At 36.1% G+C, this 528015-nt stretch overlaps 3 protein-coding genes across 4 annotated transcripts; 1 reads left to right on the top strand and 2 right to left on the bottom strand.

Moving 5' to 3' along the window:
• Nucleotides 1–51086: 51086 nt before the first annotated feature.
• LOC149556083 (BAG family molecular chaperone regulator 7-like) lies at nt 51087–52746 on the bottom strand. The gene is made up of 2 exons (XM_089833733.1): nt 51813–52746; nt 51087–51721 (listed from the first exon to the last, which is right to left on the bottom strand). Exon 1 carries the CDS (start codon nt 52633–52635, stop codon nt 51952–51954), a length of 684 nt encoding a protein of 227 aa, XP_089689859.1. The 5' UTR covers nt 52636–52746; the 3' UTR covers nt 51087–51721; nt 51813–51951.
• An 85280-nt stretch (nt 52747–138026) lies between these two features.
• On the top strand, nt 138027–446570 carry DAW1 (Transducin/WD40 repeat-like superfamily protein). Of its 2 annotated transcripts, XM_089830229.1 has the most exons (24): nt 138027–138206; nt 175239–175369; nt 176152–176236; nt 232500–232553; nt 263979–264067; nt 264164–264267; nt 286668–286740; nt 303897–304290; nt 306189–306527; nt 307042–307248; nt 307411–307506; nt 307729–307801; nt 309089–309216; nt 309431–309677; nt 309897–310066; nt 310168–310289; nt 330199–330322; nt 330464–330522; nt 353968–354061; nt 354158–354353; nt 354441–354542; nt 378134–378255; nt 445874–445933; nt 446055–446570. In XM_089830229.1, exons 1-24 carry the CDS (start codon nt 138168–138170, stop codon nt 446148–446150), a joined length of 3204 nt encoding a protein of 1067 aa, XP_089686355.1. In that variant the 5' UTR covers nt 138027–138167; the 3' UTR covers nt 446151–446570. The 2 variants fall into 2 exon arrangements, with proteins under 2 accessions (XP_089686355.1, XP_089686356.1); XM_089830230.1 differs by lacking the exon at nt 232500–232553 and having other exon boundaries at nt 138034–138206.
• A 41202-nt stretch (nt 446571–487772) lies between these two features.
• LOC149556081 (putative disease resistance protein RGA3) lies at nt 487773–505151 on the bottom strand. The gene is made up of 2 exons (XM_089830228.1): nt 502332–505151; nt 487773–488221 (listed from the first exon to the last, which is right to left on the bottom strand). The coding sequence occupies exons 1-2, from the start codon at nt 505007–505009 to the stop codon at nt 488185–488187; spliced, it is 2715 nt and encodes a 904-aa protein (XP_089686354.1). The 5' UTR covers nt 505010–505151; the 3' UTR covers nt 487773–488184.
• Nucleotides 505152–528015: the final 22864 nt, after the last annotated feature.

Here is a 528015-nt window from a genome sequence, read left to right as displayed (position 1 = left end):
CCTAGGAACATATTAAATTTATATAATATAATTAATATATATTATGATATTTATACTATACATACTATATACAATAATATATCCTATATTATATAAAACATATAATATAATACTCTTTTATATAAAATAATATACCTTATAAACTATATTATACACACACACACACACACATACAATAATTTATAATTAAAAATACAATGATAAGACTATATATTATAGTTGATTTGTTTCATTCTATAACAATTGTAAAAAGGCATATAGTTGACCAGTGAAATTGTAATCATAATGATCAAGGAGGAGATAATATCAACCTCTCATTTTGTTTGATTGAATGCAAACCCTCTAATTCCAATGGCATTTTTCTCCTACATTGGTGCTAAGGGATCAGGTATCCAATATTTTACTAGCGAACTTTTAGAAAAATAAATTGTGGGTCCCCAAACTTGAGAGTTATGAATATCTTAAGAAGTTTTCATGTGTTTCAATTTTTTTGTAGGAAAAAGTCAAAATTTGGGGCCCAAACTTTAAAAAGTGGTAGATTCAATTTATTAGGTATCCTAGAATTGCTGACAGTATGGGGAGCGATAGTCGATGGATGTCTAAATGAAAGAGAAAGGTGAAAAATAAAGAATGCATGTAGAGAGGGGTGTGCCTCATATTTTGAGTTTTTGGTCCAGGCATGGGAAAGGAGAGTATGATGGAGTGGGGGTATGTGTGAAGAGAGCGTTAGTCAAGGAGCAAATGACTTGATTACAAGAGTAAAACTTCTTGATGCTCATAGCATAGTTAATTGGTGTGCATCTACATTATCATGGGGGAGACTCTTGATTTAGTAGTGCACAGGTTCTTTTGGTTGGTTGAGGAGGACTCCTCAGGTGATAGATTGGATTTTGCTACAATGAGAGATTCTTCAAAGATGCATACATTTTGCATCTCTAATTGTGGTACATGGATCACTTGGACACGACAACTAGCTTTCTTATGTCCTAGTTGTTTTTAGTGTGATTGGGATCACTATGAGTTGAGTGAGTGAGTGAATACATGGCCTCCACATTATCTTAGTCCATTGTCTAACATTCCCTCTATCAGAAATAATGACATATAAAGTTTAATTGAGTATAACCATGTATCAAATCTTCTTCAACCAGGAAATGTCTTTGATTAGTTGCACCATAGGGGAATGATGATAAATTATATTATTGGTTAGCATATTGCGTAAGAGGTAAAAAAAATCTTGTACAATTGGTTGCTGATGATGATGGACTCACATATCCTACTGGTGCAGTTGTTGCTGCTGGAACATGGATGCAAACATACATGCTAAGAAAGAATGGGATTCTTGCATTCAGAGACAATGAGACGCATACAACCATTCTCATATATTCATACCTTATTATAGAATAAAATACAAATTGGTTTAATCATCAAGGAAAATGAAAAATAAAATAACTATTTACTATTGGTAATGTTGTTCATGAAGCCCTATTGGATACCCTAGTCAAGTAGACGAGTGTCCCCAAGGTGCACTAAGAACATTTGTGTAGTGATCTTTCAAGGGTTGTAACTCATAACTAATGAGGGGTATTGATGAAATTTCAAATGTTACAAGACCATGTTATCAATGTCTACAATAACTTCTCTTAATTTTGCGAGATTTAATCTCCTTTAAATTTAGTAGTGAATTGGTGCACCAGTGTGCAACTTTCAAACCATTTATTGTGGCATCTATTTTTTGGTGCTATAATCTCTAGATGGGTAGGTAAACCCTAGTGACACCCTTATTTTGACCATGGAGAAGCTAGAACATTTGCAACCACCCTGCACTAAAGTATCCCCAAGGTGCACTAAGCACATTTCGACAACCATCTTCTGAGGGTCATAACTCAAAGCTCATGATAAGTATCAACAAATTCCTACATGATATTGGAACATGATATCAATATATATAATAAAATCTCTTACTTCTGGGAGTTTCAATTTCATTAAAATTTGGCATAACGATCTTGCTTGATGCAAAAACTTGTAGTATTCTCTCGTGAATTCGTGCACCACTGCACAACTTTTGAACCATTCATTTTGGCATCGATTTGTCAGCAACATTATCTTTGCATGAGTGGGTGAACCCTATTGAAACCCCTATTTTGACCATGGAAAACCTAGAACATTTGAGACCACCCCACAACAAAGCATCCCCAAGGTGCATGTTTGGACATTGATCTTGTGAGGGTCGTAACTCAGAGCTCCTAAGAGGTATTGATTAATTGTAAAAGGCTACAACACCATGATATCAATTTTTAAAATAACCTCTCACTTGTGGGAGTTTTAATTTCATTTGAATTTGATGCAATGATCTTACTTGATGTCAAAACTTGTGATGTTACCAACTAAATTGGTGCACCATTGTGCAAATTTTGAGCCATTTTTCATTACAACGATTTGTTAGTTCCATTAGCTCTTGATGGGTGGATGAATCCTAGTGATGCCCTTTTTTAAACAATGAAGAACCTAGACATTCGTGACTACCTTGCATTGAAGTGTCCTAAAGGTGCACTATGCACATTTGGGTAGTGATCTTTTAAGGGTGTTAACTTGGATCTCGTGAGGGGTATTGAAAAACTATCAGATACTAAAGGACAATGATATCAATGTCTATAATAACATCTCTCACTTTTGGAAGATTTAATTTTGTTTGAATTTGGCACAATGATCTCGCTTGATGCCAAAAGTTACACTGTTCCTTAGTGAATTGATGCACCACTGCACAACTTTCAAACAATTTTTTCTGGTATTAGTTCATCAACGTCATTATCTTTGGATGAGCTAGTAAACCCTAGTGATGCCATTGTTTTGACCATGAAGAACCTAGAATATTTGTGATCACCTTGCACCAAAGCATCCCCAAGGTGCACTAAGTACATTTGGGTAGTGATCTTTTGAGGGGTATAAAAGGTAGCTCGTGAAGGGTATTAATAAACTATAAGATGCTACAAGACCATGTGGTAGAACCCTTCGATAGCTTATCTCAATTATGCAAAATATTACTAATGAAATGTCACTGCATTATTTATTGTATAGGGGTAGTCAATGATGATGCACCAATACAGATTCACCCTCGTAGAGCCTCCTACATTTCCATTTACAGATTGAGCCCTATTCTATGTATATCTATTATTTATTTGTTACTTATCTTAATTTTCTTAGATTATAAAGAAATTATCTCATGATAGTAACAACTATAATTTTGACTCTCATACAAAACACCTGATGCGATAGAGGTGTCTTGGAAAAACTTTTTACCTTTGATGACCCAGCTGACACTTCTAGAGGAGAAATTGCCTGAGGTAAATTTGAATTTGAATTCTTCATTATGTTAGTAATTAATTATTCTATCATTAATTATTCCAAGAAAATTTTCAAAACCTCTGTGAATAAGAAAGAAGCCAAAGTTGGTATATCCTATGATGATTATGATGAGGAGGGTGATGAAATCGAAGTAAGAATTGTAGAGGAGGGAATGAGTAAAAGTGTTAATCCCTCGAGGTAGAAACCAAAAATTTGGTAAAGGAGATGATGTAATAAATAGTGGCATAGACTCCCCTTTGAATCTTATTAAAAACCACTATGGGGAGGACTCTCCTATTGAGGAGGTTGAACAAAAAATTCAAACAACCTAGGCAACCTAGGTCAAGAATCTTGTTGAAGTCTCCTCTGCTCCTTCCAAGGGTAGGAGAATGGTCTAGAAGAATATGAGCATGTATTTAGTGATGCTCAATATTTCTAGAGAGGAAATTTATCTCTTGGTTGGTGAGGTGGAGGTAGGAAAAGTTGAACTCCATGAGCTTCTTGACCCTTGAATGATTATCCTTAGTGACAACATCAAGGAGGAGAACATGGATGTGTTGAACAAAGGCAAAAATAGTTTATTGGATAAATTTAGATACATCAAGTGGTTAGTCCATCAGGTTGTGGGCTTAAAGGAAAAGATGGGTCTCCTAGAGGGTAGGATGGACATCCATAGGATTTTAGACATTGATGATAAGGAGAGACCTATGATGGGGTCTTTGACCGATATGGAGGACTTTTATAGACTAGAGGTGAAGGGTCTGGAGCTAGAAAATGAGATTAATGGTATTGAGAGCACTCTAAGAAGTATTATTGGTTAGAGTTATAACATTATCAAAGACTCCAATGATCACATCAAGATTCTCATCAAAGAGTTGAAGAATTATGTAGGGGAGAAAACCATTGTTGTTGTTCCTAAGGATCAAGGAAGAGCTAATTATAGCAAGGACATACCACGTAAGAGGATAGGAGCTAGTACTAGGAATATGGTTGCAATTTTCTCCTCTAATGTGAGTCAAATAAAGGAAGCAACTGAGAGGATGGACCATCTCAAGATCTAGGCCACCAAGCTTTTAAAGAATGTGGGCTAAATTCTTTTTTGTCCTAGTGCTTCCTGTGTCTTTTATGCTTTATGTTGTTAGTTGGTTTGTTGTCCTTTTGTTGTTGGATTTTGTTCATCTATTGGCACTGTCCTTTTTTTATTGATGGGATGAATATTTAATCTTTAAGATTTCCATGTAGAGGGTTTTAAGGACTCTTCAAAACCTATTTTCTTAATAAAAAATGTTACAAGTTAAGTAGTAGTTCAATATGGCAACGATACAAATATATTTTGGTAAGAGGTGACAAGGTCCCTTCTTTGTCGATGACTTATGCAAAGAGTCCTAACTCTCAAAGGAAGGCATGGAGAGAGGTAGATTAAGTTATGCAAATGTTAATTACATTATTGATCAATATGCATTTGAATAAATATTAGTTTGATATGTAAAAATCATTTAAATTAACTAGTTTAACCTAGATTTTGTCTTTTTTGTTGATATAAGAACTACTGAGTCTAGAGATTGCATTGAAGAGGCTTCTTTTTGATGATCCACCAGCAACATGGGATATTTTAGTTTCTTAGAGATGCTCTAGGGCACATTTTGAGATGGCATGTGCCACATTGTATATATTAACTTTGATTTCAGAGACATATTTTGATGATGTGTGCCACATTTTGTATATCGATGTGTATGTGGTGGTTTTTCAAAAACCATCCACCATCAATCCAAAAAAAGAGTCTTAATGGACTCATTGGTGCACCATTTTATTGATAATTTTTTGTTTCTTATGGTCAACCTTTTTACCAATTTTGGAGTCAAAAAATAGGTCAGCTAAATCTCTTTCACTAATACTAAGGGTCGCTACCCCATAATAATCTAATCCTTCATCAAATTTGGCGTGCATTTGATCATGCCAATGAAGAGTTGCATTATGTTGCAAGGTAAATATTACCCACAATAGTACTAAAGGTGGATAGCATGGGAGCGAGTGCACGAATATTGTTATAAAATTGTTGGATAGTCCTCAATTGATTTAGGTTCTCTTGTATTAAATCATGAATGCATTGAGGATATTTTGGGGGTAACAATTCTTTTGGAGGTGGTTGTGGATTTTTTTATGGATCATTGTTTGGTGGGGGAGTATTTGAAGGGTGGTTGGTGTCAACCATACATTTTTATATTGTAAATAAATATATAATTATAACTTGAAAGAAGATTTTATAAAACCAAATTACAAAGCTATACATTTCATTAAAATAGCCTAAATTTTAACAAAAATGAATGAAATGAAGTGCAAAAAAAAAAAAAGATTAACCTTACTTACACTAGGATGAAATCTTGGTTGAACACATGACTCTAGGAGATCATATACTCGATAAAATTGCTCAAAATCAATTTGGAATGTCATTAAAATCAAATAAAATGACAAAAATAAGCATTCAAATTTTTTTGAAACCCATACACATGTATCGAGTACTAGATGTATCACCTATATCAGATACTTCAAATACATGATACATTGAGTACCTGATAAGGTTCGTATAAGTTTTTATTTTTGCATTGGTGTTAGAATTGGGAGAAAAAATTCAATATGAAATGCAAAATGCTTTTGGATGTTTTTCGACTAGTTTTTTTTTACATCGCCAATTTTTTACCACCATGATCCTTCACATACCCCTATTTAATTTTTATTCCAAGCTACCTAATTCTATTTTTCTAAAATTTTTTGTTTGCACAAGGGCCTAGTTTTGAACCCCATGATTTTACACATACACCTTGAAATCTATACTAGATGAAATGCTCAAATTCGATACATGAGTAAATAAATAAATAAAAGTTAATTTATATATCGCAATAAGCACTAGGAAGAGTGTTAAAATAAGTTTGTAAATATTTAAAGGTTGTTGCTCATTAATTTTTTAAATCTTTAAACTTTGATAAATCACATACAAAAAGATGAATTGAATAATTTTACCTGTTATATTTTGGTTGTGATCAAATTTCACTTCTATTAATTGTGATAGTCTTTAATTAATAAACTTATAGAGCACATAGCAAATATGCATGTATGCCATTAAATTCAAGATTATGTGATACGTCCTCATATTTCATAAAAATTAAGGAACCAAAGAGAAAAGCCAAACATTAGACAAATAAAGTCAACTAATAAGTGACATGCAAACATCTTTCTATGTAATTGAATACATCAATTTTCTCCAATCAATGAAATGATGATGATTTGCTTCTGCTTTTTAGTATTCAAAATTACTTTTTTGCATCAAAATCTTAGATGACACTAATTTATCATGTTGATGGATCAAAGAGTATGGTCCAAAATATTGATACAAAAGCTAACACTTAAGTAAATCTAGTGTAGAAATCTCATGATCTTTTTGTTGTTGTTTATAACTATTGTCCCCCCCACCCCACAAAAAAAAGTATTATTTTTCCTTATTTTTTGGCTCTTGGTCGAGTTTATTGTAAAATTATAATCATGTTATTGTTGTATGGTCAATTCAACATAACAATAATAATATCCTTGACAAAGTATGTTGTCTACTAATGATCTTGCCTCTATCTTATGTTTTTAAGAAATATTGAAACATTATAAGGTTATTAAATATCAAACATACAAACAATAAGCACAATTAGTGTTATCAATTTTCCACAATCCATTGGAATTTTTGAAAACAACTTCTGGTTTAGATTGTATGTGATTTTTTATCATCAACTTTTTGGATCACATTTTGTGATCCATCGTCAGGATGCCAGTGGTCCGCCTCACAATAGGTGTATAATAATCATGCCCAAGGCTGTACTTAGGAATAGTATATTCAATCTAAGGACTATTTTCCCCACCATGAGGTGCATTTAATTTGTCAACCTAGGGACACATACTTTAAGTGGTCGGCACAATATGTGCACTAGGTTTCTTAATGAGTCATTATGCTTATGTTGTAGGAAAGTAAAATGCAAGAAAAGAACCTACACTAGTGCTACAGGAAACCAACACACTTAACTCTTCACTGAAACGAATATTGAAAATACAATTAAATACTAACTTATATTCCAACTCAATTCATCTACTATAATTGTTCTTACAGATGCTACAGGAACACTCACAAAGTATGATGCTACAAGAAGGAACTTATAACTTCTACCTACAATACTAGAAATGTTGAAAAGAAATCTACACTACTTTAATCTAATCCACCTCCCAAGTGGGCTCCCTTGGTTGGCTTCTACTAATCTACTAACATAGATTGTAAACTAAGAGCTATTTCATTATGTTCAAAAAATTTCTTACATGAGAATGATACATAAAACTATAAAAACAACTCACTGCAAGAGTCAATAGTTTCTTTTCATAATCTTTCTTCTAACCTCCTAACACTATTGATCTGATCCCTATAAATAGAGGATCGACACTTATTCTAAAACAAGAAAGAAAACAAACTGTCTACAAATCCACCAGAGAAAAAGAAGGAAAGATAATAGTTCAGAGTAAGAGTAATAAAGTCTAGACAACCAATTTGACACAATAGTAAATGCAGAGAAAATGTAACAATTCTTCATAGGTCCTCCTTGGTAGCAGCCATGTCTCTTGGTACCATTATGACTTCTTCCACCGTGGTTGAACCTTAACATTTTCTTTTTGAATGTTGTTGGCCATCTTCAACATTCCCCCTTGAATACTTCTGACCATCTTCATCTTCCTTTACTAATAAGTTAGTTATAATGCAGAGATATTTGCAAATAAGCATAATCAAATTAAATCCAAATATTAGAACACACATTCTAATGGTTATATGAAATACTGCATTATATATAATATTGGCAAAATATGACATACTATCTACCCATAGATTAATGGTTCTATTCTGGAGTTTAATCATCAGTTCAGGTAAACATGTTCACAAATGTCTTGGTGGTATTAAAATAGAGTATTAAAATTATCATAAAATAGAGGCAATAATTAGCCTCATCAGCCAGAAAGAAAGAGATGCATGAAATCATGTATCACAAAGTGTGATTTGAAACATTAATGAAAATAATCATACACAATCTAAACTAGAAGCTATTTTAAAAAAAAACAAGCACAATTATCACTCTCAACAATTACAATTTTACTTTTTTGAGAAATCTAAGGAAAACATTAAAGAATCCATATTTTAGTCTCTATCAAAATGTTGAATATTATCAATTTATAAATATTCTTATTAGTATGAACATGGAAAATAAACATTGAATCCCCTTTAGTAAAAATATTTTTAACCCCTAAAGAGATAGCCAAATCCATGCCAAAGAAAAGAGCCTTGAGTTTTTCCATATTAGTAGAACCTTCCTTATCATTTTACATGTATTTTTTACCATATTTGATTTACTATCAATGACTAAAATATTGATACCTAATTTTCCCAGATTGCCTCTAGAGACACCATCATAATTCAATTAAAACATGTTAGGAGGAGGAGACACCCATCTAGCATTTTTTTTTTCATTTTTCCTATTCCATGGTGGGATTGACTAAGGGAAGTTCATTAGAGTGTGTGATCTACAAAAAAATCATTAGATAGTAATTCATCATGAAAATATAAAGAAATCTCATTATATTCATCATGAGAATATAAAGAAATCTCATTGCATTCATCATTACACATATCATAAATAGAAGATAATCCACAAGATATGAAAAATAACTACCAACCTGATATGAACATGACACTATATAAGGGGAATCCAAGATCAAAGGAAAAACATCTAACATGGATTTTTCATGTTTCTATGAATTTACACCATGTGATTTACAAATTGTGTTTCTTTATTTTGTTTGATTTACCTTGACTTATTTTGTGTTTCCTAAATGTATAAGGCCTTGTGGGTTTATAAATACATTGGTAAATATCGACATATCGCAAGGGAACATGTTCTCTTGGGCCAATCTTCATAAATGTGTGAAATTGATGAAAAATAACAAATTTAAATCATATATGTGCATGTAAAATATTTGTACAAATCTACATTGAAAAGTACTTAAAGGCATTTATAATAGATAACAATCTCTCAAATTGTGTATGACTAAATGAATGCACCACATATCTTTAAATACAAATACATGACAATAAAGGACACAAAACTCAACTTAGTTGATTCATGCAAATAAACATTTAATTTTGAATTTAAAATCTTGAAATTAAAAAATGTGTCCACAAATAAATGTAATTAGGACACAAACAAAGGAGAATATGTAAGGATATGAAAACATAAAGGTGAAATAAGTGGCGAGTTAAAACAAAATCCTCTCTTGAAGAGTTGAAAAATGCTCTATTTTCTATGGTTCCATATAAAAGTCTTGGTAGTGATGGGTTACCCGTGGACTTCGATCAAGACATGTGGTCTTGTACATTAATGAATATTTTTAATATGTTTATCTAGAAGCTCTTTAGGCTCAATAATTGATGGAGACATAATAAAGCTTCTTCCCAAGGGAAAACACATGATAAGTTATGGTTGGCATCCTATGACACTTTTGAACACCTCTTACAAAATCATAGGAAAAGATTTATCTATTCAAATCAATCTTGGTGTGCAAAGAATTGTTCGAATAGAAAGAATAGGTTTTATTACTAGAAGATATATTATTAGAAATTTTATTTTGGATTGGGAAACCTGTGAATGGGCAAAAAAAAAATGGTTGTAAATGTAGTTCTTATTAAGCTAGATTTTGATAAGACATGTGAAAGGATTTGATGCAGGTTCATCCTAAACATTATTCAAGGGTTTGGCCCTAAAATTTGGGCTCATATTTAAATGTTTTTTTAGGATGTCAATGCACAAATTATTATCAATGATATGACAAGTGTCATTTTCTTTACACATATCTATTCATCATGGGTGTCCTTTAGCTACATATTTTATATGTTCTTACAATAGATCTACCTAGTTACATATAATTGCATTATGCCTATTACATGAATCCCATCTAACGAATATCTCTCCCACAAATTTTTATTTTTATCAACTCTCATTACGTTGATGAAAAATTGTTGTTTTCACAAAACTTTGAACAAGATATTTCCAATAAAATGGATATATTTGAGTTGTATTGTGTTGTCTTTGGATCTAATATTTCTTATGATAACACAAAATTATAAATGATTCAAGACATGCCCACTCCTCAATTGATTGCACAGGAATGAAAATACATCAAACATGGAGAAATTATGAGGTATCTTGGGATACAATTTGGCCTTGGAGTCTCTTTTTTGTGGAATTGGTATCTCAGTAGAGTCAAAACTAAACTTTTTAAATGGGGAAATAAATTGTTCTCTCTAGCTAGTAAAGTTCAAGTTGCTAATAAAATTCTTCTTGTCATTCATGTTTAGTACTCTTCTTATTGGATGTCTTCCAATAAAGGTTATGAGGAGAGTTGAAATTATTCGACAATTTTTGTAGTCTAAATGAGATAGTAATATTGAATTTATTGTGACCTCTCGGTCTCATTATAATCAACCCAAATGTAAAGGATGGTTGGGGTTAATTGACCAAAAACCACAAGGGATTTGTCTAGCAACTAAATGGACCACTAAAGCTGTCAAAAGTGACAAGCCTTGGGAAACCCTCATTTGAAACAAAAGTAACCTTACTCCTGCTAAAGGCAAATGACAAGTGGTAGGTTAGTTAGACAAAATTCTTAATGCATATTTTTCCCATGTTAAAGCTTCTCCTTCTTTCCAATCAATTTGGAAGGCTTTGAAATGCACTTGCCATCTTTTACTATGGAAGGATACTTCACTATGACATGGCTTCAACTTTTCCACTTCCTCTTTCTCATGGAACAAACATATTTTGTACTATGGGAAGCCTTTGGCTTTAAGCTTTCTAAAACAATCCCATTTCTTACATTTAAAATAGGAATTAATAAAATTGAAGACCAATGGGATTTTACTACATTGAAGTTCCTAGCTTGGCATAATGTTAATCCCCAATTCAAGTTGAGCAATAATTTAAAATCTTTTGTTGTTTTTGTACAATCATTGATGCCACTAGAATTACATACAAAATTACATACTTCTACTTAGTACAATTTTCTTAAAGATTAGCTATGGTTACCAAGTTATCATTTCTTATACTTTCCTTTAAAATGATATATCTCTAGCTACTCCCTCATATGCCCTTTGAATTCTCCCTAAAGAAGAAATGGAAGTGCAAATTTTGTGAGAAACTATGGGATGTGTGCACAAAGTTGTGGTGCCAAAAACATGATACCCCATTTTTTTTAATTTTTAAAAGCGCGTACAAGCTATAGTGCGTACACGACTTAAAAAATTAAAAAAATTTATAAATAGGCTACAAACCCACGACCTATTTCATTTTTTTTTAATATTTCCTCCTCATAGTGTGTACACGAGTTGAAGAAATTGAAGACTTTCACCACCTGCCTCCTCAAAATGCCTCCTTGTCACCGAAGTTTGAGATTGAGATCACATCATATGTTTTCTACTCTTGTTTTTGCATTGTTTTATATGTTTTTGCATTGTTTTGTAGGTTTTTTTTCAATTTTTCTTTAAATTTGTTTATTTATTTAGATTGCAATTGGTTTCTTATTAGGAAATGTGAATAATAAACTGCCAAATCCCCAACTGGATCAACAAGATCAAAACCAAAACTCTCTAAGATCCAAATGAAAACCCTCCATAAGATGAGAATCAAAACCCTCCACAACAAGAGAAGGAAATTTTGCAACTTGCACCGATTGGAAGACCTCCTCCTAGTACACAAGACAACATAATAAATGAAATAGAAAGAGGGAAAAATGAATTAGAAGCACTCATTGGTAGGTTGAAAGCTTGTGGACAAACCAATCCAATGAGAGCACAATTGGCATCCTCCCTCAAGTCCATTATGACCCATGTAGCTTCTGTTAGTTGTCAGTTGGATATTTGGGATGTTAAGAGGGATGAACACAGAAGATATTATGCAAACAAATTAGCATATCAAGATGTAAAAAAATAAGAAATAGAAAAAGGTAAGATTTGTGCATTGTTTAAAAAGCCTGGTGAACAAAATACTGTTAGAGAGAAAACTAAAAGGTTTCCCATCCATTGGTGGATACATGATGGTATTAGAAATAACTTTTGGGATAGATGGTGGATGGTCATTGATGCCCCTCCCTGCAATAATCACGAGGTTCCAATATATTTCTTAAAGAAATTGTATTGTGAATTTGTCCTTGGAGAGATCCCCAATTATTTTGATACATTAGAATCTCAGGGTAGAGGTGGGGGATCATCATTTGAGAGGTCGGGGGCACGTTGTGACCCTAAAGTAGTTAGGGCACCTGTTGTCAAGCCACAGGATGATCATGTGATTATTCCTTCAGTTGTGAAGGAACATGTAGAGACCAGCACTCTAGGGACTATTAATGCTTTGACGCAAACCCTCATTCATTGCATGATTCCATTAGTTGAGGAGGAGCCTTTTGTGTGTCGTGGTCACATGTGCACATCATGTGGATCCTTATGCACATTTGGTAGTCATGCTGAAGATAATATGGTTGATGGGCTAGTCACTGATCAGTTCATGAGTCAGATATTTGGCATTGACACATAGGTAAATTACAATTATAATAAACTAATTTGATCACATTTCGTATGTATAATTAATGACTAATTAATTAGCATGTATTGACATTGCTCAAAATTTAGGGTAAGAGTGTTGGTAGCCCTAGTAAAGATCCCCTGACCCTATTTTTCATCCCATCGATGAGTCCAAAGGTATGTATCAATTTAATCATTTAAATTAATACATATATTTATTAAGTAATCATATGAAGGATTAACAAAAAAAATTTACGAATATGCCTAAGTTCTCTACTGGACCATCGACACTCACTAGGGACTCTGAGCCTAGGTGTGATACGAGCTTCGTAGAGGTACATTTATTTCATGTCAATTTAATTCTTTTGATTATATTTGTTTCATGTTTCATATTACGTGTAACTTGTATTGTATGACATGTAGCTCTTGACATTTGAGACTCCTCCTCATCTTTGGCAGTCCATCGATTGTGGAGTTACTGCAGTGATGGCTAGTTTAGAGCCATTGATTGAGGTATGAAAGAATTTTTTTGGTTTTAGTTGTTGTTTATGATAGTTAGTATTGAAATTTCTAACATTATTTATAAATGATTATATTGATTGAATTGTTGTAGGGCCTTGTTACACCTAATCATCTGCGAGCCTTTCAAGTGAACGTACAGAGTGACTATTTGATGGTGGTAAGAAAATAATTAATTTTGTGTGTACGTATATTTGATTTCAATGTATAATAATTATTGATTCATATCTACTTTGTTTGTATCTACTCAAGTTAGAGAAGAGCCTAAACAAGAGGATGAGTGAGCATGTGAGGAAGACCCCATCATCCCCATCATCTCCCTCCACACAATGAGTGAAGACCTCTAAGGATTTGTTTCCTTCTCCTCATGGGAAGGATAAGATATAGTTGATAGACACACATGTATAGGCATTAGTGGACATATATGTTGGATTTTATGTCAGTGGACATATTCGATATACATTTGATGTATATATGACATTTTATATTTAATTTATGACATATATTTGATGCATGACATTATTAGAATTATGACATTATTGGTTAATATATGATATGTTTTTTCATTAATGACATTATTGATTATCATAATATATTATGTGTTTGTTAATGTATGACATTATTGGTTATCATTTTATATTATATGTTTGTACGTGTATGACATTATTGGTTATCATAATATATTATATGTTCATTCATGTATGACATTTTTGGTTATCATAATATATTATATGTTCGTTCATGTATGACATTATTGGTTATCATAATATATTATATGTTTGTTCATGTATGACATTATTGGTTATCATAATATATATCTTGTTTTTATTGTTTATGTTTTAAGTGCATTTCATGTGTTTCATTTTAATGTAAATTGCATCCAAAATGATGCAAAGTGTTCACACCAAAAGCTAGTGGATTCCTAGCAAGAACACTTTTAAGGCAAACTACCTTTCCCACCTTCGCAAGTGTCTTCAAAGACTCTTTCCAACTTGGTTACAATATTGAATAAACTTCCACCCAACATCACAAAACTACTTGATCACTTTCCCTATTCAAGACTTGGGAAGAAATAAAGGAAAAATGAGCAAATTTGAGAAATGGATCATAATCAACCTCTTGCTTCAAACTAACATCTTAGAAACTTCAAGGAACACCTAATAACTATCTCATAGAGTTCAGTTTTTCATCTATTCCATCCTTCCAAGAGATTCTTCAACATTCTATGATTGAAAACAATCTTCCAACATCCAATGACTATATTTTCTTTGCAACAACATGTAATTTGCTAATTTTCAGACAACTCTTCACAAAGGGATGTGATTATGTTTCAAACCCATGAAATGACCATCAAGACAACCAATAAGATCATTAACATCTTCCACTAACTCCATTTAGTGATAAAATGCACCTATATAAGGTGTAATGACTCTCAATAATGACTCTCAAAACACTTATTGAGTCAACTTATTAACAAAAACAACAAAAAAAAGGAAAATCGTTAGGACTAAGGCAACTTGGGTTTATAGGTGATCTCAATTTCCTTGACCTTACAAACAAGGATTACCTTATTACCATTAAAAAAATAACATGCTTAAAATGATGTGTATGATAACCCATTTACCTTCTATCATGAGTCTCCATCATTGGACGAGATGACATATCCAATTGACATAGTCAAAGATTGCTACCCTATGGCATTTAGTGACTCTTAGGGATGATTCGGTTCGGCATGCTTATGAACATTCGAGCACTTAACACGATGGGAGGATCTTGGGGCTAGTGTTTACCTAGCCACCTAGAGCTAACAAAATAGATAATTTGATCCCACGATGAAAGGTGAGAGAGATTTGACAGTTGGCAACTTTGTATTGGCCAACACTACAAGTTTCAGCATCACCCGAGATGGCATCGCAAAATCAAAATGGAGTAAGATCACCAAGAAGAGAGAGAGGTTATCTTAGGTCTCCGTAATATGGTCCTATAGCACCTAGAATTGCATCCATACCTAGCACAAGCTCTGAGATATGCCACGTCAAAGATCGTTTCCCTATGGCATTTAGTGACTTTTATGGATGTTTCGGTTCGACATGCCTGAAAATGTTTGAACGCTCAACAAGATGGGATGAGCTTGGGGCTAGGGTTTACCTAGCCAACTAGAGCTAACGGAACAAAAAATTCAATCCCATGACAAATGGTGAGGGAGATTTGGCAGTTGGCAACGTTGTATTGGCCAACACCATGAGTTTTAGCATCACCTAAGATGGCGTCGCAAAACCAAAACAGAGTAATATCTCCAAAAAGTGAGAGAGGTTATTGTAGGTCTCCACAAAATAGTTCTATAGCCCTAGGAATTGCATCCATACCCCACATGAGCTCCAAGATATGCCTCATCAAAGATTGTTTCCCTATGGTATTTAGTGACTCTTAGGGACATTTCAGTTCGGCATGCCCGAGAATGTTCAAGAACTCAATGGGATGGGACAAGCTTGGGGCCAGGTTTATACAACCACCAGAGCTAAAAAAATAGATAATTTGATCCCATGACGAGTGATGAGGGAGATTTGACAATTGGCAACTTTGTACTAGCCAACACTACGAGTTTCAGCATCACCTCAGATGACATCACAAAATTAAAATGGAGTAAGATCTCCAAAAAATGAGATAATTTATTGTAGGTCTTTGCAACATGGTCCTATAGCACCTAGAATTACATCCATACCTCACATAAGCTCCGAGATATGCCCTTTCAAAGATCGCTGCCCTATGGCATTTAGTGACTCTTACGAATGTTTCAATTTGACATGTCTGAGAATGTTTGAGAGCTCAATGAGATGAGATGAGGTTAGGGCTAGGGTTTACCCAGCCACTCGGAGCTAACAAAATAGACAGTTCAATCCATGATGAACAATGAGGGGGATTTGGTAGTTGGCAACTTTGTACTAGCCAAGACTATGAGTTTCAACATCACCTAAGATGACATCAAAAAATCAAAATGGCGTAAGATCTCCAAAAAGTGAGAGAGCTTATTATAGGTCTTTGTAAAACGGTCCTATACCACCTAGAAGCACATCCAAACCTCACACGAGCTTTGAGATATGCCTTGTCTAAGATCGTTGCCCTATGGCATTTAGTGACTCTTAGGGACATTTCAGTTTGGCGTGCTTGAGAACGTTTGAGCGCTCAAAAAGATGGGACAAGCTTGGGGCTAGGTTTTAACAAGCCACCTGGAGCTAACAGAATAAACAGTTTAATCCCACGAAAAAATGTGAGGGAGATTTGGCAGTTGGCAACTTTGTACTGGCCAACACTATGAGTTTCAGCATCACCCGAGATGGTGTCATAAAATCAAAACAAAATAAGATCTCCAAAAAGTGAGAGAGGTTATTGTAGGTCTCTACAACATGGTCCTATAGCACCTAGAATTGCATCCATATCTTGTACAAGCTCCGAGATATGCCTCATCAAAGAGCATTTCCCTATGGCATTTAGTGACTCTTACGAACATTTTGGTTTGGCGTGCCTGAGAATGTTTGAGCACTCAACAAGATGGGATGAGCTTGGGGCTAGGGTTTACCCAGCCACCTAGAGCTAGCAGAATAGATAGTTCAATCCCATGACAAATAGTGAGGGAGATTTGGTAGTTGGCAACTTTGTACCGACCCACACTATGAGATTCAACATCACCCAAGATGGCATCACAAAATCAAAATAGAGTAAGATCTCTAAAAAGTGAGGTTATTATAGGTCTCTGCAACACAGTCTTATAGCACCTAGAATCTCATCCATACCTCACACGGGCTCTGAGATATTTCCCATCAAAGATCCCAGCCCTATGGCATTTAGTGACTCTTAGGGACGTTTTGGTTCGGCATGCCCAAGAACGTTTGAGTGCTCAATGGGATGCGAGGATCTTGGGGCCAAGGTTTACCTAGCCACTTGGAGCTAACGAAATAGACAGTTTGATCCCACGAAAAATGATGATGGAGATTTGACAGTTAGCAACTTTGTACTAGCCAACACTACGAGTTTCAACATCACCCGAGATGGCATCGCAAAATCAAAATGGAGTAAGATCTCCAAAAAGTGAGAGAGCATATTGTAGGTCTCCACAATATGGTAGTAGAGCACCAAAATCAAATCCATATCTTGCACAAGCTCCGAGATATGCCCCATCAAAGATCGTTGCCCTATGGCATTTATTGACTCTTAGGGACCTTTCGGTTCAGCGTGGCTGAGAAAATTTGAGCGCTCAATGAGATAGGACGAGCTTGAGGCCAAGATTTACCTAGCCACTTAGAGCTAACATAATAGACAGTTCGATCACACAACGAACAGTGAGGGAGATTTGGCAGTTGGCAACTCTGTACTAGCCAACACTACAAGTTTCAACGTCACCTGAGATAGTATTGCAAAATCAAAATGGAGTAAGATCTTCAAAAAGTGAGAGAGTTTATTGTAGTTCTTTGCAACACAGTATTATAGCACCCAAGATCACATCCATACCTCACATGAGCTTTGAGATATGCCCCGTCAAAGATTGTTGCCCTATGGCATTTAGTGACTCTTAGGGACATTTTGGTTCGGTGTGCCCGAGAATGTTTGAGCACTCAATGGGATAGGATGAGCTTGGGGATAGGGTTTACCCAAGCACCTAGAGCTAACATAATAGACAGTTTGATTCCATGACAAACGGTGAGAGAGATATGAGCAAGATATGTATGCCTAGGCCACTTTCTGCAAGATATGAGAAAAAGTTGCTAATTAGGTCAAATTGGGTCTTTTTGAGTTTTTGGTCAAGATAGCCTAGGATTTGGTGTTTTTAGTTGTTTTTTAATAGTTTGGAACCTTTCCAAGTCCTAGAAGTGAAATCTAGTGAACTTTGTGTTAGTTGCACTTTTTGTGCAAAATTGCAAAGGTTGTAAAAGTTGCTTAAAAATGAAAATCTGATTGGAAACCTTCTAACCTTTGAAAAATGTTTCCCATGCTCATATACCCAAGCATGGATAGTTGCAACTTCCCAAACTTCCATTTGCAACGTTTTTTGCAAAAATTGCAAAAGTTGCTCAAGCAAGTTTTTGAGCAACATTGCAATTTTTGAGTAATTTTTGCTCTTTTCATATTTAGGTCAAATGGGTCCATCTACGACTAGTTTAGGACCCTTTTAAAGATTCCTAGGGCCTATTAGGTGACCAAATACCTTAGTTTCCCATGAATATTGAAAGACAATGAATAAGCAATTGGATACCAGCTACAGAAATTTCAAAGACATTGAAAACAATATATATTATTCTTTAAAGAAAAATGAGGTACCAATTCTAAAAATAAGATTGAAATGATTCCCATCAGTAGCATGGCCAAGAACTACATTTTTAATACAGTGACCAATAGTTGGCCTCACTCCCCATGCCTTCTTATTCATATGGAGGAAAGCTTAATATATAGAGGAATTGCAGCTACATCTATTAAATATACAAAGGAAGATATAGAAAACCTACTTAATAGAGAGATTAATCTGAGACAAAGGAAATTTCAAAATAAAATGGTTATCTTAGTGCCATCCAGGGCATACCAATTACTTAGGATGAAGAGACAAAACCTACAACTATTGGGAAAGAGTGCACATGTACACAGAGACAATTTTCAGATAGAGAAGTAACAACTGCTATAGAATTTGTCCATAGAGCAATGTGAAGTGAAGCCTCAATTTGGCTCATTAGTAGGCATAGAATTTTCTCACACACTTCATTCCAACACCACAAATGTTTCAATTAGAAATGCTTATTCATCAATGGCCTTGCATTTGCAGGACTTGGGAAGCTAGGATACTCAACCTGGGCACGATCCCTCAAAGTTCTCATCAAAATATATTAATGATTTTAACAAAACAACAAAAAGCTCATTGCCACCTTTAAATGGAGACTTAAGTGTAAATGGAGATTGTCAGTTCCCAAACATGTCCCAGTCAAGTAGATGACTAGTTTACAAAGCAACCAATAGGAAACAGGGTCATGGAAATGAAATCAATGCTCATGAAGGTTTGGAAACACTAAAATAACTTATTTCCAAATGCTCATCCCTTCACCAATTTCCAAACTCCTTCCATTCACAAATCAACACGCTACAAGAGGTCAAATCCTTCATGATACTTGACCTAGGGCTTGATTGGAAAAATCACAAAACACATCCTCTACTCTTGAAACCATGGAATCTTGAAAAGGACCCTACTAACTACCATTTCCCAAGTGGCCATGAAATTTCAACCAAGGAAATTGCAGTTAGAGGCCCATTTTTGCTGTGTGCACCAAAATATTGTCCTAAAAATCTAGTTTCACTAAAAATGCAATAACTTGAGTTAGAAAATACGTAGAATGATGAGACCAGAAGAAAAAGAAAGCTGATTCAAAGCTCTATCTCAAAAATCCATCACATCTAGCCTAAAAATCTGTACATTTTATGTAGCATGCAAACGATAGTAAAAATGACTCCAAAATTGAATTTCTTTCTTTGCAACTTCTTCCAATCCGTACATTAATGGCCTCCAGACCTCACAAATGAGGTATATATATCTACTATGTCTATTTTAATGGTTATAGCCAATATTTTAATAGTTATAACCCTTTTTCCACTAAGTTGCAAATTTGAGCAACTTTTACAGCTTTCAACAATGCAACTTTGCACAAAAAGTGCAATTTTTACATTTTTAACTTGATTCCACTTCTAAGACTTGGAAAAGGTTCCAACATACCTAAAACCAACTAAAAATAACTAATCCTAGGATTTCTTGACCAAAAACATTAAAATTTTTGAATTTGGCTAATAAGCAACTTTTGCTTATAAATTGCATAAAGTGCCTTAAGCATACAAAATGGTGCCTTTCTTTGACAACCATGGACTTCTCATCCAAGGGTTGTTTATTCTAGCCTAAGTAGGTTAAAAAACATGAAAACCAAAATATAAACCAAGTGCCTTGGTGCTCTGCACCAGGAAGATACCCCCAAACATGAATGATAAGAGAACAATGACCATGGAATGAAATACAAACACACCTTAGACCTATTAAGGTTTGTATATAGAAGATAAAGTGATTATGTCATGTCCAAACAACATTGATATACAGTTATAGCAATTTGCCATTGAAAAGGCTAGTGACCCTTCAAACTGTAAATTGAACATAATATGGAAAAACCTCACATGAAGACATAGTTTAAAGTGAGATTCAAACACTCTTTTAGGACATATAAAACATATGTAAACGTCACACGCTAGAAGAGGCTAGAAGCCACTACTATAACAACATTTGGAAAGTGTTGATAGGCCTAATTAGGCTACAATTACACTACAAGCACCCTTTCACGCGTGCCAATCTAAATTTTTTTAATTGGAACATCTAGGGGCATGTGAAACAAGTCCAAATCCAAAGTTATAGACCTTGGATCACTCTGGAACAAAAGTTATAGTGACTGTACGGTGAAATGCTAAATGGTGCATGTATGGAGCCATACACCTAGGGTATGGTGGCAAAATTCATTCCTTTCTTGGCCATCTATAAAATCCAAAATCATGAAGTACACTAATAGAGCTTGCATTCCACGAAGGGGCATCAAATTTCCATGGTAGAAAGTGCCAAAACAACAAGGCCCTAGGTGAAACCCTTGGTTTAATGTTGATTTCTAGGCACCTTCAGCAAAACTTGAGTAACTTGCAAACTACAAAGGATCAAAACATGAAACCAAGTGCAAATGAAAGGTAAATCACTCCTCTAACTCTTGGGGTCACTAGCACATGTCCCAACATCCATACCAATCCATACAATGCTCTAAAACATATAATTTTGTAGGAAAAATAGGTTATTTTATTGATTTCTTTCCAAACTAAGTACATGATACCTATCACCTGACTGTAAGGGATAATATAGGTTGTTGCCAATGGTTATAAGGTTGGTTTGAAAAAACTAACCCTTTGGGGAAGAGTTTTTGAAAGTTTTGCAGCACCTCAAACATTCAAGCCAAAGATAAAGATCATGAGGACCTTCATGAACCTCAAGGAAAATTCGGACGATGGAATACACAATCAAGGTTAGCAAGACAATTAGAGGATAAGGAAAATTAATTTGGAAATGCTAAATCCTATAATGGCTTTTTGATTCTACAAATCCTAGAAATTGTTAAAAGTCCTAAAGGGACCAAATTTGCTTTGTAAGGGGGACCAATAGAGTCCTTGGGTTAAATTGGAATGTTTAGGGTCTAGGAAAGTTTAATGATCACAAAAGATCAAAATGAGTAAGTTAGTGGTCTTTTTGTTTAAAAGAATTCAATAAATTGTATGTTGGAATTTTGAATTTTCAAAATCCAATGGCTAGTTTAGGATTTAGAGGCAAGTTGGACTTGTTATTATTTTAAAGCATTAAACCTTCAACCCAAACAATGAGAGTTGGTTGAAACAATTTGGAGAAGTTATTTTGAAGCTTTTATATACGTGAGAATTAGGAGTACGGACAGACACGGTGAGATTGGTGAAATACAACAATAAAAATCTTCGTGTTTGCAAATTTATTCATTCTTGAGAATCTCAACTCAGCTTGTTTTGATATGCCAAAGAATCAATAAAGCTATTCACTCTGCATCACTATTTTGAATGTGTTTATCTTTTCATTAAAATTGTTGTCACACTAGTCTGTAGGACATTAAGTTTTCTTTGTCTATTATTGTTGATGAGGTAAGAGTTTAAGGAATTTGAGTCATTTCATGAATAATTTAGGGCCCAATATTCATGGGATGACAAAACTAACTTGTATTATTAAGTGCTAACCAAACATATGCAGATTAAGACAAGTTTTAAGTATCAGTGTGAAGGTATCATGGAGTTGAATGCCTGTGTGCAATAGTAAGTAATATGCCAGAGCAATGAGTGGAGTTTGTGTTTGGGGACATTTCAATAGACTAAAGTAAGGGTGAGTTCATCACCAATTGGATGTAGGATTAGGTGGAGAGTGAACATTTAAGGAAGCCCTAGTGAACAGGGTTTGGAGTCAAGAATTGGGGATCAAGAGTTGCAGAACTCTTGGGACCGATTCCTTTTGGAATTGACCATTTGATCTAGTATAAGAAAACATTATTTAAGAGTAGGAAGTGCTAAGTGGAGTCTATCGTGTAGGTCCTTTGTTAATAGGTCAATTTTTATGCATAAAAATAGGGTACCAGTTCAGTAGAGGAGTATTGGTTCAAAATAACCATATAAAAGCATTTGATAGGTTAAAGAACTCTAAAAAGGGTATCAACAAACATCCTTAGATTGGCAAGTGTTTTGAGAGAAAGAAGAGTTATTCACATTCTAAGTATGCAACAAGCTAATAGGTAGGGTATTTGGTTTTTGGGTTCAATGTAAGGGAGTTTTCTGAAGAGGGAATATGAGATTGAAGTAAAGTCTTAGAATTCCTTGAATATAAACAATTGAAAGCCTTATAAAACTGAATTCATCATTTTAGGATCCTTGAAGGTAGTCTTGATAGGCCATTTCCTTGGAGCATTTAGATTGTTGATAGGCCCAAATGCCTAAACCATTGAAATTTCTAAAACTTATTGTATATTGAAGACCACCACCCTAGCTTTCTACATCATTTTGCCTTCAAATATCAAGCTACAACATGCTGACCATACACAATAATATTAAATTCTCTCATTTTAGGGTTTGGAAAGTCTTTATATCTCCTCCTAGGTCTTTTCCCTTCATCATTATGGTTTGCATCAGCCTCCTTCAAGTTTTAAAAGGAAAATCTACAATTTCTTACAAAATCGACATTTTGCAAAAATTACAAAATCGACATTTTGCAAAAATTGCAAAATTGCAATATAACAACTTTTGGATTTTTCTTGCTTGCTCAAGTCTTAACATTTCTAACTTGTTAATTAGGCTATCCCTTAGCAATTTCATGCTATGGACCCTTCCCTAAGCTAATGACTCATCCCTTAGTTTACTCATTTCCCTATGGCAATGTATGCCTTGATTTTTAGGCCAAAATAGTGACTCTTCTAAGGACATTAAATGACATCCAATACCCTAACAACCACACCTAGGTCCAATGATACTTATTCTACTTACAAGGCTCACTTGGAGCATAACACAAAAAAAATGAAAAGGTAAGGGCCCTATGATTCAAGGTGACCCTACACCACTCTTTCTCTCCCTCCCTCTCTCCCTATTCAATCTAATGAACCAACTAGATCTGCTCTACATTATAATGTCTCGAGTATTGCCTCGTGCTCTAACTCACGGACTTTTCAAAGAGTCTTATTATGTGGTTTTCCACCATATTTTGTCAAGTGGATATTTGATGTGACAAAAAGGTTCGAATAATGAAGAATCTTCCTCTCTGTTTGCCAATCCTTGAATAACCACAAGTTAGGGTTTTTCATATATAGAATATCATCTAAGCCATGTGTCGATTACAACTACCATACTGATATGGTATTCTAAACCTTCACCATCTATAACCGAGTGATCCAATTTTTGTTTGGCTTGGATGCAATGACACAAATAATAATCTGTCCGTTCTTAATTGTCTTCAGGTGCAATAACCGCAAAAAAATGGCCTGTAGTGATAATTGTACAAAATGTGGTCATTAATTTAGAAAATACTTAGGTAAAAGTTATAAAGTTACATATTGAAATTACAAAGATATATAAATATATATATTACCAGGTTGCGCTAGATCAAACAAGCAGTCAAAGTCAATAGATGAATCCATATCTACCATTTTCTAGTGCTTGTGGGGGATGATAGGTGTCAATTGGGTCCAAAATTTGTATATCTCATTTGTCCACCCATTCAGTTGACTCACAGTCATCCCAATTTTCCTCTGTACATGATGGACAATAGCATGCCATTTTTCATGTGTGGATACTCCATGAACCTACATTAGAGCTTCTAAAAGAGTGCAACTCACTTGATCTTGTTAGTGTGCAACAATCCTTATATGGTGCAATGTTAGTATTATCTATCAACCAAAAAAATCTATTAACCGTAGACTCACCTTCCTTACTTGGACCCATTGTAGTGTTACACCACTGGACGATGGATTTTGCATCTGTCAATATTGCTCCATCTTTGTACTTTAGTTCTTCACGAGCTAAAGCTCTTTTGATGCATGTTGGACATGAATTCACATAAAATGTTGGATATGAATTCCCTTGAAGATGTAGGTGGCTCATTCATCTCACAATCCTACAAAACAAAATCAGAATGCAAAAACACATATATATGCCTAAAAACATCAAAATGGTTAGAAAAATCAATGTGTATCCTACAATAACAAGTTGTATGTCTGTGTGATTTATCTTCACATTAAAAATTTTATCCGTCTCAAAAAAAATTTGACTTATTCGAATTTGAGGATACATACCAATAAATTTTGCAAAAAATTGTACCTGAGTTGTGTCCAAAAAATGTTTCGCATGTGGGTCACAATTTTTGCTAGCAATCCTCCTTCTTACAACATCTCTTTGATTAGGGGAAACACGTGTGTTATTTGTCCAAAAATTTTCGATTAATGATTTCAAAGTTTCTCTAATTTCTTTATCCTTTCGCGGTAGTCTACCACTAAATGTCCATCACTCATTTTTTGTTGGATCTTCCAATCTCTCGTGCCTTAGGATGGCTCTCCTTAGAGTACCTCTACTGATTTTCAATGTTTTGCTTGTCTTTCTCATGAGTCGAGCTTTCTTCATTTGAGTACTTACTATTTTTTATGTAAGTACTTGACTTGTGATATTACTATCTTTGGTGCATGATTTAGAACCCACTTTGTCATAAGCACTCATTAGATTCTTTATAATGCTTTTTTCATTTGAATCGTCCATCATTCTTAGCCCAAGAATCTTCATGATAGACCTAAATTTCAAATTCCTCATCATTTCAACAAATAATTGGCATTGACCTATAATATTTATTTTTTCAAAGAATAATCTCCACATATGATTAACTTTTATTTGACAAGTACGCTTGCTAATCTTGTCAAGGATTGATTTCAAAATGTTAGTATCAATATCAATCAAACATCTTGGTATTCAAAAATGAATTCTAGAAGGTGTTATAATCTCTTCCATTTCCTCAACATTTTGAACATCAACATAAGGTTGAGTGCTTTGCGTACCTTGAACCGAAAATGATGTGTGTTGGCAATAAGATGCAAAAGATGGAATATCACCTTCTTGATATGTTGATGTTGTGCCTTCAACATGACATGATAGAGTGTGTACATCATCAGATCTAAAAATTAGTGTCTCTTCAATATGAGATGATGATATGACTCCAACATTGAAAAATGGTGTAGCTTCACAATTCAATTATCTTCTTGAGCGTAACAGTCTCATTCGTTCTCTTTGTCTTTCCAATTCTTCCTCTTTCTTTCTTTGTATTGCTAGTTCTTGTTCCTCTTCGAAAGTCAATTCTTCATTATTGCTTTGCAATTTTCTTTGTTCATGTAGTAGTTTCATTTTATCTCTTTTAATTTCCAAATCTCTCTCCCTTTCTTCCATTGTTTGAGTTTTTGGTTTCTTCCTTGGCATGATGATGATTTCTATATGTCAAATTATTCAAACATCTAAAATACTTACAATTTTTAAATTACAAATCATTCAAATAGATATACAAATTACAATTATTTCAATGAATACACAATATATATTAAATAACTTGTCAAATTTCTAACCATTTTCAAATAACAATTCATTCAAACATACAAATTTCAATGAATTCACTATATATTAAACAACATGTCAAATTATAATCAAATATGTCTCTATATAACAACAAAGAAAATTTAAAAAGGACTGCACTAACCTTTTTTATAGAAAGAATATTCAAAAAGCCTTCAAATAGTGTATCCAATGATTGAGTTTGGTGTTTTCTAGCTTCAAATAGAATGAAAGAATATTCAAAAAACCTTCAAATAGTGCTTGCTAACTTCCAACAGTTTGAAACCTATGTTTTCTGTTAGAACTATAGAATGCACAATAGACAAAAAGTAGAATATGGATCAGAAGGGACCCAAACTTGCGTTATGACCATTTTTTGTGTGTTCTCATATAGTGCATATGCACTATAGCATGTATGCCCTATAAAACGCATACGCACTATAGTGCATATGCACTATGTGAAGAATAATATCTCCCTATCCCACCATCCCCCATCCCCTACTCTCTCACACTCTCTCTCCTCTCCCATCCCCTACTCTCTCTTACTCTCTCTCTCCTCTCCCATCACCTACTCTCTCTATCTATCTCCCTCTCCCACTGCCTACTCTCTTTCCCATCCCCTACTCTCTCTCACTCTCTCTCCTCTCTCCTCTCTCATCCTTTACTTTATCTCTCTCTCCTCTCCCATCCCCTACTCTCTCTCTATCTATCTCCCTCTCCCACCGCCTACTCTCTCTCACTCTCTGTCTCCCATCCCCTACTCTCACTCTCTCTCTCCCATCCCCTACTCTATCTCACTCTCTCTCCTCTCACATCCCCTACTCTCTCTCTCTCCTCTCCCATCCCCTACTCTCTCTCTTTTGGGATAATCTCTCTCTATCTATCTCCCTCTCCCACTCCATCTCCCACCACCTACTCCCTCTCTCACTCTCTCTCTCCCATCCCCTACTCTCTCTCTCTCTCTTGCTTTCTCTCCCATCCCCTACTCTCTCTCTCTTACACACACTCCCATCCCCCTCTCTCTATCTCTTGATCTCCCTCTCACTCCCTCTCCCACTGTTACTCTCTTTCTATCTCCCTCTCCCACTCCCTCTCCCATCGCCTACTCTCTCTCCAATCCCCTACTCTCTCTTACTCTCTCTCTCTCTCCCATTGCCTACTCTCTCTCTCCCCCATCCCCTACTCTCTCTCTTACATACACTCACATCTCCTCTCTCTCTCTCTTGCTCTCCCTCTCACACTCCCTCTCCCATTGCTACTTTCTCTCTATCCCACTCCCTCTCCCATCGCCTACTCTCTCCCATCCCCTACTCTCTCTCTCTCCCACTCCCTCTCCCACTACCTACTCTCTCTCACTCTCTCTCATCCCCTACTCTCTCTCTCTCCTATCTCGTACTCTCTCTCTTACACACACTCCCATCCCCTCTCTCTCTCTCTCTCCCTCTCACATTCCCTCTCCCATCGCTACTCTCTCTCTCTCTCTATCCCACTCCCTCTCCCATTGCCTACTCTCTCCCATCCCCTACTCTCTCTCTCTCTCTCTCTCTCTCCCACTCCCTCTCCCACCGCCTACTCTCTCTCTCTCTCTCTCTCTCTCACTCTCTCTGTCCCATCTCGTACTCTCTCTCACACACACTCCCATCTCCCCACTCTCTCTCTCGCTCTCCCTCTCCCACTCCCTCTCCCACTACCTACTCTTTCTCTCATTCTCTCTCTCCCCAATCCTGTACTCTCTCTCTCTTACACACACTCCCATCCTCCTCTCTCTCTCTTGCTCTCCCTCTTCCACTCCCTCTCCCACCACTCCTCTCCCTCTCTCACTCCCTCTCCCATTGCCTACTCTCTCTCTCATTCTCTTTCTCCCCAATCCCCTACTCTCTCTCTCTTACACACACTCCCATGCCCCTCTCTCTCTCTTGCTCTCCCTCTTCCACTCCCTCTCCCACCACTACTCTCTCTCTATCTATCTCCCTCTCCCACTCCCTCTCCCATCGCCTACTCTCTCTCCCATCCCCTACTCTCTCTCTCCCACTGCCTACTCTCTCTCTCTCTCTCACTCTCCCTCTCCCACTCCCTCTCTCATTGCCTACTCTCTCTCTCTCACTCCCTCTCCCTCTCCCACTCCCTCTCCCACTGTCTACTCTCTCTCACTCTCTCTCCCACCCCCTACTCTCTCTCTCACTCTCCCATCCCCTACTCTCTCTCTCACTCTCACTCTCTCCCTCTCTACTCTCTCTATCTCCCATCCCCTACTCTCACTCTCTCTCCCATCCCACCACCCCCTACTCTCTCTCTCTCTCTCTCTCTCTCTCTCTCGTACACACACTCCCATCCCCCCCCCTCTCTCTCTCTCCCTCTCCTACTCCCTCTTCCACTGCCTACTCTCTTTCTCTCATCCCCTACTCTCTCTTTCTCTCATCTCCCATCCACTACTCTCTCTCTTTCACACACACACACACACTCTCTCTCTCTCTCTCTCTCTCTCTCTCTCTCTCTCGTACACACACTCCCATCCCCCCCTCTCTCTCTCTCTCTCCCTCTCCTACTCCCTCTTCCACTGCCTACTCTCTTTCTCTCATCCCCTACTCTCTCTTTCTCTCATCTCCCATCCACTACTCTCTCTCTTTCACACACACACACACACTCTCTCTCTCTCTCTCATCTGCCCCTCTCTCTCCTCTCCCATCCCCTACTCTCTCTCTCTCACTCACACATTCTCATCCTCCTCTCTCTTTCTCTCTTTCTCTCCCTCTTCCACTCCCTCTCCCATCGCCTACTCTCTCTCTCCCATCCTATACTCTCTCTTTGCCACCCCTATACTCTCTCTCTCTCATAGTCTCACACTCTCTCCCATCCCCTATTCTCTCTCTTACACACACTCCCATCCCTGCTCTCTCTCCCTCTCCCACCACCTACTCTCTCTCTCCCATCCCCTACTCTCTCTCTCTCACTAACACACTCATCCTCCTCTCTCTCTCTCTCTGTCACTCTTCCTCTCCCACTCCCTCTCCCACTGCCTACTCTCTCTCTCTCTCACTCCTCTCTCCCATCCTGTACTCTCTCTACCACCCGCTACTATCTCTCTCACAGTCTCACACTCTGTCTCATCCCCTATTCTCTCTCTTACACACACTCCCATCCCCCTCTCTCTCTCCCTCTCCCACTCCCTCTCCCACCACCTACTCTCTCTCTCTCATACTCTCTCTCTCATCCCCTACTCTCTCTCTTTCACAGACACACACTCTCATCCCTCCTCTCTCTCTTTCCCCCTCCCACTCCCTCTCCCATCCCCTACTCTCTCTCTTTCATAGACAAACACTCCCATCCTCCCTCTCTCTCTTCTCTCCCATCCCCTACTCTCTCTTCCACCCCTACTCTCTCTCACACTCTCACACTCTCTCCTATCCCCTACTCTCTCTTACACACACTCCCATCCCCCCTGTCTCTCTCCCTCTTCCACTCTCTCTCGCACTGTCTACTCTCTCTCTCTCTCTCTCTCTCTCTCTCTCTCTCTCTCTCTCTCTCTCTCCCCTCTCTCATGCCCTACTCTCTCTTTTACACACACACACTCCCATCCCCCCCTCTCTCTCCCCCATCCCCTACTCTCAATCTCTCTCTCTCTCCTATCTCGTACTCTCTCTCTCACTCTCCCATCCCCTACTCTCTCTCTTACACACACTCCCATCCCCTTCTCTCTCCCTCTCCCACTCCCTCTCCCACCACCTACTCTTTCTCTCACACTCTCTCTTTCCCATCCCCTACTCTCTTTCTCTCGGGCTACTCTCTCTCTCTCCCCTCTCCCATCCCCTACTCTCTCTCTCTCGAGCTACTCTCTCTCTCTCCCCTCTCCCATCCCCTACTCTCTCTCTTTCACACACACTCACTCCCATTCTCCCCCCTCTCTCCTCTCCCATCCCCTACTCTCTCTCTTGCTTTCTCTCTGACACACACACACACACACTCCCATCCCTCTGTTCTCTCTCTCTCTCTCTCTCTCTCTCACACACACACACACACACACATCCCCTAATCTCTCTCTACCACCCCCTACTCTCTCTCTCACTTCCTCTCTCTCCCATCGCCTACTCTCTCTCTCCCCTCTCTCATATCGTACTCTCTCTCTCTCTCTCTCTCTCTCTCACACACACACCCCCATCCCCCCTCTCCTCTCTCTCTCTCTCTCTCTCTCTCACACACACACACACACACACACACCCATCCCCCCTCTCTCTCTCTCTCTCTCGTGCTCTCGCTTTGCCATTTAGGTCTTAGTAGTTCATGCACATTAAAGCGCATACACACTATTAAGACTAAAATTTTAAAAACCTTTAAATAGCGTGTGCACGCTATAGTGTGCACGCACTATTTAAAGCTTTGCATTCTACCAAGCCTAAGGCTTGGTTTTGTCTTGGGGATCCAACCCAAAGGTTTTGAGTCTCTAAACTAGTTTGACACGTGTTTTGTTGCAAACATATAAAAAATGATTGATTTTTCTTGTGTGCTCCCCTTCAAGTTTCCTCATGGTTGAGCATCGATAAAATCATGTTACATGACATTATAAATCTATGTGTTAGCTATATAACCATATAATTTATTTTTTATTTGAATTATTTCAAGCCTTTCAACTATAATTTCTTTTGAATGTATGTCCATTTTTTTGTCAAAAACCAATATGTACTAATTGGGCTATAGATTTTAACTTGTTCATCAAATTTTGCAACAACTTAGTTTTTTAGAAACTAGACTCCTTTCTACACACTTTGAAAAAAAAGAAGTTTTGGTTTTAGATTAGTTTTTAATCATTTCTAGGGGGAGCACACAAATATTTCACGTTTTTTACGATGTGTCCAATTAAAGAATTCATAAAAAAAAAAACACATTATAAAATTACCTGAAAAATCTGGGATAAACTACATAGTGTTAGGTAACTTTTGACCAGAGTGATTAAAGAATTTTAAAAAAAAATAAAAATTTTAGGGGGGCCACACTTTGTACTATGTTATGTTTTTTCTGAATAAATAGTACCACTTTCTGTGGCCCCCTTTTTTGAGGACCTAAAACTAAACCATTTTGAAAAAAAGTTAGTAGTTTAAAAACTAGATTCAAAGGACTACTACTTTTGTTTTTGTCATATTTTAAAATTTTGAGCGTAACTATCTTCAAATTCTTGTTGAAGTTTAGAAATTGCTTATTTCCGAAAAAAGGTGTCCACTTATACCCTCCTTTTGGCACCACAACTTGGTGCACTTACCCTATGGGAAAAACTATCTGCTCAAATGTGAAAATTAAAGTTCAATGTTGAGGCGTAATTAATGGCCTAAAAGGTACTACATTGCAACTTGTTCATTGGAGATAGGTTGAAGTGTATTACGACCCATCCTTTTAATTGTCCCTTCTTCCAAAAACACGAAGAAATAAAGCATGCCAATTGGGGTTGTCAGTTTGCTAAGAAGCATTTGAATTATGTTTATCATATCTAACCTGTCATTTTTTAACATAATCTTAATTGGAAAGAGGCCCCACTTGGGATCACGATTCATAGTATTATAGTTGATGATGGAGTTCACCATGCTATTTTATTCCATTTTTGGAAAAATAGATGTAAAGTGGTCTTTAATAATATTGATAATCATCATCAAGAAATTGTAGTTGTAAAATTTTATTTAGATATATTTTACTATTTGATTTCTCCTCTTATTTAGAAGTTGATTCAAGGAATAATTAATAGTTGAAGCTCCAAATTGAAGCATCAAATGACAATTGAATCATCTCATCAACAATAACAAGCTTTGCATCACGCAAGGATTTAAATCTCTTGTCTAGGATCATGGTTGAAGAATCTTGCAAACACCAGGTTATTGTCTAATTTATTTTTTTAGTCATTATATCTTACCTACTATTGATCTTCATGTAATATTTTGTTTACAATTAGACTTGTATTCACTGATTTGCGAGTTGTGTTGACTATCATGTAATATATTATCTCTACTCTTCTCTTCTTCCTTGAGTCTTTAGATATAAATTTACAATTAAAAAACAAAGAGATAAATTAACCATACGAATGAGGGAGAATATAAATACTTACAAATATAACATAGGACAAGAAACCCAACATCACCCAGTTTAGCCACTTGTCAATATATCCAATCCCTAAATTGAACTAACCAAAAATAACATATACATCTATAATTTAAAGAAACCGTTGTAAGAATCGATTAGATGTTATGGTCCTTACAAAATAAAAATCGCCGGCGCATCGCACTACGGTACAAACATAAAATGCGAAATTCGGAAATATCATGAAATATTAATTGACCGCTACGTAACAAACTCTGTCGTTGTTTTCATCTCTTAGTTACTAAAACTCTCTGTTAATATAAGGGACGGACTTGTCCAGGCCGAACTTTTTCCCCCAACTTTCTGTGTCTACGAAGGTCGCGTGTTCGAATCGTTGGGAGGAAAATAGAGCTGTATAAGCTAAACAGAGCCGGTCGCCGTAAAACAACTGGGAGTTTGCGACCAAAGCTGAGAGGAAATAGTCATGTTTATGAAAAAGTTGATCTCCAGAAGATCAGAGAAAAAGGTGCACCTTGCTAACTTCACTCGCTTCACTTATTCAGTGTTTACTTTTGCGGTTTCTGAATTGAGTTTTGCTTTAATACGATTTACGTAGTACTTGATTTTGAGCAGATCAAACTATTTTCATTGCTTAAGTAAGTAATCAAAATTAATTAATAATAATATAGTGAGGTATAAATTCTTTAGATGAATTTATTCGACAAATTGAATTTGGTCTGATTAAATTTTTTTCTTCTGGAGTCTGTATGGGACCTTTTATTTCTTCCGAAGCCGCTAATCCTGTGTGGACAGCCACGATTTTTACAAGTTTTTTCCTTTTAATTTATAAAGTTTCAGATAAAGGAAATACAATAGGCCTCTGTGCAGTAAATCAATTCATAGTATGCATAGTCATCTTGACATGTCCAAAAATCTAAAATTGCACCACCCTTCTTCTCTCTGTAAATGAATTTTGACAGGTGTTACAGCATAGTTCATTGATATGATTTTTTTTTTCCAATTTTTAAAACATCTTACTCAAAGTTAGAACTATTTAATTTGGTTACCTACTTATTATTGAAAATAGTGTAGATATCACACATTAAGAATCAATAGTTTCCTGATATACATTGTTGATGTGTAAATGTGTTCCTATATAGTCAATAGTACCATCTCCAACCTTGCAATAACAGAGATAACTTATCTTTTTAAGTCATTTGAAATATTTTATGACATCTTTCTAAATATCACAATGCCCTTGGTTTGTGCCACATGAAAACTAACTCTATCGGTTTGTGCCACATGAAAACTAACTCCATCATAAGTACATGTACATTATCATAAATTTATATACAGTACCACTAAATTTATTATATGATAAGAATATGTGTAAATGAATTTTGGTTTCTACAGCAACATCAAAATATGTGAACATGCATATATACTATATCATAGCATTTAAAACTCACTATACCACAGCATGTTGAACTTTTTGTCTATTGATCAATCTAAAAATGAACCCTTCCTTTGTGAACTCTTCACAAGTGAATAACATACCCAAGTCCCAAATATCTCCTATTTGACATTTATTGTACAATAAAGAGTGTGGCATGCAACCTGAAAAATTATCTTCATTTATAGAAATGGGATGAACCTGTCTCATTCCTACATCACTAGAACTTGGTAATACTTACAATCTCTACCAATAAATTAATGAAATATACTCAAATGTCATTTTTTATTGAGCTTTCTTAGTTACAATGATTTCCCTTACAAAATAATATTTAACATCAATGTTCTTGAATTTATAATGGAGAATAGGATTTGTTTTCATGCAAAATTGCACTCTTCATAATTCAACATTGTGTAGTTTTAAAAGAATCTAGTTGCATAATCTATGACACAAGCTCTTTAAAAGTATGTGTTTTATTTATGTATATTCTACTTCATTTGTGGATAGTACAACCATCGATCACTTGCTCATACCATTAGCTATACTTCCAAACTAAATGAAAACTTAAGCTCGACGAGTAAGGTCATCAATATCTAGAACCCAATCAAAATCTACAAATCTCTAAATGCTTAGTAATTTTCCCACATCACGTGCACTCAAACAAATCTATAGTAATCCAAAGTTCCTCTCAAGTTATTGAAGACTCCTATTATTTATTTCTTTAGTGTTTCTCCTAACCCATTTCATTCATTAACATGATCAAAACTCCCACTACTTAAGAATAATTTATTCTTGTACAAACCATCATATACATAAGACTCCCTACTACATTAGAACATGAAACATATTCTATGCCTCTCAAAGCTTTCTAGACTTGGTACATTATTCTGAAATTGATTGTATATCAACTAGTCAGGGTGTACTCACCAATTTATTTTCTTACATTCTAAATCTCCATAAGAAAATTCTAAGATACTTACTCTAATTTCCTTTTAATCATTTCTTGTATAACCCCATACAATATATTTCGATTAGAAACTATTTCCTTTACTTTAAACTTATTAGACAACTAAACTTTAAAGTTTTTTAAACTAGTGCCTTATTATTTTCAAAACTAACATGTCATCCACATATAAAATAATAATAAAAATGAATTCTAGAGAATCTTAAATCTAAACACATCTACAATGGCTAATTCAACCTAGGAATGGATTGCATCAATCCACTTAGTTTACAAACTAACTTTCCCTTTTAATTTTACTTCAAATTATTAATGATGTTTTATATAAGTTTCCTCCTCTAAATCACTGTCATAATAATATTGTAAATCTATATCAACTGCTTAAGCTCAAAATCATATATAAGTGGATACATATTAATAGATAAAGTCACCTAGTTAAATTATAGAAAGCACACTTCCATATATAGATCTAGTAACCTAGTTATTATAGAAAGTATATCACCATATTCTTTTCTCTCTACTTCACAATATTCCTTTGTTAATAATTATTCCTTGGAAAATTCTGGTAATTCATCTATAATTAAGTTCTTCATAAATTTGACTTATATAACCAATGGCATTCCTCTATTTGTGAAAATCTATGAATTCCCAAATCTTTGACTACTTGAATACTAACATTGAGCCTCTTCCATTAAATTATTTCAAGATATATTCTCTTCAAAATTGAGAGCTAAGTCATCCAAAAAAACTCAATTCATTATCATCATGTAGAGAAAAAAACAAAATTGGTTTATGCCTATCTAGTGATATGTATTTCCTTGTATGCCTTCTTACTAATCTCAAGAGAAATTTCTTGCTTAAATCCGCATCTTATTTTTCTTCTTCAAAGTCTATACCATATTTGTCTACATCATATTCATCCAATCTCTCATTTTCACTTATTTTTTCATATTCAAATGCATTTTATTATTCTACCTTATATATAATAAAGTACATTTCACTCTTTTACATATTTGGCTATTTATACCTAGACAAGACACTTAAGTTTGAAATCCCTAGAGCATTAGATTTTTCTTAGAATTTTGTAATTTCAAAATTAATATGATTTAACACGTTTACAATAAAAAATGAGAATTTACACTTTTTTAATAGATAAAAATTAGATGAACTTTACTTAAGCACCTATAGATGTGCCTCGCAGCGAAAACCTTATGAATGTGCCATAAAAAAATTTCTACCATCCTATATTTTGTATGGTGTTTTAATTTATCTAAATATAGGTGATATGTTCAATTAAAATAAAATGTGGTACTTATTGCTTTGGCCCAAAATATGATCATATAGTAGCACTACTTAACATAATTCTATCTTGATCCATCAAGGATCTATTTATCCTTTCATCCAAACTATGTTTTTGTTTTCTGTGTAATGAACAAAAATATGCTTCACTAGAAGAGATGAAAAAACTAGGAAATGTCTAGGGATGTTTTCACATCAATACCTTAGGAATGAGAAAAATTCACTAGGCTTAAGATGGACTCAAGTGTTGAACAAGTATAAGTTTTCTCCTTCTCTATGTGGAGTGTGTAATGGGAAATGTAAGATGTAGAGCTGGATTAAACAGGGTTTTAGAGCTACAAAGGAAATAACAAATCACATAATAAAATTGAGGAAACAAGTGTGAGAAGCCAACATTAAGACTAACCTATATCTAAAATCTAAGCCCAAATTGGATTTCAAGGATGACTAGACTTGTCCTTGTTTTTCATAGTTTCCCTTGCATTTCTAAAATTTAATAAGGAGGCACGAGATCCGAAGTAGAAATTTGTGCCTTTCTAAATCTAGATACCAAGTTTTGTCACATGTCATCTCTACATAAATAATAAGAAGAATGTTGGGAGAAATGTGTCTCCCTTTGTCAAACCCCTAGAAATGAAATTGCATGAAAGGAAAGGAAGTGTTTTGTTAGTAGAAGAGGTTTGATTAGTGTTTTGTACCTTGGAAACATAAATGCATCTTGAAATAAGATCATAAGTGTTGATATACTAACATGACTCCACAAAGATCTACAAGGACATCATAAAATACATGTTTGCACAATGATTGCTAGGATTTCCCAAATTAAAGGATGGATTATTGAATGTACTAGAGTGATCCATGGATGATTGATTTCTTGAGTGCTTGAATGCTTAAGGATGTGATGATCTCTTTGTTACTTACCAAAAATGGAAAAGAAGTAGCATTTCTTTTATAACTCTCTAGGTCATTCTAGGGTTCTAAATTTGAAGGAGACTGACTTAAGATATAGAAACCCACTCAAAGTCACAATACCAATCTTAAAATCAAATTTGGTCCAAATTTTAATATGTCAGCGTGACTCTTGATGTGTGGGTCAACAATTTATCACCTTCTCATCCTAGGTCACCATTGATGAGGAAAAAATGACTCAAATTTTAATTGAGAAGCAATTTTGATATGAGGATTCAAAAAATGTGTGCTAGATTGGGTGGTGCCAATTGAAATGGGTAAGATATACCACACTTAATTATAGGTCCTAAGTACACAAAAGATAATGTTTTCTTGGAATAATTAAAGGGATAACTCCTATAATTAAGGTTCCACAATAATTAAAGTGGAAAGAAAGTGCTTAAATTCATGGAAAAAGTCCTACATGAATAGAGGAATGTATATAGGACACTACATAAACATGGGATTTGACACACTTAAGCAATGTGTATAATTCAAAATGCTACACGTAACACCCTTTTTAGCAGGGGTATACATCTTCACTCATTTACATGATAAAGTAGAGGGTTATAACATTATAAGAAAGAATTAAAGTTATACTCAATATCTCTACATTCGAGGGAATTCCCCAAATCAAGGACCTCAATCAACACAATCATGTGCAAGGCATGCAAAATTGAAAAAAAAACACAAGAAAAGAAGATAAAACACACAGAAAAAGGTTCCGAAACAACTATTTGAAGAGATCTTGATGATCGAAATGTCTCAACTGCTAGTATCATTTTTAGAATGCTATTGCAAGAAAAAATGTGGTCCCATAAGAAGAGCAAGATAATACACCAAGGATAAGACATGATTTCGAGATAAACCAATCTAGAATAGATATAATCCATGGAATGGAGAAGAAGGAAGCCATGGATTCCATGTGAAAGAATTCTTTTGTTATGTTAGGTGATCCATGAGAAAAGAGGAGAAAGAGTACGCAATAAACTAGAAATTTGTGTTACCCTAGAACTACTCATCCAAAAGAGCAATCAATACAATGATGAGTTGTGGTATTCTAGTCAAACCATCAAAAAATTATTCACAAGGAAATCTACCAAAATAGGATTGTCCCAAGGAACAAATAGTCTCCAAAGGTATTATGTTATAAAGTATAAAAAAATCAAAGGAAAACATTTTCTCCAAGAAAAATTTAAAAATGATGCACGTTTTCTTCAAACAATACAAGAGAGAAAATAATACATGGGGTTATAAAAGGATAACCCCATGGAAGGAATTGTCTCCTTAGAATTCCACTAAATAATTCACATAGGTGCATAAGGATTTAGGAATCAATCATAAAATAAACAAGGATGCCATATATGAGCCCCTAGTTAAGATGGTAACATAAGCTAAAGTGACATCTTAACATAAACTTAAACAAGAATACATACCTTTTGTTGGAAATATAAGAGAAGTAACTAAAAGGGGAGGGGTGAATTAGTTGCCACAAAAATAAATCCAAGATCCCTTAAGATGTTAATACAATTCAAAACCAAACTCTGTTGAAACTGAAATACTATTGTAACTCGGTTAACATAGGAACACTCAGTTTACACTAGAATTATTGTCACTCAGCAAACATTGAAATAATCACTTCTTAAGATGTTTAGTGTGTTTAACCTTAATTAACTTAGTTCTAGAATCATAAAGAAAATAACATGAACACAAGAGAAACCCAATTTGGGAAAACCACCAATTGCAACTAGAAACTATTTTTCACTCTTCTGAAGTGAGCCCTATTAGGAGCCAGCCCTGTTGAAAGTTACAAAACACACTATTAGGTGTGACCCTATTAAAGGATTTAGTTCACCCTAAAAGGAGTGGCCTTGTTAGAGATCTTTAGACACTTCAATCTAGAAATGCCACCTTGTTAGAGGATTTGGAAAATACCTATTAGGCTAACTCTATTAGGAGATTTGATTCATTGCTACAATTATTAGAGAGTAACAATGACTTGAAATTATTGTTGATGCAACTATCTTTGCTAATTTTAGATCTCTTTGCTAGCTTGAATACTTGATACTCCTTGATTAGAATGTTCTTTGCAGCTCGATCAACTCAGATACTTTGATATCCTTCCAATTCGCTTCCTTGATTTATCTTTTTAATCACATGCTTCTTCTCAATTAAATACTCAATTTTACCTTATATTTATATGTTTTACCTTGTCAAGTTGGCTTTAATACACTTTCAAAAAAATGAAATTCATCCCATGAGTCAACTAGAACTAACCAACAAAATTGTTAGATCAAATATACTAATGCAGAAAAATTCTTTGTTAGCCAACCCAACTCGATGAACACTAACTCAGAAAAGACTTTCCTTCATACTTCCTTTGGTAACTGAGTGAGCTTGCTTAACACTAGTTCCATGCCAACTTTTCTTTGGTAACTAAGTGAACACAGTTGACACTGTCTTCCTACAAACTTCCTTTGCTAACCATGTGAGCTTGGTTAACACTAGTTCCATGCAGACTTTCCTTAGGAAAACGAGTGAGCTCGAAAGACACTAACTTCAAACTTGGTTAAAATTGAAATGCTCGTCATATGTGCTAGAACTTCCTTTGACTCTCGAGTGATCTTGACATAAACTAATTACTTAGTATATACTTGGCATTTGTGTAACATCAAAGACAACATACAATTGAATGATTTTATCCAACAATCTCCCTCTTTGGCATTGATGGAAACACATGTCATGATACATAGAAATTTTAGAGAAAAATAGAAGTAAGGATAATCTCCTTAGTTTCATTCTGATTCTCATCCATGAGAACTCTCTCTATCAGTGTGAGCTCCCTCTATCATCAATCTCTGATTGCAATGACTGGAATATCTCCTTTTGACAACAAACTCTCCCTCTTTGATATCAACTCAAAATTTCTTATATAACAAAATGAAAAATTCTCCCTCTTTGACATTTCGAACATTCAAAAAAAAAATCTCTACTATATGACAACAAAACTCTCCCTCTTTGACATCTTATGCCAAAGACAACAATGAATGTAGTTTTCATGTCCCTGATGTACAAATTCATATGCAATCCACTCTGAGAATACTACATCAACTTGACTAATCTTCAACATGCTTGGTTGATGCATCACTAAAATCTAATTAGTGAGCTTCAGATAGGGGAATGAACCCTAGCTTTCCCCTTAGATATAAAAATTCATCCTTAGGTAATGGCTTGGTGAATATGTCTACAATTTGTTCTTTTGTATTCACATATTCCAGTCTCACCTCCTTGTCTTGCATTCGTTCTCTCAAGAAATGATATTTTATTGCAATGTGCTTGGTCTTGGTATGCTCACTAGATTCTTGGATATGTTAATTGCATTGGTGTTGTCATAGAAGATAAAAATTGGGTCCTTGATCTCCTCCTTCATACTTGACAATAGTTGTTTGAACCATTCAACGTTGGAACAATTGACTGCTGCAGCAACATATTTTGCTTCTGCTATAGACTGAGAGATACAGTTTTTCTTCTTGCCTATCTAAGATACTAAATTTTTTCCAAGAAAGAACTCTCCACCACTAGTGCTCTTCTTAGCATCAACACTTCCTACTCAATCAACATCAATGAATGCTCTCAATTCAAAGTTGTCTCCTTTCTTATACCAAAATCTCTAATACAAATTGTTGGAAATATAAGAGGATTAACTAAGAAGGGAGAGGTGAATCAATTACCAAAAAAATAAATCCAAGATCCCTTAATATGTCAATACAATTCAAAACCAAACTCTACTAAAATTGATATACTGTTGCAACTCCGTTAACACAGGAACACTCGGTTTACACTAGAATTATTATCACTTGAAAAATATTGAAATAATAACTTCTTAAGATGTTTAGTGTGTTTAACCTTCATTAACTTAGTTGAAAAATGATAAAACAAATAACATGAACACAAGAGACACCAAGATTTAACATGGAAACCCAATTTGAGAAAACCACCAATTACAACTAGTTACTATTTTTCACTCTTATGAAGTGAGCTATGTTAGGAGCCAACCCTGTTAAAGGTTACAAAACACACTATTAGGTATGACCCTGTTAAACGATTTAGTTCATCCTATTAGGAGTGGCCTTATTAGAGGTCTTTAGACACTTCAATCTAGAAATGCCACCTTGTTAGAGGATTTGGAAAATAGTTGTGAGGCTAACTCTATTAGGAGATTTGATTCACTACTACAATTATTAGAGAGTAATGACGACTTGACCTAATTGTTGATGCAACTATCTTTTCTGATTTCATATCTCTGTTCTGGCTTGAATACTTGATCCTCCTTGATCAAAATGTTCTTTGCAGCTTGGTCAACTCGGATACTATGATATCCTTCCAATTCATTTCCTTGATTTATCTTTTTAATCCCATGATTCCTCTTAATTCAATCCTCAAATTGAGCTTATATTTATATGTTTTACCTTGTCAAGTCAGCTTGAATACACTTTCAAACAAATGAAATTTATCCCATGATTTAGCTAGAACTAACCAACAAATTTGTCAGATCAAATGTACTGATGCAGGAAAAACCTTCATTAGTTGACCCAACTCGGTCAGCACTAACTCGGAAAAGACTTTCCTTCAGACTTCCTTTGGTAACCAAGTGAGCTCAGTTAACACTAGTTCCATGCCAACTTTTCTTTGGAAATCAATTGAACTCGATTGACATTGTCGTCCTGCAAACTCCCCATTGTCGTCCTGCAAACTCCCTTTGGTAACTGAATGAGCTCGGTTAACATTGGTGCCATGTAGACTTTCCTTAGGCAATTGAGTGAGCTCAGTAGACACTAACTCTGAACTTGGCTAACATTGAAACACTCGTCATACACTGAAACTTCCTTTGACTCCCTAGTGAGCTCAAGATACACTGATTGTTCAGTATATACTTGACATTTGTGTAATATCAAAGACAACATACAATTGAATGATTGCATCCAACAACCTTTAACAACAAGGAAATGTCCCTTAAGTGGAAATCTATAGACAACCAAATTGAAAGAGGCACAACTCTTTCTAAAGCCAAGAAATATAATTTTGTAAAAAAAATCTTGAAACATGCGTAAATGGATCCTTAGGAGGAAGAGACCTTCATTCCAAGACATCTATCGTCAAGAAAATTTAGCATACGACCAAGAGGGGAAGAAGAATAAGAACTCATCTTTTAGTCCCCCCTATTGCTAGGTAGGAAACATAAATTCTTGATGAAGGATGACACACTTTAAACCCCCCAAGTAAAGGTATTTATCTATAATGGATATGATTTTACAAATAAAAAAAGAGGTTGTGATGTTCAGGACACACACACATCTTACATGAGAGAGAAACCCTAATCAAGACAATAAAATATGTATAAGAAAAGATCATGTAATAAACAAATGCAACTCTACAAAGGAAAGTGGATCCTTTAATTTTTGTTGAAAAGAACCCCCTTTCCCCCAACAGTAAAGGCATGGGAAAGGATAAGACATTATGTTCTCTAAGTGAAAGATAAATTATAATAGACATGCACTTCTAATCAAGGAAGAGATTGTAAAAAAAGGTTGTTGATTTCCTAAAAAGGTCAAAGATCCTCATGTCAAAAAAATAAATATATATTAGGAAGGTCATTATCTCATGAGAGAGACAAATTAACAAAGGGATAATGGATATTTAGAGAGATGAGGAATCAAAAACCTTACCCACAAGTGAAAAGACAAGGAAAGAGACCTATTATGTCTCTTACAAGGGAAGATTTTGGAGTACATTATAGTACCATGAAAAACAAAGAGCCTCAAATATAGTAAGATACCAAGTTCACATTGTTTGGAGAAACATAGTAGGTGAAGAGATTGTTAGGGTAGTGTGTTTATAGTACCAATATTAATAAGTTATTTTATTTGTATGTTGATTTCATGATTTGTCTTAGGAAAGAAATGGGTGATCAAGGCTTGAAAAATATTTTGAATACTATTATCTTGATTTATAAATCCTAAATCATTTCTAGTGCATTGTTAGGGAGGTCTATAGGTATTGTTCCATTTTTCCAAGATCTTGTACACTATAACCTTTTTGAGAATTCATGTTATAGATAACTTCATGATATATCTAATTTGGAAGGTGGAAGACTAGATTATCATGATGTTTATGTAAATGTTTTGTGTAAGGATAGATAAAAGGAGGATTGATCTCTATAGAGAGATTCTTAATCCTATCACCATCATGCACATCCATCCATTTTAGTAGGTTGGTAAGAAGTGTTGTCATCCAAGTCTTCATCCTTGCTCAATGTTATGTGAGGATATAGATAAAGAATAAAATGCATACCATCCTCTTGACTTAAAGTATGTTCATTGTTACAAAAATACGGTTGCAAAGTAAAGAGGATCTAGAGTAATAGGTGTATGAATATTGACATGTTTGGCTTGTTCCTCTTGCACCAACGTATATTTGTGAGAAGATCATTTATTCCTACCCAATAGGAGGTATGAATGTTTTCCTCATTAACAAAAAATACCCTAGGAGAGATAAAAGTGTAATCAATGCTTTATCTATGGGAGATTTGTCATGTAAGTGTAACAAAGGAAAAGTTCCCTTAAGAGAGGTATTCTCTTACTTCCAGATATCATTATGAGTAAGATGATTATTAAGAGAGGAGCAAACAAAGACCATCATAGAGGGAAGGTCAATGAAACACACATAGAAAATAGAGTATCACTTCGAGAAATAGCCATGATATCATCCTCTTGATCCTCATGGGAGGAGAAGGGGGGTACATTTTAGGAGAAGGATCATAAAACTATTCTTTAAGGCATACCTTTAGGGAAAAGATCCTCAAAAGAAGTATCAACAATTTCATCTCGCACCAAAATGTCCTTGTGATCCATATGAGGGTCTCTTAGATAGGGATAAACCAATACAAGGGATGCTAAATCAAGATCACCTTTACTTAATATATATATGTGTCATGAAACTATTCTAACTAAAAATAAAATAATTTTTTTTTTCTTTTTTCATATGAGATTATATGCCAAATGTTTAAAATAAGAGATAACAAAGTAAAAATATTATATCATTTTTTATTAATGTTAATATACAAATGCATCTAAATGTCATAATGTCATGCGATGTCAAGCTCACTAAAATGCAATGAAGACAAACATAGCTCACTAGAATAGATGAACAAATTAGGAAACTTAGGTGTGCTTTTAAATCAATACATTAGGAAGGAGAACAACCTACTAGGTTTAAAATGGATTCAAACATTGAATAGGTGTAAGGGTTCTCCATCATTGTGTAAATGGTGAATTGGGAAGATGTAAGATATAGAGGTGGATGAAAGAGAAAGGAGGCTCATTTTAGAGGTACAAAGGGAACAATAGATAAATATGGTCAAATTATAGAAATATTTCTAAGAAGCCAACATGGAGACTAACTTCATACTTAAAATTTGTGCCCAAAATGCCTATCATAGGTGACCCAAATAGCTAGTGGAAATTGAATGTGCCCCTAATTATTGGAGTCACCTTGAAACTTCAAACATTTTATAATGAAGCACAAGATCTAGAGTGGACTATTATGCTTTTTAAATTTAGACTTGGAGCTCCGCTACTTGTCACCTGCACATTAAAGACATGGAGAATTTTGGGAGAAAGGGGTTTGCCTTAGTAAAACCCCTATTAGGGATTAACCTTGAAATATGAATGAAATTGGATGAAATAAAAGGAAGCATGTTATTGGTAGCAAAGCCTTGATAAATGTCATATGTCTTGGAAGCACAAATGCTTCTTGAAATGAATAACATGACTTCATGAAGATCTAAAAGGACCTCATAAAAGGCATGCTTGCACAATGGTTGATAGGCTTTCCACCATTAAGGGATGAATGCCTAAATTAGTTGAGTTCTTGTTGGATTCTTGATTGCTTGAGTGTCTAAAATGAACATTTTACATAACACATAGTAACTACACCTAGATTCAAACACAATCAAAATAGTTATTGTTTAGGGGGGAAAGGGAGGCACTTTAATAGGATTGTGCATATCCCAATTCCGAGCCACTAAGCCATTCAAATATGTTTGTGAGGGAGAGGGGAATTTCCAAATATGATTCCATTTATGATCCAAATTAGATTAGCTAAGACCCCAAAGGAGGGTGCTAATACTAAATTCAGACTATGCAAGGAGAATACAAGGAAATGTACTCTTTGGTCCTTGATAGGATATTGTGAATCTCAAATTGAACTAAGTGGTTAAATAGTGTAGATCTAGATGCTATGCAAACACTATTAGCCCAATTAAGATATAGATCTAGGGTAAAGATATGAAAGGAAATAAAATATGAAAGACTCACCTTGAAATGCGTAGAGAAAGATGTATTTTAGCTCCAAAGCTCATAGATCTAAATTATTTTTGAATATTCGTTCATGCATCTTGGAATATGACGAAAGGAGAAAAACCCAGAAATCTTCCCAAAAAAGGAGACTGAAGGACTAGGTCGACTTGGAAGGATGTCCTACAACCAAGTTGAGGTAGTCTGACAACCTGAAATTGACTTCTCTAGAAAGCTCCCAAAAAGTAGGTTCCAAATATGCAAGCTCTGTCTAGTATCCTACAAACCAACAGATAATAGAAATGTTTTGTGGTTGGGTTTTGATGAGGACTTGCCTTGGTCAAAACCTAGCTTAAGGAATTAACCATAAATGAGAAATATAAATGTAAATGACTAAAAGACAAGATAAATTTTAGGATTCACCTTGCTTGAAACCCTTGTTAGTAAGGATTTTGTATGTAAATGTATTGTAGGGTATCTCCACACATTGCAACAGATCTACCATATTCTCATCATGTTATCATGGATATAAATGTGCATCAATGAAGAAGAGGATGAATGTTTCAATGTAGATTTCCTCCCTTGATGACCAACAATAAGATAGACTTGAAGAGGAAATGTTCATGAAGGATCATTCAATGCTAGATAGAAATCTCCTTGCTTAAATGCTTGAAATCTTGAATAATTGAACTCCTTGAATGCAAAAGGTAGAAATCTAGAGTTGAGAGCGACAACTTGGATTACTTGAGTGCATGAATGAATGAGATATGAAAATGAAACCTCCAAGTCTTCTTATAAATGAGTTTTCGGGCGGGAAACAATACAAGTTGACGGAAGAGGGAAAAAAAATTAATTAAACCCCTAAGGCCTTTCGGGCCTTGAACCCCAAAATCACTGGGACTAGGTCGACCTATGTTGACCTAGTCTAGAATAGGTTGACCTAGGTCGACCTAGTCCTAGAGATTAGGTCTGGAGTGCCACGGAAAGAAGAAGAAGTTACCAAGAAAAATAGGGTAGAAAGACGAAGAAGATAAGATAAAAGGAGATCGAGCACATGTATATCCATGGCCCAAAGAAGGCATTATGAAGAGGGAGCTCAAAGGTCTTAAAAGGTAAGTGTGTCCATTTTAAGACAATATAATTATCACTAAGCTAATTTTAATTAACTACAATAATATCATATATCTAATCTAGAAAAATTGTACATGTATCTATTTATGATAATAATGAAGTAAATAGTAACATCATCTAGATGATTTGGAAAAGTATCATATACATTTAAAGTAATCCCTTAAGACAATTTATTTTTACGTTCTTTAACAGTCAAAAAATTGCTAACATATCCTAATAATTAACTAATGATGATTTTATTTTATTTAAGAGAAGTTATGTCCCTAGATGTAATACCAATTAAACAATAATGTGAAATTCTATTCCTACTTTCTATACAATTAGTAAGTTATTTTGATGATTTAAGGATATGGAAGGTCAAGCTATTGGAATGTAAGGTTGATGGTTATCATTGATGTCAACATCCTTGTCTCAACCTCTAGTGTATCAGTAGATATAAATTGATGAGTTTCCAATAATTGACATGTTTTGATTGATTACATATTGATTATCTTACTTACTGATAGTATGTACTTTGGGTATGGTTTGTGACCATTGGTTGAGAATTAATTGCATTACCATTTCATATCTTGGCGGTTAGATAATTTTGGTGTTTGCATGGAGCTTATGTTTCAGGTCGATCCTTTGTGGAGCATCTTGATGTTTTCAGTCCTAACAATTTTGCCTAGCATGCTTATCATATCCATTGGCATTGATAATCATGGTGGCATGTCAATATATTTGAGGTTTGTTGTATTGCTCGAGGTGTTGTGTCTCGTCTTAAAATCTATTTTAGCTGACATGTTTATAGTGAAAGTTTGGTGTATATGTAAAATCATTTCAAGATGTACCTGTGAATGTGTAACATTATATCTATGTAATGGAAATGTGAACTCACACAAATAGTTGATTGAGGAGGTGCATAAAGTTCTAAATTGGAATCACAGAGGCTTGAGAATATATTTTATTTCAGTTACATTTTACATTTTGTTGACAATGAGGCTTATTGTTTTTGAGTTTGTGTTGGAATAACTAATTCACCCCCCTCTTAGTTACTCATCTTGTTCAACATAAGCTTCCCAGCAACTAGTGCTTTATTGGGTAAAAGAGTATATACAACCATGATAATAAAGGCATTAAAAAAGAACACCAAAGATATTATGCAAAGCAAACTGTTATTTTTAATAATCCTACTCTAAACTCATTGATATTCATCTACAATAGATAAGAGACCATTCCATATACCAACACTGTTATTAAAGAAATTAAAGTTTAGATGAATCTGGTGTAGGGCACCTCCCCTTCTTAGCTTGTTAAGCTTGTTAAGTGTCTTTCCTAAGTTGGTTTAGGAAGTTTTTGGTGTGTGTTTGAATAAACAATGGGATGGATGCAAAGGTTAATCCCTTTTAGGTTGTAAGAGCCTATATTGCTCACTAGGCCAAATGTTGCAATTTTTGGCTTAGGATAGGGGAAGAGTGTCATTGTGGGGTAGGATAGGCTAGAGTGATGTTGTAAGGCCTTCTACATCCTATCTAGGGTTAGGGAGGTCATATTCACCCACCAAGTTGACACAAAGAGCCAAAATGCTCTAATTGAAGTTGTCAAAAATGGTTCAAAGTTGCTTGGCCAACTTTTGCAACTTTTTCAAGATTTGGACAAGATCAGTTGCAACCTAATGCAACCAACCCATGCTTGGATATAAGTGTGGAACTAATGATTGGATAAGGTTAATGAAGATTTCGATTGTTTTTCATATTTTTTCCATACATGTACAGACGTTGTTTACAACATTCTAGAATATTGTGTTTAGTTCCTTGTGGTGTACGGCCTGGTACAAATTGGCAAGGGTGGTCTGACTTCATGGAAATGTAGTGTAGTTCAATACTTTCATTTATGTTGATTTTTTTTTTCAAGTGTTGTGTGCATTTAGTCAAAGAATTTTGAAGGTCTCTGGCTTGGTAAAGGTGTGGCAATGCTAACAAGCCAAAAATGGCTCTAACCTGAGAACCCACTGGTGGAAATGCATGAAACCATGGGGGTAGTAGGTCTAGAGTCTATACATAGCATTTTGATTTTCCTTTTGAGTGTTGAAATACTTTTCAAGGGCCAAACAGAAAGCCCTATGGCTGACTGTTAGGAACAGGCGAGCTAGGACAGGGTAAACAATAACTTGGTGCAAGCACCCATAGACTAAATCAAGTTGATGAATGGTTTTTGGAGATGCCCTAGGTGATTCCTTGACTCAATCCATGATTGGAAGGAGTGAGAACAAGGTGGGAAGAAGGTGGGAGAATTATTCATGCTCACTGGTCCAGAGGCCTAATTAATAGGCTTGAAACTAGGGCCTAATGGTAAAGGGGTTTGTGGGTGGAGCCAGAAGTTCAAATTTGGAAAGAAGAAGGTTTGTGTGTGGTTGTTTGGAAGAATTGGGAGCTTGAACCCAAAATAGAGTGGGTAGACCTACTAGGAAACTAGGCAATTAGGCCTCCTAGTGCTAGTAAGACCAATTGGATTTGGTACATCATCTAGAAGTGTGGAAAGGGGTCTAGAACGACCAAGGTAGGCCAAGAACAGTAAGAAGGACCTAGGGAGATGTGTGGAAGATCCTAACGCAAAGGATTAGGATTCTAGGAGAATAACCTAGTAAGGAAGGCTAGAAAGTTTGAGTGAGCTAGTTGGACTAGTGTCACCTTTTGAGTGGGAATCTTCAGTAGATCAACTTGTTAGAAGTTGTAATCTTTCCTTGGTGTATTTATAAACCAAGGTTAGAACTCCTTTCTTTATTGTTGTAATATATTAGGATATAAGCCAAGGTATCCTAATATATTTCTTTTTTTGTCCTTTTTCCACTACATCTTATTTTGTCATCTAGTGGAATATGTGAGGACAAATATATATTGTAATTTCTAATTTTAGATTATTCCTCCTTAAGAGGAATCTCACACTTGGCCTCACACACTTATGAATGGTGGCATTCATAGACATGGGAGTTACATTCTAACTCCTCTCTCTCATCTCTATTTAAGAGATGACCCTCCTCTCTCATTCAACAACAATGAGGTTTCTTCCTCTTCTCAATTATTGTATGAGCAATTGCTCTCTTGCTCTCTCTCCTATTTTATGGTAATATATTTTCATGCATTTACTCACTTAGATTCTTTCCTAGTATTGCTTATTTACAAATTTCTTTTTCCATTTCTAACACAACTATGCCTAGGAGGAGAAGTTGATAGTGGGGGTCTTGGAGATCCTAGAGGAAGAAGAGCCCATCATCACTAACCATTGGATGGTTGGAGTAAGGAAAAACTAGAAGCCTAGAATCCTCTGCATTAGAATCAATTTGACATTTAAGCAAATATGGTTGGTTCTATGACTAAATTAAAGATTAATTCTATTTGTTTGTGGTGTGAAGATGCAAGGGATTCGTCACATTCCCATTCACGAGGTTAGTTTATTGGGTTATAAAGCACAACTCATTTAAGGAAAAAGTCAAGAGGAGAATGTTGGAACTAGTATATGATATTCACCTCTTGAGATTTTCCTAAATAAAGTCTATAAGTAGACTAGTATGATAATATTGGGTGTCTATGTGATGGACTATAACAAGTTCTAGATGAAGTGTTGTAGAAGGGCTTGACTTAGTCCATTGGCTTTATATCTAGTATTATGATTCATTTGGAGGAGAGCTCACTCCATAATTATTGGTATGTCACAATAAGTTTATAGAGTTATAGTCCTATTCTGATACATGTTATGATTATCAATAGTATGGTGATGTTATAGGATATTTCTACATGTACTACACAACAATGTTTCTTTCATATTTTACATTTGTTACTATTTGCTATTGCAACCCATGGACATTGTTAGGTTGGATAGTACAAGAAGACAACTACATAATTTAAGTGAAGTGGGTCAATGACCTTTGACCAAATGTAAGTAGGAATTACTTATTATGTCAACGGGTTACTCATATACAAAGGTCATTTTACATGATGAAGTATGTTTTGCTTCCATGATATAATTATGAGATGGTTGTGTGACTATTGTTGTTTTATGTGATAGATTCTTGAATGGATGGTTCCATGGTTGTAGCTATCTACATTTATAGATGTAACTAGTCGTACTTGACTAGAGTGATTAAAGTTGATTTAATATAAATATAACATAAAAGTATGTTGAAAGACAATATATATTTTTATATAGATCTAGTGTCTCGTATGTTTCTTGAGGTTTGCAAACTATTCAATGTTCATTACTTGATGCTGCTAAATAGATTAAACTATTTTTATAACTATTTTTTATCACTTAATCATAATTAATTCCTCTATTTTGATCTATTGATTCCAAAAATCCATGTGTCAACACTTACCGAGCTCTTAACTCTTATCTTGTTAAAGAAACACAATTCCCTACATTAGTCAAGATCTTTTGTATATGATAGAGGAGGGATTGATTTCCATAGCAACAGAATACAATTTTTTGGCACTCAAAGCAAACGGGGTTGCAAGCAAAGTCGGTTTAACCATGGAAGAAACTTCGTAGTTAAGCACGCTCGAGTATTGGGATGGGTGACCTCCCAAGAAGTCTCGATGCTTGACCTATGTGAACATCACCTAGATCTAATGAGTGCTAAGTATTCCATTTATTATCATGAGAGATGAATTCATATGAATTATTACACATGAAACATAAATCAATGAATTTGACTTTAAAAAAACACATTTAAATCATAAGAACAATATCACAATTTAACTTCTTGTAATAAAAAGTCTCCTACTTACTACTCAATTGAAATGTAAACTCTTTAAAAATAAAAAGATTCTCTCATAGTGCCAATTTAGAGGATCGATTTTCACATACGAATAGAGGAGATGCAGACGCTGGAAATATAGTTCTTCTCTCAAGGGAAGGGGAGTTTTCGACCATTATGCATGATGTTATATTTTATCTCCTCCCTTGTTCCATTTCTGTTTCACATGTTTGAAAGTTAGGCTAGTTAGGCGATCCACCTCTTTCCTCTGCAGATTTGACACTTTTCTTCTCTTCATCCCCAACTTTTTCTGTTTATTGCACTAACATGCTCTTCAAACTTTAAATTCCGCAGTCTCATCATGAATCATCACCCTCTGTTTCTTGCTTTTCTTTTCTTTAATTTCTTGTTTTCTTCCCTTACCAATTTTTTTTCACTTTCCACGGCATCTTATTCCCTGCTTCTTCACAAACCATGAGGTCTGCAGTTTCTAACTTCCGATCACGGTGGGTTATCTGCACCTTCAAGGAGTCCAGAAATTCTGCAGAATTTTCATTTTCCCTTGAATTCCTTGCAAAACCTTCCTCTGTGCAGAGGGATTTCAGGTGATGCATTAGCCTCCAAAAAGTCCAGATAATCAGAAAAAAATTCACAAAACCTTGATTTTACTATTATACCTTATTCTGTGCAACAGTTTTTTCTACTACATTTTCTTCTCTTCAGATTCTCTGCAGCTTTATCAACAATATCAACCACTGCGCATTCCTCAGTTCCAGAAACAATTTGTCCGGCTCCACAAGAACCCTTTTAAAAAATTTATACTCCCCCTTTAGGTAAACCCTCAAATTGCATTTGAGAGGGCAAATATTCCTCTGCTCTTTGATTGCTCACAGAGATCTCAATTGCTCCCCGTGGCAACTCCTTGCTCTTGAATTCCTCCATTTCCGCTTCAGAGTTTACTGAAATTTCTGTAACAGCATTTTGCCTGGTTTTGCCCGCAATTATGTCATCTAGAGTCGATTGCAAATTAATCAGCTCACGAATTGCAGCCTTTCTTGATCCTCGCACAAAAGGAATCGCTCCCTGAATTCCGTCGAGTCTGAGTAATAGAGACATGATCCGCTCCGTCATTTTCAGCCCCTCGTTCTCGTCTCGTGCGAGCAAATCAACAACACTTTCGTCATTCACACGCCTCCGAATTTCTGCAACCTCTGCCTTTATTGTCATAATAACCCTCAATTTGTTCAGAGGTCTTGGCTTCCTCACACAAAACCCTCGGAAAGCCGCCTGAATTTTTACAACCGCTGTATTTTCGACCATGGCGGGCGCCCCTTTAGATTTGAATGTCTCAGAATTGACGAAATTGACTGGAATTGGAACAACGTTTTTGGGCTTTGCATTGGGCTCGCTCTCAGAATTTTCTGGAGTTGCATACGAATTTGCAGCTTCAGGATTTGAATAAGATCGCCTTTCTGAGACTCGACCACAACACCCACCCATGGCGAGGAAGTTAATGAATGCGGGAAAATATACTCAATCGAACCAACTGGAGAGGAAGTTTATGAATGTGGAAACGTGACAAAAGGTTTCTAGCCTTGAAGAAACGCCGGATCAAAGGATATGAAAAATTTGTTAGTTTATTGGGAGTTGAGTACGATTTTTATGGAGGGGGTTTAGGTTTTAGTTTTGTGGAGTGGGAGGTTTTATGATAAATAGGAATTTGTTTTATTTGAAATAGGAGTTTTAATTTTTTAGCTTTCAATTTTTATTTTTATTTTTTGATGAATAGTGTCTTTTTTATTAATAAAATATACTTAGATTAGAATTCACAAAAAAAGGGTCGAGGGATACAAGATCACCCCACAAGTGAGTTCACACGGTCGAAGCTGGACTAAAAACATGGTCACATTCGAAAACAGAAACTATTCATAAAAAAAAACAATATAAGGCAACCTCAAGCGGCCAAAGCAGTGCCAGCCGAGGGTGGTGGATCATCTTTGTCTTGAAAACCCCAATCATCTTTAGGATTGGGGGGCGGGCTAGGAACAATCCAACCATCATCAACAGCAGTAGTAACAGTGGCAACCTCCGCATCTTTAACCTCTGGTCGCGGAGGAGAGATCGCCAAGTCCAGGCGAGGCCACTTTCCAGAATGCGCATGATGAGAACCAGTAGGAGGAGTCAGGGACCAACTAGAACCACCACGGGGTGGGGAGGCTGAGCGGCGCCTCCATCCACCATCACCATTGGGAGAGTGGTGGCAAGAAGCCTGGGAGCGCAGGGTGTGTGAGTGGCGCCGAGGGCGATGGCCACGAGGCGTCGAGGTCTCTGCTGAGGCATTAAGAGGAACTCTGGCAACAGTGCAAGGAGCATTGCCCTTGTGATTCAGCAGCTCCTGTAGGTGAGCTACCTCGAGTGCAACTTTGTTAGCTTGCACCTGATTCTGCATAATAACATTATTACAAATGCATGCCTTAGTGTACATAGCAATGTTAACATCCAAAAAACTGTGTGTGACTAGAATAGCATTCCTATCTTTCCACAGAGAAAACAAAATCTCTAGCCTAAAGGCATGCCAAATCTGGGCGAACTTTCGACGAAATCTGGGAGAGTCACCCAGTAAAATCATGTGCCAAGAAAAAGACTCAGGTCTGAATGGCTTTAAAAAATCATGAATCCAGTGCCAATAATTCTGAGCATGCTCACAAAACCATAAAATATGCAAGAAAGACTTTGGTTGTCTACAGAAGGGGCATTTAGGATCAGGAACCCCAATGTGTTTGAGCTGAAGCCCCAAGGGAAGACCTTGGAAGGCCAGGCACCAAACAAAATGCACAATCTTGGGTTCAGTTATAACATTCCATATGGTATCAAAGTGTTTTCTCCATTAAGAAAGAGAAGATTGCAAATGCCATCTGTGATTTAACATATCCACCATCAGAAGATGAAGTGAAAGCCATCTGTAGCCCAAACTTGTCTTGTAATTAGAAAAAGGAGTGGCAGGATACCACTTCCAATCAAGCCACTAAGGGCGAACAGACTAAATCCCCACTTTACGAACTAAGTGAACAGGGATGGAGGAAAGCAGAAGGTCAAAAGTCTGCCTGTCTAAATGGATAAGGCGGTACTGTACTTGCATATCTTCCCAGGTACTGAAACTCATGGTGACCCTTGAAAAGAGGTCCTTAGGAGTTTTGATGCCATGTTTAAAAAAATGCAAAGCATTGGCCCCTTGAGTCTTGGCGAGGGGAGTACCCTAAATGCCAAACATGGGCGACCACCAAATGTTCTACTAATTCAAGGAGAGGCCATTGCGGAATTCATCTCCAGCCCATCGAAGCCAGGGCTTAATAGCCTCCTAGGATTTCCAGATGCTTTTGATGACGAATGAGCCCTGAATGACCATGGGCTCATGCATGATGAGAAGGGTTTGGAAATCAATCCCCTTCCAAGAAAGCCTGTTGATAGGAAAACCAGAAGAAATGCAGTGCCAAACCAGAATCTTCCAAGCTTCATCTCCTGAAATAGCCCTAATAATCGATTTTGTACAAAGAGCAAGGCCTTGTTTATGAGGGGAAAGTAGGCCAAGACCACCGAACTCTTTTGGGAGATAACAATAATCCTAGGCCACTTTGTGGAAGCCATGGTGATTAGAATCAAAGGCCCAAAGAAAATCCTTGAGCAATCTTTCCAACTTCATGTAAGAAGCTTTGGATGGAGCCCAGCAGGAGGAATAATACACATGAGTGGTTGCCAAAATCTTTTGTTGGAGTTGAGGAAAGCCAACTCCGAAGACGCCAAGATCACCTGCATGCGAACCTATCAAAGAGAAGCCATAGAAGGGGAGGAGCATGGAGCACGGGAAAAAACCCTAAACGGACATGAGAGCCAAAAATGCAAACACAATAAGAAATGTATTTACAATAAGAAATGGCTTGATGTTCAATATGTTACAATGAGAGAGAGCCCGAATATAAAGAGCTCCAGGAAGCTTGTAGAACAAGCTGGAAGGAGGTAGAAGATAAGATTGACAACTCAGCACACATCCACAAAAAGTGGAATATGCTAAAAAAGGAACAAACTCCCGAGTTGTCAACAACAACCACTACATGCATTAAATACGAAATATTAAATAAATGCATGACCTAAGTAAGCTTAAGCAATAGAATAAATAATTAGATATTAATTATTTACTCTAACACCCCCCCTTAAGTGCAACTTAGGGAAATGCCTTAAGCTCACAAAACTAAGATGAAATGCATAATGGGTCCCGGCAACGAGGCCATGTTAGGTACCCAAGTACAATGCAAGAAAATGCAACCTCTGTAAGCGAGGAAAGAGAGAAAACCACGTGGGAAAAACCCTCCCCCAAAAAGAGGTAAGAACCCAGTGAAGAGCTGAAGAAGTCTCCAACTAGGAAAATTGTCCCCTAAAACAGGAACAAAGAGTGATCATGAAGAAGCAGCATCACTGAAGCAGGAAGAAGTCGCAAATCTGCCAAATTGCTGATCTGAAGAAACCTCCATGGAAGAAGAAGGCACGAACTGAGCATGTCTATATGGTAGATGATCCATCTCACCGAAATGCATAGGTAGCCAGCCACTGCAATCGCCTTGTATATAGGATCAACCACTAAATACATAGTTCACACTATCGAACCATCGAACCATGGATGCATTAGAACACAGCATAACCCCCCCTTAATGCAGACGGGGTGTGATGACAGGCAACTGAGAAGGTGAGCCAAATCTTCTGCAAACGAACCAAGAACGAGGAGAGAGGGAAAGAGGTACAGACACCGATAAAGACACGGTCTAACTGACTCTACATGGGCTAATGTCGTGGAAGGGACACTCACTTGACAAAGGGAGAATGCCTAAAACAGCAAACAAAGATCCCCCCCCATGGTGCTTTATGAAATAGTGCAAGTACACCTGACTCAAAACAACGTTCATGACTCCCAGAATACAAAAGTGACAATTTATCTCAGTGCGAAAAGAAAAAGTGCTTCAAAAAGATAGCTGCAATGATCAGAACTGAAAAAGAGCTGAACCAAAAGAAAGTACAGCCGAAAAGAAAGCAAACCATGCCAGGAAAACGATCCTCGGGCCTAAAACACTCAAAATATCCACCATAGAGCAAAAACGCCAAAACTATGATAGAAAGAGAAGAGGCCAAAAGTGAGGAAAAAAGACGACAGTTCTGAAAAGTACACAGAACCAGCTTTCCAAAAATATAAAGTTTTCAAAAAATAGGCATGGGACGCAAAAGATATGCATGCCGGAGTCAAAAACAGGACTTCGGACTTCAACCAAAAAAAGGAGCAATAAAAAAGCATCAAAACCTAAAAATACCTGCACCAAAATCTTCGTCTCGGAACCAGCTTTCCGGCGCTTCTTTCGGATCGGAAAAATACCTCCGTATGCAAGAGTTATGGCCAAAAAACCACAAGTAGGTCCAAAAGCAATCGGGAGAGGTGCATGCAAGGGTTGATGCAGTGCTGACATCAGCAAGTCAGCCGATTAAATTTGACGGCTTGGAGGCCGTCGCTGCAAAAAGAATTGCCACGTGGCATTGCCACATGGCAGTACGAACGATGACGTGGCAGGGGCCACATGGCAATGTGCCACGTGGCACGCCTGCCACGTGTCAGTCACAGAACGCGGCAGAAGACGCCACGTGTCGCTGACTGTGCTGCACAGCTGGTGGGCGGAGCTGTCGGAGCGGCGGGCGGAGAACTGGCGGAGGTGGCCGCAGGGGCGGCGGAGGCAGAGGAGCCGCCGGCGGAGGGCGGCGGACGGGCGGCGGTCGGGAGGAGGCCGAGCCGCGGCAGAGCGCGGGCGGCGCTGCCTGCTGCGGCCGCTGCGGGCGGCGCGCAGGTAGCGCGGCGGCGGCCCTGCGGTGGCGCGGCGGCAGCGCACCCGAAATCCCTCTTTTTTTAAAAACTTTTAATGCTCTGCGTCCGTACGATCCGTACGGTAGACCCCTGGAAGCATCAAAAATTCGCCAAAATTGCCCTGTCTCCAAAAACGAAAAGCTTTATATGAATCCTGACTGCAAACGGCCTTCCGGATCCAATGGTGATGTCCGTTTGGGCTGAAAGTGCTCCAAAAATTTCTGATCCCCTGATTTGAAGAAAAAATGCACAAACAAACTAGGGTTTGTGACTTCAAATCACGGCTTCAAAATTTCTTCAACAAAGCTGCAGCAGGAAGGCTCTGATACCATGTTGGAGTTGAAGAAAGTTAACTCCGAAGACGCCAAGATCACCTGCATGCGAACCTGTCAAAGAGAAGCCATAGAAGGGGAGGAGCATGGAGCACGGGAAAAAACCCTAAACGGACATGAGAGCCAAAAATGCAAACACAATAAGAAATGTATTTACAATAAGAAATGGCTTGATGTTCAATATGTTACAATGAGAGAGAGCCCGAATATAAAGAGCTCCAGGAAGCTTGTAGAACAAGCTGGAAGGAGGTAGAAGATAAGATTGACAACTCAGCACACATCCACAAAAAGTGGAATATGCTAAAAAAGGAACAAACTCCCGAGTTGTCAACAACAACCACTACATGCATTAAATACGAAATATTAAATAAATGCATGACCTAAGTAAGCTTAAGCAATAGAATAAATAATTAGATATTAATTATTTACTCTAACATCTTTGAGCAAATCTAGAATTTACCAACAAGGGAGAGTGGCTTTGTGATCCAGCAGTCGAGCTTTTTGCTAATCTTGGCCAGCACAACATTCCAAAGTTCCACAAGCGATGCCTGGAACACAAAAGGAATGCCAAGAAAGTAGAAGATTTCCCTGTGAGCAACTCATTTCCACTCAAACTGGTTGAGCCAAGGTGGAGATGGCAAAAATGACTGACAGAAACAGAGCGTTTTATGCCATTGAATGGCATAACTAGAGGCTTGACAAAAGGTGTCCAGGCAACTTAAAGCATTATTGATGCTTTCTTCATCCTCTAAAAGAGTAAGAAAAGAATCATCAGCAAAATGTCCATTGATTAATTGGGAGGGTGATTCAAGAAAGGAAATGTCACAAACCAGTCCTGAGGACACAAAATGTGCAAGTAGATAGCCAAAACCTTCCGCAGCAAGGACATAAAGTGTAGGAGCTAGCGGACAACCTTGCCTGATGGAGCGAAAAAGCTCAAAAGCCTCATATTGTGAATTGTTGAAGGTAATGTAAGCATTAGCATGACCAAAGAGCATCTCCATAGACTAAAGGAAATTGGGGCCAAAACCCAAAGCCTGGAGCACAGCCAGATTGAAGGGCCATTAAATGCGATCATAGGGTTTAGCAAAATCTATCTTTAAAAAGATAGCCTTTTGATTGGACTTGTGAGCCCATTCCATTCCCTCCCAGACAACAATGATGTTGTCAAGAATATATCTGGACTTGATGAATCCATTTTGCTCTGGCCACACAATTAAAGGCAACATGTGCCTGATTTTGAGAGAGAGTGCCTTGGCAATAATCTTATAAGACACATTTAGAAGGGTAATGGGTCTCCAATTGCATATGTCCTCTAGATCACCAACTTTAGGTATGAATTTGATATTTCCTTTGTTTATAATGGCTCCTAAGCTTTTAGAATGATAGGCTTCAAGATAAACTTTGTGTAGATCAGGACCTATATGCTCCCAGAGGTGTTTGTAGAATTCACAAGGAAACCCATCAAACCCAGGGGACTTGTCATCCGCCATCGAGTAGACTGCCTCTTTAAGGTCTCTGAGGGAAATAAGTTGCTCACAGAAAGCACGTTGCTCAACTGCTAGGCGGTTTGGAGTAATAGAAATACACTTTCTGAGAGCTTACTCCTGAGCAACCGAATTTCCCTATGAAGCAAAAACGTTCTCATAGTGATGAACAAATGCTTGCAGGATGACTGGGAGACTAGATAGAACAACATTTCCTTGTTTGATCTTTTTAATCCCAACATTGGTATGACGGGCATGAAGAGCTTGAAAAAACTCCTTTGAGGCTTTGTTGCCAACCTCCAACCAGTGGAGACGGGCTTTGATTTGGGCTCCCCAAGCAGCAAAATTATCAGCAATTTATCTGTCATGGCAAAGCTTGGCAAGCTGAATCTGTAAGTCCACATCAAAGGGATTGAGGGTGAGGGCTTCAGAGGCTTTTTTGAGGGCAAGTGTGTTGGCTTCATATGACTGTTTTCTAAACATAGCCAATTGAAACTCATAAATGCATAGGAACTGGGTAGTTCTAGTAATGGCATCATTCCACCATTGAATCTGTCCCTTTTGAGAATGCAGATGTGGCTCCAAATTCTAGACACGTAGGATGTGCGAGATGGTGGAAGCATGCATCAGCACTGACGTGTTGAGGAAGAACTGAGACTTGGCCACCTTCGGGACAACTGTTTGCCAAGAAATGACAAAATAAATGGGATAGTGGTCAGATAATGTCACATTTGGCAGGGGAATGACAGGTAGATCTCGATCCTTAGAAAAAGAGAAAAAAGATTGTGCAGTGATCATAGCACGATTGAGGCATTTTAATATGCGGTTAGAGCTAGCCCGAAAGTTGGACCAAGTGTGCCAAACCTCATTATCTTGCCGATAGTTGGTATTGGAATAAAAAAGGCCCAATTTACTGCGCATGTAATACCAGGCTTGTCTTTCCCTAATTGTCCAAGGAAAAGGTAGAATGTCATCTTTGTCAGAGGCCACTTCAACCATATTAAAATCCCAACACATGACCCAAGTAGCTGGAGGCAAGTTGTTAACTAGCTAGGCCCACATCTGGGATCTTTCCACATCATCATTGGAAGCATAAACATTAATGACTCCAAAAGAATGATTGTTAATGGAAAGAAAAAGCCAAATAATTCTATGCGTGGGGTCAAAACCATGTGAAATAATAGCAAAATGAAGGCGAGGTGACAGGAGAATAACTACACCACCATGGCCAGCTTCGTGTTGGGAAGAAAACATCACGCCATCCTACCAAATTATGCGGCATGCTGAAGAAAGCATGAAACTAGAAATTTTAACTTCTTGCAGACAGAGAAAATCTAAATTACCAAGTCTATGACAGACATCTCGAACAAAGTACATTCTGGGGAGGTCTGTGAGACCTCAAACATTCCATGATAGGAAGTTCATGAGAACTCTTCCATATCATCTTCTTCCTCAAGAGAGGAGTAGCTATTCTGTAAGAAGGTAGAAACATGGTTGAAGTCAGACGGAAAACCCTCTAGACTTATAGTCTAATGTTTCACCTCTAGTGTCTCCACATGTCCAGGAGGACTGCGAGAACACTATGTTATTGGTGGTGCTATGGAAGAAGCAGCAAGAGGAGTTCGCACCCCAACCAAGGCAGAAGCCCTAGCGGTTGCCTTAATCCCCTGCGAGCCAATAGGGTTTGAAACTTGTGAAACTCCAAGAGTAGTTCCTTTGTCTGCTACTTGCGTCCCTACACTGGCTGGAATTGACACTCCTATAGGGATAGGAGGAATCATGGCGACCACAACATAGGATTGTTTGGGGGGTAAGGGATTTGAGGGAGCCTTGCCCATACGCCCAATAGTAACCCATTCTTCTTTTTTCCCTTCAGCCTGTTTGACAGGTGCCTCTTTAGGCGTGGGCTTGACCCTAGGCATAGCTAAAGGGCAGTCCTTGATCTTGTGTTCCGTGGACTGGTACTTATAACAGGTGTTGGAGAGGTTCAAGTAAAGCACTTTCTGAGAGAAGGTTTTAGTCCTAATTTGAATTTCCACAAAATCCTTGAGATCCTTGGAAAGATCCACCTCTATGCAAACGCATCATTGCGGGCGGGCATTGAAAAATTTCATAGGCTCCTTGGTGACAACTTTGCCAAGGGCTTTGGTAATGGACTCAATGAAAGGCCAGCATGGCAGGGGTAAACCTAGGAACTCAACCCATACAGGAACCCTAAGCTTTTTATCATCCGAGACTATGAAGTCTCGTGACCTCTTTGAAAAACAAGCAAAGAAGAACACACAGACCATGGTCCATTGTTAAAGATCGTGTCTGCCTATGAAGGGTTAGCGAAGCAAAAAAAAAAACCTTTGGTAAGGTTTTGCACAGCGTCAAGGCAGACTCCATGAGGATTCCAACTCTTGTTAACCCATTCTCAAAGCATAGCTTCAAGGGGAGTCCTACCCACAAAATAACCTATCAAGGTGTGCTATTCTAACCAATCACATACAACATCAAATTCTTGCAAAGGAAGGATAATGTCAGGATTACCTCATGAAAAAACTTTGGGACAAACTTGAGCGAATGTTTGTTTTGTGGAGGCGTCATGGTAGACCAAAGTAGCAACATGACCACCAGAAACAATTGGTTCACCATTGACCGAAGCCATTATATCCTAGCCTAAAAAACTTCCGCAGTAAATGCGGTGTGACAAGTGGAGCTTACAGAGGGAAAGTTCAGATGAAAAGCCGTACACAGAAAACTGAAAGTTCGCATGAAACAAGAAACCCTAGCAAAGCGAAAAAACCCCACCTTCCTACTCCAAATCTCTGTGCAACTAGCTTTCAAATTTTGATAAGGTGGAGAAGAGGTGGGGTTGGAAATAGCCCCACTAGCATAGAGATTTTATTTTTGTCATATGTCAATAATTGCTTATTGTTTTCCTACCAAAGCTAAACAATAAATACTCTAAATTTCAATGGGATAGCCTTCAAATTTTGATTAGGTGGAAATGAGATGGGGCTGGAAATAGCCTCACAAGTGTAGAGATTTATTTTTTCCACATGTCAACAATTTCTCATTTTTTTGCCACCAAAACTAATCGATCTAAATTTCAATGGGATAGCCTTTGAATTTTGATCAAGTGGAAATGAGAATAGCTCACTAGTGTAGAGATTTTATTTTTGCCACGTTACAATTGTTCTTTTTTTTTCCCACCAAAACTAAATGTTAAACATTCTAAATTTCAATGGGATTAGCATCCTTAAATTTAAGAACTAAATTTAATAAAATTGAACAAATAAAAAAATTAATAGACTGCTCACCTATAAATATTCCTTAAAAATATTAGCACTACCTTTAAATATTCCTAAAAAATATCAACAGCACCATTTTACCTTTTTACATTCCTAAAAAAATGAACATCACCATTTCATCATTTTATTTTGAAGGAAGACCCTCCCCATAAAACACTGACCTTATTCTCCTTACATTAAGAAATGTAAGTGATTTTATTGTAAGTAGTTATCAAACATAGAGTTTTTTTGGGTCAAAGCCAAGATTTCTTTTTTAAGATATAACAATATATTATAATAATAACAAGATAAACATATGTACATTTTCTTCAATGTCACTGCTGGATCTTTCATCTAGACACAATTAAAAATTTGAGTAACAAAAATTGGTCATTTCTTAGCTGTAGCCATCACTTAGCCTTCACACTTGCTTATTGCTACTAAACTTTGGACAACACCAACTATTGTTGATTTACTGAAGCCAAGAGACCACCCACATTCTACAAATAAACTTTACTAAGTCAAAATGCTCAATTAACTAAGCACACAACCATGGCACATTAACCTTGGACTCAAACAAAAACCTTAATCAACATCTCCTAGCAACTCACTGCCAAACACTTGCTTCTCGAACCATGCAACTATCTCATCTTTTGTGAAATTCAGAATTCCCGTCCATTTTATCCTGCATTACTTGTCTACCCTCAGCCACTATCCTCTGACATTTTTTGATCAATGAAACATCAATAGCATAGCTTGTTCCATCCTTAACTTGCACCTACACATCCCTTTCGCCACACTCTGACCACAATTTAATGGTGCTACTCGAGCCCTTCTTTGGGATTTACCTTCTAATCAACTCCCCTACTTGTTTCATCAATTTTCTTGGTGTAGCCTTCATAAATCCTTATGGCCTCTCCTAATCCTTGGCTTTTCTCCAAAATTTTTCTTTCATAAATGTCAGCACCTTCTTCCATCATCCTCTTGTTGCCTTTGGAATGTGGTTGCATAGTGGATTAGAAGAGGACCAAATGATTAAGGGTTGCAGGTTAGACTCCCCTACTCCCACCAGTCGCCAAGGTCCAGCTCCCATGTCAATCGAACTCCCCAACACAACCCTCTTAATCACATCTTCTACACCACCAACCCATTGTGGACTCAAGCAATCCTCCACCACATGACACACTTCTCTTTACTATTACCAACCACAACTGTCAAGGCATTGAACATGGAGAAAATATATAGATTGGACCTGTGTCTCCAGTAATCATTCAAATACTCTAGACCAAGCATTTCAAAAACTGTCTTGATCAACTCTTCATCCTCAAACTTAAGCACATTCTTCAGTCTCCTTGCCGTTATCTTTCCTTCATAGCACTGGGCTTGTCCATCTGTTTCCAATGCAAAGTTTGCCTCCATTGTTTCAAATAAAAAATGACTACCTCACTTGCAACTGTCTGCATCTGGATGACTTAAACATCACACACTAATGTTTGATTTCTAGGCCAAAGGTGTTAAATAGTCAAAGTTGAATTATTTTTCCAAGCTTAATTTCTTACTTAGTGTGTGATGCTTAATTTCTTGCTTAGTGTGTGACATTTTTCCAAACTTGATAAGGAACTAGATTTCAATTATTTCTCCACATCTTTGGTGTCTTTATAGACTAGTTTATTAGAGATACCCTTAAATGAGATAATCTTATCTTTGTAGACTGGTCTTTAGAGGAACTTGATTTATTCACATATCAACAATCTCTACAAACTAGCCATTAGAGATGCCCTTGAATGAGATTGAATATATTCATAATGTAAATATTATTAGAATACATTAAAAGCCCTATAATGATCGATTAGGGTTTTGAGATGAATAATAAAACTAATGATGGTTCACTAGACTCTAGGGATTGGTTATAAAATTGCACGATACATGAATGAAAAAATATAATAAGCCTACATTTGGCAAAATGTGTTAGACCATGAAATTTGTGAGACCCAAGACTAGAAAAGACATAAATTTCTTTAAGTAATTTGACCTTGAGGCTTGAAATGTACACTTACCTTAAAACTTGAAAATTAATTGAACAAATGGAATGAGACACTATGTACCCTTAAGGTGGATTAAAATGTCCTTCCAAGGCTCCTGAATAGAGTACCCCGAGCAATGAGCAAACATAACAAACTCATCAAAAGGATTCATGAATTTCATTAAGGCAAAAATAAGTAATATTTTCTCACATAGGGCCATTTGGGCCAAAGAATATCAATCTAAACATATTTGATTAAAAAATGACGAAATCATATATATTGTTGATGATCGATTGGGAAGAGTAAAGCCTTTCTTGCATAAATTGATAGTAGTCAATACTTTATTTTGAAAGAACAACTAGTAAAAGATATTTATTTTAGGAATTAGAGAGTTAATCCAAGCTTTAGACCAAAATAAGCTCTCAAAGTCTTTAAAATTCATAGATAAAATAGAGGAAACAAAGAACCTTCCATAAAAATTGTGATTGCAAAACATATAATCATCAAGAATCGGTCTAGTAAAATAGGAATTTGGATTTTATTTAATAGGAGGAAGAGCATGATTCACATCCTTAAGGATAATTCATTCATTGTTTCTCTAATAGTTTCTAACTTCAATCCCTAGTAAATTATTGTGTTTTTCTACATGTTGGAAGAAGATAAGATCTTCAAAATAGGATTATCCATAATCCAACTATCATCCCTAAACTTGATCCTCCTTCCATTACCAAGATTCCATCTTTTTCCTTGCTTAACATGTTCTTATCTTTATGGATACTATTCCAGATCTGGTAACCATTAATCCAAACATCTAAATTAGGTAATCCTCAAGGTTAGGAGCTGTGAAGACATACCTTTCCTTAACTAGAGAGTTTCATTCTTTTTCCTCTTCAAATATTTTCTAAATTTGTTTAGAGAGAATAAATTTGTTAATAATTCTAATAGTGTTGATGCCAATACATCCCTTCTTAATAGGTTTTCAGGCATTTTCCTAAGACACTAACAAAAATGAACCTTTTCCTCTATGTCCATCCAAAGAAACTTCCCCTAGATTTTTCAATTATATTAGCATACTTAGCAAGAATGGAGAAAAGGCTTAATGCATACACATGCATATTTTGGTGAATATACTTCAAAAGTTGGATTTTCCCAGCTTGACTTAAAAGGGCTCCTTTCTAACCAGTCAACTTACTATTAATTTTGTCAATAATGGAATTCCAAAAAGAATTAAGTATAGGAGGAAAGAGAAATCTTAAATTTTTTTGCATCTTTGACAAAATCCATTCACATCATGATGGTTTCATGAAAAAATTGCTTGCGGGAATAAGGATAAAAAATTGAAAAATGTTGGAGACTCTAAATCTTTCCATCTTGAACAAATCTTCCAATAAGGTTCCACCATGATATAAAAAAGATAGGAGAAATGGTGTCACCTTTTTTGATACTACATGAAGCTTTGAAGAAATTAGAAGACATGTCATTCACCAACACAATAGTAGATGAAGTAGAAAAAATAATTTAATGAATTTTTGAGTAAAACCAAAAACCTTTAAAACTTTGCCCAAAAATCCCCAATCAAATCTATTGTAAGATTTTGACAAATTCAATTCATTAAAAAACCTTGTTTGTTTGAGCCTTCTAGTGACTGGATGTTCTCATGGATAGGTGGGATTGAATCCCAAATTTTTCTTCTAATAACAAAACCTATTTGTTGGACATAGATAATTTTAGGGAGAAGAGCCAACAACCTCAAAGTTGGGACTTTAGAAATAATATTCTATAACAAGTTGGAAAGGATAATTGTGTTAAATCCATCCACAAAATTAGCTCTTAGTTCATTCTAAATAAGGGAAATAAATGTACAATTCATTTCCTCTAGTAGAGATTGAGTGCCAAATAATTCTTTGACAAAATTGGAGACTTTCTTAGAAACAATATGCCAAAACTTGTGGAAAAGGAGCATAGGGAAACCACCCAACCTAGAGGACTTCTCTCCTTCAAATGAGAAGGTTGCTTCCTTAATTACTTTGGAGGATAGGATAGAACTAAGAGATTTATTCAAAATATCATTAATTCTAGAAGGAATAGAAGTGATAAGATCATTTTGATCAAGAGAGTTTAAATTATTGTCAATCGATAGAAGATTAGAGAAATACCCCAACATTTCTTCTTTGATATCTTGATCCTTATCTAACTTTTCTCTGTCATGACAAATGTTATTTATTCTATTTGTTACCTTATGCTTAAGAGCTATCATATGGAAATATTCAGTATTTCTATCTTTGGCCTTCAACCATAAATATGTCGATCTTTTCCTTCAGCATATTTACTCTTTAGATGTTATGTTGTGGTACTTGACTAGAATGTCATTCTTAGAATTTATTAGATGTTCAATGTGGCCCTCTTCTTAAATTTGATCCTACATAATTTTAATACCATTTTGGGTTTCCACTTTCATTTAGAATATGTCTCCAAAGACTTCCTTATTCCAATTTTTTATCCTTTATTTTACATGTCCATGTTTCTTTTCCACTTTGAACATAGTTGTGCCTTCAATTTTAATTGTTCACCATTCATGTATGCATTTTGCAAGATTTGAATGAGCCAACCACATTCTTTCAAACTTGAAGGGGTGGTTAACCTTTCTAGACAAAAGTTTTTCTACAAAGGTTAGAGGAAAGTGATCTGAACCAATATAGGCACAAAACAAAACAAAAAAAATTATAATATCTTTAAGCACATGATACACTAAGCCTTCAAGATAAATAATTTTTGCAAGTACATAGGACATTGTTAAAAACTTTTCACTTGGATGACTCCAACAAAAGAGAATACTGGCATGCATCAGTCATTAAACCAATTGAGTACCTTGTTTGTAAGCAATGCACATATGTAAGAGACCTTTATAAAACTTAAAGAGCTTTAAATGGAAGAAACAAAATAGCATTATCAACTCCCTGAAATGAAAAGTTACAAACTATAAAAATAATGTATTGAAATATGGCCTATTTAGACACAAAATCTAGAGAGAGAAAGGCTACAGTTATTTACAATATGAGATGACATAGGAAATATCGAACTTGTCTCTTGGAGATTGGGTGTCTAATGGTGAAGAGAACATAGCATTTTACAAAATAGTTTCCTGAGATTACAAAACAACCTTATTTGTGACATTTATTCTATTTTTTGTAAAAACAATTTTGATCATGAGGTAGCATCCATTTCACATGAACTCAATAACATGGTTGAGTCTTCCTATGTTCGTACTCAAGTTGATAGTGGTGCACATGAGATATATATTGTGGACTTGAGGCATAAAATTCATGATCTTGTTCACCACACTGTCAAAGATTTTAAAAGGACACAAGATATGTGTATGGGTGGTCACAAAAAGATGAGAAGGTCAAACTGTTTATTGCCCAAGCAAGATAACACTTACAAGAGATCAAAGAAAGATGCAATAAGCTAGACAATACATTTGGACCTATTTGTGAGGATTTGGAGAGTTAACTTATCAAAATGTATAAAACTAAATGGATTTTTATAGGTTGTAAACTTTGTGTTCACAATGTTAGATCCCTACAATTGGCATTTTAATTAACATATTCCATTGGCAGGTGTAATTATTATGCTATCTTGACATTAGTTTGAGATTTTATGGGTAGGTGATTTTTTTGCGTAGGTTGGTTGAAGCCCCTGACCACTCTTGGGTGTTTCCCTACACACATGATTAATGTTATCTACTCATATTGTTCACCATAGTGCAGATTTGTAGCCACCTCAATTTTGTACTGAAATTTTTTTGTGCATAATGGAACTTTTTTTTTTGGAGCCAAATCTTTCATATACAACATTATATTTTTGCATATGTGTAGGCATTGGAAAGCTAGTTCCACGCATTACACAACCATATTAATTTAATTTAGATTCTTTTTTTGTTTTGTTTTGAATTCTATTTTTGATGCAAGTAATGGGGTGATAACACTGTCTAGGCTTCTAAGCCTTCAAACCTGAGACCCACATCAAAAAAATTTCTTCCATCACCAAGGGCATCCTTCCACATTATGAATCACCCAATCTCAAGCACCCAAGATCTATTTTGTCTTGTGCAATGTTATCCTTGTCCTCTTCTGCTTGGAACTTGCTTTCAAGGTAAGGGTTCATGGATTAACTTTCATTCCTGCCAAATACATTACCATATTCATTGTTTTGACACTTTTTTTTAGTTTGATAAGAGGAAAGGTCAGTTTTCGGCTAAGAATGGCTCGGTGGAAAATTCCTCTATGATGTTGTACTTTTTTACAATAATTGCACCAATCTACATTGCAAACATTAGGCTCCTCTAGTTTTGACCCAAAGTTCTATGTCAATTTGCCTCTCCACTATACTTTGTTCATCACTACATAGGCTTTCTTATCCTTGCCTCATCCCATACTGAAAAAAAACCCTCTCTGATTTTCTCAACAAGTATTTTGGATAGGCAGGAGATGATGTGGGTGTTCATTCTCCGTCAAATTTTGTCATAAAACTGGATAGATTTTTAACAGGCATTAAAAACCTTTGGAATGTGATGCAAGAGCATCTTGCATGAGAAAATTATTGAAAAAAAAAAAAAAAATTGTGGAGGAGTTCTAGAAGGTTGTGGATAAGTAATGCATGGGGTGGTAAGTGCCTATTTAAGCAATGCATATAAGCATTTCTAATCAAGATTGAGAAGTGGAAGCTCAAGGAGTAGCTTGAGAAGTGGAAGCTCAAGGAGAAGCTTGAGAAGTGGAAGCTCAAGAAATGGAAGCTTGAGAAGTAGAAGCTTGGAAATGTGAAAGCTTTGGAAGGAAAGCTTGGAAAGGTGAAAGTTGTGGAAGGTGAAGCTTGGAAAGTTTGGAAGGCTTCAAGGTGTGAAAGAGAAAGTGAAGAGTGAGTTTTCTTGAGTCTGTGGACAGAGCGCCGAATGTGAGGCAGTTTACAGCAGGATTGTGATGGACTTGTGAGTGTGTAGACAGAGCGTTGAATGTGAGGCAGTTTACACTTGGATCTTGGATAAGGTTGGAGAATTGCTAGTGACTGCAGTTTAGAAATAAGGAGATTGCTTGGTGGCTTGCGAGCACAAGTTGAGATCTTGGAGGTTTCTACCAAAGTGTGGATCTGGACTAGCTTAGGGTGGTGTGGCCCTTCGTCAGTGGTATCAGAGATGTACTTCATCAGTGGTAGGTAGAGTGTACCTACACTAGTGGTATCAGAGCATACGTTCATTAGTGGTATCAGAGCAAGAGATCCTGAGTGTACAAGCAGATTGCCAAAGTGTGAGGCAGTTCGTACCAAGACCTTGGTTGGGTGAAGTTTATCAGAGAAGGAGATCCTGAGTGTACAAGAAAATCATCGAAGTGTGAGGTAGTTTGTACCAGGACCTTGGTTGGGTGAAGTTTATCAGAGTGGGAGTTCCTGAGCGTGCAGACAGAACGTCGAAGAGTGAGGCAGTTTGCACCAGGACCTTGGGAGGACATGCTAATTGATCAATGGATGTGGAGATGGAAGACTGAACTTGTTGTGTAATATCCTCCCCTGATTTGAACTTTGACTTGTAGAAATTTAACTTAAGGAATATTGTCAAACACTTTGTATGCAAACTCATAAAGCTGATTTCCTCAATAAATTGCTTTCCAATGAGTGGATTTACGAACAACTATGAAGTGATATTAAAATGCATAATACACATCATAACATTTTCACAAACACTTGGCACACATTCAACAGTATATGAAAAATCTGGAAACTCTTTCAATTTGCTGATAAAGGGTAATTTTTAAATGTAGATGTGCACTTACAGCTGCCTTAAAGGCTGCAACAATTATTCAGACTTGTATTCAACAATTATTATGCAAAGTGTCAAAATTTGACAAAAGAAACCTGGAATTAGTTGCCGTAGTATTTTGCAGATGTAGTCGGCAGCCCTCCAAACTTCTAATCAGCCAGAAAAACAAGTAAACTTGATACCAACACTATTCACGCCGTACTGTAGCAAAATACTGTTCATGCCGACTGTAGCAAAATACTGTTCATGCGGCACTATAGCAATAACTAACTTCAGATCTGCATCTCAAACCTTTGTAAATTTCTTTATGCGAACGCCCCAAATGAAACCCAGTGTGTTTCCTGAAGTGAAAACACCCTTGATCCTCCTGACTGTGTCTTCCAACAGCGAAGAGAATGCTAGCAAAGAGGGATTTCGTCCTCCAAGCCCGATAATCAGATATCCAGCAACATAACATTAATCTTCATCCAAGCATACAAAAAAAAAGCTCTTCTATTTCTTTTATAGTGTTCTCACAAGAGCTCAATCCTTTGTTTTCTCAATGTGGGATAAAACATAACTCCCTTTATGTACATTATGTCTCCAATGTGTTATAAAAATAAAGGAAAATCTTTTAATTTAAATATTTCCCACAAACTATAGTCTATGCATTAATAAAGTTAAATATTTAAATTTAACTTTATAAAATGGCTTTATCAATGCATAACAAATCTTATCAATGATAAATAAGTTTTTTTGTCGATTTTAAAAAATTACGATCGACATACCACTGTGACTGAATGTCCGGCCATGTCCAAGATGACTTACTATAAAAAGTAAGTATGCCCAAAGTTGCCCCAGAACCCCTCAGAAAGACCTGCAACTGAAACTGTCTAGGCCAAATGGCCTCTAAGCCCCTTTAATGTCCTAGTTAGCCTACGGGACTGTGGGAAAATAGGCTAACGACAACATCATGCTATGAATGCTAGAAAGGGGACATTACAGTCCGCCCTTCCCAAAATTGCTTGTCCTCAAGCAATTTCAACTCTGGATGCTGCAATATCTGCTCATTTTCCCAAGTAGCATCCTTGATAGGTAGGTTCCTCCACTTCACTAGATACTCCCTGATAGTCCTCCTGCGAAGCACCCTCTCCCTAGAGTCAAGTATGGCCTCGGGAACCAAGATAAGCTTTCCCTCATCATCAAGAGGTGGCAATACTACTGAAGGCACCACATTGTGACCCAATGCCTTCTTAAGGCGTCACACATGGTACACATTATGCACTTTATTGTCTGCAGGCAACTCCAACTCATAAGCTACTTCGCCCACTCTCCTGATTACTTTGAACGGTCCATAGTAGCGTGGTTTCAATTTCTTTGCTCCACTCTTCTTGAGAGAGGACTGTCTATACGGTTGTAACATGAGGTACACCATACCTCCCACCTCAAAAGACCTCTCAACCCTGTGCTGATCAGCATATTGCTTCTGCTGATTTTGTGCTTTTTGCAAATTTTCCTTCAAGGATTGCATAATGTCCTGGCACTCCTGCAAAGTATCCTTGGCCTTAGGCACCCTGTTGTCCCCAAATAACAAATCCAAAAAATTAGGAGCATCATACCCGTACAGTGCCATAAAAGGGGACATTTGAATAAACATATGGAAAGAGGTATTATAGCAGTACTCCCCTAGATGTAGCCACTTCACCCAAGCCTTCTACTCTCCTGCAATGTAGTTTCGAAGGTACCCCTCAACCCATTTGTTCACTATCTCTGTCTGCCCATCAGTTTGGGGGTGGTAGCTGGTACTTGGAGTGAGCTCTGTTCCACATAACCTGAACAACTCTTGCCAAAAGTGGCTCATAAATCTGTTGTCTCTGTCACTGACTATGCTCCGTGGTATCCCATGTAGTCTGAATACCTCTCGAAAAAATAGTTCTGTTGTTTGTGCTGCTGAATATGTAGACGAAATTGCAAAGAAATGTGCAAATTTTGTCAATCTGTCTACCACAACAAAGATACAATCTCGACCCTGTGCCTTGGGGAGGCCTGTGATAAAATCCATGGAAATGCTATCCCACTTCTTCTCTAGTATGGGTAGGGGATGTAGTAAACCACCTGGAAAAGAATGTTCCTGTTTGTTCTGCTGACACACAGGGCATTCCCTCACAAACTGAAGCACCTCTGATTTGAGTCCTTTCCAAGTGAAGCGCTCTCTCACCTGCCGATATGTCTTAAAGAATCCGTGATGTCCTGCCATTGGTGAATCATGAAATGCCCTCAAAATCTTCTGCTTCATAGCAGACCCAGGTACTAAATAAATCCTTTCCTTGTAGATGATCAGATCATTTACGACAGTGTATCGACTATCTTGAATAGCTCCCTCAATAATGCTAGATGCCCAACTATCCTTAGCATATTCTGCCAAGATCATCTCTCTCCAATCATCCATGACTATCCCAACAGCAAGCAAATGAGGCCTTCTAGATAAAGCATCTGCAACAATATTTTTCTTCCCTTTGACATAGGCTATGTCGAAATCACAAGCCTTTAATTTACTCACCCATTTCTGTTGCCTGTCATTAAGGTCCTTCTATCCAAGGAAATGTTTCAAGCTATTATGATTTGTTTTTACTGTGAACCGGCTTCCCACTAAGTACTGCTTGAACTTAGCTAGCGCGTGCATGATTGCTAGCATCTCTTTGTCGTAGATGTTGTAGGTTCTCTCCACACCTCGTAATTTTCTACTCTCATATGCGATGGGATGTTTTTCTTGCATGAGAACAGCTCCTATGCCCTCTCCCGAGGCATCACACTGCAGCTCAAAGGGCCTGGTGAAATCTGGAATGGCTAAAACAGGACATGTACTCATCAGCTCCTTAAACCTGTCAAAACAATCCTGAGCCCTCTCTGACCACTTGAAACTATCTTTCCGTGTCAAATCTGTAAGTGGTGCTGCTATCTGTGAAAATCCCTTCACAAATCTGCGATAGAACCCACAAAGCCCGAGAAATCCCTTGAGTTGTGAAGTGTTCCTCAGTGGTGGCCAATCCAAAATGGCCCTGATCTTGTCTGGGTCAACCCAAACACTTCCTGCACTAATAATATGCCCTAGATAGAGCAACTCTGTCATCCCAAACTCACATTTACTCATCTTGGCATATAATGACTCCCTCTCTAGAATACTGAGCACTGTATCAATATGCTTCAAATGTTCCTCCCAAGTACGGCTGTATATCAGTATATCATCAAAAAATATCAAAACAAACTTCCTCAACTGATCTCTGAACACTCTATTCATACAGGACTGGAAAGTGGCAGGGGCATTTGTCAACCCAAAGGGCATGACTAAGAACTCAAAATGTCCATAGTGGCATCTAAAAGCTGTCTTCTCCACATCCACCTCTCTAACCCATATCTGATGGTAACCGAATCTCAAATCAATCTTGGAGAAGTAGCATGCACCATGCAATTCATCAATAAGCTCATCGATGCGCGGGATAGGGTATCGGTTCTTGATTGTCTTCTTGTTTAGCTCCCTATAATCAATGCACATCCTCATTGTACCATCCTTCTTCTTCACCAATACTACTGAAGAAGCGAAAGGACTTTTGCTTAGCCGTATGTGCCCCATGTCAATCAACTCCTTAATTGCCTTTTCTATTTCATCCTTACATCTCTTCGGATGGCGGTAAGGTGTGATGATAACTGGCTTAGCCCCTTCCTCTAATTCAATAACATGCTCGATTCCCCTATCCGGGGGTCTCCCTAGAGGTATCTCACCAAACACCTTAGTATGTTTGGTTATTATTTTTTGTACATCAGGTGGATACTCTTGTTTATGTTGCTCTGTCATCTCAGGCATTACTCTAAACTCTGCTGCCCACTGCACCTGATCATGTCTAAAGAAACTCTGCATCCGCTTGAGTGACACCACTCAAAGTCTCCCATCTGACAAACCTCTGAGTACTATCTTCTTACCATTTGCCTCAAACCTCATTTCCATTTTCTCAAGGTTAAATGTAAACTCTACCAGAGACTTCATCTAGTTAATCCCAAGCACCTGTAACGCCCCGCTCGAGAACCGAAGAGAAATAAACCTAACATGTTACAATGTTTATTGAACTATTTTTTTATTTTTTTGAAGTTTAAACAACATCAAGATAACATTAATGCGGAAGCAATATGAACATACACAACAAATACACATTTGCAATTACAGATATAGTTTCAATTCCTCAAAGGTTCCTTTACGTTGAGTCACATTTAATAATCTTAAATTAATTAGTTTAAGTTTCAAGTACAATGTCTCAAGATCATAAAGGAATAACAGATACATAGTCGCATAAGCAAATGCATAAGTATAAACAATACAATGAAAGTACATCCAATCAATAACATCCACTGCACATGTCGTAGGGTATGTGAAAATAGATACTGTACAATAGAATACATGATAACATATATACTTCATCTGAAAAGAAGTCTCTGAGATAAGAAGTAAGAATAATAAAGGTACATCTTCTACAACGAACATCCAACAGTTGGCAATGTGAAGGGGAACCCAAATGGTAAGAAGGCACTACCTCCCGACCGCGTGGTTACCTAGTCAGGCTTCCACTCCCACCGTGCAGGAAAGATAATGAACGATCCACAAACGGCTATCAAACATAAAACACTCCTAGGCACGGAATACCTACTAGCCAAAACTATCTCAAAGGTAACACATACTACTCAAGAAGATAAAATAAACCAGAAAGAAAGAACACTCAATCCAATACTGACATCACATAACCAAACATCATACACAAACCAAGTATAAACCAAATACCAAGATCACAAAATAAAGTCAACAAAAGATAATCCTCCTCAAGTCAAAAACCACATGTCAAAAGTACAACATGATGAAACACCAATCATCATCAATGAAAGTAAGTAACCACAATAAACACATCCAACAATAGATACACCACCAACAATAAGTACACCACATCCAACAATAAGTACACCACCAGAGATACACAAAAACTACAGAGGAGACTTAGGCTACATATTAGGGAGTGTCATCACATGGTTGCTTGAGTTACCCTGGACTGATCTCTTAATAGACCCCGGACCCTCAAGCGTTGAGTTACCCTGGACTGGTTACTCTGAACCCTGGACCCTCAACATCACACATATGGATACTAGAAAGCCCTCTCAAGAAGATGAGGCACTCATCTCATTCCCATCCTTAGTCTATACAAGCACTCAAGGCATGGGTAAATCAAAAATCTCTAACTTATCTTTTTAGTGTGTTTTCCCCCCCATAAATTTTAATTACTAGGTTATCACTTATTACATAACTTGCATTAGGTTACCCTGGTACTGACCACTTTGGGTCCCGGACCCCTATGCAAGCCACTCCCAAGTCACATACCTAGACAACCTCTCCTAAGCACATAAAAACACAGTTGTGTCCCATACCACAACACCCATAAAGATCAAACTTGGTTCCTTAACAGGCAACCTGATAACAAGATGGATCAAACTAAATCCAAATACACATAAATGCTCACAAAACAAATCTCATAAGTATAAACTCCAATTTGAATCACAAGAATCATCATAACATCTAGCCACATAATAGTATCCAAGAAATCTCACAAAACCTCTGGTGTACATCCCAGACTGGTCGACATCTAAACAACACCAAAATCCAAAAAGAAATATAGACAGTACATGGAAAACATCATAGTCTCACAGTTGGATTTGATTGATAATATATTGTTGAATTAATGTAAGGTTTCAATTTTCGTTTTCAATATAAGTTTCAATTTTCGTTTCAATGTATGTTCAAGTGTATACGATTCTCAGTATTACTCATACAATACACCCGTGTATTTGTTTGAATTAAGGTTTTAAATTTCCAATTTAATACATGTTTTCAAGTAAGTTTTTCAGTTAACCTTCATAATTAACCCTTGCAATTAAACTTATTCTTGTTCATATAATAACATATCAAGACTTAGAAGTAATATTAATCATTTATTAAATTATTCGATTACTAAATAGAAATATTTCGCAATTCCATTAATAATTCAAATGGTTAAATAGTAAATATTATTAACCATACCACTGCTATCGTAGCCTGCGTCAGCAGCGTACGGCGCCGGCAGGGGTTATAAAAAATTTCGTTTTTTCTTTTTCTTTTTTTTCTTTTTTCTTTTTTAAAAAATTAATTATTATTTTTTTTTTAAAAAAAAATTATTTTATTTTATTATTATTATTATTATTATTATTATTATTATTTAAATTTTTTTTTTATTATTATTTTTTTAACTAAGTCAAATTTCAATAATTTTGTTTATTAGAAGAACAACCCTTCTAATAAATTTAGATAAATTATTATATATGAAAATTTTAAGAATTGTATTATAATTCTATATTCTTTATTTTATAATATTTTTCTCAACGAACTTCATAACAATATTATTTTAATATATACATATTTTAATAACATTTACGATATTAAACTGATAGGAAAAATAAATTGAACCCTTCGAATTTTCAATCCTAAGATTTTCATTTCCAAAAACAAACCCCTTCCAAATTTAAATTTCTTAATTCCATTTTAATTCAAAACCCAAATTTCAATTTAATACTAAATTTCTTTCAGAAGTAAAACAAGGCTTTCTAAATAGTTTTTCAATCTCGATTCCTAGAAGAAATCAAATCGCAAAAGATTCAGAAGAAAGGTAGCAAGATTCATTCAATAAAATTTGAGAAAGCAATTTCCAACAAGCATGAAGAAGACAAAGATCCGAAAGTGTTTCTAGAATGGTTCACAAACCCTACCTTGATCTGATGCTAACAATTTGGTGAAACCCTTGCTAATCCGAACCCTTCCAAGCTTCCAAAGATTTCTTTGCTCCCCTTTCCAAAAGTGTGTTCCCTGAAAACCTGTGTGTGCAATAATGACCCAAAACCCTCTAATATAGAATCTAATTACCTTTTAGGGCTTTTGTCCCCACAACTCTAAAATAATAATTACTTTATTTAATTAAACCATTCATGCACAATTAATTTTCTTTTTAATTAAGATATTCTTTTATTAATCCTTCATGCACTTTAAGTGAATTGTTAAATTACTTTATTTAACTTTCCACTTTGACTTTGCTTTTAAAGTTAATTTATAATTTTAATCTCATGCGTACTTTATTAAAATACTTTTATTCAAGTTCACATATTTTTATCTTTTAAATTAATCTCTTATATTTAAAACTCATTCATGCGAACTTAAATCTTTTCCATAAATTAATATTTTTTTCCTTTTTAATATATTTTTGAACGTTTTAATTTGATAAATATTTATTAACTTAAATAACAATAATATTTAGCATTTATTTAAAAATGAACTCTAAATATATTATTATTAAATTAATAAATATTATTACGTTCTAAATTTAATCTTAAAACTTTTATCTTCAATTTAATTCTTTATATTTAATTAATTTCTCAATTAATTAAATATAATTAAATATTCATAATATCATAATAATTTTTCATTAAATTAAATTATTAATAGAAAATACATCAAACACTCACAAAACAACATACACACAAAAATACTCACGGGTTTTAAAAAGGGTAGACAGTCTGTTACGAGTCCTCCTTGCAGGACAAGTATTATAGGCTTATGGCTAGGATTGGACCTGATCATTATCTTCCCATTCTCACCATTTGAGTATTTGTAATAGGGCGTGCTCATCTTGGCAATTCAGGGAAGTCGATGCCCGGTACCTACATCCTGCATAAAAGATGAGCATGTACATGTATATAATATATCTAAACTAAACAGACAATGGCGGGGAGTGGTTCATCGTGTAGATCCCGACTAGCAGGTGACTACGACTCCCTCCCTTAACCACATCAAACACGTCAGACAGAAAGATAAAATAAACACACACACCATACACATGCAAGTATGGGGTAAGTATAATAATCACAACTCTAAGATCAAATGCGTACATATAATAATGCATCTCTATCAATACAACATAATCATCATTAAAGACATCATGTTAACATTTTTATGAAAGAAACCACATTTACTAACTAGGATCATCAAAATACCATTAACAACACATGAATGAAATCAACTAAGCAATAATAATCGATGCATTTGTAATCAAAGTCATGAAATAATATCATAATAATGTAAATCTAGTATCTCTAAAACTAATCAATGCGTAAAATTAGCTTAAAAGAATTTGACAATGATAATAGAATGTGAACTAGGGGCAGGCACTACATCACCATATCCTGATCACCAATGTTGACCACAAAGAAATCTCCTGTCATGTCATAATCTCCCAAACGAAGCTGCAAGTTGGAGATTTTCTTGGTACATTCAATTTTGAAGCCATCGGCAACCATCACCTTAAATCCCCTATGCTCCTCTGTATGTAGCCCTCTGCGTGTCACAAACTTCTCATCAATGAAGTTATGTGTCGCCCCTATATCAATGAGTGCCACAACTCTCTATCCATCCAAGGTTCCCCTAACTCTAAAAGTGACGGTCTCCTGTATACTTGACAACTGAGCTATCATGCTATCACCGCGTGCTTCCTCTTGTGAAGAACTATCATCATCTCCATCTGATTCGGATGACTGCTCTGAATCTCCATCTACTGACTCTTAAGCTGAAAAGTACTCCATCTGCTTAGCTTTTGCTTTCAATGGACACTTATGTGACAATTCCCAAGGCTCCCTGCAATGAAAACAAAGCTTCTTCTTCCTGAGATCATTAAGTGTCTCATTGTCCAACCTCTTACTTTCCTCCTTAGCTGGCTGAACCTCTTTATGAAAAGGTTTCCCGTCCTTATCTTTCCTTGAAGGGAAACTCTTTGCCTAGAATTTATTTTTTGAAGATGAAGAGGAATCCATGTCACGAGCTTTCTTGATGGCTTCCTGCAAAGTGGGAGGGTTGAGAGCTTTAATCCACCCTCTCAACGGATCAGCTAACCCATCCATAAATAGAACTAGTATCCTCCATTCAGATACATCTGTTACTAACACTGCAAGTTTCTGAAACTCTGAAATGTATGTTTCCAATGATCCCCGCTGTTTAAGCTGAGCTAACTCCTTGAAATGGAGTTCTGGATCCTTCCTATCAAAACGTTCAATCAGCCTCTCTGTAAACTCCACATATGAGGTAATGTGTGCATGTCCCATAGTGACCATACCATGATGCCACCACTCGTGTGCTAACCCATCCAGATGAATTGCTGCGTACTTAATAGCTTCTTCCTCAGGCATAGGGTTCAATTGAAAGTATGTGTCAAGCTTTTGAACCCAAGCTCTTGCTGTAGACTTTCCTAAGCCATCATAATATGGTAACTCAAGTCTCCCTACTTTCTTCCGTAGCTCATAGCTCTGGTTCCTGTCGTGTCCATGTGGCATATGTTTCATCCGCACATCCATATACTCCCTAAAGGTAATTGCAACAGTAAAATCTGGCCCTCTGGCTTCCCAATCACTCCTCAACTGGTCCTGTATATCAGTAATCTGGGGCTCTGGTACGAGCTGCTCTGGAGCTCTAGGAGGAAATGTAGGAATCATGGGCCTTGAACTCACTATCCTAGCTCGCTGGGGTGCATGACCAAAATTGTTCCCAACTTGTTCATCTCCATTATGTGTCCCATCTTGATCATTTCCATTCTGATTGTTACCATTCTGATTATTTCCTCCACCCATGTTAGCATTCAACCCCATTTGACGAGCCATCATCTGCATCATAAGATCCAATCTCTGATTTTGTTCCTGTGCCCTTTGTTCTGCTACTCGCTGACCCTGTACCAAGGTCTCTAATAACTGTAAGAATATTTCCTCTCCAGGCTCTGGACCGGCATTCCCGCCTCCACCTAATCTTGTATTCCTATCATCTCAGTCACCCATATTGCTGTCTTGATCAAAGAATACCTCCGCTGTGTCTGTATGACTGGATTCTATACCCCCCTGTACGGATGAACTAGACTGTTTGCTTTGCAGGTCTGAACTCCTACTTTGTCTTGCTCTGGTATTGCAGAAATTATAAGGTCCCTGTCGCATGCTCAAACATAAATGCTCTGATTTTAGTGTTTTGACATTTCATCAAACACTTTCCCCTCTATCCGCCAGTTCCAAATTTCCTATGAGACCTCCACAGGATGGTAGGACTTATAGCTCTGATACCACTATAATATCCTCCCCTGATTTGAACTTTGACTTGTAGAAATTTAAATTAAGGAATATTGTCAAACACTTTGTATGCAAACTCATAAAGCTGATTTCCTCAATAAATTGCTTTCCAATGAGTGGATTTACGAACAACTATGAAGTGACATTAAAATGCATAATACACATCATAACATTTTCACAAACACTTGGCACACATTCAACAGTATATGAAAAATCTGGAAACTCTTTCAATCTGCTGATAAAGGGTAATTTTTAAATGTAGATGTGCACTTACAGCTGCCTTAAAGGCTACAACAATTATTTAGACTTGTATTCAACAATTATTATGCAAAGTATCAAATTTTGACAGAAGAAACCTGGAATTAGTTGCCGTAGTATTTTGCAGATGTAGTCGGCAGCCCTCCAAACTTCTAATCAATCGAAAAAACAAGTAAACTTGATACCAACACTGTTCATGCCATACTGTAGCAAAATACTGTTCATGCCGACTGTAGCAAAATACTATTCATGCGGCACTATAGCAATAACTAACTTCAAATCTGCATCTCAAACCCTTGTAAATTTCTTTATGCGAACGCCCCAAATGAAACCCAGTGTGTTTCCTGAAGTGAAAACACCCTTGATCCTCCTGACTGTGTCTTCCAACAGCGAAGAGAATGCTAACAACGAGGGATTCCGTCCTCCAAGCCCGATAATCAGATATCTAGCAACATAACATTAATCTTCATCCAAGCATACAAAAAAAAAGCTCTTCCATTTCTTTTATAGTGTTCTCACAAGAGCTCAATCCTTCGTTTTCTCAATGTGGGATAAAACATAACTCCCTTTATGTACCTTATGTCTCCAATGTGTTATAAAAATAAAGGGAACTCTTTTAATTTAAATATTTCCCACAAACTATAGTCTATGCATTAATAAAGTTAAATATTTAAATTTAACTTTATAAAATGGCTTTATCAATGCATAACAAATCTTATCAATGATAAATAAGTTTTCCTGTCGATTTTAAACAATTACCATCGACATACCACTGTGACTAAATGTTCAGCCATGTCCAAGATGACTTACTATAAAAAGTATGCCCAAAGTTGCCCCAGAACCCCTCAGAAAGACCTGCAACTGAAACTGTCTAGGCCAAATGGCCTCTAAGCCCCTTTAATGTCCTAGTTAGCCTACGAGACTGTGGGAAAATAGGCTAACGAAAACGTCATGCTATGAATGCTAGAAAGGGGACATTACATGTTGAGGCATGATCGTAGAGAGCTTGTGGATTGCAAATCCGTTGTCCTAGACTTGTGATGTGGTTCCTAATTGTTCGTGCGAGGTGGCAGGTTGCAATCTGACTTGCAAACAATTTGAGGTTGTCACAAGGAGCGTGGGAAGGATTTGTTGCAGAGGGTTTACGAAGATCTTGGAAGATGGCTCCAAGAGGATTGGACCCTAAGATGATTGTGAAAATCCATGATATAGTGGAGAGGAATTTTTCTAAGATTTTTGCTCGATTGGATGCTAGATTGGCTGATCATGCTAAGAAGGTCAAGGTGGAAGAGGATGGTTTTGCTAATTAGTTTGTGGAGTCTAATGCAGAACCTGCAGAGCAACTAGAGGTTGTTGCTGAAGATATTCCTAATGTTGTTGATGTTGGGATGGAGATTGGTTTTCATGATCAATTGGTTGAGTCTGACATAGAGATTGTGGAGCATTCGGTCGTGGATGATCTAGTTGTTGGAGGTGAGTTATGTATTGTAGAGCATCTTGTTGTGAGCAATGAGGTTGTTGGTGTTGAGAGTTTGGCATGTGTTGATGGAGATCTACATGTGGTTGTTGATGTGGGGTTTGTTGCTATGGGTATGAATTCACTAGTTGCTGATGTGGATGAGGGTTTGAAGAATTATGTTCAGTTTGTTCCTGGGGGTGAGCATGCTGATTGGATGGTTGAGATTCTAGTGTTTGATAGAGTAATGCAGATGTGGAAGATTTGCATGGCGGTTTTGTTGTCCCTGTTGAGGTGGAAGCCTTTGGTGAAGATGAAGATGGTGGTAGATCTTTCTTTTGGCGTCAAAGTGTGGGACACACTTTTCTATCTACCAGGGGAGTCTGATGCAGGAGCATCTTGCATGAGAAAATTATTTTAAAAATATAAAAAAAAATTGTGGAGGAGTTCTAGAAGGTTGTGGATAAGTCATGCATGGGGTAGTAAGTGCCTATTTAAGCAATGCATATAAGCATTTCTAATCAAGCTCGAGGAGAAGCTTGAGAAGTGGAAGCTCAAGAAATGGAAGCTTGAGAAGTAGAAGCTTGGAAATGTGAAAGCTTTGGAAGGAAAGCTTGGAAAGGTGAAAGTTGTGGAAGGTGAAGCTTGGAAAGTTTGGAAGGCTTCAAGGTGTGAAAGAGAAAGTGAAGAGTGAGTTTTCTTGAGTCTGTGGACAAAGCGCCGAATGTGAGGCAGTTTACAGCAGGATTGTGATGGACTTGTGAGTGTGTAGATAGAGCGCCGAATGTGAGGCAGTTTACACTTGGATCTTGGATAAGGTTGGAGAAGAGCTAGTGACTACGGTTTAGAAACAAGGAGGTTGCTTGGTGGCTTGCGAGCACAAGTTGAGATCTTGGAGGTTTCTACCAGAGTGTGGATCTAGACTAGCTTAGGGTGGTGTGGCCCTTCGTCAGTGGTATCAGAGCCGTACTTCGTCAGTGGTAGACAGAGTGTACCTACACTAGAATGTATTGAGAAGGAAAGTTAATAAAAGTGTAGGCAAAGAGCCCGATGTCCATACCCTTCTATCATTACCTGTGGCTTTCATTATCCCCAACTCATGCTTTAGAGAAGTTTATTATTGGGACAGTTACTAGATAATAAGATATGTCTGAGATTTCTATGCTTCTACCTTCTATAATGTACAAGAGTTAATATTATTACATAAATTGATAATCATTCATAACCACAACTATTTGTAGAATTTTCAATGCTTCATATACACTTGATAATTTGGATTCCATCTTCTTAATCATTGGAAAATTAAACTCTTATTATATATTTTTTATTTATCTGTTGAATTGGTCACTATCGTAAATCTTCATCTCCATGTATTGGTTGTCACTACATAACTTTTTTTTGTCATCTTATCATTGAATGCAAACACTAGTGTCTCATTTCTTAGCCAACCAGTAAGTCACTATTCTATTTTGTGAATATTCAAACCTCCTTTAGATGTATCACTGGAATCACCATCATTTCTTCTACCCCTGTTATGACTCTGTCTTTTGGATTATCAGGATTTTTATTAAATTTTTAATTGTCTTCCTAACATGATGTGGCAACATTATTCCATTTTCTTATATTATATATGAATTGTTCATTCAAAATCTTGTCTTTATCTTTATATCACTGTCTTGGAGCATCGACGACATTATTGAATATAGTTGTCCCAATCTTGACTATAAATGTTTACTCTTCTAATCATTTTCAACATCAACATGGATATCCATGTATTGGATGATGATTGAGAGGTTATTCAAACTATGTATTTATGGCATACATATGTGTGTTGTTTTAATTGTCACTGCCAAATAGTCGCATGTATATGTCATTTAGTGTTGTCATCACTTTAGTTTCATTTCCACTACCTGATATATTTATCATAATCTTTATCTTATTTAAGTCTAAAGAATTATATAGCAGCATTCATGTCCTTTCCACAAAGTGACATCTTCTTCAAAAAAGAGGGAAAAGATTCATTTTAAATCTATGTGTTGACTATTTTACTTCTTAAATATTTTTTTCTTGATTACCTATTTGGAAACAAATATTGTTGCATTAGATAAATCTTTACTTTATGATAATCATTCATAAATTGTGAACTACAACTCATCAAAATCAATGTAAAAATCAATCATCGTGTGGTATCCCTAAAGAAGAAAAAAAAGGTTGGATCAAGAGAAGGCACATAATACACCATTGAGACTTAATGTTGATCACAAAATGGATCAAATTGCAATCATGGCTAGCCCATTATAGATGTTGAAAATATGTAACCAAGGTATGACATTTATTCTAATTTTTGTAAAAATAGTTTTGATCACATGAGGTAGCATCCATTTCACATGAACTCAATAATATGGTTGAGTCTTTCTATGTTCACACTCAAGTTGATAGTGGTGCACATGAGATATATATTGTGGACTAAAGGCATAAAGGTCATGATTTTTTTCATCACACTATTGAAGATGTTAAAAGGGCACAAGATATGTGTATGGGTGGTCACAAATATATGAGAAGACCAAACTGTTTATTGTCCAAGCAAGACAACACTTACAAGAGATCTAAGAAGGCCAATTTTACATATTTTCATTTCTTATTGTTATATAGGGAATCTATCATTGTAACTAATGGGTTTTGCAATTCATCCTTTCATAAGAATTTTGACTATAGGGAACTATATGTCTTCACAAGCTAGCACCTTAAAACATCTTAGGTGGTTTCACCTCTTGCACTATCTCTACTTACTTTCCCTTGAACTAGGTACTCCAAGCAGGTGGGTGTTCTATAAATAAAAAGTAAAGCATTCATCTCCATCCTATACCCCTTCTACACAACAAAAATTAGGGTTTTCCACTATGAGGATTATGAAGGAGACTCCATTTCAATTAAAACCCTAAGCACAGATTAGGGTAACCAGCAGATACAAAAAATAAATCAAAATTACTTCAAGCTTAACTCACATGCCTTAAACTAATTAGCACCTTTTCTAGGAAGAAAAACACAACTTTTCATAATATAAGCATGTACCTACTGTAAAACTACAAGGAAATCTTAAAATTGTACTTGTTGTCTGCACATATTTTCCCACCAAAATTGCTTTCTTATTGATTCAAATTCATACATTTCAACTCCAACCCTTTCCTAGGTTGAAGAATATTCATTTATAGGCTATGACTCTTAATCTTACATATTCATTCTTACTTGTTTGATCAAAACAAAACTCTGACTGTTGAGCTTCCAAATTTGCAAAAAAAGTCACTCAGCAACAATATTTGTTGCATGACAACGTTTTGTCAATTTTTGCATCTTTTCCATATTTCTAATCAAATGCCTTCCAATGCCTTCCAAGGTGATAAAATTGCATATGCAGATGGATGGATGTATGTATGTATGTGTATATATATGTATGTATGTATATGTGTATATGTATGTATGTATGTATGTATGTATATGTATGTATATATAGAGAGAGATATTGTGAATTGTGGAGATTAGTAGAGATCTAGGATATCATTATCATGCCCTTGTGATTGTTTTACATATATGTATATATGGATGTACGTACGTATGTATATATCCATATGTATATGTATATGTATATATATGTGTATATGTATGTATGTATTTATATAAACAATGAGATCTTGGCACAATAGAGAGATCAAGCCATGGAAGAGCATTTGAGTTGTGAACATAAAATTGGGAATGATTTATGTTGTGCTTTTTTTTAATATATATCTAAAATCAACTTCACATTGTGTTGTAACTTTGGCATAGGTATTTGAAGCGGTTCCAAATAATAAAAAAATGATATTACCTCTAAACCATGCAAAGGATGTTGAAGTGGTTCCAAATAATAAAATAATGTCATTACCTCTAATCCAAATAATAAAACAATAAAACTCACTCAACTCGTGCTAAGTGACAAGTTATATACATCTTTTTCAAGTTTGATATTTCTTTTTTTCCTAACTCATAGTCCAAGAATAATTTTTCAAAACACATACTGACCAATTGGAGATTAAGCCAAAAAATTGTAAGAACGATTGTGCCAAAAGCGCTAAAAAAAATGATTATGCAAAATAATCATCTTTTTACGTTCTTTTTGGCACAATTGTTCTTACATTTTATGGTTTTTGGTGAGAACAAAATTCCAAACTAATCAGGTAGGTGATCCAAAATTAAATCATAATTGGTTGAGGTATGTTTAAATACCTTATTTCACATGTTACTGAATGTTTCTTGAATGTTTAGGGTAGTAACTCCTTACACTCAACTCTTCACTGAAGTTATAATCTCTACCACAAAGACATTACTTCTAAACCATGCAAATGATGTTGAAGTGGTTCCCAACCTTGAGACACTCTTATAACTTAAGAAATGGAAAAGCAAATGCAGATGCAATACATGACAAAATGCACAACTTGTAGTCTTTATATACAAAGAGATCTTTTTAAAGTTTCTTATTACATATTAGTACAACAACAAAATTGTTCGAATTGCATACATATTCCAGAATTCAAAAAATAAAACTCACTCAACTAGTGCTAAGTGACAAGCCATAACCTAGTTCAATTGGTGTAGTTGTTGATTAGTTGGGTTGATTACAAATTCCTATAGAACTGTCATCATATTACGTACAATAAAATGAACAATTAGTTGTTCCTAGCTAACATTTAGACCCATTGATTATTGTCACAATCTTTTAAACATAACTATATAAGGAGTAAGTTAGGACATATATAGGTTAACCTTACATCAACTGTAAACTATAACACAAAGGTTGCACTATGGTATTATTGTGGTTTTCACAATGCACATCCCATTTCTCCTCAGAAATGGGGACACCCTAGCAATTTTTTTTGTTTTCCTAGACCCCTAGTTTAGGGTTTGAGTCTTTTTAGGGTACTACTTGGTGTCTAAGCCTAGTTTGGACCTTTGCCTAAAAACCCAGTTGTCAGAAATTGGAGATTTTGATGAGAAAAGTAAATTTTGGAGCTCAAGGTACACACCAGTGTGGGAGCACTTCCCTTTGGAAGTGCACACATGTGTAGGTGTGCACCTCCAAAGGTGCGCTCCATCCCGAGCCTATAAAAGCTTGAGACCCCACCCCTTCCTTCATTTTCTTCCTCTATCTTTTGGCGAGCACACATCCGCACCCACAGAGGTGCGCTTCATCTTCTGAACCTACACGCAACACAAACAAACATCTAAGAGAAAAGGTACGCAACTTTATCACAAAAGCTTAATGAACCTTACAAACTTTTAAAAACTTAAGCATTCACCTAAGTGAAAGGTGTGCATGTGTACACCTATCCAAGATACGCACATGCACACCTTTCAAAGATAAGTTTTCTCCTTAGCATTGTTATGGTGCACATATAGTGCATTCCTCAAGGTGCACTATGTGCACGCCCTTTTTTTCAACACTTCAAATGCTTTACGCATGGTTTAGGGTGTGCACCCCAAAATGTACCCTATGTACACACCCTTAATCTTTGAAATTTTTCTAAAGGAGAAAGGCACACCTAGCGCACCCTTAAGGTGCGCCAAAGTTTTGTCTAAAAGAGTATAAATAATAAAAAAATTTGTTGTTTTGCGGCATTTTCAAGTTTTGGGTTTTATTTTTTCCTAACTAGGATCTGTTTAAATTGATTTTTTCCACCTTCCAGACTAATGTATGTCTATTTTGTGTAGATAAAATGGCTTCCTCCTCATCCTCTCTCACTGCAAAGACTGCTCCAAAATTGGTGGTCTTCAAATTTCAAGGTGTTCCATCAAAATCACACTTTGAGGATGCATATTTAGAGATTCAAGACACTTTGGTACATATTGAATGGAATGCATTCTTGGTTCCATGCAACAAACCAAATGAGAGACCCCCAATGGTATCTACACTCATCAGATCAGGATTGGTAAACGCAGCTGCACATCCTACTTCAGTACAATCTTCAGAACTAGTTATGACATTAGCAAAGAATTATGTTTTTGAGAAAAGAGTTATGAAAAGCATAACAGAGGAGATCATCCTAGATTTGAGGCCCAAGAAAATCAAGAAAGTATTCCATCTTCCGAGGGTAGATCAGTATATAAGACTAACATACCATCAAGTAGAAAGGTGGTATAGAGATCATGAACAAGAAGCCACAAAAATTACTCAATCTTGATATCTCATTGATAAAACACCTTTGGGAAGAAAAGTTGAGAAAGTAGATATGATAAGAGGTTACATGAAGGATGATATCGGACATTCCATAGTGCTCCTGAGTAGAATCATGGGATTACCAACAACAAGACACTTAAAGATATGGATGGTACACTTCATTGAAATCATCAAAATGGAAAAGATGCCAATCAACTAGGCCATAATTCTCAGTGAGAATTTAGATGAATAGCTAGTCGTGGTAAAAAATGATCTAAGGTTTTATATGATATCTTATTTGGTGTATATCTTAGCATCAAGAACTACAGATTACCTAGGATTGTTTAAAAGGGGCAACTTGCAAGATACTAATGCATGGTCTTATGTGGTATACCCCCAACTAGTGAAGAAGAAGCTCTCAAATCACAACAAGGAATATAGAATAGTGAATGATGCCTTCATTTTTGCAATTATTTAGTTCATTGAGGGAGACTATGCAAAAAGGATGTCAGAAGAGGCAACAACAAAAATTGCAAAAATAGGTGCCCACTACATCCAATTCAAGATATTCACCTACTTAAGGGTAGTAGGTACAATTGTAAATCCTAAGAAGCTCTTGAGGTTTCCATGTGATAGTCTCATTTTGCTAGAGATTGCATGATAACTCTTGTCTGCATATGACAAAGTAAGGAAGCAGCATAATAAGACCTAGGTATGGCCCATCACTATAGGTTTGTTTGGTGTCAAGCAAAAGTAGGATATCGTAACTTTTGAGTTAGAATGGGATCAGTATCCCTTGGAGGATTATAACTCCCCTCGTCCATGTTTTGATAACATTGGCAGAGTTTAGTACTTGGCAGGAAAACAGTTCCAATGCAAAGATGCCATAGAGGATTATTGGATGAATGTAGTAGATGACTATGAGATTCAAATGAGGGATTACTGTAGGATGACTCTTTATTTAGTAGGAAATGCCTTGAAAATGAAGGTCCCATTAAAGATTGTGTAGCAAGACACTAAAGAGGTCTTAGATCCCTTATATAACCGAGATAAGATATATGATTGGCCTATCATGAATGCAGAGATTAATAGAGAAGAAAATGCAAATATCAATCATAGGGAAAGGCATATCGTCGAGTTGACCAAGGAATGAATTAAGAGACCATTCAAGATGGATCTAGTTCCAAAAATAATAATTTTTCAAGCTACAACCCACCCAATGAAAGGTAAAGGATCGAAGGTTATAGTACCAATGTTCACAGCTCAATCTCCAATTAGGCTAGAGACGGTGTATCAACATTGTAGGGAAGTTGGGTACTTCAAGGCACAAAAGGGAAAGAATAAAAGGAAAAGAGTTTCTCCACATCGAGCTGTGCCTAAGGATGAAGGGACTCAAGCCCAACAAGCAACTCAATCTCAAGAAGTCATTTAGACTCAGGATAATCCATCGATACCATCACCAAAACAAGGGAAAGAATATGAAGATCAAACACAAGAGGTGTCTCCATAGGTACAAGAAGAAGAAGCCTCTCCATCAACTCCCAAAAATAAAAAGATGAAAAATCCAATTAAAAGGACAAGTAGACAAAAGGTGATATGAAAGGTTGTTCCTTTTCTGTCAGTCCCAGAAGTTATTCCTAAAGGAGCTGAAGAGGATAACCTTACCTTGAGTAAGAGGACTCATCTAGCCAGGGCTACTAAGGTAGAACAAAGAAGGAGTTCCACTATAATGCCTCCATCCATTCCTACACAACCTATTCAAGTCACAATTTCGGAGGATGAGTTACAATAGGGGATTGATGAGTAGAAGGACCAAGGGGATGATGTCTTTAAGATGTCAAATTTTGATTTCATGCCTATAGGCACTAAACTGGTAGGTGACAAGATTAGGGATACACTAACAAATCAACCTCCACAACAGGATTGGATTCAATTGCCATCTTCTCTGAAAGGACCTCTAGGTGCCCCACCATCACCAGCTAAAGATGTATCTTTAGTGGATAAAGGTTCAGCCACTCCTCTCCCTTCGGTCAATGAAGAACAAGTGCAACAAGTGTGAGAAAAAAAGCCACAACATAGACCTGTCGATGAAGTATCAGAGGACAGACAAATATATGAAGAACCTCAACAAACTTCTCAAGATATAGAGGTAAGGACTAAGGACTCAACAATTATAGGGATGCTTGATATAGATATCTTGTAGAAAGAAATGACTCTGAAGAGGACCAATAAGGGCAAGGGTCTAGCAAAACAAACCCCCTCTTTATCTAAGTATAAGCCTCTTATGGAAACTATTCCAAGGTGGTTGATAAAAGAGGTGATGGTTAGACATAAAAGGCAATTGTACTATATTGAGGAAGAGGGAATGAGATAATTATTTGAAGCTCTCAAGAAGCCTGAACTACCTAAGGGTGATGCATGTGCATTGGCCTTCATTATGAAGGACCAAAATAAGGACTTGTTCGCTCACATTGCTATTCCTCCTCTACATGCAGATATCGAAAGTCCTACCACGAATGATTATCAGATCAAAGAAGTCTTGCTTGGAAAGCCAACTATGGACATGGCTAAATTAATGGTCACCACATGAATTAAAGAAGTGTTTAATCACTTAGAAAAAGATGAGGCTGAATTGGTCAAGTTGAGAAAGCAAATGAAATCATGAGAAGATTTCTACACGAGTAGTTGGTCCTATTGACCCAGATAATTTGGAGGCCACTCTTGAAGTAGCTTTAGAGAGAAAAGATAAGGAAAATGAAGTTATATAGGTTGATCCATTTTTGAAGGCTTATCAGTTATGGTGAGAAATTTTTGAGGAAAAGGGTGTGCAGATAATATAGGGGAACCTCAAGTTATTGCACCATATGCAAAATAATGTAGAGAATCTAGTTGCTATTTTAAACTAGGATTTTGGATTGATGGACGAGGTACATATCTGGGGAAATGACCTTCAAGCATTGCAATCAATAAAAGGTTAGAGGTATTGTACGCTAATGGATGTATATACAGGGGATGAGTTAGATAAAATAGATGATTCGATTGAAAAGATTGTGGATGATAATAAAGTAATAGAGACATTACACATAGATATTCATAAGCTCAAGGATCAAACCCAAGAGCAAATTTTGGAAGCAAAAAAATATTATAGTGATGTGTGTCTTGAAATATTTGAAGATGAGTCAAGAGATAAACTCCTGCCGGTACAAATAGTCATCGAATAGTTTTGAAAGATATTTGGTGAAGCTTTAAGACATTAGACAAGCATTTAAGATGGAGGAGGCATTGCTAGAGTTGGATGTAAAGCTCGAAGATTTTGCAGAGACTCACATATAAGTGGGTAACTATCGGCAAGTAGTGAAAGATAAGTATGATGTTTGAGATTTTCTAGATGCAACCCAAGTGAAACAGATTGTAGAGAAATTCAAGAGCAAACATCCAAAAATAGATTTGGTATGAAGGGGAACAAAACCCAAAAGCTTGAATTTCAATTTTGATACTTGGGAAAATTTTGCATTTTTTGGACCTATCTCCCAAGGTGTGCTTCTCCCAAGGTATGAAAGGTGCGCAAGGTGAAATTCTCCAAAGGTGCACCAATTTTTTTTGAAGAATTCAGAGGTGCGTTGATAGTTAATTGCCAGTTCCAAATTTAGAGCTTTCTATGCATCGAAAATGTATTCTGACAATAGTTTAACTCCTACAAACCTCCAGAGAAGGTTGAGCTTCTATTTTTGGCATCTCCAAAGACTCCTACATCATCTAATGGATTTATTCTTCTTATTTTCTCATGTTTTTTTTTTTAAAGACATTTAAAGGCTCATGAACCCATTAAATGATATAAATAAAGGGTGGAGTCCTACTTAGCACCAGTTAGAGAGTTAGTATGTACATAGATACATTTGTTTTATTAGTTTAGAAGCATATGTTTGCATGAAGAGATCTCTCACTCTCAACACAAATTGAGGAGAAGATTTCCTATAAATTGAGGAATTAAATATGTATTCTAGGCCATTATTTTAATACAATAATATATGCTATTGGTGCTCTCATTCAGAGTGTAGTTATTCTTGCCTGAGTGTGTTATATTTTGTGAATGTATGTTCATGGAGTGTAATGGAGCCAATAGTTTTCCTGTGTTATTTTGATTGGGCGATCTTTTAATTCTGGTGTTTTCCACGTGTTTACAAATTTTATTGATGTAGTTAGTTGGAGAAGAGATCACCCTATTGTTCATGCATAGCTTTTTGTCTTGCATGAGCACACTTTCCATGGCCTTGTGATCTAATGAAAAGTGAAACATCTTACGGTTACTAAATTCCCATTGATGATTGCATCAATGGAATTAAGGAAGTGTTGCTCCTATTTTCATTGGTTACTTACTGATATTTTCAAAGGCTTAACTTGCAAACGTGTTATTTCTATGGCTTATGTCCATTAGGGATTTATTTTTCAAGTCATTTTCTTAAACTTCTTGTTACCCTATCTTCATTATTTTCTTTTACAAACACTTGGTTAATTTAGGAATTCATATAGTTGCATAGTTAAAACTGCATTCATTATAAACTAGAAAAAACAAAAAATATATTTCTTTTTGTGTGGTTATTTTTTTGAGATAGCAAATAGATTCAACATTTTATCTAAAATTGGTCTGAACCAACAAAGGCCTCCTCATGAACACTCACATTTATCTTCTACCAAGTGGATTCTAATAGGTCGCAAGATCACCTAGAACCTTGGAGTTGATCCCAAATCAACTTTTCAAGAGAGGAGTTTGAAAGGATTCTTGTCATTAAGTATTGTGCAAAATGAGAGCTCAATAGGTATTATAGGATTGTAATTATAGAAAACCACCTGATTCACCTGAGTGGGTGTATGATGCCGAAGATCTATATTAGGTGAGTAAATCTCACCAATGGTTATAGAAATTCAGCTACATCAAAACAATTAGAAATTAGAACAACATATTTGTTAGAGTGAGTAGTTCTAGGGTCTTGATCCCGTGTATACGGGTATTTAGGCAGCTTGGTAGGTAGAGTATGCCTCCAGTGTGTAGATGCCTTGGACATAGGTAGGTAGCCTTGGACATAGTTAGGTAGCAGTTAACCATGTGTATCAGGTAGGTGATCGAATTGGTTGACACATGTTTAAATAACTTATTTCACATGTTATTGAATGTTATGTGTTTATATGCTATTGTTAATGCATGTTAAAAGATGAATGTTCTAGGCTGTTGTACTAGTTCTTAACCCCAAAATAGATAAATCATGATTTGAAATCAAGACCAACAATGCTGTCAAAATATTAAATTTAAATTATTAAAGACATCCATTTTTAGCCTCATGGCTCAAAATGCACCGTCTAAGTAATAGGTATGAAATAAGTTTAACAAAGCAAACATAGATAGTGTTCTATACATGTCAGTCCTAGAAGCATCTCTTGCAATCACAATTGATGTCAAATATATTTAGATTTGGTAGTAGCTTCTCCAAACCAGCATATTAGAAAATTAAGTATTACATGTACCAATAAAAGTAAAATTGGAACCTAATTTAAAGGTCCAATAGTTGCAGCTAGGGCTTCCTCAGAATATATAACAAAACTTGCAACAACAAAAACTATTGCTAGTTCAAAGTTGTTACTTGACGTAATGAAAGATTGTGTGACAAATTGGGGATATGGGATTTAGTTTCAGACAACCCAGTCCATGTCAATGTCATTGGTCAAAACCCATAGGTGGCATAAAGGATAAGACCAATTGTGGGTTGCAGAGATCCATGCAATGGCCATGTTCCTCAACTAGGACTACAAAAATCTTTGGACTGGAAAGTAGAAAATATATGCAAAATATTGAGGAATGAGCCAGATTGAAAGTGTTCCTATTTATTTTGCAACATTTTAACTGTCCAAGGATCTTTAAGATTGGGGTTGCAAATATATACATTGGCAAGAAGAATTAATCCTTGCATCCTTTACATATACAATCCTAATATGTGATATTGCCTTGCCACATAGGGTCTCCAGGGCACTTGCCATGCCTAAAATCTTCATTCCTTTATAATAATATCCAAAACTAATGTTTACTATTAAGAACTAGAACAATATTGACATAATAAATGGCCTAAAAGAAGCTATCTACTTCATTTATTCTTGGAAAATAAGACACCAATTGACTTACATGAACTATTTATTGGACTATATAAACATACAAAAGAAAGGAAGAAGTAATGAATAATTAAGTCAAAATTGTTATGTCAAGAATTAGATGATTACAATTGTTGATTCATAGAATGACCAATACACATGGTATGCCATGAGTAAAGTAAAATGGAACGAGATAAAATTTTACATTCATATTCATATACTTACAAAGAGTGCTAAATTAAATCCCAAAATGACAATAGTGAGTATGGCAATGGCAGCCAATTCTTATTTGCCCAGGGGTCCTACAAAAGCATAAGTCACAACACTTGTTCCATTCAAAGCTAGGTGAATTAATATGGAAGGTCATGCAATAGCTCATATTTTCATTGATTCATCTACAATTCTCTTTCCTAACTCACTTGAACATGTAAATGATCCACTTTCATTGCTTCCCTGCAAAGTACATGAAATTTCATTGCCCCCTACAAATTACAAGAAACTTCTACATCCCCACTTTGTTCATCACAAATAAGGGAATCTTCTAAAGAGTTTGTCATATCTCCCATCTTTATAGCCAAAATTTAACATACCGAAGTCAGATGCACCATAAATCTAAAAAATATAGCCCCAATGTGCTAAATTTATAACACAGTTGTACATTAATGGGGGTGTTGATGATCTTGATTGAAAAATGAGGATCCTCACAAGTGTCATAGAATGAACATGTGCCACTAAAGGTCTTCTAAATAGAAATCTACTATCAACAGATATAAAATACAAATGAATAACATCCATAATTTTCTCTAATCAATCTTTTCAATGAGTAAAAAAAGAAATCAAACAGTGTTCATTGACTTTCAATGATATATATTGAATCTCCTTCACATTTTTCATGGTTGTAGAAACTTCTTTATTCTCATGGAATTTGTTGAGGATATCAAAAACTTGTGTACTCTACTCTTTAAGAGGTTATTCGTGAAAGCACAATTTTCTCTACTCTTTTGACCAAGATATTTTTATGCGAACAAACATAGTTCAAGATCTAATGGTAGGACTTCATCTTCATTATAATTGAAAATTTTTGTAATCTTGTAAGAAGAATCTATAAAATCACCAAGTTATCTTCTCTCAGTCTCTGTATGTAAAAATCCAGGTTATTTTAGTGTGTTGATTCCAACCAAATCAATCATTTTGAGCTTTTTTTGATCATTCTTGTTAGCTATTATTAGCCTAATATACAATGAGAATATTTCATTTATTTTTTTAAAAACTCTATCTATTGTCAAAAATTCGACGAGGTTTGTCGTCGATGGTATGACAAACTCGTCGAATCATCTCTAGCTGGCATCAATAGTTCGACGGGTTTGCCATCGATGGTATAATATACTTGTCGAATCATCTCTATCTGGCATTAATAATTTGACGTTTTGAATTAGTTTTCTGGCACCAACATGTGACATAGATGGGGATGATTTTCGATGGGTCTTCCTGCCAATAGATCAACAGTTGTGGAGTGCGTCAAACTTTCAATGCAATTCTAGCAACGTTGACTTTCGACATTTATTTGTCAAAATTTCAACCACTGCCGCATCAAAAAATAGGTCCAAATTTACTAATGCCTAAGTCGCCACCTCCAATGTTAACTTATAGATGACAAAATAATCTAAAAGGAACTTGGGTAGACCATGATTGCAATATGTTTGGCATGCATGACTAAAACTTGAGTCTTCATCTTTATTTTCCATTTTGCCTATCTTGTCAAATAATTTGGTGTCACTTCTTTATTGTCAAGTTGCTATTATAATTGATAATGATGACCAATAAGGCAATACAAACTTTTCCTTTATACAACCATTCTCTTTTTCCTTCATCTCTTTCTACTCTAATTTTTAATATTTTCCCCCTTATATTTTTCATGTTGGTTAATAGTCAAATCTTCATCAAGAAAAAAAATTAAATCCCCAAGAAACTTTGATTGTCATGTATGCTTGACAAGATGATTTTTAAGGGTCTAACTCTCTCTTCATTAATGCATAGTCAAAATTAGAAAATTGCACTTGACTTCTAAATTAGTAGTTTTCTACGTCTATTATTATTATTTCTTGCCTCTACTGCTTATTTTGCCCATTTCATGTTTTCATTAAATGACCAATCTTTTTATTCTAGAAACAACAAAACATGGGAAATAAATCATATCTTAACCTAAAATAAGTCAATGCCTATTTTAAGTTATTTATTGTATTCACGTTATAATTTTATTTTTATAAATATCATTTTTGGTTGCTTGTTCTCCTCCTTATGTGCAATAGGAAATTTATATTATATTTTCAATGCCATTAAAATTACAATAATTGAATATGCTAATAGCATTTATCTATAACTATTTAGTATGTAATTGCCATAAACATTTAAAACATTCTATTCAAATACTCTAATTTAATAACCATATATTTATAGTTTCTTACCCTGTTGGATATGTTCAATTAGTAATTTTTATAACTACTTTTGAACAACTTCCAAACATATTTCTTAACAAAAATATAAAGAATGTGTAACTAGATAGAAACTAATTTGGTTGCATTGCCATACCTCTAAAGATGAATCTAACAATTAGGATAGTCATGTTACAAATAATCTAGGTATCAAGAGTTTTCCAAGCCCAGATCTAATGATTGCAACTAAGCAATATATTTTTTCTTAAACTGGAGCACTCGTTCCTTGTAGCATAATCAAAATAAATGTACAAGTTCTTCATTGGTAAAAATTGAGCAATACTTTAGGCAAGAGCCTGCAACACAATAGTAAATTGTGAGCCTCTTATCTGGGATGTCTTAGGTTTGAGTCTACTTGAGCTTAATAAATAACAATAATAATCAACCAAAACTCATAATAATAATTAATCTTGTCTCCAACCTCTTACCAATAAAAAAAAGAGAGAGGAATACTTGCAATATGTTGCAAATTTAAGATTATGAATTTAAACAAAAACATCATATTACTCTATTTTGAACTTATCATAATTTCCTTAATCTCAAACATACTTGTGAACATAGTTGTTTTAATACAAAAAAAACATAATATTTTGTACACATTTGTTATCAAGCAAATATTCATCTATAAATATTATTGTATGGATGCATTCCAATAAAAATATTATTTATTCAATCTGAAATGTTCTTGACAAACTCAAATGCTAAAGATTTGCAAATAGGAGATGACTTCATTTCAAGTGCAATTTGTATGGCATAGATAAAAGGTCGTGCTTTGGTATACTCAACTTTTAGGCTTGCATGTCATTTCAATTAATTTTTATCCTTTCTTTGCTCTATCATTTTTGGTTGCATTTACATATAACTATAGCCTCGTAGATTTTCTCAAATATTGTATATATTCATACATGTTGAATTCTTTAATTTTTTTGCCACCATATAAAGAAGTAATAAGAAATCTAAATTATTCTTCCATAATTTGATTCTATAATATAGACAAACCAATAATAGATCTTTGAAAAAGGGACTTAGGATTTGTGTCATAAAAATCTTCTTTATATGTGTAATTGTTTGTAGTCATTCAATAAAAGAGTAGAAGTAATAATAATAAATATAAGACTGCTATAATATTTTAATAAATTTTAATTTTCATTATATGTGTGTGTGTATGTATCTGTGTATGGCTATGTGCTTATCTACACACACACACACACACATATAACTAATAGAAAAATATTATTTTTAAAATTAAATTTTATGACATAAATGAGTAAACTATTCAAAAAGAACACATTGGAATTATGGTCAATGGATTAGGTGCAAATATATTTGTACTACATGCTTCAAATACTAGGAAGGGGATTCTTCTTCCTCAAACTTAAATTGCATTGACATATATATTATTTGGTGATGATACGATTTTATTTGGGTATGCATTTGTAAAAGAAGGGATCAATAAAACTTCAAAGTCATATTGTGAAGCTTCAGTGTAGAACATTAATACATCCAAGTTGAAAGTGCTTCTCTTGGTTTGTTCCCCTTCTCTTTCAATTTCTCTATCAATTGTTCTTGGGTTCAAGTTGGGCATCTTCTCATCAAATACCTTTCCATCCCTTTATTCTTAGGGAATAACAAAGGGGTTTTTGTTCTAATATTGTTACATGGATTAAATGTAGAATTGTATATTAGAAACAAAATTGATTTCTTTAGCTGTTAGAATTCTTATATTGATTAAATCAATGTTGGCCAAAATTTCAAATTATGTAATGCTTGTCCTCTCTTTTCGAAAGCATGTTAAAGATCTAATATAAAAATTGAAGACCTTTTTCTGAAAGAGAACAAAGACCAAAAGAGAAAAACTCATTTATTGGCATAGGATAATGTTTTCTCGTCTAAGAATTGTTGGGGGGGTAGTATACACAAATTTAAAGATATAAATTTATCTTTAATTACCAAGCTTGTATGGAAATTATATGCCAATGAAAAATCATTGTGGACATACATTAAATTAGAGAAAAGTATCTTGATTATGATGATCTAGAAAAAAATATTTTCGTCCCCCCTTTGGGTCTCAAATGTGAAATATTTTTACTAAAATGCAGGGAACTTTCTCTTCCTAATCTAACTTGTCCAGTACATGATGGTTGTTCAATCAAATATTGGAAGACTCTTGGAATGATTTTCTCCCATTAGATCAACTTTAGGGGTTATCTAACATCAAGGCTACTATGAAATATTCTTGGGGCTACAACATTACGGATCATTTTTAGGCTTCTTTCATAGGCAAAATTGTGTGATTCAAATAGAAACATTTGTCTTTTCTACATACCTCCCTAATTTGAAAACTATCTCTTTCCCAAGAATTTGGAAAGAGATTTCTTGATCCTAGTAAATAACAATAATAATTAATTAGAACACAAATAAATAAATAAACTTGGCTTTGGCCTCCTACCAATTTTTTTAAAAAAACTCAAAAAGAGATTGATTTACTTTAAATATTCGAAGGTAAAACTAATGTGGTTTCCATCAAAACATATCTTTTATACAATCAGTTAGAGTTATTGTTCTCTTACAAGTTCATATTTGAATCATTGTTCTAGAGATTTTTTCTTCTGTTGGATTGGCGTAGGTCTCTTGAAATCTTTCTCATTTGCATGGTTTGGGTATTTTGTTACTCTGATTGGAGACAAGTCTAGTAATTAGGATTTAGTTTTGGCACAAGCAGAGCTTGCATATAACAATTCAGTGAATATGAGTACAAGGAAAACACCTTTTGAAGTAGTTACTAGTATGAATCCTAAAGGAGTTCCATAGTAGAGAGAACTTAAGTGGAAGTGTTGAAGCAGATGAACTTGTGAGTTACAGAAAGACATTACATGAGGAAGTCAAACATCATTTGGAAAACGTGAATTAGAAGTATAAGGAGAAGGTTGCCAGAACTAGGACATGTAAGGATTTATCAGTAGGAGATGATGCTATGGTTCATTTAAAGAAATAGATATTTATAGTAGGAACTTATAACAAACTAAAGACATGAGGAAGTTTGGATCATGTAGGATTTTGAAGATATTTGATTTTAGGAATGCTTATGAAGTTGAGCTACTTGGAGATGTGGATATTCCACCAATGTTCAATATTTCATATTTGTATGAGTATCACGAAGATGAATATAGTTCAAATGAAGAAGAAAATGTCTAGAATAATCGTGATAGTTCAAATGAAGAAGAAAATGTCTAGAATAAATGTCCTAAGAAGCGGTTGGGCAATATAGAAAAGAAATTAAGGAGCAGAGTTGGAGAGAGTATAAGAGATAAAGAATAGAAAGAGTGTCCCATCAAGTGGAAGGATAGACTAGTGGAGGATTCTTCATGGATTTCTTAGGCTGAATTGGACCTTCTAGATCCTCTTTAGGCATACCAATGAGAGACTCGCCTTCTTATCAGCCCCAGGTGTCTAATGTAGGAACATCTTGGGTTTAGAGAAATCTTGCATCAACCAAAATATTTTATTTTCCATTTTTCTTGTTTTGCCAGTTTTCCAATCAGTTTGTTGGAGTTAGTAACTGTAATGTTCAGAGTATAATCTAGAACTATTCTAGTTCATATTCCTAGGTTCATAACTCAATTGGTTTTTTGTTTTTTAGTTATGTTTCATCTTTTCTCGGGTAGTATATACTTGTCAGTTTCAAGATTGTTTGTGGATTTTGATCTTGCAATGGAAATATATGATTGTGGATCTTTGGTGGCACATTCAACAATATTCTTGGATCATGTGAGAGACTAAATATAGGACCGCAAGCCTTTAAAAAAAAAATGTCATTTTTTTCCTTATGATTTGGATCAGACCTATTTGTTGCAATATGTTTCTTGTTCTTGGGGAATGTTCTAGATCTTGAGGTTGACCTACATGTCGCATTGCCTAAATATCGCAAGGTCGTGTATCTCTTGAGGAAGAAGTTTAATAGTAGTAAATGATCATAGAAGAAAATGTCATTGTAATTGGATCTAAGGTATCCTTTTATTTACTGTAATATCCATATCTTATATTAATGTATTTTAGGTTTTTGCCTTTTGTCCAAACAAAATAGATACATATAGGAAAACAAATAAATTTTTGACTCAAAATAAAATAAAACAATATATTTCTCCCACCGATGAATGAGTGTATGTTTTATAAACTTTCATTCGAATAAACATTATATGGGACCCACAAACAACCAACAAACAAATAAGCATGCAAGGCCCAAAACTAAAACTCTTACTAAATTTCTTTTATCTTTTACATATAATATCTTCTATTGTGGATTTTTAAATCTAGAACTCTTGTATATTATCTTCTTCAAACAGATTACTCAAGGCATTCATGTTTAGTGTCTCAATTTAATTGATCTAGAAATATCTTTGTAAGCTCAACATCCCATGGTATAATTATGTTCTATCTCCACCACTTCTTGAATGCAATACAAGATTTCATATCTGCCCACTCTTCTTTAGGCATCATTTGAATTGGAAAAGTAACAAAACTCTTTTTGGGCTTATTTGGTTCTAATGGTACTATACAGTTGTAAGGTATAAGGTCACACCACTTCAATGAGAAAGTAGAGATAAATAAAGAGATTACAAAAAATATTTAATCACAAATAAATTGGAGATTAGATTGTCTGTTCCTATGAGATTATCTTGGTAAGGGGATGAGGTTTTTCTTATAGAGGCATCAACTATGTTCTAGTTGTTAAGTTTAAGAAGATTAAAGCACATAGGAAGACATCACTAACCAAAATTGTTACAAGAAGAGAAATTAGGCAAAGGGAAGAGCATGCAAATGAAGCAATAAAAATTGGATGAATAAGTGAAGTATTATCATAAAGGAGTGCCCAAAAAAAATTGGACAAATTAAAAAAGGTATCTACAAGGAAAAATCAAAGAAAGCCTATGGACGAGGCAACTTGGGAGAAAGAAATAATACTACATCAAACATTTTAATCCTACACATAACCACACAGAAAAGGAGTACAAAGGAACATAATTAAAATAGAAATATATTTTTTAATTATGTAAATATGAAATGGTTTGCATCATTTTAGACATGAAAATGGAAGGTGTGTGATACCTAAAGAAGAGTGGGCAAAAATAAGACATTAATGTTGCACTCAAGAAGTGATTGAGATAGATTGATATTACATCATGGAGTGCTCGTCCTACAATGATATTTGGGCCAACCATATTGAGAAACTAAATGTGAAAAACTTGAGCAATTTATTTGAAGAAGAAAAGACACTGAGGGTTGCATGTATCATAAGGAACCAAATATCCAAGATGCAAAAGGAAAAAAAGACAATGCAATTTTGGATGTTTTTATTGCAATACAGTTTGGTAGATGGTCAAAATTGAGTATTTTCACTTTCAACACTTATAATGGAGCAAGCATTATAGAATATGCAATTTGTTTGCATAATTTATATAAGAAATTTGAGGAAGTTGTGATTGGTGAACTAAATTAAGATCTAAAGTCAAATCACAGAGCGATGTATGTTATTTTTTTATCAACTGAAAAAAAGAAACTTGGCGAAAAATCTCAATACTCTCAACAACTACTTGCACAAGGTAGAGCTATTTTGACTCATAAAAATTGAAACACAATTAGTATAACACTTGAGAGACTTTATAAGGAGGAGAATATGCATTTGCATGGGATTCATAGCCATGAGCTAACCAATTTGATTAATGAGGCTCTTTGTAAGTGCAAGTGAGAAAATAAAACAAAGTCTAAATTATAGTGTTTTGTAGCCAATGCATGGTTTGATGAAGAATGGAAATGACTTGGAGAAATCTAAGAGAGTCTAATAAATAGAATCTCGATGTTAAAGCTCACAAGCAAATTTTTAAAGAAGAAAAGATTTGATCTTATGGTCACAAGGCAAAAAGAGCTAATTTTTTCTTGATAAAAATAAACCCAAGCTATTTTGGAAGGAGATTCAACCAAGAAAGAGAGAAATTGTAAATAATATCACAATTACTTAATGGTTTTTTAACTAAGCAAGACAATTTTATGAATAAGATTGTGAGGTTGACTCACCACCCTTAGTCAACAATACAACAAATCTTTTCATAGTGCTAGAGGTCAAGATGAGTATTAAGAAGTTGAATGTTGGCAAGGATAAAGACTTGGTTGAGCTTCGAGTAGAGCTTGAAAACGCTTACACCAAATATTACAAAATTCTTCAATAATATTAGCCAATAAGGCTTTCCCAAAGATTGGACAACTAATCTTATAATACCCATTTTTTAAAATGATGACTTAAATAACCTCTTCAATTGCATGATGATAATGATTAATCATTTGTTTGCAAATCATTTGGTAACATGATAGAAAATAGAATTAGTAAATGTGCATAAAAAATAAACAAATGTTGTCTAAGGTTCATTGATTAAATTGAAGAAGACATGGATGTCGCAAAACATGTGGATGAGTAAATGGATATCCATTTGAACATGTGCCCCACAAATAACAAAGAAACAAAGGTTTTCATTATGGATATGTTCTACAAGAGAAATCGAGGTATTGGGTTAGGAAAGGAGAAAAAAAATATTATATCAACGAGTTTACATAGGGGCCAATATTTCATAGAGAGATAAAATTCTCAATGCTCGGCTTAGAACTAGCTCTCATCAACTATGTTGTAGGACCAATCATTGAGAAAGGGCAAGGGACGCTTGAGAAGAGAGAGCTTGTACTTTTGACAATTATGGGAATGTGAAAATTGAAGATCATTTTATACTAGAGTGTGTTGCATACAAGTGCAATAGGGACAAGTTTGTGAATATCATAAGAGCTAACTTTTGGCATAACTATTTTTCAATGAGGAGTATATTGAAAAGTCAGCATGTTTTGTCTTAGAGTTTCATAACTATGACTATTTATTGTAATTCTTTCAGCTTTCTTCAATAAAAAAAAGAAGAAGTTGGAGGTGCTCACCATCAACTATCATAATAGCTAACTTTTGACATTAATTATTTAATGAAAAATATATTGAAATTTTAAGAGCACTCATCATTGACATAAATAACCAAAGAACTAATTTCCTGTATTTAACTTAATCTATTAGATTATCTCATACACTATATTTTGCATCATAGAGGTTAAAATTAGCCACTTCTCTTTTAGGTTCTTTTGGGGCCCATTTGGCGAGTGGAATACAAGCGGAATAGGCATATGTAAATTCTAGAAATTTTGAATTCCTCGTTTGGATGCAACAAAATGGAATTGGAATACGAAGTAAAAATGGAATATGTATTCCATTTTTGGCCCAAAAATGGGGTTTTGCAATTCCACCAAAATAGATGTTATTGGAATACGTATTCCTATTCCATTTTTTTAATTTTAGAAAACATAAATTTTGGGATCCGCAAATTCCCATCAAATATTGGCTGAACCAAATGGAAAACAGGAATACGTAGCCCCATTTTCTATTCCAGAATACTTATTCCTATTCCCACAACCAAATAGACTCTTAGGTTAAAATTTGCTGACTTTGTAGATCTCTTATAAACTGTTTGGCTATTAGTATATTATTAAAAAACAACATTTTTTACTATTGTGTATGGGGAAAACTTTCACCGACCTAAATACGTCACAAAGATTTGGACCCACCTCTCCTCGGCAATAACAAATTGAAAATGATGTATTGAATACTCCATGTGGGAGATCATGACATGTTAAAAAGGCAACGCAGTTCCTGACACGCGCCAAAGGCAAGATCTTTTTTCTTATAAAATATGAACTTCCACCGTCAATCCACTAAACTTCAAAAGTGGTGATAAAGATTCTTTTTTTCAAAAGCGTGACATGACCATGCCAGCAAAGCAGATTCCCTACTTTGACGAATTTATGTTCTATAAGAAAAAAGTTGTCGCAACAATTGCTTCACCCAATCTTTAACCTCTTCCATCTATTTTTCCCTCCAACGATATGGCCTAGAATGTTGGGCAAAGGACCATCTAATAATAATAATAACTCAATTTTATTCTGTTTGTGTATGCCTCTTTTGAGGTGGCAATCTTTTATCTTCTATGATCATGCTTAGTGGGTGGTGTATGGAATCATTGATTAACAACCCCAAATCGCTCCTCTTTAACCCAAATCTCACAAGTCTCTTTGAATTATGCTAATTATTAGGATTTTAATTTTTTAATTGGAATATTTAAAATATAAGATCTATATTTTTATGTATAATTATGACTTCTTATAATGATTTTTTATACATTTAATTCTAAAGATTAAAATCACATTTTAAATAAAGTTTTTCTTTGATAGGTAATTACCAAAAAAGGTCAAAACTTTAAAGGTTCTTGGAAGACCCATTTCAATAGGACATTAAAGATAAGAGATGGGTAGGTACCCTCGATTTAGTCCTTACAAAAGTTTCCTTCTTTAGTTTTACCAATCATAGAAACCCATTTTTTATTCCATCATGAGTGTTTATCATCCTTAAGTAGTCCATTTTTATCAAACCTAAAAAATCAAAATCTGGCTAAGATTGTGTTATGAGAGTGTTTTATGCAAAATAAACTGTATTCTAAAATATAAAATTATTAGCTAAACCACTTAACTTTTACTTATCAAGATTCGAAGTTAAGGAATATCTGTGAAGAAACATTAATGTAACATTACCCAAGAAGTTTTTTCTTATGGAATTTTCTTAGAAAATTCCATAATATAAATGATAACAAATTTCATTAATCAAAAGTATCAATTGAGAAAGACAAATGATCTACTTCATAATATAGAAATAAATTACAAAGAAGATCGCCCTTTTTCCAACTGCATGAATGTAGGCTTGGAAATCTTACTACCAAAAAGGAGTAACTTCAAAATCAGACAATTCATCATAAGGATCATTAGGTTTAATAAACTCGAGATTAATGTTGTCAATATCCTCCCATAATCCAACTTGTTCTTCATTCATAAACTGATCAATCCAATTAGATCCAGGAGGGAATCTAAAATGGAGGAAGTGCATAAAGAAATATACATTTCTTCTTATGATAAGTTTCCACTTTTTAAATCTTTTTCTATCTTCGGTGAACACAATTGGAAATAGAGGAACAATATTTCTCCCCATCATATTCAAGTCATAATTGCAGGGTCTAGGAATCCTTCGATTCTCATTGATATTTATTAATGTACTTCTTCATATCTCCTAAATGAATGTTCTTGAAAAGTCTCCTATAGAGAAGCTCTATTCCATATTTTTTCGCCTCTACCATATGGACCATTGTAATGAACATTGATGCAATATGCATTGGTACCCTATTATATTGGTCTTGATTGAAAATAAATTCCTTTCCCAATATCATGTATACTGCTCTAGTGACCAAAAAATGTGTAGATATCGACATGTCTTTTATTATGGTTCCAGTTATAGGCCCATTGAATGTTGTTTGTATCATAGATCCACAAAGCTTTATTATCATTTCCATACTTGGACCTATGATAGAATGAACCTATCCTTAGCTACTACTTCAAGTGCTATGCATAAAGACCTAAAAGATAAATATACAGACTAACTTGTCTTGCCTAAAATAACAAACTAAATCGATACCTAAGAAAACTAAAAGGACACCTTAGTCATTTTAATGGATCCAACATAGAATACTTTTATGCAAGTGTCAAGATGAGAATAAACAAAGTCAGAGAAAGTAAAGATTATAAGGAGGCTTTCCCTTTATGGTGTATATTGAGAGTATTCTCTCTCAAGATACACCAACAATAGAGGAAGGTTTTCTAAATAAGATCTCAGAAGGGCATAATAGTTCATTTTTATGTCGACACTATTGAATAGTAGCAATGATTTGTATGACATAGATTGAGACAATCTATGATAAGAGAACTATCTTAAAATTAAACTAGATACATCAACTTAACAACCTTGTCTTGAACCTTAATGAAGAGTCTAGGTTTACTATGAGACTGAAAATGAAGCAGAGCTTATAAGCAAACCATTTTAATCCTTTCAAAGAAAAATAAAGAATTATATGGAAAAGAGGACGAGGAAAGTTTTCTTTTGGGGACATAGTTATGTTTGAGAGTATGCCTTTCAAACATATTATATCTCTAGAAACCATTTCCCCTTTCGATGGTGTCCATAATTCTAGCTTCTTTTAAGTAAAGACTGAACCACCCTTTGACAACTTTCTCCACTTGGATTCAAAGATTTGTAGGGAAGATTGAATGAACTTAAATAACTAACCATTATCATGCATTTTAAGAGTAAATAATCAACAAATGAAAACTTTCTATTGATAATAAGGACGTGCAATAAGGGAAAAATTGGAAACTACTAATAAGGCCTAAAGAAAGGGAATCTTTTGATAGTAATGGGATCCAAATTAGGACTAAATCCTACAAACTTGGTCAGCCCCCAAAATGGAAAAAAAATTAACTCAAGATTAAAATGTGACAGAGATATCTTTTCAACCACCCATATTTCTGATGAAAAACTATTATGAATAAAACATTGAAATGATGTTCCAATAATTATATTCAATCTTGAAAGAGAATTTGGGAACTAACCACTTTCATGATTCATGATTTTTGACTGCTTTTATAATTGTGTTGAATCTTATCAAAATCACTTTCCATTGTTTTCATATATATTGCCAGAACTATCTTTGCAGATCTCTAATTTGATGTATTATAATTTTTGTTCAGTAATTATATTACTATAAAATAAATTCATCTCTATAGATTAAGGTTTAGGGAAACCATGGTTATTGTTTAGAAAACTTGATAAATTTTTTAGGGATCTTTCAACTCATTTAATATAAACCAAATTCTTTGTAAATAACACCTTTATCAAACTTAACTTTTCCTAAATGTGAAATGATCCTTGTCTTGCCACTTATGAAACCAAAATACTAGTTTGCATGTCGATGTCTACAAAAAAATGTAACCAAATTATAAGTTATTTAGATAAATTTCTAAACGATGTTAGAATCATAATGCTCATTCTAGTATTGATCTATAAATCTATCTTGTTTCTACCAATTTAGGTAATCTAACAAACCTTGAAATAAAGATTTAGTCTCCAATTATACACTCTTGTGGGTCAAGGGTTTTTAATAATTCAAAGCTTCAAATAGCCATGAATAAAGTCTAAAATTAATTCCATATACTGGCATTCCTATTTTAAATACTGAAAACACATAAATGTAAGAGATTAAGCTCAAACTAATCTTCAAATATGTCTTATATTAATGTAACATGAACATAGTATCAAACCCAGAATGAGAACATTATTAAGTTTTAACAAACTGATATAAAATTTACAATTATATACGAATTTGAAACATTGCTTCCCAAAACAGAGTAAACTTACCATTGACTGGGCTAAGCTAAAAGCAAAAACTCTATATTTTTATTTTATCCAACTTATCTCTAGAATAGAAAACCTCCTTAATACTATATCTAATTATCCTTATTTTATATAGATAGATAAATAGATAGACACTTCAAAAAAATGAGATCAATACTGCTATTAACTAGGATAACCATAATTAAACCTAACCCTACATTCTATTAAGAATCTAACTTAATTCTTAAGTACTCTTCACATATTTGGACAATGAAAAACAATAAGCTCTTCACCAGTATCTTCTCCATCCACCATGGTTCCAAGGCCAGTCATTGAAGATTCCTTAGCCTTCTTAGGGTTACTAGATATTTCTAGTCTTGGAAGAATGAATTTAAAATTATTGTGCTCCTCTTCACTAGATATTGGAGGGGGATCAATTTTGCCTTTTTTGAAGACTAGAAGTAGTCATTGATTTATTATTTCCTTGACTATATTGCACCAACGTAGGAGAAAGTAAAGTTAGCTTCCATTTCAAGAAATGCCCTATCAAAAATCACCTAATCCTTGATTATTAAAATTGGACATTTAGGGACTTTTTCCCATTTTAGACTGTCTACATGTCAATCCATGTAATCCTTTGGATATGGAATTTCCATTCTATGATTAATGTTAAAAATCGCTTGATGAAGGCCTTTCATCTAGGTAGGATTTTGAAGATAAATTCATAGAGCTTCACCATGTCCCATTGTGTAATCCCCAACCTAAGAAAAACAAACATGAAACAACTAATAATCTCATTGTTTGTCCTCCAAGTGTTGTTATAGTTGAAATGTTTTTCCCCTAACACTCTTCCTACTACAATCCAAACTAGGTCTTCTAAGACTTGAAGAATTCTCCCCCATACTTCCGGTTTCATCAAACCAAAAAAGGCCATGGTTCTATTTTCATTTTGATGAAAAAGGACAATAGCAGTGTCCACAAAGGATTCTAGCTAGAATTTAGAAGACATCGTTAGTGAATACTGCAATATCTAGACATAAATGAAATGAGATAGATCTAGAAATAAAGAAGAATGACTTAGTAATGATAAAAGTAGGTATAATAAATGTTAAGCATTCATAATGCCATAAAATTGGCATGGTCTGGCTTGATAGTCTTGAAACGCATATAATTGAGACAAGTGTACTCTTCAACCTTGATGAAGGATACGTTATATAGAGAAAGGGATACAAATAATTTATCGTTTAATGATGAATGTGGTATGGACAAGATCCTACATTGTCTCTACTATATCTAGACCTTGTTTATCAACCACACTTTGTTGAATAATGGTTAAACTCCAGCTCATGCGAGATAGTCGATCACTAGAATTAAATTCATAATTTCTAAAGAAAAGACATGATGAAAAGTGAGGGAAATAAATGAGATTATTAAAAGAGCCTAATACGTTTGCATATAATATTGGAACTGAAGAAGTCTATGTTAGTGTAAATTGATATAATAATTTGTCCCTTATGAATCACCCAACTTTATAGGTACTTTCAATCGTATTACCCTAACTTAATATGCATACCTAAATCATCCAATCTAATAAGATTCAGATGTCCATGAAGAGGATAATTTATACTAGTGTTCCAATAGTCTTTAATCATGATTCATCAAAGAATAAATCTATTACTTTTTCTTGGTTTTAGACTTATCCTAATTCAACAAGACACCTATACTTGGTTATTGTTGATTAGTCTCAATAAGTTGTTCAAATAAATACCAAAATTAAATGTAAAAGAAAATTTACTAAAAATGTAAATTTATAATCTTTTTTTGTTTGAATTTATTAATTTCATTAATGATTTAACCAAAATTAATATTTCACAAATAATCTATTATTAATATCAATAAGAAGCTTGAAACTAGTGAGGAAAAAAATATATTAAAATTTAAAGGTTAAATTGCAAGACTTAAGAAGTGAAGACTAAAGACTTATACTAGTTGTGAAAGGGATATCTAGTAAATTTAAACTTGTTTTTTGTGAGATCCATTATTCAATTACTACTTCATCATTGACACCTCTAAAATCTTTTAATTATTGGAGGCATTTTTTTCAATCATAAATTATATTATTTTGTGGGAAATTTCTATTTGATGATGACATTTCCATCGACTCCTATGTTTTCCAAAATGTTTGCTTCTATGTTACCTTCTCGGTGTATATGCTTCAATTATATGTTTTCAAAAGAATTTAATAATTCTATGGCTGACTCTAGAAATAATTGAATTTTCTAGCTAGGAGTTCTACCTCTCCTTAAAGAATGAATAATTATCTAGGAGTTCCCTTCAATCTCCAGATCATGGATGCTTAATGATATGCTAAGTCTTAATCCTTCTGCTATATTGTTAGTAGTTTCCCATAAAGGTTTCGCTAATTTAGGAATGTTATTTCCATTATGATCCTTGATAATATATCTGATGCCTACTTTGCCAGGGTTTCCTCTAGAAGTGCCACCGAAATTGAGTTTGTACCATCCATATTTTGGGGGCAACCAATTGCAATTAGCTCTTTCATTCTTTCTTCTAAGTCCTCCTTTCCCATATTGAGCAGGGACAATTAGTCCAAACCAATTTTTACTAATGATTTCATCTGTGATGGTAAAAATACCCTCTTGATAGTTAAATTTTTTGATTATGTTATTCATGGTTTCTACAATACTCAATTCTATCTTCTTTACCAATGACAAGATTGCCAATTTTTTATCTTGGAAAATACAACTATTTATTTCTTTTTATAATTCCCATACAATTATAGAGGGAAAAATCTTCCATAAGATATGATAAATGCCTTTGCATATAGATCATGGCTAGGTCCTTAGATGTTCAATTAGATTACTTTGTATAGCGCTTTGCCAATTGAATTTAGCATAAAAGTGGAACAATTATAAGTGTAAGGACAATTCAGGAGAATGTGGTCCATTATCTCCTCATCTAACCTATAGAGCATATTCTCAATGGACCTTCATATGCCCTTTTCTTGAACCATTCAACTGTGAGTATCTTCTTTTGTATTGGATCCCATAGAAAGGTACTTGCTTTCAAAGCACAATTTTTATTCCAACAAAGATCAATATAGAGATCAAGGGGAAATAAGCTTTGGGAGGAGGCTAAAAGATTATAACCATCATTGACCTTATAATTTCCATCTTTTGATCCTACCCAAATTAAATTGATATGCTTATATCTAAGGGAGATATATCTATTTAATAATTCCTTTCTAATAGACTCTTTTTGTAATTTAGTTAAAGGAGTGTCATTAAAGTCTTTCCATTTCCATCCCATTGGATATTCATCACTACAAACAATATAATCTTTAAGTTTATTACCCTAGAGGTTGCTAAGAATATTAATAATTTCATGATCTAATTCTAGAGAGTTTAAAAGTGCACATCCCACCCACGAATCCTCCCACAATAGAATAGAATGTCCATCCCTACATCTCATGACAGTCTATCATTAACTACTCGTATATAATTCAAAATAACATTTTAAATACTCCAAACTCTAGGGGAACTCCTACAAATGTAATTAAAACTACTAAGAGATCCAACATTGTGAATTCCATAAAACATGGTCATATATGCCACTCTAAATCTCCATCATTATAACTAGAAAGCCCTTGTAAAATCTAGCTTTAGACCATATTAGAGAAACTTTATCATTTTAGTAGCAACTAGTTGTCCACCCTACACATGTTTATTGATGTTAAATGATGGTTTTATTTTTTTGTCTAGGTGGACATGCCAGACCTGTATTTAGAGGAACATTTGATATCACTTGATTATATTATAACCTAGACAATTTCATGGGCAACCCCTTAAACACCTTCTTGACCACTTTTCCTACTATTTTTATTTTTTAACCACATTGGTGATGATTTGGTTCTTTGAAGCTAAGTCTTAACTAGTAACCCTCATGTTAACCCTTGTGGTCCAACGTATTTGACTTGATTCATATACCTAGATAAGTTTAGTGAAAATATTAATATTTCAATACTCCAATGTCTATAACAAAGTCTTCAATAATCTCTTTGGTTGGTTCCCTGTATTTGTTCACTAAATGTCATTATCCCTCACTTCACTAAAAATTATATACACCCTCTCAATCTCAAAACTCATTTCTTATCCAAACAATCTTGACTTCTTGTTCATAGCTTTGTTAAGCTTTGATTGGCTTCATAATCAATCCATCATCAATAAATTATTGTATACATTTAATCTTAAATTGCCACATGATGTATAACAATGCTTTAGAATCTCACTAAGATTATAAGTGGGTGGTTTGGATGCCACAATTTCTATAGAAATTTATTTATTATAACACAGTCACTACCACTACTTTAGTCTATCTTCACTATAATGGTCACCCTATCATTAAGGAATGTTATATTGCATTGTTGCTCTTTCCCAAGGCCAAATGAAACCAATAGGCTAATCATGTTGAAAATGTTTAGTCACTTTGCTAATATTTAAATGTTTTCACATTTTAAAATGTTATAGAGTGTGTGTATGCAATAACTGATCCAATAACACTATATATATTTCCATATCCCAAAAAAATTGAAGTAACATATAACATGTAGACCTTCTACCATACACCTTATATAAAAACCATTTAAATATTACACATTATAAAAAAATAAAATATTTAATAATGAATAATTAGTTACAATCACTATGTTGGGGGGCAGGGGAACAACAGGGGGGTTAAAATTAATGATGAGGTGATCTTGGTATCCATGAAGGGATTTTCTCTCTAGTGGTGGTGATTTTCTACATCCTTATCATGCCTTTGTATGAGTGTATTGGTGGGTTGTGTGCAGATGGAGCTCTTGTGGATTTTATTTCAGGATATGTTGTAAATGATTGCTCCTTTGTTGTCAGTGGACCTTTTTTTATATGGTCATTTTAAGTTGTGCACTACATATATGTTTTGTGTTTGCCATAACTTTATGTAAGGGTGCTTGTTGGTTATAACAAGTTGGGGACTTTTTGATCTCTGTAGATGCTTGGACTCTATTTGTTGTAGTTAAGTATGAGGATGTTGGTGCTTCAAATGTCTCTTGTGTTGTTCTTGTTGTGGTGTTGCTTTGTTTGGAAGTCAATATCCTTTTATTGGGAAAACTTGGGATTTTATCTATTGGATTATTTACCCTTTGCACTTGCACCAATTTGGTTACAACTTAGTTGTTAATGGGTTTGTGGACTACACAAACCCTTTTTCAAATCCTTTCCATTATTATGAAGGATTCTTCCTTAAATTTTTTGTGTCTTGGTGGGTTGAGGACTTCAAAACCCCTATATTCTTGGTAGATCTATGGATGTATGATGTTGATGAGAAGGAATACAACTTTCATGTGGAAAATTACCACTCCATAGCGTTTAACATGGAACTTTTACATAAGCGTAGATTCTTGCACTTTCTTTTCTCTATCATCTTTCCACATATTGCATTGTTGCCTTGTTACATATTTGGCTTCATATGAATTTCTTTGTTTTTTAGGAAAATGGTGTCATGTCCCCTATTCAAATAATTAAAAATAAAATAAACTTTGTTAAGGCAGGCAGGCTCCAAAAAGGTGAAATTTCGGAAAAAGGGGCTAATCTTTGGAAACCAATGGACTAATAAATAAAAATTATTATTAAATTATATTTTATTAACCCCTCTTGGACGTGAGTTAGCGTTATGCCCTCTTTAAAAGGGGTTTGGAGGCATTTTGGGCTCATTCTACATCTTGATTCTTGCTAATTTTCTTGTTGTTCTTCAGAGGCTGCCAAACCTGTGGAGAAGGAGACCCAAGAACGGGAGTTTGCAGGTTTCCAGGAAGGCTAAGGACGGGATTTTGAAGCCATTCCATGTGCATGCTCATACAGAGTTTGCCTTTGTGCTGAATAGTGCCGATTTGGGTGTTTTCGGGGTTGTTTTTGGTTTGAGTTTGGGTTTTCAGTTGAGTGTTTCATATCAGTTTGGTTTGCTGCTGTATTTCAGACTTTATGATGTTAAAATAGAGCTGAATATATGTATTGGGTTGTGATTAAACTTTTGAGATAGTTTATGAGTGTTTTGTGGTGTTTCCGGGCATTTTTTTGTGTTAAATTCGGGAGCCCGATTGAGCATAGTTTTGCCCTACATTTGTGAGCTGTTGTGTAAAGGCTATACAAATCTGGAAATGTCATTTTGTAGGCTGTTATGCTGCTGAAATTTCTGTAAAAATGTCCATTTTCAGATTTATTAATAATTTGTGAAGTTGTGAAGTTTTTGGCACTAATTTGGACATACCCGATTTGGGTTTTATTGGGAAATTGGCAGATCTTTGTAATATTGGTTGTTAGATTTTAAAGTTCTGATTTGAGGCTGGAAATATCATAAAAAATCAGTAAAGGGACATTACAAATGGAGTGGTTAGCATTCTAACTATTTGAGATTCCTTTTAAGTTTTACAATCTAGTGTTATTTTTATCTTTAGTTAGTTTGTAGTTCCATTGTGATCAGCCATGTTTTTAGACATACGAATGTGAGATAGTTCTTTGTAGTTGTGGCCAATATGGGAAAGGAGCTTTCTACTCTTTAGTCTAGGGCACCTATGAGTGTGAACCAATTTCTTTTCCCTATGCCTATTTTTCTAACTTCTTTCAACTATGGCGTGATTTTCCTGATAAGGACCATGGTTGTGTTTTTTAATTCTTTTTTGAGGATTCTCACTATCAAATTAGAGGTTTGTGTGGTGGATTTGGCTCATTGACTTACTTGAAAGAATAGGTGGTTTGTTTTCCTTTGGTGAGATTGTCCTTGACATTGTGGTTTTGTATCCTATTCTTTTTTACATGCATTATCCTAGGGGTATTAGAAGTTATGGAGATATGGTCTCCGTAAGAGATTTTGTGGAGTTTTCCTTCAATTTGTTGGCATATCTCTTCCTTATAGTGAGAATAGTGGACTATAGTGTTTTTAAGATTCGTGGCAGTGTTGAAGTGTTGCTAGAGGGTTGTGGTGCTTCTTGTGCTTACGATGTTGATCCTTTGTGGACTCACTTTGGCTTTTGTCAAGGTTTGTTGGGTTTTTTTTGTTAATGAAAATAATGCTCTTGTAATGTCTAGAGGCATGGTGGGTTGTGATATAATTGGTGGGAAGGTGAAGCTCCATTGTATTGAGGGTTTTGAGTTGTTTATAGGTCTTCTTTGCTTCTCCCAATGCATCCTATGGATTTCGGTGTTGAGTTGATTCATCCTTTGTAGCTAGATCATGATGGATGTTTCAATTGATATCAAGTTTCTTTTTCTTTTCTTTTAATATGTGTCTCTTTGTTTAAACTATCCATAGTAGTGGGTAAGTGTAATTGGTGCAAGGAGAGATGAAGAACTAGGGCCAAAGGATCACCCAGCTATCCAAACCACCTTGCAGAGTGAACACAACATAAGAAAACAACAAGGACATCACCAAGGAGGGAGAAACAAAATACTTTTATTGATTCATCAAGTTAACAACATACATGCCTAGTTGTAAGGCCTTCTGGGTTACGACCAGATACAAAATACAACTTCAAGATCCACAATCTAGCTTCAAATTTGCACTTCTAGATTCATATGCTCTAAACTCTCTAATCCCTCTAAGTTCTATTCGTTCTACCACAAACCTAAGCCTAAGCACCCTATTTATACTTTCCAAAATGGCTCATAGAAGATTCTAGAACATTATATCAAAGAAAGGATGACATCAAAATGGTCAACACTCATCCCTAAACAAGATCTTATCATTAAATTCATGATCTAAATTAAATACAAGAGTTGGGTCCTAATAAGAACCAAAACATAGACAAATCAGTCAAAGAAGGAATCAAGCATCAACAAAATAATTGGTTCACTTGGCACATGAAGGAAGACTCGGCCAACACTAGACAACTTGACCAACACTAGATAACTCAGCAACAACTAGAACTTGGTAGTAACTGACAGAATGAACAAAAATGAGTAGGATTGAAAGGAAACCTAGGATGCTTCTGCATTAGACAACCAGGGTATAAAAAAATAATTCTCCTAAATCATGCAAATGTCACAACCTGAGATGAATCCAACTTAGATTGAGAAATCCATGTAGCATATTCCATTGGTCTATTCTTCCACTTCATCAAATACTCATAGTAATATTTTTCTATTGTGCTCTTATTAACTCTCTGATCTAACACCTGTTCAACCTTTTCACTTTTCTTCTTAGGATAATCATCTGATACAACAACTTCATCATATGACTCATGATACTTATACAAATCAACAACATTTAATATATGATATATATCTATGTCATTAGGTAGCTCAACTCCATAACCATTACCACTATCAAATTTATTCAAGATCTTACAAGGTCCAAACTTCTTAATCTTCAACTTACTATATGTTCCAGTAAGAAATCTACCTTTCTTCAAATGAACCATCACCTCATCACTAACTTTAAAAAAATGATGTCTTCTAGACTTATCAACATTCTTCTTGTACTTTTGATTACTTTGTTCCAACTTCAACTTCACTTTCTTATGCAAAGACTCCATAAAATCAAAAAATTCTTCCCCTGCAACACTTCTCTTCTCTTCACCAACAATGTCTCTTAAATCTAATATTCCTCTAGGTTGTATTTTAGTTAATCTCAAAAGTTGTTTTCCATGTACTCCTATTCACATAATTATTACATGCAAACTTAACTTGTGCCAATATCAACTCCCAATTATGTGATTCATCTCCAACAAAGCATCTTACCAAATCACCCAAGCTTCTATTCACAATCTCTATTTGGATGGAATGTAGAACTAAATCTCAACTCAGTACCCATCTTCTTTTATAAAGTTCTCCAAAAATAACCAACAAACTTACTGTCTCCATCAAAAATAATACTTCTTGGTAATCCATGCAATCTAACAATCTCTTTGAAGAAAATTTTAGGAACATGCTCAACATCTGATGTCTTCTTACATGGTATGAAATGAGCCATCTTAGAAAATCTATCCACAACAAAAAAATATAGAATCATATCCTTTTACTGTCTTAGGTAATCCAAGAACAAAATCCATACTGATGTCACTCCAAAGTTTCTCAAGAATGTAAATAGGTGTATACAATCCAATGTTATGACTCACTCCTTTTTCAACTTGACAAATTCCACAACTCCTTACAAACTTTTGAACATCCTTTATATTTTTGGCCAGTTATACTTATCCTTCAGCAAACTCGTTGTCTTATCAAGTCCAAAATGTCCATTGAATCCACCACAATGTGTTTCCTTAATCAAATTAACTCTCATAGGACTTCTTGGTATACAAAACTAAATTCCTTTGAACAACATATCTTCTTGAATGAAATACTCATCATACTTACTCTTGTGATCTAATAGATTTGGTGCTCTGCACTCTTTCCATGCCACGGAAAAATTAGGGCCCGTATCATACAACTCTTTCATTTAATCAAAACCAAGAACTTCAACCTTCATCTTGGTCAACAAAGACTGTCTTCTGCTCAATGCATCAACCACTTGGTTAGTGAGTCCACTTTTATGCTTGATCACAAATGTGAAACTCTACAAATACTCAACCCACTTCATATGTCTCTGATTCAATTTATGTAGACTTCCCAAGTAATAAAAAGCTTTACGATGATTATACAACACAAACTCCTCATTATACAACACAATATCTCCACTTCTTCAAGGCTTGAATAATAGCATAAAACTCTTGATCATACACATACTACTTCCTTTTAGCATCATTCAACTTCTCACTAAAAAAAGCAACAGATCTACCTTCTTGACTTAACACAACTCTTATTGCACTACCACTTGCAACATATTCAACTTGAAATACCTTATTGAAATCAGGCAAAGCCAATATAGGTAACTCAATTGCCTTTTGTTTCAATGTCTCAAAAATATTATCAGCTACATGTGTCCACTTAAAATCCTTTTGATTCCCTCTCATTGTCTTAGTCATAACATTGCAAACATAACTAAAATTCTTTATAAACTTCCTATAGAAACTAGTCAAACCATGAAATGATCTTACCTCACCCACATTCTCAGGTGTAGGTTATTTCAAGATTGCTTTAATCTTCTTAGGATCCATTCTCAAACCATTAACCAAAATCAAAAATCCCAAATACACAATCTCCTCTTGCATAAAATAACACTTTTTGTCATGTCCCCATTTTGGAGGCAATTTAATTTAATTAATTTAATTAATTAGGTTGTCCAAAATAATGAATATTTTATGAGGATGACTAATTAATTATTTTAATTAAATAAATAAGTGGTATTAAGTTAATTATTTATAAAGTTATCAAATAAATAAATATTAAAAGGTAACTTTATATTTAATTAATTTAATAAAGTGACTTGAATTATAAAATATTTTATAAAGTCACTAATAGATAAAATAAAATAATGTTCTAGAAGTTTCTGGAGAAAGTGGAGAAAAAGAATAAATAGGCACCCCGAGCTTCATTCTAATCATCCAGTTGTTTATTTCTCTCTTAACATCAAATTGTGATTCAGTCACATAGTCTATTCTGGAGCCAAGTGGTTTCAAATAGTCAATTGATCTTTGGGAACGAAAACTCCCTTGGATTAGCATAACTGAGGAAGTGAAATATCTTCTGAAGGGTTGCACATTTGGAGGTGATACTTCAGTCACTTCAGCTAGGGCATCATTGGGCCTAAGGCCATTTTCAACATTTCAGCTTTTTAGGAGGCAATTTTAGCAGGGCCAAAATTATTGGAGGTCATTTCTAGCAGGTCTGAAATTATAGGAAGCCATTTTAAAGTAGGCCGAAAAAGCAGTTCAAAAAAAGCAGGCCGAAAAAGCAGAACCAAAAAAGCAACCTGAAAAAGCAGCCCGAAAAAAGCAATTCGAAAAAAAAAAGCAGTTCGAAAAAGTGGATCTGAAAAAAGCAGTTCAAAAAAGCAAAACAAAAAAAGCAAATCCGAAAAAAGCAAGTGGAAAAAGCAAATAAAAAAAAAGCAAAGCAGAAGGGGCAGCATTGAAATAAATTATTGCAGCCATCTACAATCAGGTTCTTCACTTCTCATTTGGCATATTTTCTGAGAAATGTAGGTTTTCAACTGAGTACAAAATATAGCTTTAGCACTTCACTATTTTCATATTGTACTTGTCTTTTTTTGCCATTTGGCATTATTGGTATCAAAGGAAGGCTAGGATTTTGCAATTTAAAGAGCACTGTAATTTTTAGACTATCTATATTGCAAACCTAGAGTTTGATGTTTAGCTTATTAGTTTGCATTCCAATTGTTTGACAAAATGTCAATTGGCTGTAAGTTCTCTTTTTGGCATAAATAATGTTATAATTTTACATACTAAGTGTTTATATTAATGACACTTGGTTGTAAGTGCATTAATGCCATCTTAGGTCGCATCCAAAGTATTTGTCTTGATTACTAGTTGTTGTAGCTGCATATTGCAAGTAGTTTAAGTCATATATTTGTATAGAATATTGTCAAAATTAGTTGCACATTCATGTTAGGTCATTGTTTAGACAATTTGGAGTCTTTTTGTAAGCATTCTCTTTGATGCAAATCGAAACAAGAGTCATTGTAGCAATCTGAAAAGTTATATCAGTCATATGGCCCCTTGTATGGAAAGTGTTTGACAAAAATTTTTGAGCCTTCAATCAGCATTTTAAGGTCGGAATTGAGCAGGACCATTACAGTGGTATCAGAGTTTGCTTGCAAAGTGTTTGATGAAATGTCAAACAACTGAAATATAAAGATTTTTGGTGTTTGAAGGAGTTATAACCTGTTGGGGTTATTACAGTGGTATCAGAGCTATTGACCTGCCATCCTGTTGGGTAGATTGGACATTGAATTAGTTAGTTAATCATGTTTACTTCAAGTACCCAGAAGTAGTGGGACAAGGATATGAAGAAGCTTAAACAAAATTTGAAAAGGTTGGATGAAAGTTAGAAAAGGATGAATGAATTGATGGTTTCCATGTTTAAGAGGACTACATCATAGAACAAAGACAAAGAGGAACAAGAAGTCTCTACAAGTGAGGTATCTAGAAACCTCTACAAGGAGTTTACAACAGTTGGTGACTAGCATATAGCCGAATCTAGGGAGGACAAAAATTAGGCTAGCTTGGAGGAAGATGTTGGGCACACAATACTTCAGAAGGTAGTGGGAATGGATATTACGCAGATTGATAGTAACGGTCAACTTGATACTCAAGTTGAGACAATTGTATACAGGTCGTCAGAGGGTGATGTCACAGGTACTCGAGATGGTTTAGTTCCAACAGGCAGTGACTACAATGTAGTGGGTTCAGATGATGACTATGAGGATGTTGTTGTGCATGATGGTGAGATACTTGGTAGAGATGAGCAGACATTGAGCATTCATGACTTTGCTGAGAGAGAGTAGCAGGCATAGATAGATGCTTCGTCACATGAGGTTGAGGCTGGTAGTACTTCACATGATTTGTCTAGCTAGCTGAAGGTGAGCGAAGATAGTATTATGACTTCATTATCTCATCATGACAGGATGCAGGATATGATAGAGGATCACATTCAGATGATTCAGTTACAGGGTAGACATAAGGGAGTTCAGGCGAAGTCTTCTTGTGTTGACTTACAAGCGATTAGGGAAGGAATGGGAATGATGAAGTTGAGTTATTTACATCTTCTATCAGATTGTGACCATATTCTTAGACTTGTCAGAGACTATTCAGATGCCTTGAGGAGGAAGGAGGAGGAAGTTGACAGGCTTTCTCGCGAGCTTGAGGACACTTGAGTTTCTTTGGTGAATACTCCATTGGCATTACAGGACTGGGAGAGACATGGGGATAAGCATGGCATGGAGTTGAGTTTAGTTCCATCTTGCACTCCTAATACTCAGCTTTCTACGACACGTAAATCATATGTGGTCGTTGATAATGTTGTGAGTTCATCTTGCATTTACATCCAGGATATAGGGACAATGCCAGATAGGTATGTGGAGTTAGTTGGTATTGGTCATATTACTCAGGTGAGGAGTTTGCTTGAGTTACCAACTGATTCTAGTTTACGGATATGGACTTGAGATTGTTATATTGGCGTTTGGGATTCAATTGACTGGAGATCTTTAACACTTTTTGGTAGCAGTGATTGTTTGGGTGCTATCATGGATTTGATTAGCAGATTGCATGGTGTTGTATTTTCTTGCACCAACAGCTTGTCCAATGTTGGTATTAGTTTTCATTCACCGGTGTTGGGCATTGTTCATATATCCAGTCGACCATTATTGCTGGAATGTGTTGATGATCTTTCATATTTGGCAATGTGTACAGATGAGTCCCAGGATCATATTGGCATTGATGATATCCAGGAGGATGCAGTGGGCAGTTTTGAAGACTTAGTTTCCTTGGCAGTTCCTTTTGGTACAGAGGAGTTGGATAGCAGTGCTACAGTTTTTGATACTCCATATGTTGATATGAGCTTTGGAGTTGATTCGCAGGATATGGATGGTAATACTCTAGAGACCAGTAACTTTGAGGATACTCCTTTAGACAGTGCGTCAGAGGAGGTTGGTAGGAGACAGTCTAGCCAGTGCCATCATGTGTCTAGTCAATTGAGAGTTAGTGAGAGAGACATTGCTATCACTTGCCAACATTTCGATGCTACTCGTCAGTTGTTAGCAGTTTATGGATGGGGTTCTCCTACTAGTGATGAGCAGGGAGGTAGTTAGTTTTCCTTGACAGAGATCCACTCTTTATGGGAGGCTATTCGGATTCTGAGATAGAATTATATGCAGTTGGTAGCTGACAGAGATTATCTTATGGAGTGGAGGAGTACAGCATACGATGCATTATTGGCCAAGGAAGATGAGGTGAGTGAACTTACTCAGCAGCTCGAGGTGACTTCTGAGATTCTTGGGAGTACACAGTTGGCTTTCAAGGAGTCACAATTTCATTTGGCTAAGGTGACCATGGAGTTAGAGCAACTGCAGTCTTTACCAAATTCTGTACAATCACAAGCTGTGGTGTCTGGTGATCTGAGGATGTCCATGGTCGAGATTGTCAAAGACAGTGGAGATGGGGATGCATCCATCCTTGATACTAACATGGGCATATCAGGTTCGTTCCCACTAGAGTCAGGTTCAGTTGAGTTGGGTGTTGCAGCAGATTGTTGTGGTATGCCTGACATGGTGGTGGCCTCTAGTACTAATTGCACAGAGACTAGAGATGTTGTATCAAAGATCATGTGTGATGTTGGTGAGCTGGCAGTTGGCATGGTTCCTGCTAGTAATACTCCCTTGGTGATATCTTCAGAGGTAGTAGTTAGTTCCAACATGGTTAATGATCGATTGCAGTTAGTTTCTTCTGGATTGTACTCTAAGCCACTGACTGAGATTGGCACATTCTATCGGCATTACACTATGAGGTATGCTCATCAATTTACCTTTGATGACCATGTTGATGAGATGATGATATAGAGATGTACTTTCGTTCCTAGTGCTTGTCATCAGTTATGGGACGATTTGACGCCTCGGGATGAGAGTTGTGATGGGCATGACATGGCGATAGGTTCTGCGGTTGACAGCTTGTTAATACATGACTTAGAGCAAGATTTTGGGAGTGATGCTTCAGTGGTTGTTGTTATTGATTCTACTCCTTTGGCTATGACATCTCCTGACTTAGCTGGTGATTAGTCACAGTGGGTTGTATCACTTGTTCATGGTGAGTTGTTGCCTAAGGTTGGTTCTTTTTATCAGCATTATACTGCAGGGTATGTACATCAGTTAGCATTTGATCCTTGTGTTGAGGAGTTGATGGCAGGAAAATTTGGTTTGGGTTCCATTTCTTGCTATTTATCTTGTGATGTCTTTTCACCATCAGTAGTGCATGGGAGTTACGGTTATGAGACAGTGGCTGGTGATCTGCAGAGTTGTGTTGATTGCAAGAGTTGTACAGTGTGTGGATTCTCCACACTTGGTACAGTTTCATTCGAGAGTGTTCACCATTGTTGCAGAGTTGGATTGTACATTTCGTATAGGCCAGTGGGATGCATTGATGGAATTTACTGTGTTGGCAGTTTGATTTGTCTGTACTAGCATCTTTGACTACCAATTAGTTACCACTATCTGTCACTCGATCAACATTACTCTCTATGACTTGGTTATCACTAGCACAACTCGGTCTCCTAGGAAATATGGCAAAACATATTTGATTCTTCTTCACTTCCTTTTCAAATTGCTTTCCATTAACCATGCAAATTCTTATAGTAGTACAATTAACCTCATCTGGACTCTCAATCAAAGGCAGCAATATTTTTTTTCTCCCATTCACCCAAAGAGTATATTGATTCAATCTTCCATCATGTATAGCATATCTATTATATTGCCAAGGTCTACCCAACAAAATATGACAAAAATCCATAGGCATAATATCTCACAAAAATTCATCAAAAGAATGTCTAATTTTGAACTTCACAAGACATTGCTCACATACCAATATCTTATGCTCATCCTTGATCTATGAAACTTGATATGGTTTACGATGCTTTAGCCTCTACAACTACAACTTTGTAACCAGCTCTTTTGATGCCAAATTTGTTGAACGTCCACTGTCAGTGATCACTTTACAACATTTTCTAGCCACCATGCATCTGGTTTTGAAAAGACTTCTCCTTATGATAGGTTCTTCATCAATTCCCTTATTACACATGGTTCTTCTCACCTTTAGATTTTCTCCACCCTCAGGTCCACTTGGTGAACCCTTGATGTCTCCTTGGATCATAACATTTTTTTTAGCTTGCCCATTTTTAGAGGATCTATGCCCTTCTTTACCACATTTGAAACAATTACCATGAAAACTACCTCTAGAATAAGAATTACCTCTTCCTCGGTAAGAACTAGTACCTCCTTGATAAGAATTACCACCTTTTAATTCAATCTTGCTTTTGTCATCTTTTTTCCATTTAGATTTTCCCTTATCTTGCACAGAACTGTCATATCTGCCACCTTCTCCATAAGATCTACCTCTGCCTCTCTGGAATCTACCACCTCTACCTCTTTGTCTTTGTTCATGCTTATTTATCAAGATCTCCTAAGATTTCAAAGCATATTGGTATGGTTCTTCCACACTTTCCAATTTCAAAAAACTTATTTCATCTTGGATTCCAGATCTTAATCCATTTAAATACCTAGCAATTTTATCAACATCATCATCCACATGTCCATATCTAATGTCTAATCTATAAAATTCCTTAATATACTCCTTCACAGTCATGTCTCTTTGTTTCAAATTTTGCATCTTTCTCAACAAGCTAACTTGGTAATCAACATGAAGGAACTATTTTTAGCCAAGTCTCGATCTTCTCCTTTTCTCTCCTTTGTCTATCAGTTTGCAAATGCTCCCACCATAGTGAAGCATGACCTTTCAACCTAGTAACTGCAAGTTTCACCTTCTTATTATCACAAGTGATTTCAAACTCAAAGAACTTATGCATATCAAAGATCCAATCCAACACAACATTGGTTTCCAATTTTTCATTATAAGGAACAACTTCTGCACCAAGCTTTAACTGTGCCCTAGACAATACTCTCAATAATTTTTCCTTATCTTGATCTTCTTCAAGTTCTAGATTAGGGTTTGGTGCTATTTCTTCATCATCACTTGCATCATTGATATGTTCTCCTCTCATCGGGGTTGTCTCCACAACATCTAATATGGTTGTAATTTGTCTCAAAGTATCCAATATAACACTATCAACATTTCCTCTACCTCAAACCATCTTTGCAATTTGGTTCCTATAAGATCGTAATCCTATGCAAGTTACAAGTCAAACCCTTAGATCTACCACCCTACAACCAAATCCAACTTAGGGTTCTACATGATCCAATCTCTACAAGGATGAACCTCAAGCTCTGATACCACCTAGTGCAAGGAGAGATGAAGAACTAGGGCCAAAGGCTCACCCAACTATCCAAACCACCCTACAGAGTGAACACAATAGAAGTAAACAACAAGGACAAAATCAAGGAGAGAAACAAAATAATTTTATTGGTTCATCAAGTTAACAACATAGATGCCCAGTTGTAAGGCCTTCTGTGTTATGACCAAATACAAAATACAACTTCAAGATCCTCGATCTAGCTTCAAATTCACACTTCTAGACTAATATTTTATGAACACTCTAAGCCCTCTAAGTTATACTCATTCTACCTCTAACCTAAGCCTAAGCACCCTATTCATACTTGCCAAAATGACTTATGAAAGATTTTAGAACCTTAAGTCAAAGAAAGGTTGACCTCAAAATAGTCAACACTCATCCCTAGACAAGATCTTATCATTAAATTCATGATCTAAATTAAATACAAGAGTCAGATCCCAATAAGATCCAAAACATAGACAACTTGGTCAAAGAAGGAATTGAGCATCAACAAAATAACTAGTTCACTCAACACATGAAGGAACACTCAGCCAACATAGACAACTCGACCAACACGGGAACAACTTGACATCAATTGGAACTTGATAGTATCTGGCAACATGAACAAAAATAAGCTAGATTGTAAGGAAACCCAGGATGCTCCTACATCAATAATGACCCTTTCTAGAACATTATTTGTTTATTAAGGTTTCTCTTTTAGACTATCATAAATTACTCTTCATATTTCTCCTCTCTACTTTGGTGATTTACTATTCCCTTATATACCTTATAATGAGAAAAGATGTGACTATTCAATCAAATTTTTTATTATATTATTATTTATTAATATTATTATATTATTATTTATTAATAATAATATTATAATATTATTTATTAATATTATTATATTATTATTTATTAATAATAATATTATATTATTATTTATTAATAATAATATTATATTATTATTAATATACGATAATGATAATATTTGATTATTATTTATTACTATTTAGATTGTAGTCTATTATTTATTTTAGTTCTATTAGGTTGATTATTATTTATTGGATCTTAGTAGTTCATATTATTACTATATCAATTATATATTATTATTTATTCATTATAATGTGAATTATATATAGTCATTTACTCCAACATTAATTTTGCATATAATAATAATTATATATCCATTGAAATAATTATTATAGCTTTTTTTTCCATTCATCTATTTAGCATAATTAGGGGACATGACAGTAAGGATAATGATCTTGTTTCTTTTAGTGGCCAATTGATTACTAATAGTTTTCAAGCTAGTCTTTTATTTATTTTTTGGATTAAATTTGTAGCTAATAATGGGGTTGTGTTGGACATAGTTATGGTGGGGGTGTTTGGTAAGAAGTTGGCACACTTAATGTGTTTCTTTCTTTCTTTTTTCTATTCCTATTGAGGCGGACGGGTCTCCTATATAGGTGAGTATTTGTTGTGTGAAGGAGTTTTAAAACCTTGTGCAATCTTCTCCTTTCATTGTCTACTTAGATGTGGAAGAGAATTTTGGTTGACTCTCCAATGTGTTATTCTCTTCCATTTCTTCCTTTATTAAGGTGGTATCTTGGTATGCTATTGTGGAAATGAGTTTTTACAAACGGGGAAGTTCTTCTATTGGAGGGGTGTTGTCCTTTGATACAAGATGGTTTCTAATACCATTTTGCTACCCTTTGTGAAGGATTTGGGAGCCTTTCAAAATCCCTCAGTTATTTTGACCCAACTATTTGGGTGTTCATTTTTCATTGGCAATAGCATCTTTTGGCCATTGTGCTTTAAATGTGTGTTGTAGTGACAACTGTATTGCAAATGTGCTGCAAATAGTCACTATGTTGTAAGTTTCTCTTTATTTTGTAAAGGCTTTTCAAGGAGGGTGACTAATATACTAACATTATGCCCTTTGTGACCCTGATTTGTAATAACTAACACCTTTGTAATGTGTTGCTATTACTCTACAACTATCATGTTGTCATTTTGTGAATCAACCCCCTTATTCTGGTGGTTGACACTAGTACATTTTGACAAATATGTGACTAAGTGACTAAAACTTTTAGTCACACCACTAAAATATTTAGTCACATGACCAAAATTGATCACATCCTACTATTTCTTTGTAATTTACAACAATAGGTGATTAAATAAGTGACTTAGTCATTAGATACAATCACAAGATCATTCAAATGAAAGTGACTAAATAAACTATGAAATAAATTGACTAAATAGATGATTGAAAAATTAGTCACTAATAATTAGTCACCTAAACAAAAGCTACTAAATATACTATTAAATAAATGACTAAATAGTTAGTCACAAATAATCAATTACCTAAAAAAAATGAATGAATAAAATATTATTCCTCATTTATAATAACATTTGATAAAATAGTCATAAAAAATATATAAATTAGAAGTTTTATTTCACTAGAAATGATTGTTCCCTAATAGGATTATTCCATGAGAAATCCATCTACACCTCACTAACATGAAAAATTTGGATTTCATGTGATTTTAAAATCTAATACTGATAAACACCATTTAGATACAGTAAGAACAAAAAAGAATTAAAAAGAAATAAAAATAAAAATATGAGAACTAGTTCTTCAAATTTTTTCGTTTGTTCTACTCTATCATGATTCAATTGTGTAGTTTTTTGAGTCGATCATCTCATTGACTATATATATATATATATATATATATATAGTATTGTTCATAATAAATAATATTTATTTAGGATATTCTAATTATTTAATTGATGATTAGATTGAAATTCTAAATTAAAATTAGAAGTGTATTAATTTAAAATTTATTCTAATTGATAAAATTGTATAAAATATATTATTTAACTAATTAATTAATTAATAATTATAATAAAATAGATGAAATGGTAATACATGCAATAGGATTCCCATTTATATTCTAATTTTGATTAAATTTAAATTACAAATCAGTAACAAAACTTAAAAATCAATTACCATAATATTTTTAATTTAATTAATAAATTATAAATACTTTTCCTATTAGCATTTAGTCGCTTGATAGGCATTAAAAAATAAAAATATTGGGGGCATACAAAAAATAAGTGGCACAACCCAGCCATTTCCTCTACCTCTTCTGAAACAAAACAAATTTGATCCAGTTGGTCACTTCTCGCCATTTTGATAGTCACTGTGGTATCCAACCGATTAGTGCGGTGAGCCAACTTTCTGAGTATCTGTTCTTGTACCTCAGAGCTATAAAAAAACCCCGATTCGAGACCCTGAATATAACAGTTTATTCTGAAGAAGATCTCGCAAGACACTAACATCTACAGGTACTTCGAGCTTCTTTATTTGTATCCTGGAGATAAGATAGAGCTATGTTGTTATAATACCATGAAAACTGTATTTTTTCTCCTCTATAAATTTTGCATAAACTCCAATTCATTTTGCAAAATCACCTCTCTCTTTCTCTATGTACTCTTGGCCATTTGGGGCTTTACATGGTGGAAAACCCTTCTATTTTCATCCTTTGGGCGTATTGAAACATTGTTTACCTTATTCTTGAGAATTTCAAGCCTATATTGCAGACTGCCACAACTTATGGTATTCTGTGTGATTTATGCTTGAATTTTTTTTAAAAAAACCTTACATATGCTTTAATTTAAAGTTTGAACAAATGCACTTCCATGGTTTTCTCCTTATTACACAGGCCATAACTCATATGTTTTTAAAACTTTTACACATTAGCAAAAAATAGGAATCAAGCTAAACAACTGACTGCAAACCACCAAATGTTGGACAAGTAGATTCCACCGATCTTTCTAGCCTTTCTTAGACCAACCAATTGATGGAGGTATCAATGTCCAAGATTTCACCTTTCTCAGTAGCATTGAACTTGGGAACTGCAAACTTGATGCACAACTTGCGCTGAAAATATGAAACAATACCATCCACAAATTCATCCTATTGTATTAAGATGGTTTTGGCCTTCTTGTCATATGGTCATCCAATATGGGTCATAATAATGGGCCTAAAAGTGCGATTTTAGTTAGATGAGTTCATTCCAAACAAGATCATGGCATTTTAATATAGCTATATAATACCAAATGAAAAGAGTCAAAACCGCCTTCCCCCACGCTCCCCTATGTTGTACATATTTGCTAGAGTTACATCAATGCTATACTGATCTAGTATTTTGCCTACACCAACTATCAAGGATTACCTTTCAATCAGGGCACTGATAATAAGAGGCCAACACTATCAATTCTAACTATAAAGTATATAGCAATTACATATTAAAAAGTCCTGATAACAATCAATTAGTTATTTATTAACTACTAAAGAAATGTCACAACAACGTATTGTGGGGATCATTAATCCTAATTTCAACTTTTGTGACATTTTCAACTTCATCAAATTAAAGTCAGAGTCAATTTAAATATTAATAGTATTATAAAAAGTAGACCTATAGTGATATTTTTTGAACATCTCAACCTTTTAAAAGTAATTCTTTGAATAAGACAAATAAGTTGTAACGCCCCACTAGGGAACCCAAAAGAAATTAACCTAAAGTTTCACTAAGTTTTCCAAACATTTTTTTTTATAAAGATAATAACTAAACATCAATAGATATAAAATAGTGGAAGCAATAACAATAAAAGATAAAATATAGTGGAAGCATTAACTCACATACATAACGACCATCATAAACAAATTACATCTCCTAAGGGTCCCATGATGTTGAATGACATTTAAGTTTAATTAATACTAGAGCCAAAATATAACACATCCACATTAAAGAATATTCATAAGTACAACTCCATTCAAATAATATACAATTACATAAGATGCCACTTGGCATAACCTGGATGCATAATCATGCACTGTACAAATCACAGGGTATGAAAAGCTCAAATAATATACATCATGAATATAATACATCATCTCATAAGATCTCTGAAAAAAAATGTAGTACAATAAAGAATAACCATCCAATAGAAATACAAGATCAAATAGAAAGGATTAACTGCATAAGCATCTCCAACAACAACATCCAACTGTCAGATCTCAATGGTATAAGAAAATGGACTACCACCCAACCTCATGGAACCTAAATGGCCCACTCCCATTGCACTAAGGAGATAGTCTCAAGTCCCTAACTGGATAACAAAACATAAGTCTAAACCAACATCTAGGTTCAAGGAATCACCTGAAAGCAAACTTTCTCAAAAGGAACCAAGACACAAGTATCAACTAATCCTAGAGGCAACAAAGACACGTAGGAAATCTACTATGCAAGTGGGCAAGTGTCATCACATGATCCAACTCTAAGGTTAATCTTGCAACCACTATAGACTCTAGACCCCCTAATGTCTCTATGTGGCATCAATATCCTTTCGTACAGACAAGGCATACTAACAAGTCAACTCTAAAGTTACCCTGGCAATCTTTTAATACTCTAGAACCCCCTAGTGACTTTCTGTGATACCAATATCTTATTAATTCATTTTAAACCCATTTAATGAAATGTTACCGCTTATTAAAATAACCTACAATGGGTTACTTGCCATCCTCTTTAGGGCCTCAACCTCCATTGCAAGCCACTTCCCAACATGACATACAAATAACCTATCCTAAGCTCAATAAAATAAAAAGATCTCAAATGACCATAAAGCACACATCCATTCTTAAACAAGCAACTATAAAGTACTAAAATATCACTGATCAAAATCATAGATTTCACCAATACGATCATCCTAACAAGACTGATCCAAAATCGAGTACACATAAACCAATCTATGAAATCACATGACATCATGAAAACAAATCATAATATCAACTCAATCATATATAAGCAACTGGAAAGTAATCAAAGATAATTGATCGTAGACTCAAAGGTTATATCAAGAAAGTCACACCATTCACCTCATCATATAACACATATGACACATCAACATGGTCAGGTATAAAAGATCGTGTACAAAACATCATCATGACATCACAAAAAAAAACTCTCAAGCCTCTAGTAAACATCCTGATTGGCCAAAGCTAAGTCAAACCCAAAAATCCCAACAACAATAAATCACACATCACATAAAGTACCTACAATATAACTTTCTCAATACCTTAGGTTATGAAAACACAAGGGTTTAATTTCCACTTACAGGTTTTCAAGTTCTCTTTTTTGTTTTCAAACACAAAGATTTAATAACAACCAGGGTTTCTATTTTCTTTTCCATGTATTACTATTTATAGAGTTTTTAGTTTCAGTACAAGGTTTCAGTTTTCATTTTTATGTTCAAGACACAAGAATTTGAAACATAAGAACAGTAAATTCACAATGAGGTTTTAGATTAAATCACGAGCAATTCTATAATGGAAATCAATTTTCTCAAACAAGGGTTTCAACCTAGAGAAAATCTGAAAATAGAAACACAACAGACATGAAGAAGACAAGAATTCGAAGAATGAGTAACTACTGCACAAACCCACAAGATCCTACCTAGATCTGATGCTAAAACAATGAATGCACAAATACTTAAGAATCTTTCTTTTCTTTCAAAAAGCCTCTTTTCAGAAATTGCCTCCTCCAAACTGTGTGTGTAGAAATGAGCTCGAATCTCTTAATAAAGAGTTTGACTCTACCTAGGGTTTCCTGTTTTCGAACATGCAAAGACCTTTCCTTAAAAATAAACTTTTATCATTTAATCCTTTCATGCACATTTAAAGAACTTTTTAATTAAAATATTCTTTTATATATTCTTTTCCTCCACTTTATTAATTAGTGCAAGCACTATTTAAAGCATAAATATTATTTAAATTAATAAGAATAATTGAAGCTCATTATTTAAATGCAACTCTAATTTAATAATTATTAATTGAATATAATAAAAAAATATTAAATCTTTAATCTTTTAATCTTTTAATTCTATTTGTATCCAATTTCTTAAATTAGACTTTTACAATAAATATTTTAAACTAAAGTACATATTTAATTAATTTCTAATTAATTAAATAACATCATATTCTAATTTTTCTTTAACCAATTTTCTAAATTTAGACCTCTAAATTTAGACTTCTAATTTTAGACTTTTTATTTAAAGCATAAATTTAATTATTTTTTAATTTAATCAAATATTCACATATTTTAATATTTTCTTTTCAATCAAATAATATTTATTACTTAGGCAAAAGCCTACGATGCAATAGTAACTTGTGAGCCTCTCATGTGGGATGTCTTGGGTTCGAATCTACCTTCGCTTAACATATAATAATAGTTAATTCAAACAAATACTAATAATTAATCTAGGCTTCGACCGTTTACTGATCAATTATTATCATTATTACTCAACTAATAATATTATTTAAATTTTATTATTAAAATAAAACTCCAAAATAATAATTATTAAATTAAATAAATATAAATACACCAAAATTATAAGTTTAATTAGAACTTTTAAATTTAATTCTTTTATTTAATTAATTTCTCAATTAGTTAAATATAGATTATCTTTATAAAATTTTCATTATATTACATCATTAAATTATCTTTTAACTTGATTTAATTATAATCGAAAATCACAATAGACCCACAAAACCAAATATGACAACTCAACTGAAGACAAAGAACATAATCAAACTCTAGGGTCAAAATCACAAATTCACGTTACTTGACGAATTCAAATGGGTAAACAATTTAGATACTTGTCCTACTTTCTAGGACAATTAGCTTAGGTTATGATTTTGACTCAAGAATTATCTCCCCACTTATACTATTGAAATACTGCAATAGGATACACTCATCCTGGCAATTCAAGGAAGTTGATACTCGATACTTGCAATCTACATAAAATCCATGCATGAACAAACACATATATTCTAAACTAAATAGGCAATGATGGGAAGTGGTACATCGTGTAGATCTTGACTAGCAGGTGACTATGACTCCCTTCGTCAACCACATCAGAAATATCAATCATAAAGTAAAACAGACAAGTACAACATGCACATGCAAGTATGGGGCAAGTAACCATAGAACCACATATAAATATTTCATCTAACTAATCATCATGCAATAACTGAAATCAATGTGTCAATATACATATACTATCATAGAAATAATCCTGAAATAACTAAATAACTCATCACATAAATCAACTAAGTATGAAATACATTTAATCTAATATGGTAACCAAGTATCAATAATCATAAACATAAACACAAAACATACCTAAAAGAATGTGACAATACAATCTAAAAAGTCAACCAGGGTAGGCATTATAGAAGTATTAGAGGACTCATATCTCAATGCATTTTCCTCTAAAGCTTAAAAGCTCAATATCTATAATGTTTGTGCACAAGATTGTTTATATAATATAACTACAAAGATGAACCTTGTTGAGTATGTAAATGAGAAATTATCTAGAAAATAATGTTTGTCATTTATTTTGGTAATTTGTCTCCATAAAAATATAGAAAAATAACTTAATTAATCAATAAGTAGGAGATAATTTCCATAGCAACTCATTGATCCATGTTTCATGAGTAGTGATTCAACATGAATCCATCTCTCATGAGAATAAATGGAACACTTAGCACTCATTGGATCTAGGTGATGCTCACAGGGGTGAAGCACCGGGACTTCCCGAGAGGTCACCCATCCTAGTACTACTACAGCCTGAGCGCGCTTAACTACGGAGTTTCCTCCACGGTTAAACCCAAAGCTTGAAACCCCATTTGCAAAACCTTCACCAAGTGTTGTGCCTTATGAACCATTCATTAGAAAGCCCCTTAAGATCATCAATTGATAAATAGGAGATAATTTCCACAACAAGTCAAATTGTGATATTGCTATCAAGATTTAATTGTGTGACTTTGAGTCAAACTCATTGACCCATGTTTCATGAGTTGTGATTCAACATGAATCCATCTCTCATGAGAATAAATGGAACACTTAGCACTCATTGGATCTAGGTGATTCTCACAGTGGTGAAGCATCGAGACTTCTCGGGAGGTCACCCATCCCAGTACTACTCCAGCCTAAGTGCGCTTAACTACGAAGTTTCCTCCATAGTTAAACCCAAAGCTTGCAACCCCATTTGCAAAACCTTCATCAAATGTTGTGCCTTATGAACCATTCATTAGAAAGCCCCTTAAGCTCATCAATTGATAAGTAGGAGATAATTTCCATAGCAAGTCAAATTGTGATATTGCTATCGAGATTTAACTATGTGACTTTGAGTCAAACTCATTGACCCATGTTTCATGAGTAGTGATTCAACATGAATCCATCTCTCATGAGAATAAATGGAACACTTAGCACTCATTGGATCTAGGTGATGCTCACAAGGGTGAAGTGTCGAGACTTCCTGGGAGGTCACCCATCCGAGTACTACTCTAGCCTGAGCGTGCTTAACTACGAAGTTTCCTCCATGGTTAAACCCAAAGCTTGCAACCCCATTTACAAAACCTTCACCAAGTGTTGTGCCTTATGAACCATTCATTAGAAAGCCCCTTAAGCTCATCAATTGATAAGTAGGAGATAATTTCCACAACAAGTCAAATTGTGATATTGCTATTAGGATTTAACTATGTGACTTTGAGTCAAACTCATTGACCCATGTTTCATGAGTAGTGATTCAACATGAATCCATCTCTCATGAGAATATATGGAACACTTAACACTCATTGGATCTAGGTGATGCTCATAGGGGTGAAGCATCGAGACTTCTCGGGAGGTCACCCATCTCAGTACTACTCAACTACAGAGTTTCCTCCATGGTTAAACCCAAAGCTTGCAACCCCATTTGCAAAACCTTCACCAAGTGTTGTGCCTTATGAACCATTCATTAGAAAGCCCCTTAAGCTCATCAATTGATAAGTAGGAGATAATTTCCACAACAAGTCAAATTGTGATATTGTTATTGGGATTTAACTATGTGACTTTGAGTCAAACTCATTGAACCATGTTTCATGAGTAGTGATTCAACATGAATCCATCTCTCATGAGAATAAATGGAACACTTAGCACTCATTGGATCTAGGTGATGCTCACAGGGGTGAAGCGTCAGGACTTCTCGGGAGGTCACCCATCCTAGTACTACTTCAGCTTGAGCGCGCTTAACTACAGAGTTTCCTCCATGGTTAAACCCAAAGCTTGCAACCCCATTTGCAAAACCCTCACCAAGTGTTGTGCCTTATGAACCATTCATTAGAAAGCTCCTTAAGCTCATCAATTGATAAGTAGGAGATAATTTCCACAACAAGTCAAATTGTGATATTGCTATTAGGATTTAATTGTGTGACTTTGAGTCAAACTCATTGAACCATATTTCATGAGTAGTGATTCAACATGAATCCATCTCTCATGAGAATAAATGGAACACTTAGCACTCATTGGATCTAGGTGATGCTCATAGGGGTGAAGCACCGAGACTTCTTAGGAGGTCACCCATCCCAGTACTACTCAACTATGGAGTTTCCTCCATGGTTAAACCCAAAGCTTGCAACCCCATTTGCAAAACCTTCACCAAGTGTTGTGCCTTATGAACCATTCATTAGAAAGCCCCTTAAGCTCATCAATTGATAAGTAGGAGATAATTTCCACAGCAAGTCAAATTGTGATATTGTTATCGAGATTTAACTGTGTGACTTTGAGTCAAACTCATTGACCTCCTAGGAAGTCTCAGTGCTTCACCCCTGTGAGCATCACCTAGATCCAATGAGTGCTAAGTGTTCCAATTATTCTCATAAGAGATGGATTCATGTTGAATCACTACTCATGAAACATGGGTCAATCAGTTTGACTTAAAGTCACATAGTTAAATCTTGATAGCAATATCACAATTTGACTTGCTATGGAAATTATCTCCTACTTATCAATTGATGAGCTTAAGGGGCTTTCTAATGAATGGTTCATAAGGCACACCACTTGGTGAAGGTTTTGCAAATGGGGTTCCAAGCTTTGGGTTTAACCATGGAGGAAACTTTTTAGTTAAGCGTGCTCAGGCTGGAGTAGTACTGGGATGGGTGACCTCTTGGGAAGTCCCGACGCTTCACCCCTGTGAGCATCACCTAGATCCAATGAGTGCTAAGTGTTCCATTTATTCTCATGAGAGATGGATTCATGTTGAATCACTACTCATGAAACATGGGTCAATGAGTTTGACTCAAAGTCACATAGTTAAATCCTAATAGCAATATCACAATTTGACTTGCTGTGGAAATTATCTCCTTCTTATCAATTGATGAGCTTAAGGGGCTTTCTAATGAATGGTTCATAAGGCACAACACTTGGTGAAGGTTTTGTAAATGGGGTTGCAAGCTTTGGGTTTAACCATGGAGGAAACTTCGTAGTTAAGCACGCTCAGGCTAGAGTAGTACTCGGATGGGTGACCTCCTGAGAAGTCCCAGTGATTAACCCCTGTGAGCATCACCTAGATCTAATGAGTGCTAAGTGTTCCATTTATTCTCATGAGAGATGGATTCATGTTGAATCACTACTCATGAAACATGGGTCAATGAGTTTGACTCAAAGTCACATCATTAAATCCTGATAGCAATATCACAATTTGACTTGTTGTGGAAATTATCTCCTTATCAATTGATGAGCTTAAGGGGCTTTCTAATGAATGGTTCATAAGGCACAACACTTGGTGAAGATTTTGCAAATGGGGTTGCAAGCTTTGGGTTTAACCATGGAGTAAACTTCGTAGTTAAGCGTGCTCAGGCTGGAGTGGTATTGGGATGGGTGACCTCCCAAGAAGTCCCGGTGCTTCACCCCTAAATCCAATGAGTGCTAAGTGTTCCATTTATTCTCATGAGAGATGGATTCATGTTGAATCACTACTCATGAAACATGGGTCAATGAGTTTGACTCAAACTCACATAGTTAAATCCTGATAGCAATATCACAACTTAATTAATCATTAGACTGCATGTTTCTGTATTCAACTGTGTTAGTTTTGTTTGCATCAATATTTTAGATCATACTCAATGATCCATCATCAAAATGAAAAAGAGGTGCATGAAGAGATTGTAATAGACATACTCATCACAAATATCAAACTTTAATGTAGATAAAATAAATCTTATTGAGGTGAAAGTTCTACAAGGTGTCAATGGGCTCTTGGTCTATCCAACATTAAAAAAGGATGGTTAGGGTTTGTGCCCCATGCAAATCTGACAAAATGGATACCCCCTTAGTCCTTGGCTCTTAATCGAAGAGGTTCAACCATAAAGCTTGTACTATCGTATCGGGTAGCTAATTTTTTTTCTTTCTACAAAGTGGAGAAATATTCAAAAAGTACACAAGTCACATAAAAATATATAAGTTAACTAAATAATGCCATCAACTAGAAAAAAAATTGACCTATTTAAATGAAGTTAAATATGATAATTAAATTTTAGAATGAATAATTAATGCAAAATATCCAAATAATCAAGTTAACATAACATTTGGTTTTAAGACATTGGTGACAATCTTTGGATCTAATTTTGATTGTCATTTACAAAATTGATTTCATGAAAATAGAAATTATCAAACAAATTAATGATAATATACTATTTTAAATAGTCAATGATATTTAAATTAGAATAATTCCATAAAATAAATTCACAAGACAACATGCTTTGAACAAACTGAAAGGAGGAGAATGCAATTTTTTTAGAGGGTTCACATCTACGAGGCAACCCAACGAGCATGCAAGCTACCAACCTAGGAAGGCCACCACAATACAATTTTCAATATTAGAAAAATTAATTTAGCGTCAACGTGTTCGTTAACCCATTTAATGACAGGATATTCCTGCCCTCTTAAAAGCGGGATTATCGAAAGCAAAACAGCGTCTGACGCGTTACATTGAGCGGAATAATTTTCACTTTGGGTTAAGCGAAGGAGACAAGCATTATAAATGACCACCGTGCCCTTTTAAAAGATACAATCAACCGGCTTAGGCCAAATCGAAACCTACACGTGTCAGTATTGAAAGGGAACGATAAACTCCAAAAAGAAAGGCGTTCCCGTTGGAAATGAGCTTGTATTCTTGTTTTGTTTTTCTCTTATAACGTTTTCGTTCCAGTTTTACTTCTCATTGTGCGTTCAAAACCTCGGGAGAAAAGATAATATAGCTGCTGTTTGCTGAAGATAGTTTAAAAAGAAGATAAAGATGTTTGTGAAGAAGCTGATCGGTAAAACAGAGAAAAAGGTACAGCATCCTAAATCCATTACATGTCCATTCTTGATTTGGTGTTATGTGCTAAGTTGCGTCGTTTTTGAAAGTTTTTCCTATTCATTTGCATCTTTGATGAATGAAATGTAATGTGGATGAAAAGCCTCGCGATTGATTATTCAAAACCCCTGGAATGTCTGATTTCCTAGTTAAAAAATGTTCTTATCTATAAATTCGTCATAAATTTTCCCTATTTCGTTTACGGAATCGAATTTCCTAGTTTGAGCTCAAAATTTAAACGTTTTCTTGCCGATTTCAGACGCTAGGATGTTTCTTCTCTCTAAAAGATAGATTATCTTTGTCCATTACACTCTATATAAATAAGAAATCCTAATTTCATACCATAAACATGCCGATCCTTAGCAGGGATGAATTCTTGTAAATTAATTTATGATAAATTTAAAGCTTAGTACTCCGGACTGTCTTATCTGGCGATCTTTGTTATTTGAAAGTGAATATACAGTGACTTTGCTCAATTTTGCGCTAATTTAAAATAGACTGTAGTCAAATTTAGGTACTGATTGAAAATGACAGAATACCATCTGCCGTCAAATTTAGGTGTTAATTTAAAATGAAAGTTGCGACCGTAGGCAAATGTAGTGATTTTATTCATAAGACGACGATTACGATGGAGGTCGCGGCATTTTATGTTGATTCAAGCTGCTATTTTAAGCGGATGTGAGCAGCTTGTCTATTGCGACGGTTTCGTTTATAGTTGTTTTCCGACTTGTAGGCCCCACTTTCATGGGAGGCCGTTTTAGATCTATAGAATAATGTGACTGGGCGCCGCATGAAAATGACGGATCATTTTGTACTCCTTAACTGAAGGTTCTGGCTAAGGGGCAACTGATTTGCACCCGTTTCCAATGTGCTTTCGTGTATATTATATTCACTTACATGAGGTGCATTTATGTGGCACCTTAGACGACGGTTAACTGAATGCTTTAATAAAGTTGACTGCACGGTTTAAGATTTGTTAATTTTTTTTTTAAAAATGTCGAGTCCTAATATTAGCAAAAAAAGGCGTGCATTGTTGAAATATTGCAAGTGGGAAAAGTGTATTGAAGTTGTAAGATATAGTTTTGTATCAAATTTATTGTTAGTGCATGTCTTAAGAGACGGAATTAATATTTTCATTAGACCCCGGAGCCTCCAGACAGTAGTTTAAACCGCAGAAATAAAATGTCAAAAGCTAAAGTTTCGACAATTTTATTTTCTTGGGGATAATTTTTGTTTTTCGGATTGGAAAAAACTAAAAAAAAATTAATAGATAAGAACAAGTTTAATACTTGTTAGAATCTGACAAGTATTAATTTTCGTGGACTGTCATGTTGTTGAAGAATATTTCAAAGGCATATTCAAATGTAGCGGATTTGCGCAAATCAGAGTTCAGTTTGCTCAATTAACGCATGTTACTTAGTCTTAGTAGAGATCGTGAACTCCACGTAGCAACTGTAGCCGCCACATGACATATACTCAGGTTGCATTCACTCTTATTTGTGGGGAAGTTAAGAGCCCTCGAATAAGACTGGAATAGGAAGAGAAAATTAGAATATGTTTTATATTTGTTGTTTGGTATGCTCAATTAGAATTGAGAATAAGAAGACATATTTCAATTTTGCTCCTAAAATGAGCATATGTTTATGCCAAAAAATAGTTGGAATTGGAATAGGCCATTCCAATTCCCAATTTGATTTTTTTATTAAAAAAATAAAATTAATAATTTTCTTTTAATAATTTAAAAAATTTTTTTTTTAGCATTTTTTATTATTATATCTATTTGTTTAAAAAAATGAAATAAATAAAGAAAAAATGAAAATAAATTAACGTTTTTACTATTATTGAAAAAATAAACAAAATAAAAATAAATTAAAAACAAAAAAATTAAGGAAATTATTTTTTAAAATACAAAACTTAACCTTATTCCTATTCCATTTTTGTACAACCAAACAATGGATTAACATATTCTCAATCGAATTTCAAGTGAACCAAACATGATTGGAATTGCCTTTTTCTATTCCCAATCCATTTTTTAATTCTAATTTTCAATTCCAATGCTAGCAACCAAACGGGCCCTAAGAGAATGTGGACATGCTGAATAGTTGGTACGACTCCACTTTGTCTCTCACCACAATCACATCAGACCTTTTTGCTAGGCACTCGTTGGTTTCACGCGCCTAACATTATATTGTTTTAATTATTTATTTTTTAAGATATACTCAACCCCATAGACATGGGGTAAATTAAAACCATAATTGTTAAACTATATCCCAATGTTACCATGTTCCCATCTTCAATTGATCTCCATGGTACATATGTAGTCCAGATTATACAAACAAAATATTTAGAATAAATAATCAAATATTATAATTGCAAATTAGTTTGTCGTTAAATACAAAATAAAAATTGATTTCTAAAGGAGATACTTAATTTTAAATTTTGTTTAACTATAAATTTTTAATTTTCAATAGGTTGATAATAATTTTTAAAAAATATAATTAAAAAGTACCATATTTCAATACATAAAAATTAATTTCTTAAGTTTAGAGATTCTTAATTTTATTTTTTACTTTAAATCGTTATATTTGTATTCATCAATTGTATAGTAATTAGTCATTTCCATTTAATTTGTATTTAGAAAATTATACTTAAAGAATACCATTTCATTACAAAAAATTAAGAAAGGGATTATGCTTCAACAAAATATGATAAGATTTTACTATATTTAATTTATTTCTACTCTATTATTTATCCCACCTCACATTATAGTCAATAACAAATTTATAATCCATTCTATTTACATAGCTTCTATTACCATATAGCCAATGGTCCAATTTATTTTACATTATCATATTTTTTTTTTCAAATAGAAATCCATATTTTTTAACCCTATTGCCTCATAGCTCTTTGCAAATCTAAGTTTATGATATGTAATTAAGAATATTTAAAAAATAAGTACATAATTTAACTTAAAAAAAATACAATGTATTCTAAAAAATAAATAAAATTGTAACTTTTTATATTACAAAATGAAAACTAAGTTAAATAATTTAATAATAAATGCAAGTAATTTTAATTTTTCTATTATATTGTCATTGATAATAAGAAAATTTAAGTTTTGGGATAGGTATATTGTAATAATAGAAATGTCATTAACATATAATTACATATATTCTATTTTGTTAAAAAAAGTTGTTTGTTTGAAAATATTAATTAACACTCATGAGAAGTGGTTCACAAGAACCAATCTAAAATTTGATTGTTTGAAAATATTGTTTAACATTCATGAGTAGTGGTTCACAAGAACCAATCTCTAATGAGAATGAATGGAACATTGCAAACCGTCCCTTCTTTACCAAGTTCTCCCATCTCAATATTGCTCCAACTCAAACACATTGAATAATAAAGTTTCCTTCAATGTTAAATTCCTCACTGCATGGAACTATTTTCTCTTTTAATCCCTAAGCTTAAATCATAGAGCACACCTATCCTCCCTTTTTAACAAAAGGCAGGACCTCTAGCTCTTCTAGATCTCTTGTTTTAAGATTTAATCGATTTCATGTACCTATATTTTGAGGATTTGAACAAAGATAAACTCACGAAACATTTTTATTGTTATAAATATCCAAATAGTATAGAATCAGATTTCTTTTTGTATTCTTTTAATAATTAAGATTACAGATGCGTGTACTTTAATTTATTAATTTAAATAAGAAATAATCTTTTTTTGAAAATTATCCTAAAGAAATCACATGGATTAGTGAAAATAATTGTTTTTACACTAAAAAATAAAAAAATAAATAAAACATTTATGATAAAAAGGAGAAACAATCAATTGTGTAAAACTACAAATTAGATGATTGATGAAATGTCTCATTAAGATGATATAAAACAATGATATAATGTTAGTGGAAGACTAAATTTTCTTCAGATTGAAAAAATTATGAAAAATAAGAAATATAGAAGGTAGTTTTAGCTCCAAACACAGGCAAACAAAAATAAGCACTAAAAATAAAGTATTTGGAAGCAAATCATATCTTATCTTTTGATGCTTCATAATTCTCATCATACCTAGATCACTTTGTATTCACTCTAAATATGAAAAATTGCAAACTAAAGAAGCAATCTACCTTATCTATATAGTATTGTGGAAGCAAAGTCTTTGCCTAAACATTGATAAAGATGAAACATCTTTCTAAAGAAAAAAAATAAAGCATAGTTGATCCTTGTAGTCTATCAAGGTTTGAAAAGAATTATACGATGTTTTAAAGATGCAAAATAATTGCCTTTAATCTCATCTTGAGAAGAGGAAGAAAACTGATTGCTAGTTTGAGAAAATTATAAATACAATGTTTTCTAAGGAATATGGTGGTGGAACATTAAAAAGATGAGGTGTAAGTAGTATTTTAAGTGTGTCAGAGAGATCCTTGAACCAAAAGACAAATGATATAATATAACATAGAGGTCAAATGATCTCATTCTAAAAATGAAAATATTTGGTGTAACAACACTAAATTTTTTTATTATCATTTTATCATTGAGACTGAAGATGGCAACAATGATAGAGAGGTTGAGGGCTTCCTATTGCACAAGCTAGGGTTACCCTTGTTGCATCGAGTGTTTCCTTCTTTTCCCGCATTGTAAGGTATAGTTCGGGTTAGATTGGTGTGGGTAGAACTTGGTGGATTAGTAGCTCAATTTGTAGAGTGTTTTAAGGTTTTCAAATGGACTTTCTTTTGCATTTTTGGGTTTGACAAGTATATTTACTGCATTGGTGTCGACGTGGCTTTTGTCTTTTGAGTTGGGTGATTTGTTTGGCCTATGTGGGATTTTTTTGGCCTGTAGGTAGGTGAAGGTTGTGTCTCACTCTCTTGCCTTTTATTATCATTGCCTTAGGCTTAATGTTCTGATGGAGGGATGAGGTGCTTCTCCAAGCTACAGCCAAAGCTTCTAGTCTATGTATCACCACTATCGCTCCTAGTCAAAGCTTCGACTCTGATTTCTTCTTAACTCATTATGCTCAATTATTAAAACATACAACAACATGAATCAAAAGATAATAGATGCAAATTATAGTCAAAGCTTCCTATTTGCACTATCACAATTGCTCTCACCAAAGTTTCAGCTCCAATTGCTTCTTTGTATTCAGTTTTCTTCAAAGCAATACTACACAAGCAAAGTTATGCTTGCACAATTCTTCAAATCTTTCTTGCATACAATAAAAGATGATTTTTACAATGAGGGGGGCACTTCTTACATAGGAAAAGAAATTAAAAAAAGGAGAAAAAAGTGGGAGCAACTCAACCACTTTGACCCGGTAAAACTAGATGAGAAGAATTATTGGATTACATGTGATTAGGACATCCAATTGAATTACAAGTAATTGCATTGCATGCAATTCATCTTCTCTAACTACAAACACACTAAAAACTTAAAAAGAAGACAAAAAATGTTGAATCAATCCTTAAGATTGTCCAGAAAAGCCTTATATTTGGTGATACAAGCATGAACCATAGGAAGGTCTAGGATCTCCATTGTCTTTTAGATGGATTCAACTCTAATTCCATTCGTATATGCTGATTTTACAACTTTGTAATTTTGTGCAAGAGAATTCCACAAGTGTTTGCTACGGACTTATTTGCAGCAAATCTGTTCATTGCATGTGATCCAAATTCTATAGAATCAAAATCACCATCGACTCTGTCAGTGTACTCTGAGGTCATTTCGTCTTCAGTAAACATGTTTAGTAAGGAGCTTGTACATCCTATCTGCTCCAGATCGCTCATGATCTCCATTTCTACTATTTAACAACCTTCTAAGGTTCCCTATAAATTTGTTAGAAGTTTTCCAAGTACCTCCTCCTTATGACCCATGTGTCCTTGATATCTGTAGAACATGTCAGAAGATGGAATGACATCACATGAAATCAATACATCTAGATCAACGTCTGCCATTTGATCCCACATACCCAAAATTTCTTTCAAGGTATTGGTTACTTGGTTGAAGGATGCGATCATGTCTTGGAGTCTCTCTTCAATGTCTTCAATACGTTTTAAGGAATTTGAACTCATCTTTAATTGATTGAATTCCTTCCGAGATAACTTCTTCGAACCAAGCCTTGGTTGCCTCAACTCTTGGATTCATCTAAGCTGTCTAAGATGTGATGATTGCGTGCCACTAAGATTGTTGACGAATGACCTCATGAAGACAAACAACCTCCTTCTTCAACTGATTCTTCTTTTCCCAAATCTCGTAATTGCTTTTCGACAAATTGGCAAATGCATCTTGGGCATCTTGCAAACATCTCAACCTTGACTATTTACCAAGTTTAATTTTGGGGAACTTGTAATTTGAGCAGTTAAGCTCCTCAGCTAGTTTGTCTACCAAGGGCTTTGTAATCTCATCATATTTAGTCTTTTAAGAATCAACAACTATTCTTGAAACAATATTGGCTTTTGAAGATTTAGATTTATTCTTCTTGACAAGGAGATTATTTGGGGGTACTACGACCTTTCTTCTTTTCATGGTGATTTTTCCCAACCATGCTGATAGACTGAAACTTCATTTGCTAAAATTAGGATAGTGGTTACAATAGACATTGGTCATGATTGTATTTCTGTTGTCACTGTGTATGCTTCAGTTTGCAAGGCCGAAACCATGGATGTTCTTTGAGATGATTCCATCATGAATATCTCAAACCCTGCAACCGAGGTATCAAGTTGGGAAACTTGACCTTCTATGAGAGTTGGAAAATCATTAAATACGTTTCCCAAGTTCTCACACTGCTCCTTTGTGAGGATAGGAGGAGCTTCCGAAGAGATACAGAGTGCCGACATGTTCACGTCTGAGACGGAAATGGTAGGTGTGAAAACAATGGAGAATGAATCCACACTATTATCTACAACATCCAAGAAGTGTCTTTCCTTAGTGGATGGATCCTGATTATTTGTTGGTCATGGGGGAGATATGATCATTATCTCTCCCTCTCCTCTTCATCTTCTTCATTAGATTCTTCCTCTGATTCTTGAGCTTGCATGGGTGCTTGAGAAGAATATAATGGTGGTTTTAGTCCTTTGCCTCCTTGAGCTTAAACTTGAGAGTTTTAGCTAGTGTTGAAGAGGATGAACCGTCCTTGCTTGTAATCTCCATCTAAGATGTCTTTCCAATAGGCCCAAAATGATTGCAATCTACATTGAGTTTTAGATGCACCCTCCTTAGGCCTTTAATTTTCAGCCACTTGTTAGTATTCACCAAGATAAACTAGAATCTATCAAAATTGAAATGCCTTCTTTCTGTTGCCATTGAATAGGGAAAGGACAAAGCTTCTCAATAGGGTCTTGTGATACTTTGAATCTAGGATCATGCCATCATCTTCAACCTGGAATCAATCTGAAATCCTGGTGGAATCTCAACCATGTTGAGGTTGATGATTTTCATGTACTAACCCTATCTGGTTATGGCTAATCAAACACCAAGTTCTCCAACAAAAAATTAATGGGTTTGTCATTTTGTCAAACACTTAGTAGACAACCCAATATCACTATACTATTAAATCTCTCTGGTTGTTTAAATTTATTGTTTTGTATTCAGAGCATGTGTATATTGAATTTAAAATACTAGAAAAATATTTAGTGAATTCCAAGGCTGAAAGTTACTGCCATTATCAAACTCAAGTACACAAATTTCCATAAACTAATAACCACTTTATCCAATGCAAGTCTGATTACAGTCACAATTAAAGCAACTGGAATTATAAATATCAAATTGTGACTGAATGAAGAACCTGATTTAAGGCATAGTGATCATTCCTGTTATTTGCAAGAACTCATTCCTTGGTTTAGACGCCAATATGCATACTAAAATCTCCCCTCTTTAATGTAATGCAGCCCTTACAATACAACAAATTTTCCTCTCAAAACACAATGCAATTACCAATTGTAACCCTTGCCAAATAGGAAATCTCAGGCCTCACAATAGCCCCAAATAGGAAATCTCAGGCCTCACGATAGCTAACGCAGGTCTCAGAATATAAATTGTTCTGCTCCCAAACACAAATGCCACCCCAAACAAAATCGTAGATAACTCTCACTTGCAGATATAAATTCAGCCCTGTCCAATGCAATTGCAACCGCCCCCAAAGATAGTTATCTTTGTATGAATTTAAATCACTGCCTGGAGCGAAAATGGTCTTCCTCAAAATGCACAATGATCAACCTCAGGTGTAAACGCAGAAAATCTTCAGCAAACCAATTTCTTCCAATTCATTCAACAAACAATCAGTGAGAAAGTCCTCCTTAGACACAGTGATTATAGTAGGAGAGATAAGTCAAATTGTTTACCTCAACACAATTTGCAACACAACCTCAGAATGATTTCTAGAACTAAAACCCTTTACTTCAACAAGGGCAACAATTTTAGAATATCAGAAAAAGCCACAAAGGTAACAAAAGCAAATAAATATTCAAGCTTTCTTTTTCCAATGAAATGAGATCCTATTTATAATCCCTTGTTGGCAAAAGTCTCCCAAGAACTCCACTTTAGAAACTGTGGGAGTTTCCCAAAAGAACTCAACACTCGAAACTTTCCAACTTACTCTTTTAGAAATATCTCTTAATATTATTATTATAATAATATAAACATTATAATAATAATACAACTTTAATAATTAATTAATAAATAAGAGCGCATGCAATTATGAACCTCATCCACTGTAGGTGACAACCAACTGCTAGAGCCACCCACTCCATTGCCAAAAATAGCAACTGTAAAAAATAGACTTATTAAGAATAGTAAGTCCACAAATGGGACCCCCAAATCACCCTATCAGCTCACGAGGGTCACTATGATGAGCTAACTCCATCAACTGCATAGACTCGCCAACAATAGGGACATTACATTGCTGCAATGTGAGCCTGCGATAATACATTTTCATGATGTCCACATCCGTGCACAAGTCAATCCATACATCTTTCATGCGATGAACTTGGGTGAATGCTCTTTTGATCTTTGAATGCATCCCTTGGTAATCGAAGTCAAACCTAGCTTTGAATTTCTTTAAGGTAATAAGCTGAAGTTCTGCTTCAATAGCTTTTTCTTTATACATTGAGTTGAGAGTATAATGACCAATTACAAGGGGGTTTGCCAATGGTAATGCCGAATCCTGGCCTGTATTGACTATGTTGGTATGATTGCACCTCCATGAGCTGTTTGGCTAACTCCATCAGAATAATCCTATCAGTAGGATAGCTTGGTAAGATATACAGTTCCCCTTGAAAATAACCAACTCTCAAATAGGTGAAAAATGGAAATTGAAAGAAATTGCAGCCGAACTGATTTACCCTTTCCCAGGCTTCATTTGATACTCTTTTGATTACTAGATCTTTGTCAAATAGACACTTGAAATGTCGAAAGAATGCATCTTGGAACCTCCTGTAATTATACTTGCTCTATATCAACGTATTTTGGTCATGATAGTTCCAGAGGGGAACTAGAGTTCGATCCCCCTTGGTGGAAAATCCCAAGAAAGCTCCCATGGTCGCAACAATGTAGACCAAGTACGAATTCATGTAGAACGATGTTGATGTTCCCGCACGAACCAATTGTTCACATAGTGTTGTGCTTATAAACTCTCCCTAGTAGATGGGTTCCTCGTTATCAAAGATTTGAAGGACAAACTTATACATCCAAGGTTCAAACTCACTAGATTCCTTGAGACCACAGACTTTTCTAAGGAGAGTTATCAAATCCTTAACTTTTGTTTGAAGTTAGATCTGTGTATTGTTTCGGGGCACATGAAACAATTGGATCTTTTATTATCCAACCAGTTTGCATTTGTGTGCTTTTGATAATCCAATTTGTTCTAATTATACAATTGCAAAGACATCTCTTTAGACAAATCTACGCATTTTGAATCTGAGGAACTTTGAAGATTTGCTCAATAACATCCAGATCTAGAGTGATAATTACTTTGCCATTCGTATTCTTGATTGGTTTTGTCTTTGGGCTGAAACGTCGAGCACATCCCAAGACAAACTCAAGCTCTAGGGAAGCCATGGGAAAAGTAGAAACTACATGAATACTACTTCTTTTAATGCATTTCATCTCCCTGTTAGCAGGAGCTTTGATTCTCTGCAAGTAATCAGCCATGTCAACATGCCCAATCTCTATAATTGACACTTGATCCCGAGAAGATGAAATGAGTGATGCAGTTGTATGAGCCAACTCCTTGTCATACTGGTATTTCATCTTCCCTTGGATTTTGATGCATAGACATGTTTTGTGCCGCAACATAGAAATTCCAAAGAGTAAATACATCATCTAAAGGGATTGGCTCCTTGAAGACGTTAGTCTTTGATTGGCAAAGGCAGATCTGTGAGGAACAAGGTGTTTACTCACGAAACACATGCAATGACTGAACATGATCTAGAAAGCATATTTATTTGGACAAAAGGGGCCAAAATAGGACTTAGAAGGATGGATTGCATGTGTCCAAGGATGGGCTTTTGTTTGTATGACCAAGAATGCAAGCTGGATGCGTAGGAATGTGTGCAGAATGACGACTTTGGTATTTAAAAGAGTGACTTTTTACCAAGATCGGGTTCTCTAGAGGTATGTAGTGTCCTTTCTTTTGGATTAAGAAATGAATGTAGGAACCCTCAACACATTGTTAGTTAAATATAAACAAATGTATATTAGACATGTTAGAAATATTGGACTAATTAAGTATTATTCTAAGTACTTCCCTTTCTAACCCCTCCTAATCCCTTGGAAGAAACTCTTCTCAAATTACCTAACCCTCTAGTGAGAATTACTTCTCAAATAGGTAATCATCATATGAAGTGCCTCTTCCTAAGGCCTCTTGGGATCTTTAATTTTGCACTTTATAACACTACTTGGTAGAGATCCCACAATTAACTAGTCTCTTATCTCTGACATATGCATTTATTTGACCACTACAATATATATAAATTGTCTCTAAGAGATTCTCTAAAAATATCTCTCTAGGTTCCAACTTGGAATCCAAACATTCAATCAAGAATGTCCTCTAGTCTATGAGTTCTCTTAAGAGAAACTCAACATTTGTAATGAATTACCTCTATCAAGATCTTACTTGGTCTCTACAAGAACTATATAGTCTCATATCATTTAGGGTTATCAAACTTGGTTGATAATTTTCCATATTGCATTATTCATATAATTCTTGTAATTATATGAATTAGTAGTATTGTACAGTTGAGGAAATGGTTATCATATAATTCCTCCTCTAAATTCAATGTATGTAATTATTTTATTATTTTTAATTCTGAATCTTCTTAATATGAATGTCATAGTATAGAAGGCTTTATCCAAATTGTAGATATTATGGTTTTGTCCAAGTTGAACAATGTTGAAAGTTATAGATACGATATATCACATAACCAGTCTGATCAAACTATCGTTGTTTCAGTTGTAATGCTTATGTGACAAATACATGTCACTATTCCGAGACATAATCCAAGTACTCCTTCTATCTGGGCTTCTTACTACTGATGGGGTATCCTGTGTGATAGTCAATCCTTGTCACATTAGCTAAGTAATGGAGTCTGTATTATATCTATTTACTAATGGTAAATCCTTTTGTACATGTATCGATCTGCAACTCTGGATATGGACTGAAAAAAACATTCTGAGATATAAAACATTGGAAATATAAATCTGTATGTTCAAATGCCCCAATTTGTTTTTGTTGTATTCACTTGTTTGAAGGAATGTCGATATGTTCCATGTCTTTGTTTGTTGCGTTGGGATCCTTTGATGTCAATCTTATCTTCCAATTCTATATTTGTCTATGATTCATGCAGCCTCTATAATCTTTAGCGGGCAGCTCTATTGCACTTGTATGGTTTTTTTAATCCTTTATGTTTGGTAGCTTGATGCTTAGATCAGGAGTGGATCCAATTTGCTCCATGCACTCACTCATGAGACCTTTTGTGGTTTGTTATTCCTTTTCCTTATATGCTTTTCTCCTTTCTCCTATCGGTATGTTATGTATTATATCCTCTGGTGGTTCTTGATTCAAGCTATTCATCGGTTCTACAAACCTCCATAGATTGTTCATTTTTTAGAAGTTGTTCGATAAATGATTGGGTCCTCGATGGTACCGCTTCAGCGAGTTTACAATATTTTCTGTTGAGCAATAATGCTAAAGACTGGACCATTTCATAGATGATATTAGAGTGTATTCTATTCTCCCTGTCCTCTTTTTCCGTACCTGTTATATGCATGGGCCCGAACTTGCTAGTGTCCCTTTGTGGAGGGGATGTGACCCTTAGTTTAGATGTTAATTGAGTCCTTTGATTGTTATATTATATTATAATGGTAATATAATTTGATGTTAGCTATATTAGATTGAATTATGAAATATAATAATATTATTTATTATTATCAATTATGTTTGTTTCATGTCTAGCTTATATATAGATATATATTGAATAATTATTAATATATTTAAGTAATATAAGGTATTATCAATATACATATAATTATCTTACAATTATCATAGTTTCTTAACTAATAAATTTGCTATATTATAAATATATTCTTTTATGATTTCAAAGTGTTTATATATTTATATTCTGACAATTATAGTTAAATTTCATTATTAGGGGGATATTACAAGGTAATTACATGTGGTAAAAATGAATCATTTTACTTGACGTAAACATGTAAGTGGGTCCGTAGGATGTAATTGCATGTGTTGGAAAATGGATGAATTATAGATTAGCATGAAAGGTAAAAGGATGTAGATGCACTTGCATTCTTGAATAAGATTCTTCAACTTTCTGCCAAAAAAGAAACCAAAACAAGTAACAAACAAACAAGCAAAACTAAGAACAAAATGAAAACATACCTCTTGTTGTTAACTCAAAACATGACAAACTTCAAGATGTTCTTCTACATGCAATTTTAATTTTGGAGTTTGGAGGATTTTCAAGCATTTTTAATGAGAAGATTTCAACTTATTTAAAGAAAAATTGCAAAAGATTTGGCATGCCTTTGAACAAATGGACAAAAACAAGCCAAATAATGCAACATAATAGCAAAACAAGCAAGAAATATAAGCAAAGTTGAAATCTTCTACTTACTTGGAGCTCAATGAGCCAAAAATGGAGGGAAGAGAAGTTGAAATGAACAAGTCTTTTCCAAAATCGGGTTCTCCAAGTACAAATGCATGCAACAACTTAATAGCTTTTGACCAATTCAAAGTTGCAAATGATAATCTCCAAGGTCAAATACATGGGTGTTTTTGCATGTAGAAGGGAAAATTCAAGTTAGCCAACCCTTGAGATGCAAAACGTCTTTGCATAATAATACATGTGCTTGGGCATTTTTGGGAAAAAAGGGCCTTTATGGTGTTCTTGGTGAAAAACGTGATCTCACATGCCAAATCATGCATTCAAACTCCAAAACGCCTCCTCCAAATGCAAAAGCATGGGATGGAAATGCAATTCTCTAGGTGTTTTTGGTCAAAGTGTGCCCTTTTGTTGTATATAAATGAGCCATTTTTGCAAGAAATGAGCAAAAATGTGGACTAGGATAGCATTTGCATGCATTTAAATGCATAATCAGACTCTAGGAATGCATTTGCATATTTAAAATGAACACATATGTGGGTTGGAAGTGAAAATCACACTCTACGGGAGGTATTACATGTAATGTTGGAAAGGACTGCATGTGCTGGGTGCAAATTGCACTCTTCCAGCCCTCTCACATGTATTTAAATATGCATAAAATGATATGCACATGGGCTTTTTTGTCTTGGGAGTGGAAAATTGGGGTCTTGTAGAGTCAGTACATGTGTTTGTAGTGTGAAATCACACTCTGTAAGGCCCATTACATGTAACATGTTGGCTGGAATAATCCTTTTACATGCAAATTGTGGTCTAGAAGACCCATTACATATTTTAAAAAATACTTATTTATTTGCCCAAGTCCACAACTTGCTTCCTAGATCAAATCACACTCTCCAAGTGCTATTACATATGACATCTTTTGCATGTGGAAGGGATTTTTCATGTAAATTGGACTCTTGGAAGTACATAACTTATTTCAAATATGCTTTATTATGTCAAACACATGTATTTTCAAGCCAAAATTGGACTCTACAAGTGCATTTGCATGTAAACATGTAAAAAAGACATGTGATTGAGTTTGCACATCTTAAGTGACCAATTTAGCACATGTCTAATTGACTTTTGAGTTAAATATCTCACTTAAAAGGGTCTAATATAATACTTACACTATATAGTTTATATATCATGTGCAAATACTATTCAAAAAGTAATTTTTTACTTAGACGTTTTAAAATAAAACATAAAGTAAAACCCCACATTAAACTAAAACTATATAGTGATAAACTCGCTTAAGTGAAAAATTAAAAAACAACTCAACATGAAAATATGGCATAAAGTGCACTATAGTCATGTAACTGATAAAGTAACTTAAAAACATAACATAAAGTGAATAAATGTTATATTTTTCAAAAAGCGAAACTCAACTATGAAATATAACATTCATATTTTAAATATGCGATTACGTCTAGAGAGTCTTCTTTTTAGGCACTTAAATGATCATATCTTGTGATTACCAAGTCTGTCGATTAAGCCTAAGATATACCAAATTGAAGGGAAAACTGAAAGCAAGAGATTGAATGAAACAAAACACTAAAAGAAAACAAAACAAACACTCAAAAACGGAAATAAGGACTTTGAAGGCTTCAAAAATCAAGCATAGGCTTAATAAAATGAAAAATGAATAGGACTTGATGAAAGTTTTTAGTAAAATGATTCATTATGCAAATTTGTTGATCAATGTTAGCCAATTAAATAATAAATTGTCCCAGAGAAATGCAAAACTAAGTTGAAACAATTTTATACTGTTACCTCCATTTTGTGGTGACAAAATGTAGTACAACAATATGGAGATTATAATGGTTGCAACATTACTTTCTAGATGAGTTCTTGTGCATGGTAGACATGAATAAGGCTTTTGAGGCTAGACCTTAATTTTCAAACTAGGTTACTCTCTTCATCAAAGCTTGGATTGTGGGTTTCAGTTCTCCTAAGGATCTCCCTTTGATAGTCCTTGTTTGGGCTTAGCTCTCATTGCTTCTCCTTGAGTTTTGGAGAAATGACATTCTGCACATGATTGATCTCTTGCTAGCTAAGCTAGTTCTAGCTTCAGTCAGATTAATTCAATCTGAGATACATTGTTGTTATTAGTAAATCATCATTTCCTATATATACGTATTCATGTAATAATAATATATATTATTATATATTATAGTATATAATATATAATATATAATATATAATACATATATATATATATATTATACATATATATATATATATTCATATATATACATATATATACACAGATATATACACTCATATATATTATACGAATTATTATTGTTAAATATATAAATTAAATGATGATTAAGCCTTAGAGACATGTCTCCTCTCATATTTATATGAGATCCAGATCTGCATTTGGAACACATCAATTACATTGGCAATGTTAGTACATTTGCCAAAAATGATCCATGTTACTCAACAATTGGTTCATCTCAACATACTCTGGATAGGAAGGTAATCTCATATAGTTGAATCGGTGTTGAAATTGATTTGATTAACCCTTTATCAAATTCTATGGAAATATGCTTGTGGATCATCTTCTTGGATTCAACAACTCAACTATGGAACTCTCACATTTTGATGCCAAATCTATAATGAGAATGGACATCTATAAAGAAATTGTCATCTTTTCAACAAGGTGGTTGTTGCAGCTAGTGCTCCCTCTAACATTGATTCTAAGATTGATAAGGGAATGCTTCGATGTCTAAAGGAAGTGTAGACAAGGAGGGATTTATTCCCGTTAAACCTTGCAATAGGAGGGGTCAAAAGAGAACCCTCAGAGACGAACAAAATGATAGGTTCTTGAGTAGGTTTGATGCTTTTGGAAGATTTGGTTTAGGAAGAAGGGAATCTGGTGTAGTTTCCCTCTGGTGTTGGATCCTTGGGTGTGGCTTGTGTCAGAGGATAAAGAGATTAATAATCAGAATTGTCTTTGGTTAGTTTGCAGGATGCTCAAATAGATACTAATTTGACCCCTAGATGCCTGATGTGTTGAAATAAAGTGGGCCTATAAGTTTGGGAGATGTTGTAGGCTTGGATTATCCAACTCTTAGGAGGAGACATTTGATTGTAGGAAAAGTAGGGGTGTCTTGTAATATTCCGCGAGGATATTTACTCTATATTTTCCAAATTCCATCGAAATTTGAACAAACAATATTTGCACGTAAATGATTTATTTAAAACCAATAGATTACATTGTAAATCATGCAATATCTGATTGAAAAAGAGATTTTGTAATAAAATATGAATATTGCCTTTAATTTTTTAGTAAAACAACAACAAACTATTCAATTGTAGCCACAAAACTTACAATTAGATTAGATAACCAGAAGGATGCATTTGAAGCACAAAGTGAGACAGCAAAGCAATATCTCCAATAGACAATGGATTTCTATCCACTGCCTCCAAGTTCAAGGGTTTTCGTCCTCAAACCTGCTGAAAGCCAAAGCTTCCCAAAGTTCCCTAAGAGAGAAACCAAACATAAAACCAGGCATGTGAAAAGTGAGCCTCTCAAAGATCTTTTATAATATATCCCTATGACTCTTTATTTTGCCTCTATCTGTCTCTTGGAATTTCTTTTCTCCATCTCTCTATTAACCCACTTTAAATTAAAATGGCTTTATTACTTATTCACTCAACTCCATTAAGTCATTTTAATGACAATTAATTAAGCCATTATTAATTTGAAATAGTTTGACAACTTGAGAGTTAATTATTTACTTGACTCCTACTATCCCAAACTGGGAACATTATAGTCCTCACTTCCCCAAGATTGCTTTTCCTCAGGAAATATACACTGGCATGCTGAAATCAAATGCTTGGATCCCATATCAACCTCAAGAATGTTGCTCCCCCATTCTGCTGTGCTACTCTCATATAAACAACTTTCCTAGAATTGTGAAGCCACATATCAAAATCCCACTAAAGTAATGCACCAAACATACTAATGCTAGGCTTCCAAATTATCATGTTGTCATAACTATCAAATATGAGGAGACAATAGTATCTCAAAAAGAGTTATTTTAATAATGATTAAAATAAGTCATCATTATTTTGATAGAGTTTGACAACTTAAGATTTAATTATTTAATTGACTAGGTGTGAGGTGCCTCAGAGAGCGAGGGAGGTCTGCAAGTGGGGTGCATTGGATTGATCTGTACGTCCTTTGAGTTTCGTACCCTGTTTGTAGACTTCTGTGGCTGCCATTTGTTATTTTTATCCCGCCTATTGTTTTGTCGTGTTTATTTCATGATCTTTTCTATAGTGTCCTATCTGTTGTGTTTTGATTTTAATCCTTTTTATATCATTTCTTTCTTTGCGTTTGCATGAGTGTGTTTTAATTTTTCTTAGGTGAGTGCCATCTAAGTCTTGGCTCGATTGAGTCCCAAGCCATATTTTTCACTGAATGGTTTTTGTCGTGTTTATTTCATGATCTTTTCTATAGTGTCCTATCTGTTGTGTTTTGATTTTAAACCTTTTTATATCATTTCTTTCTTTGCGTTTGCATGAGTGTGTTTTAATTTTTCTTAGGTGAGTGCCATCTAAGTCTTGGCTCGATTGAGTCCCAAGCCATATTTTTCACTGAATGGTTGTGTCAGACAGTAATGATGGAAATGAAGGGAAGGAAAAAGGCATTAATGTACTTGATGATGGGGGAACCTCAAATAAATATGATAATACAGTTGAGTTATCTTATAAAGCAGTGGGTTTGGATCAATATATGCTCGTGCTTCTACATTCTGCTAGTTTTGAGGGAAAGTTTTGTAGAAGACAATTGGGGAATGAAGGGATATAACCCAATATCGATGGACATAGATGAGGAGATGGAGTTGGCATCCCATCAAAATGTTCTGACCATGGGGGAAGAGAAGATGGTAAGGCCCCATCACCTGGATTTAAGCCTTTGCTCTCTCGTTGAACAATGATATGGTAAGGGCTATTAAATTTGAGAAAACTAGGGTAAAAAACATTGTTGTTTTCTTTGTTTGCATGGACATAAAATTCTTATGTGCTAGACGTTTTTTGGATAGTTGGTTTAACAATATTGAGGGAAGAAAGCATGGATTCTTTTTAGTTTTAATATGGTGACACTGAAAAGTTTGTTTGGAGTTTTTAAAAAAACCATGGAATGCAAGAAAAAGTTCTAAAAAAAGAATACTGGAGCGTAGGGAAAACTCTTTTTAGAGCCCTCCTCCGGTCTCCCAAGAGCAATGTTGGATATGTTATAGCCCACTCATCCCCATTCTAGGTAGAATTGAGAGGAGTCCAGCTTGAACTCTGGCTCTTCATCCCAGACATGCTCAAACCTTTGGGTTTTGTGCTTCAAGTAGCGGACTTCAAAGTTACTCTTCCCCATTTAAATACTCACATATTAATTGCTCTAAATATATATGTTGTGTTCCTAGAAGAAATCTCAGTTGAAACTGGGGAAGAATCCTTTAGGTTGGAGATTGTGAAACTTGGTGAAATAGGGGCTTGCTTTCATTGTAAATTAAATTGTTGTAACTGATGGGATTGTCCGTCCTTGAAGAATATTCAATGAGAGTTAATGTGCGACCCCAAATAAAGCCGCTCCAACCCAAAGGCAGTAAGAAAGATAACATTGTGCTTAATTGTAATGGTGAACAAGCAGTTCATAAGGATGAAATAAATGTTACAAAAAAAGTATCCAAAGAAACCCTAGTCAATTGTCTAGACAAATTTGTTTCTCTTACCAGTCCTCTCTTTGAAGAGAATTTTAAAGTTTGACCTGCAAATCACTCTGTTAACAAATAAACCCCTAATCCCTTCTCTTGTCAACCACAATACATCTCGATGTCAAGAGAGAAAGTTAATGAAGATAATGCCCCTAAGGAAAATGCCCAACAAACAACTATGTCTAAAATTAAAGAAAAGGTTATCAAAATAAGTAACGACAAACAACATTCTATTGAGAAGACTATGAGCAGTTCTAACATCATACCTTTGATGCCCACTTTATTAGACTATAATAAGGATGCCTGAAATATTCTTTCTGAAGAGGCAGCACGAGAATTGATGGGTAGTGGATTCACTATGGTGGTAAACAAGAAAAATAATGTCAAGAATAATGAGAGATATAATAAGGTCAAAAGCACCGAGCTACCAGAATGTGTCACTAGATTGTGTAAAAACCAAACTACCCCATCAAGTTAGTCATGATTATAACAGACATAGTTGGAATATTACAGGTCTGGAATTGCAGGACAAAAAAATACATTGTCAAGAACTTGTGCAATAAAGTGCATACGAAAGATATTATCTGCCTTCAAGAAATAAAAGATAGTGGTTATCATGCATACAACATCCTCAAGTTTTTGTGGGACAAGGCCACATGTTTATTCTTGGGTCATGAAAGAGGAAAAGGAGGAGTGTCTATTATGGTTGGATCACAATGGACTGACAAAATGATTAATAATGGTGTGTCTCCCTGCCAAAGAGCTATATGGATTATCTTTAAATGCAATGATCAAATGATGGGAGTTCACAACATTTATGCTCTGAATGATTATAAAGAAAGGGCCAATTTGCAGGATTGGTTGACAAACAATCTTCCTGATGCACGTTGAACATTCATAAAACAGTTAAGATAAATCTGGAGGAAACAAACATGAATGGAAAGGGAATGAATATTTCTTTTTTTACCAAATTTAAAAGAAAATTCAATGTTAGTGATCCCTTGGATAAGATGAAAAAAAGTATGATAACATTTGGTACGCTTGGTGTAATAATAAATTCAATAAGAATAGAATATATTGTAGATTGGACAGGATATATGTAAACTTAGCTATTCTTGGTTTTTCACATGCACCAGGGAAAACTCATGTCTGTGTATCCCTAACCAGCATATTGGATCATTCCCCCATTTATGGCTTTATTGTTCTTAAGAGCTCAAACTTTCAATCCAAGGGACATAGAAGAAAGAATCTGTTTAAGGTTAACACTTCACTGTTGCAAGATGAAGACTCTTTGGAGACTATCAATGTTGTCACTACTCTCTCCAAAATTTGTAGGGAAGAGAACTAGAGCTAAAGCAAGATGGCTTAAAGAGGGAGACAAAGGGATCAAGTACTTCTTTAATCTTATAAGAGCCAATCCAACTAGGGAAGAGATAAGTGGTATACAGGGGAATAATTGATTTAGTAGTAACAATAATGAAATACTGAATGCTTTTGTGCAGTTCTACTAACAATTGTTTGCTTCAGAACATAAGGATGAAAACCAAGATGCCATGAATCAATGCATCAAGTTAATCAGCATAAAAGTGACCAAGGAACAAGCCAAGATTCTCAAGCAAAAGATTTATCTTAAAGAAATTGATGATGCTATTGGGTCTTTGGAAAATGAGAAATCTCCTGGTATGGATGGAATATCAGTTGAATTCTATAAAAAAGCAAAGAATGGATAACTTGTGAACTATTGGAACTTTGTGAAGATGCCTTTTTTGAGATGGTTTCACTTGGGGAGAATGTTACCTAAAAGAGGTGATAGATTCCAAGTTGAGAATTGGAGACCTATTACTCTGTTAAACCTTTCACTGAAGATCATTGCAAAAATTATGGCCAATAAAATCTTTGATATTCTCAAAGACATTGCGTCTATCACCCAAACCATTTTTTTAAAGGTAGATACGTACTAGATAACCTTATTAGAAGTTGGGAGGCTATGCATTGGGCCAAAATGGATGGACACATTTTGAAAAAGCATATGATGGAATTGAATCGCAATTTTTTCTCAAAATGTTGGAGGCATTTGGGTTTCCATGATAGAATTGAATTGCAAATGGGTCAGCATTTTATTCCAAGACTCCTTAACAGTAATTGAAGTTAATGGTGAATACTCTGAGCCTATTCCACTTGGCAGATCCATTAGGCAAGGACAGCCTCTTGCACGTTCTTTCTTTGTTGTTGTTGCTGATGCTTTATCCTACATTCTCAAGAACATCTAGAGATTGGGCCTCATGTTAGAGGCATCACTTTACCCAACAAGGAAGAACTCATAATAGAATATTTTGTTGATGACACTACTGTATTTTGGATTTGATGGAAGATCGTTTTGATAATGTTCTTAATAGACTATAATTTTCTATCTAGCCCTGGGTACCAAAATTGTCTCAAATAATTCCACCATGCTTGGATGGTTAGATACTCCCCCTATCTGGCCAAATGGTATAGATTGGTAGTGGACCGATCCTTTTAGTATTCTGAGATATTAGTATTGTGAGATATTTGGAGATACATTCTGTTATAAACCCTTCTGTCAAGGATATGTGGGCATGGATTTACAAGAAGATTGAAAATAAACACCTCAAAAGGAAAACACACATGTTGTCTATTGTTGGTATGGCCTAGGTGGTTCAAAAAGTACTTTCCTCACATGCTGTATATTATGCTTTTTTTCTGGCTTTTATCCAATTATCAAATTAATAAATCAGAAAAGACCCTAAGGGAATTTTTGGGGTCAGATGGTCTTGGTAATAGAAAGAGACATTGTGTTAGTTGGGAATGGTGTTGTTCAACTAGGAAGTTGGGGGGCTTAGGACAAAGGTATCTAAAAATGCAAGGGATTTCTTTAGCATCTAAATGGATCATCAAAGCTTTGAATGACAGTGAGCCCTAGAAAGTGCTGATTAGAGACAACTTGGTCAAGTCATCTATGAAGAAAGGGAAACAATGGAAGAACATTCCTTTATATGACATTGTCTTTGGTGATTCTGAAGTTAATGTCTTTGGCTCCAATGTCTTTTCTACTCTTTGGAAGGCATGGTGTTGGGTCAGACTACTCACCTGCCTAAGGAATGCTATTGGGACAAATTCTTTTAGACAGATCTATTTGGTGGGGTATCTACCTTAAAGGTAAACCTCTTGCATTAACTCAATGCTGCTTGGCAAAAATATGGCATAATAAAGGTATCTCCTCAGAAAAGATGTGGTGATTGACAAGCAGTTGGGGTCTTGGGAAGAAATCAGTAACAACTATAATATCCCTACCTCTCGGAAGAAAACATATACTCTCATTTCTAAAGTAGTGGGCAGTTTCTTCCTTGGTAAAATTATGAAGTCCCATCAAATGCTTGAACAGTTAAAGTGGATAGATGGTAAGGCTTTGTGTGATTTTTCTAGCAAACAAATCTATAGTAATCTTAAGGAAAACGTAGGTACTATCAACAGAATCAATCAAATCTGGGGATTTATGTAATGTCCCCATTTTCGCTAGCATCATAGTTTGACGAATTAGCCTATAATTGTGATCCTCGTAATCTAATTATTGTGGATAGAGGGTTTTCTGAGGCAAAGGCTTGGCTATGGAATGGTTTTCTTCACAATTCAGTATGTTCTAGTTTGGTCTTTGTTTGACTCATATTGGGGAAATAATAGGTGTGACTCCTGTTTTAGATGACATATTCAAAGAATAAGTATTTTGGGAGTCATTATTGTGTTAGTGGCCAAATTATTATTAAATTATTAAATGAGAGCTTCTAATTGAGAGTTGTATTAATGAATGCCCTTAAATGAAAAGTGTGAGGAAGAAGTTGAGTTGCATTATAAAGGAGACTTCATGGAGAAAAATAGTTCATTCTCTTGGCTATTTATTTTATTATTTTGTGAAGTTGTTGAAGGTTTCCAAAAAGGATTTCTTGAGGATCGATTCCTCTTTGTTTGCACTTTGAATCACGAAAATATTGTGGTGAATTGTGCTCTGATTATCTGGTTACCAATTTTGATTATTCTGATCACAATTTTGGTGCTGTTGTATACCAAAATTGTTCATTATTTTCTGCAAATCGACCAGGGTTTCTTGGTTGCTCATTTGCCTTCAAAGTCTGCTGCATACTTTGGTTTTTGGAGGCCGATTGGCTGTTGTATTTGGGTGTCTGCTGGCCTGCACTTATATTCATCGTGTGTGGCCAGAATTTGGTGTTTGATAGTGACGTTTGGCTGCCATATTCAGGTGTTCAGACTCGCTTCTTTTAGATGCCACTTTGGGCATTTCATTGAGGTTGTCATAACATCTGTATAGCAACAGTTCTAGTGGGAAAGGTTGCATTGGAAATTATTGGCTTTTGGGGTGCTGAAATACCTCTGAAATTAATGTCACCCTCTTGGTCATTCTGCTCTAAGTTTTGTGTCCGATTTTCATGGGTTTACAGCAACTAATTTGGATGCCATTCATATATAGGTTCCTATTTTCATTTGTAATAATTTGCAGGCTTGATAATTGCAAAACAATAAATTTGTCCTTGCATTATTATTAGTTTTCATTGAAAAGAGTTTAGAAGTGGAAGGGGGAATTACAAAGTTGCACAACTGTTTGATGAAATGCCAAGTTGTAGATATGTGTTTTAGTTATATTGAATCAACTAGTATGCCTGCCAAGTGTTTGTAGAAATGCCTAGTAGCTGTAGGTACTCAGTGGGATGAAAAATGTTTGTTTTAATGTCTAGAGCTGTAATTGTTGATTTTAGTCCTTTTAATTTTTTGTCAAAGGTCTGAAATAGCTAGTATATCATTTCTTTAACATCCTTGCATTGTCAGAAGGATTCGATAACTTCATTTGCAGCCTATGAACTCAAAGAACACAATCTGAAAATAATGTACAACGAGAAAAATCTTGCATAGAAAGTGTTTGATGAAATGTCAAACATAAGAATTGGTGTTTTCCAAAGTTAGAACCAGCAAGGGTTCTTATAGTGGTATCAGAGCTTGCTTGCAAAGTGTTTGACATAATGTCAAACATCCAAAAAGGTAAAGCAATTTGGTGTCTTTTAAGTTAGAACTAGCAAGGGTTCCTTAGAGTGGCATCTGAGAAGTTTCCTACCATCCTTGTGCAGTAGGGAATTTTATTTTTATTTTGGTCTTGTTGTTGATATTTGAATGACCAACACTCTTGCACTTGTTTCATTTATGGACAAATATAGGAAATATAATAAATATGGAAGCTAGTTGAATAATAGGGGTAATCTCAAGAAGCAAACAGTTTCCCTGATGGAAAGTATGGAAAGGATTAGACAAATTAGAAAAGGATGGAAGCTAGACTTTCAGATCCAACAACAATTGACAAGGCAACTAGGTATATGGTTTTCATTTTTAAAAGGTCTTCACCGAAAATGCAAGAAGATAAACAAGAGTTTTTCATAGGTGAGAAGTCCAAAAGTCTTCACACCATAAGTTTTTAGTAGCTGGTGATCATGATGAAGAAGATCCTGTGCATAGTGGGGAAGCCACTAGTCCTATCTGCAATAATGATGTTGGAAATTCTACATAGGGGCTTGTGGATGTGTCTGTTTCATTGGATAATGACATTGAGTTCCAATAATTCGAGGATCCCAAAGTTAGTACTTTGGAGAATTATGAGGACCTATTAGCTACCCTTAATGGTAGTCTTACATCAATTGGTAGTAGTGGTGATATAGGCGATACAGGGTTTGATTTTCAGGACAATAGTCCCTTACGTTGGTATTTTAATAATGCTGCGAATAGTGCAAGTGTAGATGATGCAGTTGTTACCACTATTAGTTTAGACTCTCTTGATGAGGGTGTTGTTTTTGAAGACTACGTAGAGGATATGAGCACTAATACTTCTGATTTTTATGGAAGCTATCAAATTGTTGAGTCGGTGCAAGAGACAACAATCTTCTCAGGTGGGACAAATGAGGGCATGGAGCTACCCGGTTATGACACTTATGATTTGAGTATTACGGAGGAGTTAGGTGATGTAGATTTATGTCCTAGTGATGTTGATCTACACGATGACATTGAGTCATCTATGCAGCAATAGGCAATAGCAGAGGGGCCTTAGTTGGACGACGTTGATACTAGTAATCTGGGGACCTCTGATGTTTCATGTGATGATGATTCATGCTGCAACAAGTTTGGTATATCATATTAGATGTTGGGTGATGACTCAAATTATTTATTGGATGGTGATAAGTCCCAGGATTGTGGTCTACAAGGACTTACTAATGAGTGGGAAGCAATGACATGCAAGGAGTTTGATACAACAGTGGCTTCCACTTCTTTAGAGGTATTGGTAAAGGTACCTAGTAGCAGTACCTTGGTTGTTGATGTGTGCGAGGATGATAGCGCACATGATGTTAGTGATCATGTGGTGACCAAAGCAGATATAGTCTCCTATCACAGTAATGAGTTTCTTCCTTGATAGCTGCCTGTAGGCTAACCAAGTTAGCGGCTAACTTCTCTCTAGTCTCCCTCTGCACTGTTACAGATCTCTTAGTTGCGATCCTTTCTGATGTCTTGTCTGCCTTTGCACGCCTATGAGCATAATAGACGCCTTTATATAACCCCACTATCTCCTGCACCAGCTTCTCCATCGGAGTGTTGCACAGTCCCAACTTAGCCTCCATAGCCCAATCAGCCAACATCTCTGGTGTCTCAACTGTTGGCCATCCCCTATCCTCAAAGAAGGAGCGAAACTGCTAAGGACAAACCCCTCGAATATAAGCTCGGATCAAATGCAACTCTCTCCTACAAGTCAAAGCCTGACATGCAACAATGCGCCCTTTCTCCATCACAACCTGTAGAGCTCTGAGGTATTCCTTGCATCTATCCTCATCCAACCCATAGTCCTCTTTCGCCACATCGTCGAGCGTCCGTTCCCCATCGATATCCATGTTTGCCTCTCTTGGGGTAGCCACGTCCACATCTGGTGCCACCTCCTCCTCTCCACTATGAGAGCGAACCTGTAAAGAAGTAGGAGAAGAGGCAAGGCCGACAGAGGACACCGGGGTGAAAGGAAGTGCCGGGGCGGCACTGCACGGTGGTTAGAGTAACTCGTCGGGATCAACTTCTAATAGTCCAGCGACACGATCTAGTGGTAATCAACGGGCAAGAAGCACTATGTCTCAAAAGAAAAAACTCCCGAAGTTCATGGGTGACGAGAAGGAAGATCCCGTATGACATTGCCGTACGTGTGAAATGATATGGATCGCCAATGTGGTCACAGATGTGGGTGAATGGCTGAACCAATTTCCTGCTAGCTTATGGGGGTAGCCATGGATTGGTTCTCCGACATGGACAAGGAAAAGATATCCACATGGGATGATCTGAAGAAAGAACTCCAAGCAAAATTCTGACTGCTCTGGGATGATAATGAGGTTGTAGCCGAAATCTACAACTGCAAACAAGGGAAGGACACGGTTCAAGCCTACAATAAAAGGCTTAAAGGTCTTCTTAGCCGGATGGGTACTCAACCGACGGATGAACTAAAGAAATGCTGGTTTGTAGAAGGCCTCCGCAGAGCATTGAGAAGAAAAAAGAAAATAGTTCCGCCCACATCCTACACCGATTCATACGACCGTGCCCTAAATCTAGAAAGTAAAAGCAAAAAAACAAAGAAGAAGAAGAGGAGAAATAAATCTTAATCTTTCGAGAGTGATGAATCCTCTGACGAGGAAAGTAGTGTCGACAGCGAGGAGCCCAACAAGAAAATGCAAGCACTCCAAAAAGACTTGGAGCGGATGCACAAGGAATTCAAATCCATGATGGGAACGAGTGGCCGCATGGAGGAAGGAGAAATATTGTGTACGGATTGCAAAGAGAAGGGTCATTTAACGGGAGCGTGTCCCAAGAAGGCGATGTGTGATATCTGTCAAGTTCTAGGGCATTCTACAAAGGAATGCCTGTTTAACATGAAGACTAGGAGCCAACAGATATTGTTCACACAAGAACAACCATCCACGTCTGGCACAAACATTGACACCCATGGCAACAATACTGCCAAATCCGACGGCTATTAGAACAACCGCCGAGGAGGAGGGGGCGGGAATGACAATAGAAATCGAATACAATATGATTCCAAAGGGAGGTCCATATCCAATGCAGGGCATGTAAATAGTGGGGCCACTTTGCCAGAGAGTGTCCGAAGAATGACACACTGTAGAGATTATGTCGGTGTGGTCTAGGGGACCATGAAGATGTGAATTGCTCGAAACAAGTAAATCTCATTAACATCGACGAAGAAAAGGTTCTGGTCGTTACCTGCAACAAGGCTAAATAGGCCACCTATCCTGATCTCCGTACGAAGAAGCAAAGGCTGCGAGAGGCATGGGAGGACGTAGAGAAAACAATGAAAGCTGCGAAGGATACGAAAGATATTGTTCCTCGACGATCGGAGGGAGAAAACAACTTGGTCAATCAGATCCTATAAATGGAGGTGCTCGTTTGAGTTCAAGACCTCTTACAAATAGTACCGCAACTAAGGACAACATTGCTGAATACCCACGCACACAAGACGGAGACAAAAGGACAGCTAACTATACCAGGAGGGTCCGCGATAGATCCCATGTTGCTGATAGTAAGCAACGACCATCATCTGGTGGTGGTTGAGATGGGAATTCTTGGGACCATCTTGACGGACACCATTGTGGATGGTGGGTCTAGTGTAAATGTTCTTCCTGAGGAGATGTGGAGGAAATTGGGAAAGCCTACCCTGTGGCCATCCACATTCAACCTACTCAGCGCTGACCAGCAGGGGATAAAACCCCTGGGGATCTTAGTCGCTCAACAAGTAACTATCGACATGCAGCCATTTGTGCTGGATTTCGTAGTAATCCCCTTGAAGAAAAAGGGATATGACGCCATTCTTGGCAGAGGATGGCTGGTGGTGGCGAAAGTAAATCACAACTAGAAGAAGAATATCTTGTCAATGGAAAGTGGAAGGCGGAAGTTTGTGATTGATCTTCGAACCCAAGTGGTAAGTGAAGAGATGACATCATCATCGAAATCTGAGTCAAACGGAGAGCACCAGACAGATGAGGGAAGAATGGATTCGAACGATGAAGGCATTTTAGAGCTGGAGGAGTGTTAAGAGGATGAGACAAGTTCACTGAACGAACTTTTTCATTGGTAGATGGAAGACTATGAACTCTTCCATATGTACATGCTTGGTGTGGAAGAACCTGAAGATGAGGAGGTATTCCCACCATAGTTCATAGAATACAAAGAAGGAAACGCGAAGAGCAATGAGTTTTGCCCATTGCTTTGAAGGAAAAGAGATAAGGTACGAAGAGCCGTCCGTAGAGGTTACTAATCTTGGAGATGCAAAGAATCCAAGGAACATACTTGTGGGAGATGACTGGAGCTGCAACATTCAAAAATTTTCTCGAGTACAAAGATGTATTCACATGGATGTACAAAGATTTAAAGGGAATCCCACCGGAGATGTGTGTACACCGCATACAGCTAGTATCCAGAGCCATACCTGTGTGGAAGCGCCCATACCGAATCAACAAAAACTATGCAACCCGCATAGATGAGGAAATACAACGCATGCTGGAGGCTGACATAATATTCAAAGTTCAAACAAGCGAGTGGGTGTCACCTATTGTGATATCGATGAAGAAGGACAGGATCTGAATCCAGATATATGTGGACTTCCGGTGCCTCAACGCGGTCACAATAAAGGATCCCTTCTCGATTTTGTTCACCGACACGATTCTTGGAAGAAGTGGCCGGACACGAGATGTATTCCTTCATGGATGGATTTTCTGGCTATAACCAGATCGTCATTGTTGAGGAAGACAAACTGAAGACTACTTTTGTGGTGGAGGATGGAGTGTATGTATACAACTGAATGCCCTTCGGATTGTGTAACACACCTGCCACATTCCAGCAGAGCATTTTGCACATATTCGAGAAAATGTCGGTAGGCAACTTTCGTGCATTTTTGGATGATTGGTCTATTTTCAATGGATAAGACAACCACTTAAAGGCACTTCAAGAATTTATGGAGAGGTGTTGATGGGCGAGGTTGGCATTAAATCCAAAGAAATGTCAGTTTATGGTTCCTTAGGGAAAAACTACTTGGACATATTGTTTGCAAGACGAGACTAAAGACTGACCCAGATAAAGTAAGGGTGATAGTGGAAATGGAAGCCCCAATGGACGTATTAGGTGTCAAGTCCTTTCTCAGACACATTGGGTATTATAGACGATTTATAAAGAACTATGCCAGAATTGCTTTGCCCTTGGACAAGTTGACACGAAAAGGAGAACCATACATCTAGACTTCCGAGCAGGAGACCGCCTTCTCAGATTTGAAGAATAGATTGCTGGGAGCGCCCGTACTAGCGTACCCAAACTGGGACAGGGAGTTCCATGTCCACGTGGACGTATCAAACTTTGCTATTGGTGCGATGTTGGCATAGACTAGTGATCATGGTCTCTATCATCCAGTGTATTTTGCAAGTCGGCTACTGTCAAAAGCCGAGAGGAATTATAGTACCACTGAAAGGGAGGCTCTTGGGATGGTGTACTCGGTACAAAAGTTTAGACATTACTTGTTGGCCACACAATTTACCTTTTAAGTGGATCACTAGGCGTTGATGTACCTAGTGAACAAACCAATCATCCAAGGTAAAATTAGCAGATGATTGTTGTTACTACAAGAATTTACCTTCACCATCATTGTGCAACCTGGGAAGAGTCATGTCATTGCTGACCAACTCTCCTGAATCAAGTCCGAGGAGCCGTTGGAAGGGGTCAATGACGACTTTCTAGATGCACACTTGTTTAGAATCGCCATTCTCCCGGAATGGTACAGGTCTATAAGGGAGTATTTGTCAATGTCCCAATTTCCAAGAGAAATGTTGCCAAGCGAACGATGGAAACTAGTTCTAAGAAGCCGGACTTTTCAGCTAGTAAATGGTCTTCTCTATGAGATGGGCCTTGATCAAATACTATAGCAATTTGTAATCGAGGAAGAAGTGCAAGGTGTTCTAAGAGAAGCACATGAAGGGCCGGTAGGTGGCCACATGGGACCTGACACAACAGCACGGAAGGTTCTGCTTGCTGGCTTATGGTGGCCCACACTTTACAACGATGCACTAGAATGGGTGTTGAGCTATGACACATGCCAAAGAGCCAGCAAACCACTCAAGGGGGACTTCATGCCATTAAACTCGTCCCACACCCAGGAATTGTTTGAACGTTGGGGACTAGACTTTGTCGGTCCCCTGAAGGCGAGTAGGGCCCGGTGCTGCCAATACATAGTGGTAGCCATGGAGTATCTAAAAAAGTGGGTAGAAGCATGGGCACTACCTGATAATTCTGCAATCAACACGGCTGCAACAGATGTGACTCCATCGACGACCACGACAGATGTTATTCCATCGACGACCACAATCGATGTTATGCCTCCACAAAGTTTTTCGCCAGACTCAGTTGTACCAACAGAGTCAGCCACAGAGATAGTAGCATTGCCAACATCAAAGTCCGAACCTCAGGTTTGATTAGATGTGATTGGTTCTAATGTTGTGGTCACCATCTCTTCCTCTTTGTTGACTAACACTCAGCCAACCCAGCTAGCCCAACCAGTACAGCCAGTTCTATCAGTACAACCAATACAGCCAGATGAGAGCATTGAGCCAACATAAGCAACACAACCCAAGAAGATGGAAGTGATTTACAGAGCGAGTGCATTCCTACGACAGCAATTCCGATTGATTCTTGCAGAGGTCGGTCCTTCCATTCAGTCTCCGAGGCATGGAGGGGTATCCCCAAGACCAACTACTGTATTAGAGCCATAGGAGGTGGGAGTACTACAGTCCGAGGATGCGCCCGAAGAGGAGGAGATAGCATCGGATGTGGACATGACTACCGCAGGAGAGGCAGAGATGGATACCGATGGGGAATGGACACTCGACGATGTGGCGAAAGAGGACTATGGGTTAGATGAGGATAGATGTAGGGAATACCTTAGAGCTTTGCAGGTTGTGATGGAGAAAGGACGCATTGTTGCATGCCTGGCTTTGACAGGTAGGAGAGAGTTGCATTTAATCTGAGCTTATATTCGGTGGGGTTTGTCCTGAGCAGTTTCACTCCTGCTTTGAGGATAGGGGATGGCCAGCAGTTGAGACACCAGAGATGTTGGCTGCTTGGGCTATAGAGCTTGAGCTAGGACCGTGCAACACTCTGATGGAGAAGCTGGCGCACGTGATAGTGGGGTTATATAAAGGCGTCTATTTTGCTCATAGGCGTGTGGAGGCAGATAGGGCATTAGAAAGGATTGCAGCTGAGAGATCTGTGATAGTGGAGAGGGAGACTAGAGAGAAGTTAGCCGCTGACTTGGTTAGCCAGTAGGTAGCTATCAAGGAAGTAACTGTCTAACTACCCTTTTTGCCAGACAACAGCAATTACAAGTTCCTTGTCATTTGATTGAGCAACCGAAGGTTAGCAATAGCATGATTGCTGCAACTTTAGAGCATTTTGATGTTGCTAGTTAGAGGTTGGCTACCTATGGTTGGAGTGCTCCTATTATAGATGAGCAATATGATGGCTGGCTTTTGCTTGAGGATTTTCACGCTCTCTGAGAGGCTAGTAGGATTATAAGACATAATTATTTGCACTTGTTAGCAGATTGGGATTTCTTGCTCAAGAGGGACTGGGTATACGTTATGATGACTTGAGGGGATAGGAGGAGGAGGTTGACCAGCTCACCCATGCGCTTAAGGTGATTGTGGACTCTTTTCTATGTTACTTAGTTGGCCCTCCAAGAGTCATAGTCACATTTGGATGAGGCTACCATGGAATTGAGTAGGTTCAACCTTCACCAGCTACAATTATAGTTCATTCATCTTTAGTGGGAGTTGGTGATGATTTGGTATTCATAGGCTACGTTTGTGAGAAGGTTGAGGATGGGGCCACACATCCTAGTTACGGGTGCAAATGATACAATTGGGATGAGTGCATCTATAGTGAGCAGCAAAAACACACACGTTGCATCAAGTTATCCTGTAGTTATGTCCACTGTAGATGTTGTTGGTGATGAGCTAGATGTTAAGGGTTACATTCATGGCTATGAAAATCAGCGTGTAACCAAGGTGGGAGCTTTTTATGGTGACTGCATACGAGTATTCATCACAAGTTCTCAGAGCCACACACGAAGGGTTTGATGTTGCATTAGCATGGATTGGTTTCAAGGGTTTCCATTTGTAGTTGATGGGATTCGTGGTTGCAAGTTGGACGACTTGTAGAGTAAGCACATCCATGGGAGCCTTGCAGAGGATAGAGATTATGCTAGTGATTCAACCACTTTTAGAGATCCTGATCTCCATAGTACAGATGGATGTGCATTTAGCGTGCCTTGGGTCCCTAGTGTTGACATGGTTAGCACTGAATTTTGGCTAGGTCTTGTTGATTGGCTTCACCTCTTTGGGCTTGGTGAAGTTGAGTTCAGAGTTGAGCAACTAATATCATAGAATGTTCTTGGCAGGCTTTTGTTCAATCTTTGGGATCCTTCTAGTGTATTAGGAGTTTAGATAGGGCTCGCAAAGGATTTTTGAAATGTGTACATGAGTTGAGTACACATGGTTTTACTTTTGACTCTCATGTGCATGATTTTTTTAGGTACATAGTTTAGTTGTGCATGCGTTAGATAGTGTGTATGAAAAATCACTTTGCACAATTTGGGGAAGCAAGCTTTTTCATCTTTTGGATTTGCTTTTCAATGAGATATTCACTCCTGCGATATCTACTGTCAGATTCATTTTAGTTTGGCAGGTTCTGTCAGTTAGATTGGTTATGATGGTATAAGAGCTAGTTGGTGATCACAGGGACATTACACGATTCTATTCTCAGAACCCAGGTGGATTGATGTGTTATTTGTTTCTGAGAACGCTTGAGGACAAGCAATCTTAGGGAGGGCTAACTGTAATGTCTCCATTTTTGCTAGAATCATAGTTTGAGGGATTAACCTATTATTGTGATCCTCATAGGCTATTTTTTGTCGATAGAGGGTCTTCTAAGGTAGATACTTGGTCTTCATTTGACTTAGATTGGACTTCATATAGGCTCAGTTTCATGCACCTTCCATTTATGTCAAGTCTGGTGATGATTGAGAAGGATGCTTTCTATTTTAGGAAAGTGCATTTGGTCACATGGGGAAATAATAGGTGTGACTCGTGGTTCAGATGACATATTTAAAGGATAAGTATTTTTGGAGTTATTATTGTTTTAGTGGCCAAATTATTATTAAATTATTAAATGAGAGCTTCTAATTGAGAGGTGTATTGATGAAGGCTCTTTAATGAAAAGTGCGAGGAAGAAGTTGAGTTGCATTATAAAAGAGACTTAAGGGAGAAAAAGAATTCATTCTCTTGGCTATTGTTTTTATTATTTTGTGAAGTTGTTGAAGGTTTCCAACAAGGGTTTCTTGAGGATTGATCCCTCTTTGTTTGCACTTAGAATCACTGAAATATGTGGTGAATTGTGCTCTGATTATCAATTCTGATTATTCTGATCACAATTTTGGTGTTGCTGTATACCAAAATTGTTTATTATTTGTTGCAAGTTGACCACAATTTCTTGGTGGCTCATTTGCCTTAAAGTCTGCTGCTTACTGTGTTTTTTGGATCCGATTGGCTGTTGTATTTGGACGTCTACAGGCCTGCACCTATATTCATTCTGAGCGGCTAGAATTTGGTGTTTGATAGTGACGTTTGGTTGTCATATTCAGACGTTCAGACTTTCTGCTTTTAGATTCCACTGTTGGGTATTTCATTGAGGCTAGCATCACTTGTGTATAGTAATGACTGAGTGGGAAAGGTTGTGTTCGAAATTGTTGGCGTTTGGGGAGCTAAAATACTTCTGAAATTAATGTCACCCTCTTCTTCGTTCTGCTCTAAGTCTGGCATTGCATTTTCTTGGGCTTGCTGCAACTAATTTGGACACCATTCATAAAGGACGTGGTTATCCTCCCTACAAACTGTACAGTTCACTAATTTTCAAAAAATCGAAAACGTTATGGATTTTTCTGAAAATTTCAGCATTTGATCTTCATGATCTGCATAGTTCATAGTCGAAAACAACAAAAAATTTGGAAAAAAATCACTACATTTGCATGAATCTGGAAAAAATAAAGTTTGACTTTGTTTTGTCTTTAGTGCATTTTGTTTGGAGATTAGCCTGTCTCATTCATAAATAGGTTCCTAATTTTTTTGTAATAATTGGCAAGCATTGTAATTGCAAAACCATATGTCCTGGCATTATTATTAGCTGTCATTGAAAATAGTTTGGAAGTGGAATGAGGAATTACAAGGTTGCACAACAACTGTTTGATGAAATACTGAGCTGTAGATATGTGTTTCAAACTTTCAATTATATTGAATTGCCAAGTGTTTGTAGAAATGTCTAGTGGCTGTAGGTTCTCATTGGGATGCCTGGAAAGTGTTTGTCTTAATGTCTATGAGCTGTAATAGTTGATTTCAGACATGTATATGTTTGTCAAAGGTCTGAAATAGCTATTATATCATTTCTATACAACCTTGCATTGTCAGAAGGATTCAATAGCTTGATTTGCTGCCTGTAAATTTAAAGAGCACAATCTAAAAATAAAGTATAAGGAGATAAAGCTTGCATACAAAGTGTTTGACAAAATGTCAAACATCTGAATTTTTTTTAGAGTTAGAACCAATAGGGGTTCTTACAATGGTATCAGAACTTGCTTGCAATGTGTTTGACAAAATGTCAAACATCTAAAAAGGTAAAGACTTTTGGTGTCTTTCAAGTTAGAACCAACAAGGGTCCTTTACAATTGAATTGGGCAACCACTAGATGGCATTTTGTCTTTGAATTGTTTTTGGCACTTTCTTGTTAATTCCAAGAAAATATGTTTTAGATAGATCTTACTCCTTAAAAGCTTGTTGTTGGGTCTTTTCTTTCTTCTTGCAGTAAACAACCTGTCATTTGTTCTATTTGTGATTGCCTTGAAACTTTTGAACGCTTGTTTTTTGAGTGCAATTTTGCTAGTAAGATTTGGTCCATGTTTTTTGGTCATCCCATTATTTAGAATAGAAAAATTGGTCTTTCTTGGCATGAAATCCTTGCTGGCTTTGTGGAAGATTTTGATTTTAAGATGAATAAATTTTGGTTCTGAAATTTTGTCAATCATCTGGAAGCAGAGGAATGAGGAGATTTTCCAAGATAGGAAATGAGACCTTACTGAGTTTAACTTTGAACTGATACAATTTTATATTATGACAGAAGTTACGACCATCATCGAAGTTACAAGAGACAGATTTCTATCTCTTCTCAGGGAAGGAGCCATGATTATTTAAAAAAAAGACATTCAAGCTTCTACAGTTCTGGAGGATAACCCAGGAATGATAATGAATGATGATAGAATTTTATTCAAGAATCGAGAGACACTCAAACTTATACAGAACAAGAGAACACTAGATCCAGAGATGTGGAGGATAGAAATGAGACTACTAGAAATGCTGAAAACTATAATGATGAATGGGACAATGCTGATTACAGAAGCAACAACAATGATGGATCAGAATAATCTTGCAGTTAGAAATCTTTTAACTTTTTGGTGCACTGTCTTTCTATATATTTTGAAATGAATTGTATAAATATTCTGGACAGATCACACCATACTGATGTGTAAAATAGTATATAAAAGGATATGATTTCTATGGAGATGAACTGATTGATATCGGTATTTATTTTTTGACTGCTATATTCTTTTGGTACATCTAAAGCTTCTGTATCTGAGTTGATAAAATATATTAACATAATTCTTTTTATTTAATTTACTCGTAATGTCTCAAAAAGTGGATGTTACAGGTCTCACATGCCTTTTTTAATGGCAAACACCCCTAAAAAGGGGTCTCCATAGAATTTTTTTATAGTGAGATATAAAAAGGATTAGGAGAATGCAAAATTACTTTGTGAGAGGTTGGTGAAATTTGGGTCAGCAAAAGCCATTGACTACCATTTCTCCCAATCTCAAAAATGATTGTTGTCTCATGGAAAGTGGGGTATGAATAGCATCTCTAGACAAAAGGCTATTCATGAGTTGATTAGTATTTATTCTTCTGATATTGTTTTCATTTAGGAAGCTAAATTGATAGTGGATGGAACGTTGAATAGAGCACTTAGAATTTAGACTTATGGCCATTGCCAGTGTGTCTAAGCTCATGGTAGCTTAGGTGGTGTAGCTTGATTTTGGGATCCAATGAAGGTTGTTCTAATTGGGTGGATTAAGTTTCTCCTCTATTTCTATGGTTTGTATAAGTTTTGATTGTGAGGACACTTTTCTTTTTATTACTGTTTGTGCCCCTAGTGACCTTTATGCTTTCTTGATAATGCCCTTGGTATGACAAGGATTCTATTTGATCTAACCCAATCAGCAGGAAAGTGTTTATATATTATATTTATTGAATTATAATATAAGCTTTTCTATCCTAGAGAGGAAAAATTTGTTGAAGATATTTGTGAAGCATCATTCATTCCCTAAATTTTACCCTTGGCTGTAGACTTAGTATTCTAGACTACTCAAAAGAACTTGCTACAACCTGTTTTATGGCGATAACTTCATATTTATAGTCGATGTAAATTTTAAATTATCTTATTATATAGAATTTGTTGTTGCTGATCAGAAGGCAATATGACTGTTAGTCTTGTCATAGACTTGGTAAATGTTTACAGTGCATTCTTCTTGGATTTTTTTTGAACTTGAGATGGATTATGAATACAAATTTCTTAGATGTATTAAATCGCAATTTCTTGCTGATCAGAAGGCAATATGACTGTTAGTCTTGTCATATACTTGGTAAATGTTTACAGTGCATTCTTCTTGGATTTTTTATTGAACTTGAGATGGATTATGAATACAAATTTCTTAGATGTATTAAATCACAATTTCTTGTATGCTGAGGGTCTTTGTTTTGCGTGATTGATAACTATATACAATATTATATGATATCTGTTAATGTTAGCTTTTTTATTTAGTATAACTTATAATCTAGATGCAAAGCCTAAGATCAATATTGTATTCTTTTGTTTTCCAGTATCAATTTCTTGAAGGGACTTTGAAGTCATCTGATCTAGAGCCTCGATTAGCAGCACATTATGGGATCCCAGCAAACTCAACCAGCCTGGCTTTTGATTCAATCCAGGGCATTCTTGCTATAGCTTCAGGGTAGCATATCTATTCTCCTATACTGAAGTGGTAGCATTGGAGAATACTTTAAAGCAAAAGATAATTGACGTGAGCTTACAGAATTACTTTTTAAGGAATGCAAAAAGAAAATGGATTTAAAGCTTTGAATTTCTGTTATGATTGCATTTAATTTTGTATCAGAACATATTGAGTAGGTTGAAGGGTTGAATTCACCTGTTCATTCAAATTAAAATAAGAAAGATGATCCTGCCTTTCTTTTGGATTTAGATTTATCCATTTCCTTAAATAGATGTTTGCTTTGTCATGGTGCAAATCAATTTCTATTTGCTTGGAATTTCTTTGTTATGGATTGGGACCTCCTTTATTATTCTTGTACTAGAATATGAAGTCATTCAAAGGAATTCCTTTGTTGTGGTTTGAGACCTCCTTTAGTTTTCTTGTAGTACAATATGATAATTCTCAACCATTAAAATTATTTTAATGTTAGCATTCACTTTAATTTATTTAATCACTGAGTGGGGCTTATATCTATATTGGGTCAACATCTCTTGAATATGTACACAAATGAGGCTCTTTTAAATTGTAAAATAAGCGTTTCCCAAAGTTGGTAACTAATGCAATTTTAACTAGCTATTGCATGCTTTTGAATTAAATGTAAATATAATACAAACCTTGAGGGAAAAAATGCATTTTTCTTTCCCAATATTTTTTTGGTATTCTTTTAGCATTACTTACTATACTCTTCTCTTGTGCATTAATATATTGAAGAAATGAATGGATTTTTGTATCCTTTCTTGAAGGGATGGCAGAATCAAGTTATTTGGTGGTGGTGAGGCTCAAGTATTATTACAGTCTGCCAATCCAAGCTCTTGCAAGTTTTTGCAGGTTAGCATATGTATTTATTGAGTATTCAGTATGATGGGCCATGCTAAGATTATTTTTCTTCCTACATTTTTTGTTTAGCAATTATGAATTTCCATATTCCTAATGCGTTTTAGAGGTTTAAAAAACAATCATTGTCATGTTGCGTTTTATGTCTTCCTTCATAATTATTAAGACTGTTACTTTGTGGTAGCTCCATGGGGTAATTAAGTACCTTTTTAAAAACCATATTAAAGAATGTTGCTTCTTGGTTCTAGCTCAATGTGATAAATTGGTGATTTCTCAGTGTTACCCTAGTGTAGGGGTGTGGTGGTGCGGGGGGACGTCAGGATGAGTTTTGGTTGTGGGAAAAAAATAGCCTCAATTTGAGGACGCCAGGGGGACGGTGGGGGAGCGGAGGGGGGGTTGGGGGCGGGAGGAGAGGGAGTGGGGGGAGGGGGTTGCATAGTATATATATAATATTATTAATATATATGATTGAAAATGCTAATTATGAAATGATACTTCAATATATTATATAACAATGTAACATTAACATACCAAATATAGTTGACTACAATGAATAGAGAAAATTAAAATGCAATTTACAAACCATAAGTTCAAACTTGAAACTTGAAATTTCATAACCATTACTATTACTAATGACCATTTGACAAATTAACTTAGTTCAAGATGCAAGATTCAAAATTCATTGTTCAAATATGATTTTATGAATATCATGTATCATAAAGATGCTCATGATGACAATGAGCCAAATAGCATGAAATAGTGAAATAATAATAATGTATCAAAGCCATATCAAAGTGAGTATAATCAACAAAATGACAAAATGCCAATAATGAGAATGGAATCATCTCAAGTGCTCTCTAATCATCCCCTATGCCAAAGTCCTCATTCTGGGAACTACTAGACTCCTTGTGGGTAAGATCTTGATCCTCTAAAGGAACACCAACTAGCCCTACATTGGCTTCTGCATCGGCATCCTCATCAATCTGAGTTGGATCCTCTGGCTCCACATCCCATTGTGCTGCAGGGCTCTCCTTGTACTTGCGTGTCTTGTGATCTTTGAGCCGCAAGTAACCATGTACAGCAACTAGCTTCTCCGCTCTCTTAGAGGTAAGTCTGTTCCTCTTAACAGAGTGAATGAAGCTATAGGTGGACTGATTCCTCTCTGCAGTTGAGGAGCTAGACACCTGAGATAACAAAGTTGAAAGTTACAACTTACAAGTTACAAACAAATGTTTATACAATTTGTAACAAATGATAAATGGTAAATCAATGATTAATAATTATTGAATCAATGAATCATAAATTAAAATCAGCAAGGTAAAACTCTTCAAGTTAAGATTATAAAGGGTTGGAATTAGTTATTAGTATTACAAACCTAAGAAATCAGTCGAATGGCTAGTGAGGTGATCTTTAGCTTTTGTGACCCATGACATTTCCACCACAAAATGAGATTCTTTTGTGCCATGGTTTTGAGATCCGCCTTTGCAATATCCGAGTATCCTACAAGTTACAAGTTTTAAAGTTTACAACATAATATTAAAATTATAAATAACTTAAATAAAGTTATAAGTAAAGTAACAATTAATTATTAAAGGAACCTATAATTATAAAGAGTTTAGAGCACTAAATCAAGATTTAAGGATTACCTGAAAGACTAGCAAATTCGGACCACTCAGTGCGAATCTCACTAACAGCCTTAGTATCATACATTTTGGCAATGCATTGAAAGAACCCATTCTTCACCTCATCATCCTGAAGTGGTGTGACTCTACCAGGTCTAGGTATGTACCACTTCGGGTTCAATGCATAGGCAGCCATGTGCAGAGGAGTGTTCAACTTCTCCCACCTGCGGTGAATGATAGGCTCAATGTGCTCCATATAGAATGCTAGAGTGGGGTCTCTCTCACGCACAGCAGCCCTCATCTACCCAAGCATGGAATCAATGCACTCATAAACCTCTCCAAGGCTAGGTGAATCTGGATCTCCATATCTGATCACTTGAAACACTGGAGTAATGATGGAGACTATGTATTTGCATCACTCTAAAACTTATCACTCTTCATTGTCTCCTTTACCCTCTTCCCCTGCTCTATTCCGGACTTAGGCCATCGATTCCATTCTTGTGTCATAACCATGAGTTGCAATGGCTCTTGCAACTCAATCATTCTCTCCAAGAGAATATAATATGATGTATACCTAGTCTAAACTCGTTTCAGGAATTGCTTCTTTGCAAAGCTCCTGAAAAGTGCATGTGATGTATGGTGATTGCAGATAAACATCTGCACCTCTCTCCCATCATTAACCACCTTTCTAATCCATTGTATTTTCCCCATGTCTTTGAGTGTATTGTTCATGGCATGCACACAACATGGAGCAAGTATGCCTATAAGCTGCCTCAACAAGCCTCCCTGCAGCTTTGTACACATGTGCTGCATCTGTCACAACTTGGACCACATTTTGTGGTCCAACCTCCTCAATGGATTCCCTAAGCACATGAAACTGAAAATCAGCATCTTTACGATGCCCTGAACAATCAACTGCCTTCAAAAAGTATGGGCCCTCTGTGCATGTAACCATAATGTTGATGAGTGGATGATGACTAATGTCCGTCCACCCATCCATGATAATGCTGCAACCTGACTCCTTCCAACATGCTTTCATTTGCTCCATCAAGATCCCAACCTTGTCATAGGCTCTATCCAACACTGTAGTCCTCAGCTTGTGGTCACCTGGTGGCACATATGATGGCTCTCCCTCATTCACTGCCATTGTCATCATCCTCACAAAATAGGGAGATCGAGCCACGTGTAGAGATGCCATTGGCAAAGAAGAAATCACCAACAACATCCTCTAATCGGTTCCTTGCATGCATTTTAAATAAATGAGCAATGGGGTTACTATCACTACGACTTGTAGTTGCTTTCCATTCCCCCCTACTGCTGTCCCTTGCTAAACTGTGTGTAGGTGAGGAGAATGATGGTGTAGGTGACATGTCCTTGCTCTCTGATGCAAGATATGAGTAGATGTATCTCGCTGCCCTTGTAACTGCTGTACCTGTTGCCTAGCAGACAAAGATCTAGGCACTGGAACATCACTATCATTAGGAATGCCCCATAGTTTATTCATTTCAATTTTGTATTTGGCATTTTCAGGATTTGACAAGAATATGCATGGGTTCACACCATAGCCACTTCAAAAAAGAAGGTGTGAATTAACTTTTGTAATGCTACCAAATCATTTTGCTCCACATATATTGCACTTCCATTTGCGTGTGCCACCCCCTGAAGGTATAGGGCAAATTTTTGTAGCAAACTGTTTAAGAGGGGACTTTGGGTCATAAGGACCCCTAGCATACTTCCTCAAAATCTTTGAAGGGCAATCAGTAGAAGGCACCCCTGGTGCAACATAAGGAGGCTCTTCCTCAGGCTCAGATTGACCACCTACATCAGCCCCATGATCACTTCCTTCAGGCTCAGGTTCAGGCTCATAATCAGATGCACTTGGCTCATTAATTTCCACGTCTTCTGCACTTTGGCCGCATCTAGAAGCCATTTATAAAACTACATTTCACAAAATGAAAATAAAATAATAAAAATGATCATGATACATTTCAGCCCAAGTAAAAATAATTTAGAACTTAAAACTTTACTATTTAATTTTAGCATTTACTATTAAAAAATTTAAAGTATTAAAAAATGAAGCTAAATACTAAAAGTAAATACTAAATAAAAATATGGCAATATGGCATATGCTGAAACCTTTTACTAAGTTATTTTCACCTTTCAAGTTTCATTCTTGAATCTTGTTGATAGTTGATAGTTCTTAGTTCTATGATTTTTTATTTTATTATCTATATTAATTTTTAATTTTTTTCATTGTTCTTAAAATATGGCAATATGGCATATGCTGAAACGTATTTATTTCTAAATACGTTCTAAATACATTTCAGCATATGCCATATTGCCATATTTTTATTTTAAGAACAATGAAAAAAATTAAAAATTAATATAGATAATAAAATAAAAAATCATAGAACTAAGAACTATCAACTATCAACAAGATTCAAGAATGAAACTTGAAAGTAACTTAGTAAAACTAAATAGTAAATACTAAATACTAAATTTAAAAATTATAAATTGATTTTTAAAACAAAAAAAATTAAGTAAAATAAAAAAACCCTACCTTGAAGGCTTGAACTTGAGGAGATACTTGCCAAATCAAACTTTCTTGCTCCTCTTGATCTTGCAATCCCTTGCAAAACCACCCACTAATCTCTCACAAGCTCCTCCAAACACTCTTTCTCACTTAGCTCCTTGCTGCTCCAAAATGGTGAAATGAAAATGAAATCTATTGGTCTTATTAAGCCTTCAAATAGACCACATGGGACCCACACCCAATTAGGGTTAGCACACTTAAAAAACAAAAACAAAAAAAATGCAAAAACACTTGTTTTTAAAAACTTTTTTGGGCCTCTTCTCGGAGCACCCTGCGAGCACCTAGGAAGCACCTCACGAGCACCCGAGAAGCACTCGGCACCTGCGCACCCGAGAAGCACCCGAGCACCACGTGCCACCCGAGTGCTCGATCGGTGCGGCAGGGGTGTGGCGGTGGAAAAGCTATTGGCGGGGGTACTCGAGTGCGTGATGCACCCGCATCAGGTGCGCACACCTGGGTTACACTGTGATTTCTTTGAACCAATTTTTATAATACACAAGGGAACTTTCATTTTATCCAATTTTTAAGTATTCTCCTTTATTTCACATAAATTCGAAACATGACCCATTCATGCTTACAATCACAGCCATTGTTCCATTTACTCTCTTTTTAGTCATTTGTCTAAGATGGTTGAAATCCTGCAAACTCTTGATTTAGTTTCACTTGTAGGGATACTCATTTAACCACTGAAAACTTAGTAGGAAAGTGTACAGTTTTGTTTCGGAATTCAGAGCACATGGAAGCATGTCTCCGTTTTCATCATAAATCAACAAAATAATAATACAACAGCTAACCTCTTAGCAATCATTATGTGGTCCGATATAAGAAGAGTAAGTTTACTAGAAAGTGTTACTATCATCACTGGTATGCTTTCAAAGTACTTCTAGTCTAACAACATTATGAGTAGAAAACTCCTTTCATAAATTTTTGTCATTCCCAACTTTTGGTTTTATGTACTTGAATGAAAATTTAGTTTGCATGTACACAATAAAAGAAAACAAAGTTTAACAAGTGGAATAGTAGCTCACTCCATGCAAGAACCATTCTGAGTATATGTTGTATTTAAGCTCTTTTGATTTGATTGTCTTATTATCTTGTCACAAGTAATCTTAAACATGTAATTTTCTTCAAATTCAACAAATATGCATTGCAGCTTGACTTCCCTTGGTTCTGGAGGGTTATGGTTGAAGCTTTATTAATCTGTTTGTTCAAATTTGGTATCAAAGTATTGTTGATAGCAATTTAGTAATGCCTTTAAACTAAATCAAGCAATCTCTCTTCTAGGTTTATGTGTTCAGTCGCTGTGGTAATAAATGACACTGTGATTTAAAGAGATATATATGTTCCCCAAGTTTATGATTTCTCTATCTATTGCTTAGGTGAGGGAGACATTATTGTGTTGCATGTGCTTAGAAGCTCAATTTTTTTTTCTGTTATACAAACTGGCTTCTCATTGTTATCATTATTGAGGAGATTTCTTGTTGTTAGATGACATTTGCCTTCTTTATTTGTATCTTAGCAACATAGGAACATTCTTTGCATCGTTTCATGTAGGTGAGTCATTCTTTGTTCACCTTTGTGAATAAATAAATTCCTAATTGGATATCTATGTGGCTGGATCTTCTTAACTTCCCAAGCTATACATACTTGTCATTCCTTCCTAGATGGATTGAGTTTTGAATCGCAATCTAGGAATCCTAGATAGTTAAATTCTTCAGAATTTATGTTCCATGCCTAAAGCTTAATGTGAACACTTCAATGTCAAGTGGCTGAAGCATCTTTTGAAATGACACAAAAAAAAGAAAAAGGATTGTTGAAATTAGATTGTTTGCCTTCGATCCAAAAGGTAAAGCTGCTTTCTGGATTAATTGGATACACGACTTGTTCATCCAATACACCTCTTAAATAATCCAACCCTTCTAAAATGTGGTCTCAATTCCAAACATTGGTAGATGAATCTTCTAGATTCCAAATGATTTGATATTACGAAGGACATGTGGTCCTAGTCAAGAATAGAATCAAGAATAGTTAATTAGACGATGATTCAAATGGACTTGTTTATGCATTTATGCTTTGGCCTCAAGAAAACACTATTCCCTTTAGCCTCAAAGGGAAACCCTTCATTTTCCAAAAATGTGGTAAACGTGAAACCACAAAGGGTTAAGCTTCTTTTGACAAATTCGCTTGTGCATCAAAATAACTTGTATAAATTGTGCGCTCAATTATCAATTCAAATGGCAATTTCTTTGCCTCTAGGAGAATGCAAATGGATGATGGTTTTTGTGAAAATGGATTTACTATCGAGAATGAGAAAATCTAAGTTGGATATTGGAATTGGAATGAAAGATAGCAAACAAGTCTTCTTCAACCACAAGATGGTGCTTCAAAATGATGACTTTTTCTATTCTCTTGTCAATGACAGTCAAACCCAAGTAGTAAACCATCACAAATAGTTACTTTCTTCTTTGATTGTCTTGATTCTTCAATCTATATGTTGTTTTCAATTGTCAAAATGTTTTGTGTGGCTTTATTATTTGTCCAATCCACCTCATCATTTAATATATTTTTGGACCTTGTGATAGTGAAAGGATGCAAAATTTCATCCACTTCATATTGTTATACAAATAGGAACAATTGATCTATGCATATCCAAAAACTTGTGCAACTATTTTTTCTTGTAATATTGTGCATTTCTAGATACAAAACAATGAAACCAAATTAAACTAAACATAGTAGTTAAAAAATATAGATTATGTTAATCCATGTCACAATGTTGCTCCTGTCAAATTCCTGATTGAGTGCCTAAACGATCATAAATAAGGAGAATGCCCTAGGAAGAATTGAAATTGGTCTAACACTTGTATTCCTTGGTTGGTCATTTAATATGCTGCTAGAGGAGTTCAGAACTTTTCATATCCCCCATTTTGTCGCTTTCTTGTAAAAAGAAGATTCAACAAATAAGATGACTATAAATAGATAGACAATAGTAGACAACAATAATAATCTGAAGTTCTAAATTGTAAAGTTTCTGTAAATTCTATGAATGAAAATAGACTAGATTGATCTTCTTCTCCTTGTGATTTGCTGGGAATAACTTCAAAGTATTGCCTTTGATTGAATTAGAAATGTAATTCAGAATTCTGTCTTTTAATTCTACAATTCGTATGTGGGCAGTAATGACTAAGGAGCAGACTTGTCTTTGTTTTTGTGTGCTCTTAGACTTCATCGTTATCCTCTATAAGTATAGGAATCAAGGGACATGTCCTTTAGAAAGGACACGTCTCTTCCAAAGTTTATTTGCCTAACCTCTAGAAGTCGGCAACTTTCCAAAAATAATTAAGATAAATCACAAACATAAATAATGATGTTTAGATTAGTCTTAAACCAAAAACATAAGGGTAGGCGCCGATCCTATAAAGGGAACAATGCAATGATTTAGTCCGATACTTATCATGCCATATCAGATCGGATCAATCTGTTATCAGATCAATATGCTATCAAGTTACAAAATTAACACTCCCTCTTAACTTGATAATCATACTGAGAGATATCATATCTAGCAACATCAATAACGATGAACAAGCAAGAATTGATACTCTATATCTATCTGAATCTCCTTAGCATGTGGTTTCATAGAACACATGATACAATGTCATATTACTAAACCTATAGTATGACAAATCACTGGTACTAGTGATAACAGTATTGCAAAGAATACAATGCACAGGATAAATTTGAAGAGTAATTTAATTTCTTCATTTATCCAAGTTGTGACTCATAGATACTGGTATTCCTATATCACAACATGATCCTAAGTTTAAGATCTACCAGAATACAGGATAAACCCGGAGAATAATAAAAATTCTTCCTTTATCCAAATTGTGACTTATTGACATAGCAATGTCAATATCACAATATTATCTTGAACTCATCTAGATCTTATAGTAGAACTCTATTGTTTAGCACATTATCTAAGAGATCGTCATCTCTCATAATGTCTTTTATACCAGTGTTCATTATCTCAGAGATCGTCATCTCTTAAATAATAAATACAAATGGTAGAGCCTATAACAGTCAATATCCTGACAAATAAAATTATTTTATTAATAATTTAAAAAACACAAATGGATTACAATTCAAGCATACCAAGTCTTCTCCTGAAGTGGTCTATCTTCACTCTAGATAAAGGTTTGGTGAGTATGTCTGCTATCTGATCTGCAGTGCAAATGTATTCTAATTTTACAAAATTCCTATCTACCATATCTCTTACATAATAGTAAGGAATTTCAATATGCTTGGACTTGTCATGAAAAACTGGATTCACCGAAAGCTTGGTGGAACTCTGATTATCACAATGAATAATCATAGGATTCATGGCTTGCCCAAATAATCCCACAAGTAACTTCCTTAGCCAAACTGCCTTTCGAGAGGCCATTGTTGCTGCAATGTATTCAACTTTTGTGGAGTTTTGAGCTACTGAAGACTGCTTTCTGCATATCCAAGTTATCATTGCTGATCCTAAACTAAAACAACATCTTGAAGTACTTTTCCTGTCTTTAACACTTCTACCCCAATCTGAGTCAGTGAATCCATATAAATCTAAGCCAACCTTCTCATATTTGAGTCCAAAATTAAGAGTGTGTTGTAAGTATATCATGATGTATTTAACTGCAACTAGGTGAATCTTTTTTGGCTCACACATAATCTGGCTTAAGGCATTAACAGCATAGCAAATATCAAGTCTTGTATTTACTAAGTACATAAGGGACCCAATCATTTGTCTGTAGAGAGTAGAATCTACGGAAGGTGATTTTGCTGCTGCTTCTTTAAGTTTATGTAGATTAGTCTCCATTAAAGAAGACATAGTCTTGTAATTCCATATTCCAAATCTCTTCAAAATATCCAATGTATACTTCCCTTGATTGAGTATGATACTGTCAGAATTTTGCCGTACTTTTAGTCCTAGGAAGTAATGAAGGAGTCCCAAGTCTTTCATCTCGAATTCTCTAGTTAGATCTTTCTTGCATTGATCTATAAGATGATCATCACCTGTTATTAGTAAATCATCAACATATAATATTAGAATTACCATATCATCTTTATCTTTTTTATAATATAAAATTGGATTGGCTTCATTCTTGGAGAATCCTAAGCCGGTGAGATACTTACAATTCTTTCATACCAAGCTCTTAGAGCCTTTTTAAGCCCATAGAGAGCTTTCTTGAGTCTGCAAACAAAAACGATAGGATCATGGGTTTCAAATCCTTCAGGTTGCTCCAGATATACTTCTTCTGTAATCTTTCCATTTAGGAATGTTGTTTTTACATCCATCTGATGTACTTTCCATCCCTTCAATGCTGCAATTGCTAGGATTGCTCTTACAGAGGTATATCTGGCAACAAGAGCAAAGGTTTCTTCATAATTAATCCCTTCTTTCTGAGAAAATTCTTTGGCTACAAATCTAGCTTTATACTTCTCAATGCTACCGTCAGCAACATGCTTTATTTTAAATATCCACTTGGAAGAAACAACAGATTTTCCTTTAGGTTGTGGAATAATTTCCCAAACATCATTCTTTATAATAGATTGGTATTCTTCTATCATAGCTTCTTTCTAGGCTAAATGTTTAACAACATATGAAAGATCGGTTGGTTCTGTTTTGGACAAATCATTCATGTTTGCCGTATAACTAGAGAATCTTTTAGGTCTTTTGCTTTCTTCGACTGTTCTGGAAGGTGCAACAAAGTCTTGAGCTTCCTCGATTGTTTTAAGGGCTCAAAGTGGTCTTTTTTTTGAATTTTGAGTTTCTTCAAGATTTAGATTTTGAATTTCATATTCAATTTCTTTGATGTTCTCCCTCTGAGACTCAGACTTACTATTTCTTTTAGAACTAGGTAAAGGACAAGGTGCTTTAGAATTTAGGGCTCTTTTGAATGCTAGATCTTCGTCAAAAATTACATCTCTACTAAGTTCAATACTTTTCTGTCCAGCTATGAAAATCTTATATGCCTTAGATGTTTCACTATACCCTACAAAAATACCTTTCCTCCCAGAGGGTTCTAACTTGGTTCTCTTTTCTTTTGGAACATGGATATATACGAGGCACCCAAAAATCCTAAGATGACTTATATTGGGTTTAGCCTTAGTAAAGACTTCTTCAGGAGTTTTATCTTTAAGGTAAGAGTGAGGTTTTTGTTTTGAATACAAACAGCAATACAAGAGGCTTCTGCCCAAAGATATTATTCTAGATTTTGATCAAATATCATAGCTCTGGCAGCTTCTATAATTGTTCTATTCTTTCTTTCAACTACCCCGTTTTGTCCTAGATTATAAGGAATGGTGTACTCCCTCTTAATTTCTATTTCTTTACAAAACCTTTTAAACAAATCTGTGGTGTATTCCCCTCCATTATCAGTTCTAAGTGTTTTAATTTTATGTCCTAATAAGTTTTCAGTTAATGTTTTGAATTCTTTAAATCTCTTTAGGATTTCTTCTAATTCTTTGCACTTTAAGAAGTAAATCCATGTTTTCCTAGAGAAGTCATCTATGAACAAAATATAGTACCAAAATCCTCCAAGAGAAGGAACAGACATATGTCCACATAAATTTGAATGAATCAATTCTAAAACATTATTTGTTTTCTAGTGCTATCATGAAATGGACTTCTGGTGTTCTTACCCAGTGCGCACCCTTTGCATATGTTTGTGTGGTCTTTATTTAGTTTAGGTAGATCAATAACCATCTTCTCCATAGTTGATAAGGTTTTGAAGTTTAGATGCCCTAATCTTCTGTGCCATATTTCATTTATGTCTATAGCTTCATGAAGTAAGGCTTGAATCGGTTGACTTGATTCTGAATTCAATTCATACAAATATCCTTTTCTTTGACCAATCAACTTCGGTTTCTTGATTGAGGAGTTCTTAGCCCAAGTTATTACTTTACCGTCCACGAATGCAACACTATGCCCATCATCTTCAAGTGCTGTAATTGAGATTAGATTTCTTTTTATTCCTGTTACGTAGAGTACACCTTTGAGAAGAAGAGAATTTCTTGATTTTAGTTTCAAGGTGTAGTTTCCAATTCCTTCGATAGAATGTGTTGAATTATCACCAGTGGTAACTTCGCCATTAACTTTTTCTGATATAGAGTCTATTGCTTCTTTGTATCCTGTTATATGTCTAAAAGATCCACTATCAATTACCCATGCTTTACTTGAGATTTCATTTGATAGTGATGAATACAATACATGATTCTCAAGATCATAGTTAACTTCTTCCCTAGTAACATTTGTATAGTTCGCTTGTTTAGAATTCTCATGTCAATTAGATCTATAGTGTCTAAACTTTTCACATCTGAAACATTTTATCTTGGATAAATCTTTCTTGGGTTTCCCATTCTTTTGATTTCCCCTTTTCTTCTTCAAATGTTTCTTCTTGCCCTTATAGGAGTTTGTATTAAGAACATGAAGTTCTTCATCTTCTATTTTCAGTTTCCCTCCTTTATGTAATTTTTTAGATTCTTCTTAAAGACAATCCCGCTTAAGTCTGTTGAAGTCAGGGAGTTTCCCATGCATCTAAAAATCCATCTATAGCCATCAGTATTAATTTTGTGTCACTAATAATGGTTCCTATACTTGATAGTTCATCTCTAATGCCGAAAAGCCTTGGAAAGTAAGAATTCATTGATTCTCCTTTCTTTATCTATATGAGATTTAATTGCCTTTTCAGTGTGAGAACTCTAGTTGCATTATTGATCTCATATGCATTTAGTAATGCATTCATCATGTCAAATGTTGTTTGATCTTTTGTAAGCATGGGTACGATATCATTTTTTACTCCATCTAATATGATTTGAATGGCTTTCATATCTCCTTTGCTCCAGATGGATTAATGAGGTTGAACTAGAGGTTTTTTGGATGCTTTATCAACATATTGTTTTACTCGTCTTCTTCAACAATCATCATGATTCTAAATTTCTAGGCATCGAAATGTTCTTTCCCATGAAACTTGTGCTCAGGTCTGATTGTATATGCCATTGAAGATAAGAGATAGTTGCTATATATATATATATATATATATATATATATATATATATATATATATATATATATATATATAAAGTTTGATTACTCAATTTTGCAGAGCCTAGGTTCGACTACTAGAGCTTTGATACCATGTAATGTTTTTGCAAATTCTATGACTGAATATAGACTAGTTTCGATCTTCTTATTCTCCTTGTGATTTGCTGAGAATAACTTTGAAGTATTGCCTTGAATTAAATTATAAATGTAATTCAGAATTCTGTCTTTTAATTCTGCAATTCATATGTGGGCAGTAATGACTAAGAAGCAGACTTGTCTTTGTTCTTGTGTGCTCGTAGACTTCATCCTTACCCTCTATAAGTATAGGAATCAAGGGACATGTCCTTTGAAAGGACATGTCTCTTCCAAAGTTTATTTGACTAACCTCTAGAAGTTGGCAACTTTCCAAGAATAATTAAGTTTAACCACAAACATAAACAATGATGTTTAGATTAGTCTTAAACCAAAAACATAAGGATAGACCCCAATCCTATAAAGGAAACAATGCCATGACTTAGTCCTATACTTATCATGCCATATCAGATCGGATCGGTCTGTTATCAGATTAGTATGCTATCAAGTTACAGAATTAACATAAACAAAACAGATAAAAAATAAATCTATAAGTAGAAAAGCTAAAATAAAAGTAATAATAATTCAACTATTAAACTAATAAATGAATATAATAGTTTTATTATATAATCCATTTCAAATATATTATTATGAGTAATACAATAAATAAATATAAATCTATATTTGATCAAAGCTTACAAATATAACAATAACAATTATAAAGATTAATTTGTTTCCATTGTATCTTTAATCGTATGTTTAAGGAAACCTACATGATCTACAAAGATAAAATAAGTGTTGTAATATCTCATGAATTGGACACCATGACATCATTCCCTTGATCAACTTCAGATATAAAAGATCAAGTTATAAAATTCGAAGATTTGTAAATGGTACAGAGACACATAATCAAAGGATTGGATTCGCAAGTGGAATTTGACCACCGACGACAACCTCTGCAATACTTATGATTAAGCCGAAGAAATCAAAAGGCACGACTAGTGATTACAAACCAAAACATGGACGATAACATATTAAAAATTGGCATTCTTAAAGAGAGTTTCAATTACTAACAAAGATTATGATAGAAGTATTAACCATTGCATTATTCTAGGAAGACACGTCTGCTTGCTGCTCAGAATTAATAAGTATATTATGGGGTTCGATCCATTCTCTTAGGGCCCATTTGGTTAGCTGAATTAGGAAAACCGGGTTTTGATTTAAAAACAGATTTTGTCAAAATCAGGTTCCTTAATTTAGAAATTGGGTTTTAGGAAAATGGTTTGTTCCGTTTGGTTCACCTAAAAGATGAGTGGAAAGACACATCTTTTGCATTTGGTTTGTACAATTGGAATTGACAACTAGGATAAATATGTGATTCCAAAGGGGTCGAAGGCGTGTTTATTAGCTACCATTACTGTAACTAGAACATGGTCAATCACATTTTTGTCTTTGTGCCTTTGACAAAACATTGAAAGAAAAAATTGTTTGAAACATTGCAAAAAAAGAGATGCAATGAACCCATCAAATAAATTGAACAAAAAATCACAAAGAAACCCTTCCCCAAAATAGATGAAAAAGAAATGCCTCGATGAATGAATATCTAGGGAAAAATAATGAAAACCGTGCGAAGAAAGAAATTTTACTGAATAACGATTGACTTAGACAATGGACCGTAAAGCATAGCTGGAACATTACTAAATCTAATGGAAACTATGTTACCTGCTGCACAAAGTTGCATTCAAATGCAAAAAAACAAAGTCGCCTTCAAATGGTGAAAACCGCCGTGACACTGTTGAAAACTGTTAGTTGCCCTTTGAGTTAACTGCCCACCTACCCGTTAGAAACATTAAACTTGGTAGGTGAGTTTGAATTTTGAAAAGAGAGGGAAAGTTTTTGAGACAAGACAAGGAAATAATGATCATTCATTTGATAAGCAGGAAGGACAGAGACCAGTTGAAGAGAGCAGAAGGAAGGTTCAGGAAGTCAGGAAGAAGATCAGAAGTTGCAACAACACAGGTCTTGATCTTTTGTTCTCTATATGTTCATTTTGTTTGTCCTATGAAGCAATGATTGATCCAAGCGTTATTGTATGCAACCATTTTGTGTTGTAAGTTTATATTACAAATAGAAGTTGTAGGTTGAAGTATTTTGATTCTAGTTGAAGCCATATGCTCCCAAATTTGGAATAGTTGAATCAGTTTTTTGAATAGAAAGCAAGCAAGTAGGCATATTAGTCGATCCAGTCATTTCGTTTATTGTTGTCTTATTTTTATATTTATATTGCATTGTGTTTAGATTTTGAGAAGAACAGAGTTGCAAGCTCCTTGTTCTTATCTCTGTGTTTTAATGGTGGATGAAACCAGATTGTAGGTTGGTCATCAAGTAACTCAGTATGCTTGTTAACCAAGTTCTTTGCCCTCACTCAAGTTTAGTGCTGACCGCGTCCTTCCTGTGTTTACCAAGTCATTTGGTCTTAGTGCTAACCAACCTCACTTGGTCATTGTATTATCCAAGCTCACTCGGTCACCTCCCTGACTGTGTTGATCTAGCTCACTTGGTTCTCTTGTCAACCGAGTTCACTCGGTGTAGTCTTGGTTGAGTTTGTCTTGCTGAGCTCTTTCCTCTTTTGGAGATTGAGTCACTCGGGTTCCATTGTTGTTGAGCAACTCGACATTGCCTATCACTCATCTACTTAAGTTGCTGAGCAACTCAGCACTCACCGTGTCTTTTGATTGCTGAGCAGAATTTGTTGTAAAGTTTTTCACATGGTATCAGAGCTTTGAGGCCCCACATCCTCACGAGTTTGGGCATTTGTTTTCTGGGTATTTGACATGGCAGGAGATGCAAGAAAGACATGGCAGTAGCCACCATCCTTTAATGGACAAAATTATGACACTTGGGCAAAGAAAATGAGAACCATTATGGTTGCAAATGATTTGTGGGAGTTTGTGATGAATGGGTTCAATGATATAACTAACCCAACATAGTATGCTGCCCTCACAAACCCTCAGAAGACTCAGCTGAAGGAGTCAAGAAGCAAGGATGCAAAAGCCCTAAGCTTGATTGAGGCAACAATGACATAAACTATTTTTCCTAAGATAGCAGGAGCTAACTATTCAAAGGAAGCTTGGGATATTCTTGAGACGGACTTCAAAGGAACTGATAAAGTCCAAGTAGTGAAGCTTCAGATGATCATAAGGGAGTTTGAAAACCTTCAAATGAAGGATAGGGAACCTATTGCATATTTCAGCTCAAGAATCTCTACTTTGATAAACCAGCTCAAATCAAATGGAGAAGAGAATGAAGAGCAAAGGATAGTGGAGAAGATATTGAGGAGTCTACCTAAAAAATATGACAATCTTGTGATGACCATTGAGGAAGCAAAAGACCTTACCACATTGACAATGGACGAGTTGATGGGAACTCTTCAAACCCATGAGCACCAAATCAATAGTTCAACTACATCTTCCCAAGAGCAAGCCGTCAAAGTTCAAGAAAATTCAAGAGGTAGGGGGAGAGGAAGAAATGACTCCGATAGAGGCTCAAGTAATAGAGGTCGTGGAAGAAATGGTCAGAGGAATGCTGGAGGAGAAAGCTCAGGATGAGCAAGCAATTAAGAGGGAGCAAGCAGCTCTGAAAACAACTCTAGAGGAGGTAAGAATAATTACAACTCCAACAAGAGCAATGTAGAATGCTATTACTGTCATAAATTTGGGCATTATGCAAGTGAATGTTGGAAGAAGCAACGTGATCAGTCAAGACAAAATGCAAATGTGGTTGATGTGAATATGGGAAATGCAAACAATCCCATAGCCTTTATCGTGTATAACATTGGTGAAGAAGGCAACCCTGAGGTATGGTACTTGGACAGTGGTTGCAGCAACCACATGAGTGGTAATGAAAGTTTATCCTCTTTCATTGATAGAAATTTCAAGTCTAAAATTAAAATGGGAAGCAATGGAACCATTCCTATTGTGGGCAAAGGATCTATCATGGTCCGCACCAAGCAAGGTGAGAAGAGATACAAAATGTCTATTTTGCCTCGGGAATGAAGCACAATTTGATGAGTGTTGGAAAACTCATTCAAAATGCTCACAAGGTGCTGATGGAAAATGACAAGTGTGTCATTCATGAAAAGGATGAGAGTAAGAGAATACTTGCAGCAGTCCAAATGACAAAGAACTAGATGTTGTCCTTGACGATAGAGACATGTTTCTCTTCTCAAGTTAGTGTTGCACCTCCCAAGCATGCATGTACATTAGTACATTAGCAATCAACTCTTACGAGCATGATTGAAGACCCCTCAAAGCTATGACATCTCAGGTATGGACATCTTGGCTTTGTTGGTTTAAATTTGTTGTCCAAGAAAAGCATAGTAGATGGTTTGCCAACATTGTAGATTCATGTGACAACTTTAAGGCTTGTATTTTGGGTAAGCAACATAAGCTTCCCTTTAATTTTGGTAATTCTAGGACAAGGGCACCATTAGAATTGGTGCATTCTGATTTAGTTGGCCCTATGCAAACCACTTCTATTGGGGGGAGTACTAATTTCATGACATTCATAGATGATTTAAGTCGTAGGACATGGGTGTATTTCTTGAAAAGAAAATCTGAAGCATTTGATAAATTTGTTGAATTTAAAGCCCTAGCTGAAAAGGAATGTGGACACTATGTAAAGGTCCTTAGGTCGGATAGAGGAGGGGAGTATACCTCGAATTTGTTTGTAAATTTTTGTAGGAAGAATGGCATCAAGAAGGAACTTACATCCAGTTATACTCCGTAGCAAAATGGAGTGGTTGAGAGGAAGAATAGGACCATTGTTGAAATGACAAGGAGTATGATGAAAGCAAAGGGACTCCCAACTAAATATTGGGGAGAGGCTGTAGCAACAGTAGTATACTTGATAAATAGGTGTCCTACAAAGTTAGTCCGGGACAAGATTCCTCTAGAAGCATGGTCAAGACATAGATGGACAGTTGAGCACTTGTGAGTGTTTAGATGTGTTGCATATGCACATGTGCTAAAGGAACAAAGGCAAAAGTTGAATGACAAAGGTATGAAGTGCATCTTCACAGGTTACAATTCGGAATAAAAAGCTTATAGGTTGTATGATCCAATCACCAAGAAAATCATCATTTCAAGAGATGTGGAGTTTCTTGAAAATTAGTCATGGGATGGCTCGGTGGATGAATCTTCAAGCACTTAAAGCAAAGTGCGGACTATTGATAAAGAAGATGAAATTGGTGATCAACAAGATGATAGAGCAGCAAACATAGATAGCTGTACACAAAGGTAAAAAGGCAAGCAACCTGAAACATGCAGAGCTTCAGCTCCTAGCAACTCAAGACAGCTCTGAGTTGGCATACATAACAGTAGCAGCAACAATGCTGAAAATTAAGATCCGACTCTCGCTTCCCTATTGCCAAGAAAGACTAAAAGTCTAAGGGAGATATACCAAGATGAAAGGTATGATGAAGACTATGATGAGAGTGTCAATTTTGCATTATTTTCTCATAGTGATACAATCTATTTTGAAGAAACTATGAAAGACGAAAAATGGTGTAGTGCCATGGATGAGGAAATAGATGCTATTGAGAGAAATGAAACATGGGAGTTAACTACTTTGCCTCCCAAGAAACAAGTAATTGGAGTTAAATGGGTTTACAAGACCAAGTGCAATGTTGAAGGAAAAATAGATAGGCATAAGGCACGATTAGTAGTAAAGGGGTACAAGGAACAATATTGTAGAGATTATGATGAGACATATGCCCCGGTTGCAAGAATGGAAACCGTGCATGCTGTCATAGCAATTGCAGCCTAGCACAAATGGAAGGTATACCAAATGGATGTGAAGTCTGCCTTCTTAAATGTTGTATTAAAAGAAGAGGTATATGTGGAGCAGCCACCTAGTTATGAAGTTGCAAGTGAGGAACACAAGGTGTATAGGTTGAAGAGAGCTCTATATGGGCTCAAGCAAGTTCCATGGGCATGGTATAGCAGAATTGACTCATACCTTATGAGCAATGGCTTTAGCAAAAGTGATGGTGAGACCATTGTCTACATCAAGGCAACAAATGGTAAGGTTTTGATTGTTGTCTTGTATGCAGATGACTTAATCTTCACTGGAAATGATAATTTCCTAATTGGTGAATTCAAAGAGGCCATGAAGAATGAATTTGAGATGACAGACCTAGGTCTCTTGAAGTATTTTCTAGGCATAGAAGTAAAACAAATGCATGATGGCATCTTCATCTCTCAAGAAAAATATGAAATTAAATGTTGGAGAGATTCACAATGCAGAACAGTAAGGCAGCCCCAACACCAACAGTAGTAAGTCTGAAGTTGAGCAAGGAAGATTGAAGTAAAAGTGTGAATTCAGCACTATACAAGAGTATGGTTGGAAGCTTGATGTATTTGACAGCAACTTGGCCTGACATGATACATGCAGTAAGTTTGATTTCCAAATTTATGGAAATAAAAAAGGATTTCCATTGACAAATGAGAAAGAGGATCCTAAGGTATGTGAATAGTATCGAGGGATTTGACATTTTGTACATTGCAGATAATGAAAATAAGTTGGTTGGGTACTTTGATAGTGATTGGGCTGGAAGCCTAGATGATAGGAAGAGCACTTTCTGTTATATGTTTTACATGGGCTCGGCTGCAATTTCATGGCCATCCAAGAAGCAACCTATTGTTGCTCAATCTACAACAGAGGTTGAATACATAACAACGAATGCAACAACATGTCAAGCTATTTGGTTAAGGAGAATTTTGGCAGAGTTGAATGAAAAGCAAGAGGATGAAATCGCAATCCTTTGTGACAACATTTGCTCAATTGCATTGTCGAAGAATCTAGTCTTCCATGTGAGAAGCAAGCACATTGAGATTAGATGTCACTTCCTTAGAGAGCTAGTGGAGAATGGAGAAATCAAGATGAAATTTTGCAATTCTGAGCAGCAGCTAACAGACATATTCACTAAGAGATTGGGCATAGCTACTTATGTGCGCCTAAGAAGAAGTCTTGGTGTAGTTGTTTTGGATCAAGAGCGATCCTTACTTGTTGGCTTGGGACAAAGGGGGAGTCTTGAAAATTGTCGGTTGCCCCTTGAGCCAACCGCTCACCTACCCATCAGAAACATTAAACTCGATAGGTGAGTTTGAATTTCGAAAAGAGAGGGAAAGTTTTTGAGACAAGACAAAAGGCAAAAATGATCATTCATTCGATAAGAAGGAAGGACCGAGACTAGTTGAAGAGAGCAGAAGGAAGGTTTAGGAAGTAAGGAAGAAGATAAGAAGTTGCAGCAGCACAGGTCTTGATCTTTTGTTCTTTGTATGTTCATTTTGTTTGTGCTGTGAAGCAGTGATTGCTCCAGGTGTTAGTATATGTAGCCAGTTTGTGCTGTAAGTTTATATTACAAAGGTTGAAGTCATATGCTCCCAGATTTGTAATAGTTGAATCAGTTTTTTGAATAGAAAGCAAGCAAGTAGGCATATCATTCGATCCAATCATTTGGTTTATTGTTGTCTCCTTTCTATCTATTTTGCATTGTGTTTAGATTTTGAGAAGAACAGAGTTGCAAGTTCCTTGTTCGTATCTTTGTGTTTTAATGGTGGATGAAACTAGACTGTAGTTCGGTCATCAAGTAACTCGGTATCCTTGTTAACCAAGTTCTCTGCTCTCACTGAGTTTTAGTGCTGATCGAGTCCTTCCCGTATTTACCAAGTCATTTGGTCTTAGTGCTGACCGACCTCACTTGATCATTGTATTATCCGAGCTCACTTGGACACCTCCCTGACCGAGCTCACTCGGTTCCCTTGTCAATCGAGTTAACTTGATGTAGTGTTGCCGAGCTCTTTCCTCTTTTGGAGACTGAGTCATTCAGGTCCCGTTGTTGCCAAGCAACTTGGCATTGCCTATCACTTGGCTACTTAAGGTCGACACTCACCGTGTCTTTTGATTGCCCAGCAAAATTTGTTGTGAAGTTTTTCACATGGTTAAAACATGTTTTTAGGTTAGTAATTCAGCAGACTTAAAAAATGGTTCATTTCAATTTTTTTCTAATCCTCAAAATGTCAAACCTTGGATTCGATTCCCAATTCCTGCTATCTCGATGGAAGACCGGTATCCTCATTTTGGGCCAAAATTAGAAGACTGCAATTCTAATTCCATTTTAAGATTTTCGACCCAAATGCCAAATTTGATCAACCTGATTTTGCGTATCCCAATTCTGCGAAACAAATGGGCCCTTAAGGAGTGGGGGGCGGGGGGGAATTGCCGTGAGCAAAGGACATAATGTGGTTGATTAGTAATTACCATCTCATCTTTTAAAGGATACACCTTTTGAGCACTTGTCCAGTTAGCAACTCAGGCTGCAAGGACTCATTTCACTAGTAGAGAAAATTATTTTACCCAGGGAATTCTGAAGGCAACAATTTGAATAAACTAGAATAGTATGGAACTTGGAAAATAAGGAGGAGCATTTGAACGGGGGACAATTAGCAAAGAAGATAAATGCACTCAAAATTCAGGAGAATTTTAGGATATAAACAATAACCAAGGTAAACCATAATATGTCAAGGCTGCGTTATCATAAGGTATTCCATGCAGTTTAAATTGCCAAGACAGGCAGATGTGATAGCGATCCATATTGGGAAGAGACTATAAATTAGTATTGGATTATCTGCAGTAAAATCGGGATAGAGAATAGAATATTAAGGATATATTGAACAAACATCAAGTAACCGTAATATCTTATTTCTGACTTCAACGTTTTAATAGCAGTGAACTAGAAAGAACCATTCCACCTTGGCAAGAATAAGATTGCATGTGCAGATAAGATAATTCTAAAATAATATCCAGAGAGCATAGCATAAGCAGTAGAATAAACATCAAATAGCGATACATAATTACAGATCATCCAAAAAGATCAATTGAGGCAATCTCACTGAGTATCATTAGCCACACACAGCTGAATCACCACACTTGGATACAAGTCCTTACTCAGTTCAGATCAGATAACAAATCAGTTTGATAGCCAATTTTGTTTAATATAAATACCAACATAGTGGACAATTGCTTTGATTTATTTACCTATTCATGTCCAAGGCAATACTTGACCATTAAAGGTAAGGATATAAATTTTGTATGTCAAAGACTTGAGATGAATACTTTGCATATCACTCTTATCAGTCATTGAGTTTATATACCATATTAAAAGAGTCATGTATAAAGGAAGTCTTGTGTAAATCTAACTATAGGAAATTAGACAGAAACTTAAGCATTCTGATAGGGACATTATAGAACTCCCTCCAACAACAATCAACAAAATATTTAATTTTAGATAGATGAAAAGAGTTTTAATTCTGAAAGTTATCACAAAATCAGGCTTGTCGGTAACCATTCTTGATGTCCATACATTAAGATTATGTTTAGGTTCTTTGATTGCTTCTTTAGATATCTCAGTTGTGTTTTATGTCCATCAATGGGAGAAAATATTAAGGATGTATAGGCATTCAACTAGGCTTTCTATGGAAACCAAAAGCAATAATATAAAGTTCATGTTAAATGAATCAACTATCCCTGCCAATTTGTGCATGTGACTTTGGCTAGTTGCAAACAAATTGAAGTATTAATGATATGGGCCCATTTGAAATGGCTATGGTCCCATAAAAATTAGTTTCATGAAAAAGAATATCCGAGGGAGGAGAGTGTGTGTTTTGACCCCCATAACTTTGCTCAAGAGAATATGGCATGCTCAAATCATTTTAGAGTTCTTTCCAAATATCATATCAATCTTAAAGAAATCCCTTCTTTTCATTGATAGGAAGCTTTACGGATGATATATTTGTTATTTGTACTCTAGGCTATTTAGAGAACAATGCTGACTTTACAATTGCCTTAGGAATTGGCAACATTACTTAGGAAAACTTTGGGTTGCTTGACAGCCTTATTCTTATGAGTTGTCCTGATGGTGTATTTTAATATCATACTAATTTGTGCAATGCATTTAAGAATGAAATTTAGGATTTTGATTGTATCTAGGAAATAAATTGTAGCTATTAGGCTAGAGGAAAATAGGAGTATTTTCATTTGCTTTTGCAACAAATATGTAGCTTAAGTTTTCACATCAATTTACCCCAAATTAGTACCTTAGTTTTTTCTTTCCAATTTTATTTAGCATGTGTACATGTTAAGATGCCCTTGTGTTTAACAATTTGCTCACTTGTAGGCTATGGAGAATGATTTCAAGGTAGGATCCTAGACTGAAAACACCAAAGAGTAATAATTTTAGGTGGCATTAAGTACTTCAAACTCTTAAAGAGAAAATTATGATTGGAAGAGAACAATCTTCCAAGTTCCTCTTGGTCAGTCTCTTAGATTAGATCAAGGAGATTAAATGGATTGTTGTGTCCTATGTATTGTTCTCCTTTTGTTATAAATTTCATAAAATTCTGTTTTGTGTGAACAATTTGTTTTTGAATTCAAATGAACACTTTATATTGTATAGATATTGAATTGTACACATTCAACTATTCCAGTCCTTCAATCTGTTAGTCCAAGGTTGGGGAAAATAGAGATAAGGATATACACATTAAAATTCGAGGGACAATCAAAATCTAGAATATTTCTCAAATCCTCTTGAAGCTTGGTTGACAACCAATGAGGGGGCGAACCATAATAAAGGAGGTTGTGCTTGTCAAGAGTGCAATTGGTCGACTCATCCACTACATCATTACATTCTCTAGGAACATGGGTGAATTGGACCTCTTGGAACTTACCTTACTAGCTTTGATTCTTCTCTGACTCTTCTTCTATATGCCAAGTTTTTCTGATCATAAACCAAGCCGTTCATATACTTCCCAAATTTTTAGAATGATGAAGTCTAGAAATATATAAGAATATCTACCAATACCTCCTATACTATCATGACTTGGATTAGCCTTTGATGCACTGTTTGTATTCAACTTACCATACCCAGCAAGAGTTGTCCAAGGTTTCTTCAACTTATATTTTGTTTTAGGTAAAGGAAAGCATTGTTGAAGTCCTAGGTTGCAAAGAGAGTAGTTTACATAAATGCTCTCATTTCTGAGTGAGAATTTGAGGCAGAAAAATCTTATGCTTGATAGATTCAGCTGTATCCATTTTTTGATCTTCTCCCAAAAAGCATTGTTATCACTTCTATCATGCTAGAAGATTCTACTGTCTCTCTCTTCCAAATGTTCTAAAGCATAAGGGTGATGCGAAACCACATCACAAAGAGGAAACTTTGACTGGAAATGGTTTTTCCAATCTCAATTTTGCTATTTGTAAGATTGAGTGTTAAAATACTAAAACTTTAGATAAAGGCTCCCATACAAGAACCACCCATGGGCAATAGTACAATAGATGTGTGTTGGTATTTCTCATTGTCCAAACATAAAACACAGTAGAAAGGGGCAATAAAAGACATGCTTCATGAGCATATCACTAGTTAAGACTCTTCCCTATAATAACTACTGACAAAGAAGCTCACCTTGGGCCAAATAATTGGCTGCCATATGAGTGCAAAGAAATCTTTCAACAGGTGGCAAGTAGTCTTTCTTAGAGAAACACGGCATAAAAATATTGCATATTTACTTGTTGGGCTATTTCTCCAAGCAAGGGAATTAGATGTGGAGGAAGTCGATAGAGGGCGACCCTAGAGTACTATTTCAATGTTAGATAGTTGTGCTTGCCTCACATGGATTGATCATTCCAAAGAGGGAGTCCAATGCTGCCCAATCTCCCAAAGATGAGTAGTAAATTGGCAGTAGTGAGAACTTTGATCCATCTTACTTTATGCAAAGCACCCATGATATTCTTTAATTTTGCGAATGGACTATAATAGGTGGATGTCCATCCAAAGAATCAATGTAATGGGCAGCCTATCTTGGAAATCTATTTAATTGTTTTCTGATTTCTTTGAGTTTGTGAATGTTCAAATATAGATACTAGAAGGGAAGGAAAGTAAAGGTTCTTTTGTAGTCCATGACAACAACCATTTGTTTTTGGGTCTACATATGCTGATACTGAGATGGGACTACCTCGTACTCCTTGTGCGAGGCACTTAACTGTGCTACAAATGAGGCTTGCATATCCTTCCTCTTATGGGATTTAAACTTGTGACCTCTCTTTCAAGAGTATAAGTTCTTTTTGAAGCAATAATATTGCTAAAAAGACTATGATGTAACTTCTAAAATGTCAATGACAATGCTGAAACTAAAGTATTGAGAAGAACTTGAACGTTTATCGTGTATTTTAAAACATGAATACTGAAATACATTAACAACAATTCTTTTAATTATCTCTCAGTTAATATTGATATGAAAATGTATATTTGCATACCTGACTCACTGCCTAGTCTATAATGTCCCTAATCCCGCATGACCCTTACCACACAATTAAAACTACCAGGTGCGCCTTTTGCTACGACTTGCTAACACGTAAGTACCTCCTTATGGACCAATGTTCTAGCCAATAATATACTACCTTACGACTCATGTATGGTCAACCTCTCACCCCTCAGTAAAATCTATCTTGTCATACAGTTTGTTTATGGTTCTTTTCATACAACACTGTCTTCTGCTTCCATGTACAGTCCTCTACTCTTTGCCTGTATGATCAAGGATACCCTTATGACCCTTGACTTCTCCTATACACTCAAGATTACTATCGTATAGTCATACTTCCCTTGGCCTCAGGTTGTTCTCTATCCGTATAGTATGTACCATACAGTCTATTATTCGCTCTTTGCATGACCAATTGCAAACTCTTCGATCTTCAAAATGGTCTCTCACGGACAAATTTGTTACAACAATACTTGTATTATACCCAGAGAAATTACAAGATACTTGGCAAATAATCAATACAAGAGAGGACAATAGATTGATCACCCCAACTATATAATTATTATAATGTTGTCTCCAAATGAAGTTTAAACCAAAATGCACAGAAGAGTAGTGTAGGGTGGTTGTCAACCACCGAAATTGCAAGTATGTAAATAGGGAGGATTTTGCATCTTTCAAACAAAACACTGAATTTTCAACTGGAGTTTGCAAGTACAAAGTAAAATAACAAATTCACATACCTATAACAACAACTAACCCGACCTTATGTGTGGTTTCGAAGGATTAGAAAGTGTGCCAACACGGCCAAAATGTTATTGACAATAAAATAAAAAGGGTCGGAAGATAATAATTTTAATTTTAGGGCCATATACATAAAATATTAAATTAAGTTATTTAATATTATTGTGGACATTACAATCCTCCCAACCCAAGAATTGCTTGCCTTCAAGCAATTGTAGACCTAGATGTTCCAAAATCAATTCGCCTTCCTAGGTGGCATCCTTGATGTCCTGCCACCATACTAGGAACTCCTTGATTGTGCACAACCTCAACTTCTTCTCTTTGACATTGATGATGTCAATCGGTTCCAAAATTAGTTTATCGTTCTTGTCAATGGGTGGCAGTTCCTTTGACTCTATGACACACCATCTGATGACCTTCTTGAGGCACAACACATGAAAAACATTGTGTGTTCGACTTCCCTCAGAAAATTCCAAGTGTTAGGCAAATCACCCACCCACTGAACCACTCTGTAGGGTCCATAGAAATACGGATTCAAATTTTTTTTACCGCATGTCTTCAAGGAGGATTGTGTGAATGGTTGAACCTAGAGGCATACCAAATCACATACCGATGTTGGTCGATATACATCTTTTGTTGGTTTTGAGCCCTTTGCAGGTTATCTTTGAGAGATCTCAAGATATACTAGACATTTTTGTAACTAGTCCTTGGCCTTAGGTGCATCTCTGTCACCCAATGCTAGATCCATGAATGACAAGGTTCATAACCATACAACACTTTGAAGGGTGTCATACCTATCAACATGTGGTAAGTGGTGTTGTAACAATGTTCTTCCAAATGTAACCAATGGACCCACTCTTGCTATGTTAAAATGTAGATCCCGAGATAACCCTCTAGTTATTTGTTCAAAATCTTTGTCCATCCATCTATATGCGGGTGGTAGCTTGTTCTTGGCTTCCAGTCTATTCCTTCCAATGGAAATAATTCCATCCAAAAGGTACCAAGGAAGTAGATATCCTCGTTACTCACTATGTTTAGTGGCAGACCGTGTAAGCAAAATACCTAACCGAAGAAGAACTTGGCCACTTGAGTTGCTTGGTATCCACTGGAGATGACAAAAAAATGGGCATATTTGGTGAAACAATCCACCATGACGAAAATGCAACCCCTCCTTTGCACTCTAGGAAGTCCATTAATGAAATCCATCGAGATGCTATCCCACTTTTGGTTGGGGATTGGCAATGACTAAAGCAGTCTTGTAGGTAATGTGTGCTCAAATTTGTTCTGCTAGCAAGTGGAGAATTCCTGCACGTACTATAGTATGTCATTCTAAGGCCTTTCAAAGAGAAACTTTCTTGGATTCGTCTATAGACCTTCAGGTATCCCTGTTATTTGACCAAGGGCGACCCATCCATTTCTTTTAGAATTTTTCCTTCATCTTGGACTAGGGTACTGAATAGATTCTACTCATGCAATGAATGATGTCTTCAACTACCTTATATATGTCATCTTGCACTTGACGATCTATTAGTTAGTGTATTCTTAGAGTATCCAACCAATAGATGTTTCTTCCTATTGGTCGAAATTTGAGGTAGAGAATATATGGCAAGTCTTCTTGTCAGGGCATCGACTGCCACATTATTCTTGCACTTCACATTCTCATGATCAAAGTCCAATACTTGGATTTTTCTCATTCACTTCTATTGTCGTTCATTCAAATCCTTTTGCTCCAAGAAATATCTCAACTATTTGTGGTCTATCGCATGACAAATTTTGCTCCTACAAGGAACTATTAAAACTTTGATAGTGTGTGCATGATGACAAGCATCTCCTTGTCATAAATGGAGTACAAGTACTCCAATCCTGAGAGTTTCCAACTCTCGAACGTAATGGGCTGACTGTCCTATATTAACACCTCCTCAATGCCTTCGACGGATGAGTTGCACTCAAGGATGAAGAGGCGAGTGAAATCTGGTAGCACTAGAACTGGATGAGAATTCATGACTTCCTTCAACTTGTCGAAGGTGTGTCATGCCCACTTATCCCAATGGAAAGATCCTTTCTTTGTTAGATTTGTTAGTAGTGCATTGATTCAGAAACCTTTTATAATAACTACCCAATTTGAAGAATCTATAGCTTCGAGAGAGTCTTGGGTGGCGACTAGTCCAGAATGGCTTGTATCTTTTCTTGATTTACCTAAATGCCCGAAGTGTTGATGACGTGTCCCTAGTACAAAATCTCTGTCATTCCAAATTCGCATTTAGACCTCTTGGCAAATAATTGTTGTGATTCCACGATTCCCAATACTTCATCCAAATGCCTTAGATATTTCTCCCATGTCTTGCTATAGATGAGCATGTCATTGAAGAACACCGACAGGAACTTGCATAGCTTCTTGTTGAAGATGTGATTCATGTAGGATTAGAAGGTGGTTGGAGCATTAGTCAACCCAAACAGTGTCATGTCCCCTTGCAAAAATAGGAATTAATAAGTAATAAATGCAACATTAAAATAATAAAGTATTCATTAAATAATATAAATCAATTTAATATATTAATTACAATGTATGAAATATTATCATATTAATAAAATATAATTGGTATTCTTTGTAAACCAATAGATATGGAGGACTGAGAAAGGCGACTTATCAATTATCAAAGGATGCCATCTATTCAATTTTAGAGATGTAAAGATAAATTCTCTTCCACCCCATTCACCATGATGGAACATTTCTTATTTAATATATATCATATTTGCTATTTTATGTAAGAATAGCAGATTATAAATACAATTATTACTTATCTTAAAGGAAGGAAAATTATTATTTATATGGTATTCAAAAGGTATACGAAAGAAATATATATCAATAGTGGGTGTTGACCTTTTTGGAAAAATTAGATGCATCTATGGCAAGCAATCAATGAGTAATTCTGATTTTTAAATATTATATCTAAATTCTGTTATGAGTGAGGACCCATATATGGGCTTACATATACAAAAATAATAATAAACTCATAATTATATATTCATACGTTTATAATAAATATATTTAAAATAAATTAAACTTGTTCTTTTACAATGTTTCATAGGCACCAACCTACTAGAGGCACTGATCCCTATATTGCTAGAAGCACCAACTCCCACACTTTGCAGGCACTGACCTACTGGAAGCAGGAATTCTCACTGCTGAACTCTTGAGCACCAATCCATTTCACATGAACTGTTTCTCCTCATAATGTTGCTTACTCAACTGATGATGGATACTTTCTTAGCCTCTTCAAGCAATCCTTTCACAACTCTGTTATGCATACTTCTTTAGTCTGCTATTTCTCTTCTTCAAATCTGAACATTTTATCCAATTATCTCACGCTTTCCACTATATATTTACTCTTCTGCTTTCTGTTACACTTCAATCACACATCCTTCATATATATATATATATATATATATATTCTTTTATCTCCGCTTACATACTCTCTTATTTTTCTCATTCTTTCACTTTTTTCTCTGCAATCTTCTTTCTTATTTTATATCCTTTTGTCCAACAGAGGGTTATGTCCTTTGGTAAGAGAGATGTTTCTCACAACCACATTGCACCTTTTCATTTTAAATATTTTAATTATAATCATAAATTTATTTTGATCACACCTTTTTTTCTTTGACTATAATTGCAACAAAATAAGATAAGATGGTTCTTTTGTATAGTTAGCTACCTCCTCTTTGACTATAATTTCAACAAAATAAGATAAGATGGTTCTTTTGTATAGTTAGCTACCTCCTCTTAATTGCAATCTTTGTAATATGCACCTTGAATAATTATAATCACTGTTTTTGACATGTCAAACTATCATTGATAATTATATTGCAAACTTATCATTGGCATTGTTCTGAATTCTCCGTGTATAATTATTTATCCCCTACTTATGAGTCGTTGCTCCTCCTGGAAATATTTATGCAGACTTGTCTCAATGTATTGCCGAATTATATGTTATTTTGACTACTGATTCATCCACAATCCTAGTCTTCATGCTGGCCCATAGAACCATTGCCATTTTTTCCTTTGTTTCATATTGATCAATGTATTTATCCTACTATCTGCCCCATACCTGCTTTTGTGTTTTATTTGATACTGCTGAACTGACTGCTGTTGTTAAACTCCAAGGTATTATGTCTTGCACTTCCACTGTTGGTGACCATCTATTGTCGTTACATAACATAGTTATCTTGCTATAGCATATGACAGCATTTGAATCATTCTTTCTGAGAAAACATAATACGCTTCAATTGCACTCCTCCAATTCATCACATAAGGTAAACTCTGATTTTTCACATTGCTAGAACTCCATCCTTGCCTATACTTTCAAATATATTCATTCTTCCCTTAATTGCTGAAATGAACTTTAATAGTAATCAATTAAAATAAAACTGAAGACCAACATGTCTCAAATAATTATTTGCCAAAAAAAAAAATGCAATGACAATTGAAACACCAAGTTTTGCTGAAATTTATATTACTATCTTTGGCAGCAATGACAACAGTTTTTTAATATATTCCGCCCTTACTCCATAGAATTGTTAATAAGACCCTGAAATTGCCACTGTCCCTGTTGCCATTCGTGGATGAAAAAATAGAGGCGAATCGGCTTCCTTGTATTCTAAACTATATCTGCTGTTGGCAACCTTCTCTCCTAGATCTGGTTCTTATTGTTGCGGACTCCGTACTGGCTATCTATATTTTTTTCCTTCTGTTCCTGGATCGATCTGTTGATACCCTAGGTCTGTTAGGAGACGCCTGTATTCAAAGAGTGGGTCACGACCTCTGTCTCGGCTGATGGTGTGTGGACGGGAGGATGGTTTTTTTTTTTTGTTTGAATAACTTCACTGCTCGGCTCCGATCTGTTCCCACCCGCAAGAAATACCTTCGCCTATCCGACAATATATTCTAACTATGGTCGGGGTCGCTGTCTTGTGTTTATATTAAGGCTGGGATCTTAAATCGCGTGACTGATCATTACATGTCAGGCCCGAAATTCGCCCATAACCTTTCGCAAGCAACAGTTTTTGCCCTTCGAAATTAACCCTCAAACCTGCGACTTGAATGATCATGCGACGCTGGCAATTCAATGATCCGCACACATTACTGGCATACGAAATGTGTTTATAATTCCGCCTGTAATCTGTAATTCCTCCTCTGTTTGTGACGGATATCAGAGACTTGACTGGTTCTAATTGATTTCTGGCTTCTACTACGAATTTGGAGTATGGCAACTTATTCTCTAAATCTTGAAAACCCCACTTGACCTTGGGTCACAGATTTCGCCCTGTTAAAGTGACTATTGTATCACTTTCATATTGCAATATTTCGGATGATATTTCACATCCTCAAAATTGCTTACCCATGGAAGTTTTCGTTTCCAAGGATAAATTCGAGAATTTGCAGACCAAATGGCTACAAGCTCCTCCAGCTGAAGAAGAATAGAATCCACAAAACTGCTTGTTCAAATGGGAGCCTTATGCCCTCTATTTATTCACTTCGCTGAGAAGTTTCAGGAAGTTTTCCGGAATCATCTTTTATGATGTACTTCAATTATTAACTTTATAAAATTAAATAAATAACTTTATAAAGTTAAAGTACAACCTTAATTTAATATTAGAACGAGTAGGCCCCCACTTACTTAATTATTATCCTTCAAGAGCAAAATTGTAATTATCGGAAGACAAAAATGACCCTCTTCCCATAATCATTTGCCTACGAGAGTCGATGATAGGCAAATCTCCTGTTAAAGTTATGTCGCTAAAAAGGGGACATGACAATTGCTGATGCCATAGTTCAAAATATCTCAGATATATCTGCTATAAGTCTACTTATCACAATTATTTTTGGTTCCAGAGAAGTGATGTCAACTTATCTCGTGTAAGTTATTGCGGTGAAGTTTCAAAATATCACAAAAAATTTGGTAAAATATCAGTAATATTTCTTGTTTCATCCCAATAAATAGGAAACTTATTGCATACAAGCCTGTTATAGGCAGGCATGGCCCAAATTTTATTTTATTTATTGGAAAAATAGATGCGGATAGGAGAGAAAGGGCAAAGAGGAGAAAGAAGGTTACATTAAGATTGGAAAAACAGATTTGTGTCTGTAAAAACAGTTTTTAAGTTTGCGATATTTTACCGAGAAGTTTCCAACTTATCTCCGATATCATTTTTTTTTGCCCATGCTGATAAGTTGTCAATAACGATATTTTGAACTAGGGCTGATGCATCCTTGTGTGTATGGTTTGGTACCTTTTGACTCGTGCTGATTTACTTATTGTTATCAAGCCTTCACAAATATATGACGAGCATATCTGGGGTATGTGTAGGATCATGGTATGCCAAAAGTGGTGATGTGAAAACAATCCTCTTTGTACCCGTCAAAAAGCACACTAAAAAGCTTTTTGAATTTTTAGTAGGCCTGGGGGTCAGTACACTTGGCCATTGCAAAAACCATACCACATGCCTAATCAGATATTAAAATAATATTGGATATCCAATATTCGCGAGTAAATACGACAAACAACTGACTATTTGCTTGAAATGACTGTTTTCTGCCATTTGTTAATTGAATTATAAAATCAGAGTCATTGTTTTTAATTTTTAATTTGATTCATAAATGGCTAAAAAATGGTCATTTCAAGTGCAAATATTTGGCTGGGTAGATACTTCCTTATCATCGACATGGGAAGGAAGAATTCACACAAATCTAAAATAAAATGTTTTTTTTTACTTGTTTATTTCTTAATTTTTGTATTTTTGGTGAAATGCTATCATGGGGATAACATCCTTTTAATTGAATCAAAGAATGTAAGTTATATAAGATCCCAAAAAAGGGAGATGATCAGAATTAGAGAAAAGGATTTTAAGAGGACAGAGAGGACCCTAAAGCCTCAACATGGATCATGAAATCCAAGTCTGGCCATCCTAAGAATAGGGACATACAATATTGTTAGAGGCCCCAGAGGAAACCTTAGATAGGAAATCTGCAGCCATATTGTCGTTGCGATAAGTATATAATAGGGTGAGCATCATTGAAGAAAGAAGGTCCTTGATAGCTGTAATCGAAGGACAAGATTTCTAGTGCTGGCAGGAATCAGATATGTAGAAATTGATGACCAACCTTGAATCACCCTCAATCTCTATATGCATAAAGTCAAGCTTGTGGCATAAGCTTAGGCCTTTGTGCAATGCAAAATGTTTTGCATCATTGTTGGAACCATGATCAAGATAGACAATGGCCATCCATAGAGCATTCCCAAGATCATTTTTGAGATGAAGTCACATCCAGAGTGTCCATTATGAGGGGAGGAGACCCCAAGCATTCATGGAGCTTCCATTCCTGAATCAGAACAATGTCACATGCAAAGTGATCCAATTGATCCCTAAACATGCGACATTTATGAGAGGTGTTTAATCCCCTAATGTTCAAGGTTACAATCTTCATTTGAGGCTTGAGGAGGGGGTAGCCCCCTTAGATTGGTTTAGGGTAGGAATTGAGAGAAGATTGATCACCAAGTTGAGCTTCCTCCTCTCTTGTCCTTGTTGGTCTTTCGGCCAGTCCTGTATGTAGGAACTGTGTGTAAAATTCAGGCTGTAGACTGTGAAATAGAACTAGGTTTGATAATATCCAACTCATCAATAAACTGATCACTATCTAGATCGCCTTCCACAAGGCTTGAAACCATTGGAATTGCTGAGGCTAGAGGCACCTTTGAGGATAGAGGGATAGATGTGTTTGCTTCAGGTAACACTTGATTGTCGGGCTCAACATCTATAGATGTTGGGGTATAGAGAATAGGAATTGATTGGATTGGGAGAGACACAAAGATTTGTCCTTGTGATTTAAATGGGATGGAGGAGATTGCGTTGAGTTGCTTGAGGAATCTTTCTTCAAAGTCCATCTTGTAGTTGGAGGTACACGACAGTCGGCATCTCGATGTTTTCTACTTTGGCAACCAATGCATAACATTCCAAGGCTCTCCACTTCCAAGTGTTGGAACCAATCGCTAGCACTAGATTTAATGCAAATTGAATCTGGAATCTTGTTCATAGCCACAATAGATATTCTGGCAGTGCAAATAGAATTGTTCAAGCCCATATCCAAATCAATAGTGTGCTCGAGAGAGTCGCCAATTGAATGCAAGACAAATTCATTCCTAAATTCAAAAAATAGATTATAAAGTTGAATCCATATAGGTCCATCGTATGGATTGAAGGTCAGTAGATTAAATAGAGGAACCCACTTCTGTACAAAGATGTGTTGAGCATTGATCACCTAGGTCGATTGTTCCATGGCTCGATCGTGCCTTTTACCATTGCCCAAATCCATGATGAAATTTTGGAGTGATAGGAAAAAGATGTCTAGATTAGCACAACCCTAGCTCTCACAAACCCAATCCCTAGAAGGTGTTTCCCAAGCACTCTGCAAATGACAACGTTCTTGCAGAAGCCAACAACATTTTGGTTGACATCCACGCTAATAGAGGGAATCTTAGAATTCGCATGTTCTCCAAAATTTGGCAATGCCTTTTTTCCTCCCCCTCCCCCCAAAATAAAACGATAGTAATTCAACTAGGTTTGTTTAATTCTTTACAAAAATATTCCCTTGCAATTACTATTTTTCAGTCTTCCTTGCATCTCTTGCTCTTCAAACTAGCATGACCTAGATTTTTTGAAAGAAAAGAATATTTAGTACTTTCTTGGAAGTCCTTAACAACATTTTTGTCTTCCTTGGTTTATATCATAGTTGCTTAAGTATTCCTTTCTAAATTCTACATTGTTTTTCTAGAGAAACGATACAGGAGTAAGCCATGACACATTGATGACTGCCCATTTGAAGCCCTTAGTAGCAATTCCTCCGTTAATTTTAAAATTCTATACAATACATTATTTCTTCAAAAAGAGGATTCAAAAGTCATGAAAATGACAATACTTGACTTTTTTTGTTTGAAGCAAAAGGGAAAATCTCTAATGAAAGTATCACATAACTTCATAAAGCAGGAAAACAAATAGCCCACGTTAAAAACAATAGAAATTTTAATACTATTCTAACTATCTGTTTTTTTTTTTTAAATTACAAATTACCAAGGGTTAAGAAAATATTCTTTATGGATGCAAGATTAAATTTAGACCTTAAATGTTATTAGATCATTTAAAAAAACAAAAACAAAGTATACTACCTTAAATGTTCTTACATCAATCTTTGCTACTCTTGCTTGTTGGGACAAATGATCGGTGTACTCCCTCTTCCCCTCCTCCTCTCTCTCTCTCTCTCTCTCTCTCTCTCTCTCTCTCTCTCTTCTAGGTACTCTCTCCCTTCCTCTATCTCTCTCTCCTTTAGGTACTCTCCTACTATCTCCAACTTTCTCTCTACCCCTTCCCTTCTTTCTATCTCTCTCTCCTAGATATCTCTCTCCTCTAGGTATTCTCTCCCCTAGGTAATCTCCCCCTCTTCCCCTCCCCTTCTCTCCATCTCTTTCTCCTAAGTACTCCCCCTCTTCTCCTCCCCTTCTCTCCATCTCTCTCTCTCTCCTAGGTACTCTCTCTCTTCCCCTCCCTCTCTCTACTAGGTACTCCCTCTCCCCCTCCCTTTCTATCTCTCTCTCCCCTAGGTACTTTTGCTATCTTACTCTCTCCTCTCTAGGTAACTCTCTCTAAATCTCTCCATGTTACTCTCTTTTTCTCTCTCTCCCCTCCTCTCTCCCCTACTCTCCCCTACTCCTACTCTCTCCCCCTCCCCTTCTCTCTCTCTTTCTCTCCCCCCTTTCTCTCTCCCTACTCTCTCCTACACTCTCTCCTCCTCCTACTACTCTCTCTCTCCCCCCCTCCCCTTCTCTCTATCTGTCTCCCCCATCCCACCCTCTCTTTCTCCCTCTTACTCCCTCTCCCCTTACTCTCTCTTACACACTCTCTCTCTCCCCCTCCCCTTCTCTCTCACTCTCTCCCCCCTCCCCTCTCTTTGTCCCCTTTGTCCCCCTCCCCCCCTCTATCCCCCTACACTCTTCTACACTCTCTTTCTTCCTCCTCCCTTTGGCTCTATCTTTCTCCTCCCGACTCTCTCACCCTATCACCTTCTCTCTTTGTCTCTCCTAATCTCTCTCTGTCTCTCCCCTTCTCCCCCCCAAAACTCTCCTACATGCTCCTCGCTCCTACTTTGTAATGTTCTAGACCCCGCACACTAGTCTGATCCCAAACAGATCGTATAGTAGGCAAGGTAGAGCTGGTCGTACGATGGAAATGTCCGTATGGTGGAGGCAGAAAGGGTGATGATGCACGGCCTGTATGGTGTATGGTGGTGGTAGACGGTTGGCAAGGTAAGGGCTATACAGGAAGGTTGTATGGTGGAGGGGGGGCAAGAAAGAAGTTCGTACGGTATAGACTAGAAGGTCATACGATGCAGAGTGGAAGGCTGTATGGTGGTGGGAAAGGAGGCCGTATGGTACAGACTGAAAGATTGTACGATGCAAAATAGAGGGCCATACAATGATGATGTGCTTGGCTTGGGGAGCATATAGTTGTGTAGACGAATGGTAGAGGGGAATGTACGTATAGTGTGCCAATATTACCGAAGTTAGATTTAATGCACAAACACAAGAATCGTTGCCAAAGATTGAATTGTCCAAACACAAAGATCAACAATCAATTTAGACACAACTATTTCTCTAGTTCGCAAATATGATGATGATACAATTCACTAGATCCGAGTAAAGTATTACAAGCAACGGAATAAGGTGAGGGTTGAATCCCATCAAAATTAGAAAGCCAAGTAGGGAAGATCTTTCACTTCTGAAATGGTAAACAATAGAGAAATCCAACTGGAATTTGTAGTACCAAGAAAATAATCCAAATCGCATGCCAACTACTTCCTACATGCCGTGCTTAAATAACCCTTTTGAGAAACTTCCCAAGGGTTTACAAATATAGCCGACGACGAAACCTACGGAAACAATAAAATAAAAATGGGCCCGAGATATACTAAATCAATCGGCCCATTGCTGCAGTGGCAGAGAAGAGAAACACTATAGGAGGCAACATTGTTGAAAATGTAATAGGGAATTTAATGTTATGTTTTAAATGCTTTTAGTTTTTGAAGTTTGTAATAACGTCCTACATGTGGTGGCATACCTAGAGTAGCAGTTCGATAAGCCCTCCAGATATAGCCACCTAGGACCAGGTGTGTGGATCTTAAATTAGAATAGTTTTTTTTAGTTTGTAGGTGGAGTGTTTAATGATCCAATAATAGGTAGTAGGCAGTTTTTGGAATATTCCTGACTTAGAAAACGACTGTCTAATATTGGTAGAAAAACGTTTCAGATTCTTATCCTTTTTTTGGATAGAAGACGTTCTTCTTTTCTAAATAAGAAGAAAACGTTTCACATCCTTTAATTAGAAAAAGAGAGTCAGTTTTAAATAAAGAGCCAGTCGGCTATGTAAAACACGAATCAAATTTGGAGAGATATGGAATGTTTTTTTATTTTGTCTTTGTGCAAGTTTTCGATGGTCTGAGTTTTGAATGGATTTTTCTTATCTTCTCACTGGAAACAAGTTGATAGTTTGCAGAAGATTAAAAAGTTTTAGTTTTGGGTCGAATTCGATATGTTTGCAGAAAATTAGTCTTAGTGCATGGGTAATATCTCCCAAATGCACCGTTGGATTTTCATGAGCTTTGGATATGTTATTATAGGCCTAATTACGCCCATCTTCACCAGAGCGATTGAAGAGTTTTGATCTGGTTCAAGAGTTATTCATGTCTGAGTGCAGGCCTATCTGGAGACAGCAAGAAGCAATGTTTTGCAGAAAAATGTACTCTGATGCGGGGTCAATATCTCAAGTTTGAACCATTGGATTTCTCTCAAATTTTTATATGTTGTTTGAAACCTAGTTACGCAAAATCTCAATGGTTGGATTGAGTAAATCTTTTCTGGTTCGAAAGTTATTCATGTCTGAGTGCAGGTCTATCCGGAGGTAGCAAGAAGAAATTTTTGGGGGGATTTATTTTCAAAGTTTTGAATCTAGTGGATGGTTATAGGAGTCTTATGAGTTGAGTCTAAGGTGTCTCTGGTTGTGTTTTCATAATAATAATAATGATAAGAACAGTTGGCTCAAATCACAATGGGTGGTTATAATATATCGTGTGTGATCCTGAAGGTTGTAGATGCCCCTTGAAGCAACTCAGTTGAGTGACTGATTCCTCCTGAGTTTTCCAAGGTGTGGCTCTGCATCACCCATGAACAAAGGTTTAATTAATTAATTATTTTATGATAGGAACATTACAGTCCTTCCGTCCCAAAATTTGCTTGTCCTCAAGCAAATGCAATGCTAGATGTGGCAGAATGTGTTCACATTCCCAATTCGCATCATCCAACGGCAAGTCTTTCCAGTGTACCAAGTGTAGACACTTAAAAAACCTTTAGAAAATAAAGTATTTTTATTTTCTAAAAAATTCCTGATGACATCATCATTTATTAATTAATTAATTAATTTATTTTTATGCCATTAAATCCCTTTATCTTAATTAAAAATATTTAATTAAGAAATCCCTCCCAAAAATTTTTAAATCTTATTTAAACATTATTTCCTTATTTATTAATTATTTAATTAATAAATTGACCAAAAATCCCAAAATAAATAATTAATTTATTTTTTTCCAAAAAGTTGGCCAATTTTCTTAAGACCAATAACCTCTTCCAAAATCTTCTAATCCTTCTTTAATTTCGATTAAAGGCTAATCTCGTCATTTCCTACCCCTAATCCCAACTCAAAATATTTAATCAAGATTAAATATTAATCCTCATGTTTATTAAAAATATTTTAATAACTATCTCCTCAACTCAAACCCTTGAAATAAATAAAACTTTATTTATTTCATAAAATCTTATCCTAGGAAGTTCTAGACTCTTCTAGAAAGTCTTCATCCTCATCCAAAGCCTAGACTCTTCTAGAAGATGTCTTTAACCCTAATCCTAATCCCCTCCTAACCTTGTCACATTCTCTAAACATGGGTTAAGACTTGCTAACTCAAACCAAAGTTAACAAATATCTCCTCTTTCACCCACCCTCATTAATTGCAATCCACTTGCCATCCACTTGCCATCCACTTGCCTAGTCCTAAGCCATCTCTAACCCTTCCTCTAATCATTTTTACAACCCTAAGCAAGCTTAAAGCCTCCCTAAACCCTCAAATTCGAATTTCATGGTATCTCTCACAAATATCTTCAACCACAAAACTTTATAAAGCCCACAAAGTCATAAATGTTCTTACAAAGCACTTATGAAGGGTCTTTATGAAGATTTTATCCCTTGAGCCTCCTTTGTTGACTCATCCTTCCCCTTTCCTCCATCCTCTCACCATGTGACATGTGTCACTCCTTGATTGGTTGTAAGGAAGCACAATCCATGTGCTCTCCTCTCATGCAATCTAAGCCCTCCATGAGCTTTTTCCCATCCTTGCATCCTAGCCCTTGATCCCTCAAGCCCTTTGCCTATTTAAGGAATCCTCTCCCAAGTCATTTTAACACAATCCATGAAGTAAAGTTATAATGCTATTTTGAGAGCCAAATCCATACTAAAGCCATCTATCCACACCAAAAATCCACAATCATCCATTGAAGCCTTTGGAAGCATATTGAGCATACATCCTATCCATTTAGATAAAGCCACTCAACAAGAGAGCTTCTCATTGAGAGAGCCCATTAATGACTCATATTTTCAATTGAGAGCTCATCTTAGTCTATCTTAAAGTTTATGAATTTTGTTTAGTTTGTAGAAGCTTTATTTAAATTTGGTTTCTATTAGCATACTAACATTGCTCATATACACCAAGTATCCCCTTAGGGTATGGTTCCACATTGTCTTCTCAGATACATTGATGATCTGGGTTGGTTCCAATATGAGCTTCCCTTCTTCATTGAGCAGTGGAAGATTTGTAGTTACTGCGATGTTCTGTCCCACAACTTTCTTCAGGCAGGAGACATGGAAGACGTTATGGATGCGACTCCCTTCTGGAAGTTCTAGTTCATAGGAAACTTCATCGATGCGGCAAGCTACACAATACGGACCACAAAAATGTGGCTTAAGTTTTTCTTTCCCTTTTGCCTTTAATGAGGATTGCCTATACAACTGGAGTTTGACATAGACCAAGTCTCCCACTTCAAAACTTCTCTCGATCCGATTTCTGTCAACGTACATCTTTGGCTAATAATGTGCCCTTTCTAAGTTCTTCAAGAATCTTAGGATGTCTTGTCCTTCCTAAAGCCAATTCTTCGCCCTTGGTGTGTGGCTATCACCCAACACCATGTCGATAAATGAAAAGGGTTCATACCTGTATAGTGCTTTGAAGGGTGCTATCCCAATGGACATGTGATAAGTGGTACTGTAATAGTATTCCCCTAGATGCATTAATTTGACCCATGCCGGTTGTTGTGCTGAAACGCAGTTTCAGAGGTAGCCTTCTAGCCACTTGTTCACAATTTCTGTCTGTCTGAGGGTTGTAGCTAGTACTTGGCGACAATTTTGTTCGTGCCAACCGAAACAATTATGTCTAGAAAATACCGATAAACCAACTATCCTTGTCGCTAACAATGTTTTGGGGTAACCTGTGCAGACAAAAATCTTCTTTGAAAACTATGTTTGCTACTTGCACGGCCTGAAAGTTTGAGGAGATGGCGAAGAAGTGTGCATACTTTGTCAGTTTGTCCATCACCACAAAGATACAATCCTTCCCATTTACTTTAGGAAGTCCAGTGATGGAGTCCATAGAGAGACTTTCTCACTTTCGTTCTGGTATAGGCAAGGCCTGCAGTAACTCGACAGGTAAAGTGTGTTCCAATTTGTTTTGTTGACAGACAACACATTCCCGTACATATTGCAATACATCTCCTTTAAATTCCTTCCATGAAAATCTCTCCTTGAGATGTCTATAGGTTTTGAGAAGCCCTGGGTGTTTGACCAAGGGTGAGTCATGTATTTCCTTCAGGATTTTATGCTTCAGTTTGGATTTAGGCACCAAGTATATCCAATCCTTATAGTAAATGATGTCATCCACCACCTTGTATTGGTCATCTTGAGTATCGTCGTCCATTAGCTTATATGCAAATGTATTTTTGGAATATTCCACCAATAAGTGTGTTTTCCAATCAGATGAGATCTGAGATAGTAAATAGATGGCAGGTTTTCTTGACAGGGCATCTGCAATCACATTGTTCTTCCCCTTCACATATTCAATGTCGAAATCAAAAGCCTGAATCTTACCCATTTTTGTTGCCTTTCATTTAGATTCCATTGCTCCAAAAAATATCTCAAACTATTATGATTAGTATGAACGACAAACTTGGCACCTACCAGATACTGCTGGAATTTGTTTAGTGCATACACGATGGCGAACATCTCTTTGTCATAAATGGAATATAGATGCTTCGTTTGTGTAAGCTTTCAACTCTTATAGGCTCTAAGGTGTTTATCTTGCATTAATACCGTGCCAATTCCCTCTCCGAATGCATCACACTCTAGGACGAACGGTTGTGTGAAATCGGGTAAGGCGAGAACCAAACAAGTGCTCATTGCTTCTTTTAACTTATCAAAAGTGCATTGCGCTCTTTCATTCCACTAGAAGGAGCCTTTCTTAGTCAAATTTGTTAATGGTACACTGAGATGAGAGAAACCAATTACAAACCTCCGATAGTAACTGCACAGTCCTAAGAACCCTCGAAACTCAGGGAGCAATCTTGGTGGGGGCCAATGCAACATAGCTTGAATCTTCTCTTGGTGGACCTGTACTCCATATTTACTAACAACGTGCCCTAGGTATAATATATTTGTCATTCTGAATTCACACTTGGTTGCTTGGCGAACAAGGAGTAGGCCTTGATGATCCCTAGGACTTCATTTAAGTTTCAGGTGTTCTTCCCAAGTTTTGTTGTAACAAGGATATCATCAAACAATACCAGCAAGTACTTATATAGTTGTTTGTTGAAGATATGATTTATGCATGATTCAAAAGTAGGTGGTGCATTTGTTAATCCGAATGACATGACCAAGAATTCATAATGCCTATAATGACAACGAAAAGCCATCTTCTCCACATCTTCTTTCTGCATGCGAATTTGATGGTATTTGGAACAAAGATCTATTTTAGAAAAATAAACTGCACCATGTAGCTCATCCAACAATTCATTGATCTTGGGAATAGGGTATCTATTTTTTATTGTCGTCTTATTCAACGCATAGTAGTCCACACACATGTGCATCGTCCCATCCTTCTTTTTTACCAAAACTACTAATGATGCAAAAGGGCTAGAGCTGGGACGGATCCATCCTTTCTCGAGCATCTCTTGAATCATCTTCTCGATCTCATTTTTGAATCTTTTGGGGTGATGGTGAGGCGTGGTGATAATTGGTTTGGCGCTAGCTTCCAATTCAATGGTATCTTTATACCCGCGATGGGGGGTATGCTGGGAGGAATGTCTATAAAAACTTTATCATAGGCACTCAAGATATTTTGAAGATCATCTTGGTGGGGTGTATGTTGTCCTTTTATAGGTTCCGCCGAAATGAAACAATGTGCAACCCATGCAATGTCATCATTCTGAAAGATTGCCTCCATCTGTTGTATTGAAACTTCCTTCGGTCCCTCACTGGACATCCCACGGAGAACAACCTTCTTCATATTGACCACAAACATGAAGTCCATCCGTTTGAAGCTCTAAGTGTACTCATCAAGTGTTTCCATCCACTATATGCCCATAATAACTTCCATATCATCTAGGTCCACTATAAAGAAATCCTACCACAATGTGGTTAGCCATGGTGATAGTCAGTTGGGGAACAAGGTGCGCACATGAAAAAATTGTCCCTCCGGTGACCTTGACCTGGAATCTTGCATGCGTCTCAGTAGGTAGACCTCTTTTTTTCACCAAAGATGAGTTTATGAAGTTTAGAGTGGCTCCACTATCGAGCATCACAATGATCCTCTTTCCTTGAATGGTTCCTCATACACGAAATACTATACATCTCGGGCTCCTAGCTAAGGCGATGGTTTCTCTACGCTGTACCAATGTGGTTATTCTGTCCATGCGGTTCAAATCAACCATTCTAGAGTCCTTGTGGGGGTGGTCATCTTTTTTGGGTAGATCCTCCTGATCTTGCTCATCATTGGATACGACTTCAATGTAGTGTCTTTTCCCTTTACCGAGGCATTTGTGCCCAAGTTCCCATGGTCCCTTGCAATTCAAACATAATTTCTTCCTTCGGAGCTCCTGTTCGGTAGCTTCATCCAACAAAAGCTTCTTTAGCAGAGGTTTGTTATCTTTGTCCCTTGGAAATACTAGCGGTTTGGAGTGTGGGTAACCTTGAGAGGATGATGTCAATGATGATGTCATGCTTTGTGCCTTTCTTATAGCCTCCGAAAGGGTGGCAAGATTGAAACCTTTTACCCAACCCCTTAGTGGTTGCGTTAGTCTGTCCACGAAGAGCACTATCTATCTCATTTCAGAAATGTCCATGACCAAAACAAAGAGTTTCTAAAATTCTATGATGTATTGGTCGAGCGATCCAGTTTGCCTCAATTGTACCAATTCTTTGAAATTAAGTTTTGGATCTTTACCATCAAATCGATCTATAAATCTTTTAGTGAATTCCGCATAAGTATTTATTTGGTCATGCCCTAGTTTGATGGTGCCATGATGCCACCATTCATGTGCCACTCCCTCCAAGTGTAGTGCTGCAAATTTGATTGCGTCTTCTTATGGTATTGGATTAAGTTGGATGTAAGTATTAGCGTTCATCACCCATGCTTGGCAAATATGGATCTGGATCCGTCAAATGGTGACAAATTTATCTTACTCAACTTTCTTCTAAGATCATCGTTAAAATATCCTCAGTTTCCACCTCTGGAATATCTCATTCTCAATTCTGCATAATCTTTGTTGTTGGCAAAATCTATAGCATAGCCAATGGGTAGAATAGTATCCAAAAGGGCGCATGACGGTTGAGTCACCCCTTCGGGAAAGTATATGTACACCGTCCAGAAGGGACTTTGGATCATCATCATTGTAATCATCATAATCATATTGTAAGCATTATTGAATAAAGTATCTGTTCTGTGTTATATCTTACTATACTACATGCAATAAGTATCCTTTTACCTTGTACGGTAAACATTTGGCATTGTTGCCAGTCGAACTTGGAACAAAGGAAGTGTTATGAAGATTAATGTCGAATATGCTTAACAAGGATAGGAATAAGATAAAAGATAAGGATGAAATACACACAACACAAGAAGTTTTAATTTTTGTACAATAGGCGGAGCACAGACAAAAGCTTTAGTAGATTACTGACGGACACCGAGGGAGTGAAGGAGCACAGATGGAGGGAGTGCATTCACCTAGCAGACTGAGAAGTGTTGAGGAATTGCTAGAAGAGACTCGACAGTGATTGAATTTGGTAGAAGAGACAAGGGAGGAGTTCCTTTACTTGTATATGTCGAGGGTAGAGCATCTGAACAGAAGGGAATCAACTCGCATGGCTCGAAGTGTCGAAGGAGCACAAGCGTGGAGTGGACTCTTCATTCTCGATACACCTGACGAATGGATACAAGCAGAGAATCAAACAACTTTGCATGAGGAAGATCTTTTCTCACCAAGTATCACAGTTGTTGAAAGTAGGGCAGTTGTCTGAAGCAGCGCGGTTGTGTAGAACAACGTGGGTGCTCAGAACAACACGGGTACTGAGAACAACGCGGGTACATAGAAAGTACCACAAAATCAAAAGAAAGTAGCAACAGCAGGACCAAAGGAGAAATTGTCGAAGTTCAATGGTGACGGGACGACAGATCCGAGTAGATACTGCAAGAGATGTGAAACAATATGGACGGCAAATGGTGTAACGGACCAAGATGAATGGGTCTGACAGTTTCTAGTGACCCTATGGGGTGTAGCAATTGATTGGTTTGCAGATGTTGATCCTTAGAAATTAACTACATGGGCAGATGTTAGGAAATAGTTTATAGCAGAGTTCCAACTGCTAAGGGACAATAATGAAATTGTAGCAAAAATATACATTACAAAGTAGGGAAAGAATGAAATGATCCGTGTATATGCAAGAAGGTTGAAAGAGTTGGTGGGGAAGATGGAGAGCTCACTGGCTGACAGATTAAAGAAACGATGGTTTGTTGAAGGGCTATGACTGGCTCTAAAAAAGATGAAGATTGTACGTCCAACATCGTACGCAGATGTGTACAATCGAGCGACGGGCCTAGAGAGTGAGCAAAAAACAAGCAAGAAGAAGAAGCACAAATTGTTGAACTCAGACAATTCATCGTCTGAAAGTAGTAGTAGCAACGAAGAATCAAGCAAGAAAGTTCGAGCATTGCAAAAAGATACGCTACAGATGATGAAAGAATTTAAAAATATTAAAAAGAATGCTGACTTAGTGAAGGGGGAATTGTGGTGTACAGATTGTAAGGAGGAGGGCCACACATATGGCTCTTGCTCGAAAAAACAATTTTGTGATATCTGCCAGATTGTGGGACATTCCATAAAGGAATGCCCATTCAACATGACGTCAAAGGGACAACAACAAGTGTTACTGATGTAGGAAGTGTCCACGTGTTACTAATGCAAGAATTGTGGTGTACAGACTGTAAGGAGGAGGGCCACACATAGGGCTCCTGCCCGAAAAAACAATTTTGTGATATTTGCCAGATTGTGGGACATTCCATAAAGGAATGCCCATTCAACATGAAGTCAAAGGAACAACAAGTGTTACTGACGCAGGAAGTGTCCACCGGAACAAATGCAAACAACGATGCAACCTCAGGAGGATATTGCAACAATAACCAGTACAGAAGGGGTGGTAACAATAATAACAATGGAGGCCAAAGTCGGATATAGTATGACTTGAGTGGATGGCCAATGATATAGTGTCATGCGTGCAACCTCCGGGGGCACTTTGCCAAATATTGTACCACGAAGGAGACACCGCAATTGTTATGCAGATGGTGTGGTTAGGGAGACCATGAAGATTCGAAATGCCCGAAGAAAGGGTTAAATCTATTAAGCATCGAAACATGTGATGAGGAAACACTAGCCATTACGCGTGAGCAAGCTAAGAAGGCAAAGTACCCTGATGTAGAGGAAGAAAAGAAGAGGTTGCAGCAAACACAAATGGAGTTGGAAAAATAGATGGAAACGGGAAAGTTGCAAGCAAAAGACATAGTCGACACTTCAAAGAGGAACCTGGCTTAACAAAACATGATAAGGCAGGCAATGCAAATATAAGTTCCTATAAAATTAAATGACCTTCTTACAATGCATCAATTGCAAACGACGATACTGAACATGACACCACTTCCAAAAGCAACAAAGGAAATAGGAAATGATGGTAGTGGAACAACTGCAGCAGACCCAATGCTACTGGCACTTGCGACAGGAAGACATCCAGCAGTGGTAGAGATGGGTATCCTCGAAATTGTACTTGCAGAGACAATTGTGGATGAAGGGTTAGGTGTAAACATGCTATGTGAGGATATATGGAGAAAGTTGGGACATCCTATGTTGTGGCCACCTACATTTTAGTTACTCACTAAAAATTAGCACAGAATCAAGCCGTTGGGAACTCTGATGGCGTAGCCAGTAACTATCAGAGCGCAACCATTTCTGTTAGATTTCATGGTCATTCTGCTAAAAGGAAAATGGTATGACGATATCCTTGGACGAGGCTAGCTGGTGCAAGCAAAAGTGAAACATGATTGGAAACAAAATACCCTATCCATGGAATGTGGAGGCTGAAGATTCGTAATCAAATTACACGTAGATGATAGGTGAGGAAGTAGCGTCCTTGGATTCTGAGGGCGAAGGTGAAAGGGACAACGAAAGGAAGAAGAGAATGAAACCTGATGAAGAGGGAGTATTGAGATTGGAAGGAGGGTCTAGCGATGACGACTTGGACTCGGTAAATGGCCTACTCCATTGGTAGATGGAGGACTATGAGCTCTTTCCGAGTTGTAATATGTTAAGGGTCAATGAAGGTAAGAAAGGAGAGGAAAATGAATGTTTGAAGGATTATAGAGAAGCGAAAGAAGGTAAGGAAATTACGGCTGAAGTTGAAAGAAAGAACATACCGTATGGCCAGTACAACTGGAAGAACATACCATACAAACCCAGAAAAAGGAAAGATTCCACCATACGGTACATGGTGAATGGACAACACAGAAAGAAAAGGTTACACCACACCATAGATTTAGTAGAAAGGTACTGGTAGCAAGGAAAACACGTTGTACAGTCTACATAGGAAACAAAGAGGAATGACTTAATAAAAACTGCAGTAGTATGGAGTGAAGGTTCTGGAATCAAGAATATAGTTATTGACGGCAAGGAGTGGCAGCCGACAGAATTCATGGTACCAAGTTTGAGGATTATGATCGAAAACAAGCTGGGAGATATGGAAAGCCTAAAGGAAATATTGTACAATTTAAATAAACTTGATGAGCGACGAATGTAGGCGCAATGGGGCATGAAGGTTACACATAACAGGTGTAAGGCATGGCATGACAAGCATTTAAAATTGAACAAATTTCAACCAGGCCAACTAGTGTTGAAATATAATGGGCACAACAAGATTAGACCAGGCAACTTTAAAGTGAAATGGGTCAGGGCATATAAAATCCGCGAAATGGGTGATAATGGACCAATAAAATTATGGACGCTCGACAGCAAAGAAGTACCTGATGCAGTGAATGGGTCGAAGCTAAAAATCTATCATGAAAAAAAAAGTGTTTGTATGGACAAACACTTCAGAAACAGTATAAAAGGGAATAAAAAGTAGTAATGTATATACATAAGATAAGTAGATATAAGCAATGTATAATGTTAAACATTAGTAAATATAAAAGAAAATTATAATATAAAGCAAGCTGAAGGCTATATAAGATATTGTACGACCATGGAAGACTAGAGATAATTATTCTGTACAGTTGCAATAAATCACATGTATTAAGTGCGGGAGAAGATGATCACACCATACGACTATGAGTTGGAAGGAATAGACCACCGTACGGCTGGTACAAGCTCAAGTAGGACAGTGTACAATCAAGGGGACACCATTCATGTGATCTAAATAAGATGATCGTATGACTTTGTGGTTCACTAAGCGTATGACCTACATAACAAACACCGTACGACCATACGAACATGAAGTGGAGCAAACTCGTACGGTGTAATGTCCCCATTTTTGGCTGACCTCGTGTAGCGTGCCGGATTTGCCTATCCTCGACTCTCGTAGGCAAATGGTGTGGAGAGAGAGTCAATTCTGCGGATCAGATAGTCATATCTTGCTCTTGAAGAAGTGTTAAGAGGTTATATTTTATCATTATGTGATATTGGGGCCCACATGTTATAATTTTAATTTGAGTTGCACTTTTTATTTTATAAAATTACTTTATTATAAAAAAGTGCATTATAATGAGAAATTATAAAGGATGTTTCTAGAAGTTCTAGCAACTTCTTAGAAAAGTGAATAAATAGAGGGCTGGGCCTCTCATTTGGACATGCTTGGATTGGAGAACTCTTCTACTTCTTCATTGTGAAGACATTGTGGACTTTGGATCTGCAAATTATTCGATCTTTGGGAACGAATCACTCCCTTGGATTGGCGACTTTGAGGGTGTGAAATATCACCTGAATTGTTGCATAATTGGAGTTGGTATTCAGCCATCTCATTGGAGCTTATTGAGAATTCGTTGTTGGGGTTTGTTTTTGGTTGGAATAAGGATTTCAGATTTGCCCTATCATTGGAGAAGCATTTGACAAGAGTTTGAAGACAGAATAAGTGCATTTTCAGAATTGGCAAAGCAGGGTTCGGAACCACATAATTGCTCATATCTCCTCAACCCCTTGGAGTTATTTTTTATGGTTTTACAGGGTTACTACCTAACCCTAGGCGCCCATTTTCCTTGCATTTGGGGGTCCCAAAACCCTAATATTATTTTATTTCAGCAGCCGTACAGGTACGGCCTGGTACGGCCCTGCTAGTTTGGGCAGCAACAGCAAATTAAGGACAGTTTGGGGGGTGCGGTTGGAGGTCTTCATCAACGATCTGCAGCAAAACGTGGTGTTCTTCCATAGTTCTTCAAACCAGGTTCTTGCATTCTGAAAAATATGTCAATTTTTGGGTAAATTTGCTGTCATACAGTCATTGTAATAATCAGTCCAGAATTGGTAATAAAATAATTTCAGAATTTATTGCATTGTAATTGAAATATAGTTCAATGGCTTTATATATATTGTAATTCTGTGATTATATTCTGAAAGTATCAAATCTGAAATTACCATATTCTGAATATTGTTACTGTTACACGCCAAGTGTTTGACAAAATTCCTAAGTTCAGTTTGAGGGTTTCTGTGGCCTTTATAGAGAGGGTCATTACAGTGGTATCAGAGCCAAAGTCCTGCCATCCTGTAGGGAATTTGGAACAGCTGGGGAAGTGTTTGACGAAATGTCAAAACACTAAAATCAGAGCATGCGACAGAGGCCTTATAATTTCCGCAATACCAAAGCAAGACAAGATAGGATTTCAGACCTGCAGAGCGAACAGTCTAGCTCATCTATCCAGGTGGACATAGAATCCAGTCATACTGATACAGGGGAGGTATTCTTTGATCAAGACTACGACTACAATATGGATAGAGGTGGGAATATTGGTCAAGATCAGCGAGAGGAGAGATTTTTACAGTTATTAGACACTTTGGCACAGGGACAGCGATTAGCAGAACAGAGAGCACAGGAACAGAACCAGAGAATGGAGCTTATGATGCAGATGATGGCTCAACAAATGGGGTTGAACGCTAACATAGGTGGAGGAAATAATCAGAATGGTAATAATCAAAATGGTAACAATCAGAATGGGAATAATCAGGATGGGACACATAATGGAGGTGAACAAGTTGGGAACAATTTTGGTCATGCATCCCAGCAAGCTAGGACAGTGAGTTCGAGGCCCATGATTCCCACATTTCCTCCTAGAGCTCCAGAGCAGCCCGTACCTGAGCCCCAGATCACTGATATACAGGACCAGTTGAGGAGAGATTGGGAAGCCGAAGGTCCAGATTTTACTGTTGCAATTACCTTTAGGGAGTATATGGATGTGCGGATGAAGCATATGCCACGTGGACATGACAGGAACCAGAGCTATGAGCTACGGAAGAAAGTAGGGAAACTTCAGTTACCATATTATGATGGCTCGGGGAAGTCTACAGCAAGAGCATGGGTTCAAAAGCTTGACACATACTTTCAATTGCACCCTATGCCTGAGGAAGAAGCTATTAAGTATGCAGCAATTCATCTGGATGGGTTAGCACACAAGTGGTGGCATCATGGTATGGTTACTATGGGTCATGCACACATTACCTCATATGTGGAGTTTAAGGAGAGACTGATTGAACATTTTGATAGGCCTAAGGATCGTACCTTCCCTATGACAGGCAGAAACTTGTATGAGGAGTTTAACAGACATACTGATTCGATACAGGGAGACATTAGCACATCTTCAGGTAATGGTTTATCTGCATCATCTTCACAGGTAGAAGGGGTTACAGATGTTGTGCAGGCTGAGCCAGTAGTATTAGAAGGTGATATCACAAGTACACCAGATTGTGTGATTGACACAGATAGTGATTCCAGTACAGTTGGGTCGGATGAAGTTACAGCAGTTGAGGATACTGTCATGTTTGAGGATAGTACAGTTGATCAGATAGTGAGCATTCAGGACTTTGCAGAACATGAGTATCAAGCACAGTTGGATGCTTCTTCACATGAGATAGAGGCTAGTAGCTCTTCACTTGGTTTGGCAAGCCAGCTGAAGATAAGGGACAAGGATATTGTCACGGCTTTATCTCATTATGACAGGATGCGTGGATTGATTGAGAATCACATTTGGATGATTCAACTGCAGGAGAAACAGAAAGGAGTCACAACAGGTTCTTCTTGTGACGACTTACAGCAGATCAAGGAAGGCATGGAGGCAATGAAGGTAAGTTGCATACACCTACTGTCAGATCGCGATCATCTCCTTAATCTTGCAGGCATCTATTTAGATGCATTGAAGAAGAAGGAGGAGGAGGTTGACCGGTTTTCTCATGAGCTGGAGGATACTCGAAATTCCTTGGTGTGTATTCAGTTGGCTCTCCAGGATTTTGAGAGACATGTGGACGAGCGTTGTCTTGAGGTGAGCTCAGTTCGGGAGTTAGCGCGTATAGCAGGGACTCAGATTCCTTTTACAGTCAGATCACATGTTGATGATTTCTCAGAGATGATAGAGTTTACAGGAGAGTCCCAGGATCTGAGTATTACAAATGATAGCTATTCTGAGGTTACTCCCTTGGACAATGTACCAGGGATAGAGTATAGGAGTTCGACCAGTCAGCACAATCATGTGTCTAGTCAGTTGAGAGTTGGCAAGCGAGACATTTCTAGTGCTTGCGAGCATTTCGATGCTGCTCGTCAGTTGTTAGCAGTGTATGGATGGGGTTCTCCTACTAGTGATGAGCAGGGAGGTAGTTATCTTCCTTTGACAGAAATCCACTCTTTATGGGAGGCTATCCGGATTTTGAGACAGGATTATATGCAGTTGGTAGCTGACAGAGATCATCTTATAGAGTGGGGCAGTACAGCATACGAGGCATTAGTAGTCAAGGAAGAGGAGGTGAGTGAGCTTACTCAGCAGCTCGAGGTGACTTCTGAGATCCTTGAGAGAACACAGTTGGCTTTCAAGGAGTCACAGTTTTGTTTGGCTGAGGTAACCATGGAGTTAGGGCGACTGCAGTCTTTACCAGTTTCTATACAGTCCCAGACTATGGTGTCTAGTGATCCGAGGATGTCCACGGTTGAGATTGCCAGAGACAGTGGAGATGGGAATGCATCCATCCTAGTTACTAGTAGTGGCATATCTTGTTCCCTTCCACTAGAGTCAAGCTCGGTTGAATTGGGTGTTGCAGTTGAGCATTGTAGTCCGCTCGACATGATGGTGATCTCTAGTACCGATGGTGTGGAGACTTGTGATATTGTACCAGAGATCATGTTTGATGCTACTACTCCTTTGGAGGTGTCTTCGGAGGTAGTGGCGAGTTCGGGCGTGGTTAGTGATCAGTCGCAATTAGTTTCATCGGGATTGCAGTCTGAGCCACTGACTGAGGTTGGCGCATTTTATTGGCCTTACACTGTGAAGTATGCTCATCAGTTTACCTTTGATGACCATGTTGATGAGATGATGATATGTAGATGTACTTTGGTTTCTAGTGTTGGTCATCAGTTTTGGAATGGTTTGACTCCACCGGTAGAGAGTTGTGAGGCATATGACGTGGTGTTGGGTTTGGCGAGTGACAGCTGGATGGTTCATGATCAGGAGATTGGGGGTGATACTGCTGTTGTTGATGATTCAGCCGTAGTTCTTGTTTTCACTCCCTTGGCTATGCCATCTTCTCACTTAGCTAATGACCAGTCACAGTTGGTTGCATTATGTTTGCAGGATGAGTTGGTTGGTTCTTTTTACTGGCATTATATTTCAGAGTATATTCATCGGATTGCTTTTGATTCATGTATTCAGGAGTTGTTGGCAAATAGATTTGGTTTGAGTGATTGCTATCTATTGTGTGATGCCTATTGGCCGTCAACGGGGCATGGGAGTTATGGTGATGCCAGCATGGCTGGTGATCTGCAGAGACATGTTGACTCCAGTTGGTGTACAGTGTGTGGATTCTCTGCACTTGGTGCAGTTTCATTTCGGGGTGTTCACCATTATTGCAGAGATGGATTGTGCGCTCTATGTAGGCCAGTGGGATGTGTTGATGACATTTGCTATGTTGATAGTTTCAGTTGTCCTCTCTACTTGGGTTTTGATATTTTCAGAGTTAATGTTTCATGGGTTCCTAACTGTGGCAGTTATGGAGTTAGAGTTCAATTGAGCAGTGGTTCACGATTCATTCATGGATTCCTCTTGGTTATTTTGCAAAGGATATTGCAGGAGCTTGCGTTGGTTGACTGCAGTACAATTCATGACTTCATTTGGGATCCAGGTGGATTGACTGGGTTGTTGTTCAGCCATTGCTTGGGGACAAGCAATTTCAGGAAGGGCGGATTGTAATGTCCCCATTTTTGGCTGACCTCGTGTAGCGTGCCGGATTTGCCTATCCTCGACTCTCGTAGGCAAATGGTGTGGAGAGAGAGTCAATTCTGCGGATCAGATAGTCATATCTTGCTCTTGAAGAAGTGTTAAGAGGTTATATTTTATCATTATGTGATATTGGGGGCCACATGTTATAATTTTAATTTGAGTTGCACTTTTTATTTTATAAAATTACTTTATTATAAAAAAGTGCATTATAATGAGAAATTATAAAGGATGTTTCTAGAAGTTCTAGCAACTTCTTAGAAAAGTGAATAAATAGAGGGCTGGGCCTCTCATTTGGACATGCTTGGATTGGAGAACTCTTCTACTTCTTCATTGTGAAGACATTGTGGACTTTGGATCTGCAAATTATTCGATCTTTGGGAACGAATCACTCCCTTGGATTGGCGACTTTGAGGGTGTGAAATATCACCTGAATTGTTGCATAATTGGAGTTCGTATTCAGCCATCTCATTGGAGCTTATTGAGAATTCGTTGTTAGGGTTTGTTTTTGGTTGGAATAAGGATTTCAGATTTGCCCTATCATTGGAGAAGCATTTGACAAGAGTTTGAAGACAGAATAAGTGCATTTTCAGAATTGGCAAAGCAGGGTTCGGAACCACATAATTGCTCATATCTCCTCAACCCCTTGGAGTTATTTTTTATGGTTTTACAGGGTTACTACCTAACCCTAGGTGCCCATTTTCCTTGCATTTGGGGGTCCCAAAACCCTAATATTATTTTATTTCAGCAGCCGTACAGGTACGGCCTGGTACGGCCCTGCTAGTTTGGGTAGCAGCAGCAAATTAAGGATAGTTTGGGGGTGCGGTTGGAGGTCTTCATCAACGATCTGCAACAAAACGTGGTGTTCTTCTATAGTTCTTCAAACCAGGTTCTTGCATTCTGAAATATATGTCAATTTTGGGTAAATTTGCTGTCATACAGTCATTGTAATAATCAGACCAGAATTGGTAATAAAATAATTTCAGAATTTATGGCATTGTAATTGAAATATAGTTCAATGGTTTTATATATATTGTAATTCTGTGATTATATTTTGAAAGTATCAAATCTGAAATTACCATATTCTGAATATTGTTACTGTTACACGCCAAGTGTTTGACAAAATTCCTAAGTTCAGTTTGAGGGTTTCTGTGGCCTTTATAGAGAGGGTCATTACATACGGCTAGAGATACCATACTGTCGTACGAACAACTAGGAAGCATAAAACAAAAGTATATGCACTGTACGGATGTACAGACTTGGGGAGTGCAAGGAGAGAGAGTCAACGTATAGCTAGTTTAGTAGACCGTACGGCCTTGGAAGGAGAAATTAGTAGGCTATATAAGATCTACCGTACGATTAGTTGAGGTGATCATACGGCCTAGGGAAAGTACGACAGACAGAGAGTAGAAGATATAGAAAAGCGCCGTACAGTTAAGAGGAGGCATACAAGAGGTAGAGACATCACCGTATGACCTTTTGATATAAGGGGATAGGAAGATTTGTATGGCTAAGCTGAAGGAGGCAACACATCCGTACAGGGTGACAAAACTCAAGGGGAAGTGCACCGTATGGAGTACGACCCTACAACAAATAGCAAAGTGGATACCGTACAGACACAAGGGACACAAAAGAAGGGTGATAGGAGGTTCTAAAAAAAAAATGACAAATCAAAACAGTTCACAATGAATAACTTATGATACCGAAAGGAAGAGAAAGACATAAAAAGGTAGTAAAACATAAGCGGTTGGCAGAAAGAGTATGGGGTCAGAAGAAAATCAGAAAAATGGTGTGTTCCATTGACTTTTGTGTGGGTTTGAGGGTGTTTCCCCCTAGACCCCCAGTTAGTTCAGTTATCAGTCTTGGGAGCTGTGACTAGTTGATGAGACCCGGAGTTATTGCAAGCATAGAGTGTCTATGTGCCAGAGGTGGAGAGAGCACTAGAGCAAGCCTTTCGAGAGGGATGCTATGCTTTGAGGCACTCGGAGTAAGTGTTGGACGTGAGGCTGTCTTGGTGGATGCATAGAGAGCTTAGGAGGAGCTGATCATCTAGTTGAAGGCAATAGAGCGACACTTGGGTTAGTGTACCCAGGTGTTGGAAGCAAAGAAGGCGGCACGGGTGGCTATAAAGGTCAGCTTGGCTAAGGAGACAGTATTGTGTTAGCAGAGGCTACAGATGCAATATGTTTTGGAGACCAGTTTGGTGCAGGCACGAGACGAATGTGAAAGTGGTGTGACAGAAAAAGATCTATCTTTTTATAGTTAGTCACAGATAATGTATTCTATTTTGTTAATCTGTCTCGGATATTTTGTAATTGTTGTCCAGAGACGACTTGAAAACTGCGCACTGCCTTCAACTACAAACATTTGTGATGATTTACAATGCCCAATGAATCTCCTTATAAAGTGTTCTAAGAAATATCCAAAAGATTATAATAGGTCAACTATACTTTTGGTTAATTAAGTGACTTCATATTATTTTATTATTTTTCACTCTATTTTATAATTATATTAATTAATTAAAGTCATCCTTATCATACATAATTAATTTTAGGACAACTTAATTAATTCATACATTAAGTCACTTTAAAATATTTCGGGGACATTACAGGCATGAGTAAGTTATGAACACAAAACTCATTAATTCCTTTGATGACATTGCTCTCTTTATTCATCTTATGGGTGTTCCATTAGACCATCTTGACATCTCTTTTGAATTTGATGTCTCTCAGCTTCTAGTTATTCAATTTTATATGGGCCATCAAGTCCATTCAATAGCATGCCAAATATTGTAATCTAACTAGCATTTTCTTGATAGACTCGTTTGAGGCGAGACTGTCTTACCCTAGTATGGTGTGAAAACCAAGAAAAAGATCCATTCAAGATAAGGAACACTTCAAAACTTTTGAATTTGATGTCTCTCAGCTTCTAGTTATTCAATTTTATATGGCCCATCAAGTCCATTCAACAATATGCCAGATATTGTAATCTAACTAGCATTTTCTTGATAGACTCGTTTGAGGCAAGACTGTCTTACCCTAGTACAGTGTGAAAACCAAGAAAAAGATCCATTCAAGATAAGAAACACTTCAAAACTTCTATTTAGAATATAATGATATAAGGGTGTACTTGGCATCCTTTTCAGACATGCGTTTTATAAGACTTTAGTAGCGTGGTTATGTAGTACAATTTTTTAAAATATTGTAGTAAGTACAAAATTATTAAAGAGTTTAAAGGGAATACTTTCCTCTGTCTCCTAGAAAATAAAATTTCTCGAGGAGATGATTATTATAAACACAATTCAATTTGTTTCATTAGTAATGTTGATATATTACAAATAACTGTATCCCTGAATGATAAATTGAATCCTCTAGTACTGTTTGACTTTAGTGTTCAACTATTTTATTATGAATTTTACTTACATGCTTCCATTACTATATTCATGTTGACCTCCAACGTTTCAAGTTCTCTTTCTGAATATTTTTACGTTTCTAAATTGATTTGAGTGTTGCTTTTTTTCTTGTGGTTGTGCTTAATTGGAGATTTTACTTTAAGAGAATTTATTTTTCTTTTTTGCAGTTTTTTGAGAACCAAGGTGTCTTACTAAATGTAACATCAGACAATGCAATTGAGGTAAGTCTTCTTCTTACTATATAACAAGAAAGAGTTAAGGCAACGAGATCAATTTTGGATTCATTCCTTATCATATATATATCCACCATTGTGTTGCCTTCTCATACCGAAAAGATAAAAATAAGACCTTTTCATAAAGTAATCAGTAGATATTGGATTTTTTCAAAAGTGGAGTACCAAAGTGACACACTTTGTACGCATAATAATGAATTATAGTGCTGGGTTGTTTGTCTAAACCTAAGATATATTTTATAGCTAAGAAATCAAAAGATGTGCAACCTTTGTCAAGGAAAAATGTTAATGAGATCTTTTTTTTCACCATAACTTTTTTGCGTGGGTTTTTTTTATTGGTTAGTTGTTGGATCAGGGTCCTCTCTTGATATAAAAAAAAAATGCAATTAAATAACATAGCCTTAGATCAATGAGTGGGAAGCACAATAAAAATGGACGGACTTGGAAAAAAAGGATAGGCACAAAGAATCTGAAAGAAAGCTAGGATAACAGAGAATAGACTTTGGGTAATGAGAACAGAAAAGAACTAGAAATTATACAAAACTGATAACCCCAGGGCCCAAATAAACTAGAGAAGGCCATCGATTCCATTTGGCTAAGCCCTTTCTCTTGCTCCTAAGAAGGACCTCTGTGGTCCATTGAGCTCCATCATCAACAATATCCCTACCTTCAATCATTAAATATGCTGCTTCAGCCTTCCATCTTTTTTCCTTCCTAGAGTGCTAGTATTTGATTTTTGGATGCAACTTGTGGTTTGAACTTTGGACAATGGAGCATTTCCTGTGTCTCAATATTCTCCATGAAAGGAAAAACACCCTCTTGTCTAAACAATTACCCTTCCACTTAGCAAGTCTCTATAGTGCTTGTGGCTTCTATTGAAATTGCAGATTTGGGCCTTGTCTCCATTAGATATTCCATGAACTCGCCTTGATTATGCTAGATGAATTCAACATTACAGGATGAGGTGCAGACTTCAAAATTCCATCCACAACACAAAATCTTTTGTATTTGCATGAAGATTCCACCAAATCAAAATCCCAAATAACAAAGGATGCCACTAGATCAACCATGTTTTGGATGAGACTTGAATCTTGCATGACTAGATGCAGATTATATAATCTGATCCAGATAGGAAAAGAAGTAATTTTCGCAGCTGTAGGATAAAAAGGGGGACCAAGGGATTAAGAAAAGGCTTGAATAACCATAGAACCAAGGGTCTTTCTGCTTCACAAAGTTGCAATTATCTTCTGATTTAAGGAAAAGAAGAAAGAAAACATAATCCAAAACTTCTGTAACAAAAAGGCCAAGTTGCTTGAAGTTGAGTTTGTGCATACCACAAATGTATCAAAAGGCAGGTATTTCCTCAAGAAATTGACTATAAGGGAACAACTCCTAGTGTTGGATGAAGCTGCCTGAACATAGGAATTAAAGATGAGGAAATCAATGGGTTCATCCGCAAAAGCCACTACATTCACCCAAGGAGAATGTGATTTTTTTGACTGCGGGTAGGAAATAAAATTTGAATTGGAATAATGTACTTATGTGATATCTTCAGACAAAAGTTGTGAGGTCATTTTGGGAGAGTTAGTGTTCACCAATTTTATATATTTCTTGTGGAAAACACTATATTCTTACTACGGGCTTTCCTTATTCTTGGAAGATGTGAAGTAAAGAAAAGTCAAGTTGGGAGAAGACATTGTTGGTACAGGCTCTTTGATGCTGGGAGATCAAAAGCCTAAAAGGTTTTCTATCCTTTTGCTAAGCATTTGCTGCTAGCCCAAGATGGTCAAAACCTAAGCCAAAAGTCGTAAACTTTCTCTACATCTTTGTGAAAACACTATATTCTCATTACAGGCTTTCCTTATTCTTGGAAGATGTGAAGTATAGAAAAGTCAAGTGGGGAGAAGACATTGTTGGTACAGGCTCTTTGATGCTGGGAGAGCAAAAGCCTAAGAGGTTTTCTATCCTTTTGCTAAGCATTTGCTGCTAGCCCAAGATGGTCAAAACCTAAGCCAAAAGTCGTAAACTTTCTCTACGTCTTTGTGCACTTTATGAATTAAACTGATATGGACTGTGCCTTTGTTTTCCACTCTCCCCATCCTCCATGTCATTTGCATGTCACTGTTTTCCATTCTTCCCATTGTCATTTTCTGTCTTCTGATCCTCACATTCCACCACTGTGTTATATCTATATTAATGATGCATAGTTGCAATCTTATCTCATTGATTCAACTAAATTAGGTAGAGTATAATACAAAGTGCTAAGGGAAACATGTATCCATATTGACTAATCATTCGAAAGACAGTATAGATGTAATTAATGAGTATATCCTTCAACAAAAAATAAAAGTTTGATGGCTTATTTTTGCTGCCTATCAATCAAAATGAAACTAGTTTTTTTTCCCTATTAAAATAGTTGAGACAACATCCAGAAAATGTTCAAGAAATTCAGAAGACTGAAATGAAAACACTAACCAACCCCCATTGATATTAACAGTTACAAAATTGGGGGAGGTGACCTGATTATGTATATGGGCTTAGTACTATCTACTGGCTGCTATATCTAACATGAGTATCATTACAATATATCTTGTCAATTCAAAAATATATAAAGCTTCTTGATCAGACTGATTGTTTTAAAATCCATGGTTCCAACCCCCTTGCTGGTAAGTCGGTGCTGAGGAGCTTGCTGTAGTATCATTATGAGCCAATTTGCCTGAACTGTACCAGCCATCCAGATTACCAGTCAAAGATTGCACGGGATCCCCTGTAGTGTCCACTATATCCATATGGCAGTCTTCCATGAGCTTGTTGAGATCATCAATCTCATTCTGAGTGAGAAAACATTGGTATGTGTCAATGTATTGTGCTGCTTTCACTTCATCTTTATGAAGAAGCAATGAATCCTCATACATGAGCTTCATCAACCTCCTTTTTGAAATATCCAAGCATATAGAAACCTGTGATATTATACAGAAATGGATGATTTTAAGGTTAAAATCAGTAGGTCCTCTTCTATCCCTTTGAAAGATCTCTTTATTCCTGTCTTTCCAAAGAAGCCATAAGAATTCAGCAGTTGGCACAAACCAAAATTTGTTCAGATTTAAATAAAAAAAATCAAGATAATCAGCTAAGACTTCACTCTAGGACAGACCAAGCTTCTTGTTCACACAATAGGGAGACCAAAGAAAATAGACCAGACTTTTTTTGCATAAATATAATAAAAAAATAGATGCTCAAAATTCTCAGGTTTATTACACAAACCACAATGCTAGGTTCAACATTGATAGAAGGCAGAACATGACCTACTGCAAGCTTTTTAATCAATAATAACCATCTAAATAAATCTTCTCGGGTTCACAAGGGCCTTTACAAAAATACTCAAAAAAGAATTGGCAATTTCAAAAGGGACAGTCTAACCGCTAGCAGAGACACGTGTGAGAACAAAGTGATCATTCTTGAGCAAGCTATAGATCTTCTTAGGAGAGGCATCTTAAAGAAGAGTGCCATCAGTCCATTTTGTAAATCTGCCATATGCATCATGTCCATGATCTTACCCATCCTCTCAGTGTTAATCACTTTGGATAATAGAGTATATGTTTTCTTTTAAGAAGTGGGGATGCCATATTTAATACAAATATCATCCACGACCCTACCTTATTATTGACCAAAAGATCACTAATGACAGAGATACCTTTTTGATTGTCCCCACCAGATTGACCTATTGACAACAGCATAGGTTGGAGGGCCACTACCAACACCCCTGATGGAGATAAATTCCCTCACTTGGGACCATGCATTCCAAAAGGAACTGAATACTTTAGACCCGAAGAATTCCAATTTAAAGTCCCCCATTATGATGTCCCAGAGTAGGATGTCTTTCCATTGTTTACCTTTTCTAATTACAGATCTTTTAATATTGTTCCTCATGAGGACCTTCCAAGGTTCGTTACTCCAAAGAGCTTTGTAGATCCATTTAGAATCAAGAGCTATCCCATGTGCTGTAATATCTTTCCCATGTGCTGTAATATCTTTTAAGCCTAGACCACAAAGTCTCCTAGGTAAACAACACCACTCCCACTTTACACAATGCCTTCTCTTCGAGCCTATCCCATTTGACCACAAAAAATCTCTTAGAATCTTTTCAAGCATATTAGTTTGATATTTAACAAACAACCACGTGGAAGCAAAATAGAGATGATGAGAGGTAAGCACTTTCTGTACAACCTGAACTCTCCCAACAAGAGAAAGGGAATGAGTTTGCCATTTTATATGCTTCTTGTTAATCTTACTAAAAATCCATTCCCACATGTCAGCAATAGATAGCTCTATAGCAAAAGGGATACCAAGATATGTCACAATTGTTTTCTGGCCAGCCCAATTCCACCCCAAATTGGTTAGCCACATGGGGGGCATATCTGACCAATCAAGAACTGAAGACTTATTAGGGGTAATTTTAGCTCCAGAAGCTATGCAAAAAAAGTTGAATTTGTCAAGGACCTTAGTAAAATTAGATTAAGAAATCTCCAGAAACAAATCAGTTGTTCTAATACAGAACCTTCCCCTTTAGCTTGTAGCTTTAGTTCAGTCTCATTGAGCTTAACTTGTAGTTCATTTTCAACATTATTTATTTTATCTGTAAGCTTTTTTCCAGCAATTTGATAAACTTTCCTCCAAGCATCAACTAAATAATCTTGTTTTTCACCTGGTCTCCTAGACTGAACACACATCTTGAACAGGTATTTCACCATTCTATTTGCATCCTTAGTATCAGAGTCCTTTAAGAGAGGAGTTCAATTTAAAGACTTTTCTTTTGGATTGTCTGTTATTATCAATACCATCATGGTCAAAATAAATCAATTGCAGATAGGAGAATGATCAGATAGAGGAAAGGCATACTTCTACTAGAAAGTTCCCTCCCCTAGAATGAAAAGAGAAGAATGAAGAATCTCCATAAAGCCTGTCTAATTTGCAGAAAACTCTGTTCTTACTCCCTTGGTTATTACACCATGTATACCATATATCCTGCAAATATTTTCTTTTTTTTTCAGGAGGGTCAAGACGTTTATAACACCTTTTGAACTTAAGCCAGAAGTATTTCTCATTACCTTTCCAGGAGTGTTTTATCGCTCCCTGCTTATCTGCTCCATATTCCACTATGTTAAAGTCTCCAACAAAGATCTAGATGCTTTAGGAAGTCGCAAGGAACACCGCTCCCAAAGCTTGGCTCTCTTTCTATAATCATTGGAGCATAGATGTTGCAAATCCCAACCAAAACATCCTTATATTTGAGGATCACCCACAGGGCTCTTTGACACAGGGAGCATCCATGTTCCAAAATATTATCAGCCCAATTAGGGCCTATAAGGATGGAAATACCACCTTTCCCCCACTCATGATTAGAGTGAAAGCCTATGGTTTTGTCCCAAAGGAATCTGAGCATAGAAGAGGCTTGAAATCCAGCCACTCTTATTTCTTGCAAACAGAAAATAATTTTTTCTTTCACCTTCTGACAAAATACTTCCTAGATGTCATGTCAAGCCCTCTCACATTCCAAATGTGAACGTGCAGCATCATAGATATGGTTTATTTGGAGGAGCAGGTGATTTTAATACAGTCTATCAAAACAATTGGGGATATCATTCTTATTTCTATCATTATTTGAGAGGGAATTTCTCTCATAAGCTTTCCTTTTTTTTCCCTACTACTATTGTAAATTTCTCTCAAGAGTCCATGTTCATGTCCTTTTGAGTCTCAAATAAGCGAATGTTAATCTCGTTTGGGGCCACAATAACACTTTTGATCTTATTAGCTCTCTCAGAGACTGACTTAATAACCAGTTGCTGAACATTCAATCTAGTGTGAACAATGCTTTTGTTAGTGATTTTGATCTGTTTGTTTGTCATTAGCAAGGTTCGGGGGACAAGGCTCAAAATAATTAGGGCTTCTTTGATCAGCAAGTTTCACCAAAAAATCTCTATCATACAAAGGATTAGAGAGAGTGATAAACTTACACTTATAAATAGTTTCTCTTTCAGCAGAATCCCACACTGGCACTGACTGTACCGAACTAGAAACTTCCTTAGCCACATTAATAGGTTTTCTATTCAAGCAATCAGGGCACCCTCCTGGGGTATAAATTTTTGGATGCCATCCTTGGCCAGTTCTACATTCACTTTAACCTTCTCATATTGAGCTTTAATCATCTAGCAATCTTTTTCAACATGTCTATTATGCTTACAAGTAAAGCATGCTTACCTAATAACGCAATCCCCTAGACGAAAATTTCTCCTTCCAAATGAAGGGAGATGAATATTGGAAGATTGATTTCAGGTAACAAGGAAATGAGGACCCTTGCATTTAAATGTGGTAAATTTACTCTAGATTCCTCGATTCGTAACACAAAACCAAGTGGGCTCAAAATGTGAGCTATAAAGGGCCAAAATTCTGCTTGGAAATTTTTAATATCAACCCAATTTGGAGTAGATCTTTCAACAACTTTGTCAAAAATCCCATTTGGCGTTCATGCAAAAGCATTGAATAAAGATTGACCGACATTCTAGAAACCCTTTTTAAGGACTCTTTCTTGCATGCTATGGCATTTCAAAAATATAACAGACAAGCCTTTTTGAATCATATGACAGAATCTAAAATGAATTCCAAATTTCTTCCCTCAAATAGAATGTATCCATTCATCAAAAAATCTACAAGAAGGCAAAGATTTATGATCAAGGCAAACGAAAAAAATTGCAGTGTTTTTCAAACGGTTTTGCTATGCCCTTACTACTTTAATCATGTCTTCATTGGGAGATAGGGAAAGAGTTTTCAAACCTATAGAAGAAGCCCTATCATCACTTCCTCCAGGTTCGACATCTCCATTTCCTTGTCTATCTCCATCGGCTGTGGATCCTCTCATTCCTCTTGGGTTACGTGCAAACAATCTCCTTTCAAAATTTTCATTGAAACTAGCTCTAGCCAAACATACCAGTAAAGAATCTTTAGCAACCACTACTTTATAGAAGGGTTTCTTGCTAATAATTTATGGGCTTGTCTTGCCAGCATTACCAGATGCTCCACGAACCCGATCAACCTTATCATTATTCGACACTTCTTTCTCACGCTGTATATTATCATTAATTGACACTTCATTCGCACACTGTATATTGTTAGAATCATCTTGATTACTCTCCATCAACCTTGGCTCACACACGTGAGCTAGATTAAGGGGAAGGCTGCCCTAAACAAAATGGCACAGATGACTACCACAAAGATATAAAACAAAGTAGTCTGGGGAAAAAATATTAAACCATAAACAAGAAGAGAACGACACACATGCAGACCCTCACAATGACATGCAAAGGCCACCAAGGATCACTAAGAAAATCTACGTGCGCTCTGAGGAAGGTGAGTTGATAGACCTCATCAGAACCATACCAAGTTGCAGACTGATCAATTCCTTTTTCTCTTATTCTTTATTCGAAACTAGTTTTTTCAAAATATAAATTTCTGTCAAATAAAAGAAGAATGTATAGTACTGATACTTCTAACCATACTAAAGGATAATGTTGTAAGGCTGTCTAAAAGCTGCTCACTGATAATGAAACAAGTTGATTAATTTTATCATTGATCTTTTATTCAATTTCTTTCCATAAGATCCTTGGACCCTTTAATTTCTCCCTTGGTTGTTTGCCAATAGTTCATTTGATATTGACTGATAGTCTTCCTAATACTATTATATCCTTCATTTTTCACAATGGCTTACCAAAATCTTATCATAAGAAAGTTGTAGAATTAATTCTTTATCTCCTCTACAGGAAAATGAGATCTTTAAAGGGAAAAAAGGATACAAAAATTGATGAAATTCAGAAGTAGATAGAGTGTACTTCTAGTTTGCAAAAGATGACAAATGGATAAGGGAGGATACCATATAATTTTTAACATTTAAATAAATGAATATGTGATGAGAACTGTCTTAAAGGAATGCCAAGATTGTACAGTTGGCATTATCTTATTCAGTGGGGCATAAATAGGAGATGCACATTAACCTCTCAAGTAGTGTAGCATTGTAGAAAAGAAAAGATGTACTATGGATGGCTAGACATTAACAAATTGGCTTTTCTTGAAACATACAATAAAATAACTTAAGCTCTAAGAACATATGTAAGTGGGATAATGTCATATGCAGCCCTGTTTTGGCCTTTTCTTTGTTTGTTGTGTGCTTTTGCAATGTTTTTGAAATGCCAAATAAATTGCAAGTAATAAAGTACTTTGCACCAAATAAACGAGTTAGAAAAGTAATGAAGGAATGTAAGAGGTCTCCAGAATTTATTTCTGATTTGATTTTACAAAATTTCTCATATGTAAGAACAACCTAAATCATAAGATGATATAACAATCAAAATTCAACACACCCATTTGCTAACAGATAACAGAAAGGTCTGCAATAGCAATAACCAAGATATAACTCACTCAGAAATGCTAACTTTCCACCATGAACTCCTCTAAATATGACAGCTTGAAGAAACAATGTCCAAAATACTTACAAACTGCTGTTTATTGCACCAAGAGCTCAATTGACCAGGTCCAAGGAGTCTAACGTGGAGCCAAGACAAGGTACAAGAAGTCCTTGATGGTATGGTGTAAAAACCCCTAGCCGGTTATAGTTCAACAATTAAGCCTTAACACATCAATTTCCTTAACTAATCAGAAGTTGACATTTTGTCAAACAGTTGGCAAGAAAATTTTATCACAATTGAAAATACTGAAATTTACAGATAATAATACTGAATTTTGGCAAAATAGACAATATTGAATCTCTTTCCATTTTTTTAAAAACAATTGCCACTGATATGCTAGGTTCTGATATATGAACCAACTTGCAATTTATTGCTGCAACATAACTAATTTTTAGATTAAGAGGAACCTGGAAAGGTGTACAATTCTGTGAGCATGGCGATGCTATAAGCTGCCCTACAGTATCTCCACACCTTAAATGCACTTCAGCTCCAACTGGAAATTGGAATTGGTACTAAACTTCAATACTCCAGGCTGATAATGTTATACAGGATCAAATCTTCAAACACCCAGCCCAACAGATGAAGCGCGGGCACTATAATATTAGTAACAAGCTGGAAATAAACATTTGCAGGACTTGCTATATGTATCTGGCTCTACAGTTCTAATTGCACTATAGTGTGAAACATTGCCCAGAATTTGCAGACACGAATCCCCCAAATATGCGCCCAGAATTGCAGGCTGAGTAATGATCAGAATCCTCAATGCTATACATCCAAACACTGGTGAAATGACACCCAGCTTTGCACTAATGAAATACTCAATGATACATCAATTACTCTCCAATTAGAAGCCAATCTGTAATCCCTTATTGTAGATGAATTTTTCCCTTAGAACAGAGATGGTAAAACACCAAACTTCAGATGATTGAAACGTTGTATATAGATCAACTATACACCAAAATTCTAGGGAGAATCCACACCCAGCTTTAGGTATTATTAGGTGCACAAACATAATTTCTAGATCACCAAATTTTCCAGCTACAACCTTCTTCTCAGTCACAGTAAAGAAGATACAAAGAAACCCTCAAAAATTAATTAAATCATTATACTTCAGCAGTGATTGAAGACAATTCTCATAAACTAATTCACAATACCTCAGCTGTGAATTAAAAACCACTTCTCAGCATCAAAACCCTTATACCTCAGTGAGGGCATCAAAATTCAGAACTCCGGAAAAGCCACAAAGGCAACAAAGGAAAATATATTTTCAAGCATGCTTTTCTCAATGAAATGAGCTCATATTTATAATGCCTTTGTTGACAAAAGTTTCCAAAACAACTCAACTTCTGAAATTGTGAAAGTTTCTCAAAAGAACTCGACTCTTGAAACTTTCCAACTTAGCTCTTTTGGCAACATTCCAATGATAACTCAACCTTCAACTCAAGTGAAATTATAAAGTTAAATTATAACTTTATAAATAGCCATTTAATTATTTAATAATAATTTGGCCATTAAAAATATAATAACTCCCAAAATACTCATCATTTAAATATGCCATCTGAAATAGGAGTCATATCTATTATTTCTCCATGTGACCAAATACACATTCCAAAAATAGAAAAGGTCCATCTCGATCAACACCAACTTACCACAAATAGTAAGTACACAAAACTAAGTCTAAACGAAGTCATATCTGAGCCAAACAAAGACCAACTTATAGCTTACTGAAATGTGGAGAAGATAAAACCCTCCCAAACCAAGCCACTGCCACAAAATACCCTCTATCCACAATAATTATCCTACAAGGATCACAATAATAGGTTAATCCCTGAAACTCTGATGTCGACAAAATTGGGGATATTACAGTTCTCCCTTCCCCAGATTTGTTGTCCTCAAGCAACACAATGAATTCCAACCTCCACCTGGATCCCAAACAAAGAAGAATGTGACATCCCTGTCGACATTGAGCCAACTACAAACCAACATCATCAGAACCAACCACGTCTTGCAGCATAGTACCCAAAACTTGTACTGATGATGTAGAAGTCAAAATGTCACCAAAAGGCAACTCCATAGATCTATTCATTTTCTTCTTCCTTGTTTCCACCTACATAATAAATATTGGACTAGAATCCTGATCATCACCAATAATCACTGAAAAAGATGTAGCTATAGGTGAACAATATGCACTCATGCCAACTGTATCAACAATAGGTGTAGCCACATCAAAATATGTGGATGTAGGAACATCACCAACTGCCGCAACAGAAAACTGAACCAAATCAGTAGATGGTGAAAACTCATAATCATCAACATGTGCACTATCAATAGAACAGACATCATTAACCGCATGCATATCGCTAAACTCCTCCATAGATGGCTTAATTGGTGCAAAAGTAGCTATCGATAGGACTGTATTATCGCATGCTTCTACTCCCACTATTGCTACATCACCATCAAATGCATGATCCTGGGAACTCGTCATCATTTGACTCAATCTGACATGAATTCTCATCACAATCCACATCCATTGTGGCCAACTTGTGCAGTGTCTCATAAGAAATGTCCTGCACATCTGTAGCCGCAACTGTATCATCACCTTTTGCCCTTCAAAAAAGTGATATCATGCTCTACTCAAATCTCGGATTTGAAATCAGTCTGGTCATCTATTTGTGATTTTGATTCAATTCATTTACTAGCACATCCAACTGTTTTACAATGTCGTGTATCTCAAATTCTCCATCCCTAGGCAAAAAAGTACATCCTTTGCGAGTATAATATCTACTTGGAATGAATCTCTTGTCACCATCCATGTCACTATACAAATCACAAAATTAATTTGACAATCTCAGAAGTAAGCACCGACCAAAATAATAATCGAGCCCAATTCCTGCTGGCTAGCAGGAAACCGCTTTGATACCACTGTAAAAACCCCTAGCCAGTTATAGTTCAACAATTAAGCCTTAACACATCAATTTCCTTAACTAATCAGAAGTTTGACATTTTGTCAAACAGTTGGCAAGCAAATTTTATCACAATTGAAAATACTGAAATTTACAGATAATAATACTAAATTTTGACTGAATAGACAATATCAAATCTTTTTAAAAAAAAAACAATTGCACTCATATGCTAAGTTCTAATATATGAACCGACTTGCAATTTATTGTTGCAACAGAACTAATTTTTAGGTTAAGAGGAACTTGGAAAGGTGTACAATTCTGTGAGCATGGCGATGCTACAAGCTGCCCGACAGTATCTTTGCACTTTAAATGCACTTCATGGAAATCGGAATTGGCACTAAACTTCAATGCTGCAGGCTGATAATGTTATACAGGATCAAATCTTCAAACACCCAGCCCAGCAGATGAAGCGTGGGCACTATAATATTAGTCACGAGCTGGAAATAAACATTTGCAGGACTTGCTATATGTATCTGGCTCTACAGTTGTAATCGAAGCCGCTATATTGTGAAACGCTGCCCAGAATTTGCAGACACGAATCCCCCAAATATGTGCCTAGAATTGCAGGTTGAATAATGATCAGAATCCTCAATGCTATACACCCAAATACTGGTGAAATGACGCCCAGATTTGCACTAATGAAATGCTCAATGATGCAGCGATTACTCTCCAATTAGAAGCCAATCTGTAAGCCCTTATTGTAGATGAATTTTTCCCTTAGAACAGAGATGGTAAAACACCAAACTTTAGATGATTGAAACGTTGTATACAAATCAACTATACACCCAAATTCTAGGGAGAATCCACACCCAGCTTTAGGTATTATTAGGCGTACAAGCAGAATTATAGACCACCAAATTTACCAGCTACAACCTTCTTCTCAGTCACAGTAGAGAAGATACAAAGGAACCCTCAAAAATTAATTAAATCACTATACTTCAACAGTGATTGAAGACAGTTCTCAGAAAATAATTCACAACACCTCAGCTGTGAATTAAAAACCACTTCTCAGCATCAAAGCCCTTATACCTCAGCAAGGGCATCAAAATTCAAAACTCTGGATAAGCCACAAAGGCAACAAAGGAAAATATATTTTCAAGCGTGCTTTTCTCAATGAAATGAGCTCATATTTATAATGCCTTTGTTGACAAAAGTTTTCAAAACAACTCAACTTTTGAAATTGTGAAAGTTTCCCAAAAGAACTCAACTTTTGAAACTTTTCAACTTAACTCTTTTGGCAACTTTCCAGTGATAACTCAACCTTCACCTTAAGTGAAATTATAAAGTTAAATTATAATTTTATAAATAGCCATTTAATTATTTAATAATAATTTGGCCACTAAAAATATAATAACTCCCAAAATACTCATCATTTAAATATGCCATCTGAAATAGGAGTCATAACTATTATTTCTCCATGTGACCAGATGCACTTTTCAAAAATAGAAAGGGTCCATCTCGATCAACACCAACTTACCACAAATAGTAAGTACACAAAACTAAGCCCAAACGAAGTCCAATTTGAGCCAAACGAAGTCCAACCTATAGCTTACTGAAATCTGGAGAAGATAAGACCCTCCCAATCCAAGCCATTGCCACAAAAGACCCTCTATCCACAATAATTAGCCTACGAGGATCACAATAATAGGCTAATCCCTGAAACTCTGATGCCGACAAAATTGGGGACATTACATATGGCCAGCTATAAATGTATGAATCAGCTCTAGAAGATGTACAACCAAGTTGCAAAACTTGTGCGGCAGAAATAACTCCCAAAGACTGTTCCTTCATGACAAAGTGTGCAATACAAACCCTCTCAATTTCAGAAATCTGGATCACAATAAGCCCAGCTGTATCTCGTGAGTCCTGTAATGTCCCTTTCTAGACCCTCTAATGATTTTTTCTATTATCAGCCTGGTAATTGTTTGGAATGACAGGGGTCAGCAAAAAGCATACTTTTTCTATCTAGTAATCATCCTTCTTGAATCTATGAATAAATTATATACTATTTATCATAGCATGGAGTTGCTAAGGATTGTTGTATTGATGAATAAATGATTTAATTCTGACTTAGAATGAAATGATCTGAGTTCTGATCTGCAGAATTACTACACAATGAAAGGTTTGTAGATTTTTCTAATCATGCAGAGATAAAGGACCCAATCCTAGTAATGATCTGATTTCTGTTTCTGATTCACTTTCTTAATGTATATGCAAATGATCTACGATTGATCAGTTTGACTGCTTATCAAATGTATGCCTTTTAAAATGGTAATGTCTCTCAATAATGGCCGATTTGCACCTATTGCTGTTTCTGAGTTAAGGCTTACTAGTTCTCTATGAATATGCAATGTAATATTCCTTGCTTGGTTTGAGATATTGAGACCATTATTTGAATCCCTCTTCCTTGCAATTAATGAGACTATTATGGGTCTTCCTCAATATATGTGCATTCAATATTCACCAATGGATATAAATGATTCTAATTTGATAATTCTGGATGACTGATATTGAATGCCTTCTTATACTTTGCAAGTGGAATGAATGCTACAAAGATATGACTCATGTCTATTCATCAATGTCTCCTTTCTTTATACTAATCACATCTTTCATAACAATGATTAGACTTCACTAATCACTGCCTTCACACTTAATCAATATCTGATCTTATATACTAATTGCACTCCTCCACATGTAATTGTTTTAGTTATTTTATGACTCCCGACTAGTCTTCTTATGGGTCACTGCTATTAATTATCTGCATAACTCTTGTTTGTCATCGACGGTTAATTCACAATTACTATTTATTGAAATCCTACTTTATAAGGATATCAATTTGTCCTTAAGATATCCTTATCATTGATGACCAATCCTTCGTCTTTAGAACAATTAATAATATAAGTTTCTATATCCTTTCATCTTTAATTGATATTGTCATCCATCAAATAAACAATAGTAATGTTCCTTACATTATCATCCAGTCAATGCATGGTAATTTTATTTATTATTTTTTTGTTTAGTCCTCCTCTATATCGATATTGATATAGACTAAGTTACTCCTTCTTTTGCCATGGTGCTGATGTTTATCCTTATTAGTTCATGTCAAACTGCTATTTTTCTGTCACTGCCCACTTTACCTATGTCTCTCTGTGTTATCGCTCAGCCTATCCTTCTATATTTTATTCTTTGTTTGTATCTTTTGTTTTATTTTCACATTTTCAACTTCTAACATTTAATCACTTTCTATCCTTTATTTTATTCAAAATCTTTGTTGCTTCCTATATTTAGGATGCCTTTATTTATCTACTCTGCTGACTGGGAATGTAATTTGTAAGGTGGATGCTGACAATTTTGGGCTCTTTGTTTCTCTTTATATTGTGTTGACTGTAATCACTGTTTGGTATAAATGTCTGAGTGTCTCTCCCTTATCCCCCAAGTCGATGCTTTCACCAATTATCCTCCTTACGGTAGTTTGTGCTTGATTTTGGTAAGTCATTTTCTTGATGGCAATAAGTGTTTTTTATTCCCCTGGCCAATATATGTCTTTGACCCACGGTGTGCTATGATGGCTCTGGCCTCTGTGCAAGTTTTTAATCTATGCATTCTAGTCTTATTTGATGTTTCCTTTGCCTCTGAGATCTTCTTCAGATCTCTGCGATTTCCTTCTCATCTGTGATCTCCCTCTCATATGATCTGTCCTAGGTGTATTTGTCTGCTGACTGGAAATTGTTTTCCAGTTCTGAATATATGATCTCACCGCATATATGAGCCATCTTGTATAATTACTGCAAGAATTTAATTGCCCACTTATATATTGACTTTGTTGTTTTAATTGAAATGGACTCTTCATCTGTCTACCTATCACATTATTGTCTTCTCTTGATTCTATCTCTCCCTCCCATTTGTATCTTCCTTTATTTTCCTTACATACTCGGTCTGTATTATTATCTCAAGAGACAAACCGATGGGTGTAATTATTAATATTAGTTTTATAATTATGTAACTATAGTATAATTGTAATTAAGATTGATCAATATATATAATTTCTTAAGATTGATTAAGATTGATAAATTATATTATATTATCTTGTATTATTGATCAAAATGTTATATTGTAATTTATTATTAAATTGATTCATTTATTTTTATTATATTTATTATATAATACTATGGGAGGAAAATAGGGAACATGACATGCAATCTGATTTTTATCAGTTTGAATATAAAGAATGGATTGAACAATTATTCAATGCCGAATTTTCTGAATGTGAATTTTTTTTTATATCTTACACTTGGGTTGAGAAGCCATAAAGAATAATTGCCTCCCTTCACTATGGATTCTAATTGCACCCTTCGGTTATTGGTCATACATTTATATTTTTAATTAGTTTCTTCATTAAGCATTGCACTCTTTCCTCATGGATATTGGCCAGTAACATTCTTATGACTATCCAAAGATAAACTAAAAAATATTATAGACTCACCTCAATGTTGTGCCTTCCCAAAAAATAGATAGTTATTCATAAACAATATTATTTGTTCATAAACAGGACTTGAAAAGAAGTGTTTGATTAGTTTTATCTATGTCACATGCCATTCAAAGATAGGGATGGGGGTACAAGAAGGGACTTGTGTGTGAGTTGAATTTTTCAAAATAGCTTAAGATTTATAAATAGAGAGAGTGAAAGTGTAATGTCCCCGTCATAAAATAAATGTACTCATTTAATCTTTGTAATGGGCCGATTGATTTATTTTATCTCGGACCCATTTTTATTTAGTTTTTGTAGTTTGTGTCGCCGTCGGCTAACTTTGTACACCCTCGGAAAGTTTTCTCTAATGGGTATTTAAATGCGGCTTGTAGAAAGTTGTAGGATGGTTTTTAGATTATATCTCTTTGTACTGCTGATTCCTGCTGGAGTTCGGCATTGTTCGCCATTTCGGAAGTGAAAGACCTTCCCTATTTGGCTTGCACGGTTTCGGTGGAAATCAACCCTCGCCCTATTCCGTTGGCGTTCATCGCTTTTGTATTTGGCAAGTTGTGAATTTCATTGCATATTTGTTCCTATTGATGAATTCGTGAATTTTGTGTATGCAAATTGTGTATGTTACTCTTTGTTGGTATTACTGTAGGCATTATAGTCTGACCATACGGCTTCTAACTCCTTCATTCCAATTCATTACCTCACCGTACGGCTCATTGGCATCCCTCCAGAATAGTGTACGATATTCATACTTCCATCTTACCCATCGTCCGACATTGGGGACATCATCACTCCACGTACAGGAAATCACATACATCCAAACCTAGCTTCCGTACGGACTTTGGTATTGCCACTGTATGACTTGTATTAGACACCGTACGACCTATTCTATATCACCATATGATTACCCTTTCTCTCCCGTATGGCAACCCTCCTCCCATTACCTTATACACCATACAACGTCTAGTCTACTCCTTCCTTCCATCGTATGCTGAACACCTATCTCCATCGTACAGTTGCCATTTGCCACAACACTTCCAGTTTGGGTTCCATACGGCCACCATAGGCCACTCTGAAACTTCGTACGGGTCTCACCCTAGGGCACATTCGCAGAGGTTTCAGTGTGAAATCTAATACACCATAGCAAAGGAACATTACAGTGGTATCGGAACTCTCCGATCTTGCTAGCCTGTGGATGGTGAATGAGCGTTTATAGTTAGAAGAGGACACATTCCGTTGATCGAATGGCTAACAAATGGGAACCAACCGGCGCCGAACTTGTGGCACTTCTGAGGGAACTTGCTCAGAATCAGGAACAGATCACGGATATGCAACAACTCATGGAGGAAACCCTCAAGAAGTTGGCAGAGAATAAAATATTTGGTGAACAAAATGGGCATAGCGCGGACTCAATATCGGGTAAACCACACCCTCAGCCAGCATGCTCTCGACCTTCTATGCTGACTTTCCCACCACGAATGGAAACACATCACGGGGAGAGACTACCAACTTTCGAAGAGATAAGAGAGGACAAGAGAAATGCGAACCTTGAAGAGGATATTTCCTATAAAGATTACGTAGATCTGAGGATGAGATACTCGGGAGGTGAAAATAGAGGAGGATATTTTAATGATGATCTCAAGAGAAAATTGAGTAAGGTGAACTTGTCTCCATTTGATGGTTCGGGCTCCATTTTAGCACAAGCGTGAGTGATGAAAGCCGACACCTACTTCCAGCTAAATCCTATGCCTCAAGAAGAAGTGATCAAATTTGCCGCATTGCACTTGGAGGGCGTTGCACACTAATGGTGGCACCATGGCACGATCACACTAGGGCATGATCAAATTAAGACCTATGCAGAGTTTACGGAGAGATTAATAGAACGATTTGATGGAAAAGACCCCGAGATCAATTTCAAAGATCTGGCACAACTGAGGCAAACTGGATTAGTAGAACAGTTCATTGCAGAATTTCAGAGACTTTTCGTGTTGGTCACAGACATCTCCGAGAGAAGGCGGGTTGTGCTCCTCATGGACGGGTTGGTAGAACCACTGAAGGGTTGGGTGAAGGGATTCAATCCATCAACCCTGTCGGAAGCAATCAGTAAGACACGAAGCATGACATCATCGTCGACATCATCCTCATCCTCCTGGAGTCACTCACATCCGAAACCGCCGACATTTCTGAGAGATAAACATCCACCCAAGAAGCCATCATTGGATGAAGCATCCTGACAAGAACTCCGAAGGAAGAAGTTGTGTTTCAATTGCAAGAGGCCTTGGGAGCTTGGCCACCAATGCCTTGGGAAGGTGAAGATCCATTACATCGAGGTAATGTCCGACGAAGAGGACGAACAGGAACAAGAGGAAATGCCAGTGGAAGATATCCCACCTAGCGGTGACACCAACATGGCCAGTTTAAATCGAACGGAGAGGATTGCTGCCTTGGTACAGCGTGGGGATCCATTGCTTTGGCGGGCAATCCAAGGTGCATAGTTTTCCATGTACGAGGTACCTTTCAAGGAAAAAGGGTCACGGTAATGTTGGATAGTGGAGTTACTTTGAACTTCATAAACTCATCGTTGGTAAAGCATAGAAGTCTCCCTACGGAAGCACACACGGGCTTTTAGGTCAAGGTTGCCGTAGGGACTTTCTTGCCCTACACGCACCTTGTTCCTTAGTTGAGCATCACGATGGCAAATCACACGGTGACAGAGGACTTTTTCATAGTGGATCTTGCCGACATGGAAGTCATTCTTGGTATACAGTGGATGGAGACGCTTGATGAGTACACTCAGAGTTTCAAGTGAATGGACTTCACTTTTGTGGTTGACAGAAAGAAGGTTGTCCTACGAGGGATGGCAAATGAAGGTTTGAAGGAAGTTTCTGCGCATCAAATGGAGGCAGTCTTGCGGCACAATGATGTTGAGTGAGCTGGACATTGTTTTATCTCAGCGGAACCTATGAAGGGGCACCGAACACCTACACAGGCTGATGAACTTCAGGATATTTTAAGTAGGCATGAAAAAGTTTTCATGGATATTCCACTTGGCATACCACCGCATTGGGGGTTTGAACAGACAATGGAGTTGGAATCAGGGGCAAAACCAGTCATAACCACTCCATATCGCCACCCCAAGAAATTCAAGGATGAGATCGAATGGACGATTCAGGAGTTGCTTGAGAAGGGATGGATCCGTCCCAGTTCTAGCCTGTTTGTGTCATCCGTGGTGTTGGTCAAGAAGAAGGACAAAATGTTGCGCATGTGTGTGGACTATCGCACCCTGAACAAAAGGACAATAAAAACAGGTACCCCATTCCAAGGATAGATGAGCTGCTAGATGAACTACATGGTGCGGTCTATTTTTCAAAAATAGATCTCCATTCTGGATACCATCAGATCCGAAGGAGGGAAGAAGATGTGGAGAAAATGGCCTTCCACTGCCACTACGGACACTATGAATTCCTGGTCATGCCACATTTCAATCGTGCATGAACCGCATCTTCAATAGACAATTGCGTAAGTATCTATTGGTATTCTTTGATGATCTTCTTATTTATAGCAGTACATGGGAGGAGCATCTAAAGCATCTGAATGAGGTACTGAATATCATGGAGGAGCAGTCCCTGTTCGCCAAACAGTCCAAATGTGAGTTTGGGACGACAGAGATATTGTACTTGGGGCATTTTGTTAGTCAATACGAGGTTCAAGTGCATCAGGAAAAGATTCAAGCTATCCTCAACTGGCCTCCCCCAAAATCACTCACGGATCTGCAAGGGTTCTTCGGATTATGCAGTTACTACAGAAGATTTTTCAAAGGTTTTTCTCAGCTCAATGCGCTTTTAATGGATCTGACAAAGAAAGGAGGTTTCCTGTGGAACGAAGAAGCACAACTCACATTTGATAAGCTAAAAGAGGCCATGAGAACTTGCTGAGTTTTGGCACTAGTTGACTTCACCCGACCATTCGTTTTGGAATGCGACGCGTCCGAGGAGGGCATCGGAGCGGTTTTGATGCAGGACAGACACCCCATCGCCTATGAGAGCCGGAAGGTTACACCAGCAGAACGCTTGTATTCTATTTATGATAAAGAAATGTTGGGCATCGTACATGCATTGACCAAGTTCTTACAGTATCTGGTTGGTGCCAAGTTTTTTGTCCGTACGGATCACAATAGCTTGAGATATTTCTTGGAGTAGTGGGACTTGAACGAACAACAGCAAAAGTGGGTAAGCAATGTTCAGCCTTTTGATTTCGACATTGAATATGTAAAAGGGAAGAACAATGTTGTTGCAGATGCCTTGTCCAGAAAACCCACCATCTGCTCACTAGATCGGATCTTAGTTAACTGGAAGGCGCAACTATTGGTGGAATATTCCAAGAATACATTTTCCTGTGAGATAATGGATGGCCACCTCCATGATGATCAGTATAAAGTGGTTGATGATATCATCTACTATAAAGACCGGATATACATGGTACCATAATCCAAACTGAAGCAAGAGATCCTGAAGGAGGTGCACGACTCCCCTCTAGCTAGACATCTGGGCTTCTTTAAAACCTACAGAAGTGTTCGGGAGAGATTTTCATGGAAGGGACTGAAAGGGGATGTGTTGCAGCATGTCAGAGAATGTATGGTTTGCCAACAAAACAAGTCCGAACACACTCTTCCTACCAAACTGTTACAGCATTTGCCAATTCCCGAACATAAGTGGGAAAGTATATCAATGGACTTCATAACAGGTCTTCCCAGGGTAAACGGAAAGGACTGCATCTTCGTGGTGGTTGACAAACTGACAAAGTATGCTCACTTCTTCGCGATTCCCTTGGACCTTCAGGCTGTACAAGTTGTCGAACTGTTTTTCCGAGAAGTCTTTTGCTTGCATGGGTTACCTCGAAACATCATCAGTGATCGAGATGGACGATTTATCTGTATCTTTTGGACAAAACTATTTTAGATGGCAGGGATTGAATTATCACCGAGCACAAGTTACTACCCATAGACAGATGGTCAAATGGAAATTGTGAACAAATGGCTTGAAAGCTACCTACAGTTTTACGTCTCGGCTCAACAACGCGCATAGGTAAAATGGATCCATCTTGGGGAGTATTGCTACAATACCACGTATCACATGTTGATCGGGATGGCACTGTTCAAAGCTCTATACAGGCATGAACCACTCTCCTTCATCGACACAGTTCTAGGTGATAGTCGTGCTTGAAGGGCAAAGGATTGGCTTCATGAAGGACAGGACATTCTGAGGAGCTTGAAACAAAACCTACAGCAGGCACGAAATCGACAGAAGGTGTACGCTGGTAGACACTAGATAGAGAGGAGCTTTAGCCATGCCGACAATCTTCATTAAAGGGAATAGGAAAGGAGAAATTGAAGCTGTGTTTTTATGGTCCCTACCGCGTGGTCTATCGCATTGGTGAGGACGAACCGTAACTTCCGGAGAGCAGTCGCATTCACAATGTCTTCCATGTTTCCTATTTGAAGAAGGCTATAGGGAAAAACGTCACAGTCACTACCGACTTTCCGCCACTCATTGAGGAAGGAAAGTTCATTTTGGAACGAGCTAAGATTCTTGAAGTGTGTGAAATGGTCCTGTGGAACTGCACCGTGAGGGAGTACTTGGTACGTTGGCAACATCTACCACTGGATGACGCAACGTGGGAAGGCGAACACATCCTCCAGCATCCGACATTGCACTTGCTTGAGGACAAGCAAATTTTGGGACGGGAGGACTGTAATGTCCCCGTCATAAAATAAATGTACTATTTTTATCTTTGTGACGGGCCGATTGATTTATTTTATCTCGGACCCATTTTTATTTAGTTTTTGTAGTTTGTGTCACTGTCGGCTAACTTTGTACACCCTCGGAAATTTTTTCTTGATGGGTATTTAAGCGCAGCTTGTAGAAAGTTGTAGGATGCTTTTTGGATGATATCTCTCTATACTGTGGATTCCTATTGGAGTTCGGCATTGTTCGCCATTTCAGAAGTGAAAGACCTTCCCTATTTGGCTTGCACGGTTTCGGTGGGAATCAACCCTTACCCTATTCCATTGGCGTTGGTCACTTCTGTATTTGGCAAGTTGTGAATTTCATTGCATATCTGTTCCTGTTGATGAATTCGTGGATTTTGCATATGCAAATTGTGTATGTCACTCTCTGTTGGTATTACTGTAGGCATTATAGTTTGACCATACGGCTTCTAACTCCATTCCAATTGATTACCTCACCGTACGGCTCATTGGCATCCCTCCAGAATAGTGTACGGCATTCATACTTCCATCTTACCCACCGTACGACATTGGGGACATCATCACTCCACGTACAGGAAATCACATACATCCAAACATAGCTTCCATATGAAATTTGGTTCTACCACCGTACGGCTTGTATTAGACACCATACGACCTGTTCTATATCACTGTACAATTACCCCTTCTCTCCCATACGGCAATCCTCTTCTCATTGCCTTATACATCGTACGACGTCTGGTCTACTCCTTCCTTCCACCATACACCAAACACATATCTCCACCGTACGGTTGCCATTTTCCAGAGCACTTCCAGTTTGGGTTCCATATGGTCACCACAGGCCAGTCTGAAACTATGTACAGGTCTCACCCTAGGGCACATTCGCAGAGGTTTCAGTGTGAAATTTGATACACCATAGCAAAGGAACATTACAGAAAGAGAGAGAGAGGTCAATATATATATTTTTTTCTAGAGGGGTAAATGCTTTGACCAGAGCTATGAACTATTGAGGCCACAAATGGGGGACCTCATCCCTAATAGGATTTGAACCTTGATGACAAGAGAAACAACACAACAACTTAACCATCACATCATGCAACTATTGGTGATATGTTAATAATTGATTTTAAAACAAGATAATATACAAATAAATCGTTGATTCACAAGTCACTATAGTAGCACAGCAACATAAATGATAATTGTAGCAGTATAAATCAGTATAACAGCATTAAAACAATAGTCTCAAATGACAAAACCATAGTCTGTCAATATAAATATCCAAATCAGAATGTCTCAAACGTGTATCCAAAAGCCTCAAACATCAAAATATAGCAGCAGGCTATATGCACAACCAATGAAACAAAGCCTTATTCTAGCTATCAAGTATTTGAAGACTCAAAATCATCTGAGTCACTATTACTTTAAATTTTAAATTCAATGACTTTAAGTTATATGTACAATATTACTTCAATTTTTTTAATCCTAATAATTAATGAAGTTTTTTCTTCCGATGGTGCAGCCTTTCACTATCAGAAGGTCCAAAAATATTTTAGATGATGATGACACCGACCTACTGGAAGCACCAATCCCCAATGTTGTCTTCATGAGCACTAAACCACTACACACAAATTGCTTTTCCTCATTGATAATGTTGCTTACTCAAGTGATAATGAACAATTAAATCGATTCTTTATTCTCTTCTTTATATTTCTCTTTTCTTAGTTTGCATTTGCATACTCTTCTTTTATAGGCATATATGTCTTATTTATATATCTACGCAAATCCTCTTTTGCATCTTCTCATATTTTACTTTTATATCTATACATACATCTGTTTTATATCTGCATTAATCCTGCACTTCTATATCTGCATATATATCTCTCTCACTTTTACTTTGTTTGTAATTCACCCTTACAAAAATTAGTATGATCCAATTAACTTAAAGATAAAATAGATTTATATAATCATGCAAAAAAAAAATATAGATATAAACTATAGGATTTGAATTTAAGTTTTCAAATTCCGGAATATGATTGGTTGATTTAACTGAGAAATGAACTAAATGAAAACAATAGTATCCTGCCTTTGACAAGAACTAATAATTATAATCATAATCACACCTGTTCAGATTTTTATAATCATTAATATTTTAATGAATATCGGGTTTTATAATTAATTAGAACTAATCCCGCTTCGTGTCTCTTAATTGACAAACACTCCTGATGGATGCTTGTGATATACTTAACCTTGTATTATAATCTATATCTCTCAATCATATTTGTCCCTAGTTACCGGATTCGTGCCCTAGAGGCCGGATGCGGATTCGGGTCCGATCCGGATCCAAATTCGTGCCTGGATTCGTGTAGATCCGGGCAGGATCCTTGTTTTACACAGTGGATTCGTCCGGATTCATGGCCCACGAATCCTGACGAATCCACTATGTAAAACAAGGATCCTGCCCGGATCTGCATGAATCCAGGCACGAATCCTCAAGGATCCAGCGTGAATCCTCAAGGATCGACAGGTTTAAGTGAGTCTAAGTTATTTAATATGACTTTTTTTAATATATTTTTTGGCTTTCTAGTGCTAAAATAACCTTTTTATGCATTATATATACTAATAAATGAGAGAAATAAATAAATATATATATATATATCTGTTACTAGTTGGGGCTTGGGCAAGATCAGATATATATATATATATATATATATATATATATATATATATATTCACGAATCCTCCACGAATCCTAATCGGGAAAAAAAAAAAATCACGAATCCACGGATCCGATTCACGTGCCCGAATCGGATTCGTATCCCGAATCGGTAACTAAGTATTTGTCTTAACTGCTGAAGATTGCCGATGGCAATCACACACATGAGACTTTTGGTGTGAATTTTATTTGGTCTTTTGATGGCTCTAAACTTATTGTGGCCTATATAGACATTATTGACGACATTTTTGTTTTAGATTTCTCATACTCCCAACTATGCCTTTGTGAATTATCATTGTTGTGGTGTTTTTCCTTTCATTGCGATCCTTTAAAATTTATACTTTCATCAAGGCTTTGTTTTTCATCTAGCTCAAGTTGTGAATATGTTCTACCATTGTTGACTTCAAATACAATGAAAGCATGATCACTGCCATGTCATTCATCAATGTCCATCTTCAAACAGATATGCAAGCTTTATCAACTATCGTCCATACATGACCTCTTTTCACTTATGTAGATGGTATTACATCTTAGTCGTTTAGAGAATGATCCTAGCTCAGTTATCTAAAACAATACTCCCAACTCTTTGAGATCATGATCGTTGGGTGTACTATGTAGACGTTCTTCATAAACATAATATTGCTGCTTTCTGAAACATTTCAAAGGTTGTAGAATGGTCATTCCTTTCTTTAGCTCCTGCTTAGCATACTTATAAGCACTATGATGATTTTAGTGTTGTAAATATATTAACTTGCTAGAAAGTTGCTAGCATAGTAAATCCCTCATGATTTGACTTCATTTTTTTTAATATGTATTCTACTAGAGGTAATAAAGAATAAATAGCCACTTCCTTTTGTTGTTGATGTATGTCGTTACTGATCTTCCAACACCATTTTGATGCCATCTTGAAAATTTTGTAACTACCTGAATGCTATATCCTTGTCATTGCTCTTTGATGTCTACTACAAGGATGTATATAGTGTCTTTGAGTTTTCATCATCATTGGGCACAATTGAAAACTATATATATTTGTATGTATTCTTTTATTCAGTCCTTTTACACATTTACTCTCTATCTCAATTGTTTTATATTCAAATCTTAATGCTACTTTACCACATTGCATGAATTCTTGTATATGTCTTCACATTAGCCAACTTTAAACATATGTCTTCAAACATCTTGTGTATCAAGTTTAGACATTACTGTCTTCATACCTTTGACATTGTTGACACTAGTAGTTCTGAAACCTTTTGAGCCATCGTATTGATGAGCAATGGAAGCCCATCAAGGATTTATGGATTGAGACAAGGGTAATAATTGTTTTAGACAAGTGGAGAGATGCTAGAAATTGTGCAATGGTCAATGTTTTGGTAGTGTCCCCTAAAGGGGCAATGTTTTTGAAAGTAGTGGATTGTGAGGGGCAAGTAAAAATGGGCAATATATTGCTAATATTCTCATATCTGCCATTGAAGACGTGGGTGCTAGAAACATTGTCCAAATTGTAACGGACAACACAAAGAGTTGTAGAGTTTCTGGTTTGTTGGTTGCAAAAAGATACCATCATATATTTTGGACACCTTGTGCAATTCATTCACTCAATCTTATGCTACAAGATATTGGGTAGAGTATTGAGTGGACCAAGGAGGTGTATACAGGAGTTGAGGACATCTAGATGTTCATCGCAAACAACCACATGACTCAAGGGATATTTAGAATGTTCTCATGTTTGAAGTTGTCGAAGGTAGGTGAACTTGAACTCAAGTTAGTAATTTAATTTTAAAAAATAATATCTTACAATTTCTGATTTTTTGATTGTGTAATGTGTATTCGTTTTTGAAGTATCTATCTAATAGCTGTATTTTTTCTGCTCTATTTTATGTTACTGGTTGCCAAGACACATTTTTCATTAAATGTAATCGTCTTGAGATGACTTATGGAAGTGAAAGAGGAACTTTCCAACTTGGTTAAAATAATTAGGCTATATGGAGGCAAACCAATTGTGAGAAGGCATCCAAAATAAAGCTTAGGATATTGGATGACTTATGGTGGGAACTTGTGGAATATCTGTGTAAAAGTACAAAGTTGTGTCACCTTTCAGGTTGATTGATCAGAATGACTGAATTTGAGTATTTCTACCTAAAACTCAATTTTGTTCAAACATATGATCTTGATAAATTGATTCTAGCTAAGCTATATATGGTCTCGCACTTTTCCAATTGTAAATGTCTATAAAATGCATGTTTTATACTAGTTAGTATCCAATTATTAAAGAAATACAATTATTTCAGAAAACTAACATTTCAATAACTCTTAATATATTTTATAATTTTTTTTAATAACATATAAACACCATTTTATAGAGCTCAAGGTAAAGAATATTTACATATAGAGTTCATACTGTTTTAATTAGATATAGTATTTTGTAATTTAAAAATTCTAAAGTACATATTTTAACACTCGGGAAGATGTCGATTTTGAGAAAGAAAAAAATATTAAATGAAATCAATAAAAATGAAAAATTATATGACGTTCTAGAGGAGAAAGTCCTCTTTTGGAATCTATAAGTTTTCTTTTGGTTGGAATAAAATTATTTTGAAAAATGTGGTGGGAGATGAAAACTGTTGATTTGAAGAAGTTGAAGTTTGAATCATTATAAAAGAGAAAGTACGAGTCTAAACCTATTTTTATTTTTGATTGTTCTAGCTACATATGTTATCTATAACATAACATGAGATCAAAGGGAAATAAGTTTATTTCAGTGTAGTTTTGTGGTGGGAACTAGACCCCTGATTTCCACCATTTTCAGCAACTAAAAAGTTATCATTAAAAAATAGGAAAATATATGATTTCTTATTCCAAATAATTGTTAAAAGTCATAATCCTAAACTTCATCCATTTCTACACATTTCATTAGTTTACTTCATTTTCTAATTCTAAATAATAATACCAGTTTTAGCCATTGATGGTGAACAATTATACTTTTCTTAGCCTTTTCCTTTGTACAAGTGTGATACAAGTTTGTACTTTTACCCATCTCATTAAGCTCACTGAGCTCATTATGATCATGCTTAGGTGTGCTGGCATAGATAGGCCTTGCCTTGGAGAGATCTATGATGGCATAGATTCAATGATTGAGAAGAATTTTAAATGAAAAAGAGCAAGATCCTCAAGAGACCTTCTTCAAACAATTGCAAGCAATTGTTGTTGAACAATGGAACAATGACCATTCCTCTACATTTGCTTGCCTATGCATTGATGCCCAAATACTATAACACCCAATATACTAATCTACCAAGAAGGCTATGTTACTCCTAAATGCATTAAGTGTTGTCATTAGTGGAAAAGATAAGTCATGATGAAGTGAAGAATCAAGTTGGTGAACCTCATTACCAAGTAGAGATAGGCAATGAACAAGGATACAACTACCAAACAGATATGGATATCGAGCAATGTATGCTTATTGAGCATAGACATTAGCTAGCTTATAATGTTGCGAAATGGTTACCGAGCATAGGGATATTCAGCGAAGTATGTTACCAAGGGAAGACTGTTACCCCAAGATCGACGTATTAACCGAGCAAAGTCAGCAAGCATTACCGAGTGACATGGGATGAACATCAGAGTTTGTAAATTCACAATATACTATGTGATTGAATCCTACCGAGCAAGGAAATGATTTATGAAGATTGAGGTGAAGGTTAGGTGATTTGCATTGTGATTGAAACATTTTTTTATGGATCCCAAGGCAATAGTATAGACCAAATTAACTTGACTTATGAGAACATAAAATCAACGTTCAAAGAAATGATAGTCATGCTCTTGCAAGAAAGATTCTTGTGTGCAAGAGTAACTATTCTAAACACCTATCATTTTAAGAATCCTCCAGTTTTGTCACTTGAACGGGTGTAGTTGCAAAACAAAATAACTTTGGTTTATGGCCAAGAGCCTCTCCTTATCAACTTTTAACGCGTTTGTTTCAACTCAATAAGAGCCTACTATAGGTAATTCAAAAGTCTATTTAGTTCTAGGTAACTGACGCTCTGTATTTGCAAGAATGGACGTTCCTTTGTAGGAAAAAAATGATTTCATGAATATTCCCACAAAAAAGGATAATTAAAGGCAATTCCAACACCATATTATGACCAAAACATCACTAAAAAAGTCAACACGTACCATCGAACAGGTCATATCGGGTGAAATTCACTGCACTTGTACAAAAACATAGAAGGTAAATTTGGCTAACAACAAGATTCCACTTTTAACACATACATGTCCAGAATGGATGAACATCCTATCATGATAATCTGTCAGTCCACATGGCATTGGATGAACATGGGCTTACAAGCCAACATCTCAAACAGGTTAAGCTGGTCAAGCACCTTAACCAGCTCAAGTTGGTTAAGCTGGTCAAGCACCTCAAGCAGCTCAAACATGTCAACTGAACTTGCTAATGTTAACACGATCTTGATCACCATCCTTTTGACACCAATGACAAAAACATCCAACAACATTTTTCTTCATCGGTTAGAGTTTTGCAAGGTTGGCTTTCGTTCAAGGTCTCCAAGACTCTGTATGCAGCAATTGCTATTTATAGCACATTTTTCTATTTATAGTAAGTTTCGAAAGACTCAAAGAGGGACCATTACTATTTTTAGAAATGGCGTATGGTTGTATGTGGCTTGATCATATCAGCTCTTAGTTTGGAAGATGAGCAAAGATAATGAGTAATAATGGAGGTTAATATTTATTTGGCTAAAATAAATTTTAATAGTTTTGAGCTTATATTATTAAGCTATAATATAATTCTATATTCTAAATTAAGTCACCTTAGTCAATGGTCATCATAGGTGGGGCCATGTGAACAATTTATTTTTAAAGAATTATTTGTGCACCAACTATAGAGTTGTAATTGAAAAATTAAAAGTGGGAATATATCATTTATCCCACGTTGGCCACGGAAGTGTTTGAGCACTCACAAGAATAGAATTAAAGGGACTTAAGTGCTCATTCTCATTATCATGACGTTGATTGTTGAATTGATATTTTCTTCTTTGGAGTATGGGAGTTTGTGATTTTCAGCAAAGTTCTCAGCTTATTGACGTTGGAGAGTTCTGCTTCTTCTTTGTAGTAGTAGTAAGAGGGTGTGACATATGCACCTAATATTGCTTATTGGGATGGCTTCATATAGAGGTCGGCATTATAATGATTAGAAAAATAAATTTCAGAACTTATTGATAGATTGAAGGCATATTTTACGGCAAATTGAGGGCATCGGATTGGGAAGCTATTGGCTGTCTATAGTGGTTCAAAATCATTTCCTTTCTGCTGGTTCATCTTCCATATCTACCCTTCCATATGTTTACCGCATAGATTAATTGATTAAAGAACACAGTCAATGAACCAGAATAGCAACAGCAATACTTCGTTTATTATTCGCATATGCCAGAAGATTACATACAGAGCATAAGATAAGATAGGATAGGATGATTTACAATGATCCCAGACGGGGTATAAATACTTCCCGCCGAACCTTCCCGAAGGGGTCCATCGGCTACAAAACAATCCTAATCTACCCATCGGCTGCAAAATACAAAATCTCCGAATGCATAACCAAGTCGGCTATAGAATGCAAAATCTACCGACAACACCATATATAGTTCAGTTTTGGAGAAAGAGGCACAAAAAATTCAATATAAAATCTAAGGAATGCCTAGGGCTAAAGTAGGGTTTGGCATCATCTCTCGAAATTTTTGCTGCTGACTGGTGGAGGGTTTTATATTCTTAACTTGCTTTTTCAGTCACCACTTGTTAAAAGGGCTTCTTCCACTATCCATGTATGCCACTTGATTGTAACAAGTTTTTTCTCTATGAAATAGTGAAGAAGAATAGTTGATATCTTTTTTTTCGTTCCCTAGTATTTAGTTTACAAATTTCATAAGTTTTACTTTAGCATATGTATTTTTTTTCAGTCAAACCATCTCAATTTTTCTTTTTAAAGAAAAAAACAAAATTAAAAAACAAGCATATCAGTTCAGCAGTTAGAGTCTTGAAGGGTTCTTACACAAATGTTAAAGATAGAATCTGAGCCATCAACAAACATGAACTAACTGATGCAGGTTAGCAAAATAACCAACATCAAGAATATAAAAAAAGGTATATCTATTGAGCAAAAACTGATAATAGAACTCCTTGAAGTTGAAGTATGTTAACTAGCTTCATAATTAGAGTTATTGTTACAATAAAATAGGAAGTGTTGTAATGATAAAGGTAAAAAGTCCCAAGTACAGAGTCATAGGTGGACAGTCTTTACAGATTCTATTTAAACATAAGTACCAAAATAATTGAACCATAAATGACTCTTCAGGTTGTGAATGGGGTAAGGCCACCATCCATACCACATAGTATTGTTTAATTTATCTAAACATAGTATTTTGAGAATGGATGTCTACTGCATGATTGAGAGCAGAATGAATCTCTGAATTTTATTCTAAGTCAGCACATTTACCAATGTAACTCAAAGCCTTAAGTATTTCTATTGAGTGATTTCTGCCTTGTTTTCAGATTCAATCCACCGATGATAAATTCTTTAATAAAATATAGACGTGATCAAAAAGTTGGATTAAATTTTCCTTCCCTCTCTCAATTTGCAATACAACAAAATATGGTCCTAACATAATTACTTTTATAGATCATTTGGACTTCACATTGATAGAAACTCTAAGCTTGACAAGAGCAATTATCATGTCCCATATATCTTGAGTTTGAGTTCTATCACAATGTTGAAAGCAAATCAAGCCCAAATACATAAAGTTTAGTATTTTCTGAGTAAAAGGTTAATGTCAAATTGGAATGATTTCAAATTCTCAATTAACTTTTGAAGTATCCTTACTAAGATTTAGAATGAGGAGGATTAAAGAGTTGAAATGTGTGACAATTTGGCAACTGATTACTCTTCTAATGCTAACTATATTGACTAGGTATGGGATGTGAAAAAGAAAGAGTTGGCTCACGTATATCATTGCAAACGGATTACTGCATTTACAGTTCTACAGGGAAGTTCTTTCATGTATGTGATGGAAACTCAAATTTGAGATAAAAAAAATTAATAAAAGGTTTATTACAATTTATACAAGGGATGTTGAATGTTATTTTTATTTGACAGGTATATTGGAGATGAGAAAGGGAATGTTTCTGTTTTACAGTATGAACAAGAATCGAATAAGATTTTGTATATGCAGTATTCCGTTCCTTCCTTTGCTACTCTCGGTAATTGATATCTCTTAACTATTAGATTTAGTTGAATTTGGCATCATTGTTCTATATCTAGCATCACATAGTATTTCAAGACAAAAGAATTTGACAAGTTTTTAGTTTTGCATATATTGATTGTTCTTGTTTGTAAAACAGTAAATGTGAAGATGTTGAGGATTTAAACTCAAGAAGAACCAATTAAGTTCAAGAACTCATCCATGCTTTATGATATCTATAAATATAGTTGAAGAATGGTTTAATAAATGAGGATGTTGGACTTCAGTTTGTATAAAATTAATTTCTAAACAAAGAAACATATAGCAGGAAATAATACTACTAATGTTCATACATAGCCAAAAGTAATCACTAGCATTTCCTGGTTTCTTACTTAATTATTAAGGCAGATTATATGCATAGACAATTTGTACTTTTATATGTATGGTGATTCCATTCTCTAACTAACAATTGTCAATCTGCAATTAACGTTGTTACAAATGTTAATATTTTATTTCTTATGCAATGTAGGAGTTATTGCTCCTAATTGATAACTTCATAAAGCTGGGATCTTTGACTTCTATTTATTCAACATCCTCCCATGATTCTACAAAAATAAGAATAAATTTATATATATAAACTGAATTGAATCCCCCAAAACTCCCCACCTAGTTGTTGATATTTGTTATCTCCTTTACATCCATCATATATTTGGAGGGATTACTTGTTGTCCGGCAAAATGGGTAGTCAAACAGCTACCGGTGCAGCGACGGTTGTGTCATTTCATTGGCACCGTTTCATACATTATAAATATTGTGGACACTTATGTATTTCAGCGTCATTGTCATTGTAAGGAATATCATTGCTGTGTACGAAAACATTTTGATAATGAATAGTGATTTGCATTGAGTATTTGTTTTCTTTCCTTGTAATGACCCTGCTCAAATTTGATCCTAGAATGCTGATAAAGGTTCAAGAAGACACTTTGCATACAAGGGTCATATGACTGATATAAAATTTCAGTTTTCTTTTATGGCTCTTTCCTTCACTTAGCATCAATAAGAATGCTTGCAAGAAGACTCTCAATTGACTAAACAATGACCTATCATGAATGTGCAACTTATTTTGACAATATTTAATGCATATATGTGATTGAAACTACTTGCAACATGCAGCTACAACAACCAGTAATTTTGACAAACACTTGGGATGCAAAATTATAACATTATTTATGCCAAAAAAGAGAACCTACAGCCAATTGACATTTTGTCAAACAATTGGCATGCAAACTAATAAGCTGATCATGAATGATAAATACATATTCAATTACACTATATCAGACCAGCAAATTATGTCTCCTTTATTGCACATAAAATGTTAACTACAATGCTAGTATGAAATGGCCAAGACTCTTAGCTTACATCCACAAGAATAATGCTTAAATCTGTTACAACTTTCACCTACAGCCTTACCTTCTAATATGCATCTAAATGATAAGAACAATGCATGAAATATCCAAAGGAACCTGATTGTAGATGGCTGTAATAATTTTCTCCAATGCTGCCTTTTTGCTTTGCTTTTTCCGATCTGCTTTTTCACCTGCTTTTTTTGGATCCGCTTTTTCACTTTGCTTTTTCGAACTACATTTTCGGATCTGCTTTTTCAGACTATTTTTTCGGACTACTTTTTCAGATTGCTTTTTTGGATCTACTTTCAAAAACTCAAACCCTCAGGTAGTCTAAGTATACAAATTGAGCTCAACTTGAAATGGCTGAATACCAGTTCCAAAGTGCAACCCTTTAGAAGATCTTTCACTTCCTCAGTTATGCGATCTACTGGGAGGTATCGTTCCCAAAGACCAATAGACTATCTGAAACCCTTGGTTTCACAATAGACCATGTGATTGTATTCACAATCTGATGTCAAGAGAAATGATAAAAACTGAATGATGAGAATGAAGCCTAGGATGGCTATTTATTCTTTTTCTCCACTTTCTCCAGAAACTTCTAAAACATTATTTTTATTTTATTTATTAAGTGATTTTATAAGATATTTTTCAAGTCACTTTATTAAATTAATTAAATATAAAGTTATCTTTTTAATATTTATTTATTTGATAACTTTATAGATAATTAACTTAATACCACTTATTTATTTAATTAAAACAATTAATTAGTCATCCTCATAAAATATTCATTATTTTGGACAACTTAATTAATTAAATTAACTAAATCAAATTACTACCAAAACGGGGACATTACAGTCCGCCCCTCCTGAAATTGCTTGACCTCAAGCAATTCACCACCTGAATCCCACAAGAAGAATTGCATAATGTCCCTGTCATCGCCAAACAACTCTTGCAACATTTGCTCAATCCATCTGTCATTCTGTCGTAACAACTCAATACCACCAACGCATTCCACTGGCCTAAGTGGAATGTACAACCCAACTCTCCAACAATGGTGAACATTCTCGAATGAAATTGTACCCAGTATGGAGAATCCACATATTGTACAACTCCTATAGTCAACACAACTCTGCAGATCACCGGCCACCGTCTCATAACCATAACTCCCATGCATCGCTAATGGAGAATAGTCATCACATGATAGATAGCAAGAACTAGAACCCAAACCAAATTTGACGTCCATCAAATCCTCAACACCTGGGTCCAATGCAAACTGATGAACATACCTTGTAGTATAATGCTGATTAAAAGAACCAACCTCAGTCGACAGCTCGCCATACATAGGTGATGCAACCCACTGCAACTGATCACTAACCAAGCCGGAACTAACTACTACTTCCGAAGATATTGCCAAGGGAGTAATGTCACTAGCAGGAACCATGCCAACTGCTGGCTCACCAACATCACACATGATCTCTGATACAACATCACTAGTCTCCTTGCCATTCGTAGTAGAGACTACCACCAAGTCAAACATACCTCCATGCTCAGATGCAACGCCCAACTCAATTGAAACTGCCTCTAGTGGAAACGAACCAAACATTCCAATATTGGTATTGAGGATAGATATATCCTTATCTCCACTGCCTCTACCAAACTTGACCATGGACATCCTCGGATCACCAGACACCGCGGTCTGTGATTGTACGGAATTTGGTAAAGACTGAAGTCGCTCTAACTCCATGGTCACCTCAACCAAATGAAATTGTGACTCCTCGAAAGCCAACTGTGTACTCTGAAGGAACTCAGAAGTCACCTCAAGCTGCTAAGTAAGCTCATTCACCTTATCTTCCTTGACCAATAATGCGTCATATGCTGTACTACCCCACTCCATAAGATAATCTCTGTCGGCTACCAACTGCATATAATTCTGTCTCAGAATCTGGATAGCCTCCCATAAAGAGTGGATCTCTATCAAGGAAAGATAACTGCCTCCTTGCTCATCACTAGTAGGAGAACCCCATCCGTAAACTACTAACAATTGACGAGCAACATCGAAATGCTCGCAAGCGATAGCAATGTCTTGCTCACCAACTTTCAGCTGACTAGACACATGATTGTGCTAGCTGGTCGAACTCCTATACTCTATCCCTGGTATACTGTCCAAAGGAGTAACCTCAGAATAGCTATCATCTGTAATACTGCCATCCAAACTTTGCAGACTAACTACTGAACTCGTATCATCAAACGGAGTGACTGAAGCATCACCATAAACCTCCGTATCAAAGGAACCCGCTGAAGAGACTAAGTCCTCAACACTGTTAACAACATCCTCCTCGGTGTCATCTGTAATAATCAAATCCTAGGACTCTGCTGTAAACTCTGTCATATCTGAGGGATCATCAACACATTCCAACAAGAATGGTCGACTGGATACATGAACAATGCCCAACGCAGGTGTATAAAAACTAATTCCAGCATCAGACAAACTGTTGGCATGGATGAGAACTACACCTGGTAAACTACTAATCAAGTCCATGATAGTGCAACAAATACTACTACCAAAGAAAGATAGATATCTCCGGTCAAAACAATCTCGAGTACTGAGATAAGGATTCCAACATCTAATCCACGAACGAAAATCAACTGGCAACTCAAGTAAACTCCTCACCTGAGTAATGTGAACAATACCAATTGACTTCACGCACCTATTTACTGTACCCACTACAATCTTTGAATCCAGAGTGTGAATGCTAAGCATACTCATATCATCATCAACATGTGACCTGATTGTAAAAGAAAATTGAGTCCCTGCCATATGCGCTAACTCCTGAACTGAACTCACCTCGAGATGAAGCTCGTCCACATGTCTCTTAGAATCCTGGAGAGCCAACTGAGTATAGATCAAGGAATTCTGAGTACCCTCCAACTCATAAGAAAATCGGTCGATCTCCTCTTCCTTCTTCAATGCATCTGAATAGATCCCCACAAGATTAAGGAGATGATTGCGATTTGAAAGTAGGTGTATGTAACTTACCTTCATTGCTTCCATGCCTTCCTTGATCTGCTCTAAGTCGTCACAAGAACTTGTCGTGACTCCTTTTTGTCTCTCCTACAGTTGAATCATCCAAATGTGATTCTCGATCAATCCACGCATCCTGTCATGATGAGATAAAGCCGTGACAATATCCTTTTTCTTTGTCTTCAGCTAGCTTGCCAAAACACGTGAAGAACTACTAGCCTCTATCTCATGCGAAGAAGCATCCAACTGTGCATGATACTCATTTTCTGCAAAGTCTTGAATGCTCACTTTCTGATCAACTGTACTATCCTCAAACATGACAGTATCATCAACTGCTGTAACTTCATCCAACCCAACTGTACTGGAATCACTATATGTGTCAATCACGCAATCCAGTGTGCCTTTGATATCACCTTCTAATGCAACAGGCTCAACCTGCACATCTGTAACCACTTCTGCCTGTGAAGATGATGCAGATAAACCATTACCTGAAGATGTGCTAATGTCTCCCTGTATCGAATCAGCATGTCTGTTAAACTCCTCATACAAGTTTTTGCCTGTCATAGGAAAAGTACTTTGATCCTTAGGCCTATCAATCAAGCTCTTTAACCATGTACATGCCATAGGTGACACATTCTTCTTTTTTGTCCAAACCCACCATAAATCTTCTACCAAAAGTTTAGAAATTTCATCCCCCTCCTCAAACAAGATTGTGAACATGATGGAGTGCATCAATGCTAATACGCTGCTGGGATGAAACTGATCCATAATATTCCAAAATGTGCTAAACATCCTGCAAATGTCACCGATACAACCTATTGACAGCATAATGTTTTCAAATCTACACCTTGCAAATACGTCAAGTAATCTTGCCCTTTTTTCTAAAATAAGGGTCCCGGATGTTGTCCAACTTTTCGAAGCTTTTTACCATGCCGTGAAGTATCTCTCTCATAATCTGATCATCATAAGAATTAAGGCCAGCTATTATCCTCATGATTTCACTAATGCAAGAGAGAGTTGCAAGTCTTATCACCTCATCATGATGTCTCAATAAGCAGGGCTTAACCAACGAACCAAATGCTGGAGATAAAGCTGTTTGCATAGCATCGGGCTTTGACTGATCAATCTTGCCTAAATAATTTTCCAACTCCTCCAAAGTTTATAGAAGGTCCTCTGTTTGCTGAAATGGGCAATCTAATTTCTTCTTTGCATTGTGCATTCTTTCTTCCAAATCCTTATCTTTTGTTAATGCCATACTGATAATTGAATTCATTCTAAAATAACCCAGTTAGGCTGGCAGGAAACCGCTCTGATACCACTATAATGACCCTGCTCAAATCTGATCCTAGAATGCTGATAAAGGTTCAAGAAGACACTTTGCATACAAGGGTCATATGACTGATATAAAATTTCAGTTTTCTTTTATGGCTCTTTCCTTCACTTAGCATCAATAAGAATGCTTGCAAGAAGACTCTCAATTGACTAAACAATGACCTATCATGAATGTGCAATTTATTTTGACAATATTCAATGCATATATGTGACTGAAAGTACTTGCAATATGCAGCTACAGCAACTAGTAATTTTGACAAACACTTGGGATGCAAAATTATAACATTATTTATGCCAAAAAAGAGAACTTACAACCAATTGACATTTTGTCAAACAATTGGCATGCAAACTAATAAGCTGATCATGAATGATAAATACATATTCAATTACACTATATTAGACCAACAAATTATGTCTCCTTTATTACACATAAAATGTTAACTACAATGCTAGTATGAAATGGCCAAGACTCTTGGCTTACATCCACAAGAATAATGCTTAAATCTATTACAACTTTCACCTACAGCCTTCTAATATGCATCTAAATTATAAGAACAATGCATGAAATATCCAAAGGAACTTGATTGTAGATGGCTATAATAATTTTCTCCAATGCTGCCTTTCTGCTTTGCTTTTTCCGATCTGTTTTTTCACCTACTTTATTTGGATCTGCTTTTTCGCTTTGCTTTTTTGAACTGCTTTTTCGGACTGCTTTTTCGAACTGTTTTCAAAAACTCAAACCCTCAGGTAATCTGAGTATACAAATTAAGCTCAACTTGAAATGGTTGAATACCACTTCCAAAGTGCAACCCTTCAGAAGATCTTTCACTTCCTCAATTATGCGATCTACTGGGAGGTATCGTTCCCAAAGACCAATAGACTATCTGAAACCCTTGGTTTGACAATAGACCATGTGATTGTATTCATAATCTGATATCAAGAAAAATGATAAAAACTGGATGATGAGAATGAAGCCCAAGATGCCTATTTATTCTTTTTCTCCACTTTCTCCAAAAACTTCTAGAACATTATTTTTATTTTATTTATTAAGTGACTTTATAAGATATTTTTCAAGTCAATTTATTAAATTAATTAAATATAAAGTTACCATTTTAATATTTATTTGTTTGATAACTTTATAGATAATTAACTTAATACCACTTATTTATTTAATTAAAATAATTAATTAGTCATCCTCATAAAATATTCATTATTTTGGACAACTTAATTAATTTAATTAATTAAATCAAATTAGCGCCAAAATGAGGACATTACATTCCTGTTCGCTACAAGCTGAACATTTGGCACCATTGCTAGTTCGAATTCAGGATAGTATGGAAGGACGAACATAAATGGGAAGAATAGTACAAGACAACCGAAAGACAAATAATGATGGCGAGATAGAAATTTTTGAAGGAGAACATAAGGCAGCGCAGAACTTTCACATTCTGTATCGCATAAGCCTAAAAACTTTCGTACGAAGGGAAGCCACCGAGAACAATGTTACGACAGATAGTGTGTAGGATGATATGCACGCAAGCCCCACCATGAATAAATTTCTATACCAACTTCCCCGTCTGATTGCACATACCTACGTGGCACAGAAGAGACGTCAGAAGGAAACAGAACACGAGGAATGCTGTCGGGAGACTGAAGAAATTCTATGAGGAATGAGCAGCACAATGACAGAAAACTGAACCATGAGCCATTGGGCTATGGTGTTAAGGGCACTCATAAATCTGTAATTGTTGCATAAGTCGACACATGATGTGTACAAAATAAATAAATAAAAGAGTATTTTGTTTGATTTTCTTTTAAAATGGTACTATATGCCAAATGCCCAATCTTTTAAATAAGAATAGGAATTTGAGAGAATAAATCGATGAATTACAAATTGTACACGGGGAAGCCAAACGCGACGAAGGATAAGACAACTCACTGGGGAACGGACTGAAAGGAAGCCAGAGGAATCACCTAGTGTGGTGATTGTAGCGGGGTTCACAGGAACCAGCGAAGGGTGCCTCAGTTCGCCAAAACGGCATGGATGGAGAAACGAGGAGTTGCTCGAGGAAACACGACATCGATTGGCAGTGCTTGAGGAGACAAAGGAGCAATTTCTACATTTATCACACACACCACTACGAGACACCAGGGCGAAAGGAAGTGCCGGAGCAGCACTGGACGATGGTTAGAGTAACCTGGCAGGATCAACTTCTAATAGTTTAGCGACACGATCTAGTGGTAACCAACAGACAAGAAGCGCAATGTCAAAAAAACAAAAACTCTTGAAGTTCACAGGCAACGAGAAGGAGGATCCCATGCGGCATTGCCGTATGTGTGAAACAATATGGATGGCCAATTCAATCATGGATGTGGATGAATGGTTGAATCAATTTCCCACCAGCCTATGGGGAGTGGTGGTGGATTGGTTCTCCGACATGGACAAAGCAAAGATCTCCACATGGGATGATTTGAAGAAAGAGTTCCATGCCGAATTCTGACTGCCTCGTGATGATAATGAGATTGTAGTAGAAATCTACAATTGCAAACAAGGAAAGAAGGATACGGTTCGAGCCTACAATCGAAGGGTTAAAGATCTTCTTAGTTGAATGGGAACTTAGCTTGTAGATGAGTTAAAGAAACACTGGTTTGTAGAAGGCCTCTGCGGGGTGTTAAGAGGAAAAATGAAGATAGTTCTGCCCACGTCATACACTGACACATATGATTGTGCCCCGAATCTGGAAAGTGAAAACAAAATAGCAAAGAAAAAGAAGAAGAGAAGTAAATTGTCATCATCCTTTCAAAGTGATGAATCATTCGATGAGGGAAGCAGTGCTGATAGCGAGGAGGAGCCAAGCAAGAAAGTGCAAGCACTCCAAAAAGACTTGGGGCGGATGCGCAAGGAATTCAAATCAATGATGGGAACAGGTGGCCGCATGGAGGAAGGAGAAATTTGGTGCACGGATTGCAAAGAAAAGGGCCATTCAAAGGGAGCATGCCCGAAGAAGGTGGTGTGTGATATCTGTCAGGTCCTAGGGCATTCTACAAAAGAATGTCCATTCAACATTAAGGCTAGGAGCCAATAGATATTGTTAACACGAACAACCATCCACATCCGGCACAAACAATGAGACTCAAGGCAACACTAATGCCACATCTGGCGGCTACCGAAATAATTGCCGAGGAGGACGAGGTGGAAATGACAATAGAAATTGAATTCAATATGATTCGAAAGGAAGGCTCATAATCCAATGTCAAGCATGTAACCAGTGGGGCCACTTCACCAGAGAGTGTTGGAAGAGCGACACTCCACAAAAATTATGTCGATGGTATGGTCCAGGAGATCATGAGGATGCTAATTGCTCGAAACAAGTAAATCTCATTAACATCGACAAAGAAAAAGTATTGGTCATCGCCACAACTAGGCTAAGCAGGCCACTTACGCTGACCCCCGCACGGACAAGAAAAGTCTGAGGGAAGCATGGGAGGACGTGGAAAAAGCAATGAAGGATACTAAGGATGGTAAAGATGCTATCCCTTGGTGATCAGAGGGAGAAAACAGTTTGGTCAACCAGATCTTGCAAATGGAGGTGCTCATAAGAGTTCAGGATCTATTACAAGCAGTACTACAACTCGGAACAACATTGTTGAATACCCATGCAACCACGGCGGAGATGAAAGGACAACCAACAGTACTAGGAGGGTCGGCGATAGATCCCATGTTGCTCACAGTAAGTAGTGGCAGACATTCGGCAGTGGTTGAGATGAGAATCCTCAGAACCATCTTGACAGACACCATCGTGGATGGCAGGTCCCTGGTGAATGTTCTCCCCGAGGAGACATGGAGGAAATTGGGGAAGCCAACCCTGTGGCCATCTATGTTTAACCTACTCGGCATTGACCAGCAGGGGATAAAACCCCTCGAGACCCTGGTGGCCTAGCAAGCAATTATCGGGATGCAACCATTTGTGTTGGATTTTGTAGTAATCCCATTAAAGAAAAAGGGATATGACGCCATTCTTGGAAGAGGATCGCTGGTGGCCGCGAAGGTAAATCATAACTGGAAGAAAAATAAGTGGGGAGCGGAAGTTTGCAATTGATCTTCAAACCCAAGTGGTAAGTGAAGGAATGGCCTTGTAGTCGGAGTCCGAGTTAGACAAAGAGCACTAGAGAGAAGAAGGCAGAATGAATCCAAACCACAAAGGCGTCTTAGAATTGGAGGAGTGCTCAAAAGATGAGACAAGTTTTGTCATGTCCCCATTTTGGAGGCAATTTGATTTAATTAATTTAATTAATTTGGTTATCCAAAATAATGAATATTTTATGAGGATGACTAATTAATTATTTTAATTAAATAAATAAGTGGTATTAAGTTAATTATTTATAAAGTTATCAAATAAATAGATATTAAAAAGGTAACTTTATATTTAATTAATTTAATAAAGTGACTTGAATTATAAAATATTTTATAAAGTCACTTAATAGATAAAATAAAATAATGTTCTAGAAGTTTCTGGAGGAAGTGGAGAAAAAAGAATAAATAGGCATCTTGGGCTTCATTCTGATCATCCAGTTGTTTATTTCTCTCTTAACATCAAATTGTGATTCAGTCACATAGTCTATTCTGGAGCCAAGTGGTTTCAGATAGTCAATTGATCTTTGGGAACGAAAACTCCCTTGGATTAGCATAACTGAGGAAGTGAAATATCTTCTGAAGGGTTGCACATTTGGAGGTGATACTTCAGTCACTTCAGCTAGGGCATCATTGGGCCTAAGGCCATTTTCAACATTTCAGGAGGTAATTTTAGCAGGGCCAAAATTATTGGAGGTCATTTCTAGTAGGTTTGAAATAATAGGAAGCCATTTTAAAGTAGGCCGAAAAAGCAATCGGAAAAAAGCAGGCCGAAAGAGCAGAACCGAAAAAGCAGGCCGAAAAAGCAGTCCAAAAAAGAAGCTCCGAAAAAAGCAATCCGAAAAGCAGTTCGAAAAAGCAAAACGAAAAAAGCAAATCCGAAAAAAAAATCTGAAAAAGCAGTCCGAAAAAATAGTCTAAAAAAAAGCAGTCCGAAAAAGCAATCCGAAAAAAGAAAATTTGAAAAAGCAAAGAAAATTATTACAGCCATCTACAATCAAGAGCGGCAGCTAGAGAGGCACGACTTGGGCACTTGAGGAGGTTATTTTCTGTTCAGTGGTATTGCAATACATCTATTCTCTAAGGCGACTTCATATGCCAGGTCTGATGCGTATTTTCATAGTTGCCTTTCACTATAGAGTGCTGTTGTAACTGTCATTTCGTATCAGACCTATCATTCATTAATAGATACATCATTCATTTTTACATTTCTCACAATGGTATCAGCAATCCATGGCTTTAGTTGTATTTAATCATCCATGTGATTAGCGTACTGCTGTAGGGGAGTACTGAAGTTAGATATTTAGTATTGCATTAGTTTTCATTGGCAGCTGTAGGTGCATATTACTTTACCAGCAATCATCATATTTTGATATCATTGTAAATGCCAAGAGTCTTGGCTAACTTAGTACGAATATTGTATTGGGTACTCATTCTCAATCAAGGAGATACAATTGCTGGTCATTAATAGTTGTCTTTGAGCGTTAATATATCATTTCTTATCAGCCAGTTAGCTTGCATACCAACTGTTTGTTAAAATACCAGTTGGCTGTAGGTGATCATTTTCATGAATTAGAACTCATATATGCATTCAGTATTGCCAAAATTAGTTGCATATTTATGTTAGGTCATTGTTTAGACAATTTGGAGTCTTTTGCAAGCATTCTCTTTGAGGCAAATCCAAACAAGAATTACTGCAGCAATCTGAAAAGTTATTTCAGTCAGATGACCCTTGCTTGCAAAGTGTTTGACGAAATGTCAAACCACTGAAGTATAAAGATTTTTGGTGTTTGGAGAAGTTATAACCTATTGGGGTTATTACAAGTTTACTAAATGGGCTTTTTCATTGGCAGATGGAAGACTATGAACTCTTCCATACATACATGCTTGGCATTGAAGAACCCAAAGATGAGGAGGTATTTCCACCACAGTTCGTGGAGTACAGAGAGGGAGATGTGGAGATCAATGAGAATCCTGTCCATTGCTTCGAAGGGAAGGAGATAAGATACGAAGAGCCATTCGTAGAAGTTACAAATCTTGAAGATGTAGAGAATCCAAGGAACATACTCAAGGGGGACAGCTGGAACTCAGTACTGAAGGCTGTGACATATGCGAAAACATCCGTATAGGATGAACAAAAACTATGTCGCCTGTGTAGAGGAGGAAATATAGCGCATGTTGGAGGCGGGCATAATATTCAAAGTTCAAACAAGCGAGTGGGTGTCACCAATAGTGATATCGATGAAGAAGGATGGGATCCAAATCTGGATATGTGTGGACTTTTGGTGCCTCAATGTGCTAACAATAAAAGATCCCTTTCCAATTCCATTTACCGACATGATTCTAGAAGAAGTGGTTGGACATGAGATGTATTCCTTCATGAATGGATTTTCTGGCTTTAACTAGACTTCCATTGCGGAGGAAGACAAACTAAAGACTACTTTTGTGGTGGAGGATGGCATGTATGCGTACAACCGAATGTCCTTTGGATTGTGTAATGCACCCACCACGTTCTAGAGGATCATTTTGCATATATTTGACAAAATGTCGGTCGGCAACTTCCGTGCATTTCTGGATGATTGGTCCATTTTTAGTGGACAAGACAACCATTTAAAGGCACTTCAAGAATATATGGAGAGGTGTTGGCGGGCGAGGCTGGCATTAAATCCAAAGAAATGTCGATTCATGGTTTCTCAGGGAAAACTACTTGGACATATCGTTAGCAAGATGGGACTAAAGACCGACCTGGATAAAGTAAGGGTCGTAGTAGAAATGGAAGCCCTGAAAGACGTATCTGGAGTAAAGTCCTTTCTTGGGCACATTGGGTATTATAGACGGTTTATAAAGAACTATGCCAGAATTGCTTTGCCCCTGGACAACCTAACACGAAAGGGAGAACTATACATATGGACGTCTGAGCAAGAAACCGCTTTCTCAGAACTAAAGAACAGATTGCTGGGAGCGCCCATATTGGTGTATCCTAACTATGACAATGAGTTCGACATACATGTGGACGCATCAAACTTTTCTATCAGTGCGATGTTGGCACAGACTGGTGATCATGGTCTCGATCACCTAGTGTATTTTGCAAGTTCGCTACTGTCAAAAGTCGAAGGGAATTATAGTACCACTAAAAAGGAGGCTCTCGGGATGGTGTATTCGGTACAAAAGTTCAAACATTACTTGTTGGCCACAACATTTACCTTTTACGTAGATCACCAAGCGTTGATTAACCTAGTGAACAAACCAATCATCGAAGGCAGAATCAACAAGTGGTTGTTGCTGCTCCAAGAATTTACCTTCACCATTATCATGTGACCCGGGAAGAGTCATGTCATTGCTGACCAGCTCTCTTGGCTCAAGTCTGAGGAACCACCGAAAGGAGTCAATGATGACTTTTCGGATGCACATCTATTTAGAATCGCTATTCTTCCAGAATGGTACAAATCTATTGGAGAGTACCTGTCAATGTCTCAATTTCCAAGAGAGAAGCCGCTAGGCAAACGAAGGAAGTTAGTTCTCAGAAGCTAGACGTTTTAGTTAATAAATGGTCTTCTCTATAAGATGGGTCCTGATCAAATACTATGGCGATGTGTCATGGAGGAAGAAGTGCAAAATGTTCTAAGGGAAGCACATGAAGGACTGGTAGGTGGCCACATGGGACCTGACACAACAACATGGAAGGTTCTGCTTGCCGAGTTAAGGTGGTCCACACTGTACAATGATGCATGGGAATGGGTATTGAGTTGCGACACATGCCAGAGAGCTAGCGAACCACTCAAGAGGGACTTCATGCCATTAAACCCGTCCCATGCCCAGGAGTTGTTTGAACATTGGGGACTAGACTTCGTGGGTCCCTTGAAGGCGAGTAGGGCTCGGCGCTGCCGATACATAGTGGTAGCCACGAAGTATCTAACAAAGTGGGTAGAAACATGGGCACTACCTAATAATTTTGCAATCAACACGGCCAAGTTCTTGTACGAGCAAATCATCACCCACTACAGTATACCTATTTAGTTGATGAGTGACAGAGGAGGTCACTTTGTCAACAACGTGATTAGATTGTTGACAATAGAATTCAAAATTTTTCATTCATTGTCAAGTCCTTACTATCCGTGAGCCAATGGCCAAGTGGAAGCTACAAATAAAATTCTAGTGGGCATCATATACAAATCACGTGGCATTGAATAGGTTGACTGGGGGGAGTTATGTTTGGCACTGTGGGCCTACCGTACCACATATAAAGTCACAATGGGACAGACGCCGTTCTAGTTGATGTTTGGTCAAGAAGCTATGGTACCAGCAGAATTCATGGTCCCAAGCCTGAGAATTGCAATCGACAATAGACTAGGAGATATGGAGAGTTTACGAGAAAGCCTCTACCAATTGAACAAACTGGATGAACGCAGATTAACAGTGCAATGGATGACAGAAGTGGCATAGACCCGTCGGAAAGCGTCGCATGATAAACATTTGAAAAGGATGAGGTTCTAGATAGGCCAACTCATGGTTCGGTACAATGGCAGTAACAAGATAAAACCAGGCAAATTCAAGGTTAAGTGGCTGGGACCATATAAAGTAAGAGAAGTCAGCGACAATGGATCCATCAAACTGTAGACCTTGGATGGGTGTGAGATTCTCGAGGCCATTAATGAATCAAAGCTAAAAATCTATCAGGAATGACAAGGAGGCGAAGTAAGTAATAATCGCCTAATCAGACTGAGTTAAAATAAAAAAATATTAAAAAATAAAATACAAAAAAATTTAAAAAATTAATAAAAAGTAAAAATAAAATAAAAAAGGAAGTGTGTCCTGCGGATACAGGTTCCGCAGACGCAGGATGTCCTGTGGACACTTGTTCTGCGGACACCCATGTCTCGAGGACACTTGTGTCTTGCAATGGAAAGTTCCACAAATATACCACATTCCCACAGATAGAGTTCTAAACTCCCGTGGACACATAGCAGACGGCAGTCAAAATTTTGTGGACACAAGTAAATTCTCAGACGAGGGTTATAAGAGGCCACATGATGAAGACTTCCAATATGTAGCTACTGCATAAAAGAAATCAGACATGATAATGAGTCAAGGTTTTGAAGGGAAATTGCAGCCGTAGGAGTTAGGAACAAATCACATCCGTAGAGTCTCTTAAATACATGCCATGAAGAATGTTTTTCTTTCCAAGGTTAATCCATGCAAGTAAGTCAGCCATGGGAGGAAAAAGGAAGTTTATAGAGGAGAGAAGGGCAGTTCGTGGTAGTTATTGGTGTCGATAAGAGAAGCTACGGGAACCATATTTCAAGACATCATCTGCGGGAAGAAAAAGAATATCCATAGACAAGTGAAAGACAACAAAGGCATCCAACATGGGAATCATTGCCACGGGAGACAAAAGAGAAAAAGAGTAAGAGAAACCCTTACTGTTTCTTTTAGGTACATAAAAAGACAAAGCAAGAAACCGTTATTATGGAATCCGCAGGGAAAAGAAAGCAGTGGAAAAACCAATTGAAAGAAAACATGGAAAAGAATGCAAGAGCGTTGGCTTCTGGAATCCAAGTTGTAGGCCCAACAACATCTAGCAATAAGAAACAAAAAGTGCAAGCTGACCTCTCACGCCTCACAGTCCAGTTTGAAGGACTGAATGACAACGAGTCGGAAATGGTGTCAAGAAACTCCAAACATAGAGGTAATTAAACAAATTCTAGTACGAGCGCAAGTACGTTGGGCAATACACTTCCAGTATTTTTCATTCGGCTGTTTAAATCGATTTTACAAACTGTGATAGAATCGTACAATAGGAATAGCAGAACCAGACAACATCTAGCAGTAAGAAACAAAAAGTGTAGGCTGACCTCTCACAACTCACAGTCCAGTTTGAAGGACTGAATGACAACGAGTGTCCAAAATGGTGTCAAGAAACTCCAGACATAGAGGTAATTAAACAAATTCTGGTACGAATGCAAGTACGTTGGGCAATACAACTTCCAGTATTTTCCATAAATCAATTTTACAAACTGTGATAGAATTGTACAATAGGAACAACAGAACTAGTACATTTGTTTACAAGCAGCATCGTATGATAGTTTCCTTCAAACCGAGGGATTTCAATAGGGTCTTTGGCATTCCTGGCTAAGGAGGACGGAAAGTGGAGACCAAGATTCACAAGTTCTCATAGGAACGAAAAGAGTATTGGGTGAGATTAGTAGGCCGCGACCTCACACTGGAGGAAATGGTGTCTGTGGTGAAGGGTGGCAAGAGCCAAGGACTACGGAGAGATTTTATTCGGGAGGGCCACTGGAGGTGTATCATGGATGTAATTGAAAGTAGGTTGACAGGGGCAAGTTGGGTCTTGGATATAGCTTTGCCGCAAATTACATTCATGAACGACATCATGAATGGTACCGTGTACAATTGGGCCATGGTCCTTGTTGACAGGATGGAGGAGTTTATGACACTCCAACATTGAACATTTTTTATGCCGCACCATGCCATCGGTTTGTTTTTGGAGGCAGACCTTCATCAAGTTCCACTTGACGATTTTGAAGTCCCACTGAGGGGGAAGTTGGCGCCAGGAGAACCCCCGATATTCTGTTGGAGGCATTTAGACACAGGTGGGACCGTGGCCGGGCAAAAGGTGTTACAGGGGTTGGAGGCATAGGGAAACACCGAAAGTGTAAGGGAGGACACTATAGAGAGCAGTGGGACCGAATCTATAGAAGAAAGTACTTCGGCCGAAGTTGGCAACGACACGACGGCTAGCGGGTCCACATTTTTTACCCCTCCCAGTTGCCAACTTCACCACACTTGATTGCCACCACTTCGCTCATTCCTCCATTTGGCTAGAGACATGCGTCAATCGTCATGACTCCACTGTCGACTTTGGCAGATATGATTCCATCAATGACCACAACAGATGTTATTCCATGGACAAACAAGATAGATGTGATTCCACCGACGACCACAACAAAGTTTATGCCTTCACAGAGTTTTTCGCCAGACTTAGTTGCACGAGCAAAGCTAGCCATAGAGATAGTAGAATTGCCAACGCCAAAGTCCGAACCTCAGATTTGATTAGATGTGATTGGCTCTGACGCTATGGTCACTATCTCTTCCTCTTTGTTGGCTGACACCACCCAACTAGTTTCGCCAGTGTAGCTAGTTGTGCCAGTACAACCAGTTTCGTTGGTACAGCCAGAGGAGAGCATGCAACCAATGCAGGTAGCATTTCTACGACAACACTTCCGACTCATTCCTACAAAGGTTGGTTCCTTCCATTCAGTCCCCAAGGCATGGAGGTGTATCCCTAGGACTAGCTGCTATTTTAGAGCCACAGGAAGTGGGAGTCCCACAGTTCGAGGATGCACCTGGAGAGGAGGCGGCATAGGATGTGGACGTGGCTAGCGTAGGAGAGGCAGAGATGGATACCGATGGAGACTGAATGCTATCACACCATCTTAGGTGTCAAACAGTTAGATGGATGTTATCCAAAGAAGAGTGGGAAGATAGGATTTATATTTTCAGCACCAGATGGGTGTTTGAAACATTAGATGTTTTATCATGAAAGCGCTTCCTATGAAGATATCCACCCTCATATAAAAGTGACTTTGAAGTTGGTAGCTAGATGAGCTATTTATGGAGATGAGGCTTCACAAAATTGCTAGCTTCTTTATTAAGATTCATAACAAAAGAATCAATATAAAAAAGGATCTTGAAAATTGTTAGTCTTTTATTAACTCATTGTCACTTTGACTTTTGGCCTTGTGGACATTATTAAAATTCCTTTATTAATTCATCATGATGTCCCCCTATGAAGTCTCTTAGGACTTGGACTGAATTTTTAGAAATTAAATTGCAGAAATTTCTTTTTAACTTTATTTTGTACACAATTCTTTATTTTCCACAAATTAGAGTCTTCGAATGTGATCTATAAATGCGAGTATTGTCAATACCCTTATTAAATGAATTAAATAATGTAACAATCGATCAAGGCCAAGGTTTGCTACCTTGATATCGACAAAGACTAATCTGCAAGAGTTTATTTGTCCAAGATTAATTTTGATATGCGCATGTGCATGTGTATCTCTAATTGGAATTTATAGACAAATCCTTTTCAATATCATTAAAGGTGAATTGGTGAAAGTTATCTCGATCCAGTCAATATTGGTGTTATGAAGAAGTATTTTGAGCAATCAATATGGTTATATATCGAATTTGAAAGTATTGATCTATTTGAGTATTTGATCTGATATCATAAAGATCATACTAATCTATGTTGATAGCTATGGAAGAATATTGTCAAATAAAGTTATATCGATATAATCTGATATATTTTTTATTTGCAAGAAGTACCCTTAGTATCACTTTATAGCAACCTGCAAAATATGGTAATTGTTGTTCTTGATTTATTCTTGTGTATGTGATGGCCAGGTATGTAATGTCCCCTTAGGGTTGAGGGTTGGCCTATTACTGGAGTTCCCATAGGTCAACGAAGTGTGAACGGGACTCATATCGGGCATAGAGAGCCAGACAGAGCTTTTTAGGCAGTCTAGAGCAGTTGAGATGTTTCTAAAATTTAGGAGGGACCCCTACTATTTAGGGATTCACTGGTAGTTATCTAGGAGGCATTTGGAGACCATTAGGGACATCTTGGAGACATTGGATGCATTTCCTATTTTTTAGGAGGATCTCCCAGCTTAGTGGCATTGGCTCTAGAGGTACATACATTAGAGGGGATTCACAGGGTCTCAGATTGAGATTGACTGGCCAAGTATCCCAATTTTTAGGAGCATCCCTATAAATTAGGGAAAAGTACTAGTTATCTTGTAAGATTCAGTCTTCATCAATGATCATGGTACTTCAGACAGAATTCAATTCTGAGACCATATTCACATTTAATGAATAAAGAAATATTTTAATATTTCTGAATTTATGGATTTTAAATTTTAATTAAAGTGATATTATAATCACTTCAAAAAAAATATTATAAGTCGATCCCCTTTTTCCTTGGCGTTTGGGGCATAAAATGTTTTAATAAGGGGAAACCATTATAATGATAAAATATAGTGCCTAAGAGGTCAATTTTTAAGTAAAGACATATTTTATCAAAAGAAATAAGGGGAAATCATCGAAACCCTAAACGTGATGACATAAGGTTTTGAGCCTTTGAAAAAGCATTTGTGATGTCTTTTTTAGTTTATGGGGAGCTTCAACTTTGAAGTTTTCAGCATTTGGACCGATTCAAGGATGAAAGCCCTTGGATCTGTCAGCCTGGACATTTCCTCGAGTGCTGAGAGTATTTGGAAATTGAAAAATATCCAAGCTTTGTAACAAAGATGCATTGGAGATCACCCTCAGGAGTCTGAAATTACAAATTATGTGCACAGGATTGCAGATCATAATAATACAGTCGTTGACTGTGTGTTTGCCATTTTCCCATAGCTGCACATTTCCAGAACTGGCTTCTTTCAGCTGAGCAGTGCTCTATAACATCAGTACATCAGATTGGACTGCAGGATAAGGGCATATTTAATATTTATAACAAAATAGCAGACTGGGTGTCTTAATAGAGACTGCAGATGTGCAAACACCGCCAGCTGGCAGTACCATCATGCCATACAGTTGACATCAGCTTCTGAGGGTTTTGAAATTGTAATCTGTGTGCAAATCACAACTAATTAAATTTCCAGACTATCAAATTAAGTTGATTGGTGCAAAATCTACCTGGTACGGTTTCTACAATTGATCTCTAGAGTAGTAAAAGAAGTTTGAATTCAGTTTTCAAAATCTATTTAGTCATTGGGTGGAATTGTAATTTAGTTGCTGCTGTTATTTTCCAGAATTATTGAAAAATAAAAAATAAAAACAGAAAACTTCTGAAAAACACAAAACCATTTAAAAAACTCCAAAAACAAAAACTACCCTATTTCACTGTCAAAGACTTTTTGGTCAAACAAAAATCAGCAATTGCATCAAATATTGGGCAGAGAGCTTTCAAAGTACAAATATAGTCACTTTTATGGTGATGTAGAAGGTGTAATATTTTCTCTATTTGTTTATGCTTTGCTAAGTTTCTGATTCAAATGATAGCTTTTATAGAAGGGCCAATCTGATTTTCTTATTAAAAGTGGATTACTTTCACATGAGTCTGCAAGGTATATAGATTAGTCAGATTGAATGGATCCTTTGGAATGATGACAATGCCTCTTTAATGTGCTACAAAGGGATGTAAATATAAAGGATTGGATATCTTTGTTAATCCTTACAATCCATCTTACTGTCTATTCTTCAGTTGATGCCTCATGAAGATGCTTGATGGAACTTCATGAAGGCTTTTAGATGAGACGATTTTCCTAGATATGATATCACTTTGACTTTGATTTCCTTGATACTGTTATTGCTCATATTTGTTGTTGGTCACTTACATGGTTTATAAAACATCCTTCGTTATGGGATAACTATCTAACTATTTAATGCTATGTACGATTCTTACTTCTAACTAACTTGAAAGTGTACTAGGCATGCCACATCTGGATCAAACATGTATTTTATGCTTGAGTGGTTTCGTGGATGGGATGGGGACATCACATTCATTTAAATTATGTACTTTTAAAAAATTAAATAGTGTAAACTAGACCTTTTCACATTATTAAATGTTACTTATTTTCAAGAAATGATTTCTAATGTTCTCTTTGACAGTATAACCTGCAATTAATCTTTGGCCTTGTAGTTTTTGAAATTGTCTATTGTTCTTATGCTATCATTAAATCTCCTTAAATGTATTTGGCCTCTTCCTACTCATTATGTCTATTGACTTAGATCTAAATAACAATGTTAGAATATGAGATGGAAGAGAAGAGAAAAATAATTTATGTTTCATTCAAAATTATAATACTAAAACTGAGTTTGATGTTTTGGAGCTCGTAACAGTTCTATATACTCTTTTTCTTAAAAGATCTCTAACATAATATTTGCATAGGACTTTGTTCATAACACCACACTTGGTGAATTTTTGCAAGTAAAAGTTTCAGCTACAGTGCTTGTGATAGAAAGGGGGTTTACTGGCCACTGTAAAGGTCATTGTAACACACACACACTCACACTCTACAGATGTATATTTATGAATGTATGTACATGATTTTGTACTTGTTTTGATATAATTCTACTCATTGTAACAATGTAATCATGTATTTATTATATTTATGATATTCATGTTGCAATTTTGCTATGTTTGAGTATTTTGTATTATAATTTATTAGTTCTTGTACTGTTATACATCATTTCATAACTAGCATTTCAAGTACTAGTACAGCACCCCCCCCCGCCACCATCCCTCCACTGTCCCCCCACCATCTCTGTATTGAAGCCCTTTTTTTTCCTGTCCCGAAAACCCGTCCTAACATCCCCCAGTGCTTGTGTTACACTGTATATAATGAAAACATTTGAATATGTATTTATCTAGTACTACACATACGGGAAACTTGCTAGAAGGAAAGGCAACAAGACAACAGTTGCACATAGATACTAGTTTTCGCATTGAGGGCCATGGGCTATTCTTGGAACAAAGAGGTTATTATTTTTAAGAGTTTAATATTGACTTCCACGGGAGCCAAGACGGGTGACAAACTCAAGATAGGCTGGTTGAGTTGTAAATTTAATCTTGACTATTGGATTTTTGAGATCAACACATTGGAACAATTAACTGCCAAATAAGCATACAAGTCCAAATAAAGGGTAAATAGGGTTATACAACATTTTCACTCTTTAAATCTATCTTCTGAATGGTTGTTACAAGGGTTGCTTTTTTTATACAATGTTAAATGCCTCTCTAAAGTCTGTCTTCCTCCCTAATGTTGAGGATAGAAAAACTCTTGTTCCTCTAATATAAAGGTGAATTGTTTCCATGTAGAACTCTAGACTATGTAATCAAGGAAATAAAGAAGAAAAGAATGTGTCAAGCAAAATCAATAAAACAGAAGTTAACAATACTTGGGTGGAATTAATGATACTTACTAACATTTACCTTAATCAAGAAAATATAGAGCTCTAAAAATACGGTTTTAGAAAGAATAAAGGAGATGTATGGAAGTTACTGAATTGGAATTGATGGAAAATTTTGACTAAGCAAAATATGCTGCATATGACAATTTTAGGCCACATGAATAGTGAACTTTTAAGTTAAATAAAAAGAGATACATAGGTACGAAGCATAGAAAGCTTATTTCCCCAATCATGAAGTCATAGTAAATTGAGAATAAGTATTTCAAGGGCTGAAGGATTTCATACTGAATTTCTGTATGTGATAGCCTTTTTTAAATACTGTACTGTATTAAATGGATATCTTAAAGTAAATGCTAACTGCGTCTATTTTGTTCAAATGTTAGAAACTTAGAACTATAATGTACCCCTTAGCCTTCCTTTTCTCTTTATCTAGGATTAAATGTAAAAACATAATTTCTTTTAATTTTAGGAGTTTTAAAAAAAAAAAAATTAGTTTTTCTCATTGATGAATAATTGTATTCTTTCTATAGGGGTTACTGCTGAAGTGATTCAGGACCGTTCAGTTGTTTGTATTTTGCCTCAACCATCTTATGAATTTAGTAGGTAAGGGCACAGCTATTAAAGTTCTTTACCACATTCCTTATACCATTGTATGCTTAAGAAGTGTCTTCAAATGTTGATATTATTTGTTGTTAACAACAGTCAGATTATATGACGGAGACAAATTAAACCTTCAGCCATAATGAATTGAGAAATAAAACATAATCTGTAATGTCCACCTTCAATCCTTTTTATTTGGTATATTCCAATTAATGAAACTGCAATATGAGACCACACTGTGAGCATGCAAAGTCACTTTTTGCTCTCATAAATTTCTGCCATTAAGTTTTAAATGGTTGGTGAAATTGGTGCTCATAGATCATAGGAAATTGTGCATACAAGATTGTATTTTCAATTAGGTAAAGACTGAACCTTGAAATTCATAAACATAAGTTCATTGAAAGGAGAAATAATTAACATACTGTCCCAATCAAATATAATTAGCAGTCCCATGGCTGGCTGCACGTTGTCTTCAGTGATAATGGCTCTAAAACTCCTTTAAATCAAGGTACTCCAATCAACCTTTAACCAAAAGAAGCACTTTAGAGCAGTGTGAGCTCTCTTTGTGGCCCATGTATCTGTAAAACCATCACGACCTCAGCTGCCATTTCAGCTACTTCTAGTAGAGCACCACCATCAATGTTGTCTTGATTAAGTGATTATCTTGTGCACAAAAACACACTTGGAGCACAACCATTATTGTAGACAATCGGGTGAAAGGAGGAACATGAGCATCCATACATTTCATATGCTGTTTTTGGGTACTTTAACAACATCCCTTTCAATGTGGAAGACAATCCTTACTGCCATGATTTGTTTACCGCATTGGCATTTTTGAGCAAAAGCTACAGAGTGCTTTCTCAAGGAGACCTAAGTGGGAGGTTAGTCTAGTTGTTATTTAAGTTTTGATAACTTATGTTGAGTCTTAAAATTTAGATTAAATCTACGTTCTTTCAATTTTTTATTGTAAATTAATAATTATTAATTTTTGTTGAATTTGAGCTATTTTTCAATCAAATTTCTTGACTTAATTTCACTTTGTAGTTGTAGGTTGCTCATTAATGTGATTGATAGGAAACAAATAATTTTGGAAAGACAAAGAAATGAATCGAATTTTTTTGGCTGCACTACTGTTTGCAATGGGTGGACTGATGGCAAAAACTGCACTATCATTAATTTTTTGGTTGCTTGAAAAAATAATGTGGTTTTCTTGAAATCAGCAGTTTCTTCCAACAAGGTGAAAAATGTTGAAACTTTGGCTCTAATGTTGGATCAAGTTGTCATGGAGGTTGGAGTAAAAATGTGGTGCAAATAAGAATGAAAAATGAAGTGACATATGTGGTGGTTGGTAGAATCCTCCAAGAGAAATACACGACATTTTTTTGGACACTTTGTGCAACATGTGTCCTTGACCTTCCTTTGGTGGATAGGAAAACTATATTGGGTGTCAATAGTTGTAGAGGATGCAAGGAGGATCACAAATACATCTACAATCACCCTTGGGTTCTATGCTTGATGAGAGAACATACTCAAAGGGATATAGTTGGCAAGATCAAGTGTCACATGGTTTGAAACAGTTTTTTGTATGTTGCAAAGCATGGTTGACTCAACTTTTTGAAGAAGCCTCAAGGATGAATGTTGCATGCATAGTCTTTGACAACCTATTTGCACAAAAAGATAAATAGATGTGAAGGTAACTTCAAAACTTGAATATATAATTTTTATTGAAGTGTTTGATTGTTAAATTGTAACTTTAATCTTTTTTTAATTTTTTAATTGTAAGTGTCCAAGCTCTTGGTTAGAATTCTTCACTTGGTAAATGGGGAGCAACCCCAATAGGGTATCTTTATGAAGTCATAGATAGGGCCAAGAAATCTATCAAAGATAACATGGGGGACTGCCTCAAATTTGATCTCGTATTATTAATAGAAGGTAGAACCATAGAAATGAGACTTGGACTCACCAAAGACTCGCCAAGGCTGACCCATCTCTAGATTCGACAAAAAATGGGCAAGACTCAGCAAAATGCCAGTTTCTAGTCTCACTTAGAGGGAGTTCTCGGAGAGTCCCAAGCCCCTAGCACTCAGTTAGGATCACTTAGCATAGGACTCATTAGGGCATGGAGAGTCTTGGAACTATGGGTAGAACAATTAGCTCCACTAATGCATTCAAGCAACCCACACAGGAATGCACGGATCACACCATTTCTGTCATTATTTGCCGATTCTGCACTCTTTCTGGCAACCACGAATGCGTCCCCTTCCCTTTGGCATCATCTGTCACTCATTCTGAACAACTTGATTTTGTCGACTTCTTTTTTTTTTTTTTTTTTTAAGTACTGAACCTCTGACTCTGCATCACCCGCGGCCTTCCTGTTCTCCCTGCGGCCTTTCTGTTCTCTCCGCGGCCTTTCTTTTCTCCCCGCGGCCTTTCTTTTTCTTCCTGCGACCCATTATTCTCCTACCTGCGGCCTTCCTGTCGTCGCCCGCAGTCTTTTCTCTTACCGTCGGAGGCTGCTAAAAATTCTGGCGGAAATGATTGTAAGCCCGCGGCTATCATTGGCGGAGGATGCGAAAAAATTTTGTGCCCGCGGACCATTCTTCCACCGGTGGCTTTCTGGCGAGGATTTTCTAAAATGTTATGCCCGCGGCTTCACACTCCGCGGGGGTCTCTTGCCCGTGGACCTGCGGAACTTTCAACTTCACTGGCCGCGGACAGCTGTTGCCCGCGGGGCCTCCAACTTCGACGCCCGCGGGGTCCTCCAACCGCTGTTGCCTGCGGGACCTCCGGCAGGTGTTGCCCGCGGGGCCTCCGGCAGGTGCTGCCCGCGGGGCCTCCGGTAGGTGCTGCCCGTGGGGCTTTTCCACGACTCTTTTTTTTTTTTTTTTTCAACTTTTTTTTTTCTAAATTTTTTTTTCTAAATTTTTTTTTATTTTATTTTACACATCAAATGACAGAGGTACCTCCATTTTGCCTCCAGGCGTCATCATTCTGCAACGACAACGGAGTCAGTTGGCCATCTTGTGACAGCGATGGAGTCTTCCTAGCACCATTTATTTTGAATTTGGATCTGTTGACTGTCAGAGGTACCTTCTGCCTATCCAGGGTTGATAATCTGATCGCTCCATTGTCGCCGACCTTCCGAATCTGATATGGTCCAACCCAACTGCCCTTAAACTTTTCCACTTTGATTTCATTTTGATTGTCTTACGCCTTACATTTGTTCTGTGCCACCCCCATCGCCCACTGTGCCTGCGGTCGTGCCTGCGGTCGTCGCACAACTGGATTATTTCCTTGCTGTCGGTGCCCTTCCACTAATTTTATGCTGCAGTGTGACCTTTTCTTTCCGCGCGGTCTATTCACCATGTACCGGACAGTGGAATCTTTCGTTTTTTTTTGTTCAAACTATGTGTTCTTCCCCTCATCTTCAGCCATAGCAGCTTTTCCTTCTTCCGCTTCCTTGCATTCCTGCGGACATTCATTTTCCTCCTTTTTCTCATCTTCGTCAACCCTTAGCATATTGCAACTCGGAAAGAGTTCGTAGTCTTCTATCTGCCAGTGGTAAAGGCCATTCACTGAGTCCAGGTCGTCGTCATTCGATCCTCCGTCAAGTCTCAATACTCTTTCATCCGGTTCCATTCTCCTCTTTCCTTCATCATCACTCTCGCCTTCACTGTCAGAATCTGACAATGCTGCCTCCTCGCCAACCATTTGCGTGTGCAGGTCAATTATGAATCTTTTGCCTCCGCGCTCCATTGATAGGGTATTGCGTTTCCAATCATGTTTTACTTTTGCTTGCACCAACCAATCCCGTCCCAGAATAGCATCATAGCCTTTTCTTTTTAATGGAATGACTACAAAATCCAATAAAAATGGTTGTGTACCAATTGTTACCGGTTGCGCTTTCAGAATTCCCAATGGTTTGATTCCATGTTGGTCTGCCGTGAGCAACTGAAATGCAGGTGGCCACAACGTCGGTTTTCCCAACTTCTTCCAAGTATCCTCCGGTAAGACATTCACGCCAGACCCTCCGTCAACAATTGTCTCTGTCAAAACATTTCCCAAAATCTCCATCTCAACGACCGCTGGATGCCGTCCGGAGGTGAGTGCCAGCAGTATTGGGTCTGTTGTCATTACTTCCCTACTATTCCTTCCTGTGTCCTCCGGTGCTTTTGAAAACGGTGTATGATTCAGAATAGCCGTCCGTAACTGGGGCATTGTGAGAAGGAGGTCACTTATCTTGACCGGTATCTCCGTTTGTAAGATCTGTCGTACAATGCTTTGTTCTGCGAAGTTCTTTGCCAAGGTGATGTCCTTCAACTGAGATGTTTCCACCGACGATGCCTTTGCAATGTCCGCCTGCACTTCCCCCACTTTTCTCTTTTCCTCCGCTTGCCTCCGTGTAATTGCCAGAACCTCCTCTACATCCGTGCCGACAGTGATCAAATTTACTCCAGCCTTTGGACACTTGGAATCTTCGTGATCGCCGGGTCCGCACCATCTGCATAATAATTTCGGTGTGTTTGCCACTGTACAATCTCGCGCAAAATGACCCCACAAATTACACACTCGGCATTGAACGATCGGCCGTCCGTTTGCATCATACTAAGTTCGACTTCGGCTCCCATTATTATTGTTATTATTGTTATTATTTTGCCCTTTGTTATTATTCCTGTATCTTCCAGATGTAGCACCGGCAGTGTTCGTGTTTCCGCTACTACCCGACGGGGAAGCCTCCTGTGTGAGAAACACCTGCGAAGATCCTCTTGTCTTCATGTTAAAGGGACAGTCCTTTGTCAAATGGCCCATGATCTGACAGATGTCACAGAATTGGTTCTTCGGACACGATCCTTTAGTATGACCGTTGGTCTTACATTCCGTGCACCACAATTCATTACCTTTGGGCTCTTTTTGCATATTTTTAAATTCCTTCATCATTCGAACCATATCCTTCTGTAAGGCACGAACCTTTTTGTTACTACCTTCGTCATCGCTGCTATCATCCTGAGCGGATTCATCATCATCAGAGTTAGAGGAGCTGGTTTTCTTCTTCTTTGTCTTCTGTGCACTTTCAAGGTCGAGGGCTCTGTTGTAAGCATCGGCATATGATGACGGTGGCACAATTTTCATTTTCCTTCGTAGTTTCGAGCGTAGGCTGTCCACAAACCACCTTTTCTGCAATCCGTCCGCTGGCTTGCTTTCCATTTTGTTTACTAAGTCTTTTAATCTCCTGGCATAGACGTGGACAGTTTCGTGCTTCCCTTGCTTGGTATTGAAAATTTTCGCTACGATTTCATTATCATCCCGTAAGAGTTTAAATTCCGCCAAGAACTCCTTTTTAATGTTATCCCATGTATCCAGCTTCTGCGGATCCATATTCGAAAACCAATCAATCGCGACACCCCGTAGGGTTGCCGGAAATTGCCTGGCCCATTCGTCGGCATCTGTGATTCCATTTGCCCGCCAGATCGTTTCACATGTCTTACATTGTCGGAGGGGGTCGGCTGTACCATCGCCTTCAAATTTTGGTAATTTTTCTTTGGGTCCCGCCATAACTCTGGAGGTCTGCACTCCTACAGTGGTCGGCACCCCCACACCGGCAATCTGTACTCCCACACCGGCAGTCTGCACTCCCACACCGGAGGTGTCGACAGTTGCAACCCTTGGTGAAGACAGAGGATCCTCCGAAATTGTTTCGTGCGGAAGTCTATCCTGGACGAAGAGGTCACTCCACGCTCGTGCTCCGTCGGCACCGCGAGCCGTGCGAGTTGATGCTCTCCTGTCTGAATTTTCTTCCCTCGGCGAACACAAATTCAAGAACTCCTCCTGTGCTTCTTCCACCAATTCCACCTGTTGCCGAGTCTCCTCCAACAATTCCTCCGCACTTCGATTTCCGTCGGCAATCTTTTGGAATCTCCGTCGGCGTTCGGCTTGCTGTGCCAAAATTAAATTCTCTTGCACAGTACGGATTCCATCTTTTCCCTTCACCTTATTCTGATCCTTGTTAAGCTGATTTGGCATTAATCTGCATTCCTCCCACCTTCCAGATTCATAAGGCAACGGCGCCAAATGTTTACCGTACAGAAAAAGGAAATGAACGCATACAGAAAATGAACACGAACAGCAGAATTATATTCGCAATAGTAGATGAATGATGAATTACAATGATCTCGGACAGGATATAAATACTACTGCCGAACCTTCCCGAAGGAGTCTGTCGGTCACAATTATTCTATCTGTTACAAACTATTTACCGCCAGACTGTCGGCTACAAAAACACCGCCGGGCCGTCGGCTACAGAAACACCGCCGGACCGTCGGCTACAGAAACATTGCCGGACCATCGGCTACAGAATACAAAATACCGCTGGACCGTCGGCTACAGAAACACCGCCGGACCGTCGGCTACAGAAACATCACTGGAACCATCCAGTCGGCTAACACTCTCAATGTCCTCCTTATAATGCCTAGGGTGATGATAAAGTTTAGTAATGACTGGATTTGTACCCTATTCCAACTATATCACATGCTCAAAGTCACGATCAGGGGGTATGCCTGAAGGAATATCACCAAAAACACCCTTGCGCTTATCTAGCACTGTTTGAATATCAATCTGATGTTGCTGTCCTAAATCTGAAATGGATTTAGTAGAGACAAAACAATGTTCTGTCCACTATATCATCATGTCTCGATATGGACTCCATCCAGTAAGTTAGACAATCCTGGGACCCATGTTAGACATGACTCTAAGTATGATCTATTGATCTTCCCTTATCAACTCAGTTAGCTTCTGATCATGATCGTTGGTGTACTATCAAGAGTCTAGAGCGACTGTAGACCCAAAATAGCATACATCCCTCCTAACTCAATTACATAAAAATCAGCAGTCAATGTGTAGCTACCCAGCTGAAATCTCAAGCTATAAAACCATCCTAGACCAGTTAAGTATATCTCCATGAGAAACCTTAACATCAAAAGGTGGAATTGCATTCACTTGTAACTTCCTTTTTGTAACCATGGAGGCACTAATGAAATTATATGTAGCTCCTATATCCACTAAGAAAATCTTTTTTTGCCATTTTAGTACTCCTTTTAAGTGGATAAGATTGCTTATAGCTACTCTTGAGAGAGTGGCAACCGTAGGAGGCTGATCTGAAACTTGTCCCTTGGCTACTTCGATTTGGGGCTTCTTGTGAATGCCTTCCTCGTCACTATCTTCATATTTGTTGCCTTTAGTTTCATCAACTGAAACTACCTCAATATAGTGAATCTTTCATTTTCCAAGTTATCTATGATATGAGCCCCAAGGTTCTTTGCCTATTAAGCACAAGTTTCTCCTTCTTAGCTCATTCTTGGACTCAAAACCTGCTTTAGGTGGAGTAGCTTTGTTTTGATTTGAAGATTTTAGATTGGTCTTTGACCCCTTGAAAGGATTCTTAGGGGGTTGAACTATTGTTGATGAACTATCTAGATGAAGTGTCATCTTCATTGTATCTTGGAGAGTAGTGGGTTGCAACACGTTAACAAACCCCTTGAGTCTCTCACTTAAACGTTCCACAAATATCACTTTCCTATTTTTAGACATGTTAGGGACCATAATAGATATTCCCTAAAATTCATCAATATAGGTGTCCAAAGCTCCACTGTGCTTAAGCTGGGCTAACTATCTACAGTAAACTTCTATATCCTTCCTATCAAATCTAACTATTATCTTGCTGCTAAATTCCTGATACGAGTTAACCATGCCATGATCTTGAGTGACAAGGCCATGATGCCACCAATTATAAGCAGGCCCATCCAAATGCATAATAGTAAACTTGATTTCCTTAGTTTCAGTCATGGGTTTTAATGTAAGAAATTATCCAGCTTATGTGTCAATGCCCTGGATGTAGTTTTCCTTTTGCCATCAAATACTAATAAGGTAAGCTTGTTCATAGCATGTTTCAAATCCTTGTTTGGGTCTGTTGGCCTTCTATCCTGTGTGGCTGTTACCATCTCCCTTCATTCTCACATATATTGAATGAAGCCCAAATTTTCCTTAACATTATCCGAAAACAAATCCCATTCAATATGCATAGTCATGACATCTTCTGAAATAGCCATTTCTGCTTCTGCATTAATAATCTATACTTTCTCATTATGTTTAAAAATCATGGGCATCAAGGGCTTGGTTGTGGTACGAGTGGGTTCTCTCCTACCTTGTGGTGTTCCAGCTGCACTACCACCCTCATTGTAATGACTTTGGGGTCTTTTTGGCCGAGTATTCATTTGAAATTGTACTTCCATAAACTGCTGCAATACATCAACAACATGGTTTTGTCCTTCTTTGAGGGCTCTCAATGTTTCCCTCACTTCTCTATCCGCTTCCTCGACTTGGTTTCCAGCCCTCTCAGCTACTGAATGAACTCCTACAATCTTGGATACTAGACTACCTTTTGGTATTGGTGGGGGTCTTTAAACTCTTCATGTTTCCCTATTATATTGATGCATTCAAAATTGTTACCCACTAGGCAGCAAGTTCATTGCTCTGACACCACTGTAAAATTCCAAATAAGAGTTTTTTTGCAAATTCTTTTTCAAAGGGCTGTAATTGAAAGTTTATTTCTTAATTTTATAAAATATCCCAAACCAGATATTTACTCGTTTTAACCCAAAATATATTCAAAACTAAACATATGTAGATGTATTAATCGAAACCAGTAGAAACTCCAACAAATATTTATCCAGCTTCTTCTTGAATTTAGTATTCAAAACTCAAACATAGGTAGATGTAATATGATACAATAATAAAGCCAGAAGATTCTACACAAGATAATAATCCATTCTTATCCAAATAATATTTAGGAATTCAAGCATATAAAATGCATTACAAACCAACAGCATAAAACCAGTAAACTCACATATAACTCCTTAAAACAACGTTATTGCATTATACAATAGCAATACAATAACCAACTTGCAAAATCCAATCCTAAATGCAGCTTAATAGTCAGATTGGAAAACTTAAGAAAAGAACTTGTAAGCACATGTGAGGCACCTAATGTGACATCTCCAAGGACAATGGGTTTGCGTCCATTGTCTACCGGCACAAAGGGCTATGTCCTCATACTAGCTGAAAGCTGAAGCTTTCCGATTACCCTCCCAAGAGAAAACTGAAATTTGAATAATAAATCCAAGCATGCCCAAATGAAAGAGTCTCTTCTCCTTTTATCCTCGTAGCTATACCTCTTCGACTTCCCTCTTGGCTTTTTGTCTTATCTTTCCTTGTCCTTTTTGCCCACTTTATAATATTAAATTGACCTTTATATTTTGAATCCACGCTCTCCAAGTCAATTTTGATATTATATATAATATGCTTTAAACATTTTTAATGTCCTAGAAAAGGGGACATTACACATCTCCCCTCCTTAAAATTGCTTGCCCTCTAGCAATCAATACCAGGATCCCATACGAATTTGCAAATAGCTCTATAGCTCAAACTGAAAACAAATCCAGCCATACTACGAATCAAGGTGCCACTCTGCAAACCATCTGTCAACCAAGTCCCTGGATCCCATATAATTTTATGAAAAACACTACACCTGTAAGCTATACAATTCTGAGTATCACTACATCTATCCTCAAACTGAATAGGATTACAACCAAGTCCTCAACAAGCCATAGGTACATACGATGAACACCTAGATCCCAAACCCTGTTGTCATAAGTAGTCAATATGATAAGATAAAGATGTATCAATGAACTATGCATAACCCAGTAGATGGTAACAACTCAGCCTAAATGGATGATGTAAGAAACAAGCCGCTCAAAAACTGAAAGTAACACCCAAGGTGCATTAAATACCATACTGTCGTCATCAATCTAGAGAACCTTTGGGTACATAGGTACTATGAATAAGAATGAAGCTGAAAAACTGTTCCTTGAGATTGAAACATAACTCTCATCAAAACTACACCAAAATGTACCCAAAGGCTGATGTATGTAATCCAATCGACTCCTGTATGATGTGAAATTGGAAACCCTATTTAGACTGATCCAATGATAAACAATGGTAGTTAATGCACCACTTCCATCCGTGACCAAGACTTGATGCTAGGAGCTATACCAGGTTCCAATATTATGAAATCAAAATCATCCTCTTCTTGGCAATCAAAAGAGTTCCCTCGTTTATCACAAAAAGGGGATTATCGGAAGTCCAATCAACATCTACTTCAAACAAAGAGTTATCTACAATCTAAATGTGATCTAAAGTTTTTGCACTTGATCGTTTGGGATAGCTGTCCAAGTCATATGTCTGCCCAATGCTATCAAGTTCATCAATTACTTCATGGAAAAACTCCTACCTCTCTTTATCCTCATGTTCTTGAGAGTGATTTGTGATCCTAATCTGATTTTATGCTTCCTGAAGGGAAAATCGAGCATCATCTAATGCTTCATGAGTATCCATAAGCTCTCTATTGAGTTCCATAATCTCATTCCTTTCTTTTTTCAGCTGATCAACATGCATTTCAACAACCTTAAGGATGTTATCCCTTTCGGAAAGCAAATACAAATAATCTGATTTCATAGTTTCAAGAGCCATCTTGATCATTTGCAAATCAGAAGCAAGCCAATCTTCTTCCACTCCCTTTTGAACCTTCCTGTAGAGATTCTCAACCATCTTCACCTCTCTCAAAATCATAGGTATTCTTCCCCTTGTTCTCTTGATTTGTATGCAAAGGTCCAAGTGTTGCCATATTATCATTTGCATATAAGGGCTCCTCATACAAGGACCCTGACCTACTATTACCTCGAGTGCAACCTATCTCATTAGTCTACCTATCAAACCTAACCTCCAATTCACCAATGAAGAAAGTTGCACCTTGTGTAACAGCTTTTGCGTGATCTCAGGAAGGCTGCAAATCAATGGTAGTTGATTGTTCTTCTTTTTCAAGATCCTCCATTAAATGATTTTGGCTTGTTGGAAGTTCTTCATACAAATTTTTGCACTGGACTTTTTCAAAGAGGTCCTGAACCAATTCAAAGTACTTTCTTTTTGCCATATCCATCTTATTTTGCTGCTCTAGATGAAGCTCCAAGTATTCGTTGAACGGTAAGTCATTTTGGATTCGGGTAGGAAGTTCTCTATACTCTCTATAAATGTCGAGTATTTTTGCTCTTATATTAGATTCAAAATTTTGGGTTAACTGTTTTTGTGGCTTCATATTACCCTTCCTGATTTTATCCAAATCTTTTCCCATTGTTGAATGATGTTATCCTCTTATTGTTAGTCTGATGCGCAGCTACATCTTGCCCCAGAATTTGCTCTCTTTTTTTTTATCAAATAATTCAACTATCTTGATTGTCATCTCTGTATTGAAATGCCATTTAATATTATGGTAACTTTGTTTAGTGTCCATATACTTTTGATGCTTGAAATTACTGCTTATTTAATCAGCTATGATCCTCTAATCTTCATTGTGCTCATTGTACCTCTAGACTTTATTTAGCTTTCTTTTGTAAGGCTTTAGTTCGCAACCCTCCAATATTGGGTTATATTGGCTGTTTTAATTCTTTTGGATGCTATAAACCCTTCTTTTGGTCTTCTCTTTCTCACCCTTTAACTTTCACTGTGATTGTAATAAGTGAAGCATATTTTTATCTTTTTATGTGTTATAAGCTTGCTTTGGAAATAGACATGTTGTCTAAGATTTGATGCATTGTGTTCTTAATCCAATGTACATTTGTTGTTGTAGATTGGATCCTTATAAGTTTGTGATCAATGTTGATCCACAACATATATTGACAATTATGAATGCATTGACATATATTTCATGATTTATACTTGGAATTAGAGGTTTCTATATGTTGAGACACCCAATGCATGCATCTTGCAAATTCTTGTTTCTAGCATTCTGGCATAACCTTGTAGCGATACTCTACCCTCTATAGGTATGAATATCCTCTCATTCACATCACCCTTTGAAGATAAAATTCACGACAACCAAAATGACTTCTGATAGAGATGTTTAGAAATGATTTTCTATTATTGTCAGTAACTCCTAAGCCCTATCACACCATCATTAATCTCTTTTCCTCTACTGGTGAACTTGCACGCAAGCATTTCATTCATCATACCCATTGTCCAAACCATGTGATTCCTCCATTCTCACTCGTAGCCATTCTCCACGATTGCAAATACACTTTCACCATGCAATCCTATGGTCTAATAACGATGAGTGATTCTGTCCGCAATCCAAGTATCTATCTGTTGTTCATCCAAATCGAATCTCCTTTATTGAATTTTCTCCCTTCTTGTAATTCACACAAATTTGGTACCTTTGTGAACACCCTTGGTCTCTTCAATTCACGTAATGCTCCAGTCCAAAATTCAGCATGCGTGATGCAAAGAATAGGAAGGTGAATCAGCATGTAATTCCTTTTCAAACTACCCCACAAATCCACGTAAAATTGATTATTTGCCCAACTTAAATGGAGCCTGACAATAATAGTTACAAGTTGTTCCCACTGTCACCTTACAACAATTCCCTTTTGGCCCAACTTTGCAATATCTGTTTCATGACACCTAGGGTAATGGTTCTTCTATTCAACTTTGACGTTACAAGTTCCTACTTGGGAAAATAGACCAATCCTATGACCTCCAATTAGCTCACGATGGTCTCCTTCTACGACTGGAATCTACACCTATATTGTGATTGTTACAAGATTTCCATCACGCAACTATAGTTTTTGAAGTATTCACTCCAAATATTTCAATCTTTTGTGGTACTCCTTTAGATTAAAACGCCCTTCACTATCACTTGCATGACTCCAAATATTCCACACATTGTTTGCCAATATTAAATAAGACCTTCCGAAACTCCTACTACGTCCCTTCCCAAACCTGAGTAACTCCATGGAAATTAAAATTTGAAGATTTATTGTGCAAATAATGATGCCAATGGAATGATAATTTGCCAATGACTTCTTCGTCTACTACTCCTACCTGTTGGAATCCAAAAATGTAATGTCTGTGGAAAGAAATGAGAGGCATGCCCAAAAGAAATCGACTTGTTTCTGGAGGCTATCAAACTATTCAAGCATTGCACAAGTTGTAGGAGATGACTGTGTTACTTCCTCGAATCAATCCAAATGAACCACCACCTTCACTATACTTGGCAGAGAAAGAAATTGTTTCTTGTTGACACAAACTCTTCTCCACTTCGATCTGATGGCAAGAAATGGCATATATAGTTACCTTTAGAGCATTGTTGATTTTTTAATTTTTTTTCGAGTGTCTTTTTGAAGAGTGGACGTCTCTCTTGCAGTTACGAGAAGTCTCTTTAAACGGCAATATTTGTTTGTTATTCTTTGATGGCTCTCTAGTGGTGATATTTGATACTCATCCACCATCGGTTACATTCTCATGGATGGCAACTTCGTTCGTTGTGGTCTTCACTTCCTAGGCGCTTGTAGTTCCAACAAGGAAAATTCTAGTTCCAACCATATACTTTCCCTAGTCACATATTAATCTACCCCATTTACAGATGTCCTCAACTTCCAACTCGACTTTAGATCTCAAATTATATATTTTATTGGCTATGGTCCTTGGTTGCAATAATCCTCATGCCAACTAATAAGTCCACCAAGTTTTGATGGGGTCCAAAATCTCTAGCCAATTACTAACTTGTCTGAAATAATCTTGCACTCCTTGAATGCCTACCAATGTCCTTCCAATGAAAATGAATCGTCTCTCCTAATTATGAATTTTACAGACTCAACCAAGATATGAAGTTGACAGATTAAAATCATTCACTTATATGGAAGCCCCACAAATCGTTACTTTATTTCTTCCTAGCTTCAATTGGAAAGTATCTTTTCTCAGAATAGCAAGTCAAATTTTCAAATGAGTTGTTCTCAAATTCTAACCATTAAATTTATCTGATAAATTCTTCTATGAAATCTCTAATATAAATTTATAATCTTTTTTCTGAATAAACTCCACAATATGGTAAGATTTTTAGCTCTGACACCACTGAAATATCCCAAACCAGATATTTACTCGTTCTAACCCAAAATATATTCAAAACTAAACATATGCAGATGTATTAATCGAAACTAGTAGAAACTCCAACAGATATTTATCCAACCTTCTTGAATATAGTATTCAAAACTCAAACATAGGTAGATGTAATACGGTACAATAATAAAACCAAAAGATTCTCCATAAGATAAAAATTCGTTCTTGTCCAAATAATGTTCAGGAATTCAAGCATATAAAATGCATTACAAACCAACAACATAAAGTTAGTAAACTCACATACAACTCCTTAAAACAAGGTTATTGCATTATACAATAACAATAAAATAACTGACTTCCAAAATCCAATCCTAAATTCAGCTTCACAGTCAGATTGGAAAACTTAAGAAAAAAACTTGTAAGCACATGCAAGACACCTAATGTGACATCTCCAAGGACAATGGGTTTGCGTCCACTGTTTGCTGGCATGAGTGCTACGTCCTCATGCTAGCTGAAAGCTGAAGCTTTCTGATTACTCTCCTAAGAGAGAACTGAAATTTGAATAATAAATCCAAGCATGCCCAAATGAAAGTCTCTTCTACCTTTGTCCTCACAGTTGTGACTCTTCGACTTCCCTCCTGGCTTTTCGTCTTATCTCTTCTTGTCCTTTTTGCCCACTTTATAATATTAAATTGACCTTTATATTTTGGGTCCATGCTCTCCAAGTCAATTTTTATAATATATATAATACACCTTTAACATTTCTAATGTCCTAGAAAAGGGGGCATTACATTTTATTTCTAACTTCTTCCCTACAGTCTCAATATGAAGTGTCTAGATATTCTACATACAAGCTTAGTAGGTGATGATAGGATATGTTGATGATAGAGAAGTTATTAAATTTCACAAAATCTACTAATTTTATTATTCATCGAAGCCTTCCTTTCTTAAAAGCGTCTAACATTCAGAGGTTAAAGCTCCCCATAGTTTATGAGACACTTCATGGTTTCCATGGATAATACTTGACATTACTAATATAGATTGGTTTAGTAAAGATCAAACATGAAATGTTCGCTTCCCAAAGTTTGGTGTTGATATACACGTCCAATCAGTATTGGTGCCAAAATATTAATAACAACACGATAACCACCAAACACTTTCGTGGAGAATGCGTGAAAGGAGGTAGGATTCCTACAATCACTATGTAAATGGTTATGACCATTGTTGTAACCAGCATTAAGAGTGTCTATAGTGCCCACTCCTCCGAATTGTGTAAATGTATAGTTGCTTGATACTTCAAACAAATTCTGCAAATTGCCTCCTGTAAATGCTTGCCTCCAACCTTCCAATTGCTAACCATTGAAGTCACAAGCTCATCGTGCCATTCAAGGTTGAAGCTCAATCTCCTTTAATGTTTGGAACAACCTCATAATCCTCAAGAACTCTACAACAGTGATATTGCTATCAAGATTTAACTGTGTGATTTTGAGTCAAACTCATTGACCCATGTTTCATGAATTTTGATTAAACATGAATCCATCTCTCATGAGAATACATGGAACACTTAGCACTCATTGGATCTAGGTGATGCTCACAGGGGTGAAGCACCAGGACTTCCCTGGGAATCAAAACTCATGAAACATGGGTCAATGATTTTGACTCAAATTCACACAGTTAAATCCTAATAACAATATCACTATTTGACTCCATGTGGAAATTATCTCCTACTTATTAACTCTACAATAGTAATTGTCAAGTCTAATGGTAGACTCGATGTCAACTGGGGCTACGTCTAGTTTGCTTTTCCTATAGGATTGACCTCCTTAGGAAAGCTTAGGCATAGAAGGATAGTTTGCTTCAAAAGGAATTCCCAAAACATAGTAAATTGTTTTGATCTTCTCATGCATGCATGTTTTGTGCTTGTCCCTCCATATAAAAGCTTGTTGGTCGGAGAGTCACAATCATTACAAAAGGCTCATCATGCACAGAATGGGATGATCATTATTGACGAAGTCATGAGTAACTATTAGGTCACTAACACACATTTAATAGAGGAAAAGTGCCACATAGGCCACTGGCTAGCCTAAAGAGTCACGCCAAAGCCAATGGCGCCACAGGCCATTAAGAATGAGACAAACAAAGCCTTGTCTAAAATAAGGAAGCCTGCTAAGAGAAAAGGATGGAACAATGTTTTCTAATTGGGCCTCCATGACATTCTAAGTTTGTCCACCTTTAGCCTATTGAAATATAGGAATAGGCTAAGGGTCAAATTTAGTTTTAAGGTGCAGAGGAGGACATGACAATTTTTTTAAGTTGCCAAGTTTTTTCAAGTTTTTGCCAAAAGTATTTTGCTAATTATTTTTTAAGGCCTCCATGAATTTTTCAATTATGGTTTCATCCTTAAGTATCCAAAAAAACTGTGTTCAAGTCATGAGTGCTAATAATCGCGTAATGAACATGATCCAAGATGAAAAAATAAGAACTTAGTCATGTTTATTTATCAATGAATCTATAATAATATGCCTTTTTTTGTATAATGTTTTACTTCTTAGTCTAGGATAAATTGAACTTAGGTTTAGGTAAGTTTAGATCTATCTTAGAATCTCTACTAAAAGACAAATTGAAACCTAATAGCATAGAGGTGTGACAATTCTGGTCTCTATGCCCTAAATTAAATACTATGTAGCAATCTTTGGCCTTTGATCCCAAGATCACTCCCCCCAGTTGACAATTGTCTTATTTCTATAAGAAGAAAGATGTTTAGAGCTAAAGTGAGAGATGGTTTGCAATCATTCCCATCGACTTTGTCAATGTATGTATATTTTTGTGTGTGTGATTGTGCAAAGATGATGTCATCTTAAATATAGGAAGTAGGAAATAGATTAAAAAATTAATGGAATGTGTTATTTGAATTAAGTTGGTAATTTAAGGTGCAACATGCTTGTTGAGTATCTCGTATCTGTTGTTTTAGTAAATTTAGATTGTGTCAAATTAAGCCTAAAAGGGATAGAGCAGGAAGCATAATATGCTTTTAATTGTTGTTGGGAGTTTTCTTTTCCTATCAGGGTAAGCTTGACTATAAATTCATATCATAGTTTTTTTTATAGTAGATTAAGTGTGGATTTATCATGTAATTGACACCTTTTTTGCATGTCATGTAGGGTTCTCATCATCCTTAAAAATGGTTTACTTATTTTGTGGGGCATTCCAGAGAGCAAGGTTCTTGCAAGAGGAGGCAATGAAGATCTTGCAAAAGAGGAAAACATATCGTCTGCATGTTGGACATGCTCTAATGGGACTAGGATAGCGATTGGCTACACCAATGGAGGCATTTGGTTGTGGAGTGTGCCAACAATATCAAAGCTGAAATCCAACCCTACTATTAAAAGTTTGGAATCATGTGATTCTAAAACTTCATCAATCTCTAAATTACAGTTTTTCAGTAGCAAGAGGAAAATGGCCATACTTTCAATCAAATGGCATTCAAGGAATGATAACTATAGTCATCTCTATATCTATGGAGGTGTTGATTCCAAATCTTCTAGTGTGATTTGGGTATTGCTCTCACCTTTGAGTTGTATTCTATTGCATAAATATATGTCCTATCTAATGAATGATAAGCTACATGGAGTATTGTAAGGGCCAGGTTTGATACTTTGGTATAATATAACATAAATATGATAGGATTTTAAATGGCTGTGGCATTTTAAACATCTGATTCAATATTTACCACTTATTGGTGCTGAAGCAAATTTCCATATGGTACTAGTACAAATTTCGAGTAATTTAAATAAGTACCAATCCATCAAAGTACCCATTATCCATTCGATAAAATCCTTCTTGGACTCTATTTTAACTATTAGAGTTGCTTTCATCCTCTCCATTTTCTGAGTTTGTTATGTATATTTCTTGTTTATCTTTAATGTACTGCTGTCTTATATTATAGCAAATGAAACTCAAATAGGATGCACCTATAGATTAATAGAGGCTAGCAATATTATGTGTGGGCTCATTTATTATTTCAAAATATAATCCATACAGATATATTTCTACTTAAGCAACAAGGAAAATGTAGTTACCCAATAGCAGACAGAATGGCTGTAAAAGCCCACATCCTAGGGACACCAACTTAATCCTTCCATGGATGTTGACCCCATGTTAGCGTCAATTAAACTTAAGTCATAAACACTATTCAAGGACTTACCGAAGGTTATCCTGTGTCAGATGAGAGGAAATTGAAGCAGACACAAGTTTATTCGAATTTGTACTGAATAGCAATAGAAGCCCGGGCATTGATGTTCTGACAGAAAGAAGATGGTTAGGTAGTAGTGGACCTAACCTTTAACTACCTTATATGACTTTATCACAAAAATTTGTTACCATCACCAAAATAACTTTTTATAGCTAAATAAACATTACATCTTAACACCTCTTTGATATTTGTGTTACATGCTACAGGTCTGTAAACTCTTTAAACTAATCTTTATTGAATGCTTTTTAAAAGATATCTGTTTGGTCTTATGCCTGAGGATGGATCAACCTGGTCTCTTTGTTCTGAAACTATTCCCTCATTTAATGATGCTCTTTTACAGTGACTTTGTAAAAGCCTTTTAGGATGACCATGCATCCAACATAATCACATATTTTCCATTACAATTCCTCAACTTCCATCCATAAAATAGTTAGATTATATATATGGAGAATCATTCATAGTAAAAGCAACGCTCTAGATAAAAATAGAGATAAGAATGTACATAGCTTGGAGAGATAACAAGGAGATTTTGTGCTACATAATTTGACAAGTAGATTTGGCTTTAAGTATTTCTTTGACGAGTCTATGCAATAAACATGCAACTACAATGGCATTGTTAAAAATGAAAGGTAATTCCTCAAAGCATCAGAAAGCTTTTAGTGAATATCATGACTCTCCTCTCTGTGTAATGTTGGGTTCTATGACAAACTGATACATTTCATTTCCTGTTTGACCAAGTTGCTTACCCTATAACATAGAACAACAAATCTGTTACAATTTTATTGAAAAGATAGTGAGAATGATAATTATTTGATTTTCAATAACTGCAGTGATTCTTATCCCTCGGAAAGAGGGACAGCCTGCTGCAAAATCTGGCCTCTCTAATCTCATTGAAGATGGATCCCTCACAAGATGTTCCTTCCCTAATCATGTAGAACTGCATCCTGCTTAGGAGACATTCTTATGAGCCATCTTTCTTCAAAAAGATTTTTTCGTTTCTCTTTTTCTTGGAGCTAGAGGGAGTGAGGGTTATGGGTATATTGGCTACTTTTACTGAATCCTTCCTATTACTTATTTTGGAACACAATATCAGTTATATTTAGTTTCACCAATTACCATAACAAAAAATTAGAAGTGTTAATGAAAGCAATCAGTTTTTTATATTACTTGTTGCTAGTAACATTATTTGTTTGCTTGGCAGGTTATTCGTCTCCAGATTGGTCTAGGAGAGAGTAAAACTAAACACTGTGAATTGGAGCTTGTATTGCCAGACCCTGTAATGGAGATGACAATACTCTCAAGAATGCATTCAAAAGGCAATGGTTCTGGGGTGTCTATTTTGGTTTTATCACAAGAAAGTCATCTATATGCTTATGATGATTCTGAAGTTGAAAAGCGACTGATCGATGCGGAATGCAATTCATTGCTTTCTCTTCCTAAGCCCATTATGATCAAAGCACCATTTGCAGAGTCTAATATAACAGCTACAAAACTTGTTACAATTCCAAATAATATTGAGTCTTCTCATGCTTTATCACAGGTAATCTCTTGAAATCTCTAGATACATTGCATAATGTTGAAACCATAGTGTTGAGACTTGAACTCAGTGAGCACTGAGCAACCTGTATTTGACTTTGAGTCAAACTTGAACTTGGCCAAAAAGATTGATCAAAACTCAAAATTTCATAAAATGCAATATATATATACATAGATATATATACATACACACACACACACACACACACACACAGAGATATATATACATACATACATACATACATATATATATATATGTATGTATGTATGTATGTATGTATGTATAATACATATGTTTTGTTGTAATTTCTCTTTCCTTATGTTTTATTATTTTCTGCTTTTCCTAAACTTTTTGGTAGACTTAGTGATAACTATCCTAGACTGCCTCAACTCATGACTTTGCCAAGTACTTCCCTGTTCTCCTCAAGCCACAACACTATGGTTGCTATACTTGATAATTTAAGATTTACAAAATATTTTGGCTAACCTAATATTTCAATTTTTTTATTGAAATCCAGCTTCGAAGAGTATCAAAACAACTTTTCCCACCAACATTACTAGTAGCAACAAAACAATCTACAGTGGATAATAATCCTTATTCTACATATTTTGATGGATTAATGAAGATCAGGAGTCTGTATATAACTGGACATAGTAATGGAATGGTCAATGTGTGGGATGCATCATCTCCTCTCATGTTTTTACTGCTTTCCATTAAAACTCGGGTAAATATTCTTACAATCAAAAAGTCTCTTTCTTCTCATTGTGTTTTACCTTGTTTATCCTTCAGATGGCTAGCATGCTCAGAAAATGTGAAAAAATAAACATTTTAAACCTGTGAAGTATGTCAATTTCCAGTTCTATATTTAATGTGTTACAATGTGCAGAGTGATGTAGAAGCTACTGTAAATGGTTGTGCAGTTACAGCCATAGATTTCTGTCCTGTCTCCCGTTTACTTGTTACCGGTGATCAACATGGAATGGTAAAGACTGCTTCTCACTTAGAATCCATCAAAATAAATGGAATCTTTTCATTGTTTAGTAGCCACCTTTTGATGTAAGAAAAAAAAAATTATATTCCATTAGAAGGAACTCGTGACCAACTAATCATGGAGATGGGTTCTTAGAAAAAAGGTTACACTTGGTACCTTGGCTATTCATCATTTATTAATTTCCAGTTCTTAATTTTTGTATTTTCTTTCCAGGTTCAAATTTACAAGATTGTCCCTGAGCATCAGAAAGTTGACCGCCATCTGAACAAGAGTTCAAGTCATCAAGGTAAGTTAGCAGGAATGAAAACGATATTGTTAGACAGCAGACTATTAGTAGTGAATAAATAAACTAATGAATGAATATTCATTTAACCAACTTTTGACAACTGTCTGTAGTTCAGTTGACAACCTGACATTATGGAGTATAATAATGCTGTTATAATATCTGGTGAAAAGATAGTAGGCACAACATCCAAATTTATAAATATAAAGAAGAGAATAATATAAAGATTCAAATAATATTAAGGTCTTTAAAAACCCAACATGGTCAGTCAAATGGTTTATGCATGCTTGTCCAAAAGTATCAGTCATACCCAATATCACATCTGTTATATACTATCTGTGACTCTAAGTTCATTTATTACATAGGTTCCTCATTAGATAAAATTCCAAACTTGTTGAACCAATCCGAGTTTCCATGGGAGTTTGACTTTGTGTTTATTAAAAGGCCATAAATATTAGAAATCAACCTTAGTTGCATTGACTTATTAGTCATATCATTGAATCTTTCTCCCTCTTATATGTCTAAGAGTGCATAAAAGGAAGAATTTTCATAAGCAGGTTCAGCAATGAGGCTGGTGATTGGTTATCTAATGTTTGTGTGAAAATAATCGTGCCGGAGTTGGCATTGATGATGAAAATGATTTTTTTACCTAGTGTTACCAATACATTAGAGGGGCAGAAAGAGAAAGACTCCTAATTTAACATGAATCCATTTCATTTTGCTATTTTGGCAATTACTAGTGGAAGGAATGCATATGAGATGGCATGAACAAACCATTCCAACCAATCAACAGAACAATAGAAACAACAAAAACTGATTTTACAGTAAAAGAAACAGATATTTTCTATTAAAAATACAATAAAAGAAAGAGAATCATTCTTCCAGAATAACTTCACAACTGAAACACAGCCTTCAGTAAGGAAAGGTGACACTGTTTTTTTCATTGCCAGAATAATTTAGCTGCCCCAGAAAGCCCATAGCACTCTCTATGGTATCCTATTAATTCAAGAGCTTGTTTTAAGAAACCCATGTCAACAATGATCTTGCTTGAATCTTCTCTTGCTAGCAGCTTTGTTTGCCTCCACTTTCAACAATCTGATTTTGAGGGAAAGACTTATGAGAGAAGTTCAAATCTTAAACATCCTGGTTTTTCTATAAGATTACTTTGTTGAATATTTTTGCAGTTCCTTAGACATAGGTGAAGTATCTCGTGTTTCTAGGCCTTATAGTTGCAACAAATATATCCCAAATGACCTCTGCATAATCATAATATTCATTTCTGATGCACAGGAGCTTCCTTGGACATTGCTACAGGGTTTCAAAAAATTGGGGTACTTAAAGTTCATAAGTCTAAGATTTGCTGCATCTCTATTGACAGGTCTTCTACACGTGTTGCTGCTGGCTGCCAAGAAGGCTTGGTATGTCAAACTTACCATCTTAGATAAAAAAATGCCATGGTGCCTTTTAGGCTTTACTAAGAATTTCTATATGCTTTTTTAAGTACTCCTAGGATATGCTCAAAGTGTCTTTATTCTTACAGCCCAAAGCTTTGTTAGTTAAATATGCTTATGTAGACATTCACTTTCAAAACTGTTTTGTGATTCTTTCAAGAACAATTCCATTTACTTGCAGGTTTCAGTCATTGATACAAAATCATGCAATGTATTATCACATAAATGTTACTTCTCTGGATCTTCTCCAAGTATATGTGCTCTACAGTTTGAAAACTGCATGCTTCACAGTTCAACAACATTAATTTTATTTGTAGTGGCAAGAGATGCATCAGTGGTAGCTCTCAATGGAGAAACAGGAGAGAGTCTCAATTCATCTACTCTGCGACCTAAGAACCCATCTACTGCAATATTCATGCATGTTTTAGGTTTGTTTCTGTAACAACTAGTTATTCATGATATCTGATTTTCTGTATTATATAAAGATGAAGGCATTTGATGTTTTTTTTTTTTACATGTATTGCTAGAAGCAAAATACATGGAACTCAGTGGGTAAAGAATCTCTACAAACTTGAGATCAAATGTTATGCCCAAACAAGACTACCTTATATAACTTAAGCTGTTTATATTGTGACAATGAAATGCAGAACCAGATATCAATCATGCAAATGGAAATAGGAATGACAAAGTGGAGCCGGCTAAACAATCAATTCGTTTGGAACAAATTAATGCCTCACGTGCTGATACACCTCAGACTTTATTGTTAGTCTGCTCAGATAACTGTATGTGGTTATATTCTGCATCGGCCATTCTACAGGTCCAGTACATTTCAAGAGTTCTATCATAACATTATGGTTTACAGCAGTTCTAGCTTTTAACATTCCATCTACTTTGTTCAATAAATGATTGTATTTACAGGGTGTGAAAAAGGTATATCTAAAAGAAAAATTTCAAACTACCTGCATATGGGCATCGGCCTTTCAGAGTTCTAGAGGTGTTGGTCTTATTCTATTATATACAACTGGGAAAGTTGAGATAAGGTGAGGAAATTGTGTGATCAGCTTGTTCGATTACTTGGAAATCTAAACAGTACTTAGAACATTTATAGTTCATATTAAAAATGATATAAAGAAAGAAATTATATTAATGTCTATGGATGACCAAAACTAAAGTAGATCAAAACTATCAATTTAGAGTTAATTTATCCATTTCTTTTATCCACTAGGCAGACATTGACTTTATTTCTTGGTGAAGATTATAAATTATCAATATATAGTGAGCCTATGCTGGTATGGAGCCCCATTATGGCTACTAAACAGCCAATGTTCGTACTTTTCCATGCGTCCCCATGGAACAGAGGACTGATAATTATCTTGTAACCTCAAACAATATATATTTGTTCCAAGATAAAGGGTGACAGTTCCATTCTTTTCAACTATGTTAATGAGTTTGTATGTTTGTCTTCAATTTTGGGGTGTAAAATTGTTAATTGTCTGCTAGGTGACATATGGAGCTTGCATTTTATATTCTCCTAGCAATTAAATCAGAGTAGTTTGTTCCTTTGCATTCTAGCTCTTGTGAGTTCATTGAGGATAAATGTTCAATGAAGAAATATTAAATATGCGAGTTGAGAATTTTGTGTTTCATGCTTGCATACAATGGCGCGGAATTATTATGCTTACAAAAGTTCTATTGCATTTTTCTCATTGGCAATGTTACAATTGGCATTGATAATCGGGCATGGACTTATTTTTCAATTTAATTTCCTCTATGGCTGGAGTTAACATGTCTTGTTTGAGAATAATCATTTTCCTATTCATTGACCAAAGATAGATCAAAATAATGGTAGTTTGTGGAAGTGCAAAACAAGGATTATAATTTTGATATAAAGTGAATCTTCTACCACGATATTCTTTGATATGTAATAGAATTAGAACCCTAAGGTGATAGGGTTTTATGAATAGATAAGTTGGTTTATTCTTTTTGTTATATTTGATTTCCTTCTCACAAATGATAATATAAGGGTTTCTTATGTTTCATGGAAGTGTTCATATGCTAGATATGGAAGTGTTTATATGCTAGATGTGGAAGTGGTATTGTTACATACCAATTATGGAAGTAGTATTATCATTGTAACTATGTACTAATGTCATGCAACAAGTTCTATTAATAACAGAGGAACAATATGAAGAACAATACCATAAAAAAAACACGAGACATTCAAATGGCAGAATGTTACTTTATTGATTGTACTAAAATGCTACATCAACATATGTACCAACATTGAGTACCCTTTCACTTGTTCTAGACTCGACATGGTTTGTAATGACCCCTACCAATAGGCCACTAAAAACCTCTAATGCTGAACTAAGAAATTTTGTCAAACACTTGGCATGCAACTGAAGACTACTAAAAGTAAATGCTGAACATAGGAAATTTCTCAAAACCATATGCCATTCATATATCAACAATTTGCAACAATGCCATACATATTTCAGCCAATAATATGATCATCAAACCCTAGGTTGGCAATATAGATAGTCTAAAAATTACAATACTCTTTCACTTGCAAAATCCTAGCCTTCCTTTGATACCAATAATGCCAAATGGCAAACAAAGACAAGTACAATGTTAAATAGTAAAGTGCTGAAGCTATATTTTGTACTCAGCTGAAAACATACATTTCTTAGAAAATATGCCAAATGCCAAAGGAGAAGTGAAGAACTTGATTGTAGATGATTGTAATAATTTTTACCAATGCTGAAGATGCCAACACCCAAGCCAAAGTCACCCCAAATCTGAAAATGTACTTCCTTGAAAATTTTCGAAAATGTCTAGGAGTTATGAAAAATTTCTTAAAAATAAATCATGGCATTTTGAAACTCCAAAATGCACCTACCTTTATCTCCTTGACGATAGAAATCTGATGCAAAAATACCCAAAATGATATGCTGAGTAATGAGGAAGATATGAACAAAACTGTGGTTCCAAAGCCCTATCCTGAAGTTCTGAAAATTGGATCAGACTTGTAGCAAAAATGAACCAGCAGCTATAAATCTTTCCTCCACCAGAATTAAGCCTTCTAAAGATGTCCTGCAATCAATCCATGACTAAAAATGAATAGTCCTCAGAAAATGCCCTTCTTCTATAATTTCGGGTTTGTTGAAAAAAGCCTCCTAAAATTTCGGATCTGCTAAAAATGGCTTCCTATAATTTCAGACCTGCTAAAAATGGCCTATAATTTCAGCCCTGCTAAAAATGCCTCCTGAAATGCTAAAATGCTAAAAATGGCCTTAGGCCCAATGATGCCCTAGCTGAAGTGACTGTAGTATCACCTCCAAATATGCAACCCTTCAAAGGATATTTCACCTCCTCAGTTATGCAAAATTCTTAGGAGATTCCGTTCCTAAAGAAGAAATGATAATCTGCAAACCAAGATGGCGCCACAAATGCTCAAAGAGAAAGGTAGTGTAAACTCAAGTTATGGGATGTCCAAATGAGATGCCAAGTACTCTATTTATTCACTTCTCTAAGAAGCCACTTGAACCTCTAGAATTATCCATAAAATATTCTTATGAAATCCCTTTATAATACACTTTTATATAAAAAGTGCAACTCAACTCAAAATTATAACATTTGGCCCCGCATAACACATAATAATAAAAATATAATAAATACCATCTCTCCAAGAGCAAATAAGACCATCCAATCTCAAAATAATCATCAGAATGACTCTCTCACCAAAACCATCTGCCTACGAGAGTCCTTGATAGGCAAATCCACTGAAAAATGACATGTCAGTAAAGAGGGGACATGATATGGTTGGTTAAGTCGCCAACCCTCACCAATTGACACTCCTTCAGAATGATGTTTTACAACATTAACTAACAAAAGTCTTATTTAACTATTCCTAGCATAATTGCTTCCTACATCATCACCCCCAAAATCAAAAAGTCATCTTCCAGACGACAAGTGTACATCAAGTAATATCAGGGAAAACTAATGAAAACAGTATAGATAATCACTTGTACTGCACAAACTCAAAAAAATAAAAGGCAGGTTTGGTGGCAACTCCCCCAACAGGGTCAAGGGGTAGCACCCCCAATGAGGTTGAGGGGTAGCACCCTTGCCACCAAGAGAAAATTAGCACCTTCAAAACCACACAAAACTATGCCGCACATAATTTTCTTGATTTTTTCTGATGCCATCTCTCCTCTACCAACAACCATTTGACTACCAACTTCCATCTCCCTTCACTTCCTTTTGAGCTTGCCAACCTTTTCCATTAACTTTTGAGTTTCCCTCCTGAGTCTACGAGCTTCAAGTGTACTGGTATAGGCCTTCCTTCCCTACTTATGAAGTATGCCTCTAGTGCAGACTTCTATTATACGTGTAGTATGAATTTTCCCAACAACACAGGCTCCTCTTGTATAGACTTTGTGAATTGTACAGACTTTTGTGCCAGCACTATTTCTACCATTCGTATGAGTAGTATGATGTTGTCGGTAAAATGTATAATGTAGCCGACGGGTAGAGTAGTATCAGAACAGGCGCGTGACGCTTGAGTCACCCCTTCGGAAAGGTATATGTACACGTTCGAGATGGACTTTGGAATCATCGTTGTAATCGATAGATCATTGTAGTCATTATAATCAGATTGTAATCTGTAAGTGCATACATGAATAAAGTACCTGTTCTGAATTGAATTGTGGTATACATGTGTTAAACTTCTTACCCTATGCGGTAAACATTTGGCGCCGTTGCCAGACGAACCTGAAACGAAGGAATGATATGAAGATTGATGCCGAATTTGCCAAACAACGATAGGAACAAGGTAAAAGAAAAAAATGAACTAAGTATAGCAAAAGAAATTTTAATTTTAACACAGCAAGCAGAGCGCAGACAGAGACTTCAGCAGATTGCCGAGGGGCACCGACGGAGGGAGTGCACTCACCTAGTAGGTTGAGGAGTGCGGAGGAATTGCTGGAAGAAACTTGACAACGCTTGAATTTGGTGGAGGAAACAAGGGAAGAATTCCTTAACCTGTATACATTGAGAGGAGTGTCCGAACGGAAGGGAAACAACTCATACGGCTCAGAGTGTCGAGGGAGCATGAGCATGGAGTGATCTCTTTGTTCTTGATACATCGGACGAACAGATACAAGCGAAGAATAGAATGTCACTTGAAGACTTCTCACCAGACAAAGCAGTTGTTGGAAACAAGACTGTTATCCAGAACAGCGCGGGAAGCAATTTCAGAGAAGGAGGTCGCGCAGACGTAGAGTGAAGGAGTGCCGCATAGCGCTGTTGAGCGTATGGCGGATGCGGTAGAGAAGGCTATGGGGATATAGCAGGAACACCCACTAGAGCAGGAGACAGTGATGACGGAGGCAGTTTTTCTTGATGACATCGCAACTCTAGCATCTCGGGCTCGCAAGGTTCTGGCTTCGACAAAGACACAGGCATTGGAGTCAGTAGGGAAGGAGCTGGAGAGAGTCATATCCTTCATACGGATGAGATGTCCAGCTGCCTTTATGGTCCATGACGTGGGAACCTGAGATGGAGGGCCGGATTGAGATACTAATTCAAGAGATCACGAGGTTACATAGGGAGATATATTACACCCTTTGGATGAGTCAGGCGGACCAGCTAGCAGTTGAGAGAGCTCGGGAGGAGTCAGCTGCCAAGTTTTCTTCGGAGAGGGCAGCTTGGGAATTGGAGAGGGCGGCCTAGCAATCTGAGAGGACAGCTCTGTTAGCAGCAAAAGAATAGTTAGCAGCAGCAAATGAACAATTGACAACAGAAAAAGAAAAGATGGCAGTAGAGAAGGAGAAGGAATTGGGAGAGGTCGGAGAGATGATGCAGTCGGCCCTAGAGCTCCAGTTGGAAGCAGAAGTAGAGCTGAAGATCAGGAAAGAACAGGTCTACAAGCTAAGGGCAGAGGTGAACGAGTTGCGGACGCGGACGGCCACTACGCCAGGGACACATCCCTCTGTCTAGTACTTATGCATTAATGTATTTCGTTAGAAAATTTTGTTGTATTGTCATCCGGAGACGACCTTTCTTTTTGGGGGGGATGATGTTGTCGGTAAAATGTATAATGTAGCCGATAGGTAGAGTAGTATCCGAACGGGCGCGTGACGCTTGAGTCACCCCTTCGGAAAGGTATATGTACACGTTCGAGATGGACTTTGGAATCATCATTGTAATCGATAGATCATTGTAGTCATTGTAATCGGATTGTAATGTGCAAGTGCATACATGAATAAAGTACCTGCTCTGAATTGAATTGTGTTATACATGTGTTAAACTTCTTACCCTATGCGGTAAACATATGATTGGCATCTGTATGGTTGGGGTCCATATGGCTCCCATCCATACCCATTGTAAATGCCTCCTTGGTTGTTTTCCTTTGTCTAGTACCTCCAACACTTTGGTGAAATCCTCAAGGGAATAAGATATGATGACATTTTGTTGCAAATACTTATTCTTCCATAATGCAACCTTTAATGGATGATTTTTCATCTATTGTGCCTTCCAACGAGTTCCTACATTTTGTACCTGAGACTCCTTCGAATGTGAGACTTGCCAATGTAACCCCTTTGACCTTTCCTTTACTATTCTTGCTTGATTGCCATTGTATCTTTTGGTGACTTCTTGCTCACTCCATTCCTCTTATAACCAACTTTAAAACTACCTTTCGTAGGGTTTCCAAAACTGCCTTTCATTGCTTTATATATTTCCTTTATGAATGTCTTTGTTGCAACCTATAGTATTGTTAGGGCCTACATACACCTCTCCATACTTCTAGCTACTACATACGACCTCCTGTGTATTGTGTGTGGCTTCCTCCCATGTAAGCCCTTCCACACTCCTATTCCTTGCGTACGGCTTAGTTTTGTGCATACGGGAGGGTGGACATATCTCATATGGCTTGATGTATGCCCTCTACATTTTTCTTGTACGTGCGACCTCCTATAACTGGCGTATGGATGCATACAAGTGTTGTCTCTAAGTGTATTTTTTTCTCTTCACTGTGCAATGTACAAATGGTGTATGATATATGTCCTCCTTCAACTCTTTGTTTCCTCTCCTCATAAAGTGTACAAAAGTGTTTCTTATGGAAGGTCGTATGAGTCTCCTTTTACTTCTTTGTATGTGGTTGCTTGTGCTTCCTATAATGACCCGTAATAGGGTCTCACTTAAGTTCTCATGATAATAAAGGTTTAGAAAATATTTGTTTCATACTCTATGAAGTCTCAAATATCGATCATTTAATGTTATTAGTGACAGTAAATAAGAATGTTTCTCCATATGTGTCAAATTCCATAATGGATGGTAGATTTATTGCTGTTCAAGTTTGGACACGCTCAGCTTTGGACTCCCTCAAATATTTATCCATATTGGGATTCTCTATTCCCAACTCAACCGATTTACTCCTCCCCCAGTCCACACTTCCTATCCATTAGGCAATAAGACACAAATTGATTCCTATTGAGTTCACTAATAGTTTTATCTTTAGGTTCACATACAAAATTAATTTAGATAGGTTACACAAAGACTACTGTTACTTCTGTATATATGTATACATATAATCACCTGAAGTATAATCAATATAGCTGATAAATATGATTAAAACTAGTAAAGGTATATATCTATTCCAAACAAATTAGTAACATTAAACATGTAAAAATTATTTTAAAGAAAATAAAAAAATAAGATGATGTATAATAAATAGAGCATACCTATTCTTCATTAATAAAACTTGCCTGTTATTATTTTTTCTTTATTAGGCATTTTTCTAGGTAGACATTTCCTCCTCTATTTTACTCCTCCCTACTATTTTGGCCCTTATGCCTTTTGAAATGTTCTTATATTAAATGCTCCTTTATAATCTACATCAGCAAATAACATGGTTTTGGTCCATCTTTATACTCCATGCAATTGGTATTCTAAGCTATGTTTTTTACTTCCTAATTTTATTATACTGTGGTGGGTCCTCTATTAACATAGAATGTTAGCAATTATGAAACATATATATCTCCCATTTGATTGACTTCTTTTCTTATTTTTCCAAATCATATTATTCTCTCCACTTATATATTCATAGATCCTATCTGACGTGTTCGTACTTTTCTGTGTATAGTTTAATAATATATTTTTATTACTCAATTCCCATCTGATGCCATGTTTTAATTCCTTATCTCTCTGTGAGTCTTTCATTTCATTTGTTCTCTTCTCCACTCCCAAAATCGATGATCTTGACTTGGCCTTGTCAGTGTCATACATATATGTGTGTGTGTTGCTAAGACACAGGTTGTGCCCTTCCATGACATGGATATTTATATCGTTAGCTTATACATAATTTATAAATAAATTTGGTTTATAGTCCTCCTTTATATTAATGATTATTATTACTAATATATATATATATATAGATTAGTGACAATGGTTACGAATGATTTAGCATTTAATAATAGATTGGCATGAAAGTATAGAAAATGGATTAAGTATACTATTATTTTGTATATATAATATAATAGATTAGGTATATAATAATATTTGATATTAGTATCTTATTGACTCTTTCTGTGACTAATAGATAAACGATAATTAGTTTATTTTATCGATTTAGAATATACTTATATATTAATTATCTAATTAGACTAAAATTAGATTGTATTTGTTTATATCATGTGGTTATAGTCTGTTATCAATCATTATTAGGGCTCATGACATTTCCACCATCCTAACGCGTACTGTCAGCCTCCTTCATTACTTTACTAAGGTTCTCTTCCTTACTCCTTGTCTACTCGATTCTTCCTCCTCTTGGTACGAGTGGTTGTGTACATGAGCTCAATTATTTTTTTGAGTGTGTTTCTTTGGTTTTGTAATATTCTTCTCTTAGGTTACTTTTAGTGGTTTTGCAACCTTTAGTTATATTTCCTTCCTCCTTAGTATTTCTAACTTTGATATTATATTTCTTGTTTTCTTTTTTCATATAAAATGTACATTGTATTTCTTATGCCTTTGTGATTTTTTCTTTTTCATTTTAGCCGTCAAGTAACTCCCTTTGTATGCTTTGAATTACTTTGTGCCTTATTCCTTTTTTTTCTTTAGTATCTTATGCAACTTCTTTGTGGGCCCCACCTGTAGCTCTTCTTGTTTCTGTTTTGTTTTGTTCTCCTCATGATTCCAAACCTTTACCTCTGACATGTACTGCCATATGTTAGTGTCTGGGTATGACTCCTCCATCTCTATTCTTTCCAACATGTTGCAATTGGGTTGGAATATATCATAATCCTCCATTTGCTAGTTGAACTACTTGTTAAGCGAGTTGATTTCATCCTCAGAGCAACTTCCCAATCATAGGACACACTCATCATTTAGCTCCATCCTTCCATTCTTGTCATACTCCCCCTCTTTCGATATGGAGTCAAATGCCAACTCTTGGCTTAACGTTTGGTTTTTGAGGTCAATGACATATTTCTTCCCTTTGTGCTCAATAGATTGTGTGTTCCTTCTCCAATTATGGTTGTTTGTTGCTATGACGAGCGAACCTTTGTCGAGGAGGGCATCGCTCCCTTCTCCAGAGAAATGACCACAAAGTCAAGAAAAATTTGTTGTGTTCCCACAATCACTTTTTGCATCACGAGTATCCCTAGTGGCTTTATGCCATATTGGTTTGCTCCTACCAATTAGAATGTTGGTGGCCAAAGTGTTGGTTTTCCCAATGCATTCCATATGGTGGAGTTCATTTACTCCCAATCCTCCATCTGCGATGGTATTGGTGAGTGTGTGTCCCATGATCTCCATTTCTTCTACAATAGGGGGTCCTTTCTAACTCGATTGTAAGCAACAATGGTTCCGCCGATACGAGATCCTCTTGGACATTTCTCCTCACACCTCTGTCATCCATGTTCTTGTCTTTTCCCTAGCCACCCTTGGTGTCTTCCATGGTGGAGATTTCCACTTTTAATTGCAGCAATATTTCTAGTAGGTCTGTCACTCGTACTAATATAGTGCCCTGCATCATCTAATTTATGATGTTAGCTTCATATGTTGACCGAGTTAAGAGTACTTGTAGCCTCCTGCGTTTGTTTGTGTTCTTTTGCCATTGCTATCTACATTTCACTTCTATCTTCCTTCGTCCTTTCCTTCTTTGTGTGTGGATCTAGGTATGTGGCTTTCTCGGTTTTAGATCCAATGATTGCTAAAAATTCCTCCACCAAATTTGTTACTGTTGTCAAATTCATGGCCTTCCCCTTTGGACAATCAATATCCTCATTGATCCTCACTCCACACTACCTGCACAACATACTATCGTCACCTTGATTGCTTTGACATTCATATGCGAAGTGGCCCCATTTATTGCATCTCCTACATTGTATCATTGTATGCCCCTTTCCATCATACTTCATGAAGCTTCATGGCCTATTGTTGTTTCCCCCGTGCCTATTGTTCTTGTAGTTGCTTGGGGAGGTATTTGAGGTGGGTGGCTTTTGGCAGCGTAGTAGGTAGGGTGGCTTCTTCAATTGTTAGGAGTAATTGGGTACTCCTTACTTTTAAATTCTATGGGCACTCTTAGAGAAAGTGTCTGAGTACTTGATAGATGTCGCAGAATAATTTTTTCAGACAATTGTCTCTTGTATGACCTTCATTTTTGCATTTCATACACCATAGTTTTTTTTTTCTTCGACCTCTTTTGCCCTTTAATTTCCTTCATCATCCGCATCATATCTTTGCGCAATGCTTGGATTGTTCGGGTCTTCCATCGCTATCCTCATTACTACTGTCATCACTTTCTTCTTGTTTCTTGACGTTGGGTTCTCACTTTCAATGTCCATTGCTCGATCAAATGCCTCCTTGCATGTGGAGGAGGGCACCTCCTTCATTTTTTTCCGAATGAAAGGAGTTAAACACTCCATGAACCACATCTTTTTTAATCCATCTATTGGTTTATTCCCCAACTTGCCTATGAGCTCCTTACCATATGATGGTATTCTCGAACAATCTTGTTGTTTCCTTAGCATGTGTTATATATTTCCATTGGTACCTCATCATCATCATCATCATCCTGTAATAACGTAAATTCTACTTTAAAGGATTTCTTCAGATTGTTCTAGGTTGTCTTCTGGGTAGTTGGAAGGTCAGTGTACTAGTCATTGGCTATACCTCGCAGGGTGGCTGAGAAAACCTTCCCCTACTAATCTTCATCCTCCTACCCCATTTCCTTCCAAATGGTAACACACAACTTACAATGTTTTATTGGGTCCATCCAACCCAACATCATTAAACTTGGGGAGTTACTATTCATTTGGAGTGTTTGACATTTTTCTTGTTTGATTGGTACCTCTTGTGTTCTAGAAATTAGGCAGATCAATTGTGCCTCTATACCCCCTTGGTACTTCTCTCATCTTGTTGGGCTGTGAGACTTCCCTTTTCCCACCATCCTCATATATAACTTGGTGGTACATATACTCCTTCCTGGGTTCTCCGATTTCGTTTTCCTTATTCTTAATTTGTCGGAAATGACCAACCCCATTATCCGGTATACCATATTTTCGAGTAAGTCAGCTACGTCTCCTTCCAAGCTTCTTTCCTCATTACTAGTTTTAGAGTTCGCAAATGACTCTATTCCACCCGACTCACTTGTCCAACTATATGTGTCTACCTCATCTAGGGTAGCAGCAAGTATTAATCCTGCCTTGGCAACACTACCAAGTGGCCCCCTCCTTGTGGTTCTCATTGAATTTTTGAAGATTGTGGGACCCTTTCGTAAGGTGTTGCAACCTCACATCTCTCTAACTATTGTTGGATTCATAAGGATCATCTCATTCCGGCTTCGTATTTTGCAAGTTGTGTCTCCTTATGGTGCCTCTTGTTCTTATTTGATAGGAAAGGCATTAATTTTGGAGTTACTAGATGTGTGGCACTTGTTTGGGTCAGGAGGTTCTTCCCATCGTTTCCTTTCTTGGAATTATTGCAGTATTTGTTGTCTTCATTGTTCTCTTTGGATTGCCTCTTGCTCTTCTTTTACTTCTATCAGCCTACGTGTTAGTAATCCCAAAAGGCTCCCAGGAGATTGAACACTGCTTCATTCACCATGAGTTCAGCTCTTACTGTACCAATGGTAAGAGCCCTGTACTCTTCCCCCCACTCTACATATAGGTCTACCGCTATATCCCATTGTAACATCCTAATTTCACAACCATAATTAAAAAATTTAATATAAATGAAAAATTTGCCACTTTCCATAATTTATATGCATTAAAGATTAGTTATAACAATTACTTTTACATAATCATGTGAAGGGATTAATGGTTACAATAGATATAAACAATATTATAGTTAACAACTCATATCATTGGAATGGAAAATAGTTTAATTTGATTACTTAATTAAACTATTTGGAAATAAGATTATAACAATAACAACAAACTAATCATAACCTTAGTTGAACTTTGAAAATACATACAAAAGTAAAATACCTAGTAAAAAATGCTGAGATGAATGCAAATCCTTTTGTGTTGAGAAAGTTGTGGCATAAGGGGGAAAGGAGAAGCATTGTCAGAGGATTAACCTCCCAATCGCGAACCTTTAGTATCCCCACATAATCTGTACTAAGAAAGATCCTCCCTGCACGAGATTAGGCATGGGACACCCTTGTCTTGCCACTGAGCATCCTGATGTTAGAATGTCGACTCGCAACCAGCTAGGCTGTGAATACCTTTCATCAACCTATCCATCCAATTGCAAGCTATCCTGACCTCTAGTGATCATAGAAACATCATGAGCCACTAGACCTACCCTAGGGAAAAATTTACATGGACCCTATGTGCCCGATCATCCACTACTCAACTTGACAACAATAATTATACCCAAAGACCTCCACAAGATGACATGGTTTGGTTTATTTGATTATATTCATTTCCTATTTAGTTTACTACGGATTGTCCACCTTTTGTCTTGCATGTTATATTCACATAATTATTTGTTATTAACCTACACCCTTCATCTCAACCTTGCTAGTCATCCTTGATGAATCTCAATGTGGTTGTCCATTAAACTCTAATGAATTTGGGGCTTATAACCTATGTTCTCTTGAGTTTTCGGGATGGGGACAGTAGGGGATGACGGGATTGGTTTTTGGGATGGCAAATTGTTTTGCCGATTTTGGGGACAAGGGGATGGCTGTATATATATGGGGAAAATTTTAAATATACACTGAAATTTGCGAATAAACATGTCATTCAAATGAAACTAAGCACAAAGCATGTCATTTAAACATAATAGAACCTTAACATACACCGTTTGAATGTCATCTAGGAAATAATAACCGATTAAGTACTCACTTTTCAATATGCATATCAATATGTGAACAAAAATATAAGTTTAACAGTGAACAAATTTCATAGAAATATGAAAATTTAAATATGCCCAAAGGCTAGAGGGCTGCCATAAAGTTTCATTATCATGTTCAACATAAAAAACAAAATATAGAAACTAAGAAAAATAAAGCAAATTGTTGCTCCTCTTCTTCTACAGCCACCATGGCATCAAAATTAGAGTCCTCACTAACATGCTCCACAAGAAGTATAATCTTATGCAATGGAAGTCCAACCAATACTAGTGTTGTCTCATCCTCATCTATTTGGGTTACATCCTTAGTCTCAACATCCCACTGCAAAGTTGGAGTCTACCTATACTCTGGAGTCTAATGATTTGCAAGTCAAAGAGCATGATGCACTGCCACTAGCTTCTTTGCTCATTTAGAGGTAAGTCTATTCTTCTTAATGGAGTGGATAAATGAATATGTGGACCAGTTCCTCTGAGCAACTAAGGAATTAGCAACCTGTGCAAGGAGGCGAGTGGAAAGTACTTTCAACTCTGGTGTATCTCTCCCATGCCAGGTCCATCATCCAATAAGATCTCTTTATGCCAAAACTACTCTATCCAACCTTGCTTGTGGCTTACCCAAGTTTGGACCACGAAGGTTGGTGAAGTCAAGGAACTGTGAACGAAGATTAGAGTCCTCTTGAGCTGAAAATATCTTATCAATGGTTTTTGTGAAGCCATCCAATACCTCAGGATCATCAAATTGGAGGCCCCTTCCACCCAACTCTACATAAAATTTGGAATTTAGAGAAAAGACTACCATATGAAGTGGGGTATTCATTATGTTCCACCTCTACTTCACAATAGGTGTAATATGCTCCTCATAAAACCCCAATGTAGGATCTTTTGCTGCCACAATTTTCTTCATTTTCTCGACAATGCTATCAAATGTCTCATATCTCTCTCCAAGACTAGGAGCATTAGTATTAGCATATCTACTGACATCTACAATGGGGGCTATGACAGAGCAAATATATCTACAAGATGTAAACAAAAATCTAAATTCAGAATTAGAAATTTCAAGTTAGCATGAAAATCAGCAAGAAAAAGACTTACATTTGATTTAAAAATCAGCAACTTACCACATTGTGGACCACCAGTTGTCATCAAGAATTTGCCTCACCACTTTTCCTTGGGTGGACTTAGAATTCCCCACTCTAGATTCACCACTATCAATTGGAGGGCCTCATACACCTCAATCATCCTCTCCATCAAGATGAAGTATGTGCAATACCTATAGAGAAAATTATAAATTAAAATAAAGTTAAACATTAAACACATCACATTTAAGTTTGTAACAATTATAAATTAAAATAAACTTAAAGAAAAGTAAATCATAATTAAAATTAACATACCTTAGAGAAGCATGAATAGAGCAAGTGAAGTGTGGTGATTGCATATAAACATTTACACTTCTCTAGCTTCTAACACTATCTGTTTCACTCACTCAATCTTCCTTATGTCCTTCAATGCATGAACACAACAAGGAGTCCAAAAGATGTGCCTGTAAGCACCCTCTACCATCAAAATGACTCATTTTCACACACTGCACAATCTGTGAAGACATGTACTACATTAGCCAGCACAACCTCCTCTATGACATCCCTCAATATGGTGAACTGGAACTTTGCTTCCTTCTTTCTTGAGCAATCTATGGCTTTTAAAAAATAAGAGCCAACAAGGGATGTGACAATGATAGTGATGAGTGGCCGATGTCTAACATCAATCCACCCATCTATCACAATAGAACAGCCCATCCTAACCCAAATATGCTTTATATCCTCAAACATCAATGCAACCTTAGAGTACTCACTATCTAGGATGGTGGTTCGTAGCTTATGCTCAGCAGGGGTTACAAATGAGAGATTCGTATTCAATATATCTTTCACCATTTGTTTAAAATAAATGGAATAGGCTGCATCATATGGGATACCATTAGCAAAAAAAATCTACCAATGGATAATGCTCACAAGCTTCCTTAGCTTGTGCATTAAACAAACTTTCCACCGAGCCCTTCTCAGCACTACCCATCTTCTTCTTCCGTCTAGTCTCAGTAGGGCTGCCACTAGTACTAATGGTGGATGTCATATGCCTAGATGATTGTGAGTGAATAGAGGGTGATGTCACTGTCATATTTTGCACCCCTCCCCCCTCATTTCAGCCTATAAGTACAATCTTTGGCACTCTAATCTCTCCTCGTCAGTCAAGTTAGGACAAGTTTTGACTCCGTGGCATGCATCACCTAAAAAGTGTGACTTCACCCTTGTATAGCTCAAACACCTGCACAAGCTCTTAGAATCAAGCAAATAACCTCCTCTCCCTGCAAAATGAAAACCCCACTTGCTGCTATAAACTCAACCTTCACATGCAAACCAAAATGAATGTCAACAATTGCTTGATGTGGTCGATTTTGCCCTTTTAGGGTTGTTGGGGAGGTAGGGCCCACTAGGTGGCCAAGACAAAGGCAAACAAAAAAAAATATAAAATGTTTTTTTTGTTGTCCAAACAAAGGGGGACAGTCGAGAAACGTTTGTGGCATCCCCAACTATCCCGAGGATGAGCGTATGCCCCTTTTTTTGTCTCCATCATTCCTGAGTTTTCAGGATTCCTCAATGACATTTTGGCAAAATGGGTATGACAATGGGACGTTCCATACCCATCCCCATCTTGAAAACCTGGTTTTTTTTTTGGGGGGGGGGGGGCACACGTCCTTGGGGAACATAGCTTATAACAGATAAATAAAAGAAGGGTTCATTGAAATTTCGTGAATTTTATCTTTAATTTTTTGAGGGTGACTCCTTATCTCAGAAATATGGATTATGACCCTCTATAAGAATTGCACAGAAGTGTAATCTTCTTCTTAATTTAAATTCTGAAAAGAAATCTTAGTTGTATACAACAAATGAATCAGATCGCTTTTATATACTTAAGCAATGAGCTATGTAATCATAACATCCAATTTCGGACTTTAGCCCATTTGGCTCTACTCATAACATTAACATTCATCTATACTACGTTCTTTATCTCAGAACCTATAATCTTAATTAATGAAAAGAGATGTGTAGAAAGAATACACTAGTGTAACAGGACTTTGCGAGTCCAAGGCAGAGGCAGCCTTTCCGAGGCAAATGGCCTCTGGACTCTGACTTGACCGAGTCCTGGCAGAGTCCACGTGGACTCATCGAGTCTAGGGACTCTGCCGAGTCCTGAGCCCAGGACTCTCCAGAAAAAAATTAATTAATTTTAAAAAAATAAAATTTAAAAAGATAAAGATTTCTGGAAGGTGTTTTTTCTTCAATGTATATTAATTCTGAAAATCGTTACATCTTTAAAAATCTTTGAATTTCATGGGTTTTTCAATTTTTCGAGTCCTTGCCGAGTCTTGGCTGAGTCTAGTCGCTGAGTCCGAGTCTGAGTCGGATTTTGACTTTCCGAATCAGAGGCGAGTCCAAGTCCCGTAATTATGGAATACATGACTTGGTTTGCAAACAGAGGTATGGTCACCCTCGACTGTTGGAAGTAACTTGCAATGCCTAGTACGGCCCCTTGATTGTAGAAAGTCAGGCTTCTAGCAATATGGAAGCAATTGGAGGTTTTGAAACATTCACTAGTAAGCAAATTGCAGTTAGGAAAAAATAAATCCAAATATAGAGGCAATTGCATATAAGAATCAACCATAGTATGGATGCCTTTCGCAGATATGAACCAATGGCAACATGAATGCAAATTGCAGATGTGAACAATGGCAATATGAATGCAAAATGTGGATACGAAATAGTGGCAATATGTATGCAATACACAGATATAAAACAATGGCAATATGTATGCAATACACAGATATAAAACAATGGCAATATGAATACCAAAGCACTGCTATGAAAGTGCTCCCTAATATGAAAGCAAATTGCAGATATTGAGAAAGGCTCCCCCTTTTAAAATGCATGCTCAATTCAAATATATTCTCTCCTGAATGGAGTTACGAGCAAGATAGAGGAATGGTGGTAAGAATATGAGTTACGTTATTGGCTTAATATTCAAGAAGAGTCTCAAATTAAAAGGCTGATGGAACAATTAAAATATTGTCGTAAGATGGAATAACAATAACTTATTTTTCATGTTTTATTATAATGGTACCTATTATAGTTACATAGATTCGTATGTGTATGTACACATATGTATATATACATATTATTCTAAATATACATATTTTGTGTATACATTGTGTTTTAAGTTTACGTATACTTTCATATACCTCATATTTGAATATATGCATACATATGTATACATTTATATACATGTACGTAGGTAAGTACCATGGGTACCATTATACTAGAGCATCTCTACCATACCAATTCTTGGAGGTAACAATTATTCTTAGTTTTGATTTATGTTCAGTAAATACTTTTATTTTACTAAATATGTTGACTCGATTAGCTCATGGTGATCTCTTGGTATACCCTTTCTTGCCTAGTCTAGTTTTCCCTTGACCATGGCGTTTTAGGACTCACACCTATTATGTCAATGGTAGTTGGTGTCCTCATGCCCAATTCTCTCTCTGGTAATGTTTTCCCCCTTCGTTAGGTTCCTGCAAAAGAAATTTACTATGATAACAACATATTTCCTATCATTTGATAAAATCAAAATTACTTTAACAAGTAATCACATTGGCTATCCATTTCCAATTCATATAACATTATAGCAATTAATCACTACTCCAAGTTCCTATGAAATTATAACGAATAACCAACACTTCCATTTCACATGAAACCATAATGATTAAGTAGTTTAACCAATCAACTCAACTTTGCATAAAGTCTCAATGGCTATAAAGAATATTTTATAATTAAGAAAATATAGGGATGTAACACCCATGCTTAAATGAGGTCCCATGTCAATTGATCCTCCTGGGTCACTTCCTCCTCCACGATGTCATTGTCTATTATCACTACTTGCTGGTCAAAAGTATGACCCATTATATCTCTATCCTTTCACCTGTCACACTGAGACCTTCAGTCTTGTACTAAGCAACAACACTAGAAATGTTATGTGCCAGATATGGAAGTGTTCATATGCCAGATATTGAAGTTTTTACATGCCAGCTATGGAAGTAGTATTATTACATATCAAATCTGGAAGTAATATTATTAGTGTAACTATGTACTAATGTGATGCAACAAGTTCTATTACTAATAGAGGAACAATATAATGAACACTACCATAGAAAACACATGACACATTCAAATGGTAGAGTTTTACTTTATTGATTGTACCAAAGTCTTACATTAACATCCATTCCAATATTCACCACTTTTTCACTTGTTCCTGACTCCATACAAGTAGACTCGACACAGTTGGTTAAGTCTCTAACTGTCACCAAGTAACACCCCTTCAGAATGATGTTTTATTACGTTAACTAGCAAAGGTCTTATTTAACTATTCTTGGCATAATTGTTGCCTACAAAGTTATATAGGGATGCATCCTTGGAGGTTTCTTTTTCTGTCCTAGTCCTGTCTTAGGTTTGCAATGCCTAGAAAAGGTTTTTGAGGTTGTTTCCATGTCCTTTCTGTATGGGATGTTCATGAAACCTCATAAAAATATAGAACAGACCACTTGCTCAAAAATAAGAAAACCCAAAAATCAGAAGAAAAAGATGATATAAAGAGCCTTTTCAACCCTAACTTCAAAATTTAAATTTATTTATATCATCTTCATTTGTAGCAGTTTTGAAATAGAGGCTGATTTGATGACAAAAACAGGCTCAAAGTAGTATGACCATCACAACAGACCTAATCAACCTTAACTAGCAACAATAGTCGCTATAAGAAGATAGGGTTTATCACCTTAATTGAACAACCCGATCAAATGTTCCCCTTGCCTTGCATATAAACAATATCTCAATTCATTCATTCATTCCTACCATTTTTTTAATTATACTCTTATTCTTATTGACTATGTAGATATTACATATTTGTCATATATGAATGTGATTAGTTCATGAAATTTCTTGTTCATCATGAAAAATGTGTTGGCTTCCATTAATGATTATTTCTAGAGGATTGTAAGTCTTTATATTTTGAAGAAGGAAATATGCTGTGATAATTTTAAATTCTTCAAGTATTTGTGATAAAATGGATGGCTTAACAGAGTTGAGATCTGAGAGAAAAATAGGGGAAAGTATGCAAGCAAAGAATTTGAAACAGTATAAAAAAATGGCGCTAATTGTAGAGTTCTTGTAAGAGTTCAACATACTCCTCAAACACATGGTGTTCTTGAAAGAGAGAATGCAGCTCCTAAGGAAATTATTATCATTCATGATGGATGTTTCTCAGTTATATTTTGAGTTGAAGCAGTTAATTGTTCTACATACATTCTGAATATAATTCTTAGTATAGCTTTAATCTTGGTCTACTTCTCATGATATCCACATTGGGTTCTAAGGTCTAACTGACATCTATGAACTGTAGGATTGTGGTTTTCCTCGAGAATGTTACGTTAGAGCAATGTGCATCTATGAATAAGTGAGTTCAGCTTTGTAGAGGAATTTTGAATGGCTTTTATCACATGGGTAGTATCCAGTGGCAGCTGTGACAATAATCATACCAATTGCCAGCAAGGAGTTAATTGTCACTTACTCTTTGTGCCTGATCAGATTACATTACATTCAATCATGAATCCTTTTTTCCCTATACTTTAGGTTTTTATGTAGGTGTAGAAGGGCAGACGATATTGGCATGTGTGGATCAAATTATGCACAGAATACAATATAAGGTGCGTAGATATATCCTTTTTCACCATATGTTTTATGGATCAGGATGACCAAAGAACCAATATGAGGCAAACCGATTATAGAGAATTGAATCTCAGGAAATATCGTGCTGAGTAATGAGCCATAAACAACAATCCCATTCAAGGAGGTGATTAATTTTTTTATCCAGTGGCTGCTTCGAAAATTTAGCAGTTTTTTTCCAGCTGGTGTTCCATGTTTCTTTTATTCTGCTTCTTTTTCAATCTGACACTTGAGATTTGGAGGAAATGTATAATCTCCAGCCTAATGGAAACCATTTGGATGGATGTTGCAATTTACAGTTGTGTGTCAAGAAAATCATAGCCAATGGCTGCATAATTTTAAACTCCCCCCTTTTGCCCATACCTAACAATAGAATCTCCTATTTTTTAGGAGAAATTTCTAAAAACTTATGTAAGCTAGAAATGAAATTTGCATTGGATCACATTTACTTAAAATATTGAAACAGCAGTTTCTGGCATGGGATCAATTCTATCAGCCTCGAAGTGAAGAAATTGCAAAATAAGGAAAGTTTATGTTAAATATCACACATCTTCAAAATTAGTGGAAGTGGTCTAGGATATTACAAACCTTCCTAACAATAATTTATAGCAACTACTGAATAAAAGTTTTTATTATTATCAGAGTTCAAGAGTAATATAAATTCATTTTTGGATTGGAACAGGAATGGTATGAGAGTTTGATTTTATTTTGGAAAGCAATGTTATGATCACAATCAAACTGATAGATGTTTTTCTCTTATCAGGTCATTGCCAGACCTAGCTATTCTAAAAGAAACCAACCTAAGAATATGTTTAGCGTATGATTTGAAACCAAGCACATACCTTTTCAACACACTTGCATGTGCTTCAAATGGTCGACTTATCATGGTAAGTCTTGAAAGTGGGAATAATGTTTGCATTCTGTAGTTTTGCAGCCTAGCTGCATTTTTTTTGAAATGTTTTAATCTTCTTATGTTCATGCTGCACAAACTAAACTTCAAAGGCTAACTGAACCTCTCTCAAATGTAGATTGATGGACTCAAAGAGCTGTTTCACATTTCACTTCTCAATGATGATAATGACTTCAGGTACATTGGAAGCTTCTTTTCCTTTCTGTTTCATCAATTATTGATTGAATCTTTATGCATTCTTGTAAATATGCTGTAAATTATAGTAAGGGATAATAAAATACATATTTCTTGTTCATATTTTGGTAAATATTTCTGTCAATGATATTGTGCCTTTGCTTTGCAATGCATGAAAATTCTTTTCTATCATTTCTTGCATCGACCTTGCAAAACAAGTCATGTTAAAAATTAAGTAGTGCTATAATTAGAACCAATGGTATATTACATTAAACTCATGTCTTAATGAATCCTAAACACACCATAGTGCTAGAGAAATTAAATCCAATTAGAGAAATTAATCTATAAGTGAGACCAAAATATTTCTTCCCATGCACTAAATGATTTCAGATAGAAATATTTTCCTCTCCATTTTTGGGAAGATAATATTTTGGTAGAAATATTTTTGTCTCCAAGTTCTCACTTTATTCAAGGAGAGAAATACTTCCAATTAGCATATTCCCTATTTTAGATAGAACTATTTTTCTCTCTATAAGAACATGGAGATGATTTTCACAAGGTACTAACCATGGAATGAGAATGTTAGAAAAATATATATTTCCAAACAAACCAAGCAAGAAGATATTTTGAAGGAGATAAATATTTATTGTATCTATTAATGAAAAAGCAATAATCAATTCATATGAACATAAACCCTAATACTAGGTTGACACAAAACCTAAACCCTAAAATAGCTTATCTAAACACTATTGCAGTTGACCATTGTAATTTTATTACTAAGATTCTAAGACTATCACTAGGACTAGTATTACTATTATAACTTTATATTGCACACACTAATATCCTCCTTCAATGATCATTATAAAAAATATGCCAAGTCAATCCTAAATCCTAATCTAGGATTGGACCATATTGTAGTTCAACTTCTCCATATTCCACTAGTTGTTGAATGAGGTGACAATGCAGTTCAATGCATTTTGCTTTCTCATGAAAGATGAGATTGTTTGCTAGTTTGAGAAATTTTTGATCGTCACAGAAAGTAATATAGACTCAATTAGCTAAGATTGTGACTCTACAAGCATTTTTCTAAGTCGAACAACTTCACTAGCATCTTTTAGTACCACTTTGTATTCTACTTCTTCAGAGGAAATATAGCATTTTGTTTCTTGCTGGTACAAAAAATGCTCCTTTACCAAGACTAAGAACATTATTGGAAATTAGTTTAACATCTATGTTAGTAATAGAACACATTTTAGTTTAGTAGCTAGGAGTTAATTTCATGTCAGCAGTTAGTTAGTAATTGTCGTGTTCTCCTTTCCATCCATTGTACACATCTATGGACGATCGTACAAGTTATTGTTAAAGTTGTAGTTTCAATCGGATTGATTCGACCTGATATACATTATTGTTATCGGTAATCATTATTTCCTATATATACTTATCCATGTTAATAATATATATTATATTATACACATTATTATTAATGTTAATATAATATTATTTAAATGATGTTTACACCATAGAGTGAGACATGTCTCCTACGCTCATATTTATATGAGATCCAAATTTGCATTTGGAGATCATCAAGAACAAGGGCTATGATTCTACATTTGCAGAAGCAATCCTAGAAATTAACATAGTATTAGAGCAAGTTGAAATGTAAAATGATAATATAACCTTAGCCAACACTAAAAATTGTTGTATTTTATAGTGTCTTTGATGGTCATAGTTGTCATGAGGTGTCAAAATCATAAAGGAAACAAGTATAATTGTGACAGGTGATGAGACAAGTACTTTACAAATATTAGAGCTATCTAGTTCACTGAAAGTTGCTCCAAAGCCTAGAATTTGAGTCTTGTGATAGACTCGAAAACCTTAACCTATGCAGAGCGAGTCTACTCCAAAAAATGACTCCCAAGCATAAGCAAGCATAGGGTCTTGAAAAGTAAACTATATTCCCCTTCATCACGTGATTGAGGTATGCTTCTACATATCCTCCTGAAAGAGTTCATCTTGGAAGAAAGAGCAATCCAGGGCTGAGAAGTCAATATCTGAAATTGACACAACTGGATTATTTGTTGACATCAATGATTATCATATCAACAAGCAGGAATAGAATATTATAATGATGGCGAATACATGGGTGAAAAGCATATTTGAAAAGGAGATTAAATGCAAATGAGTAAATTCCTTTTACTAAGGTGGGCAATATTAATACTAGGCGTCGGATACCTGTTGCAAACTTGGAAGTGAACGCCTATTAAAAACAAATAAGATACAATTTGCTCAAGAATGCTTGGCTTGTGTCCCATGAGCTCAGCTTTGTTGCTTGCATGGAGGGATCGATCAGATGGAATGATAAATGCAAATCACAATTGTTGTCTTTGGTGATTGCAGATTGAGTGTCACCATGAATGAGATTCACATAGGTGTATCAAATGACCAAGCATGGGATTCTGATCCAATGTACTGCACAAAAATGAGCGATGCGAGCCAATGGTGGATGTTGATTCACTGCTTGGGGTTAGAAGCCCACACAATGTGGTCCTAGGGCTTGTACAATCACTGTTGAGATAATTGGTGATGATGTTCGAGATGACTCAAGAGGCACCACTAGATCTGCATTGGATCGGATCTCTCCTAGCTTGGGAAAAGAATGACGCCAAGTCTATACAAGTGAACAACATGGTTTCCATCATATTCATTTCATAAAGGTCAACAACTATTAAATAAGAAAAGAAACTGGTTATGAGCAATCTTATTCATATGGGGAGGCAACAAACAATTGACAATTGGGGAGTTCAGCTGAGTAAAATATAATTATTATCAGAAGAATCTGAAATAAGAAAAGAAATCTGATCTGCAAGAGTAAATGAAAGAATAGCTATGAGATGCACAATTACAAAGGAGGCATAATATAGAATAATAAATAAATAATAACATTGTCACCAAAACATAACAAGGATGTAGCGAATATATTAGTGGAATGAATGATAAGCAGTAAACACAGCAAGAAGACAAATCAATCATTAAAAAATTAGGAAAGGCTTAAATGCCCCTTACGTACCCTAAATGACACCAGAGCAAGGATTACTTTATAAAAAGCAGCAAATTACATTAAGGAAAAAGCAAGTTCAACTTATAAGAAAGCTATAATTTGCAGCTATAGTATGAGGGAGTAAGATTCTATAGTATGAGGGAGTAAGATTCTATAAAGGCAGAATATAATCTTATTCTCATCTAATAATGAGAAGGAGAAATTAAGACCAGCTATGTGAGAGTCAAGGGATCCTTATAAAAGGTAAAGTTCTTAGATGATAAAGGTATGTTTTACTTATTTTATTTATTTATTTATTTTTATGTAAGATAGGTATTACGATTAGAAAGTTACATAAAGTGTAAATATTTTAAATAATTTCTTATAAATATAAGTGGATAGATTGAGATATTGATCATCTTAGAAAATAATATGTTAGAAATATAGATTATAGTATTCAATATGCATGTATGTTTAATGTATATATTTAATTAGATATTTATTATATTGGAATAAAGTGGATCATTCTAAAAGTAAGAGGGAATGATGTTAGTGTTTACCGTATGGGGTAAATAGATTAATGAACACAAATGATAAACTAGAACAGCAATACTCCTTTTATTATTAACACATACCAAAGATATTACATAATGCTCTGATGATGATTACAATGATCCTGAAGGGTGTATAAATACTTTCTGAAGAACCTTCCCGAATGGGTCCGTCGGCTACATGACAATTACCGAAGGGCCCATTGGCTACATAATAAGAACCTTCCTGAAGGACCGTTAGCTACATAACAAGAACCTTCCCGAAGGAGCTTGTCGGCTGAATTACAATTTTACTGACAACATCATCCCCCCCCCCAAAAAAAAAGGTCGTCTCTGGACGACAATTACAAAATATCCGAGACAGATTAACAAAACAGAATACATTAACTGACTAACTACAACAAGATAGATCTGTTTCTGCCACACAACTTTCACATTCATTCTGTGCCTGCACCAAATTGGTCTCCAAAATACGTTGCATGTGCAGCCTTTGCTAACACAATATTGTTTTCTTAGCTGACCTTGATAGCCACTCGTGCCACTTTCTCTACTTCCAACTCCTGGGTACATTGAGCGAAGTGTTGTGGTAGTGCCTTCAACTGGATGAGAAGCTCCTCCCAAGCTCTCTATGCATCCACCAAGACAGTCTCACGTCCAACACCTACTCCAAGTGTCTCAAAGCGTATCACCTCTCTCGAAAGGTTTGCTCTGGTGCTCTCTCTACCTCTAGTACACAAACACTCTATGCCTGCAGTAGCTCCAGGTCTCATCAACTGGTCACACTTCCCACGATTGATAACTACACAGATTGGGGGTCTAGGGGGCGTTGCCCCCAGCAAGGTCGAGGGGCAGCGTCCCCGCGGAGTCCTAGGACACACTAAAACTGGATGGAACACACTATTTTTGTGATTTTCTTCCAATCCCACACTCTTTCTAGCAACTGCTTGCGTTTTTTACCTGTTTATGTCTTTCCGTTCCCCTCGGCATCATACATTATTCATTCTAAACATCTTTGAGTTGTCGTCGTTTTTTCTTTTTAGCTGGTCCTCTTCTGACTGCTTCCTTCTGCTGATTTGTATTTACCACTTCAAATCCCCTACTGTGCTCTGGAAACAACCTCAACAAAACAAAAATACAGGTACGAACCGCTCAAGGTTCGAATCCAGCTGCCACAACACGCAACAAAATCCTCTACAAAGCTTCACTCGGCTAATCTTCCTCTCCCAATTCACTGTACGGTGGAATACTAAAAACGGCCCCTAGACAGCGTACAATTACACCATGAAATCGCCATACGGTGCCCCAGAAATAGTAAAAAATGATCAGCATCTAGCTGTACGGTGAGGGTACTTGAAACACATGCACTGAATAAGAACACCGTACAGTGCTAACGTCTAGTTATAATGTGTCATACGGCCATGAAATACCTTCTGAAAGCTCTTTGTCGATCCTTCAATCTATATGGTCACAGCAGCAGAACTCCGTATAGTCATGAAAAACATATAGTGGAATTGAATTCGTACGATGCCAAATAGAAGAATCAACCTCCAAAATCCGTACGTTTCCAAACAGAGAAGTCAACCTCCAATTTCGTACAGTGTTCAAGGAAAGAGTTTAATCTTTAAAATCCGTACGTGCCCAATAAAGAACTTAATCTTAAAAATCCATAAGGGTATGGGGGCCTTATACAAGACCGTACTGCTACCGAAATTTCCGTATGGGACCTCTCAGGTGTAGACTAAGTTTCCTACCTACCTTGATTTCCGTATGTTGTATCCTTCCTTTAAATTGGTCATACAGTGCCTACCAGCCCAACTTAGGTTACCGTATAGTGACTTTCTATTTTTTTTTCTTTTTTCAATTTTTCAATTTTTTTTCTTTTTTTTACTCTCCTCTTTTTTTTTATCTAATTCTCCTTCCGAGTTTTGTCTTCTTTGACGACAAGGGAATCATTCTGGCATGGTACATCTTCAGGTTTGAACCGTTCACTGCTTCCGGTATTTCTTGTCCATCTAATGTCCTTCATTTTATTGCTCCATTATCGCCTACTTCTCGGATCTGATATGGCCCGACCCATTTAACTTTAAATTTGCCTGGTTTGATCTCATTCCAACGGTCATACTTCAACACCCACTGTCCCGATTGAAGCTTCTTCAGTTTCAGGTTTTTATGATGCCATGCTTTGTGCCTGTTCTATGTCACCTCCGTGGCCCATTGTGCCTACAATCGTTGCTCATCAAGTTTCTTTAAGTTACACGATCTCTCCCTCCAGTTTTCCATATCGCCCAGTTTGTTCCTGATGCTCAGTACCATGGATTTCGTCGGCTGCCACTCTTTGCCATTGATAGCTATATTCTTGATTTTAGGACCTTCACTCCGTACTACTAAATTTTTTATTAAGCCCTTCCTCTTTGTTTTTTATGCAGACCGTACGATGTGTTTTCCTTACTGGCGGCACCTTTTTGTTAAATTCGTGGTGTGTTGTAACCTTTTCTTTCGGCACGGTCCGTTCACTGTGTTCCGTACGGTGGAATCTTTCCTTTTTCTGGGTTCGTACTATATGTTCTTCCCTTTAGCTTTTGTCGTAATTGCCTTTCCTTCTTCCGCTTCTTTGTATTCCTTCGAATATTCATTTCCCTCTTCTTTCTCACCTTCATCAACCCTTAACATATTACAACTCGGAAAGAGCTCGTAATCCACCATCTGCCAGTGGAAAAGGCCATTCACTAAATCCAAATCATCATCCGTCAATCCAACCATAGGACTCCTTCCTCATTGGGTTCTAATCGCTACTTTCCTTCATCCTCTTCTTTGGAATCAAATGATACGGCTTCCTCGCCCACCATTTGCATGTGTAGATCAATAGTGAATCGTCATCCCCTACTTTCCATTGATAGTGTATTCTTCTTCCAGTCATGCTTCACCTTTGCTTGTATGAGCCATGCTTGGCCGAGAATGGCATCATAGCCTCTCTTCTTCAATTGGATGATGATGGAGTCGAGCAGGAACGACTGCGTTCTTATAGTCATTGGTTGTGCCATAAGGATTCCCAACAGTTTGATTTTGTGTTGGTCTACCATTAGCAACTGGAATGTAGGTGGCCACGACATTGGCTATCCCAACTTCTTTCAAGTATCTTCTGGTAGGACATTTACCCCTGAACCTCCATCCACAATTGTGTCTATCAAAATAGTTCCTAGAATTCCTATCTCGACTACCACTAGATGCTGTCCGGATGTGAGGGCTAGCAACATGGGGTCCTTCATACGTGTTCCACTTTCCTTCTCCCTTGTTCTCCTGATAATTTAGCAGCTAGAGCGATGTTTGTGAGTGCTGATCAAAGTTGAGGCATTGTGAGCAGCAGATCGTTTATTTTGACGGGTACCTCAGTTTGCAGTATCTGCTGTACGATGTTCTGTTTCGTGCAGTTCCTTGTTGAGATACCAGTGGTGTCCCTCAAGTGTGCTTTCTCCGCCTATGTTGCTTTCTCAATTTTTGTCCACGCTTCCTCTAGCCTCTTCTTTTCTTCCGTTGGGTCAGGTACAGTTTTTCTTGTTTCCATGTGATTGCCAAAACCTCCTCTTCATTTGTCCCGATGGTGATTAGATTCACTCCTAATTTTGGGCACCTAGCATCTTCATGATCTCTAGGAATGCACCATCTACATAACAACTTCGGTGCGTTTGTCATTGTATAATCTTGGGCAAAGTGGCCCCACAAATTGCATGCTCAGCATTATACCATTGGGCGGTCGTTCGCATTGTACTGAATTCAACAGCGACTTCCATTATTATTGTTAGCATTGTTGTTGTTTTGCCCTCACCTATTATTTCTGTACCCTCCTGATGTGGCACCCTCTTTACTGATATTTCTGCTCCCTCCTGACATGGAAGCCTTCTGGGTTAGGAGCACTTGTTGAGGTCCTCTTGTTTTCATATTGAAGGGGCATTCCTTTGTAGAATGTCCCATGATCTAATAGATCTCGCAGAACTAGTTCTTTGGACAGGATCCCTTTGTGTGGCCTTCTGTCTTAAATTCCGTGCACCATAGGTTGTTTGCCTTCATCTCTTTCTGCATGTTCTTAAATTCTTTCATCATTTGGATCATATCCTTCTAGAGGGCTCGGACCTTCTTGCTACCCTTTTCATCATCGCTGCTCTCTTCTTCCGAAGATGCATCGTCATCTGACTCAGATGAGCTACTCTTCTTTTTTGTTTTTTACTCACTTTCCAAGTTCATCGCCCGATTGTATGCTTCAGTGTATGACGATGGCAGGACAATCTTCGTTTTCTTCTTCAACTTCGGGCGTAGTCCTTCAATGAACCATCTCTTTTGCATTCCATCCGCCGGCATACTTTCCATCTTGTTTATTAAGTCTTTTAATTTTCTGGCATACACTCGAACTGTTTCATTTTTCCCTTGCTTCGTGTTGTATATCTCTGCTACGATCTCATTGTGGTCGCGCAATAGTTGAAATTCGGTGGTAAACTCCTTAACATTGTCCCAATTAGTTAATTTTTGAGGATCCGTATCGGCAAACCAATCAATTGCTACACCCCTTAGGGTTGCCAAAAAATTGTCGAACCCATTCATTTGTATCCGTTATACCATTTGCCCTCCAAATTATTTCGCATGTTTTACAGTGTTGGATTGGATCAGTTGTTCCATCACCATCGAATTTTGGCAACTTCTCCTTTGGTCCAGCCATTATCGTTCAAGGTTGAGAGATTTGTTGCGTACCCACGCTGTTCTGCACACCTGCGCTATTTTGTACACCCGCACTGTTCTGCACACCCATGCTGTTTTGTACATGCGCGCTTTTTCCAACAGTCATGCTATTTGGTGAAAAAGGATTTTTGTCAATCGAAGCTGTCTGTTCCAAAAGTGTATCTCGGAAAAAGGGTTTACTCCACACTCGTGCTCCCTCATCACTCTGAGTCGTTCGAGTTAATCCCCTTCCATCTGGATTCTCTTCCCTCAGTGTATGCAGGTTCAAAAACTCCTCCCTTGCTTCTTCCACCAAATCCAACTGTTGTCGAGTTTCTTCCAACAATTCTTCAGTGCTTCGGTGTCCATTGAAAATTTGTTGAAACCTTTGTCTGCGTTCAGCTTGTTGTGCCAAAATTCAATTCCCTTGTGTTGTGCATATTTCATCCTTTTCCTTCAGCTTATTCTTATTTTTATTCAACTGATTCGGCATTAGTCTTCATTCCTCTACCTTCGTTCCAGGTCCATCGGGCCACGACACCAAATGTTTACCATATGGGGTAAATAGATTAATGAACATAGATGATAGACTAGAACAACAATACTCCTTTTATTATTCGCATATACCAAAGATATTACATAATGCTCTCATGATGATTACAATGATCCTGAAGGGTGTATAAATACTTTTCGAAAAACCATCCCAAAGGGGTCCGTCGGCTACATGACAATTACCTAAAGGCCTGTCGGCTACATAATAAGAACCTTCTCGAAGGACCGTCAACTATATAACAAGAACCTTCCCGAAGGAGCCTGACAGTTGAATTAATATTTTACTGACAACAGTTTGTTTCTATTTACCTATATTTTATTGGAAAGATCTTATTTGAGAATTATATTGGTCTCTCTTATTTGTATTTCCATATATACTATATGAGCTATATGCATTGATCTTTTCCACTGAGAATGTTATTGCAGGTAGAGGGAGATTAAGATTTAGAGGGAGCTTGACATTTCAGTCAACCTAGAAAGAGAGGGAGCAAATAGAAGATATGGTTCACTCAACCTTCTACATAGATGGATTCTTTAGTGACCAATAAATTATATTAGTCACGAGGACTGTGATTCATGAATATACCTTCTGACTATGTCATTTTAATGGGCCTACCCCCTATGTACATCATGAGGAAGTGATGACTTCTAAATGATGTCACTTGTATTTGCAGAAGTTACTGTAAGGAAATTTGAGTAGTTGTGAGATGTTAATGAAGTTTAAGAATTCATTTGAACCATCTATGAGTCTCTCCTTGATGAATGAAACTTGATGTATGAGTTGTAGTCATTGATGTGGTATAGTCATACTTAATCAAGATATTGGCAAATTGTGGATGAGTTTGATAATATGGAAGGACATGTTCGCTTCTACTGTTAAACTAAATGAATGTTTGGACCTTCTATGTACGAAAAGAGCAAGTTGGAACTTAGAAAGGAGTTGTCATATTTGATACAAAATTGTTCAACAATATAAGAATGAGTGGAAATTTTACATTGTGGAGAGAATAATAGTCAATATTCCATTCCCACTTGAACCTTATTTAGAGGGGAGATGTTCGATTATCAAATAATCTAAAAAGACAATTTCTAAATCTTCATGTGCAAATAAGTATTTTTATCTTTTACATTTATCTACTCTTTGTAGTCCCTCTCTTATTTTTATTCTATACATACTATAAGGGTTATTTTTCTTGATCTTTTCCTTTATGTTTGAGGATATTCTTTTACAGGAAAAGAAGGTTGGTACTTTACATATGCTACCAAATATTGTGCAGACTCAATCTAATGATAGTAGCTCCAAAAACCCTGATGATCAAGATGGATAAAGTGAGGCTTTTGAAGAAAACATCTTTGATGATTGAGATTATGAGATTCTTCTACATTAAGAGGGAGCTTAGAAGATTGATACTCAGAGGGAGTCTAGAAATACATGTAACTGCATGATTTTGATGGGCCCACTCCTATGTATATAATGAGGAACTGATGACTTATCACCAGAAAATTAGATATATAATTCAGAGTGAGTTTGGCAAGAATCTTTGGGGAAGAGAGTCTCCAAGGGAATAACTATTGGACTTGACTTTCCAGGATCATTGTTTAGAGGGAGAATATTTTTTTTGAGGTGCAATCCTTTGTGAATGATATCTTCTCTATGAGGAGAAGTTCTAAGTGAAACTCCTTGTAGTGCATTCTTCTCTGTGAAAGAAAGTTAAGGTGAAAGCCTTTGTACCACCCTCTAATTGGGTTCATGGTGGTTACTATTTCACATATGATATGTATTGAAAGGTGATGATCTTTCATTGACATAGATAAATGGAAGGTAATCTTTGTAAGATGACGATCTTATAAATGGTAGACCTATTATCATGACATACTTTATTAAATTGTTGTCCCAGAATGTTGGAAGTCATGATAACAAACAATCAGAAGGTAACCATTGTAAGGTGACAATCTTATAAATGGTAGACCTGTTATCATAGTTCTTTGGGCCAGATTTTGCCGGACACCATGATAACCAACTCATCATGGTTCTTTGGGCTGGAATTTGCCAAACACCATGATAACCAACTTCTTATGGTTCTTTGGGCTGGATCTTGTTGGACACCATGACATAGTTACTATTATAGACCACACTTAAGGTGGTATTTAAGCTTATATTAAAGTTATAGAATTTGTTATAGGCGAGATGATATCTCTTCATATACTTGAGAGCATAGTGTGTCCTATATCAATCCTCCCTAACACAGAGGGAGTGTTGAAGTTGTAGCGTTAGTCGGATTGATTTGATCTAATATACATTATTGTTATTGGTAGTCATCATTTCCTATATATACTTATCCATGTTAATATAATATTATTTAAATGATGTTTACACCATAGAGACATGTCTCCTACTCATATTTATATGAGATCCAAATCTGCATTTGAAGATCATCAATAACAATGGCTATGGTTCTACATTTGCAGAAACGATCCTAGAAATTAACAATTACAAGGACGTCATACACTTTATTCACACTACTATGTTCTTCCTTTTTTCTTCATTAGTAGCTACAAGTGAATGGTTGAGTCTGGGGCATCAATGTAGTTTTTGGAGTGGGTTGTACTTTTTCAAAATGTTATGTCCTTACCATTTGCATATTGTTCCATTCCTACAAGGATTGCAACCTTACAATCTTTTATGCTGCTCATACCACAATCAGATTTTATTTTTCAAAAAGTGAGCTGATTTTTTATGTTTTTATGGAAAGTTTGAATGAGAAATGCAGCATTTCAAATCTTTATGTTACTGTGCACAAATTATACGTTTTCACTTTGGTAAGAATAATAAATGCATTTAGTGTGCAAGATTTTCAATGATAGCTTATGGGCATATATGGCATTTGTTAAGTGTTTCATTTATATTATATAGAAGGAATAATAATAATGTTTTGTTTACAAATTTATTGTGAGGGACATTATAGTGTTGTCAAAGCATTGATCCTTCCCACTCGCAGGGTTAGAGCCAATAGTTTTAATGCAGCCCAATAAAAGAGATATTAGATTTTATCAAAGAGAACAAAAAGGTTGCAAAGTTAGGGTGAAGAATTAGAAGTGGAAATGGGGGATAGAAATTTGAAGGTTCTAACAAATGAAGAAAAGGGAAAAATAACATAATACTATTGCAAGTTGGGGTTAATAAAAAATATCAAACCTCATAGCACAATTTTTACATACAATCTATAATCTAGCTACACCAAGGACAATTTAAATCCCTATAGGTGAAGGATGTGTTATTGCAAACAAAACAACCATGTGAGATTTGCTTCTAGGCCTTTCAAGCCTAAGTTTTATAAAGAGGGGACAATTAGATGAAGAACAAAATCAGAATTGAGATAACTTTACATCTTATTTTGATGAATCCAAAGATCTCAAACCTAAATTCCATGCAAAAGTGTCTCTCACCAATTTTTGCTACCTAAAAATGAAGATTGAACAATGAAAGAAGGTAAAATGAAAATTAGCCTCCCAAAAATCTGTAGCACAATTTGGATATGCTACGCCCTTAATATTGGTGTATATAGGGTTATGATTAGTCAAATTGTGGCTATCTTAATCCTTAATTAAGTCATGTTATCATTTTTATATTATTATTTAGATAGGTAGGTCAGCCTAGGTGTTATGTAGGGCTGTGTCTATTCAATCTAAGCATAATTAGGTATATATAGGAGGTTGTGAGTCTTATTTCAACATCATATTGTGAAGTGTGTTCTCATTAGAGATATTTGGAGGTTGCCCTCTCGAAGTGGTCTATTATTCTCAATTATTATCAAGTATTTATATAATATTTCATATTATTTCTTCTATTGTGCAAGTTATTTTATTACGAGTGGTATTAGAGCATGATCTTGGCACTATAGAGGCAAGATTTTTTCTCAACATTGAGGCGATTTTGGGAAGAGCATAAATTTCAGATTTTACCGAATTTTTCAAATATTTTTGAAGGGTTTTTGAAGACCATATTAAAGAAGCTATAGTCCAAAATTTAGAGGAATTGGAGCAAATTTGAGAAAATTATTGCAAAATTACTATTTCGACACAATATATTGAGATCTTCATATCTCTTACATCCTGTCGAATTGGAGTATAACTTGTATTGGGTTTTTGAATACATAGTAGAGGAGCCTAAATTTCAAAGCTTGGAGAAATTTTTTAACAAATAAAAATAAAAGCAAGATATTGTAAAATTAGGAAAATTTTCTCTCAAGGCAGCAAATTTGCTAATTTTTTTGAGATTTTTTCTAAGGGTATCTTGGCCATAGTAAGTTACAGTAAAAAATAAATAAATAAATCTAAGAATTTACATTTCATTTGTGTGAAATATTGGTTTCCATCATGACAATAGGGTCTTCAACAAACAAGAGACAAAAAAAATGCTACCACGCAGGGGAAATCCTTTGATGATGATTGGTAAGCAACATAGGATAGTAATCCCAATGAGGAACTTAGTAAGTTCAAGGAAGAGGTTAAGAGGGATATGTGTGACCTACAAGGAGATATATCAAATATATGAAGCATGTTAAGAACCTATATGAATGAAACAAAGAAGGAGCTCTCAAGCAATCAAGGTGAAACCTTCAAATCGACTAATAATGACACAAATTTGATTAATCTTACGGGATCTAGGAATTTTTTTCCAAAGGTGGACGCAAATTTAATGGAAATGATCCTCTAACATGGATAAATCAAATGGAGAGTTTTTTTGTACATCAAATCCCAAATGGACAAAAGGTCATGATGGCTTCCTTATATCTAGAACCAGATCAATTCATTTGATATCGTTGGCTTTGTACTCATAGGAGGAAAAAGGGCCTCAACGTATCATGGTCAATTTTTATAGAAGAACTCCAAGCAAAACCTAGCAATAGTGTGATAGAAAACTTCTTTAGCAATAGAGTGGATACAATTACAGAGGAGAACTTGAATGATTTATTCTTGGGTGGTCTCAATGATCACATCCAACATGAGGTACGCATGTTTTGTCCCAGCTCAGTAAATGAGTCTTTTATATTGACACAAATGGTAGAGGAGAAGTTCTTGATTCCTAGAAAGCGAGGGGCTAATGTGACAAAAGAAAAAGGATATTCAAGACCTCTTCCTCAACCTACTAGGTTGACTCCAGAAAAAATTGAGGAGAAGAGAGCAAAAGGGTTGTGTTTCAATTGTGATAGCAAATATAGTCAAGGACATAAATGTAGTAAAAAGAAATTGTTCTATATTGAAGGTCCAAGTGAGGCAGAAGAGGAAGAGCCCATATCAAAGGAGGATAGGGAGTTAGGTGAGGAATCACATGATTCTCAACCAATCGTTTCTTGTCATACAATTTCAAGTTTCAGTGCACCACAAACTCTCAAGGTAGTGGGTTTCTTAAAGAAGTAGTAAGTAACAGTGTTGATCAACTCTTGTAGTACTCATAATTTCATCAACAAAAAGTTGGCAACTCTTCTAAATTGTTTTATATATCCAGCCCCAGAGTTTTAGGTTCGGATTGCAAATGGGGGCACAGTTAGTTGTTGAAGGAAGTGTCATAGCATCAAATTATCCATGGCAGATTATCAACTTGATACCCCAATGTATGCGATATCCATGGGTGCAGCGGATATTGTTTTTGGGAGTACAATGGCTTATTATATTGGGAACAATTGAGATAAACTTCCAAGAACTATTCATGTGATTTCAATTAAAAGGAAAGGTAGTGGAGCTAAGGGGATTGAAGGAAAAATCCTCACAGATAGTAAGCTCTCATCAAATGCAAAAGTTTCCTAAGAAAGGTGCGGATGGATTTGTGGCCCAGCTATGTTCATTAGAAGTCTCTCAATCTAATGCTCTTACTCATCAGATTTACAAGCAATAATTGATCGTCACTCAGTGATTCTTGGAGATATGCCTAAAGGACTTCCTCCTAAGAGGGATCATGACCATGCGATACAACTAGTTCCAGGGAGCCAACCACCAAACATCAAGCCTTATTGGTACCCACACATACAAAAAAGCGAGAGAAAAAATTGCTAAGGAAATGCTAGAGGCAGGAATTATCAGGCATAGCCAAAGTGCTTACTCCTCACCTATTGTGATGGTGCGTAAGAAGGATGAAACTTGGCACATGTGTTCAGATTATAGAGTGCTCAACAAGTACACCATTAAAGATAAGTTTCCTATTCCAGTCATCGATGATCTCCTAGATGAATTAAATGGAGCTATGTATTTTACCAAGTTAGATCTTAGATTGGGTTATCACCAAATTCGAATTAAGGAGGAAGATATTTGTAAGACAGCATTTCGAACTCTTGAGGGTCATTATGAATTTTTGGTGGTGCCATTTGGTCTTATCAATGCACCATCTACATTCCAAAGTTTGATGAATTCCATTTTTAAGAAGTTCTTGAGAAAGTTTATGTTAGTGTTTTTCGATGATATATTAATTTATAGCAAGACTTGGGAAGAACATTTGCAGAATGTAGATCAAGCATTGCAATTACTCGAAGATCATCAACTCTATTCTAAGCCATCCAAGTGTGCTTTTGGTCTTAAGGAGGTGGACTATTTGGGACACATAGTTTCACATGAAGGAGTAAAGGTGGACCGTAACAAAATTAAGGCTATCATGGAATCGCCTATTCCAGAAACTATTAAGAAGCTGAGGGGTTTCTTGGGATTGACTAGATACTATAGAAGATTTGTGAAGAATTATGGTCATATAGAAGCACCCCTTACCACTCTATTAAAGAAGGATTCTTTTCATTGGAATGAATCTGCTAATGTATCATTTGAGCAATTAAAGAAGGCTATGTGTACAACTTCAGTGCTTGCCACTCCAAACTTCTCATTGTGGAATGTGATGCTCTTGGAAAATTGGGATAAGAGCAATTCTCATGCAATAAGGTCGACCAATTGCTTTTGAGAGTCGTCAATTAAAAAGTAAAAATCAACTCAAACCTATTTACAAGAAGGAAATGCTAGCAATTCTTCATGGAATTAAAAAATGGAGGCCTTATTTAATGGGTTGACACTTCAAGGTTAAGACAGATCATGATAGCCTAAAATATTTTTTGGAAGAAAGACTATTGTCAAAAGAGAAACAAAAATGGGTCACTAAGATGTTGGGATATGGCTTTGAAATTGTAAACAAGAAAGGGAAGGAAAATATTGTGACCGATACACTTTCTAGGAAGGATGAAAAAGATGAAGCCTTATTGTGTGCCCTTTCAATATTACAAGAAAATTAGGTGGTAGAAGCCAAAGAAGGATGGCAAAATGATGTTGCAACAAGTAATCTCATCCATCAAATAAAAAGTGACCTTAGTAGTTCAATTAAGTTTTGTTTAAAGGGGGATATTCTTTGGTATAAAGAGCACTTGTATCTCTGCAAGAATTCCACTCTTAAACACAAGATTCTCAAAGAACTACATGAGTCCCCAATTGGTGGTCATTCAGGATTTTTGTAGACATATCATCGGGTCAAGCAAGATTTTTTTTGGGAAGGGCTAAAAGGTGATGTTCAAAAATTTGTGCTTGAATGTTTGGTTTGTCAAAGAAATAAAAGGGAAACAATTAAGACTCCAGGTCTCTTGCAACCTTTATCTATTCCTAGCCAATGTTGGGAAGAGGTATCCATGGACTTCATCACAGGGCTTCCCAAATCTAAAGGTCATAATGTCATCATGGTAATAGTTGATCACCTCACTAAATATGCACATTTCATTGCATTATCACATCCTTTTATAGCAAGTATAGTGGCAACAGTTTTCTTGGAGAATATCCAAAAGCTACATGGTACACCTAATGTTATTGTTAGTGATCGTGATCCTATCTTTACTTGTCACTTTTGGAAAGATTTATTCTCATGTTTGGGTACTCAATTGGCTCATAGTTCTTCATACCATCCTCAATCAGATGGGCAAACTGAGGTTGTTAATAAATGTTTGGAAGGATATATACATTGTTTCACTTTAGAAAACAATCTCAATGGGTAGATTGGCTACCTCTTGCAGAATGGTGGTACAATACTTATTTTCTTAGCTCATCAAAAAATGTCTCCATTTTTGGCACTTTATGGATATCATCCTCCTTCCATCACATCATCGTTAAAGGTGTCATTTAAGAGTTCAAGTAGTAGAGGACCACTTGCTTCATCAACAATAGGTACTTTCAAGACTCAAGGAGAATTTAGCTATGACACAAAATCGAATGAAACAACAAGCGGACCAATATTGTAGTGAAAGAAATTTTGAAGTTGGGGATTGGGTCTTCTTGAGATTGCAGCCTTTTAAAAAAATCTCAATGAAGCAACAAAAAAAGAATAATAAGTTGTCTCTAAGATATTATGGACCATACCAAATCATGCAAAAGATTGGTAGTGTTGCCTACAAGCTTGAGTTGCCACCAACAACAAAGATGCATCCAGTTTTTCATGTTTCTTGTTTGAAGAAGGTAACTAGGCAGAATGTTCTTACTCAAACAATACTACTAGAACTTGATGAAGAAGGAAGAATAATTTTGGAACCAGAGTGCATTCTTCAAACACGCATGAAGAAGTTAAGGAACAAAACCCTAACTCAATATCTCATCCAATGGAAGAACTTACTAGTTGAAGAGGCCACATGGGAGAATGAAGAGTTCATTGAAAAGAATCCACACTCGGTTAGCATTGAGGACAATGCTTCTTTCAAGAGAGAGGGCATGCTATGCCCTTAATATTGGTGTATATAGGGTTATGAGTAGTCAACTTGTAGCTATCTTAATCCTTAATTAAGTCATGTTATTATTATTTAGGTAGGTATGTCGGCTTAGGTGTTATACAGAGTTGTGTCTATTCAACCTAAGCATAATTAGGTATATGTAGGAGGTTGTGAGTCTTATTTCAGCATCATATTGTGAAATGTGTTCTCATTGGAGATATTTGGAGGTTGCCCCCTCGAAGTGGCCTATTACTCTCAGTTATTATCAAGTATTTATATAATATTTCATATTATTTCTTCTATTGTGCAAGTTATTTCATTACAAGATAAGTCGATAGTTCTTTCTTCAACTGGTTCAAACAAATGCATTACTGACACTTTGGTTTAGATACATATTTTAACTTAATGCTATGTTTAAATATGAAGTTGTAGAAAAAATAAACTAATTGAAATGGTTATTATTAAGTGATTTTACTTATTAGTTAATAATATCATTAATGTAAGTAATAATATATTAAAAATAAGAAAATATGAATGACGTATTATGTATTATCATTAATTTGATATAAGTATCAAAGGTTTATGATGATTCGTTTATCTAATTAATGTTTTAATATTGACTAGATAAATGAATTACTAATCATTGGTGATGGATAAATAAGATATTTACTTTACCATTAAAAGTCAAAGCTAGATATTTTGTAGAGTTATTGCACTTGTCCAACTACCATAGTGATGGGATTTGAGAGTTAGAAAGTTATTGCATATTGGAGACTTTTGTGAGCCTTTCTTTGAGATATGACTACATTTATGATGGATCTTTAGGGTGATATTTTGGGGCCATGCCATTTGGGCCATTTGTACACCTTTTCGAAGTCTTTTTAAGAGCCCTAAAAGTGCCTTATTGACTGAACTCGCCCAAGGAGTTGGTGTTTGCATTTATGATGTAGTTGGATGTAAAAATGGATAAGTATGAGCTTGAGGCTCATTTGTGCGGGGTTCCAATTTTTACGCAGAGGCAATTTTGGTGTGATTTCTTTGAGTCTTTCATGATATGTTTGCATATTACTTTGTAACTAGTTTTATGAGGTTGTATTGTGCTACCTTTGGAGCTTGAATAAAGAACAGTTTGGAAGCCCATTTTGTGTTCACTTTGTTGTGTGTAAGTCACTGATTTGATGTTATTTTTGTTTTTTGTTTTAAATCCTTGAGTTAATGTCTCAGTTTTAACATTTGCAAGTGAATTTTGGAATACCCATATAGGTTATAAGTTGTGGAATTGTGCTTCATTTCATGTTGTTAACTATGAATATCATTATTCCTATTAGTATTTTGTTTAAAGTCTATCCTTCTTATAAAGTGATTATATATGAGTTTTCTTATGATTGGTATTGTGCCAATATTGAATTGTTTAATAAAGCTTCATTGTGTCAAGACAATAATCTTCTCATCTTAATGTTTTGGTGCATAACCTTAAATTTTAGTTAAATTAACCTTTTTAGTATTTCAATTTCAAGCAAGAAATCCTTCTCACCCTTTTCCAACCAAATAGTTTGCATTCCTGCATCAATCTTAGGTGAAGTATCATATAGGAACCAGCCTAGAATCTAAAGATCTACTCCATTTTTGGGTAACCCACAAACCTAGGAGGATTTCCATGTTTCTCGAAGAGATTGAGTTTTAGAACTTAGTTAGGGTGCAACTTTTAGAGATAACAGTCATGTCTATGACAACATAACAACATTGTGTAAAATAATCCATGGTGATTTTCCTTGTACTTGTGAAATGAATATTTTGTGAGGTGACAATCTGATAGAGATAAGACACTTGTACATGCGACCTTTGTTGTGAGGTGAAGATCTCATATGATGGTAGATATGTCAAATCCATTATGCTAGGTAGTGCACATGGTAATAACTGACGATATGCCATAGTGGCAGATATCTTAAATCCATTATGGTGGATAACACATGTAATACTCAACAACATGCCATAATGGTAGACATTTTAAATCCTTTATGGTGGATAACAAAGATGGTGATGTTCAATGACATGCCATTAAGGTAATTTTAAAAATCTATTATGGTGAGTAACACATGTGGTGATACCTAATGACATGCCATTATAGTAGTTACCCTAATATATTATAGTGGATAACGCATGGTGATATCCAACGACATTTAATAATGGTAGGTATCTCTAAATCTTTTATGGTGGATAACATATGGTGATATCTGACGACATGTCATAAAGGTAATCATTTAAACTCCTTATGGTGGGAGGTTCTTGTAATAGTTCTTGACGAAATTCCATAATGGTAGAAATCTTGATTTTTAATGGTGGATAGTAGTGAGCACATATGATGATATCCAATGATATTCCATAAAGATAATTTCTACATCCACTATGGTGGTTATTGTATAAGTTAATATATTTCAACCTAATATTAAAAATCCTCCTAAGCTAAAGAGGGAGTGCTAAAAATTAGGATTAGAAGGCAAATATATCTAACCTGCATAATGATAAGTTATAGTAATGCATGGTGACATAACTTAAATGAATTCCTCCCTGCTAAGAGGGAGTGTTGAAGGTAGTGTTGGAAGGACAAACCTTAAGGCATCTGATTATCTCTAGTGATGCATTAGATCACTTGAGATAGTAGTTGATTATCTATTATTAAGGATTCCTCCCTAGCTAAGAGGGAGTGTTGACTTTATTGTAGTTGTGGTCAAAATCCATAGGTCAACATAGAAATCATATATTTCACAAAGGTTATAATTATATTTATATTATTATTGTGACACAACATAAGATAATATATATAATTATTTTTATTATATTATATATAACTATATTATAATTAGATATGTTATTTTTTTATTATAATAATAATCTAATTATCAATTTATGGGGCCACATGTGAAATGTGGTAACCCTTGGTGAGAAGTCTCCTCTATCACATATATATGAGATATATGATCTCATTCTATATAAACAAAAAGAGAAAAAATAAGATATATACAAATAATTAGAAATTTAGCATAAGTCCGATACTAGTTCCCTCCTAATGCGTAGGGAAAATATGTAATCAGGTTTCTAGCTCTTTGGGGAGGACCTCTAGGGGGCTCTAGTTGAAATTATTAAAAATGGGAGTTAAAAATTTGTATCAACATTGCACACTTAAATAGAGCTTAATAGACACTAATAATACCATGAACCAAAAAGCAAGTTGTCTAAAAATAGACTAAACTAAGAAAACTCAAAATAAAGCCTAAATGAAATTGAGTAAGGTTCTATAAGAATGAGCTAAATTTAGCAGGAACCTAGGATACTAAAAATAATCTAATACGCTCCTTTAATGGTCATTCTATCAACTATCCTTTAAAAGACAATACAGGTCTTGTACTTACAAATCCTTCAAAACATTATGTTGTTGCTAAGACCCTCGTTGGATTCGCAAAATGTCTCTAACCAAGAGTAGCCAAAACCCATCTAGGAAAGAACAGACAAGGGTGTCCCCTTCTTTAAAGTGCTTCGCAAGAAGAGACAAGCTTGCCAATAACCCTCCCAAGATCTGCAAAACCTCTGACCAAAAACCATCATAAAATATTCACCCTGATGTTGAATAGAAGAACTGTCCTTTCCTGTACACAAAGACACATATTGAGAATTAGCTGCCAAAATTTTGAGGAAAAAGAACAAACCCTCCAAACTTTTGTAGATGAGCAAAATACGCCAAACAAACTGTAAGATACCATGATTTACCAAGAACTTTTGCAAATAACCACTATGGCTCAAAATAGACTGCAAGAAGCCATAATATTTGTGGAAAAAATGACAAAATCTTGAAAGTGAAGTTTAAAAAGAATTTTAGACAAAAAAAATGTAAAAACTTGAAAATTAGGAGATTAACAAAAAAATCCCACACGAACTTCACAAATTACAAGAGCAAACTCTTATTTTTTTAGGAAAAAATTACAAACCTACCCAATATTTTTTGAGGAAAAATAATTAGAACCCTCCAAAAAAGTTTAAAAGGAAAAAATTGTGTAAAACCATGAAAACTTGAGGATAAAAATTATTTAAAAAGCTAGAATATATTTTATGGATAATTTTTTTTTAAAAAACCCACAATAGTAATGTAATGTTTCCGTCATAAAATCAATAATTAATCAAACCTTTATAAAATGGGCCGATTGATTTAGTATATCTTGGACTCATTTTTATTTAAATGTTTCCGTAAGTAGGTGCAGTCGTCGGCTATCTCTATAAACCCTCAGAAGGTTTCCCCAACAGGTATTTAAGCACGATATGTAGGTAGTAGTTGGTATGCGATTTGGATTATTTTTTTGAATTGTGAATTCTTGTTGGAGTTTTGGTTTGTTCGCCATTTCGAAAGTGAAAGATCTTCCTTATTTGGCTCTTGCAATTTCGGTGAGATTCAACCCTCACCCTATTCTGTCACTGTATTTCTTGGCTCAGATCTGGCAAATCAGAGCATCATTATTTACAAGTCACACGACTTCTAGAATATAATCATGTTCATATATAATTGTTTGTGTATTTGCAAGAGTGCATTCGATTATCTCTGGCATATTGTTTTCGCCCCAATCCATCACCGTACCCACATCCCACAACCACTGTACGACTTCCAGAGTCATAACCGTATAGCCACCCAACAAGTATTGTATGGACCCATGTCGTACGAGCATCCACACTAACCGTAGACCTTCAAGACATTTGTCGTACGACCTCCATACAAACACCGTATGGTCCTCCCTCACTACCGTATGGCCAAACCTTCATCCATCGGCTGGTCTGTACATCTTCCAGTGCCCACCGTACCTATTCTAGCTACTCCGTACGGCATACAAGACCTAGTGTACGCATTATTTGGAGTTAGATTTTGATGTTTGCCAAACTCACATATGGGCAACCCAGTCTCTGAAGGTGAATTAGACATCAGAACATTACAAGTAATTCATATTAAAACACAACTTTTTTTTGTGTGTTTGTTTTAATATGAATTACAAATTTTGCTGATTATAGGCAATCAAAATAATTGTTCCTCATAACACATACGTATCGGTATATGGTTGATAACTTGATACGACTCATAATCATGGATGATAATATTCCTTGACTACATTGATGAATATATATATATTCAGAAATAATATATAACATTCAGCAACGGTCTAGTCATCAATGTAGTCAATGAATATTATCATCCATGTATATATCAATTACGTTGATGGTTACATTGAGGATTAAATGACTTATGCTGAATATATCATTTCCAATTACTACAGTTTTCTCATTTTACTTGAGAATTATTCCTCGTAATGTTGATCTTAATCAAGGTTCATCACATCCAAACAACATACAACATGCCATTGGGATGATATGCTCACACACCCTTATTATCAGTGTGTTCTAAACTTAGAAACATGGGGGACTGTATGTTCATGAAAACAACAAGCTGGATTTCTGAGTGGGACGTATCACTTCATATGCACATAATTATATGTATGTATATGTGTGTGTGTACTGATGGAGTTATTGGAGCTATAATTCTGAGGGAGAGATTTGGTCAATACTACCAAATAACTAACTGATGTAAACTTATGGAAGGGAAAGTTAGAGAACTTTTATGGGAAAAGAGTAAAAAAATCTGACTTTACTGTTGTGCTGCAATGTTACCCTTACCATTGGAAGCAAGATATGGAATTATACTTGATCGAGTCCTTCACAATTTTATAATAAATGACTTGGATTTCTTTTTCAATGAAAAAAAACTCTGTTTTCAAGCCACTTAACGCAATTAATGATTTGCTAATCTTCATGAAAAATGAAAGATCTAATGTTCCTTTAACTGCAGATTGTTTGATTCCATGCTCCATGTATATAATAAAGACATTCAAATTTCTCCGGATCTGCTAGCAATTCACCATCCACACATGCCGAAGAAAAAGGTGGAAGCTATATTTATACACCAATGGATCTTTCTATTTCTTTTTCTATAACATATATGCTTAATGGCCTGATTATTTTATGCATTTTACGTCTAGAACATTTTTGAAACTCTAATCAAGGTCAAGCGTGGCAAGACAAAAAATCCTTCAAAGAATGAAGATCAAGAATGTGAAATGCCTCTTGGAGTGCTCGAACTATCTAGCATATTTTCAGTCTACAATTTCCCTGCATCAGAAGCTGCTTTGGGTGAAAAGCCCACCTCAGACTCCAATGAGGAAGAGATAGATATTGGTATGCTGTTTTTTGTACAGTTCTTTTCATGTGATTGCAAAATCAATGGGCTTTTGCTCATATTCTGTGTGTTTCTCTCTGTTATAGATGATCTAGATATAGCAGACCATGATGATAGCTTCAAATATGAAGCTAATGGTGCTCCTAAAACCCCAAGCATGGTCAAAATGATTCGCAGAAAATTGAAAGGTGATACTTTTTGGACTTGACCAGAAACTTCTGAGAATTTATTTACATTCAGTCTGCTTTTGTAGCTGTCGTTATACATATGAACTGATTTTTAGAATCAACAAAGATGAAAATGTCAGATTGGTGAAAATACAAATGTTTTCTTAAGAAATAAAAACGAAGTGCAAATAAATGCAATCTATTTCGCAGTGTGGCATGTAAATGTTCTGATTACAGGCATACTTACAGTTTATTATAAATATTAGCAGCCAGAGCAGAGAGAAGGTCACTACTACCTAAGGGATAAACCCTTTTTAATTCCTTTTTCCTATCATACACCAATAGTAATGGAACTAGTATTGATATCTGACACCCATTACTTCCATCCCTATCTTAGGAGTGTTGCTACAAGGGATAATGGAAGCGCCAACTAACTAGAACCTGACAAGAGCTGGACCATTGAGCAAATGCTTTAAGGGCTAGTAATTGGCATGGTTCCATAAAGAGGCTCAAGTTGTGATTCGCTCAACCATCCACTGAAAAAGGGAAATATGACTCATGATACAATTAATGAAAGTACAGACCTCCCAAAAATTTGAAACCTTTCTACAATGCACATAATCAAATTTTAAACTATTATTTTTTGTACCCTCGGGTAAAAGCATAAAATATTACAGATGGTGCTCTGAACTGGTATGTCATGTCTTCTCTTCTGATGATAACTTCATGGTCCTTAAATTTTCTGGTTTTCATGAATTAGTAGTCCTCCATCCATTAAGTTCCTAAGGTTTTGAATACAGGTGGTAGCTCCTACAATCAGAAACTTACACGATCATGTCATAACCTTGGAAATTCAACTCAACTACTATCCAGACATTTTTTGAATTGTTTGGTACATCTGATTCTTTCTAGTGTTTTTCAAATAGGATTGGAGCATTTTTTATTCTCAAAGAGATTGGTCTCAATGCAGAAGGATCTGTTGTATTATGTCAGGTCAATAGTGAATGCTTTTTTCCAGGATAAAGCGTGTCTTATTTAAATAAAGTTTAAATAACAGATATTGCAGCACTGTTTCTGTAGATAGAAAATATATTTTGATATATCAACTCCTACACTATACACATCTCGTTCAAGTGGGCACATTTAATAGTGCTACTAAACTCTGTGGTACTGTGACTGCCATTTCCAGACAATCCTTAAACATTATATTTCAGTGGCTAACTATGTAAGCCCAAAGATTCAATCTACAATGTTCAAAATGAAAAACAAAGGACAACCTATATGGGTTGTTCATCAATTTGCTAATGGTAGCAGAATCAAAACATCTCTCAAGTGACAAAGGTTAATAGCATTTTTTGGCATTATAGGGAAATTGTTTAATTAATTTAATACCCCATAAAGACTAAATTTGACAAAAGGACAAACTTAAACTTATCTCCATTTGTTTTAGTCAGTGTCATAATTTATTTCTATTAGAGGACAACAATAAAGACAAACATTTTCATTACCAAATAACTCAATAATGTAATGGCAAACTTCAATCTACTTGTTTCCCACATGCTGATTAGGTGAATCTTGAAAATTCTTTAGTTATTGCTGAAAAGTGAGATCAGTTTTGTTTAGTCAAGTGTAAGATCAACCAATATCTTTTGTAACCATATTGCCTTCACAAGTATTATCAAATGCTTTGTATTATGCTTCTTTGGAAAACAAGGCAATTGTGTATTGTAGCTTGCTTTGCCAAGAAATTACTTCTGAAGAAAGAGTTACCAAATAGTGTATTAACTTTGCCATTGAACTGACCATGCATTGTTTCCAATGATTGCACTATCATCAACATGGACAATTAGGATTACTATGTCATAATTGATAGTTTCTACAAAAAGGGTTAAAAGAGCATTTTTGAAACCAAAATCTCTTAATGTGCTCATAATTTTTTTAAATGGTAGACTTGAAGAGCTTGTGTTAAGTCCATACAAGGACTTCACCAACTTGCAAACCAGATGTTATTGTCTAAGAAATCGGAAGCTTCCAAACTGAGAAGGCATTGAGATAAATGAAAGGCTACTATCTTCACAATACGATCCAAAGGTCTATTTAAGGAGGAATATTGACAATCTCTAAGTCTCATTTTTCACCAAGGCATCATATTTTACCTTCATGAAAGTTTCCCATGCAAGCTCCTCTTTGGCCTTTGCAAATGTACTACAAAATTACAAATACATGTGACACAACAAAAGTTAAAATTAAAATTTCCTTGATCAAAACTTTGTACAAGTTGTTTCCCTTATCATATAGATTGACCTTGCATGTCCTTTGGCAATTCATCTTCCTAAAATTTCTTGATTGTATTAATTTGACTTTAATTTCTTTGCTTGCCAATTTTGGTGCAAAGACTAAGAATCATGCTTGACTACCTTTTAAAGATTAAGAATGTATACTATTTTACTTCAATAGACATTGGAAATCTATGTTTAGTTGTTCTTATCTAGTTGTCAATGATGTCAAACATTGTGGTCCAAAGGTGTTTGATCAAACAAATGAAGACACAATAACATACTAATTATACTTGCTAGAGTGATTTCTCATTGATCCTCTGCAATGAATAGTATGGAGAACTGAATTATGATTACCATTGAATGCCATTAGCTATGCAAACCTAAGTTGTATCCTGAACTTCCGCAAAGTCAAATTCAATACCGTAGGCCATGGAGGGTGATTGTTACAACAATGGTTATTCCCAATGGGGAAACCAAATCTAGAACATTAATAAATTCAGACCAATGAATATAAATACAATAGTTTCTTCTTTGGCCAACGAACAATAAGGAAAACTATTGGGACACATAGGCATTAGATCTAGAGAAATCTTAGTGACAACTACTTTATTTGCCACCATGAGTATCAAGGTGACTACCACAACACATAAGCATTAGATCTGATAAAAAATCAATAACTGTACCATCTTAAATTAGAAGCACTTCAGTTTAATGATGATTTACACCTATTTAGTGAGACTTGATGCTAGACTTAAATTTAATTTTGCATTTCTCCCATTTTTTCTCATAGCTCTTTATTCTTCCTAGACAGAATTAGGGTAGGACCTAATAGATCCTCCTTGGTATTCCTATTTAATGATGCAAATCTAGAGTTAGGATCTATCCACTTGATTCCTCCCTTTTCTCTCTCTATCTCTCAAAATTTCTTTTCCATATCAAAATTGGGGTTTCTTAGAGTCCGCACTTGATTTCCGGAAGTTGGGTTCTATTTTAGGATCCTAAGGGAATCCTGGGAATTTTTTGGACTTGGCTAGCAAGAACGTAGTATGTCCTTTCTCAATCAAGGATGTAGTGCATCCTTGCAAGCCCAATTTAGAATACATTGCATCCATGCTTAAGTCCCATTTTGGATCTTGTTCCGAGGTTGGTCTAAGGTGTTAATTTTGATGCGCAGTTCGCCTATGGGAGAAAGGTTATTCTAAGCCCTCTATAAACCCATCCATTTGCCTCATTTTTCATCAAGCATTCACAATTAACATCCACTGACACGGGCTCAAGCCTTCAAGCATTCAATCCATCATCAAGTACATTCAAAGAGATCCTTTTGCAAGCCATTCAAGAAATCTCTTGCATTCAAGGTTCTTTCAAGTAGCTTCAAGGAGTTCATTTGGGAGCTTCATCATCTATCTTCCATGTCCATGCAACAATCTTTCAAGATCAAGCTTCCTTCATTGGTCATGTAGGATCTTCTTGTCAAGGAAAGGAAGGTCTTCTACATTCACATCCTCTTGATCCATTCAATTGGTAAAGTGAGTTCATTACATTCAATTTGAGGAATTCTACTATTGTAAGGTGAATTTGTGCATTCTAGCATTTCAATTATTTCAATTTCAAGGTTAATCCCTTATTAGGGTTTGACCATGGAACCCCCCTACCCCCCCCCCACTCCCCATCAACAAAACAAAACCATTTTTCTTGCATTTTGTAGATCTTGGAAGATGAAATAGATTGTAGATTCAAATACCCTTTTCACTGAACACTGGAGAATTGGAAATTGTTTCGCGTTTTGACACTATAACTACCAAGTCAACTTTGCTTCCTTAAGTTGACCCACTTCTTTAGGTTGAATTTTCTAGAAAAATTAATGATTTCTAGGTTTTGTAGATCTCACGGTTTTCGGTCTAGATTGTGGGCTTCAATAGTTTCGGAGATCATTTAACAAACCATTTATAGGTTTGTATTAAGGTGAGTTTTCTTTCCTTCTTTATCTCAATACACATTTCCATTTCTTTACATTCAGCTCTATATTGCATATCTACCTTGATAAATATCCCTCTCTTTGTGGAGGTGAGGGAGAAGTAAGTCCAAGAAATTCGCCCTTTTGTATTAGGTTACGAATTAACACTTGATCTTATGGTAAGTCAAACCTATATTAGGAGGTGAATCTTGGTTTCCACCCTTCACTTGTGTATAGGGTAGTGGATTCATTTTTCCCCTGTACATTAACATTGCAACATCATTTTCCATCATGAGTAGCAAGTTTCATGTCTAAAAAAGCCTCTAAGGAAATGATCAACTTCACAAACTTTTTGCCCATAGGAAGTACCTTCAATTTGAAACACATCATATTTGTATCCTACCACTATATATCAATGTTACTCTAGTACTGGGGTACATCAGGATGGGGGGACACCGGGACGAGTTCCTTGGGATGGGGAGAAAATGGGCCTCAATTTTGGGATGGCAAGGGGATGGCCAGGGGATAGTAGCAAGGGGAGGACGGGGCAGGGAGGGGTGTTGTATAGTATGCATATAGAACTTGAAATGCTTGTCATGAAATGATGTTTCAAGTTTCACTAGAAGATTCCAAATTAAAATACTTGAACATATGTAATGTCTGTCCCCCACTTAGCCAATTTGGATGTATGTTGTCGTTAGCCCCTTTTTTTATGGTCCCGAGGGCTAACCAGGACTTCAAAAGGGATCCTGAGGTTATTTGGCCTAGACAAATTTAATTACATGCCAAATGGAGTTCGTTTGTTGGGTTTTCAAAAAGGCTTACTATTTTTAGTAAGTGAGCAATGTTTCTGGATTAGATTGTGTGATTTTTTTAGCATCAACGTTTCGGATCATACTACATGATCCATCATCAGGACGAGAGAACATCAGAATATGGAATGTTCTGATGTTCTCTCGTCCTGATGATGGATCATGTAGTATGATCCGAAACGTTGATGCTAAAAAAACTCACACAATCTAATCCAGAAACATTGCTCACATACTAATGGATTGTGGAAATCTGATTATGTTATTTTTAGTAAGCCAACAGGGGATGCAGTGCCTTCAATTTTCAGTGACAGGGTGTGATGTATTTTGTTGAGCTCTTCCCGATGAACTATTATATGTGGGATTCCGAGTTTATTTGGTATATTATTTTAATGTTTGAAGTTATAACAATAAAGTGACTATTTAAATTAAATATTATAATGTTTCATAAAGTCACTTTATTAAAAATCAAGATCTCCCTTTAGAGCACATACATGGGCTTTTATAAAAGGGAAAAAATAATATCCCACATTGGCAAGACGGAAGCATAGTTCTAGTGAGGAAGGATTAAAAGAAAGAGGATAGCTCTCTTTCGGCAGGCTTGGAAATATCAAAGAAATTGGATAATATTCTGGAGGTTATTTCTCAATAGTTTGAAGGACAAAATCCCTTCAAGCTGGAAATCTTGACGCCATTGAAATAGATGGTCTTGAGATTCATTGAACTGGTTTGGGGTAGTGCTTGGTCAGCATTGTGTTGAGGACAACATTCATTTACAAATTTGGTACCAAACTGGTGAATTTGTGAGTCTGCCTGGAAGCACATTGGAGGTCATAAGTCCATTCCTGGTCCAAATCACATGCTTCCGACTTTGTTGCATTGCTAGAGCCTGGGCGTTTCAGAACTGGTCATTTTCGGCAGCCATTTTTGCAGCAAAAATTAATATATATTTTCCATATAGTGTCGTACTGTACAGCCTGCTCCTGGACAGAGTACGGACCTGCACCAAGGACAGTTCAAGGGGTGCTAAACTGGGCATTCATCATCAAATTTCAATCAACAGCAATCGTATCATTTCCAGGTTCTTCTACACCTGATCATAATAGTTAGATGAATGTATGGGTGTCATAATTGTAAAGGGGTTTGCATATTCAGTCACTGTGTAACAGTCATTTCAGTCACTGTGTAATAGTCATTGCATTATAAATTCAGTCACTTTTTGTAGACAGCTGTATGAAGTTTGTATATCTTGAATAGAGGATAAGTGTATGTGACATTCATGATCAGTCCATAAGAACTCTTTACATTGCATATTTGTAGTAGTGTTCAAGTGCCAAGATATTTGTCCTTGCTATTCTTCATATCATATTGTCATTTGTTTGGTAGAGAAGCATTTTTAACATCTGAACAAGAACTCAGAAAATTTCAAATCAGACTTTGCACACCAACTGTTTGACAAAATGTCGTTGAATCAAAAACTAAAAATTCAAGGGTATGTTACAACATATCAAAATTGCAACATGAACTAGAAAAATTGAACATTCAACATAGTAACATATTACATACCCACTAGTAACATTCAAAAAATAAATTCAAATAGAATCCAAGTACCCATTCCAATGGAAGCATGGTTGCGGAATGGCGAAGCTGGGGATACTTGGGTGTGCAAGTACCTGGTGCGAGGACATCTCAGGGACGGGTAGAGGTTTGGGAGGTGGATGCGAGTCCCCGTGTTACACTGCTATATATCTAGTCATCTTCCACTTTCCAACCTATGACTTGGATGAGAGAGAAAGAGAGAAGATACTACAATTGAGCATTGAGGAAATAGTTGCATCCAATCAAAGTCCCAAAAGGGGACACAATGTTAGGAATGCTTGGGGCTCATCACAATTCACACTCCAATTAGGGGACAATAAGTTGTGATACTATGATAGGAGGTGATAAGTGAAAGTTTATGTGGGTGATAAAGGACACTTGATATAGCACTTGGTTAGTTTCATGAAAACGTCTAACTAATCAGGGTTTAACTTAGTTTCTTGACTTGCTGGCCCAAATGATGGTGAATAATAAGATAAAAAACGATAATCAGTTCAATAGTTGTAAGAGTAACAATGGTCATTGAGATAATAAATGGAAGGGATCAAAACTAACACATTACTACAACTACATCCCAACTCAAATCATCAATTTAACCGAACTAGAGTTGAGCATCAAGAGATTCATACTTTCACATTTGTTGAGTTGTGGGAACAACTCAAATATGATTAGTTATATGCAAGGCTATAGACAGATATGTCCCATAAGAACTACATGGATCTCAAGATGAGGCATTTTTTTAATGGGGTAATAGAGATTACACTAATGATATTAGAAGGAAGATTAACAAGATTAGCCAACCCTCTTTGATGGTTCAAGGAAGACTCCACCACATGCTTGGGTACAATAGGTGGACACATACTTTCAACTTAACCCTGTGCCAAAGACCAAGCGATCAAATATGTAGCACTACATCTTGACAAGATTTCAAATGATGCCTACCTTCACAACTAGAGTTGAGCATCAATAGATTCATACTTTCACATTTTTTGCGTTGTGGAAACAACTCAAACATGATTAGTTATATGCAAGGCTATAAATAGATTTGCCGTTAAGGACTACATGGATCTCAACATGATGCATTTTTCCAATGAGGCAATAGAGATTACACTAATGATATGAGAAGGAAGATTAACAAGATTACCCTCTTTGATGGTTCAAGAAAGACTCCACCACATACTTGGGTACAAAAGGTGGACACGTGCTTTCAACTTAACCCTATGCCAACGACCAAGAAATCAAATATGTAGCACTACATCTTTACAAGATTTCTCATGGGGGGTGGTATCATGGAATGGTCACCCTAGGTCATGATCAAATCACTTCATATGTCAAATTATTGAAGAGATTTTATAGGAAGGGTTCAAAACTCCTCTTCAAGAAGTTGGCAAAGTTGAAGCAATGGAGAATGGTTGACATCTGTGTTGCAAAATTTTACAAGCTCTCTATGTTGGTGGCAGATATATCAAAGAGAAGATTAATTGCTTTGTTCATGGACAAGCTAATGGACCTATTGAGAAATTAGGTCAAGGCCCTTGGCCCAACCTCATTCCAAGAGGTGATCAAGGAATCTCGAGATATGGCCTCTTCTACTTCAAAGAATCAACACCCATTTCATACAAGAACATTTGCAAGAAACCTTCCTAGAAAGAATGGCCCTAGAAGAACAAATTAGATGAAGCGACTAAAAAAGACTTGTGAAGAAATTAGTAATGCTTTAGCTACATGGAGCTATAGGAATCAAAACATAGATGTCATCACAAGGAGAAGATTAATTATTTTGAGGCCATATCAAATATTTAGGAGAAGGAGCATGCCAAGACCAAATCTAATGAGTCAAACGAGGACCCATCTATGGTGAAATCAACACCCTAAGGAACCACCTCAAGGTATATTGTAGGGGCAACTACTTATTGTCATGGTTGATAGTGGGGGCACTGACAACTTTGTTGTTGCTGACTTGGATGCCAAGAGAAGGTTAATGATATAAGAGAATGAAGGATTTGATGTTAAGGTCACTAGTGGCCATCAACTGCCTTGTTTTCTCATTTTTCTCCAGTTGAGTATTACCCTTGATAATTATGCTATTACCAATGACTTTTATGTAGGGGCATTAGATGACACAAATGTTTTTTTTGGGCATACAATGGATGGAGTCTTGATAAAATTCTTAAAGTTTCAAGAGGTTAAAATTCACATCTAAGGTGGTTGGGAAGGAGGTGGGTGTAAGAGACATGTCTGATGGGGACTTAGATTTATTTCAGCTAGGCGCGCGGAGGTGATCTTAAATCATGATGATGTGGCTGGGAATCGCAATGTTTGGTCTCTTCTAAACCCTTCGACAATAGACCTAAGTATAATCATGATAATGATTTTTAGATAGTATTGGATAGACAAGTTTGGTTTTGAGTTACCATCCCTTGTGGTATTTCTTGATAGAGGACTTGATCACACTATAGAGTTAGAGGATGGTGCCAAGCTAGTCATTACTAGTTTTTACAGACTTCCCAAGAATTTAAAAGCTGAAATTGAAAAGTCAATCAAGGATTTTTTTAGGAGACGGGACACATCAATCCTTGTTCGAGTTATTTTACATCTTTGGTACTACTGGTGAAGAAAAAGAATGGGACTCAAAATATGTATCGACTATTGAGCCCTAAACAAGAAGAAAATAAAGAATAGGTACCTAATATCACAAATTAATGAGTTGTTGGATGAGACATCAAGTTGTCTTATTCTCAAAAGTAGATATTTGGCTAACCTATCATTAGATTTAGGTGTGGGAGCATGATCTTCATAAGGCAACTATCAGGTGCCATCATGTGCACTATGAGTTATTGGTCATGCCCTTTGGGTTGACCAATGGGCATGCCACATTCCAATCATACATGAACCACATCTTCAACAAAGGGTTGAGGAAATCCTGATTTATTCTTTGACAACATACTTATATACAGCAAGACATGGAAGGGTTATCTAAATCATTCGGAAGAGGTCTAGGGAATAATGGAAGCACAATCTTTTCTTGCAAAAGCCTTTAAGTGTGAGTTCGTCATGACAGAGATTGTGTACCTAAGGAAAGTAAATCATCAACGCACAAGGAGTACAGGTGCACCAAAAGAAATTCAAGCAATCTTAATTAGCCACTTTTGTGGACACTCATGGAATAATGAGGATTCTTTGGCCTATGCAGCTACTACACTCAAATTTTGTTGCAGCTTACACTCAAAGTCATCTTTTCCTTCTTGTCGAGGATTCTTCATTAGTGCACTGTAGAATATCCTCTCTTAATGTGTGCCCTCATACAACAAATTCAAAAACAAAACACCTTCATAACACCACTTTGATTCCTTTCAGTTTTCTTGGGCCTTGGTATGACTAAAGATCTGAATTTTTCAGTAGCCAAGTGACAATGGATCGTGTGAGCGTAGGGTTAGCTTGGGAATCTAAATTTTATTGGAAGAAAATTTGTGGAAGGTCTTGTTACAAGTTGGGGTTATCGTTGCACCAAAAGATCAACCTATCAATGCTTGATATGACCACTAGACTTATAGAACATAAGAGGAGGTTAAGCCATTTCACGAATCCCGAAGGGGAACATACGTGTTTAGTCTAACAGTCTCCCTCTCAATGTTACCTCAGAAGATTCAAACTTGTGACCAAGCTTTGATACCAATTGTCATTGCACAAAAAGATCAACCTATCAATGCCTTATACAACCACTAGACTTATAGAACATAGGAGGCAATTAAGCCATGTCCCAAACCCCAAAGGGGAATATTGGCGGTTGTCCAATAGGTCTTCCACATGCTACAAACAAATTTTTCTCCCATATCCTACAAGTGAAAATACAAACAAACCGGTACAATTGAGGTTGATGAAAAATAATTTTAATCCTCACACTTTGTCCTTTGGTGCACTTTGGGCTATAAATGATCTTCGCACAGGAATAGTCCATACCTTGATTTTTTTCTATTTTGTGCACAATGAACTTACAAGTCCTACCTCTTTTCGTCTCACACAGGTGCCTATAATTTAGAGTGGTTTGAATATTTAAGGAATAGAGAAACTATGCTTAAGAAACTATTCAAACTCACAAGATTTGGCTCTAATACCATGTTATTCATCATTCAAGCTATAAGAATTTGCATTGCATAGTGGCTGATTTAGAGTCCCTAGACTCATTGTGGGTCATGCAAGTAGCCTGGGTTAGTGGGTTGAGCATGCTTGGGTGAGTTTCGGTGACCCGACAGCTTGACCTAGCGAGTCATGGGCCATGACCTGTGTGACTTGCCTAGTCAACGAGTCATGCCATGACTTGCAAAGTCTGAAATTGATGACCCAATTGCAATAGGAATAAAGTGATTTACAAAAAAGAAAATTCCTTTTCATGCATTGCTTTTTTATTTTACCCTAAAAGTTAATCTATTTGCTTGTTATGAGAAGGGAGGAAGAAAAACAAGAGGCCATAGATTTGCAACCAGAAGGGAAGAAGAGCATCAAAGAGTCCAAAAACTGCAATGGGGAGACCATAGATTTGCATTGAGAGTATCAAAGAGCTCATAGCAATTGTTCCAAGACTTCTCAACGCATTTGAAAAAGGTAAGTGTTAAATTTTATAGATTTTGTTTTTTTTTTATATGTTTATGAATTTTTCATTTTTTGTTAACTTTTTGAAGTTGAACTTTCCAAATCTTGAATGTTTTCTATCAAATATAAATTGAATGGTTCAATGAGAGGAGGAGAACAACAAAAAACCCTCAATTCTTTTAGAAAAAAAAGTAAATATGTATATACATTTTTTTTCTTAAAAAAACATAGTGTTTACTGATTTTTAAAAATTATTCTTTTGAAATTTAAAAAATTTCAAGAAAAACACATAATGCCCAAATGTAGAGATTACTGACTTTTTTATTAGTTTATAACTTTATAAATACAATGCAAAAATGATAATTTGTTTGTTAAAATTGTCTTATTGTAGAAGTCTTCACCATTTGAAAACATTAACTTTTCCCAATGCCTAAAAGGATGAGGCTTGAAAATATGCTGAAGACATTGTTGGTAGACAAAAAATTCAGAGGAAATGTGTTTTTTTTTTTTTGTAAAGAATTTAATCACGGCGGCATCAGTAGATCTAAATATCATATTGTTGGTATACATGGCAATGATGCTAAGCAATGTTAAAACTGAAAACCAACTTCTGAGGTAATTTGTTTCTATTAAATCTAGTTACAAACATTTGAGCAAGAAAAGGAAACTAAGAAGAGGCATTTGGAAGAGAATGTTATTGTTTCCTACTTATTTGCATACATAGGAGCATGCACATCTACATCCCTGGGCGGTGTTGAAGAAGGCTCTTCAATTCCTTCCTTCCGTCCAAGTGCTTTTGAAACCATTAATTTTTCCCAATGCCTAAAAAGGATGAGGCTTACAAATATGTTGAATGCATTTCCAATAGACAAAAAATTCAAAGAATTTTTTTTTTTTGTAAAGATTTTGATCATGGTGGCATCAATAGATCTAAATACCATATTGTTGGTATGCATGGAAATGATGTTGAGCAATGGAAAAAACCAATTGCTGGGGTAACTCATTTCTATTATGTCTAGTTACAAATATTTGAGCAAGAAAAGGAAACTTAGAAGAGGCAATTGGAAGAGTTAAATGCTATTGGTTCCCATTTATTTGCATCCACGGGAGCATGCACACCTACATCCCTAGGGTATGTTGGAGAGGGCTCTTCTGTTACTCGCTTCCGTCCAAGTGCTTTTGCTAGTGCTAGTGCTTCTTCTTCTTCTCCTTCTAGTGGCACTGTTACCATTTTTCCTAGAGTCTAGAGATCCAAGTTCAATAATTATATTGTGTCATGTAGTACTCTTGGTGCACAACCCTCACTTGAGAGCATGGGTTAGAACAAGGAAGTCCATTATGTTGCAAGAAAACAAATTTGCAAGTTTTGGACTTATTCAACATTCCATTTATTGTAGCTAGGTAATTTTTTTTTATTTGATTGCATTAATTTGAAAATTAAGTTTTAAAAACTGTAATTTGAAGTTGAACTTTTTTTTGTCTAGTGAAAATCTATCTGTGACAAGTCTCCTTATTGGCAAGGCATGATAGATGTTGTAACCATTTGTGCAGAGGGGTTTAAAATCCCTACTAATTGTGAGTTAAGTAACCCCCTCTTGTTAGAAATGGTTGATGATATGAAAGTTGAGCTAGAGGACCACTGAAATTTTTCAAGCTAAAAGGGTTGCACCATGGTGCAAAGGCACCTAAATTTTAAGAGAAAAAGGAGGTTTAGAGTCTTTAAGTCATATGTTGAATTAATGTGATCCATTTATTATAAAGTTGAGTCTTTTTGAGTCAAGATGTAAAGGCTAGAGAAGCCATTTGTAATAAGTTGTCAAAATTGTAAAAGGAGGTCTTAATGTGATCAATAATGTCAAAATATTTATTTAATAGGTGAATGGATCTATTTGTATCCATCTAAATTCATTTGATTCATAATTTTGGTCTAGGTTGGGTTTATATAAAATTTGTAATGCAAAAGTGCATAAAGTTCATAAAATATTGTCAAAAATGCAGAAGGGTTAAAAGAATGTAATGGGTTGGTTTAAAAGGTGGTTGGAAAGTTGTAAACCACCACAACCACTATAAAAGCATTGTGTTGTTTGTTTCAAATCGAGGTGAATGAAGGAGAAGAAGAAGAGATCATTTTGAATCAATTAGTTTTTTAAGAACTTGTCATTTTGATTGGTGTTAACTGTTTTTGTGTTGGTTCTAGGTATTGTACAGCCATTTACAGCCTGGAACCCATGTATATCCTATACTTTTGAATAGTAGGATTAATAATCTTCTTTCTCTTTTTGGTTTGAAGCAATTTTGTTAAGTTTTGAAGAAGTTATGCTAGTTTTGGTAAAAGTGGTTATTTGCGGATTTGAGGATGCCCAACTACAGTCGGATTGAAATATTTGGTATAGACACATTTGGATGAAACAGGAACTTTGTTTATATTCATTTGAAAGATATGTGAACGAGCTTTCATTTCCAATTGGTTTGAGTTGTTTTATTTCCAATTTGTGTAAGTTATGTGTAATTGAGTAATGACTGGCTTTTAAGGATCTATGTTGAAGTTGCAGACAATAAATTGTTCTTGTAGGATGATTTATGCATTGTAAGAATTAATGGCTTATAGATTCAAAAACTAGACTCATATAAGGTTGAGTAAAAATTGGTTTGGTGTTATTTGGATTCATTTTGAGGAAGTTATTGAATTCCCTAGGCAGGCTTTCTGGTTTTATATCTGATTTATGACAGAAAAAATGGGTCTTGGTTTGGAGCACATAATTTGTAATTTATTTATTGAATTTGTCTCAGCTTTGGATATGGTTTAAAAGGGATAATTTTGAACAAATCTTCCAAAGGGTAAGAAACGTTAAGGATTAAAAGTTATGAATAATATAATCAAACATAGAAACCTGATTGTGTGAACGAAGATGTTGTCTTAGTTTTTTGAATGTCAGGTTCTCTGTTGAAATCTTTGAGATGTTCTTGGTTCCTTGAGAGTTTACCAGCCTATTGTAAATCCCTTGAGTTGAGCTAAGATTCCTTAAAGGTAAATACAGAGGGCTCTACATCAGATTGGTATCACAGCTTGAAGATCTTGAGTGTGTGGGTAGAGCATCGAAGGAAGCAATCCACATCCGGACCTTGAAGATTTGGTTTTGATTTGTTGATGAGATTTTGGTTGCAAGTGCTCATCAATCTTGCTGCAAAAGAAAGATTTTGTGTTGTTGTGTTGATAGATATGGAATTACTATCAAGGGCCATGGGAAGGTCCAATGGATGCCAAGAGACTAGGGAGAGAGGCAAAGAGGAGGACTCCTAGGTGAGGCATATGGACAATTGGTTTTGGTGAGTTTGAAGCAGCATGGTAAAGGTGGATCTCTGATTGATAAGGCACCGTGGAAGTTGTAGCCATTAATGCTCTACTGATAGGAGTATTTGACAAGGTGATTTTGAGGGCAATCCTGTATCCTTAAAGGAAAATATGATGGTGATAAAGGCATGAAGAGGCAAATTTAAATGAAGATAAAGATGAAGATTTTTGGTCTAATTTTTTCTTGCAGGTTATTGATTCCATGTTTCCAAGGGACTTGGAAACTTTTCAAGGTTGGGAGTACAATCTGATGCAAAGTTTTTTGTATTTACCTTCAAGGAATCTTAGTTCAACTCAGGGGATTCACAATAGGCTGGTACACCCTCAAGAAACCAAGAACATCTCAAAGATTTCAATAGAGAACCTGATATATAGGCAACTAAGACAACATCTTCATTCACGCAATCAGATTTCTATGTCTAATTACATTATTCATAACTTTTAATCCTTAATGTTTCTTGCCAAACCCTTTGGAGAATTTGTTCAAAACTTATCCCTTTTAAACCATATCCAAAGATGAGACAAATCCAATAAATAAATTCCAACTTATATGCTCCAAACCAAGACCCATATTTTCTGTCATAAATCAGATGTAAAACCAGCAACCCTGCCTAGGTAATCCAATAAGTTCCTCAAAATGAATCCAAATAACACCAACCCAATTTTTACTCAACCTTATATGAGTCTAGTTTCTGAATCTATAAGCCATTAATTCTTACAATGCATAAATCATCCTACAAGCACAATTTATTGTCTGCAACTTCAATGGAGATCCTTAAAACCCAGTCTTTACTCAATTACACATAACTTACATAAATCGGAATAAAAACAACTCAAACCAATCGGAAATGAAAGCTAGTTCATATATCTTTCCAATGAATATAAACAAAGTTCCTGTTTCATCCAAATGTGCCCGTACGAAATATTTCAATCCGACTGTAGTTGGGCATCCTCAAATTTGCAAATAACCATTTTTACCAAAGCTAGTATAACTTCTTCAAAACTTAACAAAATTGCTCCAAACCAAAAAGAAAAATAAGATTATTAATCCTACTATTCAAAAGTATAGGATATACATGGGTTCCAAGTTGTAAATGGTTGTACAACACCTGAAACCAACACAAAAACAGTTAACACCAATCAAAATGACAAGTTTTTAAGAAACTAGTTGATTCAAAATGATCTCTTCTTCTTCTCATTCATTCACCTCTATTTGAAACAACCAATACAATGTTTTTATAGTGGTTGTGGTGGTTTACAACTTCCCAACCACCTTTTAAACCAACCCATTACATTCTTTTAACCCTTTTGCATTTTTGACAATATTTTATGCACTTTTGCATTACAAATTTCATATAAACCCAACCTAGACCAAAATTATGACTCAAATGAATTTAAATGGATACAAATAGATCCATTCACCTATTAAATAAATATTTTGACATTATTGATCACATTAAGACCTCCTTGTACAATTTTGACAACTTATTACAAATGGCTTCTCTAGCCTTTACATCTTGACTCAAATATATAATAAATGGATCACATTAAATCAACATATGACTTTTTTGACTCAAAAGACTCAAATATATAATAAATGGATCACATTAATTCAACATATGACTTAAGGACTCTAAACCTTCTTGTTCTCTTGAAATATAGGTGCCTCTCCACCACACCATCATGAAAGATGGTTGGATGAATAGAAGGAATAAGACACTCCTTGATTTTCTCATTTTCTGAACAAGTGATTAATCATTTAACTTCCCTAAATGCATGAATAATTTAAATTTTGATTTATTGATTGATCAATGATGATTGATAATTATTTTTCTTTATTTTCAGAATCCATGTTCTTTAAGTCTATTGATGTTCCTCATAAGTAAAAAATGCCACATACTTGTGTGAGGTTATTGAGGAAGTCATATATGAGGTGGGAAAAAAAATGTGGTGTAGGTGGTGACAAATAATGCAGCAAGATATGTTGTTGCAGGTTAGTTTTTATGGAGAGGCACCCAAAAATTTATTAAAAAATTTCTTATTACATCTAATTTTCTAATTAATTAAAAATCAATGCAACTAGACTTTTGAGGGAGAGACAACCAAATTTTATTTGGTCTCCATATGTAGCCCATTTCCTTGACCTCATGTTGGAGAATATTGGTAAGCTTCAATGGGTGAAAGAATGTGTTGAAAGGGCAACAATATTTGCAAATTTGTCTGCAATCATACATTGGTCCTTTGCATTATGAGGCTATACACAAGGAAAAAGGTGTTGTCTTGTCCTGGTATCACAAGGTTTGCCTCAAATTTCCTCACACTAAAATAGTTGAAATCAAAAACAGTTTTGAGATGCATGTTTGTTGCTGAGGAGTGAGCTTCCTCATCCTATGTTATGACTATTGGGTGGATATTTTGCAATCAACAGTTTTGTAAAAATCCAATCACAGAATAGGTAGACCGCCAACAACGTGAGACAAAGTCTTTCCTATATTAAAGGGAAGGCTCCCCCTTCTCACCATTCCTTGGATCAACTAAAAGTAAGCAAGAAGTTAGAGAGATTTGTGAGGGGTGTTACCAATATTCTTTCCTCTTAACTTTTAGGAAAGAATCCACTTACCTATGGAGAAAGTAATGGGCAAGATGAAATCTCTAACTACACTTATATCTAGTAGCTAGAAACGGTCATACCGATAAACCAACACCAACTCAAAAGTTGATTGAAAGCATACCAGTTTGTCTATAAGTCCTGTTTTAACCTATTCTATAACCTCTACCATTGGGGCACAAAGACTTCTAGAAGTAGGGAATTCTAACTATTTTCGTGAATTTGAGATGGTACTACAAGCTACAGTCAAAGCTTCTAGTCTATGTATCACCACAATTGCTCCCAGTCAAAGTTGCGGCTCTAATTTCTTCTTAACTCGCTATACTCAACTATTGATCACACAATAATAACATGAATCAAAGACAATAGGCACAAACCACAGTCAAAGCTTCTAATTTACTCTATCACAATTGCTTCCAATCAAAGCTTCAAATCCAATTGCTTCTTTTATTCACTTTTCTCTCAAATTCGTACTACACAATCAGTTATGCTTGCACAAGTGTGGTGGAGCTTTCTTGCATACAACAAGAGATGATTTTTACAATGAGAGGGCACTCCTTTATATAGGCAAAGGAGTTGAGAAAAAGGAGGAAAAATTGGGAGCAACTCAACCAACTTTGACCCGGTCTAACTAACAAGAGAAATTATTGGATTACATGTCATTACACATGTAAGTCATATTACATGTAATTACACACTTTCATGTAATACAACCTCTTCAATCTACAAACATGAAACTAATGAAGGAAGAAGACGGAAGAGAATTGAAACAATCTTAGGGATTGTTCTGAAGGGCCTTGTACTTGGCAATGCAATCCCAGATGATCACAGAATTAGGAGTTCCTTTATTTTGTACCACTGCATTCACCTTGATAACCATGGTGTTGCATCTTTTGATAGCCTCTAACTCTCTCTGATCAATTGTCCATTGTCATTTAAAAACTTGACGTGATCAAGCTTTTTCTCGTTTGAGTTGTCATGAATTCTCCTTTGTAGATTAGCACATTATGGAGTCTTTGACTCTTTGAAGACCTTCTCGATGGTGTCCAAATGTAAATTCGGAATAATTTTCCATCAATGCCTTTAAATTTTTTTTTCTTTCCTTTTTGAAGCTAAGTACTTGGTGAAGTCCCACACAAACTCAGGTTCACAGATAATCATTGGGAAAACGAAGACCAAATGAATTACTGGTTCTTTTATTTGAAGTACACCTTCTTTACTAGATGTCTTCATTCTTTATAGAAATTCTAGCATATCTTGACTTGCTACAACATGAAAGTTTCAATGCGATTGAAATATCCATCATTGGAAGATATGGATTTTGACTCCATGAAAATATTGGCAAAATGGATCTCTGAGGAACAGTATATTTGGAGTATTGATTAGATACTCATGGAACATGTGCAATGAATTAGATGTGATATGAAAAGTACATGCGGAGGGCTAAAATGGGACTTAGGAAGATGGATGGCATGTAAATGCATATGAGAAAAGGATGATTTCTTATAAAGATGCTTTGAGGAATGAAGGCTAGGCATATGGGAATGTGTGCAAATGATAACTTTTGACTTTAGAAGTGTGACCAAATGAAGAAAAACAAAAAAGCAAGCAAACAAACAACAAAAAGCAAGCACAAAAGAAGCATGTACCTTTGGTTCTAGACTCAAACAGGCCAAGAGGCAAATTACTTTAAAGTGAGAATTTGAATTTGAAGTTTGGGGAAGATCCAAAAGTATGAAAATGAGAATTTTCATCATATTTAAAGGAAAAATGCATTTTTCATGGCATATCTATAGACAAGTGTGCCATATCAAGCTAAAATGTGCAATAGAATAGCAAGATAAACACAAATTAATGAACAAGATTGAAAATGTCCACTTACTTGAAGATCAATAAGCCAAAATAACAAGAATTATAGACTTGAAGACCATTCTCCTCCAAATCCGGATTATCAAACAATAGTATTGACTTCTTCAATCTTGCAAGTAATGAGCATTCAATGGTAGGATTTGGCATGAGAATGCCAAAAACGTGATCTCTAAAGGTAATAGCATCCATTAAAACTCAAAAAATGACCCCTATTGATCCAAATATATGGGCTGGAAATGTCATTTTTTGACTGTTTTTAACAAAAGCGTGCCTTTTCATGCAAAAATCTTGGTCGCTTTTGCAAAAACGCGGCTCACAAATGCATATATATTGGTCCTTTTGTCTTGGGAATGCAAAAACGTCTTCCCTAAATTCTATTACATGGATCCAAATGCAAAAACATGGCTCCAAAATGCAAAAAAGTGAATAAAAACCCAATTGTCTAGGCGTTTTTAGCAAAAGTGTGCCCTAAAAATGCATGTATTTGAGTATTTTTGGCTTCAAGATGTGAAATCGTGGTCTTTAAATGCATATGCATGTGTTGAAATGCCAAATCGTGGTCTATGGATGCATTTACATGTTTAAAATGTATTCATATAATGGCTAGAAGTGCAAATCACACTCTCAAAATCTCATTGCATATTTAAAATATGTAATATATGCCATGTGTTTGGACGTTTTTGGCTTTTGAGTGCAAAAACGGGGTCTTTCTCCAAACCACATTACATGTAAAATCCATTGGTTGGAAGTGCAAATTGCACTCTTGGAGTGCAGTTGCATGTTTTGAAATTGTAAAACAATGCAAGTAGTGTAAAAATGTACTCCAACCCTCATTACATATTTTAAATGCATGAATATGCAATGCCCATGCCAAACACACTCTCCAAGTGCAATGACATGTTTTGAATATATGATATTTGCCCTCAAGATGCAAAATGCACTCTTAGAGGGTGGTTTCATATTTTAAAAACTTGCTTATTATCAATGTTGGCCCAGTACTAGGGTACGTCGGGATAGTGGGACGTCGAAACGAGTTTTTGTGACGAGGAGAAATGGGCCTCGTTTTCAGGATGGCAGGAGGGACGACCAGGGCAGGACAGGGCAGGGAGGAGTGTTGTATAGTATACATATAGAACTTGAAATGCTTGTTATGAAATGATGTTTTAGTAGAACATACCAAATTAAAATATTTGAACATAGCCAAATTGCAACATGAACTAGAACCATTGAACATTCAACATAGTAACATATTACATACCCAATAGTAACATTCAAAAAACAAAAGTCAAATAGAAATACAAGTCCCCATACTAGCGGCAACATGTTTGCAGAATGGCGGAGGTGGGGGTACTTGGGTACGTGAGTACCTGGTGCAAGGACGTCTTGAGGACAACTACTCCAAGGTTTGGGAGGGGGGTGCGAGTCCCTGTGTAACATTGCTTATTATAACTTTTTAGTGCAAAACACACTCTGTGGAGGTGATTGCATATTTTAAAAACATGCAAAACTCATTCTAGGATGACCATTACACATTTTAAAAACATGTAGAATGTCTTTCTAGTGCAAAGTGTGGTCTCTAGATGCATATGCATATTTACATGTAATTGAGTTGAAAGACATGTAATGCACAACTTAAGTAATGAATTAAGGACATGTCTAGTTGATTTTGGAGGAAATATCATTTAATTGGGTCAAAAATAATATTTACACTATACAGCTTAATAAATTTGTGCAAATATCATTCAAAAAATAATATTTACTTAGATGTTTTAAATTAAAACATAAAGTAACTCAAAAAAATTAAATACTATATAGTTAATATAGTCACTTAAATGAAAAATTAAAAAGCAACTCAACTTAAAAATACAACATAAAGTGCACTATAATCACTTGAGTTATAAATTTAAGTGATAAAGTAACTTTAAAACACAACAAAAAGTTGATTTATTTTATATTTTTCAAAAAGTGAATGTCAACTTTAAAATATAACATGATATTTTAAATCGTGCAGTTCCACCTAGAGAGTCCACTTTTTGGGCACTAAAATGATCATATCTTTTGATTGCTAACTCTAATTAAGCCCTAAGATTAGACCGAATTGAAGGAAAAACCAAAAACAATGATTTGAGCAAAAACAAAAGACCAAAAGCTAACCAACACACTAAAAAACAAGAAAAATAACATTGAAGGCTTCAAAAATCAAGTATAGGCTCGACAAAGAGAAAAATTAAAAAGACTTGACGAAAGCCTTCAGTAAGAGGAATCATTATATCAATTGGGGTTGATTAATTGATCAATACTAACCAATTAAATAATGAACCAAACTTAGAGAAATGCGAAACTAAATTGAAAAGTTTTGTACTATACCTACCTTTTGTGGTGACAAACTACAAGGCAACAATGACCACTGTAGGGATGGATGTGGTAGATTGCATTTTTTATGAGGCAAGTTTTTGGACCCCTTCTGAAGAGATTGTGAAAGTAAATTTATTAAATTATTATAGAATGTTTGATATTTAATATTAATGTTTTTATAATTTTATGCAATTTATGCAACTTTACAATTTTGCTTATTTTTGAGCACACTTGTGACCTAACTATTTTTGTTCAACATTATTTGCAAGTCACTAAGCCCCTGGTAGTTCTCCTACAAGTAGTTGATGGGAGAAGCCCTTTACGGGCTACATATATGAGGGCATTAATAGGGCCAAGGAGGCCATCGCATCCATATATGCCAGAGTTAAGGATAACTATGACCCTATTTGGGATATAATTGATAGGAGAGAGAACAACTAGCTTCATAGGCCCATCCATGCAACAACTTATTTCCTCAATCTGGCGTTGTATTTTTGCAATAACTTCAAGGCGGATATGGAGGTTTTTAGTGGCCTACATATAGTGTTACAAAAGATATCCAATTATAGCACAACTACATTGCACGAGATGGATTCATATGTTAATACAATAGGGGTGATTTTTGCAAGCAAGATATGCTAAGACACTCAAATAGAATTGCAGCCAGGTAGAAATGTATGTTAGACTTGTGATTCTTAAGTTTATGGCTTATGCATTTTAATTTTATAATCTAGCCTTAAAGTTGGAATTTGGAAATGAAGCTGAAGCTTTTTCCTTATCCTTATTTCAAATGGATGGTGGAAATGGGCCTACATCTCAAAACCTTCAAAATATTGCCATCTGTATATTGAGTCATCCATGTAGTGCTTTTGGAAGTGAGTGCAATTGATCCATGTTTGAGCACATCCACTCGAAGAGGCGTAATAGATTGTTTGTGGAGAGGTTGAATGGTCTTGTATTCGTTCATTACAACCTTCATCCTAGGACTAGTTAGAGTTTGAACACTAAATCCTATCTAAATCTCTAGAAGAGGTCGATCTAGAGTCTGAGTGGCTCATTGAGTCTATTGATCGTGTCTTCATTGAGGAGGACCATGAATGGGTTGACTAAGCAAATACAGATGCTAAGGTTGTGGTTATAGAAGAAGAGGAGGATAGAACATGATCAAGTGTAGCTGATGTTGATCAGAGTGGCGACTCATAGGTAGAGACTATGGCTTGTCAGCCATCCATGACCTACCTCAAATGCATTTATATGAGGCAAACAAACTACTCTGAGGCTGAGGCTGAGCTAGAGCTAGAGTCATAGATTTGTTTTTATTTACACATTCACTTGGGAACATTTGATGTCACGGGTTTTCTAGAAATTTGACAATATATATAATTCTATATATCTATGTTTTGTATTTGCTTCAGCTGCAATTTACATTTGTGCTTATGTGATGGATGTATGTTTATGAATGTGATCAAATTAGCTTCTATTTGAAGATGTTATAGTTTCTTTAAGCTTTATTCAATGATGGGTGCATGAAACAAGTTTCAAATAGTTCAAAAGTGTATTTTTATTGTGCGGAGTCATAAGTTGAGTCGGCCTTGTTGAGTCCAAGTCTGGGAACTTTGGGCTGATTATATGAGCTCAAAGAATGGAACTACGATGCTATAAATAAGGGATGACCTCATGGGAAGAAGGCAACCTGCACGTATCAATGTTGTAAATTTTAAAATAGAAAAATCGAAGCAATGCCTAACAAAGATAAGAAACCTTTGTTGCCATTATACTAAAACCATTTGATTAATTTAATATAAAACATAAAATGATTCGTTGTCTTATGTCAGTTCAATGATGCATGCATTTGTTCCTAGTATAAATTGTCTTGTCTAAATAAATGTCAAGTATGAGATGTTGAAGTACTTTTTTTTGTAGCTAGAAAATATCTTATGATATTTCAATGTCAAAAATACTATTATTATTCTCATCTTATCCTAGTGAGCACATTTACACTGTCTTTCCTGACATATTTGAAAGTTGTTCAGATATTGCTTGAGTGATCCCTGATATATTATAGTTATTTTCTTCTTAGTATTATATAGGCATAAGCTTCTCTAGAAATAGGTACTGCTATTACAAAAGCATGTAGATAACAATGGATTTATTTAAGTATCAAAAAACTGATGACTGTTATTGAAAAATACAGGTAAGAAAAAGTCTAAAGATGGCCAGTCAACCAGCACACCAATTGAGGAAAATGAAAAAGATGTCAATAGGGTTCGAACTGTCACGGAGATTTATTCTGCTTATGGTCACCCCCAAATAAGGGTAAGCTTTTCTAAATTAGCACTTTTCCTGTGAACTAAATTTACGTAAGGAATGTCTACTTTTCCTAAGAACTACATTCACCTAAGGAATGTGTATGTGTAAGGTCGTTAAATAAAGATCACTTATATTTATATATAGTCAAGAGGTATTGGATTTTTCAGGGATATGATTCTACTATGATGGACAAATTCCAAATTTTCATGCAATCAGCAGAATGATTTGAGATAATTGTCCAATAACTTGTACGTAATAATGATTTGCTCGTATCTCTGTTATGTGTGCCATCAGAATATCTATGCCCTATTCTAAATATGTTAAATACCTACAATAGCATTGATGTTTTAGGGGAAAAATAAATATTGAGATGTGCTTGAGACTTTGAGTAGTCCTAGAATGGATTACAGTTAAACCAAAAAGCCAGTTTGAGCATGGCTAAAGCATGCTGAAGTAGCTCATAAAAGGGGAAATAGGGATTTTGGTTTCTAAAAGGAAACAAGCTTTGATAAACTTTTCTCAATACATATAAGTTAATCAAACTTTATGTGGTTAACACAATGGCATCACACAGAAAACATTCACAGATTCACTTTTTCCCCTATTATTTCTGTATTTGAATTGATATAAGGTCAGGCTTTTTATAAAATTCTTGATGAGCATTTCGGTTATATCTATACATATCTTTTCAGTTATTTTTTGTGTCATTCTATTGTTTGTTTCTTTTGGTGGGTACCCAGGGGGTGGCAGAGACTTAGCAACCCAGTACAATTTGTTAGGTATAATTTGTTAAGTATAATTTGTTTTTACTTTTTAGGCCTCTTTCTATAAGATGATTATCAGTTAATCCTCAATGCAGCATCATGTATAAGTCATCTTTCTTCTAGTAATCAAATTTGTCAAAGTGGTCTCATTCGTGGTCTTTCAAAGATAACAATTCTAAAAGAAAGATGAGGCTTGAAACTGTGAAAAAAAAGGAGATAGCAGTATGCTTGGGTGAACTCATAATTCCTTTAGCCATACCCAAGTGGGTATGGAGGAAATTTCAGTCAACGAATCACAATGTCATCAACAGGAATTTGACATCAGATAAATCATCAAACAAAAATGATCAATTTCTTGAGAGTTGAATGGTACGAATAAAAATTGAAAAAGACATTAGATTGAATGTGTGAACTAGCATGAAGTCAACTCTTCATCTCATTATTTGGACATGAATGCCAGTATACAAATACAAATGGAAATATAGTAAATTATGAAATCCAAGTGCACTTTCAAGGTTGCCAAACCAGCACAAATCGACACACTTGAAGTGCCAAATCAAAAAAGACGAGATAGAGTTTCTCCATTTGCTCATTTGGCATACTTTTGTAGTTGTCAAACCATTGGTAATCTATGCCTAAGCGATGACAAGTTGGCAAGTAGAATGAGAAATTTATCATTGATATTTTGTAATTGTCGTCCAGAGACAACTTTTTCTTCTGGGGGGGATGATGTCGTCGGTAGAAATTGTGTTAGCCGACGAAGTGATTGTCGTCGGTGTTTCTGTAGCCGATGGGGTGATTGTCGTCGGTGTTTTTGTAGCCGACGAGTAAATAGTTTGTAGCGGACATAATGTTTGTGGCCGACGGACTCCTTCGGGAACGTTCGGCGAATAGTATTTATATCCCGTCTGGGATCATTGTAATTCATCATCTATCATTCATCATTCATCTTATCTTATGAAGCATAATGTAATGTTCTGGCGTATGCGAATAATCTAAGGAATTCTGCTGTTCATGTTCCATTGTTTGTATGCGTTCATTTATTTTACCTGTACGATAAACAATGGAAGAATAGGTGGGATTTTTCAGGCTGACGATGCATTTTATTAAAAACCCTTCAAAATGGGGCTTTTTTTATTAGCAATTACATAAAATAAAATTCTTTTTAATATCTAAATTGGTTTGTGACTTGCATTTTATAATTTCAGCTCATTCTAAGTTGATTTGATCATAGTTTTTAATGTTCTAATGAAAATTGGCTTTTCTCTAGTCTATTTTCATGTTACTTTATTGAAAACCATAGTTATATATTAAGATTAATTTTGTGAGACACTTAAAAGCATTAAAGGTGAGGTTTTTATCACTCATTGCATATCATCCACATGTATATGATCTCTTAAAACCCACTTCCATTAAAATCTAAGTCCTCAATGCATAAAGGTGGGCTTTTCATATGCAATAACACATTTTATTTAAAAATATATCGTTTAACATGTGCTAGTCAGGTTTTTATGTTCTTTTTGTGTATATAAGTCTTATTATTATAAATCTTTGATGACTTAAATGCTTTATAAGTGAGGAATTTGAACCCAATAACACATGTTATTGCATTCCAAAAGTCCACTACCATGTACTTTAACTTGAATTATAACTTAAATGCACAATGGTGGGGAATTTGAACCTAATAGCCCATGCTTTTGAACTTGCATGTGTTATTGCATTCCTAAATTCCATCTATACTTCTCCTACTGAGGTGTTTTGACTAGTAAATGCATGTGGTGGTGTTTTATAACCTAAAAGCACATGTTATTGCATTGTAAAAACCTATCTTTAAAGACTCAAAGGAAGAAGGGAATTTTTAGCACCAAAAAGCATATGTTTTTTCCTTTGAAAAGAACATTATGTTTTCACCTTATTGTTTTCTTTTAAGAAGCACAATGGTGGCAATTTTGAGATGAAAGCACATGCTTTCTATACCAAAAAGCTTGTTCATGAATACTATAACATGCTTTTAAGTTTATGAGACCTACAACACATGTAATTACATTCTAAAAACTACTCTTTACTCTCTCTGAGCTGTGTTTTTCATCAAAAAGCCAAGGATGGTGATTTTTTTTCTCAAAAGTACACATTTTTTACTTGCAAAAACTTGTTTTTGCCCTTTCTTCTTGAATGTTTGAAGTTGGATGGTGATTTGGGGCAGCATATGCATGTGTTTTGGAGTCGAAAAACCACGTTTTTCTCCTTACACTTGGGCATTTTGGCAGCATAATCAAGGGCGGCAATTTTTATTGCAAAAGAAAATTGTTTTGCATTCCAAACAGCCCACTTACGACACTTTTTTGCCCAAGATCAGCCCATTTTTGGCCATTCTCTTTCACCAAATCCAAATGGTTGCTATCAATGGTGAGTTCTTTGGCATTACGTATCATTTGCAGCTTGTTTATCATTCTTTTCAAGTTGTTTTTAATGTCCTATATGCTATTTTTAATAGCACACTGCATTTGTTTTAGTGAATACCATTGCTATTTTTGTGCATTTTAATTCTTCAACTGCCCACACTTGGCAAAAAATGAATCTTGACTGTACAATGCATTCATTTTTAGAGGATGAATCTTGACTTGAAAATCTTCTTGGATTTATTTTAGATTTTGGATGAGAAATTTATTTTAGGTGTGGTTCTGTGTTTGCTCCTTCCATGAGGGCTGCTTCTCCTTCACGTGGTTTTGTGTATGTCTTAGCTCCTTCCTCTTCACGTGACGACTGGTTTTGGTTCTTGGTTGTTGCTTCCATGTGGGATCATCTATTTTTGCTGCGATTTTCCTCCTAGTTTGATCTGCGTCTCCCGACTTCCATCCCTTTTTGCCTTAGCGGTGCTTCTCAAGGGCTCTTGGTTTTTAGCTTTGCATGTGATCTTAGCAGACCACTAGCTATTTATTGTTGTTCTTGCTGGTTCTAGACGATGGTTGATATTGGTGATTCATGCTCTTCGCAAGGTCAACAACCTCTGACTTATCAGTGACTCTGTGATAGGATTTCCAAGCTTGAGATAGATAACCAACAGCTAAAAGAGAAAGTTATCTCTTTAACTGATACTATCTCAGAACTCAAAACTACTTCAAGCTCCAATTCATCTCAAATTCAATGTTTTGCTAATACTTTCACCTTTGAGACTATAGGTTTACAAACACATAGTCAATCCATTATCGAGCAACTTGATGGGCTAGATACAATTAAAGAGCAACAATCAGTAATTGCAGCGAAGCATTCTTCCTTGATCTCTGAAACCGAACAGAAAGTGAAATCATGGACCTCTCTCTACAATAACACAGCTGATACTACACCTTTAGCTAGTCTTGACAAGATGGTTTAGGGGAAGATTGAGGATGAGCGGGTGAGGCGGGCTCATGAGCTAAATCCATGGGTTCACAGTCTCCCTCCCACTTCTAACCCTCTCTGCTAGACGCTCTTTCCTTTGTGATCAGCTTGGTCTCTTCAACATCATACTGGATAAATGTTGGATTGGCCATGGTGACGTCCTGTTCATACGGTTTTTCACACTGACAGATAGGCTCTGTGCTCTTAGAGCTAAGATGAAGTTGTTCTCTCTCCCTTTTAAGATTTTCCTGGATGAAGAGCTCACAAAGGCTCGGGTTGTCGAGTTGAAACATGCTCATGGTATTGTGGTGGAGGCTAGACAGGCTGGTAAATGGGCAGTTATTAGGAATCTCAAAGCAATTATTTGGGATTCCCCACCCAATGGATGGGAAGTGAAACAGGCCCCCAAGGCCAAATGATGATCTTGCTAGCAGTCAAACAAGAGGGAGACCACTTGCTCTCTTCTTGTTAACTGTTGGAATGGTAATGGTTCTTTGTGGTCATTATCCGATCTTTTACATGATGCAGTGGGGCTTGTTGATATACTTGTCATCACTGAGACCCATGAGAATCCTGTGCATCCTCTTGTGGGGTTTTTAGGTTATTTGTGGTTATCTGTTTGTAGAGAAGAGGTTTGTGCTTCTAGTGGGGTCCGTGGGTCTAGTGGCATTGCCTATTTGATTAGAGATGCTCTTTTCAACTGTACTTTGATTGTCCACTCTGATACGTTTTCCAAATTCATGTGGGTATGTATTGACCATAAGAGTCACCGTCAAAGAAATTTCTTTATTGTTGTTTGTTATTTCCCGCCAGCTTACTCTCATTATGCGATTTATGGTACTTAGGATGGAGACCCTTTTGTTGAAATCATGCTCAGTGATTTCAATGCGAGGACCAGAGAACTCTAGACTCCACTTTATGACCGATTTCATGCTATGATCGCTATCTTCTGTAGCTTTGTGAGTCCTCTAGGCTTGTGATCTTTAACGGCCTTTGTAGCTTTCCTAGATCTGAGCTCTTTACTTGTTGGCGTCATTGTGGAGGTGCTAGGATTGTTGACTATGCCCTCACCTCTCCCTCCTTCATCCCCTTCATCTACAACTTCACCATCTTACGCCTTCCTCTTGCAAACCATGCTCTCCTTAATATTTGTATTCACATTTCTCCTCATTTATCGCATCCTCTTTAGTTGCCTCTTCTCTTTCCTTTTGTTGCTCGTTCCCCCGCTTGCTTCCACTTTCTCGATGGTGACAGTGAGGTCTTTTCCCCTCACCTTTCAAGACTCCTTAATCCTATGTGCTTTATTGATTCTTGTGAGGCCTCCTCCATGTTTGATTTGCTTGCAACAGCTATGTGAAAGTCTATCATCCTTTCCATACCTCACCGTCTTTCACTCTCCTTCTGCAACAAACGTCATAATACATGCCCTATAAACCAATGGTTTGATGTTGACTACAACACTTTTTATTGCTTAGTTTATTCCGCTTTCGAGACTCAGTCTCCCAATTTTACTCACCTTCGGTTATCTTACCTCCATTTTCTTTGATGTAAGAAATGATCCTTTACCGCATCCCAATGTAAATCCCTTTGCTCCACGTTGATCCATAATCCCAACTTTTTTGGTGCACCCTTTTGCCCCATTCTTCCCCTTTATCCTTCATTCTTGACTTTCGCTCCCTAACATCTCACACCACGGCTCTTTATAAGATTCCTAGGCAGCCTTTTATCCATCCCATTCTGCCTCCTTTCTATCACTTGTTCACCCCCTCCTATGTTTATGAGGTCATTAGATCCATGAGATGCAGCAAAGCAATGGATGAGTAGGGGTTCTAGGCTAGACTCTTCAAGTTTGGTGCCTCGGTTCTGGGCCCCTATCTCTCTATACTCTTTAATAGAGTGGTTTGTATTGATTTTTTAGATTTCTTGGTCTAGGCATCTAATTTATCCAATCCTCAAAATCAGTCATGCCTCTAACCCTAGGAATTACAAAACCATTATGATCAAGCACACGTTTGCCAAACTATATGCTACAACCCCCAACGCTATGTTATCTAAAGAGCTTGATAGGAAAGGGTGTAGTGCTAGAGGGCAGCATGGTTTCCGGGCTGACTATCAGACCATGGATTATATTTTCATTTTACATACTATTATTGAGGAGGCTAGACAGAGATTGGAGAAAGTTTACTGCTACTTTGTTGATTTTTGCAAGGCTTTTGATTTTGTTCCTAGAATGGCTTTATTTTAGAGGCTTCAGGAGATTGGGATTTTGGAGACGTTGCTTACTGCTATCATGAGATTATACAAAACTATGGTGGGTAGATTCAGGACTCCTGAGGGATTCTTTGTTCCAATCCATAGCACTATTGTGGTTAACAAGGCTTCCCTCTCTCCCCCATTTTGTTCAGTTTGTGCATTGATGAGCTTGAGGACTTCCTTCTCAAGTCCTCACTCCCAAATGACGGTTGCTACTTACACCAGGTTTTGATCTCCATTCTTCTTTTTGTAGATGATGTTTTTTTTGCTTCTTCCCTAGAGAGTTTACAGAGGCTTCTTGATGGTTTGGCTTCCTTTTTTGATTAGCGATAGCTTGTAGTTAACCTAGGTAAGACTCGGGTTATGATCTTTAACTGCTTAAAGACATCTCATCTTCACTTCTTTTTTCAGGGACACGAGATTGAGATCACTTCTTATATGTATGTTGGAGTGAAGTTTTTTGGACCTCGCTTCAGTATGAAACTGATGATACAGTCCAGAGTTAGTAAGGGTATGGGTTCTCTTGCTATGCTTGAGAAACAGTGTTTGAGACACCATTTTCAAGATACCTCGTCCAAGTTATCCCTCTTGGACTCCCTTGTTCGGCCTATCGTTCTGTATGGCTTGGTGGTTTGGGGGCCTTCTCTCCTTGGTTCTGATTGGGCTTCGATTGAGCGGTTTTAGACATTGTTTTTATGACGCATCATTAGATGTCACAAGTTCACTTCTCATAGTATTATTTTGGCTGAGTTTGGTACTCATCCCTTCAGTCTTGCAGTCATCTTTGATTTGATTTGGTGCTCCTACCTAGCGTATTGCTCTTCTGTTGCTACTGTGAGTTATGATACTAGTTCTTGAGCTCTTTGTTGGTATGCACTGGCATCTGCTTTATTGAACTCGATTGGGATTGGTATTGACCATCTCCCTCCCTATCAATTCTCATTGAATGCCCTTGCTCATCTCCTCCCCTCACGGCAAGAGTTAAATGAACACGTTAAACTAGATATTTATAGACAATACATTATCACTACTGGGACTAACCCTCGTAGTGGCTTATGCCTGAGGATAACCTTCTATGCGGAGAACTTTTTGGAAATCAGTGATGGGATTATTGTTCATCCTAGTCACCTGTCTCGATGGTGGTGTCATGCCTTGCATATCTCTCTAGAGTCTTTCAGAGTTGGTTCTCATCGTCTTCGAGCTCAGACCAATCATCATATTGATAGCGAAGAACAGATCTCTAAGTTGTGTACTTTAGCTAAGGTCGAGATGGAGACTCACTTTATTTTTCGTTGCCCTATCTTCTATGAGATCAAAGGAAGATTTTATTATCTATTATGAGACTATTATTCTCTTTCAGCTTTCTTCAGTTATAGTGACTAGTGGTCTCTCATGCTCTATCTTTAGGAGACCACCCTACTCTGTGATAGTACTTTGTAGTCACTATTTCCTCACCAGCATACCTCTGATCAGCTCATTACTGCCTTTTTCACACCCTTATCTCCTTTGTGGGGTGTGAAAAGGCTATCTAGTTCTACTAGTCATACTGGCCATTCCAGGTCTATCAGACCCCACAGAGACGGTCTCTAATGTCAGTAACACTCCATGAGCTCGTAGAGACAATTCAGGGTTCATGTTCATCTGCAGTCTTATCCTTTTGTGACTACTTTCTTTTTGCCAAGAAAGGGCTCATAGTCTTTGTCTTGGCCTCTCTCTGTGTTTTTTTTGTTGTTTGCTCTTTCTCGGAAACCATTTGGTGCTTCTACTATTGTTAGTTGTCTTGTTGTAAACTTTCGGTCCCAAAAGTCTTTTGTGGTCTTTTGTTGGACATTAATATTATTATCTTATCTTATCTTCCTTTACTCTTTGTGGAAAAGAGGTAATATTTCTTGTGATTTTCATACGGCTAAATTGTCTATATTTTTTGTTTTTTTTTTGCAAATCTCTTTATTTTATTTTCAAATTTGCATTTGTTTTGTATATGATATGTGCTCTTTTTATCTTCCTTCTCATTTTTCCAAGTTGCATATGCAAATGCTTCATCTTGCTTGCATATGCAATCAAGATTAAAAAGCTCGTTCTTGAATGAAACTACCAAGGAAAGAAAGCTCATTTTGCAACATGCTTTTGAACTCGAAAGTTCACATTCACATTTGCACACACTTCATCTATGCTTGTTATATCGATGCCTCATGACTTAAAACTCATGATGGTGGTTGCTTGTACACTTTCTTATGATGAAAACATAATATATCATTATAAGTAGATGTTATGCTGCCCATTTTCCATCATTCTTCACATATAAAGCTTGCTTCCTGCACATATTATTACCCTCCGAAAACCATTTTTGGGGCTTTTCCATCTTGTAAGCACAGGTTTTGAGCTCAAATGCATAACATTCATTGTCTCAAAAGTTTCCATCCTTTCTGTGTATGCAATGCTCCCATAAAATCCCATTTTTGAGTTTTCCCCTTATTTAAAGGGTTGGTTTTACCTTAATTCCTTCATCCTTCATTTATTAAAAGTCCTCCAATCATGCATGCAAAGAAGAAAAAATGGTCAATCAATACTGAATGCAACAATCAAAGATGCATATTCATATTCTGGTTCGAGATGCTTCCGCCAAACTTAAGAACATCATTCATAAGCATTATTTTAGCAACATGAAGACCAAAAAGGATGATGTAATAGAAGTTGTGTCCTGTCAAGCACTTAGAATATTGTTATCATGTATTTGTAAATTGTATTTGACAGATTACTTGTAATACAAAAGCAAGATGTAATTGCATGTGATAGTATCACATATGAATTCATAACATGTAATTAGGTTACAAGTGCATTATGTGTGCAACTTTGACTAGTCAAAGTTAGTTAGAAGTTTGCTAGAGACTAAGTCAAGGTTTCTAAGGGTTTCCCTTCTTTCTCCGCCTCTCTCTCCACTCTTTTTCAATGTAAAGAAGGGAGCTATTGTAACTGATCATCTTTTGGCAATGCAAGAAAATTTTGTCAATTTGTATATCCACTCTAAGACTTTGTGCTTAGATGTAAATCTGAATGGATATCAATAAGAGAGGCAGGTTGTTTTGAGACTTTGGGCCAATCCAACTATTATGTGATGTCATTGAGTTTCAATGCTTTCAGTCAAGAGGTGTTTGAATTCAATTGTGCAGACTTTGAGCTGCCTATTCTATTCAGAGGAAATTTGAACTTTTGAAGACTTTGTGTTGCAGGAGGACAATTTATTAGAGCTGGTAGTGGTTGTAATTGCTTAGAAATGGAGACTTTGGGCTTCAATTGTAGGTAATTTGAGAGTATCCAATACGAGATTTTGTGTCTTACTAATTATTCTACTTGAATCCTCATTCAAGACAAAAGTAGGAGACTTTGGGTTCTTGTATTTGTTTTACAAAATATATAAGTAAACTGTTTCTTTGGTGTTGTTCTTATGTCAACCCCAAAGCCACTGGTATTATCATAGCAATAGGTCATTTTCGTTAACTTTGAAAGTTTTAGTTGCTTGCAAATCATTCCTGAAAAAAGAGAAATTGATTAAGAGAACCACCCTTTTTATAATTTCCATTCAAGTTTCTACCGGACCCACCTACGGTTAGAAGGGAGCCTCCCTATTTCTGAGAGGAGAGAAATCTCATGAAAAGTTGTCTAAAGTCACAATTTTGTAAGTTGTGGTCAATGACTACAATAAAATAAACTAACATTTTTGGTGACTCCATTAGGGACACAAAACACATGCGAGAACCTCACGCTTTCATTTGAAGCATACTTGGTAGAGTCTACACCATCCCCCCTGGGTTCCCTCCAGTTGTTGTGGACTTGCAACCCTGCTTGATGAAGTAGGAACCGTGGAATGCTACAGTAGTGTTCCCTTCGTTAGTTCTTTTGATATTATAGAAAGGGATAGGTGGCTGCTACTTGTTAGATATCAAGTAAGGGCCAATCTAAACCCATCTCTTATCTCTCGACCTATCTCTTATGCATCACTCAACAATGTCCTTCTTCATTGTAAATATTCATTGTAATTTATTTCTTGTAGTTGTTCCAAGCTTTTACCAAGGACATGTAAATGGTTAAAGGTCTTTGGGGAAATATTTTTGGTTCGTTAAATCTAGGTCTACCTCTACATGCTCTTCCTGATGGCTCGCAGAAGAATTTCCCAAAGTTCTTTGGTGATGGACAACATCTAGATGAACATATTGCTTGTTTTTACATTACATGCATTATTCTTCATTTTGAACATAGCGACATATATGTGAGGTTGTTTGTGGAAACTCTCTAAGGCGTGGTTGCAAACTAGTTTTATCATTTATCACCATAGACTATTACAAGTTGTGCTACTCTCATAGCCAAGCTCGAAGAAAGGTTCAAGATTCTTGAAGATGCCCGTGCACTATAAAGAAAGCATCTCATGTGCCTATGCATCAATTTGCTTCTTTTTCCAACAAAGTGACACGAAGAGTTTCAATTGTTGCTCAACCTACAACTGAAAATTTGAAGTGTTTCTTTGTCAATGCTCGAATTTTCGAAGTCAGTTTCCTACTAAGAAGAGCAGCCCGAGCTACTCTTGCAGTTGCATAAACATTGGCTATTCAAATTGAAGATGTTCTTATTCTTGTCAGGAAGATAAAAATCAAAGGAGGTGGGTTTGAAGAAAGTTGTCTTTCTTCTAATCATTTTCTTCCATCACAAGGATGGATCCTTTGATGCAGAGGTTAGCAAATGAGTTGCTTTCCCTCAAAAAGAAAATAGCTCAAGGTGTGCTTTTTGTTCCTCATAAAGAGGTACCAAGAACACCTCTTCCAACTATTGCTCGTAGTCATGCTGCTATGAATCAATGTAAGTTAGCTTCATCAACAAAAAAGCTTACTATTGAGGCACCATCTGCAAAGGCAATGGTAAAACATCTTGTATCTAAAGCTAATGATCTTGCTATTGACTTCTAGAAAGCAAACATAGTTGACGATACTCAGTTCTACAATCTCAGAAGGTCAGTGATGAAAAGATGAAGGAAAAAATGAATTCCAGTGCTCAAGCATGTTATAAAAGTCGACATGCAAGCAAGTCGTAATCAAACTAAAAATGATGTATTTGTGTCTCAAGGTCATGAACTTGAATATACTTTGCATAAATTTTGTACCCCAAAGCTTGAGAAAGAACTTCTCATAAATAATCAAGGCTTTCCCAATACTAGTGTTTGTCAACATGTTGAGGTATGCGGTACAATTGTATCTTCATCTAAACCACATGAGAGAAGTCTTTGCAATCATCTTGAGGTTATCGTGCTTGATGAGGATCTTATCATGAACATCATAGGGGGGTTTTGTTCAATACTGAAGACTATTCTTTTATTTCTGAAATTTGTAACCAACATGATGCAAAAAAAACTGATGAGCTAACCCATTCTAATCAACCCGAGGCGCCAGTGATTGATGAGTCAATCAAGCAACTTGCAGTTGGCAAGAAAAGTCCGAAATTTGTTCAATCAAGGGGATGTCCAATAACACATTTGGCTCGGTTGGAGGTCAATGGAAAGCTAAGATTCCATACATACCTAAACATGAAGGTTGAAGAAGCCAAAGAACCATGTTTGGTTTAGCAAGAGCAGTTTGAATTTATGGACCTATCTTGGAGCAATAGTATATACGATTCATCTAAAAAATGTGAATTTGTTCATCTCTTCCAAGAGGTATTACATTATTTCTCCAATTGTTCGTGTTCCATCGATACAAAGTTGTCTATGAACATGCAAGGTACTGTAAGCTGCTGAAAAATGGTAGCTATTTTGTTGAACCAATAAATGGTTTCACTTGAAAACTCGCATTGTTGGCTAGTTTTAATTAGCTAGGTTCTTCTTCTTTTTTAATAAGTGCATTTGCACATGTATGTTTTATTTTAACTAGATATTTTCCCTTTCTTCTTGAATGTTTGAAGTTTAACAGAGATTTGGGGAAACATATGCATGTGTTTTGACCTCTAAAAACAATGTTTTCCTCCCTACACTCGAGTGTTTTGGCTGCATACTCAAGACAACAATTTTATTGCAAAAAATTGTTTTAACTTCGAAACAACCTGTTTAGGGCACGTTTTTTGTCCAAAAATAGACCATTTTTGTCTATTTTCTACCACCAAATCTAAAGGTTTTCTATCAAAGGTAAGTTCTTTGACACCACGTATAATTTGCAACTTGTTTATCATTCTCTTCAAGTTGTTTTTAATGCCCTAAACACTATTTTAATCATCATTGCACGTTCCCTTTGTTTTAGTCAATACGATTGCTATTATTGTGCATTTTACTTCTCCAGCTTCCTACACTCGGTGAGAAATTAATCTTGACTCTAATATGCATTAATTTTTAGAGGATTGAGTTTTGAAATCTATAGAAGTCTCTTTACTTCAGTCTTTTCTAAATCTGAAAATCTTCTTGGATTTATTTCAGATTTTGAATAAGAGATTTGAAGAGACTTCTTTTACTTTTTGTGGAAAAGAGGTAAGATTTCTTGTGATTTTCATAGGGCTGAGTTGTATACATTTTTGTTCTTTTTGTTTTTGCAAATCTCTTCATTTTATTTTTCAAGTTTGCATTTGTTTTTTATATGATATGGGCTGTTTCTATCTTTTGTCTTATTTCTCTAAGTTGCATATACAAGTGCTTCATCTTGCTTGTATATGCAATCAAGATTAAAAATCTCATTCTTGAATGAAACTGCTAAAGAAAGAAAGCTCGTTTTGCAGCAGGCTTTTGCATTTGAAAATCCCACCTTCACACTTGCACACTCTTCATCCACACTTGTTAATTTGCATGATAGTGGTTGCTTGCACAATTGCTTATAATGAAAACACAATAATTCATTAAAATTAGATGTTATGTTGTCCATTTTCTATGCATTCTTCACACATAAAATATTCTGTGTCACATGTTATTACCCTCCGAAAACCCATTTTTTTGTATTTTCCCATCACATAAGCACACATTTTGTGCTCAAACAAATATGTCTATTCGTTGTCCCAAAAGTTTCCAGCCATCTTCCATGTGCAATGCTCCCATAAAATCTGATTGAGTTTTTCCCTCATTTAAAATGTTTTCTTTATGTTAACTTCTCCATCTTTCATTTCTTAAAAGTCGTCCAATCATGCATGCAAAGAAGAAAGAGGGACACAAAGCAAGAATGACGCATATTGGAGCCTACAAGGAGGTGAAAGAATAAATACAAGTATAGAATAATTTTAGGATAAAAGTTGACAATGAACAGTCAACAAAACAATCAAAGATGCATATTCATATTCTAGTTTGAGAAGTTCCATTAAACCTAAGAAAATCATTCATAAAGTATTCCTTTAGCAGCATGAAGACTAAAAAAGATGATTTAATAGTTGTGTCTTGTTAGTCACATAGGCTATTTTCATCAAGTATTTGCTATTTATAATTGATAGATGACTAGTAATGGAAAAACAAGATGTAATTGCATGTTTATAGTATCAGGTGCAATATTGTAACATGTAATCAAGTTGCATGTGCATTAGGCATGGAACTTTGAATAAGTCAAAGTTAGTTATATTGTCCTGTATTTTGTCACCACAAAATGTAGGTAATAGTACGAAACTTTTCAACTTAGTTTCGTATTTCTCTAAATTTAGCTCATTAATTAATTAGTTAGTATTGATCAATCAATCGATCCCAATTGATATAATGAATCATTTTATTAAAGGGTTTCGTCAAGTCTTTTTAGTTTTTTTGTTTGTTTAGTCTATGCTTGATTTTTTAAGCTTTCAACGTCTTTTTCTCGTTTTTGAGTGTGTTTGTTAGCTTTTGGTCATTTGGTTTTGCTCAATTTATTGCTTTCGATTTTCCCTTAGTTTCGGTTTATCTTAGGGCTTAATTGGAGTTGACAATCAAAAGATATGACTATTTTAGAGCCCAAAAAGTGGACTTTCCAAGTGCAACTGCACGAATTGAAAATATTATGTAATATTTTGAAGTTGACATTAACTTTTTGAAAAATATAACGTAAATTCACTTTATGTTATGTTTTTAAGTTACTTTATCCTTTTAATTTTTCACTTAAAGTAACTATAATGCACTTTATGCTATATTTTTAAGTTGGGCTGCTTCTTAATTTTTCACTTAAGTGACTACATTATCTATATACTTTGATTTAATTTTTCAATTTTATTTCAAACATCTTAGTAAATATTTCTTTTTGAATAATATTTGCACATTATATATTTATCAAAATAGTGTAAATATTATTTATGACCCATTTAAGTAATATTTCTTCAAAAATTAAATTGAAATGTGCTTAATTCATCACTTAAGTTGTGTTAACATGTCTACAAGCATATTTACATCAAAATATGCAATTGTCTCTAGAAACCACAATTTTGAACAAAAGGGCGATTTAAAAATACATAAAGCATGTAAATACATGTGTTTTAAAATATGCAACGACTCCCAAAAGGTGAGACATGCATATTTAAATGTTTTTAAAACATATAGTGGCCCCCAAAAGGTGTGATTTTGCACTACAGGTCATTTGTGAACAAATTTTAAAATATGCATACGCACTCAAAAGGTGTGATTTGCATTTGGTCTTCTGTTACATGTCTTTGAAATATGTAATGCACCCCAAAAAGTGTGATTTTGCACTAAGGATCATTTGTGAGCATATTTTGAAATGTGTAATCTTCCTCAAAAGGTGTTGATGGAAAGTTATTCTGAGTTTACGTCTGGACACCATTGGGAAGGTTTTCAAAGTGTCAAGACTCCATAATGTGTCAATCAACAAGGAGAATTCACAACAACTGGAACGAGAAAAAGCTTGATCACATTAAGTTTTCAAATAACAATGGAGAATTCCTCAAAGAGAGTCAAAGGCTATCAAAAGACACAATAACATGGTTATCAAGGTGAATGCAGAGGTACAAAATATAGGAACTCTCGATCCTATGATCAGGATTGCATCAAGTACAAGACCCTTCAGAACGATCCTTAGGATTGTTTCAATTCTCTTCTGTCTTTCTTTTTCTTCTTCCATGTTTGTAATTGAAGAGGATGTATTACATGGAAATGTGTAATTATTTGTAATACAATTTACATGTGTAATGCCCTGTAATCCAATAATTTCTCTTGTTAGTTAGACCGGGTCAAAGTTGGTTGAGTTGCTCCCACTTTTTCCTCCTTGACTCCTTTGCCTATATAAAGGAGTGCTCTCTCATTGTAAGATTATCTTGTATTTTGTATGCAAGAGAGCTCTGGAGAAATTGTGCAAGCATAACTTTGATTATGTAGTGTCATTTCGAAAGAAAAGTGAATACAAAGAATCAATTAAAATTGAATTTTGATTGAGTACAATTGTTACTTGTGCAAGTTGGAAGTTTTGGCTATGATTTGCATTTGTTGTCTTTGATTCACGTGTTTTAATTGCATTATTGATTACTGAGTATAAAAAGATTTAGGAAGCAATCAGAGCCAAAACTTTAACTGGGAGTGGTAGTAGAGATATATAGACTAGAATCTTTGACTGTAGCTTGTATCTCTTTCTTGATGGGTAAAAGCACAAACTTGTGTCACCTTTTATAAAGAAATGAGATATCAGAATGTGGCAGTTCAACATTAATGTCAAAACAATTGGTATTTGTGTTTAGAATTTGAAGATGATGTAAACTAATGAAATATGTAGAATTGAATGAATTTTATGCCTATAATTTTTATAATTTTTTTGAGCAAGAATTTATTCATTTTCTTTTATTTTGAAGTCCCTTTTTTAACTGCAAAAAATATAGGGTGTAATTCCCGTCAAACAAGTATATGCAAATCATTTTTTTTTGTTTTGGTTTGAAAATAACTTATAGATGACATGTATATCTAAGGAACAAAAAAAGAAATAATTATTTTTGATGTATATTTTCTTTGTTATAAGTACTCAAGCTCAACCTTATCAGAATCCAATAGTTTTTTCCTCTCGTCAAAACTTCCCTATCAAATCTAAACCTTCTTGAAAAAAAAAATTACATATTTGTGAAGAGGACTCTCTCCTCTAGAGATAAATTTAATTTTTTAATTTTTTCCTTTTCGAGAGAGCATCTTCTGAAATTTTGAAATATTGACTTATAATATTTTGAAGTTATAACATGTTATAAGTCCAAAGTAACGTGAATCGGAATCGTATCAGAATCGGTACGGCCGAATCAAATCGTGAATCGGGGGTGAATCACTTGTGAATCGGCAAATTTGAAAAAACCTTTTAAATGTAAAGATTTTAACAATTTACGACTTATTTCATGCACCCTTTATTGAATATAACTTAAAAACACTATAACATCATCAAATAGAATCTAACATACATAAACATGAAACATAAAATCCATCACATACGTAACTATGTTATCATTATGTACTAAGATGTAAATTGTATGCTAGCTAAAGTAAATAAAAATCAAATGATCATAATGATTCAAATCATAGAATCAATAAGATGAAATCATGAAGATCTATAAGACATCAAATCATAATTGTATGTATAAATCTAAGATGAAGATACATGAAAGTTTGAAACATATGTCTATCAGTGATTCAGTATCACTATCAATATCTATACAATGTAAACAAAATATAAAAACAAGGCTCCAACTCAAGCCACATCATCCTCTAGCTCTGCTGCAGCCTCAACCTCAGCCTCTGAGTATCCAATTTGCCTATGAGAAAGGCATGTAAGGTAGGTCCTAGAGGACCGCCGAGCCATGTCCCCTGCATGGGCAATGGGCTCACGAATAATGTCATTAGGGCCTGCGTCTGTGCGTGCGCGTGTGCGTCTACCAATGCCTGAACGTGCTCTAGCTGCCTCCTCTGCCCTGGCCACAACCTCAGCCTCTACATCCACCTGGTCAACCCACGTGCGGTCTTCCTCAGTGAAGACTGGGTCCACGGTCTCTGTGATCCACTCTGATTCTGGATCAATCTCCTCCAGAATGATCAGAGAGGAGTCAGCACCCAAAATCTGTTTGATCCTAAGACGAAGGTTGTAATGAACAAAGACAAGATCATTCAACCTCTGCATTGTCAACCTGTTTCTCCTCTTTGAGTGGATGTGCTCGAACATGGACCAACTGCGCTCACATCCAAAAGCGTTGCTCGACTGACTCAGAATGAGGATGGCAATTTTTTGAAGGTTTGGGGTTGTGGCCCCAAACATTTGCCACCATCTATCTGAAATAAGTAAAAAACAAAAACAATTAGTCTCATTTACAAATTACAACTCTAAAATTAATGCATTATATAATCAACATTAAGTTTAGAATCTAGATTCATGAACGTTGAATATATTATTTAATTTTTACCTGGCTGTAGTGTTGTCTGAGCATTTATGGCCATCCTGCCAAAGAAAAGTGGCCCCTCCTTATTGTTGAACTGGTCTAGCTCAACAATCGCAGCAGCACTATTTTCATCGCTACTCAATCTCTGAATCACTGTGTATAAGCCAGTGAGAACCTCCACATCGGCCTTGAACTCAGGACGAAAACGAAATGCCGGATTCAGATAGTAAGTTGCTGCATGGATGGGTCGATGGAGCTGATTCTGCCATCTCCTATCGATGATGTCCCAAATAGGGCCATACCTCTCCTGCACTCCTGCATATTGTGCTTTGATGGCCTCCTTGGCCCTATCCATGCCCTCATAAATGTAGCCCATAGAGGGCTTCTCCCCATCAACAGTTCGTACCAAAGCTACAAAGGGTTCAGTGACCTACATATAAAGTAAAACAAAAAATTTGAGTCAAAACTTAAATATAAAATAATATAACTTAAAGTAAAAGCAAAATACTAAATGTTAGATTGCAATAAATTTACCTTAAGGATTTCTCTAGCGGGTTTCCAAAAACCATCCTCATCAAATATGCAATCTGCCACATCTAACCCTACAGTGGTCATAGCATAGGAAGAGCAAATCCACTCCTACCCAACAAACATGCTCCTCAATCCATCCCTTGATGTCAACAAGGATTGCAAGGTGATGAAATTCGAGGCAAACCTCGTGATACCTAAGCGAGGTAACTCCTTGCCTTTTGTGTACTTCTTCATTGTGCTAAGGACAAATGCATGATTATAAATGAATTTGCATATGTTTTTTGCCCTTTCCACACATGACTTGACAAACTCAAGTTTTCCAATTTCCTCCAACATGAGGTCAATGCAGTGTGCCGCACAAGGGGACCAAAATATGGTGGGGTGCCTCTCCATCAAAAGTTTACCTACAACAATTTTAAGTCAATTAGAAACTCAAATTTCAAAATTCAAATAAATTTATTTTCAAAACTTTCAAAGTTAAAAGTTTACCTGCTACAACATAATTTGCTGCATTATCCGTCACCACCTAGATCACATTTTGTTCCCCCACCTCTGCTATAACTTCCTCAATAGCCTCACATAAATATGTGGCATTTTTCACATGTGCGGAAGCATCAATGGATTTTATGAACATGGTATATCCTACAAGTAACAAAACAACAAATTATAATATTAAATGGATCATTAACGAATTAGCATTCAACAAATCAAAATTTACAATGTATGTAGGAAAGTAGAATGATCAATCACCTCCACAGGATACAAAAAAATTGAGGAGTGTTCTATTCCTCCTATCGGTCCAACCATCAGTCATGATGGTGCAACCTTTCGCAATCCATTCCTTTCGGTTCTCCTCGAGGTCAACCCTCATGTCCTCTACCATCTCATCCAGGAGGTATCCGCTCAACTCAACCTCAGTTGGGGCTTTAAACCCCAGCCCACAAATAGCAACCGCATCTATCATATTTTGTCAATAAGGAGCCCTGTCACAAATAAAAGTTTAGATGTCAAAGACTCAAATTATAAAACAAGTAGATATAATTAAAGTTTTACTTTTACTTTTAATTTTAACTTTAAAGAAAACAAAGAAAAAAGAATCAATTACCTGGCTGCAATAAATGGAATGTTGCAAAAGTACCAAAATTTGCATATCTCTTTTTTGGCAGCATCGTGAATCTCCTTGTTCAAACCCATGCCCTCAAACGTGGGTTGGGAACTAGGAGTAGTGCACGGCAGAAAGTAACTATCCATTCTGTTTTTCCGCACTCTAGGCTGCAATAGGTTGGTGTGGGACTCTGTCTCAGTATGTGACCGACTAGCACTAGCACTAGCATGAGCAGAAGAACTAGGATAAAAAGGAGGCCTAGAAGAACCCTCTCCAACACAACCTATGGATGCGGAAGCTGATGCAGATGCAGATGTGGATGCGGCTGCGGATGCGGGAACATGGGAGCCAATACCCCTTAACCCTTCAACTTGCATTTTCCTATTTGCTTTGTCTTTTTCAATTTTTTTTAATGCCATTAAGTAAATGCGTTTTGCCTCAGGAGTTTGGTGAGTGCAAATTGCGTGTCTAGGTATAGCAGCAATGTGGAATTTCAATCTATAAATACCCTCGGAAGTTATTTTTTCTTTACAAAACATGCATTTTGTTTGATATTTGGTTCTTCCAGGAAACTCTTCATTATATTTCCAAGATTCATCTTTTTTACTGATTGGAATTTGCGAAAAATGAGAGCAAAGGCTGCTGCAATAAAAAAATTTATGTAAAATATCAAAGTTTGAAGCTAATAAAAATTAGAAAACAACAAACCCTAGCTTGCAACTTAGTAAAAATAAAGAACATTCAAGATTTACACTAAAATTCTTGAAAACTATAGAAATTTAACAAAAAACGCATAATACACTAAAAATTTAACAAAAAATGCATAATACACTAACATGCAAGAAAAAAATAAGCACTTACCTCTTGCAAATGAGTTGAGGAGTGTTGATATTGGCTCCTTAATGCTCCCAAATGGCCTGCTAATCTCTTTGGTGCTCTTCCTTCTTGCCGATTGGAAACCTATGACTTTTCTTTTTTCTTCTTCTCTCTCACTTTTCCTCTCTTCTACTCATGCTTAACAAATAGAAGGCCCTTTAGAGTTATAACAAAGAGAATAGGTCAAAAACAAAGTGAAAAAAACAAGTGATTTTTTTAAAAATTTCAACTCCCCTTTTTACATGCCGCGGGCGATTCATACCCGATTATTACAGGCGATTTTGGCGATTTTTACATGAATCGCCTGAATCAGCGATTCAGGCAATTCATGGCCCAGAAATCGGCAATAACGATACACAATGCAAAAAAAATCACACAGCATGAATCTGGTCGCGGAATTGCTGATTTAGGCGATTTTTGGGCGATTCTCGTTACTATTATAACTAATCAAAACACTCAAAAATTTATACAATGATGATATTGAATCTGATATCTATAAAAGGGTATTTTTAGTTTTTGAAAAAAATTGAGTATTGATAGAGAAATGAGATTTGATGAAAACAGGTTTTGGTATCCTAAACGGTGACACAGATCTGTGCTTTTACCCATATTCACATAATAGTTAGAATTCTTTACTTATAAAAGCCTTTGTGCCCCAATGCTAAAGATTATCCTTATAGCATAGATTAAAACTAGACCTAGAGCCAAACTAGTAAACTTTCAGCTAGCCTTTGAGTTAGTGTTAGTTTATCGGTATCACCATTTACAACTCTAGATAGAAGCGTAGTTCAAGGTTTCATCTTTCCCATTACTTGCTTCATGACTAAGTGGATTCTTTCCTGAAATCTAAGAGGAAAGAATATTGGTAATACCCTTTCAAATGTCTCAACTTCTTGCTTATCTTGAGTTGATCTAAGGAACAGTGAGAAAGGGGAGCCTTCCCTTTAAGGTAAGAGAGACTTTGTCTCACACATTGTGGTTGATTTACCTATTTTGCGACTGGATTTTACCTAAATTGTCGGTTGTAAAATATCCACCCAACATTTCTTTGGCGACTCCGTTGGGGATACAAACGCATTCGGAAGCCTCTTGCTTTCGTTTGAAGTTTAGTTCCTTGTTCTAGTTGGCATTACAAGTTATCACACTGGCAAGTTTTGAGCATGTATATTCACAGAGAAAGAAGGGTGATAGTTCATCAAGTTCTACTAAATCATTTTTGGGTGCAACAAGCTTGCTTTGATTTGCTTACTAAAATCCCTTCTCTTTCCTGCACTACAAGTTATCCTCCTAAAAAGAAGGCTACTATACCCAATGAAGATTCCTAGTCTTTCCTCAAACCCCTTGTTTTTGCTACACAGCTATAATGTCCCCGTCATAAAATAAATGTACTCATTTAATTTTTGTAATAGGTCGATTGATTTATTTTATCTCGGACTCATTTTTATTTAGTTTTCGTAGTTTGTGTTGCCGTCGGCTAACTTTATACGCCCTCGAAAATTTTTTCCCTATGGGTATTTGAGCACAGCTTGTAGAAAGTTGTAGGGTGCTTTTTGGATTATATCTCTGTGTACTGCGGATTCCTGTTGGAGTTTGACATTGTTTGCCATTTCGGAAGTGAAAGACCTTCCCTATTTGGCTTAGACGGTTTCGATGGGAATCAACCCTCACCATATTCCATTGGCGTTCATCGCTTTTGTATTTGGCAAGTTGTGAATTTCATTGCATATCTGTTCCTATTGATGAATTTGTGGATTCTACGTATGCAAATTGTGTATGTCACTCTCTGCTGGTATTACTCTATGCATTATAGTCTGACCGTACGGCTTCTAACTCCTTCATTCCAATTCATTACCTCACCGTATGGCTTTGGAATTATCACCGTATGGCTCATTGGCATCCCTCCAGAATAGTGTACGGCATTCATACTTCCATCTTACCCACCATACAGCATTGAGGACATCATCACTCCACATACAGGAAATCACATACATCCAAACATAGCTTTCGTACGGACTTTGGTTTTTCCACCGTACAACTTGTATTAGACACCATACGACCTATTCTATATCACCGTACAGTTACCCCTTCTCTCCCATACGGAAACCCTCTTCCCATTGCCTTATACACCGTATGGCGTCTGGTCTACTCCTTCCTTCCACCATACGCCGAACACCTATCTCCACTATACGGTTTCCATTTGCCACAACACTTCCAATTTGGGGTCCATACGGCCACAATAGGCCAATCTGAAACTCCGTACGAGTCTCACCCTAGGGCACATTCGCGGAGGTTTTAGTGTGAAATCTAATACACCATAGCAAAGGAACATTACGGTGGTATCAAAGCTCTCCGATCTTGCTAGCCTATGGATGGTGAATGAGAGTTTATAGTCGAAAGAGAAGGACACATTCCATTGATCGAATGTTTGACGAACGGGAACCAACCGGCATCAAACTTGTGACACTTCTGAGGGAACTTGCCCGGAATCAAGCACAAATCACGGATATGCAACGACTCATGGAGGAAACCCTCAAGAAGTTGGCGGAGAATAAAATATCTAGTGAACAAAATGGGCACAACGCAAACTCAATATCGAGTAAACCACACCCTCAGCCAGCATGCTCTCGACCTTCCATGCTGACTTTCCCACCACGAACAAAAACACATCACGGGGAGAGACTACCAAATTTCAAAGAGATAAGAGAGAACTGGAGAAATGCAAACCCTAAAGAGGATATTTCCTACAAAGATTACGTAGATCTGAGGATGAGATACTCGGGAGGCTGAAATAGAGGAGGATATTTTAATGATGATCTCAGGAGAAAATTGAGTAAAGTGAACTTGTCTCCATTTGATGGTTTGGGCTCCATTTCAGCACAGGCATGGGTGATGAAAGTTGACACCTACTTCTAGCTAAATCCTATGCCTGAAGAAGAAGCGATCAAATTTGCCGCGTTGCACTTGGAGGGCATTGCACACAAATGTGGCACCACGGCACAATCACGCTAGGGCATAATCAAATTAAGACTTATGCAGAGTTTACAGAGAGATTAATAGAACAATTTGATAGAAAAGACCCCGAGCTCAATTTCAAAGATCTCGCGCAACTGAGGCAAACTGGATTAGTAGATCAGTTCATTGCAGAATTTTAGAGACTTTTCGTGTTGGTCACGGACATCTCCAAGAGAAGGCAGGTCGTGCTCTTCATGGACGGGATAGTAGAACCACTGAAGGGTTGGGTGAAGGGATTCGATCCATCAACCCTACCGGAAGCAATTAGTAAGGCACGAAGCATGGCATCATCATCGGCATCATTCTCATCCTCCTGGAGTCACATCCGAAATCGTTGACGTTTTCGAGAGACAAACATCGGCCCAAGAAGCCATCATTGCATGAAGCATCCTGACAAGAACTCTGAAGGAAATTGGGTTTTAATTGCAAGGGGCCTTGGGAGCTTGGCCACCAATGCCTCGGGAAGGGGAAGATCCATTACATTGAGGTAATGTCCGATGAAGAGGACGAATAGGAACAAGAGGAAATACCAATGGAAGATATCCCACCTAGCGGTGACACCAACATGGCCAGTTTAAACCGAATGGAGAGGACTGTCGCCTTGGTACGGCGCGTGGGATCCATTGCTTTGGCGGGCAGTCTAAGGTGCAAAGTTTTCCGTGTACGAGGTACCCTTCAAGGACAAAGGGTCACGGTAATGTTGGATAGTGGAGCTACTTTGAACTTCATAAACTCATCCTTGGTAGAGCGCAAAAGTCTCCCTACGGAAGCACACACAGGCTTTCAGGTCAAGGTTGCCAGAGGGACTTTCCTTCCCTGCATGCACCTTGTTCCTCAGTTGAGCATCACAATGGCAAATCACACAATGACGGAGGACTTTTTCATAGTGGATCTTGCTGACATGCAAGTCATACTTGGTATACAGTGGATGGAGACGCTTGATGAGTACACTCAGAGTTTCAAGTGAATGGACTTCATTTTTGTGGTTGACGGAAAGAATGCTGTCCTACAAGGGATGGCAAATGAAGGTTTGAAGGATGTTTCTGCGCATCAGATGGAGGCAGTCTTGCGGAACAATGATGTTGAGTGGGCTGCGCATTTTTTTATCTTGGCCGAACCTATGAAGGGGCACCGAACACCTACACAAGATGATGAGCTTCAGGATATTTTAAGTAGGCATGAACAAGTTTTCATTGATATTCCACTTGGCATACCACCGCATCGAGGGTTTGAACACACAATAGAGTTGGAATCAAGGGTAAAACCAGTCATAACCACTCCATACCACCACTCCAAGAAATTCAAGGATGAGATCGAATAGACGATTCAAAGTTGCTTGAGAAGGGATGGATCTGTCCCAATTCTAGCCCGTTCGTGTCATCCATGGTGTTGGTCAAGAAGGACGGAACGTTGCGCATGTGTGTGGACTATTGCGCCCTAAACAAAAGGACAATAAAGAACAGGTACCCCATTCTGAGGATAGATGAGTTGCTGGATGAACTACATGGCACGGTCTATTTTTCAAAAATAGATCTCCGTTTTGGATACCATCAAATCCAAATGAGGGAAGAAAATGTGGAGAAAACAACCTTCCACTGCCACTACGGACACTATGAATTCTTGGTCATGCCATTTGGTTTGACCAACACACCTGCCACATTTCAGTCATGCATGAACCACATCTTCAACAGATAGTTTCGTAAGTATCTATTGATATTCTTTGATGATCTTCTTTTTTATAGCATGACATCGGAGGAGCACCTGAAGCATCTGAATGAGGTACTGTGTATCATGGAGGAGCAGTCCCTAATTGCCAAACAGTCCAAATGTGAGTTTTGGATGACAGAGATATTGTACTTGGGGCATGTCGTTAGTCAATACGGGGTTCAAGTGCATCAAGAAAAGATTTAGGCTATCCTCAACTAGCCTCCCCCAAAATCACTCACGGATCTGCGAGGGTTCTTCAGATTATGCAGTTACTACAGAAGATTTGTCAAAGATTTTTCTCAGCTTAGTGCGCCTTTAACGGATCTGACGAAGAAAGGGGCTTTTGAGTGTAACGAAGAAGCACAACTCACATTTGATAAGCTAAAAGAGGCCATGAGCACTTGCCCAGTTCTGTTACTGCCTAACTTCACCTGACCGTTTGTTTTGGAATGCGACGCGTTCGAGGTGGGCAATGGAGCAATTTTGATGCAGGACAGACACCTCATTGCCTATGAGAGCCGAAATCTTACACCAGCAAAACGCTTGTATTCTATTTATGATAAAGAAATATTGGCCATCGTACATGCATTGACCGAGTTCCGACAATATCTGGTTGGTGCCAAGTTTGTTGTCTGTACAGTTCACAACAGCCTGAGATATTTCCTAGAGCAGCAGGATTTGAATGAAAGGCAACAAAAGTGGGTAAGAAAAGTTCAGTCTTTTGATTTTGACATTGAATATGTAAAAGGGAAGAACAATGTTGTTGCAAATGCCTTGTCCAAAAAACCCACCATCTGCTTACTAGATCGGATCTCAGTTGACTGGAAGGCGCAACTGTTGGTAGAATATTCCAAGAATACATTTTCCTGTGAGATAATGGATGGCCACCTCCATGATGATCGATACAAAGTGGTGGATGATATCATCTATTATAAAGATCGGATATACATGGTACCAGAATCCAAACTGAAGCAGAAGATCCTGAAGGAGATGCACAACTCCCCTCTAGCTGGACATTTGGGCTTCCTTAAAACCTACAGAAGTGTTTGGGAGAGATTTTCATGGAAGGGACTGAAAGGGGATGTGTTGCAGCATGTCAGAGAATGTACGGTTTGCCAACAAAACAAGTCCGAACACACTCTTCCTGCTGGACTATTACAGCGTTTGCTGATTCCCAAACATAAGTGGGAAAGTATATCTATGGACTTCACAACAGGTCTTCCCAGGGTAAACAGAAAGGACAGCATCTTCATGGTGGTTGATAGACTGACAAAGTATGCTCACTTCTTCGCCATTCCCTCGGACCTTCAGGCTGTACAAGTTGCCAAACTGTGTTTCCGAGAAGTCTTTCGTCTACACGGGTTACCCCGAAACATCATCAGCGATCAGGATGAATGATTTGTCAGTATCTTTTGGACAGAACTATTTCGAATGGCAGGGACTGAATTATCACCGAGCAGGAGTTACCACCCACAAACGAATAGTCAAACAAAAATTGTGAACAAATGGCTCGAAGGCTACCTATGGAACTACGTCCAGGCTCAACAACGCGCGTGGGTAAAATGGATCCATCTCGGGGAGTATTGCTACAACACCACGTATCACATGTCGATCAGGATGGCACCGTTCAAATCTTTGTACGAGCACAAACCAATCTCCTTCATCAACACAATTCTAGGTGACAGTCGCGCTCCAAGGGCAAAGGATTGGCTTCAGGAAGGACAGGACATTTTGAGGAGCTTGAAAGAAAACCTGCAGCAGGCACAAAATTGACAGAAGGTGTACGCAGACAGACACTGGATAGAGAGAAGCTTTGAAGTGGGGATTTGGTCTATCTCTGGCTTCAACCATACCAACAGTCTTCATTAAAGGGAATAGGAAAGGAGAAACTGAAGCCGCGTTTTATGGTCCCTACCGCGTGATCCATCGCATTGGTTAGGTAGCGTACGAACTAGAAGTTCCGGAGGGTAGCCGCATTCACAATGTCTTCCATGTTTCCTATCTGAAAAAGGCTATAGGGAAAAACGTCACAGTCACTACCGACCTTCCGCCAATCACTGAGGAAGGAAAGCTCATTCTGGAACCATCCAAGATTCTCAAAGTGCGTGAAAAGGTCCTGTGGAACCGCACTGTGAGGGAGTACTTGGTACATTGGCGACATCTACCGCTAGACGACACAACGTGGGAAGGCGAACACATCCTCCAGCACCTGGCACTGCACTTGCTTGAGGACAAGCAAATTTTGGGACGAGAGGACTGTAATGTCCCCGTCATAAAATAAATGTGCTCATTTAATCTTTGTAATAGGCCGATTGATTTATTTTATCTCGGACCCATTTTTATTTAGTTTTCGTAGTTTGTGTCGTCGTTGGCTAACTTTTTTACACCCTCGGAAAGTTTTTCCCGATGGGTATTTAAGCGCAGCTTGTAGAAAGTTGTAGGATGCTTTTTGGATTATATCTCTCTGTACTACAAATTCTTGTTGGAGTTCGGCATTGTTCGCCGTTTCGGAAGTGAAAGACCTTCCCTATTTGGCTTGCACAGTTTTGGTGGGAATCAACCCTTATTTGTTCCTGTTGATGAATTTGTGGATTCTGCGTATGGAAATTGTGTATGTCACTCACTGTTGGTATTACTGTAGGCATTATAGTCTAACCGTACAGCTTCTAACTCCTTTATTCCAATTCATTACCTCACCATACGGCTCATTGGCATCCCTCCAGAATAGTGTACGGCATTCATACTTCCATCTTACCCACCGTACGGAATTGGGGACATCATCACTCCATGTATAGGAAATCACATACATCGAAACATAGCTTCCGTACGGACTTTGGTTCTGCCACCGTATGACTTGTTCTATATCACCGTACAATTACCCCTTCTCTCCCATACGGCAACCCTCTTCCCATTGCCTTATACACCATATAGCATTTGGTCTACTCCTTCCTTCCACCGTACACCGAACACCTATCTCCACCATACGGTTGCCATTTGCCACAGCATTTCTAGTTTGGGGTTCGTATGGCCACCATAGGCCAGTCTGAAACTTCGTACGGGTCTCACCCTAGGGCACATTCGCAAAGGTTTCAGTGTGAAATCTAATACACCATAGCAAAGGAACATTACACAGCTAAACCTTGCTACTCATATTATCCATACCCAAAATATCAATTTGGCTACTAGTCCAATGGAGCAGCTTTTGGTCCATTAAAGCTTGCAACACCTTTGCATGCATTGCCTCAAGGTTCTCGTAAGAATTTGTCCAAATTCTACAGGGACAGAAAGCAATACCCAGATGAACATGTTATAGCTTTCTACAATGCGGTAGAAGTTTTTGGTGTTGAACATGAAGATATATCTATAAGGCTTTTTATTGAGACCTTACAAGGTATAGCAGCTGATTGGTTCTACAACTTGGAAGCCAATTTCATCACGGATTGGGCATCTTTGGACACCAATTTTCTTGAAAGGTTCAAGTCTATGGAAGATGAGCATGCTCTCCTAGCACAGCTTACACAAATGAAGAAGGAAGCAAATAACAGAATGCGAGAATTTATTGCTAAATTCAATAAACTAGCCAATCGGAATCTTGTTGCTTCTCAACCTATTGGTGCAAATTTGAAGTGTTTCTTCGTCAAAACTTAACTTCTTAAAGTCAGATTTTTGCTAATAAAAGTTGCCTCTACAACGTTGGCTCTTGCATAATCTCTGGCAACTAAGATTGATGATGATCTGATACTAGTGGGAAAATTTTGTAAAGATTTCAATTGATTTAAGAACAATTCCCTTCTGGAATCTCCTTCATCAGGTACATCTGATTCATTGGTTTAGAAGTTAGCAAATGAACAACTTGCACTCAAAAAAAAAATATCTCAAGGGTCGTTTGCAGCTCTATACATGGATATTCCAAGGCGACCATATCCTAATGCTACAAATAATTATACAATACAGTGATGAGGAGCATGAAATTGATTGTGCACAATCTTATGTAGTTATGACACATTCACAAACCAAGTTGGCTCAACAGAAAGAAAAGGCAAAAAAGTTGGATACTTCTCAAATGCCTTTTACCATTGCAAAGAGGGGAACAACTCTACCTAGCCCACTGAATGATCCAGCTAGAAACCAACTAATTGTTGATCAAAGTACTGCATCTAGTATGCCTAATACTAGTATTAAAACCCAAGCTGAAAATTTCAATTCTTCTTTAGCCAGTTCTTTCTAGGCTTTTGATTTTATAGATCATGCTAAGAAGACTAAAATTCAGATGTCTAAGGTAGAATACCTACAAGCCTATATGGATCAGCTAGATAGACTTACCAAATTCGTCAATTGATTCCAGCATACTCAAACTCAGTCGGTTACCCCCGAATCTAAAAGTATGCCAAATAACCTAGTTTCTATTCCATCTTCAGTTCAAGAAAGATTGAACCTTTCTACCTTTTTGTACTAATTAATGGTTTCAAGTTAAGCAATTGTGTTATAGATTTTGGAGCCTATGATAATGATATGTCAGCCAATGTTGCAAATGCTTTAGGGTTAACTTTAACTAAGTCTTGGTAATTGTTATTCCATGGAGAATAAACAAGTACTTCTAAAAGGAGAAATCAAAGATGCTCAATTTGCCTTTGCATCCTTCCTAGACAAAAAGATTAAGATGACCGTTTTGGTTACAAATGTACCAACTTCTTATGGAATGTTACTTGGCCGCAATTTTTGCAAAGATGTGGGAGGTGAACTCAATATGGATATGACTAGAGCTAGGATATCAGTTAAGGGTGTTATGTAGAAGTTGTATCCTAAAAGAGAAACCAAGTATGTGGTGGTCAAATCCAATGACCCACATGCTCAAATCCAGCCAGAATGGGTAATTGCTATCTACATGCTGATGAAGATCTGAATTTGCCAAAGATTGGACTGATTTTGAGAAATCTTTGTTACTATTAGACACTGAAAGGTTTGTTGATGTTGTTGAAGTTATAGAAGAAGGTATTATTCCTAATCAACTATCAATCAAGGCAAAGGAAGGAGTTGTTCTTGAAGATGATCCTATGGATTGTCTTAAAGAAGAAGAACTTTTTTCTGGAAGTGATTCCACTGATTCCCTTGAAGGGAAAATCATTCTTGATGATTGTGGAGCAAGTTCAAATAGTTCTACTATTGTTTGGATCATGGAATTTGATGGAAGTTGTGCTTCTATGGGAGTCAGTGCTAGAGTTGTATTGATTTCACCTGAAGGTGATTTTTTTCCTTTTTCTACAAATTGCAATTTCCTAATACGAATAACACAACTGAATATGAAACCTTCATATTGGGGTTAAACATGATGCAAGCCAAACGAATCCAAAATTTGCATGTAAAGGGAGATGCTAAGTTAGTAGTATGTCAAGTCAAGGGTCAATATCAAGCTAGAAATGATCGACTTAGACATTATCGCTATTTAGCTTGGGATTACATCAAGTTGTTTAATGCTTTCAATATTTTAGTAATTCCTAGAGAGTTGAATGATAGTGCTGATTCACTTGTTGTTTCAGCTACCATGTTACTTCCTCACCAAGATTTTGAAGATAGCATATATGAAATACAATTGGTTTATCGATCGAGTATCCTAGATAATTGTGAGCATTGGCAAGTGTTCAATGTTGATACTCAGATCATCAATTTTCTTGAAACTAAGGAGGGATTTGATGATATGAACTTTGAAGGAAGTGAAAATGCTCTGAATGAATTAATTTCTGACATAAATCTCGAAATTGGTCATGAAGTTATTCAGCTAAGACAAATAAGATTCCCAAAGGTCTAATTTCTTTGGAAAAACTATTTGACAAGCATGATAGATATTTTAAAGAACAACAAAAGACAAGGTTGAGATCTTTGAAGCAATATGAGAAATACAGCATTGGAACTAAAGAAGAGCCAAAGTTGGTTAACATTGGTAATTGGTGCATGAAGGATGAGAAGAAAAAGCTCATAACCTTGCTTCATGAATACAAAGATGTCTTAGCTTATTCTTATGAAGATCTAAAGTCTTTCTGTCCAAAGGAAGTACAACATGATATTCCTCTTAAGTTTGGCCCGGTTCCTTTTCATTAAAAGCAGAGACAATAATCCCAAGGTTTTGGATACCATTCTAGCTGAAATTCAAAAAATGCATGAAGCAGGTATTATTTTTCCTATCCATCATTCATCATGGGTAGCTAATATAGTTCTTGCTAGAAAGAAGAATAGACAGATTCGCATATGTGTGGCTTTCTAGTAATATTAATTAGGCTTCTCTTAAGGATAACTATCCACTACCGGTCATAGATCAAGTATTACAAGTTGTTACTAGTTTAGAAATGCTATCCATGTTAGATGGTTTCTTAGGTTACAATCAAGTTGAAGTTCATGAAGATGATCAGTATAAAAACAACATTTACTACCCCATAGGGGACTTTTGCATATCGCAAATGCCTTTTGCGCTTATCAGTGTTGAAGCAACATTTCAACAAGCAATGGATCTTGCATTTGATGGTCTTATCAATGACAACATTGTTGTGAACTTGGAAGATTTGATTGTTTTCTCTAAAAGACATCAAGATCATTTCTTTCATCTCTAACAAGTCTTAGAAAGATGTAGACAACATGGTGTGTCATTGAATACCAAAAAATCAGTTTTTGGCTTGATGGAAGGTAAGTTGTTGGGACATATTGTGTCAAAAGAAGGTATTAAGATTGATCTAGAAAGGGTGCAAGCAATACAATGTTTCTCTTTGTTGTCAAGCAAAATCACAGTTCATTCTTCTTTGGAAAGGTGAATTTTTTGAGAAGATTTGTACTAGATTTTGCTGAAAAGACTCATCACATTGTTGAAATGATGAAAGGAAAGAATGCTTTCCATTGGAATCAAGAAGGAAAAAAAGCATTTGCAGAAATCAAAGATGCCATAGCACATGCTCATGTGTTAGTGTGTCCTAATTATACAAAAAGGTTCATCATGTATAGTTATGCTTCAGAACATACTCTTTCTGCTATTCTAATGTAGAAAAATGATGAAGGTATTGAATCACCAATTTTGTTCGTGAGTTGTCCTCTAAAGGATCATGAATTGAAATATAGTCAAATGGAGAAACATGCTTATGTCATTGTTAAAGTAGTGAAGCATTTTAGGTTCTATATTTTGAATTCTCATATCATTGCTTTAGTTCGAGATACTACTATCAAAATTATTCTTACACATCAGGATTTTGGTACTAAAAGAGGAAATTGGATTGCTAAGATTCAAGAATATGATAGGGAGATACGGCCTACCAAATTAGTTCATGGTAAAGGACTCTGTCAGCTTATGGCTGAAAATGAACCCTTGCAAGTAGAAGATGAGAATACTTCTTCTCTTTCTATTGTTTTGTTTGTTAGCACTACAGATGATTGATTCTCTAATATGGCATATTATTTGAGCCATGGTGAATGTCCTCCACATTTGACATACAAAGAATGAAGGACTCTCAACTTAAAAGCTTCAAGTTTCATTCTTTGGGAAAATAGTTTCTACAAGCGTGCGACGGATGAAACTTTCCTTAGATGTGTTGATAAAAGTCAGCAAGTGCGAATTTTGGATTCTTTCCATGATCAGGCATGTAGTGGACATTTCTCAGCACCTATGACTGCACATAAGATTTTGAGAGCACAATATTATTGGCCCACACTTTTTCAAGATGCTTATCAGTGGGTGAAGAAATAAGAATTCTGTCAACAATACGTTGGCAAGAAAAAACTTGGTGTTCTTCTATTAAAGCCAGTTGTGATTGATGATCATTTTCAACAATGGGGAATTGGTACTATTAATCCATCATCAAGCAAGGGTCATACACATATCCTAGCAGCAACAGAATACTTCAATAAGTGGGTCGAAGCAATTCCGGTGAAGGGTTCTACATCATAAATAATTTGTGACTTCCTGAAGCGAAACATCATTTCACATTTTGGTGTTCTGAATAAAATTGTTTCAGATAATGCAGCCTCTTTCTCTTCCAAGGAAGCAACTGAGTTTTATTTCAATCATGGGATAACTCTGGCACATGCATCTGATTATTATCCAAAGGGTAATGGCCAAGAAGAATCAAGCAACAAGAATTTAGTGACTATCATAAATGAGTTGGTTAAATCAAATCAGAGAACCTGGCACAAGGCATTGTTTGATGCTTTGTGCATAGATCGAATTACTATGAAAAGGGCAATTGGAATGTCCCTCTTTCTGTTGCTGTATGGGATCAATGTTGAGATTCTAATAACATTAGAACTTCCTACTCTCAAGTTAGTATGAAGCATCAAAGATTAAATATATTCAGATGCATTGGATAAGAGGATTATGTTTCTTTAGCAATTGGAGGAGCATAGGAAAGAGGTGGTTGACACACTTGTTGCTCATCAACAACAAGTAAAAGTTCTTTTTGATAAAAAGGCCAAGTATAAAGAATTTCAAATTGTTGATCTTGTTCTACTCTGGGAGAAAAGACAAAAACCAAAAGGGATGCATGGCAAGTTCGATTCTCTTTAGCGAGGACCCTTCACAATTCATCAAATTTTAAGCAAAAATAGTTTATGACTTGCATATTGTGATGGAACACCAATGCCACTGCCCCACAATGGACAACATCTAAAACATTACTTTTAGTAATTATCAGATAAGTACCTCTTGTACATAGTTTTTGTTTTAGGTTATAGGTTTTTGTTTTTATTTTTCTTCTGAGTTGCCTGACCCTATTGCCCAATGGAGTAGATGAAGGAACTTAGAGAAGTGCATTCTATGTCACTCTTTGTTTCCAAGAACAAATGAGTAACATTCCTTAGTCATAGTCAGTTGTTTTTGAAATATTAAGCAACCAAAACAAGGGGGCTAGCCCATACAGAACAAACTGGTAGACTACCAGCATATTACCATCCACAGAAAGGGACACCCCCTAACCTACATTAACACTCCAAAAACAACAACTAACAATAGAGTAACAACATACAAAAAAGTAAAGTAACTAACAATCATCCATCTAAGATAACCTATAACCAAAATGCTAAAAGTATAGAGTTTTTTAAACAAACACAACATAGCCTTAAACTTGACCAAGTCCAAATACTAGCAAAACCATGAACACAAAACCATAAGGAAACAAGGCACTAACAAGGTTTTCCCTCATTTTTTTTTTTGAGGAGGATTGCTCACCCAATCTTCAATCAGAGTTGGTGGTTGTCTTGGATTTTGTCACCACATAATGTAGGTGATAGTACAAAACTTTTCAACTTATTGCTTACCTTGAGTTGATCCAAGAAATAGTGAGAAAGGGGAGCCATCCCTTTAAGGTAGTAGAGACTCTATCTCATACGTTGTGACTAGTTTACTTATTTTGCGACTTGATTTTACCCAAACTATTGGTTGCAAAATATCCACCCAACAAGTTAGAAGGTTGTTAGAGAATAAGTCAAGGTAGTTAAGAGTTTTCTACTTCTTTGGCCACCTTTCTCTCCACTCTTTTCCCATATAGAAAAGGGAGCTCATTGTAAATGATTATCTTTTGGCAATGTAAGAGAACTCTACCAATTTATACATGCACACTAAGACAATGTGCTTAGATGTAAATCTAAATTGTTTTTAATAAAAGAGGCAAGTTGTTTTGAGACTTTGTGTCAATCCAACTTGTTATGTAACGAAATTTTCTTGAGTTGATTGTGAGTTTTAATGTTTTGACTCAAGATGGATTTGAATTCAATTGTACATACTTTGACCTATCTATTCTATTCAGAGTCAATCTGAACTTTTGAAGACTTTATGTTGCAAGAGGACAATTTGTTATAGTTTTTAGTGGTTGCAATTGCTTAGAACTAAAGACTATGGGCTTCAGTTTTAGATATTTTTATTAAATTTGAGATTATCCAATAAGAGATTTTGTGTCTTGTTGGTTATGCTACTTGAATCCTCATTTGAGACATGTGTGTGAGACTTTAGGTTCTTGTATTTGTTTTATGAACATCTATTAGTTGTCTTTGGTGTTGTTCTTATGTCAACCCCAAGCCACCAGTATTATCGTAAAAAGAAGTCCTTTTGTTATGTTTGAAAGTCATAGTTTCTGTATTTTCTAGTGATCTTTCTATTGGAGCCACCTACGGTAAGAAGAGAGTCTACCCTATTGCTGAGAGGAAAGAGAAATCTATTGAAACATTGCCTAAAGTCACAATTTTGTAAGTTGTTGTCAGTGACTAACAAATTTCTCGACCAACATATAGTCACTTTATATTATAATAAAACATTAATTTTAATTTTTTTTTAAATGATTTAATAAAAATTAGTAAAAATAAATCATTGAAACACTTATAAACTTCAAACCACTTTGAGAGAGAATGATAAAGATAAAAAGAGAATTGAGCCTCAATTTGGATGCATTCCAGGTTATTATTTTGATCATCTATTTGCAGTTTGAGCATTTTTTACTACCAAGAATGAAAACTCTCGAGTGTTGAAGGAGCTGGATAAAACCCTAGTCTTCATGGCTTGTCTTGTATGTTGTCACCACAAAATATAGGTAATAGTACAAAAAAATTCAACGTAGTTTTGCATTTTTTTGAGTTTAGTTCATTATTTAATTAGTTAGTATTGATCAATCAATTAACCCCAATTGATATAATGATTCATTTTACTGAAGTTTTTCTGTTTGCTGAGCCTAATTTTTTTTTAAGCCTTCAACATTCTTTTTCTCATTTTTAGGTATGTGTTTGTTGGTTTTTGGTCTATTGGTTTTGCTCAAGTCATTGCTTTCAGTTTTCCCTTCGATTCGGTCTATCTTAGGACGTAATCGGAGTTGACAATCAAAAGATATGACTATTTTAGTGCCCCAAAAGTGGACTCTCCAAATACAACTGCACAAATTAAAATATCATGTTATTTTTTAAGTTGTCATTCACTTTTTGAAAATAAAAATATAAATTCACTTTATGTTATGTTTTTAAATTACTTTATCATTTTCATTTTTCACTTTAAATAACTATAGAGCACTTTGTGTTATATTTTTAAGTTGAGTTTTTTTTTAATTTTTCACTTAAGTGACTTTTTTTTTTATGGAGGGTTTCAGGGCACGATGTCGGCCTTGTCCCTTATGATGTCGGAGCCTTGCACTCAGAAAGACTTGATCCTTGGTGGGCTCTTTGTGAGCCATTCAACTTCACCAGTAGACCAAGGGCATATTGACTATATTAACTATATAGTTTGATTTAATTTTTGTGTTTTAATTCAAAACATCTTAGTAAATATTACTTTTTGGATGATATTTGTACATTATATATTAATATATATAGTGTAAATATTATTTATCACCCCTTTAAGTAATATTTCTTCAAGAATGAAATTGATATGTGCTTAATTTGTCACATAAGTTATGCATAGCATATCTATAAACTCATTTACGTGAAAATGTGTAATTGCCTCTAGAGACCACGATTTTGAGTTAAAAGGCAATTTTAGAGCACATAAAACATGTAAATAAATGTGCTTTAAAATGTGCAAAGACTCTCCAAAAGTGAGACTCACATATTCAAATGTTTTTAAAACATGCAATGACCCCTAGAGTATGATTTTGCACTGAAGGCATTTTTAAAACTCTTACACATGTAAATACATGCATTTTAAAATATGCAATCATCCTCCTAGAGTGAGTGATGCATATTTGTGTTTTTAAAATATGTAATGAAGCTTGGAGAATGCATTTTTGCACTACTTGCATCGTTTGGCAATTTTAAACATGCAAATGCACTCCAAGAGTGCGATTTGCACTTCCAACCAATAGATTTTATATGTGAAGTATCTTGGAGAATCTGATTTTGCATTCGAAACTCATGTAATTACCCTCCAAGACCCCGTTTTTGCATTCCAAAGCCAAAAACGTCCAAACACATGGCATGTATTACATATTTTAATTATGTAATGAGGTCTTGAGAGTGTGATTTGCACTTCCAACCATCATATGAATACATTTTAAACATGTAAATGCATACATAGACCTTGGTTTGGCATTTCAACACATGCATATGCATTTGGAGACCATGATTTTGCATCTTAAAGCCAAAAATGATTCAAATACATGCATTTTTAGGGCACACTTTTGTTAAAAACGCCCAGAAAATTGGGTCTTTTCATTCACTCTTTTGCATTTTGGAGCCACATTTTTGTTTTTGGATTCATGTTTCATCATTTGGAGAAGTCGTTTTTGCATTCACAAGTCAAAAATGATCAATATATTATATATGCATTTTTTGGCCATGTTTTTGCAAAAATGACCCAGATTTTTGCATGAAAATGACACATTTTTGTTATAAACACTTATAAAATGGCATTTTCAGCCCATACGTTTGGATCAATAGGAGTCACTTTTTGAGTTTTAATGCATCATGTTGCCTTTGGAGATCACTTTTTGCATTCCCATGACAAAAATGACTCATGCAATGGCTTTTTGAAACCACATTTTTTATAAAAATGGGTTTTCCTTGGAGATTTTGTCAAAAATGACCCATGCATTGGTGATCTTTGACCACGTTTTTGAGGATTCTTATGCAAAACAACCATTCATTGCACATTAATGATCATCACTTGTGAGATTGAAGAAGTCAATATTATTGTTTGAGAATTCGGATTTGGAGGAGAATTGGTCTTCAAAATTTATAAATCTTGGTATTTTGGCTCATTAATCTCCATGTAAGTGGACATTTTTAATTTTGTTTATTATTTAATGCTTATCTTGCCATTTTGATGCATATTTTAGCTTGATGTTGCACAATTATTGATATATATGCCACGAAAAGTGCATTTTTCCTTTAAATATGATGAAAACTCTCATTTTCATACTTTTGTATTTTCCCAAATTCCAAATTCCAAATTGCACTTGCCTCTTGACATGTTTGAGTCTAAAACCAAAGGTATGTGCTTTTTTTTCGTTGTTTGCTTGCTTGCTTTCTTTTTTTTCTTCCTCTGGAAGAAGTTGTAAGTTCTTTCCCAAAAACTTGGGCATGTTTCACTTCACTCCATCTTCCATCATCTTGTGCAAGTGTATCATTTCATTCCATGTCCACCATTACATGGCATAGCACATTGCATCTCATTCCCCACATGCAATTACATGTAATCTTATTCTCCATCTGCAATTATCTATAATCTCATCTTCCATCTGCATTTACACGTAATTCCATCCTTACATATAAACCTATTCTCCAAACCTGCTTACATGTAATCTCATCCTTTGAACCTAATTACATGGTTGTATTAAGTCATGATTGCATGCGATTACATCTGAAGAATCCAACTTTAGTAGGTGGTCATTTTTTAAATATCAAAGTTGTCTTTGGCACACATTCATATGCATCCCAATTTGCATTCTTGGTAATACCCACAAAAGCCCGTGATTGCACGTGTGCAATCCATCTTTCCAAGTCCGACTTTGGCCCTTTCCATCCAAATACATATGTTTTTCAGTTCATTTCCAGCCATCATATGTGTTCCATAAGTGTCTAATCCATACTTTGAGTACCCACCCCTCATAGCTTCATCATTGTAACTAAAATCTCAATGTTTTCAAGGATTCAATGTCATTGGAAGATGTTACCATCTTCATCTTGTGGCACACTCTTCAAGATATGGAAAAACTTCTTCAAAAAAATAGAGATGTCCCATCAAGAAGACATGTTTTGATTCTCAAGAAGCAGTAATTCATTTGATCTTCATTTTCCCAATGGTTGTTTAGAACTTGAGTTCATGTGAGAATGCACCAAGCACTTTGTTTCAAAAAGAAAAAAGTTGCAGATGCTTGTTGGAAAGTTGTTCTAAGTTTACCTCTAGACATTATTGAAAATGCCTTCAAAATGTCAGAAAATTCAAGATGTGCAAGTTTGACAAGATAATTCACAACTTGGAATGAGGAAAATCTTGATCACGTTGAAACTTGTCATGGTGAATGTAGTGATGTAGAATACAGGAATTCCCAATCCCATGATTATCATCAAGTACAAGGCTTTTGCCAACAATCTACAGGATTTATTCATTTAGAATCAATAGCCTCAACTATTTCTTCTTCTTCCTCTTTCATGTTTGTAGTTAGAGAGGATGTATTGCAGGAAATTGTGTAATTACATGTATTATGATTTACATGTGTAATGACATGTAATCCAATAATTTCTCTTGTTAGTTAGACTGGGTCAAATTTGGTTGAGTTGCTCCCACTTTTTCATCATTTTTTCTCAACTCTTTTGCCTATATAAAGGAGTGCCCTCTCATTATAAAAATAATCTTTTGGTGCGTGCAAGAAAGTTCTACCAAAATTTTGCAAGCATAACTTTGGTTGCATAGTATGAATTTGGGAAAAAAGTGAATAAAAGAAGCAATTTGATTCTAAGTTTTGACTGGAAGCAATTGTGATAGAGAAAATTAGAAGCTTTGACTGTAATTTGTGCCTATAGTCTTTGATTCATGTTATTATTGTGTCTTCAATAATAGAGCATAGTGAGTTAAGAAGCAATTAGAGTTGAAGCTTTGACTGGGAGCAATTTTGGTGATACATAGACTAGGAGCTTTTACTACAGCCTGTATTACCATTTCAAATTCACAAAAAAAATAGTTAGAATTCTCTACTTCTGGAAGTCTTTGTGCTCCAATGGTAGAGATCATTCTTAAAGAATAGGTTAAAACAAGACTTAGAGCCAAACTGGTACACTTTCAATCAGCCTTTGAGTTGGTGTTGGTTTATTGGTATCACCGTTTCTAACTACTAGATGGAAGTTTAGTTAGAGATTTCATCTTGCCCATTACTCGCTCCATAGGTAAGTGGATTCTTTCTTGAAAGTTAAGAGCAAAGAATATTGGTAACACCCCTCACAAATATCTCATTTTTTTTTCTTACCTTGAGTTGATCCACAGAACGGTGAGAAGGGGGAGCCTTCCCTTTAACGTATGTGAGATCTCACACATTGTGGTTGGTCGACCTATTTTGTGACTAGATTTTCACAAAACTATCGGTTGTAAAATATCCACCCAACACTGTCATCAATTGGAATCACTATTTTGAAATGCATCAAAGAATTTAGAATTTGGCTCAAGAGGAATTGGTCCAAATTTGACTACGAAGATGTAAATCAATGAATCATAATTGCAGATATGTGTTAGTATGACAAGATTCCTTCAAGTTCATATTCCTTACTAATACCTCCTCTAGGTTGTGCTTCAAATTGGCATCAGGTTTGAAGGGCATTTTATGGGCAAAGATAATAACTAAGGTTGCAGATATGAGCTTTAAGGCACTTACAAATCATTTCATACCAGAGCATAGTCATACCATCTAGGTTGCAATTACTTCATTATGGAGTCGTCTCTAGGATTTGATGACATATTCATTGCAAATCAGAATTACAAGGTGGACGAGTTTACTCAAAATCAATCAAAATCTTCAGATCAAGATTTGGGCTAATTTTCAGCAAGCTTGTTCACGCTATAAAAACGTGGCACAGGTGTGATATTTCTCTACTTGATGAATGATATCAGTATTTGGTCTTAATTTTAAGTTAGTTAATTGTTGTTAAATTTCTTTCTACAATTTCCTTGTTCTTTTCAGTATTTGCATTCCAAATATCTAGAAATCACAAAAAAATCATGCATTGCATAAAATAAACAAAATAAAAAAAGACTTCTTATTGAATCGTTGGCCAAGTCATTTTAAAAATCAAAACTTCAGATATTTGCATAATATTCCAATTTGGTATCTTTTAGGATAGCAAGCTTATGCTACCAAGATCGTTTGTAAAACTTTATTTTTTGTAAGTGAATGCAAGTTGATTTTTATTGTGTATTATTATTTTGTGAATGAATGCAAGTTTATGTTCATAAAACTTTATTGTATTTTTGTGAATGAAGATAATTTGATTATTGTTGAATGATTGGTATTTCTATGAGAGATTGATTGATTGAATGAACTCCTCTTCTTGTGTGAGTTGAGAGATGATAAAGTGATTTTTGATTAGATGATTGATGGGGAATGATGTAATGAATCTGATATGATACATTGGTGAATGTTGATTCATTGAATGCTTGTTTGATAGAGAGATGCTTGATTGTTGTATTATATGTTTTCTTGATCCAAGTTGAAGTGGTGATTCATGTGGATTTGATGATTGTTTTCTTGATTTTGGTGACTGAATGTATACTTGATTTCTTGAGGGTTAATGATTGATGAATGTATGAATGTATGAAGGATTTGTTTTGATGGATTCATGAGTGATTATTGATAAATGACACTTGAATGCTTGGAATGAGTTCTCCTTTGTACTCTATTGGTAAAAGGGTCACCACCTTTTATAAGAATTGAGTCATCACTATTCATTGTCGCCTTTGAAAATAAAGATATCATTCTTCAAATTGATCTTCTTGGATGTCATCCTCAATGAAACCTTCTCCCCTTCATATGTGAGGGAGATTCACACTTTGAAACAGTCACAACCTTTCATGGATAGCACCCTTCAAAAGAGTCACAACTCTCCATTAATTTTTCCCTTTGATAGTCTTAACCTTAAAATAGTACAACCCCTTCAAAAAGTCACAACCCTTCATTAATGATGTCCTTTGAAAGAGTCACTTCCTTATTTTCTTCCTATTTCTTTCTTCTTCCATTAATCCTTCATTAATTCTTATGCTCCCTTCTTTTTTCTTTCCTCCATACCCTCTTTCAAATGATGTTTTGTTCTTCTTTTCATGTCACATTTGAGAGAGTCACAACTTTTCATTTCATGCATTTTGATCATTCATTAAACCTAGCTAAATTTCAATCAATAGTTTAATTTTATTCCTTTATATTTTTATTTTTATTTTTATTTTTGTTGTTATTGTTATTTATTAATTAAATCATAATTCAAAAAGGATTATATTGAAGCCCAACTTTTGCAATCTATTATCCATTATATTCTATTATGTAGGAAAACCAAAGCAAAGGCCCCTTTACCTTTGAAACAATTTTTCTACTAGCATCAATGATTGGGCTAGTCGTCTTTTTTTATTGTAGTGTGCTCTATTGTATATCCAATATTGACACTGCAACTTCTTCATCTGAACCAAAATAATTTATGTTTTCATCTTCCTTCAAAATGAAGACCTACCTAGTAGCTAGAATTTCTTCCATCTAAATTTGTTAATCTTTTGAGGTGCCTTGATCTTGAGAGTATTTCCATTTCCATTATTTAATTTTATCATATTCAATTAAGATTATGTAGTCTTGTACTCGGGTAATATTTTGTAATATGTAACTTGCAATAAGAATGAATAAACCCAACCACAAAAGATATTATCTTATGCATAAAATAGCTCCTAATAATCTAAAAAATTGTCAAACAATCATGCACAATTCGTAATGATAAACAGTATAAATCAAATTGCTCAAAATGAGATAATTCTTCTTTGTTTCTCTCTTCTTTATTTTTTTTATAGCTTTTCAAACTTCAACAAACAATTTAGATTAAAGGGTGTTGACTGATAATGGATGACCAAGATTGATTTAATAGATTATTTAATCTAATCGCCAGTTGGCTGACTACATGATTGAAGATAGAATATGCAATTGATTGCACGACAAGAGATTGGATAGATAAGTGATTGCTTGAATTAGCAAACTGACTTAATTAGGAGATGAACTAAAGAATATAATTAGCATTTTGTTCTTCTTAATGGTAAGCTTTCTTAGTTATTTGAAACCACTAGAGGTCTTTGCCAAGGAGACCCTGTCTCTCCCTATTTGTTTATTGTATGGCAGAGAGCCTTGGTAGATTTATTAAAAGTCAAGTGTCTCATAATTTGGTTTGTGGTTGGTTGTGGGATAACGTGTTGCCTACCCTACTCATCTTTGACAACACTGCTCTTGTAGGAATTGCTTCGATTGAAGAAGCTAAAGCCTTTACCCAAACCTTGGACATTTATTTGGTTTCTTTAGGTTAGAAAATTAATGAGCACAAATCCTCTTTATATTTTTACAATATTATGAAGCATATTCAGCAGAGGATTGCTAACACATGAGATTTTAGATTGGGTCTCTTCCATTGATTTGCCTATGCCTTCCTATTGCTCTAGGTAGGCAGCCTAGGCTCCTTTGGTAGAACATGATTTATTAGGATGTTAGGATTGGAGTCATGGACTTACGGTGGAAAATTTTGAATTATCCATTCTCTTCATGAGATGATTCTGACTAATTGTGAGCTGAAAGGAGGCAAGAATCCTAGAGATGTTATATGCAATGGCTAGAAATTATCCTCTTCGAGAAGGGGTTGCACTATTTGTTGGCCAAAGGTATAGTAGTGAAACTAGAAATCCTTTGCAATGGAGCAATGGTGAGGTGCATTGCACCCCTTCTCTGCCTAGAGTTCTCAAATTCAAAATTGATGGTTCTTCTCGAGGGAATCTACAACCTACATGCGTTGATAGAGTTGGATGAAATAGTACTAATGAAGTCCAGTTTCATTTATCTACGTATAAGAGTTTTCATACTAATAATTTTGTTGAGGCACTCTTGCCATTTTGTCTGTTATGGAACAATGTTGTTTGTGTAGCTGGCACAAGACTATTGCAAGACTAATTTTGGGGTGGTTGTGAACTCGCTAATTAGACAGGAGCTTGGGGATATTAGTTGACACTTAGCTTTGGTTATTAATCAAATTCTCCAGTTATGTGGGTCTCTTGATACTGTCAGTTTTATACACATCCCTTGAGTGGAATGGTTTTCCTGACTATCTAGCTAAAAATGAGCTTCATAGGATTGGAGATTGTTGATAAGAGTGTAAAGTGCCTTGACAATTTTTGAAGTTTTATCCTTGTTTTTCTGCCTTAGGAATTTTGTCAAACACTTCCCTTGCAGCCTCAGTTTTCTGATGTTTGTTGTTTTGCTATGATTTTTGAATGCCAATGATATATATGAATACAAATGATTGCAAAATAACTAATTGGAAATCAAAGTGATATGCAACTTCTTTTTATTATTTTCCAAATGCAAGTACATGAAATTCTGATGTAAAATGCACACCTACAGCCAAGAGGTATTTTGAAAAATACTTGGTATGCATCCTATGGCTATGCAATGAGACGCTTTTACAAACATTTGGCATACAAACTGAACGGTTGAATTAAGTTGATTTCCCTTCAATACTTCAATGTTCACAATGACTGAATACTTTGGTAACAAAAAGACATATATTACTTGTCAAATGTATCCATCTACAATTGCCAAATGTAAATACCAAAAGAACCTGGGATAAGTAGCCGAGATGACATGCTTTTTGGCTTTGCTTTTTTCGGATTTTCTTTTTCGAACTGCTTTTTCGGATCTACTTTTTCGGACTGCTTTTTTGGCTCTGCTTTTTCACTTTGCTTTTTCGGACTGCTTTTTTGGATATGCTTTTTCGGATTGTTTTTTCGGCTTTGCTTTTTCGGATCCGCTGCAAAAACTAAAACCTTTCTCCTTGCTAACTAATGTCAAAAATTAGATGCACAGGCTGAACAAAAATCACTGAATATTATCTCTCAATTAATCACAAATGAATTGGCTGAATACCAATTCCTCCACTCCCAACTAGGGTTGATATCTCACAACCGAAATTGGCACCTTAGAGTCTTCAAACCCTCAGGCAAGTATGCAAGCACTAAGGCTTTCAGCACAATAGATGAATATGCAACTCAAGATGTGTAAAATGACCCCCCAAAGGCTCCTTATAAAGATTTCACAAGCAATTCCAAGAAGCTTCTAGAGGAATCCAGCACTTTATTCTTTTAAGTGACTTTTTGATATTTTATTATGTTACTCACTTTAATATTAAATCAATTAAATATAAAGTTACTTTTTAATATTTCATTGTTTAGTAACCTTATAAGTAATTAATTTAATATATCTTTTCCCCCTTATTTTTTCCTTTTTAGCCTCCGGGAAAAATAAAGGCTAAAATAAAATAAGTAGCTAGTGCCTGTCAAAAAGGGGACATTACAGTCCTCCCTTCCCGAAATTGCTTGTCCTCAAGCAATTGCAAACTTGGGTGCTATAAAATCTGCTCATTCTCCCATGCGGCGTCCTCTGCAGGCAAATCCTTCCATCTCACCAAGTACTCCTTAATCACTCTGTTCCACAATTTCCTCTCTTTGACATCAATAATCTCTTCAGGCACCAAGACCAAATGTCCCTCCTCATCAAGTGGTGGAAGATTCGTGGAAGAGATAACCTGCTGACCTAATGCCTTCTTGAGGCATGAAACATGAAATACATTATGAATCTTGCTGCTTGCAGGCAGCTCTAACTCATATGCTACCTCCCCAATCCTCCTAGTAACCCTGTATGGACTATAGAACCTTGGTCTTAGTTTCTCTGCTCCACTCTTTTTAAGAGAGGACTGTCTATAGGGTTGCAATCATAGATATACCATATCACCAATCTCAAAGTTGCACTCAACCCTATGTTTATCTACATAAGTCTTTTGCTGATTCTGTGCCATTACCAAATGATCCTTGAGTGCCTTCAATATATCTTGGCTTTCCTAAATCCAATCTTTTGCTTTAGGTGCCCTACTCTCACCAAAAGCGATCTCCACGAATGAAGGTGCATCATACCCGTACAAGGCTCTGAAAGGACTCATTCCAATGGACATATGGTGTGTGGTATTGTAACAATACTCTCCTAAATGCAACCACTTGATCCAAGCCCGTTGTTGTCCTGCCACATAATTATGCAAGTACCCCTCAACCCACTTATTAACAATTTCTATTTGCCCATCAGTTTGAGGGTGATAACTGGTACTGGGTGTCAACTCAGTACCTGTCAGTCTAAACAGCTCCTGCCAAAAAGCACTCATAAACCTGTTATCCATGTCAATGACTATGTTCTTAGGTAGCCCATGCAATCTAAAGATCTCCCTGAAAAATAGCTTAGCCACCTGTGAAGCCCTATACTCTATCAGAATAGCAAAGAAATGTGTGTATTTTGTGAGCCGATCTACCACAACAAAGATGTTGTCTCTCCCCTAAACCTTGGGTAGGCTTGTGATGAAGTCCATCGAAATGCTCTCCCACTTCTGCTCAGGAATAAGCAAAGGATGAAGTAACCCAACTGGATGTGTATGCTCAGACTTATTCTGTTGGAAAGTCACGCACTCCTTCACATGCTTCAACACATCATCCTTGAGGCCTTTCCATAAAAACCTCTCTCTAATCTGTCTATAAGTTTTGAAGTAGCCCTGATGGCCTGCTAGGGGTGTATCATGGCAAGATTGTAGTATTTTCTCCTTCAATTTTGATTCTGGTACCAGGTAGATCCTATCCTTGTAGTAAATCACATCATCAACTATCCTGTACCTATCATCCCGAATAAATCCATCCATCAACTCACAAGCAAATGTATTCTTGGAGTACTCCACCAGTAAGATGGATTTCCAATCTGCCGAAATCTCAGAGAGTGAGCAAGCTGAAGGCCTCCTGGAGAAGGCATCTGCAACAATGTTCTTCTTCCCCTTAACATACTCTATGTCGAAATCATATGCTTGTATCCTGCTAACCCACTTCTATTGTCTCTCGTTCAAATCCTTCTGCTCTAAGAAGTATTTGAGACTGTTATGATCTGTCCTCACCACAAATTTTCCCCCAACTAGATACTGTCTAAACTTCGCCAAGGCATGCATAATGGCAAGCATCTCCTTATCATAGATGGAGTATAGTCTCTCAGCTTCCCTCAACTTACGGCTCTCAAAGGCAATAGGGTGTTGATTCTGCATCAATACTGCACTAATACCTTCCCCTAAAGCATCACACTCTAGAATGAAAGGTTGCGTGAAATCAGGAAGTGCCAACACTGGACAACTGCTCATCACCTCCTTGAGCTTATCAAAAGCTCGCTACGCCTCTGCTGTCCAACAAAATGCACCCTTCTTGGTCAAATCTGTCAAAGGTGCCCCAAATTGTGAGAACCCCTTAACAAAATGCCTGTAGTAACTGCACAATCCGAAGAAGCCCCATAGCTCTGTAAGTGACCGTGGTGTGGGCCAATCTAGAATAGCCTGTATTTTCTCTTGGTGCACTTGGACACCCTCTACATTGATCACGTGTCCCAAATAAAGAATCTCTCTAAGGCCGAACTCACATTTCGAAGCTTTAGCGTACAAGGACTGCTCCTCCATGATGGTAAGGATCTCATCAAGCTGTTGCAAGTGTTCTTCCCAAGTTTTACTGTATATGAGCAAATCATCAAATAATACCAAGAGGAACTTACGCAACTGTTTTTTGAAGATATGATTCATACAAGACTGGAATGTGGCAAGGTGCATTAGTTAATCCAAATGGCATCACCAAGAACTCATAGTGCCCATAGTGGCATCAGAAAGCAGTCTTGTGCACATCTTGTTCCCTCACTCTAATCTGATGGTAACCCAATCGAAGATCAATCTTTGAAAAATATACTACCCCATGTAACTCATCAATCCTGGGTATCGGGTACCTATTCTTGATTGTTTTCTTATTGAGGGCTTGGTAATCTATACACATTCTCATGGTCCCATCTTTCTTCTTCACCAAGACCACTGAAGAAGTGAAAGGGTTGGAGCTAGGACAAATGTGTCCCATATCAAGCAATTCCTTGATTGCTTTCTCGATCTCATCCTTAAATTTCTTAGGATGGCGATCAGGGGTAGTAATCACTGGCTTGGCCCCTTCTTCCAACTCAATAGTATGCTTGAAGCCTTTGTCTGGTGGCCTCTCTGGGGGTATCTCACCAAAAACCTTGTCATGTTTTCCCAATAGCTCCTTGATGTCAATGTGGACTGACTGTCCTGAATCTGTAGATTCCTTAGGAGTGATCACACACTCTGTTGCCCAAACTATGTCATCATGCCCGAAAATACTCTCCATATGTCTAGCTGAAACAATCTTAGGTGCTATAGATGCCATACCTCTAAGCACCACTCTACGCCCATCAGCATCTTTGAACTTGAGTTCCATGGTTTGGAAGTTCTGTGAGTACTTCCCTAATGACTGCAACCATTGGACCCCAAGTATGGCATGGATATCACCCAAGTCAACCACATAGAAATCATCTGTAACTGTGTGGTTGCCCATCATAATAGACAACTATGGAATCCACTGAGTACAAGCTATCTTACGCCCATCAGCCACCATCACACTGAATCCCTCAAAATCCTCTAGAGGAATTTGTCGCTTGTTTACCAATGATGCATCAATGAAGTTATGAGTAGCTCCACTGTCAATCAATACTGCTATCTGATGACCTTGTAGGACCCCACGAACTTTGAAAGAGTTGAACTTAGGAGCACTGGAGATGGAAGCAATGATCTCATCATGATTTTCCCCATCTGAACCGTTATTGTCTTCCCTTTGAGGTTCCTCTTCCTTAGAACTGCTCTCATCATCTGATATCACCTCAATTAAGTGAGCCTTGCCTTTCCCTAGGCAACGGTGTCCACTAGACCATTTCTCCTTGCAATGATAGCAAATCCCGTTAAGCCGACACTCCTGTCTATAGGCTTCATCAAAGTTCTCCTTATTACTTTTTTTTTGAAATGGCTTCTTCCCCTTATCCTTATGGGATGTGAAAGGCTTGCTAGGAGCCCTAATGCTAGATGTAGAATATTCCATGTCTCTAGTCTTCATGATAGCATCCTAGAGAGAATCTGGTTTGAAGGCCTTAACCCAACCACGAAGAGGCTCTGTCAATCCCTCAATGAAGAGCATAACCAACCACTATTCTGAAATATCCGTCACCGTAACTGCCAACCGTTGGAACTCTGTGATGTAAGCATCCACTGAATTAGTCTGCCTGAGTTGTGCTAACTCCCTAAAGTGGAGTTCAGGATCCTTACGATCAAACCTGTCAATGAGCTTCTGGGTGAATTCCAAATATGAAGTAATGTTGGCATGCCCCAAGGTGACAAGTCCATGGTACCACTATTCATGTGTTTCACCTTCCAAATGGAGTGTGGCGTACTAGATAGCCTCTATTTCCATCATAGGATTGAGCTGCAAATATATGTTGAGCTTCTGAACCCAAGCTCTAGTTGTACCTTTGTTACTTCCATCAAATGATGGTAAGGTTAGTTTTCCCACCTTACGCTGCAAGTCTTGATTTTGCACTCCCTGTTGATTGTTTCTTGGTCTATTTCTGATTGTTTCTTGGTCTATTTCTCAATTTAAGACCACAAAAGTCTACTAGTGACATGGCAGCCTTGAAATCATCACCTAGAGAGTTGTACTCGCTCAAATAATCACCATATCCCTCTTCTCTTACTTGTTGGTCATGATTTGCAGCACTCTATTCTCTCAAAAATGTAGGCATAAGAGGCCTAGGAGTAGCTCTACTTGTTGTTCTAGCACTGCTTTGAGCTATGTCATTATTTTCTTGACCCCCATTGTGTCCATTCTACCCATTAGTCCTGTTATGGTTCCTATCATTTCCATTGTTTCTATTATCTACCTGCTGTCCAAGGATAAGTGATAGTTCTTCTCTTCCTCTTGCCATTTCATCTCTCAACTCTTGTTGCCCTCTTGCAAGACCATTAAGCATTTGTTGGGTACTGCTTTCTTCCATGAGCTCTAAAGGACTTAAGCCCTTCCTTACCCTGTTATAGAATTTATCCAAAGGATTTATGAATGGAACATTTGGAAACTCTTCACTCATAACCCGTACAGGATGGCAGAAACTTTAGCTCTGATACCACTGTAAAGTGCCTTGACAATTTTTGAAATTTTATCCCTATTTTTCTGCCTTAGGAATTTTGTCAAACACTTCCCTTGCAGCCTCAGTTTGCTGATGTTTGTTGTTTTGCTATGATTTTTGAATGCCAATGATATATATGAATACAAATGATTGCAAAATAACTAATTGGAAATCAAAGTGATATGCAACTTTTTTTTATTATTTTCCAAATGCAAGTACATGAAATTTTGATGTAAAATGCACACCTACAGCCAAGAGGTATTTTCACAAACACTTGGTATGCATCCTATGGCTATGCAATGAGACGTTTTTACAAACATTTGGCATACAAACTGAACAGCTAAATTAAGTTGATTTCCCTTCAATACTTCAATGTTCACAATAACTGAATACTTTGGTAACAAAAAGACATATATTACTTGTCAAATGTATCCATCTACAATTGCAAATGTAAATACCAAAAGAACTTGGGATAAGTAGCTGAGATGACATGCTTTTTGGCTTTGCTTTTTTCGGATTTGTTTTTTCGGACTGTTTTTTTGGATCTGCTTTTTCGGCTCTGCTTTTTCACTTTGCTTTTTCAGATTGCTTTTTTGGATCTGCTGCGAAAATTGAAACCTTTCTCCTTGCCAACTGATGTCAAAAATTAGATGCACGGGCTGAACAAAAATCACTGAATATTATCTCCCAATTAATCACAAATGAATTGGCTGAATACCAATTCCTCCACTCCCAACTAGGGTTGATATCTCACGACTGAAATTGGCACCTTAGAGTCTTCAAACCCTCAGGCAAGTATGCAAGCACTGAGGCTCTCAGCACAATAGATCCAAGAAGCTTCTAGAGGAATCCAGCACTTTATTCTTTTAAGTGGCTTTTAGATATTTTATTAAGTTAGTCACTTTAATATTAAATCAATTAAATATAAAGTTACTTTTTAATATTTCATTGTTTAGTAACCTTATAAGTAATTAATTTAATATATCTTTTCCCCCTTATTTATTCCTTTTTAGCCTCCGGGGAAAATAAAGGCTAAAATAAAATAAGTAGCTAGTGCCTGTCAAAAAGGGGACATTAGAAAGAGGTAATCACCCTCTGACTTATCTCATGATAGGGTTCTATAGATCTTTTTGTTAAGCTCTTTCATTTTAATTCTTTTGTGCCTCTAACATATTTTACCCCTCGTTCAAATATGATAGAGAATAAATATAATAAATATTTTATTGATTTTTAGTCGACTTTTAGTTAGCATTGTGCAAATGAAATAATTAAAAAGAAAAAGAAGAAATTCAATTTAATTAAATAATTAAAAATTGTTCAATTAAAATTAGAGATAAGGAATTAATTAAATAATATAACTATTGGAAAGGCTATTACAGAATTAGAGAACTATATAAGTATACAATATCAAAAGAAATAGTGTAATTAATAAATTTAGAAGAGTATTAAACAATAAAGATTTATTAAACTCACAAGTGTGAAATTAATAGATAAAGTAAGGTTGTTGTTTTTAGAAAGTTTTTTTTTTAAGTGAATAATTAAATAAAATAAAGAATTTATATTTAACTATAGAAGTTTTTATTGGACAATTAAATTAATCATTTAATTGTGAAGGAAATTAAAATGATATCTCTAATTAAATAATGAAGATTATTTAGAAATGAGGAAATCAATTTAATTAATATAAGAAGAATATTAAATAATTAAATATTATTTATGTATGAGAATTGGGAGAAATGTGATTTTTAAATTAGAATTAGAAGAATGACATAAAATTTAGTTAAATGATGAAATTATTTAATCAATTAAAAAAAGTAAGTGAATTTTTTTACATGTGTGAAATTATCTTACAATTTTAAGTCTTCATTAATTAACTAACAAAAGTTTAACAATAATATGAAATTGTTGTTCCTAAATAATATCCTTATAAAAATGTGTTTGTATATAATATCCTTATGATAGTTTGTAAATACTCGTGGGGTTTATTGATGCCTTCTTCGAATATTTTTATTGTAGCTATGAGTCATTAGTGTGAAGTTCACTGAAAGTGCAAACTGAGAAAAAACAAAACAGCAATAAAGAAGAAAAACACAAACACACGATTTTATCGTGGTTCACCACAAATTATGGCTAAGTCCACATTGCACGGAAGATCTCTTATTAATGTTAAAGATTGAACTTTACATCACAGCAGTATCTTCAGCTCTTTGAATACAATATGAAATAATGAACCTCCAATACATATATATAGTCTCAAAGAAAATGAAGAGACAAACAATTGGAGGGAAAATAATAGTAAATTGTTCATAATAAATGAAAGACTGTTGGACTTCACATATTCACCCAACAAACCCTCACTTGATGTCCAACTACTGTAATGTATGAGTCTCCCCTAAATTCCCCTACTGTTATTTCTTTACAACGCCGAGAGAAGCTCGACAGAACTCAAACTTCTCTCATGGAACAACCTTTGTAAGTGCATCGGTTGGATTCTCCATGGTGTTAATCTTCAGGACCTGAAGTTTGCCATCGTCAAGTTTACTTCTAATGAAATGATACCGTATCTCAATATGCTTAGTCCTGCTATGAAACACTGCATTTTTGGCTAAGTCAATGGCACTTTTACTATAACAATACAAGGCTGATCCTTGTTGAGGACAGTCAAAGTCACCAAATAGACGTTGCAACCAAATCAACTCTTTTGCTCCTTCAGTGAGAGCAATGTATTCAGCCTCAGTAGTAGAAAGTGAGACCACTTGTTGCAACTTCGATGCCCAACTGATTGCTGCTCCAGCAAAGGTAAATACATAACCAGTAGTACATCTTCTATTATCTAAATTTCCAGCCATATCTAAATCAATATAACCTCTAAGTAAAGTGTCATTGCCACCAAAGCACAACAAAAAATCAGGAGTGCCCTTAAGATCCACTTAACCGCATCCCAATGTTGTTTACCCGGATTGCTCATAAATCTGCTGACAACCCCCACTGCTTGGACGATATCTAGATGAGTGCAAACCATTGCATACATAAGACTACCCACCACTGAAGAATATGGGATGTTCTTCATGTAGTTTTGTTCTTCTTGTGTCTTGGGACACATGGCTAAAGTTAAACTGAAATGATCAACAAGAGGAGTGCTGCCCAGTTTGGCATCTGCCATGCCAAATATTTCTAGTACCTTGAGAACATAGTGTTTTTGAGAAAGCTTTATTTCTCTCTTGTGTCTATCACAAATAATGTCCATGCCAAGTATCCGTTTTTCTGCCCCTAAGTCCTTCATGGCAAACATTTTTGACATCTTTTCTTTCAATTCTGAAATCAACTTCATAGATGAGTTGGTGACAAGCATGTCATCAACATAAAGCAATAAAAGAATAAAGGAACCATCAGGTAACTTCTTGTAGTAGACACATGGATCAGATTCACACCAAATGAAGTTATTTTCGGTCATGAATTGATTGAACTTGAGATACCACTGCCTTGGAGCTTGCTTGAGACCATACAAGCTCTTCCTTAATCTACAATATGAATTTTCTTTACCACGTTTAATAAATCCCTCGGGTTGCATCATGTAGATTTCTTCATTCAGATCACCATGGAGAAATGTCGTTTTGACATCCAGCTGTTCAAGTTCAAGATCATGAGGAGCAACTAAACCAAGAATAGCCTAGATTGTAGTCATCTTGACCATGGGTGAGAATATTTCATTGAAATCTATGCCCTTTTGCTGATCGAAACCTTTAACAACCAGCCTAGCTTTATACCACTTATGATTTTTGCCTTCATCTGTCAACCAATAAATCCATTGATTTTTAAGTGCTTTCCGATTTGGTGGCAAAGGAACCAAATCCCAAGTTTTGTTATGCAACAGAGAATCCATCTCTTCCTGCATCGCTGCCTGCCATTTGTGAGAATCCGATGCTTTGCGAGCTTCTTTGAAGCCTGTTGGTTCAACTTGGTTTGAAAGCAAAAGTTTCGGCTCTGCTTCTTCGGAGTGCAAGAGTTCAAAATCAGAGAATCGGGCAAGAAGCCTTCTCTGTCTTGTAGATTTTCTTTGCCCCTGAAAATTATCCCCATTTAGTCTATCAAGATTTCCACTCTTATCAATACTGTTGGTATTTGCCTGAGAATTTAATTTTTGTAATTCATATGGGCTGCCCCTTGGAAAAGTGCGAGTATTCCTATTTCCAACATCCATGTGAGAGTTTTGTAAGTTTGAATTGAACTCTATATTTTTGTTATCAGAATTCATATGGTTATTGGTGACCATGTCATGATTTTGTACATGTTGAACTGCATTATCCCTGCCAAAGACACTCCCTCTGCGATTTCCTGTATGTGGTTCAAGCGGCTTGGATTGATTATCGGGCTTTGTGTGGAGACCATGCTGGTAGTAGTGACCAAGCTCGGTGTGCAAGAGGAAGGGGATCTAAGTTGAAAATCTCATTGGCATGTGTCTGAGATCGCACTTCATCTATGTGCGTGTGAGACTGATGAACCTACGGTTGAGTGTATTCAGGCTGTCCATGCAAATTGTCATTGATTTCAAGTCTATTTCCATGGTGATGTTGTGTGTCTCCATCTGTAGGTAGGCACAGTTCAATTCTTTGATCATGCTGGCAACCCAAGTCAATATTTTGTTGTCCTCTAGTCCGACGACAAGTGAGCTCCTCATGCAGTGGTCTTTGTACTATTGTGGCATCCTATCGGCCTGTGTCGAGGATACATAAGCCGTGAGTAAGCTGATGTCTGTCAGCAATTTTCCCATCAGTTGCCCTTTCTCTTGCATGACCAAACTATCGGGTATGTTGGAAATGACAGGCGGCAGAACCACTGTTGTTTTGGTGTGGGAAGGACCACGGGTGAGGCTCCTGTGTGGAGTCCACCTCACCCATGAGTGACATGTGTTATGTATTAACATGCCCATGACTAAGTGCATCGGCAGGGAGAGTAACTTCATCAGTGTATTTTCCATTTTCTCTGTACTCAAACAAAGGATTATCATCTCTGTTCTGATTTAAATTTGAGACTAGAGTTTCATGAATGTGACTGCCTAATTCCTCAATACTCTGTTCACCAGTAGTATTAGAATGACTCCACATGCTAGTGGATGAAGTGGAAAGAGGGACAGGAGCGAGAACTAAATTGGGAGATAAAATACTAGAAGAAACATTGTTCTGATCTCTGTTAGCATTAGAGTTATTATTGTATCCAAAGAGCTGAAGCTATAGCTGTGATGTAAAGTTTAGTCTTCAACATTAATAAGAGATCTTCCTTGTAATGTGGACGTAGCCACAATTTGTGGTGAACCATGATAAAATTGTGTGTTTGTGTTTTTCCTCTTTATTGCTGTTCTGTTCTTTCTCAGTTTGCACTTTCAGCGAACTTCACAATTGGTATTAGAGCTTGGCGTAATCGTTGGAATCAATTTCGGTGTTTGAAAATCCGAAGTCATGGAAGATTTACGAGTGCAGAAATTCTCAAGATAGAATTTTAGTTTGTGGAAAATTCAGATGCGTTTGTTGCTAGTCAAGCAAGACTTGACGGTAGCAATTGATGGAAAAGCAAAGAAACCAGCTACAATGAAGGATGAAAACTGGGATAAAACTGATGAGAAAGCAAAGGCGACAATCTTTCTTTCTTTATCAAGGAATGTTTTATTCAATGTTCACAACGAATCTACGACCAAGGAAGTTTGGGATAAACTTCAAAGTATCTATGAAACGGCCTCAGCTGCAAACAAAATATTCATTATGGAGAAGTTCCACAAGCTGAAAATGAAGGACGAGACTACGATGTCAAATCACATAAATGATTTGAACATTTTATTATGTCAAGCAACCTCGGTTGGCATGACACAAGATGATGAATCTAAAGCTATCATCTTATTATATTCATTACCTGATAGCTGGGATCTCATTGTTATAGCAGTTAGTACTTAACTCTTCAAAGAGCAAGCTGGTCTATGATGAAGTTATGGCAACTCTACTTAGTGAGGATATGTGGAGAAGCAACAAGAAATCCTCATCCGGTGAAGCCTTGACAACGGTCGGCATCAAAAATAGAGGAAGAAACAATCATCATAGAAGATCAAAATTAGCTAGGTGCTCGAAGTCAAGGGAAAGGAAAGGAGGAGACTGTTGGTTTTGTGGCAAAAGTGGTCACATGAAAAATGATTGTAGAGGTTATAAAAGAGCACAAGAACAAGTGTGGGATAGTCAAACCAAGATTGTCTATGAAAAAGATGATAGTGTGCTGATTTTATCTACAATTGAGACTACTTTAGCCTCATGGGTTTTGGATTCTGGCGCATCATTTCACACCACTTCACATATGGAATACTTATTGAATTATCAAGAAGGTAAGTTCGGTGAAGTATACTTGGGTGATAATAAAACACGTGAAATAGTAGGCAAAGGAGATATTTTGTTATCTTTGAAAGGAGGTGTTAAATGGCTATTAAAAGATGTGCATCATGTTCCAAAACTAAAGAGAAATTTGACTTCCTTAAGTTAGCTATATGCACAAGGTTTTGGCACTTCTCTAACCGATTCATGGAAAGTCACAAAAGGATCCATGTTAGTTGCAAAGGAAGACAAGATTGAGAGTTTATATATTGTCAAAAATATTGCTGAAGTGGGGGCTGCCATGACAGTTGAAGATAGCAATTTAGAATTGTGGCATCAAAGGCTTGGTTATATGAGTAAAAAAGGCCTTGCTGTTATGCATAAAAGGGAGCAATTTTACCGGGGCTGAAATCAATTGACTTACAATTTTGTGAACAATGTCTCTATGGAAAACATAAGTAGGTCAGCTTCTTAAGGACCGGACATGAAAAGAAAGGCACTCCTTTGGCACTTGTCTATTCTGATGTGTTCGGACCCACTGAGGAAAGCTCTATTGGAGAAGCAAACTTCTTTCTCACTTTCCTTGATGATTGTACAAGAAAGGTATGGATTTACATATTGCATAAGAAATCTGATGTTTTCAACAAGTTTAAAATCTTTAAGGCTTTAGTTGAGAATCAAATTGGTCACAAAATAAAGTGCTTGCAAACAGATAATGGCGGAGAGTTTTTCTCAATGGAGTTTGATTCATTTTGCGTGATAATGGTATCCGTAGAATAAAGATTGTTCCATTTGCCCCACAAGAAAATGGAGCTGTGGAGAGGATGAATAGAACAGTCCTTGAGAAATCTCGTTGTTTGCTTTCTAATGCCGGTTTAGGCAAAGAGTTTTGGGTAGAGGCATGTAATAGAGCAGTATACTTAATCAACCAAAGTCCCTCTTCTCGGTTAGACTTTGGCATACCAGAGGAAGAGTGTCTGGGAAAGAAAATCTCATATTCTCACATCCGGGTGTTTGGATGCGAAGCTTATGTACATGTTCCAAAGCAGAAAAGAAAGAAGCTTGATCCAAAATCACAGAGGCATTTTTGTGGGCTATGGTGAAGACCAGTTCGGTTTCAGAATATGGGATCCAATTGGGAAGAAAATTATTAGAAGTAGAGATGTCGTCTTCAATGAGAAGGTATTTCCAACATTACAAAATGAAGAAAAAACGGTATGTGAATATGTCCCATATGCTTTTCTTGTGAAGAAATTGGACATATTGCTGCTAGGTGCCCATATAAGTAGAAAAAAGATGAGAAGAAAGTTCACAAGTACAATGGCAAAAAAGACTTCAAATCATTCAAGGATAAAGGTAAGAAAACATGTTTTATGGCTAAAGATTCTAATGATTCTGATGATGAAGAAGATGATGAAATTGTCTACATTGCTGTGAAAGATGAGTCTAATAATGATGAGGAAATGGCACTCATTTCTCATATGAGTAGAAATGATATATGGATCATAGATAGTGGTTGTTCTCATCACATGACTGGTGATAAAACTAAGTTTGAATACTTTGAAGACTATGATGGTGGCAGTGTAAGATTTGGTAACAATGAACCTTGTTGTATAAGAGGAAAAGGAAGAATCTCACTAACCAAGGAACTTGTATGTGACAATGAACCTCCAATACATATATAGAGTCTCAAAGAAAATGAAGAGAAACAATTAGAGCGAAAACAATAATAAATTGTTCATAATAAATGAAAGATTGGTGGGCTTCACATATTCACCCAACAATTAGTTTGTAGAATTTTGCATCTAGCTAGGAAAGGAAAAATAATACATACAGAGATAAAAAAACAAGAAGCATATCAAGCATGTTTTATACAATATTAAACTTCCAGTTGCAAGGGAAAATTACAGCAAATACATCAACTAAACCCAAGTTTCCTTACACAAGCTTACATGCGGAGATAATGAGTGGCATAAGAGAGTGTGATCAGATTCAGATCCAAAATTTATAGAGGAGAATAAAGTTAGAGTCTTGGTTAGATTCATAAGTTCTAGAAAATAACCAACACTAACACCTTCCCTCAGTGTGTGTGTGTGTGTGTTCAAAATCTACCATCAAATGAGTCAAAAGAGAGTTCAAATTCCAATTTTATATATCCATAAATATAATTCATTAAAATAATGAAAAATATCATATCATATATCAAAATGTGCAAAAGTTACAGATTTCAACATAAACTAAAATTGAAGGTTAGAGACTTAAGTATCATGTCATATACAAGATTCAATTATCATTGCATCAATGTATCATATAATGTTAGAAGATCCAAAGTCTCAAACATCAAAGTGAATTAAAACAAAGATAAGATGATGTCCCTAGAATTTGATCTGACAATACTAATATTGTTCAAATTTACACTCTCAATCTGCAAATTTTCACCAACGACTTAAGAATTCATAGATAACTTTGTTGACATTCTAACAACAGCAAGAGCAATGCTTATTGCAACTTGATATGTATTTACATCATATGCTTAAGATTTGATATTTGTAATGACATATTTCAATAATAAGGATTGCTTGAAAATGTTCTGTCATCCCCTTGAGGAAACCGTTTTTGTTTCCAAAATAGATACATTTAAAGTAGAAATACATTTTTAGTCCCTGATATAGGCAGGGAACTAATGTTTTCACTTGCCTCTTTCTAATTAATTTCTCAACCTAAAATTAGTCTAATGCTAAAGTTTAAAAGTGTTTTATTTTTAAAATATTTTTATCTCATTAATTTCTGTTTTATTATTAGCCATTCCCATTTTAGCTGGGTTTTTTATTAATTTATGCCCCCAACACAGTAAGCAAAGCCATAGACAAAGATCAAGTCTCCTGCAACAACATTTGTTCTAGTTCAGTCCCAGATCCAGTTTTATGGACAAAGTATAAATCGCATCTGGTTGATTTAATCATGGACACTTTTCTGTCTCTGTTGGTCTGTAATGGGCACCCCTGGATGTCCCAAAAACTAAACCAAATTGCTGAAAGGAATTATGTCAAACAGTTTGCATTCAACTTCTTATTTCTCCGTTTAATGTTTTAAACCCCTTATAACTCCGGAAATCAAATGTTTATTTGTTTGTTGTGTTTCATGCATGGAATTGGTATCATACAACATAAGCAAGAAAGAAACTACAATGATATGCAAAGTCGAAATGAACTACTGCTAATAAAATGTTATTTTCAGAATTCATAAAACCAAATACATGGCAGATTTATCAACTCACTAATTACTTCAGCAGTATTGACATAATACTTCAGCCCATGCTTTCGAACTTGCTGCTACAATACTTTGTCCTTCAATCAGTCCACTACCTTCCTAATACCATTCCCTCAAAGCGGCATAAGCGTTGGACAAGTAGTGAAGAAGATATGAGCAAAATACCAAATCTGCCTGTAGCCGGAAATGCAACTAAACTGCCTGATAATGAAGCCAAAAACAAAGAATTCCAAAGGCCAAACCCCAAGGGAATGACGTCTAGAATGTTACAAGAGAGGATAGACGTCCTTAACTGCCAAGAACGGAGCTGCAACTCACACACCAATTTCTTCTCATATTCAACCTGCCTAATGAAGCCACAAATGCTTCCTTTTATTCTATTTCCAAGGGTCCGCTCAACTCACATGGGCAATGTGGGATAAAAGATGTGTAATATATAAAACATATATTAAAATACCCCTTATGTCTCCCTTGGGTACACATCACCATAAAATAAATATTAAAGTAACACTTTAATATTTTACAATTAAATTAGACGTTACTTTAATAAAACTTCAGGCATTAAAATGTATTAACAATCGGACTCCGAATAATGCGAGTGATAGCTCATCGGAAAGCTCTCACCGAGGAGTATCGAATCCAATCACCAAAATTGACCTGCACTGTGTCTTGCCAACTTACTAAAAATAGTAAGTATGCCTGAAACTGAGTAAATCAACTTCATTTTGGCCCAAACTAGAAATGACTAGGCCAAAACACTCCAGGATCCCATTAAACCCTTCGTTAGCCCTTGGGACCATGTAGAACAAGGCTAACGCACACACACTTGGTCAACTGCTAAAATGGGGACATTACAGTCCGCCCCCCTTGAAATTGCTTGTCCTCAAGCAATCTCAGTCCAGCCTGCTGAATAACCTGCTCACTCTCCCATGTAGAATCTTCCTCCGGCAGGTCTTTCCATCTGACCAAATACTCCTTCACTATCCTATTTCTAAGCTTCCTCTCTCTGGTGTCCAGAATAGCCTCGGGTACTAACACAAGCTTCCCCTCTTCATCCAAAGGCGGTAAATCTGCAGAAGGCACTACACTCTGACCAATGGCTTTCTTAAGCCTAGACACATGAAACACATTGTGCACTTGATTGCCCTCTAGAAGCTTAAGCTCATAGGTGACTTTGCCCACTTTGCGAATCACCCTGTAGGGACCATAAAATCTAGGTTTCAACTTTTCAACTCCGCTCTTCTTGAGCGATGACTGTCTATATGGTTGTAGCCTCAAGTAAACCATATCCCCTACCTCGAAGCTACGCTCTATTCAGTGCTGATCAGCATACAATTTCTGTTGATTCTGGGCCTGTTGTATATTCTCTTTGAGCACTTTCAGGATGTCCTGACTATCCTGCAATAAGTTTTTGGCTTTGGGCACTCTACTGTCCCCCAAAACTAAATCTATGAAGCTAGGTGCTTCATAACCATAGAGTGCCATAAAAGGAGTCATCTTGATGGACATATGATAAGTGGTGTTATAACAATACTCTCCCATATGCAACCATCTGATCCAAGCCTTTTGTTGTGTAGTTACATAGTTCCTCAAATATCCTTCCGCCCATTTATTCACAATCTCTGTTTGCGGATGATAACTAGTGCTAGGTGTAAGATCTGTACCACACAACCTAAACAACTCTTGCCAAAAAACACTCATAAACTTACTATCTTGGTCGCTAACAATAAATCTAGGCAGCCCATGTAACCTGAGTATCTCTGTAAAGAAAAGATCTGCCACCTGTGCTGCTGTGTAAGTGGACAGAATAGCAAAGAAGTGAGCAAACTTTGTCAAGCAGTCCACCACCACATAGATGCAATTCCTTCCCTGCACTCGTGGTAAACCAGTGATGAAGTCCATCGAAATACTTTCCCATTTCCTATCAGGAATGGGTAAGGGCTGTAATAAACCTGCAGGAAATGTGTGCTCTCCCTTATTCTGTTGACAAACCACACACTCCCTGACATACCTCTGAACATCATCCTTGAGCCCTTTCCATGAAAACCGCTCTCGGATCTGCCTGTAGGTCTTGAAGACCCCCGGATGTCCAGCTGTGGGTGCATCATGAAATGCCTTCAGTATCGCCTCTCTCAAATGTGATGATGGAATCAAATAAACCCTGTCCTGAACTCTGATCAATCCATCTATCACCTCATAGCGATCATCCTGTATGGTACCTGAAATCAATCCAGAAGCCCAAGCATCTCCAACATACTCTACTATAATCCGATCTCTCCAATCTCCTGAAATCTCTGCCAGAGCACATAAGTGAGGTCTCCGAGATAAGGCATTAGCCACCACATTTTTCTTACCTTTGACAAACTCTATGTCAAAGTCATAAGCCTGCAATTTAGTCACCCATTTTTGTTGCCGGTCATTAAGATCACGCTGGCTCATGAAGTATTTAATACTGTTGTGATCAGTCTTGATCACAAAACATCCACCTACCAAATATGATCGAAATTTGGCCAATGCATGGATTATGGCCAACATCTCCCGGTCATAGATAGAATAACTTTTCTCAACTCCCCGGAGCTTCCTACTCTCGAATGCAATGGGATGCTTCTCCTACATCAATACTGCTCCAATCCCATCACCTAATGCATCACAATGAAGCTCAAAAGGCTTCGTGAAATCTGGTAGAGCTAGAACTGGACATGAAGACATTACCTGCTTGAAATGCTCAAAACACCTTTGTGCTGCCCCTGTCCACACGAAGGCTCCTTTCCTGGTAAGATCTGTCAAGGGTGTAGCAATCTGTGAGAATCCCTTAACAAACCTCCTATAAAAACCACATAAACCAAAGAATCCCTTAAGCTGTGTAAGGTTTGTGGGAGTAGGCCACTCTACAATAGCTCTAATCTTTTCGGGATCAACCCGAACGCCATCTGCACTAATGATATGCCCAAGGTAAAGGAGCTCAGTCATGCCAAACTCACATTTAGATTCCTTGGCATACAATGACTCTCTCTCCAGAATAGATAACACCTCCTCCAGATGATGTAAGTGCTCCTCCCAGGTCTTACTGAAGACCAAGATGTCATCAAAGAAGATCAAGACAAATCTCCTCAGCTGCTTCCTGAATACCTGGTTCATACAACTTTGAAATGTAGCAGGTGCATTGGTTAGACCAAATGACATAACCATGAACTCAAAGTGGCCATAGTGACATCGGAAGGTTGTTTTCTCAATGTCCTTTGCTCTCATCCTGATCTGATGGTATCCGGATCGCAAATCAATTTTGGTGAAGAAGCATGCCCCATGCAACTCATCAATCAGCTCATCAATCCTAGGAATGGGATACCTGTTTTTAATTGTTTTCTTATTCAGTGCCCTGTAATCGATGCACATGCGCATCGTCCCATCCTTCTTCTTTACCAATACTACTGCTGAAGCAAAGGGGCTCTTACTGGGCCTGATATGCCCCATCTCCAACAAATCCTTAATCGCCTTCTCTATCTCATCCTTGTGTTTCTTAGGATGACGATAGGGAGTAATCATAACTGGTTTGGCTCCCTCCTCGAGCTCAATAACATGTTCCATCCCTCTGTCAGGAGGAACCCCATGAGGAATATCGCTAAATACTTTAGCGTGTCTATCAAGTATCTTCTAGATATCTGGTGGATGACTCTTTTCTTGTGGCTCTGGTGAAGTTGGCATAATGTAGCATTCTGCCGCCCACTCTATGTCATCATGACGAAAAAGTCTCCGCATTCTCCTCAAGGACACTACTCTGCAACCTCCATCTGAAAGTCCTCTAAGTACGACAGTTCTGCCCTCATGCTGGAATCTCATCTCCAATTTCGCTAGATTGAGTGTGAACTCAACTAGTGAAGCCATCCATGTCATGCCGAGGATGACATCATAATCTCCCATGTCCACAACATAGAACTCATCCTCCAACTCGTAGCCATCTCCAAACCTGATGCGAAGATTAGATATCTTTCGAGTGCATAATAACTTATCACCGTTAGCCACCATGACTCTAAACCCATCATGCTCCTCTGTCTGTAACCCTCTCCTGGCTACCAACTGTGCATCTATGGAGTTATGTGTAGCCCCAGTGTCAATAAGAGATCACTTTCTGCCCCTGGATAATACCCATGACCTTAAATGTGATTGCCTTTTGGGCCCCTGTCAAGCGTGCCAACGATCTATCATCCTTAGGAATGTTGCTCTCCTCTATAGTGTTACTCTCATCTGAATCGGAGTGTTGATCCTCCCCTTCTGACTCTGACTCTTCTGCTGAAAAATACTCCATTTGATTTGCCTTAGCCTTGAGAGAACATTTATGAGATAAGTCCCAAGGCTCTCTACAATGGAAGCACAGCTTCTTCTTTCGAAGTTCATTCAAGGTTTCATTGTCTAGTCCTTTTGATCCTTCTTTGGGTTTGCTATACTCTTTCTGAAACAGTTTTTTGTCTTTGTCCTTGCGGTAGGAAGAATCTGTTGAATGGTTTTTTCCTTTGTATACCGAAGGGGCTAAATCTCGTGCCTTTTTAGTTGCTTCAGCTAAGGTGAGTGGATCATGTCCCTTCACCCAACCTCGTAATGGATCAGCAAAACCATCACAAAATAACACCACCAATCTCCTAGGAGAGATATCAGTAACAAGTACAGACAAGCGCTGAAACTCGGCAATGTAAGCATCCACAGAACCTGACTGTTTTAACTGTGCTAGCTCTTTGAAATGTAACTCGAGATCCTTAGTGTCAAATCTCCCAATCAATGTTTCAGTGAATTCCTCATAGGATGTAATCTGATTATGCCCCAAAGTCACCATGCCATAATGCCACCATTCATGTGCAACGCCATCCAAGTGCATAGCCACATACTTGATAGCCTCCTCCTCAGGCATAGGATTTAGCTGCAAGTATGTATCTACCTTCTGCACCCAAGCTCGTGCAGTCATCTTCCCTGAAGCATCATAATAAGGTAAAGAAAGTTTTCCAACTTTCTTCCTCAGCTCAAAGTTTTGATTCCTCCCTCCTGCTTTAGGCATGTGTCTCATCCTCAAGTCCATATAATCTCTAAGAGAAATATCCGCCTGAAACTCCGGTCCACTAGCCTCCCAGTCCCTCCTGAACTGATCCTGTAACTCGGTAATCTGCGGTTCGTTTACTGGTTGAACCGGATCTCTGGGTGGGAAAGTGGGTAGAAGAGGTCTCGAGCTCACAGTCCGTGCTGGGCGTGCAACGTGTCTAAAGTTATCAGCCTCATTCCCATTGTTGTCGTGTCCATTATTACCATTAATGTTATTCTCAGGACCATTGTTGTTGCCTTGGCCTCCATGGTTATTGTTTCCCCCGTTGTTATTGTTTCTGTTGTTGGCATCACCTGGATTAATATTGACACCCATCTGTCTAGCCATGAGCTGCAACATCATGTCCATTCGCCTATTCTGCTCCTGCTGCATACGCTGCCCCTGCTCTAATGTATCCAGTAACTGTCTGAACAGTACCTCCCCCTGATCTGGACCAGCATTCCCGCCTCCGCCTAATCCTGTATTCCTGTCATCTCGATCACCCATATTATTGTCCTGATCACAGAATATCTCCTCTGTGTCTATATGGTTGGATTCAATGTCCACCTGCACGGATGTACTAGACTGTTTGCTTTGCAAGTCTGAAATCCTATTTTGTCTTGCTCTGGTATCGCGGAAATTATAAGACCCCTGTCGCATGCTCAAACATAAATGCTTAGCCTGTGTTTTTTATTTATTTCTGATTTTAGTGTTTTGACATTTCATCAAACACTTTTTCCCTCTATCCGGCTGTTCCAAATTCCCTATAAGACCTCCACAGGATGGCAGGACTTATAGCTCTGATACCACTGTAATGGGCACCCCTGGATGTCCCAAAAATTAAACCAAATTGCTGAAAGGAATTATGTCAAACAGTTTGCATTCAACTTCTTATTTCTCCGTTTAATGTTTTAAACCCCTTATAACTCCGGAAATCAAACGTTTATTTGTTTGTTGTGTTTCATGCATGGAATTGGTATCATACAACATAAGCAAGAAAGAAACTACAATGATATGCAAAGTGGAAATGAACTACTGCTAATAAAATGTTATTTTCAGAATTCATAAAACCAAATACATGGCAGATTTATCAACTCACTAATTACTTCAGCAGTATTGACATAATACTTCAGCCCATGCTTTCGAACTTGCTGCTACAATACTTTGTCCTTCAATCAGTCCACTACCTTCTTAATACCATTCCCTCAAAGCGGCATAAGCGTCGGACAAGTAGTGAAGAAGATATGAGCAAAATACCAAATCTGCCTGTAGCCGGAAATGCAACTAAACTGCCTGATAATGAAGCCAAAAACAAAGAATTCCAAAGGCCAAACCCCAAGGGAATGACATCTAGAATGTTACAAGAGAGGATAGACGTCCTCAACTGCCAAGAACGGAGCTGCAACTCACACACCAATTTAGCTCATATTCAACCTGCCTAATTGGGGGTTTTTATTAATTTATGCCCCCAACACAGTAAGCAAAGCCATAGACAAAGATCAAGTCTCCTGCAACAACATTTGTTCTAGTTCAGTCCCAGATCCAGTTTTATGGACAAAGTATAAATCACATCTGGTTGATTTAATCGTGGACACTTTTCTGTCTCTGTTGGTCTTTGCAGCCATTGCTCTGTATGCCAGAAACATTATCAACTGCTTTTACCCTATCTCAGAAGAAGAGATCGAGGATTGGGTTGTCTAGAACTTTCTATTTTTAATTAGTATCTTGCAGAACTTTCTAGTTAAATGTTATCTTCTCATTGCACTAAGGCTGATAGCAACCAAATCTGGTACGAAGTAACGCTCAGCCAAATAGGTGCTCCCTTTTCCTTCTGCTATGGGCATTTGTTTACTGCTTCCCACAGGGTTTCTCAGACATAGATTGGAAAGCACGTGAGAGTGGAGATGAACAAATCTCTGTTTGTAATGACCTCTATTTACATTGCAAGCGGCTGTGTATAGATCGTAAGATTGCCAAACAGCTGCATTTCAATCGTCTTTTGCTCCCTCAGGGGCGAGGTCACATGAAGTTGTTTAATTTTGAGGAACAAGAATCAAAATTATCTCTTTTCTACTCTGTGGCAGGGATGCCCAATTTGGCTGCACTCACATTGAACATTTTTTAAAGAATTTTACACCTGATTTTTGGAATTTTTTTCCCTGTAATTTTGTGCAACTATTTAATCAAATATAAAACACTTCCTCTAATCATTTGTTACGATTGACGAAGAAGTAAAAGAAGACTGACTTAGGGGCAATCTATGTGGCGTGAAATCAACTAAAATTTTCCCTTGGATCAAAATTGTAAAAACATTCTTGTCGAATACTACGATAAAACATACAATTATTGTAGAAGATGCAAATACATCTCTTGGGTGATTTTATGAACTCATCAGTGTTGCACATCATTTATATTTTCAATAGATTTAAAATAAATATTTCGGAATGAGAAATCCATCGTATAAATCTACTTCTATTTATGATCCGATGGATGTCCATGCACTCCTCTAAAGCTAAACTTCTGTACAATAACAAGAGCTCAAGCTAGCCTTAGTCCTCTTTTCACAAATATTTTAAGGTTCATAATAATTATAACTATTACATAGATCAAAATTTGTAGAATATTTGAAATTAAATTAGACAATAGTAAAAACGACAAATGTTAAAACATATCATATACAACATCTATAACAATATGTAACTTAATATCCAAGCCGAGTAATTTGAAAAATTGAAACACTTTGGAATCCAATACTATGATATATGTCATATAAGATTTATGATATAAAATTCAAACAAGTAAATAGTAACTTGAATCTAAAAAATCTTTGAAAAAAAAATGTGTATTATAATTTTGGACCTTATGCTTTTGCCTCATAGCGTTAAGCACTACACAGTATAATCCTGCATCTTTTCATCTTTTAAAGAACATTCTTATAATATCTCACCTTGTACTTTTCACAATAAACAAGAACTCGTGCTCAAACAGAACTCTTGTTTAATAATAAGTCATTTAAGTGCCCCTTTTCATTTCTTGTTCCAGATCTTCAAAATTTCATTTTCCTCTTTTTGTAAGCCATGTTGAGTTGATATTTCTGCACAAACCTTGTATTGAATAGAAGCGTGAATATCATCTGGAATACTATCTATGCCGTTATTTAAAGAAATATAAAATATAAAATACGCAGTCTCTGGTATTTCGATTCACACCCTAATTGACGTGTGCATCTTTTGATATCTGGTTTCCAGGAACCATCTGTCCACGAAAAGGCAAAGGAGAAGCTTTTAGAAAACCAGATGAAGTTGAAGGTACTTATTTTCCAAATTTCAATATAACTCATGTACCCGTTGTTTGGATTGACATTACAGTAGAGGGTAAAACTAAAAATACACAATTGATAAAAGATAAGTTTGGTTATATCACATGCAGGGTATTAATCAACATGCAACTGAATTGGGAGATGGTGCCCAAAATTTTCAATCTTTGGCAGAGGATATATTGAAGCAAGTGAAAGCAAAGAAATGATGACAAATATTTGAAAAATAAGGATGCAAAAATATATAGTACTGTACTGTAGAAGTAAAGAGATCCTATTGTAATTCAAAATATTTATCGTGGAATCATAAGAGTTCATACAACAAAACATATCAGATCCTAATGTAATTACAAATATTTATATTGTATTTATAGAAACTGATACATCAGTTTGTTAAAATTTGTATCATGTACACAAAGTTCAAGTCCAAGGAGAACTTCCCATTTGAATATCCACCTTGGATTGGCATCATCATAACTTTTTAATATTGAAGCATTGCAATAACAAGAAAGGTTTGACGTGTGCAGAGGACATGAAACCTTGAAAAAGTGAATTATGAGAACTTTGAAAGGCCAGTGACGTGTTCAAGAAATATATATTCACACAAACTCCTCTTGAAAAGCTCCAAATGGATGTGTAAGGTTCATAAAATGTCTAAGCCAAAGGAAAAATTAGATATTAGAAACATTTTAAACACCTAATGAGGGCGCAACCACCGTATTTCTGTAATTGATGTATGTTTTGATGTATTTTAATAAACATTAAATTTTCATGAAAGGACAAAAATGATAGAGCAATCATTGTGAAATAAATATGCATATAGCAGCCCTCAATTATTTTGTAAGTTCAGATGCTTCCATTTGTCTTATTTCTTAGCTACTTAAACATAAAATTGAAGAATGATATATGAGAATGTAGAATTGATGTATTGGAATAATGGAAAACTTGTAAACAGCCGTGACGATGTTTGTTTAGCTTTGGGGCTTTAATGCCCGTCTGATCATATATTCATGTCAAAGAAATTTATCACATTTTCATATCAAAGAAATTGCTCACATATTCATGTTAAAGAAATTTATGAGCAAGTCTGATCAAGACACTCATGTGGAACGATAAAAGAAGAAGAATTTACATTGGTATAGAGTGGCCTTAATTAGCAAGTGTAGTTGCCATATGCCAATTCATTTAAGTTTTTACATTAAACAATAAATGCTGAAATTAATCATTGCTCAATTCGTGCAATCCAACCAGATTTTTTCTGCCACTTTATATATGATTTTATCCTTAACTAGTCAAGAAATTGTGACAATTATTTCTAACATGCAAATCTTCAAGTGTGTCCATTAGCTTTCGTTGTCATCCTCCATCTTCAATTAAGTGTTGTACATTCTGATTTAAGCATGCAAAAAGTGGAGTTTTATATTTAGTTGTTGAAGTGAATATTGACACAGTTAATTATTAAATCAATAATCATTAAGGTAAACTTATAAAATAATAGAGAAGAAAATCAAATGAAGTAACTTACAATATCATATTAATAATATAAACATTATATATTTCAGAATATTTAATACAATATTTTTAATTATAGGAAAAGTTTTGAAGGGTCCTTGAAATCTTAAGATAGAGTTACACAAACTTTGAAGTATTATAATAAAAAACAAAACTGCTAGTAGTTGACAAAAGACTAGCATGAGAAAGTGACGAGAAGAAAAGGGACAAGCCCCACACCATAAAAGACAGCAACAGATACACATAGAAAAGGTCACAAAGAACCAGCTACCCAAGCTTCTCAATAATCTCAATAGCCTATTCCTCCAACTTGTTTATGATCTATGTTGCCATCTTCAACGTTTTGACTTCAAATGCCATAGAAGACTCTTTTGTAGCTGGATCTAGTTCTTCTTTGGACCTAGTTCCTCTCTCTCATTTCTTCTTCTTTGACTTAATACATTGTTTTGTTTGTCTGTTTTTTATAATAGAGTTTAGTCTTCTTCTTCTTTTATTGGTAAACGGCTGAAGTCTAGATTAATTATTGTTATTTATTTCAATTAATTATTTTTGTGTTAAGCAAATTTGAACCTAAGACCTCCCACATGAAAGGCTCACAAGTTAGGCTCTTGCCTATAATAGAATTTAGTCTTATTTTTTATTAATATTAATATTATTATTTTTAGGAAAAAAAATATTGAATACTATATTAATGATAATCAAAATATACAAATAGATAATCTATAGTCTAAAAAAAAAACTTGACTTAATTTTAAAACTATTAAATTTTAAATATAATTATTTTGTTATAAATTATGTTTTTAGCACTAAAAGGGAGATAAAAATAAAGGATGTTTTGACTTCAATTAGATTAAAAGTGAGATTAATATAGAAAAGTTATATAAAAAAATTAAAGATAAATAATCAAAAAAATTATTGGAGGAAATTATTATTAAAGGATGTGACCTTTGTAAGTATCCTTGGGATGTTATTAAAACCTCATAAAAATAAATAAAGATGACACTTATAGAAGAGGGAATAATGGCAAAGGACATGCTAGAAGGCATGGTCAAGTTCTTTGTTTGAGCATTAGGCATTGGAGAAGGGTACACAGTGTGCATTCAATTCAAGGTTCATTGTACACCCAAAAGTGTCTTGGCGAGGTTTGTGTTTTTCAGGCTATGTAACATGTGTTTAGTGTCATGAAGTCATGTGGACTTTCATATAACAATTATATCCTTCTAGTGTGCTTCTTGCTCATGAAAAAGCCAGGACCTATAATTGAACATCTACCAATCATCCAAGAGTTTCTTGACAAGGGTTGTATTTTTCATGGTATATAACATGTGTATAATGGCAGGAAGGCATGTGTAGTTTTGTATAATGATTATATCCTTCTAGAGTGCTTCTTGCTCATGAAAAAAACAAAACCTATAATTGATCCTCTACATGTCAATCTCTTTAGTGGACAAAAACTTCTCTATGATTTAAGATACATGTTAATCCATTTAGTTTGTAGTTAGTAGTTATTTATTGACTTATTTACAATTTATACTCAAGATTAATATTACAAAATTCCTTTCATTTGATTATTGATACACATTAATACCTATAAATATTCATTGTTTAATATATTTCTAGCAGAAACATTGTATTTTTATGTATTGAATGAATATTAATATAGCTTAGAAATATATTTAATTACACAAGATTTTATAATAAAAGATAAATAAATTATCTTAGTTTTAAATCATTTTAACTTAGGTGAAAAGATGAATTACAATTAGATTCTGCAAAATTTGAGTTATTAGTTCACCCTAGGCCCTAGACCCATCAATTTGAGTCCAATCTAACTTTGATATGCGTTTATGTTTGATTCACTGAGGGGTCCATCCAGGGCTCTACTAAAGCCATGTGAAATAAGGCAACTACATGAACCTAAAGCAAATTCACCATCCAACATAATTTGATGTAACAATCTAGTCACTTTTTTATCTTTTAAAGCTTTTGGCATTTGCATGTAGCTATGTGCCTAAAAATGTCTTATAGTTCTAAAAATGGATCCTAAGACATCCTTGTTAAACTTACGTACTTGTTTGTTATTGCATAATAATTGAACGCTAATTGTTTTTTATTAAGTAAAATAGGTTTTGAAGGGTGCCTAGAAACCTTTACACATTGAAAAAAATTCAGTGGAGCCCAAACAAAAAAATACAATAGACCAGAGGAGAAACAGGTCACCAACCAAAAAAAGTGATCGGGGTGGCCTCACAGATAACACAGTTCACTTTTGCCACCAAATTACAACTTCATAAAACAATTTAGGACCCTTTAGTCCCAAAAGAGTGAGATCGAAGATGTCGATCAGAGGACTGTTGGGATTGTTTATATTTTTTTTACTTTAACCTTTGTCCAACCTTCCTCCACCAAAGAAGCCTCCTTCTCCCAAACCAAAGCATCACCATCAAGCCCATTAGGATAAATAGGCAATACCATACTAGAAAGATTACCCACAAGATCATGACCCAAAAAGGGAGGGGAAACCACAACATCCAAATTCAACAAAGGACCAGAACCTTGGTCAGATGGGGAAGAAACACAGGCACCTAAAACAACCACAGGCGCAAGGGAAACCAAAGGAGTGAGGGCTTTAAGGACAAAATAATGTTGATCCAAAGCCCTAGCCCCCCAAGAAGGTCTTTTCTTTGATTTCCTCAGCTTCGCAGGGCAATGCGCAACCACATGTCTAGTTCCAGAGCGAACTCTAAACGAAAAGGAATACCTTCATAGTCTAGAGTCTAAATTCAAGAACCATTAGGGACCTCAAGTTTGATCTTCTCAAGGAGGCCTTTCGAAACATCAACCACCACAAGAATGCGAGCGTAAGTAGTATGAAAAATATCTGAAGATTTAGAATCCACCATTTGGAAGTTTCCAGTAGTATCTCCCACAGCTTCAAGAATTGAATCCAACCACAGGTGAAGGGGGAGATTCGAGAGCTTGACCCAAATTAAGAGGCATATGAGAAAAAGATTCAAAAGTAGGGTCAAAACCTTCATGCCTAGGTTTGGCCAACAAAGGGTGACGATCCTCCCAGTTGAAGCAACTACACAAAATAGTCCTCATGTCTTCAGCAGCATCAAATTTAACTATGAAAAAACCCCTAGGCACAAGGTAAATCTAGACAGATTCGGCAATCAATAGGTCTTAGTGCTTAGAGATCCAAGCATGAAGAGCCGGAAGGGAAGGCCAGAAGCCTCGAAATATGAAAATAGTTGCCGTCTCAGAGAATTCTTGTAAGGTCCCATCCAAGTAAGGACTAGAACGATTGTTAATTTGTCTACAATATAATTTGATTAGTAGTAAATATTAATTTTGTCATTAGAAGAACATTATAAGACTTATGCAATAACATGATTAGGGAGAATCCTTATGTGACTTGCTATGATTAGTATTGTTTTAAAAAGATTGACTTATCATTCGTAACCATCTAAATATTAGGTGCAAATGTGTATGTGATACTTTGTATAGAAGAATTCTACTTATTTAATTAATGTGCAAAGTTAGACTCAACTTATGATCGACTATGGATTTTGTTCAACAATTGACAATAATTATAAATAGAAATGGTCGGACCTCTTTACATATGATAAGATAGTTTAGATAGTTTATGAGACTGGTGGCATTAGAACTAATTCACACTATGATGAATTGTGTAATTTATGTTAACATCTTGATTAGCTAATGTGAGTTACCTTATGGATAAATAACTTATATTATTCATCTTATCTCATCATGATAATTAGATAGTTTTAGTAATTGAAATTATGGCCAATTGAATTGAATAGATATTGTGTTGTGGTAAATACATTCTACATAAGGTGACTATGAAAATGGAAATCAAGTTTGGGTTATGTGATTATTGTTTTAAAGTAAACTATGTATCAGTTAATTCAAAATAAAGAAGTATGAAAATGAATAGAATAAAGATAACACAATGAATACTAGTGATACTCGTTAGGTTATTCTAAGAGATGTTATGATTTGAATCCTATAATTAGTGAGAGTAAGTACTTATGCTTGATGAATTTGATTAATGTATGTGTAAGGTGTAAGGTGTTTTGATACATATGCTATGAATTATTAATGTGGTTATTATTCTTGAAAAGTTTGTAATTAGAGAAATTAAAGTAGAAAGAATGATACTTATTGTAAATGAATTTCATATGCAAATAATTATGAAGAAATGATGTTGGAATATGATATTGATCTAATGGGTTGATCTATGGTTAATTCAGGGATATGTATTAATGTTTACAGTCTTATAACTATATGTTTGAATTACTAATGTTAAATTTGAATTTGTGCAGCAGATGATCATGAAGGCCTAAACAGATGATTATGAAGACCTTCGAGAAAACTATGCCAACTCTTGTACAAAAATCAAAGTCGACCTCAATGCAAACTTTTTGTAAAATCGGATATGAACTAAAGTTGGACTTTAGAGGGGTTAAAATGGATCCTAGAGAGCATTCTGGGTTAAAATAACCTAACCTACTTATACTACCTAAGGTTGGGGGGTAGTTGAGGGTCAAATCATGGTTAAAATTTACATTATGACACCTCAAAAGGGCCCCACTTCAAATGTGACGAAAATGAATAGTGGGAAACAATGGGTTATGACACATTGATAAGAGAGCCATGTGCCTTCATTAAAAAGGGAGGAAGACTTTGGAGGAGGGACTTTTCACCATTGTTGGAGATGAAAAGGGAAGATATATGCAAAAGAGGAAGGGAGAATGACAGAAATATGGAGAGGAAGAAGAAGATGGAGGAAGAGGAGGAATGATTCTTGGTTGAAGATGAAGATCCATCTAAAGGGAGAGCTCTTGAAAAGATAAGTAACTTATATACATTTAGAGTAGTTCTTACTTATTGAGATGAAATATTGTTAGAAAATTTATTACATAGTGTTTAGAGAGAACTCTCTTAGGATTGCATCCATGATCTCTTGGTTGAAATGAGTTCTCTTGCCCGGGGGTATGGCTAGGGCACAAGCAGCCTCATGATGCCATTATGGTAGGGTGGAAAAGGGCACTTGTGTGAATGGTTTTGATAATTATTGTTGTAATCTTGCAAATGAATATGAATGAAAATTTAGATCTTAAGTTTTTGATAATATATTTAAACTTGTGTATGAGAGAAGAAGTTGTGATGAAGATTATAGAAATGATGCTATTGTTATTTGAGATATTGTAGATCTATTCTAAAAGCTATTGTTATTTATGGTATTTTTAGTTAAGAGAAATTATTTTGGATGTTAAATTTGTGAGTTATTTCATTAGAAACAAGTGGCTAATGCTCAAGATCATGTTATCAAAATGCCTATTGTGGATCTAAATACTGAATCTAAATCTTGATAGTTATTTGATAAATTTAAATGAGTTTTTGGTAGAAAAAAATGGGCATGACAATTCCTCGATCTTTTGAGCAATTTCTTCTGCAACATTATCCTCCAACTCCAATTGGATTGGATTGCAGACTGTTATAGGAGTCACACCTAAGGAGAAAATCGGACGATCCACCATCAAAACCCCTAAACCATAGACCTCAGCTTCAAAAGTGCCACATTTGCAAAGGAAGCTACACAATGTCTTGTTGCCGAAGCAGGAACCCTATCTTGCGACCGACCGCTAGAGACAAGCCGAGAAGTGGCCCCAATAGTCATTTGCAAACCAAGCAAGGAGAAGCAAGTGGGAGCAGTGATGAGGCAAATGGGAGAAGCGAGCAGGAGCGGCGATGAGGCAAATGAATGTTGTTTATTGATTGAAGGCCCCAAAATGTTTAGTTTATTATTCCTATGAATATACAAAGGCCAATTTGTATCTAAGGAGATTGTAGAGGAATTTTTTTTTGCTAAAATGATTTTAAAAAAATCCTATTTTTTTATTTTCTTGCTACATTTTTTAAACAAATGAATTTTCTCGTCTTGTTTTAAAAATCATTTTTCTCTTTATTTTTCTACAAATCGGTGGCATAAAGTTACCTTTTTAGAATAAGTTGACTTATATTATATATTTGTATGTATATATGTATATATGTATATATGTATGTATGTATGTTAAATTTGTTTCCATTAGCATTTCCAATTTTGTGGATCAATTCTAGTCTCTCCAATTTTATCCTACTAGAAATTGTGGATAACCCTTCAATTTTCATCAAACAAGGTAGTCTTCAATAGTGTCATTCATGATGGTTAATGGGTGGAATAGACAACTACTATGGTTCTTCCTCTCTTTAAGATTGTGGACATCAATAACCCATCAAACTATTGCACTATTATGGTCCACCCTCTCCTTGACAAATTTTTTGGTGGCATGGTAGAATGTAGAATCAACACTTGGGTAGGAGGTGAAGGAAAAAGAGAAAAAGGGAAAGTTGTTTTCAAGCCTATACATTCTATCATTGACCATTGCATCACCCTTTGAAATTTGATTGAGAAAATATGGGAAATCGGGGAGAAGAAGCACATTGTTGTTTTATGGACTTCAAGAAATCCTTTGACATGGTGCTTAGAGACAAGTTGTGGAACAAAATAGAAGAGTTGGGCATTTTGGATGTGTATATACTCTCAATGCATAGACTATATGAGATACTTGTTGTGAGGTTTTCCAACAATCACTCCATTGCAAATATAGACCACCTTTTTTGGCTTTAACAGTAGGAGTGGGATCTTAAGTAATCTTAGTTGGTAGCAATTTTCAAGTCTCCAAGTTCGAAAGTGATTTTGAGCAACTTTGGCCTACAAGGGAGTCAAGTATGTCTGGGATGTAAGCGAGAGATGGGCTAAGATAGTTGAGGGGGTGGAGTTAAAACTAAGTGATTTGTAATGAATTGAGTCGGAATCTTTTAAAAATCCTTGTTCCAATTTCAATTTCACATTTAAAAAGTTAAGAAAGGTTATCAGGAGGTAACAATATTGTTGAAGGCATATTGAATGTTGAAATTTGGCAAGTCCAAAAAAATTTAAAACTCCTGAATCTTTATAATAACTCTTATGAAGTTGGAACTTATGTTAAACAACCTAATATTACTTATACAAAAGTTAACTTAAAGTATAAGATATATGTGACTTGAATGTTGTATTTTATATGTATCCTCTCATCCTTTGAGCTAAGAAAATGACTAAGTATAGAGGATTCCTTGGAGCATGGTTGATTATGCCTACCCTAGAGGAAAATGCCTCTCACTCCTCCAAATCACACCCCTTGCAAGAGTGAGACCCAAGTCCATTTCAACAATAAAAAATGAAAGAACTTCTTAAAATGTATTTTTATCAGTTAAGCTATCAAAAAGATAATTACTCAAGGCATGGCTAATTTTGTCTACCCTAGAATAATCTGAATTACTTTCCTACCCTAGATTTTTTCCCTCTACCCAAATAGACACTAAAAACCATGAAATGAGCATTTGGTAGACAAATTTGGGTCCAAAAAGATTGATCAACTAGAGAGGATGTACAATGAGCCATGTGTGTAAAGAGAATGAGGTGAGAGAAAATTCCTCAAGGCATGGAAAAATCCACTAGCCTTAGAGAATATGAAATCCTCTCTCTCCATTTATGTTGTGTAGAATGGGAGTAAAGCATAGACTAAATCCCTCAAATTTGTGTTATGAACAACAAAACTGAAAAAAGGGGGGATCAAGGATTGAAGCTAAATTTGAAAAGGTGAGGGAAAATATTTAAATATCTCTCTTCTTCTTAAATTTTGCATAGCTATGGGAGAAAATCCTCAAACACTTATAAATTCAATTTTTGGGTTTAACTCTTCTTTGGCCTTCAAGTCGTATGAAATATTATAGATGGACAACAAGAAGATAAAGGTGACAATTAGAATTTTTTTTAGGTTGAAATCAAGAAATATGAAATCAAGGAAAATTCTTGAAGGGCGGCATACTCTGCCACCCTCCAAATAATCTTTATCATCCCACATGGCTTTTTTTTTCTTAGAATCCATGTCTTTAAAATGCAAGCAAAGAAAGTATAGTGGAAATATAATTGATAGTCAAATTGAACAAGAAGAAATGAGAGTAGAAAATGGAGTGTGATGACAAAATTAGAGTTGAAGGAATGAAGAAGTGAACAAGGTGAGAATTCAAAATCCTTTATGGGATACTGTTTTTTCCTTCTAATCTCCATACATGCTTGATATGGAGAAGAAGATGAAATAAAATGAGAGGTTTTCATGAGGAATGAGCATAGAATTTGAAAGTAATAAAATTCAAATTCCTTGAGGGATAGAATATTTTCCCATCCCCCAGTGATACATTATTTTCTTGACCACCTAAATTTCACCCTTCTCTAAACCTTGCTAAAGCCCTCAAATTTATAATGAAGTAAGGGAAAAGATCTGCCAAGGCATATTGGGGACATTTGGATGAAAGGAAAAAGATATTAAGAGATGGTGGAAATCCTTGGACACCTCTAATTTATGCCCTAATGTAATCCTCCAAGCACCTCAAATTTTGCCCCCAAAAATATAATGCTAAATGAGTTTCCTTGGTTGCTAAAATCACATAGAAGAGAACAATTTGATTGACCAAGCCCATGATGAGAGGTTTGACATGAAACAAAAAAAGGAGCATGAATAAAACAAAGAAAACAAATTGAGGGATGGTGGATCCTACCACCCCCCAAGGATTAATAATCCTCTCTCATGCCTAATCTCCACCTAAAAGAGACCGAAGCTAATAAGAGAGGTGGAGTTGCAAATTGATAGTTGAAAGTCACGTCTTTGATCCCTATTTACTATGTCATCCTGCACATGGAGAAAATATATAAATTTATTTTTTATTAGATTAAAGAAACCAAGTCGACCTCTTGAAGGGAGATGATCTTTCAAACTCTTTGTCTATTTGATACAAGAGAATCCTAAGGAAATCAGCAATTCTATATGCAAGGGCTTTGAGCTCAGATTTGTGGATTTATGGTTCACGGAGTTTGGGGTGTGTTCAAGGCATATTGGAATACCTTGTCCTAAGTGTGCATCAAGTTTGGAGGAATCATCTTGGAGTTGGAGCTATTTGGTGACTGCTAGTCATATGTTCCTAATTTACTAGCAGACGTTAGAGATTGTTTTCATGAGCTTCGATCTAAGTGAGTTGGTGTGTACACTCTTGGATTTGGATCTTTGGATGGTATGTGGACCTATGTCTAAGTGTGTGTACCCTTATGTTGTCATATTAGTTAGTTATGCATTGTATACTTGGGGCTTGTCCAAACTATTTATTTATTTTATGTACTTAATGTGTGTTTCCAAGTCAACCTTTGGCTTGAGGGTGTACTTAGTGTGGATGTATTTATTTAATGCATTCTTCTAGGATAACTTATGCCTTGGTTTAGTATAAGTAGGGGTCCTTGTCTTGTCTAGAGTTATAATAATTTAGCATGGAGAAGATAAAGTAGCTGAGAGGAGCAAAGTTTGAGCAAAGTTAGTAGCTAAGTGTGGGCTTGGGAAACAAGGAAGTTTCTTGGTGGCTTGTGAGAACAAGTTTAGATTCTTCTTGGAGTTTTCTTCCTAATTGTGGATCTGGGAAGCTAGTGGTTCGATCATGTGAGGTCTTGCAGAACTGTTATTGTAATTTGCTGATGTATTTGGTCGTAACCTAGAAGGCCTTCCATTCGGGTATGTTGGATGTAAATCTTATGACTTTGCTATGACAATTGGCATTATTGTGGATTTGAATCTCTATATTATTGTTTATATTTTGTTGGGTGGTTACTAATTGGGGGTTGGGACATCTCCTTTAGGGATTCTCATGTCTTGTACAGCATCAAGTGGTATCAGAGTGAAGGTTTGATCTAGTTGGAGATTATCAGAGCATGATTGATCTCGTGGTGTTGGTTGATCTTGTGGATTTTTTCTTTAAGTTTGCGAAGATCTTAGAAGATGCTTCTAAGAATATTGGACCCTAGGGAAATTGCAAATCTTTGTGATGTTGAAGAGTCAAGGATTACAGAGAAGATTAGGTCAGATTTTATGTATGAGCTGGAGCTGATGAAGAATGATATGGTCGCTGAGATCATGAGAGCTATAGTTGGTGTGCTGAGGAATGTGGGTACCGAAGATGGTTATGAGGAAGTTGCTAAAGACATTGAAATTGTTGAATCTAGTTTTGAAGATAGAATTAATTGTGTGGAGAGACCTATGGAAGATAGGGCTAGTTAGTTGGATAGATCTGGAGCTTACTTAAAGTTGAAGCATAAGATGGATGTTTCTTATTTCTCAAATACTTTGAATCTTGAAGACTTGATAGATTGAATTAGTGAATTGGAAGACTACTTTGAGTTAGTGGATATTGGTGATCCGCTCAGAGTGAGGTTGGCACAAACTCAGTTGAAAGGACATGCAACCTAATGCTGAAAATAATTGCAAAGAGATGGAGAAGAAGGTGAAATGAAGATCACCAGGTGGAGATTGATGGTAACAAAATTGAAGGCTAAGTTCATTCCTTCTTATTATGAACTTGAATTGTTTAAGGGGTATAACTTGAAGCAGAGGGATATGACTATGAAGGATTATATTGAGGAGTTCTATAAGTTGACTATTCGGTCTAGGCATAGAGAACTTTCTAAAGAAAAGGTGGATAGATATATTAATGGCCTAAGATTCAATATTCAGAATAAGCTTGGTATGTTGAATATTGTTTTAGTTGAGGATACTTATCAGTATACTCTAAGGGCAGAAGAGAAATTGAAGAGAAGACATCAAGTAACTCTCTAGGAAAGGAAAAGAAGGAACATTTTGAGAAGGATAAACATACTGTTGAAGATGAACCAAAATTGAGTAGAAGAGAAGAATAGGTAGAGGTGCATTTGGAGATATGTGCTACAAATGTGGTGAAGAAGGACATATGTCTTTTGAATGTCCCAATGTTGATAGGAAGGTCAGTGATAGAATAGTTGTTGTTGTGATGAGAATATGGATTCAATGAATGAGCCTAAGGTGGAAGAGAATTTGTTGATTCAAAGAGTGTTTCTTGGTAAGAGGACATTGGAACCTTTTCAAATGAGGAATTTGTTCAAGACTTGTTGCAAATCTAGGGGTAAATGACAGAATGTGATTGTGGATGGTGGTAGTACTGATAACCTAGTTACTGAGGTTATAGTTCAAAAAACTTAGTTTAAAGAGAGTGAGACATCCTTGTCCTTATAGGATCAGTTGGTTGCAAGATGAACATGCTTTAGAAGTGAAGGAGAAATGTCTTGTTAATTTTTAGATTGGACAATATATTGATAAAGTGTTGTGTGATATTGTGGACATGATTTGTCACATATTACTTGGTAGATATCGGCAATATGATTGCAAGTTTGTGCATGATTGTGTCAAGAATGTGTTTACTTTTGAGAAGGGTGGCAGGAACTATTCTCTGGTTCCTTTGCAGAATTCAGAACTTGATAGGGAGAACCTAAGTTTTGGTAGCCTAGTTGAGTTGAAGGATACTAAAAGGGTTAGAGATCAGCATGGAAAGCAGACATGTTGCACGTCGAGAACAAATGTGAAGAATCGGAGAAATTAGTTTACAGTTGCTGGAAAGGATCTACAGAAATGGAACAAAGGCAAGAGTATGCAAGTTGATGTGGTGGAGGACATGTATGTGAAGAACCAACTTGGAGTTTATGTGTTGAACCCTAAAAGATATTCTTCCAACTATTAAGAACATATTTTCTTTACACCTAGGGTATCTAATGTAGGAGCATCCTAAGGAAGTTAGCAAATCTTGTATGCAAGGGCTTCGAGCTCACATTTGTGGAGTTATGGTTTGTGTAGTTGGGGGTGTTTTCGAGGCATCTTGGGCTACCTTTTCCAAACTGTGCATCAAGTTTGGAGTAATCATCTCAGAGTTAGAGCTATGTTGGTGATTATTGGTTGTGTGTTCCTGATTTAATGGAAGACCTTGGAGTTTTTTTGCAAGCTTCGATCCAAGAGAGTTGGTGTGAGCGCTCTTGGATTTGGATCATTAGATGGCACGTGGACCTATGTCTAAGTGCACACCCTTATGTTTTTATATGAGTTAGTTATGCATTGTAAACTTAGGGTGTGTCCTAAGTATTTAGTTATTTTATGTATTTAATGTTTTTTGCCAAGACAACCTGTGGCTTGAGGGTGTATTTATTTAATGCATTTTGCTAGTCCAACCCATGGCTTGGTTTGATATAAGTACGGGGTCTTGCCTTGTCTAGTCATAATAATTTAGTGAGGAGATAAAGTAGCTGAGAGGAGAAAATTTTGAGCAAAGCTAGTAGCTAGGTGTGGGCTTGGGAAACAAGGAGGTTTCTTGGTGGCCTACAAGAAAAAGTTTAGATTCTTCTCAGATTTTTCTACCAGATTGTGGATCTAGGCTAGCTAGTGGTTGGATCTTGCAAGGTCTTGCAGAGCTATTATTGTAATTTGCTGATGTATTTGGTTGTAACCTAGAAGGCCTTACAGTCGAGCATGTTGGATGTAAACCTTGTGAATCTAAATCTCTATGTTATTGTTTATATTTTGCTAGATGGTTAATTTCTAGGGGTTGGGACATCTCCTTTGGGGATTCTCCTGCCTTGTACTATGTCACTATATAAGAGAGTAAAAGTGATTCATTTCACCATCAAACAAAGACCAAATATATCTCTGATAATAAACAATGATTTTATCTTGAGTAGTAGTGAATTATACTTGAAGTGGTTGTGATTTCTCCATCAAGATAGTGAACTATTAAGGGGAGGGATAGAACTATTTTGATAATATGGAAAATTGTGTTGTTATCAACCATTTTAAGCTATCAAAAGGAAATTATTTGGTGCATTCAAAAAATAAGAGGAAAAGGGTGGGAAGAAATTTGAAATTTGGCCACAAAAATCATTTTAAAAAATTATTTTCCAAATATTGAGAGTGAATTTATTCAAAGCTTTATCAAACCCAAAACTTGGGGAAAATCAATCAAAAGGAGAAATATGATCTTGAACTAGCAAAGACCATGGTCAAATTGCATTTCTCCACCTTGTTTTGATATTGATGCAATTTTATTTCATGAATATTTTAAGTTTTCCAACATGTTTTCTTATCAAAAATGTCAACTCTATGCAATTTCTCTATTTGTTTTGCAAGGTAATAATTGGAGAAGGAAATGTTAGGAAGCTAAAGAGATGATATCACATTCAAATTCAATACTTCAAGGAGAGAGAAAGTGGTTGCTACAAAGTCAATCTCAAAGACTTCAAATGAGAAGGAATATTCAAAGCAAATTATTAAAGGGAAAATTCAAGATTAACATCAAGATGGAGTTCAAGAAAGTAAAGAACAAGAATAAAGAAAAAAATAGAGAGAATTTTCATCAACTTGGATTTCCTCTAAAAATTCAATATCCAATTTTTCTTTGAAAGAATCCAACCTACACAAAGTATTCCATAACTTCAAGAAGTTTAAGTTTTAATTTTTGAAGTACAAAAAATTTCACATCATGGCAGTGAGAAAATTTCCAACAATGAAGATGAAAACAATTTGGAAGATGAAGCAATTTGGGAATGTTTCATAACAATGGAAGGTTTGGTAATGTTGAGTATCAGGGCATGTTTCTTTTTATCACCAAGGGATCAATCAAGTCTACAAGATAAGGATTTTGAGGTGGCACCTACTTGTCTCAACCAATCTGAAAATTCAAGTCACGTGTGTTCAAGAATATTCAACCATATTATGTCAATTGTACAATTTTCTTGTTGACTCTTAAAAGCACTATAATTTTATTATTGTCCTATAGGGTGGTGCCTTCATGTAATTGGTTAATAGTGTGGCAGCCCTAATCAAGGTTTCTAGGGGTCAATCTTGGCCTTTGATATTGAAGTGATCTTGGTCCTTCATTATAATGTAGCAATTATAAAAGGCCAAGTCCTTCTCATTTATAAGAAATTAGATTCAAGAGATTAGGAGATATTAACATTAGAGAAATAGTTAGAAGTAAATGTAGAGTAGGAGGGGACTAATGACTATCAAAGTAATTGATGATTCCTTGTTGGTTTTCATGGTGGATTACTTAATGTGTCTTTGAGGTTTTGGATGGTTTCCTCAATTACTCACTTAGATTAAATTTTATTCCATGTTAAAATAGAAGTCAAAGTAGATGTAAAAAAATATATTGTTAAGTAGTAATTAATGGTGGAGCCAATGTCCATACCTTTTGATACTTGATGATTGTAAGTAGAAGTGGAGAATTAGAACTGACCCAAAATGAAAGTATCTAACTTGTGTTGGAGATGTTAGTTTAGATTGCACCTTCATAGGGTATTTGGATGAATATTAACAATGTGAAAATCTTTCATGCATCCCTAGAAGTTAGCATACTTGCATACCTAGTTGATTTGGAAAATCAAGGATTGGTTATAGGCTCACCCCATCATCAACATTATCCTACATTCTTAGAGTTATGTTTTATTCCTTTGCAAGTTTTTTGGTTGAAAGTGATTTGAGTTGAATTCAATTTGGGATTCATTGAATGAATAACATAAATCCCTTTGTGATAACTAGCATATCGCATCATTACAATTCAATAAAGTCCATGATTAAGAAGGGACATTGAGATTGTTTCATTTGACCAAATAACTCATCTACATTGTTTAGCATATGAGCATCCTTATTCAATAGAGTGTTGGAAATTTGATATTTCATCTTGGAATGTTAATTATTCCATTTTGTACATTTGTAGTCAGAAAAAACTCACATTAACAAAAATTAGATCCAAAAGGAAGAAATGTATAAATACTTTGGTCGTGGCATTGGTGTCAAGAAAGAATGTTTGTTATCCCCCACTTTTTTGTGTTTATGCATGATAAATTTAAAAATTCAACCATTAGGAAAAATATGGAGGAGTCTAATTGGTAGGATATTCAGTTAAGCTACTTTTATACATTGATGATCTGATCTTAGTTAGAAAAAAGAAATGTATTTCTGATGTTTGGTTTGCATGCTACAATAATCAGTCTAGCAAGAAGAGGTTATATTGTACACTTGATATATTCTATATTGATGCTTCCTTTGTTTTCCTTTTCCTCTGGTAATGGGCACTCTCATGTCACTATCACTCTGACCACTGTCTTTGATCACTCCCCTATCTGTGCCACCATTTATCTTGAATCTAAACTATCCCTAGCCACTTGCCCTAAAGAGACCAATGATTTTTAATTGGATGTCTCTCTCCTTCAAGATGAGGTTACTTTAGAGGTTATTAAAATGGTAAGTTTCTTATTTAAATTTTTTAATAAGGAGTTAAGTCATAGAGACTGTTAGGTCTCCCTAACAGAGACTCAAAGGAAAATGTTTCAAACTATTAGAAAAAAAGGCCATGGATTTTTCTAGATAGTAATCTATGATATGGAGTAGCTTGAATAATGTGAAGAGGGAGATTTAAATCAAAGGAAATGATTCCCAATTGGAATATGATTTGAATTGGGTTAAACTACACCTTAGAAAATTATAAATTTACAAGATTCAAGGGCCAAAAGTTAGAGCTAGGATGAATTTGTTAAAATAAGGAGACAAGGGTTCCAAATACTTCATTAATATTATCAGAGCTAAACTTAAAAGGGAACTAATTCAAGAATCCAAATTGATAATTGTTTGACTTAGGAAACCAATGATATAAAGAATGCCTTTTTCAGTTTCTATAGTGATCTATTTTCTTCTAAACATGTAGGGATAAGAAATGAACTCTTAATAAATGTTTAAAGTTGATCCCTAAGAAACTATCAATGTAGGACTTACTTTCTCATGAACAAAACATAAATCTTGAAGAGATTGAAGCTTTTATCATTTCAATAGAAGATGGGAAATCTCGAAGTCTAGATTGTCTACCTACAAAATTTTATAAACAAAATTCATATTGGATCAACGTGGAACTTCTAGCACTATATAATTTTGAACAAGGTTATTTGGGGGAAGATATTAACAAAGGAGTCATTAAACTCCTACCCAAGATTAGGTTTATAAAAAGAAGATTTATGTTCGAAAATTTGATTACTGTTTGGGAGACATCACATTGGATACAAGATGATGGGAAAAAGGTTATCATTCTTCTTGATTTTGAAAAAGCATATGGCAGAGTGGAATGGCTTTTTGTTATGGGGATGCTACAAGCATTTAGTTATCTTCCTTATTTCTATAAATGGATTAATAATATTCTTAATGATTCTTCTATTGTTATCAAAGTAAATGGTGAACTTATAGACCTCATTCCCCTTATAGATCTATCAAGAAGGGATGTCCAATTTCCCCTTGTTTGTTATTATGACAGATGCACTCTTATATATATTGAGGGTTGCAGAGCTTGGACCACAAGTGAAAGGTGTATATGAGAAATATGTTAGCAAATGAATACTAATCTATTAAAAGAACAAAGCATTAACTAACAAAATTACTATAACATATAAGAGAGACCAAAAGAGAAACCCTCAAAGGAGAATATGAGCCATGGAATGGCTCTCTCAATGAGATTATTCTCTTGATGTATGGATGAGTCTAATGGATTAGTTTGGTGGGATTATGGGATGTATGCTCAAGCTTCAAACTAGCTTCAATGGAGATTTTTGGGATTTTTGGTGTGGATGTATGAGATTGGTATAAAACTTGGTCTTAAAATGGCATTATAACTTTAGCTCAAAAGTTGTGATGAAATGGCTTGGGAGGGGATTCAATTTATAGGCCAAGGGCTTGAGGGATGGAGGGTTAAGATGCAAGGAGAGATGAAAGCTTAAGGAGGGCTAGGATGCACTCAAAGGGGAGCACATGAATTGTGCTTGTTTAGCACCAACCAGGGAGTGACACATGTCACAGGGTGAGTGGATGGAGGCAAAGGGATGGATGAGTCAACAAAGGAGGCTCAAGGGATAATATATTCATAAAGACCCTTCATAATGGCTTGTAAGAGCAATGAATGGGCTTGTAAGAGTCTTTATGGCTTTTGTAAGAGCATTCATGGCTTGGTGGTTGGGATATTTTGGAGGGAGTTGAGATTGTTGACTTTGCTTGGCTTATGAAAGTCTTAAACTTGCTTAGGGAATGTGAAAACATTAAGGGGTGGATTAGGCTTGGGTTTAGGATTAGATTAGGCTTGTTAGAGATATGCAAGTGGATGGCATTCATGAGGGTGGGTGAGTTAGTGGCTAAGCTTGGTTAGTATGGGTGGATGGGGTGGATTAGGCTAAAAAGGGGGTTTAGGATAGTTTAGGGGTTATTAGATTTGAGGGCTTTATTTATCCAATAGATTTATTTAATAAATGAGGATTTTGGAATTTAGATAGAAGAATAGGATTAATTGATAAATAATAGGTTATTTTATTTATCAATTAGGACTATAGATGATTAATTAAATTAATCAGCTAGGGGATGGCAAAGGATTAATTAAATAGGAATTTAATTAATGATGCCTTTAGAGATAACTAAATAGGATTACCAAAGTGGTGTAATCAAATTTAGGTGTCAACAAAAGGTATCTCTCTTCCAAGTGAGGATGAATTGATTAATGCACAATTCGTAGATGATATATATTTATTCCTTGAAATTTATGATGACAATTTTGATAATGCTTTGGATAGAGTAAAATTATTTTGGCTTGCCTCTTGTGCCAAAATTGCTCCTCAAAAGTTTATCTTAGGCTCGTCTGACACCCATCCACAGTTGAATCTAGAGGCTAGGTTTTGGATGGACCCATGACTATTGGCATATATCTCAGTATACCCTTTACCATCAATTCATCCACCAATGATATCTAGTAGTGGGTATATTCAAAAATTGAAAGAAAAAATATAAATTGACAACCTTATCTTCTCTTTAGCTGGCAGATTTCAAGTTGTTGAGAAATATTTGGCCTCGCATCACATTTGTTATGCATCCTTGTGGATATTTTCTAACTGCCAAGTTCACAAGATTGATAAGATCTTGAGTGATCTTTGGTCTAATGGGGTAGGTAGAAAAAAATGACACTGTGTAAAATGAGATTGGTGTTGTAAATCCAAATGCTTGGAGGGATTGGGACTTAGGGACCTTTGAGCATGTGATATAGAAATTACAACTAAATGGATTTGCAAAGCCCTTATGGGTAATGAACATTGTGAAGTATTAATTAGGAATAATATTAAAGGATTTGTTATCAAGAGGGGTAAATAGTAGAAGGATATACCTCTTTGTGACATTATCTAGGATATCTTTGAACTAAAATTATTTGGCTCTAATATATTTTATTCACTGTGGAAGGCCTTGTCTCAGGTTAGGTAGCTAGTTTACTCTAAAGGATCTGTTGAGGGCTCCCATCTATTACTTTTAGAGACAAATCTATTTGGCGGGGGGTCCCCATAAACAATAAACACATTGCTCTTACTCGGAGTTGTTATGCTAAATTGTGGTATAGTAAATGCATTACACTCATCAATGATGTTTTGTTTGATAATCAATTATGGACTTGGGAGGAAATTAGTAACAAGTATAGAATTCTTTTATCTCAGAAGAATACTTACATTCTTATTTCTAAAGCTATTCGTTGTTTGTTTCTTGGTAAAGAATTTGATACTGATTCTTTCTTGAGACAATTAAAATGGACTAATGGCTCCATGCTAGTGGATGTTTCTCCTAAGAATATCTATAATTTGATAAAGATGATACATCAATATTCAACTAGGTTAACTAATGTTAGGACCTTGACTGACCAAACTCTCAATGGAACTTCATTTTTTATTTCATTTGGCATTCACCTCTTGAACCAAAAAAAGTTGTGTTTTTTTGTTAGCTCCTTATTAAAAATCCAATTGGTTGTATTGTTCAATCTTCAGGGGGTTTTGAGTTCACTAAATGTGCATAATATGATCTTTGTGAATATTTTGAGCATTTTTTTTTTATTGTGATTTTTATCTTGGTGTGTGGTCAATCTTTTTGGGGCCTCCTATTGTCTAGAATGGTCATCTTGGTCTTTCTTGGAGTGAAATTCTTGTTGGGTTTGTGGCCTTGTTTGATCTTAAATTTAATCATTTATGGTGTTTCTTATCTACTGAGATCCTTTGGCTTCTTTGGGAGGTGAGGATTGAAGATGTATTTCAAAACAAAAGAAGGAGGCTTATCGTGTTTAATCTTAAACTCATACATCACTCTATTATGTCATAGGTGTCTTCGGTGTTGGAGATTCCAAAGAACATATTCATGATACTTGTTTGTGAAGGTGTATTATTGATCTATAAGGATGATATAAAATTATTTGACTACTTTAATACTTATAAAGATATGATTGATCCGAAGGAAATAGATATTTTGAATCAGTTCATCAAAGAGAACAACATTCATGTGGAACAAGAAAATGCTAATATAAAAGACTCAAAGAAGTCAGATGCTTTGAGATAGGATGCAACATAATTTCTTCATATAGCATAAATTGTTAGAATGCAATGCCTCTTTTTTAATGATACATGCATAAGATAGCCACTATTGATGGAAACTCTAAGATCTAGGTACTATATCTAATGACCTTTTGATGTACTAGATTGTTAAACTATCTTGATATAAAATTAAATTAACTGGAAACTTAGTTGAATTATTTGACAAATTATTGTAATGCAATGGAGCCAAGTGAATAATTAATTAAGTGATTTTAATTTACAAAGAGAAGATAAAGAGACGAACAAAATGAGAATGAAGAGAAAGGAAGAAGAAAAATGATGAGCACAAAGATGTGTTATAAAAAATATTGAGAGGCTCATTTTGAACATGCTTTATTTATGTTTGGTTTATTATTCTCTCTTGGATAGTTTGGGAGCTTTTTAGCTTTCATTTATAAAACCTAAGTTTTATTAATAAGGTTCACACCCTTTCTTAGAATGAAAATCTAGCAACTTATTGATACATGGGAACACTTTTGGATTTTGTGTAAACTAAGAAATAAGTGGATCTCCATAGTAAGTTGGTTTTTAATGTACCTCACCTTAAAACTACCTAGACTAAGTTGTTTTGCAAAGGAAATAGTAAGAAGGGTGCATGAAATCAAACCTACTATCTAAGTTGATGCACCAAATGATTATCTTAGATCTATACAAATAACTAACACACATAAAAAATATTAATATTCTATTAGCATTTGATGAAAACAGGGAGAAATTTAACATACATGGTTTTATCATTGGTGGCAACAAGCTTATGCAACATATGTGTGGCATCATAAAAAGGTTAAATGGAAGGATGTTGATCAAGTTAACCTATGTATCCTTAATTGACTAAGTTCTTAATTTGTGAAGTCATGATAGAAAAGGTGCAGTGCATGTTATGGTTTGTGTTATGGTGTATGATCATGAAGTCTCTAGACATGTTGTTTATGCTACCTTTATGATCGCACATGATAGACATAAGTATGGTGCAAGTTATGATCAATTTAGTGAACATAGGAAGATTGTTCACAATGCAAGAATGGAATAGGAACTGTGCGGATAATTTGATCAATGTACTCAACAGAAATGCAATCAAGCTATGTAGTTGGAGATATAGGAGCCTGATGATGTCAGTGAGTTATTGTTGCAACCATACATTGCTTGTTAATTAATCAATTAATTTATTGGATTTTGATGTCTAACAGAGAAAGAAGTAAAGAATAATTAAGAACATTCAGCTAGATTGTTGATCAATAAAGACAAGTTAGTTTTGGGATTCAATCAATAATAGAAGGACATATGATGACATGTCAATGTAGTGTAGAATGTTAGGTATGATTCATATTGGTCTATTTGATCAAAGATTCTTGAAGAGGTGCATGAACCTAGGGTAATGTAACATGTTTTGACTTTCTTATCAAATCTATGTGTGATTGGACTCTATGGTTAGTGTGAGCTAGAGATCATTTCTAACTTACATAGAGGACTCATAATGAGGGAAATTTGAATTTCTTACAAAGTGCTAAGGCGGTGAAAAAGCCTAATTAAGGGAAGGTGTTAATAATAGTTTATGAATAAAGAAAATTAGAAGAGTGCAAGAGAAGAAAGTGGAAATCATGTGTGGTGTGGTAACAAATTATGAATCAAAAAATGTGATTCATAGTAGGAGCTAATTTGCATGTGAGGAAGAAGTGAACTCAATTTGATCTATTCAAGAAAGACATTGATTCTATTTGTCATGTCATTCTACTTGTTGTTCCCTAATAGCAACTATAGGCTAAATCCCTTAACAAGGTCATGCTTAGCAATGTGAGAAGGATTTTTAACAAAATCTAAACGCAAAATAATTTAACAAGGTAACACTTTAGCTTGTGTTTGAATCTCCTAGCAAAGTATCTTTAACACGACTTGCTAGATCCTAAGAGGGCTAAGATATTCCTAACAATATATGTCTTTAACAAGGTGATTGTAATCGGTCATAGAAGGCTATATTTCATAGAGCTTAGTGAAATATTGTGGGTTCCATCCCCACCATGATTTTTCCCTCTAACAAGGGTTTTCACAATACCAAAAATACTAGTGTCTTGTTTTAAATTGTGTAGATGTTGGATATTATAGTATTTTTCGATGCCTATTCAGGCCAACAATTGGTATCAAAGCCAAGTTCCCTTGAAGAAGCATAAAACCTCTTGTAATATCATTAGACAAGCGTGGAAGTTTACAAATATAAGAAGAAGCTTGTGGAAGCAAAAGAGGTGATTATTGTCAAGAGACGGTAATTGTGTGAGCAACTAAATAATAGTCAAGACTACATTGAATAATTGTCATAATAGAGTGGAATGGAAGAATATGAGGAAGCAATTGCAAACCTAATGCAAGGGAATGAAAAACTAATTAAGAACAAGGAGAATCAAAAGAAAAAATTGGATGCCTTAGTCACATTGGATGAAGACCCTAAAGCCAGGGGATCTGCAGAAGACACTCTAAAGGACAAGGACAAGTTGTTAAAAGAAGAACATGAAGTGTTATTTAGAATGAAGAGGTTGAAAGGTTGAAGAAAGAAAATGAGCAATTGAAGAATGGATCAAAAGCTTCTAGAAAAGAAAGTGACTTATTGAAAAACTATAAAAAAAAATTTGCCAAGTTAGGTGAACAACTCAAGAGTTAAAGGATGAACAAGGAGTCAAAAGGACTTGGGTTTGTTGAGAACCTTGAGATTGGCGACTCATCCAAGAAGAATGAGAAAGAGGAGACTTTACCAATGGGAACAAAAATAAATTTTGGTATGAAAACTTACAAATCTTTTTGCTTTACTTTTCATAAGTTTTCTTACATTTCAAATGTGTGTAGGATTAGGTTGATAAGTATATCAAATAGTTTTAATGGGTATTGTTTCAATTACGATAAGTTTGGACATGTTGCAAAGGACTATAGATCTAGAAATTTAAGGTATTGTGTTATTTTTGCAACAAGTATGTCATAAGGTTGAAGACTTCACATCAAGGATTAACAATTAGAGGTCGCCTATGAACCGATCAAGCCCTTATCAAAGGGAAAGGTCTTATAGTACATTCTTTGTTTGTGACAAATATGGACACTTGGCTAACAAAATGCAGATTGAGAAATACAAGAAATATGATAGGATCTTGGAGAACTATTGATATAGTATTGTACCACTATTATAAGTCAAGACACTTGGCAAGGAATTGTATATCAAGGAACCAATCGGTGAATCATGGTTTGTGTGATTCATCATATAACTAAGCTAGCATTTAGCTTAGGGGGAGGAAAATAAAAAATCCATCGTAGAGACCCCATGTGAATGAAAGGTAAGATCAATTTTCATAACTAGATGAATAGAGTGAAAATATGTCTAAAAAATCTAGCTGTATCAATGTATTAAATGAATGTCTCATCTCAATTAGTGAAAAAGAGAAGCTCTATCAATAATGCATTTATTGCTTATGAAAAAGCAAGTATGAAAGTACATTATATAGCATTACCAATATCTTGCATGATAATAAATCATTTCATAGAAAGGAAATGCATATTATGTAGTTTGTAAAGATTACACTTAAAAGGTGTGATTGTTTGCTTCGATCAAGGGGAGATAAGATAAGATAAGACTAGCACTTGCACCTGAAGCAGGTGCAAGGAATACACCGATAGGTATTTGATTCAAGAGAATAAATGAAGATTTACATAGTAAGTCTATAAAAATTTTGGTCTCAGCACATGTTTCATTGTAGAAGTACATAGTAGAATGCATTTTGTACTATGGTAGTGAAGAAAAGATAAGTCACACAAGAAACACAGATGTGAATACATTAAGACATACATATATGCAATAATCATTTTGGAGTATTTTTCAGAAATTATTTGGTTGAGATGATCATATTTCTATTGTCAAAGAAAGTGAAAAATATAGTGACAAGAATAAAACAATAAAACTTAAGGCTTTGTTAAAATTGGATTTCGTACCAACTTAAATACTTTAAACATTTGTTACAAACAAATTCAATTTTTCAAAAAAATAAATTGAAAGTTAGTTATTTAAAAAATGTGAGAATGATAATAGAAATGGGCATAAGATATGCAATATTAATTCAATAGTTTTTTTGTGATGTACAAAAATATTTAAATATAATTATTTTTATATTTAAAACTTCTACATTAAGGATATGTTCATGGTAAATTTATTTTCTGTAATGACCCCATCTTTTAGCCTTCACGTTCGCCAAAGTCTAAGTAGAGCATAAGAGGAAATTAAATTAATTTCTTATAAAGTCATTAAATAAATTAAAATTAAAAATTAAAAAATGACTTTATATTTAATTAATTATTGTATTACAAAGGAGAAGCTTCTAGAGTGTGTATTAATTATTGGAAAAGGGGAAGCCTCTAGTAATTTAATTTTCTAGAAGCACAATTAATTATTGTATTGCAAGGGAGGAGTTTTTAGAGAGTGCATTAATTATTGGAAGGGGGAAGCTTCTAGCACTTGCAATTAATTAATGTTTCAGTTTCTTCTAGAAGGGTAAAGGAAAATGATAAATAGGGGTGAGAGTCTCATTGTTTATCATCGGATTTTTGTGAATGACATTTGATAAAAGCTTGGATGTGTGAGTCATATATTTTTCTTGGTAATAGAGGACGTTCATCCTCTATTGTAACATTCTAGACATCATTCCCTTGGGGTTTGGCCTTTGGAATACATTGCTTTGTACTTGATTTTATCATTTTGAGAACTAATATAATTTCAGCATATGCTCAATCATCAATTTGCATAAAAATCTCTTTCAATAGTTGGTTCAGTTTTTGGGTATTTCCAGGGTGCCCATTACAGTGGTATTAGAGCTATAAGTTCTGTCATCCTGTGGAGATCTTAAGCATTTATGTTTGAGCATGCGACAAGGGCTTTATAATTTTTGCAATACCAGAGCAAGACAAGGTATGAGTTCAGACTTGCAGAACGAATAGGGTAGTTCATCCGTACAATCTAGTCATATAGACACAAAGGAGATATTCTTTGAACAAGACAGCAGTATGGGTGACAGAGCTGATAGGAATACCAGCCCAAATTAGGAAAATGTAATGTTTAGGTTATTGGATACATTAGAAGAGGGGCAGCGTATGCAACAGGAGCAGAATAGGTGAAATGGATATGATGTTGCAGCTTATGGCTAGACAGATGGGCATCGATATTAATCCAAGTGATGCCAACAATGGAAACAACAATAATAGAGGCAATGATAATGGAGGCCGAGGCAACATTAATGGTAATAATGGACATGACAACAATGGGAATGAGGTTGATAACTTTAGACATGTTGCATGCCCAGCTCAAACAATAAGCTCGAGACCTCTTCTACCCACCTTTCCACCCAGAGATCCAATTCAACCAGTTAATGAATTGCATATTACGGAGTTACAAGATCAGTTCAAGAGGGATTCGGAAGCTAGTGGATCGGAGTTTTAGGCAAACATTTCTCTCAGAGATTACGTGGACTTGAGGATGAGACACATGCCCAAATCAGGAGGAAGAAGTCAAAACCTTGATTTGAGAAAGAAAGTTAGGAAACTTTCTTTACCTTATTATGATGCTTTAGGGAAGATGACCGCATGAGCTTGGGTGCAGAAGATGGATACATACTTGCAACTAAATCCTATCCTTGAAGAGGAGGCTATAAAGTATGTGGCTATTCACTTGGATGGACCGACACATGAGTGGTGGCACCATGGCATGGTAACCTTGGGACATAATCAAATCACATCTTACGAGGAGTTCATTGAGAAGCTCATAGAGAGATTTGATGCCAAGGATCCTGAACTACAGTTTAAGGAGTAGAGTTGGCACAACTCAAGCAGTGGGGATCAATTGATATGTATATCAATGAGTTTCAGAGGTTAGCTATGTTAGTCACAGATATTTCAGAAAGGAGGTTGGTAGTGTTGTTTATGGATGGACTTTTAGAACCGTTGCGAGGATGGGTTAAGGGGCATGACCCAACTACGTTGCAGGAGGCCACTAAAAAGGCTCATTACTTAGCACCTTCTTCATTAAGGAGTAGATTTCAGCACGGGGATTCTTATATGAAAAAGGACAAGGACAAGGACAAGAAAACTTTTCACAAGGATGCTCAGCCAAAAAGAGATAAGTTTGGTAATGACATCTTGAATAATTTGAGAAAGAAGAAGTTATGTTTTCATTGTAGAGAGCCTTGGGATTTATCTCATAAGTGTCCTCTCAAGGCTAAGGCAAATCAAATGGAGTATTTCTCAGCAGAAGAGTCACAGTCAGAGAGGGAGGATCAGCACTCTGATTCAAATGAGGATAGCACTACAGAGGAGAGCAGCATTCTTGAGGATGAGAAGCCATTAGCATGATTAATGGGAGCTTAGAAAGCAATCACATTTAAGGTCAGAGGTACTATCCAAGGATAAAAAGTGATCTCACTTATTGGCACTGGGGTTACACATAATTTTATAGATGCACAATTGGTAGCCAAAAGAGGTCTACAGACTAAGGAGCATGCCGGATTTAGAGTTATGGTAGCTAATGGTGAAAAACTATTATGTACTCGGAAGATAACTAATCTTCACATCAGGTTTGGAGATGGTTATGAGTTGGAAGATGAGTTCTATGTGATAGACATGGGAGACTATGATGTCATCCTCGGCTTGGTATGGATGGCCTTGCTAGTAGAGTTTGCACTTAACCTAGCAAAATTGGAGATGAAGTTTTAGCATGAGGGAAGAACTATTGTACTTAGAGGACTTTCAGATGGGAGTTGTAGAGTAGTTTCCCTGAGGAGAATGCAGACTTTTTCAGCATAATAACATAGAGTGGGCAGTAGAATGTTTCATTGTGCCAACTTCACAAGAGCCACAAGTGAAGAGTCATCCACCAGATATCCAAGAGATACTTGAAAGGCACACTAAGGTATTTAGTGAGATTCTGCATGGGGTTCCTCCTGACAGGGGGATAGAACATGTTATTGAGCTCGAGGAGGGAGCCAAACCAGTCATGATTACTCCCTATCATCATCCTAAGAAACATAAGGATGAGATAGAGAAGGCAATTAAGGAGTTTTTGGAAATAGGGCATATCAGGCCTAATAAGAACCCCTTTGCTTCAGCAGTAGTGTTGGTAAAGAAGAAGGATGGGACAATGTGCATGTGCATCGATTATAGGGCACTAAATAAGAAGACCATTACGAATAGATATCCCATCCCACAAATAGATGAGTTGATTGATGAGTTACATGGCGCATGTTTTTTTTCAAAGATTGATCTACGGTCAAGGTATCATCAAATTAGCATGAGGGAGGAGGACATTGAGAAGATAACTTTTTAGTGTCACTATGACCACTTCAAGTTTTTGGTTATGCCATTTGGGCTAACCAATGCCCCTGCTATGTTCCAGAGTTGCATGAATCAGGTATTCAGGGAGCAACTTAGGAGATTTGTCTTGATTTTCTTTGATGACATATTAGTCTTTAGTAAGACTTGCGAGGAGCATTTACAGCATCTTGAGATGGTGTTGTCCACTTTGGAGAAAGAGTCATTGTATGCCAAGGAATCTAAGTGCGAGTTTGAGATGACTGAGCTACTATACCTTGGGCATATCATCAGCGCAGGTGGAGTTTGGGTAGACCCTAAAAAGATTAGGGCTATTGTTGATTGGCCTACTCCTATGAATCTTACACAGCTTAAGGGATTCCTTGGTCTCTGTGGATTTTACAGGAGATTTGTTAAGGGATTTTCACATATCGTTGCACCCTTGATAGACCTTACCAAGAAAGGGACCTTCACATGGACAAAGGTAGCTCAAAGAAGTTTCGATTATTTCAAGAAGGTGATGTCATCATGTTTGGTACTAGCTCTACCAGATTTCACAAAGCCATTTGAGCTTCATTGTGATGCGTTAGGAGATGGGATTGGGGCGGTCTTGATGCGGGAGAAGCATCCCATTGTTTTTGAGAGTAGGAAGCTCCGTGGAGTGGAGAGGAGCTATTCCATCTATGATTGGAAGATGTTGGCTATAATGCATGCATTGGCTAAGTTTCGGTCCTACCTAGTTGGGGGAAAGTTTGTTATCAAAACCGATCACAACAACAACAAATACTTCATGAGCCAATGTGATTTGAACGATAGACAACAGAATTAGATTATGAAGTTATAGACCTATGACTTTGACATTGAATTTGTCAAAGGTAAGAAGAATGTGGTGGAAAATGTTTTATCCAGGAGACCTCATATTTGTGCTCTAGCTGAGATTACAAGAGATTGGAGAAATAAGATCATAGAAGAGTATGCGAGGGACACTTGGGCTGCTGGAGTAATAGCATGCACCATACATGATGATTGTTACGTGGTGATGTACGGATTGATAAAGTTTCAAGGTAGGATATATTTGATTCCTTTATCATAGTTTAGGGAGGTAATACTGAAGGCATTTCATGATGCACCTACAGCTGGACATCCAAGGGTCTTTAAGACCTACAAACAGATTTCTGAGTGGTTCACATGGAAAGGGCTCAAGGATGATGTTCAGAAGCATGTCAGGGAGTGTGCAATTTGCCAGCAGAATAAGGGAGAGCACACATATCCTGCAGGGTTGTTATAGAATTTGTCTTTTCTAGATAGGAAATGGGAAAGTATTTCTATGCACTTCATCATTGAGTTACCACAAGTATAAGGGAAAGATTGCATCTATGTGATAGTTGACCAGTTGACGAACTTTTCTCACTTCTTTGCTATTCCATCCACTTACACAGCAACACAGGTGGCCGATCTTTTCTTCAGATAGATATTCAGGTTACATGGGCTACCTAGTTTCATTTTCAGTGATCGAGACAGTAAATTCATGAGTACTTTTTGGAAAGAATTGTTTAGGTTGTGTGGTATAGATCTTACACCTAGCACTAGTTATTATCCACAAACGGATGGGCAGACAGAGATTGTGAATAAATGGTTGGAAGGTTAGTTGAGGAACTATGTGACTGCACAACAGAGGGCTTGGGTCAAATGGCTACATATGGGAGAGCACTGTTACAACACCACTTATCATATGTCCATCAAAATGACTCCATTCATGGCACTGTACTGTTATGAAGCACCTAGTTTCATGGATTTGGTTTTGGGGGATAGTAGAGTGCCCAAAGCAAAGCACTACTTGCAAGATAGTCAGGATATTTTGAGGGTGCTCAAGGAGAATATACAGCAAGCCCAAAATGAGAAAAAATTGTATGCAGACCAGCACCAGATAGAGTGCAACTTCGAGGTTGGGGATATGGTTTACCTGAGGCTACAACCATACAACAGTCATCACTCAAGAAAAGTAGAGTAGAGAAGTTGAAGCCTAGGTTTTATGGCCCTACAAAGTGATTTGCAAGGTGGGTGAGGTTGCTTACGAGATTGAGCTTCCAGAGGGTAGTTGGGTGCATAATGTGTTTCATGTATCAAGGCTTAAGAAAGCCATCGGTCAGAGAGTTGTGCCTTTAGCAGAATTACCACCATTAGATGAGGAGGGAAAGCTCGTATTAATTCCTGAGGCTATTTTGGATACTAGGGAAAGGACTCTACGAAGCAGGTTGATTAAAGAATTTTTAGTCAAATGGAGATATCTGCCAAAGGAAGATGCTACTTAGGAGAGTGAGCAGGTGCTACAGCAAACAGGACTGAGATTGCTTGAAGACAAGCAATTTCAAGGAGGGTGGACTGTAATGACCCCATCTTTTAGCCTTCACATTCTCCAAAATCTAAGTGGAGCATAAGAGGAAATTAAATTAATTTCTTATAAAGTCATTAAATAAATTAAAATTAAAAATTAAAAGATGACTTTATATTTAATTATTTTAAGTAATTATTGTATTACAAGGGAGAAGCTTCTAGAGTGTATTAATTATTGGAAAAGGGGAAGCCTCTAGTAATTTAATTTTCTAGAAGCATAATTAATTAATGTATTGCAAGGGAGGAATTTCTAGAGAGTGCATTAATTATTGGATGGGGGAAGCTTCTAGCACTTGCAATTAATTAATGTTTTAGTTCCTTCTAGAAGGGTAAAGGAAAGGATAAATAGGGGTGAGAGTCTCATTGTTTAGCATCGGATTTTTGTGAATGACATTTGATAAGAACTTGGATGTGTGAATCACATATCTTTCTTGGCAATAGAGGACGTTCATCCTCTCTTGTAACATTCTAGACATCATTCCCTTGAGGTTTGGCCTTTGGAATACATTGCTTTGTACTTGATTTTATTATTTTGAGAACTAATATAATTTCAGCATCGCTTCAATCATCAATTTGCATAAAAATCTCTTTCAACGGTTGGTTCAGTTTTTGGGCATTTCCAAGGTGCCCATTACATTTTCTAACACAATTTCACATCTTTAGAACAAAAACACATCTATAGTAAATTTAGTTTCTAAGACCAAATTATCTATTATTATCCTACAAATTTTCTCACTAAAAGAGACATGTACACCACATTAATAAAGATAAATCTATGATTCGTTTATTTTCAAACACCAAATTACCTTTTATTTACTTAGATATTTACTTACCAAAGGTGGCATGTACACTCTGTTGAGTGAGTTTTTATTAGAGAGGGAAACTTATCCTTCATCATGCACTTCTTGTACATGAAAGACCATTATGTATGAAGATTCATATAGAACAATACACCTATTTTAACTATCTAAGAATAATCTCGAACAATGTTAATCTAAACAAAACACATATTTTAATTACCTAAAAATAATTTCCAATAATGTCAACATAAATTGTCTATGACTTAAATATAGTTAATATAATGATAATCTGTCATTAATTGTTGAAACATTTTAGTATAATATCTTAACAAATTCAATTTTTTTAAAAACATTTCATAAATTTAATTCATTAAAATATCACATATGTACATTCATAATACCATTTTTCTCTTCAAATTATTCATCTAAATTCATTAAAAAAAAAAATCGATTGAAATTTAATATTTTCTTTTATTTGATCTAAACATTGTTTTGTTGTGACTACTTAAAAAGATTAAACATTAAAATATAAAAAGTTTATTTAATTTATGGACATTGTTGGTCTTGAAAGTCATTGTGTACCGCAACAACATCTCTTTCACACAAGCTAGGTCAATCAAATGATACTTTTGATTTTAATGGAAGATAAAATAAAATGTTACATCAAGATAGCATAACAATAATAAATAATAACCACCAATTTTTAGCGTTTGTATAAAAAAAAAAAAAATTAAGTTTGAATAACAGGAAAAACTTATGCTATAGTGAAATGATTGATATTAGTACAACTGCATACATAACACTAAGTTATTTAGCAAGTTCCCATATTTGCACAGGTGAGGCAGCTGTTATAAAAAGACGAGTCCATCTTTATGCATGCAATTTTATCTCAACTGTTAAGCCCAATTTTGAATATGTGAAAGGAGATGCACAGTTGGAGAAGGTTAAGCTTACATGCAGAGGGGCATGTTTAGCATCCAACGAAATGCCACATGAAATTCTGAGAAAATGACACGTCTACTGCCCGTAGAGCCTCATTTTTTACAATACTCTAAAACCTTCATCCCAATTCAATCTAATTTGAGAGCCACGATAATTTGAAATGGCAGAGTCAACAGTGCCCAATTCAAGACCTCCATTTCCACCGCTCCTTGTGCAAGTCTCTATAGAAAAGTGTACAGAGCACAGGCAAAGTCCCATTTCCATCATTGGGATACACCGCAACTTTGTCTTGAGATAACTCTACATTGAAGGCTTATTTGTTGGTGACTTTTTTCGTAATCACTTCGAGGCATGTGTCATTGTTGCATGATTTTATTCCCAACTACATGTTGGAGCAATCCTACAACCATGGAGAGAGGAGTGTGACAGGGGTTGGGAAGGTATGTTGCAATGAAGCCATAGAAAGCCTCCCACCTGATTTATGAGCACTCTAAATTTCTTAAAGGAAGCTTGGTGTTCAAATTCCATTACATAATGGAGAGTTGTGGGATCCTTCCACAGGTTTAGAGCTTAACAGTAGAACATAAATGTTTGTGCTAAAGGCATGTGTTGTGTTATTGGCTCTAAAAAATAGTAAGGAGATCTATAATCACGTAGTTGAAATTGGATTAGAAATGGAATTTTTGTAGGGAATTCTCTTCTGGATTAGATGCAAAATGTGGATGTTTAGAGATGGCATGCCAAGTATTTGATAAAATGGCTGGGAGAGACGCGGTCTCATGGAATGTTATGATTGTTGGTTATGTCTAGAATGGATGTGTTGTTGAGGCATTGGGGATGATTAATCGGTTGTAGTTTGACTGTGTAAAGTCTGATTCAGTCACTTTGATTGGTGCAATATAGGCATGCGCACTGTTGGGGAGTGAGAGACAAGGTATGATTATGCACAATCATATATTTCAAAGAGGATTTGATTCTTATATTTCAGTGATGAATTCTCTTATAGACATGTATGGTAAATGTGAATTTTTAGCAGTCGTGTGGCATCTTTTTGAGAAAATGAAAAACAAAGATGTGGTCTCTTGGAATGCACATGGTATGCACAAAATGGGTGTGCTAGTGAAGCGCCATTACTTTTTTGCCAATTGCAACCTGCAAGCATCACATTGAGTTGTTCTACCTTGGTGAGTATCCTTCAAGCATGTGCCCATTCAGCATCACATTCCTTTACATATTGGAGAGTTGTGGGATCCTTCCACATGGGAGCAACCACAGTGATTGTGCAGCTTCTACAGCTTGGTATTGGTATTGCAGAGGCTCAGTACATAGGGAAAAGGAAGAACGCCCAAAGACAAGTCATGGTGCACAACTAGAATCTGAGAATGATTATTTGTAACGACTTGTAATATTTCTTAAAGGTGAGATTACTTCCCGAATTACCAACTGAGAATGATCTTTTTGGGTCAAAACAGACTCAGAGACCCCACTTTGACGACTGTGACCGATCTGAGGGAGGTAAAGTTTAGTTCAAGACGACAATTCTCTGGAGTCTGAGATCCCAGTGAGTATTGGAAGGCTCAAGAAATTGAAGAATATGACACTTTCAAACAATTCCCTTAATGGAAGCATATCTGAATCCATTCGAAGATTGAAGTCATTGCAAGAGTTGAAAATGGGGGGAATTCTCTACAATACCTAATTCCCCAATGGGTCAAACTCGGAAAACCCATCTTCTCATGCTAGATCTTTATGTCAATAACCTCAATGCCAATTCCTTTCTACTATTAAAAGAATGAGTTTCTTGCTTGAGTTTATAAAACATAGGAAATTATGAGCTTAACATGGTTGAGTGCAACGCACTCTTTTTACTGATGCAAATCATAATGGGGGGAATTCTCTACAATACCTAATTCCCCAATGGGTCAAACTCGGAAAACCCATCTTCTCATGCTAGATCTTTATGTCAATAACCTCAATGCCAATTCCTTTCTACTATTAAAAGAATGAGTTTCTTGCTTGAGTTTATAAAACATAGGAAATTATGAGCTTAACATGGTTGAGTGCAACGCACTCTTTTTACTGATGCAAATCATAATGGACAAGATTTCGGTTAGATTTTTCTCATTACAGATTTTAAGATTTTCTCATATCAAATCATGATGGACAAGATTTCTTGAAGATTTTTCTCATTATGCAAGAATCAGAAATCGACGGCCCAACTCACTTGTACAACATAACATCAAGTGATTGCTAAGCAAGAGCAATAAGAAGGTGAAGTATTCTACGATATATTTTTGGTAGTGATGAAAAAACTACTAATTGAAGATTGAAGATGGTATACAGTGATGCTATTGGCGAGTGAAGATGGTTTGTAGGTGTGAGACAACTTCTAGTTGCAAGCAACCTCATAGGGAAAGCCTATCAACTAATAAGATAAGATAAATCTATTCATGTCCAAAAAAAGACCACCAAGGGTCTAAGGGACTGAGAGCATACAACCAAAGAAGCAAAGAACAATGAGACACCAAATGTTGTCTGGGAAAGAGCAAGCGAGAACAAAAGAAACAAAGAAATAAAGGAGCCAACAAGGAGGCAAGAACTAGGGATCCTTCCTCCACTGAAAAAAATCCAACACCGAATGAGACAAATCTATACAAGAAAGACTTCTAGTCTGTTGCTGCAAGTTGTAGGAGTGGTGCCACTGAAGAGTAAGAGTAGTAGTAGTAGTAGTAGTATTAAACCTAGTGTGGGGTCTCACTGATCTGGAGTGGTCAGCCACAGGGGTACTAGAGGCACTAGAGGTCCACTTCATCCCTCGCATCAGAGACAAGGGGGAGAAGAAGGTGGTGATGAGGGGTTGATCTGAGGCCCTCTAGGAGGTCAAGCACTGTAAAGTGTGGTCCTCAAACTACATCGCCTACCTGAGATAGAGTGCCAAACACCTCTGTTTCGTACACATAAAGAAAGTCATGAGGGAACTACACTCTCTAAATAGGCAATAGAATATCGCTCTGATCTCATAGTAGGATGGGCAGCGGAAGATGAAAATGGGTCTTAGTGTCAGCCTCAGACAATGAGCATAAGCGACAAATCCGATCCTCTTTGCTCATATGATGATCATTCTGATTCTGTAACTGGTGGGAGCTAACTCTAAAAGATCCAAGGGAGATGCATAAGGCATGACACCAATGTCGCGATAAGTAGATGGGTCATGTAATAATCTCATTACTAATAACCAAGAAGTGCTCAGCGTAGAAGGCCATCTTAGGATGTAACCCCTCAACCGAGTTACTCCAGGTTGGGGTGATATAATGTTTATAAATGTTTGTCCTGATATGCCCATTCAACTCCTATTGTGATGGGAGGAGATGAGCAAGAGCATCCAATGAAAACTAGAAGGGAGGGAGGTGGTCTATATCAATCCCTATTGAGCTCAACAAAGAGGTCACCTGAGTGTACCAACATCGACCACTAGGTGAGGGATCCAAGGTAGCAATGGCAATAGAGGAGCAATAGGCCAAGTAAGCATATCTATGATGACCATCAATGAAGTCCACAAAGCCATGAAGTCGGTGAAGAAACCAAACTATATCAAAAATGGCACCCAGTCTGAAAGGATGAGCTCTGAATTCTACCATAATAATGTCATGGGGAGTGAATCTATGACATTTGATAATGTGTCGGAGAAGCAGAGTCTGAACATGCTCAATAGAGGCCCAGTTTGAGTCGAGAAGAGGTGGTCCCCATACCACTGAGTCATAAAGCACTGTCGGTCTAACCAAAGAGTCCAGACGGGACAACTTGGACATTGTGTCCTGGAAGTGGTGTGTGAAGCATTGTCTCTCTAGTATAGCAAGGGAGCACATCCCCTTGTTAACTCTGGGCTAGATAATCGACCTCATACTGAAGTGATGTCCCAAGAACTTGACACCGAGGTATGTGTAAGAAGAGGTGATCTCAATCTCCTATCCCTAAAAGTAAAAGTGCAGATCAAAGCTCTTCAATCAGTTGAATACCATAACCCAAGTCTTACTCAAGTTCATAGACAACTGTCGCAAGTTGCATAAGGAACCCAAACCATCTAGGAGCCTCTGAAGACTCTCAGGAGAAGATGCTAAAAGGACCACATCGTCAACATAAAGGAGAATGGAGATCAAAACCTGGTGTAAGTAGCAACCATCACCTGGGAGCAAAGACTCTCTGAGGAAAGTGTCAAGCTCATCAATATAGGTGCCAAACAATGTAGGGGAAAGCGGGCAACCATGTTTCACCCCCACATTGCTCTGGATAGGAGCAGAGAAACCCTCAGGAGTCTTGGACTACCCACAACATTCTTGTATAACCTCATAATAGTTGTCAATAAGATCTCTGAAATCTCGATGTCTCTAAGCCTCTAAAAAAGGGCCCCCTATGGGATGGTGTCAAAAGCCTTACAAAAGTCTATGAAACAACAGCAAACTTTCACAAAGCAATGTCGAACCTCCTCAATAATAGCCTGTAATGTCATGATGTGGTCCATGGTCTAGTGACCTACCCAAAACCCAACCTGGCCCCTAGCTCTCCAATCTCTCCTATCAAGCTCTCTAGTAAGAATAGTGTTCAGTGTTGTGGCGTAGAGCTTGGCAAAGGTGTGTACAATCATAATAGTCCTCTAGTTGTCGGGGTCAGACGTTAGTTCGGACTTTTGGATCGGATAGATCACATGCCTCGACCAAGAGTCTAGGAAGCCAGTGCAGACCACTCTATTAAAGAGTGTGCAAAGAAAGGAGCACAACACCGAGGCGCCAAACTTGAGGAGTTCAACCTGAAAACCCTCCTCGTTTTCCGCCCTACTACATCTCATGTATCTGATGGCCTCAAGAATGTTGGAGGGAGTAAAAAGGTGGTGGCAGTGGAGAGGCGGGGTAACGTGAAGGGGGGTTGGCCAAGCATGTCGTATAGAGTGGAGGCATGGGCAGTGAGTGAGATGAAATCGAGGGAAGAGATTGGGGGAGTGGAGTAGCAAAGGAATAAAGTGCACCAAAATAGCTTGGGATCTTGAGAAAGCGTGGCACAGAGCGGCATTGGAAATTAATGAACGAGTGTTTCTTGGATCGAACGAAATGACGATAAGAGGGACTAAGGCCGGTGAAAGCAGTAGAGCAAGTCTTAAAGGTCAAGTGCAAGTGGCAATGATAAGCCTTATAATCATCGTTGAACCATTGGTTCAAAGGACATGTACTATGACTCTTGGAACGACGAAAACAACAATGGGGGATGGAAAGGAGAGCAGACTCCCATATCACAATTGTCAGCAAGTCAAACATAGAAGTAGCTTAGTCAAGCTCGGAGAAGCTACCAAAGCAAAGAAGTTGCCTAAGACGGAAGGTGGAGAGGGCAGGATCACTCTTGGGGAAGCGAAAGTGGGCAGGGGTGTGGGTTGGAACAAGAGGAGGGTGGGGGAGGGTAAGGGGAAAGGGGGGAGGCGACGAAGGAATCAAAGGGCGAGGGGAAAAGCTAAGCAAAAGGCTGAGGAGAGCGCAATCAGCCATGGGAAGGTGGGAGATGGAGAAGTAGCGAACAAACAGAATAAAGGAGGCTAAAGCTAGAGCATAGTCCACAACACACACTGCCAAAGTGTGGCCAACAAGTGTAGAGCTCAAAACCCGAGAAACAAGAAAGGTCATTCAAAATCACCACGTTGGTAGACTCACACATCTGAAGAAGGTGGCGCCCATAACTAGATAAGAGTCCACAACTATCTTCAGAGGTGCGTTGAAGCCCAAAACTAGTTGGATCAATCTGCAAAGTGCAAGACCAGTTCAAACTATGGTCATGTAAAGGTGTATGCAAGTCTCTAGTCTGAGCATTGAAGTCCCCTAAAATGATGATGTCACTCGTAGTCATAAACATGGAGATGCACTCCTGTAAGTCCGAAAAAGGGTCTTTGTCCTCAGAGCTATGGATAGAGTATTGGGAAGAGGCGGGCGAGAAGTAGCAAATGGTGATGAAGATATCTCTCTAACAATGTTTAGTATGAGTGGTATGTCTGTTGTGGATCCATAGAAATCTAGTATGGATATCAGTATGGACGACTGAGGTAGCCTCGAAAAGATCATCCCTAATCAAAAAAGCCACGCCTCTGGAACGTCGTACCCCACCTGAATTATGAATCTCCTCTCTACATATGGATAGTCATTGATAACACGCAAACCCCAAAAGGGGGTGATTCGGACTCTCATGAGTCTCTATGAAGATAAGGATATCTGTTGAACCAACTGCATCCTGAAATAGGCCAAGTAGGGACCATAGCAAGCCATTGTCATTCCGACAATTGACAAGAATAGAGTTGTAGGAGGACCCACCCTTGTTTGACTATTGGTAGGCACGTCATTTGGTCTTGTCAGTCTATCTCGACACCTAACCACTAGGAGGAGAATCATGGATAAATGCCCTAAGATTTTGAATAACTACCCACTCCCCACTACTCCTAGCCTCAGCAACTAGGCCCCTTGAGTGTTTCAACTATGCCACCTATGATTTAGTGAGATCTTTGTCCAAGAAATTTTTAGTAGGAAAAGAGAATAACATCTTCTTTGCTCTAAGAGCCCGCAGTCTATCTAAGAGGGAGTGAAACCGGAGAAAGAGGGTGTCGTTTGGGCCTATCCAACATCTATCCAATGAAATATCGGAGATACCAAGCTAGTATGTAAGGAAAGAATGTCCAACAGCAAGAGGGTCAAAAGTGGGGGGGAGACGACAGACCCTCAAGTTTAGTTCTCGAGCTCGCCTCGCCCGCTCCTCATCTATCTTCCCTTGGACTAGCTTCTCAACACCTGAGACAGTTGTTGCAGCAATAGTGTTACACAAGGCCACCCAAGTTTTTACCTTGTGTTCAGTTTCAGACATGAATGATGAATGCCTATCAACAATTTCGGTCTCTCTCCTTAATAGTTGTAAGGTCTGTTGTTGTAGTGTTAAAAGTTGCTGAGAAGTTATCAATAACAGTTGTATTAGAGGTTGTCAGCTACTTGAGTTCTAGAATTGATGCTAAAAGAGACTCAATCGTGTCTTTGAGTTGTAGGTCAGATTCAACCTGAGATTCCAGCATAAAAACATATTCTACTCATTTGTGAGAGATGTTAGATATAGAGAGCATTGTATCTTTTAGTGTTGCATTATATATCTCTAGATATTCAAGATGGACAACAATCTACTACAATGGGACTGGATTGAGTGGAGGAGTCATTATGTTAAACAGTTGACATGTAACCAGTTCAAGCTTTCTCCTAAATTATAGTTCAATGACAAGAACCCCCAGAAACACCTCTATCACACAGCAACCCGTAGAGTCAGGTGAAAACAACAACTGGGGAGCCGCCAAAGGCAACGTATAGGTTTGCTATCTGCTTTGATATCTGGTTAAAGGTCAAACATTCTGTCAAACAATTCACATGAAACAATTCGCATGCAATCTGAGATGACTATTAACAATTTATAGCAGAGATGGCCAAAACAAAGCAACTATAAGGAAATCCACAGGAGATGGCAAGGTTCCTATAGAATTGATGGAAGTGCACTAAACATGTGTAAGGTCATTTTCAACAAATACCGCTAACTACCCTGTCTCTATTCACAGCTACTAGTATGGCAAATACAGGTCACAACTCATGGCTCTAGCCATGGCTCTGCTCATGGTTCACTATTGCTCACAGTTCATTGTTGCTCACGGCACTGCACCTGCTCACAATTCACGACACTGCACCTGCACACTGGACCTGCTCACAACATAATGTGAGAGAAGATATATGTTTTTCTCTTCATCAAGAGGCCTAGTAGTGAACATTAGAAGGTTCTTCTCAAAAACTTGCTATTGTGATTGAGAATTGAAACTAATTGGTGAATTCGGGATGAATATACCTAGGTTGGATCTTCTAAAGAACATAGTCTAAAGTATAAGATTACAAGGAAATCAGAAGGAAAGGATCCTATGGGTGCCCTATGGAGTTTTGCATACGGAAGATATAAATGCATACATTCATTTTAAATTCAAAAGTATTGAAACATTCATAATGCATGATCAATTTAAGAAGCTATGTGCTGAGGACAACTTGACCCTAAAGGAGGAACATAAGAATCATCGATAAAGGTTTACATCACTTGGTAAACTTTCCATATGAATTCAACGACTAGTTTCAATATGTTCTAAGTAGATTTTGTGGTCAATACATATGGATAGAACAACCTCATTAAATCACCAAGGAAAGTACACAAGGTAATTGGTCTCAATGCAACTGATGAGGTGTCAATTTTAGAAAACACACATTAAGAGAAAGTAGCAAGACAAACAAAGTCAACATGGGATGAGCATGGCATGAGAGTAAATGACATTGAAGATGAAGCGGTGAAATCTGCTTAAATGGTTATTGGATATAAGATTTGTCATTCTAGCAAGAACAATAACATACTAGTGGGTGTCATTCACACTACTTATTTGATGATATACCAACTTGGGCTTTCTAAAAAACATTTTTTGAAGCTTTATGCAATTTCCTCTGTTCTCCAAAAACGGACATGAATGATCTTTTGCTAACGTCGCATTTACTCCCGACTCTATGTTTTATGAAAATAGATTTATATTTATTGTCTTTTGAACTATATTATATAAATACTTTCATTTTGGAAGGCAATAATAATATAGGAGAATTTTTTTGTTTTTTGTTGGACGCACATTAAACCTTCTAAGTAGTGCATTTTTTTCAGTGAAAAAATAAATAGTTCTTTCATGTTAATATATCTTAGTTTTACTGTTTTTAGATTTTTTATTTAAAGTTTGGTTTAACTTAATATTACTCTATTATGGAATATCTACTTGAGATATTTATTTAAAATTTATTAAATTTATTACTAGTTTTGTTTATTTATTTATTTATTTAAATGATTATACATGTAATTTCTAATAACTAGTGAATATATATTTATTTATTTTTCAATTTACAATATTTTATTGTTTATAATGACATTTTTTTAATAATAATTATATAATATTTAGATAGGAAACATTCATCTTGAATAATAAAATTCATATTTGTCGATGAAGGAGATATAACAATGAATGAATAATTAAAAATCCAATAAATTCAAATAATAAAAAATTCAAATAAAATCTAGGTAACACCATATAGGACAATATTATTCATCCCAAATAATTAAATAAATAATGTGGTCAAGAAAGAATACACTTGGTACATTTGACAAGTAAATTATATAAGAATTGTAGAGGTCGGCGTTAGAGGGCCATGACAATCTATAAGATTAAATCAAACACAAGGTCTCTGTTTGAAAAAAAATAGTAGAGTTTTAAGTTGTTCATTTTATTATGCAGGTGTCACTGACTTGAAGCATGTGGCTGAATACATGAGACCTCAAAATTGTCTTGAAAAAATCCATAAAAAATCCATAATGCCCATTAGATTTAGTTAAACTATTTCTGTATGGCCCCTCTTAAATAAGATTTACCAGTTCAAAGCGTTAAAAATACACTTACCATGAGTGTCTCTTATCCATCCAGCAGTATTACTTATTCTTCACATTCATTAGTAGGAAAAACAAATTGGTACCACAAACATGTTCACTTGGTACCACATACGGTTACAAATATTGATAACGATTGTCACTATGCAAAATAGTCTTTCACACAAATGCATATAAAGTGAATTGTTTGACAAACTGTCGCTCCTAATCCATGATATTTACAAAGCTGAACCATGTTTCCCAACCATTAAAACAACTGCCACGGGTGTCTCAGACAGCCAAATAAAGAAAGGTACCTTTCATAACTATCCTCCAACCATTTCCAATTTATTGCAGCATGGCTACAGCTGATCCATCTTTAAACCTGTAAACAGAGAGAATTGGTAAGGCTTGTCATTACATCAAACAGTATCACCAGACTCTAGAAAATTATAAGGTTCGCCAATAACAACATATGGATTACGATTTGCATTATTTTAGGTAATGCAACTTGTATCGTTTTCAAGAGGCAATGACTCGTCGTCTTTTGACACCCTTAACCACCCCCCAACAATTCATATGATCACGATGAAGAAAATGTAAGCACGAGACCAATAACTTCTTGTCGGATCACTGTCAGATTTTATAGAATTTGCATCTTATATATCATTTCATATGCAAAGCAAGTTTAAAAAGAATAGTGAGTGTGATAATAGTCCGCTACAAACAGCCTCCCCCTGCTTTACTCAATTAAAGATTTTATTTGCATATGCCATGCTCATCTTCACAAACAACTTGAACTGTATATTCAAGAGCTTAACACAAACAACAAAATAGGAAAAACTATCTCCAATCAAATCAGATGAAACACATTCACTGGATACACATAGGCAAAATGTGAATGATGTAGTAGTAGTAAATACCATAAACAATATTGACATGTTCATTTAGGTGGTATTTTTGCAGTGTATTGAATTGTATAAGGTTTTTGTCAAGATTGAAATGCATAATTTTGAGTCGATCTGTAAGTAGTTTTCAGGCTTGCTCATTAAACAGAGCTTATCCATAGATTTCATATGCTGGAAGATGTTTGACTAAAAGAGGAGTAAAAAATTTATTAAGACGAGAAGAGATACAAAAGGGAGAGCTCAGCAAAAAGGTCAGAGAGCTTATCCATAGATTTCATTTGCTTGAAGATGTTTTGACTAAAAAAGGGGTAAAGAATTTATTAAGACAAGAAGAGATACAAAAGGGAGAGCTCCGCAAAGAGCTCCATCCTGATCAACAAGGTCATCAATTTCACAAGATAATTCGAGGGGTAATTGCCCCCTATCCATAACATTCCAATCTTGCACATGATCAGAAGCCAATTTGCCCAAGCAATCTGCAACTTCATTCCACTCCTAAGGGGTGTAAGTAAAACAAATAGATTCCAGAGTTTTACAAAAGAGAAAAGTCTAACCAACACTTGAAGCTAGAGGCCAACTAACATCCGCAAGCACCTACAAAGTAAGCTAGTTCACCACCACTTGGGAGTCAGACTCAAAGTTAATCCTACACCATCCCCTTAAACAGCATTGTTCCACAACATGCAAAATGGCCAGCACCTCCATAAGATTGTTAGTATGACAACCCTTACACATCCAGAAAAGAAATAGAACATCATCAGAACTACGAGTCACTCCCCCAATGCCAACAGGACTTGGATTCCCCCGTGAAGAACCATCAATGTTGAGTTTTAGAACTCCACGAGTAGTAGTCCAATACCCCTCACAATTCACCCGTTGCTTCATCTACCGCCTATGTTGTCTAGGCAGACCATGCAACCATTGACCAGAAGCCCACAGGACCCCTCCCTAAAGATGAAAATTGAGGCGATTGCAAATGGTAGCATCACTTGGATCCATACCCCCATCTAGTACACACTTAGCCTAAATTGTTTCATGCAGAGTGAGAAATCTTCCACCAAAGTTGCATAACTCCAGTCCAGACATTTTGAAAGACTCTCATATTCCTCTCCAACCAAATATGCCAAAGAATGAATGAAGGACCAGCAAACCACGCAGCTTGAAAAGGAGAGGCTTTAGTGGGGGCACTCTCCAAGCGATCCTAGAAAGAAGACAAGGAGGAAGCATGCCTACAAGGACAACCCCCAAGCAATCCACCAAAGGTGCCAAATATGGGTAGGATAGGAACAATGAAAGAAAAGGTGGGAGACAGACTCCTCTCCATTACCGCACAACACACAAAATGAGGGGCCTTGAAATACACATTTACAAAGATTATCCCACATAAGACACCGATTGTGAGCCACCAGCCACATGAAGAAATTACATTTGGACCAGGAAAATTTATTCCAAATAGGTTTCCACCAAGGCATCATATCATCTCTAAATAATTGTCTAGTAAGCTCTTGATAGTATTTACCAAACAGAGCACCACCCCAAGCCAAAACATACGGCTCCGACAATGAGCAACTCTCTAGAAGCCAATATCCTAGAGAGTTCCAGGCGATTCTCTTTTGATCCCCCAGGTGGCCAATCTGAAGAGTCCTTCCAATTATATAGCCAACAACAAGGCCCAAGTGATAAGGGACCTTATAATAAACCACCTTATCCCATCCAGCAACAAGAAATGAATCACAAAGAATCTAAAGATGAGGTTACATAGACAAGATAGAAGGGTTACCATCCCAAGCATCAAACCAAAACAAAGCCACAGAGCCTCCTTTACATATCCAAAACAGACCTCTCTTAACTAACTTAGCACAATTCTTAAGAGTCTGCCATACCATAGAGCCACGAAATTCCAAAGGATGTGAGGAAATAGAACGCGGATCAGCAACCCTGAAATACTTCTAAGTGATTATATAGGCCCAAAGTTAATTTTGTCCAAAGCACCAACACCAATATTGTTTACCAGCCAAAGCTTGGCTACTTAAGTTAGCAAAGTGCAACCCAAGATCACCCTCCTCCTTAGACGGACAGTCTCCTAGCTGATTGAACTCCATTTTGAATTACGCAAATTACAACTCCAAAGAAACTGCCGAGAAAGAGCATCAAACTCCTTGAGAAAGTACACAAGAGGAGCCTGAAACATGCTCCTATAAATAGGAAGAGCTTGAATAACAAATTGAAGAAGAGTAACCCAAGCAGCAATAGAAAGCCACCTATGAGTCCAATTATTTACCTTCTCCCGAAGTTTGTTAAGTAGATTCTACCAAAAGAGATGTGGCTGCCTAGAAACAGTTATAGGAATATCAAGATATGTCAAGGGTACCGACCCAATCTGAAACCATGTAATATTAGCAATCTTCCTTTGAATAGCTTCAAAAGTATTAAAAAATTATATAGACTTATGTTCATTAATTTTATGGCCTATCGCCACCAAATAAATGTCAAGAGTATGTCGAATAGCCTCAGCTTCCTGAACCCGAGCAATACACGCAAGAGCAATGTCATCAACAAATTGAAGGTGACAAAGTGAGGGTAACCCATTATCCCAATGCCAACCATGAATAGAATTTTGAGAAACTTGATACATGATGAATCTCCCTAGGCCCTCTGCCATTATAATTAAGAGATAGGGGGAGAGAGAATCACCCTAGCGCAGACCCCTAGAGGCACTAAATAACTGGGAAGGTTGACCATTAAGAAGAACAGATAAAGATGCAGTAGTAATGCAGCTCATAGTCCAACTTACCCACTTCGGGCTAAAGCCAAAGGCAAGAAGAATATTTTTGAGGAAACTTTGTTTAACTCTATCATAGGCCTTGGCCATATCCAACTTAATTAACATAGGTCGCGCCCTTGAACTAGACATAGAGTGAATAGCTTCACAAAGCAATAACAACCCCATCTAAAATTTGTCCTCCTGCAACAAAACCTCATTGTTCTTCTAGGATAATAGTAGGGAACCACCTTTTGAGCCACTCAACAATCAACTTAGTAATAAATTTGTAGACCACATTACACAAAGCAATAGGCCTAAAAAACTCCAGTTGATAAGCCCCATCTTTTTTTGAAATAAGAACCAAGAAGGTAGAATTCAACGCCTAGAGCATCTGCTTGCTGGAAAAAGATTCCCTAACCACCTCCAACAAATCCTAATTAATAATATGCCAAAATTCTTGAATGAATTCAATAGGAAAACCATCAGGACCAGGAGCTTTTCCTCTATGCATACCAAAGATCACCTCCTCCAACTCAGCCAAAGAGAGCGGTCACATGAGAAAATCATTCATTTCTTGGGTAACAAGGGAATTAGGAATACAAGACAAAATAAGTCTCTTCATTTACTATAGGGACAGAGTCCTCAGAGAAAAGGGCAGAGAATTACCTTGTGGCCTCCTCGAACAAAGCAGGCAAGGAAGACAGCTAAAGACCTTCAAAGTTAACCAAAGAAGAGATATAGCTCAAATTCTAATGAGATTGCACCGTTTTATGAAAAAAGAAAGTGTTCCTATCACCCTCTTGGAGCCAATCAACTCCGACCTTTTGCTTTCAATATATTTCCTCACGAAGCTCCCATTCCTCCAAATCTTTAGAGGCAAGGGATTCAGCTTTACCCAAAGCCTTAGAGAAACCAAGATCCATAATCTACCTAGTAATGCAATCAAGATGCTCCTGAGCTTTCCCTTTCATGGTATGAAGATTCCCAAAATGTTTTCTCTTCTATTTTTTGAGCTTCCTTTTGACATATTGAAGCTTTTTAGAGAAAGAATGAATAGCAGTACCATAGGCAGGGGCACCATCTCTCTACCAACTAGCCATAAGATCATAAAGAGAGGAGTCTCGAAGCCACATCAATTGAAACTTGAAAAGAGGATTCTTAAGAATAATCACTCCAGTAGGAGAAAGTTTAATTGGCCAATGATCAAAACCATGCCAATCCAGAATTTTGGAAGAGAGAGTAAGAGAGCCACTAATCTAGAAGCAGGAAACCAAGAATCTATCCAAACGTTCAGAGATAGCTTCAGCCCCAAATCTTCTGTTATTCCAGGTATATAGCCAATTAGCTGGCTTGATATCATAAAGATGCAACATATCAATATTTTGATGAAGAAGATCAAAGGAAGGCCCCAACCAAGCTAAGCCACCCCTCTTGTCCTCAAGAATTAGAACTGAATTGAAATCTCCTGCTAAAACCCAAGGATGGTAAGGATGACAATTTCTTACATACCGAATGTGTGACCAAAGTCCCACCTTTCCCACATTAGTAATCATAGGCGCATAGGCATTAGTAACTAGAACCACCTCACCGAAATCCAATGAAGAGGCCACTAAAGAAAGGGTGGAGTGAGAAGATATCCAACCAAGAGGAGAGATTTTCTGTGTATCCCAAAAGACAACCAAACCATCGGCACTCCCCATGGCACCTACACACTGGCACAATCCATGAAGCCAAATGCTAGGGGTACAGTGGACCAAAGACTCAACAGAATGCTTAGTCTCCTAGACACAAAAGATATCTGGAGAATGATCAATCACCAACTTGTGAATAGCCTTTTGTCTAGGGATGCTATTCAACCCTCGAACATTCCATGAGAATATAATTATCATTGAGTAGAGTGGGGGAAATGAGCATCCATGGGTTTCACAACCCCAAACTCTATCAACACATTTGCTATTTTGGTCTTCTCCTGATCCTTTTTACACCCACTCTTTAAAGGAGGATTAAAAGAAACCCGTTTAAAAGGCCTTTGTATCAAACCCAAAGTAGAGGAGACCCCTTACCATTCCCAGATGCCTACACATCCTTAACCAAGTCTGCCAAAACCATGTCATTATCCTAAGGCACAACAGGAGTCACCAAAACTTCAGACTCAGGAGCAGTAGGGACCTCACTCTACTAATGAACCACCATTTGGGAAGCCACACAAGATTCATGAGGTGGAACTCCCCCATTTGAGCCAATCAAATCAAAAGAAAAGTTAGGAGGCATACCCTCCTCTACGGCCATACTATGAAGCACCTCAAATCGATTAACACCATAATCAATTTGCCAGTCTTTAAAGCGTCTTTTATGTCTACGTACCATAGCTCAAGGGCAAACAAAAATAATGTCATCCTTATCTGGGCCAACCTAAGTTACTGGGGCTTTTCCTTTACCTGGATTACTCACTTGAATATTCCCCTTGGTTGAATTATCCATCTGATCTTTATTCGCTTGGGCACCACTGTTACCAACAGCAGAACCGTCAACCCCCTTAGAAGTTGAAGCCCAAGGGCACTAACATTACAAATGACCATACTCATGACATATCTGACACCAAAAGGGGAGGGATTCATAATCCAGCTGTTGCACCTAGGAAAAAGACCCAAGACAAATCTCCAAAGAATCTGGTAATGGGTTACTCAAATCAATTTCAACATAGATTCGAGCAGAAGAAATAATCTTAATATCTAGGGATTGATGCATTATCGCAGCCGGCTTTCCAAGCAAAGTCAGAATTTGACGAAGAATGTCTTCTTACCAGAATTCAAGAGGAAGACATGGCAAGCAATCCCAAACGGGCACTCTTGAGGGGAGATCCTCTGAAGAATTAAATCCTGAATGCCAAGGTTTAACAAATAACCCCATATGGTTGTAAAAATAAGGGCCTCCTTCAAAAACATGATCCCGATCAGACATGCAAGAAAACACTACAAAGAAATAGCTATTCCCAGCCCAGCATGAACTCAATATCTCCATCCACTTGCCACGAATGCCAAATCCATGTCTCAAGAGCTGATAAGGATATCCACACTCCAAGAAATTTACATATCAGTGCATGCTTAGTCCAATACTCAATGTCCTCCCTTAGAGCCTCCAAAGGAATAACCAGAACAAGGCGATCCTGACTTCGTGGAATACATCCATTAACTTTTTTTAGCTTGGAGCTCTCTCCCGTGTAAAACGATTCAGATTTGCTTGCATGCACTTGAGGAGAAGATCCATCTGCCATTACCAACACAGAAGAAACCCTAGGCCCTGCCATGGGAACAACAAAACCCCCAATCCAACAATGTCTGCAAATGCTCACCAAAATCTGGAGCCCACACTAACTTTGCCAAGCAGCCGTCAATCAAAAAAGAACTGTAAATAATTTCAGCAAGAAAGGCAAACAGCAAACACGGGCTAGGGATTGAACCCTAGCCCAGCACACATCCATAGATATTGATATTGCTTGAAAAGAACAAAAGCATAGATGGCAGACTTGCAGGTTATGCATGCAACTTTTCAGATGACAGAAATCAGTGAGCTTTCACAAGATTTACTCACATATTTTGTGCCGCTGGTTTTCGGGTTGCCAAGTCTCTCAGAGGTCTGTTGAATATTCTGTTGGCAAATGCAAGACTTTGAGGTGTTTCAACTTGGTTGCAAAGTTGTGGAAAAAATTGAAATTGAAGAACAAAGAGAAGAAATAGAAGACCATGGAAAACCTTTACTGCCAATAACCAAGCATTTTATTTATCTACCATAACACACTGAGTATAAATAAGGCAATGCAAGCTAGATGAAGAGCCAACACACCAATTTGGTAGCATCAAGCCTACAAACTATAAAAAGCCTCCTAGGATAGAGATGCATTTGTGACCAAAAAGATATCCCCAAATGATTATAATTGGAGACAGCTGGGATGATTATGATTTCAGACGGGTCGGACCTAAAATATTCTGAATTTTCATGAACAAAAGTCTTTACTTCAAGATAACAAGAATCTAAAAGGAGTTCCAAAAAAAATATGGGGATATAGAATTCAATCGATACCTAGACCTTTACTGATGCCGATTAAAGCTTACACAATGAGTCCAAACCATCTTGCAAGTGTCCAAAGGGGGCTGGTAAAATGCTTGATACTAGCAATTTCTTAAAAATACAAGCATGAGAATAGTTAACCCATTAATGATTAGCCTAAAGAAAAAATTGACACACATAGGAGCAAGTATTACCTATTAAGTATTTTGAATGCAATCACTATTTAAGGATAGACATCTAGAAATGACTAAATTAGCATAGTTGAAAAGGCTGCAAAAAGAAAAAAACGATTGAACCTCACACACATTGTCCTCTTTAGTGCAAAAACTAAAGATTTAGAAAATGGCTTTAGATAATGCCAGTGAGAAGTATAGCACTGCAAGAAAATATTACCAATGCATATGGAAAATGGAAGAAAAGGAAAAACCTGCATCACTTAAAGTAGGATCACTTAAGTGTACAGAACTTCAAACCCTACTTGTTCTGAAAGGTGCCCTACCACATCAAACCAAAGAAAGAATCATACATACACTAGATGGACTAAAAAGTTCAGATTACAGTCAAACAAAAAAATTAAAAAGTTAACATAATTTTAACAATAGCCCTTGTTCAAAAACCCACCATCAATGACACACAAGTAGAAGAGCATTTGGCAACGCATACATCATACAAGGCCATTTTACTACTAGTTGGTTAAGATGTTCAAAATATGAAACAAATGCCTAAAAAGGAATGCTTGGATATTGAACAAAGGAGATGAATTATGGAACTAAGCAGAAGCAAATTGATGGGGCCAACAAAGGCTTCAAATAATGTAGAATGAATCAGAATGATAATGTAGGGGGCTCAAGAAAGGCAATATAGTTCTTTACAATGCATGTTTTGTTCAAAGAAGCCATAAACTACAGATTTTTGCCTCTCAATACCACATGAGTCAATACCACATGACCACATGTTTCATGCACAATCATTAAATCTAAAACCTGTAATCACGGTGTTACCAATAGTTTAAACTGTGTGCATGTAATTTTGAACATAATAAAGAGCAAATTAAAACAATATTAACCCATTCTACTCAAAACACAAACAACACTCAGACTAAGTATAAGAGCTAGTAACCATCCGTGAGGTCGTTGGATGTGGGTATTTGTGCTGGCAACATAAGATTGCACGTAAATTCATAAAACAGTTTGGATGAGAATGGATTTATAGAATTTTTAGCTTGATGGATCAATTAGTTAGGATTAAAAAATGAAATCAAATGGCATGTATTGGTCAAGAGCCTTGGGAAGATGAGAAGAGAATGAGTGTCCTAAATTGGTTGGAGGAATTGGTGGGATAGGGATGTAATGTCCCCTTCTTGCACCTAGTCAGTTTGAGGTTCCCAGTAGCTTATTCTCGAGTTCATGTAGGCTAAGTAGATGTGATTAGTGAATTCACTGTCTTGAGAAGAGCTCCAGCAGGTATTTTCAATGTATCCTGGCAGCATTTTTAATTTTTAACAGATTGTTATTTTTCAAGTTGGTAAGTGTTATTTTTAGCACTTGATCTTGGCCTCTATATCCTATCAATTTAAAGTGCAATGCTTACCAGTTCGCTGCTTTGGTGAGTCCCAGGATCACATTTGATTTATTTCACTTGAAGTGTTTTTTTGATTTAGAGTTGCTTTAAGAATTAAGTGAGAGAAGACATGTTCATGGCAATTCCCCTATTCCTATGTCCTGGAAATGTTAGCGTTAATTTGTTTTAAATGGTAACTATGGAGATTATTAATTTAAAAGGTTTATATCTTGCCTCCTAAAGTGACAGCAAGATTAAAGGTGACGTAAAGAGTTTTACAAATACTATGCTATGGGCTCAAAAAGTGTAGTGAACCTCTTTGGATTAACTTCATGTCATTTCATAAAGTGAAATGGGAGGGAAACTAATTCACATTCAAATGTAATTGCCCTAATTCTCTCACTTTATAAATATGGGTTTGAGCTCTCATTTGGATATAGATAAATTGTAGGAGATGCTGCTGCAATCTTTGCTGGCTTGGGACAAAAACCCTCTTCTTATGCTAGTTTTGGTGGTGAACCATCCACCCTAGCTGATTGGTATTTTTGGTTTGTGATTTGAGGTGAATTTTTCAGTGTGATTTTAACTTCTAGCTTTGGAAAAGATGAAGATATATGCATTTTTTTGATATAGGTTAGTATTTTTGGTTTGAGGTTTTCAGTAAATTTCTTTGTGATTTTAATTTCTCGGTTTGGAAAGGATTAAAATTTAATACATATGCATTTTATTGATATGGGTAACTTGTTTTTGGTGGGGTATGTACTTTCTTGAGTATGGATTGAATTTTGAAAATACTGAAAGCTTTTTCAGTATGCTGGTGTGCCTTTTCAGGAAAACCGGGTACAAAAATTTATGCTAACAACTCAGTGGTTCAAAGAGACTTCATTCTGGTTAGTGTTCATTGTGTCCCTCACAGCTTACCACCGTCTTTGAGTATCTCGAGGTGATTTTTGGTCAATTGGCAATTATTGATTTGTCAAGGCAAATTGCTGTACCGGGGTACCCTAAGGGCCATAACTCATTGGGGTTAATCTGCACTTTCTTCAGGTATGGAATTAATTTTTAGAGGTGCCTATTATTGCTGACTAGCTCAGATTTTATGCTGTATGGGAGCTTTTAATATCATCCCAAGAATTAACCTTGTCATACTTGGGAACCTACTAGCAGGTTTATTTCCTGAATATTACCTTTCATGTTTTGAAGACTAAAGTTCTGCAACATGTTTTAAAACTGATTTGAAATGTTTTGAATGAGATTGATGAAGATTGTATGAAGACTGGTTGTAATCAGCTCATTATTTTTTATATAATGTTGCAAATATATCATGCTTGTGTATGTTCTAAATCATGAATGAAATCTTCTAACATCAAAGAGCAAAATACTTTCATTAGTTAAATTAGTTGCAAACATATTTCAAAAAAGAAAAGTCCAAGGGATCAAGAGGAGAATCAAGAGTGGAGATTCTCCTAGATGAAGTGGATGGATAACATGGAAAGGGTTCTTGGGAGTACCCTTGAGGGAAGTTTAAGTCCTTTGATCCATGTGACATGTTACCAAGTCCGTGTCACACATGCAAAGGCCCATGCCTTGTGCACAAGAGGCCGTGACTTTGTACATGTGAGGATAGAGGATTTGATGAGAGGGTTGACAAGATTAGGCACATGCCAGTGGGGAATTAAGGGATGCAGTCAAATGATCCACTCAATAAAAAGTGGAAGATATCTTAGTTACCGTGTACACCCTTAAGGCATCCCACACTCGTAGTAGCTATGCCTGCGTACAGGTTTGCTTGGGGGCATACCCAGGTATGTACCAAGGCATACCCAGGCATACCCAAAGGCACTAAGCACCAAAAAGTGACAAAAAGAAGCTTTTTAACTTCTTTTTGCATCCAAAATTCCTTAAGTGTCAATTTGCTTAATACAAAGATTATTTTCTCTCTTTTTCTCTTTTCTATAATTGGATTTTTCTCACCTTTTTAACACTTTATGCAGCTTATCATTGCTGCCCATCGAATCCATAGGGTCTCCACTCCCAAACCCCCATTAGTATTTGGGATCTCCTGACATAAATTGAATACTTTTTTCTTTATCGATAAACAGCCAAAGCCTTGTATTATATTAATGATCTAAGAAATTTAATACTTAAATAACTAAATTTAGCACTATTAAATGCCAATCTATGAAGATAAATATTAAAAAATTAACTATCAATTGGTATTTAAGATTTACCTTTATCACTACCAATTTTGCATTTGGCATTGATCAATAATGAAGTATTATAATATCAAATGTACTTAGTTTTGCAATTATGTATTGCTTTAAATTTTGAGTGTGTATATATATAAACACGTACCAAAGGGCAAATAAATTCTGCTGATACCCACATACCCAGTTCTTGTACCCATAGGGAAACTTGGGAAGATATAGTTAAACTAAATAAATGAGATATTTATATATTTTTTGGGACAAAGCTAGGAGACAATAAATAATTGGATTTATCTACCTAAGGCAGACTATAGAAGGGTGATTAAAGGATTTAGGAGCTGAATAGAGATCGATAGTAGATGAATGGTAATTTTATTAATTGAATAGTAAAATATTATTTGATTAATAAGAAGATGGAAATGGGCTAACTGATTGAATAATTAGGGATGTATTCAATCAATTGAAGAAGAAATAGTTGGGTAATGATGATTTTCAATTTTAGATGTCCAAACAAACTAAGCATCATCATTTACTTGTCTTTATGTAGCCTGTAGAAAATAGGTATTGTACAATTATCAAATGCCAATAAATATAAGCTCAATCAGAGTAATCCCTATCCCTATTTTGTGACCTATCCCAGCAAGGCAATTTTTTTAATTCGTTATCTTGTGAAGAAGGTTCTAACTTATTTAGGCTAACATAAGGGTTTTAGCTTACATTTGATTACTATCACACTAGTGTTTATAAGTCTAATAGAGCATTATTAGTTCCTGCCTTTGGCAGGAAACTAATGGAATCACCAAGTTCCATATTAGTTCTATAATCTAAATATTTCATTGATATACCAATATTTGCAAAAGATTTATTAATTTGCATATTTTTTTGAAATTGAAAAATACAATTTTTTTAAAACTTTATTGGTTCATGATGAAAAAGGCAATGGAAAAATTCAATTTTCTTCATAAAAAATAAAACTATTTTTTTCAACACCTCTATTAATGCAAGCATTAATTGCAACCTTATCTTTTTTTGTAACAAGTGGATAAACATTTTTTTTAAATAATCATTTTTCAAACACCTCTATTAATGAATGCATTAATTTCAATTTTATCTTTTCCACATTTCTGACAAGTGGATAAACTTTTTTTTTAAAAACAATTAGTTTTAAGCGATGTTTATCTTGTAATTTGTAAAATGTTATTCAAATATAGATATTTTAATCAAATATAGACATTTTAACTCTTTTAAATTGTCAATTTTTAAAAATTATTTTTTATATAGTTTAATTTTATATTATTTTAATTTTAATTTGTATATAAGTTTAAATTAGAATTTAATTATTTTTATTTTTACATATCTAAACCAATGCTTTTAATACATTTTCTTCTTTTTTTAATTTATATATATATAATTTTATTAGATTATACTTTTATTTAACATATGTAATTTTTACTATATTGATATTTTTAATTTATACTTTAAAATGCATAATATTAATTTTGTATCAATTTTAATAAAGTTCAAATTATTTAGCTTGGTATTTATAAGTGTGTTTGATTTTTTTAAAGCATAAATGTTATTTTTAAATTAATTTATTTTTATTTTCTTTATGCATTATATTTAACCTTAAGAATATTGTCTAGCTTCTACAATTGGATGAATTTATCACTTCAACAAGATATATCAAACAATTTACTAATTGAAATTAATCAATTTAACTCTTTTTGAAAAAAAAAATACAAATTTATCTATATCTCATGTATAATTAGTTGATAAATATCTTTGGTATGATAAATGTTCTTTAGGATGTCATCTAATTTTAATTTAGCATGATACTATAATGTTTATTTATATATTCTTTTACTATTTTAATTAATATACATCATTGCAGTTATATAATTTAATAATATATTACCTATTTAATAATATATTAACTATACTCATAATTTAATTTAGTTTAGCACTATAATGTTATATTTTTCATTACTATTTATTTGTTATTTTATTAAATTAAATATATTATATTTTAACCAAAATCTACTTCAATCAACCATAAAATCATGAAGGCAGGAACTTTGGCGCATGCGCCCTTTGTTACTTTTCCTACTAATAAAGGTTATAAACAAGTAAAAGATAGTTTTTAGGGTCGTTGGATCACTCCAAAACAAGAAATCAATTTGGTGTATGATACCCCTCTCTATGCAAGCAACCATTTCACAAGGGAATTCTCCATGGACCTTATATTTTATTTAAGTCAGACGTACAAACCTACCACCCTCTAAATTTAAACCTTGTATTATACTTAGGTAAATGGAAATATTCTTCTCAAACTTCTTGATGTAACTGTGTCAAACAAAAACATATGTTTTATTTTCTATTTCAAAAAAATACATCCTAGATATTTTCATCCAAAAATAAGACATTGCAAATCTTTTTTCTTCTTATAAAGATTGATATTTAACTTTTCATTCAATGAATAAATTATTAACCAGCTATATAAATGGTTAAACATCAGTTCTGAACTTAGAAGCATCGCACACTTAGCTTTAGCCCATTTGAACAAGTTTAGTATGAAAGCATTAATTATTTTCTGACCAAATACATTAATTATTTAAACTTTATCAAATTGCGCGTTCCATTATTGCAACATTTAAGTCATTTTAGGGTGGAAAAACAGGTTTCTCACTCTAAACTGCAATCCTACAAATGCAAACACAGCAGGCCCTTCTTAAAAAAAAAAAAAATGTTTCCACACTCAAAACTTTGTAAAAACAGGTTTCTCAGTCTAAACTGCAACCCCACGAATGCAAACACAGCAGGCCCTTCTCAAAAAAAAAAAGTTCCCACACATAAAACTTTGTAGAAGGTTGTTTACGTGTAACTTTCACATAATTCTAGAATAGAGTGCGGGAGAGAGAAATCTCCCAAATAAGAAAATATAATTGTTTAAAAATTGGCTATAAGGGAGTACAATAAAAGAGGCCATACCTGTTAACAAGGCTGATAGTGACGCGAGGATTATTAGCTTTAATCCTATTCCAATCCTCCTCACCTTCCTTTAACCTTTCCATTAACTCATTCACAGCTCCATAACTGCCACCACACTCTATCGTCTTCAGCGTTTTCACCTTCTCCAATCCATCTGGAACTTTCTTCGCTCTCGGACAATCCCATACCTTTAGTGTCTTGAGGCGTTCCATTGATCTGTCCTCTAATGCAGGGAACTCTTCCAAGAGGGGGAAGCCCTGAACTGACAGCTGAACGAGCCTTGCAAATCCCCTTGACTCTCCAAAATGCTTTGGTAATTTTGTGCATTTGTGATTACCAATTAGAGATAATACTTCTAAGTTGAGGATGTTTTGTAGTTCTGGATAATCACAACTACAATAAGTCAAAACAAGCTCTCTCAAATTTCCCGCAAGGCATAGCCAACTTGGCACAGAGAATTGGCATAGATGAAGTGTTCCAATATATTTCATGCATTTCATTGTTTCCGGGAAAGGCGGAAGAATCACTTCTGTATCCTGTTCCTTCTGAGGAACATTATTCCATAATCCAAGATGCCGCATTTTCACCAGGCGTGCAAGGATCCCATCTTCAACACTTCTCAAACACTGTTTATCATTTATAGAAATCCTCAGTTCCTGGAGATTGATCATGTTGCTCACATCCTTTAGATTTAACCACTCGTTCTCTTCAAGACCAAGCTTCAACCATGATGATCTCAGCGTCTTCAGATTGACAAGCTTCTGTATTCCCTTAGGCATACAATACAACATTTCAGAGCATAATAATACACTGAGATAGGATAGACAATTGAGTTCTCCTATCCAGTCAGGTAGCCTTTGCAGGTTTGCACAAAATGAAAGATCAAGAAACTGGAGATACTTCAGTCTCCTCACACAATCTGGCAGCTCATTAATTTTTGTCCCAGATAAAGTTAAAATCTTGAGAAGTTGCATGTTGCCAACTGATTTTGGTAAGGTGCTGATCTGAGTATAACCAAAGTCAAGAACCCGCAGCACTTTGAGACGATCAAACAAGTTCTCTGGAATATTTCGAATTTTAGAGTTTTCCGACAGTGAAAGAGTGCGCAGAAATTTCTGACTGCGAAGACTGCTCTGTGAAATAGCATCAGTATCCATACCTTGTTGAGCCAATAATATCCTACGGCAACTTTTCAGCAGAGATGGAGGTGCAAATTCACATCTGTTTTCCATAGAAATATAAATGGCCAAATCCATCATTAGTTCGTGAACAGAGCAAGACAGTGATGCATCTAAAGACCGCCCCGTTACATCAACTAAACATAAATCTGCAAGCTGAAGCAGGTAACTCAACCCAGCGTCCAGCTCATCTTCTCCGGAATATGATGGAGTAACAAGTCCCTCTGCTATCCACAAATGTATGAGATATTCGCAGGAAATAATATAATCCTTGGGAAAGAAACAAAAGTAGGCAAAGCAGACTTTCAGGTGTCGAGGCAGGGAGTCATAACTCGGCTTCAGAATCTGCAAGATGGGCTCCTTTGATATCAACAATTCTTTCAATTTTAACTCCCACTCTCCTTCTAGATTGAGGTTTGCCATAGATGCAGCAACCAATTTCACTGCGAGTGGCAACCTTCCACATTCCCTTTCAACTGAACGTGCCAAACTCTCCAGATACTTTGGTGGTCTGTTTCCCTCGGACTTGGGGAAAGCATGAATGCAGAACAGCTTCCAACTATCTTCAGCTGACAGAAGCTCCATTTCATATGTATGGACATTCATAGTTGGAAAAAGAGACCTAGTTCTAGACGTGACTACAATTTTGCATTTGCTTTTCCGGCCCCCGGGAAGCCCGATTCTTGTAAGGATACTATTTATCACGCTGTTCTCCGAATTTGTGGTCCACAGATCGTCCACAACAATTAAACAACTTTTTCCTTCTAAAAAACCATAAATGACCTCCGAGCCTCTAACTTCACTGATACCCTCGTCTATCTCTAACCCTAATTGCGATCCAAGCTCGACTTGCAAACGTTTAAGAGAATAAAACTGGGACAGAGTAATCCAAGCAGACTTTTCATACCTCTCATAAGCCCTGCCATACACCTGCTGCATCAGGAAGGATTTTCCAATGCCCCCCATGCCCGTGAGGGTAAGGACGGTCACAGAAGGATCCTCTAAAAGACTCAAAATGTCCTCCACTTTGTCTTTGATGCCAACTGGCGCTGAATCACTGACCCATTTATCCGATCTTCTTCCTCTTGAGTACCCTATTCCCCTGTTACTCCATGAATCACTCAGTTGACGACCTCGCTCGATCACAGACATAACTCTCTCTTTCAACTCCTTGATCCTCTTCCTCATAGCCAAGCGGCGCAAGATCCTGTCGCTGCCCAGACATGACTGAGTCGGAGGCACAACGGCACACAAATCCATAATGTCCTCGGTGTCAAGGCAAATATCTCCGACTTGTTGCAGCCATTCTTTCACGGCATCGCTCTGCTTGCTGTCCTCGTCATCAGAACCATACAGATAACCACTAATTCGGGCAAGTTTCTTCTCCAGCCATTGAAATTCTTTTCTGAAACTCATCGCCAGCGAGTCCTCATCAAACCCCGTTTTATCTAACTTCGTGAAAATGGCGTTTATACGTGCGGCCACAATTCCAGCTGCCATGATGACGATGGAAGCGCTGCTTCAGATCTGGTTTCTTCCTTCCTGCTTATTCCATAACGGGCTTCCTGGTTATCGTAGAGGGGGTCTCTGTGGAACGAAAATTGGCGAATCTCTCGTTGACAAGCTATCTAATTTAATTAGCGAATCTGTCATTTACAAGCTATCTAATTTAATTAGAAAATTCTACAGGAATAAAACGAATCAAATCAGACAGGAAACATCAAATAATCATGAAGTATTCGAACAGATAACTAAGCAACATCTTTCCCATATTCTTATTACTTTTGCTTTACATAAATTCTATGTTTATTTTCCATCTGTCCATCAATTTTTCATATTTATTTTTTTCTATATAATTCTCGAACAGATACCTAAGCAACATCTTTCCCATATTCTTACTACTTTTGCTTTACATAAATTCTATTGCCTTTCCATCTGTCCATCAATTTTTCATATTTATTTATTTTTATATAATTCTCGTATATATCTACTTGAATAATAAAAAGACTTATGCCAATTCACAATTGTATGTTCACCTTTTCTTTTTTTAGAACAAAATAAATTATAAATAAAAGCTACAAAAGTAGTTGGAAAAAAATGATGACTTGTACGACTACTGTATCAAGACTTGGCAAAGACTACATCAGCTAAATGACATATTTACAAGGTTGTAAAAGAAGAAAAGCCACTTGTAAAAATACCTAGTTGCATGATGAAAATTATTAGAAAACATAGTAGCACACATGTTTTTCCAATTGCTTTTAAGAACAACTAATCGAATAGAATCAGTAATTACATTATTCTACAAGCCATAGTCAAAAATAGCTTCCTTCCAATTCAAATCATGATTGGAAATATTGCAGACCATTATTTTTTGACATGTATCAAGACTTGGAAAAGACCACATCAGCTAAATGACATATTTACAAGGTTGTAAAAGAAGAAAAGCCACTTGTAAAAATACCTAGTTGCATGATGAAAATTGTTAGAAAACATAGTAGCACACATGTTTTTCCAATTGCTTTTAAGGACAACTTATCGAATAGAATGAGCAATTACATTATTCTACAAGTCATAGTCAAAAATAGCTTCCTTCCAATTCAAATCATGATTGGAAATATTGTAGACCATTATTTTTTGACATATAGGCAATCCCAAAATATATGTTTTAAACTAACACCATTACAAAAGGGACAATTTGTTGGTTGGGAGCTGATAAATTTCAATTTATCTTCCACTGATAGTTTACCATATAAAAAAATTCAAAATAACACTAGAGTATCAAAATCAACATTGGATTTCCATTTACAATTTGTTGGTTCAAACCTAATAAATTTCAGTTTATCTCCCACTAATAGCTTACCATATAGAATTTTTCAAAATAGCACTATAGCATCACCTAGATCTAATGAGTGTTAAGTGTTCCATTTATTCTCATGAGAGATGGATTCATGTGTGAATCGCTACTCATGAAACATGGGTAAATGAGTTTGACTCAAAAACTACACGGTTAAATCCTGATAGCAATATCACAATTTGACTTGTGGAAATATCTCCTACTTATCACTTGATGAGCTGAAGGGGCTTTCTAATGAATGGTTCATAAGGCACAACACTTGGTGAAGGTGTTGTAAATGGGTTGCAAGAAGAGTGGGTTTAACCATGGAGGAAACTTCGTAGTTAAGTGCGCTCAAGCTGGAGTAGTATTGGGATGGGTGACGTCTTGGAAAGTCTTAATGCTTTACCTTTGTGAGCATCACCTAGATCTAATGAGTGCTAAGTGGTCCATTTATTCTCATGAGAGATGGATTCACGTGTGAATCACTACTCATGAAACATGGGTCAATGAGTTTGACACAAAAGACACACGATTAAATCCTAATAGCAATATCACAATTTGACTTGTTGTGGAAATATCTCCTACTTACCACTTGATGAGCTTAAGGGGCTTTCTAATGAATGTTTCATAAGGCACAACACTTGGTGAAGGTTTTCCAAATGAGGTTGCAAGCAGAGTGGGTTTAACCATGGAGGAAACTTTGTAGTTAAGCACACTCAAGCTAGAGTAGTACTGGGATGGCTGACCTCTCAGGAAGTCTCGGTACTTCACCTCTGTGAGCATCACCTAGATCTAATGAGTGCCAAGTGTTCCATTTGTTCTCATGAGAGATGTATTCATGTGTGAATCACTACTCATGAAACATGGGTCAATGAGTTTGACTCAAAAACTACACAATTAAATCTTGATAGCAATATCACAATTTGACTTCTTGTTGAAATATCTCCTACCGATCACTTGATGAGCTTAAGGGGCTTCCTAATGAATGGTTCATAAGGCACAACACTTGGCAAAGGGTTTGCAAATGGGGTTACAAGTAGAGTGAGTTTAATCATGGAGGAAACTCCATAGTTAAGTGTGCTCAAGTTGGAGTAGTACTGGGATGGGTGACCTCCTAGGAAGTCCCAATGTGTCACCTCTATAAGCATCGCCTAGATCCAATGAGTGCTAAGTGTGCTATTTATTCGCATGAGAGATGGATTCATGTGTGAATCACTACTCATGAAACATGGGTCAATGAGTTTGACTAAAAAACTACATAGTTAAATCCTGATAGCAATATCACAATGTTCATTTTAATCCAAAATTTCAAACTAAATATGCATTTCCATTTACAATTCAGTTGAGGAGTAGGATATTGGCGAGGAAGTAGCTGAAAGTAAATCTTCTTTAAAAGAAAATAGGTCACTTTTCTTTAGTCAATCACTTTTCAAAATTTGTGCAAGCATCTATTTATATAATATTTGTATGTTTAAAAAATTTAATATATTTCTAAATCTTTCTCATAAGCATCTATCGTTGATGTTATCAATATAATCATGGAACAACTATTTTTTTAATTAATAAATAATTATTATTATTTAGAATTTAACAAGTTTTAGTTCAACTCAAAATTTACATATTTATTGTGAACCTTACATTTATCCATTATTATTATGCATAGTAATGTGGGATGACATCAGTAGACATGATTTTTATGGTTATTAATGTTCGATCATGAAGAGTTAGAAAAATCTAAAAATTGTTTGATGAATTTATTATGTACAATTAGAAATAGTGCTAATAATTGTACAAATTATTAGAGACTGGTGTGATTATATGTCAATAAAATTGGCCACTATTCATAGCTTATTATAGAAGATTTTTTTTCTTCCCAAGCGATGGTTTACTTTGCACATTTAATGTATTTATCTCAAAAAAAAACTCTATTCGATGAATCGAGCCAAAGGGTTAGGAGTTGTTTATTGTTAGGATAGGGTTTATCAATGTAGAAGGTGTCACTTTTAGGTCAACAATCAAAGCAAGGAAGGCCTTGCCGCGATTAATAAAGATCAAAGCATCCTGAATGAAGGTTGAAAATTAGATTTTATAATCAAATAACAACATACAATTAGGAAGATCCATCACCACTATATCGTCATCCATTTTATAGGTCATGTTTAAATGAAGTTGCAAAGAAGTTGTTATGAGTTTTATGTTCATGGAAAAATTTGGGGCAATGATCACATTCTTGTCAACTTGTTTTTTTCTCTCATCTTTTGCTCTAGTTTTTGTTTTCTCAAACATTTACACGTTGGGACATTCCTAAAATAGTTCAGTAAAGATTAATAGCATTCACCTTATTTTTTGTTCTTTCCATCATTATTATTCTTTAGTGTTCATTCTATCTCATGAAACTAATTCCTTTGTGCATTTCCAAGAAGATTAGTCTGCTCAACTCACTTGAATTTTTTTAAGATAGGTGGTTTAGCTTTAAATCATGAAAGATTCCAATATTTGGGACCTTCTTTGGAGGGGGTTGTCTCTTTTTGTTCCCCTCTAGGAGATGGATATAAAATCATGTTATCTAATGTGTCCTAGACTTTTTATGAGATATATGAGAGGAAGTACTTTACTAAAACATTTTGACATTTCCCTCTGCACTTTCTAATGCTTCACCCCATTTGAAGGTGTTTGGTCTATTATGTTCAAGAAGTCGTCACTTTTAGGCAATATTACACAAGACCTCTAGGACTACCTAGTTGATTACTTCCTTCTTTGAGGGTACACCTAGTGTTAGTCCATCTCGTGTGTCTATCATAATTACAAAAGTATGCTAAAATATTTGTCAAAGATAAATTTGGAACCTATTGTTTTATTAAAAGAATTGCATATATGATGTTTTCTTTCCTTATTTCCTTGATAACTATCTTCATTAGCTAATATTTTGTGGCAACAAACTCAATTATAGTTAAGACACTGATATTAAAGTGTTTTTTAATAAAGAAAACAATAATTGTCTATCAACATGTCTAGAAGGGCCCAACCTAGTACAGAAAGCTAGGACAAACAAAATAAATGCTCCCATCCTTGATTGCAGCTCAACAAGGCTTCAAGAAATGTTCCTCTAAAAATAAACCTAGTAATATTCAATATTTGCTTCTAAAAGAAGCATTGACATCCTTGATAGTTTGATCTTGAGAAAGTGAAGTTAAAGAAGTCCTCTTCATGGTGGAATGGTGTCTCTTCTCAACATTATATGGTATCTAAAAGTTCCTTCCATGAGGTAGAAAAAGTATCTCCTGCTAATTATTCACTAGGGTCTGAGGTGATGGTGGATGGAGTTGGTCCTCCTATCGGCTTTATGGTTTCTAAGCTTTGTAGGGGAGTTTTGAGTCCTATTTTTTTATGGTATTGATCCTCATATTGGCTTTGTTGTTGGTTTTGATATTATTTCTTCGAGGTTTGTTGGTGTTTCTGGTCTAGCCTCACTTGGGTATCCAAGAGATTTTACTACTACTAAGGTGGAAGTTAGAGCTTCAACTAGTATATATATTGGTTCTATTAAGAATTCAATCATTTTTATTGGTTCCTCTCTCATCACTCCTTTATTAGATGTTAGTGTTCCTGTTATGAAGCTTGCTAGCTCTTTGCAAAAAAATTATTTTGTCTCTAGGCCTTAGTCTAATCCAACTTTTATTGGAACTTCTTAGTATAATGATCTATCTAGGGTTGATGAGATCTTAGTGTGGGAATCATTAGATTAGCAAGAGGTGATTGTGAAGGTCGAAGAAGTTTTAATGTCAATTAAAGGAAAATAGTCTACGAGGCCTTCAACTTTATTTAACATGACCCTTTTGTTCTCATGAGAAGGGTACCAAAGGGAAATACTAGTGCATTCGTTTGGGGCTCATTTTGATAGGTTGTGGGTGCCTGTAATAAAAAACCTCAAGGACAATTTGGGCTTTTCTTTTCACTCTTCTTGGCTGCATGTTGTTGTGATTTTGAGTAGTAGTGCTTTGTTGCATTTTCTTCTCTTGGCTTGGTTTTTTATGGGTTGCTAGTCATGAAGAGCTTTCTATGTTAGCATTTTGCCTCATTGGGGCTTTTTCCTCTTTCTACAAGGTTTTGAGGTCCCTTTAAAATGCACTTTTTTCTTAATTCAAAATTATCCTTCATAGTTTGGTCAATAGGCTCATATGCATTCCTTCATATTGATATGTGAATTTCAAGTTGCCTATTTCATTATCATTTCTAAAGTCGTTGATAATGACTCCATACCTTTTGAGTGATGCAACATGACTACAAGCTTCAATGACTTTGTCCATCCTAGCAACTACAATTTTTCTGGTTTAAAAGCTCTAAGGCCATGTTTAGACTATAGTGCAAGACATGGAAGTATAGATAAGACACATGTGTAGACTAAAAATGCCACAAGTTCTACTTTTAAACTAATCTACAGAAGAATCAATATTAAAATCTATAATTAGGTGGATCTTATTGGAAAAGTCTTTTGTTTTTTGTTGTTTTTATAAGCAAGAGGTTGAGGAAATATATTAAATAAAAGGAATACAACCCAACTCATGAGGTACTGTAAGGATGGAATTGGTTGATGGTCCTTTAGTTTGGCCTAGATTTTAACAACGTGTCCACATATCCAATAGGCATAACTTTTTGTTTCTCCAAAGAGATCCATTCATATGTTCTAAAATACCTTAAATGCTTCAAGAAAACTAAACAAATAGACAAACTCCACTTTTTATTATCAGGGGTTAGAAATCTAAAATAAAGAAAACTTTTGAAATGATTAAATCATTGAACTACAAGAGGCTATCAACAAGAAATTGAAGAGCACAACCCATAAAGACTTAAAGGAGTATTCAAATAGAAAAGAAAAAAATATAATTGAATATAGATAATCACACCGAAGGCTTATTAATATCATCTTATAATAACATTTTAGGTACTGCAAGATATCAATTAGGCCGATACATCAAAATTCCAAACAAACATAGAGTAATTGCTGAAAACATACAAAAACATTCATAAAATGATATAAGAGATCCGAGCAAGTCTGAGAACAGGAAGATAAAGATAGAAATTATCAATCTTTAGTCAATCTTCTGGAGTTTGAGATGGAGATGGGGGGTCCTCTGCCTCTGAGACCTCTTCCTCTTCTAGCAATAGGAGATCTAAGCATTCCAAGCTCACTTCATTATCATTCTCCCATGCTCCAATGTGTTCCTTAGCTACATATTATTCCAAACAATTGCTAACCCTAATCCTTTTAATAACATGAAGAAAAAATAGAAGAAAATATATGTTCCTTTGAATGATAGAGAATCATTCAATTACTCTGGTTGGATCAAAAGAGGACAAAGTTGGATAGAGCAGGACCAATTGTTTACCATGTTGGGGAATATCATAATGGCATGGTCTACACATAAAGAGATTTTCTCTTAAGTTAGCAATAAACTTCTCCAAGATACCTAAGTAATCATGTTTAAAGAGATGCCTAACCATAGTATTCATGTTGCCCTTATCAATTTCTACCGGGCTTGCCATGGCTATAAACATAGATGGGATATCATTGAGTACACTATACCAATTGGTATTCGAAATGAATTCCTTACCCAGAATTTTGTAGACAACCCAAACTACTAAAAAAAGTGTATTAAGGGGGACTTATTTTAGATGAATGCCCAAGATAGGACCATCAAAGGCTACTTGGCCAGGATGACCCTTAAGTATAATGGTGCTATTCATCTTGAAGCCTACCTAGAAACCACAAGGAGTTAGCCTATTTAAAGCTGACACCTAACTATACAACTACCTACTAGTGAATTACATTCCTCAAGACTTTTGGGTTTCTTCGTGAGAAAAAGAGTAATTGAACATGTTCAAAAACCCAGAACAAACAAATCAATTAGGGGATGAAACTAAAGAAATTACTCAATTTGCCTTAGCAAAACAATCAAATGTCCTTGCCAAAATTTAGATTACTGATGAGCCATACATCAAACTAAGAAAAAGAACAAGTAACAAGTTTTGAAGTTTTAATAAGTCTAGATCTTCAGTCTGAGTTCCTTTTATGCTAAGAAAAGAATGCAAATTAGACCGAATTCACACAAAAAAATTAGTTTAGATAGAGAAAAAGATAAAATATTAAAACTCATTTCTAGACAATGGCCTAAATAGTCCAGAGATATTTATATTATATACTGAAGTAACAAGAGTCTCATCTACATTTAAAATAGAAAATATCAAAAAATTACTACACTTCTGAACTGAAAAGTTATAACATTGTATTGGATATATGGAGACATATTAATGAGTACAATTTGGCTTACTAAAACAAAAAACATGAAGGCCTATAGCTTGAACAGAATCTTTCCCTATCAAATTTACTTTTAGGGATTCAAAAAGTATCTATACCAACCTAATAATGTCATAAGTATTCTCACTTTAGAGCCTAGACTAAAACCTATACTAAGCATTTAAATAATGTCATTGACAAGGGTATACCACAAACAACCCAAAAAAAATTCAAAAATAGTACCCATTAAAGAATTGGATACATAACTACTTCAAGCCACCTTCCTTATTAGAGTGTTTCTTTGTTGAAACTCCATCTCCATCTCCGGTCCTTTCCCTCCACCTTCCTTATTAGAGTGTTTCTTTGTTGAAACTTCATCTCCATCTTTCCTAGCTCTCAGCTTGCTTCGGCATATTTCCTCCTCAAAGTCATCCACCTCATCCTCAAAATCTAGAATTGTCACATTCACATAATTTGGGACATCCTCAAATCCCTTTACATCTTCTTTCTCTAGGTATTTGATAAACCAATTTGGATCATTTCAGCGCTTTAAATGGAAGAGAGCTAGTAGGAAATTAAGACTCCTTATCCTCTTCATCTTCTCTCAAAAGGCTTCCCAATCATCTATTGTTAGGATTACGAATGTTGGGACTGGTTTCCCATTTACCTCTCTCTTGTCATAATTTTTTTCTCTTGGAGCCATGAGATTCGAGTCAATGTTCCTCAAGACCGTATCAATGTTCACTAGATATTTTTTGTGGAACAAGTTGCTACATAGATTCTTTTCCACTTCTTTATCCCTTTCAAAAAAATATGGTGATGGCTAGGAACATCGAGGTGATATCAAAATCCACTCGCGTTCTATTAGAATTCTCCAAGTATTGTTCCCCAAATATGCTCATAACTTCATCCATCACCGCTGAATGGGGAGAACACAAAATACTTCTAAGTCTCTCTTTGGTGACAAAATCCTTAACCTCCATTTGATGCTTCTTTCCTCGTAGTCTCAAGATGGTATCCATTTTCCTTCCTTTGTTCTAATAAAGGGAAAGGGAAAGGGTTAATTGTTCTCTTTTAAATAAGTGGGGATAAGGGAAATGAGAGAGAGATGAATGTCAAAAATTGGAATAAAATCCTACCCTAATGTTGTAATGATGACAAATTCCCCTTTTCTATATCGAGGAGAGAAATGAAATAAAGGTGGTAATAAAACCCCTAGTACGACCTTGATTCCCTATCTCACAAAGGTTTTGAGTGTACCTAAAGGATCACTAATCGGAGGGGAGTGAGTGCTTCCCTTTAAAATAGTCATCATTTTTTCCTTATAATTGATCAGAAAAAGGAAGGGAGGTCGATCTATAAACTTAGAGGCTAAGTTGCTAGGAATGAGTTAATTCCTAAGTTGGCTAACTCATCAGCCCGTGTGTTTCACTCTCAGTATATTTGGTTGATATTTTTTTTTTAAATGCTAAGTTCTAGGGCTTTAGCTAATTTTGTATCCAACCTCCAATTAGATAGGGGGCCTTTTCTGAGAGCATTAATGACTATAGCCGAGTCACCTTCTATTTCCAAATATTTGATATTCAAAGATTTACTTAGTTGAAGGTCATCTACTAAAACAAATATTTTTTCCCAATTATTTGTAACTTCTCCTATATATTTAGATATACTAGCCACTTCTTTACCTTGGTCATTCACAATACTACATCAGATACTTCTTGTCCCTGGGTTACCCCTAGAAGCTCTATCAAAGTTGAGCTTAAACCATCCAACTTTTGGAGGTTTCCATACCCATTCTTTTCTTTTGAGTTTCCCCAAGGATTCCCCTTCATCTATAAAGGGAGGCAGTTTTAAACCAATCCTTTTAACTCTCATTTTTTCATCCCATTAGGTCATCTTGGATGATTTAATTTGAGAATTAAGCAACCTATTGTTGGTAATTTCAATGATTGTGGGTTCAATGTTGATCTTAAGTTGAGAAAAGGGCATATGTTTCTCTTGGAAGATTCTCCTATTTCTCTCCTTCCATGGCTCCCAAAGGACTATGGAGGGGAAAGAGATCCAAAGATTATGGTAGATGATGTTTGATCTAAGTGTAGGCCAAGAGGAGAGCATACTTTGATCAAGCTAGGAAAAGCCATACTAACACCTAGTTGCGAACATAGTCATCGCCAACATGAACTCGCATACAAGCATTGAAGAAAAAGATGATCTACTGATTCTTATCTTGATTCACATAGAGGGCACCTGCTAGTACCAATAAAGCCAAACTTTTTGAGTCTATCTACGGCGATGGCTCTCTGATGGAGGACAATCTGGGCAAAGAAACTTGTCTTGGGAAGGCAGGACTTATCCAACACAACTTGAGTGGAAGAGACGACTTAGGAAAGTTGAGAAGAGATTATGAATACCTATAAGCCTATTTTGAGCTATATTCTCCATTCATATTATCATCCCAAATGAGGTAGTCTTTGAACACTTTGAAGGAAATGTTCCTAGAGAGGAGGATGGATTTGAGAAGAGAGTTCTCTTCCAAGGGGATAGCTTCAAAATCAAAATCTTTCCATTTCCAATTAGGCCCATTGTCTTCAAAATCTACATAGTCTCTAACCTTTGAACCTCATTTGGCTTCCAAATAAGATTTAGTCTGATCAAGGGAGGGATAATGGGATAGGGCCTTATATCCTCCCAAACAATCATGCCAAATAAGGCTTCCTTACCATCTCAAAGATTCTGAGATAGTTTGTCCTAGATGATAGGTCTACATTTCAGCAGGAATTTCCAAGATCTTGATCCTCTTGGAGGATTGGGTTCTCTAAAAATATTTATTGGATCAGGAAAGAGAGATAGTTCTTAGATAAGGTTCTAACCCATTTAAGATTGGGAGATCTGATCATCTGCCATAAAAATCTTGCCCCTAGGGCAAGACCTTGAAGTTCAATTTTTTTAATACCTTCTACACTATTAGTAGCCCTATGAACTTCATTAAAATTTACAAATTTGGATCTCACTTGGATCCCAAAACTCATTGAACTAAGTTCATAGGATTGTGTTAGTTCACATCATACACACTTTGGTTCATGAATAGGGATCAAACCATTGTGTACCAATTCAAATTGGTTCGATTGGTACAAACATGTTCTGGTGTTTCAAAATGGTTTAGATGGTTCGACAAGTCCAATATGTGAGATAGTTTAGTGATTTCACTTCAACAGCTTGAGTTTGGATCCAAGTTTCTTTTCAGCATGTTTAGTTTAATTCAATCTAGTTTACAAAGGTTCATAAAATTCAAATAGGTTCATAGGTTCAGTATAGTGGATTCACATGTTCCCACAAATGCACTTAAGAGCAATTTGTTTTCATAGATCAAATTCAAGACTCTAACATGTAGGCAAACTCTAGCTTAAATTGAATCTATGCAATAAAGTAAGGTTCAGTCGGTGGTCTGTCCAAGTACAGTGTGATCCAAAATGCTTTCCAAGGCAAATTGGATAAAATATCAAACAAGAAAGAGGGCTAATATCTAGATATATGAAACTGACAAGACAAATTGGATAAAATATCAACCAAGGAAGAGGGCTAATATCTAGATATGTATGCAACTAACAAGGAGGACCTATTTGTGGCTAATACAAAGTATATTCTCATAGTTAATAGTCACTCTCAACACATAAACTATTCAAGATGGGCCAAGGTAATGCATATGATTTTACTTTTGGAGAAAAACATAGATCCCAAGAATATGGGGAGAGAAGAGCTAGTATGAGAAGTAAGGTGAGAATACACTAAATTTCTCCCATTGTTGACATTGGGAGTAGTGAGAGATGAAATCAAAGCAATAGAGATTAATAAAGAATGTCACCGTTTTCGTACAAGGGAAGTCAATTCAGAAGAAAAGTTAGAAATGTGAATGATAGAGCTAGCAATCCAATTGTATTGGGTGATAGGTAACATGGTGGCTTTGACAATGCTCTCAAGAAGGTGGAGAATGTTGTAACTATATTTACAATACATTGCATAAGAATGTTACTGGAGTTTACATTCAAGTGACAACATCTTGACACAATATAGATTTTGATATGGTGACATGGGTATGCAGTCTTTAGTCGTGGATTTTTATTCCATACAAAACATTGAACACTCAAGCATAGTCAAATGGACATCCATTCCATCTATATTGGCAAAGTAAAACTCAATATGTGGTTTAGAGTGCCTACAAATCATTTGGCAGTCAAGAGTTATGAACTCGTCTGTCCAACCTTAACCAAGATCAATGAAGGCTCGATCATCATGAATCTATGTTCCATCATGTATCATGGAGTCACCAAGAAAACGTGTGAATTGTTTGACAGAATGTTTGATAGTGATATGTGCATGATCGAAGCAAAGGACAAGTTTATGGTTCAATAAAATGCCAACAATATTGGTCTGTTTGGTTGCTGGAATAGAAATAGAAATTTTGGAATACATTTTCTATTCTCCATTTGGTTCGTCAAATGGAATAGGGAATAGGAATACATATTCCCATTTTACCTCTAAAATGAGCTTATACCCATTCCAAAAAATAGTTGTTATTGGAATAGCCATTCCTATTTCCAATATTGCATCCTTATTCTCCATTTCTATGCCTGCAACCAAACAGGCTAAAGCAAGTTGTAGGCATCAAGAGTGATGTATTTTGATAAGAATTGGGTAAACACTATATGTTTGATAAAACTCTAATCAAAATGAAGTTGTATGCTCGTGAATCTATAGTTGAAGAAAGTTTAAGAGACTTGTGGGTACAAGGCTCAACATATTAGATCTTAGCAAAGAGGGAATGCATTCAAATCCATTAGATATTCATGATATATCATATTTGTGGAAAAAATTTGGTCTAGAAAGTGGAGAAAGAGATTACATAGCTGGTGTTTCTCCCAAACAAACTTGAAATGCATAAGTAATAAATAATGCAGTTGATTTATTTGACACAATGCCCACAATTTTAGAAAAGAATGTGTAGGATCATAGTAAAGGATCTTATCATAGAAAAGAGTCAAGCTTATGACTGAGCCCATCTAGCAAATTCATATGATGAAGGTGATAAACCAACTCGCCAGCATTGATTCTATAGTTATATAATGAGTAGAAAAGATTATTTGTATACATCAAGTCATGCTTATGATGGAGAATTGAGGGAAGCCCTCAAATGAATAAAATCCTCAATATATTCCTCCCTTCTTCATGATGAAATGACATTTCTAAATAGCATGAGTTTCTTGCAAAATTCATTAAGACATGACACACAACTATGATGACATTGAAGAGATACTCGGTATATCTCAAATTAGGAATTGAAGAGTCCTTTCTAACATTTTTCTAAAGGGAATATGCCCTATATTTATGTATAAAGATGTATATCAAAAAAGTGCTCCCATTATGTGTAAGAGAAACACATGGAAACTATTAACACTTGGTCATTGTGGTTATGTTGTGCAATCATATTATTCAGATGCCACATGCCTACACATAAATTATATCTCATAAGAATTTTGTGCATATATTATTATGAATTATATCTATAATATTGTAAGAGGGGAATATTGTTGGAAGCATGAATGTTATTGATATTCCTATGGGGGAGTATTGTAGAAACATGATTAGATCATTATTTTGATGATATGTTACATTCATGAATATGTTTGTCATTGATGTCAACATAGCAATTTTCTATGGTATCTGACAGAAGAACAACAATAAAGATCAAGTTGGTACGAATAGATCGTTAAATATTTTCACTGGCGACGTTAATGGGAGATACTACTAAGTGTCTAGTATATGCAACTAACCTCAAGAGCAAAAGATATTAATTCTGGAAGAAGTTATGCAAGTTTTGGTGAAGATTGTTCTAAGATAGAGTTTACATAAGCATGTTCTAGTAAACTTGTTATATCTCTTAGCAGAGTTGTTATTTTAAGAAGCAAGGTTAAAGGCGTGTATAGGACATGTTGGAGATGATGTGGCTAAGCTTGCTCATCATAATATTACACATCATTACGACAAATTGATCTTATCGATAATTATAACGTGTTCTTAATGAGGTCCTATAATAATTAATTAAGAAGGTGTAATAGCTAACTCAAGGAATTGTTTTATGGATTCAGTATAAAGGAAAGACATTTTCCTTTGTTATGGAAGAGCAATTGCATGAAGCACAAAGAGCAAATTAGAAGAGAAACAAGTTGATATGTGAGGATAAGTAGAGCGGAGAAAAGTTGGATAAAACTTCATTGTCGAGGTTTTATTTCAAGATTTGAGGTTTGTGACCTAGTCTACAAGGTTTGATAGTGATTGGTCTGGTTGACAAGATAGAAGAAAGAGGATAAAGCATAGTACAAAAAATTACTCTGTAATGAATAGTTGAGAGATCAATTGGACAATGAAGTTCAATGGTCTTGCCCTAGAAGTTGTTTGGATAGTGGGTCCTTCTGATTTCTAGAACTTCTAACATGGTTGGAATCTCCTAAAAGGGATTCAAAGTCTCCTAACAAGGACTCTTATGTACTGAATGTGTTTATAAACTCCTAATAGGGTCCATCCTCTAACAAAGAATATATATATATCAGTATATCTTTGCAAGCATCATTCCCTCCAGGGTTTTCCTTCTAATCAAGGGTTTCCCTAGTTAACAAATCTAGTGTAATTGTGTATGCACATCTTGTTATGGTTGTTGTTTACTTGATTGAATGCTTAAAATTAATTAAAGTTGATAAATGTTTTAATTGGATAATTGATTCACATCCCCCACCCCCCCCCCCTAACCAGTTATCTTGGTGGACTATTATTTCTAACAATTGGTATCAAAGTATCAAGTCCTTGAAGATATAGTTTAACAACTTTGGGAGATCCATGGCTAACATATTCAGAAAGGATAGTTCAAAGTTTGATGGAACAAATTATGACAACTTGAAGGAAAAGATGAAGACACATATGATGTGTATGGGTCCAGGACATTAGATCTTGACAAAATCAAAAAAGACAACTATTGTTGAAAGTGTGTTGGAAACTTGTACCAAGGATGAGAGAGAATTTTTCATGTGCAACATGAGAGCTAGAGATGCACTATTGTCTGCACTCCTTGAAACAGAGTACAACCAGGTAAAAACACTTGATACTTCTCATAAGATTTGGAAAGATTTGGAAAATAGTTTTGAAGGTGATTTACATTCGAAGAAATTGAGGCTACAAAGTTGGATTTGTGCATTTCAAGATGCTAAAATGATGGAAGATGAATCTATAAGAACATATGTAGACAGAATATCATAAATTATTGCAGGTATCAAATCTCAAGGAGGAACCAAGAAAGATGATGAGGTGATCTGGAAGATATTGAAGAGTTTAATGCCATCATTTAAGTAGGCAGTTCAAATGATACAATTGTTGATCTCTTGCACCAAAGATTTCACCAAGGAAACATTACTTGGGAGACTTGAAGTAGTTGAGAATGAGCTTAGACGGTCTAGAGAATTTTCTAGAATAGAGACAACTTTCAATGCCCTAAACATTTAGCCCAATCTATCAAGGAGCACAAGTGCTAGAGGAGATTTTGCTAGCAGTAGCAGATCTGATGAGAACAGAAAGATTGAAGAAGGAGTAGCCCTTCTTGTAAGAAGAAAAAAATATGGTAAGAAAATCTTTAAATGTTGGACTTGTAATGAATTTGGTCATTATACATCCAAGTGTCCTAAAAGAGAGAAAAAGTATAAAGGAAAGTTCAAACCTAGAAGAGATAGAGATTGTTTGTATACCAATGAACAAGATGAATATGATGAACAAGCAGTAAGTGCCAGTGATGATGAAATAGGATCTGTGGCTATTAAAGAAGAAAGTCTAGAGGAAATGGCTTTGGTATCACAAGTTGGAAAGAAATCTGATTCGATAATTGATAGTGGTTGTTCACATCATATGACTGGTGATATGAACAAGTTTGTTAACTACAAAAGTTATGATGGAGGCATCGTCAGAGTTGGAAATAATGCAGCTTGCCATGTTAAAGGTATTAGATCTATAACACTTGATGGTAAGACTAACACTGAGGATGTATATTTTTTTGATGGTTTGAATCAAAATCTTTTGAGTGTTGGACAATTAGTGGATAAAAGTTATCAGTTGTAGTTCATAGAGAAGACATGCATGATCAAAGACAAAGATGGAAAGGTAATTGGAACAGGAATTAGATCTAGAGGTAATATATTTTAGTTGAATCCCACTGAAATGACATGTTTGGTTGCAACACTAGATGACAATCGGTTATGGAATAAAAGATTTTGTTATATAAACTTTGAAAACATTGTGAAAACTAGTAATATATTTGTAGTCAGAGATTTGTTGAAGATTGTAAAGCCTACTAACACATTTTGCAAGGAGTGTGTATTGGCAAAGCATAATAGAGCTTCTTTTCCTAGCAAGAAGTTTACTACTATAACAAAGTTGGAGATTGTACAAACAGATCTTAGTTGTGCTACAAAGACTAAAGGATTCTATGGTGAAAGATACTTCATGCTTATTGTTGATGACTTTTCTAGAATAATGTGGGTTTCATTTCTTATAGAAAGATCTGAGGCATTTGACAAGTTCAAGATATTCAAGAATAGAGTTGAGACTGAATCAGGTATGAAGATTAAATGTTTAAGATTAGATAGAGGAGGAGAGTTTACTTCAAATGAGTTTAACATCTTTTGTGAAGCTAATGGAATCAAAAGACAACTTTCAACTCCTAGATCCCCTAAACAAAATGGTATTGTAGAAAGAAGAAACAAGTCAATAACAGAAGCAACAAGAGCTATGTTAGTTGAGAATGATGTACCCATGACGTTTTCGAGAGAAGCTATGAATACAACAGTCTACACTATGAATAGAGTGCAAGTCAAGAAAGACACAAACAAGACCCCTTATGAACTATGGTTTGGTCACTCACTCATAGTTGAGTATTTCAGAATTTTTGGCAACAAATGTTATATCAAAAGAGATGATGGTGTTGGTAAATTTGATGCTAGAAGTGATGAAGGTATGTTTCTTGGTTATTCATTAAAAAACATAGCTTATAGATGTTATAATCTGAGAACTAAGACTATTCTTGAAAGTGCAATTGGAAGAGTTGATGAGGAATTTAGGATATAAGAAAGAATAGTTGACTACAATTATGATGATGAGAATGTTGTTGTTACTAAACCAGGGAATGATGAAGTATTCTTTGAGACTAATAATGATTTGCAAAATGAAGGTAAGCTAAGGCGAGAACAAAGTTCAAAACCTAAAACTGAGATAACATTTGAGATAACAACTCCTACTTCTGGTAAGAATATGACAAAGAATCATCCACCAAAGAAGATCATTGGCAACAAAGATAAAGGTGTGATGACAAGAAGCAGAATCAATGAAGAACTATATTTGATATCTCAAGTAGAACCAAAGAATGCAGATGAGGCATGCAAAGATGACTACTCGAAGCAAGCTATGAAAGAAGAATTGGATTAGATGGTGAAGAATGAGACATGGGAATTGGTCCTTAGAGCAACATACAAGAATGTGATAAGAACAAAATGGGTATTCAGGAACAAGATGAATGAACAAGGTGAAGTTGTAAGGAACAAAGCAAGATTGGTATGTAAAGGTTACTCACAACAAAAAGGAATAGACTATGAAGAAACCTATGCTCATGTGGCAAGAATTGAAGCAATAAGGTTATTCTTAGCCCATGTAGCACATAAGAAATTCAAAGTATATCAAATGGATGTCAAGTCAACATTTCTAAATGAAGAACTTGAAGAAGAGGTATAAATAGAACATCCTGAAGGTTTTCCTTTAACAAATGACAAGAACATGGTATGCAAATTAAAGAAAGCATTGTATGGCTTAAAACAAGCACCCAAGTCCTGGTATGCAAGGTTGGACAAGCATTTCACAAAACTTGGATTAAGCAAAGGTATGGCAGACAGTAATCTATAATGGAAAGAAATAGATGATGGATTGATGATTTTGGTAATATTTGTTGATGATATCATATTTGGAGGAGATGATAATGAAAGTGACAAGTTTGCAGAAGAAATGAAGAAGAAATTTGAAATGAGTATGATAGGGGAAATGAAATACTTCCTAGGATTACAAATTATGCAGGATAAAGATGAAATCTTTATTTCTCAGACTAAGTATTTGAAATATGTATTCAAAAGGTTTGGTTTAGAAACATGTAAACCAGTTGGAACACCTATGATAATTGGACACAAGTTATCTACAAAAGATGAGACACCTATTGTTGAGCATAAGAAGTCTGACTTACACAAGGTCAGATATAGCAAATGCAATTGAAATTATTGCAAGATTTCAAGCTTATCCCAGAGAAGCACATTATGCATCAGTTAAAAGGATATTTAGATATCTAAAGGGAACACTAGAGTTCAGATTGTGGTATGATAGATCTAATAATTTCACTTTATATGCTTATAATGATGTTGATTGGGTGGGCAGTATGGATGACAGAAAGAGCACCAGTGGTGGAGCATTTTTTCTTGGAGGAAGATTGGTCTCTTGGTTAAGCAAGAAGCAGGATTGTATCTCACAGAGTACAACAGAGACAGAATATATTGTAGCAACAAACAATTGTAATCAAGTTGTTTAGATGAAGCAGATGTTGAAGGATATAAGAATAGAATTTAGTGAAACTATTATCATATATTTTGATAACACAAGCATAGTGAATATGTCTAAGAATCCAGTGTTGCATTTTAAGACTAAGCACATTTCTATCAAATATCAAATGTTGAGAGAGTAAGTTTCTGAAAAGGAAATCATATTGGAGTATGTAAGCACCCAAGAGCAAATTGCAAATATTTTCACCAAGCCTCTTCCCAAAGAAACTTTTGAGTATTTGTGAGGTATGCTAGGGGTTATGCCCCTGCCTACATTAGAGTAGATGATGCAAGAGTGCATCAGTCCAGTGATATAGAGCACTATTGTTTGTCTAGACTGAATGCTGATGCTTCCTATATGGGGGAGTATCTATGATGGACAAAGTCATATAGGACTCTTGATAGATGTTGTTTTGAACAATGTCTTTGGATAATTGAGCAGGTCAGAGACAGTTGTTGTAGTGATAGATGGTTGTTGAAACCTTTGACATTGATGCCAATGGGGGAGAGATTATAGCATTAAAAACATTTTGATATAGAGCACATTGAGGTATATCAATTGGGAGAAGCATGTATGATCGATGAAGAGGATTTGAAAAGAAAGGACATCAGTCTTTAACAATTGGTATTCTTGGAACTAGATGTTTTTCATCTATGTTGCCATTAATGCCAAAGAGGGAGATTGTTGGAAGCATGAAAGCTATTGATATTCCTATGGGGGAGTATTGTAGAAACATGATTAGATCATTATTTTGAAGATATGTTATATTCATGATTGTGTATTTCATTAATGCTAACATAATAGTTTTTTGTGGTATCTAATAGAAGAACAATGATAAAGATCAGGTTGGTACGAATAGATCGTTGAGTATTTTCACTAGCAAGGTTAATGGGAAATACTGCTAAGTGTCTAGTATATGTAGCTAACCTTAGGAGCAAAATATATTAAGTTTGCAAGAAGTTATGCAAGTTTTGGTGAAGACTATTCTGAGATAGAGTTTATAGAAGCATGTTCTAGTAAACTTGTTATATCTCTTAGTAGAGTTGTTATTCTAAAAAGAAAGGCCCAAGACATGTAGAAGACATGCTTGAGATGACGTGGCTAAGCTCACTCATCATAATATTACATGTATGGAAATTTATTCAAGTTACAAGGTGATAGATTGATGTTATCACTAAGTACAATGTGTTCTTAATGAGGTCCTATAGTAATTAATTGAGAAGGTGTAATAGCCGACTTAGGGAATTATTTTATGGATTCAATATAAAGGAAGGACATTTTCCTTTATTATGGAAGAATGATTGCATGAAGCACGAAGAGCGAAACATAAGAGAAACAAGTTGATATGTGAGAATAAGCAGAGCAGAGTGAAGTTGGAGAAAACTTCATTGTCGAGGTTTTATTTTAAGATTTGAGGTTTGATATTTGGATCCGAGGTTTGTGACCTAGTCTACAAGGTCTAACAGTGATCAGTCTAGTTGACAGGATAGAGGAAAGAGGATAAAGCATAGTACAAACAATTATTTTGTAAGGAATAATTGAGAGATCAGTTGGACAGTGAAGTTCAGTGGTCTTGCCCCAGAAGTTGTTTGGATAGTAGGTCCTTCTACCTTCTACAACTCCTAACAGGGTTGGCACAACTCTTAATAGGGATTCAAAGTCCCCTAATAGGGACTCTTATGTATTGAATGTGTTTATAGACTCCTAATAAGGTCCATCCTCTAACAAGGAATATATATATATATATATATATCTATCTATCTTTGTGGGCATCATTCTCACGGGGTTTTCCCTTTGATCAAGGGTTTTTCCGGTTAACAAATCTGGTGTAATTGTGTATGTGCATCTTGTTATGGTTGTTGTTTACTTTGATTGAATGGTTAAGATTAGTTAAGGTTGATAAATATTTTAATTGGATAACTGATTAACCCCCCATTCCCCACCCCCACCACCCCACTCTTATTTATCTTGGTGGACTATTTGCTAACAAATATAACATTATAAACGATGTTTATAAAATTATTAAAAATAGGGTAAGTCATGGGTATATAACACTAGTTTCACAAGATTCATTATTAACAAGAGCTCTAAGAGAGCTCAAGTCCCTGCCTTATACAAGGGTTTCAGGTAAAAGAGTGTGAAAATGATGCTTAAGCAATCATATTCTAATTTAATTTTTTTATAATCATTATCCTTAAGAATAATGTCAAATAAATAAAAATAAGATCGTTTTAAAATTGAATGCCAATTTTTTCTTATTTTTAATATAAATCAAATATATTAGTTTGTGTAATATGATTAATAATTTAAAAAATAAAAATAAAAAAGTATGTGTTAATTTAGAATTTTTTAATAAAAATAAAGAAAACTTATTTTGTAGTTATAAATTTTGTTGTGTAGAGAAAATTCAGTACAAATACAATTCAATGTAAAAATACAATTTTTTTAGAACTTGTAACTTGTTTACATAATCACGTGAAATACAAGAACAAATAATTGTATATAGATTGTAAAAATCTATTAATAACAATATAAATAAATCTTCTCTCTGTTACAAAATTCAGCTTCAACTATCCATTATTGTAAATGAATTTCAACCATCTATTATTTTAAAAATTACAACTACTCTCCACCAATACTAGATTTATCCAATTTTGAAGTTTGCTTCTTATTAAAGCTTGCCCATAAAGATTTTCTTTACCACCGACATTTTGAGGGGTATTAGACACAAAAACTATAAAAAATAAATCTATTTGGTGTATGGGGTGCAAAGAATTGTTGGGAACGACTCAAGAATTTTATGAAAATTAGAGTATAAAGGATAATTTTTGTTAATAAAAAGCAAGAGGCTTTGGTGTGAAAAAATAATTTTAACATTAGCGAGTTCAATTTTAACAAGACTTACCCTCCAACAAAACTTATTTATTTCTCATTATTTCACTCCAAATACTCCATTATAGTAGTCATCGCCAGAGTATTTCTCTCATTTCTGCTCACACCCATGGATAAACAATTATTTAAAAGGCACTAAAATCGATTATTACTAAATCAATCAATCGTTTTAGCGGATCGATACGTAAGGCTCTACATAGTTGAGATAGTTTATAGGATTTTAATCAATCCAACTCTGCCCCTTGTTTCAATGAATTCTAAGGAAATGGAGAGAAGTGATATTAAAAAATAATGGCGCTAGCAAAAACCTTTCAGACCCACACATGAGAAGATTGTAGAGGACACTTGGGAAAATTGCTAATTATTTGACTTGGAAAAAAAAGATTTCTTTTTTTCTTTGGGTGTCCCAGTTAAGTAAGGATTTCATAGGCAGTGGAAATGATGGGATGGGAAGTTGGGTGGAGAAAAATAGTGAAATTTGTGAATGCAAGTTGTTTGGAAAAGTGAATCTATGTGATGTGGTAAGTTTAATGTAGGAAATTTTTTTGATGGATAAATTGCAAGGAAAGTGCATCATATTGTTTTGCTCTGCCCTGTTTGGGACTACTTTGGATCATGGTCATTGATAGCATTAGAAGATTTGCACAATCAATTGTTCCCATTCCTAAGTCAGTGGAGCCTTTTAGAAATTTCCATAAATTGAATCTCTTTTCTTTGATTTTTTTGAATTAAAAATGTAAAATTACCCCTAGGAAAATATAGTCCAGCCAATCATAAAAGAGAAATTAGTTACTGAAAATTAATTTAAAAGTAAACCAAGTTTTAAAGTTTAGAAGTTCTAAATTTTGATCACAAAAAATAATTGTGACCCACCACTGAAAACATTAGTTCCCTGCAGGGACTAATAAATGAATAAAACTTTCTCTTAGGCCTATTTATGGGGGGAGTTTTGGCAGACAAGGGGTTCTGCTTCTTAACCAAGCCTCTATGTTCAGAGAAGGGGGAAATTTTTTGGTTTATAATCGTAATGCCAGGAAAAGAGATATTTAAGCCGATAGGCTATTTGTGGGGACTTTGTTCTCGAAAATTGATTTTTTGATGGAAACGTTGAGTTGGTCTACTAGTGAAGTTGAAAGGCTCAGAAAGAGCCCACCAGGGATCAATTCTTTCTGAGTGTAAGGCCCTCGACATCTAAAAGGGATGAAGTCGAGGTCGTGCCCCGAGGAAATTTGATGGAATGGATACCTCTCAGTCCTTGGTTCTTAACCAAAGAGACTAGGGGAAAAAGCTAAATCTCCATTATATATATATATATAAGTTTAGTTTTTCATTAAATATTATTTTTTAGTTTCTATAATTTATTTAGTCAATAGAATATTTGTTAGAGATGTTGCTATTTTTTCATATTATTATTTTTTATTTCTCTTATCAATTTTTCATAATAGAATTTTTGATGAGGGTTTTTTAAATAATTATTTTTTTATATTTAATAAATTGAATTTAAATAAATAATATTTATTAATAAAATATTTTAGTAAATATTGTGTTATTTAAATTGAAAATAATTAATAATCTAATTTGTTCAGATAAGATTATATTTAAAATCTCCACTTTTAACTATTGTTTTTCTTTTCCTATTTATTTAAAAAATAATTACTTATGACCTCCACATTAGCTCATGTTGTGATCTCTATTTATTTAACTTTTGATTTTTATAATTGATTTAGGTTTTATTTTTTAAATTATTTTTATATTAGTTTAATTTTTCTTTAAATATTATTTTTTTAATTTCTATACTTTATTTAGAATATT

The sequence above is a fragment of the Cupressus sempervirens genome, chromosome 5, assembly GCF_028749045.1.
Source record: "Cupressus sempervirens isolate cs-2001-9-10 chromosome 5, ASM2874904v1, whole genome shotgun sequence".
NCBI classification, from domain to species: domain Eukaryota; kingdom Viridiplantae; phylum Streptophyta; class Pinopsida; order Cupressales; family Cupressaceae; genus Cupressus; species Cupressus sempervirens.
Note: the sequence above shows the minus strand (reverse complement) of the source record. Positions and strands in the feature narration are given on the sequence as shown.

Coding starts and splice junctions, on each gene's coding strand:
- DAW1 (XM_089830229.1), top strand. CDS start 138,168: ATGTTTGTGAAGAAGCTGATCGGTAAAACAGAGAAAAAG. Junction 175,370..176,151: donor ATTCTTGCTATAGCTTCAGG/GTAGCATATCTA, acceptor CCTTTCTTGAAG/GGATGGCAGAATCAAGTTAT. Junction 307,802..309,088: donor CAAGAGTTCAAGTCATCAAG/GTAAGTTAGCAG, acceptor TCTGATGCACAG/GAGCTTCCTTGGACATTGCT.
- LOC149556083 (XM_089833733.1), bottom strand. CDS start 52,635: ATGGGTGGGTGTTGTGGTCGAGTCTCAGAAAGGCGATCTTATTCAAAT.
- LOC149556081 (XM_089830228.1), bottom strand. CDS start 505,009: ATGGCAGCTGGAATTGTGGCCGCACGTATAAACGCCATTTTCACGAAG. Junction 488,222..502,331: donor ACTATCAGCCTTGTTAACAG/GTATGGCCTCTT, acceptor CTCTGTTTACAG/GTTTAAAGATGGATCAGCTG.